The following is a 561,220-nucleotide window of genomic DNA, read 5'->3' on the forward strand; positions in this document are numbered from 1 at the left end:
GTAACCAAAAAGTGTGGTACGTACTCTGCCAGTGTAATACCTAGAGACAGATGCTCTTGGGAACCCAAACCAGACTGTAAGGACAGCTGAGAGACGTCTCAAGGTATACCCACAAAATGCTGACATAATCCCTGGCATACAATGGGTGCTAAATAAATGAATGTTGAGTACCAGGGGAAAATGGGATAAGACATTACTATATATGTGTGTGTGTGTGTGTGTGTATATATATATATATATATATATATATATATATATATATATATATATATAGTGATATTCGCTCAGTCGTGTCCGGACTCTTTGTGACCCCGTGGATTGTAGCCTACCAGGCTCTTCCATCCATGGGATTTTCCAGGCAAGAATACTGGAGTGGGTTGCCATTTCCTTCTCCAGGAGATCTTCCCGACCCAGGGATTGAACCCAGGTCTCCCGCATTGTAGGCAGACGCTTTACCATCTGAGCCACCAGGGAAGTCATATATGTATATATATATATATATATATATATATATATATATCACCACTAAACTTTCAATCTCCACACAGGCCACTATTAAGAGCTAGGAAGGGTACATCACTCATCAATCTCTAGACTAAATCACTGTCCCATTCCATAGACCAGAGGGCTGTACCCACCAAAAGGCAAGAAAAGAATTACAAAGGCAATCAAAACAGACATAGTCGACCTTCAAATGCAAGATAATCTATCAAGATTCACTTTATCAATCTGAAATAAATTAGATATAAATACTATCATTATTTCAAGTATTCTTCCATTCTGACCGCTTATATTTATGCTTCAATAGTGTAAATAGTTAAAAGAGAGGAGTAATTGTTGAAATATGAATAAAATTTATTCTTAATAACCTCAGTACTCTGTAACAGATATAGAATGCAAATTTTATTTAAAAAAATATTTGTAGTCCTCCTTTATTGATAACATAACTGAGATACTTATTTTATACATTTAAATTATCTTGAGATTTGATAGCAGGATTTAGCTACAGTGTAGCCCAAAAATGAAATATACAAAATAGTTTTAGGAACACATGTACACCTGTGGGTATACTTATAAATCATACAAAGATAAACATTTATTGTAAAATAAAGACTTTGAAAATGAAACCAGTTCATATAATTTCACCAAGATATGACAAGAAATCTTTATGCAAAAAAAATAAAAATTGAAACAGAAATAACACTTCAACTTAGTTTTCTAATGCCTTAAAAATCATATTAATTCTACAAATTGCTATTTTGGAGGACAGAACTATAACTGTTCCCCTCTCATTTTTTTGTCATGCTTACAATAAAACATAAAAAAGTACTCTGAACATAATAAATGGAATTCTTACATTTTAAACCATTTTACTATAAAGGATAGCAATTCAGATCATGTTTTACATCTCTACTTAAGTTTATATTGCACTAAAATTATTTTATGTGGAAGAACTAGTTGACATGTCATAACATAATACCTTGGAAACATTCTTTAACATTCACATCTATATTAATGGATATTTCACAGTCCACTTAAATAAATTTTCTAACATACACCAAATCATCTAACAAAAACAAATCTATAATGCTAATCTGTTTTGAGAGCAAAGATACTTAATATTTATTATTATTGACCTTGGGAAATACAGTGAAATTTTAAAACATACTTAAATCACTCAGAAACTGGTAATACCATTTGAGCAAGACCTGAAAATTTGTGACTTACCGATGAGTGTCTACATGGCTACTTTTTTAATACAATATTTATCAAAAATGAAGAGAAAAAGTGTTTGTCCTTTTATCCAGTGGAGCAGAATTATGAGAAGAGACATATTATGAATAATACTTCAATGCTGGCTTCTAACCTATGTTTCATATAACTTAAAATGTCAGTTCTCATCATTCTGCTGTAATATAACCAAGCCTATTTATTATAACAAAAACCAATGTTACAGTCTTTGAAAATCATGATTATAATTAAAAGCTTGGAATAGCATAATAAAACTAAAGACAACCTCTTGAATTCATTTCAAGTTAGTTCTGCTTTCAAATAACACTTTAAAATGGTTTCCAATAACCTTACTGATTAACCAGCATCAGCTTAGGAATTTTTTTTTTTTGCAATGTTCTAAAATATAACTACTGGCATCAAAAAGTATAGTAAGCACTTTTGATTTGTGATGAATAGAAAAATCAAGTACTAAATACCAGTGGTTCCTGTGACAGAGTAAATATCCCCCTTCAAGTAATGTTCTCCCCCAAATTAAATTAACATTTTATTTTTTCCCTCTGAGAGTTTATTAAGGAAAAGAAATCATTATTTTTTTTAATTGAGGTGAAAAAACTGCTTCATAAGTTCATATGTTGTGAAAGCCACTGCCTGAGAAGGAACGCAACGAATGTAATTAAGAGATAAACCACGATATAATCCTTTTCGAATTCCATGGTGTCCATAGACATACTTCATAGTCTCCCGCATGGTACTGAAAGAGAAAGATTAAATGATGACACCTTTACACCCAGCCACGAACAGACAACTTCAGGATCATAACAGCATTTTTTTAAAAGAAGCTAAAATTCCATCTTGAGTAGCTTTTGGAAAACAAGTATTAAAACAAGCTAAAAATTCACAATAAAACAGCAATTCATTCTGAACAAGTTCAAAGCATTACGCATAGAATTTGGGGGTTCATTAATACAATATATTTTGTTTGTATTATGTCTGTGACATTTACTGGCAACACAATTTCATAATAATATTTGAAATACTGATGCAGTCTTTTTAAAGGATATATGAACAGCTGCCCTTTAAGCTCTAATTTCTGCTCAAGTTGTATGCTATAATGAGCAGATGTTATACAACTAAAGCTTGAAGGACCGTCTTTCAGATTTCAGCAATAAAGACTTTCTTTTTTCAGTGTTCTTTCCTTTCAAACCAACATTTTGAGATTTGTCTTTCTCTTTCAATATGCAAGGTGGAATGAAATCTTCAAAAAAATCTTTTGGGTGAATAAAGGCAACTCAAGTTCCTGAATATTCTGCTCTTTCCCTGAAGGACAACACGTCACCAAACAGAATGATTCGAAAGTTATAAATTATAGAAAACTCTATAGTGTTATGCTATGCAATAGTGTTAGCCACTAGCCATATGTGGCTACTGAGTACATGAAACTCAGTGGCAAATCCAAAACTGAGATGTGCTGTGATTTCAAATATGTAGTATTTTTTAAGGGATTAAAAATATAAATAAATAAATAAAAATGATGTAAAATAAGATGACAAAGTGATAAATTTTAGATATATTGGTTTAAATAAAATATTTTAAAACAATTTCATGTTTCTTTTTATACTCTTTAAATGTGGTTACCAGAAAAATTTAAATTACATATGTGATTCACATAATATTTCTACTTAACAGAGCTGCTTTAAAATGACTTTTTTTTTTGGCTTCATGCCTTGCTGGATTTAAGTTCCCCAATCAGGGGTCGAACCTATGCCCCCACAGTGAAACTCCTAACCACTGGACTGCCAGGAAATTCCCTAAAATAAATTTTAATAGGAGGATTGAAAGTGAAAGTGTTAGTTGCTCAGTCATGTCCTACTCTTTGCGACCCCATGGACTGTAGCCTGCCAGGCTCCTCTGCCTGGAATTGCCATGGAATTCTCCAGGCAAGAATACTGGAGTGGGTAGCCATTTCCTTCTCCAGAGGATTTTCCCAACCCAGGGACTGAACCTGAGTCTCCTGCATTGCACGCAAATTCTTTACCATCTGAGCCACCAAGGAAACCCAATAGAAGGATTAGGACCTGATTAAATTCTTATAAAGTTAACCAAAGCACACTATGGGATATAAAATTAAATCTCTATACTGCTTGTGAGATCACAGTGCTATCTCCCTACTTATTGTACACATTACATTTCCTAATGAAATGGAACAATGACAAATGCAGAACTTACAGGCACTTTTCAAATTCTGGAAGAACCGTTCCTAACTGCATTCGCCGACGTGTTACATCAAATGGGTAGCTAAAAGAAGAAAAAGACAGAAGGACTTAAAAACGATTTTTAATTTTCTACTCAGCAATTACTGAATACAAAGTCCTATGTATGCTAGGAAATAATGTGTTCCTACTCTGATTGTTTTGTCTAACCTGGGAGTCAGGATATAGGCACGTGAATAAAACCAAATAACAAAAACAAGGTCTCTTTGCCCTTTGCAGAAGTGGTTCTCTTGGGATTGATGATTCTTCTCTTTCATCATCCAATGTCAAGTTCTATTTATTCCCCAGAGGAAAATGAAATGCCACTTCCTGAAGAAATAAACTGAGTACTTTCCGTTGCTGTAACCCTAAGACAGGGTTTCTCAACTTTGTCACTATTGCCATTTGGATTGGATAATTCTTAGTTGTGGGGGCTGTCTTGTGCAGTAGGATGTGTAAGTACATCTCTGGCTTCTGCCCAATAGCTGCCAGTAGCACATCCCCAACTGTAACAACCTAAAATGTCTCCAGACATTACTAAACATCCACTAGAGGCAAAAACCACCCCTAGTTAAGAATCACTACCATTCAGCAAGTGCCGTTGTATACAGGAGGCCAACAAAAATTCTCAAGGGCTAAAATTAACAATACAGATAATTGTATTTAGAGGACAGAGGTAATTTTATGTGGAAAGATTGCCTGGTTCTGTAACTCTGGATGGTGGGACAAATGTTAAATAGACTTACTGGCATGATCATTTCGCCATATATACAAGTATCAAATCATTATGTTATATACCAGAAAGTAATAGAATATGTCAATTATACCTTAACTTACAAATTGTTAGGTTGTCTAAAGTGAAATATACAAAAGTAATCTCTTTGGAGTAGAACTCAGGTGATTTTTTTAAATTATATTTTTAGGGCTAATATTGACTACTTAGGTCCTGTGCTAAGCAAGATAAAGTATATTATCTCATTCCATCTTTACATAATTGCGTGAGATAAGTACTCTTATCTCAATGTTAAGAAAATTGAGTCTTAGAGACATTTTCCCTGCCATAAAACTGCTTTCTACTTTCCTATTCAAAGCTCTCATTTATATATATATAAAAAAGTGAAAGTCACTCAATCATGTCCAACTGTTTGCGATCCCATGGACTATTCACTCCTTGGAGTTCTCTAAGCCAGAATACTGGAGTGGGTAGCCTTTCCCTTCTCCAGGGGATCTTCCCAACCCAGGGATTGAGCTCAGGTCTCCCGTATGGCAGGTGGACTCTTTATCAGCTAAGCCACACATGTTATAAATACATATATAATATACACATAGTGATATATGAGAAAAATATGTACTTCTATATACATTTAAATTTACTATGCAATAGTCATAATTAAAAAACCACCCATATACCAACCAAACAGCTTAAGAAATAACATTAGTAATAGATGAAGTGCGTTATACATCTCAATAGTATCTCCATGAACCACCAATCTTTTTTTTTTTTTTTGACCCTGCCTCAAGGCTTGCAGGATCTTGGTTTCCCAACCAGGGAACAAACCTGTGCCCCCTGCAGTAAAAGCACAGACTTCTAACCACTGGACCTCCAGGGAATTCCCCTCCATGAATCACCTTAAAAAAAAAATTATCATTTATTTATTTGGCTGTGCCAGATCTTAGTTGCAGCATGTGGGATCTTTGATCTTTGTTGCAGGATCTTTAGTTGGGACATGTGAACTCTCAGTTGCAGCACATGGGATCTAGTTTCCTGATCAGAGATCAAACCTGGGCACCTGCCAGAGCTGTCCCACGAATATCGTTTAATGGGAGGTGGAGAGATGAAAAAATTTTGTGGGGAATAAAGGGACCAATGGATGCGAGTCCGAGTGAACTCCGGGAGTTGGTGATGGACAGGGAGGCCTGGTGTGGGGTCACAAAGAGTTGGACACGACTGAGTGACTGAACTGAACTGAACTGAAGCAGAAAAAGATGTATCTGGGTAGAAGAAATTGACTAAATAGGGAGAAAGTAAGAAGACAAAGTACGAGGATCAGAACGAGGGAAGTAACAATGGGAAAGAAAGAAAACAACATTCAGGCAATGTTCTTACGTAAAAAATTGCAAAACTGTTTGGATGTGTACACTGTGAAGAATGGTTTCAAGTTATTATCAGGACTATTAAGATTAATGGTTATCAATAACAATAGGAAAGTTGGGGGCTAAGGACAGGCACAAAAAAGAAAACAAGAAAGTAGTATATGAATTATGGAGTTTGCACTGACGACAGAAGTCCAGGTAGAAACATTCAAGAGGTTACCAGGGGAACCGGTACGAAGATTTCAATAGAATCAGTTATCTGTACAGAGGCTGACCTTTGAATCCTTCAAGACAGATGAGCTACTCTAGATATTTACAGGAAGAGCAAAGGACTAAAGTCTGGCAAGGTCTTAACAGTATCAGCACAGATAGGTAGGAGGAGGAAAACAGGAATCAGCAAGATACCTGAAAAGGGAAAGGTGGGAGGATGATGGCCAAGAGAGGGCACTGTTTACAAAAACCAAGGAAACAAAACAATTAGAGGATAAAGGAAATGAGAAGAGCCACTGGATCTGTAGGAGTCAATGCGTGTAGAATACGAAGAGAAGTGGAAAAGAGAAGACAGACTTTAAGGCTCTAAATTGGAAGTAAATAATAAAGAAAAGGGCAGTAAAACCAAGAAGAGAATACAGAATAGCTAGAGGTGAGCATTCTCTGCAAATGAACAAGGTTCCACAGCTACATTTCTAAAAGTAAACTACACTTTTTTTCTTTACCTTCAACCTAGTCTGCTCCTACAAAGTATACTGAGTCTGCTTTTACAAAAGTAATCCTTAATTCAATGAACACCTTACCTTTCAGTACTTATCCTACTTTGACTTTTCTTTCTTCCATTGGATACTATTTTTTTTGAGCCTTTGTGACTCTAGTACTTCAGTTGTCTTCCTGTTTTGCAGGATACTCCTCAGTCACAGAAATCTTTCCTTCTTCCTGTTCCTGAAATGTTCCTGCCTCATAGTATTCCAGCCTCATTTTATCTCATCTATCCAATCTCTCTTGGTCTACAGAAATTCTTTGAAGCCACCTTTCCATAATACTTTCCACCTAATTTATCTATGTCCCTAACTTAGTCGCTAAGCCTTGTCCGACTCTTTTGTGACCCTATGGACTGTAACCCGTCAGGTTTCTCTGTCCCTGGAATTTCCCAGGGAAGAAGACTGGAGTAGGTTGCCATTTCTTTCTCCAGGGGACCTTCCTGAGGTCCAGGGATGGATCCTGTGTCTCCTGCTTGGCAGGTAGATTCCTTACCACTGAGCCCCCTGGGAAGTCCCATGTCCCTAATACAACTTATATTAATATAGAATTCCCTTGATTGCTACTGTCTCAATGAGAGTATTAGCTTCTTGAGGCAACAGTTTTGTTCTTCCATTAGTGAAAATCCCAATGCTTAGCATAGTTTCTGGCACAAAGCAGGTCTTTAAGATTTACTGCAAGAAAAGTTGTGCCTACACACACATATATACACATACTTGATAAATGGCTCAGATTTCAGAAAACTTGTATGGGCAAATTCATAAGAAAACATGGCTGAAGGCTATACTCAGTGTTTCTTTCTAGCTTTCCTTTTCCTTTCTTTTAAAATCCATAGAAATTGAGTAGGTTCAAACTAATGTGGTCAATTTGGCACAAAGTTATTTATAATATGCTTTAAGGGCAGGCACATTGGAAAAATGTATTAAATTAATATTTATATTTTTCAAAGGATCCTGTTTTTAATAATCTATTTAAACATAAATAACTAACCAATGCTAAAAATCAGGCTTGGGTAAACGTATTTGACTTAAGTTGGTTAGAAACTTACGATATTGTCTGTGCTATTGCTCCAGCAACACCACCACAAAGTAAGTTTATGTGAGTTTTCAAAACTAAGACATTAGGATTGTCTGATGAAGGTCTGCCAAGAAGGGTGGGAGCATAGGAAAGCCCAACACTCTTTAAGGTACCAAAAGTAAAAAATGAAACACCTGAAAGAGAAAATATAAATTCACCACGATGCTTAACAGAATGTAAACTGTGAGAAGACACCATTCTTACATAATAACCAATTAACTCAAGGAACTAACTATGCATTCCCTGATTTCAGATATTTGGCTTAATCTAAGATGAAAAGATTTAATTAATGTTTATAAATAACCTAAAGACAACAAAATTACCACCTATAAAAACTTATAGCATTGTTTTATCACATACTAGTATAATGTTCAGCTCACTGAATAAAGGTAGTGGTTGAGTATAATGCCACCTTATGCATGAATAGAATTAAACAGTTTTACAAGATTTCACATAAGTAAAAGTTAAATTAATGATTAGTAATTTTAAGTAAATATAACATATTCATAATAATGATGATAATGTAAGGAAGAGACAATAAATCTAGGAGTGACAAAGCATTATTTCATTTAGTGTCTAATTCTGTCTTCAAGGAATAGCTATGACAATGAGTGACTCAGAAGACACATGGAATCTAATTAATACTGAGTTAAGTTATTGATAATGTGCAATTGGTACTGGCTGAAATGTACATGATTTTATAATAGAAACATTAAAAGTCATATGTTAAAAAAATAAGCAAAATTCAAGCATTCCTATCAACTAAACATTACTCAGGATATCTTGATATCTACTAAATTTAAAAACATATTTAAAAAGATTCTTAACGCTTAAGAACAAATAAGCCCTAACAAAAATTCAGTCTAGAATAACTCAATATATGCATTTATTCTTTATATAAAATTCTTATGAACATATAGTATTTAATAATGATGATATACAACTTTAGAATACTCATACACTTTTTTTTTTTTTAGAATACTCATACATTTTTATATTTGGGAAATCTATTCACCAGACTTAAACACAGAAACCTTAACTACAAAAACAGGTCACAACAAGGAAATTCACAGCAAATTAAACACAAGTAGGAAAAAAACTGAAATACCTAAATTATGTAGAATGGTATTCAGTGAAATATGACGAAATTTTTTTTAATGTGAATAGTATTCAGAAATATGAAAAAGACTTGGGAAACTGAAAAAATTAAGAAACAAAATTATGAACATACAATAACAATGTAAAAAATGTTTCAAAAATAAAACTAAGAACAAAAAATTAGAAAGAGAAGAACATATAGTAAAAAAACTAAAGCGTTCTTATCCCAGCATAATGGCAGTGAAGGTATCCCAAGAGTCTTCATCATTACAGAACAACTATATCCATTGCTGGGCTTCCAGAAAGGAATCCCTAGTTTCTAGGAATCCCTAGCAGCACCACCTTCCAAAAATATAATCTGAGGTCCACTTCGGAGTTGTGGCCCATGACAGAAGTGAAGTGATTATATGTTTTGATACCAACAGTCAAGCCATTGAGATAGATCCTGCTATTGGGCCTTGAGAAGATGGAATCACTGGGTCAGAAACTCAAATTAAGATCAAGTAACAACAACAACAAAAAATCAAGTAACATGCTGGACTTCCCTGGTGCTCCAATGGTTAAGATTCCACACTTCCAGTGCAGAGGCCATGAGTTCAATCCCTGGTTAGGGAACTAAGATCCCACCTGCCATGTGATGTGGCCAAAAAAAAAAAGGTAATAGAAACTCATAGTTAAAGATCACCCGAGAGAAAAAAAAACCCACAGGAAATAACAAACTAAATAAACAAAGACCACCAGGCATAGGAGGAAGCAAATAAACTTCTATATTTATAAAAATTGGGGGAGTAAGGATTCAGGAAAACAAGCAAACAAGATAAGAAAGGAATAAAAAGAAACATAAAAAGAAAAACAAGTGGAAATCAATATCAAGGTAAAGAAACAAGTCCAAATATATCAATGATCACAACAACCATTAAGCAGACTAACTAGCAATTAAAGATTTTACTGACAGGATTAAACAAAATTCAGCTATGGGATGATTACAAAATAAATACCTAAAACAAAACATGCCAAAGTAGAAAATGAAAGGATGAAGAAAGACAACCCAGGCAAATATTAACTAGGATCTAGGTGAAAAAATTATGAATTCAGCGAATTTGAACAAAGACAATATACTAGATAACATTAAGAAAGTTTCATAATAGTAAGACAAATACCATATGATAGCAGTTCTATGTGGAATCTAAAATATGACATAAATGAACCTATCTAAGAAACAAAAGCAGAGACACAGAGATTGGTAGTTCCCAAGGGAGAAGGGGTTGGGGGAAGGAAGGCTGGGGTTAGCAGTTTCAAGCTTTTATATATAGAACAGATAAACAAGGTCCTACTGTATAGTACAGAGAACTATATTCAATTCCTATGATAACCCACAATGGAAAAGAATATATTTAAAAAAAAAGAATGTAAAAATAAAAGTTTCATCATGGTCTATGGCTATACTTATTAAAAAAAAAAAGCACAGAGCTGAACTCATTCTATGAGACCTATGTAACCATGATACCCAAACCACACAAGGATGTTACAAGAAGAGAAAATTGCAAACTAATCTCACATCTCACTCAAAAATATAGATGTAAAACTTCTAAAAACAATTAGTGAATGGAACCCAACAGGATATAAAAAGATCACTGTATCATAACCAATTTGGGCTGACATTAGAACATCTATTAAAGTCATTCAGCAAATTAATAGATTTAAATGAAAAAACTTATCATATCAGTAAATGCAGAAAAGGGTGTCTGATAAGATTCAACACCAGTTCAGATAAAAATTCTTAACATACTACCTCAACCTGATAAATAGTACATTAGGCTAAATAAATACTAGAAACATTTCCTTTAAAATTCAGTAATGAGCCAAAATGCCAACCATCACCACTTGTACTCACTGATGCACTGTACATCCTTAGCTAGTACAGCAAGATAAACATAAATAGACAAATAATGATTTAAACTGAAGTAAGAAAAATGATGTTATTTGCACAGCATGTGATGGTCCACACAGGAAATCCAAAGCACTTACATGGTAACTGGCTATAATACCAACAAGTAGAATGGCTAGCTATAAAATCATATAAAAATTAAATCAAGCAATAAACTAAAAATGTAATGTTTCTAAAAGACACAGCAAAGCTTATAAGGTATCTATAAATACATCTAACAAAAAAACGTCAAAGCTCTGTATGCAATTTCATTCAGAATTCCAACAAAGACTTTTGTACAACATCAAAAAATGATTCTAAAATGCATGTGGAATAGCAAGATATTTACAGTCCTTACATTACTCAAAAAAAAGAAACATACAGTCAAGGGACTTGTCCTACCAAATGTAAGGACTTATTATAAAACTGCATTCTATTATTATTTTAAGAAGTAACACTACAGATCACTGGGGAAAGAAGAAATTATTTAATCAATGGTTATCCTTAGAATGGAAAAAAAAAGCAATTATGGACAGATTAGGGGCTTAAATAATAAATGCTCAACTTTAAAATCATTCCTACAACAAATGAAAAACGCAAGATGTTGCCAAATTTAAAACATACCTGCATATGGAGCCATTCCTAATATAGTAGGCATCAAGCCTCTGTAAAATCCAAGGAAACCACCTTCCTTTTGCATGAAGAAAAATTAGAAGTAAAATTACATTGAGCTCATTATGACAAATGCAAAAGAACAAAAGCATACATTATAATGGAAATATTATCCTGGATGTACACTAGAACACAGATATGTTTTCATAATTATTATGTTAATAATTATAAGTAAAACAAAAACTACTTAGATAACATTAAAAATAATTGCCTAAGTATAAAAGGGCATGTTATAGACAAGAAAAGTAAAAATGAAATACCTTTGCATAAATCGTTTTGAATGCATGAATAATTCCTGTATAAGTGTGTTCCCCTTTCACCTGGAATGCTAGGCGTACTCTAACCATGTCAAGAGGGTAAGTACAGATAACTGCTGTCATACCTGAAAAGAAAGTAGAAACTTAAAATGTGTAAGAATCATTTTATATATATATATATATATATATATCTTTCCTATGATTAGTAATGTCTCAAATTATATAGTAATGATGAAAACCCAATGAAATCAAAGGTAATATTACTGACAGAATTATATGATGCTATCATCAGCTAAAAACCATCTTTTCAAATTCTTCCCACTGTGAAGTTAAAATGTTAGCACCAAAAGAGTACAGTGTTAGTGGATCGTGAGTATTTTAAAAATTCTATTACTTGTCAGATAAGATACCAGAAAAGAAAAACTGACTATCTCCATAGCAGTAGGCAGGACATCTGACGTTTTACTTTTTTTTTTCTAATCCTAAAATGGAGATATGCTTAACTTACCTAAATAATTCTTTTAAAAATAAAATAAGGGCACTTTTTAAAAAAAATTCAAAGCATAAATCAGTATCTTCTTTTTAAAATTTAAGTAAGGGGAATTCCCTGGTGGTCCAGTGGTTAGGACTCCATGCTCTCACTGCCAAGAGCCTGGATTCAATCCCTGATCAGTGAACTAAGATACCCTGTGGCATGACAGAAAAAAAAATCTGAAAAATATATAATATTTAGGTAAATTTGTTACTGACTAAACATAATAAGGGGCTTCCCTGATAGCTCAGCTGGTAAAGAATCCACCTGCAATGCGGGAGACCTGGGTTGAATCCCTGGGTTGGGAAGATCCCCTGGAGAAGGGAAAGGCTATTGCTGCTGCTGCCACTCCAGTATTCTGGCCTGGAGAATTCCATGGACTGTAATCAGAAATGACTGAGTGACTTTCACTTTAAACATAATAAAAATATAATGTCCAAAGTAATAGAAATAATTTGTTTTAGGGATAAAATCTCTTTATAAGCTAATTTAGTTATTAAGTCCTAGATTTTTATCAACATATGATTTATAAAAAATTCCATAAACTAACAAGCTGAGTTTTTATTTTTATCTCCTTTATTGCAGTATAGTTGATGTATGAGTTACTTTTTAAATTTAAAATAGTCTTCTATTTTTGTAAAGCACCAAAGACTTGACCAAATCCACAGAGTTTCTGTATGACAGAGTAGAATTTGAGACTAAATTTTCTGGTTCATATCACAACATATATTGCCTTCCCTATAATTACATTTTCTCAAACCTTTACTTAATACTTTCTAACGTTTAAATTTTTAGTTCAGAAATTCGAGCAGTCAGGGCTTCCCTAGTGGCTTAGTGGTAAAGAAGCCGCCAGAATGCAGGGGACACAGGTTTGATCCCTGATCCAGGAAGATTCTCACATGCTATGAAGCAACGAAGCCTGTGCACCACAACTACTTACCCAAGGCTCTAGAGCCCACGCTCCACAACGAGAAGCCACCGCAATGAGAAGCCCACCGCAACTAAAGAGTAGCCCCCATTCGCAACAACTAGAGAAAAACTCCTGCAGCAACAAAGGCCCAGCACAGCCAGAAATAAAACTATTTCTTAAAAAAGAAGAATGCCAGCAGTCCAGTTGTTGGAAATGTCAATCCTTCATTCACTTCAGTCCATTTGACTGTAAGCTCTCCATCTGAGCTATTTGTTTTCAAGCTATTCATTTCCTAACTATTTAACTTGGTTTTTTTTTAATCTATTGGTATTCAAACTAGTCATGTCTGGCAGTCCAGGCAGTGACTTTTCTAAATGGCCTCTTCTAAGTCTGAGTCTAAAACAATACAGTGCAAATGTGATGTTCCTAAGACAAGGTTTGGCTGTAATACCATGTTTAATTCAGAGCAAATATCTTATTATCCATATATTTTTAAAACTACATATTTTGCAGTGTGGCTTAATTTTTTTATAGCTTGTGCTAAATATTTTGCAAGGGAAATTTTTACAAAATAAAATGAAGAGAGATTTTCTATAAACAAGTTTCATGTTTATTGAAATGGTTCATATAAGGGAGTTTAACAACTATAGAAAAGAATAAAAAAAACTGACCATTTTTTAAGGCTTGATCATAATGACACAATTTGGTTAAACATCAGATTTTGCTAGGATTTATGTATCCAAATTATCACTACTCATTTCATTTTTTAAACTTCTGTAAACTTTTACAACTCCTGTATTTTTTTTTCTGCTTCCTATCTGGATCACTTTTGTCTTGTCTCTTGCATTTGCTCTCCCAGACTCCATTTATTTCTTCTTTCCTCTTACCTGTCCCAAGCCTTCTCATTGTCTTCTTACTGGCTTCCAGTGGCTTAACATGGAATAAATGGATTAACAAAGTGACCAAAACAGTAAACTCTGTAGAAAATGAGGTCATCCAGAAAGGTAGAGGAGGCATTAGCTTAAAAGCTGTAAGACTATAACTCAGGCTGAGGAACTGCCATAACATAACTATACCTCAGAGAATGGTAAAAACAATGCCTATGATTACTATAATACTCAACTGATGATCTAGTTTTACAATTTTTCAGCCAGTTGATTTCAGCATGTTTTTATATGGTGTGTTTCTTTTGAATTTCAGCAATTAATCAAATCTTCCTAAAGAAAAACAAAATCTTTTAACCAGGATGTTTAAAAATTACAAATTTTTTTTGGTGGGGGGGAATGTGCAGGGGTTGTTGTCTGATATTTCTAAAAGCAACTCAATGATTTTAATGTAATTTTAAACTTTAGAATTTAGCAAAAAGATTTTTAGTAATTTTGTACTCTGATAAATCTTGAGAATTCCTGAAGATTTTAAACACGTTTATTTATCCTTGGAATAAGTGGGAGGTGAGAACTATTCTGATAATCATATTTTACCCTTCACTCAAAGTATAAAATTACGAAGCCCTAAGTAGAGAAAAGATTATGACATCTTACATTGATCAAACAAACAACAATACTGCACTGTAAAGTAAGTCTGAGGTTATTCAACTAAGTTCTGATTCACTTCATGATGACTATGTCAATGCTTTTTCAAAATACCACATTGGACTTCAGTGGTGGTCCAGTGGTTAAGACTATTCACCTCCATTGCAGGGGGTGAGGGATCCATCCCTGGTCAGGGATCTAAGACTGCACCTGCCCTGGAACAACCAAAATAATAATAATAAATTAAAATTAAAACATAATTGAGGGGCTTCCCTGGTGGCTCAGGGGTAAAGAATCCATCTGCCAATGCAAGAGACACGGGTTCAATCCCTGGTCCAGGAAGGCTGCACATGCTGTGAAGCACCTAAGCCCATGCATGCACCACAACTACCAAGCCCTCTTGCCCTATAGCCCATGCTCCACAGCAAGAGAAGCCACACAATTAGAGGCCTGCAGGACACAACCAGAGAAGAGTGTGTGCAGCAACAAAGGCCTAGCACAGCCAAAAATAAATAAATAAAACTATTTTAAAATAATTTATAACTGAAGTTCCTTTGGTTTATTTTTACTTTCCCGTATATAATGAAATTATGATGTTAAGATGACTTTCATTTCAGAAAAATGAAGCTGAAAGCACCAAATGAACATGCTATTCAATCAATAATCAAGTGTCATGAAAAGAAAATAATACAAAGCAGGATTTAACTCATAATCCTACTGCATCTTTCCTACAACCCTGAAAGAAAGAGTTTGACCAGTCACTTTTACAATTTAAGAGACAAAAAAATTTTTAAGTGATGTAAGAAATGATAAATTATAAGATTTAAAAACTTTATTAACATTTTCCTTCTGTAAAATGAGAGATAATCATAGCATTTCTTCATAGTATTGTTCTTTGAACTACATGTCAAGTGCCCAAAGATTACAAGTCAAGTACAAGTACTCAGGTCTGTGACCAGTACAAAGAAAGTACACAATACACATTAGCACTGTCTTGCCAGTGTGAAATACCAGTTGACAGACAGCTGTTGCTCCAGCTCCCAAGATCTTCCCCCATCATGCCTGTGATAGTCCTCTCCCCCTTCCCACCACCACCACATACCATTTCCTGATCCAGTCATGAAAAAGTTAATTGGAGGCTTTCAAAACCTGACCTATTTTTCAGCATCTCTACAGTTGTTTTGCTGAACATTTTGAATACTATTCGTGGTTATTTTTTTCTACTTACTGATCTTGGGTCAGCCTATCAGAAGTGAAAAAGAACTAAGTAAACATTGGATAAGGCAAAACTATGGATAAGGTAGGTCAGGTTGCACACTATAAATCTAGGTCCAAAAAAATTCAAAATCCTATAAACCTTGTGATATCCACAAAAATTTAAGATTTTGATAATGGTCTTAATAATGGTACATTCTTACCTTAAAATACAATACAGTTATTTACAAAAATAAGAAAGATCTAGGTACCGATACAGGAAAGAGTCTTGAGATAATTGTAAAAGAAAAGTTCTAATCCTATAGAATAGTATTGGAAAAAAGTATAACATAAGAAACTGCTATTAATAATATGACTGCTTCCAGGGAGTGGAACTATTTTTCATTGTATAGGAATATGTATTACTATAGCCATTATAATTTAAAAAAAAATTTTTGAAAGAAAAAAATACACATTTCCAGAAGTAGATCTGTCAAAAGGAACATATGTTTCACATAGTTTTAAGTGTAGGCTACTCCTTACTATCTCCTAATGCAAAAGCCTTTGAGTTGGGATATAAATGATTTCTTGCATAATCCAGCATAGGAAGATAACAAATGTGTGCTATGTGATCAATGTCACACATACCACCTAAAGCAAATTAAGTTTTTAAATAGGAAATTAATTTGCAGAAACAAAATATACCCACTCCTTACCTGCCATGGATCCAGCCATTAATCTGTGCACATGACCAGAAACTCCCAGTTTTGTAGTAATTAGCTAGAAACCAAAAGCAACAAATTAAATGAAATTAAATTAAATGCTGCCAACTTCACTTTTTAATGATAAAGATTGTTTTCAAAAGGGTTATAGAACTAGCTTTTTTTTAAAAAAAAAAAAAGGAAATTAGTACTGAATGTGAGTGAAATGAGCACAATTATATAAAGCTGAGCAGTGTTATATCACATCAAAAGGAGGTCAGTTACTTCCTCTGTCGCAACCTCTGTCGCAAAAGAGTTGGACACGACTTAGCGACTAAACAACAACAATTTCCTCTGTAGCATCTGCTCTGATTATGCACTTTTACAGAAACAATATTGCCAAATATACTATACTACACACTGATGACCACAAATACTTAAAGTGTGAATGGGATTAGTAGGAATAAAATGTAAATGAAGCATTTATGGAGGTCTTGATATAATAGCATTGACTATCTCTGTCTGACTAGGTTAGAATGTTGTTCCCAATCTCTACTGCTTACTTTTCATTTTAAGATACCCTGTGATGTAATGCATTTAATCCCTTTCTACACTAAGATGTTTGAGAGGATAAACTTTCAGTCAGGCAGAGAAGAGAAACTTAGTAGATGGGGAAAGGTGTTAACTTATAATGTCACTTAAAAACAGACTTTCACAATATGGTTTCACTATTTTATTTATTAGGAAAATCCAAAGTCTCAATACTCCTCTCCTACAACTGAGAACCAAAAAGCACATCAAAAAGCAATTAATATTTTATGGATTTACTATTATCCACTTGGCTCTTCTTCATAAGTCTGAACACAAACAATCTAATCAAAAATAACTAATAATTCTGGAACAGATAACTCCAAACTCAAGTTATATTAAAAATTTAAATTATCAGAAGTTTTATTCCTTCAAAAAGGCATTACTTTACTCATTCATCCAAAGTAACGTTAAAGGCCAAAGCAAATGCCTTGACAACTAAGTATGCTATTCAAAGATATAAAAGAGGAAAAAAAAAAAAAGATAAAAGTTCAAGTACCGTTTTATATTGCTCAAATGCCATAAACTGGATTGCACCATAGGGAAAAATTCGAATCATCATTGCACCATTCCCTTTATACAATCCAAGGTATCCCTCCTTTTTGGGAACAGCACGCAATGTAGAAAATACTCCTATTTTTAGAAAGATTTTTAGAAGAAAAATACTATTACAACAGAGAAAACTACCTAAATCCAAATTTTCATGACAATCACAGATAAAAATTACTATGCCATCATTCATGATATAATTTTGCTTGATGAATTACATGAATAGTAATTTCTGTATAACACTTAAAGCTACTTAAAATACATCATATGTCCAAATAACACGAACATTCCTCATGTAAACATGTCAAACACGACTAAGCACAGCATGTAAACATGTAAAACATAGCAAAACAGCTACAAGTTATAGTAAATTATTAATTAAATCTATAATAACCAAAAAAATTAATAGAAATTATATTCAAAGTCCAGATATTGCAATGCAGATGACTAGGTATCTAGAAGGATGAAGGAAGGTTTCCTAGACTAACCCAGATATATATGTGGTTTGTTCAAGCAGGAAACTGCTAATAAAAGAAACTAAAAACCTACCAATTAAAAACTACACAAGCACACAGCACCACCTATGATATATTCTTACCATAAATAAAAAATGAACCTATATCCAATCAAAGTCTAGATTTAACTATCACTTTACAGAAAATACAGGTGATATAAGAAGACACTAAATAATATGGGACACTGGTGGTCCAGTGGTTAATTCGTTAATTAATTAATTTTTAAAAATAACATGGGACATAATCAACCAAATTCAGAACATGGAGGATTCTATAGGATAAATAACCCAGTTTTCTTTCCCCATAACTAAACAGGAAAAAAGTAAAGAAGTATACGAAAATGTTATAGGCCACAAGTAATATATCAACCAATTCTAACACTGTAACATATTGATATCATATGAATCCTGATTAAACACACCAACTGTAAAATCAAAAAGAAAGTTGACAAGACTTTCATGGAAATCTGAACATTTAATGAATATTATATAATATTAATAAATTATTATTATTATTATTTGGGGGGTAGTCTTTCTAGTCTAGAGATGTATGCTGAGGCAATTATGAATAGAATAATATCTGGAGCTTAACTTAAAATATGCCAGTGGGGAGAGGGAATGGTATAAGAAATGGAACTGACCATATGTTGCTAATTGTTGAAGCAGAGTAATGGGAACCTGGGTCTCATTGTATCATTCTCTCTACTTCTGTATGCTTGAAAGTTTCCATAATAAAAAGTAAAAAAAAAAAAAAAAGCTAAATTCAGGGCAAATTTTTATTAATAGTATACTTCAATTTGGAGTACAGATAAAAGACTAACTCTGGTCTGACATACTGATGTTTATTATTCCAATAATACCAATCATTAATCCTGTTTGTAGTACAGACTTCTACATTCCATTATTAAACTATTTAAATTATATCATTAAACTATTTATGTTCAAGTTTCTTTCCAAATTTTCCAAACAAAAATTTTATCAAATATGAAGGTAAATCACTGGGCTGATTTCAAAGTTTAGAATTCAAGAAACCTTTTGATCTCTTCCCAGAAATTAAAACTGGTAGGTACTTACTAACATCCAAGAAAAGATAAACCCAAAAGCATTTTTAATAAGCAGATATATAAGTGGACTAATTATTAAAAAGAATTCTATTTATATATATATATAGGGACTTCCCTGGTGGCTCAGATGGTAAAGTGTCTGTCTACAATGCGGGAGACCAGGGTTCAATCCCTGGTTTGGGAAGATCCCCTGGAGAAGGAAATGGCAATCCACTCCAGTACTATTGCCTGGAAAATCCCATGGACAGAGGAGCCTGGTAGGGTACAGTCCATGGGGTCGCAAAGAGTCGGACACAACTGAGCAACTTCACTTTCACTTATTTATATATATAAACATATATACATATAATACATAATGTTCTTCCAAAATATATGAATAATAAAACTAAATATATTCAGACACCACCCCTAAGTTCTATCAAAAACACTTTCCTGCTGGAAAAGAAGACTAACATTAAGCTCAGTTTAAGATACTCAAACATGTTTTTAACAAAGGGGTAATTAAGTTTAGAACAATGGCCACGGAGTAGGAACAGGAAGGCTGACAATGACGGAGAAGCATAGAGGAGGTTTCAATTGTACTGATACCAATTATTTCTGAAGTTCTGTGTGGCTCCAAATATGTTTATTAAATTATTCTCTAAGACTCTTTGTTACAAATATTTAAAGAGAAATAATTAGTAGCAATGACGGAGAAGCATAGAGGAGGTTTCAATTGTACCGATACCAATTATTTCTGAAGTTCTGTGTGGCTCCAAATATGTTTATTAAATTATTCTCTAAGACTCTTTGTTACAAATATTTAAAGAGAAATAATTAGTAGAAGTGAAATAGATTAAGTATTTTCAAAAAAAGAGGAAACCAGGAGACAAAGAGCAAGGGAGGGTGGCTGGAGAGGACACAAGAAAAGCACAATGAACAGAAAACATAAATCTATAATTGAAAAAGAAATCTAAATTATATAAATTCTTCTGTTAAAAGCCAAAGACTCTCAAATTCTGTTAAAAGGCCAAGTTTAGCCATATGCTTTTCACAAAAATCTTTACCTAGGGGAAAAAAAAAACCACTGGATGTTGAATGTTTTCAAATGGCATTTAAATATTCCTTGAGATAATTACACTGTTTCTTCTCCTTCAACCTACAGTCTGTACTATTACCACTTTGGGAAATTGAGATTTTTCTTTATGGTATAACATTGAACCAATTTTTGCATGTGTTATAAGCATATTTGGAAAGAATATATATTCTCTGTAGGGTGCAACGTCTTCTGTGTCTATGTTATATCAAGCTTGTGTGTTACTTAGATCCTTTTCTATATCCTTCTTATTTTTACCAAGCTAGAACTGCAAGGAACATTTGATAAAATATAAGCATATGCTTGTATATATACACATAACCTCTGAAGGGAAATGGAAGAAAATTGTAAAAATGCTTAATTTTAATGAAAGGCTAAAGAGGGAGAAAGATGTTTGCTTTTATACTTTATGAATTATGAACTTGTGAAAATATTATACATTCAAAAAATAAAAATAAAACATAAAGATAACAAAATTAAGAGGATTTTTAAATAAGCCTATTACGATTCAACTCCCTATTTTTATATCACATTGGTTATAAAAAGTTAAATGGAGGTCAAAGATCAGGAAAAAAATTCCTTACACTCATTGCAAATTGTGGAGAAGGCAATGGCACCCCACTCTAGTACTCTTGCCTGGAAAATCCTATGGACGGAGGAGCCTGGAAGGCTGCAGTCCATGGGGTCACTAAGAGTCGGATACGACTGAGCAACTTCACTTTCACTTTTCACTTTCATGCATTGGAGACGGAAATGGCAACCCACTCCAGTGTTCTTGCCTGGAGAATCCCAGGGATGGGGGAGCCTGGTGGGCTGCCATCTATGGGGTCGCACAGAGTCGGACATGACTGAAGTGACTTAGCAGCAGCATTGCAAATTGGGGAAGAAGAAATTCTAATTACAACCCTTATTTTTCATTTGGTCAGATTAATTTTGATTCAAAATAAAAAGAAGTTTTTGATGCCTTGGAAGTAATGCTATACACTTTTTAAAAGAAGCTAAAGTGGAAGTCTTATTCAATAGCGTATCTTTTTCATCTTTGTGAAAAATCATGTTTGCTTTTACATTTAAGCAAAGCTTAAAAACTACCTTATGCATGTAAAAAGGGAGGCATCTAGAATACAATGCCCAACATTTTTCAAATAAATTAAAAAGCCACTAATACTTTTTTTGGGGGGAGGGGGTGTATATTTCAAAGATACATGAAAGTATACCAATATGTTCGTTCCTGCATTCCAGGAATTCTATTTCAAATTTTGAATGCCTTGTAGGATACACTGCAACCCATGGCATGCAGCCCTGTAGAGCGTGAAATCTAATGTGAATATGTAACCTAATGACTACAAATCAGGAAACAAAACAACATACATCAGCATGGGGAGAAGTTTAAAGGAATAAAACAATACTGCTCAGACATTCATATGTTGGGTCATTGCTAAACACCACCAGATACTGAACAATATAACTCCTTTCATCCTCAATTTAGACAACAAAAGAAAACCATTTCCTTCCTTTCCAGTTTTATATATAGTCTCTCAATAATTTCAAAGATCGGATTCTTTCTATACCTGAGTGAGCAGTACACTGTAAAGATAATAAATTCATTCCTGGACACAGAGATATTAGCAATTTTTTTCTTTCAATTTAAAGAGCAGATTTACTTACTGACAATAAAATGAGCCACAATAAATAAAAATCAAATCACGTTTTAAAAACCCAACTGTTAAAATAACTGAATTATTCACTGTTAAATTTCCTTGTAAAATGATGGATAGATCATGCAAAGCATACATCATTGAAGCATAAAACTGCAAAAGCAATGGAGTATTATGAGTTAGTTGTCTTGACCTAACTTTTTTCTTGGTGTCTGTCCACATTAATTTTTTTGTTTTAAATCTTTTGTTCTCTAATTTAAAAGTTAATATATGTTCAATATGTATTACAAATAAGTTTAGAGAAAAAAAATTACCTATAATCTCACCATTGAAAATTAAGCACTTAATGTTCATATTTCTCCTTCTAGCATTTTCTCTAAATAGACATTTACTTAGATAAAATGCAATGTCATTAAATCATTTGCAGTGTTTTTTCATTTAACTATTACGAACATCCTTCCTAGTCAGTTAAAATTCTTTTAAAATTTTTATGATTGCAAAAGAGTCTATAATATGGACTTACTTATTTATTTAAATAATGCTTATTATTTAACTTAACCAATTCTCTATTATTAAACATTTTGGTTGGCTCTTATATTTTAAACCAACAAAAATAATACTTTGCTTCTTGTATATACCTCTTTGAGCATATTTCTGATTACTTTCTTAAAACAACTTCCTAGAACTAGAATTGCAAAGCCAAAGAGGACCTATCTTTTTAAGACTTTGATGTATATTATCAAAATGCCCTCCAAATAGAGCTATAAAAAATTCTTACTTCCACCAATGATATGTTATTAGAGTGTCCAAGTTAATTATAATAGCTGATTTTTATGTCTGTAAGGAAGAACTAAGGACTTGATATTTATTTAACAATGCAAGTTTATCAATATATACTAACTGCACTGGATTCTGTTTGTCCTAAGGTATCTACAACACACACTTAAGCGTTTAAAGGAACAACCTAATCTGTATCACTAACTGTATTTTTTTTTTAATCAAGCTAAGCTGTTACGTGTGTCTGTTAAGGACGTGATTTGTTAATCTCAATAAACAAATATGTAGTATTTACTTCAATGATTCAAAGATTTTAGTTCAGAGTACATTAGTACCCTAAAATGATAACTACATAACCACTATCGCAAATGAAAATATTAAAATGGTAACAGCTACATCTCCTGTAAATTTGCCTCCAAACTTAAACACCCTTTTGTTTCCTCTTTCCACTATAATTCACAACTAGAAACCAAGCCAGCAAATGCATAACATTTTCATTTTTATCTTCAGCATCTGTCAACTCACCCAAATGTCTGTAATGGTGGTTGTGAGCTTGTAACAAAACCTTTACTCGATCCAAGGGAGCAACTGTTGTTTTGGCACAGCATCCAGCAATACCTACAAAATTTGAAAAGATCAGGAAGCCATGGCATACCATTTCTTTCGAAATAGAAATTATGATTAAATTTATTTGGCTAATAAACAAATAATAAATACATAAATTTGGCTAATAAATAAATTCAGACACAACTGAACTGATGCGAAGAACTGACTCATTGAAGAGTCTGATGCTGGGAAAGATTGAAGGCTGGAGGAGAAGGGGAAGACAGAGGATGAGATGGTTGGACGGCATCACCGACTCAATGGACATGAGTTCGAGTGAACTCTGGGAGTTGGTGATTGACAGGGAAGCCTGGCGTGCTGCAGTCCACAGGGTCACAAAGAGTCAGACACGACTAAGCAAGTGAACTGAACTGATTCAGCTAGCAAACTCTCTAATCTCTCATTTGATCTCCACAAAGAGAACTGCCCAGAAGCAGAGACATGAAGACGACTGGCTCCCATTCTCTATAACTTAATAATTGAGCATGTCAGGCTTGAAAATAAGTTTAAAGAGTGTAAATCTGCCCCCTAATTGCTGATGAACACTGGAATCTTGCTAAATGTGGTGATGGGACAGATACTTGGAGGTATTTACATAGCTACAAGACTCTGTTTGAAACATCTTCTTCTGGATGACTTCTCATAGAAATAACTAAATTTTACCCATAAAATTCAGTTATTCACTTACAGCACAAGAAGTTTATTCTTACCAGTTACGCAGATTATAGTACTTTTGTTACAGAAGGCTGAACAGACTGAGACATTTTTGTGAAGTACCTTACATGTAATAACCACTCAACCAAATGAGTTATTACTATTATAAAAAGGTAGACAAAAAAGTCCTTGGTGTCTTTTCTATGATTATGTCCAGCTCTTCATCACTGCATATTTGCTAAGAAAGATGCAAGAGTACTGGAACTTTGTGGGTCCCTTCACTACTACATTCAGTCATCCAGCAATTATGTATTTTGTCCCTACCACATGCCACTGTGCAGACATGTTGATGAGAGTAAAGTACATACATGGGCTTTAACATAAATCAGAATCCAGTTCAGCCCTACTAGCGTGGCATGCTTCTAAGGTGATAATATATGAAGACTTTTTGCTGTATACAGTTTGTGTTCCTCGAAATTCCAAATCAGGAAAGGAGTACATCCAGGCTGTATATTGTCACCCTGCTTATTTCACTTCTATGCAGAGTACATCATGCAATATGCCAGGCTGGATGAAGCACAAGCTGGAATTAAGATTGCCAGGAGAAATATCAATAACCTCAGATACGCAGGTGGCACTACCCTTATGGCAGAAAGTGAAGAAGAACTAAAGAGCCTTTGATGAAAGTTAAAGAGGAGAGTGAAAAAGTTGGCTTAAAGCTCAACATTCAGAAAAATAAGATCATGGCATCCAGCCCCATCACTTCATGGCAAATAGATGGGGAAACAATGGAAACAGTGTGAGTCTTCGTTTGGGGGGACTCCCAAATCACTGCAGATGGTGACTGCAGCCATGAAATTAAAAGACACTTGCTCCTTGGAAGAAAAGTTATGACCAACCTAGACAGCATATTAAAAAGCAGAGACATTACTTTGGCAACAAAGTCCGTCTAGTCAAGGCTATGGTTTTCCAGTGGTCATGTATGGATGTGAGAGTTGGACTATAAAGCAAGCTGAGCGCCAAAGAATTGATGCTTTAGAACTGTGTTGTTGGAGAAGACTCTTGAGAGTCCCTGGGACTGCAAGGAAATCCAACCAGTCAATCCTAAAGGAAGCCAGTCCTGAACGTTCATTGGAAGGACTGATCCTGAAAGTTCAATACTTTGGCCACCTGATGCGAAGAGCTGACTCTTTGAAAAGATCCTGATGCTGGGAAAGACTGAGAGCAGAAGGAGAAGGGAACAACAGAGGATGAGATGGTTGGATGGCATCATCAACACAATGAACATGAGTTTGAGTAGGTTCTAGGAGTTGATGATGGACAGGGAAGGCCAGTGTGCTGCAGTCCATGGGGTCACAAAGAGTTAGACACGAATGAGCGACTAAATTGAATTGAACCAAAAATTTGTATGTTGAAAACTAATTCCTAGTGATGGTATTTAGAGGTGGGAGATGGTATTAGAGGAGGTAATTAGGACACTCATGAATGGAATTAATGCCCTTATAACAGAGGCCCCAGAGAGACTTTCCTGGTGGTCCAGTGGATAAGGCTCTGTGCTCCCTCTGAGAAAAGCAGAGGTTCCATCCCAGGTCAGGGAACTAGGATCCCACAAGCACCATCCCCCCAAAAAAGAGGCCTCAGCGATACCGCTGGCCCATTGCACCATGTAAAAACACAGTGAGAAGTTGACAGCTATGATGAAGCAGGGTCTCCCCAGATAGTTGCTGGCACCATGACCTTGGACTTCCTGGTTTCAAGAACTTGGAAAAAGAAGTTTTTTCTTATGAGTTTCCCAGATTATAGTATATTTGTTACAGAAGCCTGAACAGACTAAGACACTTTTGTGAAGTAGCTTATATGTAGCAAGCACTCAACCAAATGAGTTTTTACAAAAAAGCCTTTGGTGTCTTTTCTATGATTATGTTCATCATCACATATTTGTTAAGAAAGATAAAAGAGTACTGGAATTCCGTGGGTCGCTTCACTACCACATCCCCAGAGACTAGTTCAGGGGCTGGCATTCAACAGGTACTCAATACCCATTTACTCAATGAATGAATGAATGCAGTCTTACTTTACAAATTTTTTTTAAATGTAAGACAAAATCTTTTCAAATCCACACACATTTACTTAATAGCTCAGCATGTAACTGGTGATAAAACCCATATTCTGAGATATCCAAAAATAAGTTGCCTATTTGTACTCAAATATTAAATCCACATGTAAGCTTCTATATCAAGCTTCTCTTATCTGAACTAATGGAAATAACAGTCATGGTCACTCAAAATTGAGGATAAACTAAAAATAATTTGCATTGGGGTATATTTGGTTTCAGAATAGTTTGTTATCTTCCCAGTCATTATGAATTAACCATATAAAAATTATTTAGAATCTGCTGAATAAGTAGTTTCTTTTATAATATCTTGCTCATCATATTACTTTATGGCTCAATTAATCATTACAAAAGTCCACTGAGTTAGGTCAAGTAGCCTTTATCTTCATTTTAAGCAATTAAACTTGAGATATTTGCCAAAGACCATTGCTAATCATCAGTAAAAAAAACAAGTATGCTTTCCTTTGTACGAGTTACTAGGTTAAGAGATTCAACTGCAAGCACTGTGCCTAGGCTTTTTCAGGTACTTTTAAATTTAATCATTACAATTACATTCTGAGGTCAGTACTCCTTTTTTAATATTTATTTATTTGGCTGTCCCACACAAGGGATCTTCATTGCAGCATGCAAACTCTTAGTCTCAGGACATGGGATCTTAGTTCCGTGATCCACAGAAAGGTCACCCAAATCAAGCAAATGGAACATTACCAGTCTCCCAAAAGTCCCTCTCTTATACTCAAATCACTATTTGTTGCTTCTCAGAGACAACCAAATGTCCTCTGCGTTCCAACAATATGAATTTAGCTTTGGCTGTTTCTGAGCTTTATACAAATACAATCACACAGTATGTAGTGAGTGCATCTGGCTTCCTCCTGTTCATTATTACACTTGTGAGAGTCATACACATCGTTGATGTGGCAGGAATTTACTCATTTTCAGTGTTATTAGCATTTCACTCTATGATAATACCATATTTCAGTTATATATTCTAACACTGATGGACATGTGGGTTGCTTCTGCTTTAGGGATAGTATGAATATCAAAAATTAGAACATAAATACCTATGTTGGGTATATACCTCAGAGTGGAACTGTTGGATCATAGCTGGATCAACTGCAGGTATACAAATGCCCATAGATAACCACACAGCCAGTTCTCCAAAGTGACTGTACCAATTTGCATTACCATCAGTAGCATATGAGAGTCCTAGTTGCTAACCTGGCCTACATGTTACCAAGACTCTACTCCAGTGTCAACATCACAAAATATAACATGCCCAAACCGAATTCCTGATCTTTCCCCACCACTATCATGAAAGCTGTTCCAACTACAGGCTGCCTGTTTCAACTTCATCCTTTCAGGTGTTCAGACCAAAATAAGTCCCCTTTGACTTCTCTTCCTTACCCTATCTCTAACCTGTCAGAAAACCATGTATTCTTTTCATATTCAGATTATCATAATTTTTCACCACCTCCCCTGCTACTAACCTGATTCAAGTACCCAACATCTAACATCTGAATTATTGTAAAAACCACCAAACTGCCCCCCCCCATCTCCCGTATTTACATCCCTACAGTTATTCCCCACAGAGCAGCCAAAGAGATCCTTTGGAAATATGTCATATCAGGCCACTTCTCTATTACAGACCTGTAATGGCTCCTTACTTCACTCCAGTAAAAATCAGAATCTTTACAGTGGTTTGCAAGACCCTTCAATTCCTGTCCCCTTTAACTTTCTAAACTCCTTGCCCCATCAATATCACTTGGCTCCAGCTGCGCAGGTCTCACTGATGTTCTTTGAATGACAAGGCCCTCCTTGACTTTGAAGTATTTGCTTTAGCTTTTCTCTCCACCTGGAATGCTCCACCTTAGAAATCAACTTGCTAAATTCCCTCCCCTTCTCAAGTGTGCTTGTGTCATTCTCCCAGTGAGATGTACCACAAATTATCCTATTTAATACTGTAGCAGTTAGCTTCTCCATTTTTTGGCCCATTATCCTTTTTCCTTCTTCCCATTTCATTTGTCATCTCTAATATACCGTACAACCTATTTTTTTCATGTTGTTCATTGTCTTTCTCACCACAAGTCCCCAACCAATATAAACTCTAGGATCCTTGTTTTGTTCCTTGATGTACACTGAGACAGAGCAGGCACTCAAATATTTCCTTGTACAAATAATGACCTTTTAATCAGCTGCTGCTGCTGCTAAGTCACTTCAGTCCCGTGTCTGACTCTGTGTGACCCCATAGACGGCAGCCCACCAGGCTCCCTTGTCCCTGGGATTCTCCAGGCAAGAACACTCGAGTGGGTTGCTATTTCCTTCTCCAATGTATGAAAGTGAAAGTGAAGTCGCTTAGTGGTTCCAACTCTTCCTGACCCCATGGACTGCAGCCTACCAGGCTCCTCCGTCCATGGGATTTTCCAGGCAAGAGTACTGGAGTGGGTCGTCATTGCCTTCTCCGTTTTTATCAGCAGAACAAAATAATTATTAATACTACTGCAATGTACACATATCTTTCTACAAGTGCTTATAATACGAAATTTTAAAAAGTCCCAGCCTTAAAAATTAAGTGATGACAACCCAGCCAATTAAGAGAGGGTAGAGACTGAAATCTCTCTTTATGGGAAAGCAGAAGAAATTTCTGAGAGATAACATGAAACTTCCGGCCCCACACTCACACCAACAGTAGGGTTGCACCAGCTACATGTCAAGTAGCTATTGTACAATTTGCTAGAACCACGGGAACCAGTTTTGGTTGTGGACAGTTTTGCACAATTTCCCAGTCATTCTTAAACAGCTGTCTTCCAGTATTTGCTGCCCTTTTTTTTTTTTTTTGCTTTCTTTTAAGCAAAGCAAACAGCAAAATCCAATTCTACACTCGATCGTACGCAGTCTCTATAAAGAAAAGGAGTGCCCAGCATGTTTCACTGAAATCCTGGGGTCCTTTACGGGGCTCCCCTCCTTTCCCTGCTATTCAGCTTTGAAGAATGGGTGCCTGGTTATGCCCTTTCACATCCCCAGCCTATCCTCGGGGCCGTTTCTCCCCAGAATCCTGCTGTCACTAGTCCAGTGATTATTAGAGACTACAGCAGGTCGGGCAAACACCTGGCTGGGCACTGGAGCAGCCAGAGTCGAAGAATGTCATCTCTGCTGCTTACACCCGATCCGCCCGGGATCCCGCCCTGGCCACTCCGCGCGCGGCCAGGTCCCCCAGGGGGTCACCCACCTCCAGCCAGGAAGGAGCGCAGCCAGTAGAAGTCTCGGCGGGCGGCGGGCCCTCCGGCTCCTGCCGCCTGCGGCATCGCGGGAGGTGGCTCGGCGGCTGCCAGGGCCGCCGCCGCCGCCGCCGCCATCAGGACCAGGGCCGCGTCGGGAGCTTTGGTCGTCAATTTACAACCCAAGGGCCCTAGCCATGGACGGAGCAGACAGTGACAGGCCACCGACCGCCGCGCGGGCGGGGCGGAATACCACGGGCAGCACCGCGCGGCGCGGGCTGATGGCGTAACCAGGGGCGGGGCCTGGGTCAAGGCCAGCTGGGGGAGTCGCCCCGGCAGGATGCCAGGGCGACTCCCCTTCACCCAGCTTCACCCCACATCCCTACTTCTGGCTTCGCTTTTCAGGCCTCTTCTGTTACAGACAGAAGAAGGGAAGTATGGCCAGGGGAGAAGATCCTTTCCAAACTCGCCGCCTCGGAAAGCTCTCTCCCGTCCTGTAACCGTCCATCGGGCTCCTTCTGAACTCCCTAAAATGAACCTTTTCAGAACCAAATTTCGGTTCTTCACTCCTTCCAGGAACTTATGAAATTGTACTCACATTGCACACTCTTTCTCACCAAATCAGTTCTGCCTTCTCTGAACTTCTTAACGAGCCTCAGTTTCTGCCTCCATAACCCCCTACTAGGAGAAGGCAATGGCACCCCACTCCAGTACTGTTGTCTGGAAATCCCATGGACGGAGGAGCCTGGAAGGCTGCAGTCCATGGGGTCGCTGAGGGTCGGGCATGACTGAAGTGACTTAGCAGCAGCAGCATCAACCCCCTCAGTTCAGTTCAGTTCAGTTCAGTCGCTCAATTCCATTCCCATCAGCTCTGCCAAAGAATAATTGCTAAAGCAAGATCTTCTTTCTTTGGGGCCCTAGGAATTACACAAATACTTCTGCTTTGCCAGGACTTTCTGAATCTGTGCCTTTTGCTTTGCTCTGGATTTCTGCCCTATTCCCCACCAACTCCTAAACTCCCAGGAACTTCCAAGTTTCTTCTGCCTGGTCCCACTGCATTATAGACTGTCTTTTTAAACCACCCTTTACCTGGCACTGTTCTCTTCCTGAGCATCCCTCATCAACTCTAAGTTGACCAAAATTTATTCCTATTCACTGTGACTAAAGTTGTTCTGAACCTTTATCCTCTCAGAAAGTATTAAGATTTTTGTTAGTATTTACTCCAACCTTTCCTATTTTTGACACTGGTTCCCCATTTCGCTTTCTATGGATAAGCCTCAGCAAAGTCTTTCTAGGGAATATTTATCACTAATGAAGAGTTCAGATTTCAAACTTGTTTTTTCCCATTTTCCTAATACTCAATTTCCACCAGAAAATGCTATCATTATTTATAATTTGCCTAATGTGAAGAATTTAAAGGCCCTGAAAGTGTGGATGGTTGCAGAACATTGTGATTGTAATTAATGCTACTGAATTGTACACTTAAAAATGGTTAAAATGGTAAATTTTTTGTGAAGTATGTTTTATTACAATTAAAAAGAAAAACTTCCATAAGATTTTTTTATATATCAAAAAAGAGAAAGATCTATGCTTTCTTATTAAATAACTAGCAAAATTGTCTGGTTCCTAGTCCTAACATGTTGTGTTTTTTTTTCCCTGTCCTGTAAGCTGTACTGGTATCTCCTCTCATCTATTTCCACTACAAATGAAACATACCTTATAGATTTAAATTATCACATAATGGCCCTCAACTCCAAAACTGAGTCCAGGTCCAAGATGGAAAGTTTATACACATGATAACTGACAAGTCTAGTGACTTTAAATAGCCAATTATTTCTTCTCTACTCAGCTGGCTACTCTATTAAACTACTCAACCTACAAATGTTACTACACACAACTCTCAGAGATCTTACCCAACCTTAGAGTTTTAAATTATTCTTGCCTGGAAAATCCCATGAACAGAGGAGCCTGGTGAGCTACAGTCCATGGGATCTTAACCCACTACCATAAGAGTTTTAAATAGCATTTACAGGTTTATGGGGCTTCCCCTGTGGTTCAGCTGATAAAGAATCCACCTGCAATGTGGGATACCTGGGTTCGATCCCCAGGTTGGTTAGATCCCTGGAGAAGGAAATGACAACCCACTCCAGTACTCTTGCCTGGAGAAATCCATGGACAGAGGAGTGGGACAGGCTGCAGTCCATGGAATCGCAAAGAGTCGGACATGACTGTGTGACTAACTTTCACTTTTTATAGGTTGATGACTCCCAATCTCCAGCCCTTCCCACTCACTCTCCAACTGTATTGATTCATATTTCCCATTTCACCACTTGTTTATCTAATTGGCATCTGTTTGCCACTGGTGGTGTTTTAACACTAAGTCATGTCCAACTCTTGCGACCCTATGGACTGTAGCCTGCTAGGCTCCTCTGTCTATGGGATTTCCCAGGCCAGAATACTAAAGTGTGTTGCCCTTTCCTTCTCCAGGGCATCTTCCTGACCCAGGAATCCAACCCAGGTCTCCTGCATTGCAGGAGATCTCTTGCACTGCCCGCAGGTTCTTTACTGACTGAGCCACCATATTAAAAACTAAATTCCTCATCTTTCTTCTCAAACATGCTATACGTGCAACCTTTCCTCATTTCATTAAATCACAACTCCATTGTCAGTCCATAAAGCTTGACTAATTTCCTAAATAATCTCCCTACTTTCTATTGCTTCCTACTGTCTATTCCCAAGATGGCAATCAAAACAGTTTTTTAAAACCTAAAGCATACCTTGTCACATCTTATCCCAAAACCCTTTGGTGGCTTCCCATATCACTTGGGGAATTCCTACAATGGTTTACTGTTATGTCTCTGACCTCAATGCCTAGAACTTCCTTCAGTTACACTGGCTTCTTTGTTCCTCATAAATACCTGGCATGCCTCTCCCAGGGCTTTGCACAAGCTGTTATTTCTACCTGTACTTCTTTACCCCTAGATATTCCATGTAACTTCCTCCAATCTCCTGCTTCAGATTTTATACATATGTAAGCTTGTCAACCTCCAGGTCTTGTTTTTGCTGACTGTATACAGCTTCTCCATCTTTGGCTACCTCTGTTTCATCCACTACGCTGAAGCCTTTGACTGTGTGGGTCATAAAAAACTGTGGAAAGTTCTTAAAGAGACAGGAATACTAGACCGTCTTAACTGGAGAAAATTGTGTGCCAGTCAAGAAGCAACAGTTAGAACCCTGTATGGAACTGCTTGGTTGAGGATTGAGAAAGAAGTATGATAGGACTGTCTGTTGTCACCCTGTTTATTTAACCTATATGCTGAGCACATCATAGGAAATGCTCGGCTGAATGAGTTAAAAGGGGAATCAAGATAGGCATGAGAAACATCAGCAATCTCAGATATGCAGATAATACCACTCTAAAGGCAGAAAGTGAAGAGGAACTAAAGAACCTCTTGATGAGGGTGAAGGAGGAGAGTGAAAAATTTAGCTTAAAACTATTAGTAAAACTAAGATTATGACATCTGGCCCCATTACTTCATGGCAAATAGAAGGGGAAAGGTGGAAGCAGTGACAAGATTTTCTCTTCTTAGGCTCTAAAATCACTGCAGATGGTGACTGCAGCCATGAAATCAGAAGACGATTGCTTCTTGGCAGGAAAGCTATGACAAACCTATACAGTGTGTTGAAAAGCAGAGACATCACTCTCCCAACAAAAGTGCATAAAGTCAAGGCAATGGTCTTCCCAGTAGTCATGTACAGTCGTGAGAGTTGGACTGTAAAGAAGGCAGAGCACCAAAGAATTGATGCCTTTGAACTGTGGTGCTGGAGAAGCCTCCTGAGAACCCTTTCGACAGCAAGGAGATAAACCAGTCAATCTTAAAGGAAATCAACCCTGAATACTCATTGGAAGGACTGATGCTGAAGCTAAGTAAGTAAGTGAAGTTGCTCAGTTGTGTCCGACTCTTTGCGGCCCCATGGACTGTAGCCTACCAGACTCCTCCGTCCATGGGATTTTCCAGGCAAGAGTACTGGAGTGGGTTGCCATTTTCTTCTCCAGGGGATCTTCCCAACCCAGGGATCGAACCTGGGTCTCCCGCATTGTAGGCAGACGCTTTACCACCTGAGCCACCAGGGAAGTTGGAAGGACTGATGCTGAAGCTAAAGCTCTAGTATTTTGGTTGCCTGATGCAAACAGCCAGCTCATTGGAAAAGTCTCTAACGCTGGGAAAAATTGAGGGTAGAAGGAAAAGAGGGCATCAGAGCATGAGATGGCTGGATGACATCACTGGTGCAATGGACATGAACTTGGGCAAACTCTGGGAGATGGTGAGGGACAGAGAGGCCTGGCATGCTGCAGTCCATTGGGTCGCAAAGAGTTGGACACGACTGGGAGACTGAACAGCTAGCTTCTCAAGGAGGCTCTTCCTAATTGTAATATTTAAAATTACTACCCACTTCACCCTGTCCCCTGCCAAAACTCATTCTCTTCTTTTCCTTTCAATCTAATCACACTAGGACCACAGCCTTGTCTAACTCAATGAAACTAAGCCATGCCTGTGGGGCAACCCAAGACGGGTGGGTCATGGTGGAGAGGTCTGACAGATTGCGGTCCACTGGAGAAGGGAATGGGCAAACCACTTCAGTATTCTTGCCTTGAGAACCCCATGAACAGTATGAAAAGGCAAAATGATAGGATACTGAAAGAGGTACTCCCCAGGTCAGTAGGTGCCCAATATGCTACTGGAGGTCAGTGGAGAAATAACTCCAGAAAGAATGAAGGGTTGGAGCCAAAGCAAAAACAATATCCAGCGGTGGATGTGACTGGTGATAGAAGCAAGGTCTGATGCTGTAAAGAGCAATATTGCATAGGAACCTGGAATGTCAGGTCCATGAATCAAGGCAAATTGGAAGTGGTCAAATAGGAGATGGAAGAGTGAACGTCGACATTCTAGGAATCAGCAAACTAAAATGGACTGGAATGGGTGAATTTAACTCAGATGACCATTATATCTACTACTGCAGGCAAGAATCCCTAAGAAGAAATGGAGTAGCCATCATGGTCAACAGAAGAGTCCGAAATGCAGTACTTGGATGCAAACTCAAAAATGACACAATGATCTCTGTTCGTTTCCAAGGCAAACCATTAAATATCACAGTAGTCCAAGTCTATGCCCCAACCAGTAACACTGAAGAAGCTGAAATTGAACAGTTCTATGAAGACCTACAAGACCTTTTAGAACTAACAACCAAAAAAGATGTCCTTTTCATTATAGGGGACTGGAATGCAAAAGTAGGAAGTCAAGAAACACCTGGAGTAACAGGCAAATTTGGCCTGGGAATAGGGAATGAAGCCGGGCAAAGACTAATAGAGTTTTGCCAAGAAAATGCACTGGTCATAGCAAACACCCTCTTCCAACAACACAAGAGAAGACTCTACACATGGACATCACCAGATGGTCAACACCGAAATCAGATTGATTATATTCTCTGCAGCAAAAGATGGAGAAGCTCTATACAATCAACAAAAACAAGACCAGGAGCTGACTGTGGCTCAGATCATGAACTCCTTATTACCAAATTAAGACTCAAATTGAAGAAAACAGGGAAAACCAGTAGACCATCAGGTATGACTTCAATCAAATCCCTTATGATTATTCAGTGGAAGTGAGAAATAGATTTAAGGGCCTAGATCTGATAGATAGAGTGCCTGATGAACTATGGACGGAGATTTGTGACATTGTAGAGGAGACAAGGATCAAGACCATCCCCATGGAAAAGAAATGCAAAAAAGCAAAATGGCTGTCTGGGGAAGCCTTACAAATAGCTGTGAAAAGAAGAGAAGTGAAAAGCTAAGGAGAAAAGGAAAGATATAGGACAGGGAGGCCTGGTGTGCTGCGATTCATGGGGTTGCAAAGAGTCGGACACGACTGAGCGACTGAACTGAACTGAACTGAACTGAACCCACTTCACCCTCACCTCTACCAAAACTCATTCTCTTCCTTTCCTTTTTTAAAATGAAAAGGAAAGAGTGGCTTTATTACTTTTCCAAGTAAAGGGGGAACATAGTAGGCTAGTGCCTCAAGGACTGTGCCTCCATCCCTGGTGAGGATATGTGTCAGTTGCTCAGTCATGTCCAACTCTTAGTGACCCTATGCTGTAGCCCGCCAGGCTCCTGCGTCCGTGGGGATTCTCCAGGCAAGAATACTGGAGTGGGTTGCTATGCCCTTCTCCAGGGGTCCTTCCCAACGGAGGGATCGAACCAGGGTCTCCTACACTGCAGGAGGATCCTTTAATTTTGAGCCACCATGGAAGCCTAGGTAGAGATTATATAGTCAGGCAAGGGTATGTGATAAGGATCAAGGCAGTAACAGTCTTCATTCCTTCTTCTGCAAAGTTTCAAAGGGGTGAGGTTGCTGACAAGATTAGGATGTGTGCAGTGGTGGCTGGATCTCCTTAATCTTGATGAACCTCTCTGGTCCCTTTAATCTTACCTCAGGTGGTTTCCTGGCTGCTTCTCCTTTGATTCCCAACTGTTCTGCCCTTAGGAGCTCAGAGAAGGTCATAGAGGCTGGAGTCTTGCTCTGGGGTGATCAAAGAGAGTTCACTGGGTACAGGCAGACCACTGGAGCAGGGGTGATGGAAAACTGTAGGATGAGGAGCTCTTGAGGGTCCTTGAAAGCCTTCTTCAAAGCTGTGCTGCTTCCCTGAGGTGTGGGGGAGGGGAGCGTGCAGAGGTCACTGTAGTGGTGACCCAGTGACTCCTGGAAGGTTGGTGTCTGGCCTGGAAGCCCAGCTCTGTGGCTTATTTGATAAATACACCCTCCTCCCCTGAGCTTGGAGCCCCTTCATAATTTGAGGCAGTTCCCCCCGCCCATGCCAATCACTCCACGAGTAAGATATACTCTGTGGGCCTCAGCAAGGCAACACCAGGAACTGAGTCTTAGGTGCTCATCCTGAGGCCAGGAGCCAAGAGCCAAGTCTCCTGGGGCCTGAGAGGGAGACAGGAGGGGCAGGGAAGAGACAGGGAGAGAACCAGTGACTCTTGTGCCTGTTTTACAGGCGAGGACACTGGGTCCTGAGGGGCAGTGATCCAGCAGGGCTGCCCCAGGACCAAGGTGACTAGATATTTTCAAGCACTGAAGCCCACAGCCTTCTTGCTAAGTTGAATCACTAATGTGGCCTTCTTGCCTTAGAACTGATCCTCCCAGTTTGGTGTCCTTCAGCGTGGTCAGTGGCCTGCAGGTGGCACTGAACCCTGGGGATCTGATCTCATGGCTAGGGCCCCTGTGCAAAGAGAGGAGGAAAGGGAGAGAAAAGAGGGAGGGAGGAGGAAAACAGAAGGAAAGAAGGGAACAGGAGCTCATTGTCTCTTTTGTCTTCTTTTTTCTCTTCCTTAGTTTTTTTTCATGGTACTTATCAGTGCTAATTAAATATATATATTGGATTCCCCTCTTAACTCAGCTGGTAAAGAATCGCCTGCAATGCAGGAGACCCCAGTTCAATTCCTGGGTCAGGAAGATCCCCTGGAGGAGGGAATGGCAACCCATTCCAGTATTCTTGCCTGGAGAATCCCTTGGATAGAGGAGCCTGGCAGGCTACAGTCCATGGGGTTGCAAAGAGTCAGACATGACTGAGTGACTAACATTTTCACTTTCTTCCAGAGCACAACTGGTTTTTCCAGTAGTCATGTATGGATGTGAGAGCTGGGCCATAAAAAAGGCTGAACCCCCCAAAATTGATACTTTCACACTGTGGTGCTGGAGAAGACTCTTGAGAGTCCCTTGGATAGCAAGGAAATCAAACCAGTCAATCCTAAAGGAAATCATCCCTGAATATTCATTGGAAGGACTGATTCTGAAGCTGAAGCCCCAATACTTTGATGCAAAGAGGCCATTCACTGGAAAAGACCCTGATGCTGCGAAAGATTGAGGGCAAGAGGAGAAGGGAGCAACAGAGGATAAGACGGTTGGATGGTATCACTGACTCAGTGGACATGAGTTTGAGCTAACTCAGGGAGATAGTGAAATATAGGGAAGCCTGGCATGCTGTAGTTTATGGGGTCACAGAGAGCCAGACACAACTTGGCAACTGAACAACAATAAGAGCCGAGACACAGTAGTTGTGGTACATGGGCTTAGTTACTCTGCAACATGTAGGATCTTCCTGGACCAGAGATTAAACCCATGTCTGCTACATTGGCAAGTGAATTCATTACCTCTGAGCCACCAGAGAAGCCTGTAAAATGGTTTTATTATCAGTGTCCCCCTTCTAGCATGTGAGCTCCATGGAGGTAGGAATTATCTGTTTTGTTTGTTTGCTATGGAAACAAACAAAACAGATAATTCCCTGCTGGCTCAGAGGTTAAAGTGTCCGCCTGCAACGCGGGAGACCTGTGTTCGATCCCTGGGTTGGGAAGATCCCCTGGAGAAGGAAATGGCAACCCACTCCAGTATTCTTGCCTGGAGAATCCCATGGATGGAGGAACTTGGTGGGCTACAGTCCACGGGGTCACAAAGAGTTAGACACAACTGATAGTAAATATTGATGGCTCTACTTAAAGACCAACCTTTTCTACGACGTTCAGTTCTAGAATATCTAGAACTAGTGGCCAGAGGCTAAAGAAATGGAGAAAAACTAATCCTTTCCCTAGATTAATATACTATTTCATGGGATGAATGTGAACCTAATAGCAAAATAAATATACACAAATAAAAAGTAAGGATATAGAAGAAAAATCTATCATATTTGTCACAGGTCACCCAGGAAGGATATGCAGATGACACCACCCTTATGACAGAAAGCAAAGAAGAAGAGCCTCTTGATGAAAGTGTAAGAGAAGAGTGAAAAAGTTGGCTTTGAACTAACATTCAGAAAACTAAGATCATGGCATCTGGTCCCATCACTTCATGGCAAATAGATGGGGAAACAGTGGAAACAGTGATAGACTTTATTTTTCTGGGCTCCAAAATCACTGCAGATGGTGACTGCAGCCATGAAATAAAAAGATGCTTACTCCCTAGAAGAAAAGTTATAACCACCTAGACAGCATATTAGAAAGCAGAGACACTACTTTCCCAACATAGGTCTGTCTAGTCAAAGCTATGGTTTTTCCAGTAGTCATGTATGGATGTGAGAGCTGGACTATAAAGAAAGCTGAGTGCTGAAGAATTGATACTTTTGAACTGTGGTGTTGGAGAAGACTCTTGAGAGTCCCTTGGACTGCAAGGAGATCCAACTAGTCCATCCTAAAGGAAATAAGTCCTGAATATTCATTGGAAGGACTGATGCTGAAGCTGAAGCTGCAATACTTTGGCCACCTGACATGAAGAACTGACTCATTTGAAAAGACCCAATGCTGGGAAAGATTGAAGGCAAGAGAAGGGGATGACAGAGGATGAGATGGTTGGAAAGCATCACCGACTCAATGGGCATGAGTTTGAGTGGACTTTGAGAGTTGGTGATGGACAGGGAGGCCTGGCGTGCTGCAGTCCATGGTGCAGCAAAGAGTCAGACAGGTTTGAGTGACTGAACTGAACTGAACCTGGGAAGGAGATAATTGAACTGTCTTTTGACATACCTAAACATCGGCCAGGGCAAACACATATACCTATATATACACACAGGTTGCACAGACACACACATAAGGAAGCTCAACTTGTTCAAAAAACAAAGAATTATCCAGTTTGCCTGCGTTAAGATCCTTCACCCCTTCTCCATGACTCCCTAACATTTGTATGGCAGACCACTGACCAATAACATTAGAGAAATAAGGTTATATCATGAACAGTTTCAATCTTCGGCTAAAGAGTTTAGACTCAATTCAGTGGCTAATGAGAAACTAATAACAACTATGTTTTAGAAGAATCAACTGGAAAAGATGAACATTATAATTGGGAAGACAGACACTGACAGATATGACAGTAAAGAAGCGAGATAGGAAGCTTTGCAATCTTCCAGACAGAGAGTTGGTGACAGCATGAAAACATGATCAGAAAGAAAATAGATGGAAAACATAGAACCTTTTGTGCTTGCTAAGAAATTAGATATGGAAGGCAAGGCATAGGATAAGTCAAAACTGCTTCAGGTTTTGCTAGGGCGGTTAAGAGACTTGATGGAGAATTAACAGAAGAGGGAAAACAGAAAGAGGGACAGGTTTAAGGCACAGAAAGGGAATAGGAATTATGGCATAAACAGTAAAGATGAAAATATACAAAATACCAAAGGCCAAATGTTTGGCAAAGGTTTTTAAAAAATATGGATAGTATGTGAATATCGTATAGAGTGAATATAGCAATAACTACCTAAAAAGTCTTCTTTGAAAGCTTCACCCAACCCCACATATACCCCAACTTTTCATGAAACAGGGAGAAATCAGTGTTCCATTTTTTTCTTTATTTTTTAGAAGTGGAAATGTCTTGTATTCTATCGATCAGGCCCATTGGCCTAGCCTTGACCTGGAATCGGGAATAGCTGAGCAGGATCTCTCCTTCTTCCCCTCCCTCTTCCTCCAGCTTCTCTTTGTCCTTCTTCTGCTCCTCCTCCTGCGCCAGGGTTTGTTCTGGCTCCTTCCCCAGTTGGACACCACAGTAGGTGACAAATAGGATGGCTAGAATGGTCTTTGAGAACCCTGTGGGTAGCAGGCACTGGGCCAGCTCTGTGAACTCAAGGTTGTTCCGGCTTACAAGGTTGTACACGATGGTAGCTCAGAAGTTCATGGCCCCAAAGATAGCTCGGAGCCTGCAGAACATCTGCTCCAAAAGTGAGGCTTTAGTTCACATTAGAGGCCCCTACTCTGCCAGCTTCTGTACACAGAGCTCAAAGTTGAGGCCAAAGCAGTTAGGGCATGACCACAGGTAGACAATATCATCAGACAAAGCCGCAGAGTGGTGATGGCAAATGTGGCCACAGTGGCCGCCAGCTCTGGGATCACTGCAGAGTGCTCTGCAACAATGTGGTCATATACATACTTGCAGAGCCAATCGTTGATGCCAAGGTCAAAGTGTATCTCCTCAAAAATATAGAGCAATGTGATACACTGGGAAGGCTGGTGGGGGTCCAAGGGGTCGAGGTGCACCATGGTGTCGACAACGCTGAAGAGGATGGCCACCTTCACCCAGTCATACACCAAGTTTGAGAAGGTTAAGCCAGCTGCAGACAGGGGGTCATCCCTGCCCACTGCCCATCCCAACCCAAGCTTCCCAAAATCCAAGAGAGGGCCCTATTTTTTTTTTTTGGCTGCGCTGGGTCTTCCTTGTGGGGAACAGGCTCTTCCTTGCTACAGGGGGGCTTTCTCTAGTTGTGGCCAGCAGGGCTACTCTCTAGCTGCAGTGTAATAGCTTCTCATTGCAGTAGCTTCTCGTGTTGTAGAGCATGGGCTCTAAAACTTCCAGAGGAGGCCCCATTTTAACAAACATTGTCATGAACCTTAGTTGTCTTTTTAAGTCTTCCGTTAAGTAGCCTCTATTAGACCACAGATCATTAACTTTTATTTAGTTATTTTTACCAGGAACAAGCATCTTATATCAGACATGCCTTATAACTTAAATAACTTTGGAGTCATATATATTTTCCATGGATAAGATAGATGGATAGCATCACTGACTTAAAGGACATGAGTTTGAGCAAACTCTGGGAGATAGTGAAGGACAGGGAAGCCTGATGTGCTATAGTCCATGGAGTCACAAATGACTTAGTGACTGAACAATAATGACAACATAATTTATCCATATATAACATATAATCTGGACTTCCCCGGTGTCTTAGCAGTAAAGAATTCACCTGCAGTGCAGGAACTGGAGTTCTGGGTTCCATCCCTGGGTCGGAAAGATACCCTGGAGGAGGGCGTGGCAACCCACCCCAGTATTCTTGCCTGAAAAATCCCTTGCACAGAGTAGACTGCTGGGCTCCAGTCCAAAGGGTCACAAAGAGTTAGACATGACTGAAGCAACTTGACATTCATGCAACATGATCTTTGCGTGTTTAGTAGAATGCATCCTGAACTGATCCATAAACAAAATTTAAAATATTTTAGATACTATACAACTTCACATAAAATTAAACACATTTTCTTGTATATGTATATAAAGTATGCTGCTGCTACTGCTGCTAAGTCGCTTCAGTCGTGTCCAACTCTGTGTGACCCCATAGACGGCAGCCCACCAGGGTCCTCCATCCCTGGGATTCTCCAGGCAAGAACACTGGAGTGGGTTGCCATTTCCTTCTCCAATGCATGAAAGTGAAAAGTGAAAGTGAAGTCGCTCAGCGGTATTGGACTCTTCGTGACCCCATGGACTGCAGCCTACCAGGCTCTTCCGTCCATGGGATTTTCCAGGCAAAAGTACTGGAGTGGGTTGCCATTGCCTTCTCAGCATTTTAGTGTATTAGAAGAAATATCGTAATAATTTCTGAAAGGATACCTGAGAAACTGTCAGCAGAGATTACCTCTGTAGAGTGGAATGCATGAAGGAAGGGTGGGGGCGGGGGTTCTTACACCTTTCATTTCATTGTACAATATTTTATATGGTTTCATTTTTTGTTCTCTTTTGGCCTCTCCTCGTGACACGTGGGATCTTATTTCACCAACCAGGGACAGACCAGGGATTGAATCTATACCCCATGCAGTAGAAGCACAGAGTCTTAACCACTGGACCACCAGGGAAGTCCTAAAAGCAGGAATTTTAGGGAACAGTGTCTTTTTTAAAATTATGGCGTTAGTGATCAGGTATCCAAAAAATGAAAAGTAACATTTTCTAGTTGTCTTTTTCTACAGTCCACCAAAGCTGTACATTAAATTTCTAATACAGTATAGTGAAAACAAACAGAAGCATGACTGTCTGCTTCTCTGCTTAACAGGTAAGTGATCTTAAAGGCAATAAAGGCCTGATCTTCAGTTTTTAATCTGTAATAGATGAGTGATACTTCCCCTGAGATATGACATGTCATTTCAGCAAAGGACCTACCACAGTGCTCAGCACTTAGTATGTGCTATATTCCTTTCATTTCCTTAGTATGTGCACCCCTAGACCTGCAGAACTGATCATTATTCATCCAACCAATACATATTTACCGTCCACCTACTGTATACCAGCCATTATGTTAGATGGTCAAGCTATAAAAATAAGATAAAATTCCTACAAAGACTTTTGTAATAGAGCAAGCTGTTCCAAAAAAAAGTATATACAAAAAGTACAATTCGTCAGTATCTATCCAAAATTAGGGGCGTGCAAGAAGTACTATAAGATACAAAGAGGAGAGAGGCCAGGTCTTTTAGGATGGGGTGGTGGGAGGAATATTAGGAAAAGCTAGAGTCTTGAACTGAGCCTTGAAAAATGAGTAAGAATTTTCTGAGTATTTCAGAAGACAAACTACATTATCTCAATGTAGTTACAATTAGATATAGCAATGAACTAGAAATTAAAGAACTGACCTCATTTATTTTATTGTCAACAGGTATTTCTTATACAGGTGCTATGTATCAGAGATACAACAGTAACTAAAAACTTGATCCCTGCACTTCAGGGAGTTTATATTCTAGTGGGAAAGGGAGATCTTAATCAAATAACCTGAGAAATTTATGTAAAATTGAAACTGGGATAAGTACTTCTGAGAAAAGGCTTAGTGCATGATGATATAAGAGCATAAAAAGAGGAATGACCTAAACACGTTTACTGAAGCCTTCTTTAAGGAAGTAATTATTGAACCCAAAATTTCTGTCCCATAATTGAGGAGCTAAGATCATGCATGCCCCATGGCATGGCCAAAAAAATAGGCATTCCAGAAAAAAGAATCAGAGCTAATGGTAGAAGAGTTTGGGGTATTCAAGTGTCTAATCACAACTTCAAATGCATTACCATACTATGCCCCTGCAGGGTTCAGGCAGGTCACTTATATTGACAATTGTGCAAAATAATAGCTGCTGCTGCTGCTAAGTTGCTTCAGTTGTGTCCGACTCTGTGCGACCCCATAGACGGCAGCCCACCAGGCTCCCCCGTCCCTGGGATTCTCCAGGCAAGAACACTGGAGTGGGTTGCCATTTCCTTCTCCAATGCATGAAAGTGAAAAGTGAAAGTAAAGTCGTTCAGTTGTGTCTGACTCTCAGTGACCCCATGGACTGCAGCCTACCAGGCTCCTTCATCCACGGGATTTTCCAGGCAAGAGTACTGGGGTGGGTTGCCATTTCCTTCCCCGGTAAGATAATAGAGGGAGCTGCTAAACGGAAGAACTGTAAAGTGCTTGCTTTGCCTAAAATAAAACATATCTGCCAATGAAATTCACTGGTTTACAAGAACAGAATTATTGGCTTGCAATTGTAGAATAAAGCCATTGAGGCTGGAGTGGGGAAAACTAGGATATATGTGATGTAAGATGAGGTGGAGAAATAGATGAAGTTTTATAGCCACTGGCAGCCTTGTAGCCACTTTAGGAGTCTTGACATTATCCCTAAAGCAACATGAAGCCAGTGTTAAGCTGTGTGTAATATGGTGAGGTATATTTCAAAATGGTCATTCTGCCTGTGGCTTAGATAATGAAATAGGACAAAAGTGGGTATGAGTACACTGTTGCAAAATAGTGGCAGTTGGTCTGGAGTAAAGGCCATGGGAATGGACAGAAATGGATGGATTTGAGACATACTGAAGTGATGAAAGGGATAGAACTTGGTGACAGATTCAGTAAAAGGACTGAGGAAAGGGAGATGTCAAAGCTACTTCCTAGGTTCCTGGTTACATGCCTGGATGGATTCACTGAGGCAAGGATCACTGGAAGAGATCCTTTGCTCTAGGGCAAAGTGAAAGGACAGGGGACAGAATGAGTTGCTTGCTAGCAACATATTGAGTATGCAGAGGCCTCAGAGACCTCCAAGAGGAGATACTGAAGAGGTGAATATATGGAGCAGCCTGGGCTGAAAATAAAATATTAGTTAAGTCCCAGCTAAAGAGAGAGAGAACCTAGAACTCAGCCTTGTGCATGTCCATGTGTGCTAAGTCACTTTAGTCGTGTCTGACTCTTTGCAACCCTATGGACTGTAGCCCTCCAGTTCCTCTGTCCATGGGATTCTCCAAAGAATACTGGAGTGGTTTGCCACTCTCTCCTCCAGGGGATCTTCCCGACCCAGGGATCAAACCCGGATATCCTGCATTGCAGGCAGATTCTTTATTGTCTGAGCCACCAAGGAAGCCCCAGCCTTGAGTATCTGCAATACCTAATGGCCAGTTGGAGAATGATGAGCTGGTAAAGAAGATGGAGGAGTAGCTAGATATATGGTAGAGTCAGGGTAGGGCGGGGGTTGGAAGTGTGTATAGAAGTCAGTGGTAAGGAGTCTTTTAAGAGTAATGTAATATTAGAAATGTTGAGTTTAAAAAGTCTGTGAAGGACCTAAGTCAAAATAGTCTGGAGCTCAAAAATGGGGTTCAGGCTAGAGAGATAAACTTGGAAGTCTAGGGTATTTACATGGCAACTTAAAGCCATGTTTGCTTAGAAAGTCTAGTATAATGTGTAAAGATGGTATTCAATCAACAGTAGCAATCATATTATTCACACCCTGGAGCAATAATAACACTGATGGATTTACTTAGTGTTTTTCACTGAGAAGATAACATGGGATATATTATCCAACTGCTTCTGTCAGTCAATATTTGGTCTGTCAGGAATATTTATTGAGGGTATTATAGTATTAGTTTCTCTAAAGAGATAGGACACAAAAGAAATAGAGGATACGAGTCTTACTCTGAAGTTTTCACATAGTTGGGGGAACAAAATGTGGACATAGATAATAGTAACGAACAGTGTCAGAATCACATTATCAGTGAGCATAAATTAATGAAGTTCAACACCATTCTTCATGAATGCTGAGGAGGGGAGATGATTCAGAGGTTATGTATTTTTGGTAGGGTTATTTCTTGTTTAATTTTTTTAAAATTTTAATTTTTAATTATTTAATTTTTTGGCCAGGCCACTCACAGATTGTAGGATCTTAGTTCCCTGGTCGGGGTTCCAACCCAGGCCCCAGCAGTGAAAGCACAGAGTTCTAACCACTGGACCACCAGGGAATTCCCTAGTAGGATTGTTCAAGAACAGTTTTCTAGGGTTCTTGGTGGCCTCGTGGCTAAGACTCTGTGCTCTCAATACATGGGGCCTATGTTCAATCCCTGATCAGGGAACTAGATCCCACATGCCGCAACTAAGCGTTCACATGCCACAACACAAACAAACAAAGAAATCAAGCCACAAGGAAGATCAAAGATCCTGCATGCCACAGCTAAGATTCAGCTCATGCAAATAAATTAATTAATTAATTTTTAAAAAAGAACAATTTTCTAGAGGAACGAGTTGTCAGTGGATTTTAAATAATAGAAGTCTTTAGATGGTGAAGGCTTTAGCAAGCTTTAAGGCAATGATAGATATTTTTGAAATGCATCTTATATCTAAGAAGAGGGGATGGGAAAGTGACCTACAGTGTCCCTGCTTTGTGTGAGCCTGTGGCAAGAACTTTACATTTTCTGTCATGTGTAAGGTATTGTGACAATGTGAAGATTACCAAGAAATTAGCCTCATTTGTGCAAACGTATAGAATTATATGGGCTTCCCAGGTGGCACCAGTGGTAAAGAAACTGCTTGCCAATGCAGGAGACATAAAGACTCAGGTTCGATCCCTGGGTCAGGAAGATCCCGTGGAGGAGCGTATGGCAACCCACTCCCATGTTTTCACCTGGAGAATCCGTGGATAGAGGCTATAGTCCATAGGGTTGCAAAGAGTCTGACACAACTGAAATGACTTAGCACTCGCACATAGAATTACATAATTACAGTCACAGAGTTTAGATAGTTTAGATAGGACCTCTGAGAGTCATTTAGCAAATACTGGGTGTCTGCTTTGTTTTACGAATCACTGTGTTGTGGATCAGGAACTAGCACTGGAAATATAGAAAAGGAAGAGAAGTCCTTTGAGAGGTGTACAGTTTAGTAACTGGGATGGCATGAGAGAGAAGTACTATGACAGATACGGGACTATTGCAGAAGCTGTGTTGAGATCTACGAAGCTCCTAATTCTGCCTCTGTTATTATGTGAGGTTTCACAGACAAGGAGCTTTGTGAGCCGGTATTTGAGGGATGAAGAAAAGTGTGCCAGCCTGGCAACAATGAGAGTAATATAGAGGAAAGAGAGAACAGGAGGGAGAAGGACATTCCAGGCAGACCAGTATCTGTCCCAACTTTTCCATCTCCTCTATTCACAATGCTAGAGAAAGTACATTTGTTTAGAAGAGACTCGCCAAATTATCGACAGCTTTAAGTGAATTCTCAGAAGGGAGGAAGAAAACATTTGGAAATAATTCAGACAGGTGGCTTTAATGTGCCTGCTAGGTAGAAGTCACCATGTGTGATATTATGAGAAACAAGTATCAGAGCAAAGCAGGTCCCAGCATGTCTCAGGTGAAAATGCAAAGAAAGAGATGAGGAACACAGCACATGGCTTCAGGGGCTAGAGATAATGGACTGCAGACACAGAGCAAAACATTCAGGGCTGGAGAGTCAGCTTTGGAAGTTTTCTGGACAAGGAGATCCAAAGTGTTTGCAATGCCAAGAGGGCTCTGAAGAAGGAAGTATCCAGAGGAAGAAGATGGTGAAGGCATTTTGGTTGGACTTCTAGGAAAAGAACCAGGATGGCCTATAGGTGTCACAAAATTCCAGGGATGAGAAATTTCAAAATGTAGGGTAGGGGCTGCTGCTGCTGCTGCTGCTGCTAAATCGCTTCAGTCGTGTCCAACTCTGTGCGACCCCATAGATGGCAGCCCACTAGGCGCCGCCGTCCCTGGGATTCTCCAGGCAAGAACACTGGAGTGGGTTGCTGTTTCCTTCTCCAATGCACGAAAATGAAAAGTGAAAGTAAAGTCGCTTAGTCGTTCCAACTCTTAGCGACCCCATGGACTGCAGCCTACCAGGCTCCTCCGTCCCTGGGATTTTCCAGGCAAGAGTACTGGAGTGGGTTGCCATTGCCTTCTCCGAGAGGCAGGGCAGGGGGGATGAAAAAAGGGAATGAAGCTGTGCTGTGAATGTAGCTTCGGGAGAGTAGGTCAATGGACTCAGAAACAAATAGCTGTTATAGGAACAGGAAATAGCATGAAATAGAATTTGTCATGGAGAGAAATCGGGCTAAAGATAGACGGGAAAGCAAGACAAAGCAAAAGCATGTCCTAAGTATAATATACATGGAAGACTGCTAGACAGTAGACAAGAAGGTACCAGTGAAGAAGAGCCTGAAGAGACTAAAAAGAAGGGTTCATTAATGTAGTAACGCTCCAATAGAATAGCATGGAGACTAGGCTGAAGGGCACAAGAAAATGGACGGCCATGTAACAGGCAAAAAACTTCAGGTAAGGAAGGAAACAGTACTGTTCAGGAAGGGAGGGAGAGGTAATTAAGAAATCGATTGTAGAGCTTCCCTGGTGGGGCAATGGTGAAGAATCTGTCTGCCAATGCCGGGAAGATCCCACATGCTATGGAGCGACTAAGCCCCCATGCCACAACTATCAAGCCTGTGCTTTAGAGCCCAGGAGCCGCAACCACTGAGCTCCTGCACAGCAACTACTGCAGCCCGCATGCTCTGAGCCTGAGCTCCACAAGAGAAGCCGCGATAATCAGAAGCCCATGCACCACAACTAGAGAGCGGCTCCCACTCACCACAATTAGAGAAAAGCCCGTGCAGCAATGAAGACCCATCACAGCCAAATAAATAATTAAAAAGAAATATATGAGAAAGAAATCTATTGTGGTTATCATTTTGTAATAGGTAGAAATATTGAATCACTGTGTTGTGGAACAGAAACTAACAGACTGGTGTAGGTCAATTACACTTCAAAAATAAATCAGCAAACAAAGAAACTCATATAAAGAAAGATCAGATTTGTGGTTATCAGAGGTGGAGAGTAGGGGGAGATGGAATTAGATGAAGATAGTCAAAAGGTACAAAAACTTCCAATTATAAAATAAATAGACACTAGGGATATAATGTACAACACAATATAACACTGCTATATGTCGTATGTAAAATTTAAGAGAGTAAATTGTAAGAGTTTTCATCGCAAGGAAAGAAATTTTCTTTCATTTTGTATCTACATGAAAGTGAAAGTGAAGTCACTCAGTCGTGTCCGACTCTTTGTGACCCCGCGGACTGTAGCCCACCAGGATCCTCCGTCCATGGCATTTTCCAGGCATGAATACTGGAGTGGGTTGCCATTTCCTTCTCCAGGGGATCTTGCCGACCCAGGGATCAAACCCAGGTCTCCCACATTGTAGGCAGACGCTTTACTGTCTGAGCTACCAGGGAAGTACCTCTATATGAGATAAAGCTTATTCGCTAAATTTATTGTGGTAATCATTTCATGATGCATATAAATCAAATCGTTATGTTGCACACCTGGCTCAGAGATCCAACCAGTCCTTTCTGAAGAAGATCAACCCTGGTATTTCCTTGGAAGGAATGATGCTAAAGTTTAAGCTCCAGTACTTTGGCCACCTCATGAGAAGAGCTGACTCATTGGAAAAGACTCTGATGCTGGGAGGGATTGGGGGCAGGAGGAGAAGGGGACGACTGAGGATGAGATGGCTGGATGGCATCACAGACTCCATGGACGTGAGTCTGAGTGAACTCCGGGAGATGGTGATGGATAGGGAGGCCTGGCATGCTGCGATTCATGGGGTCGCAAAGAGTCGGACATGACTGAGTGACTGAACTGAACTGAACTGAACTGAAGGAGAAATACAGACCTAATGCAGATTTAAGTCTTAAGATGTCAAAGCTGGCTAAGGCTCTCACAGAATTCTGCTGTTTACAAACAGTAGAGAAAATGGATGATGTGGATGTAGAAGTCAAATCAGGATGCTTCCAGGATAGGTTAAATTCTGGAGAGGTTAAGAGGATGAATAAATTAGTGGGTTGGAAAGTTTACCATTGAAGTTGCTGGACAAGGCATAAATGGGGACTGGCTGAATTTTGTCATAGAAGTAGAGAAGGAGTTTTTACCAAAACAGACTGAGCTTGACCACACTCAGATAGTTCTTGATTTGGGATATGTTTATTCTTTAATTAAAAAAATATTTTTTTGGCCACAACTCGAGGTATGTAGGATCTTTGTTCCTCAACCAAGGATAGAGCCAGTACCCCCTGTAATAGGAGCTCAGAGTTTTAATTATTATACTGTCAGGAAAGTCCAAAGGATAGGGTTCTTTTGGAAGCTGACTATATTATAAAAGATCTTGTTTCATTATCATAACTAGAATATATCTTCATTCTCTATAGTTACTGTGAAGGTATGTTAATTTTTCCACTTCTTTCCAAAACCAATTCCAAAACCAATTTGGCAAGCCTAAATTTTTTTCTCCCTCAGAATATCAATTTGATTTCATCTACCACCTTCTCAACTGAGGTGTCTTTTGGTTTGTACCTACCACGTGTTATATGTACCCTGTTTTCTTGACAATCTTTGATTCAGTTTAGAAACTTGAGTGAAAAGATTTTAGGTCTGCATCTGCCAGTAAACTGACAAGTAAATGCCAATTCCTGCAGACCTGCTCCATGAAAATTCTCTGAGAATTCCCCTGGGTCTTTTCAACTCTAGGTTTTCGTTGCTTTCTTGGACTTTTAGCAGAATTGATAGCGTTACATCTTTTTCAATGCTGAGCTATTAGCACAGGTTTATCTTGCCCATCCTCCCCTGCTCTTCCAGGACCTCTCTGATTGTAGTTAGTGTCCCACATCACCAAGGGACTATTAACTCTTTCCTAGCCACTATTATATCATTATATCATCTATCAATCCATCCATCCACGCCTGTTCTCCTTATAGAGAATAGTAAGTCTGTCTTTCTCAGTTGTTTGCACAATTTTTACTTTTATGGATGTGTAAGAGTTTGCCGACTAAGGTCCGTCTAGTCAAGGCTATGATTTTTCCAGTGGTCATGTATGGATGTGAGAGTTGGACTGTGAAGAAGGCTGAGTGCCGAAGAATTGATGCTTTTGAACTGTGGGTGTTGGAGAAGATGCTTGAGAGTCCCTTGGACTGCAAGGAGATCCAACCAGTCCATTCTGAAGGAGATCAGCCCTGGGATTTCTTTGGAAGGAATGATGCTAAAGCTGAAGCTCCGGTACTCTGGACACCTCATGCGAAGAGTTGACTCATTGGAAAAGACTCTGATGCTGGGAGAGATTGGGGGTAGGAGGAGAAGGGGATGACGGAGGATGAGATGGCTGGATGGCATCACGGACTGATGGACGTGAGTCTGAGTGAACTCCGGGAGTTGGTGATGGACAGGGAGGCATGGTGTGCTGCAATTCATGGGGTTGCAAAGAGTCGGACACGACTGAGCAACTGAACTGAACTGAACTGAAGAGTTCTCCATCAGCAGTTAGTTCTGCCAAATTTAAAAAATAGAAAGCAAATTGGCATTTGCTCCTTCCTAAGCATAAAATCTCCCCCAGCTTCCTCCCTAATCTCTTTCAGATCTATTCCATGAGCTGATGGCTGAATTTAAAATTGCGGCTTTCCCCAGGATCCAGTGTCCCCTACCCTCTATTTTTTTGCCAATAGAAAAAACACTTTTTTTTTTTTTTGGCCGATAGAGGACATTGCTGAAGTTAATTAGTAAACAGGGCAATTAAGCTGAAATTAGAGATATGTATTTAGGAAGTTATACACCTCCAGGGAAGCCCTAAAGATCCAATACCTACTTTATTTTCACCTCTCTCTCCTAGAGAGGTTTTTGGAAATAAAACTGGAATTCTCGCTTTGTTATTAAGAATGGGTAAAGATAGTAGGAAATTGCTTAAACATTTATTCTTTGATACTGAGGTCTGGAAAGAACTGCACTTTCTTTTCTTCTCTTTGGGTAGATACCTCATGTTATTGTTTAGTTTGTCACAATTTATTCAACCTTTTAGTTTCTGTTATAATTATCAGACCACTTTTCTAACAGGTTCAAATGAACCAGATTTTGCTAGGGCTATGTTTTAAGTCTCAGATACCAAAGTGACTTTCATTGTCATCAACATGCTGATAACTTTCAAATTTGCTTTTCCAAGATAAACTTCTTTTCCAAACTCAAAATTGTCTCAGACTTGGTCATTGGGACCTATCTATCCTGTTTTTTCCTTTGTTTTTAATGGACTCTTACTCCGTTTCTGATTTTTAAATTGAATTTTCCTTTTTGGACATGGCATGTGAAATTTTAGTTCCCTGACTAGGGATCAAACATACATTCCCTGCAGTGGAGTCTTAACCACTGGACCACCAGGGAAGTTCCAGTTTCCAATTTTCTACCATTGTGAAATACAGTGGAATTGTTTTGTCACCACAGGTACAAACTCACCTTCAGGGCCTTGGCATTTGCTCCTTCCTAAGCATAAAATCTCCCCCAGCTTCCTCCCTAATCTCTTTCAGATCTATTCCATGAGTTGATCGCTGGATTTAAAATTGGGGCTTTCCCCAGGATCCAGTGTCCCCTACCCTCCTTCTCCCCCCTCCCACTCTCACCATTACCATCTGACATACTATGCGTATTCTGCTTTCTAGCCTTTATTCTCCTTGCCCCTACTCCATTATTGAATGTAAGCACCATTAGAGAAGAGATTTCAGTTTGCTTCCTGCTGTTTCCCCCAAAGTATGGAACTGTGCCTGGCACATAGTATGGCCTCAAATAATGTTTAAGAAATGAAGAGAATAAACATTGCCTTGGACATTTCTCTATATCTTTGTGTGATTTTTCCATCTCAATAGCTTTTTTTTTTCTTTTTCTTTTTAAAATAATTTATTTGGCTGCGACATGTGAGATATTTGATCTTTGTAGTAGCACAGGGAATCTAGTTCCCTGACCAGGGATCGAACCCTAGCCCCCTGCAATGGGAGCTCAGAGTCTTAGCCACTGGACCAGCAGGGAAGCCCCTCAATACCTTTTTAAGTAAATCATTTCAATTAATTGACAAAAGCCAGGATATTGCTAGTTCATGATAGCCTTTCTCCCTTTGTTCTTTAAGAAAATTAAGTTTTGAGTCAAACTCTCCCAACATTCTTTTCATTTTGGTCCTAGGAGATTGTTTCTGACAAGATACTGACAATTAGGCTTTCGGTAACATTGAGAAGAGTGGCATTTTTGTAGAAGTTTTATTTTAAAAACCATATTTCTTTCTCCAATCAAAGTATTTATCCGACTGTAGCCCTGAAAATATTGCAGTGGAGCCATTAGTTTGCTCTGCTTGCAAACCTGGAATGTGTGTTCCTCCTGGGTAGGAAGCAAATTGCATTAAACTCTGGATGCCCAGCTCCTAGCTCAAGAATAAATTTGAATGAATCAATCAGTGAGAAAGGTTGAAAGTTTAGGAATCTTTCTCAAAAGAACAATCTGGTTATGTTTATTAAAGCATGTATAACAGAATAAAAATTATGTGCAGGATAAGGATAGAATGGTGTGGAAGGCAATAGAAGTAGTCTTTTCCTTTCCATTGAAATTTGACCTGGGAAGAATGATTTCTATGTTCCTTACCACTGTGACTCCATTAAAGATTTAGATTCCCATGTCTGTTTAATAACTGTCTGCTGGAAGAAGCAATAGCCCATCAGACTCTTAAGGAGAAATTCGAACACCCCAGTCAGTCTTACTTTTGGTATACTGCCACTGGTTATTCCTCTTAATGATGAAAACTTATTTATTCCTGTGTCTTCTTCATCGGAAAGTGAATACCGCCAACGTACAAAGGCAAATAAGTAACAAAAATGTTATGATGACCCTTGCAGACATCAAGCTCTGAGTCAAGGGAACACAACCCTTCTCTGGCTTCTCTCTAAGATGCTGAGGGCAGTTTTCCATTGCTCGCGACCCAAATATTGCTCAATGGTGGCATCTCTGACCTGGCATCCCCATTAATGTATCTATAAACATTCAATTCAGAGACCCCCAAACTTTTCTCTCAGCCCGAGAGTACCTCGTAAAAAAAAAAAAAAAAGGTCATGACAAGAAGATCTTGATAACGTTTTCCCTCTCCAATATTCTCCTTTGACCTTAAAAAATAAAAAATAAAAAAGGTTGGGAAAGAAGAGGGCCAAGGGGAGGGGTAAGGGTCTAGAGATGAGTCCAGCTCCAGTTTGGGGAAATCCAGCTCGCGTTTTGCCTCTCGCTCAGCAGAGCAGGGTCCAGGGAAGGCAGAGCCCCAGCTTCACTCCCTGAGGTCTGTCCTGGGGAGACAGTGCTGCTCCGGGGGGCTGACCTGGCGGGGAGTGGCAGCGCAGCCCGCTCCCGCGCCGCTTTGTGCGCGCAGCCGCTGGGCCCTCTGCTCCCGGGTCTGCCCCCCCGGACGCCCCCCTGCCCCGCCCCAGTCATGCAACTCTACCTGCCTCTGCGCTGTGGACCTTTGGGAAGCAGTCGCCCACCCCGGGGGCTCGGGCCCTGACCCTGCCAGGCAGCCGGTAGGTGTCCTCCCGGGGCCCTCCCGCGCCCCTCGCGCCCGCCGGGGCCCCCGACTCCGAAGTTGTGGGGACGATCGCAAGTTGGAAAGTTTCCCCGAGGGCTGGTGCGGGCTTGGAGCCGGGGGGACGCGCGCAGTCCTCGGAGCCTGAGGGGGCCAGTGGTGAGCTGGGAGAGGGGCAGAGGGCAGGGGGTCTGGGGAGGCACACGCGGAGGCCGGAAGGGGCTGCGAAGGGCAGTGCACGGCTGGGGCTGGACGTGGGCCGGGGTTCCGCGTCCGCGGGGCCGCGGGCGTCGCAGGGATGGGCCCACTCCCCGCGGCGACCCCCCGCCCAAGGCCGCTGGGGGCGCTTTTGTTGCGGGTGGTAAACAATACCCCCGGCCAGAGGACGCGGCCGCCTGCCCTGAGGCCGGGCTGGGACGCCGGGTGGGGAGAGCCGAGCGCCTCGGGCCGGGACCCCGGGCTCCGGGGGAAACTGGAGGATTGGGGGAGGGCGAGCGTGGCTTCGGGAGGGGGCATTCCCCGACTGTGCCCGCGAGAGATGCCCCTCGGAGGAGAAGCGGAGGTCCGAGCGCCTCGGGCTGAGGAGCGCGAAGAGTTAGGGCGAGTTTCGGGTGTGGACTCAAGTGTACCCCCAAAGAAGTTTTCTTCCTCCCCCATGCTAACACAGGGGGCCAGCTCGTTGGGAGAGCATTTGGCGCTTGCCTTCCCTGCGCTTTTCGGGGAGGAGGCTTCAGGGACGAAACTTTTGGAGTGGAGGTAGCCGGAGAGGCTTGCCCGAGGTTGACCTGGAGTTCTGCGGGTCGGGGAGGAAGGGAGTAGGGAATGGAATAGTGTTCTGTCAAAATGGCCTTCTCGAAACCCTTACGGGCGCCACTCGGTCGCCGAAAGCGCCGGCTTGCCGTCGCATCACTAGCTCGGAATCCTGGAGCGGGGCCCTAGGGTGGGAGACGTGCGGAGCCGGGTGCAGGGACACTTCGGACGGCACGTGAGGGGCCAGGGCCGGGGGTGCCAGGGACCGCCGCCACCTCACGTGTCGGGAAGAGACTGGGCTAGGTCTCTCTCCCTCTCCTCCTCATCCGTCTCCTCTCTTCCTTCCCTCCTCTCACCCGCACTCCCAAAGCGATTCAGCTACTAAGGGCTGTGCGCAGTCTCTACAAAAAGCGGTCGGGAAGTTGCTGGCCCGTCACAGTACACACCTCCCACTGTAATGGGGAACACAAATTGGGCATTTCTGACCCAATAAAAATTAATGTATCAACAAGAGAATAAATATTATTTGACCTGGGAGTCTTTCCCCAGCTCCAACTCGCCCATTGCTTCTTCCCCTACTCCCCGGCTCCACTCTTGAGCACAAAATGAGCTGCATAATACAGTAATGATCAGTTTATAAATACATGTTTGAAAAGCTTTTCAAGACTGAGCGAGGAGTCGATTAGGTGCAGTCTAGTGCCGGCGGAGTGCGCTGAGCGCTGCACCCAGACGGGTTAAGGGCGGCGCTACAGGGCAGCAACCTCAGGTCCGCTCTGAACTGAAAAATGCCCATCCTTTCCACCTCCCCCTCTCCTCAATGTTATAAAGTAAAATAAAAAAATGTCGGCCTCCTTAGGCCTCACTCAGGATGCCAAAATGAGTTTGGAAAATGTGCTGGTGAACCGGTTAGGGCGAGAGCATTTTAAGACATATTAGGAATTTATGCGTACAATTAAACAAGGCGGGTATGCAGATAAGGAGAGGTTTGGGGATTAGTCAGCGTTGTTTCTGAGAACTAAAAGCCTCCGGTAACGTTGATTTTGAGTGAATTTCCTGATTTTACTGGTTTGCGTTGGTTACACAGGTTGAAACCCAAGTGTCTTCACTCCCCAGTTAAGAGACCGTAATTAGCTTGGTTGTCAATGTCTGACAGTGTTTAAAACCATGTTATGGTTTCAATTAAACTTCAGAATCAAGTATGAGAGTTATTAGCATCCACTGCCCCTATCTCTTTGCAAAGACTAGTAGCTCATATTGAGAACTCCTGGGTCACCGCTTACCATTTAGCCGAGGGTTAGCTATGGCTCCCAGCTCTGATCCGGAATTGATGGGCTGGAGTTTTGGATCACCTCTGTCCCTGCCCTTTGTTTCTCTTCCTCCTCCAGTCTTTATCTTGTTTGTCCCTCCCCTCCCCCACCTGCTTCTTTGCCTCCGTATTTTTCCCTCCCTCTGCTCTTCTAAGTTTCTCTTTCCCCACCCCTCCATCTTTCTAACTTTAGTCTTGTGTTTCGATCCAGTTGTCTTTTTATATTCTAGCTGTATTGCTACGTTTCTTCCCCCTTTCTCTACCTTTGCTTTTTTTTTTCTTAAGACATTTTCTTCCTTCTGCTTTTTCCTCTTCTTCTCAACATGCTTTATGCTTTTCTTTTTATTGGCGGGGTCATTCTCTTTCCATTTTAACTTATCCCTTCCCTTTCTGTGGCCCTTTTGGGCTTTTTTCCCTCCTTGCTCTCTGCAGGGCAGCAAGGGTGTTTTACATATGGAAGGAGCCTTTGACTAAATCTGCTGGCATTCTAGTGAGTTTCCCTCCACAGTCTTTCCATGTGCGGAGAGCTCTCACACTTCCTGTGGTAGAAAACTATCTAGGAACTACAAGCAGCCCGCCCACCTCCTCTTCCTTCAGAACTTAGTTACTGGAGGAAACTAAGCGAAGTGGTGCCCTTTAAAAAGAAATGCTTTTTTTTTAAGTCTTGTATTTCTCAGTCAAGTGCAGCAGGCTTTAAATTCTAAGAAGCTGAATGGAGTGACTATGAAATCAGAGTTTCTTTCGAAACTAGCTCTATGTATGCAAATACTCACCACTTTTTTGGCCACTACTGGTGGTGGGAAGGATTGCAGTATAATTTTAAATTGACATGTGGGCTGGATGGTTACATCAGTTCAGCCACTTCCTGCCCCAGGGGACTGGGAAATCCAGAAGGAGGAGGGATGTAGGTGGGATAAGATTTTTCTATCACAGTACTGTCAATATTGTCCTTTACAGACAACTGATACAGTTTAGGAAGACAGCTTTTCAGTTTCTAGGCAAGGTGATTGCATCAGAAATTGATTTTGCTTCCTCCCACCTCCCCTTTTTAAGGCTCTTTAGGGAAAGACTGCTTAGTAAACTCAAATAATACTGAGGCAGAAGTCTGATCCTGTTTATTGATCAATTTGGTTAGCTATGTTTAAATTATGTGTGAATAATTAGCAGATACATACGTAGGCCCTGGGACTTGATCTAGCCTCTTCTCCACTTTCTCTGTAACCTTCGATTTTCTATTTTGGGCTAGAATCTCTTTCCATGTTTTAAATTATAAGTTGGCCCTTATCTCCTTGGCAGTAATGTTTAGATCTCATGTCTTACTCCAACTCCAGTCCCTTATGTCACAAGGACACTTTAGGGGGGAAAATTATTATGGGTTGAGGATCTTGATGCCCTCTGGTGAAAATACTAGTTAACCCAAGTGATGCTTTGCATCCCACAGTTGTTGGAAGTTTCGCTAGTTTGTTTCATTTTGCTTTGTTTTCTCCTCCAGGAACATAGAGCTCACCAGATAGTATTAATTAATTGCATGTAGGCCCCCTCTGGGACCTACTATGTATGTTTGATAACAAGGACATTATTTTCTTATTTTTTGTTCCAATCATGTTATCCTGTAGCTACCTCCATGCACTCAGAATATACTTTAGAGTAGAATAAAACTGATTTCTGAGAAATACTGAAATGTCAGTTTTCATCAGAAATGAAAAATGGAAGTGGAATTAGTATTCAATTGTAAATGTATTTGTCTATGACTTAAATACTCTATGAAAAATAAAGCACCCAAAAAAGGAAATAAAGCATTTAATAATGTTTATAAATTAATAAGGAAAATAAGATGTGTAGAAAATTCCATATTTAAATATGAATCTATATAATAGAATGGGTTCCCTCTCTTCCCCCCACACCCCCAAATTTCAGAAAAAGCTTATTGCCTCTCCTCTCAGAGTTCAGTCCTGGGGATAATTTAGTTTATCACAAAAGGGGTTACATTTCATCAGTGGGGCCAAGTGATAAAATTAAGATCTTGTGGGAGTGCTTATTTTGTTTCTGATTGTTTGGCTGAGTGGTACCCAGTGGTTTCTTTCCTGCAGTTGGGTTTTTAGGGGTCATTGGCCTCTTTCAGGATCTCATAAAAAGGCTGTTACCATTTAAAGAGGCCACATCTTTCCAATCCATGTTGCTCATACCTTTTCCATTTCCTTGACAGGCTCTTTTTCAGGAGATAAGGTTTGAATGGTAAACATTATCTTAATTACAAGTCTGAATTTCTAAAGCACTTCCATTAAAAAATATAAAAGAATATATGAGACAGAGATCAAGTTATAAACTACTTTCAAAAGCAGATCCCATGACACCCTCTGGCATATACAGATTACTTGCCTCAGCATAAAAATTTTAATTTTCATGACTGATTGCAGCACTTAGATTATATGCCCCTAATAATTTTTAGCCATGTAATCCTGATATAAGACATAAAGTATGCTTATACTGATATTGTTGAATTTCTGAATTTCTAGTGAATGGGATGGATTGCTTTTTGTTATCTGAAAATACATCCTTATAAAGATTGCCGACTTTCTGGAGATTAGAATTGGAATGTCTTTGTTTTCTAAAAATGGTGGTGTGAAAACCAGTGGTCTTTGGAGAAAATATCCTACAGCTTTTCACAGCGAAAGAGCTAGTGTAGCCAAACTTTTTTTTTTTTTTTTAAGAAAAGAGGAAAGCAGTAAGCTTAAATGCCAAGAATTCAAGTGGATTTGTATTTAGCCTAGTATTTGTATTTAGCACAGATTTATCAAAATGCTGTTTTTCTTGTGGTTAATGTTATCACTAATGTCTATTTTAAAAATCTTTCTTAAAGGCTCAGTGCTTTGACTCTAAATGTTGTGCTCTGAGATCTTTTATTATAGTGTGTGGCCTACAATATGTTAGGTGAAGACAGAAAAAAAGAATTAGATCTTGTTTTGCAGGATATGGCAAACTGAGGATTAAATTGGTTCTATAAGAATAACTACTATTAAATTTATTTTCTCTATCTCTCTCTTTTTTTTTTAATGTTGGCCTGTAGGCAGACTTTTTTTTTAAGCTCTCATTTATAAAACATTTATTATATGCCAGCTCTGTGCTAAGCCTTTACATATATCATCTCATTTTATTCTCATAGTAACCCAGTAAAGTCAGTACTATTATGCTTTTGTTTCCTCCTATACCCCAAGGCATGTGGAATCTTATTTCCCTGACCAGGAATCAAACCCATGACCTCTGCATTGAAAGTGTGCAGTCTTAACCACTGGACCACTAGGAAAGTTCTTATTATGCTTCTTATTTTAATATATGTAAGTAAACTGAGGAATAGAGAGACCAAGGAATTTGTCAAAATCACATGGCTGATAATGTTTCTGATCTAGAAATTGAACCCACATCTTTTTTTTTTTCCACATCTATTTTTAAAGTCTTTGTTCTTACCTCAGATATCAAAAGGATGAAACCATTACCACTAGGTTTTCCCCAGAGAAGCCCATTGGTCCCCCCAAACAACCTCATTTCAAACACAGGAAACTTGACTCCTGTTAAATAGTTTGCTGAAGGACACAGCTGGTGATCACAGCTTGAAACTGAGGGTTTTCTAATGCAACACCATCTCTAGCCACAAAACCAAATAGTGTATCCCAGGATTACCTGGATCAAAAAAGTACAACCAAAACAAAACCAAAATCTGAGGATGGAAGAGGACTGTCAAATTTTTACTGTACCAGGTAATAATTTTAAAAGAAAAGAAAAAAACCTATCTCCAGCTTTTCACAAAAAAAGGACTTTTATTACTTTTTAAAACTTTTATTTTGGCCATGCAACTTGCAGAATCTTACCTCCCATACTAGGGGTGCAACCTCTTCCGTTTGCAATGGAAGTACATAGTCCTAACCACTGGACCACCAGGGAATTCTCTACTTTTTAAACAAATCCTATTTATTTAAGAACATGAATTTATTTCAGAATTTAAGAATGTGTCTTCATTGCTGTTTGGCTTTTTCTTTAGTTGTAGGAAGAGGGGCTACTCTCTAGGTGTGATGCTGGGAATTCTCCTTGGTGTGGCTTCTCTTGTCGGGGAGCCCAGGCTCTAAGGTGAGCAGGCTTCAGTAGCTGCTTATGGGCTCAGTGGTTGTGGCTCTTGGGTCCAAGATCACAGGCTCAATAGTTGTGGCACACAGGCTCAGCTGCTGCGAGGGATGTGGGATCCTATCAGACCAGGGATCAAACCCCTGTCTCCTGCATTGGCAAGCAGGCTCTCCAGCACTGAGATACCAGGGAAGCACTCTATATATTTAGAAAGGAAATTTTAATGAGAGAAAAAGGAAGACAGTAATTAAATTAATTCAGACTTATGAAAAGCTTTACATGCCTTTTTTTAACCTCTTTATTTTAAAAATGGAAGTATAGTTGATTTGTGTTTCCCTGGTGGCTTAGATAGGAAAGAATCTGCCTGCAATGCAGGAGACCCGGGTTCAGTCCTTGGGTGGAGGAAGATCCCCTGGAGAAGAAAATGGTAACTCACTCAAGTATTATTGCCTAGAGAATTCCATGGACAGAGGAGCCTGGCAGGCCACAGTCCATGGAGTCACAGAGTCGGGACATGACAAAGAGACCAACACTTTCCCTTTTTCACGGGTTGATTGACAATGTTGTGTTAGTTTCAGGTGTACTCAGCCTCTTTTTTTTCTCATTTTGCCACAGACTGATGATCATTTGGTTCAGTTCAGTTCAGTCACGTCCAACTTTTTGTGACCTCATGAACCGCAGCACGCCAGGCCTCCCTGTCCATCACCAACTCCTGGAGTCCACCCAAACCTCTGTCCATTGAGTCAGTGAGGCCATCCAACCATCTCATCCTCTGTCGTCCCCTTCTCCTCCAGCCCCCAATCCCTCCCAGCATCAGAGTCTTTTCCAATGAGTCAGCTCTTCGCATCAAGTACTGGAGTTTCAGCTTCAGCATCAGTCCTTCCAACGAACACTCAGGACTGATCTCCTTCAGAGTGGACTGGTTGGATCTCCTTGCAGTCCAAGGGACTCTCAAGAGTCTTCTCCAACACCACAGTTCAAAAGCATCAATTCTTCTGTGCTCAGCTTTCTTCACAGTCCAACTCTCACATCCATACATGACCACAGGAAAAACCAGAGCCTTGCCTAGGCGGACGTTTGTTGGCAAAGTAATGTGTCTGCTTTTCAATGTGCTGTCTAGGTTGATCATAACTTTCCTTCCAAGGAGTAAGTGTCTTTTAATTTCATGGCTGCAATCACCATCTGCAGTGATTTTGGAGCCCAGAAAAATAAAGTTGGCCACTGTTTCCACTGCTTCCCCATCTATTTGCCATGAAGTGATGGGACTGGATGCCATGATCTTCGTTTTCTGAATGTTGAGCTTTAAGCCAACTTTTTCCCTCTCCTCTTTCACTTTCATCATGAAGGTCTTTAGTTCCTCTTCATTTTCTACCATAAGGGTGGTGTCATCTGCATATCTGAGGTTGTTGATATTTCTCCTGGCAATTTTCATTCCAGCTTGTGCTTCCTCCAGCCCAGCGTTTCTCATGATGTACTCTGCATATAAGTTAAATAAGCTGGGTGACATCATACAGCCTTGACGTACTCCTTTCCTGATTTGGAACCAGTCTGTTGTTCCATGTCCAGTTCTAACTGTTGCTTCCTGATCTGCATATAAGTTTCTCAAGAGGCAGGTCAGGTGGTTTGGTATTCCCATCTCTTTGAAGTCAGAGTCAGGCCATTTGAGGAGACAAAAGTGCAATTTGATGATGATTGTTGGCCAGTCCCCTTTCATTTTTTCCTCTTTTCTGAACTTTCAAATAATAGTTGCTTGATATATTGTTCTTTATTGTTTGTATTATCTCATTTTCTCTTTATTTCCAATTTCCTTGCTTAAATATTCAGCATGAAAATTTTGGGACCCTTGGTAGAAGGGCTTTAGAACCAGCAGTCTTTGTTTCTTTGGATTTTTAATATTTATATACTTATTTGGCTGCACCGGGTCTTAGTTACAGCACGTGGGATCTTTAGTTGTAGCTTTTGAACCCTTAGTTGCAACATGTGGGATCTAATTCTCTGACTAGGGATCAAATGTTGGCCCCCTGCATTGACAGTGCAGAGTCTTAGCTACTGGACCACCAAGGAGAACCTAGAACCAGCAGTCTTTGGATTAAGTTGGTTGAAGGAGGAAAGAGGGACATCATTTCTGGGTGTGGACAGTCCCCATGACAATGCCTTCCTTATACTGAGGAGTTACTCAGATATTTGTGGACCCATGAGTTCTATTTGTAACCTAATCTGGTAATACTAACTCCCCAGATTTTATGCTGTTTTTGTGTGCATGTATAAAACTCAAAATTTGTAGATTCTTAATTAAATTTATTTATTTTGAAATGAATATTTTTAATGATAAAAAGTACAATTCACAAAGATAAACATCACAAACCACTAGATACCTAACAACAAAGAAACAAAGATAAATAAAGCTAAATCAGAAGAAAAACAAGGGAAAATAAATGTATGTATAATCATAGTGAAACATATTAACATTTCTCTGAGAATATTTTTATCAAGTGTAGAAAAAATGGGAAGAGTACCTTGAATGATGTCATTAATAATTTTAATATAATAGATTTCTATTTATATCCTACACAAATATATTTAAAATTTTGTATCTCATGTGTTGCTATTAGATGTCCATAGAATATTTAGAAAAACTGGCAAAAATGTAAACATTACTAAATTTCAAAAAGTAGAATTCTTTTTTCATGGTCCAGCTATATGTATACACGTATTATTTTTGAAGTTATTTTCCATTACAGATTATTATATGATATTGGCTATAGTTCCCTATGCTATACAGTAAATTTTTTTTTTATACAGTAAATTTTTATTGTTTGCTGCATGTCTATTTTAAATTAGAAATCTAGCATTTTGTTTCTGTTAAGTCAAACAACTGGACTCAAAATGTTATAAAGTTTTTAGTTAGGCAAAAATTCATAAGTTCTCTAAAAGATATATATTATATGTATGATTTATATATATATATATTTATGCACATAAGAGCTTTTCTACAATGCTTGATAAAGGCTTGAAAAAGAATATTAAAACAAAGAAGAGATGGAGAAATTGGAAAACATAATTGAAGTGAAATGGGAGCTGCTGCTGCTGCTGCTAAGTCACTTCAGTTGTGTCTGACTCTGCATGACCCCATAGACAGCAGCTCACCAGGCTCCCCTGTCCCTGAGATTCTCCAGGCAAGAACACTGGAGTGGGCTGCCATTGCCTTCTCCAATGCATGAAAGTGAAAAGTGTAAGTGAAGTCGCTCAGTCGTTTCCAACTCTTGGCGACCCCATGGACTGCAGCCTGCCAGGCTCCTCCGTCCACGGGATTTTCCAGGCAAGAGTACTGGAGTGGGGTGCCATTGGAGCACTGAATATGAAATAGAAAAAGTGAAACAAACTAGATACAAGACCCTCATATAGTCAATTTGTTTTTTAAACATGGCTGCTTATTAAAACATATCTGAAAAATTTAGGTTGTTAATTGAAATATGTTATTAATACTATTGGATCTCCAAGGAGTAGAGTTTCTTGGATAATGTAAGCTCTTCTTCCTCTGGCTTTGGCAGCTTTACTGTCCAACAGGTAATACCGTGCTTGGGTAGTGATGGGCTGAGAAAAGGGTGTAGGAGATAACTTTTGGGGAATTCCCTGGTGGTCCAGTAGTTAGGATTTTGTGCTTTCACTGCTGTGGCGGTGGTTCTTTCCCTCGCCAACTGGTTGGGGAACTAAGAGAGAAAGAGGTAACTTTTAAGTATTTACATTTGTAAAGATTAGGTTTGAGCTTTAAACTACTTGTAACTACAATAGTTGTGGCTTCTAATTTAAAGAAACGCCCATGCTTAGCTTATTCAAAGAATTTCATTAACTTAATCAATTGTCACAGAAATTAAAGGAGCTTTATTTGTGAATCCAAGGTTTAAAGGGTACTTCAGTATGTTTTGTGTCTATTATACTTTTGTTTTGTAGTAAATATTCTGTTTCTTAATTTTAATTAATAATTGCTAGTGAATATTCCATTTCTGTTTTAAACACTTTTTTGGTTGTGCTGGGTCTTTGTTGCTACTCACAAGCTCTCTCTAGTTTCAACAAGCAGGGGCTACTCTTCTTGAAGTGCACAGGCTTCTCGTTGTGGTGGCTTCTTTTATTTTGAGTCACAGGCTCTAGGCACACGGGCTCAATAGTTGCAGCATATGGATTCTAGAATTCAGGCTCAGTAGTTGTGGTTCATGGGGTTAGTTGCTCCAAAGCATGTGAAATCTTACCAGACTAGGGATCAAACCTGTGTCCCCTGCACTGGCAGCCAGATTCTTATCTACTGTACCACCAGGGAAGTTCCAATGTCCTATTTCAAATGAGAGACTGCATAGGAAAAAGACTCATTGCCAATTTTTTTTTTTTTTTTAAATTTCAGACCAAAACCTCGTGCAACTGAGCACAGCCATGGTGCATGCAGATTCTCCTCTGAAGTGAGACTTTCCAAAGGACCAATGACTCTGTCCCTCGTGCCCTTTCAGATTTTCCTACTTCGTAGCTATGTCTCGATCTCGCCATGCAAGACCTTCCAAATTAGTCAGGAGGGAAGATCTAAACAAGAAGAAAAACAACCAGCTGAAGAAGGGATCTAAGCCAGCCAACAAAAATGTGGCGACTGTCAAGACTGTGAGCCCTGGAAAATTGAAGCAATTCGTGCAAGAAAGAGATGTTAAGAAAAAAACAGAACCCAAACTGACTGTGCCAGTCAGAAGCCTTCTGACAAGAGCTGGAGCAGCACGAATGAATTTGGATAGGACCGAGGTTCTTTTTCAGAACCCAGAGTCCTTAACTTGCAATGGATTTACAATGGCTCTGCGAAGTACCTCTCTTAGCAGACGACTCTCCCAACCCCCAGTGGTCATAGCCAGACCCAAGAAAGTTCCACCACCTAAGAATCTAGGAAAGCAACATGAGTGTGATTATAAGGTACTTACAGACATGGGAGTAAAGCACTCAGAAAATGATTCAGTCCCAATGCAAGACCCCCCAGTCCCCCCTGATATAGAGAAGCTAATTGGCATAAAAAATGCATCTTTCATTAAAGACAAGAGCCAAGAGACAACCCAGTCTTGGTCCCAAGGTGTCGAGGATTCCAAAATAATTTGCTCTACTCCTAGTGACCCTGCAGCAGAGATTCTTTCTGGGTCACTGGAAGGGACATGTGGTGGAGAAGGACTATTCTCTAGAGAGACATTGAATAATATCAGTGATTCCCCTAGAATGTTTGCTCAGGACACTGTCTGTGTTCCTTTGCTCCAAAGAGCAGCCCTCAAGGTTACCTCTGAAGGAAACCCCAGCATTCAGTTAGAAGATTTGGGTTCACGAGTAGAATCTCTTAAGCTGTCTGATTCTTACCTGGATCCCATCAAAAGTGAACATGGTTGCTGCCCCACCTCCAGCTTTAATAAGGTTGTACCTGCATTGGACCTTAGAAACTGTTTGTCTATTGGTGGGTCAATATATCCTACCTCATTAATAAAACTCTTCTTGGCAGGTTCAGAACAAGAAACCCTTGGTGCTAAACCAGATCATCAAGAGGTACTCAAAGCTACCCCAGATCAACAGGAAGTTCCTGATACAACCCCTGTCCTAGGACAGGCCGTTAGTGCTGTCCCATATCAATGGGAAGTTCCTGGTGCTAACCCAGTTCATGGAGAGCCTTTGGGTGAGACTCTAGACCCACCAGAGATTCCTGGTGCTATTCCAGTCCAAGGAGAGGTCTTCGGTGCTATCTTAAGTCAACAAGTCCTTGGTATGGGTAGTGGTACTGCCTCAGATCCACCTATCTTTCTTCCTGCCCCTCATAACCCAGTCGCTACCTGTAATGCTCTCCCAGCATGGCCCGAGCCCCAGGGCACCGTTTCATCTGGGCTTGAGGTCCCAGACACTATGCAGATTTTGCCTTCGGGCTCAGGTCACACTCCTCAACCGTCATCAAACTCAGAGATAATTTTGGTACCTCCTGTAATACCTATGAACAATATAGAAAACGAGAAGAAGGTTCATATAAGCCTTCTGCCAGCTCACACTCAGGGGTTCACATTAGCCCCTGAGAGAGGACTCCAGCCGGCTCCACAGGGCATTGCCCAGCTCTCCCTGGTGAGTCCCAGCACATTGGAAGGAGGGAGCTCCCAGGTCAGCGCCACCAGCATGGTTGACATCAACACCACAGTGGTGTCTAGGCCAGTGCCACTTGCTAGTACCTCTTCTCCTTCCTACACAACTCTGCTACCTACTTTGGAAAAGAAGAAACGAAAGCGATGTGGGGTCTGTGAGCCCTGCCAGCAGAAGACCAATTGTGGTGAATGTACTTACTGTAAGAATAGAAAGAACAGCCATCAGATCTGTAAGAAGAGGAAATGTGAGGAACTGAAAAAGAAGCCATCCGTCATTGTGTCTTTGGAGGTAAGCAAACTCCCAAAGGGCTGGGGACACCTGTGAAACTTGGTACAGTGATCTGTGGAGACTATTTTTAAAAATAATTTTTAAAAATTTTATTCTGTTTTGGTGTGCTGGGTATTTGTTGCTATAGGCAGGCTTTTTCTAGTTGCAGTGAGCAGGGACTCTAGAGTATACCAGCCTCAGTAGTTGTAGCGCTTAGCCTTAATTGCTACATGGCATGTGGAATCTTCCCGGATCAGGGATCAAACCCTTGTCGCCTCCACTGGCAAGCGGATTCTCAACCACTGGACCACCAGGGAAAATCCACGTGGAGATAGTTTGCTTGAGTATTACATTCTTTTGCTTTGGGAAAATGTTGCTTTAAGTTATCTATAGGAATTTGAGGACCAACGTGAAGCATGTCTTGCACACTGAGTGATACATTAGCTTATTTTTAGAATTTGTCTCAGAAGGCTAGAACATACAGTTTTTCCATCATAGGTTTTCATGGAGAATAGGGAAATTGTATGAAATGTCGTTTTGGAAAGATTTCCACTATCCCTTATTTTAGTGTGTCTTATTTTGAAAGCTACATTTTTAAAAACTAGATGTGGAACAAAGTCGCTAAATGCCTTGCATCCTGAGGAACCAGAGGAAATAAACTTCTTTTCTTTTGAGAGAATAAAACTGTCTCTATCTTCTATCTTGAAACTTTGCCTTGGAGGTATAACAATAATAGGGTTTTTGCTTCAACTTTTGGCAGGTGATTTCCACTTGCCCTGCATATCTCACAGGATCGTTGGGATTCAATGGTAATCAAAAATTGAAAATGGTTTGTAAAATCCAAAGTGATATATACATAAAAACACTCATTATTACAGTTACAAAACTAAGGTAGTCAAAGTATTTGTTGACTTAGACTTTGTTTAAAGGAATTTTATGGAGCTTTGTTAATACTCAAACTTGCTTAAATTAAAATACCTGTCAACTATGGTGTTTTATGATTTTTAGATTACTCACTTGAAATTGTTTGAGTCTACTATGAACACGAGTATAGTAGAATAGATTAAAATATGAACTTAAATTCAGTCAACCTTTTCTATTCATTCTGGACTTAAATTATCTGTTCAAAAATGCTGACTTTCTTGTTTGACTAAGCCATTGTAAACAAGAGATCAGACATTTAAACTCTTGTGTATCAATGAAATTTAAGGTGTTTTGTTTTAAACATTTATTTATTCATTGTTTATTTGGCTGTGATGGGTCTTAGTTGTGGCACGCAGGATCTTTAGCTGCAGCAGGTGTCAGGTGGGATCCAGTTATCTGGCTAGGAATTGAACCCGAACCCCCTCTATTGGGAGTGAGGAATCTTAGCCATTGGACCACCAGGAAAGTCCCACATTTAAGGTGTTTTTTAAATACTTTGTTATTACAAACCTTACTGCAATGAATACTGTTTACTCCTCACTTCACACATGTGGGAGCAGATCAAACTGTGGCCAGCAACTTAGTATCTTACAAACTTACCTCTAAAACACTTAGTAGCAATATTTTTGTAACAGAAAGATCTCACTGGTAAGCGAGGGATTTGTAACATTACCAATGACATTGTTGCCAAAGGTACTCTAATAGGTGCTCTTTTCTAAACTTGCTCCTCTTCTGGCATTACACATTTGGTTCAATGGTTTACCATCTGCATGGTCACCCCAAATGGAAAATTCAGTCATCTTTAATGGCCTTTCTCTCATTCTTCTAGTTATCTCTTGTCTACAAGATATGAGCATTCCTATCTCTCCATTTTCTTTGCTCCAGCTGTTGAGGCATTTATCTCTTACTGGGAGAATTTCAACTTTCTCTTTATTATTGGCAAGTATTTATGGCACTTCTATTCTGGGATGAGCATACCAGCCAGCTGGGAAGTCAGGATGTTGAACAACAAGCTCTCCTTAGGTGCAACTCAAGTTTTCTTTCTATAATGCTGTTTCTTCTCAGTTCAGTTCAGTTTGGTTCAGTGGCTCAGTTGTGCCTGACTCTTCACGACCCCATGAATCGCAGCACGCCAGGCCTCCCTGTCCATCACCATCTCCCGGAGTTCACTCAGACTCATGTCCATCGTCCATCGAGTCAGTGATGCCATCCAGCCATCTCATCCTCCGTCATCCCCTTCTCCTCCTACCCCCAATCTCTCCCAGCATCAGAGTCTTTTCCAATGAGTCAACTCTTCTCATGAGGTGTCCAAAGTACTGGAGCTTCAGCTTTAGCATCATTCCTTCCAAAGAAATCCCAGGGTTGATCTCCTTCAGAATGGACTGGTTGGATCTCCTTGCAGTCCAAGGGACTCTCAAGAGTCTTCTCCAACACCACAGTTCAAACACATCAATTCTTCGGTGCTCAGCCTTCTTCACAGTCCAACTCTCACATCCATACATGACCACTGGAAAAACCATAGCCTTATAGACAGACCTTAGTCAGCAAAGTAATGTCTCTGCTTTTGAATATACTATCTAGGTTGGTCATAACTTTTCTTCCAAGGAGTAAGCGTTTTTTAATTTCATGGCTGCAGTCGCCATCTGCAGTGATTTTGGAGACCAAAAAAATAAAGTGTGACACTGTTCCTACTGTTTCCCCATCTATTTCCCATGGAGAGATGGGACCAGATGCCATGATCTTCGTTTTCTGAATGTTGAGCTTTAAGCCAACTTTTTCATTCTCCTCTTTCACTTTCATCAAGAAGCTTTTTAGCTCCTCTTCACTTTCTGCCATAAGGGTGGTGTCATCTGCATATATGAGGTTATTCATATTTCTCCCGGCAATCTTGATTCCAGCTTGTGTTTCTTCCAGTCCAGCGTTTCTCATGATGTACTCTGCATATAAGTTAAATAAGCTGGGTAACAATATACAGCCTTGACGTACTCCTTTTCCTATTTGGAACCAGTCTGTTGTTCCATGTCCAGTTCTAACTGTTGCTTCCTGACCTGCATACAGATTTCTCAAGAGGCAGATTAAGTGGTACGGTATTCCCATCTCTTTCAGAGTTTTCCACAGTTTATTGTGATCCACACAGTCAAAGGCTTTGGCATAGTCAATAAAGCAGAAATAAATGGTTTTCTGGAACTCTCTTGCTTTTTCCATGATCCAGTGGATGTTGGCAATTTAATCTCCGGTTCCTCTGCCTTTTCAGAAACCAGCTTGAACATCAGGGAGATCACAGTTCATGTATTGCTGAAGTCTGGATTGGAGAATTTTGAGCATTACTTTACTAGCGTGTGAGATGAGTGCAATTGTGCGGTAGTTTGAGCATTTTTGGCATTGCCTTTTTTGGGATTGGAATGGAAACTGACCTTTTCCAGTCCTGTAGCCACTGCTGAGTTTTCCAAACTTACTGGCATATTGAGTGCAGCACTTTCACAGCATCATGTTTCAGGATTTCAGGAGGCTAAGGCCTCCCCAGACAGCCATTTTGCTTTTTTGCATTTCTTTTCCATGGGGATGGTCTTGATCCCTGTCTTCTGTACAATGTCACAAACCTCATTCCATAGTTCATCAGGCACTCTATCTATCTGATCTAGACCCTCCAATTAGTGCTTTTCTGTGTATGGGATTCATCTCACCCAAAACAATGGAAAACAGTGCCTTCCAGTGATAGGTGAAGCCTAGATTCCTTAGCAAGGAATGTGAGATCTTTAGGGTCTTGACATGACTGACCTCTTTGTCTTATTTGATGTCACTTCTTACATTATATTCGAATTTCAGCTATATCCAGCTGCTTCTGCTTCCCCAGGCTCATTGTGCGTGGTCCTGCCTCCATGTTCATGGTCATGGTACATGTTCTTCCTTTTTCCTGCCTGACAAAACCCCACCCCTTCACTCACTTTCCTGTGCAACACCTGTATCTGTGCATGTTTCTCAGGTTTACTTCCAGAGAACTTTATTTTTCTTGTGCATTCTAGCCTTGTTACAGTGATAGGTGCAGAGTGAATACTTGCTAATTGAATGAAAAGAATATATTTGTAACTCAAATAATCAGGTTTAGAAATTTAGATGGTGTGTGGTTTATTTCTGTAAACTTGCTCTGGCAAGCAAGTGTGGCCACTGTGGTCAAGGTCTGTCAGGGTGGGAAATACTAGTACTGTTAAGGAATGAATGAATATGTTGGCTACTGCTCACACTCTCCTAAGCACCACATTCTTTATTTCTAAAACACATAAAATTTTTTTTTTCAGTTCAGTTCAGTCAGTTAGTCACATCTGACTCTTTGTGACCCCATAGATTGCAGCATGCCAGGCCTCCCTGTCCATCACAAACTCCCAGAGCTTGCTTAAACTCATGTCCATCAAGTCAGTGATGCCATCCAACCATCTCATCCTCTGTCATCCCCTTCTCCTCCTTCCTTCAATCTTTCCCAGGATTTTTTCCAATGAGTCAGTTCTTTGTATCAGGTGGTCCAATACTGGATTTTCAGCTTCGGCATCAGTCCTTCCAGTGAATATTCAGGACTGATTTCCTTTAGGATTGACTGGTTTGATTTCCTTGCAGTCCAAGGGATTCTCAAGAGTTTTCTCCAATACCACCGTTCAAAAGCATCAATTCTTTGACACTCAGCTTTCTTTCCAGTCCGACTCTTGCATCCATACATGACCACCTAAAAAACCACAGCTTTGACTATATGGGCCTTTGTCAGCAAAGTAATTTGATATGCTGTCTAGCTTTGTCATGGCTTTTCTTCCAAGGAGCAAATATCTTTTAATTTCATGGCTGCAGGCATCATCTGCAGTGATTTTGGAGCCCAAGAAAAGAAAGTCTGTCACTGTTTCCATTTCCATTGTTTTTCCATCTATTTGCCATGAAGTGATTCGCCCAGATGCCATGATCTTAGTGTTTTGAATGCTGAGTTTTAAGCCAACTATTTACCAATAAAATTGACTTTGGCAGTATTTTCTCACAAATCATTAACAATGCTATTTTGCTTCCACAGTCAAACCTCTATCTTTCCACTCAAATGCTCTTTCCAACTACTGGCCTTTAGCAGGTCAGTAACATGAATGGCCAGAGAAGGCAATGGCAACCCACTCCAGTACTCTTGCCTGGAGAATCCCATGGATGGAGGAGCCTGGTAGGCTGCAGTCCATGGGGTTGCGAAGTCAGACACAACTGAGCGACTTCACTTTCACTTTTCACTTTCATCCATTGGAGAAGGAAATGGCAACCCACTCCAGTGTTCTTGCCTGGAGAATCCCAAGGATGGCGGAGCCTGGTGGGCTGCCGTCTATGGGGTCGCACGGAGTTGGACACGACTGAAGCGACTTAGCAGCAGCAGCAACATGAATGGCAGGATGCTTTATGTGACCCACTCAGCAAGCAGTAAGACACCAATAAAGAAAAGATGAGGAACTATGAACCTGAAAATCTATGAAAAAGTTAGCTCTCACTAAAGCTACCAATCTTTGAAATCTCATTATTATCCGACCAGTAGTTTCAGCTAACTTCTCAAAACAGATTTTGTACCTTTGCTTCATAAAGAAGCCACCCATGAAAGCACAGCACTCTCACCTTGGAATTTAGGCTCCATGTCCGGCTTCGGAGTCATTTATAAGTGATTCACTGCTGCTTCCTCCTTCTCCCCCAACTACCTAGACACCACTAACTCTACATCCTGGTTGGGATTTGCTAGCACCTGCAGACTGCCCAGCACCACAACCCACGCAACCACTGGTCCAGCTGAGGGCTGCCTACCCATGATCTTCATTTTTTTGAATGTTGAGTTTTAAGCCAGCTTTTTCACTCTCTTTCACTTTCATTAGGAGGCTCTTTAGTTCTTCACTTTCTGCCATAAGGATGGTGTCATCTGCGTATCTGAGATTATTGATATTTCCCCTGGCAATCTTGATTCCAATTTGTGCTTCATCCAGCCCAGCATTTTAAATGATGTACTCTGCATATAAGCAGGGTGACAGTTTACAGCCTTGATGTACTCCTTTCCCAATTTGGAACCAATCCATTGTTCTATGTACGGTTCTGTTGTTTCTTGACCTGCATAAAAAGACTTTTACTTTGCATAATTCAGATTTATAGAAATATTGCAGTACTGAGCATTTAGTTTATCTTTCAGGCAAATGATAACATTTTCTGAAACTGGAGGATGATTGCTTTACAGTGTTGTGTGGTTTCTGCTGTGCATCAACCTGAGTCAGCTATAAATAAATATGTATTTCCTCCTTCTTGAGCCTCTCTACCACCCACCCGCTATTCCACCTCTCTAGGACATCACAGAGAGCACTGAGCTGAGCTCCCTGTGTTGTACAGCAGCTTCCCACTAGCTGTCTTACACATTTTACTGTTTTTGCATTTTATTGTATCACTTTAATTAAATAATTTTTATCAGAGTATATTTGATTTAAAATGGTTAGTTTCTGGTGTATAGTAAAGTGAATCAGGTATACATCTATCTACTTTTTTTTTTTTTTTAACTTCTTAAAAATTTAATTGATTTTTTTGGCTTGCCCCATGCAGCCTGTGAGTTCTCATTTCCCCAAACAGGGATCCAACCCGTGTGTTTTGCAGTGAAAGCACAGGGTCTTAACCACTGTACCATCAGAGAAGTCCTTCCATTCTTTTTTAGATTCTTTTCCCATTTAGGTCACTAGAGAGTACTGAGAAGAGTTCCCTGTGCTCTCTCTTTTTGTCTCCTCCATGGTGGTGCTTTAGTGGCTAAGTCACGTCTGACTCCTGTGACCCCCTGCCAGGCTCCTCTGTCCATGGGAGTCTCTAGGCAAGAATACTGGAGTGGGTTGCCATTTTGTTCTCCAGGGGATCTTCCTGACCCAGGATCAAATCCCGGTCTCCTGTGTTGCAGACAGGTGATTTACCAACTGAGGTATGAGGGAAGCCCTGTCTCTTCCAGATATGTCTTCTCTATATACATAAATAGTTTCTCTGAATTAATTGAGACTAAGTTTTTCATAGACATGATATTCCTTTATCCTGACATACTAGAGAATAGATTTCCTGAAAACAAGTACATTCTCACATATTATTATTAAAACTATGAAATTAACAATGAACCATTGTTATTAGCTAACCCACAGACTTTATTTGGCCTATAAGAAAATATCCTTTTGGCCTCTTAATTTGTAGTAATTCCTTAGACTTATAAAACAACTTTACTGAGGTATAATTGACATATAATACACTGCACATATTCAAAGTATACAATTTGATAAGTATGATGTACATACACTATGTGATCATTACCACAGTCAAAGTCCATCACTCCCCAAAATTCCTTCATAGTCTTTACGCTCCTACCTGTACCCCTTTTCCTCAGGCAAACATCTTTCCGTCATTGTACATTTGTTTGTATTTTCCAGGGTTTGATATAAATGGAATAGTATAATACAATGGTTTTGGGGGGAGTTAGAATATTTTTGCAGTATTTTATAATATTGTTAATTTTGCAAAGTGCAGATTGCTTATTTTGTCCCTCACTTTGGGTTTGTCTAGTGCTTCCTCATGACTTCATCTGGATTATGCGTTGTTGTTTGAATACCTTCTTATAAAAGGGGCATGATGTCCTTTGTCCCACTATTTATGATCTTAATTTTTATCACTTGGTTAAAGGTAGTGTCTCCATGGTATAATCAGTATTTTTCACTTTGTATTTAATAAATATCTTGCAGGGACATTGAGGCTTGTAAATATACAGCTATCCCTCAAATTTTCATGCTTCAGTTTTAGTATTCACTGCTGATTTTTGCCTGATAGTTGTCAAAACCTGATTCTGTTTCCATCATTTCTTCTAAATCTATTAATTAGCTTTAAACTCCAAGGAAGAGCTTTTTCTTCTTACTTTATTTATATATTTATTTCAGTGTGAACTTGTAGATTTTTGTTATATTCAGTAGATTATACTTCTTTATTATCATTACTTATTTTGATGCTCAAATTTCCTCAAATTTGGCCAGGGATCACCTTCAACCATTGTTTGAATAATTATTTTCTGTCACAAATGTTCCAAGGTTTTCTATTTCCCATCCTGCCCCAGATGAAATGACAATTATCCAAGAAAACTTGGTTCTTTTTGGTAGAGAATGGTAATTATAAACCAAGATCTTGGTGATAGAAATTATTGCTGTTACTGATATGTCAGTGGTGTGTTCAAAAGTTAGACTATGGATTTGTTGAATTAGTGTTTCTTTCTCTCACACACACTACCCTTACCCTTCAACGTGGTTATATTGTCCATTTGAAATACAGTTTTAATTAATTTATTTCTGTTCGTATCTTATTTCAAAGTTTCCCTATATTAGATGATATTCACATATCATCTCTTGCTTCACATATCAGACTCACATATCATCACTTGCTCTCTCTCGCCAAAATATCACTTTTTTCCAGACAAAGCTGATTCTGAAGATGTGTTGTGTTGTCCTTATGCTGAACTCTCACTCTGTGCTAGACCTACTCATCCAACAGTGCACAGAAGAAAATAGGGAACACTTCTCTGAGGGAAGTTCATCCTAACAGAGCAAGGAACAGTTGTACACTCTTGTTTATGGTCGCCTTTTGTTAATACTATGTTTATGAGACTCATCAATAGTCTTGCTTATAGCTATTCATCCTCATTGTAGTGTTGTTTTCCAGTGCATGTATATATCACAATACAAAAATTCTATTGTTAATATCATGTATTAACAATATCTATTTTGTCATATGTCATATTGCCTATCCATTCTATTGTTAATGCGCAGTGGAATGTTACAGTATAGAACTGGACAGGAGACCAAACACTGTAGTGCTACTATGGACATTTTTATGAAAGCCTTTGGTGAATATATGCATGCATTCTTTTGACTATATTCCTAGGAGTGGAATTGCTTTGTCATAAAATATGCATATGTTTAACTTTCATCGATACTACCAAACTGCTGTGGTTGATCCAATTAAGACTGTCTTTACAGTAGTGTATGAGAGTTCCACTTGCTCCCTATCCAACAGTTGGTATTTTCTGTCTTATTTTGTTTTAATAATTTCATTGGCTGTTTAGTGGCATCACTACATTGCATTTCCTTGATGACTAATGAAATCAAGCTCTCTCTTTTTTTTTTTCCTCACTGTGCGGTTTGCAGGACCTTAGTTCCCTGACCCTACCCCCTGCAGTAGAAACATGGAGTCTTAACTACTGAAACACCATGAAAGTCCTGCTTTTATTCACTTTTAAATTGGCTTTTACTACTAATTCGTTAGTTTATTATATTTTGTTGAAACAAATTCTTTGTTGATTAAATAATTGCAGATATCTTTATCTATTTTATGACAATGTTTCACTTAATTGTGGTTCTTATTTTTTGGTCACACTTCAAGACTTGCAGGATCTTAGTTCCCCAACCAGGGATACAACCCAGGCCTGGCAGTCAAAGCCCAGAGTCTTAACCATTGGACCACAAGGGAACTCCCTGTGCTTTTTTAATGAACAGAAATTCTTTTCTTTTTTTCTAAAAACTATTTATATATTTGGTTGCACCAGGTTTTAGTTGCAGCATGTGGGTTCTAGCTCCCTGTTGTTTAGTTGCTCAATCATGTCCAACTCTTTGCAACCCCATGGACTACAGCACGCCAGGCTTCCCTGTCTTTCACCATCTCCTGGAGCTTGCTCAAACTCATGTCCATTAAGTTAGTGATGCCATTCTCATCCTCTGTCTTCCCCTTCTCCTGCCTTCAAACTTTGCCATCATCAGGATCTTTTCTAATGAGTCAGTTCTTTGCATCAAGTGGCCAAAGTATTGGAGCTTCCGTTTCAGCATCAGGCCTTCCAATGAATATTTAGGACTGATATCTGTTAGGATTGACTAGTTTGATCTGCTTGCTAGTTCCCTGACCAGGGATCAAACCTGGGTCCCCTGCATTCAGAGCTCAGAGTCTTAGCCACTGGACCACCAGGGAAGTCCTGAATGAACAGAAATTCTTATCTTTAATGTAGTCCAGTTTACCATGCTTCTTCTCTATGGTAACTTTTTAATAAATTTTTATTTCCTGTTTAAGAAAATGTTGTCTATTTTTTGCAAATTCCAAGGTCATGAAGTTGTTCTCTTTTGTCTTCTTCTTTAAAAGCTACTTTTAAAAACCATTCACATTAAGCTTTATGAAGATATGGAACTGACTTTTGCATATTGTGTGAGAGATAGGAGTCAAGATTCATTCTTCTTCATCTGGGTATCTACTTGACCAGCACCATTACTGAAATGACTATACTTTTCCCCACTACAGCATCAACTTTGTCACAAATCAGGTGATTGATTAGTTCTGAATCTGTTTATAGGCTCTTTTCATTGGCCTTTTTTTCTATCTTTGTATCTAAACTCGCATCATTATTAGGTTTTACTGCTAGTCTTGCTGACTGGTAACATAAGTCCTTCAGTATTTTTTTTAATATTTATTTAGGCTATTTTGTTATTGTTCTTTTATGACTTTTTTTCTTTTTTGGGGACCGGGCATGCTTGGCTTGTCAGATCTTAGTTCCCAGACCAGAAATCCAACCTGCCCTCGGCAGTGAAAGTTCAGAGTTCTAATCACTGGACCACCAGGGGATACCCAAATTTTTGAATCTACTTGTAAATTTCCACCAAAAGCCATGCTGAAATTTTTATTGTATTTTTGTTGAATCTATATATCAATTTGGAGAGACTGACATTTTTTACAATATTGAATCTTCCAGTTCATGACCATAGTATATTTATGTCTTACTTTATTTCAATATTTTATAGTTTCTAATATAGAGCTATTTAATTGGTTTTATTTTTAACCATTTGATGCCAGACTTTTGATACTTTACATGGTTATCAATAATTGAAGCCCACTTACTTTGATAACCAAGAATATTTTTAAGCAAATATATTTCATATGTTTGTTTGTTCCTCACATCAGAATTATTTTACTTATTATTGAGGGTTGGAGTGAGAGAGAGAAAATACATTTATAGTTTTAAAATCTTAATATCATTATTAGTGCTTATATAAAATAAATATACATTTTAAAAACAGAATTCTTTTTTCTTCTAAAACATACTTAGCCCCCAAAGGTATATGCCAGTTCTCAAGACATTAACTAATAATGTCTGGGAGAAATAAAAGCAATTTTGATTACTTTTTTTTATCAGAAATTGCATTTTTGCCTCACAATGATTTATTTTAATTATACAGCAAGGTGACTAGATAGTCTTCCCAGTGATATCTTTGGCTGAGAGATAAAGTGTTATTCTTCTACCTAATTTTGTTCAGTTCTCCATATTAAGAAATACAAATAATTAAAACCACTAACTTTGTAACTCATAGTCATCTAGGAATTTGCCCTTGGCTAGGTATTCCTTATATGTTTTTATGATTTAGCATATTGACACATGCCAGGGTCCAGCCCCAGTGGATCCAGGGTGATTCGAAGGTGGGGACGGAGTCCGCGTCCTTGGAAAAAATACATATTTAATTACAGATATAGAGAGAGATTAGAAACGGATAGTGTAGTAGGAAGATTAGTGGAGAAAAAGAGGCTGAATAACTTGGATTATGTGGAATAGCATCCATGCTCCAGATGGGAATTCAGCCAGAAAAACGAGGAGCAAGAAAGAACGACATGGGGGAATCAGTCTTTCCAGAAACTGATCCGATTTCTTTATTTTGGGATTTGCTTATATACCTTTTGTTATACATAGGGATGAATACAGAGTCACGCGGGGGTCAGCAGTCCTGACCTTTATCAAAATCAGGTGCTTCACATAAATGTATAAAAAAAAGGTCTTAGGGATATTACATCATCTTCTGGCTATGAGTGAGACCTTCTGACATTTTATGATCCTTTCTTTCTGATAACCAAAAACTTATTTCTTCCAAGGGTGTTTTTTCTTAAACCAGGCACCACCCTCCAAATAAAGTTACATTCCTATAGGGTGAGGGTGTAGTGAGTTAAAATCAAGAAAGGAATTTATTTAACCCAAGGTTAACATGATTAATCTTAAAGGTTAATACTTATTTCTTCTATATACTTAAAGATTAATGCTTATTTCTCCTATATGCTAGTTATATTCATTATAAGGGCAGGGAACATGGAGATTTAGCAGCAAACATCAGCCCAACAAATGAAAATCCTTTCACCAATGTTCCCCTAAGATCTATTTAGTCTTGTTAGTGATAAAGTTACATTTTTACATAGCAAGGACACAGTGATTTATAACAAAGTACAGTGATCTATTACAAAAGAGAAAATCCATTAACTCAAAAAGTCTAGTATTGCTAACATCAAAAACTACTATATTTCCTTTTCTATATTCCAAATACACTGATGGATAATCCTGTCACACAAGCTAGTCTGTCAGCAGAGAGGTTTGACCTAAAACATCCTTGTCCCACCCAGGGCAGGGAATTAGCAGCAATTATTGACACAACAAATGAAAAACCCTTCACCAATATAATTCCTAACCAACCCACTATACTAATAATTTCCAACTCCCCAAAAGAATTTGCCTTTAGTAAGTCTAAAACATCTCGTGATCTCAGGTTAGGAGGCTGTAAACAATCACATGTGGCCGGACGAACCTATACAGGCGGGCTAGATAACCTTCAGAGGAGTCCATAAGCTGAAACACTCTTGTCACACCCAGGAATTTTTATTGCCTTGGAGCTGCACGTTTACTTCTTCTCTGAGAAAAACGGTTATGGGGGAGAGCATAAAACAGACTCTGGTTTTGGGGTAGATGCTCGGGAACAGGGGGTTTCCTGAGGCTTGATCATGCCTTTGCGTATGCCAAGCCTCCTTCCTCATGACCTTTGCCATGGGTAGAGTTCCTCACGCTGGCCCCCGGCAGATACATATACATTATTCTATTTATTGAAAGTGAAAGAAGTTTACAAGTAGCGAGGGTGCTTCTTAGTATCAGACCTTTATTGTTCAGTTGCCAAGCTGTGTCTGAAGCTTTGTGACCCCATGGACTGCAGCATGCCAGGCTTCTCTGTCCTTCACTGTCTTACGGAGTTCACTCAAATTCATGTCTGTTGAGTTGGTGATGTTATCTCAACCTTTGTTGCCCTCTTCTCCTCCTATCCTGTTCTTCCCAGTATCAGGGTCTTTTCCAATGAGTCTGCTCTTCCCATTAGGTTGCCAAAGTACTGGATCTTCAGCTTCAGCATCAGTCCTTCCAGTGAATATTCAGGATTGATGTCCTTTAGGATTGGCTGGTTTGATCTTGCTGTCCAGGGGACTCTCAAGAGTCTTTTCTAGCACCACAGTTTGAAAGCATTAATTCTTCTGCACTCAGCCTTCTTTATGGTCCAGCTCTCATACCCGTATGTGACTACTGGAAAAATCATAGCTTTGACTGTATGGACATTTGTCGGCAAAGTAATGTCTCTGCTTTTTAATATGCTGTCTGGGTTGGTCATAACTTTTCTTCCAAGGAGCAAGCAACTTTTAATTTCATGGCTGCAGTGACTTTGGAACCCAAGAAAAGAAAATCTGTCGCTATTTGCCAAATCCATCTATTTGCCATGAAGTGATGGGACTGTATGCTGTGATCTTCATTTTTTGAATGTTGAGTTTTAAGCCAGCTTTTTCACTCTCCTCTTTCACTTTCATCAAGAGGCTCTTTAGTTCTTCACTTTCTGCCATAAGGATGGTGTCATCGGCATATCTGAGGTTATTGATACTTCTCCTGGCAATCTTGATTTCACCTTGTGCTTTATTCAGCCAGCCTTTTGCATGATGTACTCTGCATAGAAGTTAAATAAGCAGGGTGACAATATACAGCCTTGATGTACTCCTTTCCCAACTTTGTACCAGTCCATTTTTCCATGTCTGGTTCTAACCATTGCTTCTTGACCTACATACAGGTTTCTCAGGAGATAGGTAAGGCGGTCTCGTATTACCATCTCTTTAAGAATTTTACATAGTTTGTTGTGATCCACAGTCAAAGGCTTTAGTGTAGTCATGAAGCAGAGATAGATGTTTTTCTGGAATTCATTTGCTTTCTCTTTGACCCAGTGGATGCCGGCAATTTAACCTCTGGTTCTCTGCCTTTTGTAAATCCAGCTTGAACATCTGGAAGTTCTCAGTTCATGTACTGCTGAAGCCTCGCTTGAAGGATTTTGAGCATTACCTTCCTAGCATGTGAAATGAGCACATTTGTATGGTAGTTTGAACATTCTTTGGCATTGCCTTTCTTTGGGATCGGAATGAAAACTGACCTTTTAATTACATGAATTGAATAATTGAATGACTAAGCACTTTGTGAATTGGTTGCCAAGGTGAAATAGTCTCAATATTTATTCCAGTTTTTTTGTGTGTGTGGTTTTGTGTGTGTGTTTGTGTGTGTGCATGGTGGTTGTTCTTTTTTGCCACACCAGGCAGCTTGTGGGATCTTAGTTCACAGATCAGGGATTGAACCCTGGCTACCATGGTGAAAGCTCTATGTTTTAACCACTGGACTGCCAGGAAATTCCCTACTCCAGTTAATATTGATTTCCACCCCCGCCCCCCAATATTAAAGGGTTGTTCTATGCTTGGTTAAATTAATAGCAACTAGATAACACGAGATATGTGCTATTTGTTACCATGCTACCTTCCTAGCTAGTAGAAAGTGCACCTGGAAAAATAGCAATACCTATATAGGTTGTACTTGAAAGGCTAAAAGTTAATAACATATATGATACAAATGGAACGAGTAAGTGTTCACCATCCAGTGGATAGCATGCTAACAGTCTGGTTCTGGAGCTGTCTCTTCGGAGTTGGTTGACATACTTGTTTGATTTTATTTTATCCGTGTTGGTGGGAGTGGAGTGGGACAAGCCTCTCCTGGCCACTGCTTTTCTTACTGTTTTCAAACAGCCGGATTTCATTTTGGCATGTGTTATATATGGCATATGGAACAAATTTTTGCTACCAAGTTTTGCAATTGAGGGCAGATGTTATATGTCCTTAAGTATGCCTTTAAGGAATCTCTTTGGATCACTGCTGAGTCTTCAGTAGCATACCTCACCACAGAGCTGACCATAGGAAAAAGAGCCTTTGGTGTGTAGGAACCTTGCATGTTTGGAACACATAAACTGAATCACTCTGCTGTACACCAGAAACTAACACTACATTGTATATCAAGTATACTTCAATGGAAAAAATAAAGCCTGTCAACAAAACTATGCTGATTTTGACTGATTCTGATCAGTGTATGCTAATTTCTGGAATCTTGTCAACATGGTTCAAATCTTACCTTGCCATTTTGTGTAGACCATCTTATCCAGAAAAAAATGTGAAACTGACTTAACACCTTCATCTAATATCCATATTATCCAAGTTATACTATCACTTACTAGGGAGCATTGTAGTTGGGTACGTTTATTTTGCTGTAGAGCTTGTCTCCCCAGCTCTTTCTGGGCAGCTTCTTGATTTTTTTTTTTTTTAATTATTCCAGATTAGTGTTTCAAGAGTTGATTTTTTCCAAAGCTCCAGAAGTCATCCTCTTTATAAAGTAGGCTGTCATTGTGATACTATAATGGATGTGGTACAAGTAAAACCAGGAGTCACATATTTTTGCATTGTGTGTGCGCTACATCGCTTCAGTCATGTCCAACTCTTCACGACCCCATGAATCGTAGCCTGCCAGGCTCCTTTGTCCATGGATTCTCCAGGCAAGAATACTAGAGTGGATTGCTCTGCACTCCTCCACGGAATCTTCCTGATGCAGGGATTGAACTATCATCTCTTCTATCTCCTGTATTGGCAGATGGGTTCTTTACCACGAAGTGACACCTGGGAATCAAATATTTTTGCATTAATTTCATATTAAAATTAAACACAACTAACAAATGAATCAAATTAATCTAAGCAATTCAAATCATTACCTTGATAATGAGACTAGGTGCTCAAGTCATGATTATCCAGAAAATCTATGCTAATTAGCATCAGCTCATGTCTGCAACAAGAGTAAGCAACAAGAGAAATCTTGTTCTTTTTCCGATTTATTTATGCCCCATTAAAACTGATTCTGAGAGTTGGACTGTGAAGAAAGCTGAGCACAGAAGAATTGATGCTTTTGAACTGTGGTGTTGGAGAAGACTCTTGAGAGTCCCTTGGACTGCAAGGAGATCCAACCAGTCCATCCTGAAGGAGATCAGTCCTAGGTGTTCATTGGAAGGACTGATGCTGAAGCTGAAACTCCAGTACTTTGGCCACCTCATGTGAAGGGTTGACTCATTGGAAATGACCCTGATGCTGGGAGGGATTGGGGGCAGGAGGAGAAGGGGATGACAGAGGATGAGATGGCTGGATGGCATCACCGACTTGATGGACATGAGTTTGAGTGAACTCTGGGAGCTGGTGATGGATGGACAGGGAAGCCTGGCCTGCTGCGATTCATGGGGTCGCAAAGAGTCGGACACGACTGAGTGACTGAACTGAACACTGGTTGAATCCAGATCTCCCACATTGCTGACAGTTTCATTACCATCTGAGCCATCAGGGAAGTCCAAGAATACTGGAGTGGGTAGCCTGTCCCTTCTCCAGGGGATCTTTCTGATCCAGGAATCGAACTGGGATCTCCTGCATTGCAGGAAGATTCTTTACCAGCTTAGCTACCAGGGAAGCTTTAAAAAGAAGAGGATCATGAGAAAGCAATGATTAGAGGTGAGATGTTTACTTCTAAAGCCAAAGCCCAGGCTAGGGAAGGTGCCAGCACATAATAGGTGCTCAACAAATGTTTGTTGAACAAATGACTCAATGAATGAATGAAATCTCATTAAAAAATGTAAGATTCAGCCTATGTCACATACTAGTGTATCCTAAAAAAAAAAAGTGCACTGTAAACCATCATATTCCATATATCCTTAAGATATCATCTTAGCAACTAGTACTCCAAGAATTTTGGGGTTTATCCTATATATGTCATTTTCAAGTACCAAAGATATTAGGATCATGACATATCTATAGTAGAAATTTAAGAAGAAGACCTGAGAAGAATGTTTTTAGGAAGGTAAACAGTGCTTTAAAAATATGTTTGAAAAAAGCAGTTGCTGGTTGTTTAAAATTACAGCTATGGCCATTTGCAGTTTGAGTTATACCAAGAAGCAAAGTTTAGACAACTCAAAATTGTAGAGGCAAAAAGACCATGAAAACTCAAAATTACATTTTTCTACTCATAAATGGAATTTTGGAAAACAGTTCTAGAAGGATACATACCTACCAAACCATACGCTGGAACCATTTACCTCTGAGGACTGGATTTTTTGGATGTAGGAGGGATGTATTAAAACATATGTGACTTTAAATTTTTGACTAAATTTTTCTAAAATGGTTTGAGTTTCTACATAAAGAACTTATGTTTCATTTAAAAAGTACTAAAACATACTAAATTAAAGTGATGTAATTTGCATTTAGAAAGTTTAGAAGAGGCAGTGCAGTGGTTAGAACTAATGCTTTCACTGCGAAGGGCACAGTTTCAATCCCTGGTTCCAGGAACTAAGATCCTGCAGGCCATTCAGCAAAAAAGAAAGAAAAAAGAAACAAATATGAAAAGATAAACTTTAATTCTGTTATCTAGAGGCAACCGCTATGAGTATATAGTATTTTTTCTACATTTGAAAAATACCATTGTTTTAAATTTTTTTCCTTTTTGTTTCACTGGAAAGGAAAGATGATGCTCAGTTTGAAATGTTAAAGGTATACAAATTGCTTTGTTACAATGAATCTAAATGTGTGCACCCACACACAAAATAAATAACATCATTAGAGTTGATTGGGGCAAATTTCTTCTCCTTTTTATTTTTACTTGGTATATCATCAGCATTTCCCTTGTAAGTAAAAATCTGTAAAGGTTTTAAAAATATGTGTATAATATTCCTTTGGGATAATGAACATAAATAACCCACTAAATCATTTTTCATTACTGGATGAATTATTTTATATTTAGTGAACTATTTTATCTGTATAAATCTTGGTTCCCATTTCAAATTGTGTTTTGACACTGGAATCTACTAGTCCTTTACATCAAGCTAGCAGTATTAGCGTAACTGAAATTTTGGTATTTTGCTAATAATTTATGATTTATTATTGCCTAAATAGGGAAGCCTATTGGGGCTTCCCTGGAGGCCCGGGTGGTAAAGAATCTGCTTGCAATGTGGGAGACCCAGGTTCAGTCTGCGAGTTGGGAAGATCCCGTGGAGAAGGAAATGGCAACCCACTCCAGTATTCTTGCCAGATGAATCCCAAGGACAGAGGAGCCTGGCAAGCTAAAGTACATGGGGTCGCAAGAGTCTGACATAGCTGAGTGGCTAACACACACACACAACAGTTTCTTAAACTTTTATCACCTTTTGAAACCTGAAATTTGTAGTACAGGTTTTTGTTTGTTTGTTTTTGGAAAATCAAGTGCATTTCCTTCTCAAAAAATGAGAAACTAAAGTTTCTGTTACATTCTTTTTGGCAAACACATCTTCATGCCCTCTCAAAGATGGAGCTTGAGCCAGCATTTCAGCATACCTCCTAACTAATGACTGGATACTAGCCAGATCAGATTAGGTACTTGGTGTATTTTTAGCTACTATGGAAAAAACAGAATTTTAAAATTTATTATTATATTAGTGCTTTAGTCCTGCTAAACTTTCCACATGTTTTTGGTTGCTAGACAAGAATTCCTAAGATTAATTTGATCCTATTTCAATGATCCCAACACTTGTCTTTCATATAATGTTTCAAAAATGATAAAGTTAGAACTACAGCAGAGGGTTTTAATCTGGATGGACTTCAGTGCTCTGAGATGCCATCCCCTCAAAATTATATGCTTTCTGTGCATTTTTCTGGAAAGATGATCTTTAATTTTCATTAGATTTTATAGAAATGTAGATCATGTTTCCTACCCTCCAAAATAAAAACAAGAGAATCACACTAATCTTTTAAGGCTTGGAAGGAATGAAACTGACAACTGTTACTATGATTAAATTATACTAAGAGTTCTGATGTTCCTCCATTGTGAGAATGGATCTATTTATAACATTGTGATAGTCAGACCCGTGAAGCAGGGATGTCCTGAGGAGCAGCGCTGAGGTCCACAAAGGGTCTGGAAGAGTCCCTGCTACATATGGATGCTTAAATGTGGTAGTTATTGTTTTATCCTTGTGAAGATTTGCCTATCCATTTTATTACTTTCACTCATTTCCCTCTTGCTATTTGACTCTGGTTTTTTAAAGGAAAGTAGCTAAAGTCTGCAGAAGTAGCCAGTACATGCCATTTCACAGTATTTGCAAATGCATTTTTCCTGCTAGAGAATTAAGATACATTATGAATGAATTGATTTCACCATTCCCATGTGATACAGAATTATAGCTGTGGTTTCCGGCAAGACAATGATGCCACAGTTATTTTCTTGTCCTTGTATAATGAAAGGGTTTTGGTGTTTCTGCTGTATTCTAGACATTCACACTACACAGCTTATTTTCATATCATATTTCATATGGAACACCATTTTGCGGTGAGTTTTCTGTTAAAGTGCAAAAGTAGGATCAAGGCAGAAGGAAGTAGGAGGTTAAGACAGTGGAAGACCGCAGTTGATTCAAGTCATGGACTGTTTTTTTTTTTCCCTTTGGAGTATAGTTGCTTTACAGTGTTATGTCAGTTGAATAGAGTTCCCTGTGACACACAGCAGGTTCTCATTACTTATCTGTTTTATACATAGTAATGCATATATATCAGTCTGAATCCCTCAATTCACCCCCCTCCCCGCCCTGACTCCTTTCACCCACCTGGTGTCTATATGTTTTTCTCTATGTCTGTGTCTTTATTTCTGTTCTGCAAATAAGACCTTCTATACCATTTTTCTAGTTTCCACATATATATGTGAATATGTATTTGTTTTTCTCTTTCTGACTTCCTACATTCTGTGTGACACTCTCTAGGTCCACCCACATGACACCATTTTGTCCCTTTTTGTAGCTGAGTAATATTCCCTTATTGGAGAAGGCAATGGCACTCCACTCCAGCACTCTTGCCTGGAAAATCCCATGGACAAAGGAGCTTGGTAGGCTGAATTCCATGGGGTTGCAAAGAGTTGGACATGACTTCACTTTCACTTTTCATTTTCATGCATTGGAGAAGGACATGGCAACCCACTCCAGTGTTCTTGCCTGGAGAATCCTGGGATGGCGGAGCCTGGTGGGCTGCTGTCTATGGGGTCACACAGAGTCGGACGCGACTGAAGTGACTTAACAGCAGCAGCAATATTCCCTTATTCATACGTACCACATCTTCCTTACCCCTTCCTCTGTTGATGGACAGTTAGGTTGCTTCATGCAAGCCATAGACTTCTGGAGAGAGCTCATCCAGTTTAGGTTTAGAAAGAAAAGTGTGTGTGTGTTTGTGTGTGTGTGTTAATTTCCTCTGTTCTTGGCAGAGTAAGTAACTTGTTTAGGAGTTGATACAGAATTGCAGGGAGATTTGTCTACTAGGCAACATAAAATTAAATTACATTCTTTATTCACCTAATTTCATTTTCTAGGGACATTTCTGGTATTATATATATTTAAATGCATATTATATTTATATAATATTTTGTATTTTTTATCTATTTTTGGCCACATGACTTTCAAGATCTTAGTGCCCTCTGCCATGGAACTTTGGTATCCTAACCACTGGACCACCAAGGAATTCCTGGTCTTTAGTATATTTACAAGGTTGTGCAACCATTACCACAATCTATTTCTTATGTGTTCATCACCCCAAAAAAGAAACCCAGTATAATTAAGCAATGACTCTTCATTTTTCCCTCTGTCAGCTCCTGGTAACCACTAATCTGCTTTTTGTCTTTATGAATTTGTCTATTCTGGGTATTTCATATAAATGGAATCATACAATATTTGGTCTTTTGTATCTGGCTTCTTTCACTTTAGCCTAATGTTTTCAAGTTTTGTCCTCGTCATTGCATTTATCAGCACTTTCGTGACTGAATAGTTTTTCATTGCATGAATAAGCCGCATTTTGTATAAGCATTCATCAGTTGATGGACTTCTGGGTTATTCCTATTTTTTAGCTATTATGAATAATGCATTTACAAACTAATGTGTACAGGTTTTTGTGTGAAAATATTTTTCACACAAAAATATGTGTGGAAAGGCTAGGGAAATCTCTGAGTTGAAGAGGGTAGGGATCTCTCTGGAGCTGTGTATATTCTGAGGAGTGTAACTGCTGGGTCCTATGACAACTCTTTTTTTTATATATAAATTTATTTATTTTAATTGGAGGCTAATTACTTTACAATATTGTATTGTTTTTGCCATACATCAACATGAATCTGCCACGGGTGTACATGTGTTCCCCATCCTGAACCCCCCTCCTACCTCCCTCCCTGTACCATCCTTCTGGGTCATCCCAGTGCAGCAGCCCCAAGCATCCTGTATCATGCATCGAACCAGGACTGGCGATTTGTTTCATATATGATATTATACATGTTTCAGTGCCATTCTCCAAATCATCCCACCCTCTCCCTCTCTCACAGAGTCCAAAAGACTGTTCTATACATCTGTGTCTCTTTTGCCTATGGCAACTTTTTGTTGCCAAACTGTTTTTCAAAACAACCATATCATTTTAGATTCAACTAACAATGTGTAAGGGGCTATTTTCTCCACATCCTCATCAAAGCTTATTATCTGACTTTTTTGTTATTGCCTTCCTAGTGGGTGTGAAGTGATACTCCAGGATGGTTTTGGTTTGCATTTCTCTCATTAATGATGTCAAGCATCCTTTCATGTGTTTATTGACCACTCGTGTGTCTTTGGAGAAGTGTCTATTTCAAGTCTGTCCATTTGGGCTGCTACAACAAAATACTGCTGCCTGGGTGGCTTATAAACAACAGAGATTCATTGCTCATAGTTCTGGTGAAGGCCTACTTCCTGGTTTATAACTGGTGGCTTCTCATTGTCCTCACATGGTGGAAGAGGCTAGGGATGTCTCTGGAGCTTCTTTTAGAATGCGCTGCTGCTTCTGCTGCTGCTAAGTCGCAGCAGTCGTGTCCGACACTATGTGACCCTGTAGACGGCAGCCCAACAGGCTCCTCTGTCCCTGGGATTCTCCAGGCAAGAACACTGGAGTGGATTGCCATTTCCTTCTCCAATGCATGAAAGTGGAAAGTGAAAGTGAAGTCGCTCAGTCGTGTCCGACTCCCAGCAACCCCATGGACTGCAGCCTACCAGGCTCCTCCATCCATGGGATTCTCCAGGCAAGAGTACTGGAGTGGGGTGCCATTGCCTTCTCCATTAGAATGTAATAATCTCATTCAATTCAACTGGTATAACTTAAGTATCTTCCAAGGGCCCAACTTTTGAATTCATTATATTAGACATTAGGATTAAAACAAATTAATTTGGGGGGGGCACAAAAATTGTGTGGTGCTTGTCATCTGATATGCATCAAGCAAATGTTGGTCGAATTGAATGATACTAGTCATGGCTGTGAAACTGGTGTGTAGTACACATTGACATCCAAAGGGGTTAATAACAACTATTATGTATTGAGTACATACAAAATGCCTGGAATTGTGTTAAGAACTGAAATGCTCATTGTCTCATTTCGTCTTTACAATAGTCCTATGACATGTACACTCATCCCCCAGTGTATAAAATAAGACAATAAGGCTTAGACAGGCCAAGTAACTTGTCTAAGACTACACAGTTGATCTTGGATTAGAGCCCTTGGCTCATACGTGAAGGGCTCATTTTAACCACCATGTCCTTGAGCAAGGGGAGCAATCAACATGTGAAGAAACTGGAGGGTTCAGAGAAGTGGGACCAAAACATGGACTGCTTGAAGATAGCCATGCTGTTTGTTGCTGCTATCTTAGGCCTGAGCAACTTCGAAAGAGATGTTGTATAAGAATCTTATAGGATCATTTTAACAAGGAGCACAGGGAATTATATTCAATATCATCTAATAGCCTATAATGGAAAAGAAAAAAAATATATAAAAAACTGAATCACTTTGATATGTACCAGAAACTAGCACAACATTGTAAGTTGACTATACTTCAATAAAAAGTTTAATAATTTTATAAGCTCATTTTACAAAAATATAATTTTTTGACAGGAATCAAACATTTAAACTCTCTGAGTTTGCCAATCTCACTGCTTCTGTATTTTAATTTCAAGGTTACAGTCTTTTTAACCATCTTTCTAGCTCTTTTTTTTTTTTTTTTTTTTCCATTTTTAGTTTCTCCTTAAGAAATTTTTACCCTCCCTGGACCTCATTCGTTTCTAAATTCTGGTCTGGTAATTAATCCTACTCTATCATGGTAATTTTTCACTCTTCTATGCCTCCGTGCAAATGTTTTTATATTTTGTGTATTTTTTCTTTGTCTTAAGCAGTTGTTTCAAATTACCAATTCTGTTACAACTGGAAGTGAGAGTTTCACATTCTCTTCCCCACCCCCCACCACCCCAGCACAGAATCTTAGTGTCCTGAGCAGGGATTGATCCCAGGCCACGGCAGTGAAAATGCACCAAATCCCAACCACTTGCCTGCTAGGGGACTCTCTCATTTTCTTTTAAACTAATAAGTGTAAAGATAGGTTATATTCTATGGTGAAATTAGCATGCCCTAACTCTATCAGAAATCTTGTTAGTATTAGACTTATCTGGGAGAGGTTCCAATGTCCTGAAATACCATTTGCTTGAATACCTCCATTTTTATATTAAATGAGTTTTTATTGCTCAATACCTTGTTTATTTGTATTTGTTTTCTTGGTAGCCTTTTATTTTTTTTTTTTTAAGATAAAATATTTTAGTTTTTTATTTTTTAAAATTTTAAAATCTTTAATTCTTACATGCATTCCCAAACATGAACCCCCCTCCCACCTCCCTCCCCATAACATCTTCCTGGGTCATCCCCATGCACCAGCCCCAAGCATGCTGCATCCTGCGTCAGACATAGACTGGCGATTCAATTCACATGATAGTATACATGTTAGAATGTCATTCTCCCAAATCATCCCACCCTCTCCCTCTCCCTCTGAGTCTTAATTAATGACAGACATTGTTCTCTGTTGCTGCAGTGGAACACCTGGAAGTCAGCTGCCATACCACAAGATTTTTCATAGCCATTATAGCATTTAACCCTAATGTCAGCTTTGGCCCTCATGGGGACAAAGTCTACGGGAGGCTAAGTTGCTCAAAGTCACACAGTTAATAAGCATCATTGGGATCTGGACCCCACCAGAGGATGAGATGGTTAGATGGCATCACCGACTCAATGGACATGCATTTGAGCAAACTCTGGGAGATGGTGAAGGGAGTCAGGTGTGCTGCAGTCCATGGGGTCACAAAGAGTTCGACACAACTGAGCAACCAAACAGCAACAACAGAAATATACTGATCTTGTATAATATCATATTTTAACAACATGTGTAAAATATATTATATTTTATAAATATTTTATTTATTATTATATTTTATAAAGTATATAAAATAGATTATATTTTATGTGTAACATAACATCTTAAGGTAAACAGGGGGCCTGGAGGAAAGAATACTTTTGTTTCAAAAAAATCTAAAGTAATTTCTTTCATCACATGCATAGCTACAATTAGGGAATTGTTAGGTGTACTGGTCATCCCCCGCACCAAGTCACTAAGGCTTCATTATGATTATTAGCAAAAGTAGCCCTATTAAAATATGGGTATATGTTTCATAAAGTTAGAAACAATCACAGCATCAGTGAATGCAGTTTGACTTACTCTCAAGTGATGTGCGTGAAAGAATTGTTGTTATGAGCAAGGAAAATATCAATTCATAGCTTATAAATATCTAGTAAAAACATCAAGGACCATTTATTTTAAACAACAAGAGCTACTGTGCCTTTTGAATCAGTATTTTGAAATTAGGTAAATCAAACAAATTTGGGGGGAAATTGCATTTTCTCAACCAGTTGTTAAGAGTATCTATGGAAATGCCATTACAATCAGTTAGGTGAAAGCATTCCTCATAACCACAGGCAAGTTTTTCATTTAAACTTGCACAGTTAACACAAGTAGCAGTTTGTGCTCCATACCTGTTATCTAAGGTGCACTGTAGTGAAAAATAACCTTTTTGTTTTCCTGTTACGACAAATATGTCTCCTTCTGATCCCACAAGGTATTCCTAAAGGGCTTTACATTGCAAAAGCTCAAAAGGATCCCTTCAGACAGTGAAATGGTATCCGCAAGTTAGAAGAAATGTCTCTATTGAGGATATCGAGAATCATTTATTTTAAACAAGAACTGATGTGCCCAGTATTTGGCTATCAAGAAAGTCAAACAAACTTCAGAAAAAGATTAATTTTGGGCATTCTATAATTATAGATATTATGGGCTGCATGGCAAGTTTTCTGTTTTCTCTCTACCTGAGTTAAGTTCAATGGAAAAGTTATTCATTGAGTCAGAGATTCCACAGGTGTTAAGCAGTGCCTCTGATATAGTTGGTGTTATCTGTTCTATTTCTGGAATGAACTAAAAAGGAAGGACTTCCCTTTCTCCAACCATCAGAAGCATCTGTCTAGTACAACCAGTTACCCAGATGAAAGAGTGACATTTTTAGGCAGACAAATCTTTCTTCTCCAAATATTGTGTGGGACTCTAGTCAATTAGCTAAAAAACTAAAGACATTAACCCTTCTGGAGTAACTGGCCTCATCTCAACGAAAACCTACATACACTTATTCTCAAAATATTGCTTTTCTTTGATTAGGAGACTTAGTTATATGTGGGAATTTTAAACAGGTAAAATACAAGGGTTTCAGATCTGGGATAAACCAGTCATTTCTCCTTGCACATGCTCAGTCACTCAGTTGTGTCCACCTCTTTGTAACCCCTTGAACTGTAGCCCATCAGGGTCCTCTGTCCACAGAATTTTCCCGGCAAATACAGGAGTGGGTTGCTGTTTCCTCCTGCAGGGATCTTCCCCACCTAGGGCTTGAACCCGTGTCTCTTGAATTGACAGGGGTATTCTTTATCACTGAGCCACATGGGAAGCTCTTAGTTCTCTTGAAAAGGTAGCTGATATTTGTGATGAACAACTTAACAGGAGTGTCATTGTTGAGTTTTAAAGGGACCAATAATGGAAAGTTGAAGGTTGAAATAGAAACATTTCGAACCTGAATGGTGTAGAATTAAAGGTTGATTACATCTCTTCCTATGCATGCTTAATAACCAGCCGAAGATGGAGAAGCTCTAGACAGTCAGCAAAATCAAGACTAGGGGGCTCAGACCAGGAACTCCTTATTGCAAAATTTAGACTTAAATTGAAGAATGTAGGGAAAACCACTAGGCCATTCAGATATGACCTAAATCAAATCCCTTATGGTAAGGGATAAACAAATGACAAATAGATTCAAAGGATTTAGATCTGATAAACAGAGTGCCTAAAGAATTGTGGACGGGGGTTTGTAACATTGTACAGGAGAGTCAGACACGATCGAGCGGCTGAAAAATAACAACAACGCCCAAGTAGTAGTGTATCTGTTTACATACATTTCTCCCCATAGTGTGACTGTCAATAGCCACAGTGCTCCCAGTGCCCTTGAACATGTTGTTACCTTCATCTGGGGCATGCACCTTTCTTCTCTCCTACGTTTAAACCAACTTCTTACCTATCCTTTGGTCTCAGTGGAAATAAATGTCACTTCCTCTGGGGAGACTTCTCTAGTCTTGTATAGCTTTCTGGGCTCATCTCCATTCTATACGACCTTATAATTATCTATTTATGTCTCTCCTGAGATGGTACATTCTGAGGGGCTGGAGGGCAAGCCCAGAACATGTCTACATATTGAGAGTGCCCAACAGTTGTTTTAAAAACAACCCTAGTCTTTTAAGGATTTTTGGTTATTAAATTGGGGAATTTCATTGTAAAAACATGAATTGACAAATGAGCTTGATTTTCCTAAATTTAGGAGACACCTAGGTCTGACTTTTTAAAAAACTATTTGTTTTTTTAAAAAACAAATTGTATGTGCATAAATGCTTTGAGCTTCTCAGTGAAACAAAATATTTTTAAGATTTTGTTGTTAGATCAAAAACTGAGGGTACAATGTTCTCTAGAGTCAACTGTCAGCTTTCTTGAATGATGTAGAAAAGGAGCCTAAAGGTACAGAACTTCCTTTAAAAACAAAGAAAAAAAGAAAGATTTCCAGAGTGTTGAGTTCAGTTCAGGGCAGCTTCCCTGTTCTGTTAATTAAACTTTGGGACATTGAAACACAGGCTAGGAGGGACAAGTGAATGGAAAGCATTACTCTATTCATATACTGCCTAGCCTACAGATACACTGCATAAAAACAAATAAATAAATAATATTAATTATAATACAGGACAGACTAGCAATAATAAGAAGGAAACTTCAACATATCATTCACACGGGGGAAATTTTTTTCTAAATCACAGCATCCTTTGTGATTTGATTTTGGCAAAAAAAGAACATAGGTGATGTTATTGGATTTCTCTGTTCAAATTATGGATCTAGACTGTGATAGAGGGAGTACGACTGTCAGTTTTAAGTTAGTATGAAGAGCTGTTGAGAAGAAATTGGGGCAAGGTGATATTTCAGCCCCATTTAGTCTTGGGCAACATGGTTCACCTTACTGTCAACTGCCCTTGCTTGGCAACTGCGGGAGATCATTTTTTGTTCACTTGTTCTTAGTTCTAGCTATTGAAGAGCAGTTATTTTTACCAGCACTAAGCAGGACTGCTAGAGAGAATGGGGTTGGATACTAGGCAGACCTGGCCCCTTAGAGAAAAAAAGGGCTACTGTAGATAAGCCTCAGAGAAGGAACTGGGGGAGGAAAGCACAGGGAAAGACTGTACCCATAATAGAGAAGATCTCAATAATCCAGGAAGGTCTCCAGTGTTAGCTCTTCAGGTTCTTGTATCGCACATGAAATAAAATCAAACTGATTTTAAGATCTCCGTTAGAATTGTTAAAGTATGAGCTGCTCTTTTTTTTATTCTTGTTGATTGAAAATTTACAAAAGATGGTGCTTGGAATATCTTACCAAGGTTTCGCTGCAAAAGCCATAAGTCTCCAACAGTACATAAGAAAAGAAATATAAAATGATTTCATGGGAGATGAGACAATAGCTTATATTAGAAGGATTTTATGCTGCAGAGGTGTCAATATTGAGGCATAGTGATTAATTCAGAAGACTCCTCCTTGTCAGTATTTGTATGTCTAGTTCCTTGTGGGTGCAGAATTGCTTATGTTTAGAAATAGAAGTAGGATTTTGAAATTATTTATAGATTTACCTCTGAGGGCAAAAAATACATTTTTAAAAAGTACATCTGATGTAATGTTAATTTAAAATACTAGTTAACATTTTAAAAAATTATGTATTTGTTTGGCTGCGCTGGGTCTTCATTGCTGCGTGGCCTTTGCTCTACTTGCCATGCACAGGCTTCTCATTGAAGTGGCTGCTCCTGTTGTGGAATAGGAGCTTTAAGGCACAGGGGCTGCAGTGCTTACAGCTCCTGGGCTCTGGAGCACAAGCTCAGTAGTTGTGGCACATGGGCTTAGTTGCTCCATGGCACGTGGGTCTTCCCGGACTAGGGATTGAACCTGTGTCTCCTGCATTGGGAGAAGGATTCTTTACCACTGAGCCCACCAGGGAAGCCCCTAAAATACTAACCTTCTTGAGCTGCTGTTCAATGCTAGAAATGATGCATGTGAGTGTTCTTTTTTTTTTTATATAATTGATTTTAAAAAATCATTTATTTACAGTATTAGTTTCAGGTGTACAACACAATGATTCAATATTCTTTTTTTTCAGTTCAGTATTCTTATACTGAAGGGTATGGTTTTAAAGACAGTTCCTTTAAGGTTATCTTGAGATATTTATAAATGTCTATTGTTGGGCACTGAAAATGAGAAGTTATAGAGAGAGCTGTGCAAGATGGTTAGATTCTGGCTCAAGTTCTAACTTGCTATGTAACCTGAGTTAAGTAATTTCACTTCTCTGGGTCTCACCTCTTAGATTTATCTATGACCTAAATTTTCTCTGATTTTCTTTATTTATTTATTTGGCTGTGTTGAGTCTTAGTTGCTGTGCATGTGGTCTTTCTTCATTGACGCGCATGTGGCCTCTTTATTTGTGGTGCTCAGGCTTAGTTCCCCCCTGGCATGTGGGAACCTGTGTCCCCTGCATTGCTAGGCAGATTCTCAACCACTGGACCACCATGAAAGTCCCTGATATTCTTTTTTAATCTTTGTAATCATGTGATTTGGGGGGCGTGGGGGAGAGGGGTTTAAATATTTATCATTTGGCTGTTCTGGGTCTTAGTTGCAGCATACAGGATCTAGTTCCTAGAGCAGAGATGGAATCCAGGCACCTGGCATTGAGAACACAGAGTTTTATCCACTGGACCACAAGGGAAGTCCCAATTATGTGATTTTTTAAGAGAAAAGAGATAGAACTATTTTGTAACATTTGAAAGAACCTAGTACACTTGAGTTAATTACAAAATTAAATATCAGCTCATGCAATGAGTTCCTTGTGACTAGGGTTAGGTTGGAATAAACAAATAAGTAACAAAAATCAGTTCTGAATAAGCAGGGCTACAACATCATGTTTCTTAGTTTCTTAATTTATCATTCAAAAAGATCTAGTTGTATGTGTTTTGCTCTGAATAATAAGAGTGGAAATGGCTTCCTTGACCTCCACTTTCTCTGCTAGTAATTTCTGATTATTTTCTCCATCAAAGCTCACTATCACCTAAGCCTTGAGCTGAGACGGATAAATTGCTAAGTGTAGGATTTAGAACAGATCGTCACAACCAATAGAGGCTACCAATGTATTCTGTATTCAAACAACTACAGATTTTCATGGTGTAGTATTGGTTGGATATTTGGAGTTAATGTTAGCTATGATCACTTCCATTAACTGTCATTAGCTGGGATGAACTTTGGCTTTATTTATTAATTCATTTTACAGAACACTGCACGTAGACCTTCGATGTTTGTTTTGCTTAGGTTACCAAGTGCAGTATTATGCAGTTTCATGAGTATCCCAGGCAGTGAAAATGCCTGCCCATGGGGCTTTAAAAAAAATGAACTTCTCACCAGTGCAGATATTTAGGAGACCTAACACCCTGATCCTGATTTTATTTTATTGAGGCATACATTATGGATCACATAGGTAATAAAATTATTTAAAATATATAATTATGGGAATTCTCTGGTAATACAGTGGTTAGGACTCTGTGTTTTCACTGCCCAGGTTCAATCCCTGGTCAGGGAACTAAGATCCCATAAGCCATATGATGAGGGGAAAAAAAAAAATATATATATATATATATAATATATATATCTTAATATATCATGATCACTTTATTAAACAGTGAGCAATCAACCTGAAAAAATGTTCATGCTTTTAAAAATTTTTATTCAGGTATTCAAGGGGAGAGACATAATCTTTAATTGAAATGGAAAACACTTTAAGAAATAAATGTAGGGCTATCCTTGCATGTATTGTTGATGGGAATTTAACATGGCAAAAAAAAAAAAAAGGTGGCTTGGCTGCAGAAAATAGTTTGGTGTTTCCTCACCCAAAAATTAATCAAAATTTTCATATGATCCACTATTTCTACTCCTAGGTATATATACTTGAAAGAATTGAGAGCAGGGACTCAAACAGATACTTGCATACCCAGTGTTACAACAGAACAAATATTGCTTGATACTACTTATATGAGGTACCTAGAGCAGGCAGATGTATAGAGACAAAGTAGAACAGAAAGTTAACAGAAGTTAGGGAGTAGGAAGTAACTTCATGTGCACAGAGTTTCTGCTTGGGATGATGAAAAAGTTCTGGAAATGGAAAGTGGTGATACTTGCATAATATTATGAATATACTATGAATATATTATGAATATGAATGCTACTAAATTATACACTTTAAAATGGTAAAAATGTAAAATTTTTTGTTTTCTATATTTTACCACACACACACACAAGCCTCCAAAAAGAAAGAAACATAGGGCTAAAAGGTTTTGCACCCATTTTCAAATCCTGTTGTATTTGGTCCTGTTTTTGACCCATTTCATGTTTGCTTCATTCCCCACAGAGAGCTTTTTAGTGTGGGCTCAGTGTGCTTGAAGTTGCCGTGGTGAACGTGGTTAGGTTACAATCCACTGGTTTTGCTTGCTTCTTAGATTTGTTAAAATTTTTGAGGGTGGATGGGTGGGGGAGAGGTAGTTTAAAGCGGGAAAACAATGCATATTGGATTTCCCATTCCAACTAGAAAAGCGTGCTTTTGTGGCAAACCAAAAGGCTAGGAATCCAGGGTGATGAAATACAGGCTTTCCGGCCCTCACTCTGTTCCTGATTTCTGGTTGTGGGAATCTGTTCTGAATCCAACTGCAAGTGGAAAACCCATCTTTGGCTGAGCAGCCAGAGAGGCCCTCCTGCCAATCCCCCAACTGTGCTGCTGAGACTTTGGCCCTGTGAGGATGGAGCTGAAGCTGTCTTCCCAAGATCTGTGCAGCTGTCAAGGTGGCTGTGATGGCACTGTGACTGGCCTCTGCACTGAATTTTGGCAGTGACCTTGAGACCTGCCAGCTCAAACAGCTGTCCTGGTTCTTTGTCTATTGCCATTATTACTTATCCAGGGGGCTGAAGGGAGGGGCTAGACTCCTCTGGCTCTGTCATTCCCAGAGTCTGGCAAGTTCCCGCTGTGGTGCCTTGCTCTCCCAGTGCCTGCCACCCGCTCGGCATGGGGCGGGGGGTAGTCCAGGTGTGCTGAGTGTGGGTGGCTGCTTGTTCCACCTCTGGCTCAGCTCCCAGTCCCTTGGAACCAAGTGGCCGTGTCTGATCATCAGCCCGTGCACAGACAGGCTCCACGTGGTGACCTGCTTGGCAGCTTTGTGGAGAGATCCTCGGTGACAGTTGAAGATCTTGGAAGGTAGAGGAGCCAAAGGCGCTTCTTATGTCCCAGAAGTATGAGTCCACTTTCTGGAAGTGACTAATTTCTTGGGGGAAATGAAGGTCATCAGAAACATCCAGAGCAAGAGAGAGAAAGCTTTTTTGAAATCGCCAGCCACTCAGAGTGGCAAGTGTATTCTGAAAACTCCTCCCCTTTTCCTTGTCCTCATCCTGTCCTTTTCCTTTTAAGCAGCTTTATTATTATTTTTAATCTGCCTTTGTCATTGGACATTTATTGACAGAAATCAAATTGCTGTGTTTCTGGGCAAAGCGCCGGCTGCAGAGAGGTGTGGTTCCCGAGGAATGAGACACGCAGCCCAACAGCTGAGCCTACAGTGTCCTCACATAACCTCCCTGCCTTAAATATCGCCAATATTTAGCCTTGCCTTATAAAGTAAAAATGCACAATACCTTCCAGAGTTTCAGCAAGCCCAAATGCCCCCCTCAGCTCAGTTATATCTCCTGTATGTTGGAGGCAGGGCCATGCACCCCCCGCACCCCAACCCCCCCGCGCAGACCTGCCCTCGGAGCCGCCAAGAGGTTACTAATCAGGGAAACTCCGCCATCGATCCGATGGTGGAGACCTGGGGATTTGTGTGCATTGTTTTTGCTGAAGCCTCCTGTGATTTCGGCGCGACCAGATCCTCTGCAGCGAACTCCATGTCGCAGCTTGTGGCTGCCTGTGTCCTGTGGTGAGAGCGGAGCCGCACAGGAGATCCTTTGTCTAGGAAGGCTAGGCAGAGAAGATCACTTTGGAGTTGCTAAGCTCTGCATTGCCATTGGCTGCACTCTTTGTGGGGCTGTTTTTGCAAAAGGCATGCCCAGCACGTCTACAGTGCTGGCAGGCCAGGGCTGCCTTTAAACACCATGATAATAATACCAAAAAGCAGTTTGCAGAACTGTTCCCCTGTAGAGGCTTCCTCTGCAGAAGCAAGCAAGATGGCTACCTCGTGGGCTTCGCTGTGAAGAATGCAGAGGCTAATTAAGACAGACTTTAAGGGGAAAAAAGGGTATTTCCCTACTTCATCTTTATGCAAGGCTTTTTTTTCAGTGACTTTTTAAGTATACATTTTACATAAGCTCTTTAGGTTCTGCCTAGCAAACATGTTGATGATTTTAGATGGGATAAGTAGTTTTATAGAGAAATAGCCAAAAAAAATTTGGGGGGGTGGTGTGGGAGCTAATTTTTTTTTCTCTTAAACGGAGGCTCATTTTGCAATTTGATTTTTTTTAGGTTGTAAAGGAAAACAAGAGGCCCCAGAGGGAAAAGAAGCCCAAAGTTTTAAAGGTAATCAGCTATTGATTAAATCATATTTAATTTTTTTCCATTTCATATAGTATTTTTCTGTCACTGAGGGGTAAATTTGGAGTACAGTGGATATGAGTTCTCCCAGGTTTTCAGTAGATAAATGAATTTTCACTCAACTAAAGTGTTTTATCTCTCTCTTTCTTTCTCTCTTTTTATATACTACATAATATGCATATTAGCATCCTTTATTTTCAACTCCACACAAGTCTGCAGAAGGAAAACTTTATATGCAAAGTGTTGTGAATAAAATTTGTGGCTTTTTTTGTGGCTCTCTTTGTAGCATCTGCATTTGTGGTGTTGCACCAGTGTGTAAACTTAAGCTCTTAAGGAGAAAGACACTGTTTAAAGTTGACAGCTATGATCCATTGTAGTTTTAATAGTCCTTCCATTAGACACTATTTTAAATGTGTGATTTTTCTAAAGGAAAAAGATGCTTGGAGGTTTTATTTCAATTTAAAATGTGTAAGCCATTGAGATTTTACAGCCAAATTACAATTGCTTAATCCCAAATTCTCATTATATCATCATTAATTTTGGCATTCATGAAGCTGTAGGAATGAGTATGTTTCCTTTATTTTCTGTAATTTGCCTAATGAGTATTTAGTAGTTACCTAATTCAGTTATAAGCTAGCAGTCTGTGTTATGAGCTTTGTCTGGTATTTAGCAGGGTTAATTTAAAATCATATACATGACTAAAAGTTCAAGGCTAGCTTTCGTCTAGTAAATAGGTGCTTATGTGTTAAAGGTTTCAGGTAGTATGTTGCTATTCTGAATATAAGTATCTTGAGCAGGCAACCTTTTTAATTCAAAAAGACATATTAAGCAATAAAATGACTGATCTTTAAAATTATATTGTGTATATATAATTAAAAATATCTTATCCTAATCTTAGTTTTTCTTTTGCAAATAAAGTGTTGGCACTCAAAGAGGAAGAACATGTTTGAACTATGGATGTAGCACCTTTTTTTTTTTTCTCATCTGTTTCCTCAGTTGTGTATCTTGAAAACGCTATTGACATGCAGAACGAAACCTTGCATTCTTTCTAATTTGTCTGACCACTTCAAGTTTCTGCTTCCTGTGTGTACACAGCATTGCCATGTACATTTTTCATCAACCAACAAGTATTTATTTAATATTTACCACACAGTCAGTTGTCTGCTAGACACTGTGAAATGAATGAAATTGCTTGGCACAAATTCTCACTGGGCTTAGACAAATAGAATACTGGTTATTTTCAAGGTAGATTAAACCCTTCTCTGTTTTTCTTCTGCATATTGATCCACCTGCCCCCTGTTAATTTTTTCTCCTCCCCAAATTATAGAAGAATATCATTAAAATCCCTGAATGTATATCTTATTTTCTTTTCATATTTACTGTATTGGGTATATCCATCTCAGGTATTTTGTCTTAAAATCTTCAAGTGAGAAATAGTTTTAGTCTTGCTCTTATAAATGACTCGCAGATTTGTGTGTATTGGGGGTGGGGGTGGGGGTGAGGTGGGGGGGCAGGTTGAGGGTGGGTGGGAAGAGGGCATAGAAGAAAAGGAAGGAAACCGCATGGACAAACTAATATGGTCTAACCCTGGTAGCTAAGTCATTACCTCCCTTTGCCATGAGGTAGGATTGGGCCTTGGGAATATTCTTGAATTCTGTTTATTTTGTTAGTCTGTGGGTGTCCTGTTACCTGAAATAAATTTCAGAAGTAAATATACTGTGTATTGCTTTTTTGAATCGTGGCAATGAACTCTGACTTTTAAAAAGAAATAAGTGCTGTGTGTGGCTGATATTCATGTGCCACAACAAGCAGAACCAAATTGTTGCTCACTTCCTCTGTAGTTATCAGTTGTACAAGATTAAGGAAATGCTCTAAAAAGAAAAAATTAATGATTTTCTGATGCTGACATTTTAGAATGTTTTCTTTAATTTTCTGGTGGGCATACTTTTTTGTTCTTTTCCAAATAAAGCTTTGTTCCTCTGCACCACAGAAGAAATGCTAAGATACTTTCAGATTTCAGCTTGGTATGTGTAAAATACAGTTGAGCAAGTGTAGAATTATTATTATTATTTTTTGTAATGGCAAATTATTTAATGTCTGTAAGTGTGCCTCACCCTCCCATTCCTGTTTTGATTTGATAGCCTCTCCAAACTGGATATACCAGAGAAAACATGGGCGCTTTTTCCTAGCAGAGTTTGAAAGCTGTTAAGGCCCTGGTCCGCTGGACTCAGAATGATTGCAGGTGCAGTCTTTCCACAGCAGGCCTTGGGCCTCTCTGCTCAAGGAAAAAAGCCTGCCCATTCAACAGGGCTCCCGAGGTCTTCTGTTCTTCTGCAGCCTGGCACTGGGGGCTGTGCTGCTAGCAATAGTGGTAGGCTTGGACCCTGCAGAAGTAGCCCCCGTGCACACTGAGGACCATAGTGGAGGTGAAGGTCTTGCAGCCTTCAGTGTCAGCTAGTTGCTTGGCAGTTGGCATGTTGTTCCCTGGATGCTGCCGCTCCCTCCTGTCCAACTGAGGCCTCCAGCCTGCCTCGACCTCCTAGCGCAGCTGGAAGCAGCCCCTGGACGGGACCAGTTCAAGCAGAGAATATTATGTAACCCTAAAGGAGATATTAAGGAAACGAAATCTGCATTTTGGGAGGGAGGGTGGAGGAAAAGCAAAACTTTCCATTTAGGATTTTATGGGTGAGGACTTACCATTGCAGTCAGCTGCTACTCAGGGATCAGTGATGGGAATCTTCAGGTTACAGTTTTGCTTTTGGCCTTATGCCTGAGTGCTGCTCTTCTTCCTTGGACTCTAGCCTCTAAAGTCTTCACATCTCTTCAGTCCCTTGCTCTTGGTCAGGGTAGCTGCTACCTGTAAGTATCCTGATTGATTTTCATCTTCATAATCTATTAGGAAATAGTTAAATAAATGAAGAGTCTGACTAAGGAAACTGGGAAGCTTGTCTCATCCTACTGTGAACCTGCTAACTAAATCCTGAATCCAGTTATGGGTTAAAATTGCCTGTTGAGTCTCCCACCTCTCATCTTTAAATAATCTATTTAAATTGGTAATCTGTATTCATGCTGTTATAATTCAATATTTAGAATTATAAATAGTGATCTCACATTCCTGACTAAAGAGAGCATTTTCCTCTAGCTGAAAGCACAGTATCTGTTCAAAGTACTCTTGTGGCCAGAATGGGTATCAATTGACTGGGGGGGTGAGGTTGGGGTACTCAGCACAAACTCCTTTCCCAGTGGTATTAGAGGGCCACATTTCTGCCTAAACTCATTGGAGTTATTTTTATAGATGACAGCTTATTAGCTGTGCTTTAATTGTTCGCTTGATTCCTGAGAAAGGTAAATGTATGAGATGATTTCAGGCCGTGTTTCATAAATGTGTACTTATGAGTGGCTTGGTTTGGAACTCTTCTTGGCAGAAACCTGTATGTAAATAGCCATTGCTTTATGTTTTGGGGTAGAAGGATATATACCCTTAGAGAAAGTCAATTCAAGGTAACATCACTTTGATTAGGTTGTCAGTCATTGTCTCTGGAGAAAATCAGATTGCACAGTTAGTTGGAAACATTGGGGAGAATTTAAGAAAGGGATTTTTTTTTAAAGGGTGAGGGTAGGATTTGGAAAAATCTAGGGATGACAAAGCATCCTAGGGCTAAGGACAGCAGACAAATTGCCACTCCTAGGCCGGAAGGGATAAGGGCTTGGGAGCAGAAAGTCAGGTAGAATAGCTGTCGCTAAATAGAACAGGACTATTCTATTGTGTGGCCTATGGTAATAGGATCTTTCTTCAGCAAGAAAGTCATGGGGAGGTGGGTATGGAAACATATACTCTGCCCTCTAGTTTCTTGCTGCTTTCATTGGTTTATCCCAACCAGAACCCAAAAAGAGAAAGGGAGCCTACTAATGAGATATATCTTGGTCAGCCTCCTGTGTCTTATAAGAGGATGTAGAAGATGGAGTGGGGACCTGAAAGGACAAATAAAATATATTCAGCATCACTAAATGACCACAGGGACAGTATGGTAGGATCAAAACAGAACCATGATTATATAAGAAAGTAACACTGACAGGGTTGGGTAAAGTTTATATAAGAACTCTATACTATTTTTGCAATTTATCTGAAAACCTAAAATCATGTCAGCATAAAAAGTGTGGGTATCCCTGAGGGTGAACTGCATTTAAACATTCTGTAATTTCTTGACTGGTAAGAAACATTTTCTAGCTATTTGGTTATAAAATATCATCAAAGTATTATATTTTGAACAAATACAAAGAAATATCAGGGGATATTAAACCAGGAACTTGTCTACAAATGATTTAGAAAATAAAGAAAACAGAAAACTAAGTGATCTTCCTGCTAGCTTCTGTGCTCGTAGCCCTGCTCTTCAATGCTTCCTTCCTTCCTTGATGATGCTGATAAAAGAAGAAGTGGTTGAGGGGGCAGGGAGGTATGGAATGAGGGGAAATAAGACATGTCTCACTAAGAGAAGGACAAGATAATGGCATGTAGCTATACTGATTAGTCTTTTTGAAACATGTTTTAAAAGGAGAATCAAATCATAAATGTATCACGTTTCATATGTGATCTTGATTTACATGATAGTGATATTCAAAATATTTTAGTACCATCATTTCCTGGCACACAGTTAATGCTCAATGAGTCTTCTTTCTTGAAAAACAGTATTATTAACATTCAGTCAATATTTTTTTAGCCCGTACTAAATGCTGGGCTACAATGGTGTATAAGTCCAAAGTGATCTCTGCCCTCAATGAGATTGAGGGCAAAAAAAAAAAAAAAAGACAAATTAATAAATTACAAATTGTGGTATATACTTTGAGGGAAAAAACCAAACCAAAAAAATTTCCGAGATAGAGCAAAACACCCCCTAGGGAAATTTACTTGGTACCTTTGAAAATTATTTACTTCATTTGTAAATTGTTACCTACACTAGTGAGGGTTCAAAAGTACCAAAGTAGATACAACTGAGTTACCTTGTTTATCTTAAAAACTCATTAAGCTACTAGAAATGAAAGATAACAAGGTTACTAAAGCTTTGTCTCTGCACACTTATCTACAACTTTGTTTCAGTTGGTTAAATCATTGGTAAAGTGATAAACTTTTCTTAAGTCTAGTTACAAAGTAACTTTCCATGACTTGTAGCAGCAACATGCTGCAAATTTTAGTGACATCATATAGTGATCTTGATGGTTATTGGTGGGAGGGGGAGGTATCAGTTTAGTTCAGTTCAGTCGCTCAGTCGTGTCCAACTCTTTGCGACTCCATGAATCGCAGCATGCCAGGCCTCTCTGTTCATCACCAACTCCCGGAGTTCACTCAGACTCGCATCCATCAAGTCAGTGATGCCATCCAGGCATCTCATCCTCTGTCGTCCCCTTCTCCTCCTGCCCCCAATCCCTCCCAGCATCAAAGTATTTTCCAATGAGTCAACTCTTCGCATGAGGTGGCCAAAGTACTGGAGTTTCAGCTTTAGCATCATTCCTTCCAAAGAAATCCCGGGGTTGAGGGGGAGGCATAGTGATAGTTCTTTTGTGTTTTGTTTTTGTTTTAAAATTTTTGGCCACACTACATGGCATGTGAAATCTTAGTTCTCTGACCAGGAAACTGAACCTTTACCCTGTGCAGCTGAAGCTCAGAATTCTAACTACTAGACCACTGGGAAGTCCTATGATAGTCTTACATAGGCCCAGGCAAGGAATCCCAGACATCTGAATGTAACAGACCGTCAGGAGGGAAAAATTCAGAGTGAGTGGTAAGAGTATCCGCAAAGGGATACCAGCTTTAAAAACAACAATCACAAAAGAAAACCCCACAAATGTATATGTTGGAAGAAGATAATCTTAGCGTATAAGGTGATCATATAAAACTTACGAATGTAGCTTTATAATTCAACAACACATGGTCCTTATTTTCCTCCTTATGTCATATTCTGGCAAAAACTATCAAAGATGTGTGCTCATTCATCAATGTTTATTCACACGCTCAAAGGCACACATGGGGCTTCTGGTTTGCATATCCAGAAATTGTAGCATAGCATTTTGCCCAGGGTTGATGAGACTGATTTCAGGCCTGAGTTCTCACTAAGCCAGCTCACACACAGTCAAGTCATTCATTTATCACTGGAACATGAACATTTCCAGTGATTCAAGACTCATGTCCATTTTGTAATTTCTAGGAATGATCCCAAACAGAATGAGAGTGAATAGAAGCCAAGTAGGGTAAATAGGCTTGAAGAAAATTTCATTCAGGCTACAAAAAGAGTCTGTTGAATTCTTCTGAGCTCAGAAAAGAACATATGCTTTGTGTCTTGAATCCTTATGCTCATCTGATAATGTGTTTGTGTTTTGATAGAGCTAGATTTATACTGTTTTCTGATGTCTGCCTTCTTTACTGTATAGCTCTCCATGTATTGGCTAGAATATCACCTCAATAGATGGGGGAAAAGAGCCAAAATAGGAACTGTTACTTAAATTTTTGTTAAAACCTTACTAGTGCCTGAAATCATCTTCAAGTTGTAGTTAATTTGATAATGGAATGCCTTTCAGTATTCAAATGTGTCATAAAAATATGTTTTTAAAGATGTGATGGCAAGATTTGCCCGCTGTAGTGGCTTATTCAAGAGAAAGAAGATTACAGTGTCATTCTTTAACCTGTTCTTGTGCTTCATAGTTTTAAATACTTTTATTCCTGTTTGAACTAAAAACAGGACTTTCTGCACTTGAAAAATTTTAAGGGAGGAGATGGTACAGTTTTATTATGTCTATAATTTAGTGATATATGAATCTGATTAAAGAATAGGTTCTTTTCATGGTTTTAGAGAACCAGATCTTAAATAATAAACTTATTTTAGGAAATTAGTTATTTTTAAGTAACAAAACTATTTATTTTAAACATTATATTGTGTGTTGTTTAATTTTAAATTTAGTACACCAAAATACACATAGGATCATAAGATAGTTATGCTGCTGCTGCTGCTGCTGCTAAGTCACTTCAGTCATGTCTGACTCTGTGCGACCCCATAGACGGCAGCCCACCAGGCTCCCCCGTCCCTGGGATTCTCCAGGCAAGAACACTGGAGTGGGTTGCTATTTCCTTCTCCAACATAAACAAATTATTTAATACATGTTACATTGCTTAGGATAGCTGGACACATAGAAATTTCTCAGTTAGTGGTATTATTATTAAATCTAAAAATATAATTTATCCTACTAAAAATATTAAGTGAGCCTTTAAGAAAATGTGTAATTTTTTTAACCAATATATTCACTTTCTTTATATCCCCCAAAGCCTTTCCTTTCTTTTTAAAAATGTCATTTCTGCTTTTTGTAAATGAGAAGTATCAGAAAGAAGACTTTAAACCTTGAAAATACTAAATTTCTCTTTCCCCCCTTTTTTATATGTATATATTTTATAGAATCAATAATTCTATAATAAAGACTAGAATATCATCAGTATGAAAAATAATCTCACAATTGATGATTAGTTTCTATTATAGAATTCAGCTGCACAATGGAGATAAACATAGAGAATAGACTTACAGACATGGTGTGGCGGGGAGGAGAAGGTGGGATGTATGGAGAGAGTGACATGGAAACATACATTATTGTATGTAATATAGCCAATGGGATTTGCCCTATGATTCCGGGAAAGTTCTGTAACAGCTTAGAAGGGTGGGATGGGGAGGGATGTGGTGAGAGGCTCAAAAGGGAGGGCACATATATATACTTATGACTGATTTATATTGATGTTTGGCAGAAGCCAACACAATGCTATAAAGCAATTATCCATCAATTAAAAATAAACAGATTAAAAAAACTTCAGCTGCAAAGAAAAATGTGGACTAGGATGAACACTTGAAATAGGATATAAGTTATAGTGTGGTTTGCAAGTTATATACCTTAAGCATGATTTCTTCTAGATAAGAATCACATGAGAATGTTCTCACTCAGTTGTCACAAAGTTTAAATATCTTAAATATCTGAATATTTTTTTCTTGGAAAAATATTTTTATTCATACTTATTATCTTGTGTGTTCATTCTACTTTAGAAAGGAGGAAAATCTAATAACTGTTTATTCCATTTCTTGAAATAAGTTTAACTAATGTTATTTTAGATGTAACTTCTCTGATAATAGAAAACACAGATCTGAAATTTTCTTGAATATGTATTTTTTGACTTTTTGCCACTTGGCTTCTGGGATCTTAGTTCCACTACTAAGATGTAGTTGTTCTACTACATAGTTCCACTACTAAGGATGGAACCTTTGCCCCTGCTTTGGAAGCATGGAGATGTAAGCACTAGACTTCCAGGGACGTCCCTGAGTATTTAAATTTTGATACGGTAAGGTAGTTAGTGCTTTTGATTACTTTTCATTTTAAAATTTAAACTGTTTTTTTTTTTGTGGTGTCAGCAGTACCCAAAGGAAGATGCTTGACTGAGGGAAAGTTAATTGAACTCTTTGGGAACTGTTTTCATTATCTTTAAAGGAGGAGCAATAACTAATCCATAGGGCTGTTTAGCAGATTACATAATTTTAATTTTTACTAAATTTACCCATACAGAGTGGATATTCATTAAATGATAGTTACCAACATCATGACTGTTTTTGTTATGACTGTTAATGTAGAATAAAATCCTTTGTAGAATATTGATGTGTTTAGATTTTTAGGTGCTTTTATTATTCTTTAAGCTAGATTGTAAACCTCTTAAGTTTAGAGCAGCATTCAACTTTGTGTTCTGCAGTCTTGGTGTAATATCTTCTACCTACGACTCAATAATTGTTGGTTTAATGAATGATTGAATTAATGCATTTTATTGCCTAACTTTAGTCAGTTAGGTCTGAACTCCTGAAATTATTATAGTGACATCGAAGGTATGGAAGGGAAACCACTTTCTGAAATCATCAGGCCAATCTTGGATGGTATTGACAATGAATTGCTCTGGAAATCAGGATATATATATATATATATATTTAAATTTGATTAATTCTTCAAATTTTATTAGAAAAAAATCAAACCTACAAAAAAGAAAAAAGAATCACACACTGTGCATCAGTACTCTTTCTTTTTTTTATTGCTGAGCCATGTGACATTTTACCTATAAATACCGCAGCATGCCTGTCCTTAACTACAATACAATGATCACACTGCAGACCTTTAATGCTTCAGAGGGTACTGTCCCTTTAAAAATCTTCTCAATTGTTCTTCCCCTCCTCCCAAATCCTTTTTAGGTGTTTCCTCCTGATCCAGCCTGTAATCTTAGATCATGTCTTGGATTTGGTGTGTCTTGCCTCTTTGCACTCCTTTATCTCCTCTTCCTTCCATTGTGTGTGTGTGTGTTTCTTCACTGGTGATTTTGAACACTACTTCTCTTTCTTTACATTTTTATAAAATGTTTTGATTGAGGATCAAGTTATCTGGGTAAATTACAATAAATTTCAGGCTTCAGATAGGTTATCCAATCTACATTAACTATTGGGGCCTTTGTTGAAGATTGTCCAATGCTTCCTGGACTGGATCCTAAATTCTTAATTAGAGGAGATTAGCAGATTGGAAAACTAAATGTGGTTGGCTAAACTCAGAGATTAAATTGACCTGCCACATCTATACCAATGGTAGCAGAGAGTGGAAGAGAAAGGGGTGCCTTAATTATTGGCTAACTGAAATAAAGAAATTAAAAAAAAAAAGAAGTAGCGGTATTTATAGAGCCATGGGGAAGCACTTGTAAAAGTACTGTTATTGGCTTGAAGTCAGGTTATTGATGAAACTTATTAAATTCTGAATGTTATTTGTAGATTAAAACAAAAGGGAGCTATTTCAAAACAATGATTTTTGTCACTCAACACACTTGAAATCTAGTTTATGTCTCACTTAATGGACAGTATAAAATAGCTGCACTGTAGGGTAGAACATTTCATCAGAAATTTAATCCAGCTATCCAGGGTTTATTTAAAGCCTCTGATATTTGATCACGTCATTAAAACAAGTTGGAACCATCAGAAAGCTGAGTTACCTGGGCCATGTTTTCTAGGATACTGTGCATCATGACGTACCATAGTTATATAAGGGACAGTCTAACTTCTCAGTATAACTTCTAGTGAAAAATTGTCTGTGAAGATTAACTTATGTGCTGCCCATGGCCAGAAGAAAAGACAATAAACAATGTATTTTCTATTTTGATTTTCAACTAAGAAAATTCAGTAGTATTTGTTGGTCAAACCATGTAATATGCTCAACTCCAAAATGAGAAAGCATCTCATCTTCCTACTTCATTCTTGTTAGCTTCATTAAAATTAAAAAAATACCTTGACATAATTTCAAACAACAGAAAAGCTGTAAGAATACTGCAAAGTATTCTCATATACCATTCACATAGTTTACTCATGTTAACATTTTATCTTATTTGCTTTATGTCTTCTCATGTAGATTTTCTCCCTTGAATTATTTGAGAGTAATTTCAGATGTGAGGTCTCTTTACCTCTAAATACTAAAGTGTGTATCTCCTATAAACAAGGACCTCTTCTTGCATAGCTATAGTACAATAATTAAAATTGGGAATTAACATTGATACAATACTATTACCATCTACTGATCAAAGTTCACCATCTGTCCTTAATGCAGTACATATCAAAAGATAATCTCAGATTATGAATTGCATTCAGTTGTTCTCTTTAGTCTCGTCAGCCTGACATTTTCAGAGTATACTTCAGTTAGAATGTCTCTTAATTTAGGTTTATTTGATACCAAGGGAACATTGCATGCAAATATGGGTACAATAAAGGACAGAAATGGTGTGGACCTAACAGAAACAGAAGATATTAAGAAGAGGTAGCAAGAATACACAGAAGAACTATCCAAAAAAGATCTTCATGACCCAGATAATCACAATGGTGTGATCACTCATCTAGAGCCAGACATCCTGGAATGAGAAGTCCAGTGGGCCTTAGGAAGCATCACTATGAACAAGCTAGTGGAGGTGATGGAATTCTGGTTGAGCTATTTCAAGTCCTAAAAGATGATGCTGTGAATGTGCTGCACTCAATATGCCAGCAAATTTGGAAAACTCAGCAGTGGCCACAGGACTGGAAAAGGTCGATTTTCATTCCAATCCCAAAGGAAGGCAATGCCAAAGAATGCTCAGACTACTGCACAATTGCACTCGTCTCACACGCTAGCAAAGTAATGCTCAAAATTGTCCAAGACAGGCTTCAACAGTAAGTGAACAGTGAACTTCCAGAAGTTCAATCTAGATTTGGAAAAGGCAGAGGAACCAGAGATCAAATGGCCAACATCTGCTGGATCATCAAAAAAGCAAGAGGCTTCCAGAAAAACTTCTGCTTTATTGATTATGCCAAAGGCTTTGACTGTGTGGATCACAGCAAACTGTGGAAAATTCTTAAAGACATAGGCATACCGAACCATCTGACCTGTCTCCTGAGAAATCTGTATGCAGGTCAAGAAACAACAGTTAGAATTGAACATGGAAGAACAGACTGGTTCCAAATTGGGAAAGGAGTATGTTATGGCTGTTTATTGTCACCCTGCTTATTTAACTTATATGCAGAGTATGTCATGTAAAATGCCAAGCTGAATGAAGCACAAGCTGGAATCAAGATTGCTATGAGAAATATCAATAATCTCAGATTTTTGGATGACACCACACTTATGGCAGAAAGCAAAGACGAACTAAGGAGCCTTTGATGAAAGTGAAAGAGGAGAGTGAAAAGGTTGGCTTAAAGCTCAACATTCAGAGAACTAAGATCATGGCATCTGGTCCCATCACTTCATAGCAAATAGATGGGGAAACAATGAAAACAGTGAGAGATTATATTTTGGGGGGCTCAAAAATCATTGCAGATGGTGACTGTAGCCATGAGATTAAAAGACGCTTACTCCTTGGAAGAAAAGCTATGAGAAAGCTAGACAGTATATCACAAAGCAAAGACATTACTTTCCCAACAAAAGTCCATCTAGTTAAAGTTTCAGTTTTTTCCAGTAGTTATGTATGGATGTGAGAGTTGGACTAGAAAGAAAGCTGAGCGCCAAAGAATTGATGCTTTTGAACTGTGGTATTGGAGAAGACTTTTGAGAGTCCCTTGGAAAGCAAGGAGAGTCAACCAGTGCATCCTAAAGTAAATCAGTCCTAAATATTCATTGGGAGGACTGATGCTGAAGCTGAAACTCCATTACTTTGGCCACCTGGTGTGAAAAACTAACTCATTGGAAAAGATCCTGATGCTGGGAAAGAGTGAAGGCAGGAGGAGAAGTGGATGACAGAGGATGAGATGGCTGGATGGCATCACTGACTGCATGGACATGAGTTTGAGCAAGCTCCAGGAGTTGGTGATGGATAGGGAAGGCTGGTGTGCTACAGTCCATGGGGTCGCAAAGAGTCAGACACGACTGAGCGACTGAACTGAACTGATGTTTGCTCATGACTGGGTTCAGATTGTGCATTTTTAACAAGAATGCCACAGGATTGAGTTAGTGGTGTTTTGGCTTTTATTGTTGTTGTTGTTTTGTTTTGTTTTCGCCTGTGCTCGGTCTTCGTTCTGGTACACATACGGGCTCAGGCTCAAACCTGCGTTCCCTGCATTGGAAGACAGATTCTTTCTTAAAAAATTTATTTATTTTTAACTAGAGGATAATTGCTTTACAATGTTGCGTTGATTTTTGCCATACATCAGCATGGAAGGCAGATTCTTAACCAGTGGAACACCAGCGGAGTTCTTTGGTTTTTTTGTTTTTGTTTTTTTCAGTGAATTATATCTGAAAGCACATGACGTCAGTTTGTTCCATTACTATGTTCTTAACATTGATCTCTTGGTTAAGGTGGCATCTGCCAAGTTTCTCCTAAATTACCGTGTTTCCTTTTGTGATAAATTTCTCCTGTAGAGATGTTTTAAGACCATAAGCATTCCGTTACTTCTTAGTTTTTAGTATCCATTCATGTTTCTTGTCTGATATGATTATGATGGACTTCATTTTAAGCTGAACATTTTATTTTATATTTTGTTACCTTTAAGTCATCTTAACTTTCCTTTGGACATAGAAATGTTACGTATTTTAAGTTTTGGAGGTTAAGTGAAGGAAGCTTTTCAATAATAATGAAAAATGCCTATAACTATTTAATGTCCTATTGCACAGTGTAACCAAATGGTTCATTTTGGTTGAGAAAGTTGGGTTCTGGTCACTATATGATCAAATATGGGTATAGTAAGTATCTGGGATGTTGAAAAATGGAAGCGAGAAGATGATGAGGCTAAGTAGGTTTAGGATTGGAAGAGAATGTGACTCAGACTTCATTCCTTCTTTATCTTGCCCTTTCCACTCTTATCTTCCACACAACCCTATCTTACAAAAAACTCAATACAAAAGAAAGAAGTCTAACTCAGAGGAACTCAGTGGAAACAAAGTAAAATAGAAGATAACCAGTCAATCAGTAACAGCTTATTCCCTCAATCTAGGACAAAGTAGCATTAAAAATTTTTTTTGGTGTTTATGAGCTAGATAGGAAATAAATTACGTTAATCATCTTTCAGGGTGTGTATAAATTATAAAACTTAACAAAATTAACTCCAGGTGACATTTATAGATTATCAGAATAGCAGCAAAAGTATACTAGCACCCAAGGTACAATTAATGATCTGAGACAAATATTAAAGTGTAGTCAAAATTTTGTTGAGCAAGAAAATACAAACATCAGTATGATTTAAAAGGAAATCCAATGAACTCATTTAAACTAGTTTTAAATTACAAAAAAAGAATAATCTTGAAGGAAATGTATGAAGAAGCAGAGGACAGGCCCCCCTCAATCTGCGGGGGATGCAAGCAGAGGACAGGACCCCTCAATCTGTGGGGAACTCAAGCAGAGGACAGGACCCCCTCAGTCTACAGGGGACTCTATCAGAGGTCAGGGCTCCCTCAATCTGCAGGTGACCCAAGCAGAGCACAGGCCTCTGGGTCCTGGGGCTGCATGCCAGGCCTGGTGCTCCATTCCACCCCTCTTGCTCAGCTACTGCCCCTACAGCTGAGTGACCACACCTTGCTTATGACGTGGTTGTGGGCATACAAGGCTTTTCAACCATCTACCTGGCTTCAGGACTCTGAGATACTAGAGAAGTCCAGCCACACTACAGCTGTCATCTCTGCGTCCAGCTGACTCCACTTGGAGGAGGTCTCTGGGCCTCTGGCCACCCCCTGGGACTTATAGCCTGCAGGCAACCCTCAGCCTCTGCAGGTTCAAAGCCTCAGCCCTCTGGGTCCCTAGGCCCAGCATGGGGCATACTCACCTCCCATGCCAGGAGTGGCTGGGATCCCTCGAAACATCCTGCCAGTTCTGAGTCAGGTGACTGGGAGAGAGAGGCTGCAGCCACTAGAGGGGTGACCTGGGGAAGAGAAGATATAACATAAGCTCTTAAGAAAAAAAAACCCCAGTATGTCTTTGCACAGGAATAAATTTGGAGGAACAGGGGAAAAAAAAAAAAGAAATGTATGAAGAAAATGAAAAATGTTCTTTATATTCATTGTCCCTCCCTTTAATCCTCCTTACTCTCACATCTGAAGGATAGATCCTCTTAGTAGTTTTGTGGGCATTAAATAACAGCCTTATTTATTTATTTGGCTGTGCCAGATTTTAGTTGCTGCATGTAGACTCTTTAAATGTGGCATGTGGGATCTAGTTCCCTGACCAGGGATCGAACCCAGGCCTCCTGCATTGGGATCATGAAGTCTTAATCACTGGAGCACCAACTTCCCTGGTGGCTCAGATGGTAGAGAATCTGCCTGCAATTCAGGAGACCCAGGTTTGATACTTCCTGTGTTGGGAAGATCCCCTGAGGAAGGAAATGGCGACCCTCTTCAATATTCTTCCCTGGAGAATTCCAGGGACTGAGAAGCCTGGCAGGCTACAGTCCATGGGATTGCATGAGTGAGGGAATAAAACTTTGACTTTCACTGGGAAAGTCCCTAGCCTTATTTTTTGAAATGTATTTTATATACAGTGAAATAGCCAGGTCTTAAAAATATTATTTAACCAGTTTTGATGAATGCACAGTAAGACATCCATCTTTTCTGTCATCCTAGCACCTCGTCCTGGTTAATCTGCTCCCCCTCCAAGCAACTACTGGGTTTATTTCTATCACCATAGGTTGATTTTGCCTTTTCTATAATTTTTTCACATAGGGAATTTTATTGAATATATTTTTCTGGGAGTATTTAATGTACTCACAGTTGTGCATGGATCACCACAATCAATTTTAGAACCTTTTCCTTATCCCCCCAAATAATCTATTTCACAGAAAAAGAATCATACTTTATATGTTGTTTCTTTCATTTAACATAATGCTTTCAAGATTCATCCACGTTGTAGCATGTACCTTCCTCCCTTCCCTGCATAATATTCCACTGTATGTATGCAGCATATTTTACTTATTCAGTCACCAGCTGAGGTCCATTTGAGTTATTTCCACTTTTTGGCTCTTCTGAACAATGCCGATATGTGCCTTCACTACAAGTTTTTGTGTAGACATGTTTTCATTTCTCATGGATACATACCTAGGAATGGAATTGCTCAGTTGTGTTAATTCTGTGTTTAACTCTTCAAGGAACTGCCAATGTATGAGAGATCCAACTTCTCTACATTCAGGCCAATGCATTCTTATGCAAGGGCTTTTTCTGGGTGTGAACACATATTTTCATTTATCTTGCATAAGTAGAATTTGAATTGCTTGTAGGGTAGATGTATGTTTAATATTGTAAAACTCTTCCACTGAAATTATGAGAATATTAATTGCTCTGCATCGTCTCCAACATTTGGCATGTCAGTTGTTTTATTTAGTCATTCTAGTTATAGCTATGTTCTTGTCAGTTGTTACCCAGTAAATGGCTCTATAATAGCTGCTTTAATTATAACAATGCATTCATTTTAAACATTTTATTATTTATTTATTTTTGGTGCACTGGGTCTTTGTTGCTGCATTTGGGCTCTTTTCTAGTTGTGGTTCATGGGCTTCTCCTTTGGTGGCTTCTTTTGTTGGGGAGAATGGGCTCTAGGTGCATGAGTTCAGTAGTTGCAGTGTGCAGGCTTAGTTGTCCCCTGAGGCATGTGGAATCTCCCTGGATCAGGGATTGATCCTGTGTCCTCTGCATTGGCAGGCAGATTCCCAGGCTCTGGACCACCAGGAAAGTCTTACCTGTAATTTATCTTTGAATAATAGTCTATACATTACCTAAAATAGTAGCATTATCAAATTACAATAGCATTGTCAGGAAAATATTATTATTCAGGAGAAATAATTGGCTTCTGCTTTTTCATCATTATAATTATTGCTGAAGTAAACATAGTTGATTGAACACAGATTTTTAAAGATGTTATATAATTATCTTTTTAAAGATGCTGTATAATGTCAGATAACATTAAGCTTATAATAACAATATAAAAAAATAAAGTTAAAGGTGACATAAGTTTTTTTTTTAAGAGGTTGTGTTTAGTTTTGTTAACTGTAGAGAGGAGAAAATTTATCCTGTAGCTTTGCTGTTTATTGGCCTTTAATCTTTAGATTAAAACAAAGATAGAACATAGAAAAGAGGAATTGAAGTTCAAGATGTTTCCTGATAGCATAAAAACCTCATGCTTGGTCTAAAAAGAGTTCAAATTTCTAATTAAAGTAGATTACATCAGATAATACTGACAGTAGTTGTAAATAAGAGCACTTACAAATAACATTAGTAAGATTTATGATGTTATGGGGAAAGAAAGAGGTGCCTGGAAATTTAAAATAAAGGAGAAAAAAACTTGGTAAGTTGTCAGCTTCACAAAAGAAGAAATATAAATGTCCAAGAAATAAGTTTTAAATGGTCAGACTCTATAATAAGTTGAAAAGCATACATTATTCTATCTTTTTTTCTTTCCATATGAATTTGGAAAGCTAAAAGAACATGATTAGAAAATATGGAAAATTTGACTTAAAATGGGACAGTCTAGGCAATCTGTGAGAAAATAAATTGGTACTATCTTCCTTCTTCCCTGAAGTGCTGAAATGGTAAAGAATCCGCCGGCCCATGTAGGAGACGTGGGTTTGATCTTTCGGTCAGCAAGATCCCCTAGAGTAGGAAATGGCAAGCCACTTCAGTCTCCTTGCTTGGAAAATTCCGTGGATAGAGGAGCCTGGAAGGCTATAGTCATGGGTTCTCAAAAGAGTCAGACACAGAGCCACTGAGCACTACCACTATCTTTCTGGAGAGCAATTTGGATAGTCTTGAAAGTGTGTGTATGGCTGTTTCAGTCTAAAGAAAGGACTCAAATCCCTTTGTTTTATTCTATGGAGTATCATCCATCACTGATATATAACTGAAGGGTTAAGGGAGACTTGCCATATCAGGTTACCAGGATAAAGCAGGACTGATGGATGAAGGGTGGGATGAAACAGCATACTGGACAGTTTCTTATTACAGTGAGCACTTAAGCAGAGGTTGGTGGATTGCTTGATAGAGGTATTGCAGATAGTTGGTGCTCACTAGATGGACTCCGTGCCCTTGAAATTCTCTTCTAACCTTGAGATCCTCTCAGCAGCTTAAGCAGAAAACACAGATGGCCACTTCATAACTTACTTAGCCACTAAGCTTGTGTAGTAGGGTTTTATATCAGAGCATGGTTAGCCTCTGGTGTATCTGTCCCATAATTAGTAAAACCCAGCTGGCACTGCAGGCAAAGGGTAAGATGTATAGAACTTCAATGTAAATAATCTAAAAATGCAGACATGAAAGATTCCACTGTTTTTATGTAGCTGGGTTCTCACTTCTTAGAACTGAATATAATGATGTGTAAGTTTAGCTCAAGGTGAATTTTTCTTGGGATGTGTAAAGGAGATTATTGCATTTGCTGGTATCATTGTGTTTCCTAGTAAGTACATTGTTTTATGATTTGTTGCCTACTGCCACTGAAAATCCTTTTTTATCACTTCTTCAGAATTTCAGCTTTGGATTTATTCCTGCCAGACATTTTCCTATTTTTCAGATGAATTCTATACTTGTCTTTATTTCCATGATAATTCCATGAGGCAATATATTAGGCTTAACAAACTTATTTTTCTCGTTTTATGTTTATTTATTTTACTATACAGAAACATCAAACTTTATTTTTTTAATTAATTTTTTCCACCCTGCATTGACATATAATTGACATATAACACTATACAAGGTTAAGGTGTGTAATGTGATAATTTGGTATATGTGTATGTTTTGAAATGATTATCACATTTTTATGTTATTTTGGAATCAGTGAAATTTTCTTCCCTTTTAGTAGTTTGTAGCATTAGTCTCATTTACTACTGGCTAAAATTTTGCTCTTTGCTGTGTTTTAAAATTAATTATTAGTTAAAAGGTCTTAGATATTATTTGAATCTTTACTAGACAAGTATTGCTTGTCCCTGGCAAAAGTCCTTTGTTAACCATATTTCATCCAGTCTTTAGTCCCTCTGATTGCTCATCCCCAAGCTGATTTGTCTGATTCACGTTTGCAGGTAGAATACCAAGAGACCTTGTTGGAAATGCTTCATTATCAATGTCCTAATGTATAACATCTGCTGAGGTTTCTTCCTGCCTGGAGCCTTGTGTTCTCAAAACTCCCATTAGTTTCCATGGATGTCATCTCATTTGTTAGCAAGCATCAAACTGGTTTAAGAACAGACCACTAAGGGCTAGCTGGCAACTTTCCAGAGAGGCAAATTTAGGCTCAAGTTGTGACTTTGTAATCCTTAAAAGAGAGGTGAGAAAAATTCAGCAGTAACAAAAATCCGTCAGTGTTCACAGACTAGGAAATCATTTTCTGGTGCTCTTTTCATTTACTTTTATTAAAAGCCTTATATTTGGTTGTCAGTCTTTACAACCATACTTAGTGGATGATATTAAAACTAAGGATTTCCCATTTCATTGTGTAACACCAGTCTTTTGGAAACTGTAAAATTCAGAATCTTTTTTCTGATTTATGATTTTATTCTTGTGTTCCTTTTCCTTTATTTGATTTATATTCTATGTTTAAGGTGTTTATGAGGCTTTAAAAAGTAATGGAGCTGTAGATCTGAATTTGCCTGCTTATAATTGTTAAAGAAATACTTAAAAGGAAAGGGGGAAATGCAGTGCCTTCCTCTATATGATTAAATGACTTCTAAATTATTATTATTATTTTTTGTAATGTCTACATTTCCTTGTAATGCCTTCGTTTTCATCTATGACATTTTGTTTGCCCTATGAAGTACTTGAAACAATGATGGCAATGCCAGTGCTAATGTTTTATTTCAAATAATATGTATCTAAGCAGACACTTAACTATCTTTTCCTTTAATTGTAAATTTATTTGTTGTGGACTATGAGCCTCCTCCAATTTACCCAGATGGACAGAATTAGCATTTGTCTCATACTCTTTCAAATCACTTTGTTACATATAAAAGCATACATACAGAGAGTGGTATCATACTCTAACATTTTGCCATATGCTTTTAAAATTTCAGTTCTGAAATAATACATGCAGAGTTCATGTAAGACATTTGTGTAGTTCAGAATTATTGCAAGAACAGTCAATCACCAGTCAAGTGATTAAGAAATAGAATATTGCCAATACTGCAGCCATCTGTGCATACCATTAGACCATCTCATCACCTTCCCAACCCCCAAGAGGAAATTTCTTTCCTGCCCTTAGTGTAATCATTTCTTTACTCTATATATAAAGTGTTGTCATTCCTGTATGCATCTTCAATACCATAGTTCTTAAGGGTAAATTTCTACAGGATAAGTACAGAGGAGGGAGATGAGCAGGTAGTTAAAAGAAAATTTTTTCTCTTGAATAAAATTATTTCTTTCTCATTACAAGAATGTTTCACCAGTCACTAATTCCATAGCAAATAATAAACATTTGGTTTATGTTCCTATAACTACACTAATATTAATTATGGTTTTATAAAAATTAGATTGTATTATATTACTTTTTTGAGGCTTCATTCATTCTTGTAATATTAAATTTATGTACTTCTTGTTGGGTCAGAGTAAGTAGATTTCTATCATAATATTAAAAATTGAGAAATATGGATTTAAGAATACTATTTAAAGACATAAAGGGAATCAGTCATAAAATCAAAATAGTTTGTCTTTTAAATTAGTAGAGTAAAACAAAAGAAAAATAACCCATTTAACAAACATAGACCCAACCTAAAAGAAATCCCACAGACTGAATAACTAAAACAAAATCTAAATGATCTATTATTCACAAGACACAATCCTAAAAGCAATGTGAGTTGAAATGCAAAGGATGGGCAAAAGATTTTCCAGAAAAGTGTAAACAAAAATAACGTACTTGAGGTGTAAATAGAATTTTTTGATAGTTATTTTCCTCTAAATTTAAACTTAAACCAAAAGCAACAAGTTTATCACCTCTAGATATTATCAATTCTTATTCTTTATTGTCTGACATTTTAAAGTGATTATGTTATTTTCATTTTTAAAATTATTACTGAGATTTATTTCAGCCTTATTGGGGGTATAATTGACAAAGGGAATTTTCTGGCAGTTCAGTGGTTAGGACTCTGAGCTTTCACTGCTGAGGGCATAGATTCAATCCCTGGTCAGGAAACTAGTTGGATCCCACAGATTACCCAGTGTAGCTTTCCCCCTCCACCACCACAAAAAAATTGACAAATAGATTTGCAAGCTACTCAAAGTGTACAGTGTGAAGAGTATTCCCTCCATTGAGTTAATCAGCATGGATTTATCTTTCCCTTTCTCATAGACTTACCTTTCTTTTTCATTTTTCTTACTGAAAACATGTAAATCCTACTCTCTTGTTGTTGTTCTTTTAATTACTAAATCGTTCTGATTCTTTTGAGACTCCATGGACCATAGCCCACCAGGTTCATCTGTCCATGGGATTTCCTAGGTAAGAATATTGGAGTGGGTTGCCATTTCTTTCTCAGGATCTTCCCAACCCAGGGATTGAACCCAAGTGTCCTGCATTGGCAGGCAAATTCTTTATCACTGAGCCACCTGGAAAGCCTTCTATTCTCTTGGCAAATTTCAGTTATACGGTACATTGTTATCAACTATAGTTACTAAATTATACCTTACGACCTCAGACCTTATTCATTGTATAACTGAAAGCCTGTACCTTTTTACCAACCTCTCTTTGTTGCTCTCATGCCCCAGCTCCTAGCAATCAATTTTTACTCTGTTTCTGTGAGTTTGATTTTTTTTTTAGATTCCATAAATATATATGATACCATGCAATATTTATCTCTCTCTGTGTAACATATTTCTCTTAGAAAAATGCCTGCTAGGGTCATCCATGTTGTTGCAAATGATAGGATTTCCTTCCTTTTAAAGACAATATGTGAGGCCATCCAAGACGGATGGGTCATGATGGACAGATCTGACAGAATGTGGTCCACTGGAAAAGGGAATGGCAAACCACTTCAGTATTCTTGCCTTGAGAACCCCATGAGCAGTATGACAAAGCAAAAAGATAGGACACTGAAAGATAAACTCCCTGGGTTGGTAGGTGCCCAATATGCTACTTGAGATCAGGGAGAAATAATTCCAGAAAGAATGAAGGGATGGAGCCAAAACAAAAACAACACTCAGTTGTAGATGGGACTGGTGATAGAAGCAAGGTTCCATGCTGTAAAGAGCAATATTGCATAGGAACCTGGAATGTTAGGTCCATGAATCAAGGCAAATTGCAAGTGGTCAAACAGGAGATGGCAAGAGTGAACATTGACATTCTAGGAATCAGCGAACTAAGATAGACTGGAATGGGTGAATTTAACTCAGATGACCATTATATCTACCAGTATGGGCAGGAATCCCTTAGAAGAAATAGAGTAGCTGTTATAGTCGCCAAAATAGTCCGAAATACAGTACTTGGATACAATCTCAAAAATGACAGAATGATCTCTGTTCGTTTCCAAGGCAAACTATTCAATATCATGGTAATCCAAGTCTATGCCCCTTCCAGTAATGCTGAAGAAGCTGAAGTTGAACAGTTGTATGTAGACCTACAGACCTTCTAGAGCTAACACTCAGAAAAGATGTCCTTTTCATTATAGGGGACTGAAATGCAAAAGTAGGAGGTCAAGAAACACCTGGGGTAGCAGGCAGATTTGGCCTTGGAGTACAGAATGAAGCAGGGCAAAGGCTAATAGAGTTCTGCCAAAAGAACTCACTGGTCATAGCAAACACCCTCTTCCAACAACACAAGAGAAGACTCTACACATGGATATCGCCAGATGGTCAACACCGAAATCAGATTGATTATTTTCTTTGCAGCCAAAGATGGAGAAGCTCTATACAGTCAGCAAAAACAAGACTGGGAGCTGACTGTGGCTCAGATCATGGAATCCTTACTGCCAAATTGAGACTTAAATTGAAGAAAGTGGGGAAAACCACTAGACCATTCAGGTATGATCTAAATCAAATCCTTTATGACTATACAGTGAAAGTGAGAAATAGATTTAAGGGACTAGATTGGACAGACAGAGTGCCTGATGAACTGTGGATGGAGGTTCATGACATTGTACAAGAGACAGGAATCAAGACCATCCCCAAGAAAAAGAAATGCAAAAAAGGAAAATGACTGTCTGAGGAGGCCTTAGAAATAGCTGTAATAAGTAGAGAAGTGAAAAGCAAAGGAGAAAAGGAAAGATATAAGCATCTGAATGCAGAGTTTCAAAGAATAGCAAGAAGAGATAAGAAAGCTTTCTTCAGTGATCAATGCAAAGAAATAGAGGAAAACAACAGAATGGGAAAGACTAGAGATCTCATCAAGAAAATCAGAGATACCAAGGGAACATTTCATGCAATGATGGGCTCAATAAAGGGCAGAAATGGTATGGACCTAACAGAAGCAGAAGAGATTAAGAAGAGGTGGCAAGAATACACAGAACTGTACAAAATAGATCTTCACAATCCAAATAATCACTATAGTGTGATCACTCACACTCAGCTAGAGCCAGACATCCTGGAATGTGAAGTCAAGTGGGCCTTAGGAAGCATCACTACAAACAAAGCTATTGGAAGTGATGGAATTCCAGTTGAGCTATTTCAAATCCTGAAAGATGATGCTGTGAAAGTGCTGCACTCAATATGCCAGCAAGTTTGGAAAACTCAGCAGTGGCCACAGGACTGGAAAAGGTCAGTTTTCATTCCAATCTCAAAGAAAGGCAATGCCAAAAAATGCTCAAAGTACCATACAATTGCACTCAGCAATACATGAACCGTGAAATTCCAGATGTTCAAGATGGTTTTAGAAAAGGCAGAGAAACCAGAGATCTAATTACCGACATCTGCTGGATCATTGAAAAGCAAGAGTTCCAGAAAAACATTTATTTCTGCTTTATTGACTATGCCAAAGCCTTTGACTGTGTGGATCACAATAAACTGTGGAAAACTGTGAAAGAGATGGGAATGTCACACCACCTGACCTGCTTCTTGAGAAACCTGTATGCAGGTCAGGAAGCAACAGTTAGAACTGGGCATAGAACAACAGACTAGTTCCAAATAGGAAAAGGAGTACATCAAGGCTGTATATTGTCACCCTGCTTATTTAACTTATATGTGGAGTACATCATGAGAAATGCTGGGCTGGAGGAAGCACAAGCTGGAATCACGATTGCTGGGAAAAATATCAATAACCTCAGATATGCAGATGACACCACCCTTATGGCAGAAAGTGAAGAAGAACTAAAAACCTCTTGATGAAAGTGAAAGAGGAGAGTGAAAAAGTTGGCTTAAAGCTCAATATTCAGAAAACAAAGATCATGGCATCCAGTCCCATCATTTCATGGCAAATAGATGGGGAAACGGTGGAAACAGTGGCTGACTTTATTTTTCTGGGTTCCAAAATCACTGCAGATGGTGATTGCAGCTGTGAAATTAAAAGATGCTTACTCCTTGGAAGGAAAGTTATCACCAAGTTAGACAGCATATTAAAAAGCAGAGACATTACATTGCCAACAAATGTCCATCTAGTCAAGGCTATGGTTTTTCCAGTGGTCATGTATGGATGTGAGAGTTGGACTATAAAGAAAGCTGAGCACAGAAGAATTGATGCTTTTGAACTGTGGTGTTGGAGAAGACTCTTGAGAGTCCCTTGGACTGCAAGGAGATCCAACCAGACCATCCTAAAGGAGGTCAGTCCTGGGTGTTCATTGGAAGGACTGGTATTGAAGCTGAAACTCCAACACTTTGGCCACCTGATGCAAAGAGCTGACTCATTGGAAAAGACCCTGATGCTGGGAAAGATTGAGGGCAGGAGAAGGGGATGACAGAGGATGAGATGGTTGGATGGCATCACCGACTCGATGGACATAGGTTTAGGTAAACTCTGGGAGCTGGTGATGGACAGGGAGGCCTGGCAAGCTGTGGTTCATGGGGTGGCAGAGTCAGACATGACTGAACGACTGAACTGAACTGAAAGACAATAAAATCCCATTGTGTACATATACCATATTTTTTGTACCCATTACTCATTAATCAATTGACAAACACTTAAGTTGTTTCCTTACCTTGACTGTTTTGAATAGTGCTACTACTTTATTTGAGGTACTATCTCATTGTGGTGTTGATTCGTGTTTTTTTAATAATGAATAATGATTAGCTTCTTTTCATGTACCTGCTGGCCACCTGTTTGTCTTTTTGGGAAAAATGTCCATTAAGTCTTTAATTTTTATTTACTTATTATTGGAATGAAACAGTTTTTCATAGAAAGTTGATTGATACTGAAATTTCCTGCATGTGGTTTTCTGAATTTTTATTTATATTTTTAATGTAATTAGAAATTTTACAACTTTTATTATTAAGGTAGCAGATGGTTGGAATCTACACATACATAGATACTTCTCCCTAATACTTTCCACGTACACACACAGAGGACTGTATCATATGTAATTTTTCAGCTGCCCTTTTTAATGCTATATTTTGAAATGTTGTCATTGCAATGCAGGCTACTTTAGTGAATACCTAGAATTCCATTGTACAGACATATCATACTGTACTTTATTTACCCAGTCCTGTATCCTTTTGAAACCTTTGTTTTTATGATGCAACTCAAACCAGCTTTACATAAATATTCTCAAAACTTTTTTTTTAATCTTTTTTTGGCCACACCGCAGTGTGATCTTAATTCCTCACCTAAATTCTAGGCCATGCACCAAGCAGTGGAAGTGCAGGATCTTAACTATTGGACCACTAGGAAAGTCTCACATAAATATTCTCATATTAGTAAAGAACTACTGTTCATACTGCGGCACAATTGTGCTCATTTCACATGCCAGCAAGGTAAGGCTCAAAATCCTCCAAGCTAGGCTTCAACAGTATGTGAACCAGAAATTCCAGATGTACAAGCTTGATTTAGAAAAGGCAGAGGAACCAGAGATCAAATTGCCGACATCTGTTGGATCATAGTAAAAGCGAGAGAATTCCAGAAAAACATCTACTTTTGCTTCCTTGACTGTGCTAAAGCCTCTGACTATTTGGATTACAGCTAACTGTGGAAAATTCTTAAAGAGGTGGGAATACCAGACCACCTTACCTGCCTCCTGAGAAACCTGTATGCAGGTCAAGAAGCAACAGTTAGGACCAGACCTGGAACAATGGACTGGTTCCAAATCAGGAAAGGAGTGCATCAAGGCTCTATATTGTCACCCTGCTTATTTAACTTATATGCAGAGCAAATCATGTGAAATGCTGGGCTGGATGAAGCTAAAGCTGGAATCAAGATTGCTGGGAGAAATATCAATAACCTCAGATAAACTGATGACATCACTCTTATGGCAGGAAGCAAGGAAGAAGTAAAGAGCCTCTTGATGAAAGTGAAAGAGGAGTGAAAAAGCTGGCTTAAAACTCAACATTCGAAAAACTAAGATCATGGCATACGATCCCATCACTTCATGGCAAATAAAAGGGGGAATAATGGGAACAGTGGCAGACTTTATTTTGGGGGGCTCCAAAATCACTGCAGATGGTGATACAGCCATGAAATTAAAAGATGGTTGCTACTTGGAAGAAATGCTATGACCAACCTAGACAACATATTAAAAAGCAGAGACATTACTTTGCTGACAAAGTTCTGTATGGTCAATGTTATGGTTTTTCCAGTAGTCATGTCTGGATGTGATAGTTGGACCATAAAGAAGGCTGAGGACCAAAGAGTCGATGCTTTCAAACTGTGATGTTGGAGAAGACTCTTGAGAGTCCCTTGGATCACAAGGAGATCAAATGAGCCAATGCTAAAGGAAATCAACCCTGAATATTCACTGGAAGGACTGTTGCTGAAGCTGAAGCTCCAATACTTTGACCACCTGATTCGAAGAGCAGAGTCATTGGAAAAGACCCTGATGCTGGAAAAGACTGAAGGCAAGAGAAGGGGACAACAGAGGATGAGATGGTTGGATGGCATCACTGACTCAGTGGACATGGTTGAGCAAACTCCAGGAGATAATGAAGGACAGGGAAGCCTGGCTTGCTACAGTCCACGGGGTCTCAAAGAGTGAGACATGATGGAGTGACTGAACAACAACAAAACAGGTTAAGTGCAATCAATTGTGTTAAATATGTGTGCAGAGAATTTAAAGAAGGGAGTGTTCAGTTTTATGTGAGTGCATTAGTCCCTCAGTCATGTCCGGCTCTTTGCAACCCCATGGACTGTACCCTGCCAGGGTCCTCTGTCCATGGGATTCTCCAGGCAAGAATACTAGCATGGATTGCCATTTCCTTCTCCAGGGGATCTTCCCAACCCAAGGTTTGAACCTGGGTCTCCTGCACTGTAGACAGATTCTTTACCATCTGAGCCACCAGGGAACCCCCTTTTATCTGAGTGAGGCAGCAGGATAAGAAATAGTTGATTAGGGAAAAAAAAGAGAAATATTTGATCTGGGATTTCCTTGGCAGTCCAGTGTTTAATCTGGGCTAGCACTGCAGGGGGAAAGTGTTTCATCCATGTCTGAGAGATCAGATCCCTTGTGACTTGTGATGTGGCCCAAAAAGTAAAATAAAAACACCACTACCAACAGCAAGAAGAAAACATATAAAAAGCTGGGGAATTAAGAAATACTTGATTTCACAATGTCACATTTCCTCTAGTTCTTTATTAGAGGCAAATTGGAAGCCCCAAAAGCTTTCTATGTTAAGTTTTACTTGATGATAGGGCTGCTTAAAATAGCCTAGAGGAAGCAAGGCTGGGGGTAGGGCTGGGTAGGGGAGTATGGTTGGTTTAAGAGACATTCTGTAAAATATGGCCCAAAGCCAGGAACTTGGAGGCCTTGCTTGCTGGACTGAAAAATGTGAATTTTGCTCTGGGGAATCTTGGTTCCCTCTTTCCTTTACCAAGCTGTTCTTTGAGTCTTTATGGGCTTTTTAGCTTCAGATCTAAGGAAACCAGGCAGGGGTTAGTTTAGAATGCTTGGTTTCTAGAACCCCCTTGGGTGATGTTGTTGTTTAGCCAGGTGCAGTGTGGAATATAGCCTAAAGCGATTAGATTTGCATTTCAAATGAATTCCATAAATAACTGCATTGTCTAATAATTTGTAATTTGGATAGGACAACTGAGAAACTAATTTTTATTTTATTTTAATTTTAAAATTTAAAATACGACTTTATTTTGGTACCATTGCATTTTCCTTCAATCACTGAATATTTAGCATTGAATTACGATTCATTAAGTATAAAATATACACTAAATTTCATAGGTTTTATGTAAAAAGGTAAACTTACTGATAATTTTTATAATAATTCCATGCTGAAATAATTTGGTTGCTATGGTGACTTAAATAGAAATATATTAAATTTTATTTTACCTGCTTCATTTTTACCTAAAGAAAATATCTCCTAAAAGCTTTGAAATGAATTTTGTAGCTCACATCGTATTTACATTGGACAGTGCTTCCTTTGAACAGCATGAAGGTTTGGGTGTGCTATATTCTGCAAACCAATCCGAATTCTGAGATTAATCCACTCAGGGTAGCTTAGGTCCAGACAATGTTTGCTATCTAATGCTCATGAAAATGTGAGTTCCATTAGAACTGGTCCCTTTCCTCTACTTTTGATGGATACATGCCTTGTTATTGGTCTGCATAAACATTTTGAATGCATGTATGGAGGCAAAGAAGTAGGAATGGGGAACACAGGGATAAACGGGAGTGTACTCAACTTAATGGCTTCTCAGAAGACTCATGGGTCATTAGTAGGATTTGGGGGTTAAAGCAAGCCCAAAGAATGAGGTAATTCATTAACTTTTAGACATGAAAGTTTTAACCACTCAGTCTTGTCCGATACTCTGAGATCCCATTGACTGTAGCCCACCAAGCTTCTATGTCCATGGAATTCTCCAGGCAATAATATTGGAGTTGCCTGCCATACCCTTCTCCAGGGGATCTTCCTGACCAAGGGTTAGAATTTGGGTCTCTTGTATTGCAGGCAAATTCCTTACCATCTGAGCCATCAGGGAAGCCCTTTTAGACATGGTTCAGTTGTAATTGCCAGGTGAAGATGTCCAGTTAGTGGATAAATGAATTTCACATTCAGGAGAAATGTCTTTTCTTGATGTGAGAATCAGCAGCAGGCAATCATAGACTGAAGGGCAAGTGTGCCAATAAACGGGGTGAATGGAGAGGAGACAAAGGGAAACACTCTCCTTTATATGTGAGCAAAGAAGCCAACCAGGGAGACTGAAATGATGGACTCAGAACTGAAAGAAAGATCATAAGTGACCAATTGGACTACTGTGGTGAATGTTGGATAGTTTCAGTGGGGTAGTGGGAGCAGAAGCCTGATTATAATGGGTTGAAGGTACATGATAGGTAATTGCAGTTTGGATGACATTGTTTGTGAACAGCGCAGAGAGGTAAGGTGGGAGCTAAATATTTCTGGAGGCTTTTGTTTTCTCAAGACAAAAGATTTCAGTTTGTCCTAGGCTGTGGGGAAGAAGGTAGCTAGGAGAAATTTACTGATCCTTTACTCCAGAATGCTCTCTGATTTTTCTGTTAGGAATGTATAAATACCTCTGTGCATACCATCACCAGCTAAGTGCTGAATACACAGTCAGTATTCTTGGAGATTATGTTATTATTCGTAGAAAGTCTAAACTGAAATAGACACATTTTCTTCAAAGGAAAATGTTGGAGGAAGGGAGCAGAGACCCAAGGCATGTGAGCCGTAAGCCTGGATGTGTGTCCATGGCTAGTTGTATCTGACTCTGGGACCCCAAAGAGTAGCCCATCAGGCTCCTCTGTCCATGGCATTTTCCAGGCAAGAATACTGGAGTGGTTTGCCATTTCCTTCTTCAGGGGATTTTCCTGACCCAGGGATTGAACCTGTGTCTCCTGCATTGGCAGAAGGGTTCTTTACCACTGTGCCACCACTGTGCACACATGCACAGGGGCAATGTAGAAAGCATCAAAAACTAAAACCTTTCTTGGTTCCTCATAGGATCATAAATTAGCTAGTTATCTGATGGCCTTCTGGAGGGAGTTAGGCGAGGCAAGGTCTTTGATTATTATCTTTGATCATGAGGGAACATTCCAGGTGGAGTGACTTGATAGGAGTTAAACCCTACTGGAAAACAGGATTACAAATCTCCAGAAATCTTGAGGAGAGTTTAAGTGCCATTAACAAACAAACCCAAAAAAGTCCATGTAAACTGCATTTGCAAAAACTCGTGTGGTTGGATAAATAATCTGCAATTTGTATGTTCTTTTGTTTTAAAATTTAATATGGCAATTCATATTATGGTATTAATAACAGGAAGTTTTCACCGTATCTTTTTCTCCTAATTATATGAAACTAACAAATTTGAAGAAAAAGAGTAAAACATACCAGCTCAGAGAAGGCGATGGCACCCCACTCCAGTACTCTTGCCTGGAAAATCCCATGGACGGAGGAGCCTGATAGGCTGCAGTCCATGGGGTCGCTAAGAGTCAGGCTTGACTGAGCGACTTCACTTTCACTTTTCACTTTCATGCACTGGAGAAGGAAATGGCAACTCACTCCATTGTTCTTGCCTGGAGAATCCCAGGGACGGGGGAGCCTGGTGGGCTGCCGTCTATGGGGTTGCACAGAGTTGGACACGACTGAAGCAACTTAGCAGCAGCAGCAGCAGCAGCAAAACATACCAGGGTTATTCTGAAGAGGATGTATAGGCCAAGGAATATTTGTGGGAGAAATAGACGGTGACCTTTGACTGCTTCCTTAAGACCTAGCCTCTAAATTGGGTTCCAGTTTCACTCCTTTCCATAATAATTTGTGAGAACCCTGTGTGAAAAGTGAAAGTGTTAGTCTCTCAGTTGTGTTTGACTCTGACTCCATGGACTGTAGCTCTCCAGGCTCCTCTGTCCATGGAATTCTCCAGGCAAGAATACTGGAGTGGATTGCTATTCCCTTCTCCACAGGATCTTCCTGGCCCAGGCACTGAACCTGGGTTTCCTGCAAAGCAGGAAGATTCTTCACTATCTGAGACACCAGGGAAACCCCGTGTGAAACCTGTGTGCATATACTGAATTTGGAGATTAAGCTATGATATTTTATTTAAAGAGCAATGCTGTTCTGCTATAACTCACAGACAGATGAATAGAAGTAGTATGTACTATGCTATAGAGTAGTTATTTATCTTTTTAAAGTTATTTTTTAAATCCTAAGAAATTATTGTTCTTTAAGTATAGTTGTTTTGAACTGTAAAGTTGGAGAATACTCTTGAGAGTCCTTTGGTCTCCTAGGAGATCAAACCAGTCAATCATAAAGGAAATCAATAGTGAATATTCATTGGGAGGACTGATGCTGAAACTGAAGCTTCAATACTTTGGCCACCTGATGCGAAGAGCTGACTCATTAGAAAAGACCCTGATTCTGGGAAAGAGTGAAGGCAGGAGGAGAAGGGGAAGACAGAGGGTGAGATGGTTGGATGGCATCATTGACTCAATGAACATGAGTTTAAACATGCTCCTGAATATGATGAAGGACAGGGAAGCCTGGTGTGCTGCAGTCCATGGGGTCGCAAAGAGCTGGACAGCAACAATACTAGTTGATTTACAATATCATGTTAATTTCAGGTGCAATTCTTTTTTAGATTCTTTTCCCTTATAGGTTGTTATAAATTACTGAGTATAGTTCCCTGTGCTATACAGTAGGTCTTTGTTGGTTTATCTATTTTATATATAGTATTGTCTGTAAGTTGAGTTATCGTAAGGAAATTGAGGTGCAAAGGGGATCTATAGAGCTTTATGCCACGTGGTTGGTAAGCAATAGAAAGGGGAGTTACCAGTTTCATTCTGGGAAAGCTCACATTATTAAAAATATATGAAACAGTTAAAGACTATAAAAAAAGTGTAAAGAATAATACACTGAACATCAGAGTTGGTTATTAATTTTAAGCTTGGATAGGGTTGTTCACGAAAAGTGTGAAGACTAAAAAGGCAGTGGATCTGGAATCTTCTAAGGAACAGGCTTGGGGGACACACCTATAGCCAAGGGACAGACATTCAAGAGTGAGGCTCCAGGGAAGACCTAGATTTTAGTTTCATTGGAGAATCCCCTTGGGGATCTACGAAAGAGCAGAGTAGGTGTGTAATATTTAAGGAATGTTTGGATTTGGCAGTTCAGAAGTCATTTATAACCTTGAGGGGTAACCCCTGAAGATATTCGAATGAGGAGGGAATTTAGTGGGTTGATAGCTTTGAGGCAGATTTGGAGTCTGGGTTTTGGGATTTTTTTTTTGTCTTTTGTTGTTTTTACATGAATTAACACATTTATTTTAGGCTAGCAATGTTACAAATGGTGGACCTTTAGTTTCTTCAGTCAGACTATAGCCTGATAGACGTGGTGCTGTAGGTTCGGGAATTACCTGCCAGCTTTTCAGGAACCACAGAACCAGATCCCCAAAGCTTGTCTCTTCATTTTGTCTTTGCCACCAGATAAGCAAGTGTACTTGTGGGCTGGCTGATTTCAATTTTTTTCATCATTTTCCTGAGGGAGGTACCATAATGGGCTCTTCTTGACAGATAGTCCTGGCCTTGGTGCTTTTAGCCTTGCCACCAGAGAGGGTTTTTTTTTTAATCTTTCTCTTTTTTTTTTTAATGTCTTACATACTTTTTTTTTTTTTTGCTATGCCTCGAGGCATGTGGGAACTTTGTTCCAGACTAGGGACTGAACTTGAGCTCTGTGGACCGCCAGGGAAGTTCTGGATTTTTATCTTTTTGACTAGGAATAAATTATACTGGCTCTTAGCTGCTGAGGAGGTGGTCTAAAACAAGGTCATCTCTGACTAGAGAGGTTTAGCTTTTAGGTCAGTTTTACACTTTTGGAATGCATTTGCAATTAACTTGGTTTTTGACTAAATAGAAGTTGTCCCTCCCTTTAGTTAAGTCTCCTCCTTTGCCCCACCCTCAAGTAAAGGATTTACTGTGGATTCTAAAACCCTGTGGCCAAATGAGGGTGGAGTTTTGGGGGGTAAGAATGAAAACTTTAGGAAAGCTTTTGCATCTGGCTTCTGGATCTGAAGGAGAAAATTGAGAAACTTCTGTAGTTTCTGCCATGGCTCCTATTCGGCACAAGCTTGGAAAAACCATAAGGCCCTGTGGCCCCAAGGTAGGACAGGTTGGGGTGTATAGTCATCCAGTCTCTATGCTCCTGCTCTTCTGGCTTACCCAGCCCTGCCTATCTGTGGCCTTTGAAACCCCTCACTGGGTAGCTGTAGGCAAACTGGAGAAACAGATACGAGGCAAACTAAAAAAGAATGTTAGGGTTACAAATCTTGGTAGGGCAGGTATTCCTTTTTTATGCCTAAAAAAGGAAAAGGGGGAAATTAATGGCTGGGATTCTGGAGTAGATAATTTCACTGCTCTAATAAAATAAAGTAGATCCCCTTCGAAGGATATTTTTGATGTATGTGTGTGTTAAATGCTTATTTTAGAATTTCCTTAGGTGGATCTTTGGTGAGTCACTGGTTCATCTTTACTTTTGACTTAAATCTGATTTTGTTAGCAAGGAGTTGTGGTGAGCATTGTTTGGTGGTAGGTTGGAGAGCAGGGCTGACCTCTGTGCGTCTTTTTCAGGCTGCTTTTTAAAGGGAATATGAGAGGGAAAATACAGTATCAGGAATGATTGTGTCTTCTGAAAGTCAAACTTCATGGAGGCCTCAGTGGTTTTCCCTCAGGATTTTCTTCACATGCTCAATTTTCAGGTTGAGGAAGCAGACCTGGGAGGTGTTTCTTCTGATTAGGAATAAATACACTGTGGGCTGCTCCTGCCGCTTTATTTGTTAGTTTTTAAAATTGATTTTTCCTCCAAGGAGGTGAAGAAAAAAAATTGGTTCTTGGTGGGGAAGGGGTTGAAAAAACTTAAGATATCACAATGAGGTCACCGTATGTAAACATAGACACACTATATCTGTGATATGATCTTCTGGGGAGGTATTAAGATCTTCTGGGGAGGAATATTAGGGGAAAAATGTTTTAAAAGACTTCTGCAAGAAGGGGTGGGGAAAAAATGAAAAGTAGGTTAAGAAACAAACTGATTATCTGTGTAGTAAAGGTTATAGTCTTGTTGGACCAAAGCTCTGAAAATGCTTTGGAAGTTTTTATTTTTTCTTGTAGTCTGGGTACCTGTTTCTGGTTGTAGGAAATGCAGCATGTATGGAATGTGAGCATGTGTTGGGAGGGCTGCAATCAGATCCTGTTCAAAGGGCAGAGTCAGAATTTTCAGAATAGAAGGCCTCTTTCCTACTTCTCTGGTGGCTCAGATGGTAAAGCGTCTGCCCCCAATGCGGGAGACCTGGGTTCGATCCCTGGGTCGGCAAGATCCCCTGGAGAAGGAAATGGCAACCTACTCCAGTATTCTTGCCTGGAAAATCACATGGACAGAGGAGCCTGGTGGGCTACAGTCCATGGGGTTGCAAAGAGTCAGACACGACTGAGCGGCTTCACTTCACTTCCTCAGTACCATTTGGCTCCTGCACGTGTAGGTATAAGAGTGTCCTGAGGATAGGAATGTGGAAAAATGAGAACATGGCAATAGCTTGGGAACTATTGGATCCAGATCTCATCTAAGGAGTTCAACATTCCTGTTAGTTCAGAGTGTGTGCAACCTGTAATCTTGGGATGGGTATTGAATGGAGGACAGACAACTAGGGGACTTTGAAATCATTTACTGTCTTTTAAACTGTACCCTTGGGTCTTTTTGGAGTAGTAGAGGACAAGAATGGAACTTGCGGGGGAGGGGCTGGGGTAGGAGGAGAAGAGATACAAACACAGGTAGGTAGTTATTTGGGTTTTGCTGTAACAGCTTCCAGAAAAACCCAAAGGAAATTATTGGCCAACCCAATAATTTGCACTTCAAGATGAATGTTCAGGAAATACACTATACCTAGGCAGATTAAATGACAATAAAATCATCATTTAAAAAACTGTAGCCATTGGGGCTTATTTCAAGTAGTTGGATTCACGCTCTCAGTGATGTCATGGAAACAACTCCTTGCAGCTTATTAGGTGTGTGCATTTCTTCCCAACTCTTGCTTAGTTGGTCACTTTGATAGTGGATTGACACCACAAAAATTGGCCAACCCTACAAAATAGGGCTTCCTCCCCACCACTTCCCGAGTTCTAAAAGACAAATGTTGACTGTTGTACGTAGCCTTCCTAAAATATCTTAAACAAGTATTATTAAAAAAATAATGTACTCTGCACTCTTCCTCATGCTCCGATTTGTTTGTATTTTGATACTACATAAACTATTCTGCATTTAGATTTCTTTCACTTACTATACCTAGAAGTCTTTGCATAGAGTGCTTTGTCAATTTTGATTTACTTTTAAGGGAAATATATTAAAAAGTCAAAATAGCTTTTAATCATATCTGGCCTAAATAAACCTTTGCTGTTTCCTCACTATAAAGTATTGCTCCTAAACTCTTTCTATTCACCATTAGTTTCTTCCAGAGTAACTTTATGCAGACATGAATGTGTATATTATTTCTTTTTATACAAAACATATTTCACATATAATCTTTTCCTGTTAGCTATGGAATTTTTTATCCTTTTTTATGGTTGCAAGACATTATATAGCTATATCACAATTGAATTAGCCTGCTACAGATGGACATTGAAATCTTTTCAGCTATTTGTTTAAATATACAAAGCTGTCAAAACATGTAGTTATATGCAGGTATAACTGGGATAAATTTCAAACTGCTGTATGAAAGTTGCACTTAATTTTGATAATTATTGCCAAATTGCCTTCCATAGGGATTGCACCATTTTGTACTTACAGCACCAATATGTGAGTTTATTTCCCCACAGCTTGCCCAAGGGTCTAGGTGGTCAAACTTTTGGACTGCTATTCTAATGAATGAAAAATGTCATTTTAATTTGCATTTCTTTTAATGTTAAGCATCTTTCCACAGTGCCTATGTCAGGGTTGTGTGAAGGTTAAATGAGCTATTGCAAGTAATGAGTGTATTAGAATACAGCTAATGGCTTTGAAATTACAACTGTTGTGATGAAATTGTATTCTCTCTTAGTGATAGCTCACTGTCACTGTGCTCTCGAGTCAGTTATTATCTGACATAGTTATCTCACTTAATTACCATCACAATCATATGATCTCTTAAAAAGAGAAAACTATAGTTATGGTTAAGCAGCACATCCTGGGTTGTACAATTCCTAAGGATTGCTCTTTCCTTCCCCATGTTAGTATTCAAGATTAAATAGTAATGGCAAATAAATTGGTTTCTTTTCAATACTTCTTTTTTTTTCAATACTTCTTTTTAAAAACAAACCTATATATACTTTATTTAGATTTTATCTATTTAAATAAGTTGATTTTATGTATTTTTTAAATTGAGGAATAGTTTATTTAAAATAATAGTTTCAGGTATACAGCATAGGATTCAACATTTTTATATAGATTATTTACTTCATTTAAAGTTACTATAAAATATTGGTTACAAAAGAAAAAAATACAAAAAATATTGGTTACATTGCCTCTGCTGTATACTAGGTCCTTTTAACTTATTTATTTTATACATAGTATTTGATACCTCTTAATTCCCCACGGCAACCCACTCCAGTACTCTTGCCTGGAGAATCCCATGGATGGAGGAGCCTGGTAGGCTGCCATCTATGGGGTTGCACAGAGTCGGACACGACTGAGTGACTTCACTTTCACTTTCATGCATTGGAGAAGGAAATGGCAACCCACTCCAGTATTCTTACCTGGAGAATCCCAGGGACAGAGGAGCCTGTTGGGCTGCCATCTATGGGGCTGCACAGAGTGGGACACAACTGAGGCAACTTAGCAGCAGCAGCAGCAACTTGACCCTCCCCCCATTCTTCTCCCCACTAGTAACCACTAGTTCTCTATATCTCCGATTCTGTTTCTGTTTTGTTAAATTCATTTATTTTATCTTTTAGATTCCAGATATAAGTGATATCATATAGTATTTGTCTGTCTGACTTATTTCACTAAGCATAATATTCTCCAAGTTCATCCATGTTGTTGCAAATGGCAAAATTTCATCCCTTTTTATGGCTGAGTACATTCCAGTTTATATAATAAACCAGCATCTTTATCTATTTATCTGTTGATGGACATGCAGGTGGTGTCCATATCTTGGCTATTTAAATAATTTCTGCTACACATTTGAACTGCAAGAATGGGCTGCTTCAGCAGGCTGCTGGCTTCATTTCCGAGGCGTCCTTGCCCCTCCAGGCCTGGCAGTGCTTGCCTCCGCCTTTAGCAACTTCGTTGGTCCTACACAGTCCCCCTGGGTCGGCGGGCAGGCTGGCTCAAGCTGCCACGGGGATACGTTTGGAGAGTTCCTCAGGGGGTCTGCTGGATCCAGTGCAAGCTGCTTGGTGCACGGCTGAACCACCACGCCCCAGTGATGGTGGGCAGCTCCGCGCCCCAGCCACTGGCCCGCCAGGCGGGTTCAGCGCTAACACTGCAGCGAAGAGCATTCCAGAAGACTAGGAGAACATCAACCCTGAGAAGGAGGCACCCGCCTAGCAGTCCCAGACCGGGTGGGCTGGTGGTACTGAAGGCCGGAAACTCGCGGGGTCCAGCACCCCAGAGGCCTAACACTTGACGGGTTGCACCTCTTAAGGATCTTGCTATAAATGATGAGCATATCACTGCTCCTCCTTGGAAATTAAACAGTAAACAGCCTGCGTTTACCATTCACGTGGATGAAGCAGAAGAATGCAAAAGAGGCCAGCTGAATCTAAAAAAGCAGAAAGTGAAGATGTCTTTGCTGTTACTTTACCAGGACCAAGAAAACCACTGGTACCTCTTGATTACCCAGTGGATGGTAGTTTGCAGTCACCACATACTATGGTCACATCAATTGTATTGGAAGATGAAAAGCCAGGGAGTGTTAATGAAGTACCAGACTACCATGAGGACGTTCACACATACCTTAGGGAAATGGAGGTTAAATGTAAGCCTAACATGGGTTACATGAAGAAACAGCCCAACGTTACTAACAGTATGAAGGCTATCCTCGCAGACTGGTTAGTTGATGTGGGAGAAGAATATAAACTACAAAATGAGACCCTGCATTTGACTGTGAACTACCTTGATAGGTTTCTTTCATCCATGTCTGTGTTGAGAGGAAAACTTCAACTTGTGGGGACTGCTGCTATGCTGTTAGCCTCAAAGTTTGAAGAAATAGACCCCCAGAAGTAGCAGAATTTGTTTACATTACAGATGACACTTGTATCAAGGAACAAGTTCTGAGAATGGAGCACCTAGTCTTGAAAGTCCTTGCTTTTGACTTAGCTGTACAAACAATAAATCAGTTTCTTACCCAGTACTTTCTGCATTGCTGCTAAGTTGCGTCAGTCAAGTCCGACTCTGTGCAACCCCATAGACAGAAGCCCACCAGGCTCCTCTGTCCCTGGGATTCTCCAGGCAAGAACAATGGAGTGGGTTGCCATTTCCTTCTCCAGTGCATGAAAGTGAAAAGTGAAAGTGAAGTTGCTCAGTCGTATCCGACTCTTAGCGACCCCATGGACTGTAGCCTACAAGGCTCCTCCGTCCATGAGATTTCCCAGGCAAGAGTACTGGAGTGGGGTGCCATTGCCTTCTCCGACTTTCTGCATTAGCCCCCTGCAAAAGGCACAGTTGAAAGTTCAGCAGTGCTTTTGTGAGAGTGAGGTTTGATAGACGCTGCTGCTGCTGCAAAGTCGCTTCAGTCTTGTCTGACTCTGTGCCACCCCATAGATAGCAGCCCACCAGGCTCCCCTGTCCCTGGGATTCTCCAGGCAAGAGTACTGGAGTGGGGTGCCATTGCCTTCTCCAGATAGACACTGACTCATATCTAAAATATTTGCCATCGGTTATCACCACTGTGGTCTTTCATTTAGCAGTCTACACAGTCATGAGACAAAGCTGGCTTGACTCATTAGTATAAAAGACTGGATATCTGCTGGAAATTCTAAGCCTTGTCTCATGGACCTTCACCAGACCTACCTCAGAGCACCACAGCATGCACAACAGTCAATAAAAGTACAAAAATTCGAAGTTTTATGGTGTTTATCTCCTCAACTCATCAGAGACACTAAATGTGTAGCGGTGAAAGACTACCTTTGTTTTCTAAGATGTAAAGCACTCAAAGTATATGGTATACAGATTTTATCTTAGATTTTAATTTTATAATCATTTCTGAATACAGAAGTTATGGTCGAGTACAAATTATGGTATCTATTACTTCTTAAATGGTTATAGTTCGTATATCTTTTGTGCATGTAATTATCTTATATATTTGGCTAATTTTAAGTGGTTTCTATTAAAGTATTAATGATGCCAGCTGTCAGGATAATAATGAATTGATTTGAAAAAAAATGATTCTACTATAAACATTGGGGGGGGTGTATGTATCTTTTTGAATTACTGTCTTCATTTTCTTTAGATCAATACCTGGGAGTGGAATTGCTGGGTCATGTGGTAATTCTATTTTTACTTTGTTGAGGAACCTCAATACTGTTCTCCATAGCGGATGCACTAATTTATATTCCTACCAACAGTGTATAAGAGTTCCCTTTTCTCCACATCTTCACCAACATTTGCTATTTGTGGTCTTCTTGATGATAGCCGTTCTGGTGTGAAGTGATATCTCGTTGTGGTTTTGATTTGCATTTCTCTGATTAGTTATGCTGAACATCTTTTGATGTGATATCTTTAGCCATCTTTTATTTCTTCTTTCTGTCTGATTGCCATGTCTCGGACTACCAATACTATGGTGAATAAAAGTAGTAAGAGCGAGTATCCTTGTTTTGTTCCTGATCTTACAGGATATGCTTTTAACTTTTCACTATTGAACATGATGTTAGCTCTGGGCTTATGGCTTATTATAATGGCCTCTATTATGTTGAGGTATGCTCCCTCTATATCCACTTTGTGATGAATACATTATTTGGATGTACTTTTTGTTTTACCATGCCAGCAAAGCTTATGAGATGTTAGTTCCCTGACCAGGGATTGAACCCAGGCCAAGGCAGTGAAAGTGCTGAGTCCTAAGCACTGGACTGCCAGGGAATTCCTACTGTTTGTATATTTTAAATTAAAAGATGTTTTAATTTACCACATGTTATCACATCACATGTTGTCACACGTTATTTTGGGTTAATGATATATTATGAATATCTTGCCATGCAATCACTAGATTGATACATACAGTAATGACTGCACATTAATTCTCAGTGTGAATATATGAGGGTTTATTTCATATTTTCTCTAAATGTTATATTGCATCATGATTTGCTTACATTTTATTTTTGTAATTTGGATTGCATTTATTTTCATTTTCTTCTAGTAAGAAGTTGGATAGATTTTGATCCTTTTGATTTCCACCTAAGTGAATTACTTATGCCTGTTCTTTCCTCAGTATTCTATTGAGTCATTTTCCTTTTTAATTTCTCAGACATTTTTTTTCCCTTAAGAACAGTAACTATATATCTTATATTTATCCAGTCTGTCACTTGATTTTTTAAAAATTTCAGTATAAAAAAAATAAAAATTTCAGTATAAAAATTTTTCAATAAAATTTTCACCTTAATTTTGACAATATTTCTCCTACCTTTGAAGTAGCTATGCATATTAGGAAGTAAATACAGTTTACATCATTATTCAGTACCTGGACACAAAACCATACATAAAAGGTTTTAATGGTAATACTTATCTTTACTGAATATAGTATACTTATTTTTCTTTAATATTCTATTAAAAAGAATTTGTTACAAAGCATGAAATTGGTATTGGGACTCAGGTTGTGATCAGCAATTTAAAAAGCATATTATGGTGTCTTTGCCTTTCAGAGTGTTAATATTATATGTAGTCAAAAGATTCTGTCTTTTTTATGGCTTGCCACTTTTGGCTCTTGCTTTGGAAGATTTTTCCTACTTTCTAAATTTTCTTCTATTTAAATTATTAATGTCTGGAATTTTTGTTGTATGTTATAAGGATCAAACTTCTTTCTTGTCATTATTAAGAAATTGATAATTTTCTCTGCTGCTTACAAATGCCAGCATTTTAACAATAATATTAAATATTATTGAACTTATTCTCTTAATTTGTTTGTTTACCTGGAATGCTAAACTTATTATTCCTTATATTACTTATATATGAATTATACTTATGAATATACTTATGAATTATACTTATATGAATTATACTTATATTCAAATTTTATATATTTCTTTTTAAAAAAATTGGCTATCTTATTTTTACAAAGTTGTTATGTGTATATAATATACATATAGGATAATGTATATATGATATTGCATTTTAAAAATGAATTTTGACATGTTAAACATAGCCTATGTAACCTGTACCCTGACAGGAAATTAAATATGGCCCTTCTGAACTCTGAATCTTTTTTTCTTTTTAGTCAATACTCTTGGTTTTTCTATTAGAGTCAATTATATCATCATTTATTCAGTATTTTTATATTAAGATTTTACTATTTTTTAGGCATTGACTAAAACATCTAGCACCATTTTAAAGATAAAGGTTATTTTCTATTTGCTCCTGACAGAAATGTCCCCTTGTGTCATCCTGTGGGATAACTTTGGATGAGCATTGTGCGGCAGTCAGGATCTTAGTTTTCTGACCAGGGATCAAACCTGTGCCCCCTTGGATTGAGAGTGCAGAGTCTTAACCACTGGATTGGCAGGGAAATCCTTGTTTCAAGGTTTACAAAAAATAGGGATTAGAGTGGGGAATACTGATTCCTTAATAAGTTCAGTGTTTCTCTCAGAAGCAATGACAGTGTTCAGGAATTAAAGGTAATTGTTGCACAATATTGTATATATAATCACAGAATTATACAACTTTAAATAGTAAAATGATGAATTTTATCTTATGGGAAGTTCATCTGAAAAATATTTTAAAAAGGGATGTCACTCACCAGAATGGTAAATGTGTTAAGACAGAAAATGTTAAGTTTTGATAAGAATGTGAACTAATTGTTAATAAAAATGGAAACATATTAATAATTCTTGTGGGAGTATATATTGATAACCACTGTAGAAAATTCTTTGGCCTGTCTCCTAAAGCTGAAGGTGCATGCACATATATTAATACACACACTGAATGATCCAGCACTTCCCTCCACCCCATGTATATATAAGTTCACCAAAAGATAACAGTAATATGTTATAGTGTACTTTGTTGTAGCCAAAAACTAAAAATGAATGTCCATCTACAGTAGAACAGAAAAATACATAGTATATTCAATCAATGAATTACTGTATAGCAGGAAGAATCAGTGGATTACAATTATACTTTACAACATGGAAGACTACCACAAATAAAATTTTGAGTAAAAGAAAGTCAGTTGTATAAAGTAAGGAAATAAGCAAAAGAAATCTAAGACGTCAAATCAGTGGTTATCCTTTGGTTTTGGAGTGATCATAAGTTTTTAAAAATCAATTTTTAAATTTTTAAATGGTTGATTTGCAGTGTAACTGCTGTACAGCAAAGTGTTTGTTATATGTATATAAATTCTTTTTTATATTCTTTTCCATTATGGTTTATCATAGGATTAAATATACTATGTGCAGTACTGTAGGACCTTGTTTATTAAATGTAAATTTCTTGGTGGGATTTAGGTACATAGCATTTTTGCAAAAACTCAGCAAGCTGTATAAGTATTTATGATTTATATATTTTTAAATTTATTTATTATTGAAGGATAATTGCTTTACAGTATTGTTTGTTTCTACCAAACATCAACATGAATCAGCCATAGATTTACCTATGATGATGTATGATTTTTTTGAATGTGTGTGTCTCATTACAGTTTGGATTGAAATAGTATGTATTGCTCATTGAATGACAGTAATTGTGAAAATATTTTACAATTTTTTTAATTGTAAAAAAAATTTATTTTGGAAAAAATTAATATACCCAAACATTAACAGGCATGGGATTATGATGGTTTTTACCTCTTTTTTCTTTTCCCCTTATTGATTTTTTATAACTTATTGGAAAATATGAAAAGTGAAAATAAAATGTTTTCAGAGACTTCACATTTAGTTGCTTTTAAATTGTAAAGTTCTTATGACCCTTCCTCAGATATTGGAGTAGATTATATGAGTAATTTCTGTGTTTATTTCATAGGCAGATTTTGACAACAAACTGGTAAATGGCCCCAAGTCAGAATCCATGGAATACAGTAGTTGTGCTCATGAGGAAGAACAGAGATTGGAATTGAATTCATGTCCCTTAGAAAATGTAACTAAAAATGAAGAAAGTATGACAGGTATTGAAGTGGAGAATTGGACAGAAAACAAGAAATCACACTTAACTGATCATGTCAAAGGAGAATTTAGTACAATTAAAACCGAAGTTGAAAATTTGAAAAACTCTGAAGATGACAGGAAAAAAATTCTACTTACTGACCTCCTTGAACCTCAAAAATTGTTTGCACAAACTGTAAGAAATGGCATTAAAAATGTACACTATTTACCAACTGAAACAAATTTGGCTTTTAAAAAAATCAACATTGAAGAACTTGGCAAGGCATTTGAAAGCAATCCTTATAAATTCCTGAAAGACACCGCAAACCATAACAATGTCATGAGCACCATTGCTACTAGTGGGAGCTGTGATCATCTCAAGGGGAAGAGTAATGTTTTGGTTATTCAGAAGCCTGGCTTTAATTGTAAGTCTTTCCCAGATCCTGTGAACTGCAACTCAAATAGTCATACGAGTATACACAATGAAAGTGATCAACCAAAATCCCTAGAAATTATAGCAAATAGAGATCTAAAAGAAGGATCAACACTTCAACCAAGTCTCCTCTCCCTAATGAAAGATAGGAGATTAACACTAGAACAAGTAGTGGCAATAGAAGCTCTCACACAACTGTCAGAAGCCCCATCAGAAAATTCCTCTCCATCCAAGTCAGAGAAGGATGAAGAAACAGAACAGAGAACAGCTAGCTTGCTTAACAGCTGTAAAGCTATTCTGTATTCTGTGAGAAAAGACCTCCAAGACCCAAACTTAAAAGGGGAGCCTCAGAGCCTTCATCACTGTCCATCTTTGGAAAAGCAAAGCTCATGCAACGCTGTAGTGTTCAATGGCCAAAATATCATTTCTAAGTCACACAACAGCTCACCTAGTGACCAAGCATCCACAAAGGCACAGGAAAGTTCAACAGTCACAAATTCAATATCACTTCTTATACCAAATTCAAATTCATCTAAAACTGATACCAATAAAAATATTGCTCAAGGTAGGATTACTCTCGACAGTTCTAGGAGTTTGCAGCCGTTGACCACAATAACTAGCAAATCAGAGTATTGTAACCAGTCACTAGACAACAGCATCAAGTTGGATTCAAAGGATGATTCATCATGTCAAGATTCAGTTCATAGTAAAATAGAAGAAGATGTTGCCGCACAGTTAACACAACTTGCATCAATGATTAAATTCAATTATGTGAAACCAGAGGACAAAAAAGTCGAAAGTACACCAATAAGCCTTGTTGCATATAATGTACAGCAAAAGTATAACCAGGAGATGGGCACACCACCACAGAAACCTCCTTCCAATGTACAAAATAATCAAGGCTCATCAGTAACAAAGCAAAAGAACACAATCCAGAAAAAGACAAAATCTACTCCATCAAGAGATAGACGGAAAAAAAAGCACACGGTCATAAGTTGTCAAGAAAATGATCAGAAAAAGCAGGAACAGTTGTCATATGAGTATAGTAAATTGCATGACATTTGGATAGCATCTAAATTTCAAAGATTTGGTCAATTTGGTCCACATGATTTTCCCATTCTATTGGGAAAAATTCCTCCCCTAACTAAAGTATGGAAACCACGGACTCAAACAAGTTCAGCATTAGAACACAAAAAGTTATTTCCTCCACTCGCTCAGATAAAATTTGAGAGATATTATCCTGAATTAGCACAGGAAAAGATGAAGGTTGAACCCTTGGATTCTATCCCCATAATCCAGTTAAAAACAGAATCCAATGGGCAGGCATTTACAGAAAATGCATATACTCAGGTACAGCCAACAGTGAATGTTAATCAGAAAGCTCATCCTTTACTCCAGCCAGCCTCTCCAACCAACCAGTGTGCTAATGTCCTGGATGGCAGTGACCAAAGACAGTTCCAAGAGGATGTTAAAGACCAACTCATGCATCAGAGACTGCCAACATCTCCTGGTATCTCTCATGAGACCCCTTTACCAGACCCGGCACAAATTCTCAGGAACCTAAATGTAGTATGTTCAGGTGGAATTACAGTGGTTTCTACCAAAAATGAAGAGGACGTCTGCTCATCTAGTGTTGGAACATCCGAATTTCCCCCAATAAACAGTGCACAGAAAACTTTTAATGATTATGCGATGAACTTCTTCACCAATTCTACAAAAACCCTTGTGTCCACAACAAAGGATTCTGAATTGCCTACTTGCAACTGTCTTGGTAAGTATGTGCATGAAGTGTTTCATTTTTTCTTGCCTTAATTGCCTCAAGTCCTTATCAAGTAAAGTTTGATTTGTGTTTTTATATGTGACATTTTGGCCCCATTCATATTCTAGCTGCTGCTGCTGCTGCTAAGTCGCTTCAGTCGTGTCCGACTCTGTGCGACCCCATAGACGGCAGCCCACCAGGCTCCTCTGTCTCTGGGATTCTCCAGGCAAGAACACTGGAGGGGGTTGCCATTTCCTTCTCCAATGCATGAAAGTGAAAAGCGAAAGTGAAGTCGCTCAGTCGTGCCCAACTCTTAGCAACCCCATGGACTGCAGCCTCCCAGGCTCCTCCGTCCATGGGATTTTCCAGGCAAGAGTACTGGAGTGGGGTGCCATTGCCTTCTCCCATATTCTATCTAGGATGGACTAAATAATTCTATACCCATTTTTCTGTGGGACCTTTCTTTGATGTGGCTCAGATACATGGGAAATGCAACTGGTAATCCAGAAACTTTCTTAAGTGGAAAATTGGATTTCGCTCAAGCTAGATGTCTCTCAGATTGTCTATTGTGCACATCTTAAGAATGAATCCCTTAATACTTTATCACAGTTTATTCTTCCTATATTCAGAAAAATTTCAACCCTTAGGCCCTTTTGTTTAAAATCAAGCATTTTTAAGTTGTACATTTTAAACATGTATGCAGAGAACATAAAATACATGTATAACTTAAATAACCATAAGAAAAGTATCTGTGTAATTGCTAACTCAACCAAGAAGAAAATGATTCATTGGTACTCCAGAACGGGTAGTTAAAGGATTGATTGGAAGGATGGAGTAAGTATATCCATCTGATATACTTTTTTAACCACAATCGAAAAAACAGTGAAGTATAGCAATTACTTTCAGTTCTTGATTATGCAAAGTGCGTTTAATATTCTGAAATGAATCCTTCCATTATTCTGCCCATCATTCAGCACTGTTTTGACAGCCTACCTCATGCCAGGCACCAAAGAGAGGCTCCTCTCAGAATGAAGAGCCTTTTAGAAGGGTTGGACGGTCTGGAGGGGTGACAGCGCTGTCTGAGTGGGGTTGGATTGGGAAAGAGAGATTCTCAGACCAAGGACAGAAGAGTGTAGTGATGACAATGGCTCCGATTCCAGATCTTTTCCTGCGAGTCTCATAACAGCTGCATCCTTGACTTGTTATATTAACAAAAACCCACCAAAGGGAAGTCTTGTTATCCCCATTTTACAAGTGAAGAGATTGAATCAGAGAAGTTCATAGCTAGTAAATGATTAAACTGGAATTCAAAGACAGGCAGTTCCAACTCCAGAGGCTGTACTTGTAACTTCCATCCTCTGTTGCATCAAAAATCTGAAAAAGAGACCTTTTTTTTTTTTTGAAATAAGTCATTAAACATGGAAAAGAAGTCTTTAAAATGCCATAAATTTGTAGAGACCTGAGCTAGTCTAATTTAACCCGATACACAGTTTTGATAAGATGATTAGCTAGTTTGAAAACTCTTTCCTTATACATCCTATCTTGTAACATTGTAGGAATTGAGACAGCCAGGCTTTCAAAGTTTATTCAGTATCTGCAGTGGACCTGGAACTATGTAATAATAAATACACTGTCAGCTACATGTTTTCCTATAATTGTTCCATTTGAGATTATTGAGTTCACTGTGTAGAGATGGGAATTTAAAAAGATAAACAAAAGAGCAGACTCAGAAATCATCCCAAGTGAGGGTAAAGTATCCCAGTCATATCCAAGGGTAAAGGATTTCTAAGAAAGTGTTATGTCCTTGGAAAACTAGAGTAGTTAGTGTTCCTCAAATTTATTGGCATTTTAGGTGGGGTAATTCTTTGCTATCTGTGTATTTGTTATCTGTTGCTTTATCTGTTCTAGGCTGTTTAGTGGCATCCCTGGCCTCTTCTCACTAGCTAGCAATAATACACACACATACATGCATACAGTTGTCACAACTCAAAATATTGCTAAATATCCCCTTTGGCAAAACCATCCCTGATTAAGAACCATTGCTCTAGATTGTTGTGTTGTTTAGTCACTAAGTCATGTCCAGCTCTTTTGCAACCCATGGACTGTAGCCTGTCAGGCTCCTCTGTCCATGGGATTTCCCAGGAATACTGGAGTGGATTGCTGCTTCCTTATCCAGAGAATCTTCCTGACCTAGGCATCAAAGCCATGTCTCCTGTATTGGCAGGCAGATTCCTTACTGCTGAAACACCTGGGAAGTCCTGCTCTAGATCTCCAATAAATTAAAAATTATTCACTGCTATCTTGCTTAAGTAGCCACAAAAATAATCCTATGTTGTATTGGATATCCAATTAAAATGGTAAGTAATAACCTTCTGGTGTGGGTAGACATGCATTCCCCATTGATTCTAGTCAGACATGATTCTCAGAGGCCAAGTTAAAAATAACATTTTCTAAGAAGTACTTAATTCATACTCACAAAAACTCAAATTGTACAGAAATGTGGTGCAAATATCTTTTTTTTAGAGGAAAATAGCTGTTACAGCTTTTCTATTGAATTAATATTAGTGATTTTTATTTTTACAAAATTTTTTTGTAAAAATTTTATGTTTTACAAAATTTAAGGCTTTTAAAACATAACTACTTTTGCAGCTTGCTTTTTAACTTGGATTTTTCAATGTCTGTAAATGCTATTGTTTTAATAGCTATATCATATTCCACTGTATAAATAACCCCAAATTTAAACTATTACTTAATTGAAAGATTCAGGTTTTCTCTCTTTTGATACTACATATTATTGTAACAATGAAGATTCTTGTGTACACGTGCATTATAAATAATTATGCCTGTGTGTAGTAAAATAAATTAGCAGTGCAATTGTTGGGCTCAGTTTTTTTGGGGGGGGTCAATTTTAATAGGATTCTGAGGCAAAGCTTTTAAGATGTATTGCTCTAGGATAACTTAATTTCTTACCTCAATTTTTATAGATCTTTTTTAAAGCAGAAGATCTGAGAATAAATGTTAACCACAACTTAAAATATGTTTTTCCTCCTCTGATTCTTAGAGAAAGAATGGATTAATTAGGAGCAGAAAAAAGGGATAAGTTACACTCCAGGGCCTATTGTCCTAGTTTTTAATTACTAAAGCTTACCAAAATCTTGTCAAGATTCATTGTTCTGAATTAAAAAAAAAAAAAAAAAAGTAAAACTAGCTCTTCTGCGCCCCTATGCAATTCTGTAAAGCTTTGGGTCTAATAATCTTATTCCTTCCACAGATCGAGTTATACAAAAAGACAAAGGCCCATATTATACACACCTTGGGGCAGGACCAAGTGTTGCTGCTGTCAGGGAAATCATGGAGAATAGGTGAGGAAATATGCTTCCCTGTTAAAATCATTCATTACTGGGGACCTAACTCAATGCAGAGTTATGATCTCTGGGAACAAACAGAAGGTGAACGGAAAACCTTCAGGAATATGAGTTGGATGTTTCTTAGGAAGCAGGAAAAGCCCAGTGTCCTGGTGTCCCTGCCAAGTCATTCACATGAGCCATTGGGAACTCAATAAAGACCCTCACGAAACAAGGCTGTCTTTGTTAAATGCAGACATACTTATTTTTATGTTATTGTATAATCATAGAAATAGTTAAAATTAACACTGTCAACACTATATTCACATTGGTTTTGCTTGTCTTGGAGCCAGGACATTTTTTAAAAAGAGTGATCCTTAAGGACAAGTAAATAGAACTGTACAACAAAAATATCTGCCACACACAAGTAAATTTAACAAAGTTATTATTATGAAGAGTGTTTGATTTTTGTGCTTCTGTAAATCTTTATCTAATGCCCATAAAGATGTTAAAAGTTTATTTCAATGATTTTCCCTTCACTGTGTTTCATACTTAGGTATGGTCAAAAAGGAAATGCAATAAGGATAGAAATAGTAGTGTACACGGGGAAAGAAGGAAAAAGCTCTAACGGGTGTCCAGTTGCTAAGTGGGTAAGTATTTTGTACTTATACATTTTGCAAAATGGATTTACTCTATATAAAAACTAAGTAAGTTAACATGAAAACATGGACTAGGAAAATACCCACCTCCCTTATTCCCAGGGAAATAAGGAAGCTATCTGTCTTAGCCACGGCCTTTTATGTTAATGAACAAAACGGTATGGCATTCCTAGTCTGTATGTAGTGATCTAGAGTCATCATTCTTACCAGGTTTTTGTTGTTGTTGTTATTGTTGTTACTTTTTAGAGAGTGTAGAGTGCGCTTATAATTAGACAGCATAAATAATTAGTAAATAAATATATATGTATGTGTTTTACTTGCACAGTCATGTCTGACTCATTGCAACCCCATGGACTATACCTTGCCAGGCTTCTCTGTCCATGGAAATCTCCAGGCAAGAATTCTGGAATGGGTTGCCATTCCCTTTTCCAGGGGATCTTCCCAACCCAGGGACTGAACCCAGGTCTCCTGCATTGCAGGTGGATTCTTTACTATCTGAGCCACCAGGGAAGCCCAAGAACACTGGAGTGGGTAGCCTATCCCTTCTCCAGGGGATGTTCCCAACCCAGGAATCGAACCAGGGTCTCCTGCATTACAGCTGAATTCTTTACCAGCTGAGCTACCAGGAAAGCCCATTTGTTTCATGGGGCCACCTTATTGAAGGTCATGCAATATTGAAGGCAAAATCAAAAATTTTACAGTATATTTCCAAAATTATTTCTATAACTACTTTGAGTTTTCTAAAACTGTGGTGCTATCAGAGGTAACAACTGGTTTTAGCTTCTTTTGGAAGTTCTCAACAGAGAAACAGTCATTACCTGCCTAGCCAAATGTATATTTTCAGGAGGATACTCACATTCACAACTATGTTGACCAGTTTCTTTGGAAATTTGCACTAAAGGATCATTTGAAATCCTGTCCTATTATTTGTTTGTAATGATGACTATAATGATGATAATAAATAATAACAGTAACCACTACCTTTCATTAAATATCAGGCATCATGTTAAGTACTTGACATACATTGCCTCATTAATCCCCACAGAGGAACTCTTAAGATTTTGGAAAAGGAAAAGTCATTATTTTTATGCCCATTTCAGAAGAACAAAAAACATTAAAAAAAAAAAAAAAGTTTGAACCTGGCTATTCCTGAAGCAGGACAATTGGTGCACCTTCATCTCTTCTATGTCTTTGTTTTGTTTTTGTTTTTGATCTGGCATGTGGGATCTTAGTTCCCTGACCAAGGATCAAACCTATGCTCCCTACAGTGAGAGCACAGGGGATCCTAACCACTGCACTGCCAGGGAAATCCCTATCTTGGTTATTTTTCAACTACCCTCTGGAAGGTGACCGCAGTGATGACCACAAAAACTGGGCGTGAACACTAAATGTGTTAGAATACTTTCAGTTTCCTCAGTCTATTTGGAGTGCACAGTCTTGCCAAAATATCAAGTGATTCTCCACACATATAACACTACCCCAGACAGCGATGTAAATCTTTGTAGCACCCCTGAAGGCTCCCTTTGCCTGCTCCCCATTGGTAACTCCATGTATAATAACCACGATTTTAACCTCCATGTCGATAAAGATCTTTTAGATAATTTCTGTATAATTAGAACCATACAGAATGTACTCTTTTATATCTGTCTCCTTTCCCTCATCATCTATAGAACATGGGTTCAATAGTTGGAGATACAGAAATCATGTGAAATTATGAATTGATTTGATAATGGAAGATAACGTGTTAGGATGGGGAGACGACAGAAGCCTGCATATCTGATACCAGTAGAACTGCTATACGATCTTGTTTCCTGATCAGGGATTGAACCTGGGCCCCCTGTTTTGGGAGCTCGAAATCAACCTCTTGGCCACCAGGGAAGTCCGATCCTCAGGCTTCTTAAACCTGGATTTCTCTAACATAACAGAATTTTTTTTTTCACTTCTTCAAAACCTATTAGGAAGTTTTCTGTTTTGTGCAGTAGAATCGAGTCCCAAATAAGATACCTGCCTTTAATTTGTTCAGTGTGGGTGAATTTGGAAGATAATAGAATTTTAGGATGAGAAAGGTGAAGGAACTTGTGTTTATTGAGAACTTTTCATTGGCAGGCTCCAGGCTAGATACTGGGGATACAAGTGTGATTTAATCAGTCATTTCATGGTATAGATGGGAAGAAACTGGCCCTGAGTCATATCAGCTATCACAAACACATTTTGGACCAAAGTTCGCTTACTCTATAGTAAAATGAATGATTCCTGGAGTCATCTTGCTTCTCAAGAACTAAAATTTTCTGAAATGCTCCCTAGAAGTGTAGACTTTTCCCTGAAGCTTGCTTCCTGTTATTGTTTGAGTGACACTTGCTGCAGGGTGGTGTCAGTGCTTGTGAAGTCCTGTTTCCCAAGGATCAACTTCTTGTCTTGCTGTGTGTACTCTTGTCAGCTCAGCTGTGAAAGCTACATGGTTTTCCGCGACATAAACCCAAACAAGTCAAACACCACATGTAAGAGTTTTGATGAAGATAAACCTAAACACTGTTTCAGGTCAGTTCAGTCGCTCAGTCGTGTCCAACTCTTTGCGACCTCATGAATCGCAGCACGCCAGGCCTCCCTGTCCATCACCAACTCCCGGAGTTCACTCAAACTCATGTCCATCGAGTCAGTGATTTCAGTTCAGTTCAGTTCAGTCGCTCTTTGCGACCCCATGAATCACAGCACGCCACGCCTCCCTGTCCATCACCATCTCCCGGAGTTCACTCAGACTCACATCCATCGAGTCCGTGATGCCATCCAGCCATCTCATCCTCTGTCGTCCCCTTCTCCTCCTGCCCCCAATCCCTCCCAGCATCAGAGTCTTTTCCAACGAGTCAGCTCTTCGCATCAGGTGGCCGAAGTACTGGAGTTTCAGCTTTAGCATCATTCCTTCCAAAGAAATCCCTGGGCTGATCTCCTTCAGAATGGACTGGTTGGATCTCCTTGCAGTCCAAGGGACTCTCAAGAGTGTTCTCCAACACCACAGTTCAAAAGCATCAATTCTTCGGCGCTCAGCTTTCTTCACAGTCCAACTCTCACATCCATACATGACCACAGGAAAAACCATAGCCTTGACTAGACGGACCTTAGTGATCTTTATTTTTATATTTTATTCACTCTTGAAAAAGTTGTTGTTTCAAAACATTTTAAAGTAAGAAATGATACACATTGTCCATTTTTTTCTGTTGGGTTATTTGGCTTCTATTGATTTTTATAGAAGGTTCTTTAGAAAATTAACCATTTGTGGTAAGTTGCAAATATGTTTTCTGTTTGCTTTTTTTATTGTTGTTTTTGAATTTGGGGGATCTTAGTTCCCTGACAAGTGATGAAACTCACGCCCCTTTCAGTGGAAGCATAGTCTTAACCACTGAACACCCAAGGGAGTCCTTCTTTGTCATATTTTTTTAACATTCTGATTGTTTTAAATGAGATGAAAATTTAAGTTAAATTTTTAATGAAAAACTTTGCTTTTATGGCTTTGCTGCTGCTTCATTGCTTCAGTCGTGTCTAACTCTGTGCAACCCCATAGACGGCAGCCCACCAGTCTCCTCAGTCCCTGGGATTCTCCAGGCAAGAACACTGGAGTGGGTTGCCATTTCCTTCTCCAATACATGAAAGTGTAAAGTGAAAGTGAAGTTGCTCAGTCATGTCGGACTCTTCGTGAACCCACGGACTGCAGCCCACCAGGCTCCTCCGTCCATGGGACTCTCCAGGCGAGAGTACTGGAGTGGGTTGCCTTTACTTATGGCTTTAGTGTATCTTAATTAGAAAAATTTTTACAACTTCTAGCTTATAAATATTTTTCAAATTTTCTTTTTATAATATTTGAATGGTTTCATTTTTCTTTTTTTATTTCATTTTCATACACTTAACCTATTTTATTCCTCTTATATGTAAAATGTTAGTCACAACTCATATTTTTTCAACTGACTACCCAGTTAAACAACACTACTTACCTAAATAATTGTTCATCTACTTCCGATTGATATATTTATTCATATTTAGATTTTGTATTCTACCACATCGTTATGTTTCTCCTGCATCATAATCAATTTATTCTGATTATTTGGGTTTAAAAATGTATTTCATATCTGATGGAGCTAACCCTTCAGCAATTTCCTGACTCTTCTTGCCTTGTTTATTTTTCCACACGAATTTATAATCACCCGTGTCTTTGTAATAAGTGTCTTTTGATATTCTGATTGAAATCATTGGCAAGAGAACTTGGAGAATTTACATTTTTGATGTTTAGTCTTCTTATCCTACATGCTATGCTTTTCTGTTAGTTGATGTCTTTCTTTGTCCTTCTGTAGTGTTTTTTTTACATGCTTCCTATTTTTCAATTAATTTCTCTTGTGTATCTCAGGTGTGCAATCATATAATACATAATGACAAATTTATATTCCCCTTTAAAATTTAAACTAGTAAATTCTTTTTTTCACTGAATACAGTTATCCTAATAAAGTAATTCCAAATTTAAATTTCTTTAAACATGGTCTACTTATCTTTTTCCTCTCTTTAGTAGAGACCTTCCAGAGTTTTTCTCCTTAAGGGTCATCAGGGAAGGCCTCTTTGGGAGAGAACTTTCAAGCTGAGAACTGAGTGACAAGAAGGAGCCTTGTATGCAAAGAATACCGCTAGGAGCACAAGGAAGAACATTCCTAGGCAGAGAAAAGAGCAAGTACAAAGGTCGAGGAAGAGAGCACATTCTTTAATAATCAGAAATCTAGTGAAGTAAAGGAAGTAGAGAATGGGAACAAGTGAACGTAAAATGTTGGCAGAAGCAATAGCCGAAGTGGTTTTATTAGGACGTCATGAGTTTTAGTCCATGAATATGAAATCTTTGAAGTAGTTTAACTTGGGATATGTTAAAATCCCTCTGACTTCCCTTGTGTTTCAGTGGTAAAGAATCTACCTGCAATGCAGGAGTTGCAGGAGACCCGGGTTTGATCCATGAGTCGGGAAGATCCCCCGGTGGAGAGCATGGCAACCCAATCCAGTATTCTTTTTTTTAAAAAAAAAAAAAACTGTTTATTTATTTATTTGGCCGTACCAAGTATTAGTTGGGGCATTTGGGATCTAGTTCTCTAACCAGATATTCAACTCGGGCCCCCTGATTTGGGAGCATGGAGTCTTAGCCACTGGTCCACCAGGGAAGTCTCCACTTCAGTATTATTGCCCTCAGAATCCCATGGCCAGAGGAGCATGGTGGGCTACAGTCCATGGGGTCTCAAAGAGTGGGACACAAATTAATGGACTGAGCATGTACGCATGCACGCGCACACACACAAACATACACAAACACACACACAAGTTATCTATCTGGTTTATGTTTTATAAAGAGCAATCTGAGGAGAAGGAAATGGCACCCTGCTCCAGTATTCTTGCCTAGAGAATCCCATGGACAGAGGAGCCTGGTACAGTCCACGAGGTCGCAAAGAGTCAGACACGACTTCACTTTCACTTTAAGGCTTATTTAATTATTATTCTTGATGAGCTCTATTGTTGGTGCTTTACAGATTACTCAGATTTAGTAGCTTTGAGCAACAAACATTTATTATCTCATCAATTTTGTGAGTCAGAAATCTGTCTGTAGGTAACTTAGGAGGGTGCTTCCAGAAGAGGTCTTTATCATTTCAGAACTTGACTGGAGAGGGAGTTGCTAGAGAGTCTACGTCCCATGTCATTTGCAGGAGGCTTTAGTTAGTTTTTTTATTTGGATATGTCGGGTCGTAGTTGTCGCACTTGGGATACTCGTTCATGTGGAATATTTCGTCGCAGTGCTTGGACTCTCTAGTTATGGCATGCGGGCTTAGTTGTCCCATAGCATGTGGGGTCTTGGTTCCCTGACCTTTGATGGAACCCAGGTCTCCTGTACTGCAAGGCAGATTCTTTTTTTCCCCCAGACTTTGAACCTGTTATTTCGATTGGCATATAGCTGAGCAACAATATTGTGCTAGTTTCAGATGAACAGCAAAGTGACTCGGTCCTACCTCTGTGTGTTTTCATTCTCCCCCAAACCCCTCTCCCTTCCAGGCTGCTGCATGACTTCAAGCAGAGTTCCATGTGTTATGTAGTAGATGGCTAGAAGGATTCTTAACCACTGGATTGCCAGGGAAGTCCCAAGACTCACTCCCTTATCATAGAACTACTTAAGTGTTTTCTCAGTCATAGCAGTTTATTTTTCCCCAGGGTGAGTCAATCAAAATATAACAAGAAAGCCACAATGTCATTTATGACATTAACCTCAGAAATTGCTACGGAGCTATCCTTTAGTGTAGGAGAGGACTATGCAGAGACAAAAATATTAGGTGGTGGCGATGATTGGGGGCATCTTGGAGACAGGCTATTCATAAAATTCAATATCTCTTCTTCACTAAAAATATCAATATGCTACGTGAAAGTGTTAGTCACTCACTTGTGTCTCACTGTTTGCAACCCCATGAACAGTAGCCTGCCAGGCTCCTCTATTCATGGAATTCTCCAGGCAAGAATACTGGAGTGGATAACCATTCCCTTCTCCCGGATATATTCCCAACCCAGGAATAGAACCCAAGTCTCCCTCATTGCAGGCAGATTCTTTAGCTGCTGAGCTATCAGTGAAACCCACATCAATATGTTAAAGATACTACATTGACATTGAAAAAGTAACTATCTTCTTTAGCCCTAGCTTCTCTCAAGGCAAAAAAATGTTAATCTGTAGATCTTAATTCACAAAATAATGCTGTTAAACATCAACATTCTTCATTATGGAATATTTCAAGAAAAAAGGTAATAAAGTTAGAGTTTACCTATAATTATAAATTGAATACTCATCAATCTACTACCTGGAGAAGGAAATGGCAACCCATTTTCCAGTGTTCTTGTCTGAAAAACCCCGTGGACAGAGGAGCCTGGTGGGCTACAGTTCACAGGGTCTCAAAGAGCCAGACGCAACTGAGCAACTGAGCACACAAGCTCCTACCTAGGTGAAAAATACAACATTGCTAGGTTCTCAGAGACCCTAAGAACCATCTGCCCACCTTATGTATTTCCTTATGGTATGGTTACTGTTCTTTTGTGGTTTGCCCCTACATAGTACCTTGCTCATTTGTAGAAATAAGTGGTAGGGATTGATTCCCAATGTTTGACACTGATAATTTACATAGGTTTGTTAATTTGTATCTGTTTGATATTTTTTTACTTATTTGCCTTTAAGTAACAAAGCATGAGGAGAAGAAAATGGAAACCCACTCCAACTCAGGTATTTTTGCCTGGGAAATCCCATGAACAGAGGAATCTGGTAGTCTATAGCCTATGGGATCTCAAGAGTCAGACAAGACATAGCAGCTAAACCACTACCACCAGCAAGACATGAATGTGTATACTCATGGCAGCTGGCTTCCCCTTGACTAAGTGATCCAAAAAAGCAAGGTGGCTGGGTTAAGTGGTAGGATTTTGGATGATTCTTTCTTTCTTTCATCCCTTCTATAGCATAACAGTATTTCGATTCAGTTCAGTCGCTCAGTCGTGTCTGACTCTTTGCGACCCCATGAACTGCAGCACGCCAGGCCTCCATGTCCATCACCAACTCCCTGAGTCCACCCAAACCCATGTCCATTGAGTTCGTAATGCCATCCAACCATCTTATCCTCTGTTGTCCGCTTCTCCTCCTGCTCTCAATCTTTCCCAGCATCAGGGTCTTTTCAAATGAGTCAGCTCTTTGCATCAGGTGGCCAAAGTATTGGAGTTTCAGCTTCAGCATCAGTCCTTCCAATGAAAACCCAGGACTGATCTCCTTTAAGATGGACTGGTTGGATCTTGCAGTCCGAGGGACTCTCAAGAGTTTCAACACCACTGATAGAATTTTTAGGTTGCATTGTAGAATTTATATATATATATATATATATATATATATATATATATATATTATATATATGTAGTATTGTTTTAAACTTACTTTTCATCTTGCATAGTTTACATTTGTCCTGTATTTGATATTAAACATTAACCTAAATTTAGCATTTTGTGATTTGATGTATGTTTTCTCGTGTGTGTGCAGACTTATGTGTGGTAATAGTGGTTGAATTCTTTTTCAGATATTTATTTGTTTATTTTTTATTTGGCTTCACGAGTCTCAGTTGCAGCATGTGGGATCTAGTTCCCTAACCAGGGATCCAATACAGGCCCCCTGCATTGTGAGCATGGAGTTTTAGACACTGAACCACCAGGGAAGTCCCTAGTGGTTGGATTTTATCTTACTTTTATCATGGTGCACTTGCCTTCTTTTCTTGAAGGGAGTTGTTAGGGTTAGGTCACACATAGGAAGCCTAAAAACATATTCTAACTGGGATCAGAACTTTCTAAGCCAGTCTCACTATGTTTTGCCTTTGTTCGTAAAACAGTTTTAATCTTTTCTTCAAAATCTTTCTTCTTTACCAGGTAGTCTTGAACACTTTCCCATACTTGTTAATTTTTGACAGACATTTCTAACTCTTCCTTCTGTCATTTTGTGTCTTGGCAGGGAGTAGTTATATCTTGTTATTCAGTAAATTTTGATGGAAAGGGCGATACAGTTTCTTTAATACACTAAGCTCTGTTAACTCCCTTCACTACAGATGACTCCAATGCTGAGGAATTCACACCAGGCCCAATTTCATGGGTTGCCCCACCTAGGATTGTTATTAGTCAGTAGAGCAGGTGTGACAATGTGTACAACTGAATGTTTTATTGCTTACTTGGGTATGAAGTGACAAGAGTTTTTAGGGTGTTTTGTAAATGAAGCTGATGTGTCTAAAGGTTTTTAAACCATCTTGCCTTGACTTATACACGTATCTTCAAAGACTTCCCTTTTTATGAATTCCTTTTTTCCAAGATTTTGACTCTTACCTGCCTTGATTATTTTCAAGCTGCACCATTGTGCTGCTTATGTCTGTGCCCAGATCAGGCACTCTATGTGTATTACTGTGTCAGAATAATAAACAGGCAGTCATGGGCTGGCTACTTGTCTGCAAAATCTTGCTAATGTGAAAAAGCCATTTAATACTTCAGTGATTAAAATTGGGCAAAAACCAGAGGGATTGGTACTGACTTGCCTTTTCATTGTTCTTTCTTTTTTTGTTATAAAACATTTTTCTTCATTACTGTTTACCAATGTACGATTAGAACTACTTTTATGTTTGCTTACTTGCTTATAGTAAGATCAAATTGCCAGCGTCCATTGGATCAAAGAAAAAAGCAAGAGAGTTCCAGAAAAACATCTACTTCTGCTTTATTTACTACACCAAAGCCTTTGACTCTGTGGATCACAAGATATTATGGGAAATTCTTAAAGAGATGGGAATACCAGACCACCTGACCTGCCTCCAGAGAAATCTTTATGCAGGTCAAGAAGCAACAGTTAGAACCAGACCTGAAACAACGGACTGGTTCAAAATCGGGAAAGGAGTACGTCAAGGCTGTATATTGTCACCCTACTTATTTAATTTATATGCAGAGTACATCATTTGATATGCCTGGCTGAGTGAAGCAGAGAGAAATATCAATAACCTCATATATGCAGATGACACCTTCCTTATGGTAGAAAGCAAAGAAGTAAAAAGCCTCTTGATGAAAGTGAAAGAGGACAGTGAGAAAGTTGGCTTAAAACTCAACATTCAGAAAACTAAGTTCATGTCATCTGGTCATGTCACTTCATGGAAAATAGATGTAGAAACAATGAAAACAGTGACTGAGTTTATTTTGGGGGCCTCCAAAATTACTGCAGATGGTGACTGCAGCCATGAAATTAAAAGCTGTTTGCTCCTCAGAAGAAAACCTATGACCAACCTAGACAGTATATTAAAAAACAGAGACATTACTTTGGCAACAGAGTCCATCTAGTCAAAGCTATGGTTTTTCTAGTAGTTATGTATGGATGTGAAAGTTGGACTGTAAAGAAAGCTGAGCGCCGAAGAATTGATGCTTTTGAACTGTGGTATTGGAGAAGACTCTTGAGAGTCCCTTGGACTGCAAGGAGATCCAACCAGTACATCCTAAAGGAAATCAGTCCTGAATATTCATTGGAAGAACTGATGCTGAATCTGAAACTCCAATACTTTTGCCACCTGATGTGAAGAATTGACTCATTTGAAAAGACCCTGATGCTGGGAAAGATTAAAGGCGGGAGGAGAAGGGGATGACAGAGGATGAGATGGTTGGCATCACCGACTTGATGGACATGAGTCTGAACAAGCTTTGGGAGTTGGTGACAGACAGTTGGCGTGCTACACTCCATGGGGTTGCACAGAGTGAGACACAACTGAGGGACTGAATTGAACTAATTGACTTGCTTACAGAATTCTTTTTTTTAAGGAAAGTTTTTATTGAACTATAAAATACACAAAACTACACAAATCATAAGTGTGCAGGCCACTGAAGTTTTACAAAATCAAATCATCCAGGTTAAGAAATAAATCAGCACACCAGCCCCAGAACACTGCTCATGCATCTAATCACCACCACCGCTCCAAAAATGGGGTTGAAGTTCATTAGCTATAATATATAGGACATATTGAAATTTTTTTTTTTTCACTTCTTATTTTTTACTGGGGCTTCCCTTGTAGCTCAGACTTGAAAGAATCTGCCTGCAATGCAAGAGACCTGGTTTCAATCCCTGGGTCCGGAAGATCCCTGGGAGAAGGGAATGGCAACCCACTCCAATATTCTTGTCTGGAGAATTCCATGGACAGAGGAACCTGGTGGGCTGCAGTCCGGGATCGCAAAGAGTTGAACACAACTGAGCAACTAAGCATAGCACATAGCCAGTTTACAATGTGGTAGTTTCAGGTGAACAGTGAAGGGAAGGAAGAGAAGAAAGATTTAAATGCTCTTAATCAGTGGATGATTTGGGGTTTGCAGAGGTAGGGATGGCCTCCATCATTTTGTATTGAAAATTTAACTGTAATTTTCTCTCATGGTTATGGATAAACTCAAAAAGTGATCTCTCTTGAGTAATGTAATCCACACTTGACATAAATGTTGCTTCTAGCTTTAACTATGGAGAAGGCAATGGCACCCCACTCCAGTACTCTTGCCTGGAAAATCCCATGGATGGAGGAGCCTGGTAGGCTGCAGTCCATGGGGTCACGAAGTGTCGGGTACGACTGAGCGACTTCACTTTGACTTTTCATTTTCATGCATTGGAGAAGGAAATGGCAACCCACTCCAGTATTCTTGCCTAGTGAATCCCAGGGATGGGGGAGCCTGGTGGGCTGCTGTCTATGGGGTCGCACAGAGTCAGACACGACTGAAGCAACTTAGCAGCAGCAGCTTTAACTATAGTCTGTTCTTCCGCAGAGCGCGGATTTTTGTTGGCGCTTATGCAGGAACCTAGTTACCTTCGCATCTTTACTACTAAGGTTAATATTACAAGGACTGTTTAATTTCCTTTTTTTTAATTGTGAAATAAAAATAGGAGGACATATATATTCTTATCACTGATTCACATTGTTGTATGCTGGAAGCCAACACAATATTGTAAGGCAATTATCCTTCAATTAAAATTTTTTTTTTAATTTAAAAAGAACAATAAAATAAAAGTAAAATTAAATCCAGTGTTAAATTCTACATGTAGAAAATGAAAACTCCTTATTAAATTAAATTTCAAAACAATTTAAAATTTTAAAACACATCTTAGTTTTCCCCTTTAGAGATAATGATTTTTAGCAATTTTGAGTATACCCAAGTGAAGAGTTAAGATGTTAAAAATTGGGTGCCTGCTGAAGGATGTTAAGCAGAAGAGTGAAGTCAATATACTAATAATTATCCAACTTCCTAAATTTCAAAAATGTTTAAGTGAACATAGGTTTTTTTTGTTTTTATTTTAGCAGAAACTACTCATGAGATTTTGCTTCTCTGCATACTGAAATCGAATATATAGCTCAATTCTTCAGGAGTGGTTTGAATTCACTATTAGAAATTACTTTTTTTTAAGGCATCAAAGAACTAGTTTAATGTAAGAAAAAAATTGCTGGAAATGGATAAATTTTTCCCAATTAAAAAAATTTTTAATTGGAAGATAATTGTTATACAAGGTTGTCTTGGTTTCACCATCACCAAATTCTTAATTGATGATAAAGAATAAATCTCTTTCTTATTGTTGAAAGATTTAAATAGAAAAAATATACTAATCTACTGGTGAAAATCTATTTTGTTATCGTTAACTAGCAATTAAAAATAACTATCTTAAAAAAAAACTATCTTGATTAAATTTGTATTTTAACTAGTAAAATTAGGTTTCTTCATGTATTTATTAGCCATTTTTATTTCTTCTATGAATTCACTGTTCTTAGGCTTTTTTTGTTGACGTTATTTTTTTTATTTTTGTAAATTATACTTTATCATATATTTGCCATTATCTCATACTAGATTTTCTTTTAGTAATCTGACTGTTATCTTAGTATGAAAGTGACAGTGTTAGCCGCTCAGTTTTGTCCTATTCTTTTGGACTGCAGCCTGCCTGGCTACTCTGTCCATAGAGTTCTCAGGCAAGAATGCCGGATGAATAGCCAGTCCCATCTCCAGGGGAATCTTCTCTACCCAGGGATCGAACCCAAGTCTCCTGTATTTCAGGCAGATTCTTTACTGTCTGAGCCACCTGGGAAGACCTATTTTATAGGAGCTTGAAATGCTTAGCAGGTCAAACGTACATCACTTAATACATGCCTTAAAGATTTTTCATCTTGCTGTGGAAACTGTTTCCTGGAAACAGTTTCCACAGCAATACTATAAAAATAGTGTCTCCCGTATTCTTATAATTTTATGTATTGATTTAGTATTTGGTTTTAAAAGCTTTTTTTTTTTTTTTTTTTAATTTGCTTGCACCTCACTGAATGCAGAATCTTAGTTCCCAGACCAGAGATTGATCTTGTGTCCTCTGCAGTGGAAAGTTGGAGTCCTAATCACTGGACCACCAGGAAATTTGCCCCAGTTTTCTGTTGTTGGTCATTGACTCATTAGGGAAGACCATTCCTAGGCTGGTACTATGTTTTTTGTTATAGATTTGCAGAACAGGTTTAAATTTAAAAGGACATTTATCTTTCATATGTAAAAGTCTTTTTCATGACTTAATGTTCATTTATTCTTTCATATGAACTTTTAGAAACTAAGTATATATAGAATGGGGAATAGATTGGTAACTAAAATAAAATCTTTTAATGTCTGACCTTCCATCTAGGAACAACTTAATTAAGATTTACTTACATGCATTTCCCTTAAGATAATCCTCACAGCTATATTTAACTTATTGTTTAATTTAAGCTGTAAACCAAATTTCTATTTGATTATTGCTGGTATATATTAAACCTTTTTTTTTTTAATTTTAAAATCTTTAATTCTTACATGCGTTCTGAAACATGAACCCCCCCCCACTTCCCTCCCCATAACTATATTAAACCTTTGAGCCTTCAAAATTTATAAGTAGCCACCTGTGTTATTCTCTTTAAAAATCCAATAAAGTTTTGCTTCTCTTGAGTTTCCTAGGAGGACTCAAATCTATACTTGTTTTTAAAATATGTTTTAAAAATCACCTTTAATTCTACTTTTTGGAAACAATAGTTTGATTAGCCTTTGTTCAGATATCTGCAGGTACCAATAAATGTAGTAATTCTGACCCAACAAACACAATGCTGTTTCCAAAAGAACAGTTATATAATTATTAGTCTATACTGTAAGGTAAATTAATGATTATATTGGAAGATAATTAAGTGCAAACATACTATTCATAAACATTATGATTATTTTGTTGTTTGTGCAAAGCAAGACTATGTATGTCTAGAATTCTCTGGATTTTGGAGTCAAGGGAATAAAACACTACTTAAGTAATTCCATTACCCATGTAAATGTACTATGGCTAGAAGTCAAGCTTGACTGCTATGTAGAAACTGCCCTCCATTTTTGAGATTCTTTCCATTTTTTTTTTCCATGTCTTAAGAATATTAAAAAATTGTTACCTACAGCTTCTTCTTCATAAATTACAAGAGTAACTTTGTTTCTCTGAGCAGTCTTTTCCCTCCAGAGTGGCCTTAAACCCTAGATGGTCAGAGGTTATTTAGACTATGACATCTGGTCCCATCACTTCGTGGGAAATAGATGTGGAAACTGTCAGACTTTATTTTGGGGGGCTCCAAAATCACTGCAGATGGTAATTGCAGCCATGAAATTAAAAGATGCTTACTCCTTGGAAGGAAAGTTATGACCAACCTAGATAGCATATTCAAAAGCAGAGACATTACTTTGTCAACAAAGGTCTGTCTAGTCAAGGCTATGGTTTTTCCAGTAGTCATGTATGGATGTGAGAGTTGGGCTATAAAGAAAGCTGAGTGCCAAAGAACTGATGCTTTTGAACTGTGGTGTTGGAGAAGACTCTTGAGAGTCCCTTGGACTGCAAGGAGGTCCAACCAGTCCATTCTAAAGGAGATCAGTCCTGGGTGTACTTTGGAAGGAATGATGCTAAAGCTGAAACTCCAGTACTTTGGCCACCTCATGCGAAGAGTTGACTTTGGAAAAGACTCTGATGCTGGGAGGGATTGGCGGCAGGAGGAGAACGGGACGACCAAGGATGAGATGGCTGGATGGCATCACGGACTCGATGGACGTGAGTTTGAGTAAACTCCAGGAGTTGGTGATGGACAGGGAGGCCTGGCATGCTGCAATTCATGGGGTCGCAGAGTTGGACATGACTGAGCAACTGAACTAAACTGAACTGAGATTATCATTCTTGATCATGGTCTGTCATGCCTGAAGAGCTCCCAGTTTAGAATTTAAATAGGTTATCTCATCCAGACCAAGTTAACAGAAATGGTTTAGAATGTACATTTCAGATCTGTACATAGATACGCTGTTGAAGCAGAACAATTGATAATCCAGAATAAGGGGACTCCATCATAGAAGTAGCTAGGAAATCTTTTCCTAATGATCATTAGACTGATCTTTTATCGCCACTTCTGGAGATACTCAGTACTATCCCAGTGATTACTACTGACACTGCCAAAGAAAGTCTCAGTTCAGTTCAGTTCAGTTCAGTCGCTCAGTCGTGTCCGACTCTTTGCGACCCCATGAATCGCAGCATACCAGGCCTCCCTGTCCATCATCAACTCCCAGAGTTCACTCAGACTCTTGTCCATCGAGTCCGTGATGCCATCCAGCCATCTCATCCTCGGTCATCCCCTTCTCCTCCTGCCCCCAATCCCTCCCAGCATCAGAGTCTTTTCCAATGAGTCAACTCTTCGCATGAGGTGTCCAAAGTACTGGAGCTTCAGTTTTAGCATCATTCCTTCCAAAGAAATCCCAGGACTGATCTCCTTCAGAATGGACTGGTTGGATCTCCCTGCAGTCCAAGGGACTCTCAAGAGTCTTCTCCAGCACCACAGTTCAAAAGCAGCAATTCTTCGGCACTCAGCCTTCTTCACAGTCCAACTCTCACATCCCTACGTGACCACTGGGAAAACCATAGCCTTGACTAGATCCTCAAAACCTTCCTGAAGCAGTTCAAACTATTGGTTCCATTCCCTCTTCTGGGAAGTTTCGCCTGGTTTCTAGGAGAGAAACAGGTTTCCCCCATCTCTTCACGATCTCAAGTCAGGCTGTCTATAATATACCCTCTTAGGTGATCTTGTTCATGACACATGATCTTGTTCGTGGCATCATCTATGTGCTAATTAATCCCCTATCACTCGCCTGCTTGATAGGGGAGCAGAGAGGGAGGAATCAAAGAGCAACTTTTTGTGGTACAGGAAGGACTTTAATGAGCTGTTGACTTTGCGCTAGCTACATCCTAAAAACTGAACAAGAAGTTATCTGAGAAATTTAACCAATTATGTATATTAATTTAATGAAGGGAGTTTTATAATCTCAGGGTCCATTTGATAAGACTGCAAGTGGCAGAATTCTTAAATAACACCTTTATTTTGTAGACTGGTTTTCCAAAAATCTTAGAATTGCCATTGTATTGGCTTGGCCAAAAGGTTCTTTCAGATTTTTCCATGTGATCTTACAGATAAACCTGAATGATTTTTTTTTTTGGCCAATCCAATACTAGCTTATTTCTGGTGGCAAACTATTTTTTCAGTTTTTTAGGAAGGGTAATATCCATGAGAGCTTTCCAAGTGGCGCAGTGGTAAAGAATCCGCCTGCCAATACAGGAGACTCAAGAGACACTGGTTTGATCCCTGGGTCAGGAAGATCCCCTGGAATAGGAAATGGCTACCACTGCAGTATTCAGTATGGGATATGTTTTTGATGTTTCAAGTATGATGTTTCATATGATATAACACTTGTATGTCATGTAATATAAGACTATTAAAAAGTGACAGGACAGTAGTCATGAACATTACATTACTCATATTTTGGACACATCGTTTACCATCTAAAGTGATTCTGGGGACTCCCTTGGAGGTCCAGTCATTAAGATTCCATGCTTTCAATGCAGGTGGCACAGGATTCCATCCCTAGACAGGGAACTAAGATCCCATATGGTGCTTGGCCACGATAAATAAATAAAATAAAAAGTAAAGTGAATATGTTGTGAGACCCTGGCTTCAACCACTTGCCAATTAATATTTTGTTCCAGGTACCGAAAAATGTGATTTTTGCTAAATGTTTTAAAATTTGGACTGTTTGTTGGGCTATTTCTGAAATGATAGATTCTGTCTTATTAAGAGCATAGCTTGTTTTGGAAATTTTTATAAAATCCACCCACATTGGGTTTTTGTGGTTTTTAACCATTCATTCAACAAATATTTAATGAGTGTCTTCCATGAGCTGACTTCTGTTCTCAGGATCCAAGTATGCATTAAAAAAGCAAAAAAATCTTAGTAGCTAATAGTTATTAGATCCTAGGTTTGTGCTACTATAGAAAAGTTAGGAAACTTGCTACAGTGTCATGAGCCAGTAAGTGACTAAGCAGTTTTGGGTTATTGTTTTGAATTTAGATTCAAGTACACTATTTTAGTATAACATACATGCAGAAGACTTCAGAAATTCTTCGATCACACGTTTTCTAAAGTGCACACACTTGCGTAACCAGCAGTGAATATTACGTGCCCCTCTGAATCACTCTCCTGCCCTCTACTGTTATTGATTAATCCTGTCTAATTTGAACGTTATGTAAATGCAGTCTTGCAGTATGTAGTCTTCTGCATACATCGACTATCTTAAAACGTCATAATTGTGAGACTAAGCATTGTTTTTTGTAAATGTAGATAATTCTCATCTCATTGAGCTGTTCTCTGGTGGTTGTTATCAGTTTGAGGTAGTCATAAATAGTGGTGCTGTCTTTGAAAGTTAAGTCGCTCAGTCGTGTCCAACTCTTTGCGACCCCATGGACTGTAGCCCACCAGGCTCCTCCATCCATGGGATTCTCCAGGCAAGAATACTGGAGTGGGGTGCCATTTCCTTCTCCAGAGGATCTTCCTGACCCAGGGATCTAACCCAGGTCTCCTGCATTAGAGGCAGATGCTTTAACGTCTGAGCCACCAGGGAAGCCCTCTCATTGGGAAATACAAAAATATATTTCTGTTTGTTTTATACCTAGAAGTGGAATTGCTAGGAGATGGTGGGGGGGCGTCGCATATGTGCAACTTGAATCAATACAGTTTTCCAAAATGGTTATCTGTTTTTGCATTCTCGTGAATAATGTACAAGTTGCTCTACGTCTTTCTCAACATGACATTTTCTTTTTCATTTCTTTCCTTCCTTTTTTTAAAAAAAAATTGTGGTAAAATAGCAATAATAAAAAATTTATCACCTTAAACATTTTTTAGTGTATAGTTGAGTTTGAAACAGATTTCCCGAACGTTTTCTTGCAAATAAGAAATTCTGTCTCCATTAAACAATTCTCTATTTTTCTATCACCCTTGCCCCTAACACCATTCTAGTTTATGTTTCTATGAATTTGACTACTTTAAATAACTCATAAAATGTTTGTTTTTTCATGACTGTTTTATTTCATTTTGAATTATGTCCTTAAGGTTAATTCATTTGCAGTGTGTGACAGGATTTCCTTCCTTTGTGTCTATTCCATTGTGTGCATATACAATATTTTGTTTATCCTTTCATCTATTGATGACCATTTGGGTCACTTTTACCTCAGGGCTCTTGTGAATAATGATGAAATGGACATGGGAATGCAAAGATTTGTTTCAGACTTTATTTTCATTTCTTTCTGGTATATATTCAGAAGTGGAATTGCTGGATCATATGATTGATGGTTCTATTTTTAAGTTTTTGAGGAACTTCATACTGTTTTGCATGGCAGTTAAACCATTTTAAAACCCCATTCACATATGTAGTGCTTTCGAATTTTTTTATTTTTGCCAGATGACTAATAATGTTGAACATATTTTCATATGCTCATCATCTGTTTGGATGTTGTCTTGTGTGTGTTTGTTTTTTTAACTTTCTTGGCCAGTTTTCTGTTTTGCTTTTATTACTCATTTGAGGAAGTTCTTTATATATTTTGGGTAAGAATAGTTTGTTGTTTATATATATTGCAGATATGTCTCCCATGGTATTGATTGCTTTTATGCTTTCCTAATCTTTTATTAGGTAATATTTATGATGAACAAGAATTCTTAATATATTCCAATTTCTTAACATTTTCCTTTATAATTATTAAATTTGGTGATCTGTTTTAAAATATTATATCCACTCCAAGGTCATGAAGGTATTTTCTTCTAAAAACTTAACGTTTTATCTTTTATAGTTAGATCTACAGTATAATTTGTTACTGGTGTGAATTAGGCATGAAGATTCATTTCCCCCCCCCCGCCACCCCATATGGATGTCTGTCCACTACAATTTATGGAGAAGATTCCTTTTTGCATTGGACTGCAGTGTCATTTGTCATAGTCAAGTGACCACATATATATGGCTCTCCTGCATTCTGTTTTATTCCATTGATCTCCTTATCTGTCATTGTACCAATACTAAACTGTCTTAATTATCATATCTCTGCAATCAGTCTTGATATCTGATTAATCATGTTTTCTGTCTTTGTTCCTTTTTTTCCACTTCTTGGTCCTTTGCATTTACATGTAAACTTTCCAAAACCTTTGTCCATTTCCATGCCCAAACAAAACTATTCTAGTAGGGCTTTGATTGCAATTGTATCAAATCTAGCAACAAACTCCGGGGAAATTAACATCATTATAATAATTACTATTCCATGAAAATAGTATATCCATTTATTTAGGTCTTTAATTTCTTTCAATAATATTTCTATAATTTTCAAACATTTCATACAAGTTTAATATTTGTCTTACTCTGATTAGACTACTAGAGGAAATACCAGAATGGATGGCTTATAAACAGCAAATTCATTTGTCACACTTCTGTGGTTTTTAAGTTGAGGATCAGGGTGCCAGCATGAATGGTGGGTCCTTTTTCTCCCTGTGTCTTCAAAAGGTAGAAGGAGCTAACGAGACAAAGGGGTCTCTTATAAGAACACTGATGCCATTAGTGGGAACTTCCTCCTCATGACCTAATCATCTCCATCTCCCAAAGGCTCTATTAATACCATTGTTTAGATTGAGCATTCATTATTTGAATTTTGAGTGAACATAAATATCCATAACATAGTGATACTTAAGCAGCTTATTGAAACTTTCAGAGACTCATGCTTAATTTTCTTTCATTCACTGAAAGAGCTATGGAAGATCTAGAAAAGGTACAAATACAATGAATAAATAGCATTTTAGCATTTCTTACACAAAGACTCTGACTATAACTTTGTTGGTTTGACAGCATGAAGATTATCTGGTGTGACTTTGTTTGATACAATATCATTTTGCATTTGAGCTTATTTGGAAGCAAATGTATTTTTTGGCTGTAAAAGGACATAAAAACATAGAAAAAAATTTTAATGTAAATAATTGTGTTTAGGGGGAAGGTCCTAAAGCCAACTCTACTCAAGGGATGCCTTGGTAGCAATGATTGTTAACCATCTGGAGTGACAGAAGAAAGTGATATTGGGTAACTAACATCTTAAGAAGTTTCATCTCAAGTTTTTGTAATATTATAGCAACAAAAATGGAATATTAATTATGCTATTGGGTACTCCATTGTCGTCACAGGGGTGGGCAGTTTCATCGTTTACTGATTACATACTGATTGATCTAATTAGTCTGTAATTTGTGATATATGGAAGGAGTTTTAAGCATAGTAATTAAATCTAATTAACAAAAGTAAACACTAGGACCACTAGACAGTATTTTAAATACTTAGGAATCTGTTTTTAGCTACCCATGTGTATGATGCAGTGTAAGAAAAATGGTTAAATATTCAAAATTACTTATAATTTGTATTCTCTGTCAGCTGGAACATCTTAATCTTAAGATGGGTATGATAACTATCTGTGGGTGCATGGGGAAAAATTGCAGGATTATTGCTTTATGTATATATGAATTGTTTTTTATATGGCAAAACCATTTGCCCAAGGCAAATATCCATAATTTTTCTCAGATGCTAAATATCAGTGCTCAGAGTTTATTTTTAATGTTGGGAGTACTAGGCTATTTCCATTTAGCTAGATTTGTGCACTTGTGGCAATTATGGAAGAGCAGATGAGTTAATTAGGCTCTTTTCCATGGGATTCTCTGTTGTCTGTTTTGCAATACTGTGTCAACAGTGAAATAAAACACAAACTGTTTCCACAGATTTCTGTTCAGCCTGTTGTTTGTTAGTCAAGTAACCTTGGATACCCTGTGATGAGTTGTATGGAGGCAGCTAGTCTAACAACTAAAGGCCTTACAGGCATCAATGCTTTAAGAAATAGTAAGTTTAGAAAACTAGAATGTAGTGATGAAGAACTTTAAAAGCAATATCCACTGCATTTGACATTAGGTTTCTTGTTTTCCATAAATGTATACATTCTGTTTTGGCAGGTTTTAAGAAGAAGCAGCGACGAAGAGAAAGTTCTTTGTCTGGTTCGACAGCGCACAGGCCACCACTGTCCAACAGCTGTGATGGTGGTGCTCATCATGGTATGGGACGGCATTCCTCTCCCGATGGCTGACAAACTGTATTCACAGCTTACTGAGAGTCTCAAGTCATACAATGGTCATCCCACAGACCGAAGATGCACGCTCAATGAAAAGTAATCAAATCTGTTTTATACTGTTTTAACATCAGTTTTATATCTTGTTAAATTGACTACCAAGTGATAGACATATATATATTATAGATGAGGACAGAATTTTAGGTATTATGCAACTGGAAAGAATGAACATGGCTTAAAAGGGAGACTTTTTTTCAGAGTGAGTTACGGCCATTTTAGGATATTCTCCTCAATTCTTTCTTTGTTTCCATTTTGACACCTGATCCTTCTCAGCCCTGGAGTCTGAAAGAGAGAGATTTTTCTATAAAGGATCAGCTCCTCCATAGGAATTGTACCATTTTCCATCTTCTCTAGCAATGTATGGGAATATCTGTTTTTCTATAGCTTTCATTGTAGTCAAACTTGAATTTTGCCCATTTAATAGGGGATGCTGCTGCTGCTGCTAAGTCGCGTCAGTCATGTCCGACTCTGTCCAACCCCATAGAGGGCAGACTACCAGGCTCCTCCTTCCCTGGGTTTCTCCAGGCAAGAGCACTGGAGTGGGTTGCCATTTCCTTCTCCAATGCATAAAAGTGAAAAGTGAAAGTGAAGTTGCTCAGTCGTGTCCAACTCTTCACGACCCCATGGTCCAACCCCATAGACGGCAGACCACCAGGCTCCTCCGTCCATGGGATTCCCCAGGCAAAAGTACTGGAGTGGGTTGCCATTGCCTTCTCTGATGAATGTCTTCAATTTCTTTTGATTTGCATTTTTCATATTATGACTGAATATTTTTTCATATGGTAAGAGTATCTGCTATTTGTTCTTTAGTTTTTTAATTTCACTGAAGTATGGTTGATTCACAATATGTGTTACTTTCAACTGTACAGCAAATTGACTTAGTTTTGTATGTTCCGTTCAGTACAGTCGCTCAGTTGTGTCTGACTCTTTGTAACACCATGGACTGCAGCACTCCAGGCCTCCCCTGTCTTTCACCAGCTCCCAGAGTTGACTCAAAACTCATGTCCATTGAGTTGGTGATGCCATCCAACCATCTCATTCTCTGCTGTTCCCTTCTCCTCCCACCTTCAATCTTTCCCAGCATCAGGGTCATTTCAAATGAGTCAGTTCTTTGCATCAGGTGGCCAAAATATTGGAGTTTCAGCTTCAGCATCAGTCCTTCCAATGAATATTCAGGACTGTTTTCCTTTAGGACTGACAGGTTGGATATCTCCTTGCAGTCCCAGGGACTTTTAAAAAATGTAACTTATTATATCTCTTTTCCCTTACTGTTTCTGAATTTTTAGTGATATTTAAGACCATTTTTCTTTCACATGAGCTCTAGAATAGTTCACCCATATTTTCTTTTATTTCCTGTTGAAATCAGAAATTTTTAAAACAGAAATCATTTAAGATTTATGCTAGACAGAAGTGAGAAGAAGGGATCCATTTCTATTCTTTTTTCCGTTTATCACAACTCTACTTGCTAAAGAGTTCCTCTTTCCCCTTTGACTTGAAATACTAAATTTGTACAAAAATCAAATCCTCTTTCTTATGAATTCTGTATATTATAGAGGCATTCTACATTTTAATATTTAGTAAGACTAGTTCACCATTCTTGTTTTTTCAAGGCTTTTAAAAAAATGTTTCTGCTTTCAAGTGAACTTCATAATCAATTTGTCTAGTTTTAAGATAAATCTAATGGTATTTTAATGGGATTATATTAAATTAGAATAAACAGACATCATTCTGATGTTGAATCTTACAATCCCATTAACAGATTTTTCTTTTCATTTGTTCAAGTGTTTGTGTTCTTCAACAGTGTTTTGTATGGTTTTCCTCAAAAAGTTCTCTTTTTTAACAAAAGAAACATCATTATACAAATTATAAAATATCCCCTCTCTAACCTCCTCACAGGATTGTTTGTATATCTTCCAGAGTACTTTTTTTATGCCTAAAATCATTTCATTATCCTTTTTATTATTTTTTAATACCAATAAATATGTATATATAATTTTAATATATCTATTTTATTATGTGGCTTCATAATAATAATACATCTAATATAAAGAAACTGTTATAAATTGTATACATATAAGCTTACTTTTCCCAATAATTCATAAGTAAGTTTTATGCTATTTTACTCAGTGTAGATCCAGTCTATTTTTAAAAAATTTATATTTACAGAAATGATGTAAGAATACTTCAATGAATTCTTATGTACCCCTTACCTTACCTATTTGTGGGATCATTATTTCTAATTCCACAAATAATCACACAATACACATAAGTTTACATGTCATTATCATTACTGCTTTTTTCTATACTTTCTTCTGGATAATTTGTGAAGTAGTTGCAAACTTTTACTTCTAAATAATACTTCAGAGAATGAGGTACAGTGCAATTATCAAAACCAGGTACCAAGTACCAGTACAATTATCAAAACCAGGCTATTTCACTTGGATAAAATGCTATTTTCTAATTTAAATTTCATCTACTTTCCTATAATGTACTGCATACTAATTTTCTTCCACCCAGGATTTGATGGAATAAGTTATTTTGTCTTTTGGGTTCCTTGATACTTATATCTATCTTTTTTCAGTGTTTTGTAGCACTGTATTTTTGAAAGGGACAAGGTAATTTTGCAAACTGTTGCTCAATTTTTGATTGTCTTCCTGATTCAATTCAATTCAGGAATTATTGGCAAAAATACTACATTCAGTTCATAATATTAAGAGCTATTTTAAAGTCTTTTTGTCTCATTATCTGTGATGTTGACTGTTTAGGAGCCAATTTTAGGTCTCATAGTTAATAGCTAAACTACATTCTCAATTCGGGAAGATCCCCTGGAGAAGATCCCCAGGGAAGCCAGTATTCTTCTTTTCCTGGTGGTTCAGATGTAAAGAATCCACCTGCAATGCAGGAGCCCTGGGTTTGATCCCTGGGGTGGGAAGATCCCCTGGAAGAAGGCATGGCAACCCACTCCAGTATTCTTGCCTGGAGAATCCCAATGGACAAGGGTGCCTGGTGGCCTGTAGTCCGTGGGGTCGCAAAGAGTTGGGCATGACGGAGCGACTAAACACAGTACATTTTTCTACTTTTTTGACTTCTTTGAAATTCTGCAGTTTAAAGTTTCTCTTCTTTGATACTCTTTGTATCTCATTTTTTTCTTTTCAAGTAATTGTAATCTTTTGCTCCCTTTAAAGTATATATTTTATCTTAGTGAAAATTAGAATAATTGAACTATTCCTCCTTCGTATTTAGCATTTTCCTGACTTTCATAATTAAATATAGTTTTGATTTCAAATTTCTATATTCTTTTATTTATCATTTTTCAAAAATGTAGTTTTTAATTGCTTGTATCTTTAAGTCCAATGAGGTGCTATAATTTTCAAATTCTGATAGGAAACTGATCTATGATTAAAATCCAGGCCCTTTATTTCCTGACCTTGGATATCTCCAAATCAAACAAGGTTATGTATATTTCAGATCTGTATGGTTCTTGCCTTTTATTGGATTTACAATCTTGAACAAACATTTTAATTGAAGCTTTAGTTACATTCAAGTATTATTAGCTTTGTGTTGTTAACACTACCTTAGATAAAATAAGTAGTGAAATAGGTATATTAAAATAACTTCATTATCCATCCTTGCTTCTATCTATATATGAACCTGAAATGTTCTGTTTGAGCTATTATCCTACTTTATCAGTTCATTCCCTTGCAATTATCATCTTACAGTCGTACCTGTACATGTCAAGGAATTGATCCAGAGACTTGTGGAGCTTCCTTCTCTTTTGGCTGTTCATGGAGTATGTATTTCAATGGCTGCAAATTTGGTAGAAGCCCAAGTCCTAGAAGATTTAGAATTGATCCAAGTTCTCCCTTACACGTAAGTGTCCTTTTTACTTATGAATTACAATTATTAATATATAAGTACATTTCTTTAAAAATTTTTTAAATTGTAAAAAATTAATATTAGAATGTAGTGACAAAATAGTAACTATATGTGTCTATATATATATAAGAAAATAGTTTAAAATTCTAAATAATGTAGGTAAAATCTTTAATTATCAACCCAAATTCCGATTGTCCCTGACTCCCTCCTTCCCTCACCCTAAAGAGAATCACTGTTAAAAAAAACCTAGAATTTTATACCCAGCCAAAGTAGGAACAATGAATAAAGCTATTTGCCAACATTTCAAAGACTCAGTAAGTTTACTACCCACAGCACTACTATGAAAGAATTACTAAAGGACGTAATCCAGAAAGAAGATATATGAAACCGGAACCAATCTGTCCGGAACACGAGGCCATGGTGAGCAAAGAAATTAGTCAACCTTATTGTTAAGTTTAAATTAAATCAGTTGAGTACTTACATTTTTTAATTGAAATAACAACCTATAAGTATAATTCAATACTCTTCTCAAATCAGGGGTGGGTAGGCAATGGGAGGGGGTGGGGCACCTATATAAATTAAGTGTGGCAATGTTTTATGATCTGTTTGGAGTGGGGAGATTTTAGATAGTGATTAACTCCAAGATCAGTGTTTTTCAAGCTTTGTGCTGTGACCAAGAGTATAAAAATATTTTATACTACAAGTAACTATTTGGAAAAATATATCTTCAAATGAATAGATAAAACTATCACAGAATAACATTTAGCCTTATTACATATAACAAAAATAATATTTAAGTATTAAAAGTTAATATCTGATAGTTATTGCTGAGGATCACTATGATGTGGCAAAAACATTTTTTTAAATAAAATTTCATTTCTTTAAATTCTAGTTTTGACCTACCAAACTGAATTCTTAGCCCGCTAAAGAGTCATGTCCCACAGCTTGGAAAATACTGCTCTAAATATTGTCAGAAAAACGTATTTGAGAAGTGTATATTTAAAAATTTTTAGATGACTACAAATATAATTTATAACCTTTGAACTAGTTGTGGAAAAAAACCCATTCATCAGTCAGCAAGGTTAGTTTAAAAAGTCTAACTGAGATAAGATAATATCTAATTGGGATATAAGATAAATAGGAAACACAAAATAAAGCAGCAGAAATTACTCTAATTGTATCTATAATACAAGGAATGTAACATCTTTCAGGAAAGCTCAGAATAAGTAAATAATCCCTTTCAAGAGTAATCAAAATTATTTGTTTTCTCTCGAGTTCCCATCTACTGTAATAAAAGAGGGAAATCACTCTAAAGAGCACTGTCTTTTGCAGATAAAATACCTTAGAAGAAATCTAACAAGTTTATGAGACCTTTAGGGAGAAAACTATACTAAAAGGACATATAAAATACCTGATAATGAGAAGGTAACATGTTCAAAGATCAGAACAGTAGATAATGAGATATGAATTCTTCCTTAAAATAAACGTTAAAAAGTTAATTTTTTCTAAATAACTATCTAATGAAGATGCTATATTCTATAACACTCATATATTAAATGGATGATTAGTTTTTGCTTATGGTTATTATTAACAATGAGTAATGTTTATGTAGTGTTTATAATACAGGAAGAAGCATTCCTCTTTTCAGGAACTGAGAAAAGACCACTGTAAAGCTCAGCAGGCTAGGGAAAATGAGGTGCATATAGTCGCCTTTAAGAATATGGGGGAGATCATTGAAGAATGTTAAAGCAGAGAGTAATATAATGATACCTTTTTTTTTTTTTTTAATGGGATGTCTGTGGCTGCTCTGTGGACTGGAGTTAGCCAAGAGTTGATTTAGCAAGATAGGCTAGCTATTAGAATAGTCCAAAGAAGGGATAGTAGTGACTTAGAATATGGTTGTGAGAGAAGAAACGAGAGAAGAAACGATAAGTAATATTTCTGGACTGGTTGTTAAAACTAGGCGCTATTCTTTGACTAAGGGTGTGGTGAAGCAAGACTAGGTTTATAGAGAAGACAGATTATCGATCCAGTTTGGATGCACTGGCTTGGAGATTCCTAAGAGAAATCCAAATGAGGCTGTCTGGTCATTGATAAGAACCTCAGGGTTAGTATGTGATCCAGGTGGTAGTTGTAGGCATTGATGTGGAGGTGGTGACCCGATAGATAAGGTATAGGCTGAGAAGGGCAGAGGGATGTAGGGCGTGAGCCCCATTATGTAAAGATCTAATAGGAGATCTCCAATACACCCACTTACTCTAATGAAACAGTTAGAAAGTAGGGATTTTTATGATAGGGATAAAGAACCTGCATTCAACAATAATCATCTATTTAAGTTTTAATTTTTTCTATTTACCTGCTTTATTTCATTTGTATACAAGAAATGTTAGTTCATAAGATAAAAAATTGCCCAATCTGACTAGTGACACTGAATGATTCATAACATTCTTCTAGCAATAAAACACAATTTATCTTACCCAATATCTCAAGTGCAATAAAATATAATAAAGTCTTTTTAAGTAGCCATTTAAATAGTAATTCTGAAGTTTTCCTCAAATTATGTGTCAGTATAGCCAGGAAGGATTTTTTTTTTTTTTTTGTCAGTAGTCTGACCTCCCTGACTATATTTATTAAGCTACATTAAGTAACAGATAGGTAAATAGACAGATGAATAGTAGAAAGCAATTTAGATACAGACCCTATGTATATGAATTTCCTTTTCAATGAACACACCAACTGAAATGAGTAGGAAACTAAAAGGATTATCACTGGTGCTTTGCAGTTGCCAAGACTGAGTCTTGTTATAAAGCACCCAAGAATTAACTTCCCATGTCTACATTGCTATGTAGCTTTGGTTTTTATAATAGTTTGCTGCACCAGAGGTGAACTGATCCACAGGAAGGTTTTCCTTCCTCATCTACCAGATCACAGATGAGACAGACCACCTTCAAACCTCTGAAGCCCTTCATTGCTGTCAGTTCTTCATCACTTGTCTTTTGTGACTGACCATTTATCAATCTCTGATTTGATTTAGGATACAATCATCTCTGAAGAACTATCACAATGTTTTTCCAGCTAATGTTACTAAAGTCTCCTTTCTCTCCTCCATACCTCATTCTGTCATCAGTGGCATTTTTACTACTCTTGTTATGACAGTTTTCCTTCGAAAAAAGTCTTACATGTTTCTGCTATCATTAGACCCCAGAATCTTGATAAAGTGTTAAGGCTTCTCCACAACTCTATCAAATCTTCCTCAGTTTGTAGACATTACTGTGTAGAAAAGAAAACACTGGATTTAGACAGCCTATTGCCTACTTATTATATTTGAAGCTCTTAGCACGGGGATCTGATACACAGTATGTGCCTTATATGTGTTGCTCTCCCATCTCTGTTATAAAACCTTGTTTCTCTGTAAGAATTCTTCCACATCTCCACTTGCCACCAGGAAAGTTGTCTTGATTTACTTCAAATGCCCTCTACTATTGAATAAATATAAAATGTGGTTCTTGTTTTGACGTGAGCAGCTTTGTAACTTACCTCTAACACCAGTTAGATTTCTCATTAGCTGATAACATAGACTTCTAGTTTCAAAAGACTAAATCTAAGCATAACAATGACTAATAATTTAGATTTTATGGTAGCAATCATGTCATTTTCTATGGTAGCTTATCAGGGTAAGTATGAACTGTGCACCAACAACGAACATATCAGCAATGAGGTATAATTCATTTTCATATGTTGTATAAATTGATCACTCATATGTAATTATGAAACAACTTTTATGGACTGTCTTTTCCTATAGGAAAAAAACCTTGAAGATAATTTACAGAGTTTGGCTACAGAATTAGCTCCAATTTATAAGCAGTATGCTCCAGCTGCTTATCAAAACCAGGTATGTTTTGGGACCTTATATAGAGCTTTTAAACATGGTTGAAATTTACATCTAAACAATGTCTTTGTTAACAGAAATTGTTTTTCAAATTTTACCTCAATGTAGATCTTTATTGACAGTTTTAAAAATTATCTAGTGTGTTTTAAAAACAGTATTATGGCAATTGAGGACTTCCCTGATGGCTCAGATGGTAAAGTGTCTACCTGCAGAAAAAGAGATCTGGGTTTGATCCATGGGTTGACAAGATCCCCTGGAGAAGGAAATGGCAACCCACTCCAGTACTCTTGCCTGGAAAATCCCATGGCCGGAGGAATCTGGTAGGGTTTGGTCCTTGGGATTGCAAAGAGTAGGAAAAGACTGACCAACTTCACTTTCACTTTCTTTTCATGGCAAATGAATTCAATATCCACAATGAGATTTAATTCATTTGGGAAGTGGGGGAGATCAGAAGATATTAGCCAAGGGGTACAAACTCCCAGCAATAAGAAGATCTGGTGCACAGCTTGTTGGCTATATTTAATAATATTATATTATACTTAAAAGTTTTAATTATGTCTTAAATGTTACCTCTACACACCAAAAAATTATAATTATGTTTAACTAACCTTATTGTGGTAATCATTTTGTAACATATGCATGTATCTAGTGATCACACTGTACACCTTAATCTTACATATGTTATGTATGTCAGTAATATCTCAGTAAAACTGAGGTGGGAAAACACAATTTTAAAAGAAAAGAAAAGGATAATCATATATTGGGAGAAAATAATGGTGAATCATATAGCAGACCAAGTAGAAATAAGTGTAAAATACTTTTTAAATGTAACCAGGGAATTCCTTGGTGGTCTGGTGGTTAGGATTCCTCACTTTCACTGCTGAGGGCAAAGGTTTTATCTCTGGTCAGGGAAATAAGATGCTGCAAACAGAGCAAGTAGGCCAAAAAGCAAACAAAAATAAAAAACATAACCAGGGGTGCATATTTTTTAAATATATGATAAAAATTCAAATATTTATTTGTATTATCATGAATAACAAGGTCTCTGCCCAATTCCATTTTATTCTTCATTTTATTTATTTATTTGCTTCTTTATTTAGCTATGCCGGGTCCTGATTGCAGCACATGGGATCTTTGGTCTTAGTTGCAGCATGTAGGATATAATTTGCTGACCAGGGATCAAACCTGGCTTCCCTGCACTGGGAGCCTGAAGTCTTAGCCACTGGACCACCAGGGTGCTTCTCCAACCTTTCATTTTAAACGGTTACAAATTGACTTTCTATACTGGTTTTATAGACCTTGAACACTGGATGCATGATCAAAGCACTATATTAGTCTTTTGTCCTGATGAAATATTTCAGGCTACTCTTCTTATTTATCCACCACCAAGTACTAGTGTCCTCCTACTGCCTTCAGTGATTGTCATTTTAATTCATGTACCCTCAAATTCTTTTTTTCTTTTCCTCAAATTCTTTACCCTTAATATTACTTAACTACACAATCACTATGATAATCCAAATCTCTGAAATAATAAGTGTAACTAAGTTATAAACTTGTCATAAAGTGATTTTTATCTTTATTAAAGGTGATTCTTTTTGTCTCTTAAATCTGTGGGTAATTCATTACTCTTCAGGTGGCGCTTGAACATATTGCCCGAGAATGTCGGCTTGGGAAGAAAGAAGGTCGTCCTTTCTCTGGGGTCACTGCTTGCCTAGACTTCTGTGCCCATCCCCACAGGGACATTCACAACATGAATAATGGGAGCACAGTGGTATGTACCTGGGTAGCTTTCAATTCTAAAGGCTCCATCAACATATTCTCAAGCTGAGGTCCTGATATCAACAGTGCTCCCCAAAAGTTATAGAACCAGCCTGAAATATTTTTTTGAATGTCTCAAATTATATATGGTGGGAGGTTTGTTGGGATGGAGGAATACATGGTTATTCAAAGCTATCATTCTCTGCTATCAAACTGGTTGGTAGGAAGTTAAGCGAGTTAATGTTTCTTTTTTTTTGCCATCTGTACTTCATGGGTTTTTGTTTGTTTTTCGCCCCACATCACGGGCTGCAGGATCTTAGTTCACTGACCAGGGATAGGACCCCATCTCCCTTGTACTGGAAGTGTGGAGTCTTAACCACTGGACCACCAAGAAATTCCCCTGTATTTCAGGGGTTTTGTGAGGGAACTGTGTGCCAAAATTTTAATGCTGGTTCTTAATACTAGTTTGTAGGAATATTTAGAAGAAATATTTGCAAATATATGTGCTTGTTATGTGTACAGCCATGGAAAACAATGACATGCTTATAGCATGAAATCAATCAAAATACATTCAAAGTAAGGAGAAGACCTCAGGAAAGATCATGCAGTAGTCCTTTTATACGGGAAATGAGTTTGCTTCAAGTAGATATCTTTTTACTCAGTAAAACAGAGTGATTGCCTCTATTTCTGAACTATACCAGTTTGGCCTCTTTGAAGACAGAGCTATGATTGTCCCACTTTGATTGATTGAAAGTGTACCATCTGATCCATCAAAATGCAGTCTTCCTTCCTTCTTTGGTCTGTGCAGTCTATCAGCAACAGATTAAGGAGCAAAAATAACTTTTTTTCCGTCTATCATGTGTTTTCATGATGTTGACTCTGGTCTCTGAGACTAATGCTATTTTCAAATGTTGAAATTTTACAAATCCATCCAGATGAATCTTAGCTGAAGAATAATTCAACATCTTGCTTGGCCAGTACATTTTCCATGAGTTCCTTCATTAGAGATAATTATTAGTGATCGGATTGGATTAGGTTGAGAATCAAACTAAGTTTTTGTTCCCCTTCTTTCTTATGTATTATTCAGTGCTTGTTCTTTGTACTCCTCTTATTGCTCATGCAATGAGGCGCATACCTAGAACTTGGCATGATGCTAGATTTCCCCATCTCTGAAAATGTGAACTGAAAGTTTTCTGCCAACTATTCTTCCTCCTTGTTTCCCTGGTCTTTGTAATTATGCTCCTGTCTTTGTCCCCTTCTTAGTCTCCCTGTGACCAAATAAACTGAAGTAAACATTTATAAATGAAATATTCTAATTCTAAAGATTATTATTTTTAAATTATTAACAAATTACACCGAAAAGAGTTCAGTGTTTCAGGCCTTGATGGTAAATGTGGCTGTAGATGTTTAGAAAGGCATGTGACTTTAAAAAACCTTTAACATACTTTATCATCTGTATCCATCAAGTTCTATCAACTTGGAGAAATCAAATCTTGCCGTTTCCAGTCTTAGAACACTTTGCTGTCTTAGAAAGAGATCTTAGTTGTGGAAGAAATGTTTTAATGAAAAATAATGAGATCATTGGATATATTTTTGATGGGTCTTTAATGACATTTGAAAGCTAATTACCATTAAAATATTAATTTATGATAAATATAATTTTATGTGCCAGAGTCAGGAATTTCCTACATTCCCCTGTACTTTCATTTCTCTACAATGAATAGAAATAATGTAGAAAAAATTATATTTTCAATTGGAGGATAACTGCTTTACATTACTGTGCTGGTTTCTGCCATACAGCAATACAAATCAGCCATAAGTAAGCATAGGTTCTTTTCGTGTTGAACCTCCCCCCCACCTCAAAAATAACTCATAAAAGTAGAGAGAAGGCTGAGATTGGCTATATTCAAGACATCATTTTTATTTTTTAAATTTATTGAGTTTTGCCTGTGCTGGTCTTCGTGGCTTTGCTAGTTATGGCTTTCTCTAGTTATGGCGATTGGCTGTTCTTGATTGCAGAGTGTGGCCTTCCCATCGCAGTGGCTTTTCCTGTTGTGGAGCATAGGCTCTAAGCACGTGGGCTTAGCGTCTGCTTGGTGTCTGGAATCTTCCTGATTCCAGGGATCGAAGATAGTGTCCTCTACATTGGCAGGTGGCTTCTTATCCGCTGCACCACTGGGGAAGTCCAAGACCATATTTTCTTAAAAAGTCGTATATTACATCCAAGAAAAAGACAGACTTACTGTCATTATACTCCTAACTAAAATCAAAATGGAGCAGAGGAATTATTTATCCAGATAAAATATTTCAGCTAATTTTTAAAAGTATTGGGGTATATAAGTCCTGCTAGAAAATGAAATCTCCTGGGCTTCTTTTGCTTCATTAATATCTGTCAATTTTTTAATGAAGAAGAGAAAAAAAAAAACTCACCTTGACAAACAGCGCAGGGTAAAATATGTGTCGATAAATTTCACTTACAAGCAGAAGTGAAAAAAATCGTAGAGGAAATCACAGCAAATTAGAAAATTCCTCATGATTTAGGCACCTCTAACCAAGGAATGTGACATTATTCAAATAGTAAGAAATACTGTGATTTGTAGCCTGAAGTAATATCTTTTATTTGTTGCTATTTAATATGATGATAGTGAACAATTCAGTAACTATTAACTGTGGAACAAGAAGAAATATAACAAGCCTTAATATTGAAAATATAAAATGCATAAACATGGATAATATGTACTTAGAAAATCAACTCAAAATTATACTGGTCTGCTTAAAAACAATTGATAAGTTGCTCATTGAATATCATTGAGTAACGATATATAAAATATTTTTCCAAAATGAATTAACCTATCACAGTAACCAATTGAAAATAGTTCGCTTTCACAATGGCAACAATAAATAGGTAGGAATAACTAAGAAGGTAGGAATAACTGTGATGAATGTGCAGGATCTCTGGTTCCCATTTCATGTTTTCTTCCTATCAGGTCTGCACTTTAACACGAGAAGATAACCGCTCATTTGGTGTTATTCCTCAAGATGAGCAGCTGCATGTGCTTCCTCTTTATAAACTTTCAGACACAGATGAGTTTGGATCAAGGGAAGGAATGGAAGCCAAGATCAAATCTGGGGCCATCATGGTCCTTGCACCCCGCCAGAAAAAAAGAATGCGGTTTACTCAACCCGTTCCTCGTTCTGGGAAGAAGAGAGCAGCAATGATGACAGAGGTTCTGGCACATAAGATAAGGGCTGTGGAAAAGAAATTTATTCCTCGAATCAAGCGGAAGAATAATTCAATGACAAACAATAGTAAGGCTTCATCACTGCCCCTTTTAGGTAAGATTTATGGACTCTGATAATTTTCTGTCCGCAACTTTCATTGGCAGTTGCATTTGCACTTGGCCTTTGCAGCTCCATCTTTGCTACTCTTTTGAGAATGAGGCATTATGAAAAGAAAACTTTAGATCAGATACCAGTCAATCCAATTAGCTAATTATTTTTATATAGTTCATTTAGAATTCAAAGAAGACACAGTATATTCCATATCCTTGCCAGAATTATAAGTCAACCAGAAAGTGACCTATCAGTATTTCTTGGTATTTTTTTTTCCCTCTATTTATACTTAAAAAAAAAAAAAAGTATAAAACCAAAGCATGTTCTTGTGAACCAATCCACTGACTCAACACAGATAAAATGACATCACTTCCTTGAAGTCTTACTTAGTCAGCTTCAGCATCGCTTTAAGTAGTTCATTCAATAAATATTACTGAGCACTACTTCAGACTGTTCTAGGTACTGTAGCAGTGAATAAGAGGGGAGATAGTGCTCTGAAAGAATTCCATTTGAACAGGGTTGTCATAAAAGGATTGACTGAGGAATTTGTGTAAAGTCCTAAAGAATATGAGAATTAGCAGTGTTTTTATTTGGAGAAATAGTATTCCAGGTAGCAGAAGTGGCAAATGCAAAGTTTAGGAGAGAGGAATTTACCTTGAATACTTGATATAAGCAAAGAAGCCAGTATGATTGGAGCACAGAGGGCTTCCCAGGTACCGCAGTGGTAAGAAATCCATCTGCCAATGCAGGAGACTCAACAGATGTGGTTCAGTCCCTGGGGCAGGAAGATCCCCTGGAATAGGAAGTGGCAACCTGCTCCAGTATTCTTTCTTGGAAAATTCCGTGGGCTGAGGAGCCTGGCAGGATACAGTCCATGAGGTTGCAAAGAGTCAGACACGACTGAGCACATGATGGTTGGAGCAGGGTTTGAAATGGGTAGAATAGCAGGATATGAGATCAGAGAGGTAAGAGCAGTTCACCTTGTAGATTGCTGTAAAACTTTGGCCTGTATTGTGAGGGAGAGGAAGGTTTCTGGATATTTCATCATAGAGAGGGGCTATGATCCGATTCAAAAATAACATTCCAGTTACTGGATTGTAGCTACAGTCAGACGGGGCAGCAAAGTATTAAGGTGTTGATAAACAAGCTATCCTAACAACTTATGAAAGAGACAGTGAAGCTTGGATCAGAGTGGCTAATGAGGAGGGCATAAGAAATGTCTGATTCTAGATGTTTTGAGGTATAGTCAATGGGATTTCTAATAGATTTAAAACTGGAGTGTGGACCAAAAAAGTGTAAAGGTTTACCCTGATGAAATCTGAAGCTCACTTTTGGACATGGTAAAAGTTCAAGATACCTGTCAGACATTCAAGTTGAGGTGTTAGGAAAGCAGTTCAATAAGAGTGTAATTCAGAGAAGATGATTCTTTTGTCATGACCCTGATTGTCTTTGATAACTTCCTTAATTTTCTGTGCTGACAAGATGTTCCAGGCTCCTCTTATATAATCCTGCCCCATATCTAAAATCAGCCATTCCTCTAGGGAGCCTAAAAAAATAATACTATGAATTTAAACTGATACTCAAAGTCGGAGCAAGAAGGTATTCTTTAACTTCTTTGATTTTTGTATTTTTAAGAAAAGTTGTTCGTTTTTTTAAGATGAGAGAACTAATAGTGCAGACTTTATATACACTGGGAAAGATTCAGCGGAGTTAGGGAAGAGGCTTTAAGATTCACATATCTGGTTCCATGCTGCTTGTTTATAACAATCATAACATTTTCATCTTTCTGTCATTTTCCAATTGCATCTTTACATGTTATTCTTTTAAAATATATACTCTATTAATAGCCAAATGCACAATACTTGCCCTATAACTTCTTGTTCTTTTGTAATATTGCCCATGAGAGCTTTTTCTTCTTCTTTTTTTAAACAACACCACTTTACTTTTGCTATTTTTTGATTCTTCAGATCTATTGCTTTTGCCTTTCAAACACTTTTTTTCCTTTTGTGACCCCATGAACTATAGCTTACCAGGCTCCTCTGTCCATGGGATTTCCCAGGCCAGAATACTGGAGTGGGTTTCCATTTCTTTCTCCAAGGGATCTTCCTGACCCACGGATAGGAACAGGCAGGTTCTTTACCACTGAGCCACCAGGGAAGCCCCACCTTTCAAGCATTTTGCTAGAACTTCTGAAAGGGAGAATGTCCTCAAGAAAAATGTTTCCATTTGATATGAGATTTGCATGGATATGTCAGAGTGGATGGCCCACATTTTGGCCAATATCATAATAATAATAATAAATTGCTACCTACTTTGTGAGAAAGAAATGCAGCTTAAGTACACTTGTTTTGAGGTTACAAATAGCTTATTTATGTTACTTCCTTTTGCCTAATAATAAACTTTGCCAGTTATGCTTTTGCTATCCAGAAATCTTTATCAATTGTTATTTAATTTAACTTTTTTGAAAATTTGATCATGCAATATCTAAAATGTATCTAAACAGTTATTCGGGTAGTGAAATGCTGCTGTCCCCATATTATCATCTGTACTGCATTCTGATGTATGGTTTTAATATTTACTTCATAGCCAATTAGGGTCATTTCTAGTATCATACCATTTTAGACAAAGGACATCCTGCTAAATTTGTGAACTTTTTAAACGATTATTTCCAAAGTAATCAATTCTAAGTAAAAATGTATTGAATGTAAAAGCATACCCAAACCACCTATAATTTTTAATGTGTGCATAAGTCAGACTTTAAATAGAACAAAACTGGCCATCATTGCCATCATCTGGTTTTATTCAGTCATCTTTGCACTTATCTTTAAAAGACAACAACTACCAAATTAGTTTATGTTTGTCTTTACATTTGGTGTCCTTTTCTCTGTTTAGGAAATAAAACAGAGACTGTGCAACCTGAAATAAAAAGTGAAACTGAACCCCATCTTATCTTCAAAGGTTCGGACAACACTAAAAGCTACTCACCAGCCCCGTTCATTCCTCACCCAGTGAAAGAGGAAAACTTAGCTCCAGCCTTCTCCTGGTCCTCTAAGACTGCTTTGGTCACAACAGCTCCTTTTAAGAATGATGCTTCACTTTCGTACGGGTTTTCAGAAAGAGGTAGCAATCCCCACTGCATAATGCCTTCTGCAAGACACAGTGGTGCTAATGTAGCTGCTGGGGAATGCAGTGAAATTGCACAGCCTGGTGAAATGGTTCCTCTTCCCACCTTGTCTACTCCTATGACAAATTCCCTGGGTTATTCTGAGCCTCCCATTGGCCCATCGGAGCAGCTAACTTCCAATCAGCCAAACCAGCAGCCTCCATTCATCACTTCTCCTCATGAGCTTGCTTCCTCTCTGGTGGAAGAAGATGAGCAGCCTTCTGAAGCAGATGAGCCTCCATCAGATGACCCCCTGTCAGATGACCCCTTGTCACCTGCTGAGGAGAAACTGCCCCACATTGTTGAGTATTGGTCAGACAGTGAGCACATCTTCCTGGATGCCAATGTCGGTGGCGTGGCTATAGCGCCTTCCCACGGCTCGGTTCTGATTGAGTGCGCCCGGCGAGAGCTTCACGCCACGACTCCTGTTGATCACCCCAACCGAAATCACCCTACGCGCCTCTCTCTTGTCTTCTACCAGCACAAAAACCTGAATAAGCCCCAACACGGTTTCGAACTAAACAAGATTAAGTTTGAGGCGAAAGAAGCTAAGAATAAGAAAACTAAAGCCTCCGAACAGAAAGACCAGGCAGCTAACGAGGGTATTGAACTCACAGAAGTTAATGAATTTAGCCAGATTCCTTCTCACAAAGCGTTAACATTAACCCATGACAATGTTGTCACTGTGTCCCCTTATGCTCTCACACATGTTGCGGGGCCCTATAATCATTGGGTCTGAAGGCTTTTCTCCCCTTCTCAATGCCTTTGCGAGTGCGGTGTATTTTTTCAAGGTGCTCTTAAAAGAAAGTCATGTTGTCGTTTACTATAGCTTCATCTCACCCATTTGAAGGCTGAGGTTAAAAAAAAAATTGGGGGTGGGTATTTCTTAACTGTGACTATATTTTGACAATTGGTAGAAGGTGCACATTTTAAGCAAAAATTAAAGTTTTATAGTTTTAAATACATAAAGAAATGTTTTGGTTAGGTGTTAACCTTGATAGAATCACTCAGTTTGGTGCTTTAAATTGTTTACTATGAAACGAGTCATTTTTAGAGGATTTTAACAGGTTCATGTGCTATGATGTAAAATTAAGACACACAGTGTTAACTCTACACAGCTCCTGGTGCTTAACCACATCGACACAAAAATAAGCTGATTTATTATTTCATGGTGCCATTGTTCCAACATCTTCCAATCATTGCTAGGAAATCGGCATATTCCTTTGAAATAAACCAATGAAGTGTTTTCTCTTAAAATATTTCTCCTGTATCAAATAATTCGTTATTGTTAGTAATGGTTGGAGGCTGTTCATAAATTGTAAATATATATTTTAAAAGCACTTTCTATTTTTAAAAGTAACTTGAAATAGTATAGTATAAGAATCCTATTGTCTATTGTTTGTGCATACTTGCATACAAGAGAAATCATTTATTCTTGCTGTGTAGAGTTCCATCCTTGTTAACTGCAATGTGTATCCTAATCATGTATATGGTTTGTGTTTTTTAAATGTGTCCTTTCTCATTCAAAGGTTAGCTACTTATATAAAATAGTTAGATCATGCAAAAATTGTTAATTCTCTGTAAAATTGGAATTAAGAAGCATATTACCAATATTGATTAACTTTTCTTTGGAACTAAATAAGAGTGGTCTCTTCTGATTGAGCAACACTGGCCCTGATTTACTTTTACCCCAGCTTTTGTAATATAATCCATAAAAGATGTTTTCAAAAGGAGATGAGACAGAAGATGATTCTGAAGAGTCAAATGCTTCTAAAGTTTCATGGTGATAAAATTAAAAAATTAAGTGGCAAGAACCTTATCTACCCCTTATTCATTCTGAAAGTCATTCTGGTTCAGAAGACAAATAAAATTCCTGTAGAAATTTTTTTGATAGTAAATTTCCTATCATCATCATCACACACCACCCCCCTCACACACACACACACACACACACACACACTCTAAATAAACAGTAGGGCTGGTATCCTAAACACAGTTTGTCCGTTAACAGCTAATCCAAAGTAGTTTATCTAAGTATATTGTTTTGGGGAAATGTTAACTCTTCTTTTTCTAGGTAACAGGAAAATAGGCATTCCAGTTATTTTAGCTCTCCCATTATTTTCCCCATTGCTTTATTGACTCAATTTATAGCAAAGCAGAAGTGATTTCCCAATGAAAATGTTTAGAACAAGAAGAAATTTCAATGAAATACTTGATTCTGTTAAAATGCAGAGGTGCTATAACATTCAAAGTGTCAGATTCCTTGGGAGTATGGAAAACCTTCTGGTGCTTCTCCCTTGGAAATGCCATAGGAAGCTCACAACTGCTAACACTCACATTTCTGGTGCAAAAGCAAACAGTTCCAACAAGCTATCTAAAGGAAAACTCATTGTAACTTATATTAAAATAATATATGGTGCAAAGTATCAGTTTCAAGCTTTTGACTAATTTTGACTAAAGGAATATGAAGGGATTGTAAATAACAAAATGTCCATTGATAGACCATCATCTTGTCAAGTAGATTTCTGCTTCTTGAATATGTAAAATAGAGTAAATCATTGACTTGTTTTAGTATTTTGTGTGCCTTAGATTTCTGTTTTAAAACATGTATATTTTTGTGAGCCTAAGGTTTCTTATACATATAAGTATATAAATAAGTGATTGTTTATTGTTTCCGCTGCTTCAATAAGATATTACTATTATTAGACTATCAGGAATACACCCTTGTGATATTTTGTTTTAGACTTTAGGCCTTAGCTCCCACCAGAAATTATTTCCTCAACAGATTTAATGGATAAAGTTGTAAGAACCTTTATCCATCCATCCATCCATTCTCTATTCAGTTATCATTGAATGTCTATCAAATTTAAGTATTAGCTTTTGTTTTTAAGTTACCACCCTGACATAGTAAACTTGAAGAATTAAAATCCCAAAAGGTACTGTTTTTTTCAAAAACAGCAAATTTCCTTCAAAGCAATCCATTGTAATACATCTGCAGCTATTCAAATCAGTTTGTCAACTAAGTTTGAATAAATTCCTTAACAATCTAAACTTGAAACACCATTGTTGACTTAGGGGAACATTCAGATCTGTGAAGTTAGTTGCAATTTACCAAAACGAATATATGAAAATACCCTATCTCAACTAATATATTTCCATTCTCTTATTGTAAGTAGCACCATGAATGGCTTGCCTCAACTGATAACCCCTTGGTGGGAACCACATATGATTCCTACCTTGTTGAACTCATTTCTCAAGTTTCACAGTGTACCATACCATTGTGTGCCCTGTGATTTTTTTTTTTTTCCGAAAGCTCATGCTTATTATATGTCCTGCAGCATTGTGATTGTATGCTGGCTATACTGTTTTTAGAATGCTCTTTATCATGAAGCAAGGAAATAAATTTATTTGAAATGACATTTTTCACTCAGAAAACTGGTCATCTAACATTATTTCTACACTTCTGTTATGTTTTACTGTAAAACCTTTTATTTTACCTCTTTTATAGCCTTATGTTTAATCTTCTGCCTTTGTTCATGGTATGATAATTGAATTCGTTTATGCTTGGCCCTTAAGTTAGGCCAACCTGTTCATCATAGTTACAAAGTTACCAGTTATAATGAGAGAATAACTCCTACTTGATGTAGAATCGTACAAAATGTCATGCTGCCCTTCAGTGTTTCTTTAATGGCTCTCAGGCCATTGATGGAAACAGTCTTCTCTTGTGCCTGTCAGCCTCATCTTCGTCTTTCCAATTCATCCACAAAGTACCAAATACATCATATCATAAACCTGATTGAAACATATTCTTATTGAAAATTGAGGCTAGCTGAAAATGTATAGCTATAGGTAAAGTTTGCAAAATGTTTGCATCTTAAATTCCCTTCCACATCCTTACTGTGCAATCTGCATGTGGATGAAATAATTCCATTTGTTAAACATAGAATTTCAACTAGATGAGATTCATAAGCAATTTACTTAAGACATAACCCCAATACATAGTTAATTGAATGCATACCGCTGTGTAAATGAGGTACCGAATTCATATGAAGTAACCTACTTTCTAATGTTACTACTTCAGTGGATTCCTACCGATTATCATTTATTTCACGACAGCATGTATGAAAATAACCCCAATCTATTTAAGTTTAGTATTCTTAAAACAAATTATATCTTTTATCTTGGACGAACTTATGACATTGCATGACAACTTCCACCAATAATGGGCACAGCATTTCCTTTGAATGTGCCCAGTAAATCAGTAGCTGTATGTGACCTTTAATATATAGCTACCTTCTATTTCACAACTTCCTGATGCATGGAAATCCTTTTTGTCTAGATTTAGTACAACTGGGAATTTTGATCTTCTGTAGAAATTTATGATGAGAATTGTGAAATAGGGTAACATAGTGGCCTCTCACAGCCCTGGAAGATACCTTAGAAGTCATACAGTCCAGTCACTGGGGCCCAGACAGATGTCAGGGTTGGTATTCAATTACTTTTGGAAATTTAAACAGTCAAATGAAGGCCACTTTTTGGTTAGGAGGACTGTAGGAAAACTTGATCTTCTCATCCACAGGGGACTTTATCACTGTAAAGTAATCTTATTTTTGCTACAAGTCAAAATAAAATGGCTTTGGGGTTCTGTTTCTGAGCAATTCGGGGTAAGAAGTGAAATTGAATCAAGATTTCCCTGCCTGTAGAGTTTTGTGGGCCTTTTGTGGGAAATCTAGCTGACTTTTACCTATGAAGCTGTCCTATTAATTCATCTCACAAAATGTGGCAATTGTCCTATTTGCTATTTCAATAAATGCAAATCAAGTACTGATAGAGTACAGGTTTTTATTTTCCCTGGAACAAGTGTTTGGCATATAAAAGGAGTTATAAAAGACTGAATGGTTGGAATAATTGGAGAAAGTATATTTCCATTGTATATATTCCCTAGCCATAGTTGTACAGTCTATTCACTTTCTTGCATAGTTGGCCTCACAACAGAGTCCTAGACTAGTTACTTTGATGGGACTGTCTATGTGTGTTAGAATACTGTTTTGTGCACAGCTCCTAAATGTACTGAACTTGTGTAACTTCGATGTCAGTGATATGGCACACTTAACCAAAATAGAATTCAGTGCCCTGATTTCTGAAGAAGTCTGGATTTATTTAAACCAAATTAGGCTCCATGTTGAGCTTTCTTCTAATGGTTTACAAAATGATGCCAGGAGCTGTCGCTTAGAACTATCTGAGAGACTACCTCCTGGGCTTGAATTCCCTTAGAAATTTCGCTGAATAAGACATAATTCTCAACTTGGCAAGAGGGGAAAAAAAAAAAAAAAAGATGCTGTCCATGGCTCTGAAATACAGTTTGGAAAGAATCAGTATGTTCTTTATCAGAAGTGGAATTTGTATATTTTCTTGGAATATATTGAGAATCATTGGAATCTTTGCTTTTCTCTAGTGTATAAAATAAGAGTGTGAGTTATGTTAATTTTGGAGACGGTGGAGCTGTTTTTAATGCAGCACATCACTCTTCTTGTCCACAATGAACTTGACAAACTAATTCTCTGCATTCTAGTATCTGGACAACTTCCCTTCAATGCCTGTTTCTTCTCAGTATCGAATTAAATACCATTGTTGACTTCAAAGGGCATGTGTTTTGTTCCTTCAGGTAATCCAGGTGTATTTGGCACTGCTTATTTTCCCTTCTGTGAGGGTCTCACCTTGTGTTTCTCTTTTGCTAGTATGCACTGTTTAATATCTCTAGCTGTAAAAGTCTAACATTAATCATTTCTCTGTTGGTGGTACTCCTTTCCCATCCCTACTGTGATGTTCATGATCTTCCTTGGGTCATAAATGTTCTTCTAGTTTGCTCAGCCATAGATGTCCCTTAAATTAAATCTTAGTCTAAGGTAAATGTTATATATAAGAGTATTTAACCCCTTTATGTTTGAGTGCAACTTTGGAAACCCTTTGTTAAGAGTATAAACCTAGTTTTCCTAAAAAAAAAAAAAAAAAAGTCTTAGTAGCTGTTATGAAAAGCATTCTCTCAATCACCACAAAACAAAACAAAACAAAACAAAAACACCAAAAAAGAAAACAAAAAAAACCTCAACTCTCAGAAACATTTTCATTTTTGGAGAAATAATATTGGAAAGTAATTTGGTTTTTTCTCCATCTGGCTAGGTATAAACTTAGATCTTTGAGCAGAAGCTCTGGGATTATTTTCTCATTTTACTGAAGCTACATTGTCACTAAGTGTACCTTCATTCCTTTTACAGTTTTTGATCCTTTCCTCTGATTTTCTTTAAGACTCTGTTGCTTCCACCCTCTCTGTTCTATCTTCACTCCCCCATGTATGTCCCTTACACAGATACACATGGTTCATTTTAGGAATAGCAGTGAACTTGATCAGTTGTCTTTTCCTGTCTTTTAAAATCACTTCATCACTCCTTTTGGGGATAATACCAAAAAGAATTAAAAGCTGTTAGTCAGCCCTTTTGGTTAGAGGCAAATTCAGTTTTTAGGAACCCCAGATTAGCATCAAGTGCTATTTACCTATCCCAGTGATGTTTGACCCTCAATTCATTTGTTAGTGTTTGAATGTTCTACAAAACGTTGTTTGAGAAGTTATATATTCTAGCACTCCAGCTTTGCCATTTCTGTGAAACACATCATACTAATTATCAATTTTCTGACCAGTGACTTTGAATTAGTGGGTGTGATCTATAGACTAGGTAGTATTTTCTCTCTTTTTTTGCCTGTTTTCTTCCTTATCTCCCGGCTCAATTTTGTGGTTTCTGTTTTCTAAGGTAGATTTATTCCTTTGGAATTTGGTTGTTGGCAATTATAGGACCTGGATGAGAAAAGTTTTTTTAAAAATGGACTGGAAGTAATCCGAAGAGTTAAGTCAATCATCAGAAGTGCTTTCTTCTGAGCACAAGTGGAGGAAGTTAAGGGGCAGAAAGGAAGAATTGTTTTCCTATAAGCAGCCTGTGGGTTCACCTACCAGCTCAAAACCACGTTATAATGTTTCTACTCCTCACTCCATACCAGTTTCTTTACAAAAAATAGCAACTCAAAATGAACCCTTTTGAAAGAAAATATGGAAATAAAAATTAATACTTGTACTTTATAATGTTTTAGGCTATCAAACTCTTTCCTATCTGCCACTTTTTTCTCCATAATGCTGCTGGTTGGACAGAGAACAATGTTCCCTTCTTATTGGTGATAAAGCTGCAGATTGGCAAGAAAAGCAAATGACTTTCTCCAAATCACAAAGCAGGTCAACTCATTTGAGACTAAGGTAATAATTGCAGACTCCTGAACAGATTTTTTTGCCATAAACTATGACTTAGAGAGTGTTACTGAGTGGATATTTTGTCAGATCTAATCTAAGAATAATACAAAGTCTACTTTTGTACAGAAAATATGCTTCCGAAGTTTTTTGTTTCCACTATTTATTTTAGCCAGCTATTTTCTTATGCATATATCAGAATGTCCGGTCAGATTCATAGGACTTCTGTATTAGGGCTTAGATTAATGAAGCTTTATTTTTACCCCTGTAAAAATTTTTTTGTTGTTGTTTTTGTTTAAAGAATGTCCCCATACTACTGAAACAAAGGGAAACAAGGTCAACAACTCATAATCAAAATTTAATGGTTTCGTAATTTGAAATGGTTAAAGGGAATGTGCTGGGTAAACTGATTATTTTAGTTCCCAGGCACTCATGGTAAACATGTAAAATTGTTGACATCTCTAAGAGATAGCTCTGTCTCCCACTTATTTGAATTTGTATTTTGTTCAACTTTTCCAGCCATGTAAAATCTGTCAAAGGTTAAATATACCTTTGTTCAGAGAGTTAAGAAAAATAATAAGATGTACTAGTTTTTAGTAAGCTCTTAATAAAGAGGAAAGTTGGGCTACTTCATCAGTATATTATGGGCTACTAACAAACAAACATAGTCCAGACTGTTCTAAAAATAGTCAAATAACATTTTTGGTGATTCAGTTCAATAACTGCCTACCCTAATGCTCTGTGATATTGCTAAACAGATCCCCGATGACGTAAGACTTTACAAAAAGAGCTCTTTTAAAAAAAACAGATATACGGTCTTTTTTTTTTTTTTTTAACTTTTATGAGCTAACATTGTGATAGGTGCTTTAAGAGAAATATTTTTCCAGAATGATTTTGTAGTAAAAATAAAGGGCAGCTTTTGTATTGTGATGTCTGGGTGGATAGTCATCTTTCGGTTACTAAGAAATCATGAAGTGTTCCCTAAAGAGAAGCTCAAAAATCTGCTCAGCAGAAAGAAAAGTATTGATTACTGGTTTCTTCATTTTCTCTTATGCTATGTGGTGACCTACCATATAGATTCACAGGCGTATCAATATCTGTTTGAAGGAGACCGATTATGCTTATCATTAGTGGGAACAAAATATTCAGATTCTTCACCATGGTGAAGTAGAGTAGTACTAAATTCCCAATAGAGAATTATCAATTTTACAAAATAATATTTATGTCTCCAGCTGACTTTTTCCTCTCTTTGGGGTGTATTTACTATTTATTTTGTATTTTTGATTTTTTCTTTGGAAGATTTTGCCTATTGCCGTCCTACTGTATTAAATATCCCATACAATGAAATAGGTTAGTAAAGATTTTAAAACCCCACAAATATCCATTTTTGGTTCTTAACACATGGGGGGAATAGTTTTTATAAAAGCACTTCAACATGTAGAAGGGAAAGATAATCTTAATTATGATGATTTCAATTCAGGATCAATAGGTAGTGGCTCTGCAAACAAGGGAACACTTACTAGCAGTACTTGAAGACTTGTGAGTTGGAATTGCATGTTACTTGAAAGACCTAATTAAGCTAAATTTTGGTGCACAGCAGTTGTACATGATTTCATGTTTATGTAGCAAAATGCTTTGAAATGTACTAGTTTTGAAAAATACATGTAAAGATAGTTGTGAAAATTGTCTATTTTCCTGTGTGTCTCATTTATTTAGAGTATAAATTTTCTTTTTTAGTTGTTCTAACTGAATAAGGCTAAATGAATACTGTAATTGAAATTATATTTTAAATCTTTGTCATGAGTTTTTAAAAAAAAACTATTGCAAATTGTATCATTCCTGATTACACAGAACTTTGTGGGTGGTTTTAAATAAATTTTATACTTCTATTTTGCACCTGGTAGTTCTAATTTTTCTTTCCTCTTCAAAATCATATTTTTTACATTTACTATCCAATAAGTCACATATTTTTAACTACACAGGACTATACGATTTATTTGGAGATGACCAAATATATGCATTGGGTTCAAAACCAAATCAGGATGGCTGTAGCAGAACCCTTGCGTTTTAAACTAGTTAATCCCCACAGTGATGCTATTAAGTAAGGGCTCCTACTAACCCCACTTTACAGATCAATTCAGGAACTTAAAGTGGTTAAGCTCACACCCCTAGTAATTAGCAAAGCTGTTAATCAACCTTGTTCTATATTGACTCATGCCCTCCCTTGGATTTATCATTATTTTAATAAAACTTAATCCTGAACACAGAATGCTAACATTATTTTAAATTTGACATCCTAAAAAGTTAGTAGCTCAGTCATGTCTGCCTCTCTGCAACCAATGGACTGTAGCCTGCCACTCCTCTATCCATGGAATTCTCCAAGCAAGAATACTGGAGTAGGTAGCCATTCTCTTCTCCAGGCGATCTTCCTCACCCAGAGAAGGAAGCCAGGTCTCCCTCATTGCAGGCAGATTCTCTACCTTACAAAATGAAAAAAAAAAAAAAAAACACAAATACGTTTTTAGTGATATTCCAGCAAATATTATAGAAAAGTAAGTTACTTTAAATTCATCTAGTTTGAAACCTATCTCTCTGTAGCATCTCAGTAGTCTTTCTTCTAGTGATTGAAACTACTGCACTGCCCCCCACCTCCCTTTCCCCACCTCCTCTCCAGCGAGCTAGAGAGTACATTTATTACCTCCTTCCTGACTGGTTAAAAGGGAGACATTAGAGACGCTGAACATACAAAGAGACCTGAACAACACTCTAGGGGATGGAAGAATAAATAGCTCAGCTAATATCCTAACTGGACAGGTACCCTACAAGACAACTATCAGGTTTTTTGAGTCTTCCCTAGGCCAAATAGACGCTTCCTTCACTATTTAGTGAAACAGTTTCTAGATGTTTCATCTTAGTTCCCTGACCAGTGACCAGGGATTGAAACCTGGGCAGTGAAAGCACTAATTCCTAACCACTGGACTGCCAGAGAATGCCCTCCTTTATCTTAATGCTCTGTTAGACAACAAACTGAATAATCCTTTAAAACAGTTATCTTTTAATAACAAATCTTGTGGGTAATTCCTTGACAGTCCAGTTTTAGGGTTCCATATGTCCATATCAGAGTTTATGGGTTTGATTCCCTGCTGGGGGAACAGATCCCATAAGCTGCACAGTGCAGCAAGAAAACAGACAACAAAACACAACTCTTGGGTCATGACATTCCCCAGCTTAAAACATCCCAATGACTTACCCATGTACTTAGTATGAAACCACACTCTTTACCTGGTCATTCACCAAGTGTGAAGAACAATGAAATAGTTGGTGAATAACTTTTATTTACTCAAGGAGATGCAAGGGAATTTCCTGGTGGTCCAGTGGTTAGGACTCTTATGCCTCCACCGCTGGTTGATCTCTGGTTGGGGGCTAAGCTCCATCAAGCTGCAGAGTACAGTTTAAAAAGGGGGAAAAAGTGTGAGAAATTGAACTGTGATATCTGCAATACATGCTGAAAGAAGACCTAAATAATTGGAAAGATATTTCATATTCATAGAATGGATACTTAATGTTAATCGTGGGAATGTAAACTCGTGTAGTCACTGTGAAAAGTTAAGCATAGAATTTACCAGATAACCCAGAATCGCACTACTAGCTATAATCTAAGAGAATTGAAAACAGGAATTTAAACAAAACAGTCGTATATGAATGTTCACAGCAGCATTATTCATAGTAGCCCCAAAGTGGAGGCAACTCCAAAGATCAACTGACAAATGGATAAACAAAATATGGTATTATTCATATAATCGTTTTAGCTATAAAATGAAGTACTAAGGCACGCTACAAGAGGAACCTTGGACATCATACAGTAATCACACAAAAAGCCTGTATAATTCTTTTTTTTTTTTTTTTTAGTTTATTTAATTGTAATGGGTCTTACTTCTGGCGTGTAAGCACTATTTCTCTCACCTGGGATCGAACCCCGGGACCCCAGCATGGGTAGCTTGGAATGTTAGCTACTGAATCACCAGGCAAGTCCCAGTATGATTCTATTAACAGGAAATGTCTAGGACATGCTAATCCATAGAAAGCAAGCTGATTAGTAGTTGCCTGGAGCTGGAGGGCGCCGGGATTAAGGAGGAACTGCGTAACGAGTAGGAGATCTTTTCAAGGTTTGGAGGCATGGTGGTTGCACAGCTTTATGTAAGTGCTAAAAGCCTCTGAATTGTACAATAAAATACTTAAACGATGGGATTATATGTTAAGTGAATTTCATGTCAATTTTTTCAAAAAGTTAGGAAGATGTCACTGGATATAGTCATTCTCCCACGTACCTGAGCTACAAAAAAAAAAAGGGGAACCCCCCCCACAAAATGGCGGCGATCTCATGGATCACATGACTCCCGATTCTTTACTTCCCACATTCTGCGAAGCCTCTTTCTTTGCCCAGAGATACAGACAGTTGGCTCATTGTTATACAAGTGGCAAGGTAACCCGTCTTAGGCAAGCTCCGATTCCAGCTGCGTAGGAAAGGGGTGAGGGCATTGACGGCTACCTCGGGAGCGCGCACGTAGAACGTAAGCCCGTATGCGCCGTTCCTCAGCGAGATTGGGGAGCGGGCAGAGGCGCGGAGGAAGAGGGGGAGGTTGACGCATGCGCTTAAGCCTGATGGGTTTGAAATGGCTTCGGTGTTAACTGGGACCGGATTCAGGTGAAGGTTTGGTCCTCGCGGTTGGAGCGGCGGGCGACCGTGCCGGGGTTCCTAGCGTCCTGTCGGATCCGCCGCAGCGCCGGGAGCGGCCGTTTTGGTAGCACGGCGTCCGTACGCCGGCGACGGTGGGGCTCTCGTGGGACTGGGACGGGAGGGACACAGTCCCTTTTGTGCGGGTCGGAGCAGGCCCGGCGCGGCCGGGGCCCCTCCCCCACCGCCTCGGTTTTTTTTTTTTTTTTTTTTTTTCCGGCGGCCCCTCCGGTGCCCCCGGCAACCCTCGGCCTCGGCCCCTGCCTGGCAGGCTCGAAGGGGCTCCGGGCCGCCGTCCCTCGCTCTCCAGCCGGTGAGGCTTTAGCCTCCTGGGTTCGGGTCTGGGACGTCGGAGCCTTGCCCGGCGGCACGGGTTTTGGGGGAATGGAGGCTTCTCCGCACCGCTGGGGGCTTATGGGTACCGGAGCTGTCGGTATCCCCTTCTGTGCATTTCGCCTAGTCTCCGGGACGGAGGATTCCCTCTCCCCTGGTCTGCGGCCCGCGAGGAGCTGGGGCTGGAGGAAGATGGATGGCACAGCTCTGGTCCCTCCGAGGTGTGGGGGGAAGGGAGTGCGCAGGCTGAGACCTTCGCTGCTTCTGGCTGGATTTGGGGGGGAGGGGTCTTCACGATGGTTCTCTAAGGGGCATCCGTTGTTTCAACTGTCTTTCTCCTCGAGGAAGGGGAGAGAAAAGGAGCCCCCAGGTTCTTCCCTAGTCTGGAAAGTAAGGAGATGTTCGTTATTTAAATGATGCTCTTGAATACCTTTCTTCGATGTCTCGTCCCAATTTCCGTTATTGGTTTTTCCACTTTTAGCCTCCAGCCCATGCCAAAAGAAACAAGCAGGCTATTTTTCTGTTGAATGTAAAGATGTGTATTTTTTATTGTTAAGAATCGGGTAGAAAACGGTCTTCTGTTTAAATGTGACAGTTTGTAGTCGATGAGGGAAGTGCGTTTCTTGTAAGTCGACCTCTAATGTCATGTATTGAAATTGGCTACTTTCGTGAAGTAATTTGATGTAAATGTTTTTGCTGCATATCGGACATTCACGTGCCCCTTGTTATTTATAGTTGGTCTACAAGATGGCCTTGACAAATTAAACATTTCTTTAAATAAGACTTTTGTGATGGTTGTAGTTTGGTTGAACTTTCAACTGTGGCTCCTTTCTTAATAGATCGCTGCTGTAGAAGACAAAACAAGCGAAGGTCCCCCCCTCCCCTTTTGTCATGGCTCAGTTTGGAGGACAGAAGAATCCGCCATGGGCTACTCAGTTTACAGCCACTGCGGTATCTCAGCCAGGTCAGGCTTCCTCTGAACACATGTGCTATAGATGCTGGATTTGGGATATGTTTTAACTGTGTGCATTAATCTCTGCATAATATCGTGAATATAACTTTGCAAATGATGTATCTTTTAAGATAATCTGTGAAGCTTCTTTTAAAAATTCATAGACGAGCTAGCGAAATACCTGCCTTACACAGCAGTTTGGACAGTTATATTGGTTTAGTTATGTTAGAGGTTAGCAGCCACTCATTCATCCTAGTTTACCTCATTTGGCATGTTAAGGTGTCAGTATTCATAAGTTACATTAAAATTAAGTGTATTCATACTTTATGAAAAATTATAAGACTGGTTTTCAGGTATTTGAATTTTAAGTGAAAAAACCAACTCTAAAGAATTTATGAAGCAAAGGAAAAGAATAAATAGATGTAAAGGAAAAGGGCAAATATTTACGTATTCAAAATAAAGCCTACGAAATGTCATTTTCAAAATAAGGTAACAAAACATGTCATTAAAAGTGTTTATTTCAGCTTTTCTTCCTATTGCTCTTGGGAAGACTTTTACGTTTTTTTTTTTTGCCATTTCTTGACTTATGGTTTGAATCTTCAGTTTACAAAATGAAATTTAGAGTTTCTCTGAGTACCCAGAAAAGTTGCAGCTTATTCTGTTAATTTGAATATATTTTATTTATGATATACTTGATACTAGTTTTTGCTGCATTTTACTTAAATTTTTGTTATTTGAGGTCAGTTGCAGAGACACTGTGATCTTCTAACTCTGATGTTCTAAATTGGGTTGACATGATTATCTTGCTATGTAGGTGACCTTTGTCTTTAAGGAAATGAATACATTAGGGTTTTTATTTTAGTTACTTTTGATTTGAAATATTAAAGGAGCAACAGTTGTTTTGATTTGAGGGATTAAATGAGCAACTGAATATAATATGAAATAATAGTTATAATTGGTATCCAAATGTTTCTTCTCTGTGTTAAATAGTGGGGAACCTGATAATGACTTAATTTTGATAAAACAGGAATTATTAGCAAATACTGTGTGTCCAGAAATAAGTGATGTGTACTGGTATTTTGGTAAAGAACATGTTTACCTGATTTTCTATGTACAATTTGCTTTAATTTCTTATCTGTGTTGTTTCTGTAGAATAGCTGTTACGGTGAATTTCTGTTGTCCTTAGTTCTTAACATCTATATTGTAATTACTTAAATACGCACTGTGCTTTTGTTTTTATTGTGAAACTGAGCAAAGGAGACACTATAAAGGTTTCAAAACTTGTCAAGAGTCAGTAGTAATTATACACCTCCTTTTCCATATTTGACAATAGAGATTCCAAATGTAAATAATGGGATTTGTGTAAACAGTTTGTGCTCTAAGAAATTATGAATTATTCTGGAACCTGTCATTAATCATAGTTTTTCAAAGTCTGATATTTTATTGATGCATCATGACTTCAGTAACTAGGCAAGTATTTTGTTAGCATCTATGTTTAGTTTTCCTACAAAAATCCTGGAGTAGGTTCTCTAGTGAGTGTTTTTATTAAACTATTGAAAATTTTATGTTCTATACTTGGTAAAGAATCTGTCTGCAATGCAGGAGACCCCAGTTCGATTCCTGGATCAGGAAGCTCCCCTGGAGAAGGGATAGGCTACCTACTCCAGCTTTCTTGGCCTTCCCTCGTGGCTCAGTTGTAAAGAATCCACCTGCAATGTGGGAGCCCTGGGTTCGATCTCTGGTTTGGGAAGATCCTCTGGAGAAGGGAAAAGCTACCCACTCCAGCATTCTGGCCTGGAGAATTCCATGGACAGTCCACGAGGTCGCAAAGAATCGGACACAGCTGAGTGACTTTCGTAGTTTGAGCTGTTTCCTGAAGGCCTGATATTTTCTAGCCTTCATTTTCAAGCCTTTGTGACTAATGATTATCTTATTAGAATTGATTCTCAGAGCCAAGCTAATTTCTGTCAAAGTTGAATATTTTTCAACTCTAAGGCAATTATGATTTGTTTTATTTATACCTCATTTCATGGAGAATTTCAGCCTAGTATATCTATAAGGCTTTACATTTTCTCCTGTAAGCTTCAAATGCAATTTGATTAAAAAAAATTTCAGCAGAGGGCATCAGAAGAACTTAATCAGGATAGTGGTATAAGTGCCTATTTTATTCTACTGCTAAGTTGCTTCAGTTGTGTCCGACTCTGTGCGACCCCATAGATGGCAGCCCACCAGGCTCCCCCGTCCCTGGGATTCTCCAGGCAAGAACACTGGAGTGGGTTGCCATTTCCTTCTCCAATGCATGAAAGTGAAAAGTGAAAGTGAAGTCACTGAGTCGTGTCCAACTCTTAGCGACCCCACGGACTGCAGCCTACCAGGCTCCTCAGTCCACGGGATTTTCCAGGCGAGAGTACTACTGGAGTGGAGTGCCATTGCCTTCTCCATATTTTATTCTAGTTTTAAAAAAACATGCATGCATTGAAATATGCCAGATATATTAGTATCAGAGGTCAATGTTAATCAAATGGTGGTCATACAACAGAAAAAGGTTAACTGAAAATTCAATTCAAATGAAAATATTTTGATCTTTGTGCCTGTGCATCTGACTTATTTTCTCCTGAAAGCAATATAAAAAATTACTGCTATTTCCTTTTAGTATATGACTTAAGCTTACGTTCAGTTAATGGCTTTGCTATTCCAATTTCTAGCAAGACTGTCTTGCATTTGTACTTAACTCTGGAATCAGCTAACAGTGATTTGAACATTTCAGTGCATTCACACAGATGACATATGTAAGATTAAAAACTTCAATAAAAGTATGTCCACTAGCACTTAATTGGTGAAATCTGTCATAAAGTTGAAGATCAGTATTTGAATTATTTCTGATTAATTTTAATGCTGTTTTTCAATTGTGTCTGTGCTGTTCGCTCAATTGTGTATGACTGTTTGCAACCCCATGTACTGTAGCCCACTCCTCTGTCCATAAGATTTCCTAGGCAAGAATACTGGTGTGGATTGCCATTTCCTTCTCCCATGCATGTTCCTAACTCTAGGATTGAACCCCGGTCTCCTGCATTGCAGGCAGATTCTTTACTATCTGAGCCACCTGGGAAGCTGTTCAGTTAAGGAGTTAATAATTTCGAGTTTGTCATCCTTAATTTTCTTTTCCTTTCCTTCCCATATTCAAACATATATCAAACTTTGACTTTCTTCTCCTTTGAAAATGCCTCAAATGTATTCCTCTCTTTTACTTTTAGGGCCTCTGTACTTCACATTTGGATGACTGCATCCGTAACAGCTTTCTCTTGCTTACATAGGCTATGCCAGAGTCTCTCACCTAAATTTCAGGCTCTTCCATACCCTTCCCAAAGCTTTATACCCTGATCTGTAATGTGGGCTTCCCAGGTGGCACTAGTGATGAGGAACCTGCCTGCCATTATAGCAGACATAAGAGATGCAGGTTCGATCCCTGGGTTGGGAAGATCCTCTGACGAAGGAAATGGCTATCCACTCCAGTATTCTTGCCTGGAGAATCTTATGGACAGAAGAGTCTGGAGGGCCCCTGTTCATAGGGTCTCAAAGAGTCAGAGACGACTAAGTGACTAAGCACATGATTTACCATAACATTCACTTAAGTTGGGATGCTCTTTTCCCCATCTGTCATTTGGTCATACTCTATGTTTATTATTTTTCATTAAGTTCTAACTGCTTTAATTTGCTTTCCTCTTTTACTAGATGTGATACTTACAATTTCCCCCCACCTCCAATGTATCTGTCAGATGTGATAATTTTTCCTAAAGCATGATTTCTATTTAAATTACAAAATTTTCCAAAGCTGAATGGACCCTGAACTAGATTCTGTCTCAGCATGTTTCTCTAACAGATAAAGAATTTGAGGCCCAGAAAAGTGAAGAAGTTTATCAAGAGGAAGTCACAGAAGAGTCTATTGTTAGGTTCATTGCTTCTTCCATTATTCTGTTCTTTTCAGTTCAGTTCAGTCGTTCAGTTGTGTCCGACTCTTTGTGACCCCGTGAAACACAGCACGCCAGGCCTCCCTGTCCATTACCAACTCCTGGAGTCCACCCAGACCCATGTCCATTGAGTCGGTGATGACATCCAACCATCTCATCCTGTGTTGTCCTCTTCTCCTCTTGCCCTCAATCTTTCCCAGCATCAGGGTCTTTTCAAGTGAGTCAGCTCTTCGCATCAGGTAGCCAAAGTATTGGAGTTTCAGTTTCAACCTCAGTCCTTCCAATGAACACCCAGGACTGATGTCCTTTAGGTTGGACTGGTTGGATCTCCTTGCAATCCAGGGGACTCTCAAGAGTCTTCTCCAACACCACAGTTCAAAAACATCAATTCTTCGGTGCTCAGCTTTCTTTATAGTCCAACTCTCACATCCATACATGACCACTGGAAAAACCATAGTGTTGACTAGACAGATTCATCCTCAGAACTGTCTTAAACTTTAGAATACAGCTCAAACTCTTGAGATGGTATTTAGGGTCTGTATTTCCAGCCTTCTTTCTAAATTCCCTATACTGAAATACTTGTTATTTAATATTTACTCTTATCTTTAAAATTTACCCTATTTTTCCATTTCCTATATATTCAATGACAGTTATAACTGGGACCAGAGCTTTTAGGTTTGAAAGTTAAACAATTTCTGTTGTGTAAAGGGACATTGAGAGGGATAGCTGGTAAGTCACTGATGGAATCTTTAAATATCCTTTAGATAAATTATAGTGATACAGGAGTATCTTGAGCTTCCCTGGTGGCTTATACGGTAAAGCATCTGCCTGCAGTGCAGGAGACCTGGGTTCAATCCCTGGATTGGGAAGATCCCCTGGAGAAGGAAATGGCAACCCACTCCAGTACTCTTGCCTGGAAAATTCCATGGATTGAGGAGCCTGGTAGGCTACAGTCTGTGGGGTCGCAAAGAGTCGGGCACGACTGAGCAACTTCACTTCACTTCAGGAGTATCTTCAGTATATTTGACTCAAAGTATTTGCATGGTATATGTATATAATTGCAACAGTATTAAGATGTTTGGGTGGATTTAGCCAATTCCAGGACATATTTTCTCACCCATTTCTTTGACCATTTGTAGGGTGATGACATTCTGGCTATAGACAAAGAAATGAACTAGTTCAGGAGTTAAAGTCATGGTGATTATGTGATGCTCTAACAAGTGAAGCTAATACAGTTGTTTTAAATGTGGCTGTATTCAAACACATTTTCTTATACAAACTATTTATGCTGTGCCACATAGCTTGTGGGATGTTTGTTCCCCAACCTGGAATTGAACCCATGCATTGGAATCATGAGTCTTGACCACTGGACCCCCAGGAAGTCCCCCCATACAAATTTTATTAAGATCACACTCCATTTGAAGTTACTTCAAAATACTGACTTTATTTCTTGTGCTGTAGTGTGTTATTTACACCCAGTAGTTGCATCTCCCACTCCCCGACCCTGTCTTGCCCCTCCCTCCCTCTCCTCAGAACTAGATACTAGTCGCTATATCTGTGACTCTGCCTTTTTGTTACATTCACTAGTTTGTTTTAGTTTTTAGATTCCACATATATGTGATATACAGCATTTTTTCTTCTGCCTTTTTTTCACTTGGCATTATACCTTTCCAGTCCGTCCATATTGCTGAAGTGGCAAGATTTTTTTTTTTTAATGGCCAAGTAATATTCTGTTATGTATATATATGTACCACACATCTTTATCCATTCATCTGTTAATAAACACTTAGGATGTTGTCATAAATATGACCTCATTTTTTCTTCCTTTTTAATCTGGCCCATTGGTTGTCTTAAAATCCCCATCTCTTGAGTCTGGAGCTCACATTGTTCAGTTGCAAGATTAATGGTCTTTTTCAAACAAATAATGGCTGATGTGCTATGTATACTTACATTAGTTATCTCTTGATAGAGTTGGATATATCCAACTAACTCATTTGGTAGAAATCGAAGATTGCAGGAATTCCCTGGCTGTCCAGTGGTTAGAACTCAGTGATTTCACTCCCCGGTTTGATCCCTGCTGGGGACCTAAGATTCTAGAAGCCTGCATGCCTTTTTGGGGCTCCAAAATCACTGCAGATGGTGACTGCAGCCATGAAATTCAAAGACGCTTACTTCTTGGAAGAAAAATTATGACCAGCCTAGCTAGCATATTCAAAAGCAGACATTACTTTGCCGACTAAGGTCCGTCTAGTCAAGGCTTTGGTTTTTCCTGGGTCATGTATGGATGTGAGAGTTGGACTGTGAAGAAGGCTGAGCACCGAAGAATGGATGCTTTTGAACTGTGGTGTTGAAGACTCTTGAGGGTCCCTTGGACTGCAAGGAGATCCAACCAGTCCATTCTGAAGGAGATCAGCCTTGGGATTTCTTTGGAAGGAATGATGTTAAAGCTAAAACTCCAGTACTTTGGCCACTTCATGCAAAGAGTTGACTCATTGGAAAAGCCTCTGATGCTGGGAGGGATTGAGGGCAGGAGGAGAAGGGGATGACGGAGGATGAGATGGCTGGATGGCATCACTGACGCAATGGACGTGAGTCTGAGTGAACTCTGGGAGTTGGTGATGGACAGGGAGGTCTGGTGTGCTGCGATTCATGGGGTTGCAAAGTGTCGGACGCGACTGAACTGAACTGAACCTTTGGTCATTTAGGGCTTATTTCATAGGTGTGTGCAAGTATTGATACATGTTTATAAGTATCTGTTTCAGATGTGTCACGAGACCTTCAACAGTCATATTGAATCAGGCACAGATAAATGAACAGACTGTTCCAATGTGGATAATTGGAAAAAAAATCTCCAACTGATAAGTGTTAGGCCACTTATGGAGAGAGAAAGATTAACTCAGAGATTCATGCCTTTGTTCTTTGCAAGCTATAGAATTATCATGCAGAATATTGATTTTATTCTGTTCAGAAGAGTAGAGAATGCTGTATACAAATATTCAAGGATAGCTTCTTAGATCTAGCTACCAAAAAGAGGAGCATTAATAAATTTTAATGAAATACTTATTGAGCTTAAAATCTCAAACGATTTTTAAAAGAGCTATATTATATAGACATATAAAAGCCACAACCTACGCACAATGATTTCACAAAGTTTGAATTAACTAGCTAGTAGTGTGCAGCAACTACTGGAATATAAATCTCCTTCCCATAAGTTTCTCCTCGCGTTTGAGCCTTGGTACCTGTCAGTCTGCATTGTAGTTTCTAATACCTCACATTGACTGTCAACAGTGGAAAAGAGATGCCGGATATCAGCTGTCATCTCACCTACTTAATGCTGGGCTACTTGATATGTTGTCAGAGTCTAGAACACCTAGAAAAGCTGTAGGAAAAAGCTGTTTGTGAGATACTGGCTGTGAGCCCTTTTACTGTGACAGCTATTGATACTTTCCAGTATTCTGGAAATTGGTACTAGCAGAATGAAACAGCAGATCAGAGGTCAGAGCTCACGTAGGGGAAGGAGACGCAGGCATGATTTGAATCTCAAGAGGTTACTTTGTCAAATGCAGAACATTGAATTTAATTTTTCCTATGTTCTTTACCTGTCTTGTGTTTACATGAGAACTTTGCTTTTGTTATCCTAGAGAAGTGGTTCTTAAGCTTGTTGGGGTTTCTTACGCTTTGGAAAAACTGATGAAAACTTTAAACTTTCTTATCTGTAATTTTATGTACAGTTCCAGAAGTTAACAGGATCTACTGGTTAGAACCTGTGCTGTAGTTTTGTACTTTATTTTTCCATTCTCAGTGCAGTTGACCTCATTTTGAATTTGCATTGGTGTTAAGACATTCCCCACTTCTGTTTAATTTTGTTAGTCTTGGTTTCTCCTTTTTACCCATCTATGGCATCTGACTTATCTTAAAAACAAAGAGAATAAAATATTAATGTTGTAAGGGTTTAGGATTGTGTATTCAGGACATCCAGTAGGTTTTTTTTCCCCACCTTAGAATCTTTTTTTTCCCCTTCATTCTTTTTGAATTTTTAAAAATCATGTTTTATCAGGGAGTAATGTGTAATTTATATGAATTCCAAACATGATTTCTGGGATTTGCTTGTTTTTGCCTCACTTTGTTGTTGGTTTGCTTTATTTTTAAGTAGAATTAATCTGGACTCTTAAACAAGATTGATGATGAACTTCACACTTCAAAAGATTCTCTGGTAGATTCTAGACTAGGTGCTTTGGTTAATTCATAAATGGTCTCTGTTCTGTTCCTGTTCCTATTGTTCTTTCTGTACGGTTATTAACTAATAGCTGATGAGCAGCATTTTTTTCAGGTTGCTCTAAGATGCAAGCAAGATGCTTTGGAAAAGGGAGTGTTACATGAGCAAATACTGTTTTATGGTGACCTCTTTTGATATTCACAGTGCTTAGTGGCATATTAAATGTTCTGAGGATTCTTACAGTAAAAATACATACCTAATTTGCTGTTGCGTCAACTTTTAAAACCTTGGACCCCTTTTTTACAAACTTAATGTCCTGGGGAGCTAGTCATCATTCTAGGAGATACAGTTTTGGGAAGGGCAGTGCCAGACTGCAGTTTAGCTTTGTATTTAAACCGTTCCTACCATCTGTTTGCTAGTTTTATAGTTTTTTAATACAGAGTTGAAGTACAAGAAATACATCCTTGATAGTAGGATGTTTTAATGGTGGATCACTTCCAGCAATACTGTCCTTAATGTTTGATTCTAATCTGCTTGAGGGTAAAACAATACATTCTAGATGAGTAAAATAAGATAATATATTTTTTGTTCTTTCTGAAAATATTTTTTGAGGGTACTTTGGCCTCTTGGTCTAGCTGAGGTTTGTTGGGTTCATTCTGTAGTTTAATTTTATAGATTAAGGTTTTCTTGTATTTATCATGACTTGAACAAATATTTAAAGCCATTGGAATCTGAGGTGGGGCATTACTGAAATTTTTCTTTTAGTTTTTTTTTTCCTTCACTAAGTAGTGGCAGACTGTAATGCATAACTAAGCACTCATTGAAAATTCCTGGAAAGGATTCAAATAATCTTGATTTTTTTTTTTCCTTCCCCCCCCTTTTTAATCTCATTTTAGCTGCATTGGGTGTTCAGCAGCCATCTCTCCTTGGAGCATCTCCTACCATTTATACACAGCAAACTGCCTTGGCAGCAGCAGGCCTTACTACACAAACCCCAGCAAACTATCAGTTAACTCAAACTGCAGCATTGCAGCAACAAGCTGCAGCTGCAGCAGCTGCGTTGCAACAGGTGAATGTTTAGGTTTTAAAATGTGACATAGAAAACTTTCAAATCTGGGTAGCCAAGGGTAGGTACATTTTAAGGGATGAGTAATTGTGGAGTTGCATTATGCTTATTTTTTTCTGATGATAAGAATTATTTATGCCCAGGACATAACAGAAGTGTAGCTGCAGAGTCAAAATTCTAAAGTCCTTATATCTTAGTTATTTGAATAAAATTTCATTCTTGACGAATCAAATTATAAATAATCACTATTTTATTTTAGATGAAGTGTAGCTGTTTAGAAAATTCCTTTTTAGTGTAATGCTTATTATGTATTTGAATGTATGTGTGTATATTGCTTTTTGAGAATGACTAAAACTAATATCCATTTTTTTCTTTAAAAAATCTTTTTTCCAGCAATATTCACAACCTCAGCAGGCCTTGTATAGTGTGCAGCAACAGGTTAGTTTATATTTTCCATGTTAAAAACTGATTTTTAGAAAGTCATTTTTCCAACTAATCTTATATAGATTTTGGTTCCCCTCAGTAACCTTAACGTGTGATTTGAATTTTTCTGGAGTGGAAGAAATGTGGTAGGTATAAAGAAATGTCTCCAAGGGAGAGGAAGATAGGAGAGAGGTCCTGAAAACTCAAATCCTAAACCAGCAGCCAGTCTTTTGATAATCTGGAAAGGATAACTCTAAATGAATCTTTGGCCCAATACTCCTGTTTGAAACCTTCAGGCCTTCTGTCCCGTACTAGACTACATGTCAAAATGAAAAGCTCCTTTTTCCATTTGAAGCCTAAACCCTAGACCATTGACTTTCAGCCTTTATTTATTTAAAGCAATGGAGCCCTACTTTTTTCCCCCCTAATCAAATTGTATATTGAAATCCAGTATGTAAAATATAAAAATAGTGTTGAAAATGGGAGGAAGCCTCCCTTTGTAGTTCCCCTACTCCCAGGGCACAGTTGAACAATTTGAAAGCTCCTTACTTGGACTAAAATAAGTTTCTTTGGCTCCTTTTCCCCAAGCTCATACTCTAATCATCATCTTCAAGGGTTATTATATCTGTGATGGTAAGAAAAACAGAACCCAAGGAGAAACATAGCAAGCAAAGTAGAAAGTCTACCTTTACACTTACTTTAGTACTGTTAGGAAATACAATCAAAGCCTATGTGTTGTTTTGAGCCACATCAAAATGGCAATACTCAAATGTTTTTGCCCTAAAAACTGCTGTTACTCATCCATTCTTAACTTTTAGAAAAAGAAATTTGATAGATTTAACATTTATACTGTTTTGAGTTAAAATGTCATATAGATTGTTTTATCCTAGCTTTTTAAGTCTAGTAAGGATTTATTACTAGACTAGTATTTATTACTAAGGTTCATTAGTCACAGTGAGTAAAAAGTCATGAACAGAAGAACTGAGATCTTCAGATTCTACCATTGAGCTTAAAACACTAGTTAGAAGCTAATAAACGTTAATGATGTCCCAAGAGAAATCTTACTTAAGCCCAAATCTTACCCTGCTCAGGATATCCGCAACTCAGAAATGATGCCCATATCTTCCTCAGACTGCTTACCTATCCAGTAGGAAAAAAGACCTTTTCCTCAAGTTATTAAGGATCATCAGGAGATGCCTGCTCTTCTAGCTATATACTCTTTAGTACTGCTGGGGCACTAGAGCATGATAAGACAACTCCAGGCTGGGCAGCTTATTAAGAATGTTGAAAGATGACAGGGAGAAGGACCACCAAGGATAAGTATTTCTTTGGAGACCTTCCTGATGGTGAATAAAAAACACAGTGCTGAGACTTCATAAAGTTACTTCTCTTCCACAGAAGAAACATGTAAAATTTCTCCCTTCCCACCAATTCCTTTTGCTTTCTGGTAATGTTATACTTTGTTATTGCCATGAAAACTCTATGTCAGAATATGTGGTCCTTTATCTTTGGCAAATCTGACTGAAGAAGTGCTTCTCATTTTATGGTGTTTTATATATATATTAACTAGACATCTAGCCAGTAATATTTTTGATATAGATAGCACACTGATGATATTGAATCATTTCTGTAGCATGGTAATCAATGTGGGGCAGAACAGGAGGTTTTCCCCACTAAGGAATTGTGGGGTTTTTTTCTGGGTGTTATTCCTATGAAATAGCAAAAATAATGTCTTGATCCTTATTGAATGAGTTAGTTATATTTAAGGTCTTCTGCAGCTACAAATACTTGTAGGAAACCTTACCCTGATGACTTCTGTTACTTTTTTATCTGTTTTTTAGTTACAAATAAAGCTATCATTTAATAGAAATTTTTCCTTTTGTAAAGCATCTGTGAAGCAGCAATTCCGATTGATCCTTATCTTTTTTTCTTTCCTGTTTTTGTTTGGTTTTTTGTTTTATTTTTAGTTACAGCAACCTCAGCAGACCCTTTTAACACAGGTTAGTTTGGCATTACTTTATTTCTTTTGAATATCTGAATGCAGAGTAGACTAAAGTTTTATTATGCTGTGTTTTCCTTCAGCGTTTAAAAATGAATATTTGTTGGATTCACATAATAGTTTAGCAATATAATGTTGAATAAAGCATTGTTTTGCTTTTTCTTTTATGCTGTTTGATCGCTGATCCTACTGTGATCTAGTTTGAATAAATATGAGGCCTTATTTTAAATTTAATACTGATTTTTTGGCTTTTACATTTTCTTTGTAGCTTAAATTTTTAGGTTTTTTTTTATATTATATCTTTTCATTTGACTTTATTATAGGAAAGTTATTGTAATGCATTATCAACTAAATTTTTCAGCAGCATTAAAACTTTTGTGAACTTTTGATACATAATGCTACTTTAGGCTTTGTGGACCACTTACAGTCTATGTTGCATATTTTTTTTCCTTTTATATTATTCTTTAAAAGTGCGAAAACCAGGAATTCCCTTTGTCCAGTGATTAGGACTCCATGCTTTCACTGTTGAGAGTTCAGGTTTTGATCTGTGTTTGAGAAACTACAATCCTACAAACTGCATGGCACAGTTTTGAAAGAAATAAAAAATTTAAAAACCATCTTTGGATAGTAAGTTGTATAAAAATCATAAGACTTCCCTGGTGGTCCAATGGTTAAGCTGAGCTTCTACTTCAGAGGTTACGAGTTTGATCCCTGGTCTGGGATCTAAGATCCCACATGCCCTGCAGTGTGGTCAAAAAAAGGAAAAACACAACTAAAATTGATTAACATGTATGTCCTATTTTTGGTTTTCAAGAGTAGGATTTCCAGACTAAATAGAAAAGGTATAAAAGCTAGCCTCTTAGAATGCTGTGCTTACTTGCTCAGTTGTGTCTGACTTTTTGTGACCCCAGGGACTGTGGCCCACCAGTCTCCTCTGTCCGTGTGGATTCTCTAGGCAAGAATACTGGAGTAGATTGCCATACCCTTCTCCGGGGAATCTTCCCAACCCAGGGATCGAACCCAAGTCTCCAGTATTGCAGGCGGATTTTTTTACCGTTTGAGCCACCAAGGAAGCCTTTTCTTAGAATAGCATTTCCCAAAGTGTACCCATATTTTTTTTTCCTTGTATGTAATTCTTTAAAAGTACAAAAACCAGGAATTCCCTTTGTCCAGTGGTTAGGACTCTCTACTTTCACGGTTGAAAGCTCAGGTTTTGATCCTTGTTTGAGGAACTATACAATCCCACAAACTGCATGGCACAGTTTTGAAAGAAAAAGAAGTCTTAGGATGTTAAAGAAACGTCATGAGAATTTTGTGGCTATAGTTTTAAGAGATGGTGAGTTCCTTTGCTAATTATAGAATGGGACTCACCTTTTATTTTTTCAACTGTAGAACGTCGAGACTTGCTTTTTTGGGAAAGGGTGAAACGAATTATGGAATTTGAGTCTAATCATGATTATTCCTTTTTAATGATTTTATTTCTGTTTATATACAAAAATTTTAATAGTATGTTGTTATTCATGCTTGATTATGCCAGAAAAGACCAATGAAACTGTTACCTTTTCCCTCAAGTTTTATTGAGTTCTAACTGACATACAACATTGTACTACTGTAAGGTGTACAGCATGATGTAATACCATATATATGTATAGTGAGATGATCTTCACAATCAGTTAACACGTATCACCTCACATAAGTGAATTTTTCTTTTTCTTGTGATGAGAACTTTCAAAATCTACTCTCTTAACAAGTTTCAAATGTATGATACAGTATTGTTAACCATAGTTAACGATTCTATACATCTCCAGAACTTACGTTTAACTGGAAGGTTGTACTTATTGATCGCTACCAGTCGTTTGCCCCAGCAGACTCGCCTCTGGCAGCTACCAATCTGTTTTCTGAGTTCTTTGGTTTTTCTAGATTCCGTGTATAAAAGTGAGATCGTACATAATTGCCTCATTTCACTTATCTAGGACTTTCCTGAGTCTTTGTTATGCTATTATGGATTTTGAATTTCTAAGAGAGGGCTAGAATATGCAGTGCTTTTTAAAACTCATTACACTATGGTGGCTTTTTTCCCCTGAAACGTCCCTGTAAAAGCATTCATCTCAGGGAACTTAATCATGAAATTGATTAAAAATTTTTTTTCAGACTTGAGTTGCGTCTTCAAGGTGTACCTATGTATTAAATTGTTTTTAGAATTTTGAGTTAGTTTTAAGTAGTCAGTTTTTATTTCTAGACTACTTGTAATCCTTACCTTAATTTGATGTTGATTTTGTTTTATAGCCAGCTGTTGGACTGCCTACAAGCCTTAGCTTGTCAACTCCTCAACCTGCAGCTCAGATAACTGTATCATATCCAACGCCAAGGTCCAGTCAGCAACAAACACAACCTCAGAAACAGCGTGTTTTTACAGGGGCGGTCACAAAACTACACGATACATTTGGATTTGTGGATGAAGATGTATTTTTTCAGCTTAGGTAAACTTAATTAGTTATTGGCAGATGGTTGCTTGTATTTAGCATTAAGTATTTTGATAAGACACCTACTTAACTGTGGCATGGAATTGTGGTTTAGCTGTAATTTTCTGCTTTAATAATTCAACCTGTACCTGTGATGTTTTTTGATGGAGAATGTGATGAAAGATATCTTTTGATTATTGAACACTAGTCATTGTGAATTCTTTATAAAAGTTTTATAGGGGTGAGTTTACATTTCTAGCTATTAATGAACAGACTTACAGTAAGGTTTAAGATTAAAATAGTCATATACTTTTTAAAATTTAATCTTCTGTTTGACATACCTAATGATAATATATATGTAAAATGTTTTAGCTTCCCTGGTGGCTCAGACGGTAAAGTGTCTGCCTGCAATGCAGGAGACCCAGGTTCATCCCTGGGTTGGGAAGATCCCCTAGAGAAGAAAATGGCAACCCACTCCAGTATTCTTGCCTGGAAAATCCCATTGGATGGAGGAGCCTTGTGGGCTACAGTCCATGGGGTCGCAGAGAGTCAGACATGACTGAGCAACTTCACTTTCACTTCACTTAGTTGAAAAAAATAATAGGATTAAATGATTGATAAACTAATGGATTTGAAATAGTATTTTGTTCATGTAGTGGTGGTTGCAGGAAATATGTATTTCCTTTGATATTTCAAATGTATTTCTAATTAACTTCCTTAGAAGTACTTTGAAATACTAAGTTTAATTACTATGTAAGATTTTTCTGTTTAAGTAGGTCTCCTGTTTGCTATATTTTGCTATATTTTATATTGCTCCTGTTTTGCTATATTTTAAGTCTTAGAGGTATATCTACTTTTTAAAAGAGATTTTCAGGCTTCCTATTTCTGGTGTACTTTACAGTGTTTAGTATTAACATATAAATCTTTTTTGGAAGAATTTCTTCTAATTTAGTGTTTGTATTTAACTTAATTTTTTTTTCAGTGCTGTCAAAGGGAAAACCCCCCAAGTGGGTGACAGAGTATTGGTTGAAGCTACATATAATCCCAATATGCCTTTTAAATGGAATGCACAAAGAATTCAAACACTACCAAATCAGGTATATAAAATAGTATTAGGTATTATAAAAACTCGGTGATTGAGTCTTCCAATTTACAAAGATTTTTCTCTGTTTTTTAAAATGTTATTTCTTTTTGTTAAGAATCAATCCCAAACTCAACCTTTACTGAAGACTCCTCCTGCTGTACTTCAGCCAATTGCACCACAGACAACATTTGGTGTTCAGGCTCAGCCCCAGCCCCAGTCACTGCTGCAGGCACAGATTTCAGCGGCTTCTATTACACCACTGTTGCAGACTCAGCCGCAGCCTTTATTACAGCAGCCACAGCAGAAAGGTATTACAGACTAAAACATAGCTGTTCAGTTATTAAAATAATGAGAGTATGCTATTATTTACCAAAAAAAGCAGGGACTAGCAGAATATCTAAAAAGAAAGTTAAATATCTTTTGTAGAGAATTTCTACTTGTATAGCGATAGTCTTAACTTTTGTAGAAGTCCACTTAATTGGTATTTTTTTTTTAATGTAATTGTGGCATTTTCTGTTTTATTGTAAATTGGCACAAACATAACATTTATAAAAGTGATTGCAGTTAAATATTATTAAATAAACACCCATGTAATCATTACTTGGGTAAAAAAGTACATTATTAGTTAACTCCTTTCCTTTTTTAACAGTTTTACTCTAAGTATATATGCTCATAATATACTTCAGCCTTGCCTGTTGAATTTTACAGGTGATTCTGTCTATATAATCTTTTTTATTAGAATTTTGTTGATGATATTTTAAGGTTTTCATACTTACTTGCTTCATGTGGCTCTAATTTCTTTGTTTTCATCATTGCTTAATGTTCCATTGTATGAATATTATACAGTTTATGTTTTTCTTTGGTAAATGTACTGTTTTTAGTTTTTGTTTTCTGAAAACACTGCAGTGAATGTTCATGATGTAGGCATGTTGACATTTCACCCATTAACGTAAGTGTGCCTTTCCTTAAAGAGAATCTTTTCCTATTATTACCATAATGTATTGTCACTTCTAAGAAAAAGCGTTTAAATACTTTATATTTAGACACCCCCAGTTGTCCCCAGATACCTTTTCAAAAGGTTGTTTTTTGTTTCCTGAATGAAAAGGCAGGTAAGATTCATGTGTTGTATCTGGTTATGTTACTTTGGGCTTCCCAGGTGGCTCAGTAATTAAAGAAACCTCCTGCAGTGCAGGAGACAGCGGGTTCGATCCCTGAAACGGGAAGATTCCCTACAGAAGGAAATGGCAACCCACTCCAGTATTCTTGCCTGGGAAATCCCATGGATAAAGGAGCCTGGCAGGCTATAGTCCATGGAGTTGCAAAAGAGTAACTAAACAGTAGCAACAACAGTGTTTCTTTAGTCTTTTTATTCCAAAATAGTTTTCCATTTTTTCTTTCTTCCTTTATAGCATTGACTTTTTAAAATATTGGTCTAGTTGACTTGTAAATTCTTTTATAATGTTATGTTCTGGATTGTGTGGATTCCTTGTGGTATTTTTACCTTGTTCCTCTTTCTACCATATAAACTATAAAGTAAAAGTTAAGTCTAAAGGCGTTTGGCACATTTTAGGTGATGTTTTCTCATTCGTACTGCATCATACTAGGAGGCACATGTTGTCAGATTCTTCCAGTATTATAGGTGGTAGAGTACTTGGTCTAAGTGATGGTCGTAGATCTCTTTTTATAAAGGTTTTTCTCTGTCGAAAATGTCTGGATGATACTCTGGTGCAGCTAGAATATCTTGTGTAGCCAACAACAAGGGTTTGTTGTTTTTTAATGTCTTTGGTTTAATATCTGTAGGTCAGAGATTAGCACATTGTAGCCCTAGGATTTGGTCTGTGGACTGGTTTTGTGTGGTTCCTGAGCTAAAAATGGTTTTTACACTTCTAAATGATAGTATTAAAATGTACAAATATGCAAATCATCCCTGGCCTTTACCATTTATGGGTCACAAAACCTAAAAGCCAAAGTTTTCTATATAAAATTTAACCGAGTGATGTTTTTAAACTTCATTTAAATAAGTTAAAATATATTTTTCTGTATCTTTTAAAGCTGGTTTATTGCAGCCTCCTGTCCGTATAGTTTCACAGCCACAACCAGCACGAAGGTTAGATCCACCATCCAGATTTTCAGGAAGAAATGACAGAGGGGATCAAGTGCCCAACAGAAAAGATGACCGAAGGTATGTTTTTAAAAAGTATACTTTTGATAGTGGTGATGGTTGTACAGTGTGAATGAATGCACTTAATGCCACTGAACTGTAAACCTCAAAATGATTAAAATAGATTATTATATTGTGTGTATTTTACCACAGTGTTCAAGAAGTTATTTAAAAATGTACACCGTGAAATGTTGTTTATATTTATATGTATGCTTATACGTATTAAATTTACTTCATTAAAGAACTCTTTGATAATGCTAGAAAAAGTAATTTTAGAAAAATTTGCTTTAAGTCGTGAAAGAGAAAGAGAAAGACGTAGATCCAGAGAAAGATCTCCTCAGAGAAAACGTTCCCGAGAGAGATCTCCTCGGAGAGAGAGAGAACGGTCACCTCGGAGAGTCCGACGTGTTGTCCCACGTTACACAGTTCAGTTTTCAAAGTTTTCTTTAGATTGGTAAGCTCTTTTTTCTCCATTGTTTTCTCAAATTACTAATTTTGTACTTTTTGTAATTTGGAGGAATGTGTTACACTTAGAGAATTTTTTTTTTTTTACAATTTTGATTTCATAACATTTAGTTCTTAGTTATATAAGAGCAGAAAGGCAATTTGAATTAGCATTTATGTTCTTTGCAAGATTGCATTATTTTCATACACTCATTACAGATACTAGCTATTGAAAAAGGCAGCCTCTCTGTAATGAAGTTGTTCATAAAGTAAAATTATTTAAGATTCTAGTTTATTGATGACTTTATTAAGGTCATGCATAGTTCATTGTGTATGATGAAGTAATGATACAGTAGTGACCAGATAGTTCAAGTTCTCTGTGGCTGTGCAGTATAATAGAAACATATGTATGTACTTAACAGACATATAACATATACACATATGTGTGTATACATATCATATTATATATTTTAGTTTTTGAAATCAGAAGTAACTGGAAAGTTAGCAAGAGTTTTTGACCTTCACTTGTGAAATGGAAATGATATTAACTATCAGAACTAATTGTGAGGTTGTGTTGATTTCATTTAAGTAAAGCACTTAATCCATTGTATGGCAGTTGTAGATAGTGATGGTTGGGATGTGGTGGCCAACTAGGTAATAGGTGCAAAATTGTAATTCATAAAGAGGCAAATTGATAAATGACTAATCTACTCTAAAGGAAAGGAAGAATCCTCTAAAAGCCTTGGAACTGGTAGTTGTGTATAAGATAAATTAATAGGTGGTAAAAGCAAATTTACAGTAAAATAAGAAAAATCAGTGAAAGTGTTTAAAACTGTTTGACACAGGAACAAATAACTATGTAGTTGAGTGTCTTGAGAGGATATTGCTCCATTCGACAAAGTATTCATAATACTGACCTACAAAAATTAAAATTTCTACTTATTCAGTTTTATATTTGAGTAAACCAGTGTAGTGTTTAAGCTACTCCATGCCCCCCCCCCCCAATCTTGCTTGATGACTTTGCTTAGTTGTTAGGTAGTTGTTGTTCATTTACTCTTCCATGTGGTAAAATCACTAATGATTCTTAATTTCTTGTTACTCCTGTTTGCTTGTATATTTAAAAAATATCTGTCTGCATATTTCAGAGGCATTCATTTGAAACAAAACCACATCTCCAGATATTAACTAGAGCAGCTCTGCTTTTAAACTCATCTGTTCCTAGTCTCAATTGCTATTCTGGGAGGAATTGATACTTAGGATGTAATTTGAGCAGCTGTCTTTATCCTTCCAAGTTAAATCTTCACAATATCACTTCATCACTTTGAAGTAAATTCCCAGATATCAGAGGAACACATTACAAATAAAAGTTATTTTAAGTTTCCATATTTCTTCTCATCGGTAGTTGTGGAAATCAAGATTTTCTTGTAGTAATGTGATTATAATAGGGGATATATGCCAAGAAGTGGTGATGTTTCATTCATTTATAGATTCTATTCCTGTGGGATAAAACATGACTTCAGAAATTCTAGTGATGGAAAACTAAAACTATTACATTTTTTGTTTGTAATACTTCTAACAACACTCAAATAACCACATTTTTGATATTTTGACAACAAAATTTTATCCAAATATGTCAACAACTATAATTCTATATTTTAGGTTTCAAATGAAAAAACATCCCTGTAGATACATAGAGCTCGTATTTTGTACTTTTTGTTTTTTAAAAGGACAGTGTAGTTAATCTTCTTAGCTTACACACTTTTGGTATTTTCCACTTTTCATTATGTTTTTAACATATCTCTCAGCCTTTTTACTAGATTGATTTACTTTTGAGTGTCTCTCCTTCAGATGTTCTGTTTCTTAGGAAAAAGGAAATCATCCTTTAAAAATAAATTCAGTATGTCACATTTAAAAGACAAGAAACTTATCCTCTCTTTACATAATAAATCAGGTATGGATCTTAATCATTAAATAGAGAGGTATGGAGATGTGAAGAAATAAAGGTTTTATTTTTTTTCTACACTGTATAAGCCTGATGGAGGAGCTGTCATACTCATTGATACTATTCTTATCCCTTCTTTATATTTATTCTGTATGAACCATAATTTTCTCAAAAATACAGCTTCAACTGAAGCAGAATTGATTTTGTTCAGATCTTCTCTGGAACTTGGTTTGAAGTTATTTCAAAGGGTCTTCTGCTAAGTGAATTTTAAGCTATACACAAATAATAAAGAAGGTAACACATAGGTGCTATTTATTCAAAACTATAAATAAACATATTTGAAAATGACATTTTCATATGCTTCTATGTAAATGTAAAGCTCGTTAATAGTTGACTATTCATTTTCAGCTGGCTTTTAACTGTGTCAAATTATATATAATAGCTTTAGAATTGAGTGAAGCTTTGCATAATCTTTGGTGTTAAGGTACTTTATTCACTACTTATGTCTGTTTTTCAGTCCTAGTTGTGACATGATGGAACTAAGGCGCCGTTATCAGAATTTATATATACCTAGTGACTTTTTTGATGCTCAGTTTACATGGGTGGATGCTTTCCCTTTGTCAAGACCGTTTCAGCTGGGAAATTACTGCAATTTCTATGTAATGCACAGAGAAGTAGAGTCCTTAGAAAAAAATATGGCCATTCTTGATCCACCAGATGCTGATCATTTATACAGTGCAAAGGTTTGTATTCTGTGATACATAGCTAAAATTTCTGAGCAGTTATTCGTATTAAGAGTGTATGTGAAGTTGATCTTCAGAAAGTTTTTATGATGTTTTAAGACCGAAAAGCCTGTGATTTCTTCTTGTCTGCGTGATTCTGTTTGGTTGTTAAAGTAATTTAACCTCTTTTTTGCCTTAATTCTTGAGCTGTAAAACTATGATATTGCGTCAACATTTTGAACCTTATAAAACGTGAAGATGAAGTTCATTTTATTGAGCTTTTTGAAATGTTCTAAGGCTTCTGATAGATCCAGATAAAATGTTCTGTTGGGTAAATGCACCGTATTTTAGTCTTTGGGATAACGTTGAGTATATTGCTTATGGTCAGTAATTTTCTGCTATTTGATAAACATAGATCAAAATGCCTTTTCTTCCAAAGTTAAAACTATATAATTATAAGGTATCCAATACCATTTCTCCTGTAGCATTTTCCATTTTTACAAAACAAAAACAAAAACTTCAGATATATGTTATGGAAGGATAATTAGTAGTGCTTCTCATTCTTTTACATTACTTTAGACTTTTGACAGGATTGAATTATTTGACTATAATAGGTAATGCTGATGGCTAGCCCTAGTATGGAAGATTTGTATCATAAGTCATGTGCTCTTGCTGAAGACCCACAAGAACTTCGAGATGGATTTCAGCATCCTGCTAGACTTGTTAAGGTAAACTGAAAGATTTATTTTAACTTGAGGTGTATATTTACTTTGCTTAGTTCTGTCCATATATAAAATTTAAAAATACTACCCTTTAAATTTTGTTGATTTGTTTTATAACCTATTTTAATATAGGTATAGCAGTCAATGATATAGGTGTTTTTCTCATTGCAGATTATGGCTGTATCTTATTTATATGTCGCTAGTTCAGCTGTTGTTTTGATGCTATATATTTGAAGCATAATAAAGTCTTAGTGGATTTAGTGTATCTGGATGCCCTTAAAGTGTGAATTATAGCTTGTTTTCTTTAAAAGAACTTTTTATCTGAGGAAATATTTTAGAAGGATGAGTTATGATGTGTAAATCCTATTCCATTGCTGAAATGCAGTGTGGAACACGATGAACTGAACTCTTCCTTGACTGACAGATACCAGAGGTAGTAAAAATGGTATTGGAAAGGTTTGTTCCTTTCCTTTTCAAGTATTTAATTTGTAATTTGACAAATTACATAATACATGTAAATGATTCTTTGTTTTAAATTAGTTTTTAGTGGGCATGAAAGGCAAGGATGAAGCCATGGCCATTGGAGGCCATTGGTCTCCTTCGTTGGATGGACCAGACCCAGAAAAAGACCCCTTTGTGTTGATTAAGACTGCTATTCGTTGTTGTAAGGCTCTGACAGGCATTGATCTAAGTGTATGCACACAATGGTAAGTACTAATTCATTTCTTGATTAGAAATGTTTTTCTAATAGTTTACGTAGATGTTCTTGTCCATCAGCCTTCTCCCACCCCCACCCCCCGTATTTTAGCAATCTTGATCATGCAGATAATCTCAAAGGAAAATGCTCATTTGTAGCAAAAGTTTTATTTGGTGCCAAAAATGTTTGGGGGAAAAGGATTAAGAACTAATAAAAATAAACTGAAAATAATGTTTTGTTATGCTCTACTTGGAAGTTGGATGTATGTTGAAAATATTTTTCATTTCATGCATAGCTGGAGAAGATCGTCAAGAGAGAACTTCATTTCATTATAATTCTTTTGTTATAAAATGATGTAGTTGCTGATTATTTTTGTTCAGCCATATTTTCTCTTGAGGCTTATTTGTCTTGTGTATTTTAGTGTATTTCTTGTGATTTAATTGAGAACATTCTTTTTTTAGCACATGAAATCTGAACAGCTATCCAGCTTCTTCAGGTATTCTCTAAAATATGGTTAGCTCTGTAATCAAACTTGACAATGCCTTGGGGAACATATTCTTCTTTTAACCATAAAATATTGTACAAATGTACCAAAAGAGGAACTATGGCTTCTATAATTTTTTTTTCTTTAGACCAACCTCAAGTTCTTGCAGCAAAATTTCTTTACTTGATGTGCTACAAGTGAACTAGGGTCTTTAAAATGTATTTTAGAATTTTTTTTCCAACATGCTTCTTCCCTTGCAACAGGTACCGTTTTGCAGAGATTCGCTACCATCGCCCTGAGGAGACCCACAAGGGGCGTACAGTTCCAGCTCATGTGGAGACAGTGGTTTTATTTTTCCCGGATGTTTGGCATTGCCTTCCCACCCGCTCAGAGTGGGAAACCCTCTCCCGAGGATACAAGCAGCAGCTGGTCGAGAAGCTTCAGGGTGAACGCAAGGAGGCTGATGGAGAACAGGCACTGAACGCTAATCCCTTTTTCTATTTCCGCTTCTCACAGGCACAGGAACACAGGCACAAATGCACACCACACACTACATAACAAACACACATGGAGGAACATAACTGGTAACAGCGACTGGTAATCCAGCTTTCAGCAGTATAGTTGTATGTTCTTTTCTGTTAAAAAAAATGTGTCTATTATGCTAACTTTAAGAGTGCTGAGACCTCAAAGGAAAATAAGTTGTGCTTAAATTGCACAGAATTTTGTTTTTATCATAGGTCTAGTTGCTGGAATCTGGGACCAGTTGTTGAGCAAGATTCAGTATTAAGCCATTTTAAACATTTTGCCATTTTCTAAAATTTAAAAAATTTTCTCTTTCACGGTCATCATTTCTAGTCATGGATATTTGAAATTGGACAACCACAAGTCTGAGAGATTTGAAATTTCAGGCTATGTGGCGGCATCTTTGGTACATTTGAAAGGTCTGACTAAATCAGTCTTAACTTTGGGTGGTTTGAAAATTGGGGCAAGATCACACACTGTGTGGTTAGTGGAGAACCGGCAGTGTTTGTGCATCCCTGATATCCTTTGTGTTGTAATTTATCACCCTTTTGTGTTTCACAGATCTGGCTTTGATTGGCTGATGAGTGTCTTTGTGATCAGTTAAAAGTGGTAGAATGTATGTACGTGGACTTGCCTAAATAATAACTTTAGGAGAAGACAATCTGAAACATTTGTGACCTTGCACAGATCAGCAACAGACTTTTAAAAATAAATTAACCTTTATTTTAAGGTTTCAGAATAGTAATTCTATTCTTAACTTTGTATATCAGGATGAAGAAGAGAAGGATGATGGTGAAGCTAAAGAAATTTCCACTCCTACCCATTGGTCTAAACTTGACCCAAAGACAATGAAGGTAACATTGAAAGTAATGATATTTAATTAGAAATCTATGAACAGGAATAGAGGATATTGTAGACAATAGCTTTTTAGATATAAGTCATTAAAAATGAAGTCCGCTGGTTATATATAAAATTCTGTGTTGTGTTTGTGTGTGCAAAAATTAAATAGTTCAGCCAATATCTGGTGAATGTAATATGCATATGTGTATGGTGTGAGCAATACTGTTTTCTGATTTGGAAACTGACCAAGAGTTGGAATTTCTGCACTTAGTTTACTTAAATTCCAGGAGAAGGAATGAAACATAGAAAAAGATTATCCAGTTTTTAAATGAATTTAAAAGTAAAACGTGGATTCATAATACATCTGAACTAGGAGGAAGGTAATATAAGACCCTGTTTTGAAAATCTTTGGTTAATACTTAACTAATTTTTCTTTGCTTCCCAAGGTCTTTGGACCTGTTATCTTTTGACAGTTTTGCATCTCTGGGTCTATACTGTGAATGTAGATCTAGAGAGTCGCATACATAAATTCTACGTAGAACAGAAACTTGGTTGCTTTGCAGCTTTCTGTTTATTAACATACAAAAGGTGACCTTTTGGTTAACTTCTGTCCTCAGCAAAATCAGAGTTTTTCTTATGAAACTATAGTTTTTAAGCCAACATTGATTATTAGTAAGTAGAGAATATATATCATAATTTTGACACTCTTGCACTACTCCTCAACATCAGTTTTCCTCAACATCAGGTTTATTATAGAATCCTGTAGATTCAGAAGATTAGATTAAGCCTAAGAAATTTTTATCTAGCTGATGGCTTCTCTTGTATTTCTTTGACTATAAATATTATGCATGCTTATTTTAAAAATTAGTGTATACATAAAATACTGAATAAAAAATGACTCGAGCCTGTCAGTCAAACACAGCAACCTTTCTTAAAAATTAGATGTATTATCCTCTGTTATTTTTTCTGGGTATAAAGTGTTTGCCTGGTTCTAATCATGTCGTATAAAAAAGTTGCCATCTCATCCTTTTCAATTAATAATAGTGTTTCCCATGTAATTTATTTTCAAATGTTTTATACTGTACCATTCAAATGATGTACTGTTTTTTCCCTTACATATTAATATTACTCTTTTATTGTATATTTTGTTTCTTCACATTTTTGGATGGAGGGACTGTGACAAAGAATATATAAAAAGTTTTTTTTCTTGTGTATAAATTATTTCTTTGAATTCCCAGAGACTAGAATTTCTAGGTCAAAGATCATTAACTTCTTTGAAAGCATCTTAAAACGTGTTGCAAATTACTTAGATAATTTTGTCAGTTTGCATTTTTACATGTTTTATAAGCTGTACAGAATTCCCTTTCACCAAAACTTTTAAAAAACTCATACAGAAGATAATTGTATGATTCCTTATTTCATGATCCTGTTTCCATTTTCTGTGTATTTATGCTGTGTGTGTTTAGGTAAATGATCTCCGAAAGGAATTAGAAAGTCGAGCTCTTAGTTCCAAGGGCTTAAAATCCCAGTTAATAGCCCGACTGACAAAACAGCTTAAAGTAGAAGAGCAAAAAGAAGAACAAAAGGAATTAGAGAAATCTGAGAAAGAAGAGGAAGAGGAGGATGATAGGAAATCTGAAGATGATAAAGAGGTATATACTAAATCATTTCAATACTTTTACACTTAATATTGGTTTATAGGATTCTTTGAATATGTATGTGTATATACTTCTATTAAGATATAATTTACATAATAGTAAAATCGATCCTTTTAGTGAACAGTTGTGCAGGTTTTGACACATACATATGGCCCTTTAACCACTACCACAGTCATCATATATATCAAAAAGGTCTGTCATCCCCTAAAAATAACTTATATTAATACCTCTTTGTAAGCAGTTTTCTTCTCCTACCTGGTCAGCCTCTGGAAGCCACTGATATGTTTTCCTATAGTTTTGCCTTTTCAAGTATATCATGTAAATGGAATTATATAACCTTTTGAGTCTGACCTCTTTAACATAATGCATTAGAGATTCACCCATTTTTATTGTATGTTTCTGTAGTTCTTATTAGTTGCTGAATAATATTCCACAGCATCAGTGTATCAGTGTTCATTCTTCCCTTGAGAGACATTTGAATGATTTCTATAAGTCAGGTGTTTTCAGTCCTTCCTCTTAAAAATGAATAATAATGTTTTAGATATTAAAAAATCAAAGAAAATTTGCTTGACAGAGCTATTAAGTTCAGAGATTGGGTTCTGGTGAAGTGCTTGTCTGAGAATTTTGCTGCTTTAAAACTGTTTCCTTGATTGCATCGCAGTTCTTAAGACTCAGAGGCCATTTATTCACTCTTGTTTGTGCCTCAGTCTTATATGCCCAGAAGAATAACTTCCGGGTGTTTTCTGAATTTGAAACATGGGGATGTCAGAAGTGTGTTACACCAACAGTAATTAGATAAACCAACATTATGTGTGTACTAATGGAATGTATTGTGAAAGTACACATCATTATTTATTAAGCCTTCCTACCAAAAATGTTTTACCTTAATCTAATTGTAAGAAAACAGATTTGGAATGTATGAAATTTTACAGAGCAGCTTGTCTGAACTTTTCATAAATGTTCATGTGATGAAAGTAGAAAAATGGTTTAAAGAAGGTTAATAATGACAACTGAATGCATTGAGTGAAACTTGACTGGACCCTGGATCAGGGTAGGAGGGGAAGCCATTAACAGTATTTTTTGAGATAATTGGAGAAATTTGATTATGGATGTAATAGTAGATTTGATAGTGGAATTATCTCAGAGTTGTCCAGCAGGAGGCATTTCAAGTTGACTTCTGTGTTCTTTGAAATAGCCCTGTGTCATCTTTTGAGGACTTCGCTTATTTTGCATTATGATATAAAGTGTTTTAGTCTCATTGATTACTATCCCTGCCCTGTTTCTGAAGTCACCCATTTCCCCAGGAAGCCTTGGTACCTTTTAGTGAAGAATGGTACATCGTATTTACTGTGATATGTACGTTGAAAGTGAAGAGCTTACATGAATAACTCCAGTTCTACTCCAACATCAGACTTCATTCTGGTTTTCTCTTTCCATGTATCTTAACTCCTTTCCCCAATAATGAGAAATACACCTTCTGTTATACTTAATGGATTTGCTTACTTCCTCAGTTATACATCACACTCCCTCTCCAATCTGTATATCCTCCTTATTCCACTTTAGTCTTATTTCCTGTCCTATACTTTCTCTGTATGGATGCCCTCCTTGCTTCATTTGGATATCAGTGCCTGATAACTAGGCAGCTCTTCTACTCTGGGCCATTGTAGCTCTAAACTTTTCTCATCAACCTCAGTCCTGTGTGGACACCTACTTTGCTTGGAGGAAATGCTTTAGAATTGAATTGTTCAGAACAGCAACAGAAGAAAGCAGATTTTCACTTTTTGATGTTAGTGGGCAGTGGTGCTCAAATCCTAAATCCATTGATTTATTGGGGTTAAAAATGGTGGTAATATAATTCTTATTTTCACATATTCCTCTCATCTGCTCTTTTGGTTACTCAGTGATACAGGTTTGCCTTTTGGTAAATTCATGTTTAAAATATAGAATGTTGGGATTTCTTTGGTGGTTCAAAGGTTAAGATCCTGTGCTTCCACTGCACAGAGCACGGGTTCAATCCCTAGTTGGGGAACTAAGATCCCATATATGGCACAGTGGCAAAAAAAAAGGTTTCAGGAATTTGCATCATTCCTCTGCCATACTAATGTAGTATATATGCTGCTCCATCAAGCACTATTTTTTTTGTTGTTGTTTATCCAGTTTTTACAATAGTGATTGATTCCCTGCATCTTCAAATGGTTACCTGTTTGTTTTTAAACATTATGAATACATGGATTTGAACATTTTTAATGTGTTTCAGTTCCTTGTGATTCTTCTTATTGAAGCTCAAATTATCAACTTTTTTTTGCCAGTGCTTATGAATATATATACAGATACATAATACAAATATAATATTAGTAGCCCCACCACCAGTATTAAAGTCTTGCTCACTTTAAGTATATTTTTGAATTTCCTATTCCTATACCTGCTTTCTCCCCATTTAAAAAATGTCCTATAAATACATTGTCCTAGCATGTAGCATACATACTGTACTCTCTTTTAATGCTCACTTAATTTTGTTTTTTCTACTGTATACCTAATGCTTACAACTAATCCTTTTGTCGTTGTACCTGAAGCTCATCTCTAGTAGATACCTCAGAGCTCATGGTAGCAGAAATACTTGTTTTTCTCTCTTGACTATTGTGAATAATTGTGGTATGAACAAACAAGTTGTGTCAAGTAATAATTTTTTATTTGTTCTGTTTACTTTTGCTTTCTTTAAGGAATTCTGATGTCTTGTGTTTACTTTTTTTGCTTCCTCAATATTGGTCACTTTTTCATTTCTCTTTGATTTTTAACATTTCCATGTTACCTCCATTTTTCTTTAAGGCATTATCTTTTTTGGTTTTTTATTAATTTATTTTAATTGGAGGCTAATTACTTTATAATATTGTGGTGGTTTTTGCCATACATTGACATGAATCAACCACAGGTGTACATGTGTCCCCCCATCTTGAACCCCTGACAGCTCCCTCCCCACCCCATCTCTCTGGGTTGTCCCAGAGTGCCGACTTGAGTGCCCTGCTTCATGCATCACACTTGCACTGGTCATCTATTTTACATGTGGTAATATATGGGTTTCAGTGCTATTCTCCCAAATTATCCCACCCTTGCTTTCTCTCACACAGTCTAAAAGTCTGTTGTTTATATCTGTGTCTCTTTTGCTGTCTTGCATATAGGGTCGTCATTACTGTCTTTCTAAATTCCATATGTATGTGTTAATATACTGTATCGGTATTTCTCTTTCTGACTTACTTCACTCTGTATAATAGGCTCCAGTTTCATCCCCCTCATTAGAACTGACTCAAATGAGTTCTTTTTTTATAGCTTTGTGTATGTATAGAACTTCTTATCCATTCATCTGCTGATGGACATCTAGGTTGCTTCCATGTCCTAGCTATTGTAAACAGTGCTGCAATGAACATTGAAGTACATGTATTTCTTTTAGTTCTGGTTTCCTTGGTGTGTATGCCCGGCAGTGGGATTGCTGGGTCATATGGTGGTTACCAAATCTCCATGCTGTTCTCCATAGTGGCTGTACTAGTTGGCATTCCCACCAACAGTGTAAGAGGGTTCCCTTTTCTGTACACCCTCTCTAGCATTTATTGTTTGTAGACTTTTTGATGGCAGCCATTCTGACTGGCATGAAATGGTACCTCATTGTGGTTTTGATTTGCATTTCTCTGATAATGAGTGATGTTGAGCATCTTTTCATGTGTTTGTTAGCTATTTGTATGTCTTCTTTGGAGAAATGTCTGTTTGGTTCTTCAGCCCACTTTTTGATTGGGTTTATTTTTCTGGTATTGAGCTGCATGAGCTGCTTGTATATTTTTGAGATTAATTCTTTGTCAATTGCTTTATTTGCTATTATTTTCTCCCATTCTGATGGGTATATTTTCACCTTGCTTATCATTTCCTTTGTTGTACAAAAGCTTTTAAGTTTACTTAGGTCCCATTTGTTTATTTTCTTTTTTATTTCCATTACTCTGAGAGGTGGATCATAGAGGATCTTCTGATTTATGTCAGAGAATGTTCTGCCTGTGTTTTCCTCTAAGCATTTTATAGTTTCTTGTCTTACATTTAGATCTTTAATACATTTTGAGTTTATTTTTGTGTATGGTGTTAGAAAGTGTTCTAGTTTCATTCTTTTACAGGTGGTTGACCAGTTTTCCCAGCACTCCTTCTTGAAGAGATTGTCTTTTCTCCATTGTATAGTCAAGCTTTTTTATTTTTTTTTCCATACAAATTGTGAAATTATTTGTTCTAGTTCTGTGTAAAATACCATTGGTAGCTTGATAGGGTTGCGTTGAATCTGTAGTTTGCGTTGTGTAGTATACTCATTTTCACTATGTTGATTCTTCCAATCCCAGAACATGGTATATTTCTCCATCTGTTTGTGTCATTTTGATTTCTTTCATCAGTGTTTTATAGTTTTCTACATATAGGTCTTTTGTTTCTTTAGGTAAGTTTATTCCTAAGTATTTTATTCTTTCCATTGAAATGGGATTGTTTCCTTAATTTCTTTTTGTTTTCTCATTGTTAGTGTATAGGAATGCAAGGGATTTCTGTGTATTGGTTTTATATCCTGCAACTTTACTATATTCATTGATTAGCTCTAGTAGTTTTCTGGTGGAATCTTTAGGGTTTTCTATGTAGAGGATCATGTCATTTTCTAACAGTGAGAGTTTTACTTCTTTTCCAATGTGGATTCCTTTTATTTCTTCTCTGATTGCTGTGGCTAGGACTTCCAAAACTATGTTGAATAGTAATGGTGAAAGCAGGCACCCTTGTCTTGTTCCTGATTTTAGAGGAAATAAGGCATTACCTGTTGAGTTCATTTGCTTTTTTATTCCTTTACTTTAGTCTTAAATTTCTGGAACTATCTTTTCTGATTGTTCCCTAAATTCTGTCACCTCATTTTCTACTTTTAAAATATTTACTCATGTTGTTCTTTCATATGTTGTGACATTTTCTTTATGTCTTTTAGCACACTTTAAAATAGTAGGTTAAGGTTTTTTTATCTGTCTTTTGGCCATGTCTTCTGGTCCACTTTCATTGTCTGCCAGAGACGTGATTCTGCTCCTTATTCTCTCTCCCCCTCTTTTTTTCTCCCAGTAATAAACTTTGCATGGAATTTGACCAAAGTACATTTCTGTTGTTCATTTTTATGTGAATGTGGTTTTTCTAAAGTTTCTTAGAAGGAGGTTGCTTCAGATAGCTTTTCTGACTTCATAGAGCTCTATGTTCTGTTATTTTCTTGTTCTGCCAAAAATATGGTGGCTTGCTGAGATTTCTATCTTTATTGCCGTCTGTCACTTTTTATCTGGACCTTTTCCTCCCACTTCTCTATTCTCTCTGTTATTCTTGCCCTGTTCACTATTGATTCTGCTCCTGGAAGTTTCTCCTCAGTTTGGCCTTTGCTGAAAGGGTGCCCTGATAAATCAGCTTTGCAAGTTCATAGGTAGGCCTAGAACGCCTTGGATCTTAACACTGACCCCTTGTATCACTCACCTTTTCCCAGTTTCAGCTACTATTTTTAAATTTACCTGCTATGCTTTCCATTGCCTGTTTTATGGCTTTCCTATTCTTAGATTCAGCAGGTAACCTCATTGCTTCCTTCTGCTTCCCCTCTACACAGATGTCAGTAACACACAGATGTTTTAGATCTTGTGACTTTTCCCCTCCTACTTGTATATTGGGGTTTGTGGAAATACGTTTGTCATTTAATTTTGTTGTGAATATACATGGATTTTGGTATCTAGATTATACTGTCTCTTTTTCAAACGTGGGGATTGCCACCATTTTCCGAGAATATCCTGATTTATATGATGGTAATAGAGGTTTGTGGGGTCTTGTCCCTCTTTAGAAGTCAGCACCTTACCCTGGAAAATTAAAAAGATAGAGAATTAGGAGCCATAAAAGTGGCTGTCTTCTTTAGTGAATTTGAACTTCACTCTCTTCTTAGCCCTTAAAGTTGGTATTATCATTGTTAGAAATTCACCCTTTTTCTTTTGGTATGATACATACGTGGAAGTTTAACCATTATTTAAAATTTCAAATGTGTAGGAAGAAGAAAGAAAACGTCAGGAGGAACTGGAACGCCAGCGTCGGGAAAGAAGATATATTTTGCCTGATGAGCCGGCTATTGTTGTACATCCAAACTGGGCTGCAAAAAGTGGCAAGTTTGATTGTAGCATCATGTCTTTGAGTGTACTTTTGGACTACAGATTAGAGGATAATAAAGAACATTCATTTGAGGTAATGTTTATCTTTTCAGCGTGAATCTGTTTCTTTGTATCATTACTCTAGAGCAGCTTTACAACATAATTTGTCATTTTTCAAAATAGTTGAAATGCACTTCTTTTTCTATGTTAGTGATTGGTTCATTCTTTAAACAAAACAGTGTAAAATATGACTTTTGTAAATAGCCTATATGAAATTATAATTGTGTACAATTATTATATCTTAACATATTTCACATTGTTTCATTTGATAAATTATACTGTAAAAATCAGTCATACCTACTTGACCCAGAAGGTCATTCATTGTCCACCAGATGGTAAGATAAAAGTGATGTTTGCAAACAAATACAGAGGGCTTCTGAGCTTATTAAACATGAAGTGCATTCTGATGCAAAGTATGTTACAAATATTAAAGTGTTTACAGTTTTTGAAACATTAAAAATTCCAATAAATCAGTGTCCTTAAACATCATATGCTATATGATTTTATTTTTATTACCAGTTGCAATAAATGTAACTCTTAATAGTGCCTCTCCTGCAGTAGTCATTTAAAAAATAAATTAATGAAAAAAATAGTCTTTGATATCTCTACTTACAATGTATATGCTGTATATCTAATAGATGCTGTAAGAGGATCTCAAATTAATGCCATACAGTGGAAAACAGTGATTTGAGAAACAGACATCTGCTAGCAAAATGTTGCTTTATTTTTTTCTTCTCCATCTAACATATCCCCTTAGTTAATTTCCTTTTAATCTATCATTAGAATGTAAGTCATTTTTGTATGTGAATTTAACATTTCTTTTCAAATGTCACTTGATCAGAAAGGCCATCTCTGGCTGTACTCTTCATACTCTCTATGCTCTTGTTTTTATTATAATTTGATTACTGATTTTATTATTTCATACTTTGTCTCCCTAGATTAGATATCTTAAGAGAGTTAGGATTTTTATCTGCTTTCTTCACTTCTCTATTCACATTGCTAAGAACAGTCCTGACACATAGTAGGTGTTTCATAAAAACTTGTAGAGTACATCTTGTTGATACACATGATAAAGTCATGTAGTTATTTTTTTATACTGTTTGGTCAAAAGTATACTGAACACAGTATTTATATCTTCGGAAGAGTTTTTGAGGATTTTGAGGCTTCTTGGCATCATTGACATTAATTATTATAATTTATTGTTAGTGCACATTAGTTTTTGGATGTGACAAGTCATCATATGATAAATTACTGGATTTGTTTGAATTTGCTGGATTTGTTCACTGTTTCTAACTAAGTTGGCTGGGTTACTGTTTTGTCTTTTTATAGGTTTCATTATTTGCAGAGCTTTTCAATGAGATGCTTCAAAGAGATTTTGGTGTCAGAATATACAAATCATTATTGTCTCTTCCTGAGAAAGAGGATAAAAAAGAAAAGGAAAAGAAAAGCAAAAAAGATGAGAGAAAAGATAAAAAAGAAGAAAGAGATGATGAAACTGATGAGCCAAAACCCAAACGGAGAAAATCAGGCGATGATAAAGATAAAAAAGAAGATAGGGATGAAAGGAAGGTCTGTAATTATTTCTGTGACCAGCAGCTTGAGTTAGTTTTCTAGTTAGTCTTCTGTAGTGTAACATAAAACAATAAATTTCATCAGAATAGTGAAATATAAAAGTCAAACTAAAAAGTTTTAGTGTGTTATTGGAAAGTTAAGTCTTTTAAGCCTATATAAGCATGTATAACTTAGTTTTGTTATTCTATTTTTGAGGTATATAGCATGATGGCTTATTTATATATGTTGTGAATGATAAAAGTACATTATTATAAGATATTTATAATGTGATAATATTTCAAGTAAATTTGGTGAATTTAATTTTTTTGAGATCTTGCTTAATTTTAAGACATTTTAAATTACAGAAAGAAGATAAAAGAAAAGATGATTCTAAAGATGATGATGAAACTGAAGAGGATAATAATCAAGATGAATATGATCCAATGGAAGCAGAAGAAGCTGAGGATGAAGAAGATGGTATGATTCATTTATTTCCCCTTAGGATGAAAACTACAATTTTTGTTTGGTGACTTCATATCACTGAAATGGATAATTATGGTAATTTTTAGAATAGGAAAGGTAATATATTCTCTGGTAAAAGTATGTTATATTAAGTACTGTTAATATATTAACTAATATTTTACTAATTTTTAGGTGAGAGGGTTGTTTTAAGAAATGTTTAGTTTTGACTGTCATATGTTCCACATATAATTAATGGCTTATTCAACTTGAGTAAAATTTTCCCTAAAAACTGCGTTAAAGTGTGTCCTGAAAAGGTTATAATCTTCCTTAGAAAACTGACTCCTTAGAAACGTCCTTAGAAGTTTCTTAGAAAAACTTCCTTAGAAAAAAACTAAGTATTTTTTTTCTATTATGAAGGCTATCATCTAAGCAAAAGAGTATATTTCACATTCAGATTGAGTTTAAAGACTAATAAAAAACACTTGCATACCTATTACCAAAGTTTTAAATAATAGACTTTTACCAGTAGTAATGAAACTCAGTCAGAATGCTTTATAGTAGATGTCTTGACTAATCATATATGCGAGCTCTATAGTACATATGGAGTACCACTGAATATTGGTTTCAATGTAGATTTGGGGCTTTTTAAAAAATTTTTTTTTCTCAGATGAGAAAATCATAAGTTTTCTTTGTAATACCTATCTATCTCTGAGAATTATTACTACTTAAGGTATTTTTGGTTTGCCTGTCTATTTTTTCCCTTTTACCCTAGCATTTTAATTTTCTTCTAATTGGTGAAAATATTTAAACATACAAGAAGCTGAAAGAATGGAACACAAAAGAAGTTGAACACCTTATACCCAACAGTTGCGTCATTAGTTAATATTTTATCTTATTTATGTTATCTTTGTGTTTGTATGTTTCTGATCCATTTGAAAGTAGAAATTCTTCAAGTTGCCTAAGAAAAGACATTCAGCTCAGTAGCAGTGATACGATATAGATATATCACTGTTTCTTTTATCTTCATTACCTGCTTTGCTCAATGAAGATTAACCCTTTTTATAGTCCCATTTTTTTCTCCCCTATTCTCCCAGTATTTTAATCACTGCTTTACTTAAATCACTGAATTCTGTTCTCATTTTCTTTTGTGTCAGAATGTCCTGGCTCTCTTTAGTTGTTTTCTTTATTCCTTTTCTACTGTGTAACTCCCTTAGGGGTGTTCTTTTCCATTCTTCTGACTTTAAATACTATCTACCTGTATTGACAGTTCTCAAATTTATATCTCAAATCAGGCTTCTCTTATTCTTCCATATGAACTGCCTATTTGTCATCTCCACTTACCTGATATTTCTAAATAAACATGTCTAATACTGAATTTCTGCTTTTCCTCTTCACCATAAAGAAAACATACAAATCCTCTGACCTCTGACTCTTGATGGCTGTCTCATCCTTATAGTTGCTTAAGCTAAAATCTAGGAGTCATCCTTTTTTTTTTTTTTTGGTCATATTCCATTTCCATTCTATCAGGAGGTCATATTGCCTCTCTCTTCAAAATATACCCAGAATCAGACCATTTGTCACCAACTTTATAGACTTCCCTGATGAATCAGATGGTAAAGCATCCCATCTGCAGTGCGGGAGGCCTGGGTTTGATCCCTGAATTGGGAAGATCCCCTGAAGAAAGGAATGGCTACCTTACCCACTTCAGTATTCTTGCCTGGAGAACTCCATGCACAGAGGAGCCTAGCGGGCTACAGTCACTGGGGTCACAAAGAGTCATACATGACTGAGTGACTAACGTTGTCAGTTTCACTTCTGTTTATTTCACTAGTGTAGCCCTAATGCCTGGATTATTTCAATAGCCCCCTACCTGGTTTCCCTCCCTATACCCTTCCTCTAAAGTCTCTTTTCACTACAGTTGCTAGAATAACTTTTGTGTAAAACAACAGGGAGTTATTTGCATTTTGACGTAGACATGCAGTTAAATTCTGTGCAGTCATTGAAAAAGTAGGTAGGGGATAGTGATGTGGAAAAGATTACCAAATAGTTTTTATACACAGCATGTTTCAAAATTAGGTTTCTGGAGACATGGTTTCGAAAGTGACACCTTTCAAGTTAAATACTCAAAATGGGTCATGTCTGTAAAATGTGAACAAATGAAAGAGAATACTTAACCATTTCATAATTGAGAAAACTGCAGATCTTAGCAGTAAATTAATTTATCCATGGTAATAAAACAAGCAGTTGAACCACCCTGTACTTTATATGAAATAATTAGGTTCAAAACACATAGACTTTCTCTTTTTTTTTTACTTTTTTTTTAATCTTTTTTTTAAAATTTTTTATTTTTTTTATTTTTTAAATTTTAATATCTTTAATTCTTACATGCGTTCCCAAACATGAACCCCCCTCCCACCTCCCTCCCCATAACATCTCTCTGGGTCATCCCCATGCACCAGCCCCAAGCATGCTGCATCCTGCGTCAGACATAGACTGGCGATTTTCTCTTTTTTAATACTGCTTATTGCTGTTCTAATATATATCACAAACTCACTCATTTTAAATGTATATAATTAGTTTAATAACTTAACAATATAATTTCTAGTAACTTTATAGAATTGTGAAACCATCACCACAATCCAGTGGTTTTAGAACATTTGTCTGTTTCCCTTTATTTTTTTTTAAGATTTATTTATTTCTAATTTATTTTTTGGCTGTGGTGTGTTTTTATTGCTACACATGGGCTTTGTCTGGTGGTGAGCAGTGGGCAGTCTGATTGCGGTGGCTTCTCTTGTTGTGGAGCACAGGGTCTTTGCACACAGGCTTTAGTAGTTGCAGTGTGTCAGGTTAGTCGTTGTGGCTCACAGGCCTAATTGCTTCATAGAACATGGGATCTTCCCTGAACCAGGGATTGAAGCAGTGTCCCTGTATTGCAAGGTGGATTCTTAACCACCAGACCACCAGAGAAGCCCACTGTTTTCTTTTTTTTTAATAACAACTTGAGATGTAATTTATATATCAATCATTTCACCCACTTACAAACATGCAACTCACTGGTTTTTGATATATACACAATTTTAGACAACGTTTTGTAAAAATAGAATCATGCAGTGTGTGGTGGGGTTTTTTTGGTGATGGGCTTCTTTTCACTTAGCATAATGTTATCAAGGTTCATGTGTGTTTTCACATGCATTTCTATTTAATATAAAGATTTCTCTACATTGATACTGTTTGCATACAACTTCTCACTTAAGACAGTCCTTCCCAGTGTATTCCAAAATAGTAAGTGGTATTAAGTTTAGTAAAATATTCTAGGGTCAAATAAATTTGGGAAACATGGGCTAAAAGCAAAGGTTTACACATTTTACTACAGAATTTTTTAGCTGCTTATTTATATTGTGAATGCTCAAGAAGGGAATATAGTGTGAATTATTTATGAATATATGCTCTGTAATATCTCAAGGACTAATCAACTTCTTGTGTTTACTGTATCTTGTATTTTACCAAAAAACCCTTTGTTACTCTGGGCTTTCTGATGGAGATCCATTTGAAAGATCCAGAAACCTCTAGAACTAAAATTTCTCTTTTAAAATTGTTAATCATTAAATATCTGCAAGAAAACCCTCTAATTTTGAAGGCTAAATCTAAGAGGAAAGAATTGGCTGGGTTGGTTTCTTATGAGGGCTGTGAGGAAAGGTTCTATTCCAGGCAGCTCTGATCAGCTTGTAGATGGCTGTCTTTTCCCCATATTCTCATACTGTCTTCTGTCTGCATGTGTCTGCATACAAGTTTCTCCTTTCTGTAAGGACACCAGTCATTGAGTTAGAGCCCTCTTTGATAATCTCATTTTGATTATCTCAGCATAGATGATTTTTCCAAATAAGGCAACATTCTGAAGTATTAGGGGCTTAAGACTTCAACTTAGGCATTTTAGGAGGTAAGGACTGAATCCATAAGCATATTATTCTTTAATGTTAGCTGAATATCAAGGTGGTAATGGTATTTACCTGAGGGTGGTGGCCAAGGTCTTCAAAAACTGGGTAGCCTATGCATAGGTAAGAGAAAGGAGTTTACTTTTTGTCAGTTTTCTGTTTATTTATTTATTAAGAATAATTTATCCAGTTTCCTGGGCTTCTGTGGTAGCTCAGATGGTAAAGAATCTGCCTGCAGTGTGGAGACCAGGTTTGATCCCTGGATGAGGAAGATCCCCTGAAGAAGGAAGGGAATTGCAACCCTCTCCAGTGTTTTTGCCTGGAGAATTCTATGGACAGAGGAGCCTGGCGGGCTACATCCATGGCATCGCAAAGAGTTGGACACAACTGAAGTTTAACTTTGAAGTTTAACTTTCATCTGATTTCCTGATATTAACATTGTTAGGTCTTCTTAATTATGAAAAAAAGTTTCTATTCTCACATACACTTATATTCTGCAATAATGCATCTGCAGTTAGAATTCCTATATTGGCTGTTTCTCCTTTAAGAAAATACACTTGCTCTTTTTAGAAAAAATTTTGTTTCAATCTTTTTTTATTAAATACATTCATTTTTGGAAACTAAATCCCCCCAATACTTACTGAATTAAATCCTTGTATTTAAATCAGTAAAGTCCACTTTCTTCTTCCCTCTGGTCTCCTTAAAAGTTTCTTCCTGTTCAGGGCTATTTTATAATTGTTTCTTATAAAATCCAAACTATTTTTATTCATATATTTCTTCACTGTTGTATTTTATGAAAACTGATCAGTAATAGAAAAGTATTTTCAATCTGTGTAATAGTTGGAAATTTATCTACTAAATGAGTCTTTTGCTCCTGTTTTATTTACTGTATAGATCGAGATGAGGAAGAAAACAAACGAGATGACAAAAGAGATATTAATAGGTACTGCAAGGAGAGGCCCTCTAAAGATAAGGTATGTATTAAATACTGAAGTATGTTTGACATACGTTATTAGTTTCTTATGTACAACACAACAATTTCCATTTCTTACGTAAAACATACTTAGTACTAAACGTAACAGGGATGAACTTTATTGATCCTTGTATATCTATATAGTACCACTCAGCAGAATTCAGTCAGTTGTATTTTGGTATTCAGTTTAGTTGCTCAGTTGCATCTGACTTTTTGCAACTCCATGAACCGTAGCACACCAGGTCTCCCTGTCCATCACCAACTCCTGGAGTTTACCCAAACTCATGTTTATTGAGTCAGTGATGGCATCCAGCCATCTCATCTTCTGTTGTCCAATTCTGCTTCTGCCCTCAATCTTTCCCAGCATCAGGGTCTTTTCAAATGAGAAAAGATATGTCAGATAATTACTGGGCTTCCTAGGTGGCTCAGTGGTAAAAAATCTGCCTGCCAGTGCAGAAGATATGGGTTTGATCCCTGGGTTGGGAAGATTCCCTGGAGAAGGAAATGGCAGCCCGTTCCAGTATTCTTGTCTGGAAAATCCCATGGACAGAGGAGACTGGTGGGTTATAGCCCTTGGGATCGCAAAAAAGTCACACACAACTTAGCGAGTAAACGGCAATGACACAACAGATAATCAGTATGTTTTATTTATTTATTCATACACGTAACTAGATCAACTCAATTTAGCTAAGATGAGACAATGGTCTTTTCATATTTTTGGTACATTGTGGACACAGTCTAATTTTGTCACTTTTCAGGGGTTAAAATTATGTACTACATTTTCTGCATTTTCTTTAGGAAAAAGAGAAGACTCAGATGATCACGATTAACAGAGATCTATTAATGGCATTTGTTTACTTTGATCAAAGCCATTGTGGTTACCTTCTTGAAAAGGATTTGGAAGAAATATTTTATACTCTTGGACTACATCTTTCTCGGGCTCAGGTAATCTATCTTAAAAATATTTAAAATGAAAAGCATTTTTAAATAACTCTTTTTAGTATATTTGAGTTTTTGAAATATAAAAGCAAATACAGGCTCATAGTAATACAGTTAAACAATATTGAAATAAATTGTAAGAAGTTAAAAGTCTCCTCTCCCTGTATCTAATTTTACTCCTTTGGCCTAGTATACAAACTTCTAGATCTTTTGTAAGCAACTCATATGTATTTATGTATGATAGTTCCAGTTTTATAAACAATACATGAAATCATTCTGGCGATATCTGAGACTTTTTTTCATTTAATAATGTATCATCAGCATTTTGCCATGAAAATAGAGACCCATTTTGTTCTTTTTATTACTGCATAGTATTCCATGGCATAGGTGTGCCTTTATTGCCTTAACTAGGCCCCAGTTGCTGAATGGCTCTCATTTTTTAGAACTACAAACTATGCTGTAATATGTGTGTTTGTACATAAACTTTGATGTATGTATTAGCGTTTCTTTCAGTGTTGCTTTTTTTTTTTAAGAAATTTTTTTTCAAGTGATAATTTGAAATTTAGGTTTCTAGAGAAGACAGTTAAAAACATAAGTGCTCTAATTGAATGGTAGTGGATACCTGAGAAATGCTGTTGATGTTCATCATATGTGAAAATTAGAACACAGATATTCAAAGAGAATCAAAAACTTATTTTCATCTTTTTAATTTGTTTACTTTCTTGCATAACAGGTAAAGAAGCTTCTTAATAAAGTAGTACTCCGTGAATCTTGCTTTTACCGGAAATTAACAGACACTTCAAAAGATGAAGAAAACCATGAAGAATCTGAAGCTTTGCAGGAAGATATGCTAGGTTTGAGTATATTATTTTAAGATCATGCCATTTTATAACTGTATTATTAATTTAAAAAGAAAATAACATAATAAACTATGGTTTTTTTTTTAAGTATGGTATCTTTTAGGGATTTCTTGGAGGTCCAGTGGTTGGCACTTCATGCTTCCACTGCAGGGGGTATGGTTTCAATCCCTTGTCAGAGAACTGTGACCCCACATGCTGTAAAATAAACGTATCTTTTATATTACAGGAAACAGATTGTTACTTCCAACACCAATAGTAAAACAGGAGTCAAAGGACGTAGAAGAAAATGTTGGCCTTATTGTGTACAATGGTGCAATGGTTGATGTAGGAAGCCTCTTGCAAAAATTGGAAAAGAGTGAAAAAGTACGAGCTGAAGTGGAACAGAAGCTGCAGTTACTAGAAGAAAAGACGGGTAAGGAAAATCATTGGTATGTTGGTATTTTAACACTCTACTGGGGTATATATGTGTGCATACATATACACACCTGTACACATGCGTATCCATACTTTATAGTGTAGATACATGATGTAACTTTACATTTGACTCTTTCTGTTAAAGGTTGTAAAATTGCTTAGCTTAATAATGAGAGTTAATCTTAGACCTTCATGTGTATTCTCAGGTTTGATGGTTCTGTTGTATGCTTTAATTCCTCCCGTAGTTCTGCTTCGTTTTCACCAGTTCCTGCTACTTTTTCTAGTCTGTGCAATTGTCTAAAAAATGGCACTTGGTTTTAGAAGTAATACTTAGGTAAAGCTTAATTTAACTGAGTATTGTGAGTCCTCATGCAAAGAGTTGACTCACTGGAAAAGACTGATGCTGGGAGGGATTGGGGGCAGGAGGAGAAGGGGACGACAGAGGATGAGATGGCTGGATGGCATCACTGACTCGATGGACATGAGTTTGAGTAGACTCTGGGAGTTAGTGATGGACAGGGAGGCCTGGCATGCTGCGATTCATGGGGTTGCAAAGAGTCGGACACGACTGAGCGACTGAACTGAACTGAACTGATTGTGAGTGAAAGTGAAAGTCAGTCAGTCATGTCTCACTCTTTGTGACCCCATGGATTATACAGTCCGTGGAATTCTCCAGGCAAGAATACTGGAGTGGATAGCCATTCCTTTCACCAGGGGATCTTCCCAACCCAGGGATCGAACCCAGGTCTCCTACATTGTAGCCGGATTCTTTACAAAGAAGCATTGCATTGTGCTATGCTATTGAAATTGACACTTGTGGCCAGTTTAAGGAATTATATACACTTATTAAGTCTAATAATAAGTCTATATACACTTAGTAAGTCTAATAATACACTTATTATTATTTAAGTCTTCTAACTTTAAATATTTTTAATCTCAAGGTTAAATTGGAAATATTAAGTGGTAAGATGGTGAATTTTGAACTTGATTTCTTTTTGTTGTTGTTTCTTTTGACAGATAAAGATGAAAAAACCATATTAAATTTGGAGATTTCTAACAAAAACCTCTCTGGTGAACTTAGAGAAGTTAAAAAGGACCTTAGTCAGTTACAAGAAAACTTAAAGATTTCAGAAAACATGAATCTGCAGTTTGAAAACCAACTGAATAAGACAATCAGAAACTTATCCACAGTAATGGACGAAATCCACACTGTTCTTAAGAAGGTTAGCTATTTTTTACCTTTTCAACATTTTCATAGTTTATTCTTTTTCAGAAAAGCCTATCTCTGGAAATTTTAATATTATTAAGCTCTTAGTGGCTTTTCTAACAGAAACTAGTGGTAGAATTCTGTCCTTTTCTCCAAAGATAGTATTTTCCTAGAGCTTACTTCAGATGTCAACATAATTTATGTTTGCAGACTTCTTTATAAACAAGATTTACTAATCTAGTAACTTAGTGCCATTGTAAACTAACTTCAGTAATTGAGAGACCTTCTTTAGCCTGGGTCTCACTCAGAAAACAAAGAAAAAAAAATCTCCACTTCAAGGACTGTATTATCGTTAGTAATGTATTCCTAAGAACCTCTGATTTCTTAGGAGTTATATGGCTTTCTCAAATACTAGAAGTCATTCTGCACAGAACTGAGAGATTTCTTTCAAATAGTTCCCCAAGGGTTCACTTTTCCATAGATGGTGAAATGGGCTATCAGAGTATCTGTTTATTGAAGGTATTATTTTAAAGTTGCATCTAAGATAATCTAATAAAATGTACTTTTTCTTTGTATATTTTATAGGATAATGGGAAGAATGAAGATAAAGATCAGAAATCTAAGGAGAATGGTGCAAGTGTATGATAAAATACGTGTAGTGACAAAGAATGGTGATAAATAATGTAATATATAAAATCATGATACAAGAATGAAAGTGATGCACGTTTGATCCTAGTAGTATAAATATCTGTTAGTTCAAATGATGTATAAAGTTTTATGAATGTGAGTCTTTGCTTTTGAAAATTGCTTGTAATTCCTGGCATCCAAATTATTAAACACTCCTTGAGTGAGATAATTTTGCATTGCAAAATGTTTTAGGATGAACTTTGTTATAGTTTTAACCCCAATAAAGTTCATCAGTTTAATTGACAATAGTATTTAATTACAGATGTCATTTATTAAAAACGTGGAAAGTTGTGATTTTATTTATAGCATTATCATTACTAGTTTTTAAGGAAGATACTAGCCTTTTAAAACTTCAATATAAATCAAAATAGCATGCTGCTTCAATTTTGCAAGTTTTTTGGAGCACACTTTTTTTTTTTTACTTCTTCTAAAATCCTAACTAGTCTCTAAAAACATTTATTAAAAATTTAATTCATCCAAAAGACAGTACATCAAAAACTAAGAAAATAGTAGATAATTATCAGTGTTATTATATATGTTAGGCTTTACAAAAAACATAGTTTTGATGTTAATGTTAACTGTTTTAGTTTCCCAGAGTAGCATGTATATTACTTTTAATTTTGAGGTTTTTTTTCTTTTAATGTGGTATATGTCACATGTACAGTTTAGTACCGAGCCAGTGGATGTCAGTGTGATACCTTAAGTCTTATTTAATTAAAAATACTATTTTTATTAGTCTGTGTACCTCCTTCAGAATTTTAGATACATAAGAGTTTATTAACTAATTCAGTGAAAAGGTAGGAAATGTGATACACTGTAAAGGAATGGTACCCAACAGGGGGTTAATTTGCCCCCAAAAGACATTTAGCTATGTCTGGAGATGTTTGTACCTGGCCCAGCTGGGTGAGTGCTACTGGCATCTACTTGTTAAGAACTTTGATGAATATCCTACTGTGCATATCCTGCCTGCCGCGGCTGCCCACCCCGCCTTGCCCCCACTCTTCCGCGCCCCCCATCTCTCTCCCCCAGCAAAGACTGTGCAGTCCAAAATGTCAGTAGTTGAGAAACTCTGGTCTAAAGGAATGTAGGGATAAATTCTGGTCTTTTGCTTGGGAGAGGGCATGCCGTACAGAGTGTGGGATCTTAAAGTTTCCTGAACAGGGATCAAACCCTTTGTCCCTGCATTGGGAGTGCAGAGTCTTAACCACTGGACCACCAGGGAAGTCCCCAAAATGACATGTCTTTGCAGTAACACTAAAAGCTGAATTGCAGCTTTAGCAAATAATCAGTTTATTTGTATATGAATAACCGTTCCTGGAATGTTTCACTGGCATAGAAATAAATACTAGAGTTTTTATGTTTTCTTTTTGCTAGAATAATGATTTGGTGTTCCTACAGTTTAATATATGAGAATGTAAGTCCTTGTTACACACATATTAAGCTAAGTGTAATCCACATAGCTCTCACTGAGAAATGGATTAAAATACCTGAAATTCTTTCAAACCAATTTTTTTTTAACCATAAATTACTCTTTCCTCTCTTAATGGTTGGTTGAACTTCTATGAAGTTGAACCACTGATCTGTAACTGTACAGTTATTCTATAAATGTTTCTGTTTCTGTACGGTAAGATAAATCATTATAGAATAGTTAGAAAATTTTTCGCAGGTGGAAATCTTGGAGATAATTTTTAACTAAAAGATAGTGAGGAATATAGTTCTTTCATACAGTATGATTTTGAAAGAAAAATCATAAAGACTAATCAGACTTATTTTTTCGGAGAAAGTTAAATGAGAATAATAATGGGAGAAAGGAGGAAAAATATAAATCTTTGCCTTATATTATTGCTTAAAGGTAAATTGGAAGTGGAAAGTGAGAAATTGTCTTTAGTGAAAATGAGATAAAGGGAATTTGTTTGTGTCTTTCTAAACTGTTTTGGGTTTTTATTCAGAAGGAAACATGCAATCTATTCTTAAATTCTACCAACCAACATTAACCAAACCAAAAAAATTAATCAGGTAACAAAATAAGTCTGTGAGAACATTTAATTTTGTTTTTCCATCTTTTTTATGTTCTGGATACCTGTTGTTGCATTAGTAATGCTTGGTTCAGTCATTTTAAAACACTAAGATTTTAATATTTTTTTCTGAATTTTCCCTAAGTCCTAGAAATTACTCCTCAAAATGTAACAGCACAGAAAATCCTTCAAAGGTAATTATAGCAATAGTTAGACTTTATACTTACTCCCAAAAGAAACATGTAAAGACCCTGAACTGGGTGTAGGCTGGAGTAGGTGGGACAGATTAGCTGATGCCCTTTACATGTGCCCATGCTGTGTACCCTAAGGGCTTCTCTGTAGCATTTCACTTGTTACCATAATCTGCACCTCACCCCTTGTACAAGTATATGACTTGCAGAGAACAGTTCATCAGTTGTATACCCCTGAGCAATTCATCCTCTCTTAAAACCACAAGAGTGGCCAGGATATGGAGTTGTACCTTTGCTAAGGGACCAAGCTTTGGGGACTTTGGTCAAAAGTAGACTCAGGAGGAAAGACATTTGAAGATGCTTTTACATTTCTGGTAAATCTTAGGATCTGTTTTCAGCACCAGTGAAGGCATGAACTGTTACATAGGAGCAAAGAACTTGGCAATCCGCAGAGTCTTAGCTCTGGGGTACCTCGCCTATGCTTCAGGTGAGAGGAAAATATTATGTGCCTTTGTTTTATGAGCCACAGGTTCTTAGCTGAGAAAAGGAGGAAAAACAGAGGTTTCTGCCGCAGTGATAATTGTGTTTTGCTGTAATACAGAGGCAGTCACTTTCTGGTCAGAAAAGCAGCATTTGTTTAGAGAACAAAATAAAAAGTTCGGAAACTTCTAATTTTCTGCTAAAGGAAGACATTTGAAATACATTAAAACATGGATGAGTTTGCTTATTAAAATATGGGTGAAATTTATCATAACTGTATTAGGGAATTTACCTGTGGATATCTCTTCTCATGGGCATTAAAGAATTTGGTGGAAACAGATAATGTTAATTGTACATAGCAAATAATAAAGACATTTTGTTTAGGTACCTAAATAGAATAGCTGACAAGTCCAACAGAAAAGCTATATCTTCAGTGGTTGGAAGAGACCAGGCTAACCTTAGTAAGTTCTCTCTCATCTAGGTGATAATTGACCCTTGAGAGGCTGCTAAGAGCCTGAATTGTCTTAGCTGCTTAGATCTGTAAGTGGAATTCATCAGAAATATTACTGTGGAAACTATAGGGTTTGACATAATACTGAAGGGCTTTCAGAATATTCCGCTAGTCATATTAATAGTGTAGAAGGGGCACTTGTTCTGCTTCCTCCTATATGGCCCTTCAAGCCCAGCATACTCTTAACCACATCAGACCTTTGCAAGTCCACACGTTAATGCTGGGATGGCACTGAATGAATCTTTTTGTGGGTCTGAGATAGCCTGAAGTTGTAATGGTTTCATTGGTAGAAGCCATGTTGGTTTGTTCCCAGTGATGTGAAGTCAGAGTAGGTACAAAAAGTTATAAGTCTTGATTTTAAGCAAAGGATTGAAGTGAGCATGGTAGCTAGAGGCACCAAAAAAGGCCCCTCCCTAGGACATGTAGTGGGCAGCAAACTTGGCAGTGTAATTGAACTGCAGTTGCTGTGTCTGTGGGTTCTAGGAAAGAAAGTTGTTCCACTATAGTTTTGTGTTTGGACTTTTGAAAGTTAATAAAAACTAATATCTAAGAATATCTTTACAAATTGTTTTTATCTAATGAAACTTACTGGAATGATGAGAACTTTTTAGGTATCATTATTAACACATTTTACTGCCTCTGTTTTATTAACATTCAATCACTAAGAACAGGTGATACTTAGACCCTGAACTGGGAACCTTTTGAGAGAAGAACAGAGTGCCAAGAATAATTATTAATGTATCAAGACAAAGTGTAAACCAGTCTAAGACAAACTGTTAACATTTATTATTCACCTTATGGGTAAAATTGGCTTGCTTTTAGTGTTCACTAGTTTGGGGTTTTTTTGTTTTGGCCACAGATTGTGGGATCTTACTTCTCCAACCAGACATTGAACCCGGGCTCCCCTGTGTGGAAGCACAGAGTCCTAACTACTAAGCTGCCAAGGAATTCCTTGGTGCTCACTAGTTTTACAGCAAGCCTCAGGCTTAAACGTAAATGAAGGTTAAGTCCCAAAATACTTTTGACCATAAATTAATACACTTGGTTTTTCCTATTATAGAGAGGATATATTATGTTGGTTACCCAGAATAGGGTACTACTTAAGTTATTGAGTCACCTCTTTGTTTAGTCCTATTAAGGATGGAATCTGAATGTGATCACTGGTCCTAAACTAAGGCTGCTGCTGCTACTGCTGCTGCTAAGTCACTTCAGTTGTGTCCTACTCTTAGTGACCCCATAGATGGCAGTCCACCAGTCTCCCCCGTCCCTGAACACTGGAGTGGGAAAGTAAAAAGTGAAAGTGAAGTTGCTCAGTCATGTCTGACTCTTAGCAACCCCGTGGACTGCAGCCTACCAGGCTCCTCTGTCCATGGGATTTTCCAGGCAAGAGTACTGGAGTGGGGTGCCATTGCCTTCTCCTTAAACTAAGGCAGTGGTTCTAAAACTGGTAAGTATCAGAATCACCTGGGATTCTTGTTAAAACAGATGACTGGGACCCATCCCTAGAATTTCTGATATAGACAGTCTGGTAGGCTCAAGAATTTGCATTTCTAACAAGTTCCCTGGGAGTGCTGCTGCTTTTCTAGGTTAACATGCTTGGAAAACCTCTTACCCAAAGTATACACAGCAGTTTTTTCTACCAATACATGATTTTTAAAACTCCAAGAAAAACAGCAGTTTTTGTGGCGATATCTCTGGGCATTTTGGTCTTTTTGTAGGGGTAAATTATTTCTGCACTGGATATAGTAGACACTGAAATATTTGTTGAATGAGTGGATGCAGGTCTGATAACCTGCAGCGTAGTCACTTTTGAGAAGCTACTTTGAAAAATAGTTTATGGGAATGGTCACAGTTGCTTATACAACTGAATCTTTATCATTTTACTTTTTAGTCTGTACATTAGTCTTCATCATTTTACTTTTTTTTTTTCCACTTCTCATCCTCAACCTGACCTGACTCTAATTCCTTTGTGAGCTATCAAATACTAAATGTAATCTAACTAATGTGGAATGACTGACTTAATTGTCCAAAGGTCAGTCTGGTGGGTAGAAAGAGTAAAGAGGGTGAAAAGATGATAATCTTTTAGGCTGTGTTAGTATTACTGAAAATCAGGCAGATTATAATCTTAGTTCCAGGGAAAAGTAATCAGTTAGAATTCGACCTCAACCAGTGTCAAGCTGATAAAGACAGAGCTTGTTCATCCAGCCCTGAAAGATTTTGCAGACTGTCAGGATCCCAACCAACCACAGAGGCAGGATTCAGAGCGGGGGCCCCATGTTCAGCAAACGAAGTAGAAGCCAGGAAACATCTACACAGGTTTTAATTGAAGACAAGTTTTGTGAGGGTGATGGCATTTGCATTCATACTGTATTTACGGACGGTTAAGGTAATAAATCCTACCTAGTGGTGTTATTAATCAAAAATACCTAAGCATTTTCATATATGTGATATATTTTGTTAGTGTGAACCATCTTAATTTCAAATTGAGTGGAATCAAATCCAAGGTGAGCCTTCTAAAGCTCAGCCTTCAGCTCCACAGTTAATTTTTCTGTTTCAGAATTTGATCATGTTTCGCTCTTTGTTGCCTGGGACCTCTAGCAGTCTGCAAATAAAGATCACCTTAGGAAACAAGCCTCTGGAGGTAAAAGCTGTGATCCACCAATTTCTTGCTATCCCAGGCTTTCAGTATTGCTCCAGCAGTACTCTTGCTTTAAAAGTAAACTCAAGATCAGAAGCAAAACCAGTGCTTTTAAAGAGATGCTGAGTTGTTGTGAAACGATGTATGAAGAGATTTTGTGCATGTAAAGTGTATAAATCAGGAGAACTTAAGTAGATATTTAAAAACATCTATGTTTTACTAAGTTATTTAAAGTTTAAAATATTTTGAAGTCTAGGTCTAGATATTTCAATCACATTTTAAATATTTGGATCTTGGCATTGTTTTACAGTGTCTCGAGAGTAGATGCCATTCCAGTTCACCAGTTTTAGAACCCATGTGCCCTAGACCTAACATCAAAGAATGCCATATCATCACTTTAATTTTTCTCCTTTATTGCAGTACTGGTTTCATTATTGTTAACATGTGGTTAAGTGGTACCTCTTTATATGAAGTTTGTTCTAGATTCTCAAATTTGGATTAATTTAACTTCAGAAATGAACTTTTTCAAACATTTCTTTTAAAATTAGCATTTATTTGTGTTCATAGCCTTTGCCCTAAAAATTCTCCGGGGCTACTAATCAGGTGCAAGTTTTACCTTTGGTCCAACAACAGTTGATACTTCACTGTTGCTGTAGCAGTTCAGGCAAATGAAGCATCATAAAGAGCAGGTAACAATTTTAAATACGATCTTTAGGAAGCCATTATATATATCATTTTATAGAGAGGTTATTATAACACTGATCAAAACTTTCTCACATCTAAAGAGACAAAATATGAGGAATTTCCATGCTGTGTGGTTCATGATCATTCTGAATTTTCAGATTCAAGATAAACCAAAACCAAACTTGGCTTGGGTTTAGTTTGCTAGGATAGATTCTCCTTTGCAAGGGTCATATAAGGGTTTGAAACGTTGATACAGCAGTTATTAGCCTGTGAAAGTGTTAGTCGTTCAGTCATGTACAACTCTTTGTGACCATATGGACTGTAGCCCGCCAGGTTCCTTTGTCCATGGAATTCTCCAGGCAAGAATACTGGAACGGGTAAGCCCATTCCCTTCTCCAGGGAATCTTCCTGACCCAGGGATCAAACTCCGGTTTCCTGCATTGCATGCAGTTTCTTCACCAGTCTGAGCCACCAGGGAAGTCCCAGTTAGTAGCCTATGCTTCAGCAAAGAAATTGATTGTGATTTTTCCCATTCTAAAAGTTAGAAAATTCAACCAAAAACAATGGAAAGTTATTCCTTTGTGGTCCCCAGATAAATAATGAAGGGTTTAATATTTCACATTATCTGGCCTCAGTAAAACCCTCATACTCACTCAAATTGAACCTAGCCTCTTAGTATTTTCAAATGCAGCTCACTGGTTATCTTTAGCCTTTTTATCTTCCTTCAGGCAGGGAAAGAACAGAATCTACTTCCAACATATAAATATTTAATGTTCATTCAGTTTCTTTCTTAGACCCTTTGAAAGCCAGTCCCGAACTACACAAAGACCACTTGCTGTTTCTGGCTATAACATAAATATTTAATTAAAACCTACTTTGAACCATTCTTCCTTAAGGTATAAATTAAGTACACTAGCCTTGGGCTGCACTTCTGCCGTTTCCCAAATCCATCTATTATTTAATCACAGGGTTTTTACCAGCTTTGCAAGTTCAGAAGGCATTCACCTGGCTGTTGGAAATGTTCTAGGAGGTGAGTTTTTAACCTTTCAGGTAGTGCTTTCAAAATAGAACCAGTCAGTCTGGCTATTATGAATAATGCTACCATGAACATTGATGTAACAAGTTTTTGATTTATCTTGGGTATATACCTGGGAGTAGAATTGCTGGGTCATCCATTGAGTTTTTTTTCCTGTTAATACATATATTTAAAATACTGCCCCCAGTTCTATTAACATGATGTACACCACTCTATTTAAGGTGTACAGCATAATGACTTACATGTATTGTGAAATGATTACCGAAATTATTTTTTTAATTTAAAATTTTTGACTCTACTGTGTGGCTTGCAGGATCTTAGTCCCCTAACTGAACCCATGTCCTCTGCAGTGGAAGCAGAGAGTCTGAGCTACTGGATCGCCAGGGAAGTCCCATCTCAATAATTTCAGTTAACAGTCTTCATCTCATATAGATAACAAAAAGAAAAAGATTTTTTCCTTGTGACGAGAACTCGTAGGATTTACTCTTTTGCACAACTTCCTTACTGTTATAACTAATATAGATAATGTGATTAACGTGGGGGTTGAAGATACCCCCAAGGTCTGATAGTTATTATTAAATGGGAAGAATACAGAAAAGTTTGTCTATGCCATCTTCTTGATACTAATATTTTTAATTTAAAATGTGATACAGTATGATTCTATTTTTCCAAACTTGTTTCTGTCTATATTTACCTAAAACAATGTTCGCCCTGTTAAAGATCGTTTCTGGATGGTAGAATTTCAAGTTAATGTTTTTCTTTTTGTACTTTAAATTATGAGGTATGTCATTTTTCAGAAATAATAGAGGCATTCTTTAAAAAATAAAAAGTGTGTGGTTTGGAGGAATATTGGGACATATTAATGTCCCCAAAGAAATGTCTGAAACCTCGTGTGTGTTTGTATGTTAGTCACTCAGTTGTGTCCGACTCTTTGCAACCCCATGGATTGTAGCCCACCAAGTTCCTCTGTCCATGGAATTCTCCAGGCATGAATACTGGGGTGGGTTGCCATTCCCTTCTCCAGGGAATCTTCCCAACCCAGGGATCAAACCCTTGAAAAACCTAGTAAATCTCCTTTCTGAGTGGTTATAATCCGCTTAAAAGAATTTTTCTCTTATCCTCAAGTGTGATTTACCTCTCTTCACCATTTGGCAGTTTGAATGTCCAAGAGGGATAGTTTATTGGTTTAAAAAACAATTCTTGGCTTCAAATTCATTTGAGGAACATGGACAGTATGGGTGTATGTGCCCTCTTAACAGTCAAAATATTAATATACTAGTATTACAAATATTATAAAACACTACATTGACATAAACTATGACATTGTAAATGTAGTGATTGCCACTGAATTGTTCATTTTAAAATAATCTTGATTTATTTAGAATAAACAATTGATATTACGTGAATAGCACATCACTTTTTGAAAATTAGGAATTCTTCCGAATAACTATGCAGTCTCCAGAAACGTTTTTTTCTTTAATGAAGTGATCCATCAAAAGGTTTTAAGAAGTAAGCTCTGCTCATCTTATTAAAATATTACAGTGTGCACATAAACATTTATTTACAGTAAAGTTTTAGGCAATCTAGTACAAAACAAGATTGCCTATAAAAGAATATTTTCACTTGTAAGAAATGCATTTTGAAAACTCACTGGCCCTTGGCGGTGGGTCAAGTGGAAAACCTAATGGAATTCCAAGGAAGCTGATCACTACACATGGCTCTAATAAAGTTTTGCCATAAACATCTGTGGGAAATCTGAGAGTAATCTTGTGGAGGGATATTAAATTTGCAGGGCCTGTTGGCTGTTTACCCCTGTAGTGTTAGGTCCCCTTGTGGTAAATGAGGTAAATTCTTGGATGCTTTTTCCTAAGGAGTCTAGAGAGCTGTAGGGCTTTGTAAGAAAGGCTGCCTTTCACTTTTTAAGCCCTGGTTTGACTCTAACCAGGTTGACCTTGTGACCTTGAATTGTTTGTGTGAAATGAGGTGGAGATCTCAGTTCTGCCTTAAGGAAATGCCTTTCACATAGAAATTGGCACTAATTGGTCTCCCTGTTGACAGGGTTAGCTGAGAGGCTCATGATTAAATGGGCAGTGAGAACAGAAACTAAATCCCCACCCCCTCAGCTCAGCAAGTCGGCCGGACGACAAGCAGGGGCAGCTACCAATTCTCCCCTCTTCCAGCAGCATCCAACATGCAGAGCAACTGGGTTGGACTGGGAGGCCTACCGTTTGTGCACTAAGAATACTTTCCATATGTCTGGCCCTGTTCTGTGAAGCAATCTTGACATGAATAGAGCTCTAAACCAGGATTCTGCAGTCTTCTGTAAAGGGCTGGAGAGGAAATATTTTAGGTCTTGCAGACCATACAGTCTGTTGCAACCACTTAACTCTGCTGACAAGAGCAGCCATAGAGAATGCATAAATGAAAGTGTGCTGGTGTTCCAGTAAAACATAATGGACAACCCAACATTGTAAGTCAACCATGCTCCAGTAAAATTTAATTTAAAAAAAGTAATGACTATAAATTTGAATTTCATTTAATTTCCCCATCAAATATTATTTTTCTTTTGCTATTTTTTTTCTTCAACTATTTAAAAATGTAAGTATCAGTCTTAGCTTCCAGGTCATACTAAAACAAGCAGTAGGCTAGATATGACCCACCATCCATAGTTTGCTCATCTCTGCTCTAGACTTGAGTATCAAAGAGCTCTCTCACTTTCTTGGCTCAGACACTTAACTAGCTATGGACCCTGTGCAACTTTTTAACTTCTGTGGCCCTCCCTCAGATTATGAAGTGTTTTGACAGGACAGATGAAACAAAATTCCTTTTAGCTATATTATTAGATTTGATTCCATTACAGAAGAGGAAGTCAACCCAAGCAATGTTATTTTATGTATGTGGAATGGAAATTAGTTTACTTAAGGGAAACAAATCTTAATGTATCCTCAGTTTGAATCTTTGTCCTAATATGAGGAACAATGTCACAGCTCTGATAGTAAGATCAAAATTTGTAGTCTCCTGAGAAGGAAATGGCAACCCACTCCAGTGTTCTTGCCTGGAGAATCCCAGGGACAGCGGAGCCTGGTGGGCTGCCGTCTGTGGGATCACACAGAGTCTGACATGACTGAAGCGACTTAGCAGCAGCAACTCTACACAAAGGCTCATTCATACCACTTATATTTTTCCAGTGCTATTCTTTCCTATTGTTGTTTTTTTGGTTTGTTTGGTTTGGGTGAGTGAAGAGAACACAATGCCAGAGATTACTAGAAAGCAGACATTTTTCTCCTTTAAAGATGTTACTTAAAAATATTAATTTTTTTTTTGGTCTTACTGGCAACTGTATTTTACAAGCACTCAGCTACTTAGATGTACTTTTTTGTTAGAGGTGATGACTGAGGGTTAGTAGTAATTTTTACTGAAGAGCAGAAAAGACAATCACCAATTTATTCAACGAGTAGACATACATATCTAAAGGTGAAGATATTTTAAGAGCATATTTGTTTCTTCATAAATCACACTTCACGTGTCCCTTCATTTGTCCTTTTGTTCTTAATATCAAATATCCAGACAGTGTTTGTATGTCATGTTACACATTCAGTTTGTTCAAGGTGTTCAGTAACCCAAATAAGGCCCACACTTTGTTGCTTTGGTTGGCATGTCTCTTAAGTCGTCTTTTTTTTAGCGGGGGAGGGCTTGCCATGTGGTATGTGGGATGGGATCGAACCCCTGCCCTCTGCACTGGGAGCGTGGAGTCTTAGCCACTGGACTGCCAGGGAAGTCCTTTTAACCTCTCCTCCCCTGCTTTGATTTTCTTGTCATGAAAAGGAAAACATCAGATTGTAAACTACTTGAAATAATGGAAATGCGTCCTTTACGGTTGTATCCTCCTCTTTATTACCCAGGGCAGTGCCTGGGATTCAGCAGGCTCAGTAAGTGTTTGTTCTTGTATTATAGATGCTTCTATAAAGCTTCATGTTTTATTCAGTTCCTCTGTAGAATGTTCAGTGAGTTACATCTATTTAGGCCTAAAGCAGGGTTGATTGGTACCAACTTGAACTAGTTCTCTGGTACCACACTTTTGTTCTTTATCATCTTGTTCCTTGCTTTTGAGCAGGGCTATGGGGGCATTCTAGAGGATACATAGATGAATAAAAGGTAATCCTGGATTCCTGCTTAAACAGCTGGTAACAGGTAGACAGACTGTCAGAATGGGGAAAGCAACACTTTGTTTCACAATCCATGACGATTTCAGTGTGAGGGAAGTTAGCATCCTTCCCCATAAGAAAGCAGAGAAGAGAGACTTGTACCTAAAAGGCAGGGGCCTCACTGGAAACAGTTCATTTGAAATCTGGGCAACTGGAGTGAGGACAAATTTTTTATCAGATCTGCATGTAAATAGTGGGATACCCAGGCGGCACAGTGGTAAAGAATCTGCCTGCGAAGCAGGAGACATGGGTTTGATCCCTGGGTTGGGAAGATTTCCCTGGAGAAGGAAATGGCAACCTGTTCCAGTATTCTTGCCTGGAAATTTTCATGGACAGAGGAGCCTGGCAGGCTACAATCCATGGGGCCACAAAGAGATACGACTGAGTGCACACACAGGCAGTCTCCTTTAAAATGCATGAAACTGAATTTGGCATCTTGCCTTAGACCACCATACTTTATTTTTTGGTGTCAGGGAAATAGTTAATCTGATTTTCCATATTTCAAGTAATAGGAATTTTGCTGACTGGCTTTGGCTGCAGGGCACTTAGTTGCTATGCCTTTTTGACAGATTGCTGTTCCAGCTTTCTTTCCAGAAGTAATATTTTCCAGGTCTGAGACCTGCCCTCTGACCCCAAGTTTAATGGGGAGGTGGAGTGATGGAGTCGGCTCATTTTGGTTAGAAAACGTATTGGTTTTAATGGACCCAGTGCAGAAGAGCCAGCTGCCTTTACTTCCTTTAACTCAAAAATTATTGGGGCTTCTTTTTAATTGCAGAATTTTTTGAGAGTATAGAGAAGCTCATAGAAAGAAAAATTGCTTGTAATCTGTCTACAAATAATTTTTGTTAACATAATGATAATTATTTCAGTTGTTCTCTCCCCAAACAAAAATGGGATTATGGGGTGTTTTAAATGCTTTATGGATATTAATTCCTTTAATGAAGTAGGGAAGGGCAAAGTGATGGAAAGTTTTGTACTGGCTCCTGACAAAGATGTTCCTTGACCAAAGTATACAGTCCTTTATGAGCCCTGTTTTTAAATTTTTATTTATTTATAGTATTTTTAAAATTTTTATTGAAGTATGCTGCTGCTGCTGCTAAGTCGCTTCAGTCGTGTCCGACTCTGTGCGACCCCATAGATGGCCCCCTACCAGGCTCTGCCATCCGTGGGATTCTCCAGGCAAAAATACTGGAGTGGGTCGCCATTTCCTTCTCCAATGCATGAAAGTGAAAAGTGAAAGTGAAGTCGCTCAGTCGTGTTGACTCTTCGTGACCCCATGGACTGCAGCCCACCAGGCTCCTGCGTCCATGGGATTTTCCAGGCAAGAGTACTGGAGTGGGGTTGCCTGATAATGTTGGGTTAGTTTCGGGTATACAGCATAGTGATTCAGTTGTACATCCGTATGTATATTTTTCTCCAGATTCTTTCCCATTATAGGCACTACAAGATACTGAATAAGTTCTCTGTGCTATACAGTAGGTTTTTGTTGTTTCCTTTCTCAGTCCTCTTTTTGACTAGGCCCCAAATTGGGCCTCATCTTAAACTTCTGCCTGCCTTGCCCAAGAATATTGTTAAATCAGGTTAGTATAAATCCTTCAACTGATCAAGTTCTGCATCCCCCACCTCGATGTATAAATCCTCAAGGTTTAGCAAGGCTTCCTCATCCTTGATGTCTCCTATCAGTAATTTTCTACCCACTGACTTCCTCACTCTGCTCCTTGGCAAAAATCCCCAGCTTCTTTGCTGTCTTTGCAAAGATGGACAGCTATCTTTGCTATCTAGACTTTGCGATAGCCTTGGGCAAAATTTTCCTTACCATTTTAACAAGGACCGGAAGAGTTTTTTGGTTTTTTAAAAATCATTTCTCACATCAGAATTATGGAGTTTGTGGTATTCTTAGCCTCTTAGTGTTCCAAGCTAAGGATCTTTTTTCTCCAATCTTTTTTTGACCTCTTGCCATTGAGAAGATAAAGAAGTGAAACGTTTAAAGGCAGGCTTCCCTGGTGGCTAAGTGATAAAGAATCCACCTGCCAATGCTGGAGACGTGGGTTTGATCCCTGATCCGGAAATATCCCATGCCTGAGCACCACGACACTTGAGCCTGTGCTGTAAAGTCTGGGAGCCACAACTGCTGAGCCTACATGCCCTAGAGCCCATGCTCCACAACAGGAGAAGCCACCACAATGAGAAGCTAAAGCACACCACAACTAGAGAGTAGATCCTGCTCTCTACGACTAGAGAAAAGCCTGTGCACGAACAAAGACCCAGAGCAGCCAAAAACACATAAATAAAAACAATTTTAAAAATAAATGTTTAAAGGCAAATCTGAATCAACTTAGGGATATCTGGCCCTCAGGCTCTTTTTCATCTCTTAGGACCTCATTAGGCTCAATGATCAGAGAAGGCAATGGCACCCCACTCCAGTACTCTTGCCTAGAGAATCCCATGGACAGAGGAGCCTGGTGGGCTGCAGTCCATGGGGTCGCTAAGAGTAGGACACGACTGAGCGACTTCACTTTCACTTTTCACTTAAATGCATTGGAGAAGGAAGTGGCAACCCACTCTAGTATTCTTGCCTGGAGAATCCCAGGGACAGAGGAGCCTGTTGGGCTGCCATCTGTGGGGTCGCACAGAGTCACGACTGATGCGACTTAGCAGCAGCAGCAGCAGCAGGCTCAATGATTACCGAAACTGCATTAGGGTTTCTACTGTTGGGAGTGAAGGTGGAGCTGTAGAATTGTGAAGCAGCAAGGTACTCCAAGAAATCTCTCAGGTCAGTCAACTGTTCTGGTAACTCAGTTTACAGACAAAGCTACTGTGGCCCAGAGTCTTGCCTAAATAAAACAGCTAGAATAAAGGTAATGTTTTTTCTTTGAAAAGAAATGGCATTAAGTGTCCTTCCCCTGCTCCCACTTCCTTTTTTCTGTCCTGAGTCATCACAGTTGCTTGGGAAAGCCTTACATTTTCCTTTGGGAAATGGAAACAAAAGTCTGTATGGCTTTTCTCCCCCCCTCTGATAAAGGAAACAAATGTGTTGTAGAAGCAGAAATGGTCATAATAAAGTGAATCCAGATATAAAATGCTCTCTAAATCAGCCTAAAGTGTCAAGGCTTGATTTTCTGAGTTAAGGGGAACGAACTTCAACTTGATGAATTTTAGTGTGCAAAAAATTTTGAGGTAGTTAATACTGAGTATAACGTGTGTCATAAAATGACTCCAGAGAAACAACTGAAGTGCAGGTGCGTGGGACCTGGGTGCATGTTCCTTGAGGCTTTGACCTCAGCATTGACTGTTGGACACCAAGGTCTTCCTGTGATTCAAACTCAAATCAGAATGCTTCTGTGTATGGTGGTGACACCAGGCTAGCAAGAAAAACAGGGTTATCCTGGATCAAGCACTAGTTAAATTAGATTTGATTCAGATGGAACAAATCTATGCCCCAGGTACTGGGCTATATGATGGGTCACAGAGATGAATCAAGCAGAAGCCTGGCCCTCTCAAGTTGCCTAAAGAGACAGGTAAGTAAATATTATAACTTTTAACACACAGGTATTATGAGAGGGTTAACAAAGCTCTAAGTACAGATTTAATTTTCCTGGATGTGTCACAGGTTTTATGAGCTGGCCTTTGTAGTATACCACCTGATGGAAAGGGGAGAGGCCTTCTAGGCAGAGGAAATAGTGTGAGCAAAGATGTGGAAGCATATTTGGGAAGGTGTGTAATTTTGAGTAGCTGCAATCCTTGGTGTGGATTGGAGGAAGAAGGCAAGGATGCAGATGGAGGACAGGCTGGAATCGGGGTGTGAAAAGCACTGAATCAGGATTATTGAACTGAATCATCTGTCCTAAGATAGGACAGACACCAGGCAGATGTGAGCATCCAGTGACCCGGTTCATCTTTTCTGGCAATTATAGTGTAAGCAAGAAGGAATCTGTCACCCTTCAGTTTTCTAAACCAAGTGAGCTCACAAGATCCATTTGCCAGAGTTGGCCTTGTCTTGACCATGTTTCGGGAGGTCTACTCCTTAGAACTGTCACAAACAAAAAAACTTAGGGGTTTACATGATACCCAGAAAACGAGGAACACAGAGCTTGATATTTTTCCTGGGGTGCTCATTCAGTTACCTCAGCACCTCCTGACACCGAGTACTGATGTCAGTGTCACTGGCCCCAGCAATGGGCTTGACTGCATTGCCTCCGAGAGCTTGTCACTGTGGTTCTCAAGGCTGATGCCTCAGAGTGTAGTCTCTACACGTAACCGCAAGTGTCCCTCGATATAGGGTGCTCCCATAGTGCCACTCCCTCAATTCAATCAAAGGCACTAGCTTCCTGTTCCCTTCTCTCTAGGATAAGCCATCTCAATCCTCCTAATGGTCTTGAAGCCCAAAAACTCTACTGATCCTATGGTCCTGTCCCATGAAATGCCACTGTGTTTTTGCAGACATTAGCAAATTAAGTGACCTAAATCTTTACAAAAAGTAAAAATGGGAGACACAGTGAATGTGCTTTGAGACTCTGGAGACATGGTCTTTCTAAGGTGGGATTGTACCGGCAGAATTTCAGGCCTGATGAGGTGGGCAAGAGAGAGATCATCAGGAAATAGGAGAATGGAAAAGTGAAATGCATTGTTGGCAGTCATTTGCTCTGGAGGGAAGATGGGACTCAATAATATGACCCCCTTTCAGATGGTTAATTCTGAAAATAAAACTACACATGTCAAATTCTCAATACAGTTCTAGGTAGAGTGAGTTGAGTGTAAATGGAAATTATCATATCATAGATACTAGAAATAAAGAGATATCATAGACACTGTCATAGATGCTAGATATAAAGATTAAAGTCATAGTTCCCCAGGTTGGGGAACACAGTAATGTCATCTCTCACAACAGAGAGGAGGAGCTTGGCTATGCAGACAGACATTTAGTTCATTTGGGCTCTGTGCTGTATTTATCCATCTATCCATCTCAGACAGAAAAGAAATGTGAGATGGTTGTCTCAGGTTTGCCTGCTTATTTAAACTGAAAATTGTGTCAGACTTAATTTGTCATAGGAAGCCCTGACTTGGAAGCTGTCTGACACCACTTCTTACTATTTGTATGACCAGGAAGTGCTTCTGAATCCAACCTAGCTTCAGTTACCTTATCTGTTAAAAACAGAGAGAGGGAGAGATACGAAGAGAAGTTAACATGGAGTTGTGAAATTAAGGCCTCCAGCATAGTGTCCAATACATGTTAGCTCTAGCTATTAACAACAAACCCCTATCATTTACTGTGGTAATGACTCACTAGGAGCAAGGTGAAGATTATCTCAGAGTATTGTAGTTGTTACTGATAACTGATAAGCTGAGGGAGTGGGAATCTGGACTGATTCCCAAGTCTCCTCAAGCCCCTCTGCTCCCTCTTAAAGTGCTGATTATAGACTGCCCTTCCATTCCTTTCTGTTCTTACCCCCAGGAGCTCTCACCCAGGGCAACAGGATTCCAGGATTCCTTCTTTCCCCTCAGCATCTGAACTGCCCCCCATGCTGCGAGGCACTGGCTGGAGTCTTTCCGTACACTCCTGGAGATTCTTGTCCGAATCCCCATCCCAACCGAGGCCTGAATCCCACGGATTTCACTATAGCCCCTCGCCAGCCAATCGAGATGGAGCCTCTGGATCATTCTTTGTCCCTTAACACTTCAAGTGAATGGGATAACCCAGGAGAGGGACCAGACACTAGAACCTCAGAAAGTCACGAAAAAGGTTCTTAGAATTGAGTCCCAACTCCTTATTTTACTAGAGAGTAAACGGAGGTCACAGAGGGAGAGTAACTTACGCAAACTGATTAGAAGCAGACGGAGACCTAACTCCTGACCCGAGGGAATTCACCCCTCGTGGCGTCTTCTTGGGGGCGATCTCCGGGCTCTGGGGAACCCTGACCTGCCCTGCGCGCCGCAGTTAGAGGGAGCTTGGTTCCTCGGGAGCTGCGGGCGCCCCCCGCCCACCGGTCGGGTAAAGCCCCTGTGACGGCCCATGGGGGAAGAGGAGCTCGGGTTGCCGGGAAGCAGGGAAGTGGAGAGTCCCCCGGAGTGGGAGTTGGGGGATTGGGTTGGGGTATGGAGAATGACCTGGGAATTCAGCACTTGGAAACCCCTATTGGCTGCCTCTCGGGTGAGAGCAGTGGCAGTTCCCAGGCTGCACGTTCCGCCCCACCCCCTGCCCGGCGCTCAAATCGACCCCGCCCCCTGGAGCCCCGTTCCCCCGGCAGCCGGCGCGGCGCACAGTAAGCCGATCCCTCCCGCAGACCGCGGCCACCAGCGCACCGAAGCTGCGGAACCCGGCGATGCGCTAAGCTGCGGGCCCTGGCCGCCGAGGCAGCATGGCCCGGCCCGTGCAACTGGCGCCGGGTTCCTTGGCGCTGGTGCTGTGCAGGCTGGAGGCGCAGGAGGAGGCGGAGGGTGCGGAGGAGCCTGGCGGGCGCGCTGTGTTCCGCGCCTTCCGAAGAGCCAACGCGCGCTGCTTCTGGAACTCGCGGCTGGCGCGCGCCGCCTCGCGGCTGGCCTTCCAGGGCTGGCTGCGGCGCGGGGTGCTGCTGGTGCACGCGCCTCCCGCCAGCCTGCAGGTGCTGCGCGACGCCTGGTGTCGCCGGGCCCTGCGCCCGCCGCGGGGCTTTCGCATCCTGGCGGTGGGTGAGTGCGGGGCCGGGAAGGGAGAGCGTCAGGCGCGAGCTGCGGGACCGAGCCCTGGCCTTTGGGGCGGAAACTGGCGATGGAGGGTGTGGGTTTGGGAGCGCAGACAGTGGCTGGAGAAGGACTGTCTTGAGATGTTCCTTCTTGCTGGGACCCAAGAGCTTCCACCTTCAACAAAACATGACTAGACGAGCCCTGGGCCAACTTTAGGGTGTCTCCATTCCTCAACTCTTTGAGGCAGTGAAGTGCACAGGTTCCTGATCGAAGGAACTTTCAGTCTGGAAAAGTGATGTTTTAGGGAGAGAGTTTTAGGGCCCCGGGAGCCGGAGCTGTGCGGTCAGGAGACAGGGGCCTCAGCCCCAGCTTCATGGGTGGAGGTGCTTAGGAAGTGTACACCAGGAGCTGGCCAGAATCTACCGATTGTGAGCTGGCTGATGTTTTGTTTGTTTTGTTTCAAATTACACGCTTGGAGCGGACAACAGGCTGCGGTTTTCACGCCCTGCTGTACCGGGTGTGTGGTGGTCTTGGCACAGAGCCTAGTGGAGGGTTTGGGGTCGTTAACTGCTAGGGAAAAAGAAATGACAGTTGGCGTTTTGGACACATCCCACCCCATTAGCTAAATAGGGAGAATTCCTCCTTTCCAGTCTTTTCAGAGTCCATTTGTTAGGAGACAGCAGCTTTTTGCTTGTGTAAAATAGCTTCTCATTAAGAACATAAGCCTGCCACATCACTGAGTGGTCTCTGGTACCCACTAAACTCATGTGAGTGTCAGCTCCCTATAAACAGCCTGGTTCTGTCTGCGTTTATGTGGGGCTGTACCATTTGATGGTGTGCTATTGACAAGTCACCAGTTGTTCCAGCCCTCAATTTTGACTCCTACCGAAGAACCCCTCTCCTTCTCAGCCCATAAATCATCCTCGGAAGAGGAGGAGGAGAACAAGGAACAGCAATAAAATACATTTGTTTTAGTTCCCAGGTGTAAGGGGGAAGACAGCATGAGGTCCTTGATGTTGTATATCATCTGCTCAGAGGCGATGTCTCTACACCCTAGGCCAGTGAGGCTTCTCACCTCCATGCATCCAGTTCTGTGTGGTACCTCCACCCACCTCCACTGTTCTTCCCTTCATTTGCAAAGCCACATACACACATTTCATCTCCTTTTACTAGCAGGAATGAGTAAAGAAAATAGGTTTCTGGCTTTGATAGCGGTGAACCAAGTAGCCAAGCCAAAATTCTCAAAGGGGAAGGGGTCAGGCTGGATGAAAAGCTCTTTTCAGTCCTGTGTCCTCCCTCGGTTTTTCTGGTTTGAATTAGCGGCTGCATTCTCTGGTTCCTCCACCGCACAGAGCATATTGCAGAGAAGGAGTGGATGGGGTTGGGGTCTGGACCTGAGGGTGAAATAGGGAGGGCTTGTGCTAAGCCAGAGGTAGCTGAGATGCTGCCACCTGGGGTGTAGCCAGCAGCGGTGAATGCTGGTTCGTGGATTGACCCTGTTTGCTGCCATCTGAAAGACGCTTTGGACAAAGTGAACATATCACCAGGTACTCTTAATTCTCCACCCGTCAGATAGTGCTGCCTCATCGCACAGTTCAGGATATGATGGACACTGTATTCTATGGAGTGTGCAGCAAAGTGGTCTTTACTCTGGGTCATCGCCCCTGATGAGGGGCTCTTGGAGGGAATAGTTTTGAGGTTATTTAACAGAATATTGATAAGAATTTGAACATAATTTGTACAAAACCACCTACTGGGACATTTTGAGGAACAAAACAGGGAAGATCTTATTTGATGCTGGTCAGTGGATACACATGGGGAGAGAGTTTGTTTTAAATGTATTCACTAATTACTAGTCCAATTTGGGAGTCCTTGGGTCAGATTGCAGAGAGGAGGCATCAAGGCAGCCCTTGGGCCACCTCAAGAGTCCCAGAAGGTGGTGAGAGGAGTGGATTTCTCTCAAAGATATTGAAAATTTCAGTGCACTTCCCTTCACAAGTCTGGCAGCTCTGGCTTCCAGAAGCTAAAATGAACTACCAGGAAGGCAAGGAAGAACAGCTGAGATCTAATGCAGGTTTTCACTCCACTCTCAGTACCTTGTGGGAAAGAGCAAAATGTTAGAAAAAGACACAAAGAATCAATTTGGTCAGATCAGTTTGGTGTCTTTGGCATAGATTTTTCATTGTTTTTTGTTTTTTGAGGTTCATGTCTTCCTATGTAAGGGGTTCCCTGGTGGCTTAGCGGTAAAGAATCTGCCTACCAATGCAGGCGACGTGGGTTTAATCCCTGGGTCCAAGGGAGAAGGAGTCCCATGGACACAGGAGGCTGGCGGGCTATAGTCCATGAGGTCACAAAGAGTTGAACATGAGTTAGCAACTAAACAACAACTGTTATATAAGAGCATCTGGGCTTAAGAAGTGTTGCTGACCAGCTCAGACAAAATGCAGGGAGGCAAGGAGGAATGGCCCTCAGTTTTATAAGCCCGCTGTGCTCCATGGGGCCTTCTCCTAGGCTTCCAAACCTGGGGCTCATGGTGGCCTTGTAAGATTTGAGGAGAGACTGCTGTGGCCAAGCAGACAGCAGACAGAACCCCAGGGACAGATTTGAATTTAAGGCCTGCAGCAGTTTGTTTCTCCCATGTTTTGTGTATCTTCTTTCTCTATTCACTTTCTCTACCCCAGCTTTACTCTGGTGAGAAAAATAGTTTCCAGGCTGACAGTATTTCCCTAAGGGGCCAAGGGTCTTTATCAGGATAACCAGGCGCTAACTCTTCTTTTGTGCTCTAGTCCTCAAGTGTTTTCTGTTTCTGTTCTTTTTTAAAAAAAAATTAGCAAATGACCTTAACAACTGATGGATTGAGCTCTGGAAGCTTCCCAGAACTGCAGGTGGTAGAGATCGGGGACACCTGTGTTTGTTTGGATGAATCAGTTCTTACTGGAGGACCACACCCACTGGGGAGTTGAAAGGTTAATGATGGCCTCCTGGGGGAAGAGAGGGGTGGCCACTTGGCCAAACCAGTTTGTTTTCCGAAATTGATAGTTGAGGTATCCCAACTCTTTCACACCCAGTGTGGCCTTTCATCTTTTTCACTGAATGAGAATGAAAATAAGAATGCCTGTGGGGACTTCCTTGGTGATCCACAGTGGTTAGGATTCTGGGCTTTCACTGCTGTTGCCAGGGTTCAATCCTAGAAACCAAGATCCTTCAAGCTGTGCAGCACTGCCATAAAAACAAAACAAAAAAATGCCTGTGGCTTTTTCAAAATACTCGCTTCATTAATGTATTCATATGCTAGGTACTGTTCTAGTTTTGTTTTTGTTTTTTTCCTGTTTTAGTGTACATTTTACTCAGAGTTGAATGTGTTCAAGGAGAGAATGGAGTCAGCCTGTGTACTTCATATTTACTTCAAGAGGGGAGAGCTGAGTGGGAGCCTGTGTTCTGGAAGCTGGCTGGCTCACACAGTCTACATCCCACAGGGACAGATGTGGGCACTGCAAGACCTGATTCTTGCGAGTCTGATTCAGCTGGACAAGAGAATCCTGGTGTGTGCTTTGAAGGGTCCTAAAGATCAGGCTGTCAGGTTGGTGAAGGGGAGGTGATGGGAGGACTTTCCCACCTCTCCTCATGTCTCTCTTACCTGCTCCTTGAAACATCTCTGAGCACAGAGGTATCAAGGTAAAATGACAAGTGCTCCTTCTGAGTAGAGTCCAGCCAGTAATTTATGCTAAGTGTAAATTTCAAACTCTGTTCTGGGGTCTTATTTGGGGGAATAGTTCAAGGATATGTAGGCCCTGATGGTACAAGAGTTGGGCAAACATCAGAAATGTTCTGACTTACTTTATCTGATTTTGGGAATGGTGGGGGGAGGGTTATGGAGAGATGGTGAGGAGAAGGAATGGTCCAACTCCTATTCTTTCTTGTTTCTGGAGTCCTGTCGTGAATTGGCAGTAGGGCCTTTTGTTGGGTTCAGTAGCTAATGGAATTTTTAGATGAAATTAACAGTGAATTCCAAAATTATAAATGTAGCATTTCATGCATTTTTCATATAATATACATGAGTGTAACCCAAATTTCCAAGAGTTTGAAAAATTACCATGACCCTAGAAAGTTCCCTCTGCCCTTTCCCAGTCAGCTCTACCCCCACGCTCAGAAGTAACCACTTTTCTGTGTAAACCATAAATTAAGTTTGCTTGTTCAAGCACTTCACATAAGTGAAATCATAGACTATATACTTTTGTGTGAGGATTCTTCATTCAGCCCAATGTTTCTGAGATTTATCTCTGTTGCATTATTAATTTGTTCCTTTTTATTGCTCAGTAGAAATCCATTTTACTAATGTCAATATATCACAGTTTATTCATTTATCCTTAGATATACTTCTGGGATGTTTCCAGTTTATGGCTAATATGAAAAACCTTTATGAGTATTTCTGTACACTTTTTTAATGCTTTTATTTCTTCTGGGTCCTTACTTAGGAGAGGAATTGCTGACTCCTTAAGTAGGTTATGTTTAGTTATCTGGCACCTTTTCCCAAAGTGTTTGTACCATTTTACACTAATTTTATATTCCCCAAAGATTTTCTCCAGTGTTTTCAACTATAAGTTTTATGGTTTTACATTCAGGTCTATGAGCCATTTTATTTATGTGAGTTCCCTAGTGTCTCAGTTGGTAAAGAATCCGCCTGCAATGCAGGAGACCTGGGTTTGATCCCTGGGTTGGGAAGATCCCTTGGAGGAGGCCATGGCAACCCTTTCCAGTAGCCTTGCCTGGAAAATCCCCATGGACAGAGGAACCTAGAGGGCTGCAGTCCATGGGGTCACAAAGAGTCAGACACGACTGAGCGACTAAGCACAGCACACAGCACGTGAATGGTATGAGGTGTAGTTTGAAGGTTTTTCTTTTCTTTTTGCATATGGGTGTCCAGTTCATGACAGTTTGTTGAAAAGACTAACCTTTCTCATTGAATTCCATTTGCAACTTTGTGGAAAATCAATTGAGTATATATGTCAGGGGCTATTTCCATTCATCTTGAGTCTGTCCTTTCACCAATACTATACTTATTGTACTTTATAGTAAGACTTGAAATCAGATGTTGTGAGTCCTCCAACTTTGTTCTTCCTCAGAATTGTTTTGACTACTCTAGGTTCTTTGTTCTTACACATAAATTTTAGAATCAGCTTGTCAATGTCTCTCAACAAAACACACCTGGAATTTTAATTGAGATTGCATTTAATCCTGGTTTTCCTCAAACTGTGCTGGTTTTAGAAATGATAAGTCTTGCATCTTGGGAACCCCCCCTATCCCGCGTAGACTGGGATGCTTGGTCACTCTTATTTGGGGAGAATTGACATCTTAACAATTTATGAACATGGTGTATCTCTGAGTGGTCTTAATTTGTCTTGGCAGTGATTTGTACTTCTAAATGTTTAAGTCCTAAATATCTTTTGTTAATTTATGTCCCTGAAAACAATTTTGGATTCTATTGTAAATAGAATTACTTTAAAATAAACTTTTTATTTTGGAAAAATTTTTGATTTACAGAAAAGTTGCAGAGTTTCATATTCATTACCCAGTTTCACGTAATGTTTTACCTTACTTTAAAAGAAGTTGAGATATAATTCCCATAACATAAAATTAACCATTTTAAAGTGTACAATTCAGTGGGTTTTAGTATATTTACAGTTGTACGATCATTCCCATTATCTAATTCTAGAACATTTTCATCACTTCCAGAGAAACTCTGTGCCCACTAGCAATATCTCCCCATTCTCCCCTTGCCCAAGCCTTTGCCAACCAGTAATCTACCCTCTACCTTTATGAATTTGCCTATTCTGGACATTTCATGTAAATGGAACCCACACAATATGTGGTCTTTTGTGTCTGGTACATTTTACTTAGCATAATGTTTTCAAGGTTCCTTCATGTTATATCTTATGTACTTAATTTTTATGGCTGAATAATATTCCACTGCATGGATGTATCACATTTTGCTTATCTACCCATCAGCGGATGGTTAGTTGAGTTGGTTCCACTTTTTGGCCACTGTGAAGAACACTATGAACATTTTCTATGCAAGTTTGTGTGTAGACATATATTGTTATTTTTGGGTAGATCCCATTTGGTTATTTTTTAAAAATAATGAATGGGAAATTGTTTTATTATTTGATTATTTATTTTTTGGTTGTGTTGTGAGACTTGTGGGATCTCAGATCCCCAGACCAGGGAGTGAACATACTTCCTTGGCAGTGAGAGAGCCAGGTCTCTAACCGCTGGACCACCAGGGAGTTACCCATTTGATTATTATTTTTTGAAATAATTTGTTTCTCTAATGAGATTTCTAACGTGTCCATTACAAGTATGTTTTCTTTTCTTTAAAAAATCTTTCAGAATAGCTATACCAGCTTCTTTAAAAATCCTTGTATCCCCATATGGGCCACCAAAAAAAAAAAAAATTCCTTATAATTATACCATCTCAGTCATCTCAGGATCAGTCTCATTGGTTGCCTTTTCTTTGGAATGGCTCACTTTGTTTGTATTGTCTAGACATAGATTGTATCTCTGACATTATGGATTGTCATTATGGATTATATCTCTGACATTATGAGTCATATGCTGTAGAGACTCTAGATTATTATTTGCCTCAGTAGAGTTTTTTTGTTTGGGCTCAATCTCTGAACTCTGTCTCCCCTGCAGTAAATGGCAGGTTGAAATCTCTTAAGGGAGGCTGCTCGTGCCCTCTGCATGCATAGTTCATAGTTCAGTCATGAGCTTATATTTAGAATTTGGGGTTCCACCTCCATGGCTCACTCCTTTTCAGCATCACTTTCTTGCTGTTGTAGCTGCTCCAAAGTGGCCTTAGATTCTTTAATCCAGTAAGATCGGCTTTTGGGTTTCTACCATAGTTTCAGTCTCCTGGCCTGGCTCCTAATGTAGCTTGCCTTTAGGTGAAGGGCCATAAAAAATGAGAAACTTATGTATTGCTGTTTCCTTCTGTGAGGACTGCCCTTCCAGTTTCTACTGATTTTGGTTGCATTTCAGTACTTTCAAGTTAAAGTTTTTATATTTTGTCCAAAGTTTATGGTGGGTTTTTGCAAGAAGGTTGGTTTAATAATATCTTGTCCACCATTGTTAGGAACGAAAGCTCATTAATGGGTGTTTTTAAGTCCTGCCTTTTTCTCTTTTAAAACATCATGACCACAGAGAAAGTAATGGTTATGACAAGATCATTTAGTGTTCGTTGCTCAGTTGTGTCCAACTTTTTCTATCCATGGAATTCACCAGATCAGAATACTGGAGTATTCCCTTCTTCAGGGGATCTTTCCTACCCAGGGATTGAAACAGGGTCTCTTGTGTTGTTGCAGACAGATTATTTAGCCAGTCATCAAAACAAAGGGCTCTGTTCCATCTCTTTTCTCTCCCAAACAGACCTTGGTATCCAGTCTTTTATAGCTTGATGATTATTTTTCTCCTGTTTAGTAGTAACCTGGAATAACTCTGCCCACTTGGCAGACAGGAAATGGAATGAATCAAGCCTGTGATGTGGCTGGTATTGTTTGGGTTTCTTACCTTCCTCTCTGTTCACCACCAGTTCCTCCAGGGTTCCTGTAAAGACTCTGGGAATTTTCACCAGCCAGTGCCCTGGCACTCACTCTCCCTGTGAGCCTGTCAGATTCCTACCAGGCCTTTGGTTCACTCCAAGGTTTGGGAAATGGCAGAAGCAGCTGCTCTGACCCTGCTTTTTCTCTCATTTCCCTTTCTACCCGGGATCTTTCTTTCTGTTTTTCTGGCTTTGTTCTGCCAGATGTTGCCTTTTTCCTTATTCTGCGCAGGGGCAGCTGAAGGGTTTAGTCTGAAAGAGCCAAAGGGCTCACAACAGGGTGTCTTGTACACACATTGCTGTTATCAAGCTGGATGATCTGAATGTTGCATCTGGGTACTTAATGAGTGTCCTTGGCTTCGTGTTTTGATTTGGCAACAGGTGGATGAGAGGCAGCACCTCTAGTGGCCACCGTGTATGTTGAGGTCCAGTGGGATTTAAAGTGCCAACTTGAAAATCAACTTGGATTCCTCTTCCTTCTGCCTCATCCCCAGCCAGTATGTCACCAAGTTCCATGAGGCTTACTCCTTGGTGTCTCTCAAACCCACCCCTTTCTCACCATTTCCACTGCTACAGCTTTATCCAACCAAGATCCACCATGTCCTACCTGAATTATGGCTCCAGCTTCCTCCCTTTTTATGGTCCTGTCTACTGGCTGGCCCTGGACACTCCAGTTCATTCCCCATCCTCCAGGTGGACAGATTGTCAGCATCTAAACTGCAGATAGATTCTGCTCTTTATCTGCTAGAGTCCCTTCTGCTTTTCTTCTTATCTTTTCAGGAAAAGTCCAGAGCCTTTAACATGTGCTGCAAGGCTCTCTAATCCAAGTCTAGCCTGAACTCTGCCCCCCCAGCCCATCTCCCCCATCTTCTGAGAGGTGCCTGCCTTTCTTTATCAGTCAGGGATCAGTCAGAGAAACAGAACCACTGTGAAATATATATTAAGAGATTTATTACAAGGAATTGGCTTTGCATGATTGTGAAGGCTGGCAAGGCAAGTCTAAAATCCATTGGTCTGGCCATCATGAAAGGCAGGCTGGAACTCTCAGGCACACGCCTAGGCTGCTCTGCATAAGTGGAATTTCTTCTTTTGAGGAGCCTCAGTTCTGCGCATAAGCCTTTTCAACTGATAGAAGCCTAAATTGTCAAGGATCACCTCTCTTATTTAAGTTTTATTGACTTTAATCACATCTATAGTTTTAAAGAGAAGCCTAGATTAGCATTTGATTGAACAGCAGTATCTATAGTCTAGCCAGCTGACATATAAGACTAACCATCATTTCCCTTCAGCCAGGCTTGGGCACTGTGTTCCGAACACACTGGGCTCTCACATGGGCTATCGTGCATGCCGTTCTCCCTGGGGTGCCTGAGATGGGTGTTCTTTGTTGTTGTCCAGTTGCTAAGTCGTGTCCGACTCTTTGCAACCATGTGGACAGCAACACGCCAGGCTTCTCTGTCCTTCATTATCTCCCAGAGTTTGCTCAAACTCATGTCCATTGAGTCAGTGATGCCATCCAACCATTTCATCCTCTATTGCCCCCTTCTCCTCTTGCCCTTAATCTTTCCCAGCATCAGGATCTTTTCCAATGAGTCGGCTCTTTGCACCAGGTGGCCAAAATATTGGAGCTTCAGCTTCAGAATCAGTCTTTCCAATGGATACTCAGGGTTGATTTCCTTTAGAAGTCACTGGTTTGATATCCTAGCTGTTCGAGGGACTCACAAGAGTCTTCTCTGGCACCACAATTTGAAAGCATCAGTTCTTTAGTGCTCACCCTTCTTTATGGTTCAACTCTCACATCCATACATGACTACTAGAAAAAGCTTTGATTATATGGGCCTTTGTTGGCAAAGTGATGTCTCTGCTCTTTTAATATGCTGTCAAAATTTGTCATAGCTTTTCTTCCAAGGAGCAGACGTCTTAAATTTCATGGCTGTAGTCACTGTCTACAGTGATTTTGGAGCCCAAGAAAATAAAGTCTCTCACTGTTTCCATTGTTTCCCCATCTATTTGACATGAAGTGATGGGAATGGATGCCATGATCTTAGTTTTTTGAATGTTAGGTTTAAGCCAGCTTTTTCACTCTCTTTCAGTCTCATCAAGAGACTTTAGTTCCTCTTCCCTTTGTGCCATTAGAGTGGTATAATCTGCATATAGGAGATTGTTGGTATTTCTCCTGGCAGTCTTGATTTCAGCTTGTGCTTTACCCAGCTCAGCATTTCTCTTGATGTACTCTGCAAAGAAGTTAAATAAGCAGGCTGACAATGTACAGCCTTGACGTACTCCTTTCCCAATTTTGAACCAGTCCATTGTTCCTTGTCTGGTTCTGTTTCTTCCTGACCCACATACAAGTTTCTAAGGAGGCAGGTAAGATGGTCTGGTATTCCTGTCACTTTAAGAATTTTCCATAGTTTGTTGTGATCCACACAGTCAAAGGCTTTAGCATAGTCAATGAAACAGAAGCAGATGTTTTTCTGGAAATCCCTTGCTTTCTGTGTGATCCAACGAATGTTGGCAATTTGATCTCTGGTTCTTCTGCCTTTTCTAATGCCAGAATGTACACGTGGAAGTTCTCAGTTCATGTACTACTGAAGCCTAGCTTGAAGAATTTTGAACATTACCTTGCTAGCATGTGAAATGAGCCCAATTGTATGATAGTTTGAACATTCTTTAGCATTGCTCTTCTTTGGGATTAGAGTGAAAACTGACCTTTTCCAGTCCTGTGGCCACTACTGTATTCCAAATTTGCTGGCATACTGAGTACAGCACTTTCACAGTATCACCTTTTAGGATTTTAAATAGCTCAGCTGGAATGCCATCACCTTCACTAGTTTTGTTCGTAGTAATGCTTCCTAAGGCTCACTTGACTTCAGACTCCAGGATATCTAGCTCTAGGTGAGTAACCATACCATTGTGGTTATCCAGATCATCAAGACATGTTTTCTATAGCTCTTCTGTGTATTCTTGCCACCTCTTCTTAATGTCTTCTGGTTCTATTAGGTCCTTGCCATTTCTCTCTTTTATTGTGCCCATCCTTGAATGAAATATTCCCTTGGTATCTCCAGTTTTCTTGAAGAGCTGTCTAGTCTTTCCCATTTTGTTGTTTTCTTCTATTTCTTTGCATTATTCACATAAGAAGGCTTTATCATCACTCCTTGCTATGCTCTGAAACTGCATTCAATTGGGTAGTTCTTTTCCTTTCTCCTTTGACTTTTGCTTCTCTTCTCTTCTTAGTTATTTGTACGTTCTCCTCAGACAACCACTTTGCCTTCTTGCATTTATTTTTCTTTGGAATGATTTTGGTCACCACTTCCAATACAATTTTACAAACCTCCTTCCATAGTTCTTCAGGCACTCTACCAGATCTAATCTCCCCTGAATCTATTTGCCACCTCCACTGTATAATCCTAAGGAATTAGATTTAGGTCATACCTACATGGTCTAGTGGTTTTCCCTACTTTCTTCAATTTAAGCCTGAATTTTGCAACGAGGAACTGATGATCTGAGCCACAGTCGGCTCCAGTTCTTGTTTTTGTTGACTGTATGTATAGCATCACCATCTTTGGCTGCAAAGAATATAATCAATCTGATTTCAGTTTTGACCATCTGGTGACGTTCATGTGTAGAGTTGTTTCCTGTGTTGTTGGAAGAGGGTGTTTGCTATGACCAGTGTGTTCTCTTGGCAAAACTCTGTTAGCCTTTTCCCTGCTTCATTTTGTACTCAAAGGCCAAACTTACCTGTTAATCAAGGTATCTCTTGACTTCCTACTTTTGCATTCCAATTCCCTGTGATGGAAAGAACATCTTTTGTGTGTGTTAGTTCTAGAAGGTCTTGTAGGTCTTCATAGAACCGTTCAACTTCAGCTTCTTCAGTATTAGTGGTTTGTCATAGACTTGGATTACTGTGATATTGAATGGTTTGCCTTGGGAATGAACTGAGATCATTTTGTTGCTTTGGGGATTGTATACAAATATTGCATTTCAGACTCTTTTGTTTGCTATGAGGGCTGCTCCATTTCTTCTAAGTGATTCTTGCCTACAGAATTAGACATAATGGTCATCTGAATTAAATTTGCCCATTCCTGTCCATTTTAGTTCACTGATTCCTAAAATGTCGATGTTCCTTCTTGCCATCTCCTGTTTGACCACTTCCAATTTACCTTGATTCATGGACCTAACTTTCCAGCTTCTTATGTAGTATTGTTCTTTATAGCATTGGACTTTACTTTCACCACCAGACACATCCACAACTGGGCGTCGTTTCCGCTTTGGCCCAGCTCTAATTCTGGAGCTATTTCTCCATGCTTCCCCAGTAAGCATACTGGACACCCACTCATCTGGGAGGTTCATCTTCCAGTGTCATATCTTTTTGCCTTTTTACACTGCTCATGGGCTTCTTGAGGCAAGAATACTAGAGTGGTTTGCCATTCCCTTCTCTAGTGGACCACGTTTTGTCATTGCTTCACCGAGTCATGCAAGCCCCGTCACTGTGACAAAGCTGTGATCCATGTGATCATTTTGGTTAGCTTTCTGTGATTGTGGTTTTCATTCTGAAGTCTGTGGGATTGTAGTTCTTACTTCTGTCTGCCCTATGATGGATGAGGATAAGAGGCTTATGCAAGCTTCCTGATGGGAGCGACTGGCTATGGGGAAAACTAGGTCTTGTTCTGGTAGGCAGAACTATGCTCAGTTCAGTTGCTAAGTCGTGTCTGACTCTGTGCAACCCCATGGACTGCAGCATGCCAGACTTCCCTGTCCATCACCAACTTCCAGACCCTGCTCAAATTCATGTCCATCAATTTGGGGATGCCATCTAACCATCTCATCCTTTGTGGTCCCCTTCTCCTCCTGCCTTCAATCTTCTCCAGCATCAGGGTCTTTTCCAATGAGTCAGCTCTTCAACACCTAGCATCAGGTGGCCAAAGTATTGGAGCTTCAGCATCAGTCCTTCCAATGAACATTCAGGACTGATTTCCTTTAGGATTGACTGTCTTGATCTCCTTGCTGTCCAACGTACTCTCAAGAGTCTTCTCCAACACCACAGTTCAAAAGCATCAGTTCTTCGGTGCTGAGCTTTCTTTATGGTCCAACTCTCACATCCATACATGACTACTGGAAAAACCATAGCTTAGACTAGACAGACCTTTGTCTGCAAAGTAATGTCTCTGCTTTTTAATCTGCTGTCTAAGTTGGTCACAGCTTTTCTTCCAAGAAGCAAGCATCTTTTAATTTCATGGCTGCAGGCACCATCTTCAGTGATTTTGGAGCCCAAGAAAATACAGTCTGTCACTCTTTCCATTGTTTCCCCATTTATTTGCCATGAAGTGATGGGGTCTGATGCCCTGATCTTTGTTTTTTGAATGTTGAGTTTTAAGCCAGCTTTTTCACTCTCCTCTTTCATGCTCAAGAGGCTCTTTAGTTTCTCTTTGGTTTCTGCCATATGGGTGGTCTCATCTGCATATGTGAGATTATTGATATTTCTCCCAGCAGTCTTGATTCTAGCTTGTGATTCACCCAGCCCAGCATTTCTCTTGATGTATTCTGCATAGAAGTTTAAAAAGCAGGGTGAAAGCATACAGCCTTGTCATACTCCTTTCCTGATTTGGAACCAATCTGTTGTTTCATGTTCAGTTATGTTGCTTTTTGACCTGCATACAGATTTCTCAGGGGTAAGGTCAGGTGGTCTGGTATTCCCATCTCTTTAAGCATTTTCCAGTTTGTTGTGATCCACATAGTCAAAGGCTTTGGTGTAATCAGTAAAACAGAAATAGATGTTTTACTGGAACTCTCTTGCTTTTTCGATGATCCAATGGATGTTGGCAATTTGATCTCTGGTTTCTCTGCCTTTTCTAAATCCAACTTGAACATCTGGAAGTTCTCAGTTCACTTACTGTTGAAGCCAGTGTGGGAGAATTTTGAGCATTACTTTGCTAGCGTGTGAGATGAGTGCAATGGTGTGGTAGTTTGAGCATTCTTTGGCATTACCTTTCTTAGGGATTGGAATGAAAAATGACCTTTTCCAGTCCTGTGGCCATTGCTGAGTTTTCCAAATTGGCTGGCATATTGAGTGCAGCACTTTCACAGCATCATCTTTTAGGGTTTGAAATAGCTCAACTGGAATTCCATTACCTCTACTAGCTTTGTTCATTGTGATGCTTCCTAAGGCCACTTGACTTCACATTCCAGGATGTCTGGCTCTAGGTAAGTGATTACACCATCGTGATTATCTGGGTCATTAAGATCTTTTTTGTATAGTTCTTCTGTGTATTCTTAAATCTATTTGTCACTTCCACTGTATAATCATTAGGGATTTGATTTAGGTCATATCTGAATGGTCTAGTGGTTTTCCCTACTTTCTTTGAATCTGAATTTGGCAATAAAGAGTTCATGATTTGGGCCACAGTCAACTCCCCAGTCTTATTTTTGCTGACTGTAAAGAGCTTCTCCATCTTTGGCTGCAAAGAATATAATCAATCTGATTTTGGTGTTGACCATCTGGTGATGTCCATGTAGAGTCTTCTCTGGTGTTGTTGGAAGAGGGTGTTTGCTATGACCAGTGCATTCTCTTGGCAGAACTCTATTAACCTTTGCCCTGCTTCATTCTGTACTCCAAGGCCAAACTTGCCTGTTACTCTAGATGTTTCTTGGCTTCCTACTTTTGCATTCCAGTCCCCTATAATGCAAAGGATATCTTTTTTGGATGTTAATTCTAGAAGGTGTTGTAGGTCTTCACAGAACTGTTCAACTTCAGCTTCTTCAGTGTTACTGGTTGGGGCGTAGGCTTGGATTACCGTGATATTGAATAGTTTGCCTTGGAAACAAACAGAGATCATCAGGTCATTTCTGAGACTACCTCCAAGTACTGCATTTCAGACTCTTTTGTTGACTATGACGGCTACTCCATTTCTTCTAAGGGATTCTTGGCCATAGTAGTAGACATAATGGTCATCTGACTTAAATTCACCCATTACAGTTCATTTTAGTTCACTGATTCCTAGATCTGATAGACGGAGTGCCTGATGAACTATGGATGGAGGTTCGTGACATTGTACAGGAGACAGGGAGCAAGATCATCCCCAAGAAAAAGAAATGCAAAAAAGCAAAATGGCTGTCTGAGGAGGCCTTACAAGTAGCTGTGAATAGAAGAGAAGTGAAAAGCAAAGGAGAAAAGGAAAGATATACCCATTTGAATGCAGAGTTCCAAAGAATAGCAAGGAGAGATAAGAAAGCCTTCCTCAGTGATCAGTGCAAAGAATAGAATGGGAAAGGCTAGAGATCTCTTCAAGAAAATTAGAGATACCAAGGGAACATTTCATGCAAAAATGGGCTCAATAAAGGACAGAAATGTTATGGACCTAACAGAAACAGAAGATATTAAGAAGAGGTGGCAAGAATACACAGAAGAACTATACAAAAAAGATCTTCATGACCCAGATAATCATGATGGCGTGACCACTCACCTAGAACCAGACATCCTGAAATAAGAAGTCAAGTGGGCCTTAGAAAGCATCACAATGAACAAAACTAGTGGGGGTGATGGAATTCCAGTTGAGCTATTTCAAACCCTAAAAGATGATGCTGTGAAAGTGCTGCACTCAATATGCCAGCCAATTTGGAAAACTCAGCAATGGCCACAGGACTGGAAAAGGTCATTTTTCATTCCAATCCCTAAGAAAGGCAATGCCAAAGAATGCTCAAACTACCACACAATTGCACTCATCTCACATGCTAGCAAAGTAATGCTCAAAATTCTCCAAGCCAGGTTTCTGCAATATGTGAACTGTGAACTTCTAGATGTTCAAGTTGGATTTAGAAAAGGCAGAGGAACCAGAGATCAAATTGCCAACATTCATTGGATCATCGAAAGAGCAAGAGAGTTCCAGTAAAACATCTATTTCTGCTTTATTGACTATCCCAAAGCCTCTGACTGTGTGGATCACAACAAACTGTGGAAAATACTTAAAGAGATGGGAATACCAGACAGAGAAATCTGTATGCAGGTCAGGAAGCAACAGTTAGAACTGGACATGGAACAACAGACTGGTCCCAAATAGGAAAAGGAGTACATCAAGGCTGTATATTATCACCCTGCTTATTTAACTTATATGCAGAGTACATCATGAGAAACGCTAGGCTGGATGAAGCACAAGCTGGAATCTAGACTGCTGGGGGAAATATCAATAACCTCAGATATGCAGATGACACCACCCTTATGGCAGAAAGTGAAGAGGAACTAAAGAGCCTCTTGATGAAAGTGAAAGAGGATAGTGAAAAAGTTGGCTTAAAGTTCAACACTCAGAAAACAAAGATCATTGTTTCCGGTCCCATCACTTCATGGCAAATAGATGGAGAAACAGTAGAAACAATGGCTGACTTTATTTTGGGGGGCTCCAAAATCACTGCAGATGGTGACTGCAGCCATGAAATAAAAAGACACTTACTCCTTGGAAGAAAAGTTATGACCAACCTAGACAGCATGTTAAAAATCAGAGACATTACTTTGGCAACAAAGGTCCATTTAGTCAAGGCTATGTTTTTTCCAATAGTCATGTATGGATGTTAGAGTTGGACTATAAAGAAAGCTGATCACCAAAGAATTGATGCTTTTGAACTGTGGTGTTGGAGAAGACTCTTGAGAGTCCCTTGGACTGCAAGGCTATCCAACCAGTCTCTCCTAAAGGAAATCAGTCCTGAATGTTCGTTAGATGGACTGTTGCTGAAGCTGAAACTCCAGTAATTTGGCCACCTGACGTGAAGAGCTGACTCATTTGAAAAGACCCTGATGCTGGGAAATATTGAAGACAGGAGGAGAAGAGGACGACAGAGGATGGAATAGTTGAGTGGCATTACCGACTCAATGGACATGAGTATGAGTAAATTCTGGGAGTTTGGTGACAGGGAGGTCTGGCATGCTGCAGTCTATGGGGTTACAAAGAATCGGACATGACTGAGCGACTGAGCTGAACTGAATTCTGTGTATTCTTGCCACCTTTTCTTAATATCTTCTGCCTCTTTTAGATCCATACTGTTTCTTTCCTTTATTCCCATCTTTGCATGAAATATTCCCTTGGTATCTCTAATTTTCTTAAAGAGATCTCTAGTGTTTCCCATTCTTTTGTTTTCCTCTATTTCTTTGCACCGATGAGTTGAGCCATGCCATATAGGGCCACCCAAGATGAACGGGTCATGGTGGAGAATTCTGACAATACGTGGTCCACTGGAGAAGCAAATGGCAAACCACTTCATTATTCTTGCTAATAGGTTTCGGTGAACAATACTGGATTTGTGACCTCTGAAGAAGTTTAGCTTCAGGACCTGGGACCAGGCTTGGTCACTCAAGAGCTTTTGTGTGGCAGGGTTTTATTAAAGTGAAAATGGATAGAGAAAACTTCTGACAGACATCAGAAGTGGGACAGACACCCTCACCAGTCTTATCATGGCCTTATATACTTTTACCAGACTCCCACAGATGGTTCTTGTTAAGAAAGAGAAACATGTCCTTGAGCGAGATACATTGTTGTTATATAATCATGAGTACAGAGCTTAACGGAATGCATACCCTTGAGCAAGATGAGTTGTTTTGTTGTGTAAGCATTGAGTTCAGTTCAGTCACTCAGTCATGTCTGACTCTTTGCGACCCCATGAATCGCAGCACGCCAGGCCTCCCTGTCCATCACCAACTCCCAGAGTTCACTCAGACTCACGTCCATCGAGTCCGTGATGCCATCCAGCCATCTCATCCTCGGTCGTCCCCTTCTCCTCCTGGCCCCAATTCCTCCCAGCATCAGAGTCTTTTCCAATGAGTCAACTCTTCGCACGAGGTGGCCAAAGTACTGGAGCTTCAGCTTCAGCATCATTCCTTCTAAAGAAATCCCAGGGCTGATCTCCTTCAGGATGGACTGGTTGGATCTCCTTGCAGTCCAAGGGACTCTCAAGAGTCTTCTCCAACACCACAGTTCAAAAGCATCAATTCTTCAGCGCTAAGCCTTCTTCACAGTCCAACTCTCACATCCATACATGACCACAGGAAAAATCATAGCCTTGACTAGACGGACCTTAGTCGGCAAAGTAATGTCTCTGCTTTTGAATATGCTATCTAGGTTAGTCATAACTTTTCTTCCAAGGAGTAAGCGTCCTTTAATTTCATGGCTTTAGTCACCATCTGCAGTGATTTTGGACCCCCCAAAATAAAGTCTGACACTGTTTCCACTGTTTCCCCATCTATTTAGATCTGGACTTAAAGAAAATAACATCTTATGTGACTAAGACAAAACAATGTAGAAAAAAAAGTTTGTCCTTTTCTCCTCCTTGAGAGCCCCAGGCCCCTTTCTCCTCCTCAAGGCCTGGACCCCTTCCTCCTTGGAGGGCCCCAGACTTGTTACCAACCTACCTAAGCATTAGCTCTCTCATTGCCTTGAGAACCCCATGAACAGCATGAAAAGGCAAAACACTGAAGGATGAACTCCCCAGGTAGGTGGATGGCCAATAAGCTACTGGAGAAGAGTGGAGAAATTTCTCCAGAAAGAATGAAGAGATAGAGCCAAAGCGAAAACAGTGCCCAGTTGTGAATGTGACTGGTGATGAAAGTAAAGTCCAATGCTGTAAAGAGCAATATTGCCTGGGAATCTGGAATGTTAGGTCCATGAATCAAGGTAAATCGGAAGTAGTCAAACAGGAGATGGCAAGAGTGAGCATTGACATTTTAGGAATCAACGAAGTAAAAGGGACAGGAATGGGCAAATTTAATTCAGATGACCATTATATCTACTATTGTGGGTAAGAATCCCTTAGAAGAAATGGAATAGCCCTCAAACTCAACAAAAGAACCATGCTCAGTAAATCTTTAATCTAATTGTCTGCTAATGGGTGGGGCTCTGCTCCCTCCCAGTTAGTTGTTTGTCCTGAGGCGACCTGGGTGAGCCTGAAATCTACAGGCTCAATGGTCGGGCTGTTGGCGACACCCAAGAGGACTTAGGTCAACATGCACCTCCCAAAACTGTTGCTGCCGGTGCCCATGGGTGTTCTCTGGTTTCCCCCGTATCTGCCATGGCTAGTCACCATCGCTGTCTGTACTCACATGCCTCTTGTTCTCCAAGGGAAAAACAAAGTCCTGAGTCATCCTTGAGTTTCGGATCCTTCATTCTTACCCCTGGTACTGGCTGAGGGATGAATGTCCCAGAAAATTTGGTGGTTATCTCCAGACTATTTGTTTTAAAACATGATCATTTTCCTTCCTTTATTGTACCACGTGTTAAGCCGCTTCAGTACCTCTGTGAATCTTGCACATGATACGATACTACTAAAGAACACCAGCATAAAATTATTTTCAGTTGCTGAATTATCTTCAGTCTCAGCAAAACTGAGAAGAGTCACTGAAAGCTGAAAGTTTCCTGACCACTTAGAACCACTTTGGTGAGTGGAGAAAAATCAGGTTCAAATTCCTGCCCTGCCACTTACTAGCTCTGTGACCTGGAACTAATTACTTAGCCCTCTCAGCTCTATTGTTTTCATAGGTACAAAGGAGGTTATAGCAACTTCTTTGCAGGTTGTTTTGAAGAGGTACCTGAGAGTACTCAGCCTATGGCTAGCTAGTCCAGAGTCAGAGTCAGGAAAACAACACAAAGACATGGAATCTTTAGCATGGAGGGCGAAGGAAATGTGTCTCTAGATTCTCATTTTCGCTAGCCTGTTTCCACTGGGGCCTGTGCTGAATATTGCTGGTCTGGCACATGACTGTGTTCAAGATCTCTGTCCTTTTGTCCTTGCTTCCTGTTTTCACCAGGCCCTTGGTGCCAGTCAGATCCACAACCCTTTGAACCTTATCTCAGATCCAAAGGGTGCCTGATGCTATAGAAAGAACCCTGAACTGGGATTTCCATACCTGAGTTTGAAACTAACCCTGCTGCTAAGTTGCAGGGAATCTTTAGGTCAGTCACCTCACTTCTCTGTGCTTCTGGGTGCTCAGCTGTGAATAGCCCAACTGCTCGCTTTGGCTTTGAGACTGGCTCAGGCTTCCCAGCTCCTGGCTTGGCACTAGCCTGTCTGAATCAGCCTGCCAGTCACCTATGTCAGGAGGCACAGGGAAGAACAGATGAAAGCTCACGTTAAAGTTGCTTAAGTTATTTTCCACAATCAGGGATGTTGTACCTTCCCCTTATTCCTTCCCACACATCTTGATTCTCTAATAGTATCCTTCTTCACCATGTATCTGAAGTCTCGAGGCTGTTGGAGCTCTCGATGCTGGGCCTCCCTTGCTCACACAATCATTTATTAGGTATGCACTGAGCCTTTATTATGTGGCTGGCCCTGTACACACCAGGGACAAAAGGCTCATACCCTGACTTTAGGGAGCTTGTTGACTAGGGTTGACAGAATCATATGGAGCAAATTAAAAAAAAAAAAGAATCATATCGAGCAATAGAAGGACAGATGACCAAGAGCCCCATAAGTATGTACACATGATTCCAGGAGAAAGTGATACCTGAAACAAGATAGGAAGAATAAGTAGATGTTAGCTTGATGAGAAGCACACTTTAAGCAGAGGTCGGGGCGGGGGGGCGGGATGTGTCCCTGGGCATGGCCCACATGGGAGACCACAAGCATCTGAGCACAGCCAGGGCATGGAGTAGGAGGTGGGCAGTGGCATGGACGGTCTGGCGAGGGGCTGGCCTATGACAGGCCTTGGCTGCTGTACTGGGGCATGTGGATTTGAGCCTGAGGCCACTGAAGAGGATCAAGGAGTCGAGTACATGTACGTGTGTGTGATTACTTTCATACTCTTATTCAACACAATACATCATAGATGTTTCCCAGCCTCATGTGTGTGTTATCGTCCATAGAGATTGTTGCCTGCACTCGTGGTGCCTTTGACCCCTGCGGATCTACAGCAGCTTATGCCTTTGGTGCTCGTTAAGTGGTTACTCTGTCATCTGAGTAAGGTCATAAAAAGAGCCCAAAGAACATGCAGGAGACCCAAGATCTAATTCTCTGTCACTAACCAGATGAGTGACCAGCTTTTCATCTGGTCCTCTTGGAGCCTTGGTTGCCTTGTCTGTTGGCAAATCTTCTACCTGCCCTTTATACTTCACAGCATTGCCATCAGGCTCAAGTGAGATACTATCTGTGAAAACATTTTGTAAAATCCAAAGCACAAGCACCAAGATATCTTTCCACTTATTATCTTTCATCAAGGTTTTCAGTCTCTCACATCCTTAGTTAAATTTATTCCTAAGGATTTTATTCTTTTGATGCTATTGCAAATGGAGTTATCGTCTTAGTTTCCTTCTTAAATAGTTCCTTGTTGGTAAATAGAAATGCAACTGATTTTTTAAAATTGATTTTTGTATGTCGATTTTTATATACTGCAACTTTACTCAATTTGTTGACTCATTTTAACAGCTTTTATGGGGGTATTTAGGGTTTTCTGCATATTTTATCATGTCATCTGTAAATATATAATTTTAGTTATTTCCAGTTTGGATGACTTTTATTTCTCTCTTGCTTAATTGCTCTGGCTGGGAGTTCCAGGACTATGTTGAATAGAAGTGGTGAGAGTGGGCATCCTTGTTTCCGATCTTATAGGAAAAGTTTTCAGTTTTTCCCCATTGATTATGATATGAGCTGTGGGCATTTCATGTATAGCCTTTATTATGGTAATTTAATTAAGGTTAATTTGCAACCCACTCCAGTATTCTTGCCTGGAGAATCCCATGGACACAGGAGGCTGGTGGGCTACAGTCCATAGGGTCGTTAAGAGTCTGACACGACTGAAGTAATTTAGCAGCAATGTTCATGGATTGGAGGGCTTAATATTTTGACCTTTTTATTTTGTATTGGGATATAGCAAATTAACAGTGTTATGATAGTTCAGGTGAACAGCAGAGGGATTCAGCCATATATATACACATGTATCTATCCTCTCCCAAACTTCCCTCCCATCCAGGCTGTCACATAACAGAGTTCCATGTGCTATACTTAGGTCCTTGTTGGTTATCCATTTTAAATATAGCAGTGTGTACATGTCCATCTTGTCCATGCTACCCGAAGTGATCTATGGGTTCAGTGAATTCCCTATCAAGATCTCAGTGGCAACTCTGAATAGCCAAAATAGTCTTGAGAAAGAAGAACAAAGCTGGAGGTATCACACACTCCAATTTCAAACTATATTACAAAGCTGTAATAATTCAAATGATATAGTACTGGTGCAAAAACAACGTAGATTAATGGAGCAGAATAGAAAGCCCAGAAATAAACCTATGCTTATATGGTCAATTATTCTATAGCAAAGGAGGCAAGAATATACAATGGGGAAAGACAGTCTCTTCAGTAAATGATATTGAGAAAATTGGACAGCTATATGCACAAGAATCAGACTACTTTGTCATACCATTTACATAATAAACAAAAGGGACTCTCCTGGAGGTCCAGTGGTTACGATTCCATGCTTCCACTGCAGGAGGCATGGGTTCAATCCCTGGTCGAGGAACTTTATGTCTGTATATGTATATAGATTTGTGTATATATGACAAAAAACAAACAAACCTGAAATGGATTAAAGACATAAATGTAAGACATGAAACCACAAAACTCCTAGAGGAAAACATAAGCAGTACACTCTGATATCAAAGAGCAATATTTTTTTGGATATGTCTCTTCAAGCAAGGGAAAAAAAAATTGAAAATAAACAAATGGGACTACATCAAACTACAGAGCTTTTGCACAGTGAAGGAAACTATCAACAAAATGAAAAGCAACCTACTCAATGGGATATCTGCCAATGATATATCTGATGTGAGCTAATATCCAAAATATTCAAAGAACTCATCCAACTTGGTTAAAAAATGGACAGAGAACCTGAATAGACATTTTTCCAAAGAAGACATAAAGATTCCCAATAGACTTGTGAAAAGATGCTCAATATTACTAATCATCAGGGAAATACAAACCAAAACCATAGTGAGACATGACTTACAGCTGTCAGAATGGCTATTATCCAAAAGTCAACAATGGAGTGTTACTCAGCCATTAAAAAGAATACATTTTAATCAGTTCTAATGAGGTGGATGAAACTAGAGCCGATTATACAGAGTGAAGTAAGCCAGAAAAAAAACACCAATACAGTATACTAACACATATATATGGAATTTAGAAAGATGGTAATGATAACCCTATATGAGAGACAGCAAAAGAGACACAGATGTATAGAACAGACTTTTGGACTCTGTGGGAGAGGGAAAGGGTGGGATGATTTGGGAGAATGGTATTGAAACATGTATAATATCATATAAGAAATGAATCGCCAGTCTAGGTTCAATGCAGGATACAGGATCCTTGGGGCTGGTGCACTGGGATGACCCAGAGAGATGGTATCGGGGGTGGGGAGGGGAGGAAGTGGGAGGGGGGTTCAGTATTAGGAACTCATGTACACCCGTGGCGGATTCATGTTGATGTATGGCAAAACCAATACAGTATTGTAAAGTAAAATAAGGTAAAAGAAAAAAGTCAACAATGAGAATTCCTTGGCAGTCCACTGGTTAGGACTCAGCACTTTCACTGCTCAGGCCTGGGTTCAGTCCCTGGTGGGGGAACTCAGATCATGAATGCCATGTGATATGGACAAATTTTAAAACAATAACAAGTGTTAGCGAGGATATCGAGAAAAGGGAACCTTTGTGCATTGTTGGTGAGAATGTAAGTTGACACAGCCACTATGAATAACAATAGGAGGTTCCCCACATAATTAGAAATAAAACTACTGTGCCCTCCAGAAACTCCACTTCCCGGTAGTCATCCAAAGAAAGGCACTAATCAAAACAATAACAACAAACCTAATGTTCATTGTAGCATTATTTGCAATAGCAAAGATATGGAAGCAAACTAAGTGTCCATCAATAAGTGAATAAATGAACAAATAAGATGTGGTGTGTATACATACACACAAACTTATACACAATGGAATGTCCAGTTCAGTTCAGTTCAGTTGCTCAGTCGTGTCTGACTGTTTGTGACCCCATGGACCACAGCATGCCAGGCCTCCCTGTCCATCACCAACTCCCGGAGTTTACCCAAACTCATGTCCATTGAGTCAGTGATGCCATCCAACCATCCCATCCTCTGTCTTCTCCTTATCCTCCTGCCCTCAATCTTTTCCAGCATCAGGCTCTTTTCAAATGAGTCAGCTCTTCCCATCAGGTGGCCAAAGTATTGGAGTTTCAGCTTCAACATCAGTCCTTCCAGTGAACACTCAGGACTGATTCCTTTAGGATGGACTGGTTGGATCTCCTTGCAGTCCAAGGGACTCTGAAGAGACTTCTCCAACACCACATTTCAGAAGCACCAATTCTTTGGCACTCATCTTTTTTTATAGTCCAACTTTCACATCCGTACATGACTACTGGAAAAACCATAGCCTTGGCTAGACAGACCTTTGTTGCCAAAGTAATGTCTCTGCTTTTTAATATGCTGTCTAGGTTGGTCATAACTTTCCTTCCAAGGAGTAAGCATCTTTTAATTTCATGGCTGCAGTCACCATCTGCAGTGATTTTGGAGCCCCAAAAAATAAAGTCAGCCACTGTTTCCACTGTTTCCCCATCTATTTCCCATGAAGTGATGGGACCAGATGCCATGATCTTCGTTTTCTGAATGTTGAGCTTTAAGCCAACTTTTTCACTCTCCTCTTCACTTTCATCAAGAGACTTTAGTTCTTCTTCACTTTCTGCCATAATGGTGGTGTCATCTGCATATCTGAGGTTATTGATATTTCTCCTGACAGTCTTGATTCCAGCTTATAGTTCATCCAGCCTGGCATTTCTCATGATGTACTCTGCATATAAGTTAAATAAGCAGGGTGACAATATACTTGACGTACTCCTTTCCTGATTTGGAACCAGTCTGTTGTTCCATGTCTGGTTCTAACTGTTGCTTCCTGACCTGCATACAGATTTCTCAAGAGGCAGGTCAGGTGGTCTGGTATTCCCACCTCTTTCAGAATTTTCCACAGTTTATTGTGATCCACACAGTTAAAGACTTTGGCATAGTCAATAAGGCAGAAATAGATGTTTTTCTGGAACTCTCTTGCTTTTTCCATGATCCAGTGGATGTTGGCAATTTGCTCTCTGGTTCCTCTCTGTCTTTTCTAAATCCAACTTGAACATCTGGAAGTTCACTGTTCATGTATTGCTAAAGCCTGTCTTGGAGAATTTTGAGCATTATTTTGCTAGCACATGAGATGAGTGCAATTGTGCAGTAGTTTGAGCATTCTTTGGCATTGCCTTTCTTAGGGTTCACTGTGCAGGGAACACAAGTTCCAATCCCTGGGAACATTCCATGTGTGCCACCAACTACTGAGGCCCAAGCACCCTAGAATCCAAGCTCCACAAGAGAAGCCACAGCGATGAGAAGCCTGCGCACCACAGTTGGAGTGTAGCCTCTGCTTGCCACAACTAGAGAAAGCCTGCGCACAACAATAAAGACCTAGCACAGCTAAAAATAAATTTAAAAAGAAAAACTGATCCTTTTTAGATAAACAGGTCTGAGTTTTAACAAATGGAAACAGTTTGTAACCACCACCACAATTAAGATACAGAATATTTACATCATCCCCAAAATTCCCTAGTACCCTTTGCAATCATTCTCATCCTTCTATCCCTGACCCCTGGCAACTACTGATCTGATTTCTGTTGCTATAGTTTTTTCCTTTTCTGGAATGTCCTAAGGGCATCATACAATGTATAGTTTTTTGTGTCTGGCTTCTTGCACTTTGGATAATGCTTTTGAGATTTGTCAGTGTGTATATCATTAATTCATCCCTTTTTGTTGCCAAGTAGTATTCCATCACATAGATGTTCCACAACATGTTCATCCGTTCACCTAGTTGATGGACATTTAGGTTTGCTTTCAGGTTTTGGTGATTATGAATAAAGCTGCAACAAACATTTGCTAACAGGTCTTGGTGTGGATGTATGTTTTCGTTTTTCTTAGGTAAATACTTTGGCATGTGATTAGAGAGCTATTTTGAAACCAAAGTGTACCATTTTTGTATTCTCAACAGCAATGTATGTGTATTCTATTTGTTTGATATGGTATTTCATTTGATTATTTTTGGCTATTCTAATAGGTAGATAGTGGTATTTCTTTGTGGCTTTACTTTGTATTTCGTTAATGCATCTTTTTAATAGCTTATTTGCCATTTATATCTTCCTTGAGGAAGTAACTGTTCAAATCTTTTGCCCATTTAAATTGTTTTACTTTTCCATTATAGGAGTTCCTGATACATTTTGATATGTCTATTATGAGATACGTGTTTTCTCCCAATCTGTAGCTTGTGTTTTTATTATTATGATTTTTTACCAGAATCTTGGGAAGAATAGAAGTGTTTAATTTCAATGAAATACAATATATCAGTTTTTTTAAATTGTATTTATTGTGACCTAAGAAACCTTCACTGAACTGAAATCACGAAGATTTTTATCCTTTTAGAAATTTTATACTTTTGTTTAGCTCTATGATGCATTTCATAAAATTTTTGTATATCATGTGAGTTATTGGTCAGAGCTCATTTTTTTTTCTTTTTTCATTGATATGTCCAATTTTTCAAGAATCATTTACTGAAAAGACTGTCCTTTCTCCACTGAATAATCTTGGCCCTTTGTCACACATTAGTTGGCCACATGTGTTGGTCTCTTTCTGGACCGTCTGCTGTCCTTTTCATCGAGATGCCTGTTTGGTCAGCAGTCCTATACTGTCTTCATTACTGTAGTTTTGTAGTAAACCTTGAAATCAAAGTTGTCGAGACTTCCAACTTTGTTTCTTCTTGTCTTTACTGTTTTAGATCCTTTGCTTTTCTATATAAACTTTAGAATCAACTTGTCAATTTTTACAAAAAAAATTCTACTTGAACTTTTTAGGATTGTATTAGCTCTATGGATCGATTTGAGGAGAATTCACATCTTAACAAACTGAATCTTCTGATGTATGGACGCATATGTCTCTCTGTTAAATTTTCTGTTTCTGACTGTGTGTTACAAATATAGAATTTGACCTTTGACTTCTGGAGTCTTTGAAGGCCTTCTGTGAAACCAAATGCCTTCCAGAGGCCAAAGAGTAAGCAATGCAGGTGCACGCTTGCGTGTGTGCTAAGTTGCTTCAGTTGCGTCTGACTCTTTGAAACCCTATGAACTGTAGCCTGCCAGGCTCCTCCATCCATGGGATTCTCCAGGCAAGAATACTGAGGTAGGTAGAAAATGGAAACCCCAGAAGACCCATTTAAATTCTCAAGAGGCACAAAGGCACTGAGGATCAAAGAGAGACAAATCCCTTGGAAAGAATTAGCAAATTCATACCAACTGAGAGGAAAAATATTTTGAAAGGTGACAAAAGATGACCCTTGTTTAAGGTTTAAGAGCATTAGCAGATACATATTGCTTGGGATGGCTTGGGTTGTTAGGGATTGCATTGTGTCAGGTCCGGGGTGGGTCTGAGCATTGGAGGGCAGACATATTCTCAAGTCTTCTTTTCTGCCTGCCTCCTCCCTGGAATCAACTGAGGCTTTTCCTTTAGTTGTTGATCAAGAGCCATGCTAGGCCAGCTTCAGTGTGGGTGCCAGGCAGGGCAGAGTGAGGGGCAGTGAGTCTCCTTGCCCTGTGCATAGGCTGAGCACCATTTCCTGCACTGGAAATCATGTCTGTCATTTTTATATCTTCTTTAGGGCAGAAGCAAGGAACCTGCCTCTAGTCCCTGCTAATTATCCATAATTGAAAGGTGCTAGTCCCAGCCAGCGGAGAAGGCAATGGCACCCCACTCCAGTACTCTTGCCTGGAAAATCGCATGGACGGAGGAGCCTGGTGGGCTGCAGTCCATGGGGTCGCAAAGAGTCGGACACGACTGAGCGACTTCACTTTCAATTTTCACTTTCATGCATTGGAGGAGGAAATGGCAACCCGCTCCAGTTTCTTGCCTGGAGAATCCCAGGGATGGTGGAGCCTGGTGGACTGCCGTCCATGGGGTCGCACAGAGTCGGACACAACTGAAACAACTTAGCAACAGCAGCAGCAGTTCCAGCCAGACTTCAGCCAGGTCAGGCAACACCCAGCTTCACTGCCGACTTTCGTCTAAGTCCAAGTGGAAGGATCAGACTGTAGAGAACCAGGGCATTCAAGGCATTTCCCTGCATTGTCTCTCGATGGGTGAGTCCTCTCCCATCTGAGTGGGGTATAAAATGGAAAGGGAAAGCTAGTCAGGGTGGAAGCTTAGCAGGATGAGGTATGTGCGTTTGTCCCTAGAATCTGTTTCATGATTGTTCTTTCATCCTTGTTCTCCAGATTTTGGTTCCTGTTGGAACAGAGCTTGAAAAATTACCTGCAAGGAGCAGCTTTGGTGTTTGCTTTATTTTGTGTGTTTGTTTTTGTTTTTGTTGTAGCCTGAATCTGTTTCTCTTAAACTTTCTATCAGCTGACTCTTCACAGTCCTAAGAGAAGAGAATAAAGAAATGGTGTGCCCTTTCAGTGGTAACTGTGGATCACATAAAATGGTCCATCTCTGGAGAGCAGTATAGCATTTGGTGACGTTGCCTTTCAGAAGTCTCAGGGGCCGAGTTTTGTCTTTAAACTGAACTTAATTGTCTAGCCCTGTAGTGGCCCATAGTTATATTTGCTGGTTGAGAGTCCTGGTAATAAAATAACATTTTTTGTAGTATAGTATTCTAACTGGATCAAAGTGCTATAGAGGTTGGTGGCTACTTGTGCGCTTCATCAAGAAAGCTGAAATCAGTCTTCTCAAGAGGAAGCCTGGTTCTCCAACTCAGGGCACTTCACAAGGGCAGGGCCTTCTGTTTTTGATCTTACTCTTTCATCCTGCACAGTGGATTATGGTATAATTTTAGGGCTTTATTTCCCAAAGTGTGGCATGTACAGCATTGGTAGTGGTAACACAACTTGATTTAGACATACATTTAAACATTCTCTTACTGAACTAAGGTATAACTTCTATTTAACAAATGGCACTGATTTTCTGCTTACAGTAGGGACACCAAGTTTTCTCAGTAATTATTTTAATAAACTGGATTTGGAGATAGGTGAGGTGAAGTCACTCAGTCGTGTCCGACTCTCCGCGACCCTGTGGACCGTAGCCTACCAGGCTCCTCCGACCATGGGATTCTCCAGGCAAGAATACTGGAGTGGGTTGCCATTTCCTTCTCCGGGGATCTTCCCGACCCAGGGATCGAACCCAGGTCTCCTGCATTGAAGGCAGACGCTTTAACGTCTGAGCCGCCAGGGAAGCCACATACATGGATAGGTCCCAAATCTCAAAGGTGGCCCAAATGATTGATGTTTAGGAAACAGTGGACTAGGGTTTCTAAGACATTAACTCTTCAACTTCACTAAACTGCCAGGAAACCCTTGGTAGCTTTTGTCTTGCAAAAGCTCCCTTGGAGTTCAATTCTGTGTTCGGTACAGTTCAGTTGCTCAGTCGTGTCCGACTCTTTGTGACCCCATGAGCTGCAGCACGCCAGGCCTCCCTGTCCAACACCAACTCCCGGAGCCCACCAAAACTCATGTCTATTGAGTCAGTGATGCCATCCAACCATTTCATCCTTTGTCTTCTCCTTCTCCTCCTGCCCTCAGTCTTTCCCAGCATCAGGGTCTTTTCAAATGCGTCATCTCTTCCCATCAGGTGGCCAGAGTATTGGAGTTTCAGCTTCAACATCAGACCTTCCAATGAACACCCAAGACTGATCTCCTTAGGATGGACTGGTTGGACCTCCTTGCAGTCCAAGGGACTCTCAAGAATCTTCTACAACACCACAGTTCAAAAACATCAATTCTCGGTGCTCAGCTGTCTTTATAGTCCAACTCTCACATCCATACATGACTACTGGAAAAACCATAGCCTTGACTAGATGGACCTTTGTTGGCAAAGTAATGTCTCTGCTTTTGAATATGCTGTCTAGGTTGGTCATAACTTTTCTTCCAAGGAATAAGCGTCTTTTAATTTCATGCCTGCAGTCACCATCTGCAGTGATTTTGGAGCCCCCTAATCCACTGTTTCCCCATCTATTTGCCATGAAGTGATGGGACCATATTCCATGATCTTAGTTTTCTGAATGTTGAGCTTTAAGCCAACTTTTTCACTCTTCTCTTTCACTTTCATCAAGAGGCTCTTTAGTTCCTCTTCACTTTCTGCCATAAGGGTGGTGTCATCTGCATATCTGTGGTTATTGATATTTCTCCTGGCAATCTTGATTCCAGCTTGTGCTTCATCCAGCCCAGCATTTCTCAGGATGTACTCTGTATATAAGTTAAATAAGCAGGGTGACAATATACAGCCTTGACATACGCCTTTTCCTATTTGGAACCAGTCTATTGTTCCACGTCCAATTCTAACTGTTGCTTCCTGATCTGCATACAAGTTTTTCAAGAGGCAGGTCATGTGGTCTGGTATTCCCATCTCTTTCAGAATTTTCCACAGTTTATTGTGATTCACACAGTCAAAGGCTTTGGCATAGTCAATAAAGCGGAAATAGATGTTTTTCTAGAACTCTCTTGCTCTTTAGATGATCAGTGGATGTTGGCAATTTGATCTCTGGTTCCTCTGCCTTTTCTAAAACCAACTTGAACATCTGGAAGTTCCCCGTTCACGTATTGCTGAAGCCTGGCTTGGAGAATTTTGAGCATTACTTTACTGGCGTGTGAGATAGGTGTAATTGTGCGGTAGTTTAAGCATTCTTTGGTATTGCCTTTCTTAAGGATTGGAAGGAAAACTGACCTTTTCCAGTCCTGTGGCCACTGCTGAGTTTTCCAAATTTGCTGGCATATTGAGTACAGCACTTTCACAGCATCATCTTTCAGGATTTGAAATAGCTCAACTGGAATTCCATCACCCCCACTAGCTTTGATTGTAGTGATGCTTCCTAAGGCCCACTTGATTTCACGTTCCAGGATATGTGGCTCTAGGTGAGTGATCACACCATCATGATTATCTGGGTCATGAAGATCTTTTTTGTACAATTCTTCTGTGTATTCTTGCCACCTCTTAATATCTTCTGCTTCTGTTAGGTCCTTACGATTTCTGTCCTTTATTGAGCCCATCTTTGCATGAAATGTTCCCTTGGTATCTCTAATTTTCTTGGAGATTTCTAGTCTTTCCCATCCTATTGTTTTCCTCTGTTTCTTTGCATTGATTGCTGAGAAAGGCTTTCTTATCTCTCCTTGCTATTCTTTGGAACTCTGCATTCTCCTTTGCTTTTCACTTCTCTTCTATTCACAGCTACTTGTAAGGCCTCCTCATACAGCCATTTTGCTTTCTTGCATTTCTTTTCCCCCAGATGGTCTTGATCCCTATCTTCTGTACAATGTCAGGAACCTCTGTCCATAGTTCATCAAGACAGTCTTTCTATGAGATCTAATCCCTTAAATCTATTTCTCACTTCCACTGTATAATCATAAGGGATTTGATTTAGGTCATACCTGAATGGTCTAGTGGTTTTCCCCACTTTCTTCAATTTCAGTCTGAATTTGGCAATAAGGAGTTCATGGTCTGAGCCACAGTCAGCTCCTTCCTAGTCTTGTTTTTGCTGACTGTATAGAGCTTCTCCATCTTTGGCTGCAAAGAATATAATCAATCTGATTTCAATGTTGGCCATCTTGTGATGTCCATGTGTAAAGGCTTCTCTTGTATTACTGGAAGAAGGTGTTTCTTCTTCGGTGTGTTCTCTTGGCAAAACTCTATTAACCTTTGCCCTGCTTCATTCTGTACTCCAAGGCCAAATTTGCCTGTTACTCCAGGTGTTTCTTGACTTCCTACTTTTGCATTCCAGTCCCCTATACTGAAAAGGACATCTTTTTTGGGTGTTAGTTCTAAAAGATCTTGTAGGTCTTCATAGAACCGTTCAACTTCAGCTTTTTCAGCGTTACTGGTTGGGGCACAGACTTGGATTACCGTGATATTGAATGGTTTGCCTTGGAAACAAACAGAGATCATTCTGTTGTTTTTGATATTGCATCCAAGTGCTGCATTTCAAACTCTCTTGTTGACCATGATGGCTACTCCATTTCTTCTAAGGGATTCCTGCCCACAATAGTAGATAAAATGGTCATCTGAGTTAAATTCACCCATTCCAGTCCATTTTAGTTCGCTGACTCCTAAAATGTCGACCTTCACTCTTGCCATCTCCTGTTTGGCCAGTTCCAATTTGCCTTGATTCATGGACCTGACATTCCAGGTTCCTATGCAATATTGCTCTTTACAGCATCAGACCTTGCTTCTATCGCCAGTCACGTCCACAACCAGGTGTTGTTTTTGCTTTGGTACCATCCCTTCATTCTTTCTTAAGTTATTTCTCCACTGATCTCCAGTATCATTTTGGGCACCTACCGACCTGGGGAGTTCATCTTTCAGTGTCCTAACTTTTTGCCTTTTCATACTGCTCATGGGGTTCTCAAGGCAAGAATACTGAAGTGGTTACACCCTCATTTTAAAGCTGACACTTTTGTCAGTAGCTGAGATTCCACCACATCTTGTTTGTTTATACTTAGACTTTAGTGTGATTCTGCCCGGCCTCTTGCCTTATAGGGGCCCTGAGGAAAGGCTGTAGGACCTACTGCCTGGGGCTGCCAGCTCCGGTTACACAGATTGGAGGCATAGAAAATGAGCGCTGAAAGCAGGAAGGGTAAGAAGTGTTTTTTCCTTCTGACACCTACTAATTCTCTGCCTCTCTGACAACTGGGTGTTGCACAGTTAGCTCTGGGTAATGAGTGTCAGATTCCACAGGCTTCAGGGTTCAGTCCCCCAAGACTGTCCTCCCTTCAGATGTCAGATGAAAGTATTAGGTCCCCAGGTTATCAGACTTCTACTTGTTTACAAAATCGAGAGTTCTCACAACCAACTTCCCCAGGTTTAAGAATTTTCCTGAACAACTTGAACTTAGAAAAGTCCTTTATTTACTGTTACCACTTTATTGGTGCTTCCCAGCTGGCTCGGTGGTAAAGAATCTGCTGACCATTGCAAGAGATGTAAGAGGCCTGGGTTTAGTCCCTGGGTGGGGAGGATCCCCTGGAGTAGGAAATGGCAACCCACTCTAGTATTCTTTCTGGGAAGATTCCATGGACAGAGGAGCCTGTCAGGCTGTAGTCCATGGGGTAAGAAAGACTTGGACACGACTGAGTGACTGAAGACCAGTTTATTATAAGGGACACAACTCAGGAAGAGCTAAACGAAAGAGTTGCAGAGGACAAGGTGTAGGAGAGAGGTTTAAGGTTTCATGGCCTCTCCAACACCTGATGTATTCACCAACCCAGAAGCTCTCCTAACTCTATTGTTTAGGAGTTTTTATGGAGGTTTCATTACATATACAGGATTTATTAAGTTATTGGCCACTGGTGATCAGTGCAGTTTTCAGCCCCTTGCCCATCCCCATAAGTTGGAGAGTAGGCTGAAAGTTCCAAGCTTCTAATCAAGGCGTGGTCTTCCTGGCATCCAGCCCCCATCCTGAGACTCTCTAGGGGCCTGCCAGTTACCTTTATTGCTCATGAAATTCCACAGGTTTTAGGAGCTCTGTGCCAGGAAATAGGGACAAAGACCAGTGTGATATGCTAAGAGGGAACAGGTTTCCACACCAAGTCAAGTGCAACTCCATCCTTGCAAAAAGATGGAAGAGGAAGTCTCAACATTTTAGGACCTTTGAACACACCGTGAGTAAACTTAATCATCTGGGTCTTAACTCACTTTCTAATATTGTTGTTCTCCAACTGTGGCAGTAAAAAGTCATTTAATTTTAAAATATTTTGATTAGAGCACTGTCGGTTTTTTATTTTTTGATATAGTTATTTGGCTCTACCAGGTCTTAGCTGTGACATGTGCGTCTAGTTCCCTGACCAGGAATTGAACCCAGGCCCCTGCATTGGGAACACGGACCTCTGGACCACCAGGGAAATCCTGCATAGTTGGTTTTTCTTTCTTTCTTTCTTTCTTTTTTTAAAGATGTTTATTTATTTGGCTGCAGTAGATCTGGTTTGTGGCATGTGGGGTCTCATTCCCTGACCAGGGATTGAACCCTGCATTGGGAGGGTGGAGTCTTAGACACTGGATCACCAGGGAAGTTCTTGTTGGCTTTTTAATATCCATCTTTATTAATTTTATCTAGAATTCACACATGACAGTATTCTGAGTAAAAGATTATTCTTTCATTGCTTTAAATATGTTATCACACTGCTTTCTAGGGTACATTGTTTCTAGTGAGGAGTCAACTGTTAGATCTATTTGGGGCTCCCTTATATGTGATGGATAATTTCTTAGTTCTTTCAAGATTTTATTTTCTCTTTGAATTTCAGTTTTCTTTCTGATGTGTCTGTGTGTATAGTTATCCTACCGGAAGGTTTTTGAGCTTCTTGGATGTACAGATTGTTTCTCAGCAAATTTGGCAAGATTTTACAACTGTCAAATTTTTTTTTCTGCCCCTCTCTCTTTCCTCCTTACACACAGACTGATGACTTTAAAGGAGTCTTACAATCCTCTGAGGTTCTGATTCATTTTTCTTAACTTGTTTTCTGTTTTTAGAAAGTCAGTGTAATCTCTATTGATCTGATTTCAGGTTCACTGATTATTCTACCAGTTCAAATGTATTAGCCCCTCTAAATAATTTTAAATTTTCATTATTGTACTTTTCAGCTCCAGGATTTTCATGTAGTTTTTTATAGTTTATCTTTGTCAATAATCTCTATTTGGCAAGACATTGTCTTCATACTTTATTTCTGTAAACAGAGTTTCCTTTAGTTCTTAGAACATAAAACGGCTACTTTGAAGACTAGGCTGTATTAGTGATGTCTCATTCCCCTGCAGCATGAAGCCTTTGATATCACTCCTTCAAGTTTGCAGCCTTGGTCATGCACACAGTCTCCCTGGGATGACAGTGGTTTTAGCAGAGCTCTCTTTTCCTGATCTCTTAGTTATGATGTCTGCCTCATTTGGTATTACACCGCTTTTTTTTTTTGTCATGCTGCATGGTACATGGGATCTTCAGTTCAGTTATGTCCAATTCTTTGTGACCCCATGGACTGCAACACACCAGGCTTCCTTGTCCCCATCACTAACTCCTGGAACTTGCTCAAACTGATGTCCATCAAGTCAGTGATGCCATACAACCATCTCATTCTCTATCATCCCTTTCTCCTCCTGCCTTCAGTCTTCCCCACATCAGGGTCTTTTCCAATGAGGCAGACCAGCTCTCTACAGACAAGGAACTAATAACCTTCTGGGGAGACAGATAATAGTAAAAAAATTACAGACAGATGGGGCTTGCCTGGTGGCTCAATTGATAAAGAAATCTGTTGCAATGCAGGAGACCTGGATTTGATCCCTGGGTCAGGAAGATCCCCTGGAGAAGGAAATGGCAACCCACTCCAGTATTCTTGCCTGGAGAATTCCATGGACAGAGGAGCCTGGCAGGTTACAGTCCATGGGGCTGTAACAGTCGGACATGACTTAGTGACTAAACCACAGATATCAGTATAAAGGAGAGAGAAGTTCCTGGGTCTGAAGTCAGATGGCCAGGATTGGAACCCCAAGTCTGTCACTAGTTTTGAGCAGTTACTTAGTCTCTGTGGTGCTCAGGTTCCTCATCTATAAGAAACTGTAGAAGTAGCAACATCTTGGAATGCTTTTGAGTTAAAACTCAATGCACACAAAACACTCAGCGCAAGGCTCATCATTTGTTGTTGATGAGTCACTCAGTCATGTCCAACTTTTTGCGACGACATGGACTGTAGCACGCCAGGCTTCCCTGTCCTTCCCTCTCTCCCTGAGTTTGCTCAAACTCATGTCCATTGAGTTGATGATGCCATCCAGCTGTCTCATCCTCTGTCACCCCCTTCTCTTGCCCTCAATCTCTCCTAGAATCAGGTCTTCTCCAAAGAGTTACTCTTCGCATCAGATGGCCCAAGAATTGGAACTTCAGCATCAGTCCTTCCAATGGATATTCAGGGTTGATTTCCTTTAGGATTGACTGGTTTGATCTCCTTGCCATCCAAGGGACTCTCAAGAGTCTTCTCCAGCACCACAGTTTGAAAGCACCAGTTCTTTGGTGCTCAGCCTTCTTTATGGTCCAACTCTCACATCCATATGTAAACTACTGGAAAAACCATAGCTTTGACTAGATGGACCTTTGTTGGCAAAGTAATGTCTCTGCTTTTTAATATGCTGTCTAGGTTGGTCATAGCTTTTCTTCCAAGGAGCAGGTATCTTTTAATTTCATGGCTGCAGTCACCATCTGCAGTGATTTTGGAGCCTAAGAAAATAAAGTCTCTCACTGTTTCCACTGTTTCCCCATCTATTTGCCATGAAGTGATGGGACTGGATGCCATGACCTTAGTTTTTTGAATGTTGAGTTTTAAGCCAACTTTTTCACCTCTCCTCTCTCACTTTCATCAAGAGGCTCTTTAGTTCTTTTTTGCTTTCTGTCATAAGGGTGATATCATCTGGGTATCGGAGGTTACTGATATTTCTCCTGGAAATCTTGATTCCAGGAGAATCAAGTGCTTTATCCAGCCCTGCATTTCGCATGATGTACTCTGCATATGGACTTCCCTGGTGGCTCAGACGATCAAGTGTCTGCGTACAATGCAGGAGACCCAGGATCGATACCTGGGTTGGGAATATCTGCAGAAGGAAATGGCACCCCACTCCAGTACTCTTGCCTGGAAAACCCCATGGATGAAGGAGCATAGTAGGCTACAGTCCATGGGGTCGCAAAGAGTCAAACATGACTGAGTGACTTCACTTTCACTTTTCTACTCTGCATGTGAGTTAAATAAGCAGGGTGACAATACACAGCCTTGACGTACTCCTTTCCCAATTTGAAACCAGTCTGTGGTTCCATGTCCCGTTCTAACTGTTGCTTCTTGACCTGTATCTAGATTTCTCAAGAGGCAGGTAAGGTCGTCTGGTATTCCCATCTCTTTAAGAATTTTTCACAGTTTGTCGTGATCCATACAAAGACTTTGGTGTAGTCAGTAAAGCAGAGGCAGATGTTTTTTCCTGGAACTCTTGCTTTTTTGATGATCCAGCAGATGTTCGCAATTTGATCTCTGGTTCCTCTCCCTTTTCTAAATACAGCTCGAACATCTGGAAGTTCACGGTTCATGTACTGTTGAAACCTGGCTTGGAGAATTTTGAGCATTACTTTGCTAGCGTGAGATGAGTACAAATGTGCAGAAGTTTGAGCATTCTTTGACTCTCCAATAAGGGGAACCTGCACCCCCTGCAGTTGGAAGTGTGGAGTCTGAACCACTGGACATCCCACCAGGGAATTCCCTTACACCATTCTTATTAGGTTCTAATTACCAGCTGATTTTTCTAGTAGTCATTTATGGATGTGAGAGTTGGACCGTAAAGAAGGCTGAGTGTGGAAGAATTGATACTTTCAAACTGTGGTGCTCACAGAGAAGACTCCTGAGAGTCCCCCTTGGGCAGCAAGGAAACCTGCCAATCCTAAAGGAAATCAACCCTGAATATTCACTGGAAGGACTGATGCTGAGGCTGAAGCTCCGCTGCTTGGGCCCCCTGATTCAAAGAGCTGACTCAATGGAAAAGACCCTGATGCTGGGAAAGATAGAGGGCCAAGAGAAGAAGGGGGCGATAGAGGATGAGATGGTTGGATGGCATCACTGACTCAATGGACATGAGTTTGAGCCAACTCAGGGAGATAGTGAAGGACAGGGAAGCCTGGTGTGCTGCACTTCATGGGGTTGCAAAGAGTCGGAGACCACTTAGGGACTGAGCAACAACAACCAGCTGATTGTTGTGTTGATTTCAACAATACTAAGAAGGAAACATGCTCACCAGTCTGGTCCAATTAAATTCTGGCGGGGATTGTTTTTTGAGGTCAATCTTTGAAGCTTTTTCTGACCCCAGGGGGACTCTTTTTAGCTGAGCTGTCTTCACGAGTGCCTTTAGGCTTGAACTTTCCTAAACACTTATCAAATAAAGCCCATTCCTTTGGGGAGTGCTTTGGAACTTTTTCTTATGGACCCCTCTGCACTCTGGGCACCTGAGCCACTGCTTTGGCTGCTGGACACAAGTTGAAGACCAGCTTGCCCTCCCAGGTCGGAACTGATGAGTGAGATGAAGTAAAGGTGGTTGGAATCTCAGTATTCTTGGACTGTGGCTCCTGGGATAGAGCCAGGAGTGGGTGGGTAGAGGCTGTGGAGAGGAAGGGAACCCCAAATCTCTCAGCCACACTCACCAAGAATTTAAATTTAGCCCCTTTGGCTTGGAGTTGGAGGGGATAGAAAATTCTGGCAGCTTGCCCCTCCCAGCGAGATATAGTAAACCTTGATTGGGAGCTGAGGAGAGGGAGCCCTGACTTCTTGGCCATATTTGCCTGAAGTGGGGCTTTCATCAAACTGAGCTGAAGTGGAGGGACACTTTGGGGAGGGAGAAGGCGGTGGTTTAATTCCCACAGAGTCTCATGGCTCTTAAGTTGTACAAGATTTTCTTGAATAAATGTTTCCTTGTTTGGTGTATAACATTTCCAGAGACTTGGAATAGTTGTTCTTATAGTTTCCACCAGCTTTGTTTTGCTAGGAAGTGGGTCACAGAGTTCTTCACAGACATCCTGAAGTGGAACCAGATTGATTATTCCTTACCAAACAACATCAGTCCTGGGATGACTCCATGAGAACTGATTAGAGAAACCTCCCACACCAGTGGCTGGACATTCCATTGGTGTAGGGGAGAAACACTGATTTTTCTCTGCGTTTACACAGGAGAAAGCCAATTGCCCTTCCTTCCTTTCCTTCATTTGCTTTTGTTCTTTGGAGACAGGATGAGAAGCACTCTGGTTCTCTAACTTTTTGCAGTGCAAACACATCTCTCTAGGGGTCAGATAAGCTCCAGCTTCTTGACCTAGAAATGTCTCCAAGGTCCTGGATCTCATTTTCCCTTGAAATATAAACACATACCTCCAGGGTTGGGTGAATCTGGAGTTCACTATCTATATAGTTACAAATTAATTTCCTAAGACTTGCTCTTAGCCCAGGATCCCAAGTTTTCAGCAGATTTTTCAAAACGAACAAAAGCCCCAGCTCTGCAGAAACAAAACTATTTTCTCTCTGTCCCTCATTTCCACCTGTTATGTTTTTCCATGGTTGGCACCTGGTAAATTTTCCCATTAGATGCCTCTCTATTGGTCATTTTGTTTTAGTCAGACCAGTGGGAGCTAGGACCAAATCCACTGGGTTTCTCTTAAACAGCACTTACCCAGCAGGACTCCCAAGGGCAGGATAAGGTGTCCCACGGTATTGGTCTTAGTCCCTGCCTCCAAGACTCCTCCTGGTTTTAGTCAGTTGAACCTCATTTACTATGAAGTCTATGGGGCTTCCCTGGTAGCTCAGATGGTAAAGAACCTGCCTGCCTCACAGGAGACTCGGGTTCAATATCTGGGCCAGGAAGATCCTCTGGAAAAGGGATCTCACTCAAGTATTCTTGCCTGGAGAATCCCTTGGACAGAGGAGCCTGGTGAGCTGCAGTCCATGAGATCGCAAAGAGTGGTACACAACTGAGCGACTAACACACACGCAAAGTCTACCAGGTGGTGCCAATGCAGGAGACGTAAGGGTCGCAGGTTCTATCCTTGGGTCGGGAAGATCCCCTGGAGGAGGGCATGACAACCCACTCCAGTATTCTTGCCTGGAGAATCCCATGGACAGAGGAGCCTGGTGGGCTACAGACCACAGGGTCGCAAAGAGTCAGGCGTAACTGAAGCGACTTAGCACGCATGCTACCTTAGACTGCCTGGTGGCTTCCTCAGGTTTCTGCACTAACCTTGCCTGCCTGGGACTGAGGTACACACCCAGATAAACCTGGATATATTAATACTTTGCACAGACTTTGCCATGACTTTTGAGAAGGAAATCTATGGCGAATTCTATCACGCATATAACTGGCCTCAGTGAATGGAAGCTGCCATGAATGCCTTTGAGGCTGAGGCAGAGTTATGAATCACATCAGTTAAAAGTCAGGATTAATTTCATACCATATTTCTATTTTTTTTATACCATTTTTCTAATGGAAGTGCTCCCATCGTAGGTAAGCTTCCCACAGAGTACCTGTCTATCTGGGTATTTCCTTAAACCCTTGAAAGTTTCTGATAACCACCTGCAGGTTTAAGTAAGTGTTTTTACCAGAGATAAATTAATGCCTGCCTTTCATACATCCAGCTGCAGAGGGCACACAGGGCACCCCTGAGAACAAGGAGTTTCCAATTATGAGGGCCCCCAAATTGAGCTGTACATCATTTAGGCAGCACAAGTGGGCAGGATCCCTACTGGGGCCTCTGACCTCCCACCAGTGGATACATCTGGGGACTCTGCACTTCATCCCAGATAATTCAGGCTGGTTCAGTTCTCAGTGTAGTTTCAAGCAGTCCTGCTTGCTCATGCCATCAGTTCATCTGTCCCTGCAGTGTGGAAGATATTTGGAGGTATTCTGCCTGGAAACGCCTGTCTGGTCAGTGTCAGGCAGCGGTCAGTTTGAATTTGGGAATGTTCACAATAGCACAGAGGGCAGGGAGGAAAGGGGTCGCAGGGCTGCTAGTCAGGAGAACCCAGAGGCGTGGCTTTGCCCTGGGAGGGGGGCTTCAGGAGCAGATTCTGAAAAACAGAGATCATTAATCTCTGCCCCCACCCCCCTATCTTCACAGGCCTCAAGTTTTCCCTTGCCTGGAGCCTTGCTTTTTGCTTTCCCTCCATTGTCATAAAACCAGTGTTTCTCATCTCTACAACTTCACAGGTTTCTCCCCCCATCCTCCTGTCTCACCCAGACCTTTCCTCCAGGAGGGTGGGTGCAAGAGAGGCAGAAAGCCTCGTCACAGAACATTTTCATACAGTTCAAACAGACTTAACTATTAAATCTAAATCTCCTAGGACCCTTTTCAGGCGCACCAATCTGGGATTGTTGTTAGGGGACAGAAAGGAAGCTACTTTATGTCCAGGACAATGGTCAATGCAGAATTTTGAATTAAAAATTGTTTTGAAATAGATCTGTATGGCCCTCACCCTTGTCATCCTAGAGTGATCCAGTGGAAATATTCAAAAGTCGATCTGAAACCGTTTGGCTGGGATTCGAACCCAGCCAAAACCCAGTTTGGGACTTAAACCCACATGGCTGGGACTCAGACCCAGCCAAAACCCACAGTACCTGATTTCAGGACCTAATGAAGCTCAGGTTCTTGATATCTCATCACAGAAAGAATTCAGTGAGAGACAAAGTGATAGGTAAGAAATGGATGTATTTAGATACAGAGAGAAGCACACGCCACAGACAGAGTGTGTGTGGACCATCGCAGAGGGTGAATGCAGCCATAAAATTTGGTGTGGTTAGTTTTTATAGGCTGGGTAATTTCATCTGCTATGGGAGGATTATTCCAACTATTTTTGGGAAGGGATGGAGATTTCCAGGATTTGGGCCACCACCCACTCCTTGGTCTTTTAAAAGTACCCTGGAACTGTCACGGCACCTCCGGGTGTGGCATGTCAGTTGTTGATTGAGGATTAAGGTCTGGTCTTGTCTGCCATCTTGGTCCCATTTGATTCTAATTGGTTTATGTTATGTCCTTGGGCTATGTCATTCTTTCCAAAGTTGTCCCCTGCCCCTTTCCCTCCTGTTATAGAGATGAAGACTGCATTGAATGATCAAGCTGCCTTAGGAGGTATAAGGTGAAAGGGGAGTCAGACCAGCAGCTGATTGGTAGTGACCTCAGCCTGAACCAGAAAAGGCACGCATTGTCCTGACAGCAAAAATCCGAAAGGCTGAAACCAAAAAGCCAACATCAGTAACACCTTCCCTAGTGGGCGGATGGGCCGTGCTTCTCATGATTGGACCTTCCTCAACTTGCAGCTTCCCTAGGAACCCTGCTGGGCAAGAGTCAGGCTTTCCCGATGGGCAGTGACCTCTTCAGAAAACAGGCCTCTCCACAGGCTTCTGTGCTAATGCCGACAAGTCCATCAGCATTCATGATCCACAGCTCACGGCCCCACAAAAGGGTGTCTTTCAACAGTTTCAGAGTCCAAGTTCTGCTCAGGGAGCTGGGAGACCACACTTGTTTTTAGTTTAGCAAAGCTTGAAGCCACAACAGGCATCGGATGAGCCTGACCCAGGCAACTGAGGGAAACCTTGTGAATCTGTGATTCCCTCTGACTAGCCAGCCAACAAATCAGCAGCTTTTTCTTGCTTGGGGCAGCAGAGGGGATAGCTGTCACTTTCTTGGGCAAAGCTGAAATGCCACCTGGCTAGCAGGACTTTTCTTGCAAGGAGTTTTTTCTAAAGCTCCTTTCACCTGTCTGTCATATGAGTTGACTCACAACTTCTTAATATACAAATGGGCGATCTGATTTATGCAGGAGCTCCTCAGCAAGCTTAAAAGCCGCTTTTCAAAAGGGCATGTGTCTAGTAACCATGTCAGAAACTTCTAAAGTGTACCTTAATCTGGAAACAGCCTTCCTTCTCTTGCCCTCTTGGCTTACTACTACACCTTTCTTGAGGCAAACCTCTAGCCAAAATCCAGTACAGGGACTTGTTCTGTCTCCTACACCTAGAGTTCATGAAGACTGCAGGCCTCCAATTTGATGGTAAGAAGCCAGTAGCTTTCTCCTCATGGCCAGAACCTCAGGGTTAAGGCATCCATTTCAGCTACAGGTGGCAAAAAGCAAGGGAATCCCATGAACACTTCTTTTTGCATCTTTCTCTAATCAAGCGACGATCCCTCTCAAGCACTTATGACAAGCATATAACATCCAAATCAATTTCTGCCATAAATTCAGATGCAGTAGCCTAGAAAACCATGCAGAGCCTTTTTTAAACTCCTCTTTTTTCACACTGCAAACTTTTGCACAAACTCCTAGCAGTTAAAGTCAGCATTTACAGGGATAAAAGTCACAGCTGCAAGGAGAAGCCGTTTTCCTCACTGCCAGTGGGGAACGCAGAAGCGAGCAAACTGCAGGCATTTAGAACAGCCCAGATTTCACCCTCTGGCCTGTGTGAGGAGACTCTGGCACTGTTCTGCTCACTCACTGAGGTTTTGCTCAGTCTTCCTTAGTATCTTCATTGACCCTCTGTCCTGTGTCTCCTTCTCCGCATGGCTACATGGTACTGGCGTCCAATAGAGCTCCCAGCATTCCAATCTTGGACGATCATTTCTGGGGTAGGAAAGGATCCGAGGGGAGCAGAGAAGTGTCTTCAAGGCTGTGATGCAGACTCCGTCCCTGCAGTTCTGGGCAGCGTAGCTCTGCGGTTCTCCTAGACTTGCTCTGGCCGTGGAGCTAATTAATTCCCCTTTCCACTTGAAGGCCACCTTTAAGAATTTCAGGGTCCAGCCGGAGGAGAGAGCTAAATCCAAAAGTGCCATTAGGCTGCCATTTTCCAAGCCAGACTCCTGACAGCTGGGCTATCAGGATCTTCTTCAACTCCTGCTAACCAGCCTCAGGGCTCTCATTTATCTCTCCCAGCATGCCATGAGACACACAGGATCCCATCATTCTTGCCACCAGAGCTGTCAAGCTTTTAATATTCATCTCTATTCATTTTATTTTTAATGCACATAGGTATTTTGATCAGAGACAGGTTAGTTATTATGCAGTAACTTAAAAGTAATATTATTATGTAAGTAATTATACCTGTATCAAGACCCTGTGCCTCAGTGCTTACTACTGGGGTAATACGATGAAAGCCAGATGGAAAAATCTCCAACAGGGGTGGTCAGACACTCCACAGGGGAGGGGTGGAGAAAAGTGAATTTTCTTTGCCTATGTACAAGAGAAAGAGACAAAGCTTCCTTCTCTCCCAGAAAGAGGGGGAAAGAACCTTTGTTGGATGGAGACAGGATGGAAGGATCCTGGGTTCTCCCTCTATAAACTTTTGGAATATAAATACATCTCTGAAGCAGCCCAGATCAACTCTGATGACTCAAGTTGTTATGACTTAGAGCTGACTCTGTCTTGGGCCTCATTTTCCCCTTGAAATCTAAACACTCATTCAGAGTTAGTAAAGCTCTCTAGCGTCCTCTTACTAGCGAGTTGTCAGTTAACCTTACTGAGGATTCCAAGTTTTCAGCGTCATTTATCCAGAAAGCCTCAGCTCTTGAGAGTCAGAGAGCAAGCTTCTCCTGCTAACAGTTTGCTCCATTGGGCCATGCTGGGAGCAGGATGGATGCACGACTCCCAAGCCCTAGCTGTTTGTGCTGCTGCCACAGGCAACTCCCCAAGAATTGGCTTGGCTCTCTTGCATCTCAGCCTTGGCACCGTGCTTTGGGCTGCTAGGCTAAGGTGGGAGGTGGCGAGAAAGGGAGGAGTTGGCTTTGGCAAGAGGGTTGGTGAGTGAGTAGGAGTTGAGAAAACCTTTTGCGTGTGGGTAGTAGGAGTACTCGTGTGTGGGTAGTGGGAATACTTGGTGTGCAGTGCTCGAGGGAGGAATATTTCATGAGTAAATGGAGAATGTTAGTCTTAGACTCCTAGAAAGGGAGAGGAGGGGCCTAGGGACGTAGCAAGCTAGGAAGCAAGTGTATTTAAGAGATGTGTTGGAACCCCTTTTCTGGCTGAAACCCAAGAGATGGAGAAAGAGAAAGCATGGGCATTTGTTCTCTGTGGGGTTGAGGGGTCCTGTCTGTGTGGAAGGCAAAGGAGGGGTCAGGTAACCTCTGCAGATGGACCCTAGAGGCTTCTGCCTGGACAGCCTCACCACACAATGTGCACAAACCCATGTTCTTTCTCCCAGAATGTAATCTGAGAAAAACCATCTGGCTGCCTTGGGTCAAAGGTGCAGTAATTGTTGGTTTAGTGTGAAGTAGGTGGTCAGCTCCTAGAAGCAGTGACCAGATGACCCTCCCATGTAAAGATCAGAGTCACTGGTAGTGAGCAAGACCTTCAGCCTCTTTTAAGATTTCTTAGGGTAGTGAACTTTACTTTTTCATTCCTAAGGCAATGACCTTGTAGAAATACACTGAAGTCCCGTGGAGGTGCAGTCACATTTGCCCAGATGCAAGATGAAGCCTTCTGTGCTGAAGAAAAGGAAACTCACAATCTTAAAATCAAAACATTTATGCCTTTCAAAGTTTCTAACAGCTGGGAAGTGCTTCTTAGTAAAAATACTTTTATGTGAATTGTATCCCTGGAGTGGCTTTTATCTTTTAAAAAGTTAGTATTTCAGGAGGCCAAAAGAGAGTCTGTAATCAACTTGAAAGCAGCTGGAGCATAGCAGACAGTCTCGGAGAAGTGAAAGAGGCTGTTGATGCAGAAACTCAGTGATGCTTTCCAGATTTGGTGGGAGAGCAGCCTGCTGGGTGCCCTGGGGAAACACCTGTGGACACTGATAAGCCTCCCTGGATTCTGGGCAGATCCTGTTCATTATTCTGAGTCACCCAACCCCCACCACTTTCAGTAGGAGAAGAGCAGGCAAGGCTGCAATGTTTGTGATGTTTTTTGGTAAAGTGTGTGTGTGGGGCAGGGGAGCCAGTGGTAAAAGGCAGCACTGTGTGTGTTACAGAGTAGAACCCTCTCCCAGCTCCCTTCACACCACAGAACCCAGCCCCCCTCTTGAGCAGGAGGCCTCTGCTGGGGTTAGTCCACCACCTTGCAGACCCAGGGCCTGTGTGGATATACACAGAGACAGATTTTTTCAACAAAGACAGAGATCACTCACCCCTCAAGTCTAAGTAAGGTTATTCATTATTTGTCTCTTTAAGTCCTGAGTTAATCTTACATTGATGTTAATGGTGATATTGACTTACTGGCTCTATTTCACAAGACTTCCTTTCAGGAGAGATTAAAAGGCACTCAGTTCTTGGGGCTCTAACTGTTGATACCCATATTTTGAGATCAAGGTGTATCAACTGTGACATTTCTTATCTTCCCCTCTGTGATTTCTCCATGTGATAAGGATAGCCTTTTTCATCTAGAACAGGAGAGCCCATTGTAACCTTTTTAAGTACAGTTAAAAATGAGGGAAACTCACTAAAGCTTCTGTGTCTCTTCTCTTGGCACGTTTGACTTGACATGATAGGGGGAAAGCAGCAGGAGCCCCGACACCTTTTCTGTAAATACCCACCAGTGTGGCCTTCTGGCTTCAGAGCAGTTAAGGTGTTGCGGTAAAAACATCCGACTGGTATAAAACCCAGAGGCTTACTCAAGCCCTCAACAAGACAAACATTTTGCCCACAGTAGAAAATATGAGGAGGTAAATCTCAGGTGCCCTTGACCAAGTGTTAGTTAGAGATGTGTTTTGTTGTAGATGATAGAAAACCTTCTAAGAATGGCATGAACAAATAGGGAGTAGATTTGTCTCATCACAAGAAGTTTGGAGGAAGGCAGCCCCCTGGGCCAGCACAGTGGCTCAGCAAGGCTGTCGGACACCAGGGCTCACTCTTTCTGCTTTGTCTTCCTTAGCGGGTGAGGGTTTTTGGCCCCATGCTTGTCACCACATGGGCACAAGGTGGCTGCAATCTCTTCAGGATGCAGGCTGGAAGAAAGAATCAAGAATGGAAAGGTAAAAGATGAAATAAAGACCTTTTCTCTATGAGAGCTCTTCTCCTGGCACTGGTAGCTGGCTGCCTTTATCTTGTTGACCACCATGATGTCACATGTCCACTAGTTTTAAGTAAGCCTGGAAAACTGGGTATGTAATATGCTTTTCCTGCCTCCATAGTAGAGAAAGGTAATTTGGAATGTGGGTTGAATGAGCCAGCCTACAATGTCTACAAGGGGTCACAAATAAAGTGTTAGTGAATAGAAGAAAGCAGGGCTAGCAGTGGACTTTACCTACATAAATTGTTTTCTCCTAGGTTGGGCTTCCCTGGTGGTTCAGACAGTAAAGCATCTGCCTGCAATGTGGGAGACTGAGGCTTGACTCCTGAGTCAGGAAGATCCCCCGGAGAAGGAAATAGCAACCCACTCTAGTATTCTTGCCTGGAAAATCCCATGGATGGAGGAGCCTGGTAGGCTACATACAGTCCGTGGGGTCCCAAAGAGTTGGACACGACTTGGTGACTTCACTTTCGCTTTTCATTTTCAGGTAGGGAGAAGGTCATGGTCAAGACTGGTATCTGATCAAATTGGCTCCGGAAATTAGAAAAGAAAAGTCAGGATTGGCTAAGTAATTTATCCATGTGTAGAACTGTGCCCTCCAAGAAGCCTTCAAAGTAATAATAATAATATGGAATAAGGGATGATCAATTTAATATCCCTAATTTGCAAAGAGAAGTTAAAGAGTGCTAATATTGGTAGAACTGATGTGTGTCAAATCTTATTCCAAGTACTTTTGGATGTTTTTCTACAATAACATCTGAACCAAATACTGTTGGTTGAACAGTAATGATTTCTTGAAGAGGGCACTCAGTAAGTGGAAGTGGAAGATCTGAGCCCAGGTCTGCCTGACCAATTCCAGGACTCCCTTTCTTACCCCAAGCCATCTTAGGTAACCCAAGGCGACATAGGGACAGGTCTGACTCATCTTCCTTACAATGGTCATTCCCAGGCTCCACAAACTTCTGAGAATGGCATCCAGGAGTAGAACCCAGGAATACTGAGTCCCAGTCCCCCTAATAGCCCTCATGTTGGGTTATGATTGTCTCCAACCACTGCTCTTCCACTAGAATGGGAGCCCTCTGAGGGTGAGGACTGTGTCGTGTTCACTGCCGTATCCCCATTAACTGGCATATGGTAGGTACCCAATAAATATTTGCTGGACAAGGAATGATCGAAGGACTGTGCTGTCATAACAACAGTGTGTTCGGCGTGCCGGATAGCATGCCAGGGCAGCTACTGGTTAGATATTTCTTAAGTGGTCCATGTAGGAAGGAGACTATCTCCAACTGATGGAACTAGAGAACAGTTCATGGGAGAGTTAGTCAGTGTTTGAGCCAGTCTTTGTGGCAGGATTTTGAAGCACTGAGGTGTGGGGAAAGAGTGCTTTAGATGGAGGAAATGGGGACAAAGTCATGGAGATGAGAAAATACAGACTATTCAGAGAGAGGTCAATTGGAATGGAGAGAAGTCACAGCTGAAGGGTAATAAGTACTGGAGTAAAAACTGTTGCCAAATATGATTGGAAAACATTGAGTTAAACAAGCTAGGTTTTGTGTTACTGTTCTCAGAATCCTTAACAATGTCCCCGGGACTCTGGGGTTTCTCAAACATTGGCCTTTAGGACCCTTTTCCTGCAGAGCATTTCATGGAATGAATTTTCCATAGAATGCATTTTGGAAAATGCTGATCTAGTTCAGCTCCACACTTATAGACAAAGAAACTGAGGCCCAGAGAAGAGAGGTGGCTTATTGAGAGCCACATAGCAAACCTGGGTTAGAACCCACATCGGATGGTTTGCCTCCAGAGTAGTGCTCATTTGTAACATGAAGACTATGTGCATATTAAAAAGCTGCTACTTTGTTACAGGTAACTTTAATTTATCTGTTATTCAAACAACAACCTTGGTGCTAAAATTTCCCCCAGTTTTCCACAGTGGTATTTTATACCCATCACCATGATGCTGAGCAAAGATGAGAATTGCTATCATTGCCTGTGCAGCTTCTAGACTCTTGGGAAGAAGGTTCATCTTAAATCAGCCCCAGGTTTGCCTGGAGGGCAAAGAAAGGATGTTTTTCTGCACACCCATTTTTAGGAAGATACAGGGACTGTGGAAGTTTACAACCTGTGCTCTACTCAGCTTGCTGTTGTCCCCAACCCTTATACCTGCTGTGGTGGGCAGAATGGGCCCCCCAAAGATGTCCACATCTGAATCCCTGGGACCTGTGAATATGTTGCCTAACATGGCATAAGCGACTTTGCAGATGTAATTAGGTTATGGGCTTTAGGGAGATTATCCTCGATTGTATGGGTAGGCCCAATCTAATCACATGAGCCCTTAAAAGCAGAGAAATTTCTCTGGCTGGAAGCAGAAGCAAAGCAACAGAAGGGCACATGAGAGATAATAGAAGAGTAGAGAAGACCCCATGTGGTCTTTGAAGCTGAAGGGGGCAACATAACAAGAAGTCCAAGCGGCTTTAAGTTGCTGAGAAGGGCTCCTGTCTGACAGCCACTGAGGGAATGGGACCTCAGTCCTACAACCACAAGGAACTGAATTCTGCCAAAAACCTGGATGAGCGTGGAAGCAGATTCTCCCTCAGAGCCTCCAATCAGAGCCCAGGCCATGGGCCCTAGAGCAGAGGAACCAGTGGAGCCCACTGGACTTCTGACCTATAGACTGTGAAATAATAAATTTGCAGTGTTTTAAGCTATTCATTTATTTAGAAAACTAACTCATCTGGGTAAAGTCATTAACATATCCCAAGTGGAACCTGGGAAGGGAATAGAGGTTAGGGAAGGGTACCACCATGCCTGAGGGCTTTGGGGCTGAGTGTGAATTAGTTTTAACATTTTTTTAAAAAAGGTCAGCTGATTTCAGTCATTCACATCCTTCCCTCACAGCCAGGCATGCCTGTATCTCTATAGAGGAAGGCTGCTGGAGGCTCCCTGATAGGGCCAACTATGTGTCTTTTCAAGCATATCCATGTGCTGTGACAACCAGATTCTGAGGTCTCTGTCATAAATGGCCCAAGACCTTTGCAACTCCACTACTGGTTAGTATCAGTGGACATGTCACTTGAAAAGAAAGTGCCTTCTCATTTACTAATCCTGACAGGTTGAAGTGCCATTAGTAAAGATAGCACTAAGGATTCCTGCTGGTGAACAGCCCAGCCTTCTTTTCAGGGAAGCCTGTAGCTTTTCAACAGAGGGCATTTCCCAGAAGGGGAGCCATTTGTCTGGGACTCCAAAATAAACATCACTGAGCTGGAGAAGGAATTTCAGCTTCCATGGTAGATAACTTGACTACTCTTAGCCAGTTTCTGAGTCATGGTCCTCTTTTGTTTCTAACTGTGGAGGAAAGTGTTTGCTTTCTTTCATTTTTGTAAAATAAAAGGGAGACATGGAGAGGGGCTTGGCTTTGCTGGCTTGAAACCTTTCCTCTTTTTGTTCCCATTTTGTTTGATTTTCTGAACCTATTTAAGTGTTTAACTCAGTAGATCTAATTACTGAAAGTCATGGAAATTTTTGCACAGCATCTAATCTCGGCTGAGGCACTTTGTTACAGATTACTTTCATTTTTTTAAAGTTCAGAATCAATTTTATTAAAGAAATTTGGAAATTCTGTACTGGATAAAAGCATAGTTTAAAATCAGCGAAGCTTCTTGGATTACTCAGGACAAAACATCCTTTTTTGTTAAACCTGAGTGTATTCTCTGCAGGCTGGTTTTTTTCGCGTTCTATTGTCATTTCTAATGCACGTAGAAGATATTTTTCCCACAGTGTCATTCAATACAAGCTCCCAAAAAGATGCTCTCCGATTTCATGTGTCCAGGTAATTAGCCGAGTTTGAGCAGCTCAGTTCAACCGTTTGAAGGTCAACAATGCATGAATTTCTGGCAGACTGCCTAGTATGGAGTCCATAAACACACTTGTATGGGGACTAAACATGTTTATAGTAGAGAAAACTTTGTGTTTTAAATATGAAATAATGTTAGGATTAGTTTTGCCTAGAATTTAATTTTGTGGCCAATTCATGTTTTAGTGTTACCCAGAAAAGTTCTAACGGGAAATGCTTTCCAAGTTTCCAAAGACATATTTCCTCTCTTTTGCATGTTTGGTAGCAACATCGCCTTATGCCCAATGTCAGAGTATAGATTCCATGAGGAGGCCCTCTTGGAATTTGTTTAGATGCCTTAATTAAAAGCACAAGATAAATGTAAATACTGTATAGTAATTTTCTTCCCCTAAAGGGAACATTTTTATGGAAAACTAATTTTTTCCCTGAAATCTAACTAGAGTATTCAGATATCAAAGTAAACACATTCAATTTTGATAAAGATGCTTTTACTTCCAGTGGACAAAGCAAATTCAAGTTTGGGATAGGCAGTTTGTAACTTGATTTTGGTTCTGCCTTTCTTACTTGGAGAGTACAAAGTTTAGGCTTGTTTTAATTTTACTAAAACTTCCAACTGATTGTCTATACTGGCAGATCTGGGAGTCCTGTGTTCCTGGGTTGACCATTTCTCCAGCACCACAGCTCTGTGGAGGTGGCAGGGTGGGGAGGTTAGCTTGGTGTACTCCAGCTGCCTTCTGTGGGTCTGGTGAAAGGCAATCTTGCTGTGGCCATATTCGTCATGAATGTGCCTCTTGCTATTTTTCACTGGAGCATGAATATTCACGCCTTATCAATTGTTCAGGAAGTAGTTCTCTCAGCCACTTTTCTTTACTGTTAGAAAACAGCCAGAAGAGGGTTTTCTTCTAGAGGACTTCCGACTGAGGCATAGGGAGGAGGCCTTTGTGTCCCAACATAAAGAAACCACCTCCGTTTTCCTCAGGATTTTGATGAGGTCTTTGATTGCAGCAGATTATTGTTGAGTGATTATCACCAACTCCAGGAACAAGCCACACTTCCAGGGTTCTGCTCTGTTGCCCAGGGGCTTCCTAGACCACTATCATTAGGCACCAGGGAGCAGGAATTGATTGTCTGAGTCTATATGAATTTATGTCCATCATGCAGGAAGCTGCTTCTAGTCACAGTTTTAGGACTGCAAGCCCCAGAGAGCCTGGCTCTGGACTTTACTGGATGTCTATCTGATTTTGATAGTTCAGGGCTTCAATTTTCATTTTATCTAAATGCTACATACATTTAATTTGCCTTCCATTGTTTCTTTGTTCCCTAAAAAAGTGGACTTTGAAAGAATCATCTTTTTAAAACTCATATAATTTGCCTCATTGTTATAACTTGGAATTTTTAAAAAAATTTATATACAAACTAAATCCTTTGAGAATACAGCAAAGTAAAAAGAAAAATGTCCTGTGCAGAAAAGGTGGCATTAAATGTAGCAGGCACTAATCTGTATGGTTCTACTTTTTGGGTATTTTTTGTGAAACCAGCCTTTTGGCATAAATACTTCTCCCATATCCGAGGCACCCAAGAGTGCAAGACTGTGTAAACAGAGAGAACATTGTTGTGAACTGTTTACTCTGGCCCACAAGCTCTGCTAGCCTTCTGATCCCTGCTCCAGCTCAAGGGTCAGAGGTCCATAGCAGGCCTGGACTAAAGGTGCTCTTCAATTACTCCAGGATTACTTTGAGGATAAAGACAAAGGGCTGGCCTTCTTTTACTGTGAAATCTAATTACATCTAAAAGAGGAATCCTCTGCACAGAATGTTAAGTTTTGGCACAAAACTCTAAGGGTCATTGCATTCCAGAAATCCAAGTGCAAAAGTAACTGAAACAAACTATGGCTGCAGCTGGAAAATGATTCCTACGTCTATCACAAATGGTCCCATGTCAGGGTTCACCCTGAAGACATATCTTAGCAACAGCTGTGAAAGGAATGTACTGAGAAACTTTCTCTAGGGTTTGTCTAGAGGGAACTCCAAAGCAGAGGATACACGCGATTCAACATGTTTTCTAAAAGACAGTTGACATATAACGGTAGTAATTTTTTTTAAAAAAAGGCATTTTTCTAGTGGGTAGTGGATTTGTTTACTCTTTTAAAATATACATCCCCACACTATGGTAGGAATTACTAATAAAATTTCCAAAAGTATCTTTGGATTTGGCAAGCAGTGTTGAGATTAAGAAAAAATTGCTTGGGATTTTTAAAATGTCTGAGAAACATTCTATTTCTCATGCACTTCTTGTTAATGAAAAGTAGTACTTTCTGAAAAATCTTTTTTTTAACTTTTGTTTGGAAGTAGTTATATACAGGAGATTGCAGAAAAATGTACAGGAACATCCCATGCATGTCTGCCCCCAGGCCCACAAAAAATCCATTTTGACTATTCATTTTCCTATGAAAAGAGGAAACAAACTTAAGGGTTGACCTAGAAAATGGGCTGCTTCGGGTCTAACCCCTTTCCTGGACCCTAATACAGCTTCCTGTTTCATCTGTACAGAAATGGGCAGTCCCTGGCAGGGGGCGCAGCAGGGGCATCAAACATAAACTGACTTTCTAGCCACTCATCTCTAGCCTTCCCTTCCCTCCCACTCCCCCCTGTCTTAAAGTTCAGAGTGACTGGATTTAGGCCAGGGGTGAGGTGAGGTGAGGTTTGAGTGTGTATTGTGTGGCTGAGCAAATCCTTTTTAGGTTTTGCCCTCTACTTCTCTAACACTCTAGCCCATATCTTTCTAGCAGAGAAGAACTTGTCCCTCCTTTTTGGATTAAGGACTTCTAAGTCCACATGAAGTGGGACAGGTAATCAATTTAAGACCACATACAAGAAAAAAAGTCACCAAGAGTGACTTGGAAGATGGGGAAGAGAGTTATATAAGTTTGTTTTAAATTAAACACATAAAGTTATGTTTAAGAAGCATAAAAATATGTGAAATTGTACTTTAATTCAATATTTTGTCCAGTTGAGGAGGGAGATGAAAGAAAAGAAAGTAAGTCTCACATGCGGAAAGTAAAAAACAAAGCAAAGAGGGAATGAAGATAGGGAGAAAGGCTTATTACTCTTAGCTCAGAGGTAGAGTTTCTAGGAGAATTTTGAGTTTTAGGTCAGTTAACCTTCCGCTTGGACAGTCAGTTTCATAGCATCATCTCTTATCACCATGCTTTGAAATGCTAACTGATCAGCCATTCATCTTAGCTTCTCAGAATGCTATAGGTATCTTAGCATCACTGAATGGAACACCTAGCAGGCCAAGAGGAGATCCTTCCCTCTGCTGCCAAAGCAGACAGCAATTCTGCCCTGTGTTGTGACCTTCCAAGGTCAAAGATGACCCAACCTGCCAAATAGAGAAGCTTAAGTAGACAAGGAAACAGATCAGTGTGATCTTTAACAGCAAACGGCTTTTCAGTTTCCTGATGGAAGAGGTCCTTTATCTTTCATGCAGATACAGTAAGTATTATGAGCCACTTACCAACTTTGGCTACAACCCTTTGTTCCTGGCCAGTCCTCATCGCTTTCTTTCCTCCTCAACAAACAGTGCAATATATTGGCTTCCTCACTGATACTAGAAGAGTCAAACGCAGGGTTATAGCCAGGTTTTCTAAATTCTTTGGCTTCTCTTTGGCTAGAGTGGACTCCCATGCTGCCCTGGGGCCATGTTTATTTGTTGACTGGTTCACTACTTTAACGCCCTAACCCTCTACCACTCTAAAGAGCGGTCCTCAGAACTGCAACATGAAACATCACCTGGGAGGTTGTTAGAAATGCAGAATCATAGGCTTAGTTTCAGATCTTCTGAATCACACAGAATCTGTACCCTAGCACGATCGCCTGGTGATTCTCACATGCACATTGAAGTTTTAGAAACTGGTCGCCTCCCTGACTCCCATCCTTTTTTATTTCAGATTGCTTCATCTGCCAGAAACCACACTTAGGAGACTCAGAGCTCCTTCATAATCTTTGTGTTCATTTTTAACTTTCCTAATGTACCCTGAGAATAACTCCCCAAACTCCCTCCTCCCTGCTCTTCACCTCCTCAGTCCCATTTTCTCTCCTCCCACCTCGGTTTTCTTTCTCCCTTTCTCACTTTACAGAGATCAGATGACTTTGCTGTACTAATATTTTTTTTTCCTTCCATGCCTCAGAGTATCTCTGATCATGGGCCATCTTATATTTTCTCAAGTTTCAGATGAAGTACCATCTTTCTCATTTCTAAGACAGTTCTTCTTTTACCTCTGCCTTTTAGGCACTTTCCTTTTCCCCTCCGTTGGGATCTTGATGTCTTCTCTTCTCTCTCATGGAATAATTTTCATCATTGCCAATAAGTCCTTCTTTTTGGCATCCAAATGTGCAAAGATCTTCTTTTAAGAAAATCACAACCTACACAGTCACATTCATTTGATCCTAATTTTTCTTGGTTTATGTTCTATTTCTACTCGTTCACAATCAGATTTTCCCAACAAATGGTCTAAAACAGTGGTTTATAACTGAGATACTTTTGACCCCCAACCCCTTCCTTTCAGGGCCATTTGGCAGTATCTGGAGACATTTTTACCCACTCCAGTGTTCTTGCCTGGAGAATCCCAGGGACGGGGAAGCCTGGTGGGCTGCTGTCTATGGGGTTGCACAGAGTCGGACACGACTGAGGCGACTTAGCAGCAGCAGCAGCAGCACCAGGAGACATTTTTGGATGCTGCAACTGTGGGAGATGCTCCTGGCACTGAGAGCCCAAGGATGCTAATAAACAACCTTCCATGATCAAGAGAGCTCTGCACAACAAATAATTCTCTGTCTATGGTGACCAACCATCTCAGTTTGCTTTCAACTTTCTGGTTATAGCACTGAAAATCTTGAGTCCCAGGAAATCCCTCAGTCCTTGGCACCCTGGTCATCTGGCCCCATGTGACATCTGTCATCATTTGTCAAAAGTACCAAAGATGAGAAACCCTGCTTCAGAAGGGAGACTCATTAATTTCACTTTTTCCTCACCAACTCTCTTCCTTCGATCTGACATTTTTTGTTTGTTTTGGCTGTGTATTACCTGGCTTGTACTTTCAGATTCTTAGTTTGCTGATCCATACCCTCGGCAGTGAATCCTAGTTACTGGACCACCAGGGAATAAATACCCCAGTCTGACTTTTTTTTTTTTTTTAATGTGGCAATGGCTCTATTTATTTGCTTGCACCACATGCCATGTGGGACCAGGGATTGAACCTGAGCCCCATTCAGTGGAAGGTTAAAGAAGTCTTAACCACTGGATACCACTAGAGAATTCCTCATACTAATTATTTCAATTAGGAAATGGTGGAATGACCAAAATATTAGATTGGGAGTCAGAAGACTGATTTCTGTCCCTTTACTTGTTTTTAGAAAAGGCAGAGGAATCAGAGATCAAATTGCCAACATTCGTTGGATCACAGAAAAAGCAAGGGAATTCCAGAAAAACATCTACTTCTGCTTCGTTAACTATGCTAAAACCTTTGACTGGGTGCATCACAACAAACTGTGAAAAATTCTTAAGAGATGGGAATACCAGACCATCTTACTTGCCTCCCAAGAAACCTATATGGAGGCCAAGAAGCAACAGTTAGAACCAGACAAACAACAGACTGGTTCAAAATTGGGAATTGAGTATGTCAAGGCTGTATATTGTTACCCTGCTTATTTAACCTTTATACAGAATACATCATGCAAAATGCTGGGCTGGGTGAATCACAAGCTGGAATCAAGATTGCTAGGAGAAATATCAACAACTTCAGATATGCAGATGATACCACCCTAATGGCAGAAAGTGAAGAGGAACTAAAGAGCCTCTTGATGAAGGTAAAAGAGGAGAGTGAAAAAGCTGGCTTAAAACTCAACATTCAAAAACTAAGATCATGGCATCGGTCATCACTTCATGGCAAATAGATGGCGAAACAATGGAAACGGTGAGAGACTGTTTTCTTGAGCTCCAAAATCACTGCAAATGGTGACTGCAGCCATGAAATTAAAAGATGCTTCCTCCTTGGAAGGAAAGGTATGACAAACCTAGACAGTGTATTAAACAGAGACATCACTTTGCTGACAAAGGTCCATCTAGTCAAAGCTATGGTTTTTCCAGAAGTCATTTACGGATATGAGAATTGGACCATAAAGAAAGCTGAGTGAGCACTGAAGAATTGATGCTTTCAAATTGTGGTACCAGAGAAGACTTTGAGTGTCCTTCGGACAGCAAGCAGATCAAACCAGTCAACCTTAAAGGAAATCAACCCTGAATATTCATTGGAAGGACTGATGCTGAAGTTGAAGCTCCAATACTTTGGCCACTTGATGCAAAGAGCTGCCTCACTGGAAAAACCCTGATTGCTGGAAAAGACTGTGTGCAGAAGGAGAAGGAGGCAACAGAAGATGAGATGGTTGGATGTCATGTCTATCTACTCAATGGACATGAGTTTGAGCAATCTCTGGTAGATAGTGAAGGACAGGGAAGCCTGGTGTGCTGCAGTTCATGGGGTCCCAAAGAGTCAGACACAACTTGGTGACTGAACAACAACAACTATTGGCACAATTACTGAGCTTTTTATGGCTATATATGTTATAAATAAATACTTCCATCTGTGCTTATCTCTGGTAGCTAATATGAAAAAATGCTTTGAAAGATGTGAATTGCCATGTAAGCCTTGTCTGACCTGAACTCCAGTAGCACTTTGAGCTTTCTTATGGAAACTTATTATCTCTTGCTTATAAAGTAGTGACAACTATCACAGACTTCTTAAAAATAGAAATCATAAAGTAAGCTTTTTTTTTTTTTCTGTGGTTTTTATCATTGTATGTATAATGTTAACAGACTGGGTAAAGACTGATGAAAGAATAGCAGTTCCACCTGATATTCAGTCTTTATTCTTGATGAACTAATTTCAAATATTTTCTATCCTGTATCAAATTTATCACTTTTTTTTTTCTTCAAATCTCCAATTTAGGTGATGTCTTTCCAGTGCAAATGAATCCAATAGCTCAATCTCAGTTTATACCTTTGGCTGAAGTTCTCTGCTGTGCTATATCTGATATGAATGCTGATCAGATTGTAGTAACACAAGAATCACTGTTGGAACATTTGATGAAACATTACCCAGGTAGAGTAACAAGTTTTTCTCTATCAGTTCATTGCCTGTGTTTGTTTTCTATTTATAAATCATCTTAAACACATAAAGTGGGCAATATACAATTTTTTTCTTTTATGGATTTTTTTTTAAATTAATTTTTGGCTGTGCTGAGTCTTTGTTGCTATGCTTGGGCTTTCTCTGGTTGCAGAAAGCAGAGGCTTCTACTCTTCGTTGTGGTGTGTGGGCTTCTAATTTTGATGGCTTCTCTTGTTTCAGAGCACAAGTTCCACGTGCTCCGGCTTCAGTGGTTGCAGCACGTGGGCTCAAGTAGTTGCCACTCATGGACTTAGTTGCTCCAAGGCATGTGGAATCTTCCTGGACCAGGGATTAAGCCTGTGTCCCCTTCATCGGAAGACGGATTCTTATCCACTGTACCAGCAGGGAATTCCCATTTTTTTTTTCTATTATAGAAACCTAAATTAGAGCCCTGTCAGAAAAAGGTCTGCATCAGCAAATTTATGAGTATTTCTTTTATCTTCCAGATGAACTTTTTCAAAAATAATGTTTACAGTAGTAATTTAATTAAGTCAGACTCTGTAGAAAGGAGGGCAAAGCAAAAAATGATTAATCTTCTCCCCATGCCTCCTATTTTTTTTTTTTTCTCTCAACTGTGCTCTGAAGTATGTGGGACCTTAGTTCTTCAACCAAGGATCGAACCTATGCCCCTTGCAGTGTAATTGTAGTCTTAAAGACTGTATCTACCACAGAGGTCCCTGCCTATTCTTAAATTGCAACTTCTATCATTTATAGTTTCTCGTGGACTCTTCATATATTGTATTTGAATATATGTAACCTTTTAAAGCAACAAATTGGATCATTCTATGCTTTCTTTCTGGGCTTCCCAGGTAGCACAGTGGTAAAGAATCCACGGGCCAACCCAGGAGAGGCAAGATGTGGGATTCAATCCCTGAGGTTGGGAAGACCCCCTGGAGTAGGAAATGGCAACCCACTCCAGTATTCTTGCCTGGAAAATCCCATGGACAGAGGAGCCTGGCGGGCTACAGTCCATGGGTTCACCAAGAATGGACACCACTGAGCAACTGAGCACGCACATATACACATTCTTTGTACAACTTTTCTTTTTAAAGTTAAAGACAGATTTTTGATGTCTTTCTGTTGAAGCGTATATCGATCTCATTCTTTTCATAGCTGCAGGATATCCCAAATGCACAGTTACACAAGACTATTTTTCATTTTCCCATTATAAAATATGCATATTGTAGAAAAGTCCAGAAAATATAGAAAGGTAATCACTTATAGTACCACTGCCCAAACAAAGGGCTTCCCAGGTGGTGCTAGTATAGTAGTAAAGAATTCTCCTGCCAATACAGGAGGCATAAGAGATGTGGAGAAAGAGGGCATGGGAGTCCATTCCAGTATTCTTGCCTGGATAATCCCACATGCAGGAGTCTGCCAGGCCATAGTCCGTAGGGTCATAGGAGTCGGATGCGACTGAAGGGACTGAGCGTGCACTTGAAGGAAACCAATATTAACAGGCTGATGTATTTTCTTCCAGTGTTACACTTTTAAAACATTGTTTTCACAACCTAAATATAATTTTGAACCCTGCTATTTGGAAAGGAAATGTCTTTAAAATTGTTACCTTCCTTTTTTGAAAAACTACCATAATCCAGATGTTAGGTGGTTACCTAACATCTTACCCAAGCACAGACTGATTTTCATTTTTTCTTTGGATTCTTACTAAGATTTAACTATGAGGCTGTGGTTTTCAAAAATTTCTGTTTGCTCTCAAGAAGTCTTTCCTTAATCAAAATTTAAATTTGTAATGAGATCATTTAACTTGGGGTTTCTGTTTGAGGGAACTCATTTTTTTCCCCTCTACTTAATTGGTAACCTACCCATATAGCTTTGTGTAGACCAAATTATATTCCTATTATTCAATTGAACTATCATTTTTAATGCTTTTTTGACATTTTAATTGCATATATTAATTGGTTCACTCATTAAAAATATTTCTTATTCAGAATCTATCAGGGTAAAATTCTTGTTTGTTTTAGGTATTGCAATTCCATCTCGAGATATTCTTTATGCCACTCTGGGAACTCTCATTAAAGAAAGGAAGATTTATCATACTGGAGAAGGATACTTCATCGTTACTCCTCAGACTTACTTCATCACAAATACAACCCCCCAAGAAAATAAGAGAGTTCTGTCAGATGAAAATTCCCAGATGCCAACTTCCATTACATATCTGGTGAACGTGGAGAGCTGTGCAGAGTTAGCCAAAGAAAATGCAGCCCTCATTTCGCATTGTCATTCTTGCCGGTGTTTCCGTGATGTGTGCACTCAGGATGTACAGGAACCACCAGCTGCTGTAGAAGTGACTAGCAAAGGGCAGAAAGGTCTTGTGGAATCCAAATCTTTGGTACACAATCAAGCAGTTTCAGTGTCTGAGGAGAATCACGTCTGTGAGAGTATCAAACCTTTACCACACACAAAAGACAGAGAAAAAGTCAAGAAGTTTGGCTTTAACCTCTTCTGGCGCAATATATCCAGAAAGGAGAAGTCCAGAATAAAGCACAGCAGTTTCTCTGCCCAGTTCCCACCAGAAGAATGGCCCGTCCGAGATGAAGACAACATGGACAATATCCCTCGAGACATTGAACATGAGATAATCAAACGAATTAATCCCATTCTGACTGTTGACAACTTAATCAAACATACTGTCCTAATGCAAAAGTATGAAGAAAAAAAAATATATAATAGCCAGGGTACATCCACTGATATGCTGACACTCAGATATAAGTATTCTTCAAAAGTGGGAGTTAAGAAAAGACAAGGCTGGTCTGTAAAGCCTCGAAGGCAGGGTCATTTGCACAGGGACAGACACAAAGCCAGGAGTCGGGGAAGTGGGCCTCAGCCAGGAAATGTTAGACTGGAGAAACACCCCAAGCTCCCTGCTACACAGCCTACCTCCACGAATGAAGCAGTGCTTCAGAAACCACTTGGTGAGAATCCATCAGTACTAGGTCCCCATTTGATTTACAAAAAGCAAATCAGTAATCCTTTCCAGGGTTTGGCTCCCCGAGGGAGCCCAGTAACCAAAGGGCACAAAATTCAGAAGACCAGTGATTTGGAACCCAATCAGACTGGACCAAAGGGAAAGCCTGTCGAAAGGTCAAGGTCTTTGGTTTCCTCAAGAATCTTTGAGAGTGAAGCCAAACAGCTATATGGTGAGCAATGTAATGATATACTGAGAGAAGAATCCACTTATGTGAATCACTCTACTGTCAAATCTATCAGCGATGATTTTAGAGACCACCTCTTAAATTACTCTCAATGTAATGGTTTGCAAAATGGTAGTAAATGCTGTTCCTTCAGGGAGAGCATGTTGAGATACGACGTGTATGGTGGAGAAAATGAGGTAATCCCTGAAGTCCCAAGGAAGAGTTATTCTCATTTTGACAAATTAGAAGAGATAGCAGAGACACAGCATGTCCTGCCATCTGGAGGGTCCTCTTCTTTAGACCAAGCATCCTCTGCTTGTAGATTAGTTGACAATACAATACACCAGTTCCAAAATCTTGGGCTTTTGGATTACCCAACTGGTGCGAAACATTTGAGACAAATTGAGAGACAAGACCGAGACTCTAAAGAAACTCTAATGGGAAAGGCACGTGTCCAGGAAGCACAGACTGTGTGTCTAGAAAATGAAGGGCTTTCTGATGATGACCAGGCCTTGTATCAGAATGAAGTGGAAGATGAAGATGGGGCCTGCAGTTCACTCTATCTGGACGAGGATGACTTTTCTGAGAATGACGACTTAATTCAAATGCTGCCTGACAACATTCAGTTTTCCTTTCCAGAGGGAAACAAGTGGAATCATTTAGGAAAACAGAACGTGACAGAAAGGCCTCTGACTGAGTACGACAGCAACATACAGAGGTTTGAGCCTCAGGTGCTTAAAGGAAATGAACATTACAAGCTCACTAACCCTGGTGAAAGCCAAAAACCCAACCTTTCTGCTGAAAACTGTATCCTCAATTTAGGAATCCAGTGTGGTTTTAACTATGAGGAGGAACCCAGTGTTGCTGAAGGTGTACAGACCTCAGCACCTGATGATGGAAGTGTATTTGATTACTGTACCACAGGGACAGCCGCTGCTGAGGCCGAAGCCCTACACGGCTCTGTTGGTGATTCAGGAAAGAAACCAGGTAGCCGGAGTCAGAGTGCTCAGAGTCAGGAAATGAGAAAACAGTTCACACACAAGTTGGAGCTCTTCAACACTTCGCATATGCCAGCGTTGGCTCAGGATGTCCAACCTGAACGCAGTCACTTGGAAGGAGCAGAAACCCAGAGCCTGACAGGGGATAGTGGAATAGATTCTCCATGGTAAGTGCACGCATAAGTGAGCAGCCACTAAGCCACGGGAATTATTAAAATCAAGGGCATATTGAGTTAACTAGCGGGAGGCTCCTGCATAAACCTTTTATAATAATGCAGTTCTGCCTGCCTTTACTGAGTCAGTTATATGAAGTTATATTGAAACTCTTACACAATAGGATAGAGTTCATTTTTCATGAACTTGGTTCACTCTTTCGTGAACCAGGATTTAACTGTTCCACTGTTCCACTACTAAAATCTTAAGTTATTTCTAAAGATAGGAAGGAACTACCATAAACCAAGCACTTCCTAAAGTGAAGATTGGATATTTTCACTTAATACTTGGTTCTGTACCGTATGAGATAGAGATGTAGCTATTTTCCATGAATCTTTTCCACACCAATTTGTTTAAATAACATTGCTCAGAGTAGAAACATAAAAGTAGTTTGGTCATAATAGAATAGTTGAGAAATACTGAAAAGTATTTTTTCTCTTTCTTTGTGGCCTTGTCATGGAGAATGTGGGATCTTAGCTCTCCGACCAGGAATTGAACCGGCATGGAACAGGAATAGACCTCCAGGGAAGTCCCTGAAATTATTTTTAAAAGACACCTATAATCACTCTAATATCTAAATATTTTAAAAATCCTTTTTACATTTGGTGTATTTATAACACTTCTGTCTGAATGTATTGATCTGTATATTTTGTCTGTTGAACTCATACTATAGTTACTATTTTGCATGTTGCTTTTTCAATAGAATATAATGAACATTTCTATGTGATTAGTTTTCTAAAAAGTCATCTTAAAATTTGGTGTATATATATATATACATTAGTTTTATTATTAAATAAAATCGTGTACCTCATTTTGAAACAGTAAAGTAATACAGAAAAGTAAAACTAGAAGTCTCCATTTCCCAGCCTTTTCCATTCCTATTCCAAGGAGGTGACCCAAATATTCTTAGCAGTTTGGCATATATCTTTCAGACTTTTTCCCATGCATTTACAACTATAATTATTTTCTAACAACAGATTATACAGAGCTGTGGCTTTCTTTTTTCACCTAACTTATCATGGATATTTTGCAATCAATACATATATATCTAGCTCATTTTTAAAAATGGCTACTTAGTATTATATTATGTGGACTCTTGTTATTTATATAACCATTATTTTCCTTCCTTTGACATTTCAATTATTCCCAATATTTTGCTTTAATAACTCAATCTGTAGTAAATTGTTGTTATATAAATGTTTGCAGACATTCTTGATTATAACTTTGGCTGAATTCCTGGGAGTCTGCATTTTTTAAACATATGTACTTTATTGGGGAACAATATCCAAGATCTTTCCGCTTGAATAGTTTATATTGTTGTTAAAGTCTCAAAACATGCTGTCTTTGAGGTAAACAATGGTGGTGTGAACCCACGGGGTACCCTTTTTTTCCTCTCTCTGGTAAAAGCAAAAACAAAACCAAAAACAAACCCAAAACAGAGAGGAGAAATTGACATGCAATTGAGAATTTTTTTACACAGGTTATTAGTTCCCCTACCCTGGGATCTAACCCATGCCCCCTGCTGCAGAAGCGTGAAATCTCAACTATTGGACCACCAAGGAAGGAAGTCTCTGAGAAACTGCATTTTAAAAAATTGCTTATAATGTGGTTTTCTGGAAAGACTTTTTATAACTATAATCATTAAAGACACTTATAGAAAAAGAGAGGGGAAATAACATTTGGATATCAATTATATGCTATAATTGTTATGAAGATTAGGGAGACAAAGATGAACAAGATGTTGTTGCTGCCTATAGGAAGCTTAAAACTTAGTCGAAAAGACCAACAAATGAACAAACACCAAAGTGCGAACTCTTCATAACTGTCAAAGAGATGTGGAATTAAGAGTGATGTGTGGGAAAGACACATTTGAGACATCTCAATGTAATAGACAAGAGAGGGAGAAGAGGCAAGGTGGGAGAAGGGACTGTCAAAAGCAAAATGCCAAACCAATAATGTGCGTTGGCTGAAGCAAGGCAGGTATGTTGAATAAGGGACTAACATTGCATACAGCCCTTAGGAAAGAATCATTGTCAATATGAAAAATATAGTTGGCTTTTCTCTACCATATGACTTTTCAAAAAAGAAACAAATTACACAAGAAGATATTGGCCACTGCAGTTGTATAGAAGAGTTTTTCAGGGAACTTACTATTTCTGACTAGAATATACTTGATGCTAGGTCTAAGAACAGATATTTAGAAAATGTGAACTTCTTAGAAAGCAGCTGTCAAATAATTGAATTGCTTTTGGAAACCCTTTAAAATGTAAAAGAGTACTTTAGAGTTTTAAAGGTTAACTTACTTTATAAGTTAGTTCCTGTTAGTAAATGTACTGCTTCAAAGAGTACCAAATGAAGATATAATGCCTTGGTTAGAAACCCTTTTAAGGGCAATAATTCTGTTATTTTTAATATCTTTAGGACACAGAGTCTGGCATCTAATAATTCAGTCATTTTGGATGGACTAAAAAGAAGACAAAATTTACTGCAGAACTTTGAAGGCACAAAGAGCAGTCAAACACTTACATCCAGCTCCTTACTACAACTCACTCCAGTGATAAATGTTTAATACTTTTTTTTTTTTTGGAAACTCTTGTAAAAATGTATAGCATTAATATAGAGTGTTTTCATTAACTGAGTTTATAAGAATTCTCTAAAGCCAAACATATATGTTATTAATCTCATTACATATTTTGTTGTAGTTAACTGGCTTTTTCCCTTTTTTGACACTGATTTTTTTGAAGCTTATTATAAATTTATTGGGGGTATATAGATTGTTTACAATAAAAAAAATGGGATAATTGCTCTCCTAATTAAATATAATTAAGTTGACTATCAGACAGACACTTATTAGTTTTTCAAATACATAAGATGCTAATTTACTACCCAGTAGTGAATTTCTGTACTCACATCAATGCCGAGTATTTACAGTAAGTGGATCTTACCAGATTTCAACACAGAACTCTAGAAAACAGTGTTTTAGGTGCATAGATAATTTGTTTGCAACTAAAGTCTTTTATCACCAGAAAGAATTTGTATCGATGTATTGAGTACTGATACTTCGCAACAAGTATTCCTTCTCTCCAGTCATTGCTGCCAGGGATATTCTCTGTGACCAGCTTTAACATGAGGAAATGGCTCTACACTGTAATTGAATGACAATACCCAAAATTCCTGTGGCAGTAGGCATATGGCTCAACTGTTTCTCTGGCTTCTCCCCATGTTTGAGGCTCTGCATAAAATGGCTGTGAGGAGTCAGGATGCTTTCAATGGTGGAGATAGAAGGGAGGCAGGATGGCTTGTGAGTAAAAGGGAGATTCTGAATTAAGAGATTTAGAGAAAAGGTGGAAGATGGCTGAGAGATAATTTTCGGCTGAGAGATAATTTTCTACATTTGATCCTTTTTGTTCATCATAATACCTACGTAGCCTCACCAGAATTTTTTCTACCAGGTCTTTTCAGACCAAGTAGTAAAATGGTCAGTTCTTTCGGGTTTAGGAAACACATGGGGCAGTCAAGACTGGTTTCAGCGTGTTGGGCAGATGATAATGCTGACTTTCAGTTGAGGGGATGTTTCTTCTAAGAGGTTTCTAAGGATTGTCAAGGATGTTTGAATAGAGAGTACTTTCCAGCTCTCACCATCCAGGTAACAGCAAAGGCCAGAATGATGAAGCTCAGCACTGTGGGGAGCTGCCTCCAGGCCCTGTGAGAGTGCAGAGGATCTGAGACCAGACGCGCCCCTGTTTCACTGTGGTTGGATCACTCACTCCTGACAGCTGGTTTTCGTGGCTCTGACCAATCTACCATGGCATTCCAAAATTAACTGTGGTCACTGGGATATTCAAAAATCCCTGGGTAAAGTACCAAGGGTTATCTGGATAGAAAAGCCCTGTGGGGGAGGCAAAGATTTAGGGGGTCTTACAGCTTGGAGTCAGCACCAGTGAATGGAAGTTAAGAGAAGAAAAAAAATTCAGCTCATTATGAAGAACTTATTAGATAAAACTATCTGAAGATGAAGTAGGCAACTCTGTAAACAAATGAACTTCCCACCATTTAGGACATTCAAGCAGAGGCTTGGTGATCCCTTGATGGGTATGCTGTAGAGGTATTTTCAGTACTTTTCTTAAAAGCATGACAGAACTAGACGATTTTGAAGATTCTTTCCACCAGTAGAGTGAAGGTTATATAAAAATATATCCAATTTTTTAAAAAACGGGAAAAAAAGATTCACTGAGGGTCTTGTGAAATACTGAACTCACTCAAAATGCCCAAGTACTGCTTCCAGGTCTCCATGTCTGCACTTTCCCTACCAATCCTTGGTAAAAGGAGTACCGACTACTCTTCTTTGATCCTGGGCCTGGACAATTGTCTTAATGCAGTGGGGAATCCAAAGTCTTTCGTGACTCTGGCCACATCTAGGGACCAATGAAATTTATCTAGTTTTTTCAGATACATTTGATACTCTCTAAATGTATTAAATGAAGCCTATTATGAAACCAGTAAACCTGCCTTCTGTAAAACACAACATATGACCACAGATATTAAAGTTGAGTGTACATGTTCTTAAATTCTTGTTTGGGAGATTATTCTCTACAATGGGTGACTTGAATTTATTTTCCCACTATTAATTTTTGTGTGTGGAAATTTTGCTTAATGATTTTCTTTTCCACTTTTATCTGTTTGCTGAGAGAAAACCGTTCTCTTGAAATAGCGTCGGTGACCTGAGTTTAGGAGTCAGATGAGTTTAAATCATAATTCCAATCCTTCATAGCTGTATGATGGAGAAAGTTACCAAGCTTCTCTAATTCATTTTTTCTCATCTGTAAAGGAAGATAGTAATGATACATACCTTATAAGAATTGTAAGATTTGAGAATAATCTATTTAAAGTGCCCAAAGCAGGAGGCACCTAACATTGTTACAAATATATGTGTGTATTTTTGTATATTTATTCACAAAACTCATCTATACTTGGCCCATTATAGAGGTCTCTTGTTTTTGCCAGGTTGTCTGGAAATCCTCCATTTAGAGATTCAGTCCTTCAAGATTATAGAAAAGTATCATTAACCAAAATCCAGACATTCCTGGGCAAGGTATTATGCTTTTGGCTAATAAGTTTTCAGTTAATTTCTTATGCTATAAATAGGAATAAAATATGCAAAGCATGGGCTTATTGTGACTTGTCATATAATGTGAGATCACGTTCTTCTTCTTCTTCCTCTTTCATCTGGGATCTCAGACCCCTCAAAATCCTCAGAGTAGCTGGCTTCTGTAAACAATTTTCAATATTTAAATAATCCTAATAGAAACTCTACATACCCTTTGCCTAACTCCTTGCTAACTGAAATATCAGTTTCTTTGCCAGTGGCTAAACTTACACCTACTCAGTAACGCAACCCTATCACATGCTGGTGTGACCTTGTTAAGCTTCATTTGTGTCTCATTCTTATATTAGAATAATCATGAATCAATTATTACTAAATGCAGTTTAGCAGACAGAATGTTTCACAGTGTCAGCTCCATGAGGAAGAGTAGAAAGAGCCATAGCAGAGAAAAAACTGGGATCAACTGCATTTTGAGTATCCATCCTACAGTTACCTGAAAAAGCTTTTAAGGAAGGGGAAGACAGACTAATGCCTAAAAGGAGTGTGGGAGAGACATGAGGGTCATGAGACAAGAATGGCCAAAGGGTATATTAAAAAGAAACTCATGACTATCTTGCTGGCCTCTACAGATCTTTGTCTCATTTGAAACCTTAGAAATTTGTTCCCTTTTCAGTAGTGAAAGTGAAAGTCACTTAGTTGTGCTTTGTGACCCCATGGCCTATCCATGGAATTCTCCAGGCCAGAATACTGGGGTGGGTAACCATTCCCTTTTCCAGGGGATCTTCCCAACCCAAGGATTGAACCCAGGTCTCCCCGCATTGCAGGCGGATTCTTTACTAGCTGAGCCACCAGGGAAGCCCAAGAATACTGGAGTGAGTAGCCTATCCCTTCTCCAGCGGATCTTCCCGACCCAGGAATTGAACCGTGGTCTCTGGCATTGCAGTGGGCTAGCAGTAGCTATTCCATTTCTTGGGGAATGGTGCCCTCTTCTGAAGAAACTGAGTGATTTACTCAGTTTGATTGAAACTTTGATTCAAAGCTTCTACAAAGTAATTGACTAAAGAAACAGACCTTCTTCCTAAGGTTAAACCTTTAAAAAGCTTTCCCAAACAATTTGAATTATGAGCTAGATATATATAGAAGTTATACATGTGCTAAATAAATATGTTCAAAGCTGTCTCCTTGCCAACACTGTCAAAACCTGAAGCTAAAAGAAATAGAAGTACCTCTGTACATCATCTCTGTTGTATTGTTATATCAGGGGATCCCCCCAGTTCCTTGAACTATCAGCAGGAGAGGCATTTTGCCCCTATTTTACTAACAAAAAGCCAGGTTTTACAGCTGGCCAAGGTCATGTGGCTAGCAAGGGTAGAAACCACCTTTTCTTGTTCCCTCTTTCATTTTCTCCTTAGTACTCTCCTCAACCTCTGCCTTCAACATCTCTTGACCCATTTGTAGCTGCCCCTTAAACTGTTTCCATGTCCTAACATTTTTAAATGGTGGTTCAATTCCTCACATAATCTTGACATGAAGATGGAAAAATGGTTCTTTTTTGCTTCTACTTTCTAACTATAAAATAAAAATTAAAATCTAGCCCACTAAGGTTTTAGAAAGACCAGAGAGGCAGGTTTATAATCATCTTGTTTTTATAGAGTTTAATGAGCCAAAACCAAGGCAAGGAAAATCTTATGGAATGTCACAACAGAGCAACAGATGAGGCATTTCAACTCTCAAATTTTGAGAAATTGTATCAGGAACTCTGGCAAAATATTTGGAAAACAAAGATGTTCTAGTAATACCACGTTTTGAGTTACTTGTACATTTTAATTATTCATTCTACCCCCTTTGTGTTCCCCCCAATAAATTTCATCATCTGTATAAATCTTTTGAGACTTACAGGGACCAAATATGAAAAAATGAATTATCCATTCCATCATCTCCATTCCTAGCATTTTTGTTTGATGCCCACTGAGAACACATGTAGTGGTACTCCATTTTTTTTCAGCTAAGCCACACTTTAGTCCAGTTATTTATGACTCAGTTTAATTTCCCCACCGTTGCCCTCTCCACCTGACACAGACAGCAGTCAGAGTTTTGATTCAATGTTTGGTGCTTAGAATGTAGGGTTTGTGGAGTGTCCCAAATCATAGAAGGTCATTCTAAAAAATACTAATATACTTATTAGTCTCTTGCCTAGGGAGTCTCAAACAGTCTAGTCCTTTTTCAGACCTGTTGTGTGACCTCCAACATAACAATAAATGCCCAAAATAGTTGAGGCACTAAAGCTTTATCTGTATTTGATTTTCAACTATAACATAATAACAGCTATTCCTATGATTATCCCAATTTTGTACATGTGACATTCTTAGACACATCCACTCCTTTGTTTCTATGCCCATCATACCTTGTTGTATGGCTACAAAGACTTCACAGTGGTAGAATTGGGAGTGGGTCTGAGTGGGACCTAAAGGTTTTAGAACAGCACCAGTCTAGAGATACATAGCTATTATGATTTAGGGAGAGACAAGCATTTTTTCACCATCAACTGAACACCCCATTTGTTCACAGTACTGAATCCATAAGGTCACTTTAGATAAACGTATAGCCCCTGATTTCAGGCCAACCCATAATTATACAGAAGACCTGTAGCAATCACAGATTTATCTTTGGTGTTTCAGTTATTCAAGACGAATAATCAAACTCTAGGACGTGTCAGTTCAGTTCAGACGCTCAGTTTTGTCCAACTCTTTGGGGAATTGTAGCAAACTGAAATGTTGCCAAGACTTAAATTTGATAACTCATGTTACAAAGCTGGTGTGCTAGACATTGTCAAGAGGTTTGCGAATACCCCTGCACCTACATCTCTGTTTTTTTTCCACTCAAGAGTAGCTAGGTTGATGAGATCATGAAGAGATAAAAAGAAAGGGGCTGTGAAAAGAAAGTCAAAAACAAGCTAGCACCAGTAAGTAAGAAAAGATATATGCCAAAGAGCCCTTTGTATTATCAAAAGGTTTCCAGTTTTGTTCAAGGTTGTAACTCACGGTCAGTTAATAACCATAAGTAAAATCCTTTTATCCATTACAAATACATAAGCTTTCGAAGACATTTTAGGCTTCTTTCCTAGATTTCTCCAGATTTTCCCTATTATTCATTCTATGTTTTATGGGAACATCTTTCCCAAAACGTTTGGTAAACTCAAAGCTTTCAGGTTGGTGTGGCAGAGAAAGCAATGATTTGGGATTCAGGAGATGAGCTCTCTAGTCCTCACTGTGCCACTGATAGTGTGACTTAAACCAAATTAATCCTCTTCAGGGGGTTGTGTGCTGAGTCGTTCGGTCGTGTCCCACTCTTTGCGACACATGGACTGCAGCCCGCCAGGCTCCTCTGTCCATCGGTATTCTCCAAGCAAGAATACTGGAGTGGGTTGCCATGCCCTCCTCCAGGGGACCTTCCCAACCCAGGGATCGAATCCGGGTCTCCCGCATTGCAGATGGATTCTTTACCGACTGAATCACCAGGGAAGTCCCTTACAGTGTTAGTCTCCTCTAATGTCAAGTGGGTAGGGTGGGAAGGACCTAAAATGAACAAAGAATTAACTTCACAGCTAAAACTTTGAGGGAAGGTTGCTCGGACCTGGCCTTCACCCCAAGCCCACCTACTCCGTTGCAGACCCCACGACGCCCCTTCCCATCAACGCTAGGTGGCTGGCTTCGCGCGTAGCCGTTAAACGTTAACGCCTCACTCCGCAATGGGCGGGCCCGAGGCCAGCAGCTTCCGGCGGCGAAAAGCAACGCGACGCGTGGCGTTCGCTTAGCCCTGTCCCGGGCATGTCCTCCTTCCAGCCAGTCGCGCCTGTGAGCCACGCTCCACCGCCTTTGGGGTTCTCCCCAATGCCTGCACTGCACGCTGGGAAGCTCCAAATTATCTCCTCTGCGCTGCGGCGAATTGTTCGGAGTGGGGGATGGGAAGAGAAAGCGGAAAAAAAAATGCTGAACATTTTATGCTAATCAGTTTGCGTATCCTTTATGGAGATTGGCCAGGGTTTTACTCTAGAAGCCAATTATTTCAGAATAAGGGTGGGTCAGTCGAGACTCTTCGCATTGATTGGCTGGGAGACGGCGTCGCAAGGAAGGCGTTTAAACCGGGAGTATCCGGGATTATTTTCCCCCGCCGTGCGATGCGTGTTCCGGAAGTGACGCACGGCCTTGGCCTGGAGGCCGTCCAGCCCCCGCTTCCTTTCACGCTGTCGCTGCCCGTAGGTGGTTGTGGCCACGGTGCCCAGAGGGAGGCGGCAGCAAGCGGTGGAGGCGAATGATGCCTGGGAAACTCCTCTGGGGGGACATTATGGAGCTGGAGGCACCCTTGGAGGAGACCGAGAGCCAGAGGAAGGAGAGGCAAAAGGTGCGCTGAGGATGGGCCGCGCCTCCTGGGCAGCGCCGGCTTGGGCGGGGAGGGAAGTCTCCCTGATGGTCTGTCACCAACCGGGCCGGAGCATCCGAGGGCCTCTCCTCGCGCCGGCCTCGTTCCTGGGAGGTCGCTCTGGAGCCATTCCAACCTCCACATCCCCAGCCGGAGAAGGGCAGCACTGGGCTTTGGCCCAGCCTCCCGTGGTCCCCCAGTCCTTCCCGTCGGCGCCTAAGAGATGGGCAGACTCAAGTTCTCATCGCGGAATCAATTCTTTCCTCTTCTTAAGCAGCGAGGCCTGTCGTTTGGTTCTCGTTGGCCGTCTTAGAAGATGATTTAAGAAAAACGATTGCCTTGAATATGTGTAACTTCTCCGTCATCCTGTCCTGTATGCGAGAATCTTGGGGAAAGCGATCTTAGCTTTACAAACCTCGATAACGGGTCAGTAGAGGATTGAGGAAAAGTGTTACAGCGAACATTGCCAGGATTTGGCTGATAGAGATCATGTGGGTTATTATTATTTTTGTTGCTGTCTTGCTATTATTATTAATAGTCCTTTCTCATAGTGTTCTCATTCAATTCACAAATATTTATTGAGCCTAATTTATGCCAGACTCTTTGCTGGGCACCAAGAAGGTCCCTGCCCTCAAGGAGTCCGTTAGAAGAGTTGCAGAGACTTCCCGCCCCACTTCTCAAGAGACTTAGAGAAAAGGAAACAGAGCTTTGGAGGGTAAGGAAGCAGTATTTGAAGCCTGACACTTGACCAAAGAATGAAAATATTCTGCATAGTTCCAGAGAGCCATACCTACCCTTCTGACCTTGTCGACAGGGTAGACCTGCCATTCCAGCCAAGCAGTTATTTATTTATTTATTTTATTGTGGTAAAATACACGTACCATAAAATTTACATTTACTTTTTAAAATTAATTAATTATTTTTTGGCTGCCCTGGCATGTGGGATCTAGTTTCCCAACTAGGAGTTGAACCAGGGTTCCTTGTGTTGAGAGCATTGAGTCTTAGCAACTGGACCACCAGGGAAATCCCTTTTTAAAGTATATAGTTTTGTAGCAGTAAGTACAGTCACATTTGTTTGCAGACATCATCTTCATTGATCTCCAAAACTTTTCATTCTCCCAAACTGAAGCTCTGTGCCCATTAAACATCAACCTCCTCAGTTGCCCTGTCTCCCCATCCTTTGACAGCTACCATTCTCCTCTCTGTCTCTATGCATTTGACTACTCTAGATAACTCCTGTAAGTGAAATCATCAAGCAGTTATTTTAGTTTTTGCTCCTCCAAAAATACTTGTCCCTTGTTTGGCATCCATATCCTGTCCATCTGTCAAATTTTAGTTTGTGTCTGTTACAGCCACTCCAGTGGACACATACAGTGATCTCATTCCCCCTTACAGTCTTGTTCCAGTGCTGACTTTATAATTTGATTAGCGTTTATTATGCACTTCCTTGTAAAGTTAGCTCATTCTTCCTGTGTGTATCCTTCCCCCAGATTTCCCAAAGATTGTTGAGGGAAATTACCATATCTTTGCTCATGCTTGTATTTCACTTTATCTTTGTAAATTGGTAGTTTTCACATTGTAGTTTCTCCAGATATGCTCGTTGATTTTACTTTAATTATGAAAGATAACGAAAGATTTGGAAACAGAGTACCAACTAATAGAGCATTCAAATAGTGGTCTGGCATTGAGATGAAGGTAACTGGGTTTGGATGTGTTGAGATATGGAACTGGGCCTTAGGTTCTCAGAATTGGAGTGCAGGTTAGGAAGGAAGCCTGGAAATGTATGTTGAAGCCATGAAAATGGTGTGAAAGTGTACATAAAGAACAGAGACTTAAGCATCCGCAAAAGGAGAAAGAGGAAACATCGAAGAAGATAGAGGTAAGAGAGTTAAGAGGGGACATTGTGTGTCTTGGAAGCCAAGAAAGTGGAGAATGTTGAGCACTGTGGATCTGATATGCAACAGTGTATTTCATCACCTTGGGATATTGCTGGGCCTGGACCTACAGGTCTCATTTTACCTTGCTTCATCTCCCTGAAGTGCAGGGCCCAGGAACAATTCAAACCCCAAGGCTGGGTCTATAAATAATCTTGTTTTTCTATAGAACCTATTGGTTTGATGAGATGTGAGCTAGTTCAGTTAACTAAAGATCAAATGATGTAACATATAACTGTATAGCTTGTATTAATGTAAAGCTCTAGTGTTTACAAAGCATTTTCATATATGTTATTCATTTTTCATTGCAACATTTATGGATGAGAAACTTATATGTGAAAGTATTCTGTATAAACTGTGTAAATCATGGTGAAATATTTTGGTGGTGGTAGTTTTAACAAGACTAGTCATTACTGTGTAATTTATTTTGAACGTTTGACCAAGTAATTTTGAAGTGCTAAATTTCCAAAACATTTCTTGCTGTCTGCCAATATTAAAACACTGGCCACTAGCTTGGCATTTCAAAACTAAAGTTGCAGAAAGCCACCTCCTTTCCCCCTTTTTAAGTGCTGTTAACCAATTTTTTTTTTCTTTCTGTTATTCAAATTTTAAAAACTTAAATTTCTGGGATTACTAATACAGTTGTCCTTCCATAGGAGTATTAACAATCATGGTTTTATATAAATTACATACTTTGGTTTCTGTTTATCAGAGTTCAGAGAGGAAGCATGATGTGAAGAGAGCATGCGCTTTCAAGTCAAATAGCACTTTCACTTGCAGGAAATCCCATATGTGGGTTTTGGCAAGTTACTTATATCTGAGAACTTGTTTGGCAAAGCTAATACAGGTTCCCTATCCCTTATCCAAAATCCTTGAGGCTAGTTTTGGAATTCAGAACTCTGGGGATTTTTAAAGGGTAGCATCTCGGTAGAGTTTGGGGCCCCCAACCTATAATCAAATGCTTTAATGTTAAATATGAATATTCATACTGAATGGAATAAATAAAGATTATAAATAGTTTTATGTTTTCTGAAGTCAAATTTTGGCACAAAATGATTTGAGGACAGGTAAGGTTTTGTCTCCAAATAAGTTACAAAAAAACTTTCGGTTTTCAGAGCATTATGGATATCGGAATTTCGGATAAGGGATTATGGACCTGTACTTCCCTTATAGGGTTGTTATGAAGATTTAAACAAGATAAGCTGAAAACATTTTACACAGTGCTGGGTAGGTACTCAATAAATCTTAATTTCTTTCTTGAAGATATTAGAAATTTTTGCTTTTTGATTTATAGTCGAGTTCTCATTCTTTTACTGAAAAGGAACTAATTCAGTTTCCCTTAAATGTTATAATGGGATTAGAGAGGGACTAGAGGCCAAGTCTTAAGAGTGCAAGAGTTGGGATGAGAAAGAAAACAATGGATAGCAACTAGTCTAGAATTCTACCAGCTAACTTTTTAAGATTGTGATAAATTGAGCTTTGCTGGTTGGGGGGAGTCCTACTCTAACTTGTCTAGAATCTTAAAAGCAGACCTCGTGACCCTCCTGTCACTGCTTCTTTGTCTTTCCACAGAGTGATAGAAGGAAGTCAAGGCACCATAATGACTCAGATGAGAAATCAGAAACAAGAGAAAATGGTGTTACAGATGACTTGGATGCTCCCAAACCCAAAAAAGCTAAAATGAAAGAGAAGCTAAATGGTGACACCGAGGAAGGATGTGATAGACTTTCAGATGAATTTTCTAAATCTCATAAGCCAAGAAGAAAAGATCTATCAAATGGAGATATTGATGAACATGAAAAAAGATCAAAGCGAGTGTCATCTTTAAATAGTTCTACTCATAAATCAAGTGATAATAAACTAGAAGAGGTATGGATTTTTTTTTGTTTTGCATTTGACATTATTCTTGAAATAGAATTTGATTTTTGTAGACTAATTAGAATTGATTCTATAATATTTCCTGCTTAATGTCCAATACTCTCAGTTGGACTGGGGGATCTATAGTGCTGAAACCTGAGCCTTTTTTTCTTTGTCCCTTGTTTTTTTCATTATATTGCCTTTTTCTTGGTGCAGAGGTTGGTGGAGAGGGAGTGGTGGTCAAATTTAAACCTTTCCTGTACATTGGGTTCCTAAACAGATTTTCCAAATTCCTAATTTATGGTCACCTACTTGTATTCTTGTGGTTACTTCAGTCCTTGCCAGTACTCATTAAGTAAATTCTGACTTTTCTGAAAACAGGGTACATAAAGTCTTCTTAATGTTGTATATTTTGCCTTATTATTATTGTACTTCTGTAACAACAGCAACTTTAAATGATTTTTAGGTCTTATTGTAATTCAGTCTTAAAGCTGTTTGCTTTTTTTAAGCAGAAATGACACATATACAAATGATCTGAAGATCTCTGTTCTCCTGGGTATTAATTTTTGGGGGAGGTATAGAAAACATGCTTAGTGTAGAATCTTCATTTCTAGGTCACTGCTTTTATCAGTATCTGTTAGTGTAGGTATTTTCTTGCACTGAATTTATTCAATTTGTTTTTGTGTCTTCCTCTAGCAGAGTTCATAGGTTTATTTAGGTGTTATAAATTGTCAGTAAATTACTCAGACCTTCAGAAAGAAACAACTTTGAGATTCTTAATAACTTGGTGTTTACTATTCTTTATATTTAAAAAATCTGATAGTTGCTCTTAATTTAGATACGTTTGAACTGAATGTGCTATCTTTGGGAAGCTTTGAGAGAAGATGTTGAATCCTTGCTTTACAGTGTGGTGCAGTTTGTGAGTTTGCTATCTGTCAGGAAGCACATCTGTTAGAAAGTTGATCTAAAGAAGGCCCTGCAAATCTGAGTTGCTCAGTAGTGGAATGTACATCTTGCTGTGTTGGGATTTTTGCCTGCTATTCTGGTCTGTATTGTAATAAGCTTTACTGTTTATTATTTTGTTTAGATTATGTTAGAGTTCAGGAATTCTACTTTTAGGAGTTTTCTTCCTAAAGACATAATCATGAGGTGTGCAGAGTTGTATGAATCAGTATCTTATCACAGTGATGCTGATAACAGCAAAAAATTTAAACATCTTAAATGTCTGATAGTAGACAAATTGGTTTAATAAAATGTTGCTATATTCATGCAATAGAATGCATTGATTCTAAAGAGCATAGGTATGTTAAAAAGATATTCAGTCTATCTTATTAAATGCAAAAAAAGCAGATTACAAAATAGTATATACAGTATGATTTTATTTAATTTAAAAATGTATATATGCATAGAGTGAGGATTGGACAAGTATGTGTTTCAAATGTGGTTTTAACTGACCGGATTGTAGATAACTTTAAAATGTTTTTCTATTAATATATGGTTTCTAAAATTTCTGCAATGAAACTGTATTACATTTGTAATAAAATTTTTTCTTTTAATCTTAAAAAAATAACAGCATTTAGGTTTGCTTAAATGGATTACATTTGCTTTTGATATTATGTCCTTTATCTGGTTCTTGGTTTGAAAATTGCTATTGTGTATGATTTTATAATTATTTTCTTTAAACAACCAATAATAAAGTTTATAGATATATTGTCTTTGTTCTATATATGCATTGACTAATATACAAAGTTTTCAATAGATGTTAAATTATAATATATGTATGTATAACCTGATATATATGTTAGAGAAATTTTCAAGCTTACAGGAACTTTTCCTTGTATGAGTGAACTAAAATATGCTTTTTAGATTCACAGAACAACTTACTTAACTTTTAGAAACAATTTACGTTCCTCATTGCTTAGTTTCTTTTGAGGCTGGTTTATAGTCTGGTGTTAATCTTGTAATTAATACTGTCTATATCTGTGAATATGGAGTTATTGAATAACTCTTCTGTAATATCTTAGTCAAGTGGAATTATATTTTGATTTATGTAGTAAATGTATGTCTAAAGGAAGTTTTATGTGTGAGTTAATCGTTTTTAAATGCTTTATGGGAAAATGTATTAAATAAGCTTGATGTTTAAAGGGATACTTTTGAGATTAAAAGAATTTCCCATTAATTTATCTTATAAGTTACACAGTTTTTGCAGGTACTAACGAAAAATTGATTTGCTAGCTCCTTTAGTAAAACTAAAAGCAGTAAATGCATAAAAGATTCTAAATACCTAGTTGGATATGAACTATATTAGAACTTTGATTTCGTTTTGACAGACCCTAACACGTGAACAGAAAGAAGGAGCCTTCTCCAATTTCCCTATTTCTGAAGAGACTATAAAGCTTCTGAAAGGTACAATGAATTTTAATGCATATGCAATTGAAAATCTAAAACCAGATTTCAGAAAACTCTTGTACCTTTTCTGACCCAGAGGAAAATGTACAAAACATAGAGAAATAGCTTTTATAATGGCAATTATTTCTACATCATTTTTTCGGTATTCTGATCAGTTTTTAACTTTAAAGAATTAAATGTATTTGTTAAAAGTTGAGACCAATTTTTAAATAATTCCTCTTTGGGGTAGGAATAGATATAGATGTTGCTAGGTGATATATCTTTAGGCACATGTTGATGAATCAGAAATGTTAATTTCAAATAAATGTGTTTTTTCCTAATGCCAGTCTTAAGTAAATATTTCCATGAAATCTCGTTTTACAGGTCGAGGGGTAACATATCTCTTTCCTATTCAAGTTAAGACTTTCGGTCCTGTATATGAAGGAAAAGATTTAATTGCTCAAGCGCGGACAGGAACAGGAAAGACATTCTCTTTTGCCATCCCCTTGATTGAAAGACTCCAAAGAAATCAAGAGACAATTAAAAAAAGCCGCTCACCAAAGGTAACCATTATAGGGAGTAAAAGGTTTAAACATTACTCTAACGGAAGGCAAAGGAAAGAAGATACCGGTCTTGGAAATTTCTTGGTGGCCCAGTGGTTAGGACTTGGCGCTTCTACTGCCATGACCCTTGCTCAGTCCCTGGTCCGGGAACTAAGATCCTGCAAACTGCATGGCATGGCCCCAAAAAAGAGAAAGAAAGGAAGAGTGTGCTGGTCTTAAGTTCAAGTGCCCCAAAGATAGAAAAGTTACTCCTGGGGCATAAAGTAAAAATTTGGGGCCTAAAGCAAAAGTTTTATTTTTAAGATAAATCTCAAGTGAAGCTAAAGTGAGTTATTGCGTATGAATGTAATGTCTATGGATCCATAGATATCTTTGATAACTATATGTTATAAAGCCTGCATATCTAATGTCTTCTTTTTTTCAGTCCTAACCTTTGCTCTTTTTCTTTTTTTTCTAACCTTTGCTTTTAAACAGTGATTTTGCTAGAGGTATTGATTTATTTGGTCATTCAGTAAATAATATTTATTTTATTGATTGACTTTAAGAGTATATAGATATGACACTGAAGATCTGTGTTAATAATATGAGCAGTAAGGAACAGAGAGGACCTAGTGAAATTTTGTCCTAAACTTTGACCTTTTTAGAACCTGTGTTCACTTTCAGGTTCATAAAAGTGCAGAAGGAAAAAACAGCATTGGGACTTCCCTGGCCATCAAGTGGCTGAGACTCCAGGCTTCCACTGCAGGGGGCACAGGTTCAGTCCCTGGTAGCTGGGCATCCCCAAATAGTGTGAAAGTAAATTCACATATATGACTATAGTTAAATAATAATGGTCTTGGAACAGGACAGATCTTTTTTAGAGAGTTCTGTTTCTTAGGTGAAATCAGGAAGATTGAAAGTAATAGCAATAGGATACAATCCCAACACTATCTTTAAAACTTTCATGCTAGAAGGATATTACTGGAGATTCCAGCTCTGTCACTTCTAGCTATTTGATCTTGGGCAAGACTCAACTTCTCTAAGACTCATCTTCCTCATTTGCAAAATTGGGAAGATAATACCACATCATAGGTTTTTTTTTGTGTGAGGATTAAATTAAATCGTGTAAAACACTATTGTTTGCATAATTATAATTGACCCTGTACATAGAAATGTTATGGCTACCTTTTGTTAAATCTGCAGTTTCAAAATATAAAAAAAAGGAAATGAAGTGTAAATCAATTTCTGTATAACCTGTTTGAAGCATGAGTTTTATTTGCTTAATGAAACAAGTAGGTCTCTTGGAATCCTGTGTAGAAGAAGCTCCTCTCATTAAACACCAAACAGTGAAGACCATTCTCCCATGTGTGTGTGCTAAGTCACTTCAGTTGTGTCTAACTCTTTGAGATCCTATGGACTATAGCCCACTAGGTTCATCTATCCAAGGATTCGCCAGGCAAGAATACTGGAGTGGGCTGCCCTGTCTTTCTCCAGGGGATCTTACCTACCCAGGGATCACACTCACATCTCTGTACAACTCCCGCATTGGCAGGCGGGCTCTTTACTGCTAGCGCCACCTGGGAAGCCCTGGGTTCTCTGGTTTCAGCTACAAATTCAATTTTATATGCTAATTGCAATTTAAATAAATTGAACTATTTCTTTTTAAAAAATGGCACATGTTGGACATTCATTCATTCATTCAACAAATATTTTTTGAGTATCTGTTTGGTGCCAGGCACTGTTTGAAATCCAGGAAATATAGTAGCTCATACTGACATAAATCCCTGCGTTCATGGGGCTTACATTTTATTTTATTTTTTTATTTTTTAAATTTTAAAATCTTTAATTCTTACATGTGTTCCCAAACATGAACCCCCCTCCCACCTCCCTCCCCATAACATCTCTCTGGGTCATCCCCATGCACCAGCCCCAAGCATGCTGTATCCTGCGTCAGACATAGACTGGGCAAGATAGACAGCAAATATGTAGAATATAAATATTTTATACAGTAAAAGTGTTAAGAAGAAACAGTTAATCAGGGTTGGGAGGATATGAAAAGAAGGTTAGGAATCCTTTTGAGAAAGTGACTTTTGAAAAGAGATCTGAAGGAAGTAATGGTGGTTTTCAGTCCCTAAGTCATGTCCAACTCTTGTGACCCCATAGTTTATAGCCTGCCAGGCTCCTCTATCCATGGAATTTTCCAGGCAAGAATACTAGAGTGGGTTGCCATTTCCTTCTCCAGAAGGAAATAAAGGGGGATATAATAAACATAAGCCGTCCTTGTTATTGTTTGTGCTCTGTCTTTAAATACTATGACGTTAATGATGAGATTTCTAGTTTTAAATGCATCTTTAAAAAATCTCAGTTTGAATTTAGAAGTCTATAGAAATTTATTTTTTTGTTTTTTAAACCTTTTGCAAGGTACTTGTTTTGGCTCCAACAAGGGAACTGGCAAACCAAGTAGCCAAAGACTTCAAAGATATAACTAGGAAACTCAGCGTGGCATGTTTTTATGGTGGAACATCATATCAAAGCCAAAGTGAGTAACTGTATTTGATGGTAGTACAAAGATCTATTTGCTACTGAAATCTAAAAGTATGATGTGAAAATCTATATTTGAATTTTATGTATTACTGATATTTCTCTCCTCTCACAGTTAATCATATTCGAAATGGTATTGACATCTTGGTTGGGACCCCTGGTCGTATCAAAGACCATTTGCAGAGCGGCCGGTTAGATCTTTCTAAACTGCGCCACGTTGTGCTTGATGAAGTGGATCAAATGTTAGATTTAGGATTTGCTGAACAAGTTGAAGACATTCTCCATGAGTCCTACAAAACTGGTATATACTAATTCAAAATAAGCACATTTAGCAATTATTCTCTTACCTAAAAGCTTATGAATTGTTTATTTTATAATTTTTAATATTAATGCATGTCCCCAGGGTTACAAGAATGTTTAGTAGTATACATTAACCATTTTCTTCACTCTCCATGTTTTCTTACGTGTATTATTTTATAGAAGTAGTTTTACTAGCTTATTTTACTGATTTCGTTGCTCATTGTTCTGTCTTAAATTTGTATCTTCCTCTTTGGTTCAGTTTTCTTCATATTTTCCCTCAGTTTTGAAAGTTGAAAGTTTTAATAACTGTTGTAGAGTTCAAAATTCACCCCAAGTTTTGAATTTTTCATAATTTCTTTGAAATTTGGGGGCATTTTTAAGAGCTGACTATTTTGTGGGATATTAAGAAATAAAGCATTTGAATTCTTTTTGTTTATTTAAGATTCTGAAGACAATCCTCAGACTTTACTTTTTTCTGCAACTTGCCCACAGTGGGTATACAAAGTTGCAAAAAAATACATGAAATCCAGATATGAACAGGTTGACCTTGTTGGGAAAATGACTCAAAAGGCTGCAACTACTGTGGAAGTAAGTAGCTTTCCGTTGTGATAGATTTTAGCTTTTAGTTGGTGTTTTGAAATTTGTTGAAGCTAAATGTATGTTTTGGGTACCAATTCAGGACAAATCTTTTGTTTTTGGTCCTTAGTCAGTAAGATGCCTAGGTATTTCTATAGTCTAAGACTGAGGAGCAGAGTAAAATAGGGGAAAAAATTTGTGAACAGGCAAGTCCTAACAGGAGAGAGATACAAATATCCATAGAGACAGATTTAAAGTATGTAGAATGTGAGAAGTGAGGTGATTGATCACAGTTTGCTGGTGTTGGGATAATATATTAAAGCTTGGGTGGAATAAAGATCCTCATTTCATACCCTGTACCAACAGTATTCACCAATATTTTAAAAAATTAAGCCATAAAATAATTTATAGCAGTTTGTAGATCATTATTTGATTTCAGGGAGGGAAGACTCTTCTAGACATAAAGATAGAAGACACCATAAAGAAAAGCTTTATAATGTTGACTCTATGAAAATGTAAACTTGTAGTATATTTTTTAAGAGAATTAAGGGAAGATTTGCATTACTTTTGACATGTGTCACGTATGTCACCTTCACGTTTGATAGATGTACGTATATGTGTGCGTAGATGAAGACAGTCTAGAGGAACAAGAGTGTGATCTATAAACACAACATAATGGCTAAAAAGAATTTGAGTAATAAAAACCAGATTACAAAATTCTAAGTACAGAATTGTACTATTTTAAAAGATACACAAGTAATCCTAAATAGATTCTTTAGATATTTATAGGTGGATAGGTGGGAAGGATAAGCATCAAACTAATACTAATGATTACTTCTGGGAAGGAAGAGCTCTTTAAAAACAAAAAAACTCAGAAAGTTACCGTCACAGTAGAAAAAACCAATTTTTTTTTTTTTGAAAAAACCAGTTTTTAAAAGTATCTTTAATAGCTAGTGTTCACATTATCCTGTTTGTCCTTTTTTTGGTAAGTAGTTCGTTTGACTATGTATTCACATAAGATCCTTATATTGCTACTGGTTTATACGTGTTTTAATTTTTTTTTTATTGTGTTGAATGTTTATTCACCATATCTTTTTCTTTTTTAAAATTAAAATATAGTTGATGTGTAATATTATGTTTCAGGTGTATTAAATAGTGATCTGATATTTGCATATGTTATGACATGGTCACCACAATAAATCTGATAACCATCTGTTCCCATACTAAGTTGTTGCAATATTTTTGACCATATTCCTTATGCTGTATATTGCATCCCTGTGGCGTATTTATTTTATAATTAGAAGTTTTTAGCTATCAATCCCTGTCACCTGTTTCAGGCCCCTCCCCCTCACTTTGGCACTTCAAAACAGTGCCACTGTTTAGTATTTTGTGTCTATGTTTCTGTTTTCATTTTTTTGTTTTTTAGGATTCCGCATATAAGTGAGATCATACAGTATTTGTCTTTTCTGTCTGACATTTTCTAGATTCATCCACGTAGTTGGAAAAGGCAAGGTTTCATTTTCTTATTTATCATTGAGTAATATTCCATCACAGATATCTTCTTTATGCATTCATCTATTAAATCTTTTAAATACAGATTCCTCTGTCCTTTCAAGATTCCTGTGTCCCATCTTTTCTTTGCAGTTTTTAATTGGATAAAAGATTGTCTTTCAAGTTTCCCATAGTTTCAGCTTTGTTGATTTGCAACTCTGGTGTTAGTTAACATGTTCCTCTGCTTTAATTTTCCTATGAGTTGATGGTTAGATTGTCAGGCTTGATCAGATTCAGGATCTTTTTATTTTTATTTGTTAGGTTGGTGCAGACGTAATTACGGTTTTGGACTGTGAATTTTAAATCAATACAACTAGGTTCAAACATATCTTTATTAATCAAAATAAGAACCATTACAGTCAACACATTTTTGCCAACAAGAAATAAGTTTGCTTATTCTTATAGCATAAAAATCCATGCTTTGGAATTCAACGAACTCTTGGAAAGCATTTTCTTCTTCCTGCTGATTGTGGAAGCGTTTTGCCTACAAAAAAGTTGTCAAGATGCTTGAAGAAGTGGTAGTCGATGGCAAGAGGTCAGGTGACTGTGGCAGATGAGGCAAAACTTCATAGTTCAACTTCTGAAGTGTTGCTAGTGCAGTGTGCAGTCAGGTGTTGTCATGGAGAAGAACTGGACCGTTCTTTTGCCCAGTGGTGGCAGGCATTGCAGTTTTCAGTGCTTCTCATCAATTTGTTGAGCATTACTTCTCTGATGTAATGATTTCGCCAGGATTCAGAAAGCTATAGTGGATAAACTGGGCAGCAGACCACCAAACAATGACCGTGATCTTTTGGTGCAAGTTCGGCTTTGGGAAGTGCCTTGGAGCTTCTTCTCAGTCCAACTACCAAGCTGATCATCACTGGTTATATAAAATCCACTTTTCATTGCATGTCATAATCCGATTGAGAAATGGTTCACTGTTTGTTCCATAGAATAAGGGAAGACAGAGCTTCAAAATGATGATTTTTAAAAAATTTTTGGTCAGCTCATGAGGCATCCCTTATTAAGCTTTTTCACCTTTCCAGTTTGTTTCAAATGCCGAACAGCTATAGAATGGTCAACTGTTGAGTTCTTCTGCAGCCTGTTGTGCAGTTTTGAGAGGATCAGGTTTGATAATCCTCTCAATTGGTTGTTGCCAACTTCCGATGGCCAGCCTCTATGCTCCTCATCTTCAGGGCTCTTGTCACCTTTTCAGAACTACTTGAACCACTACTACACTGTATGTTCATTAGCAGTTCCTGGGCCAAATGTGTTGTTGATGTTGTGAGTTGTCTCTGCTGTTCTATGACCCATTCTGAACTCAAATAAGAAAATTGCTCGAATTTGCTTTTTTGTGTAACATCATTTCCATAGTCTAAAATAAGTATAAAGTAAGTAATAAGTTATTAGCAAAAAAACCCCATAAAGCGAGAAATGCACAGTAAAATTATGTATAAGATAACCTCATTTAGAATGTAGTCCAATATCAAATGGCAAATTTCAACAGTGCGAAAACCATTATTACTTTTGCACCAACCTGATATTTAAAAAATTTATTCATAGCTGTGCTGGGTCATCGTTGCTGCATGGGTTTTTCTCTAGTTGCAGCAAGTAGGGGCTTCTCTCTAGCTGTGGTATGCGGCTCCTCATTGTGATGGCTTCTCTTGTTGCAGAACTCTGGCTCTGGGGCATGCAAGGTTCCAGTCGTGGTATGTGAGCTCTGTAGTTAGTGGCTCTGGGGCTCTGGAGCGCAAGCTCGATAGTTGTGGTGCACTCGATGTGGGATCTTCCTGGATCAGGGATTGAACCCCGGTGTCCTGCATTGGTAGGCATACTTTTTTTTTACTGCTGAGCCACCAGGGAAGCCCTGCTTTTTTGTTTTCATTTTTGAGAGGTGGAGAGGAAGAAGCAAGACTTTGATTTACCTGGTACAGATGATTCTTAATTTTCTTCTTTGTGCTTGTCTGTTTTCTATGTATTCAATAATTAATTGTTTTAAACAATTTTATTGAGATATAGTATGTTTAAATGTATAGATTTAAAATGTTACAGTAGATTTTTCCTCAACATTTTATCATGAAGATTTTCAAACACTGAAAGCTGAGAGAATTTTATAGTGAACACCCATGAACCCATCAGCTAGATTCTGCCAATAATATTTTGCTGTATTTGCTTATTGCCTGTCTACTCATCCCTTATATCTATCTGATTTTTTAATTTACTTCAAATTACAGAAATTGTATACTTCCCTGTAAGTTGTTTTTGTTTTTTGGCTATACTGTGCCACTTGTAATATCTTAGTTGAGGGATTGAACCCTTGCCCTCAGCAGTGAAAGCTTGGAGTTCTAACTGCTGGACTGACATTGAATTCCCTCCCCATAAGTATTTTAGTGTGCATATCTTTAGCTAGATTTCAATATTTACATGTAATTTTTTAAATTGAGGTAAAATTTGCATAGCTAAAATTAAACACTTTGAAGTGTGCAGTTCAGAGTCATTTAGTGCATTCATGGTATTATACAACCATTGCTTCTATTTACTTCCAAAACACTTCATTACCTGAAAAGGAAATCCTGTAGCTGTTAAGCAGTCACTGTCCATTCCCACCTTATCCTAGCCCCAGGCAGTCACCAATCTTCTTTCTGTCTCTATGGATTTGCCTCTTGTGGATATTTCATATAAATGTAATTACAACATGTGGTTTTTTTGTGTTGGACTTCTTTGACTTAGCATAATGTTTTTGAGGTTCATCCACCTAGTATTTATAGTTTTTAAGATAAGATTTACATACAACAAAATGCAAGATTTTAAGTGTACTTTTGCTTCATTTTGGTAGATTCATGCATGTGTGCAACCCAGACCCGTATCAAAACAATATTACACATCATCACAGAAAGTTCCCTCTGCCTCTGCCCATTCCCCTTTCAGAGGCAAACTACTGTTGTGTTATTTCCATCGTATATTAGTTTTGCCTGTTCTAAAACTTCATATAAATGGAATCGTGTTGTGTGTACTCTTTTTCTGTAAGACTTCATTCACCTAGGATATGTTTTGAGATTCGTTTATATTGTTGTATAGATCAGTAGTTGATTCCTTTTAACTGCTGGATAGTATTCCACTGTATAAGTGTACTACAATTTGCCTGTCGTTTCACTTGTTGATGGCTATTTTAAAGTGGCATCAGGGAGTATCATTGTCTTATTGTGTTCCAGGAAGACCAATTCTTGAACAAATAGAAATAAGTGTAGAAAAGAAATCTTTTCAATAATTTAAATGAAGCAGATATTTGACATTTTCTTTCCTCAAAGCATTTGGCCATCCAGTGCCACTGGTCTCAGAGGCCAGCAGTTATTGGAGATGTCCTTCAAGTCTACAGTGGGTCTGAAGGGAGGGCTATTATCTTCTGTGAGACCAAAAAGAATGTAACTGAAATGGCCATGAATCCACACATAAAACAGGTAAGTCTTTTTTCGTGCTTTCTTTAATGGAGATTATAGATTATGAATCACTGAGTAAAAAAGTCATGTCCTTTGTAGTCTAGGTTTGATTGTCATTCTTAGAGTTGGGTCTAATTCAGAAGGATGTTAGATCTGTCATGATCTGTTAAGTCAGGATAGAATTCTGTCCATTTTTTAAAAAAATACATGATTTCTAAGTCGTCTTGCAACTCTTTATTTATTTGGCTATGCTGGCTCTTAGTTGCGGCATGTGAGATCTTTAGTTGCAGCATATGGGATCTACTTCCCTGCCCAGAGATCGAACACACCCCTCTGCATTGCGCATGTGGAGTCTTAGCTGCTTGACCACCAGGAAAATCCTGAATTCTATCCATTTTCGTCAGAAGTTTTCTTAAGACTTTGCAAATGTGATCTTGAAAACACAAGAGTGAAACAAGATGAGTTTCTATGAATAAGAGTGGGTAATGTTGTAGAGTTGTGCATAAGTTGAAATGCAAATATTTACTGAGTGAATGGGTCAGAACACTAAATCCTTATGTCTTTTTAAAATTTTTATAACAGAAAATTTCAAACTTATATAAGACATATACAGAAGTTGACAGTGTAATGAGCCCCTGTGTATTCATTTTTCAGCTGCAACAATTATTTTATCCAAATGCCCCCTCACTTCTTGTGCCTGAATTATTCTGATGCAAATGCTAGATAACATGTTATTATACCCAGAAATATTTGGGTATGTATTTCTAAAATAAAAGGGTTATTTTTTTAAACTCAATACTGTTCAGTTCAGTTCAGTCGCTCAGTTGTGTCTGACTCTTTGCGACCCCATGAATTGCAGCACGCCAGGCCTCCCTGTCCATCACCAACTCCCGGAGTTCACTCAGACTCACGTCCATTGAGTCAGTGATGCCATCCAGCCATCTCATCTTTGGTCGTCCCCTTCTTCTCCTGCCCCCAATCCCTCCCAGCATCAGAGTCTTTTCCAGTGAGTCAACTCTTCGCATGAGGTGGCCAAAGTACTGGAGTTTCAGCTTTAACATCATTCCTTCCAAAGAAATCCCAGGGTTGATCTCCTTCAGGATGGACTGGTTGGATCTCCTTGCAGTCCAAGGGACTCTCAAGAGTCTTCTCCAACACCATATTTCAGAAGCATCAATTCTTCGGTGCTCAGCCTTCTTCACAGTCCAACTCTCACATCCATATATGACCACAGGAAAAACCATAGCCTTGACTAGACGGACCTTAGTCAGCAAAGTAATGTCTCTGCTTTTGAATATACTATCTAGGTTGGTCATAACCTTTCTTCCAAGGAGTAAGCGTCTTTGAATTTCATGGCTGCAATCACCATCTGCAGTGATTCTGGAGCCCCCAAAAATAAAGTCTGACACTTTCAACTGTTTCCCCATCTATTTCCCATGAAGTGATGGGACTGGATGCCATGATCTTCGTTTTCTGAATGTTGAGCTTTAAGCCAACTTTTTCGCTCTCCTGTTTCACTTTCATCAAGAGGCTTTTTAGTTCCTCTTCACTTTCGGCCATAAGGTTGGTGTCATCTGCATATCTGAGGTTATTGATATTTCTCCTGGCAATCTTGATTCCAGCTTGTGTTTCTTCCAATCTCAAAAACGACAGAATGATATCTGTTCGTTTCCAAGGCACAGTACTGTTAATGACATCTAAAAAATTAATAGTAATTAATATCTTCAAATATCAGTCTTCAAATTCTCAATCGCCTCATGCATACATGCTTTGTTTTTTCTTTTATGGCTTGTTTTTTTTTTTAATCTGAATCCAAATAAGTGATTTCATAAAATCTCTTCAATACATGGATTCCTCTATTTCTTCTTACAGCTTTTAAAATTATTTAAGAAACCAGGTTTTCATGAGTGATACCATTTGACAGAAAACAGTATGCTGCTGTTTTCTGTATTTCCTGTAAATTTAGATTGGTTTGTTTGTGCAAATTTATTTCATAGATGATATACTTCTATCAGGAGATATGTAATATCTGGTTCTTTTTCCTTTTTTATGATTTTAACATCTATTGATAGCAACACCATTGGCCTTTGTGTCAACGTCTCTTCAGCCATTTTTGCTGTCACTTAGTATCTAGAAGATTCCCAAGGAAGGGCTCATGATTCACTTTTCACTCTCATGCATTGGGGAAGGAAATGGCAACCCACTCCATTGTTCTTGCCTGGAGGATCCCAGGGACAGAGGAGCCTGGTGGGCTGCCGTCTCTTGACACACAGAGTCGGACACGACTGAAGCGACTTAGTAGTGGTAGTATTGATGATAGCTTGTTTGTAACTTTAAAATCATTTTGGATGGATTTAAAATTCTTGGTTTACCTTTTCCTTCAGTATCTTAAATATGTTTTCCATTGGAATAAAGCATACTATAAAAAGTGTGATGCCAGTCTGATTTTTTCCTGTTATAAGTGATTGATTTAGTTTTTTTGCCTGAATACAAGTTTTTTTTCCTTTTTCTTTAAAAATCAGTAGTTACGCTAGAATATATTTCGCTGTTGTTCACTTTTTATGAGTGCACAGTGCATACAATTTGTAGTTTCAAATATATGTATTTTTAAATGTCAACAAAATTTATTGAATTCTAATTTTTCTGGTATTTGGTTTGTCTGATTGCTTTGGTTTTTTTCTTCAAGGACTCCTGTTATACATATGTTGGCTCTTTTTTCGTCTCTCCTTTATCACTTGATAACAAATTTTTTTAATCTTTATTTAAATTTTCAAACTTTTCAAAATTAAGGCATCATTAGTTGTGTTCAGTCAGTCTTGTATTCCTTCTGGTGTAGTCTTCATTTGTGAAAAGTCTTTGCCTTTTATTTCTACTTCTTTGAGTCATTTCATCCCATATTTTACTTTTTCTCATTCTGATTTTTCTTGTTCTCTCATATATAAATATTTAAAAATTTTTGTTTAGCTCATTCAGAAATATAATATATACTCTTTATCTGTTTTTCAGGCATGCCTTTCTAGAGCTCTTTCATTGTTTTGGTGAATATTTTTATTTGTCCCCTTACAGTTACTTTCTATAGAATTTAACCATAACCTGTTTTGTTGCTCATTTTTAGATGGGATTAATCTTTTCAAACTTTTGATGGGGAGCTATGGGTCAGAATAGTTTTCTCACTTCACAGGTCTAGAGCTGCCTCTTTTATTTTTGATAGTATTTAAGAATACAGGCTACAAAAGTATATCTCCATAAAGCTGTTTTAAAAAAGTCTCCCACTTTCTGAGCTCTGGTTGATTTTCCCTTCACTTTGATCTGAGTCATTTTTTTCCTTTGCTTCTGGGATCCCTGTCATCCTCAGTTTGAATTTTAGGTCTAATAATTTCTTAGTGCAGGGCTTTGTCCCTGCAAAGAAGCATTGGTTTGTTAGTTTGAGAGTTCATTTGGGCCCAGACTGTTTCAGGCTTTTTCAGCAATATTTCTTGAATTCTAATTTTTTTGGTATTTGGTTTCACACTTTACCTCTGGCTCCTCACGATCACCCTTAAATGTGTAAGAATTCTACCAGTTTCAACTGACTTTCTCAAATTATGCTTTCCCCGTTATGCTTTCTAGGGAGTATCTATCTGTTCTTAGGGCTAGCAAACCCCTCCCCTGCCACAGTAGGTTTTTGTCTCTACCTGCTTATGTTTGGAAACCATGAAAATACCTTGTCACTAAATTTTGTCATAGATGTTTGTGGAAAAGTATATTTGCTTTTTCTTTTTTTTTTTTTGCTTTTGACTTAAAAAAAAAAAAGTATCTTTTCTTGAATCAGTTCTCCTAACTTGGGTTCCATGATATCACACAGGTTTTCTTCCTTCTTCCCTGGCTAATCTTTCCCAACTTCGTTGAAGTCTTTTTATATTTTTACTTGCACTTTAAATACTGGCTTTCCTCACAGTTCTACTTCTGTAATTGTTCTCATTTATTAACATGTTCTTTCTGTGTATAGTGATTAGTTGCACTTTGGAGTCAGAACATGATATAAATTTCAGTTGTGTTGTTTCCTGGCTCTGTAACCTGGGGCAAATCACTTCATATTTCACTGCCCGTGTTCCCATTTTAAAAATTGGTATTAATTTTTTTTTATACTTTTGAGATAAAATAAGGTGTTTATTACAATGCTTTTCTTATAACAAGCAGTCAATAGGTATAGAAATACAGACGTATAGGTGTGGAATTCCCTGGTGGTCTAGTGGTTAGGACTAAGTATTGTTATGTGTATAGATAAATATAACTAATCACTCCTGTAGTGAAGTAGTGAAAGTCACTCAGTCATGTCTGACTCTTGTGACCCTATGGACTGTAGCCCACAAGGTTCCTCTGTCTATGGGATTCCCCAGGCAAGAATACTGGAGTGGGTTGCCATTTCCTTCTCCAAAGGTGATCAGCTTAAGTCAGGTTTAAATCCCTTAAGAGTTTACCAATGGCATTTTGTTGATGCTGATCACCACAGTTCTTTCTGTGAACTACCATACTACAATGCCCTGTAATTTTTTTTTTTTTTAAAGGAGGCGGGTGTTTAAAAATGGACTCATTTGTTGGTTTTTGAAGACAATTCCACATAATGTTACTAGTGAGCTAATGATGGAATTCAGCTTGCCGCTTCCCTAGGCCACTCTTCAAAGCAAGCTGCTTTATATAACTTTCCCAATTGTGCTAGAATTTTGGAGTTAACTTGCAACAAGCCTGAAAATTTGGTTAGGTATATAAGTACAAAGCTGGTTCATCAAATCCCTGTTCTGGCCCTCAACCCAGTGCATTTCAACTAAGGCGTCATCTACCTCCTTCTTCACGTTTATCAGACACTTGAATAAGTAACGTCCAGCCACTCCTTGGAGATGGTTCCCTTTTTCAGACACTGGGCTGCTGAAGGGCTCAGGAGCCTTGTGGTCCTTGGCTCCATTACTAGAGCCTTTACAACCTTCCAGAACCTCCATGTCCCCCTTTTCCTCACTCCTTTCATCCTCCGTGGGTTCTAGGTTTTCCTCCTGGGAAAGCGAGTCCTGGCTGGGGCTGTGGCTCCTCACAGTGGGAGACTCGCCTTCCAGTGGAGCAGAGCCCCCCAGGGCACTCTCCTGGGGGCCCTGGGCAACATCCTGGCTACTGCCAGACTCTTTGGGGGAAGACTTTTTCTCTTCCAAGGCTTCGATCATGTTCTTGGGAGCTAGGGGCTCTTCTCTCAGTTGTCTCACTCGGTCTCTTTTCTTGCTCCTTAAGTGAATCCAGGAGTTTTCTATGGCCGTTAGGAAAAGGCTGATTTCCTCCTTTCCACAGGGAACTCGTTTATGCTGGACCTTTAGGTCAGTGAGGAGTTTTTCAGTCCATGCTGTCAAAACCACGATGCCTTCCACTGTCTCAGGGCCCAGAGATGACGCTTGGAGGGCTAGTTCTTCCATCACAGACCCCAGGACTTACAAACGTAATGGGCTTCCTTGGCTTCTCTAGTTTTCTTCACTTGCTGGGTGGTGATGGTACTGTTACGTCATCATAAAAACTCCAAGCCAAAGCCCATCTCATTGTCCGACCCTGGCAGAGTTCAGTGTAGGTGACTCTAGGAACCCCTTGTATGTGAAGTTCTTCCTTCAGAGAAGCCAGGCTGCGTTTCTTTCCCAGCATACAGCTATACCATCTTAATCTTTTTTCAAGCTGTAAACTGTCATGGATGATCCTTTTAACAAACTAATTCACCTCCTTCTGCCATGATCCCTGTGATTCCTCCTGTATTTACAGAACTGGGTGGGGGTCTTAGAGGATTTCGAGAATTTACTCCCTTGGCTTCCAGCTGATTGGCAAAAAAGGGAGGGTTGCACATGCAAAAGTCATAAATTATCTCAGATTCTTCTTTAAGAGCATCTATCAGGAGTGTCTTCTGTGGTACTTTAACCACTTTTATAAGATCAGATTGTCGTATGTGTATATGCTATTTGTTTACAAACTTCTTTGTTTTTTTACAAACTTCTTTTTATAATACAGTTTTGCAGTATTAAATATTAAAATGTTAAATGTTTAAAAATTAACATGTTTTAAAATGTTTAATATTAAAATATTAAAATGCTAAACGTTTATAATTTTTGACCTAGAAATTCAACTTCTAGATATGTAATCTACTGAAATATACATATACTGAGGGATCTGGAGATACAGTACAAGCTTATTCACTATAGCCTTGTTTCTAAAGGTGAAACTTTGGATCCTACCCAAATGTTCATTAGTAGGGTACTGCTAAAATGGACGACTCTGGGAATTTCCTGGCAGTCCAGTGGTTAGGACTCAGAGCTTTCACTGCTGAGGCTGGGCTGAGTCCCTGGTGGGGAAACTGAGACTGCACGTGTCACAGCCAGAAAGAAGCGGTACGGTAGCCCTATTAAGAAGTCCTATGCAGTTTTAAAAAATTGAGTAGATGCGTATCTGTGGCTGAGATACGACAAATTTAGAAGGTAGCTTGTAAAACCATACATATATAGTATAATCTCTTCTTCTAAAAAAAGTACTTATTTGGCTGCACTAGGTCTTTGTTGCAGCATGTGGGATCTTTAGTGTGGCTTGTGAACTCTTAGTTGTAGCATGTGGGATCTAGTTCCCTGAGGAATCAAACCTAGGCCGCATACACTGAGAGTGCAGAGTCTTAGCCGCTGGACCAGCAAGGAAGTCCCAGTATAATCCCATCTTTATAAATTCGTAAAATTATATGCTAGGATTTGTGAGGTATGTGTGTTTAAAAAATGGTGTGTGGAGGAATATTTACTGAACTGTTAGCAGTTACTTATTAGGAGACTGATATTAAGGAAAGCTTTTGCATTTTATGCTAAACGTTTTTGTGCATTGTTTGATTTTTAAAAACAATAAGCATGTATTTTTATAATTACCAGATTTAGAAACAACAACAAAAAGAGGAAGGACTTCCCTGGTGGTCCAGTGGTTAAGATTCCACACTTGCACTCCAGGGGTGCAGGTTCAGTCCCTGGTGGAGAACTAAGATCCCACATGCTGCACGGTGTGGCCAAATAAATAAAAACAGCAACAAAAGAGCACAGACTTTATAGTATTTGGATGCTGTCACTGCTAACTATGTGCTATACACTTTTCCTTTTTTTTTCAAATAGAATGCCCAGTGTTTACATGGGGACATCGCTCAGTCACAAAGAGAGATTACACTGAAAGGCTTCAGAGAGGGTAGTTTTAAAGTTTTGGTGGCAACCAATGTGGCTGCCCGTGGTTTGGACATTCCTGAGGTTGACCTGGTGATTCAGAGTTCTCCTCCACAGGTAGGAAATGAGTTTTTTTCCCCACCAATTTTATTGAAAAATAATTCACATACATCACTGTATAAGTTTAAGCCATAATAGCACTATGCTTTGCTTTGTATATGTTGTGAATTGATGCCCACAATAGGTTCAACTACCACCCATCTTCTCATATAGGTATAAAAGAAGAAAGGAATTATCTTTTAATTGAAAGTTTATATCTTTTGACCACCTCCCTTCATTTCTCCTCCCCCAACCCTCTGTTTCTATGAGTTTAGTTTTTTTATTAGTTGTTGTTGTTTTTTTTTAGATTCCATATGTACGTGAGATCATGCAGTATTTGTCTTTCTCTAACTTATTTCACTTAGCATATTGCCTTTAAGGTTCATCCATGTTGTCACAAATGGTAGGATTTCCTGTTTTTATGGCTGAATAATATTCCATATAAGCCTTTTTATTTGTTCGTCTCTTGATGGACACAGGGTGGTTCTGTGTCTTGACTATTGTAAATAATGCTGCTGTGAACATAGGGTGTGGATATCTTTTTGAATTAGTGTTTTCATATCCTTTGGATATACTCCTGGAAATGTAATACTGGATCATGTGGTCATTCTATTTTTAACTTTTGAGGATCCTCCATCCTGTTTTCCAGCAGTGCATAAAGTTATCTTTTCTCCACTTCTGCACCAGCATTAACAAATGTTAATCTGTTCTCTTTTGTCTTTTTGGTGATGGCCATTCTAATAGGTGTAAGTTGATATTTCGTTGCATTTTTACTTTACAAGGAAATGAGATTTGATTTGGAGAAAATGAGAGTAGCTATATAAATTGCCTTTTATTTAAAAGACTTTGCTTAGATTAAAAAAATATATATTATCTGTTCTTGCTCTTAGCCAGTTTTTGTTAGTGTAATGTTAAATCGATCAGAATCTGGTACCTTTGCAAATGATTAACTTCTTTATTTACATATGAAGTATGGAATCATGCAAGAGAAGTATAAAAAGTTGCCATATAAAGAACCTTCGGATAGGCTGGATAAAAAGGTTTTAAATCTCGACCCTTTTACTGCAGAATTCAAGCATAGACATTCTCTGGGATATTGAAAAGAGCAACAGGATTGAAATAAAAATGTTATTATTGATATTAGTAGTTTTGTTGCTTCTAGTATTACTATTTGGTTGCTGGAATGACTGTTTAATTTGCCACATTTTTTAAGAAGAGTTACCTCTTTTATTTTTAGGATGTTGAGTCCTATATTCATCGCTCTGGACGCACAGGTCGAGCTGGCCGGACAGGGATCTGCATATGTTTTTATCAGCCGAGAGAAAGAGGTCAATTACGATATGTGGAACAAAAAGCAGTAAGTAGAGTTAAATTATTTCAGGCTTATTATCTAAATGGTGCCTTAGAAAAGAGATCAGAGATCTTTTTATGTTTGTTCTCACAAATAGATTTTATGACTTCTCATTTAAGCTGCATTTGGAAGTGAAGCATGTGGAGAGCTAATTTATATTAGCTGCAAGACTTTGTTTTAATACAGCTTTTATTATGAAGACAGAAGAGCTGACTTTCTCCCTTTTCCCTTGAATTTCTCCCTTGAGTAAAATCAGAAGTGCATTGTGATTTCAGTACCTCTTAGTCTGATATTGTAAATAGATGATTGTGACATTTTCTTGGTGTAATAGTCAAGATTATATTGAGAAATGTTGCAATAGCCAGTTTCTACAAGAAATTACATATTTTTTGTGGTCTTGAGTTTTTGTAGTATTTTTCCCATTTTTATGATGTGTATTTTCATATGTTATTTCACATACTTTGTATGATGAAGATAATAAGAAAAAATTTATTGTAAACAGCATCTTTTTAAAAAAAATCAGCTGTTTTGTAATTGTAATTCCATGATTTGTAACTATGAGACAATTGAAAAAAAATTTTTTTTTTCCTTTTTCTAGAATTTGTTGTTGATGATTTATTAGGAAATCTTGATCTGCTAGGGCTTGGAAATCTTTTAAGTCCAAGAAATGGAAATTCAACAATCTAGATTAATTTAGGAATTAACTGTAAAGACTTCCATTTTTCTTTAATGTAATTCTTTCATTTTCAGGGAATTACTTTTAAACGTGTAGGTGTTCCTTCTACAATGGATTTAGTTAAATCTAAAAGCATGGATGCCATCAGGTATGCTTTCTGACCTTGCTGAATGATTTTTTCTTTTGTATTAGGCTATACATCTTTAAGCTCTCCTAGTTGACATATCAGAAAATTTAATCACCAGTTTTATCAACAGACATTTAATTATATTAAAATACGAAAACATTGCTCTCTTTTCCCATACCTTCTTTTATCTTTAATCTTTCCCATTTGTCTTGACCAAGAAAATTTACTGTTTTTAAACTGCAGGTCTTTGGCTTCTGTTTCTTATGCTGCTGTTGATTTTTTCCGACCATCAGCTCAGAGACTGATAGAAGAGAAAGGGGCAGTGGATGCACTGGCCGCAGCATTAGCCCACATTTCTGGCGCATCGAGTTTTGAACCACGATCTTTGATCACCTCCGATAAGGTAGAAATCTGTGAGAAAATTGTATGTGGTTGAGAAAGATTAAAATTGAACCATAGATATCTATCAGGAGAGAAATATAGGACATCTTTACTTTGCACAGTACTGTGCTAACTGAAACTTGTATACCAGAACCTGTTCCTCGTTTTTTTTTTTTTTTTTGTCATGGAGCCATGCAAATCAAGAAATAGACTCTGCAGCTAGCATCAGTTCCGTTCAGTTCAGTCGCTCAGTCGTGTCCGACTCTTTGTGACCGCATGAATCACAGCATGCCAGGCCTCCCTGTCCATCACCCACTCCCAGAGTTCACTCAAACTCATGTCCGTCGAGTCAGTGATGCCATCCAGCCATCTCATCTTCTGTCATCCTCTTCTCCTTCTGCCCCCAATCCCTCCCAGCATCAGGGTCTTTTCCAGTGAGTCAGCTCTTTGCATGAGGTGGCCAAAGTTTTGGAGTTTCAGCTTTAGCATCAGTCCTTCCAATGAACACCCAGGACTGATCTCCTCTAGGATGGACTGGTTGGATCTCCTTGCAGTCCAAGGGACTCTGAAGAGTCTTCTCCAACACCACAGTTAAGAAGCATCAATTCTTCGGCTTTCTTCACAGTCCAACTCTCACATCCATACATGACCACTGGAAAAACCATAGCCTTGACTAGACAGACCTTTGTTGCCAAAGTAATGTCTCTGCTTTTCAATATACTATCTAGGTTGGTCATAACTTTCCTTTCAAGGAGTAAGCGTCTTTTAATTTCATGGCTGCAGTTACCATCTGCAGTGATTTTGGAGCCCTCAAAGTCAGCCACTATTTCCACTGTTTCCCCATCTATTTGCCATGAAGTGATGGGACCAGATGCCATGATCTTCATTTTCTGAATGTTGAGCTTTAAGCCAACTTTTTCACTCTCGTCTTTCACTTTCATCAAGAGGCTTTTTAGTTCTTCATCACTTTCTGCCATAAGGGTGGTGTCATCTGCATATCTGAGGTTATTGATACTTCTCCCGGCAGTCTTGATTCCGGCTTGTGCTTCTTCCAGCCCAGCGTTTCTCCCATGCAAAGTAAGGATTGCCTGTATATGTGGAGAGTATGTGTATGTGTATAAAACACCATCTGACCTGTCCCCCTGCCAGGTCAGTATCAGATGTCAGACCATACCAGAGCCATGTATTCCCATTATAAAAAGTATACTTTACCCTGTAATTAGTAAGAAATCCATGGGGTGTTATTTTAGCACTGGGCAAACACTTTATCCCTAATAACCCACCAGATACTTCTCAAGAAAACTTAAACCACAATTCTTAAGGAAACATTAAGGTACACTTTTAAAGTCATCAAATTTATTGGCATAAAACTGTTCATAATATTTCATCATTACCATTGTAATATCTTCTTTTAATTTAAAAAATGTTTTTAATTGAAGGATAATTGCTTTATAGTATTTGTTTCATGTCTGCCATATATCAACATAAGGTAGACTTTTAAACCTAAGAAGTATCTAAGAGGTCATCTAATCCCAACCCTTATCTAATAAAAGAATCCCTCTTTGGCAGATGGGTCATCTAGCCTCTGCTTAAGTATCTTAGCAACAGGGTGTTAGTGGTTTTATATTTCTTTTATGGGTTAAAATCAAATCCAGAGTCTTTACAAGGAACGTGCTGCAGGGTGTTCCCTTGCTACCTCTTTGGCCTCATCTCCTATCACTCTCCCCTTGCTTGTTTCAACTATTATAACCTACTTGCTGATACTCAAACATAAAGTTAATCCTACACAAGGCCTTTGTGCTTATTTGTATTATTATGAATGTTCTTTTACTAATCTTGGCTCCCTCCTTCACTTCATTCAGCTTTCTGTCAGGTGTCACTGTATCAGAGGTCTTTCCCTATCACCCTGTCTAAGGTAGCTTATACCTGCCTTTTCTCTCTATTTTCATTTTCTTCCCCTGCTTTATTTTTTTTTCATGATTATTAGTATCTGACATTGTATGTATTTACTTATTTGTTTACTGTCACGCTTGGACAGAGGAGCCTGGTGGGCTACAGAGTAGCAAAATAGTTGGACACAATTTAGCAACTAAACAGCAACAATTCCATCATCATTCACTGCCCCCACCCTAACCCCTTGCTACATGTACACTACAAGGTAACTCTGTGAGACAAAGGACTATTTCCTGCTGAATCTCTAGCACCTAGGACAGTCTCTGGCACATATGTAGGGGGCACTTAACCATTTGTTACATCAGTGCCTCCCTATATCTTCTTCATGTTGACCGTTTTGTTGTCCAGTGAACTTTTACAGAGCAAGTCATTTTTGCTCAAGTGTAGTCCTTCAAAAGTTTAAAGAAGTTTATGTCCTCTTGTTTTTCCACTCAAAGCTAACCTTGAGTCCTTCAGCATTTCCTTAATTCTTCACTACTTTATCTTATCCCTGATGGTGTAGTTTGTTTAATTTCCTCTTGAAGCATTATGTTTAGAATTAAGTGTAGTCTTTACATCAATGTATAGAAGAATGGTACTTTCAATGATCTATTAGCATTAGTCTTATATTAATATAGTTTAAAATAAGCTATTTTTTAGTGGTCATGTTATACTGGTCCTGTTGGCTTATAAGAAGTGCACGCATGCATGCTCAGTTGCTTCAATTGTGTCCAACTCTGCAACCCATTGGACTGTAGCCCTCCAGGGTCCTCTGTCCATGGGATTCTCCAGGCAAGAATATTGGAGAGGGTTGCCCTTCCCTCTTCCAGAGGATCTTCCCGACCCAGGGATTGAACCCTTGTCTTTTGCATCTCCTGTGTTGGTAGGCGGGTTGTTTACCACTGGTGCCACCTGGGACGCCATAAATCAAAAAAGGCTGTTAAGTTAGAATGTTATTGTCCTATTGCTGCTGCTTTTCTCTCAAACATAATGTGACTTTTATTCCTTAAGGGGTTTGTGACCATGACTCTGGAAAGCCCAGAAGAAATACAGGATGTCAGCTGTGCTTGGAAAGAACTTAACAGAAAGCTGAGTAGTAATGCTGTGTCTCAAATTACCAGAATGTGCCTCCTGAAGGGAAATATGGTACGCTTTTCTAGACAACTGCCGTATATGTTTATAAAGACTAGTAGGTTTTGTTCATTGTTTTTTTGAAGTCTAATGGGATGAATAATACTATTTTATCCATGTGTTAGTGTGTTTCCAGTTGGAAACTTGGGGAGTTATGTAAGTAACCCATTCCTCTAGAAAGCTGTAAGTCATTCTCCTTAATTTGTAATATTCAAGTTATCTAAGTTTTTGCCTTTGAATGCATGTGTGGTTGTGTGTATTTTTTACAATTGAGCAACATAATTGCAACAGCTAAATAGTTCTTTTTTTTAAAGAGAATACACAATATTGGTTTCTAAGTGGCCTGCTATTGGTTGTTAATGAGGATAACTGAATTAGGTATTTTCATACAGTTATGAAATAGCGAAGTTAAAGCCATCTGTAATCTTAGTGACTGATTTCTTCTAATGGTTTTGTGAAAAGACATTATATTTATTCGTCTCACCTGACTATATAAATTCATGCTAATCTAGAGTTTATTAACTTGTTTATTGAAAAGTTGTCTTTCTCAAAGTTTAATATTACCTTCAAAAAAGATCTGTGACAAGTAAGACAACTGTGTACATTGAGAAAAAATGTGGAGGGGAAGGGAAAATATACCTAGATCCTTAGGCCAAACCATTTGCTATACTTGGATATTAATTAACTTTCAGTGTACTAGCAGCCAAGATCAAAGAGGAAACATCTTAGGTTATCTCTTGGCAGAGAGATAAATTTTTAAAGGAATTTATTAGATGGGTCATTGTAAAAAGGACATGGAACATAATAGTGTCTAGAAAAACTTTTCTAGGGAATACTCTAGATGCTCATTAGTAGTCAGTTCTTATTAGATACTGGTTTACTTTTAGATTTAGGAAGTACAATTAGCAGCCATTCTGTGTCATGCATTATTATGTATTAGCTGGTTTAATTCTGTAAGCAGTCATGGGACCCACTTAATCTTTTCTTTTTTTAGTTTATATAAAGTTATAAGAAGGTGTTTTAAAAAATCAACTCGTGCATCTAAATAAAAATATTTTCATTTTGCTTTTAGGGTGTTTGCTTTGATGTTCCCACAACTGAATCAGAAAGGTTACAGGTATATAAAAATTTTTATCTGTTAAATAGTTGAATATGTTTCTTTAAAGGATAGAGATTAAAAAAACATATTTATAATATCTTTATCATGTGTAAGTCAATTAAAAGTTCCTTAATAAACTAATAAATTATAAATATCCAGTTTGTCAAATGTGAAAAAATAGAATTGCATACGAAATCCTCATGTACTCATCACCCAGCTTCAGCAATTATCAGCTCGTGGTCAGTTGTGTTTCATGTCCGCTTCCATCCACTTACACTGTATTCTTTGTCTTTTTTTTTTTTTAATTTTATTTATGGCTGTGCTGGGTCTTCCTTGCTGTGTGGGCTTTTCTTTTCCTTAGTTGCAGAGAGTGGGGGCTGTTCTGTAGTTGCAATGCATGGGCTTCTCATTGCGGTGGCGTCTCCTGTTGCGAAGCATGGGCTATAGCGCTCACAGGCTTCCGTAGTTGAGGCACGTGGGCTCTGTAGTTGCAGCTCCCAGGCTCTAGAGCACAGGCTTAATATTTGTGGTACCCAGGCTTAGTTGCTCCATGGCATGTGGGATCTTCCTGGATCAGGGATCGAACTGCCCATGTTTCCTGCATTGGCAGGTGGATTCTTTACCACTGACCGACCAGGGAAGCTCTCTCCTGTATTCTTTTGAAACAAATTCTAGGAAGTCTATCATTTCAACCATAAATACTTTTATATAGCTAAAATATTAAAAACACTTTCAAAAAACATAATACCATTATTAAACCCCCCAAAATAGTAATTCATCAGTATTATCCAATTTCGTGTTCATATTTTCCCCTGTCTCCTGAATATTTTTAAATATAAGAAGATCTGCAAAGTTCATTCTGTATAATTTGATTTTTGTCTCTTTTACTCTGTAGGTTCTCCAATTTCTTTCTCTCTTTAAAACAATTTTCCTTGTGTTTTATCTGAAGAAGAAAGAGATTGTCCACTAAATTCCTACACTGTGAAATTTGTCTGTTTGTGTCCCTGATACATATATATTTGACACAAGAACGGGATTATTTGGTTTTCAAAGTCCTTTTCAAAATTCAGAATATGTTGTAAACACATTTCTTTATCAACTATATAGTGGTGACCAGCTTAACCAATGTCCAATTTTTCTGACATTTAGATTATTTCCAATACTAATACTCTATTATAACAGCTTTGCACTGGTGGCTCAGATGGTAAAGAATCTGTCTACAATGTTTGATCCCTGGGTTGGGAAGATCCCCTGGAGAAGGAAATGGCAACCCACTCCAGTATTCTTGCTTGGAGAATTCCATGAACAGAGGAGCCTGTCAGCCTACAGTCCATGGGGTCACAAAGAGTCGGACATGACTGAGCAACTCACATGTATTATAAACAGGTTGGCCTTAAATGTTGGCATAACTAATTCTTTATGCATTGCCAAGTTTATTTCTTTAAGATGAACTTTTCAAGATGTCTGCTTGGCCAAAAACTGTGTATTTTTAAGGCTTTGGTCATACATTGCCACCAGTTGTGTGTGTGGCTGTTTGTCTCTGCTCATCCTGACATGTAAGGAGGCATTTTAATATTAACTTGCCTTGGCAACTCATGATCACAGTGAAAGACAGTGTAGCAGGATATGACATATTGATGCTCTTAGGGGCTGCTGATTTTTATATTTTGTTTACCCCGACACCAAATTGTTTCTAATAGCGACATTTTTAGTCTCTGTTGACAGATTTTTAATCTGCATTATCAGCTCTCAGACCTTGTTTCTGTCAGTATACCTGCTGAAAGCAATGACCACTTATTAGTGGCCTATTCGTTTTGTGCTGAGAAACTGGTGGGCTCTTTTAGAATGTATAAACTGAGTAGGAATTTAGAGTCCCAAAATTGGCCTGAAAATTTCTCCTTGGACTAATACTTAGCTTTTAGAAACTTTTTTTGGGGCGAGGAGGATCCAAGCTTTGTACCGTTACATTAAATTTGAGATTTAAGTTTTAACAGGATTTTTTTCATTTTTAATGACATTTATTGTTTTTTTTGTAGTTTTACAAGCAGTACATGTTCATTGCAGACAACTAGAAACACATAAAAGTATAAGGTAATAATCACCTGGAGAAGGGAATGGCTGCCCACTTTAGTATTCTTGCTGGGAGAATCCCATGGACAGAGGAGCCTGGTGGGCTACACTCTATGGGGTCGCAAAGAGTCAGACATGGCTGAGCGATTAACAAGAAAAGAGTAACAATCATACATAAATTCCCATCCCCCAGAGATAACCACTATTAGCATTTTGAAGCATTTCCTCCCAGTGTCTACATTTTAAAAAAAATTTAAAAAGGTATAATCGACCTGCAAAACTGTGTTAGTTCCAGGTATACAATATAGTGATTTGATATTTATATTACAAAATGATCGCTACAATAAGTCTTGCTACTTTCATCATTCAAAAATATTACAGTATAATTAATTATATTCCCCAAGCTGTACATTTCATCCTTGTGATCAATTTATTTTGTAACTGGAAGTTTCTGTCTCTTGATCTCCTTTATCTGTTTCACTCATCCCCCCATCTCTCTCTTCTCTGGAAACCACCTATTTGTTCTCTGTATCTGAGTCTTTCTGTTTTGTTTGTTCATAAAATTTAGGAACTCAAGTTCCTATGTTTTAGCTTTGAATATGTTTTTGCTCTCTGGTTTTTCGTTTTATTCCAGATCCTCTGGACTGAATGGACTGATGGCATTTAGCTAATAGATATTCACAGAGTCTCCTGTACTCATGTGCTTGCTTATGGTTTCTATTTTGCATTTGTATTAATCCTGTGAATTACCCCAACAGGCAGAGTGGCGTGATTCAGACTGGATACTCTCAGTGCCAGCCAAGTTGCCTGAAATTGAAGAATATTATGATGGAAACACATCTTCTAATTCCAGACAGAGGAGTGGTTGGTCAGGTGGTCGGTCGGGCCGGTCGGGCCGGTCAGGCGGTCGATCCGGTGGCCGGTCAGGTAGACCGAGTCGGCAGGGGAGTCGGTCAGGAAGTCGACAAGATGGTAGAAGACGAAGTGGGAATAGAAATCGATCAAGAAATGGGGGCCACAAGCGGAGTTTTGACTGAGATAGTTAATCTACCAGTGTGAGCTTGCCTGTTTCTGCATAATCATGTACATTATCAACCAAAAATTAGGTCATCATAGCTGAGGTCTGTGTCTGCTATTTGGAAAGAAGTTGGTTGTATTTTTTTAAAAAGTATTTCACAAGAATGGTTGTAAACAAATCTACTTATCCAGTTATACCTTTGAATAAAAAAACCTCCTTTTATTGTCTCTTTTCACTGTGTGTTAAGAATTTTCTCAATGTACTCTTTTAAAATTTCTTCTAAAATGTGGCAGTTAAGTCAATCTTAACGTTACTTGCATAATACAAAATATGGGGTATCTGTATTCAGATCATTCCTTTCATATAATAACATGGTAGAAAATAAGAAATGCCTTTTGCATTAAAGGGCTGTAAAGACTGGTGACATGATTGGTTAGATGTAACATTTTAAATTTTAGATAAAGTTAATTAAAAGGTGTGCAAGCAGTGCATCCTCAATAATTTATTCAACAGTTAAAGTTACTTGTTGAATGTCTGCTGTGTGCCCATCACTATCCTAGCCCCTAGGGGTATAGTGGTGAATAAGGCATGGTCACCATCTTCAAGGAACTTACAGTTTAAAGCAGCAATTCTGGTTGAGATTAATGCCTGATGTTTAGGATGAAAGTAGCTATGGAATGTGAAGGATCTAATTGGGGTGTGCCTAATCAGTCTTAGGAGTCAGGCTTTTTTAGATGAAGTGATAGGAGAAGTAAAGCAGAAGCACAAGTTGATCTAGCCAGTTTAGAGGGAGAGGGTTTGTAGTCAGAACAGTACAGGCCTACCTTGTTTTGTTGCACTTCACAGATAACTGTATATTTTAGAAATGGAAGGTTTGTGGCAATCCTGTGTTGAACAAGTCTGTTGGTCCTGTTTTTTTCTGATAACTATTTTTGAACTAGGGTATGTACATTATTTTAGACATAAAGCTGTTATACACTTTAGCCTGTTGTATAGTGTAAACATAACTTTTATATGTATTGTGAAATCAAAAAATTTGTGTGACTCACTTTATTGCAGTATTTGCTTTATTGGCGTTGGTCTGGAACTGAACCCGCAATATTTCCTAGGGATGCTTGTATACGCGGCAACCCAGAGGCAGAGAATAGCACTGTAAATCTGAAGGCCTCCACATAGTTCAGTATGGCTTACATGTGATAGAGGACAGTAATAGATAAGGATTTAGGAACCAGATTTTAAAGGTCCTATGTGCATTTTTAAGGAGTTGAAATACTATATTTATCACAGAACTCTTTTCTTTTTCCTTTTTTGGCCACGTGGCATGCAGGATCCTAGTTTTCAGGCCAGGGATTCAACCTGCAACCCTGCAGTGGAAGCATGGAGTCTTAACAACTTGACCACCAGAGAGGCCCCAGGAAGACAAGGGAGAATCATTAAAGAGTTTACAGTAAGAAGTGACATGATGAGATTTGTGTTTCAGAAAGATTACTGACTATGCTGAGGAGACTGAATTGCAGAAGGGCCAGACTAGGCACTGTGAGCCCTCTTAAGATGCTGTTAGAGTAACCCCAGGTAGAGGTGATGGTGGTCTGCAGTAATAAATGATAAGTAACATATTTTGAGTGATGTGAACTGAGGCACTTGAGAGGTTATTGCTTATTTAGGATCACTCAGCTGGATAATATATAGTGGAGTGATGACTTAAACCAAGTCTAGCTTCTGAACCAGCATTCTTAACTACTATGCTAAATAGTGGCAGTGGACTTTGAGAAACATGGATAGATTTCAGAGGTTTTTAGGATATGGGATTGTTAGGACTTGGTGCTTTCAACTGGAAAATAAAAGAGGCAGAAGAATTAAACCTATGTTTGTCACTGAGATAGGTACTAGAACAAAGAGCAAGAAGAGTTATGTGGGGGAGAGAGGGAACATGATTAGTTCAGGATTAGATGTATTTTAATACTGAGTAGTCCATGTGTCAGGAGATAAAAAGTAGGCTGTTGGATTTATATGAAGGAGAGAGGCTGTTCGAAAGATTTGGCAATAATAAAAAATGGTAATTGTAGTTAAGTTAGTAGATGAGATGATCCAGGAAAAGTATAGGGTCTGAAAACAACCCAAAGGCACACCAGTGTAATTACTGCACAGCAGAGGAAAGGGTATCCCACTGAGAAGGGATGACAAGAAGAGGGCCCAAAGCCCAGAAATATGGGGCTTCCAGGGGCACCAGAAGAGAAAATTGAAATGGCCTTTGGATTTGGCAAGCAGACATTGATGTGGGGAGCAGCCATATTAACAGAGTATTGAGAGTAGAAGCTATTTAGCCGTGGCTTCAGCAGGATATCCCTGGAGAAGGAAATGGCAACCCACTCCAGTATTCTTGCCTAGAGAATCCCATGGACGGAGGAGCCTGGTGGGTTTTCTACAGTCCACGGGATCGCAAAGAGTCCGACACGACTGAGCAACTTCACTCACTCACTCACTCAGCAGGATATGGGAGGTGAAGTAGGGATAACAAACAATGAACACGTCTCCAGAAACTTGGCTAGGAATAGGGAAGAACAAGCTAAAACTGGACGTAGAAGAAAGGACATGAGATTGCAGTGAGAATTTTGTGTTGGCTGGGTGGGGAGATGAGGGAAATTTGAGCGTGCTGAAATACTAATATGGGAGGGGACAGGACAGGATGGGGGAGGAGAAAGAATGAATATATGATGGATCAAAATCTCTATGAAGATCCAAACAAATGAGCTCAAGCACATTCTGGAGGTTTTAGCCTTAGACAGCAGAAAAGTGAAAACTGAAAGTGTTAGTCACTCAGTTGTGTCTGACACTGTGACCCCATGGGCTGTAGTCTGCCAGGCTCCTATATCCATGGAATTCTCCAGGCAAGAATACTGGAGTGGGTTGCCATTTCCTTCTCCAGGGGATCTTCCTGACCCAGGGATCAACCCAGAGATCGAATCTGAGTCTCCTGCATTGCAGGCGGATTCTTTATCATCTGAGTCACCAGGGAAGCCCATCTCTAACGTCAAGAGGAAGGTATGATTATCATGGAGGTGAGTTTGCAGGTGTTAAGGTAAAAAGTTGAGAGATTATCTGCCTAACGTCTTCCTATTTTTTTCCTGTAGTAGTTTTGCGTGGTCAGCCACTGAAGGTGAAAAGGGAAGTAGTAGGCTAGGAAATTTGAGGAAAGTGGAGAAATGAGAGGTATTGAGTAGAGAACTCACCAAACAGGGTCACAGACATCCAGTCGTGATGAGAGACTGAATTTGTAGTCCATTAGAGTGGTCGAGTGATTTTCCATGACAACACTCAGCATTGTGCTGTAGGAGTGGAGGTGGGAGACAGCTGATGGGGGACTGCGGTTTTGCTCTAAGATTAAATGATGACAAGGTGAAGATGTTAAGGATTCAGCATAAGTGATTAACGGTCCAAGGACTCTAGACTGCTTAGGAATTGAAGTGGAGATGGGGTTGACAGTAGGGAGGACGTGGAAGGGGCACAGGATTGAGGACTGAGTCAGGATTCAGGAGAGGAGCTGTTGAGAAGACAATTGCAGAGCAGGCCTGTTGGGGGCAAAGGTTATTTCAGTTTAGGTGGTCAAAGAACTGAGAAGCCAGTTGTTATGTGGATGGTTTCTGTGGATAATGAAGACAAATGAGAACTGAGGAGGAAGTATAAGACTAATCCAGTTGCCAAAATACCATAAGTGGGGGAGGTTGGCAAATTACTCGAATTAGGAGTGGGAAAAGGTGAGATTATCACAGATTTCCAAAGGGACAAGGGCATTTACATGAAAGTCAGAGTAGCTCTGAGAAAAAGAGAAACACTGACACCAGTATACACTGGATGTGAAGGAATAAGCAACGTATGTGTGAGGAAGCAATAGGGGAGTATTTTCCAGTAAGAGCCAGATTACAGTTAGCCCAAGAGGGAAGAAGGACTGTTGGTGCTGGATTGAGAAGTTTTGATTATGGGCAGTGGGATTCCTTCCAAATAGCTAATGACTTGGGGAGGGAAATCTAGATGGCTCTGCCTGCATTTGTGTAAGTGTGAGCTCTGTATTGAGACCCAAAATGGAATAAGGGCTGCATTCCTACTGAGGTGTTTGGTACCTCAGAATAAGTTTTAATATAAACGTTAATAAGGAGCGCTCAGTCTCTGCCCTTGATACTCAGAATATGGGGAAATAGATGGACACATAAACCTAGGTCCGTGGCAATGGCGAAGTGTGATGATTGGCAAACTCTGTACCAGAACACCAAGTGCAGCCCAGGAACCTGGGGTGGGAGGTTCAGAGAGAGCGTTTTGGCCATGATGATTGTGAGTTACGTGAGGTAAAAGAAACAGGCACAGAGTAGCTAATACAACATGGTCTAAGCATGGCAAATGATAAGTAGTTCTTGTTGTCAGGATCTTGACTGTGAGGAAAGTGGTGGTGAGAACATGACAAGGGTCATATATTGGAAGGCTTCATAGACCTTGTTTTAGAAGAGCCATTGGGGGGTAAGGGAGGAGAGTGAAAAAGATGCATGCAGGTAGATGCCAAGGAAAATGGATTTAAGGGGTCCCCTTGCTAAAGGCTGGCGTCCTTATTAGCAAGGAAAGAGGCTGCTGCTGCTGCTAAGTCGCTTCAGTCGTATCCGACTGTGTGACCCCACAGACGGCAGCCCACCAGGCTCCTCTGTCCCTGGGATTCTACAGACAAAAATACTGGAGTGGGTTGCCATTTCCTTCTCCAATGCATGCATGCATGCTAAGTCGCTTCAGTCATGTCTGACTCTTTGTGACCCCATGGAGAGCAGCCCACCAGTTTCCTCTGTCCACGGAATTCTCTAGGCAAGAATACTGGAGTGGGTTGCCATTTCCTTCTCTGAAGGAAAGGGGCAAATCCTAAGAAAATAAAACAATAGCTTTCTCTGTCTTCTGGAAGGAGGAGGGGCAGGGTAAATTCCTTACCAAGTTCTCAGCTTTGGGCTGCATTCCACCTCTTTATCTTTGCTCCTTCTTCATAGAGCTCAGCGCCTTCATGGCTCCACCTTTTGGCTATTCAGAGCCTTCTGTATGATGCTCTGTACCCTAGTGTTGTGGTACCCTAATATCTACTTGAACTTGAATCTATTACCTTGATCTTCAGCTTTTGAATTTGTATAATGTAATAATGTTTTATTTTTCAGTATTAGAAATTTGATAATAAATTCACACTTTGGTGTGAATGTCTGAAAGCCTCTCATTTTTGTTTTGTATAATTTGGGAGTAGTGCTTAATAGTTATTTTTTAAAAACTATATTCCTTTAAAAAATTTTAGTAATGTATGTTCATTGTTGGAAATTTGAAAAAAAATAGATAAGCAAGTGGAAGAAGATTAAAACCGCCTATAATTCTCTCAGAGGTCATTACTGCTTACATTTTGTTGTATAGATTTTTAATTTACTGTGTATGTACATACTTTTTGAAATAGAAAATTCTCCCAATTTTATGAAAACATATTACATTTTCAGAGGAGACCGGCTTGGCAGAATTCAAGAAGTACTTCCAATTCCCTATCAAATGGATGTAAGACCTATTTCTTCCACTTGCTATTGAATTTTGTACAGACGATTAGATTAAACATAGTAATCTGGCTACCTTTGAGTCAAAAAGGGCCATTTGCATATTTCCCCTTGGAATTTTGGCCTGTGCCTGTGTGCAGGTATGTTAAAAAAGAATTTACTGTATGAGCCTTGACAAAAATTTCCCATTTAGTAGCATTCTGGGCTTATTCTGTTGTTGAACATCTGTTGGTATTAAAAATGTCCCTGTACTGTGTACAGCCATATCATATACAGCATCATCATGTAATTTTGTGGTTTATTGACTAGACTGCAACTTCCTAATTGCTTTCCTGCTTGGACATATAACTAAAATTTATTTCAAGGGGTTCCTTCCTTACCCCAGTACTAGTGGTAGGCTAAAGTCTGCCAGGAACTGTCCAAAATCTTAAGGATACAAAGATGGATAAATCAGTCAAAGCTCCTGGCTCAAGGATATCACAGGGTGTTAAGTGAAAGCATCATATATTTACATAAATTTATCTGTTAAAAAATTGACACTGTGAAACATAATGTGTAAAACATGAACAATTTCGTTTGAACTGTCAGATTAAAGAATGTGTAGTAAAAACTAATCTTATGAAATACAGAAATAAAACTCCCAGTATTTCCCTTGGTCACAAAGTGATTACATTTTGAGTTCTTTCTAAAAACCTTGACATACCTATGAGGCTTTTTCATGTTTTTATTTTTTAATTGAGGTACAGTTGATTTACAGTGAGTTTAGGTTAGTGATTCAGTTATATTGATACACATATATCTATTTTTTTCAGATTATTTTCTCATGGGTTATTACAAAATGTTGGGTATAGTTCCCCCTATCAGTTTAAATAGCTCTTATTTACTGTGTTCTGTGTGCCAGACAATGCTAACCCTTTTTCATCCATTATCTTAATTTTGTCAACCGATGAAGTATGTTTTGTTATCCCCATTATGCATAAGAAACTCAGATTCAGATTAAGAAATATGGCCCAAATCACAGAGCAAACAGTTCAGTTTTTCAAAGACAGGAAAGATTTCAACCCATTAAAAAAATGATTGTATGATGAAGCAGCTCCAAATTCTTTGCCTCACTAGTTCTTCACAGGAAGTTTAGCGATATTGGTCATGTCATTCAGTGGACCACTTTCCCTCAACAGCTTTAAGTAGTTTATGTCCAAATTTTGCAAGTCTAGGACCCCTGATATTTTCTAGTAGAAGTCTACATGGTTTGGGGACCCTTTCTACAGGTCCCAAGGCTGGTTTAAGTGCTTATTTATGCCTTCAAAACAACTGACACTTCGCCATCTCCCCCTAGTCTACAAAGCTTATTGAAGACAGACTTCTGTGCCGAATCCCAATCTTGATTCTCACACCTGACACGGTGAATGCTCAGCGGATATATGTTGAGCGCACGCATGAATGAATGACCAGACCCGCTCAACATCTAGTTCTTATCCAGGCTTGTGAGTCTGGGCGACTCCTTTCAAGGGTCGAAGTTTCCACAAGATGATTACACATCACGCGCGTCTGCGCGTGAAAGGACCTTACAAACGCGAGCAATCTGATACAAAGCACTGAAGAGGCGCCACTCAAAAGCAACTTCAAATCTTCATTTATCAGGCCGGGGCTAGCGAGAATCTGGGCAGTGTTCGAACGAGAATAAAATCAACCTTTGTGATTCCTGCTGCTGCTGCTGCTGCTAAGTCGCTTCAGTCGTGTCCGATTCTGTGCGACCCCATAGACGGCAGCCCACCAGGCTCCCTCGTCCCTGGGATTCTCCAGGCAAGAATACTGGAGTGGGTTGCCATTTCCTTCTCCAATGCATGAGAGTGAAAAGTGAAGTCTCTCAGTCGTGTCCGACTCCCAGCGACCCCATGGACTGCAGCCCACCAGGCTCCTCCGTCCATGGGATTCCTACCCTTCTACAGAAGCCGTCTAGTCTAGGCGCCATAAGCAGTTAAGTCACAGAGTCCTCCGGATGTGAGAAGCAGCTACTTGGATAATACCACCGACGCCCTCGCTTCCCGGTATATTCCGCTTCCGCTTTACTACAGGAAGTGACGAAAGCTGGGTGGGCTGTAGCGGCAGCGTTTTCTCTTCCTCTCCACGCGGTAGACGAGAGTGGTCGGCCTACACAGCTTGTGCTGAGTGATGCCGGGGAAACTTCTTAGTGACGCGGATTTGGAGTCAGACGCAGCCGTGGCAAAAGTGGAGATGCCGCGAAAACAAAATGAGAAGGTACCACTGAGGGCCGAGGGACTTGGGACCAGGCAAGACGAGGGCCCGGGAGCTAAGAATAGGAGCCCGGGCCGGGGAACAAGGCGCGCGGCGCGGACCCTGCCCGGCCGGAGACCCGCGTGGGTTTCGGGGATGGTCGGTGCTCTCCACGGGCGATGTGCGCGTTGCCGAGAAGTCCGGGCAGGTGGGAACTAGTGAGCCGGCCGGTGTCCCACGTGGTCCCAGAGTCTGGACGTCCGACACCTGGTCACCGTTAGGCCCCACATTTTGGCCGAGACTCAGACCTCCCGGCATGAGAGTGCGCGGAGGGAATTGTAAGTCAAAAGAGGGAACAGCGTTTCCTCCTGAAGTGGCGCAGCCAGAAACCCATCCATCTGCACACGTGGGTGGCGTCCGTCGTGACATTTTTTACCCTAGTGGTGGGAATATAGTTTTCCGGAAAGCGGCCCTTAGACGAAAAAGTAGTTCAGTTTGTCTTAATGTTTGTTGGCCAGATTTCCCGTGGAAATGTAGACGTGTTGTGCTGACTGCACACCGTGTTTTTTTTTTTTTTTTTATATAGGCCAGCAATGTGCGGTAGTCTTAAGTTACCTCGATAGCTGTCTGCTTCCTTCCTGTTACTTCCTTAGAAAGCGATTTAACTTGTGACTGATTCTCTGTTCTGAGGTAAGGTCAGAGAGAACAGATTGTCCCTAGGAACTTGTGTTGTTCATGACTTAGAATTTCCTGCTGTTTCTGGGTCTCTTTAATGGGAGAGTTTCGCCAGCAGCAATATTTTGGTGTTGTAGGAAGCGGAGGTAGCAGAGACTTGTCCCCAAGGGGAGGAAGTAGTCCTGGTTTCCTTGCCTTGCATCGGCCAGCCTATTCAGTTGTGGGATGCTGAAGTTAGAAAGGACACGACCAGCAAACTCCACTGCATTCCAAAGCAGTCCACAGGGACTGAAAATCCGCTCCCTTTGGTGGAACAAAGGGATGATAGAATTGAAGTCTTCAGATGGAGTGGACCAGATTGATTTTCAGATGTCTGAAGGATAGGTCATATGAGAGAGATTACTGAGAGTTTACTGTTCATCCACGATTTAAGAGCAGAGGCCAAGCCTGAAGTTTTTTGGAGGCAGATTTCAGCTCAATAAAATAGTACCCATATTTCTTGCCTTGGCCTGAGGCTCTGCCACAGAGGTTTTAACAGAAGGTAAAACACATTTTCACTAAGTTTTCAGAAATATGAAAAGTTGGAGGTGGTCAGACATTTCAACTCGGAACTGTAATCTAGTTTGGTTTTGAGGTTTCCCTTGTTCCATTTACTTGTGACTTGTGCTCTCTGTTTTTCCCTTTAAGTTAGGTATATCTTTTTCACGCATGAGGTGATAGATTGGGTTTTTACAACTTTTTGGTTCATAAAGTGTCTGTATGTAAATTTCTTTCCATTTGTGAGAAAAGCAAGGCAGAGATTATGAATCTCTTTTTTACCTGTAGCTGGCTTCAAGCAGAGAAAGAAATCTGCTTAATATCATCTATCTGTGGACGTACCTGCTCGTATTAACTTAATCAAGTTAAATTCAGTAAAATTGTTCTTGATCACTTCCTGTCGTTTGTGGTTTATTTATTTTTTTGGTAATATAATTTTATTGGGCTTTTAAAAAAAATTTTATTTTTACTTTATTTTACTTTACAATACTGTATTGCTTTTGTCGTTTGTGGTTTAGAACATGTTGGAGAATCCTGTGAGCCATTCCAAGTCCCTTGTAAAAATTGGACTGTACAGCTTGTACAATTGAATAGTTACCAAGTAGCATTCTCTTCCAAGCTAATGAAGTTATTGGTATATTATTCTCTCCATGTTAGCCAAGAAACAGTATTAAAAAATATACTGCTTGATTTTTGCCTTAGTGCAAGGTGGAAGTACACATGTTGAAAAATGCCTCAAAATTGTATTTTTCATAATTATGTGATCTTGAAATAATGCATAATTGATATATTATGCAGCTGTATCAGTGCTTTGCTCAGCATTTGCATTGTCTTTATTTTTTAGAAAGGTAAGAAAGAGAAGCCAAAATCTAGTAAGACTGAAGAGGCAACAGAAGAAAAAGAAGAAATGATTTCTTCCAAAGCTAAAAAGGTTAAAAAGAAAGTAGAGACTTCTGAGGTTGACGTGAATTCTCCTAAATCTAAAAATGCAAAAAAGAAAGAAGAGCCATCTCAAGATGACATTATTTCTCCTAAAACCAAAAGTTCGAAAAAATCAAAGGAGCCCTGTGAAAAGACAGTTTCTCCTAAAACCAAAAAAGCTATAAAAAATGAAGAGCCTTCTGAGGAAGAATTGGGTGCTCCTAAGCCCAAAAAGATGAAGAAAGAAAAAGAAATAAATGGAGAAATTCAAGAGAAAAGCCCCAACCTCAAGAATGGATTCCCTGACTCTGAACCTGACTCCAACTCCAAGGAAGCTGCCAGTGAAGAAAACAGTGAGTTAGAGCAGGTGAAGTTGCATTTTAATATGTAGAATGTATCTTTTGATGTTGATTCAGTAAATAAGTATATAATTGTTACACATAGTGCTTAATAATGGGAGGAAATTGGATGTGTCCGCACTTCATAGCGCCTCTCTTGAGGTGCAGGGTGAGTATTTTAAAAACTGCAGTGTCAGAATGCCTCTTTTGCAACTAAGCAAGGTTTAAGTTTAGAGAATGTCTTCTCTCCACACTTGATCTGCTTATTTTCAAGTCAGAAATCAACAGGAGGTATATAGTTATGCGTATGTACTCCAGCATCCCTCTGAGGGTTTCACCTAGTGAATCATGATTAAGTGGAACCACTGAAAAGGTGCTTGCTTGATTGCACAAGTCTTCTTGCTTAGGTCATTAACTAACTTGAGATGGAATACGATGCTTAAATGTCCTTTTGGAAGCTAATACTGTTATCTTTCAGAAGCTCAATCATCAAAGAAAATTGCTAAATCTAGTAAATTTCTCTTTGCCGTAGGGATGTAATCAAGATTAAAAAATTTTTCCTGATTATAAAAAACATATACAGCTATTTTTTTGTCATTATGATTTTATCAATATCGTATCTTGCCTTTTCCTAGGTTACCTATATTTTTATTTTTTAAACAATTTTATTTATGACTGTGCTGAGTCTTTGTTGCTCCATGAACTACTCTTGGATGGCGCACCTGGGCTTCTTATTGTGGTGGCTTCTCTTGTTGGGGAGCACGGGCTTTAAGACTTGTGGGTTTTAGTAGTTACGGCACTTGGGCTCAGTAGTTGCAGCTCCCAGGCTCCAGAGCACAGGCTCAGTAGTTGTGGTGCATGGGCTTAGTTGCTCCGTGGCTTGTGGGATCTTTCCTGACTGGGGATTGAATTTATGGCTCCTGCGTTGGCAAGTGGATTGTTTACCGCTAAGCCACCAGGGAAGCCCATTGCCTGTATTTTTATATAGGCATTTTCCTTACTTTTAAATATTAAATATTTTTAGTAGTTATATCCATCATATAGATGTTTAGAAATTCACTTAATTATTCAATTGTTGGACATTCAGATTTTTCACTATCACATAGTGCCAGTGTAATCATTTCTTATAAATGCTTATCCCTTATTTTCTGTGGATATATGAAAGATTTTGCTATGGGAAGTGGTTAATAACCTGTTCACCAGTGTACTGTTGATTTGGAATAACTGGAAAAGTTCTTAGTTGAGGCTGACTCTGCTTTCACTAGCCATATGTGGTATATCTGTACTGTATATATTTGCCGCAGAATTTTCTTCTGTTAGGGTTTTATAGATTACTGTCATCTTTATCCTTTTCAAATCTTGATTTACTTACCAGAGTATCTGTGCCTTTTTGGTTGATTTAGAAGAAATGTTTTAGAATAATTTCTTAGGAGGCTTCCTGTATTTAACCTTTAGGGATGAAGTTACTGATTCTTTCTGTGGCCCTTTATTTGATAGGAAGTGACTGTGGAGCAAAAAGAAGGAGCTTTCTCTAATTTTCCCATATCTGAAGAAACTATTAAACTTCTTAAAGGTAATATTCTTGGAAATATTGTATAACGTTATTTGGAAGCACTTTACTGGTTTTGTTGTGATAAACTGGGACATGTTCTTATTGGAGGACAATATACGCAGCCATATAATGAAGTAGGTCTGTATATTTGGTAAAAGACTAAACTAGTGATGGCCTTTACTGCCTCTTAAACGAATGATTAAAATTTATTCAATATATTCAAAAAATAAAAAATACATTATGTATATTCAGAGGTATAATGACTGATATGGTGTTGGTGCAATTAAATAGTTGATGCCATGTTGGTATTTTCTTTTTTACCCTCTTGCACTTCTTGAGGTATCTCTAGGTTAATGATACTAGCCTGACTCAGAACTCAGGTTAGTATTGTGCCTATGAACCAAGTAGAAAGTCACAGATGCTCAACTTAGGTGTTTTCTGAATCAGGTATGGTGCAGTCAAGATAGCAAAATGCCTGATTTTTGGGCTTATATTGGCCTGTGGATGAGATTTCATGACAAGGGGCTTCATCTTTTAAGATAATTATTTACTGTACTCTGGTGCTTTAAAGTTTATTGATATTTTTTGGTCAAGAAGATTCTTCATTGCCAGAATATATTTGAACTTAACTTTATAGATATGACCAGAATGTAGAATTCTAGAATTCTGCAGGATCAGAAGCCTGACTATGCTTTCATCTTCCAGTATGACTGAGGCTTTAAGAACTGCACAGTCAGGTAACATGGCTTATTTATTCACAGCCCGTGGGGTGACCTTCCTGTTTCCTATACAAGCAAAGACATTTCACCATGTCTATAGTGGAAAGGATTTGATTGCACAGGCGCGGACAGGAACTGGAAAGACATTTTCCTTTGCGATCCCTTTGGTTGAGAAACTTCTTGGAGGACTGCAAGACCGGAAGAGAGGGCGTGCCCCTCAGGTAAGTATCTTTAACACTTTAGAGTTTACAGGTTCCAAGTCCGCACAGAAAAGAGACATTGCTTGGACTTCACTTATATATCCCTTTGTTTTGTTTTGAGTGCTTAAGGCCTTTTTCTTAAGATCTTTTTTACTAGAGATCTTTATCTGAAGATGTAAATCAGGATAATTCTTTTAAGATTGTTGACTGCAAATCTTATGTATTTAAATATTGTAATGTGTTCCATGGTAATGATCACCTCTATTATTAATGCTTATATATTTCTTTAAGACTTTTAGATGTCCCTGGGGCTCAAGGGTTTTGTCAAGTGTCTGCATTTTTGCCTAAAATGGGGAAAGCATGTTTAATAGAGATGTCTGAATAGGAAGGAGTATTTGATGTGAGGAGGCCAAGCCCTCTGATCTAGATGGTGCTTACTGAGCTCATTTCTAAAGAACTTGGCATCCAGACCTTGACCTCCTTGAAATGCCTGTGTTGTCACCTTGGCTTTGGGTTGTTGTACCTGACTTATTGGCCTCACCTCATTCACGGGCTTTCCAGTATCCATGCCCCCTCCTCATTAATTCATTTGTTTACTGTTATTTGTCTGTAATTTCAGCAGCTGTAATAATAAATTATTCTAGCACCTGGAATAGTGCCAGGTATATAATGGATGTTCAGTAAATACCTGTTGAATGGATGTATTAGGTTGTTCTTAACTCATATTTGTTTTCATGCTGTTAACCCTATTTGAGGGTCTGTTGTGGTCTTGTGTTACCTGTCATGATTCAAAGCCCTTCACCATATTGGTCTGCTCTTACTCTTCTGACTTCTATTCTACTTCCATTTCACTGTAGTGTGGAGATTTCAGACTATAGATTTTGTATCCTGGCTACCTGAATTTAAATCTAGGCTCTACCTTTTGGTTTGGTAGAAATCTGTTGTGTGTTATTGTAGGTATTATTATAGATATTTTGAAAGTAATTGTTAGGATGACTCGAACCTCTTGGTGCCCTGGAAATTTGTGAAAATATACTTTGGATTCCATTATTAGTTTTTCTTTTCAGGTACTGGTTCTTGCACCCACAAGGGAGTTGGCAAGTCAAGTAAGCAGAGACTTCAGTGACATCACAAAAAAGCTGGCAGTGGCTTGTTTTTATGGTGGAACTCCCTATGGAGGACAAAGTAAGTTAATCCACAAGTGAGGAAAAGAAAATGCCATCTACTTTTAAGATGACCTGACTGAATTTCTTCTGACTGGCATCTGTCTTTTCCTACCTGATTTAGTCATTTATGGTGGTTTTCTTTTGTCTTTTTTTTCTTCCTTTATTTTTTGGTCATGTTATGTGGCTTGCAGGATGTCAGTTCCCCAACCAGGGATTGACCGTGGGCCATGGCGGTGAAAGTGCTTAATCCTAACTACTAGACCACCAGGGAGCTCTCTCTTTTGCCATTATTGTTTAAAGATGGTCAGGCACACGGTCCTGCCTGATGATGTGTCAAACCTGTATATGGATCTTAGGACTTTTGTTATTGTTTCCATCTGTATTTACCTAAAGACTGCAGTAATGCCTGACTGAGCCTAAGAGGACAGAGTCCAGGAACTAGAAAGTCAGAATTCAAGGTTATTCTTTTTAATCTGTCAAGGACCTTGGGTCTTTGCCTCTTTTTACTGAAGGCAGCCTTTCCTTTTTCTGGTGCCAAGAGCCATATGTATCCCCTCCTATAATATTCCATCATTTCCCAATTTAAGACCTAGAAACTTTGTTTTGTAGATCAGATGCATAATTCAAGAAGGGGCTTAAGCATTTTGAAAGTCTTCATATTGGACAGATGAATGAGTAAAGATATGGTCATACATACAATGGAATACTACTCAGCCATAAAAAGAATGAAATAATGTCAGTTGCAGCAAGATGGATGAATCTAGAGATTATCATACTAAATAACTCAGGCAGAGAAAGACAAATATATGGTATCACTTATATATGGAGTCTAAAAAAATGAAACAAGTGAACGTATTTACAAAATAGAAACAGACTCTCAGACTTAGAAAACAAACTCATATTTGTGAATTCCCTGGTGGTCCCATGGTTGGGACTCAGTACTTTCACTGCCAGGGCCCCAGTTTGGTCCCTGATCAGGAAACTAAGATCCTGCAAGCCACACAGCCCAATCCAGCCCCTAGCCTCCATTCCCTGGGACCCCAAAAAGGAAGAAAACAAACTTATGTTATCAAAAGGGGAAAGGTGGCAGGGTTGGAGGGTGGGAACTAAGTTAGGAGGTTGGGATTAACATCTGCACGCTTCTAGAAATGAAACGTAATCAACAAGGTGCTCCAGTATAGTACAGGAAACTCCATACTCTGTGATAACCTGTATATGGAAAGAATCTGAAAAAGAATAGATATATGTATATGTATAACTGAATCACATTGCTATCTATCTGATACTAAAACAACATTGTAAATCAGCTGTTGTTCAGTTACTAAGTTGTGTCTGACTCTCTCTGACCTTGTGGACTATAGCCTGCCAGTCTCCTCTGTCCATGGGGTTTTCTAGGCAAGAATACTGGAGCAGGTTGCCATTTCCTTCTCCAGGTGATCTTCCCAACACAGAGATGGAATCCATTGGCAGGTGGATCTCCTTCGTTGGCAGGTAGATCCTTTACTGCTGAGCCACCAGTTTAGTTCAGTTCAGTCGCTCAGTCGTGTCCGACTCTTTGCGACCCCATGAATCGCAGCACACCAGGCCTCCCTGTCCATCACCGTCTCCTGGAGTTCACTCAGACTCACGTCCATCGAGTCCGTGATGCCATCCAGCCATCACATCCTCGGTCATCCCCTTCTCCTCCTGCCCTCAATCCCTCCCAGCATCAGAGTCTTTTCCAGTGAGTCAACTCTTCGCATGGGGTGGCCAAAGTACTGGAGTTTCAGCTTTAACATCATTCCTTCCAAAGAAATCCCAGGGTTGATCTCCTTCAGAATGGACTGGCTGGATCTCCTTGCAGTCCAAGGGACTCTCAAGAAACTTGCAGTCCAAGGGACTCTCAAGAATCTTCTCCAACACCACAGTTCAAAAGCATCAATTCTTCGGTGCTCAGCCTTCTTCACAGTCCAGCTCTCACATCCATACATGACCACAGGAAAAACCATAGCCTTGACTAGACAGACCTTGGTCGGCCAAGTAATGTCTCTGCTTTTGAATATACTATCTAGGTTGGTCATAACTTTTCTTCCAAGGAGTAAGCGTCTTTGAATTTCATGGCTGCAGTCACCATCTGCAGTGATTTTGGAGCCCCCAAAAATAAAGTCTAACAGTGTTTCTACTGTTTCCCCATCTATTTCCCATGAAGTGATGGGACTGGATGCCCTGATCTTTGTTTTCTGAATGTTGAGCTTTAAGCCAACTTTTTCACTCTCTTTCAATTTCATCAAGAGGCTTTTTATTTCCTCTTCACTTTCTGCCATAAGGGTGGTGTCATCTGCATATCTGAGGTTATTGATATTTCTCCTGGCAATCTTGATTCCAGCTTGTGTTTCTTCCAGTCCAGCGTTTCTCATGATGTACTCTGCATATAAGCTAAACAAGCAGAGTGACAATATACAGCCTTGACATACTCCTTTTCCTATTTGGAACCAGTCTGTTGTTCCATGTCCGGTTCTAACTGTTGCTTCCTGACCTGCATACAGATTTCTCAAGAGGCAGGTCAGGTGGTCTGGTATGCCCATCTCTCTCAGAATTTTCCACAGTTTATTGTGATCCATACAGTCAAAGGCTTTGGCATAGTCAATAAAGCAGAAATCGATGTTTTTCTGGAACCCTCTTGCTTTTTCCATGATCCAGCAGATGTTGGCAATTTGATCTCTTTATATGTATATCAATAAGGAAAAGATTAAAGATGAAACAGAGAGCATTAATGTTTCACATAAGAAAGTGGATTGTAATATATGAAATAAAATTCAGTTTCATTCACAATTAGAGATGTAAATTGAAATTATAATGAGTATTTCACCTGTTAGACTATCAAAGGATAAAAGATAGTTTGACAATTCCTTGATGAGAAAACAGGCATATTCTTTGACTACTAGAGAATTAAACCACCTCTTTAAATTGGAATACATAAACCCTTTTACTCAATAATTCTACTGATAGGAATTTATCCTACTGATATGATAACCATGTAGCCAAAGAGCTACTTAAGGTCCCTGACAGCAACTTAAGGTCTCTGAGTTAAGTTGAGTTGACTGAAGAGTTCACGATTTTACAGTGGTACAAAAGTGATACATATTCAATAGCAACTATACTTTGAATTTCTTTTTTTTCCTGGGCTAGTGAAATGCAATATACTCTCTCAGGATGCTGGGCAGTGGCAGCATACTCCAATATAAAATAAAAATTTACAAATAATATAAAAAATGACAAAAGAAGTCTTAGTATTGGCACACAAGGCTTGTGATTATCTCTTTTCGGCTTTGGTGGAACTAACATAGGTTTTGGCATCAGAATGGCCTGGGTTTGCCTCTAACCTCTGCTCACAGAGTACCTGAGTGATTTTTCAGTTTAAGTCGCTGGATTTTTCTGCACTTTAGTTTATTTATGTAGGATTGCTAAACTCACCCTGCAGTGTTGTGAGGATGAAATTGGGTAAGTATGTCAAGAACCTAGCAGTAGATTCCTCAACTGCAGTAACAACTTGATAGAAAGTTGCATCCAGATAACTAATAAGAACCTACTGTATATAGCACAGGGAACACTGCTGTACACCTGAAACTAACACAACATTGTAAATCAACTATACAGCAATAAAAATTAATTTTCAAAAACAGGATAGAAACAAAGTTGTATCATTACCATCTCACCCCAGTTACATTGAACCCCACTTTTCTGAACATCTCTGCACTTTCTTACAATACTTGCCCATCTATCCTGTCATTCTTCCTATATCTGCTTGCCTATGTTGTTGTTCAGTTGCTCAGTCATATCTGACTCTTTGTGACCCATGGACTGCAGCATGCCAGGCTTCTCTATCCTTCACCATCTCCCGGAGCTTGCTCAGACTCAAGTCCATCAAGTTGGTGATGCCCTCCAGCCATCTTATCCTCTGTCGTCCCCTTCTCTTGCCTTCAGTCTTTCCCAGCATCAGGGATTTTTTGAGTGAGTTGGCTCTTTGTGACAGGTGGCCAAAGTATTGGAGCTTCAGGATCAGTCCTTCCAATGAATATTCAGGATTGACTTCATATAGGATTGACTCATTTGATCTCCTTGCAGTCTAAGGGCCTCTCAAAGGTCTTCTCCAACACCACAGTTCAAAAGCATCAATTCTTTGGTGCTCAGCCTTCTTTATGGTCCAGCTCTCACATCGATACATGACTACTGGAAAAGCCATAGCTTTGAGTAGTGAGACCTTTGTGGGTCTCACTTGACTTTGTCAGCCAAGTAATATCTATGTTTTTTAATATACTGTCTAGGTTTGTCATAGCTTTTCTTTCAAGGAGCAAGCTTCTTTTAATTTCATGGCTGCAGTCACCATCTGCAGTGATTTTAGAGCCCAAGAAAAAGTGTTAACTGTTTCCATGGTTTCCTCATCTATTTGCCATGAAATGATGGGACCGGATGCTGTGATGTTAGTTTTTTGATTGTTGAGTTTTAAGCCAGCTTCTTCACTTTCCTCTTTCACCTTCATCAAGAGGCTCTTTAGTTCCTTTTCACTTTCGCCGTAAGTGTGGTGTCATCTGCATATCTGAGGTTATTGATACCCTGGCATTCTTTCCTATAGGAAGTTATTATTTTTAAGATACTTGTTTTCACTTTTTGAAATATTGACACCTGCCACTAATAAAGGAAATAATCTCTTTCCGGGTGCTACCATCCCTCATTGGAGCATTTTTTTTGTTACGTCAGGTAGTACACTGGACTGCCACTCTATTTTTTTCCATCCCACTAACACTGTGTGGTATGTGGGATCTTAAGTTCCCCCACTGAGATTGAACCCGTGCCCCCTGCATTGAGAGGGGAGTTTTAACCACTGGACTGCAAGGGAAGTCTTGGACTGTCATTTCTTACATATTTCCCCAGTAGGTCAAGGAGTGCTTCGAGTGTCTCTATCTAAAGTACTTGGCATAGTACCTTGTATTAATACCTGTAGTTAATAAATACTTTAAAATAAAAAATATATCAAATTGGTGTTTCAGATTAATAAAAGGACTTAAAAATCCAGCATATCTCATCATTGGTGTTCTTTACAGTTGAACGCATGAAGAATGGGATCGATATCCTGGTTGGGACACCAGGTCGTATCAAAGACCACCTGCAGAATGGCAAGCTAGATCTCACCAAACTTAAGCATGTTGTCCTGGATGAAGTTGACCAGATGTTGGATATGGGCTTTGCTGATCAAGTGGAAGAGATTTTATGTGTAGCATACAAGAAAGGTAAATTCCACATTCAAGAACTGGCATAAGGGATTGGAAGAAGGATAGTGATTAAGTAGTCTTCTGAAAGTTAAATGAAGCCTTAGGAAGTTGGCAGGAAATTTCCATGATTTGCACATAATAACAATAGGGAAAATTTGGGAAAACAAGAGAAGCCAGCTTGGTGTACTTTGTTTTTGGTTTATTCCTCATTTGTGCTATTGTGTGTGTATGTTAACGGCAGTCATACTGTACATGTAAAACTCCATGAACTATTTGTGCCATGATAATCTGTCTATATATTTTAATTTTTACATAATATAAATCTGCTGATAGGCATTTTTACGTAGACAGCTTACTTCAAATGACAATATTCAAAATTAGTTCTTAAGGATAGATTTCCACAAAGGAGGTCTGATTTGAAAGGTATAAATAGTTCATGTTCCTCAATATACAGTGTCAGGTTGCTCTCAGAAGGGTTCTGTCAGTTATGCTACCATTTGAACTATAGGAAAATGCAGTGGTATTCTAAGAGCAAACATTGAGTGGTATTCTAAGAGCAAAAAAATTGAGGTTGGGGAGTTACTTTTAGTGTCTAACCTCAAAAAATGAATAAACTAGAGTTCTAACCTCCAAATGTTGAGGAAATGCTTGGGAGAATAGATGAGTACAGAATCTATTGTGTTGACTACAGGTTATTTAGTGACTTAAATTCATTGGTTATTGGACCTGTTTAATTGGTGTTATTTAGTAGGTCTCATTAAAAAGGACAGATTTCCCTCATGGTTCATAAGGGACAATGGTTAGAAAGCAAAATAACTTTAAAGTTCTCTGGGTATTTCAAGAATCCTTTACTTAAATTATTAAGGCAATATTTCTTTGCCCACTGGGAACCTTGATGTCTTTAATTTTTATGTTCTCAGTGCCTGGCTTGGTGTCAGAAGTGTTTCTTGTAGAATGTTGGATGGACCCTGGAAAAATTGGAAGGCTATGTAGGCTATTTTGAATTCATACTTTTTTTTTCCCCCTCAAAGATTCAGAAGACAATCCCCAAACATTGCTTTTTTCTGCAACTTGCCCCTATTGGGTGTTTAATGTTGCTAAGAAATACATGAAATCTACATATGAACAAGTGGACCTGATTGGTAAAAAGACACAGAAAACAGCGATAACTGTAGAGGTAAATGATTCATTCATTTGTTGGCGTTAGTTACAAATAATTATGTTTTTCCCTATCTGATTGTATTTAGACTGCAAATACAAACTCCTTTTCCCGATAAGTACTAAATCTATGTGAAAAGCCAAGTAAAGTTATGTTCCTAATCGAGTGGTAAATGGTATCTGTGTTTTTTCTAAATTTCATCATCTGGTAGCCTGATTGAAGAGTCTTTTGGAACTTTATATAAATTAGTAAGTGGAATGACATTACACGTTGAGTTTATACATTAGAGGGCAACAGAACCCTAGTGTTGGTGTTGAAGCTGTTTTTTCCTTAGGGTCCGGTACCTAGTGGAATTTATTGCATCCAAGCAACAGACCTGTACGGAAGCTGACTACCGATTGCATGTTTAAGTGGATGAAAGAACAGAACACACAGAGGCTTTCCTGCTGTCTGATATTTGGTTTCTTGTGGGAATTTAGGAACAGCATTTCTTTCTTATATTTTCTGGGTTAGGTCAAAAAATGGATAAAGAAGCCGGATACTCTTTGGTGAAAGGGAAAAGGCTCTCTACTTTAGTTGTTTAGTTTTTTCCCCCTCTAAACAGTGGTGGTGGAAGTTTTCTGTAGTCAGGCTTAAACAATTGCTTTTAGTATCATTAGACTTGGGCAGATGATTTTAGATTCTAGTGGGGCTTTACTGAATAATCTTTTTTCTCCTCTTTCCTAAGCATCTGGCTATCAAGTGCCACTGGACTCAGAGGGCAGCAGTTATTGGAGACGTGATCCGAGTTTACAGTGGTTTTCAAGGGCGTACTATCATATTTTGTGAAACAAAGAAAGAAGCCCAGGAGTTGTCACAGAATGTGGCTATAAGACAGGTTGGTCTTTACCCTCTCTTCGCATAAGGAGACAGCATCTTTCAATTAATAGAGTATACATCTTAGAGTTCATGTGATTTGCCCATCTTATCTCATAGATGAAGAAAGCGTGGCTCAAACCCAGGGTTACTGTGATGAATATTTGATCGCTCATATTTGGTGTGGTTGAATAGTAAAGGACAGGGAAGCCTGGCATGCTACAGTTCATGGGTTTGCAAAGAGTCAGACATGACTTAGTGACTGAATGACAACAAATAGTTGAATACAGTTGATTTAATGACCACCATTGAAAATTTGAGACTTGTCCGTGGAAGGCATATTTTCCACTTTGTATTATTTTCAGCAGAGGTGTCACCAAAATGTGAATGTCTTTATAGGCCAAATTGGTGATTTTAAAAGTACTTGCATTGTATGATCTGGTATTCTTAAGTGAGCTTGTTTCTTTGGCAGGATGCCCAGTCATTACACGGAGACATTCCACAGAAGCAAAGGGAAATCACCCTGAAAGGTTTTAGAAATGGTGATTTTGGAGTTTTGGTTGCAACCAATGTTGCTGCACGTGGGCTAGACATCCCCGAGGTTGATCTGGTTGTTCAAAGTTCTCCACCAAAGGTAAGGGATTTACAGTTAGATGTTTTTCCCCTCAGTTAGTAATTCATCTTGGATAAACTTCGCTGGCTACGATACTTCTACTGTGCAGAGCTACACTTAGCTTTTATTTTGTTGTTTCTTTTGGGTGTTAAAACAAATTGAAAGTTGTATTGCTTCTCTTCAGATGATTAATGATAGCTTTCTTTGGGGTGTTAGGTTGCTAAGGGTGATTTTAAAATGAACCTGTCGTATGTCCCCATCTCTCTCAGAACTGACAGTGTGGTGAGTGGGCAGAGGTTGAAAAGATAGTTTCTGGTCAGAGCATTGTCCTGAAAGGTTACTGGATGGGGGTAGTGCAGTTTTGAACTGGACTTTGAAGTTGGTAAGGCTTAGATGGTGTGGTGGTAGGGTAGATAAACTTGAGGGCTAGAGAATAGAGAAGCGAGAAAGGCCTGTAGTTAACAACTTCTGGTTAAAACTCCTTGGGTGATGGGAACTTCCCAAAGAGGTCCTTGATGAACAGTTTATATAATGTGGACACTTACATAAAAGTTAGTCTGAAGGAGCTTGTTCCCATCACTTCAGGCATGAAGACCCCATTACCTCCAAATTTGACAAATCCCTCAGGATTAATATTCACAGTGATGGAAAAATACATTACTACAAAGTCACCATTTCTTACACAGGATGTCCCATAAGTGTGCAGCATAGACCTTATTTAAATAAGCCGGTATACCTGCACTATCTGGTATGAGCACCACAGGCACGTGGAGCTGTTCAGTACTTGAAATGCAACTAGTCTTAATTGACTTGTATGTGCTGCAAGTATGAAATACACATTGGATTTTTTAAATATTTAAACTTTCTATTATGCACAGTAGTTTTGAAAGACTTGTGGGAAAAGAATGTATAATATCTCATTGATAACATGTTTTATAGAAATAGTATACTGAAATGGTAAACTTTTGGATATAGTGGGTTAAATAAAATAATGCTTTTTTAAGAAAGCAGTACTTTTTGCAGATTTACCCGCAGCGTAGGGACGGACCACTGTTCTAGAGGTTTCAGAGTTTTTCAGTTCCTAAAGTTGGAATGCAGAGGCGCCTCCTCCCTCACACCATCCCCTCTCGGCCCAGGTCTGCCGCCACACGTGGCTCTGCATAGGCTCTCAGGAATCTTTCTTCATCGGTCGCTGTCATTGACGTATTTTACTTCCATAGGATGTTGAATCCTACATTCATCGTTCTGGGCGAACAGGTAGAGCTGGGAGAACTGGGGTTTGCATCTGCTTTTACCAGCACAAAGAAGAATACCAGTTAGTTCAAGTGGAGCAAAAAGCGGTAAAACTTTTTTCTTAGCCTTCATTCAGCTAATGTTGAATTCCAAAGTCAGTCTTTGTCTCTTTATTTGGTTTTTATTAGCTTTATTTAAGTTTTATTTCTAAGCACGTGGCCATGACTGAAAGCTTGTTGTTACATATGTGTTTTATATATTGTCCTATCATTTAAAGCCTGTTTTGAATAACTTTGCATTTGAAAGCAGTAGCTTTGCCTTAATATTTATGATGAGAAGGGGTCTTTTTTTATTGAGATGTTTGAAAGACAGTTTTCTGACAGTGATGCACAATGAACACATCAGAAATATTTTAAGTGTAGGTTTAGGGGGTTACATGAAGTTTGGAGAATTGCTTGAAAACCATAAAAGACAAGACTGTCAAAAGGAGAAAATTTTTAATGGGGAAGAAGGCACTTTTCCTTGCAGAAGAATTTTATACTTTCTCCTATGATAGGTGGAGCTTTAATCACCTTCAGTGGATTTCACTTAGTTACCAGCTTGTAAAGAGCAGAGTGTGATTGGGGGTGAGGACTTTCTCCCCTGGGGAGGAGCACCACCTGGCCAGGTGATCGTGGTCAACATCAGTGATGGGCATGTGCCCTTGATATGATGTACTGAGATAGGCATTTATCTCTGGTCATCTTCCTCTAAACTCATAACACTAGTCTAACCCCCGTGTGAAAAACTGATATTCTCAAATTGAGGGCATTCTACAAAATACTGACTAGCTAGCACACCTTGAAACTGTCAAGGTCATGAAAGACAAATTGTCGCAGATCAGAGAAGACCAAGAAGACACTGTTAACTGAATGTAGTGTGGTGTCCTTGGTCATATATCAACAGAAGAAAGGATATTAGAAAAACTAGTGAAATTTGAATGAAATCTGGGGTTCAGGTAATAGTGATGGAGCTATGTTGGTTTCTTAGTTCCGATAAATGTACCAAAGTAACAGATGCAGGTGGACAGGAACTCTGTGTACTATCTTTGCAACTTTTCTGTAAATCTAAAAACCTTTCTAAGATGAAAGTTTTGTTTTAAATAATTACCAAATATGTTTGGTAAGTATTAGAAAATTGGGGGCCTGCTGGTCTCAATAGGAATAATTGATGGCCATGTTGTACATTGAATTATGGTTCATTTCTTTGTAGGGAATTAAATTTAAACGAATAGGTGTTCCTTCTCCAACAGAGATAATCAAAGCTTCTAGCAAAGATGCCATCAGGTATGTTCTATACCACTGCTGTGGTTTTTTTATGCTTACTCTATTTATTACATGTTATTGTGCATTAATGAAATTTAGATTAAAATATATTCTATTTAGTGTTTTAAACAATTTATAACCTGCTTGTTAAAAAAAACAGACTGTGCTGAAGTAAAATTGTATAAAATAAAAATTCTCATTTCTGCTCATCATGCCCAATCCTGTTCACCAGAGGAAACCATTATTAATAGTTTGGTTGTGTTGGGCATTTTAAATAACTGTGTCTTAGATATGGTGTAGGTAAAAGTTATGGAAAATATCTAGATGGTAAGGATTAGATTAACAGTATCATTGGAGGTGCTACTTGCATAAGGGCAAGAACATTCTTCATTATGTGCAGTTGTCCTACAAGTTGAAGAATACTTAATTTTTGTTGTTGTTGAACTATAGTTGATTTACTGTATTGTATTAGTTTTAGACTCCTATTAGTTTTAGACTCCTAATTTATCCCTTTTATCCCTCCCCTCTATTCCCCTTTAGTAACCATAAGTTTGTGCGTCTGTTTCCTTTTTGTAGATAGTTTTATTTGCATTATTTTTTTAGAGTCCACATATGAGTCATATCATATATTTGTCTTTCTCTGATTTCATTTATTATGATAATCTCTAGGTCATCCATGTTGTTGGAAATAGCAATACTTAATTCTTTTTTATGGCCGAATAGTATTCCCTCGTATGTATGTACCTCATCTTTATCCATTCATTGGTTGATGGACATTTAGGTTGCCTCCATATCTTAGCAATTGTGACTAGTGCTGCTATGAAATTTTTTCAAATTGGTGATCCCATTTTCTTTGGGTATATACTCAGGAGTGCAGTTGTAAGATCACATGGTAATTTAGTTCTAGTCTGTTGAGGAACCTCCGTACTGTTGCCTATAGTGGCTGCACCAATTTACATTCCCATTAACAGTGTGCAAGAGCTCCCTTTTTTCCACATCCTCTCCAACATTTATTTGTGATCCTGTTGATAATAACCATTCTGACAGCTGTGGGGTGATGGTCCTTGTAGTTTTTCTTTTCCATTTTTCTGATGATAATGATACTGAGTGTTTTATCATGTGCTGGTTGGCCATGCATATGTCTTTGGAGAAGTGTCTGTTTGGGTCTTCTGCCCATTTTTTTGATTGGCAAGGATACTTAGCTGTTTAGCATCCCTGGCTGTGCAGTATATTCCTGAGGTTGAGTGTAGTGGCACCAAAAAGGTCCCAGTCATTTTTCAAATGTTTCCAAGTGGTGAGCTACATCCCCTGCTTAAGAACCAGAGTCTGAGCAACATTTTTACAGTGTTTTTCATAGTTACTATTATAAATGTGTGAGAAACTTAATTTAAAAAAGTTCATGATCAGAAGAAATGTTAACTATTAGCATACTAGTAGCTCAGGAAAGTTTTGCAAATGAAAAGAATTTCACTCAGTATTTTTCAAATTTAGCATGCTTTTCTTTATCCTACAGACAGGGTTTCCTGTGATGCCAGTTAAGAAAATTTGGGGTTAGATGGCCAGAAAGTTGAAAAGAGACCAAGATGCTAGTGGTACATGAGAAGGCCTCTAGAGCGGCAGCCTTGCCAAAAGAAGCTGCTTCATGCAGCCTTGTTCCTCCTTGTCTTGGGTGATCTCTTTCAATTTTGAGATGTGACATTTATTTATCACCAAGATAATAGTCATTTCCTAACAAATGTATAGTCTCATAAAGGTCTGATAAAACCTATTTGAGAGTTCTTTTATTTCAGAATGAGAATAGCTGTAGTATTTTCTAATTCTAAAAGTAACACATACTTAATTGTAAAAGTTTGTTATTTATTGATACATTTTTAATGGCAGTATGGCATGTCATTGTATCTCTTTTATGGCTTACTTAACCAGTCCATATTGCTGCACATTTTAAAATTATTTATATTCTTTCTGTAATAGTGTATTGATCATCTTTAAACTTGTCTTATTTATTGTTTTCTTGGATAAATTTTTCTTAGTTGGTAAATTAGAATTAGACACAATCAAAGGAGTGGATTTATTGCTACAGAAATGTGATAATTTTATTCACTACATCAAAATGATGTTACACATGTGCAAGATTTGGTTTGAAAGATTGATTTATCTCAAGATTGTGCTGTCTTGAAAATGAAATCTGTCCACTTTGACTATCCTTTTTTCCTAACAAATCTACTTGCCATCAAACCACAGGCTCTTGGACTCTGTGCCTCCCACTGCGATCGGTCACTTCAAGCAGTCAGCTGAGAAGCTGATCGAGGAGAAGGGAGCTGTGGAAGCCCTGGCAGCAGCCCTGGCCCACATTTCCGGCGCGACGTCCGTAGACCAGCGCTCCTTGATCAACTCAGAGGCGGTAGGGGTCCCTGTCAAATTTCTGACAGTGTCCCATTGAAACTTCTCAGTTGTTTTAACTTTTGCATGAAGGTTGATGCATATTAACAAATCCATAGAGACAGAAAGTTAGTTGTTGCAGTGTCTTACTGGAGGAGGGCTATGGCAGTGATTGCCGAGGGGAATGTGGGTTTTGGTGGGGAAAGGGATACTGACGTATTCTGGAATTTTAAATACTGGTGATGATTGTAGATCTTGTGACTAAACCCCCTTGAATTGTATACTTTAAAATGCCAGATTTTATGGTATGTGCATTGTATGTCAATTTTTCTTAATCTTAAAAAAAAAACCCAGTCATATAAACAATGTAAGTGCATATGATTCCTTTAGCCAGCATACCTAGAAACTTAAAAAGGTAGTGCTTTTCTTTTTTTTTTAAATTGATATTTTTGAGATAATTGTAGGTTCTAGTGAAATTGTAAGAGTTAATACAGAGAGATTCCTTGTACACTTGGCCAGTTTCCCACAGTGGTAACATTTTACAAAAGTGTAATATGATCTGGATACCAGTGCTAGCGCAATGCACCAGTCTTATTCAGAGCTTCTCAGTTTTACTTGTACTAAAATGGCAGGGTGGGAGGGGGTATGTTTTTAGAAAGAACTTTCTCATAAATATTTTAGGAACATGAGGATGAGTGTTTATATCATGTACATTTGTTTTTGAGACTTGAACTTTGTTCCCTTTCCACAGGGCTTTGTGACCATGATCTTGCGGTGCTCAATTGAAATGCCAAACATTAGTTATGCTTGGAAAGAACTTAAAGAGCAGCTGGGTGAGGATATTGATTCCAAAGTGAAGGGAATGGTCTTTCTCAAAGGAAAGCAGGTAAGGCTGAGGCCTCTGTTGCAGCCTCCCCTTGGTTCAGTGGCTTCATGCTGGCAGTGAAACACTGTGTGGTAGCTTTTCCCTGTTCCGCGGGATGCTGCATATTTTCATTCTGTAGATAGTCTTCTCTGGGCAGTGTCTTCCGTGAGCCTCAGTTGCCACTTAGTCATTGACAACTGCCCCAGGTGTATCTAGCCTGAACTATCTGCATAAAGTGCCAGACTTGAAGACCCATCTACTTCCCTGACATCCCCACCTGGATGGGGTTTATTAAGCAACTTAATGCAGAAAATTATTCAAAATTGGATTAAAAATCTAAAATCTTGCCTTTTGAACCTAGTGTTCATTCTTCTGACCCCTGCCCTCAGTTAATGGCATAGACTGTTACAGCAATTCTCAAGTATTTTGCTCTAATGACCTTTTTACATTCTTAATAAATTGTTAGGGACACCAAAATGCTTTTGTTTATGTGGGTTATACCTATTGATATTTATGTATTAGAAATTAAGACTGAAATTCTAATAAAGCGTTAAGAATATGTTCTGTTAGTCATCAGACAACGATATCAACTATAATGTAGTGTCTTGAAAACCTTCTACCCTTAAGAGGATGAAGAGGACAGAAAACTTTGTAGTATTATAAAAATGTTTACTAGGTAGAATGCCTCAAAGATCTCAGGGTTCTAGTGGTTCATGGGCTATACTTGGAGAACTACTGACCTGGTAAACCAAATCAGGTTTATCTTCAACTCATTGCTTATCTGACCATGTTGTTTATCCTCTTAAGCAACTCCACATTTTCTGTGGGATAGAGTCCCAACTTTCACATGGGGATTCTTCATTAGCTGGCCCCTGTCCTCATTAGCAGCTTCCTTTCTGTCTCCTCACCACCAGAGCCCTCCAGTCCAACAATGCCAAGTACATGTTGCTTTCTTTCATCCTAGTGTATGCACAGTCCACTGTTTACAGAGTGTTTCTTATCTCCATGGTATTTTTTACGACTCGGCTTAGCCTTAAGTCTTTTTGAAACTTCCCCTGGCCAGATGGCAGAGTTGGGGGTACCTTTGTGTATACTTTAGCATTCTTTGAGTTTATTCATGTAACTTTTGCCTTGCTGTGCATGCGTACTGATTGAGAGTCTCAAGAACACTATGGCCGACTCAAGGGCCAAAATTGTTTTCTAGATGTCTCTATACTGCAGTGAGTGCCTGGTATTGAATGATTAGTTAATATGTGAATGAAGATTCCCACAGGTGGCAAAATCCAACAGTACCTGATGCTATCTGTGGTTATAATTGGGTAAATTGTTAGTGAAATGGATGTTCCTCAAAATTTTGCAGTTAACAACAGCCTGGGGAGAGGAGTGTCTGTGTCACTTACGAGGGGAATTTGATTATTTTGTAGACACTGAGAAACAGGAGGACTTTTTTCTTCTGGTTTTTTTTTTTTCTTTCTTTTTTTTTTGACTGCATCCAGTGGCTTATGGGATCTTAGTTCCTTGGCCAGGGATTGAGGACTTCTTAATTGGAAATGATGGCACTGCTTGTTAACGAAGATACTGTCCTGTATAGTATTCTTTTTTAAATACTTCCCATTGGAGCTTGAATTATAGAAACTAGAAAATGAACAATATAATTTATTTTTCTGCTTTTAGTTAGGTCATCCTGATTACAGGAAGGCAGTGTATTTTAATGGTTTTAAACCATAGGTTTTAGTTTAGAGCTATGCTTACCAGGTATTTAAAATTGCTCTTACCTGCTGTGGGACCTTAGACAAGTGAGTTAGCCTCATCAAGCCTTTGTTTTCTCAGCTATAAAATGTAGCTGATTGCTCTGTGAGGATTAGCACAGTGTAATAACCAAGAATGATCTCTAGTCAATTCTAAGTAGTCTTGAGTCCTTTCATAAATACCTCTGGCTTTTTGCTGTTGTTCTTTGGGGATGTATTGTGTTGGGCTTGGTCTAAGGTTTATCTAAAATGGTTTTTTTAAAAAAATCTTTTTGTTTGTCTTTTACATATTACCTAGTCTTTTGGAGTGTCTATTAATGTGCATTTTATAATTCTTGTCAAAATCTGGATTAACTTGCATTTGTTTTGATTTCTAGGGTGTTTGCTTTGATATCCCTACTGCATCAGTAACAGAAGTACAGGTATTCTTTTCTCTTAGATTTTGAAGTTAATGTATATCTAAACTGTAAAATGTTTGTTATTTGAAGCACAGAATAATAGGGAAACAACAGCTCTAGGCTCTAAAAGACCATTAAGAAGTAAATTTTACTACTTTTTCTGCTATTCTTTTTATATTGATTTCTTTACTCAGCCTTCCTGTTTTCCTGCTTTTGTTTACAACATTGTGAACAATATCCAGCTTTTATCTCCATGGATTTTACAGGGGGTTTATATCGACATTTTAAATTGCTATATCGTTATTCAGTACTGTCAGAAATATGTTTATACATGGTATATTTATATGTTTTACTACCTGACAGCTGAGGGTACTCATAGTGATACTTTATTTTTGACCAGTGATCTTTTAAGCACTTAGGTTATCAATCTAGTTTTTCATTAGAAAAAGGGTAAAAATATTGTCTTTCTCATGCCTTTTAAAACCAAATTCAGTAGAAATCACAGCAGGTAAAAACAGTACCTTCTCTCAACAGGGAAAATGGCATGATTCACGGCGCTGGCAGCTTTCTGTGGCCACAGAGCAGCCAGAGCTAGAAGGTCCACGGGAAGGATATCGCAACTTCCGAGGACAGCGGGAAGGCAATCGAGGCTTCAGGGGACAGCGCGAGGGCAACCGAGGTGGCAGAGGACAGCGGGAAAGAAGTAGAAGCTTCAGAGGACAGCGATCAGGAGGTGGCAACAAAAGTAACAGATTCCAAAACAAAGGCCAGAAGCGGAGTTTTAATAAAGCATTTGGACAGTAACCTGAAGTAGAGGATTTATTTGGCAAAAACAGAACTATGTTCAGCAATGTGGAACTGAACATTATCTTTCATACAAAGTTAAAAGTATATTGTATTTCCTTCTTGACCACTTGCCCAGTCCACATCTCTTTGAAAGAGAAAAGCTTCATCTAAATTATTTCATCTGATTGATGACTATCATTTATAACTTTATTGCTACTTCCGTCTTGGGTATTCCTTTTGAGAAGGTGTATGGATTCATTACATATGCTAATGTATTGTTTATAGATTATAAGATAAAGTGAAGCATGTATCTGCTGATACTTTTTAAGTTGACCTGTCTTTATACTTAGCAATGTCTCTTAATAGTAGGCTTCAGATGGTGAAGACTGTCCTGCAATGCAGGATCCCGGGGTTGGGAAGATCCCCTGGAGAAGGAAATGGCAACCCACTCCAGTAATCTTGCCTGGAGAATTCCATGAACAGAGGAGCCTGGCAGACTATACAGTCCATGGGGTTGCAGAGTCAGGCATGACTGAGCAACTATCACTCACACTCATTCTTAATAGTGCCCTTCCTAAATACCATGGGGAATACAACAATTTCTAGAGAAGCACTTTGAGCACTCAAAGCTTTGTTTTCTAACTGGTATTCCTCAGCCACTTGCCTACCAATTACTTCTATGGTTCTAGCATATATCTTTTGAGAAATAATAGCAATGTTTGGAAGCACGGTTTCACACTTAACCGTGATTAATACAGTTTATGCCTGCATATGCTCTAGATTTGGAGGATGGTGATACATTTGATAGGAGATAGTATTTAGATTAGCCATTGTTATGTGCATTTTGATACATTTTTAGCTTCTCAATAAAAGGTGATTTCATGCCTCAGTGAATTCTTCACAGATTTTAAAAATAATGTATATGTATAAATACAAGTATTTTACTAGAAAGCAAGTATCTTTAAGGAATTCCAGGTGTATAACATGGCCCCATAACTTTCTTCCTAAGTAAGGAGGCTAGATAAATGGTGCTTGATGATAATGTACTCCACCTCCTATTGGAAAATTAACATTATTTACCAAGAAGGAACTAGGGGAATAGGGGGCAGAGACTTGCATTGCTGAAGAGTCAAAAAAACCATTGAAAATATTTTCTACAGCAAGAAGGAAACATGTATATTGAGAGCAAAGAGAAGAACAAGTGAAGGTGCATGATAAAGCTTTTTTTAAAATGATGTTAGTCCTTCTAGTAACAGGCAAGCTGGGGATTTTAGGTGCAACGATCCAGTTTCATTTCTTAAAGCCTAGCTGATATAGCCACAGTATAGGATCTCTTCCTATTAGACTGCTACCTCATTGAAAGGTTGCAGCTACCTAGAGTTCTTTTTAAGAACAAACTATGGTTATTTTTAAGTTGCTTTGAGGGAACCAAAGAACCTAAAATAGCCCCTGGCCAGTATTGCTCTGAGGTCTCAAGTGTTATTTCTCTGAGAAACTTTGTACATGGTATAGGAGTTTAAGAGTAGCATTGTCTTCTTGCTTTAATTTCTGTACTGGAAATTTCAGCAAATAAACTGTGACATGAGGAATTCAAACACATGGCCTATCTTACTTTCATTTAATTTGAACAATTGAAATCTTGTTAGACACTGGTTTCTCTGACTGGGTCTTTATAGCCAACTGCTGCTTACTCTGTCACATTTTCAGTAAGGGGCTCTCAGATTACCAACTCAAACTCCTTGGTTCTTGAGATAGCATTCTTTTTCTATTAAGATTTTAGCTCTGTTTTTGAGTCCTGACTGGATGTCTCTGCTCTCACATTCTCTTGGCTTTTCTTCTTTGATCCACTTGTCAGTTTTATCGCTTGACCTCCTCATGGTTTCCCATTCAAACCAGCGGAAGTTAGGTAGTTGATGACCAACTACTCCTGCCTTGTGGATCACGTTTTATTAAACTCTGCTTTTGCTGAGATACTGGACATACTTAAATAACAACCCAAACATTTAAGTTTGGATAGGAATGGGTTGGTTTATCAAGTAGGACAGTGTACTTGTCCTTTAGGAGGAAATACTCAGGAGTGTAAGGGAGAAGATGAATGGGAATTTCATTTTACACGGCTTAGGACAACACGACTCAATAAATGAAGCTAAACTTTCTCCTGGATCCCAGAATTCAAACCATATTTATAAATATATAATTCAACTACTATACGGTTTAAATGGGCTTGTTGGGCTAGCCTGGGAAATAATACCATTTTTACCATTTTCTACAGAGAAAGTATTTTCCAACTTATGTATCAGACAACTCAATGACCTTTTAAAAAGCAACCAGTTTTTATGTTGGAACTATCTGTGCAGCAGTTTCTTTACAGTTGTACATAAAGTGTTTTTACTGTAAAACTGAGTTAATGTATACAAATAGACCTTTATGTCATAATAAAATAACTAGTACTTACTATTTATGTTTTTGGTGACTTTTTTCCCTAAAATTGAAGCTTGGAATTTTTACTTTAAAAATAATAACTGATGAGTATAAATATCCAAACAGAAAAGCAAGTTAAGTCACCATATATCCAACATATTTGTGAAGATCTCTTCCAGGAATTCATTTACAAAATTGGAATCATTCCTTCAGTTTTGTGGATTGCTTTTCCCTCCATGGCATGTGCATCTTTTTCTGTGTCTTTTGGTTTTTTAGTTCTCCAACAGGGACAGAACCCACAGCCCCTGCAGTGGAAGTGTGGAGTCTTAACCACTGGACCACCAGGTAAGTCCCTGTGCCATTTTTGATAACTGCCGTCTTAACAGTATAAATATGCCACTATAAGATGGTCATGTTGGTTACTCTGTAAACAGTCCTAAAATAAATGTTCTTGTTTAAATCTTTGTGTACTTACCTGATTTCTCACCACTGTAGGATAAATCCTATAAAAGAATTGCAGTGTCAAAGTGAATGAATTTTAAAATTTGGTGCAAGTTGCTCTCCAAAGCAGTTCCAGTTTATTATCCTACCCTCCACTGTTTCCCCACAGCAGTAACACTAGGTCTTGGCTTCTTTTTGTCACTTTGCTAGGTGCATTACATTGATTTATTTACATCTTTTAATTGAGTGAGGATTAACATCTTAAGTTTATTGGTCACTTGCATTTCTTGAAAAGACTTTATTTTGAACTAATTTTGTACTTAGATAAATGTTGCAAAAATAGAACAGTTTGTGTATACTCTCCACTGGACATGAGTGGAGTTTAATAAATGTTTTCCATTATCATAGCACAATGAATGAAACCAATCTATTAACCATCCCATAGATGCTTCCTGAACCTAGCTTTTCTTCTCAGTATACCCTGGAAATCATATTAGTTCACAGAAATGATTTCTTCTTACAACTGCATCATACTCCATTGTGTGGGTACACCATAGTTTATTCAACCCTTTTCTTATTATGGGCACATAGGTTGTTTCTGGTATTTTTCAATTACAAACAGTGCTGCAGTGAGAAACCTCATAATATGTGTATTTATGTACTTTCAGAGGGGTATCTTCAGAGTAGATTCCTAGGAGTGAGATAGCTGAATCAGAAGGTAAGTGCGTATGTAGTTTTTGTTCTTTATTATCATGTATTGGCAAGGAATTCTAGAAGGGCAGTTTTTTTCTTGGAATTTATTTTTTGAAGAAGCCAGGCCATTTGTTATGTAGATTTTACCACGTTCTGAATTCTGCTGAGGCATTTTCCATCTGTCACTTAAGCTCCTTTTCCTCCTGTATCAATCTAATACATTGATAATTAGATTGCGAAGTGTACCCAGTGTCCAGCTGATGTTAAGAGCAAGAAGTGATCGTTCCCCGAATCTCAGGTCACCATGTCCTGGTGATCTGTACTCTATGGCACGCACTGGACAACTTCTACAGGGACTGCTCCCTGGCAGCCAGAACCATCCCATCTCGTTTCCTAGCCCCATGTCTGTGTGTTTCTCAGGTATGTCTATCTAAGGATTTATCAAAATCCTTTTGTTTCCATCTGTGCATGCTTCTTGCAAGGTCCTTAGAGGTTCGCACCAAGTGTCATGGTGGTTTGTTGAGCTCCTATTGCAAGACAGTATTGCATAATGATCAAAAGTATGGGTTCTTGAGCAAAACTGCCTTACTGTATGTGACCTTTGGTAAATTATTAATCTCTCTAGACTTCAATTTCTAATCTGCAGAATGGGAATAATAATATCTCACAGAGTTGTTCTGAGGATTAGGTGATTTTAATATATAGAGTGTTATCTGGCTCATAGTAATGAGATACCAAATTAACCATGTGCGAATCACTTTCCTAGTCACAGATGTATACTGGGAACCTACTATGGTCATTACAGTAATTTCCTTACAAGTCTTCCCGCTTTTTCCCTTCAGTTTGTTTTCTGAATAATCCTGTTAAATCATATCTTGTCACTCCTTCAAAACCATCCCATCTCACACAGACTATCCAAACTCACCATCAGTCAGTTCAGTTCAGTCGCTCAGTCGTGTCCGACTCTTTGCAACACCATGAATCGCAGTACACCAGGCCTCCCTGTCCATCACCAACTCCCAGAGTCTACTCAAACTCATGTCCATCGAGTCAGTGATGCCATCCAGCCATCTTATCCTCTGTCATCCTCTTCTCCTCCTGCCCTCAATCCCTTCCTGCATCAGGGTCTTTTCCAATGAGTCAACTCTTCGCATGAGGTGGCCACAGTATTGGAGTTTCAGCCTCAGCATCAGTCCTTCCAGTGAACACCCAGGACTGATCTCCTTTAGGATGGACTGGTTGGATCTTCTTGCAGTCCAAGGGACTCTCAAGAGTCTTCTCCAACACGACAATTCAAAAGCATCAGTTCTTCGGCACTCAGCTTTCTTTATAGTCCAACTCACATCCATACATGACCACTAGAAAAACCATATCCTTGACTAGACGGACCTTTGTTGGCAAAGTAATGTCTCTGCTCTTGAATATACTATCTAGGTTGGTCATAACTTTTCTTCCAAGGAGTAAGCGTCTTTTAATTTCATGGCTTTAGTCAGCATCTGCAGTGATTTTGGAGCCCAGAAAATAAAGTCTGACACTGTTTCCACTGTTTCCCCATCTATTTGCTATCAAGTGATGGGACCAGATGCCATGATCTTTGTTTTCTGAATATGGAGCTTTAAGCCAACTTTTTCACTCCTCTTTCACTTTCATCAAGAGGCTCTTTAGTTCCTCTTCACTTTCTGCCATAAGGGTGGTGTGATCTGCATATCTGAGGTTATTGATATTTCTCCTGGCAATCTTGATGCCAGCTTGTGCTTCATCCAGCCCAGCATTTCTCATGATGTACTCTGCATATAAATTAATTAAGCAGGGTGACAATACACAGCTTGACGTACTCCTTTCCCTATTTGGAGCCAGTCTGTTGTTCCATCTCTGACTGTTGCTTCCTGACCTGCATACAGATTTCTTCATGACCCAGATAATCATGATAGTGTGATCACTCACCTAGAGCCAGACATCCTGGAATGTGAAGTCAAGTGGGCCTTGGGAAGCATCAATACGAACAAAGCTAGTGGAGGTGATGTAATTCCAGTTGAGCTATTTCAAATCCTGAAAGATGATGCTGTGAAAGTGCCGCACTTAATATGCTAGCAAATTTGGAAAATTCAGCAGTGGCCACAGGACTGGAAAATGTCAGTTTTCATTCCAATCCCAAAGAAAGGCAATGCCAAAGAATGTTCAACGACCGCACAATTGCACTCATCTCACGCTAGTAAAGTAATTCTCAAAATTCTCCAAGCCAGGCTTCAACAATATGTGAACTGTGAACTACCAGATGTTCAAGCTGGTTTTGAAAAGGCAGAGGAAGCAGAGATCAAATTGACAACGTCCACTGGATCATTGAAAAAGCAAGAGAGTTCCAGAAAAACATTTATTTCTGCTTTATTGCCTATGCCAAAGCCTTTGACTGTGTGGGTCACAATAAACTGTAGAAATTCTTCAAGAGATGTGAATACCCAACCACCTGACCTGCCTCCTGAGAAACTTTTATAAGACCTGGGTATATTCAGTGCTTTGAGATACACAAAGGAGCACTGATTCTGGAAGCTCATAGACACAAAGTTTGAATCTCAGATGTGCTCCAAATTGATAAGCTTCAAATTTTTTAAGCTTCACCTTTCTCAAGCAAAACCTAAGTGATAATATTTTCTCTGTACAGATTCTATCCTTTATAAATGCTGGTGCTTCTCAGGAGTCTTTCCTAAACTCTGTCTTGGGGAGATCTTACAAACTTCCAAAATTTCTGTTGCATGGGCTGCTCACTTCCAAAACTTGGTCTCTAGGCCAGATGGCTCTCTGGAGATACAGGCTGTAATATTCATCTCCCAACTGGAGCAACCACTCCTGGATGTTCAGCTGACTCCTGTATATCATTATGTTCAAATTGGAACCCAAGTTTCCTCTTCACATTCCCCTTCCCACCCACACCAAAATGTTCTGTTTTGCATCTCAGTGAGTGACACCACTATACGCCAAGCTGATTTCCTGCATTCACTCTCCTTTCTTCTCTCATCCTTAAATGTAAAACTAAGCACTAGCCACCTCCAGTCCACCTTCTATAAAGCTCTTACATTGGTCTACTTTTCATCTCTTGTAGTTCAGACCATCATCTTTTGAATTATTTTAACAGGTACTCTTGCTGCCACTTTAGCTTCCTACCAGTGCATTTTCCACACTTCAAATGACTAATTTGTTCATTTGATAAATATTTTAAATGTCTGTTAATTTGCCAGGCACTGTTCTAGGATCTGGGAATTCAGCAATTAAAAAACTTTCTGCCCTAATACAAGGCAAGACATTAAACTATCCAGGTGGCCCAGCAGTAAAGAATCCACCTGACAATGCAGAGACTCAACAGACACAATTCAATCCATGGGGTGGGAAGATCCCCTGGAGTAGGAAATGGCGACCCACTCCAGTACTTTTGCCTAGAAAATTCCATGAACAGAGGAGCCTGGTGGGCTACAGTCCAGGGGGTTGCAAAGAGTTGGACACAACTGAGCACATGCACGCATGGTAATATAAGTTGTTATGGAAACAAAGGTGATAAGGACTGTTAGCCAGTGAGGCAAGGTTGCTATTTTTAAACATGGAGGTCAGAAAAGACCTTCCTGAAAAGTCATCATTTGAGTAAATATCTGAAGGTGAGGGATTGAGCCATGAAGACATTAGGGGAAGGATAGACGAATAGCAAATACACAAGGCTTTGACACAGGAGACTGTCTGATGTGTTCAAGGAAAAGGAAACTTCTTGGCTGGAGTAGAGAGAATGTAGAGAGCCATAGAAGATGAAGTCAGAGAACTAGTGTGGACCTAACTATGCAGCGTTTATAAGGCTTTGACTATGCCAAAGCCTTTAACTGCATGGGTCACAGTAAACTGTGGAAAATTCTGAAAGAGATGGGCATACCAGACCACCTGACCTGCCTCTTGAGAAACCTATATGCAGGTCAGGAAGCAACAGTTAGAACCGGACATGGAACAACAGACTGGTTCCAAATAGGAAAAGGAGTACGTCAAGGCTGTATATTGTCACCTTTCTTATTTAACTTATATGCAGGGTACATCATGAGGAATGCTGGGCTGGAAGAAGCGCAAGCACACTGGACGTGAGTTTGGGTAAACTTCGGGAGTTGGTGATGGACAGGGAGGCCTGGCATGTTGCGGTCCATGGGGTTGCAAAGAGTTGGACACGACTCAGCAGCTGAACTGAACTGATAAAACTTTCTGGAGCCAGGCCCCCGCCCCTCCTATTTAGCTTGGTAATTTTGAAGGTTATGTAATCGGAAAAGCGTTGATTGTCTTGTGACAGCTCTGGGACTTAACTCCTGTATTTGAGAAGTTCAAATGAAAATATTTGGCAATCACTCAGTGCTTTTTACATTCATAGAGGCTACACATTAATAACAATACACGGATCATTGTTACATTTTTATCCACTGATGGGCTGGGTTATAGACTAATGTCAAAACGTTTCTGCCTTTCAGCTTATAGCAGTTAACGAGAGTAGTTACCTAGCTATGTTTGTAAACAACATTTCCTTGTGATCTGTTAGTCAATCGACGTCACCAGGTAAGAGAGACTCCCCGCCGCAGAGGGCGGGACTGGGCGGGAAATGGTAATGCCTTCGGACAGCTTCCTTTCCATGACAACGGTTGCTGTGGTGACGACTACGCCTTCCCATTGGTCACTGCAAAGCATACTGCGGTTCCTTGGGAGTACGTCATTGGATAGCGTTCCGCAATGCGCAGGCGCAGGACTCTAGAGGCCGTAAGTGAAGCGTCGCAAAAGAGAAGGAAGGCGGGAGTCCCAATTGAAACCGAGGCTGACCAGGCCGCTATGGCGGATGCTCCGTGGGCCGAGATTCGTGAGAAATTCCAGACTGCGCTGGCCTTATCACGGGTGGAACTGCATAAAAACCCGGAGAAGGAACCGTACAAGTCGAAATACAGTGCCCGGGCGCTGCTGGAAGAGGTTAAGGCGCTATTGGGACCCGCTCCTGAAGACGAGGATGAACGACCGCAGGCCGATGATAGCTTGGGCGCAGGGGAACACGCCTTGGGGCTGCCGGCTGAATTGGTGGAGGCCGAGGGGCCCGTCGCCCAGGGGGCAGTGAGGCGAGCGGTTATTGAGTTCCATCTCGGGGTGAACCACATTGACACCGAGGAGTTGTCGGCGGGGGAGGAGCATCTGGTAAAATGCCTGCGGCTACTGCGCAAGTACCGACTGTCGCACGACTGCGTCTCCCTCTACATCCAGGCGCAGGTAAGAAAAATCCGGGCCCGCTGCTGTTGGCCAGAGGCCAGTGGGTGGAGAGGGGCCTCAGCTCTTGCCGAGACCAAAGGCAAACGTAATAAGGCACAATTTGTCCCCACGTTTTCAAACCTCTGTGGTAAGCGGCTTCCAAACTCCCTCTCCATCCTCTTCGCTTACTCCTTCATCACATTGCTTCACTTAGTCGTAGTCAACACATCGGTTACCCAAGACCCTCCTACATTGTAAATGCTCTTTTCAACTCTCCACCTTTCCAAATCCAGTTCATTCTATTAAGAAAAACCCAAAGTAATTTGTTTATTAATTTCAGGTCTCAAGGAAATTGTAAAGAATAATCAGAGTGCATTCTTAATTTGAAATAAGATGTCTGTCTTGCCGTAGTCATTCGTTTGCTTCCCAAGGAATTTCCTGCCCATTCTTCAAAACCGATTTCAAGAATCACTTCATACGTTTAGTAACTTTCTTTGGATCATTGTATTCTGAACTGACTTCCTCCTAGTACGTTTGATTTCTTGTAATACTTACTGTTTCCTATTTCTGTGGTGCTTGGTTTACTAAGAAATAAATCTGACATTCTGGGAACGTAACAGTTCAGAATACAAATATGTATAAACTTTTGTGTCACATACTTTGCTTAAGTTAGCTCACAAACCCTTACATTCAGTAGTTCCAGTTCCTAGTATACGTGATCCAGGGAACATTTACCTCAGTTGATCTTAGGGTAAGTAGGTCTCAAAGTTAAAAAGGACATTGTATAGGACATATTCTGTTATCATGGCCCAATTAAATTAAAAGCTACAAAATAACAGGAACTATATCTCTTTTTTGCTCATTATTTATAATCTCAGTCCCTGGCACATAAAAGACCATTCTAAATCATTTGTTTGTTGAGTAGATGAATGATCTAATGAAATCCATAAGATGTTGAATTCAAACAAAATCTCAGTTATTTGAAATTTTCTTCAACCATTTGGCTTCCTAAGATCTTGCTGCTAAGTCGCTTCAGTCGTGTCCAACTCTGTGCAACCCCATGGACTTCAGCCTACCAGGCTCCCCTGTCCCTGGGATTCTCCAGGCAAGAACACTGGAGTGGGTTGCCATTTCCTTCTCTAATGCATGAAAGTGAAAAGTGAAGTGAAGGTGCTCAGTTGTGTCTGACTTCTAGCGACCCCATGGACTGCAGCCTACCAGGCTCCTCTGTCCATGGGATTTTCCAGGCAAGAGTACTGGAGTGGGGTGCCATTGCCTTCTCCTCCTAAGATCTTAATGAACATTTAAAAAATTCCTTCAATATCTCAAAAATAGAAACCTTCCTTAATGTAATATAGGTCTCCAGTATTTACTGTACTTTTGTGACTTTTAATGTGCGTATTCTTAAATATATTAATATCTCTGAAATCAGGATCGTTCTTACAGCTGATTGATTTTATGTAAAATTTAGTTGGCAGTGTTTTCTTGTTGATACATAAAATAATTGTGTCTTAAAAATTGTAACATCTTACATTCAATGATTTACAGTATTTTGAACAGCCAGCTTTTTCTGAAGGGTGAATTATTAGAGATATTTTTACTAAAACCAGGAACAAAATCTTGATTAGAAGTACTGGCCATTGCAATAATATAGAAAGCAAAAAACAGTATCAATCTTTTAAAATAAAAATCATTTTTAATGTGATTTATGTATACCTAAAGTCATCAACTGTAAAAGTCTTAGAACTGTTTGATGAAACAGGAGGTTAACAAAACAAAACCAGGAGGTTATATGGTAAATATATAATATCAATAGTATTCTATCTATAAGCAATAATTTGTTAAAGTGTTACTTTTAGAAATTGCATTTACAAAGGGCTGGATAATAGAACTGATAATCTTAAAAGGAATGATATACCATGTTCCTCGGTGGCAAGATTATTTAGATTCGGGTTATGCTAGTCTGTTTCTGAAGTCTACTGCTCAGCTGATCTGTTTATTATAGGGGCCTTTTATTACATTTAATATATGCTTTGATGAGAGATTTGACCTTACTACTATTAAAGCAAACTGAAAGGATGGTATAGAATAATTGTGTCACATTGGCAGAGATTATTAAAGATATTGATTGCATTCATTTTTGGAGAAACTGTGAGGAGATGGATACTGTCCATTAGCATAATTATTGGTGGAAATATAAATCCATAGAACTTTCTGGAGATCAGTAGGTATCTGAGTCAAGACTTTGACTTAAAAATTTCCTGTCAGTATTGTAAAATAATATTGAAACAGGTATGCAGAGGTCTGTTAACATGGATGTTTGTCATATCATTGTTAATATAAAAAAGAAAAGAATAAAATAAACATTAGTGAGTATCTCTATAGTTAAATAAGTACTAGTACATCCATATAGAAGAGCAGTATGTAGCCTTTAGAAATGATTTATGTTTGTTCACCAAAATATCAATACTAAGAGGAGAGAGAAGGCTCTGAGGCATGCTTGGAATTATGTAGAGTGATTCCATTTTGGTAGAAGACTACCTGTGTGTTTGTGTTTATATAGAAAAAGTTTGAAAGTTCATGGGAATTTATGAGATTCTGACTGCTTTATTCCAATCTGGTGTCTGCTTCCTGGGAAATTATTGATATATAGGACCTGGACCCACATTAGATTATCAAGAGAGGCTGTCCCCCTTCTGTCTTTTCCAGAAGAATGTGTTTTTCTCCAGTTAGCTGTCAGAAATACATATTTGCATTATCATGCTGAGCAAAATTTAACTTGACAAATTAGTAGGTTGTTCTTCCCACTGCCAGGACATATGTGTATAAGGAGGACCTCAGCTTTACTGAGGTACAGCTGACACATAGTAAACAGCACGAATCTAAGTATGCAGTTTGATGGAGTTCGACATCTCTGTATTCCCATGAGACAGTCGCCGCGATCATGGTGATGATCACGTCCATCACCACTAGAAGCTTCTTTGTGCACGTGCATTTGCAATCCCTCGCTGACTCCTGTATTCTCCTTCCCTTCTTGCCCTCCTCCCCCGCACTGTCTAGAATTTCATAATGGACTTATATGGTGTATGCTCTTCTTTTGTCTGACTTCCTTCACTCATCATCATCATTTCATTGCTGCATCGGAGATAATCTTTTTTATTTTTTTTATTTTGTCTGTTAATATGGTGAATTACATTGATTGATTTTTCTAATGTTAAGCCAACCTTTCTTTCCTGTGATAAACTCCACTTGGAGTTTTTGCCAAGCCAAAGTTGGCTCAGATATTACCCTTTTTATGTAATGTTGGACAGAATTTGCTAAAATTTTGTTAGTATTTTTTGTATCTTTGTTCATGAAGGATATCAGGCTGTAGTTTCTTGTTATGTCTTTGGTACGGAGGAACTATTCTTTCCTGTTTGTTTTTCTGGATGAATTTGTGTAGACTTGGTGTTATTTTTTCCTTACGTGTTTGGTAGAATTCACTAGTAGTACTTTTTTAGCTGTTTTTGATTCAGTTTTTTCCCTTACCTATTCTCTTATCCCAAGGGCAGGAACATGGTGATGCTCTGTGAATGATAGAGTACTTTCTGATGTATTATGGGATTTCTATTGTAAAAATAATTAGCACATCAAAAAAAAAAAAAAGATTACCTCTGTGGAGGAAACATTGAAACAAAACATTAATAGTATTTTGAAAAGTCAGGTCAGTTTCAGATCCCTTGCATGGTCCTTAACTTCAGGACCTCAGTAAGTTATGGTTCAGAAGAAAAACCTGTGTGTTTCTAGACACACTCTAGGTCTCTACTTGGTTTCAGATTTATACACCAGAGTTGGTGCTTCCTGAGGCAGAGCTCACCCTGGATCTAGCAGCCTAAATGCATCACCATCCCATCTAAATAGAGTAAAAGTGGCTAACCAGTTCCTGGTAGTAGGTACTTCTCTAGTTAGGTACAGTCTGCTGGGTTTGGGCTTACTGGTGTCATGGCCAAAGTCTCAGACGAAAAATAAATTGACCTAGGGAGTGAGAAAAGGTGACTTGTGGATTCATTTCTAAATTCAAGAAATGAGTTTTAAGAAAGCTTATATTCTCTTGAGGCTGGATGGGCAGAATAATCATTAAGTTGGTACTGAGTCTTTAAGCTTCCCGAGGGTACTACAAAGAAATATAGAGGAGAGAATTGCCCAATCTCAGTAATTTATCACCATAACCTACCTGCAGCTCTAGGCACTGAGAACTGATCAAGTCACCTAAAAAAACCCCCCAAAACTGTAGAATAGGTATACTATGTAAAGCCATAGGACCAGAGGTCTGTGCTCCAGGGCAGCGATCATATTACCTTTAAACTGTAGGATTTTGAAACAGTTTTTGTGTCTGCCACGTGCCCCTTTTGCAGTCTACTGAAGCCTGTATTTCATGAAACAGAATAATGATTTTAAATGTATAAAATAAAATGTAGAGGGTTGCAAAAGAAACCAGTAATATTGAAGTTATCAAAATATTTTTTAAAACAAATGTATGATATAGTGATATATAAGGTTCCTTATGAGTCCATTAAATAACATCTATTTTTAAATATAACTTTAAAGTATTATTGAATATTCATGATGGTTTAAGATATCTATGAGCTATAATACAAATATTTTTTTTACTTCCATAGACCACAGAATCCCAGGTACTGTAATACTGTTACATTTTGTTTCCTGCCTTCATAACTGAAAAAAAAAAATGCTCAATTTTAAGAGGATATAGTGAAAATGACTGTAATGTTTCCTCATCCACATTCATAGACTCTGAATTCTCTTCCTGGGTGATTTGTGGGTTCTTGGGCCAAGGTTAAGAACTTGCTTTAAAAACATTATTTCCTTATCATGTTCCCTTCTCTGGGGGAGTAAGCAAAAGAGGGTAGAAGCTCAGCCTCAGAAGAATCCCTGTGCCTGAAAGACTGTCCTGAGGGTTGGGAGGCTGACTAATCCCATTGTCTAAGCAGGAGCTAGTCTTCTGCACAGGCCTGATTTGCCCTATGATAAAAGAGTTGTGTAGCAGGGGGAAAACTGACTTAGTTTTTTAAAATGTAACATTGTACCCCCAAATTCAGCAGGTTGAAACTTAATTACTGAAATAACAGGAATCCAGGCTGGTTTGCCTCTCGCTCAAGGTCTGTCATCAGATTATTGGCCTGCTGGGGCTGCACTGGGGAAAAGGCGATGGCACCCCACTCCAGTACTCTTGCCTGGAAAATCCCATGGACGGAGAACCTGGTAGGCTGTAGTCCATGGCGTCACGAAGAGTGGGACACTTACTGAGCGACTTCACTTTCACTTTTCACTTTCATGTATTTGAGAAGGAAATGGCAACCCACTCCAGGCTCCAGTGTTCTTGCCTGGAGAATCCCGGGGATGGCAGAGCCTGGTGGGCTGCCATCTGTGGGCTCACACAGAGTTGGACATGACTGAAGCGACTTAGCAGCAGCAGCAGGGGCTGCACTGGAAGGTTCAACTAGAGAATCCAAGCTCACTTGTGTGGTTCTTGGCAGGATTCATACAGGCTGTTGGTCTGAGGCCCTGACTGTTGACTTCCCTTAGTTCCATGACACCATAATGTGGCTCAAAATACGGCATTTGACTTCCCTCAGGGAGAACAGCAAGAGGGAGCACCCAAAATGGGACTATAGTGTTTTGTAACTTGATGTTGGAGGGGACCATCCATCACTGTTGCCATGTTCTGTTTGTTAGAAGCAAGTCCTTAAATCTAGACCAGACTTAAAGGGAAGAGATTGTACAAGGGCATGAACACCAGAAGGCAGGAATCATTGGGGAACCCAATTTAGTGACTGCCTCCTGTTCTTCCCTGGTGGCTCAGATGGTAAAGCATCTGTCTGCAGTGCAGGAGACCTGGGTTCAATCCCTGGGTCAGGAAGATCCCCTGGAGAAGGAAATGGCAACCCACTCCAGTACTCTTGCCTGGGAAATCCCATGGACGTAGAAGCCTGATAGGCTACGGTCCATGGGGTCGCAAAGAGACGGACATGACTGAGCGACTTCTCTTCCTCTTCTTCTTCTTTCCTCCTGTGACATAAGGACAACAGTGTTATGAATAATTAATTCATTGGTAATCAGACACTAGTACTATTTAGGTAAGCATTGACTTTGAAACTATGAAAACTACTTTATTGGATGATTTATATTGTCATTTTTTTCTCTTTTTATTCTCCAGAATAACCTGGGTATCTTGTGGTCTGAAAGAGAAGAAATTGAAACTGCACAAGCTTATCTAGAATCATCAGAAGCTCTATATAATCAGTATATGAAAGAGGTATGTTGCATGTCAGATAAATTTGAATCTTTGATAGAAACTAGTAAAGAATTGATGGTAAGAATTCCTCATTCATAATATTACAATATGGCTTTTCAGTGTGCTTTGGGATGTCTTTATACAACTGTCTATGTGGTCACCTAATAGCTAAAATTATTTAATATTTTTTATTAAAGACTTTAGCGTTCTTAAAAACAATCCTTGCATAAAGTCTCAATCCAAGTATAACTGTATAAGAAATATTTTTCGAATATCCTGAAATACTGATACTTGCAAAATTTCTATTTTGATTTCTACTGAGGATAGCAGTGCTTAACTTAAAGGAAAGCAAATAGCTATCAGTACTTAAGCAAAATATCTGAAATTTTGGAGGCGCTGGTTCTCAAGTTTCAGCATGTATCAGAATCACCTGGAGAACTTATTAAAATACAGTGCTCAACCCCAGACTCTGAGTGAGTAGGTCTGGGTTGGGACCTTTTTAACCAGGTGCTACTGCTGCTACTGGTTTGGTTTTTGCACTTTGAGAAGCACGGCTTCAGGGCAGTGATTTTCAGTAACTTTATTTTTTGAATTGTAAAACCCTCCTGAAATACAATATGTAAAGCTTGATGGAGCTACTGTGGTGCAGCAGGTCAGAAGAACGCTGAGCCCACTCCACTGCAGATACCTTCTTCCCTCCCTGCCGTGGCAGCACAAGAGGTGCTGTAGAACTAGTTCTAGGGCTCTAGAGAGCCACGTGGAAAACTTTGGCTTTAGAGGCTCACCGTCCTACAGAGGTAAACTTTGTAATGCTTCTGGGTTGCCATTCATTTCCTTAATAAATTAATGCGCCCCTTGGCATTCTGGAGGAGGCTGTACATGTTGGGGGCAGGGAGGTCAGTAGGAAATCTCTCTACCTTCTACTCAGCTTCACTGTGAACCTAACATTGCTCTAAAAAGTGAAGTCTGTAACCAGAAAATATTGGCAGTCTTCTGAAATTAAAATGGATTTAGTTAATTTTGTTCTGAGGCTATGTGTAGCAGTTTTTGAAATAACCAGGTATTTTGAGGTTTTTCAAACTCAAGGTTAAGAATCAATGTTTTACAGTTTCCCTAGTGATTCATATATTGCTAAACTCAGTAGTAAGTTCTTAGTCTTCATCTTATTTGAGCATTTGGCATAGTTATTCAGTCTGGCCTCTGGCTCAACTGGGTAGTCTCTCTTCCTTGACATACTTCTTTTTTTCTTTTATACCACATTGTATTTTTATTTCTTTACTTTTGGCTGCGCTGGGGCTGGGTCTTCGTTGCCGCACGAGGGCTTTCTCTGGCTGCAGTGCATAAGCTTCTCACTGCGGTGGCTTCTGTTGCAGAGCGTGGGCTCAGTAGTTGTGGCTCACAGGCTCCGTTGCTGTGGAGCATCTTCCCAGACCAGGGACTGAACCTGTGTCTTCTGCATTGACAGGTAGATTCTTAACCACTGGACCACCAGGGAAGTCCGACTGCTTCTTTTATTTAGCTTCCACATGTTTGTTTTTCCTTCTTCCCAGTTCTTGTTGCTTCGTCTTTGTATCGTCAACCTCTAAACAGTGGGGTACCCAGAGTTCAGTGTGTTTCGGTGTCTCCATCTACATTCACTTCTTTGTTCTAAATACTATCTCTGTACTGATGACTCCCAAATTATATCCCCAGTCTCTACCTCTCTAATTCCAAACTTGTCTGTCCAACTGCTGATCTGACACTTGCACTTTTTATGAGGTAGGTAGGTATCTGTAAAACTCTTGTCTAACATTGAGCTTCTAATACCTTCCCCTTCCTACCTTGCTTGTTGTGAACACCAGTTTCTTTCATGAATTGTTGAGGCCTGAAACCTTGGAGACTTCTACTCACAGTCTCAGCAGAGTCTCTTGGCTTTACTTTTATTTTTTAATATTTGTTTGTTTATTTGGCTGTGTTGGGTCTTAGTTGTGGCACTTGGGATCTTAGATCTTCGCTGTGGCATGTGGAATCTTTTGTTGTGGCATGCGAATCTAGTTCTCCAACCAGGGGCCTAATCCAAGCCTCCTACGTTGGGAGTGTGGAGTCTTAGCCACTGGATCACTGAGGAAGTCCCTTTGGCTTTACTTTTAAATGAGGTCTAGAATCAGTCAGTTGAGTTGCTCAGTCGTGTCCAACTCTTTGTGACTGTGTGGACTGGAGCACGCCAGGCTTCTCTGTCCATCACCAACTCCGGGAGCTTGCTCAGACTCATGTCTATCGAGTCAGTGATGCCATCAAATCATCTCATCCTCTGTCGTTTCCTTGTCCTCCTGCCTTCAACTGTTCCCAGCATCAGGGTCTTTTCCAATGAGTCAGTTCTTCGCATGAGGTGGCCATCAAAGTACTGGAGCTTCAGCTTCAGCATCAGTCCTTCCAATGAATATTCAGGAGTGATTTCCTTTAGAATTGACTGGTTGGATCTCCTTGCAGTCCACGGGCCTCTGAAGAGTCTTCTCCAACACCACAGTTCAAAAGCCTCAATTCTTCGGTGCTCAACTTTCTTTACGGTCCAACTCTCACATCCATACATGACTACTGGAAAAACCATAGCTTTGACTAGATGGATCTTTGTTGGCAAAGTAATGTCTAGAATCAGACCACTGCTATCACCATCATCTCTTGCTGTAACCTTCTTGTTGGTCTTCCTGCTCTTATACCCCCTTCAGTCTGTTCTCAGCCCTGTTCAAAGGTAAATCAGATTACATCACTCCTTTCCTCAGATTTTTCAATGGTTTTCCCATCCTACTCAGTAGACTCTGAAGACCCATGAAAACCTACAAGTTCCTTATCTGATCTGGCTACAGTTACCTCTGATTTCATCTACTATTCTCCCCTGTCTCATTCTATTCTAGCTACACCGGCCTTGCTGTTCCTAAAACACACCAGATAAGCTCCCAACTCAGGACCCCTGCACTTGTCTGTTTCCTCTGCTAATACTGCTCTTCCCCTGGATATCTGTCTGGGTCGCTCCCTCATTTTCTTTGGATCTTGACTCACGTGTCTCCCATCCAAGGAGGACTCACTGGCTGCTCACCTCACACTGCAAACCAACCCTCCCTAACACTTCGTACCCTGCCCCTGCTTTCCTGCCTTTTTTGCTTTGCACTTGTCACTAACATTCATTTTAATATTTTATTTATCACCCATCTTCAGTACTAGAATGTGTGCTCCAGGATGACAAGGATGTTTTTGCTATTGCATTCGCTGCAGCATCTAGAACAGTATCTGTTTCTTGATAACCAGTGAGTGATATTTTACCTTGTTCATCCAGATCAACCGAAAAAGGAATAGTGTTACTACTGTGTGAATGCTTGAATGAATTTAACGGAGAGTTTCAGTTTAAAAATGTATAAGCTAGTGGTTAGTTGGAGAAGTTTGATTGCTTATATGGTTTTCTATTTGTTTGGTATAAATCAGTAATGAATAATTTTGAAGAAAATATTTCATAAATTATTGACCTAATAGTGCCAGGTTAGAATGCCATTTTTGAAAATCTATGCATACAAAATATAGTTCTAGATAATGGAGAGATCTAAACAAAGTGAGGAATCATTGCATTTGAAGATAGGAAACAGGAAAGCAGATAATAAAGTAGTTAATGCAGAGTCACTGAAAAAATGCAGTATACACCCAGTGATGGCAGAATGGTTACATAAATATGATACTCTCTTAGCAAGGCAGTATAATGTAACCATTAAAATGAAAGAAGTATTTGGATCATCAGTAAATGGAAAATGTGTTTAACATATACACTGTGATTACAACTATATTAACATTTTTTCTTGTAAGGCCCTGTAAAGATGAACTAGATGATACAACTAATAAAACTAATGTTTTGGTTTTAGAAGATGCAACTAATAAAGACTAATATTTATTGAGTGCTTAAGCAGGCTAGCTTTTATTCTAATAACAACACTATGAAAGAAATACTGTTATTCCTATTTATAAGTAAGGACTTTGTGATTCAGTGAGATTAGCATATACTGTGTGACACAATCAGAATTTAAGTGTGATTTGTCTGATCCCAAACTCTTGTTCTTTGTCACGCTGCTTTCCAAGGTGATATATTAGTTATTGTATTAAAATAAAAGGATTCTTTTTCTCTATAAAATTGCTCAAATACAGAATAATAAAAAAGAAAATGCATGCTGTAGTTGTGAAGAGTTATTTATTAGCAGGTTTTTGGTGGTGGTGGTTGAAGAGACACAATCTTGTAAGCCAGAAAGTTTTTATTTTATTTTATTATTACTGATTTTGGACATTACCATACACTTCAGGTTTTTAATGTGGCTGCACTGGATCTTGGCTGCATTGTGTGGGGGCTTCTCTGGGTGTGGATAGTATGGGCTCAGTGGTCCCACGTTATGTGGGATCTTAGTTCCCCAACCAGGGATGGAACCTGCATCCCCTGCATTGAAAGGCAGGTTCTTAACCACTGGACCACTAGGGGAGGTCCTGCAGAGGAGTTTTAAACATTCATTCATTGGTTTACTTCCAGATTTGAGATACACTTGGTGTATACTTTGTGTAAGTTTAAGATGCACAGTGTGAAGATTTGATTCACAGATATATTGAAAATGATTACCAGAACAGGATTGGTTGACATCTCCATCACCTCATAAAGTTACCTTTCTTCTTATTTGTTTTTGTGCTGCGAATAGTTAAGGTTTACCATCTTAGCAACTTTTGAGTATACAATACAGTATTATTAACTGTAGTCAACATTGCTGTACATTAGATCCCCAGAACTTTCTTATAACTTGAAGTTTGTACCCTTTGCCAAACATTTCCCCGCTTCTCCCATCACCTCAGCCCCTGGTAGTTCAGTTCAGTTCAGTTCAGTCGCTCAGTCGTGTCCGACTCTGCAACCCCATGAATCGCAGCACGCCAGGCCTCCTTGTCCATCACCAACTCCCGGAGTTCACTCAGACTCAACGTCCATCGAGTCTGTGTTGCCATCCATCCATCTCATCCTCTGTTGTCCCCTTCTCCTCCTGCCCCCAATCCCTCCCAGCATCAGTCTTTTCCAATGAGTCAACTCTTCGTATGAGGTGGCCAAAGTACTGGAGTTTCGGCTTTAGCATCATTCCCTCCAGAGAACACCCAGGACTGATCTCTTTTAGGATGGACTGGCTGGATCTCCTTGCAGTCCAAGGGACTCTCAAGAGTCTTCTTCAACACCACAGTTCAAAAGCATCAATTCTTTGGCGCTCAGCCTTCTTCACAGTCCAACTGGCAACCACCATTCTATTCTGTTTCTAGGAGTTCACTCTAGAAGATTCCACATATCAGTGATGCTCTACAGTATTTGGAAGGTGACCATTATATAACATGTCAGTCATTATAAAATTGCTACAAAAAGTCTCCCGATGTATTCTTACACCACTGGTATATGAGAGTTCTGATCTCCTTCACATATTTTCCTTCTGTAGATTTAAAAAAATTCTTTGCTAATATAGGCAAAGTGTCTCATTTTACCTTGAATTTCCTTGATTAAAATGATAATTTAAAAATATTTTCATTTTTGTATTTTCTCTTGAAATTGTGCATACTTTTTATTACACTTATTTACTCAGTTTTTGTGTTTTCTTGCTAATTTGTTTGCTCTTTCATGTTAAAGCTTTTTGAGTTATCATTGACATATAACGTCAGTTGAAGGTGTACAGCATAATGATTCAGTATATGTATGTATTATGAAACGGTCATAGTAAGCCTGATTAGTATTCATCACCACCCATTTTTAGAATCTTTTTCTTGTGATGAGAATTTTTAAGATCTACTCGCTTAGCAACTTGCAGATATATAACACAGAATTTAAAAATTTTATTGGAGTATAGTATAGTTATATGTTGTGTTGGTTTCAGGTATACAGCAAAGTAAATCAGTTATGCATATATCCACATGTTTTTAGGTTCTCTCCCATTTAGGCTATTACAGAGTATTTAGAGAGTTCCCTGTGCTGTACAGGCGGTTTTCAGTTTGCTGTTTTGGGAAATGGTCACAGAGTGGCTGAATTTCTTCACACCCAACTCTGCTTATTGCAGTAACTAGAGCCTTAGGGGAATTCCTTTTCCCGGGTTATAAATTAGAGTGAAATGTGCCAGAATAAACATCCAAAAGTTTGTGTCTCAAAACTCCTTTTTTTTAAAAAAAAATTTAATATGTATTTCTTAGTGATGTAAACTTGATTTACAACGTGTTGTTTATTCTAGGTTTACAGAGTCTTCTTCAGGTATATGCACACTTATGTATTCATCTTCAGTTTCGTTTCACATACAGATGATTAAAGATTGCTTAGTACACCCCTCTTGCTATATAGTAAACCTTTGTTGACTATCTCTTTCATATAGATTAGTGTGTATAGGTTAATCCAAACCTTGTAATATATCCTATCCACCACCTTTCTTCTTGGTGACTGTTAAGTTTGTTTTTGAAGTTTGAATGTCTATTTCACTTTTGCAAATTAGTGCATTGGTGTCAAATTTTTTTTTAACCTATTCCACCTACAAGTAATATCATATTATATCTGTCTCTGAATTACTTCACTTACTAAAATTATGTACAAGTGCATAGGTTACTGCAAATAGCATCATTTCGTATGTTTTTTCATGGCTGAGTTATATTTGATCCTGTGCACATGTCAGTTCTTTGTCCATTCATCTGTCTGTGGGCATTTCAGTGGCCTCCATGACTTGGCTGTTGTAAATGTTGCTGTAGTATATGTTTGGGTGCATGAGTCTCTTCAGAGTCTGGGTTGCTGCACACATTCTCTTAAGAGTGTGATCGCCAGGTCATAGGGTGGCTATGTTTTTACCTTTGAAAGGCGCTATTGTAGTGTACTCTCTAGTGGGTGTTAGCATCAGAGGGTCCCCTTTTCTTAACTCTGTTGTAGCCGTTATTGTCTGTGGACTTCTTGATTATGACCATTTTGATTGATGTGAGGGGAGGGGATACCTGTACTTCTGATTTGCATGTCTTTAATAATTCATCATATTGCGCCTCTTTCTGGGTGCTTTTTTTTTTTTAAACACTGAGTTGGACTTCTCTGTTAAAATTGTCTTCTTGAAAGTGTGCCCTGTGTTTAATTCTTTTTGCTTGTGTGTGTGTGTGTGTGTGTGTGTGTGTGTGTGTGTGTTAGTTGCTTAGTTGTGTCTGACTCTTTGCAACCCCATAGACTGTAGCCCACCAGGCCCCTCCGTCTATGGCATCCTTCAGGCAAGAACACTGGAGTGGATTGCCATTTCCTTCTCCATAGGAACTATAGAAAGAAAGAAAGTGAAATTGCTCAGTTGTGTCCAATTCATTGCGACACCATGGACTTGGACTTGACCCCATGAGTTGTACTTCTTTGTTGAAATTGTCTTGTTGAAAGTATGCCCTGTATTTAATTATTTTCACTTAATCACCTCTGGAAATATTGGAGGGCGGGTATTGCATACAGCCCACCAGTGCTTGTGAATATTAAGTTCCCATAGCAATAGCTTTCAGGTTGTTGTTTTGGGAAATGGTCTCAAAGTGGAAATATTTCTTCATCTCACCTCTGGTTATGCCAGCTTGCTAGCAGAGGCTTAGAGTAAGTCCTGCTGTGGGGTTTTAAGTTAGAGTGCAGTGTGCAAGAAGAAGCACCCCAAAGCTTGTGTCTCATTGCCTCTCTTTGGGTTAAATTTTTTTCTTTTGAATTTTGTATCTTGTACTGGGATATAGCCGATTAACAATGTTACAACAGTTTCAGGTGAACAGTGAAGGGACTCAGCCATACATGTACGTGTATCCATTCTCCCCAAACTTCCCTGCCATCCAGCCTGCCACATAACATTGAACAGAGTACCTTGTGCTATACAATAGGTCCTTATTGGTTACCAGTTTTAAATATAGCAGTGTGAACATGTCCATTCCAATCTCCCTAACTATGCCTTTCCCCTCTCCCTGCCGGCAACTGTAAGTTAGTTTCGTAAGTCGGTGAGTCCCTTTGTTTGTAAGGAAGTTCATTTGGATCATTTCTTTGTAGATCCCACGTATATAAGAGATGTCATGCATTTCTCCTTCTCTGCCTGACTGACTCCACTCAGTGTGGCACCCTCTAGGTCCATCCGTGTCGCTGCAGATGGCATTACTCCATGCTTCTTAGTGGCTGAAAAATGTCCTCCGGTACTCATGTACCACTTCTTCTTCATCCAGCCCAGTGTCAGTGGAGATTGAGGGTTGTGGGGTTTTTTTGAGTAACATGAAATACACGCTGTGTGTGTTGTGGGTGTACAGGATCGTTTCCTGTTACCCATATGCCTATATAGTGTGTGTGTTTGGATTCTTTTCCCACACAGCTTGATACAGAGTGTTGGTTAGACCTCTCTTGGTAGATATTGCTCCTTGTTAATTATCTGCTTTGTCGGGAACTGTTTTTGTTCATCCCATCCTCCTAATTTATCTCTTCCAGGCTGCCTACCCCTGTGGTAACCATAAATTTGGTTTTCAGGGATCTGAGTCTGTTTATGTCTTCCAGTTAGTTCATGAGTGTGCCTGCTAAACTGCGCCTATAAGGGCTATCATGATTTTTGCCTTTCTGACTCTGACTGACTTCACTTAGTAGGATTATCTGTGGTTTCAGCTACGTTCTGGCAGTGGGCATGGCTACATTCTTTTTCACGCCTGAGTCAGATGACATTGTGAACATTTTCCACTTCTTTATCCATTAATCTGTCCACGGACCTTTTGGTGGCTTCCGTGTCGTGGCTCTTGTAAAAGGTGCTGCAGTGCATGTTTGGGCACCTGTGTCCTTTGGATGTCTGGTTTGCTGTGCACTTACTCTTAAGAGTGGGGCTGCCAGATCACATGGTGGCTGTGGTGTTACCATTTTTTTTTTTAAAAGCTAAGTGGCTTTATTGAGAAAACCAAAGTTACAGAGGGCTTAAGAGTTGGTATTAGGTCCTTCTTTCCAAAGGAGGGCGCAGCATTAATAAACGCTGGTTGTACGGGTATGCTTCTTGACTGGCCCATTGTTCTCTTCTTTTCTTATTTGACCACCTTCAGGGTCTGACCTCTTACTTTCCCAGCACAGGTCAGGGAGCCATGAGCTTTACCTCCAAGTATGCGGCCGGCTACTTCCTGCGTGCTCAGAGCCTCCACCCCACAGTGGCTCAGAATAGCCTCATCCTGTAGGGTGGTGCCTGCCGGGAGGCAGGACTTGATCTTGCAGAGCGATGCGCTCCAATGAGGCTACATGAGCCTCGATTTGGGTGACCATCCCCTGGCCAGTCACCTTGAGAGTGTGTAGCTCCTGGTTGCGCACAAAGAGCTGCGTGTTGGCAACTGGATCGCGGACGGCGCTGCGACTGCCCCGAAGATAGAGGCGAGAAAGCGGAAGGAGACCTGCTGCATGCCGCATCACTGCTTGGTTTTACCTTTTAAAGACACTTTCACAATGGTCTGTCTAGTGGCTGTGACCTTTGTGTGACATTTCGCCGACAGCATAGGAGGGTCCCCTTTTCTTAATCCCACTGTGGCATGTATTCTCTGTAGACCTCTGGCTCATGACGTTTTGACTGGTGCAAGGGAATAATACCTCCTTGTAGTTCTGATTTGCATGTCTAATAATTCACATGTTGCAAATGTTTCCAGATGCTTTTTTGTTTAAACACTGTGAGTTGTAATTCCCTGTTGAAGTTGTCTTCTTGAAAGTGTGCCCTGTGTTTAATTCTTTTGCTTCTAGGAGTTACTTACTCCCTAGAAATTTTGGAAGGTGGGTATGATTTAAGACCGACTAGTGCTTGTGACGGAGAAGGTAATGGGACCCCACTCCAGTACTCACGCCTGAAAATCCCACGGATGGAGGAGTCTGGTGGGCTGCAGTCCATGGGGTCGCTAAGAGTCGGATACGACTGAGCGACTTCACTTTCACTTTTCACTTTCATGCATTGGAGAAGGAAATGGCAACCCACTCCAGTGTTCTTGCCTGGAGAATCCCAGGGACGGGGGAGCCTGGTGGGCTGCCGTCTATGGTGTCGCACAGAGTCGGACACGACTGAAGCGACTTAGCAGCATCAGTGCTTGTGAATATTAAGTTCCAGTAGCAATAGTTTTTAGGTTGTTGTTGTGGGAAGCAGCCTTAAAGAGGCAGCATTTCCTCATGCCCAAGTCTGGTTACCTCAGCCGGCCAACAGAGCCTTAGAGCAAGTCTAGTTTTGTGGTTGTAAATTAGAGTGCAGGGTGCCAGAGGAAGCACCCCAAAGTTTGTGCATTGTTAGAGCTTTTTAGTATTAAGTTAATTTTTATTTTTTGAAGTACCATTGAAGTACACTGTGTGTTGTAAGTATACACAGTCTTTTCCTGTTACACATATACACGCATCTACACACATTCTTTTCCCATATGGGATATTAGGAGAGTGTTGAGTAGACCTCCCTAGATAGATACCGCTCCTTGACGATTATCCGTTTTCTAGGTAATAGTTTGCATTTGTACATCTCAACCTCCTATTTATTCCTTCCTCACTTAACTATAAGTTTGGTTTCAAGTCTCTGCTCTGTTTATACTTTCTGGTTAATTCATGGGTGTGCATGTGTAAATTGCACCTATAAATGCTATCTTATGATTTTTGCATTTTTGATTCTGATTTATGTCATTTAGTAGGATTATTTCTAGGTTCAGCTATATTCCGACATTTGGAATGATTACATTCTTTTTCAAGGCTGAGTCAGATTGCATTGTGCGCATTTTCCATGTCTGTATGCATTCAGGGGTCGATGGGTGTCTTGGTGGCTTCCGTGTCTTGGTTGTTGTAAAAGGTGCTGCAGTGCACGTTTGGGTGCCTGTGTCTTTTTGCTGTATGCATGCTCTTAAGATGGGAATGCTTGATCGTATGGCAGGTATGCTTTTACCTTTTAAGGCAGTTTATACAGGTCTGTCTGCTGACTGTTACCATCAACATTTCAGCAGCACCATGGCGGCGGGGGGGGGGTTCCCCTTTTCTTAACCCCATTGTAGCAGCTTTTGCCCGTAGATGTCTTGATTGTGACCCATTTGACCAGTGCAGGGGACACCTGTGGTTTAAGTTGTCGTTTGCATGCCTTTAATAATGCATCGTATCATGCTTGGTTGCAGGTGCTTTTTTTTCTTTTAATACTCTGAGTTGTATTTCCCTGTTGAAATTTTCTTTCTGAAAGTTTAGTTCTTTTCGCTTACTTACCCCTGGAAATTTTGGGAGCAGGTATCATTTACAGTCCAACAGTGCTTGCGAATATTAAGTTCCAATAGCTGTTGTTTTCAGGTCGTTGTTGCGGTAAGTGGCCACGAACAGGAGCATTTCTTCATGCACAGCTCTGGTTACCCAGTTTTGCCAACACAGCCTTAGTGCAAGTCCTGCTTTGGGGTTGTAATTTAGAGTGGAATGTGCCAGAGGAAGCACTCAAAAACTTGTGTCTTGTTACCTCTTTGTGTTAATTTTAACTTCTTTGGTATGCTGATGCTGATGCTGCTAAGTCGCTTCAGTCGTGTCCGACTCTGCGACCCCATAGACGGCAGCCCACCAAGCTCGCCCGTCCCTGGGATCCTCCAGGCAAGAACACTGGAGTGGGTTGCCATTTCCTTCTCCAATGCATGAAAGTGAAAAATGAAAGTGAAGTCGCTCAGTCGTGTCTAACTCTTAGCGACCCCATGGACTGCAGCCTACCAGGCTCCTGTGTCCATGGGATTCTCCAGGCAAGAGTACTGGAGTGGGGTGCCAGTGCCTTCTCCGTTATTTGGTATAACATTGCAATAATGTTGTATGTGTTCACGATATACAGAAACTTTTTACTATTACACGTATGCGTATAGCTATGCATGTTTGGATTCTTTTCCCATATAGATTGATACAGAGTGTTGGGTATACCTCCCTTGGTAGATATTGCCTTTTTTTTTTTGGATTATGTGCTTTGTAAGTAATAGCTTGTATTTGTTCGGCCTTTCCTCCTAATTTATCCCTTGTCCACCTCTTTCCCCTGTGGTAACCATAAATTTGGTTTTCCAAGTTTCTGAGTCTGCTTTGGTTTTCCAGTTAGATCATGGGTGTGCATGTGTAAATTACACCTACGACTGAATGTCATGTGAGTTTTGCCTTTCTGATTCTTGCTTGCTTCACTTGATAGGATTATCTGTGGGTTCAGCTCTGTTCTGGGAATTGGCAGGACTGCATTTTTTTTCATGCCTGAGTCAGATTGCATTGTGAATATGTTTTACTTCTTCTTTATCGAGTCAAGATTGCCGGGAGAAATATCAATAACCTCAGATATGCAGATGACACCGCCCTTATGGCAGAAAGTGAGGAAGAACTAAAGAGCCTCTAGAGGAAAGTGAAAGAGGAGAGTGAAAAAGTTGGCTTCAAGCTCAACATTCAGAAAACTAAGATCATGGCATCTGGTCCCATCACTTCATGGGAAATAGATGGGGAAACAGTGGCTGACTTTATTTTTGGGGGCCCCAAAATCACTGCGGATGGTGATCGCAGCCATGAAATTAAAAGACGCTTGCTCCTCGGAAGGAAAGTTATGACCACCCTAGACAGCATATTAAAAAGCAGAGACATTACTTTGTCAACAAAGGTCCATCTGGTCAAGGCTATTGTTTTTCCAGTGGTCATGTATGGACGTGAGACATACAGAAAGCTTGTCTATAAAGAAAGCTGAGTGCCGAAGAATTGATGCTTTTGAACTGTGGTGTTGGAGAAGACTCTTGAGAGTCCCTTGGACTGCAAGGAGATCCAACCAGTCCATCCTAAAGGAGATCAGTCCTGGGTGTTCATTGGAGGGACTGATGTTGAAGCTGAAACTCCAATACTTTGGCCACCTGATGTGGAGAGTTGACTCATTGGAAAAGACTCTGATGCTGGGAGGGATTGGGGGCAGGAGGAGAAGGGGACAACAGAGGATGAGCTGGCTGGATGGCATCACCAACTCGATGGACAGGAGTTTGGGTGGACTCTGGGAGTTGGTGATGGACAGGGAGGCCTGGCGTGCTGCAGTCCGTGGGGTCGCAGAGTCGGACACGACTCTTTGTCCGCCCATCTGTCAGTGGAGCATCCTGGTGCTCGCTTGTCCTGACTGTTGTAAAGGAGCTGTAGTGCGCGGTGGGGTGCCTGTGTCTTTCAGAAGCCTGGTTTGTGGTGCACATTCTCTGAAGAGTGGTAGTGCCAGATCACGGGCAGCCATGGCTTTACCTTTTAAAGGCACCTTTACACTGTTCTCCATAGTGGATGTTACCATTTACATTTCACCAACACCATAGAGGTTCTCTGTTTGTAGCCACCTTGTAGCTTTCACTGTCTGGAGACTTCTTGTTCATGGTTATTTGATCTGGTTCCAAGGGATACCTCCTTGTTCTGATTTCCATGTCTAATAGTTCACCAGCTCTGATAATCCTGGGAGGCAGACACAGCCTTAGAGCAAGTCCTGCTCTGGGGTTGCAAACTGAAGAGGAGCCTGGAGGCTACAGTCCATAGGGCTGCAAAGAGTAGGACATGACTGAAGCGACTGGGCAGGCAGGCAGGTGCCAGAAGTACCCAACAGCTTGTGTCGTTACCTCTTTTTTGTATTAAATAAAAATTTTTAACTGCTGTAAGATTGAAATACATGTTTGGTGTTTTGTAGGTGTACCGAATTTTTCATGTTACACAGATGGGTTGATTATATTCATTTACATGTTTGAATCAGATTGTATTGTGAATATATTGCAGTTCTTTTTTATCCATTCATTTGTTGATGGAAATTTTTTTGGCTCCCATGTCTTGGTTATTGTAAAAGGTTCTACACAGTATGTTTGGGTGCCTGAGTCTTTTCAAAGTCTGGTATGATGTGCACAGACTCTTAAGAGTGGGACTGACAGATCATTTGACAGCTGTAGTTTCACTGCTCAAGGCAATTTTATATTGTTCTTTCTCGGGGCTGTTACCGTTGAGATTGCAGCCTCACCATAGGAGGGTCCCTTTTTCTCAACTCCATTGTAGCTGTTATTGTCTTAGACTTCTTGATCGTGGCCATTTAGATCAGTGCGAGGGGAGGTCTCCTGGCTGTTCAGAGTTGCATGTCTCTAAATCACCATATTTCTCTTGTTTATGCGTGCTTTACTCTTTTTTAAACATTGTGACTTGTATGTCACTGTGAAATTGTCTTCTTGAAAGTGTGCTTCGTGTTCACTGTTTCTCTTGCTTACTCCTGGAAATTTTGTAGGGCAGGTGCAACATACAGCCCACCAGTGCTTGAGTTTGCTGTTTTGGGAAATTCACCACAAGGCAGCAGCAGTTCTTCATTGCCAGGTCTGGTTACTGTAGCAGACAGAAAGCCTTAGAGCAAGTCCTGCGTTTGCGTTGCAAACACCATGCAGTGTGCCAGAAGAAGCACCCAACAGCTTGTGTCCTCACCTCTTTTTTGTATCACATTAATTTTTATTTTTTTATTAGTGTTGGATTGAAATACATGTGTGTGTTGTAAGTGTACCAGATTTTCTGTGTGACACAGATACAAGTATCTACATACGTTCAGATTCTTTTTTCCAATTTTGTTATTACTGAGTGTTGATTAGACCTCCCTTGGTAGAATCTCTCCTGATTATCTGTTTTGTAGAAATAGATTGTATTTGTTCATCCCAAGCTCCTAATTTACCCCCTCCCCACTTCTTTCTGCTGTGGTAACCGTAAGTTTGATTTTCAAGTCTGCGAGTCCATTTTTGTTTTCCCCGTCCGCTCATGGCTGTGTATGTGTAAATTGCAGCTCTAAGTGATATCATATGATATTTGTCTTTCTGAGTCTTGCTTACTTCACTCAGTAGGATTGTCTCTAGTTTTTGGTAGGTTCTGGAGGTTGATATGATTATTTTTCATGCCTGAATCAGAATGCTTTGTGAATATGTTGCAGTTCTTCTTTATCCATTCATTTGTCCATGAAAAATTTGTCTTCCGTGTTTTCTTCATTACTGTAAAAGGTGTAAAAGGTGTTAAGAGTGCAAATTTGATTGCCGGTGTCTTTTCAAAGTCTTTTTTTGTGCAAATACTCTTCAGAGTGGAACTAACAGATTGTTTGGCAGCTGCGGTTTTACTGCTCAAGACACTCATACTCCTCTCTCGGGTGGCTGTTGCCATTGACAGTTCAGTCACACCATAGGAGAGTCCCCTTTTCTTAACCCCATTGTAGCTGTTATGTCTGTAAACTTCTTGGCCATGGCCATTTGGCCCTTATGAGGAGATACCTCTTGCAGTGCCGAGTTGCATGTCTCTAAATCACCCTAGTTCTCATGTTTGTGAGTGCTTTATTCTTTTTTAAACCCTATGAGTTGCACTTCCTTGTTGAAATTGTCTTCTTGAAAGTGTGCGCCATATTTTATTGTTGAAATTGTCTTCTTGAAAGTGTGCCCCATATTTAATAGTTTTCACTCACAACTGCTTGACTTTTTGCACAGCTGGTACCATGCAGCTCACCAGTGCTAGTGAATATGCTGATCGTCCCGCAGGTCGTTTTCAGGCTGCTTTTGCTAGGTTGGCCACAAGGCGGCAGCATTTCTCCATTCCCAGTTCCGGTTACCAGGGCTCGGATACAGAGCCTTACAGCAAGTCCTTCTTTGGGGTTGCAAATTACAGCGCAGTGTGCCAGAAGAAGCACCCAACACCTTATGTCATTACCTCTTTTGTGTTTTAATTAATTTTTATTTTTTATTGAAGTAAGATAGAAAAACATGTTGTGTGTTTTGTAGGTGTACAGAATTTTTTGTTTACACACATACATATATGTTCAGATTCTTTTCCCAGTTAATTACAGAGCGTTAATTAGACCTCCCTTGGTAGATATTGCTCCTTATTGACTGTTCTGTAGAAATAGATTGTATTGTTCATCCCAAACTCCCAATTTATCCCTTTCCTGCCTTTTCCCCTTGTTACGACCGGAAGGTGATAGTCAAGTCTCTCACTCTGTTTTCCGAGTTAGTCCGTGGATGTGCACATGTAAGCCGCAGCTGTAAGTGATATCCACCGATTTCTGTCCTTCTGATTCTTGCTTACTTCCCTCACTAGGATTGTATCTAGTGTCAGGTAGGTTCTGGAAATTGGCATGATTATTCTGTTTTATGCATTCCTTTGTTGATGGACATTTTACTTGGCTTCCATGTGTTGTTTATTGCAGTAGGTGCTACTGTGCATGTTTGTCTTTTTTGAATTCTAGTTTGCTGTGCACATATGACTAAGCATGGGACTACGGGGTCATTTGGCAGCTGTGGTTTTACTTATCGTGGCTGTTACTATTGACAATCGGCCACACTGTAGGAAGGTCCCCTCTTCTTAGCTCCATTGTAGCAGTTACTGTCTGTAGACTCTTGATCATGGCCATTTTGACCGTTTTGAGGAGATCAGTTCAGTTCAGTTTAGTTGCTCAGTCGTGTCCAACTCTTCGTGACCCCATGGACTGCAGCACACCAGACTTCCCTATCACCAGCTCCTGGAGTTTACTCAAATTCATGTCTGTGGAGTCAGTGATGCCATCCAACCATCTCATCCTCTGTTGTCCCCTTCTCCTCCTGCCCCCAATCCCTCCCAGCATCAGGGTCTTTTCAGATGAGTCAGTTCTTCACATCAGGTGGCCAAAGTATAGGAGTTTCAGCTTCAGCATCAGTCCTTCCATTGAATATTCAGGACTGATTTCCTTGAAGATGGACTGGTTGGGTCTCCTTGCTGTCCAAAGGACTCTCAAGAATCTTGTCCAGCACCACAGTTGAAAAGCACCTTGTTGCAGTTCTGAGTTGCGTGTCTCTAAATCACCATATTTCACGTTTGTGGGTGCTTTATTCTTTTTTAAACACGGTGAGTTGCACTTCTCTGTTGAAATTGTCTTTGTGATAGTGTGCCCATGTTTCATTGTCAGGTGCCGTGTTCAGCATACCTGTGTTTGTTCCCCTAGGCAATAGTTTTCAGGTTGCTGTTGTGGGAAGTGGCCACAAGGCGGCAGCATTTCTTCATTCCCAGCTCTGCTGCTGCTGCTGCTGCTAAGTTGCTTCAGTTGGGTCCAATTCTGTGTGACCCCATAGATGGCAGCCCACCAAGTTCCCCCTTCCCTGGGAGTCTCCAGGCAAGAACACTGGAGTGGGTTGCCATTTCCTTCTCCAGTGCATGAAAGTGAAAAGTGAAAGTGAAGTCGCTCAGTTGTATCTGACTCTTAGCAACCCCATGGACTGCAGCCCACCAGGCTCCTCCGTCTATGGGATTTTTTCAGGCAAGAGTACTGGAGTGGGGTGCCATTGCCTTCTCCGTTCCCAACTCTGGTTACGCACAAAAGAGCCTTAGAGCAGTTCTTCTTTGGCTTTGCAAATTACAGTACAGTGTGCCAGAAGAAGCACTCAGCAGCTTGTGTTTCACCTTTGTTTGTTTTGAATTGTTTTTTTCATTACATTATTCAGTCTTACGATTCAATACATGTTGTGTGTATATAGGTGTACAAAATTTTTTGTGTTACACGTAAGCATGTATCTATGTATGTTCAGATTCTTTTCCAGTTAGGTTGTTACAGAGTTTTGATTAGACCTCCCTTGGTAGATATGGCTTCTTAATTGATTATCTGTTTTGGAGATAGTAGATTGGGTTTGTCCATCCCAAGCTCTTAGTTTATCCCTTCCCTACTCTTGCCTTTTGACAACCGTAAATTTGATATCCAGGTCTCTTTTTCCATTTGTTTTCCCAGTTCATGGGTGTGCATGTAAATTGCACGTGTAAGTAATATCATTTAATTTTTACCTTTCTGTTTCTTTTTACTTAAGATTATCTCTAATTTCAGGTAGGTTCCGGAAATTGGCGTGATGATGTCTGTTTCATGCGTTAATCAGATTGCATTGTGAACATGTTGCAGTTCTTGTTTATCTGTTAGATGGGCGATGGAAAATTTGTTTGGCTTCCATGCCTTGGTTCTTGTAAAAGGTGCTATAGTGGACTTTTGTGTGCCTTTGTGTTTTGAATTCTGGCTTGCTGTGCACATACTCTAAAGAGTGGGAGTACGGGATCATTTGGCAGCTGTGGTTTGACTGTTTATGACACTTGTATACTGTTCTCTCTAGGGGCTGTTACCATTGACATTTCAGCAGAACCGTAAGAGAGTCCCGTTTTCTAAACCCCACTGTAGCAGTTACTGTCTGTAGACTTGTGGATCATGGCCACTTTGACCAGTGGGAGTAGTTACATCTTTGTAGTTCTCAGTTGCATGTCTCTAAATAACCATATTCACATGTTTGTGAGTGCTTTATTCCCTTTTAAACTGTGTGAGTTGTACTTTCTTTTAAAATTGTCTTCTTCAAAGGGTGTCCTGTGTTTTGTTGTTTTTACTCACTGACTCTGGGAAATCATGGAGGGCAGTACTCTATGCAGCCCGCCAGTGCTTGTGAATATTCTGTTCTCCTGCCAAGTCGCTTCAGTCGTGTCCGACTCTGCGACTCTGTGGACTATAGCCAGCCAGGCTTCTCTGTCCATGGAATTCTCCAGGCAAGAATACTGGGGTGGGTTGCCATGCCCTTCTCCAGGGGACCTTTCTGGCCCAGGGATTGAACCTGTGTCTTTTACGTCTCCTGCGCTGGTAGGCAGCTTCTTTACCACTAGCACCACCTGGGCAGGCTCCTCCGTCCATGGGATTCTCCAGGCACGAATACTGGAGTGGGTTGTCATTTCCTTTGCCAGGGGACCTTCCCAACCCAGGGATCAAACCCATGTCTCCTGCGTTGGCAGGCAGGTTCTTTACCACTGAGCCACCAGGGAAACCCCTTCTCTTCCCCTGGGTAGTATTTTTCAGGTTGCTGTTGTGAAAAGTGGCCTTAGGGTGACAGTATTTGTTCATTCCCAGCTGTGGTTGCCCTGGCAAGCTGCCAGAGCCTTAGAGCATGTCCTGCTCTGGGGCTGGAAATTATAGTGTAGTGTGCCAGAAGCAGCAGCCCGCGGCTCGTGTTGTTACCTCTTTGGTGTGTTAAAGTAACGAGTATTTTTTATTGGAGTATGATTGTGTGTGTTTAGGTGTACAGAATTGCATGTGTTCAGCTGTACAAAATTTTAATGTTACCCATATACATATATATATCTACATATGTTCAGTTTCTTTTCCCGATTAGGTTATTACAGAGTGTTAATTAAACCTCCATTCATAAATACTGCTCCTGGTTGTTATCTGTTTTGTGGAAGTAGATTGTATTTATTCTGCTGAAGCTCCTAACTTATCCCTTCCCCACTACTTTCTCCTGTGGTAACGGAAAGTTTGATTTTCATGTCTGCGAGTCTGTTTCCCAGTTGGTTCAAGGCTGTACATGTGTAAATAGCACAGTAAGGGATCGCTTAGGATTTTTGCCTTTCTGATTCTTCATTACATCAGTTAGTAGCGTTATCCCTAGTTCCAGGTAGGTTCTAGAAATTGGCATGATTACATTCTTTTTCATCCTGAATCAGGTTGCATTGTGAACATGTTGCAGTTCTTCTTTATCCATTCGTTTGTTGATGGATAATTTTTTTCCTTTCCTTGTCTTGGTTATTATAAAAGGTGGTGTAGGGCATGTTGGGTGCCCATGTCCTTTGAATTCTGGTTTGCTGTGCACATGTTGTTAAGAGTGGGAGTACTGGATCGTTTGGCAGCTAAAGGCACTGTTATACTGAGCTCTCTAGTGGCTGTTACCGTTGACATTTCATCCACACCGGAGGAGGGTCCCCTTTTCATAACCCTGTTGTAGCACTTACTGTAGCACTTTGATGTTTAGACTTCTTGCTCATGGCCATTTTGACTGGTGCGAGTGGATACCTCCTTGCAGTTCTGAGTTGCTTGTCTCTAAATCACCCTGTTTCACACGTTTTTGGGTGCTTTATTCTTTTTTCAACATTATGAGTTGTACTTCCCTGTTGAAATTGTCTCCTTGAAAGTGTGTGCTCTGTTTAATTGTTTTTGCTTAACTTGCTGCTGGATATTTTGGAGGGCAGTTACCATAGAATCACACCAGTGCACGCGAATATTCTGTTACCCCGGGGAAGAGTCTTAGATTGTTGTTGCGAGAAGTGGCCACACGGCGGCAGCATTTCTTCATTCCCAGCTGTAGTTACCTGAAAAAGGATGGAGCCTTACAGCGAGTCCTGCTTTGGGGTTTCAAATTACAGTGCAGTGTGCCAGAAGCAGCACCCAGCAGCTTGCTGGGATGTATTAAATTCATTTAATTTTTTTTGGAGTAAGATTGAAATACATGTATATGTGTAGGTGTATAGAATTTTTTGTGTTATAGATATGCATGTGTCTACATAGGTTTAGACTCTTTGCTGTTAGTCTGAGTGTTGACTCGACCTCCCTTTGTGGATGTCGTTCCTTATTAATCATGTGTTTTGTGGGTAATAGATTGTATCTGTTTATCTCAAGCTCCGAATTTATCCCTTCCCCCCTTCTTTCTCCTGTGGTAACCATAACTTTGATTTTCAAGTCTCTGACTCTGTTTTATGTTTTACCCACAGTTCATGGGTGTGCATGTGTAAAGGGCACCTACGAATGGTATCCTATGATTTTTGCCTTTCTTATTCTTGCTTACTTCACTTAATACGATTATCTCTAGTTTCAGGTATGTTCTGGAAACTGACATGATTGCATTCTTTTTCATCTGTGCATCAGATTGCATTTTAAAGATGTTGCATTTCTTTATCTGTTCGTCAATAGGAAATGTTTTGGTCCAAGTCTTGATTATTGTGAATGGTGCTGCCGTGCACATTGGGTGCTGTTTCTTTTCGAAGTCTGGTTTGCTGTGCACTTACTCTTAAGAGTGGGGCTACCGGATCATTTGCCAGCTGTGGTTTTACGGTTGAAGGCACCTTTATACTGCTCTCTGTAGTGGCTGTTACCACTGACATTCTGCTGCACCACGGGAGGCTGCCCTTTTTTTAACCCCGTTGTAGCAGTTATTGTCTGTTGAATTCTTGGATACGGCCGTTTTGACCGTTGCGTGGGGATACCCTGTGGCAGTTCTGAGTTGCGTGTCTCTAAATCACCGTATTTTGCTTGTTTGCGGGTGCTCTGTTCTGTTTTTAACACTGAGTTTTCTTCCCTCTGATATTGTCGTCTTGATAGTGTACTCCATGTTTGTTTTCACTCACTCCCGGGAATTTTGGAGGTCAAGTGCCTTTTACAGTCCAACAGTGGCTGTTCTCCGAGGCAATAGTTTTTAGGTTGCTGTTGTGGGGAATGGCCACAAGGTGGCAGCATTCCTTCATTCCCCGCTCTGGTTACCCCGCAAGCCAACAGAGCGTTAGAACCATCCTGCTTTGGTGTTATGGATCACAGCGCACTATGCCAGAAAAAGCACACAGCAGCTTACTTTGTTCCCTTTTTTTGGTTTTAAATTATTGTTTCATCGAGTAAGATTGAAATACATGTGTATGTTGTAGGTGTACAGAATTTTTCACGTTACGCATATACATATGTCTACACATGTTCAGATTCTTTTCCCAATTAGGTTGCTACAGAGTTTTGATTAAACCTCCCTCGGTAGATATCGTTTCTTATCTCTTTCACAGGTAATAGATTGTATTTGTTCATCCCAAGCTCCTAATTCATACCTTCCCTGCTTCTTTCCCCGGTGATAACCATAAGTTTGATATTCAAGTCTGTTACTCTGCCTGTGTTTAATCAGATAGTTCATGGTTGTGCGTGTGTAAATTGCACCTGTACGTGATACCGTATAATTTTTGCCTCTCTGATTCTTGCTTAGTTCACTCAGTAGTACTAACTCTAGTTTCAGATAGGTTCCAGAAGTCGGCATGGTGGCATTCTTTCACATGCGTAAATCAGATTGCGTTGTGAACATGTTGCTGTTCTTCTATATCCATTCGTTAGTCGATGGAAAAGTTTTTCAATTCTCGTCTTGGTTATTATAAAAGGTGTTATAGTGCACTTTTGCTTGCCAAAGTTTGTCAAATTCTGGCTTGCTGTGCCATTCTCTTAAGGATGGGACTACTGGATTATTTGGCAGATGTGGTTTTTACTGGTTAAGGAAGTGTTTTTACTGTTCTCTATGGTGGCTGTTACTATTGACATTTCAGCCGCAACATGGGAGGGCTCTCTTTTCTAAAACCCTCTGGTAGGAGTTACTGTTTGTAGACTTCTTGATCATGGCCGTTTTGATTAGTGAGAGTGGCTACTTCATCATTCTCAGTTGCCAGTCTATAAATAACCATTTCTCACATGTTTCCTGGTACTTTATTCTTTTTCTTAAAACCGTGAGTTGTACTTCCCTGTTGAAATTGTCTTCTTCAAAGTGTGCCCTGTGTTTCATTATTTTCACTTACTTTCTCCTGGAAATTTTGGAGGGCAGGTACCATGTATAGCCCACCAGTGCTTCTGAATACGCTTCCCCTCAGCAATGTTTTTGAGGTGGTTGTTGTGGGAAGTGGCCACAAGGAGGCAGCATTTGTTAATTCCCAGCTCTGGTGGCAGGGCAAGGTGACGGAGCCTTAGAGCAAGCGCTGCTTTGGGGCTGGAAATTAGAGTGCAGTGTGCCAGAAGAAGCAACCAGCAGCTTGTATTGTTACCTCTTTTGTGTATTAAAGTAACTTATCTTTTATCAGAGTACGTTTGGAATACAAGTTGTGTGTGTTTAGGTGTATGAACTTTTTTGTGTTACACCTATACATATATCTTCATATGTTCAGATTCTTTTCCCAGTTAGGTTATTAAAGAGTGTTGATTAGACCTCCTTTGGTAGATGTCCCTTTAGTGATTCATATCTGTTTTGTAGAAACAGATTGTCTTTTTTCATTCCAAGCTCCTTATTTGTCCCTTCCCTGCTTCTCTCTCCTGTGGTAACCAAAAGTTTGATTTTCAAGTCTCTGACTCCATTTGTGTTTTCCCAGCTAGTTCAAGGTTGTGCATGTGTAAATCGCACTTACATGTGATATCGTATGACTTTGACTTAGTAGGATTATCTCTAAGTAGGTTCCGGAAATTGTCATGACGACATTCTTTGTCATGCCTGGGTTAGATTGCGTTGTGGACATGTTGTGTTCTTCTAGGTCCATCTGTTTGTCGGTGGAAAGTTGTGTCACTCCTGCGTCTTGGTTATTGTAAAAGGTGCTGCTCTGCACGTCCAGGTGCCCTGTCTGTCTGAATTCCGGTTTTCTGTTCATATATGCTCAAGCATGGACTACCAGATCACCTGGCAGCTGTGGTTTTACCGCTGAAGCTAATATATACTGTTCTCTGTGGTTGCTGTTACTGTTGACATTCAACCGCACCGTAGGAGGATCTCCTTTTCTTAACCCCATTGAGCAGTTATTGTCCATAGACTTCCTGAGCGTGGCCATTTTTACTGTTTTGAGGGGATACCTTGTTGTACTTCTGAGTTGCGTGTCTCTAAATCACCATATTTCACTTGTTTGTGGGTGCTTTATTCTTTTTAAACACTGTGAGTTGTAGTTCCCTTTTGAAATTGTCTTGACAGTATGCCCCATGGTTAATTCACTTAGCCCTGGAAATTTTGGAGGGCAGATAGCATTTCCAGGCCCCAGTGCGTGTGAATAGGATGTTTCCCTTGGCAGTGTTTCAGCTTACTGTTGTGGGAAGAGGCCACAAGGTGGCAGCATTTCTTCATGCCCAGCTCTGGTTACCCCCAAAAGCAGACACAGCCTTAGAGCAATCCAGCTTTGGTGTTGCAAATTACAGTGCAGTGTGCTAGAAGAAGCACCAAACAGCTTGTGTTATTTCCGTTTGTATTAAATTCATTTTTATTTTTTACTGGAGTAAGATTGAAATACACATAGTGTGTTTTATATGTGTAGAGATTTTCATGTCAAACATCCATATGTTTACATGTGTTCAGATTCTTTTCCCAGTTAGGTTGTTACAGAGTTTTGATTAGACCTCCCTTGGTGTAGGTATCATTTCTTATTTATTATCTGGTCTGTAGATAATAGATTCTATTTGTTCATTCCAGCTCCTAATTTATTCCTTCCCTGCTTTTTTCCCTTGTGGTAACCATATGTTTGATTATCAAGCCTCTGACTCCATTTATGTTTTCCAGATAGTTCATGGGTGTGCATGTATAAGCTGCACCTGGAAGTGATATGTGATTTTTGCCTTTCTGTTTCTTTCTCCTTTATTTAGTACGATTATCTCTTATTTTCAGGCGAGTTCCACAAATGGGCATGGTTACATTCTTTTTTATCCTGAATCAGATTGCATTGTGAACATTTTTCAGTTCTTCTTTATCCGTTCGTTTCTCAGTGGAGTATTTCTGGCTTCCAGATCTTGGTTTTTGCAAACAGTTCTATAGTGTACTTTTGGGTGCCCATGTCTTTCGTATTCTGGCTTGCTGTGCACATACTCTTAAGAGTGGCATTACCGTATCGTTTGGCAGCTGTGGTTTGAGTGTTTAAGGGAATTTTATACTGTTCTCTCTAGTGGCTGTTACTACTGGCATTTCAGATGCACCATAGGAGGGTACCTTTCCTTAAATCCCAACTGTGACAGTTATTCTTCGTAGACTTCTTGATCATGTGCATTTTGAAAAGTGTGAGTGGATAACCTTTTAGTTCTTGGTTGCATGTCTATAAATCACCATATTGCACATGTTTGTGGTGCTTTATTCTTTTTTAAAAACTGAGTTTCACTTCCCTGTTGAAACTTTCTTCTTCAACGTGTGCCCCCTGTTTCATTGTTTTCACTTGCTTCTGGAAATTTTGGAGGGCAGGTACCATATACAGCCCACCAGTGCTTCTGAATACTCTTCTCCTCAGCAGTATTTTTCAGGTTGCTGTTGTGGGAAGTGGCCACAAGGAGGCAGCATTTGTTAATTCCCAGCTCTGACGGCAGGGCAAGGTGACGGAGCCTTAGAGCAAGTGCTGCTTTGGGGCTGGAAATTAGAGTGCAGTGTGCCAGAAGAAGCAACCAGCATGTACTGTTACCTCTTTTGGGTATTAAAGTAACTCTTTATTTTTTACTGTAGTACATTGGAATACAAGTTTTTTGTGTTTCAGTTCAGTTCAGTCGCTCAGTCGTGTCCGACTCTTTGCGACCCTATTAATTGCAGCACGCCAGGCCTCCCTGTCTATCACCAACTCCTGGAGTTCACTCAGACTCACGTCCATCGAGTCAGTGATGCCATCCAGCCATCTCATCCTCTGTCGTCCCCTTCTTCTCCTGCCCCCAATCCCTCCCAGCATCAGTCTTTTCCAATGAGTCAACTCTTTGCATGAGGTGGCCAAAGTACTGGAGTTTCAGCTTTAGCATCATTCCTTCCAAAGAAATCCCAGGGCTGATCTCCTTGCAGTCCAGGGGACTCTCAAGAGTCTTCTCCAAAACCACAGTTCAAAAGCATCAATTCTTTGGCGCTCAGCCTTCTTCACAGTCCAACTCTCACATCCATACATGACCACAGGAGAAACCATAGCCTTGACTAGACGGACCTTAGTCGGCAAAGTAATGTCTCTGCTTTTGAATATGCTGTCTAGGTTGGTCATAACTTTTCTTCCAAGGAGTAAGCGTCTTTTAATTTCATGCCTGCAGTCACCATCTGCAGTGATTTTGGAGCCCCCCAATCCACTGTTTCCCCATCTATTTCCCATGAAGTGATGGAACCAGATGCTGTGATCTTCGTTTTCTGAATGTTGAGCTTTAAGCCAACTTTTTCACTCTCCTCTTTCACTTTCATCAAGAGGCTCTTTAGCTCCTCTTCACTTTCTGCCATAAGGGTGGTGTCATCTGCATATCTGAGGTTATTGATATTTCTCCTGGCAATCTTGATTCCAGCTTGTGTTTCTTCCAGTCCAGCGTTTCTCATGATGTACTCTGCTTATAAGTTAAATAAACAGGGTGACAATATACAGCCTTGACATACTCCTTTTCCTGTTTGGAACCAGTCTATTGTTCCATGTCCAGTTCTAACTGTTGCTTCCTGACCTGCATACAGATTTCTCAAGAGGCAGGTCAGGTGGTCTGGTGGTCCCATCTCTTTTAGAATTTTCCACAGTTTATTGTGATCCACACAGTCAAAGGCTTTGGCATAGTCAATAAAGCAGAAATCGATGTTTTTCTGGAACTCTCTTGCTTTTTGCATGATCCAGTGGATGTTGGCAATTTGATCTCTGGTTCCTCTGCCTTTTCTAAAACCAGCTTGAACACCAGGCATAACTCATTGCAGTTCTGAGTTGCATGTGTCTAAATCACCATATTTTGCCTGTTTGTGTGTGGTTTATTCTTTTTTAAATAGTGAGTTGTACTTCCCTGTTAAAATTGAATTAAAATTCCTGAAAGTGTGCCCGTGTTTAATTGTTTTCATTTACTTACTCCTGGAAATTTTGGAGGGAAGGTACCATATACAGCCCACCAGTGCTGGTTAATAGTCTGTTCCCCCAAGCAGTAGTTTTCAGGTTGCTGTTGCGGATGTGACCACAAGGCGGCAGCATTTCTTAATTCCCAGCCTTGGTTCCTCCTACAAATGGATGGAGTCTTAACAGCAGGACCTGCTTTGGGGTTGCCAATTACAGTACAGTGTGCTGGGATAAGCACTCAACAGCTTGTATCGTTACCTCTTTTTTGTATTAATTTTTATTTTTTATTGGAGTAAGATTTAAATGTTTTGTGTGTTGTATGTGAACAGAATTTTTCGTGTTATACATATTCATATATCTTCGTATGTTCAGGTTCTTTTCCCAATTAGGTTATTACATTGTTGATTAGACCTTCTATGGTAGATATTACTCCTTATTATCTGTTTTTTAGAAATAGATTTTGTCCACCCCAAGTTCCTAATTTACCCCTTCCCCGCTGATTTTCCAGTCTCTGACTCCTTTGTGTTTTCCCAGTTAGTGCATAGGTGTGTATGTGTGAATTGCACGTGTAATTGATGTCTTACGATTTTTCCCTTTCTGAAATCTTGCTGAACTTCCCTTAGTAGGATTATTTCTAGTTTCAGGTAGGTTCCAGGAATTGACATCATCACATTCTTTTTCATGCCTGAATCAGACTGCGTTGTGAACATTTGCATTTCTTCTTTATCCATTTGTTTGTCACTGGAAGATTTTTTTGGCTTCTGTGTGTGGGTGTTTGTAAAAGGTGCTAAAGAGCACTCTCGAGTTCCCGTGGTTTTTGAATTTTGGTTTGCTCTGCACTGACTTCTGTGAGTGGGACTACCAGATCACTGTCAGCTGTGGTTTTACTGGCCAAGCACTCCTATGCTGTTCTATTCTCTCTAGTGGCTTCTACCACTGACATTTCAGCAGCAACATAGGAAGGTCTCCTTCTTTTAACCCCATTGTAGCAGTTACTGTGTGTGAAGAAAGCTGAGTGCTGAAGAATTGATGCTTTTGAACTGTGGTGCTGGAGAAGACTCTTGAGAGTCCCTTGGACTGCAAGGAGATCAAACCAATCAATCCTAAAGGAAATCAGTCCTGAGTATTCATTGGAGGGACTGATGGTGAAGCTGAAGCTCCAATACTTTGGCCACCTGATACAAAGAACTGACTCATCCTGATGCTGAGAAAGACTGAAGGCAGGAGGGGAACGGGAAGACAGAGGATGAGATGGTTGGATGGCATCTCTGACTCAATGGACATGACTTTGAGCATGCTCCAGGAGTTGGTGATGGACAGGGAAGCCTGGCGTGCTGCAGTCCTTGAGGTCACAGAGAGTCGGCCATGAATGAGCAACTGAACTGATGTATATATGCAACGGGAAAAGATGCTTCTTGATTATGGCCAGTTTGAACAGTGCAAAGATATACCTGGTTTTAGTTTTGAGTCTCATGTCTTTAATAATGTATCACAGTCTGTATGTTTGTGAGTGCTTTTTTTTTTAAAACACTTTGAGTTGTGTTTCCCTGTTGAAATTGACTTCTTGAAAGTGTTCCCTGGGTTTAATTGGTTTCACTTGCTTAACTCCTGGAAATTACGGGGCATGTACCATATACATAAAACCTGCCAGTACTTGTGAATAGTCTTTCTGTTCCTTCAGGCAATAGTTTTCAGGTTGCTGTTGTGGGAATTGGCCACAAGGCAGAAGCATTTCTTCTTTCTCAGCTCTAGTTACCCTGGCAAACTGCCAGAGCCTTAGAGCAAGTCCTGGTTTGGGTTTTTAAATTACAATGCAGTGTGCCAGAAGTATCACCCAGAAACTTATGCCTTGTTACCTCTTTTTTGTATTATTATTATTTTTTTTGAGTAACATCAAAACACATGTTTTGTGTACTTTAGGTGTATAGCATCTTTTCCCGTTGCATATATACATCAGTTCAGTTGCTCATTCGTGGCCGACTCTCTGTGACCTCAAGGACTGTAGCACGCCAGGTTTCCCTGTCCATCACCAACTCCTGGAGCATGCTCAAAGTCATGTCCATTGAGTCAGAGATGCCATCCAACCATCTCATCCTCTGTCTTCCCGTTCCCCTCCTGCCTTCAGTCTTTCTCAGCATCAGGATGAGTCAGTTCTTTGTATCAGGTGGCCAAAGTATTGGAGCTTCAGCTTCACCATCAGTCCCTCCAATGAATACTCAGGACTGATTTCCTTTCCTTCAGGATTGATTGGTTTGATCTCCTTGCAGTCCAAGGGACTCTCAAGAGTCTTCTCCAGCACCACAGTTCAAAAGCATCAATTCTTCAGCACTCAGCTTTCTTCACAGTCCAACTCTCGCATCTATACATGACTACTGGAAAAACCATAGCTTTAACTATACTGACCTTTGTCAGCAAGGTAATGTCTCTGCTTTTTAATATGCTGTCTAGGTTGGTCATAGCTTTTGTTCCAAGGACCAAGTGTCTTTTCATTTCATGGCTGCAGTCACCATCTGCAGTGATTTTGGAACCCAAGGAAATAAAGTCTGTCACTGTTTCCATTGTTTCCCCATCTATTTGTCACGAAGTGATGGTACCAGATGCCATGATCCTTGTTTTTTGAATGTTGAGTTTTAAGCCAGCGTTTTTACTCTCCTCTTTCACTTTCATCAAGAGGCTCTTTAGTTCTTCTTCACTTTCTGCCATAAGGTTGGTGTCATCTGCATATCGGAGGTTATTGCTATTTCTCCCAGTAATCTTGATTCCAGCTTGTACTTCATCCAGCCTGGCATTTCACATGATGTACTCTGCATATAAGTTAAATAAGCAGGGTGACAATATACAGCCTTGATGTACTCCTTTCCCATTTGGAACCAGTCTGTTGTTCCATGTCTGGTTCTAACTGTTGCTTCTTGACCTGCATCCAGATTTCTCAGGAGGCAGGTAAGGTGGTCTGGTATTCTCATCTCTTGAAGAATATTTCCATATATATGTATACTTGTTTGGATTCTTTTCCCAGATAGGTTAATACAGAGTAAGTATTGAGTAGACCTCCCTTGGTTGATAGTTTTTTTTTAATCCTGTGCTTTGTAGGCAGTGATTTGTATTTGTTCATCCCATCCTCCTGATTTATCCCTAGAAGCATCACTATGAACAAAGCTAGAAGTGATGGAATTCCAATTGAGCTATTTCAAATCCTAAAAGATGATGCTGTGAAAGTGCTATACTCAACATGCCAGCAAATTTGGAAAACTCAGCAGTGGCCACAGGACTGGAAAAGGTCAGTTTTAATTCCAATCCCAAAAAAAGGCAATGCCAAAGAATGCTCAAACTACCACACAATTGCACTCATCTCACACACTAGTCAAGTAATGCTCAAAATTCTCCAAGTCAGGCTTCAGCAATACGTGAACTGTGAACTTCCAGATGTTCAAGCTGGTTTTAGAAAAGGAACCAGAGGAACCAGAGATCAGATTGCCAACATCCGTTGGATCATTGAAAAAGCAGAGAGTTCCAGAAAAACATCTACTTCTGCTTTATTGACTGTGCCAAAGCCTTTGACTGTGAGGATCACAACAAACTCTGGAAAATTCTTAAAGAGATGGGACCACCAGATCATCTGACCTGACTTCTGAGAAATCTGTATGCAGGTCAGGAAGCAACAGTTAGAACTGGACATGGAACAACAGACTGGTTCCAAATAGGCAAAGGAGTACTTCAAGGCTGTATATTGTCACCCTGCTTATTTAACTTTTATGCAGAGTACATCATGTGAAATGCCAGGCTGGATGAAGCACAAGCTGGAATCAGGATTGCTGGGAGCAATAACCTCAGAGATGCAGATGACACCAACCTTACGGCAGAAAGTGAAGGAGAACTAAAGAGCCTCTTGAAGAAAGTGAAAGAGGAGAGTGAAAAAGTTGGCTTAAAACTCAGCATTCAGAAAACTAAGATCATGGCATCTGGTCCCATCACTTCATGGCAAATAGACGAGGAAACAGTCAAAACACTGACAGACTTTATTTTTTTGGGCTCCGAAATCATTGCAGCCATGAAATTAAAAGACGCTTACTCCTTGGAAGCAAGGTTATGACCAACCTAGACAGCATATAAAAAAGCAGAGACATTATTTTGCCAACAAAGGTCTATCTAGTCAAGATTATGGTTTTTCCAGTTGTCACGTATGGATGTGAGAGTTGGACTATAAAGAAAGCTGAGCGCCGAAGAATTGATGCTTTTGAACTGTGGTGTTGGAGAAGACTCTTGAGAGTCCCTTGGACTGCAAGGAGATCCAACCAGTCCCTCCTAAAGGAACTCAGTCCTGAATATCCATTGGAAGGACTGGTGTTGAAGCTGAAACTCCAATACTTTGGCCACCTGATGCGAAAAACTGACGCATTGAAAACACCCTGATGCTGGGAAAGATTGAAGGCAGGAGAGGAAGGGGAAGACAGGTTTAATGCCATCACTGACTCAATGGACATGACTTTGAGCAAGCTCCAGGAGTTGGTGATGGACAGGGAAGCCTGGTGTGCTGCAGTCCATGAGGTTGCAAAGAGTCGGACACAACTGAAGTGGATGGAACTGAGGCTAGTTTTCAAGTTGCTGTTGCCTGAAGCGGCCACAGGTGGGCAGCATTTCTTCATCCTCAGCCCTGTTTTCCCCGGGAAGCAGACATTGAACCTTAGAGCAAGTCCTGCTTTGGGGTTGTAGAGTGGAATGCTCCAGAAGAAGCACCCAAAAACTTGCCTTTGACTAGCTCTGTTTTGTATTAAATTTTTTTTTTATTGGAGTAACATGTAAATACATGTTGTGGGTGATGAACATGTACAGAATCTTCCTGTTATGCATATACATAGATCTTTGTATGCTCAGATTCTTTTCCCATATCAGTTACTGAAGAGTGTTAATTAGGTCTTCCTTTGTAGAATATCACTTGTTGTTAATTATGTTTTATGGGTAATAGATTGTATTTGTTCATTCCAAGTTCCTAATTTATCCCTTCCCCGCTTCCTATTGTTAGCATAAATTTGGTTCTGAAGTGTCTGAGTCTGTTTTCCCAATTAGTTCATGGGGTGTGCAGATTACACCTGCGAGTGATATAAAATTTAACCTTTCTGATTCTGACTTCATTTAGTAGAGTTCTCTCTGTTTCACGTAGGTTCTGACAGTTGGCATGATTACATTCTTTGCTGCCTGATCAAATTGCATTGTGCACAGGTTCCACTTCCTGCCTGTTCATCAGCTCACGAACATTTGCTGCTTCCGCGTCTTTGCTGTTGTAAAAGGTGCTGCAGCGCACATTGGGTGTCTGTGTCTTTTCAAAGTCTGCTTCTCTGCCATAGACTCTTTTAAGAGTGGGACTGCTGGGTCGTATAGTAGGTGTGTGTTTTTCTTAACATTTTAAAGGCACTTCTGTACTCCTTTTCATAGTAGGTGTACCAATTTACTTTGCTACTAACAGTGTGGAAGTGTGCCTTTAGCTTTTATTGTTTGTAGAAATTTTGATGATGGGTTTTCTGAGTGGTTTGAGATGATGTCTCATTTTTAATTCTGAGTTGAATTTTTCTAATTAGAAAACAGTTTTGAGCATGTTTTCATGTGCCTCTTAGTTGTGTGTTTTCTTTTCTAGAAAATTTTCTTTTAGGTTGTCTGACCATTTTTGATTAGTTTAACGTACATTTTGAACGTGCATTTTTAGGCCATTAACACTTTTTCTGAGGAATATATCACCAAATTGAATTTTAAAAGCTGTGGATATTCTACCTTAGGTTTAAAAATTTCCTCAGAAAGTGCTAAGGGCAGAGCCTCACAAAGCCAGATTGATGTGTTTGTTGCCTTTATGAGTTTAGGATCATCTTACACATGACATTGTTTAAAATGTGAAGATTGTATTTCATTAAGCACTAGTATTAATTAGCATTTAATGTCATTATTTCATTTAATAATATTATTAATTACCTATATTTCATTAAATACTAGTATTAATATAAAAACATAAAACACATAGCAGAATTCTTTGTTCTTAATTGTACCTCTTTATTTAAGAGACTGGTTTGACTGTGTTACAGTATGATGTGTGATATAGTATGTACATAAAAAATACATTGCTTCCTCTCATCAGGACAGGGCTAAGCATTCAAAACAGCCCTCAGAGTTGTGAAGGAGGTTTCTGAAGAATATTTTGTTTGCCTTAGGCCTTGCTTCCTGTCTTAGCCATTTTTACTTTTTGTGAATTCTAGGAACAGAAGTGATCCTTTTAATGTTTGCATCTAGAATATAAGATCACATTTTTTTTTTTAAAACGGAAACCATGGTTGCTATTTGAAGTTTAGTCAATTCAGTTTAAAGCAGAGGAGCCTGTCCTCCCGGAAGTAGAATGAGGCAGTGGTTAAGTAGTTCTCGTTTTTTTTGGAAGACCTCAGATACGTTTTTTATATGTATTAACTCAGTGAATCCTCATAACTACTTGTTGAGGTAGATGTTTATTATCCTTAGTTTATAGATGAGGAAACATAACAAGAGTTGGAGTAACTTGCCCAGGGTAATAAATGATGGAATAACTGACTTTATAATTTCCCTGTGTTGATTCCCTGGGGGTAATCTGTGTATGCTTTCCTTGTTTCCCTGACAATATTAGAATAAATATTGGAAACTTTGATTTTTACTGGTGGTCCGCTTAGAACACTGTTGCTCTGAGGACCTATATACATTTTGTTACATGTCATGCTTATGTAAGTTTTCAGAAGAGCTTGTGTTGTGAGAAGATTAAAACTTAAGATACCTGTAGAATTATACCTCTCTAAAAATGAAATTTTTTTAAGTGTATTTGAAATTACTCCTGAGCAGCAATTAAAGTATTGTTAAGTGTGAGCCTGTATGTATTCTGTTTTTATTTGTTTGACTCTAAGATTATTGTTAAGAAGTTACTTCTTGGATAGTATGTGAAAATGAACTAGTTAAAAGTGAAGTAAAAATTAAAAAAAATGAAATTTGATTTCTCAAGTTCCTCCAGAGGAGGGTGCTTGGTGTTTACAGTAAAAATTTAGTTTCTTTTTCTTTGATTGCAGATTGGGAGTCCTCCTCTTGACCCTACTGAGCATTTTCTTCCTGAAGAAGAGAAACTTCCTGAACAGGAGAGATCAAAAAGGTGAGCAGGTCTGGAAATCAGCCCTTACAGGTATTTCCCCATAGTGTGTTTGAGATGATTGCTCAGTATTTTCCCTTTCAAGGCAAAGGTTACAGAATGTGGATTCTGACGTGGATTAAAACCTTCATTTGCTACTTCTTAGATGCATTACCCCGTTTATATCTGGGGCTCAGTTTCCTTATCTGTCAGATACAGTAGTCATACGAACTGGAGGGTCAAGATAAAAAGTTCCTTATAAATTTGATAGATTTGAAAGTTTGTTATAAATTATACAGTTACAGAAATATTTTTTCCTTTATAGATTTGAGAAGGTTTACACTCATAATCTGTATTACCTGGCTCAAGTCTACCAGCATATGGAAATGTTTGAGAAGGCTGCCCATTATTGCCACAGTACCCTAAAACGCCAGCTTGAGCACAACGCCTACCATCCTATGGAGTGGGCTATTAATGCTGCTACTTTGTCACAATTTTACATCAATAAGGTAAGCTTCTCAGAGTAGTTACCTACCAGTGTTACCAATAGTGTGTATAAAAATAGAGCCGAAAGAAAGTATGTCGAAAATGTCATCTTTTAAAAACAGATAGCTTGCAGTTTATGATGTAAACTAAATAGAAAAATGCAGTCCAGTTTGCCAGTGTACTAAAGTTTGTAGCTTTTTGTTGCAGTAATCCTTTTGAATCTTAAAATAATTTTATCACGTCCTACATGTTTCTTAAGAGTAATTCTTTTTTGATACCGGCAGGCTATCTCTGTTTTAGTGAAATGTTACCTTAAATTGCAGATTTTATCTTGTAGATTTAACTTTATCTTTATGCATTGGTAATCTGGCAAATGTGAGAATTTGTCTGAGGAAGTTGACTGTTAAATGTGGGCTTTGATAGAAGCATGTAATGCTCTCAGTTATTCTTTAGAATTAACTCCTTTGTGAAACTTATTCTGTGTTGGGAATGTCTTGCCTAGTTCCAGAGTTCTAGGTGGTTATATTTTTTCCTAGAGTATTACACAAGGACAAATTTGAGCTTCTTCATTGCTTTCAGAATTATCCTGGATTATGAAAATATCTTTTTATTTTTTTATGTAGATATATTCTTAATTGACCTTTTAAGTTTTTTAGCCCTTAAAAGAATTTTTAATGCTAAAACACTTTAAAGCCTCCTTTTTCAGCCAGATTTTATATTAATTCTCAATATCTCAGTAATAGAAATAACTTTTCTTTGTATTTTGAATTCACATGCCTCTGAAACTTTGGTAATTCTTTGCTTGTCAGAGTTCTTAGATCTCTCTTTATCTGCTGCTGTGTCCTTACTGGGCCTATATCCTTTCTAAGTGTCTTGTTAGTGCTGGTTCTATAAATGCGCCCTGTGTTTAAAGTATTGTCCCACAGAATTTCATTCAGAAAAGCTATTAGCAGGAGAGAAAGGGCTGTGGTGACTACAGCATCGCTTCTAGGACTTTGGTCTAAGATCAAGCGTGTAAGTAACGCTACTGCATATATCAGAGCATTCAGTTAAATCTAAATCTCATTAATTCATTTCATTGTGATCATCAAAACTTACCTGATGCTTCTGCTTGTGGCACCTTTCTTAATAGTTCCCAGAAGCACCTTATTTTGTTTAGCAACTTTAAAATTATTCGCTGTAATTGTACTAAGATATCCAGATGTTAAAGTGTAATTACAAGTTTAAAGTTGTTAAGCATTGCTTATGTAGAGCATGCTGTAAATTTCACGAGGACCTCCCCCACCCTGTGCTTTTATATTTGTTCTTTTTTTATCAAAGTGTTTTGTAAGTTTTGTTCCAACTAAGTTATAATGTGAAGAGAGATTTGAGCCATTTAAAAAAAAATACAATCGTCATTTATATCACTGTCATTTCGTCTGGTTCCATGAGGTTTCACTGCGTAGTGAGTCCCTACCTTGCAGGTGCTAAAGTCCCACATTTACCAGCCACGTAGAGGACAGCATGCACACTCACTGTTAGTCCCAGCAGTGGTTGCTTTCAGATAACCAGTCTGGACAGTGCTGAAGTGATAATGAAGAAGTTATAGAGCAACAATTAAAACTTCTTTATGTAAACTGTAACTTTCTTTTGGTTTTTGAGGTTTAACACCAATATTTTGATCTGTAGATACTGCTGGGCTAGTACTACACGTGGTACCCAGCTCTGCTCAAGATGGCTTCTGAACTTACCATAATTCAGATACATTGAGTGCTGAGATTTTAAAGTCATAGTCAACTGTTAAAAGCCACCTTAGCAAAATCAGTGTTACTAATATGAAATAGACATTTAACAAGGGTGGCTTGGTTCCATCTAAAATTTGACTTTTAACTTGGTACTTCTGCTGAGTATTCCTGTGACTTAATGGCACATGTGAAGTAAGTAACAAGGAGATCTTCTCCAAGGGTTTGAGAAGCTTACCATGCCCAGGTTTGAACTGTGAAGTCTTCAACTGTGTTGGTAAAGCAGTTCCATAGAGTTCGTCTGTGGAAATCTGTTGACTTGGAAAGATTTCAGAAGACAGGAATCTCTTATCAGTATTTATCCTACTTGCCTTTGAATGATTGGATTTAAAGGGGATCTCTAAACCTGAGAAAGATGAAATCTTCCAGTCAGAATGTAAATGGTCTACACATTGATCATACAGGGAATTCGGCTGTTCAAACTGAAGCTTAGAGGATGTGGAGGTGGGGTAGGACGCTAGGATGATACCCGTTCTTTTCTGCTGATTGATTCCTGGAGGGGCTAGTTTCCAATCAGCAAGCATTTCTCCAGGCAGTTTGGATTATTAAGAGTTTGAGGGTATTGTTATTTTAATCTTTAAGATAGTTTTTTAACCAAATAATATTCAGACATGTCTTACATACTTTATTGTTTAGTTACCATACAGGGTCTCCTTAGTAGTGTTTTTTACCTGCATTTGTAGCTGTTCCCATATTAAGAGACTATGCAAGTATCTATTGCAAATAAGGTTTTGTGATAATTGAGTTTATTCTTATTTCTGCAACAGCAATGCTTTATGGAGGCCAGACACTGTTTATCAGCTGCTAATGTCATTTTTGGTCAAATTGGAAAGATCCGAACCACAGAAGACAGTAAGTTTATGTGTACATGTTTGATTATATAAATAAAAAAAAAATCTTTTTATTTTGAAATCCTGTTAATTTAGAAAATTCAAGAACAGAACAAAGAATTACCATAGGCCCATCTAAATTCACCAAGTTTTTGCCTCATTTGCAGATATGTTTAGGCTCCAATTACTCCCTAATACTTCAGTGAGTTTTTCCTAAAAATATTTTCTTACATAATCATAGAACAGGAAATGTAAGATTGATACAGTTCTTTTACTTATAATTTATATTTAGCAGCTGTCTCCATAATGTCCTTTGTAGCAGTTTCTCTATAGTACTAGTTTCTCTCAGTTCAGTTCAGTCGCTCAGTCGTGTCCAACTCTTTGCGACCCCATGAATCGCGGCACGCCAGGCCTCCCTGTCCATCACCAACTCCCGGAGTTCACTCAAACTCACGTCCATCGAGTCGGTGATGCCACCCAGCCATCTCATCCTCTGTCGTCCCCTTCTCCTCCTGCCCCCAATCCCTCCCAGAATCAGAGTCTTTTCCAATGAGTCAACTCTTTGCATGAAGTGGCCAAAGTACAAAGTTCCAACTAGTTTCTCTAGTACTTTAAAAAAGTTTTATTGACGTAGAGTTGATTTATAGTGTTGTTAGTTTCTGCTGTACATCAGAGTGAATCAGCTTTGCATATACACATATCCAGTCTTTAGATTCTTTTCCCAGGGGCTACCCTGGGGGCTCAGATGGTAAAGATTCTTTTCTCATATAGGTCATTACAGAATATTGAGAAGAGTTCCTGTAGTATACAGTAGGTCCTTATTAGCTGTTTTATATATAGTAACGTGTGTATGTCAGTCCCAGCTCCCAGTTTCTCCCTCCCCTCCCTGCTTTCCTCCCAGGTATTCATAAGATTGTTTTCTACATTTGGGACTTCATTTCTATTGTATAAATAGGTTCATTTGTACCGTTTTTAAGATTTCATATATAAGTGATATCATATGATACTTGTCTTTCTCTGACTTAACTTCACTCATATCTCTAAGTCCATCCATGTTGCTGCAAATGGCATTATTTCTTTCCTTTTTTTTAACGTCTGAGCAGTAATCCATTGTATATATGTACCAGGTCTTTATCCATTCTTCTGTTTATGGACATTCAGGTTGCTTCCATTTCCTGGGTATTGTAAATAGTGCTGCAGTGAATATTGGGGTGTGAATATCATTTTGAATTATGGTTCTCTTTGGATATATGTCCAGGAGTGGGATTGCAGGATCATAGGGTAGGTCCATTTTCAGTTTTTTAGGGAACCTGCATACTGTTGTCGCATCTCTCTAGTTGTCTTTAATCTGGACCAGTTCCTCAGCTTTTCTTTCATCAGGCATTTTTGAAAAAATATAGACCTCTTATTTCATAGATTTTCTACCATTTGGTGTTTGTTTCCTTACAGTAAGATTCAGATTATACATTTTTGGTTGGAATACTATATATGTGATATGTCCAAATATCTAGTTTAATTATAGTGTTTCACTTAATTTTATAAATCACAGCACAGTCAGCATGTGTATTTTAGCCAGTCAGAAGCAAAACAAGCTATCACTTCACATCTGTTAATTGGCCATTATCAAGAAGACAAGAAATAACAAGTGTTGGTGAAGGTGTAGAAAAGGGACCCATGTGCACTATGGTGGTATTGTAAATTGGTGTAACCACTATGACAAACTGTATGGAAGCTCAAGAAATTAAAAATAGAGCTATATACGATCCAGCAATTCTTGGGTACAGTTGCCCCTTGGTGTCCACCGGAGATTGGTTTCAGGACCACCCTCCCACCCCCACCCCCAGATAACAAACACCTATGGATGCTCCAGTCATAATGTGTATAACCCGCACACATCCTCTCGTATACATTAAATCATCTTTAGAGTATTTACAATACTGAGTACAGTGTGAATGCTGCATAAGTAATGGACAACATGTGGCAAATTCAAATTTTGCTTTTGGAATTTTCTAGAATTATTTTAAAAATTTTATTCTATATTGGAGTACAGTTGATTACCAGTGTTATGTTTCAGGAAAACAGCAGAGCTCCCTGTGCTCCACAGTAGGTCCTTGTAGGCAACCTGTTTTAAGTGCAGCAGCGTCTCTTTAGTGGCCGAGTGACATCCCACTGTGTGTGTGTGTGTCACACCTTCCCGAGCTAACCTCTCAGTGGACATTTGGGTCGTTTCTGTGACTTGACCGCTGTCAACAGTGCTGCAGTGAACACTGAGGTGCGTGTATCCTCCTGAGCCGTGGTTTTCTCCATGTACGTGCCCAAGAGCGGGATTGCTAGATTGTATGGTAGTTTATGTTTTTAGTTTCTTAAGGACCTTCCATACTGCTCTCCATCCTGGCTGTACCAGATTACATTCCTGCCAACAGTGTGGGAGGGCTCCTTTTTCTCTATACCCTGTCCAGCAGTTATTATTAGTAGACTTTTTGATGATGGCCATTCTGACTAGTGTGGGGTAATACCTCATTTCTCTAATGAGTAGCAATGTTGGGCATTTTTTCATGTGCCTCTTGGCTACCTAAATGTCTTTGGAAAAATGTCTATTCAGGTCTTCTGCCCATTTTTGATTAGGTGGTTTTGCCGTTGAACCATGTGAGCTATTTTTAAATTTGGGGGATTAATCCGTTGTCCATCACATCATTTACAAATATTTTCTCCCATTCTTTGGGTTGTCTTTTCAATGGAATATTACTCAGCCATTAAATAGAACGAAATAATGCTATTTGTAGCAACATGGATGGACCTGGAGATTATCATACTAAGTGAAGTAAGACAGAAGAAAAGCAAATATCATATGATATCACTTATAAGTGGAATCTAAAAAAGATGATACAAATGAACTTCTTTACAGATGAGAAACAGACTCCCCACTTTGGAGAATAAATTTATGGTTACCAGGCTTGAAAATTGGGAGATGGGTTAGATTGGGAATTTGGGATTGACATGTACACACTGCTGTATTTAAAATAGGTTACCTGAAAGGACCTGCTGTATAGTATGCTCAATATGCTGTAATAAGCTAAATGGGGAAAGAATTTGAAAAATGATACGTGTATATGTATAACTGAATTACTCTGCTGTACACTAACACATTGTTAATGAACTATGCTGCTGCTGCTGCTAAGTCGCTTCAGTCGTGTCCGACTCTGTGCGACCCCATAGACAGTAGCCTACCAAGCTCCCCTGTCCCTGGGATTCTCCAGGCAAGAACACTGGAGTGGGTTGCCATTTTCTTCTCTAGTGCATGAAAGTGAAAGGGAAGTTGCTCAGTCGTGTCTGACTCTTCGCAACCCCATGGACTGCAGCCTACCAGGCTCCTCCCGCCATGGGATTTTCCAGGCAAGAGTACTGGAGTAGGGTGCCATTGTCTTCTCCATAATTAACTATAATATTGAAAAAAAAAACCCAAACAGTAATATGCCCACATAGGACCTTTGAGCACATTTTAGTAAGGTATCAGTTCAGTAACTTTTGCTTCTAGACCTTAAGGAAGTCAGTTACTCAGATCCATAAACTATGTCTAAAAAGGAAAGATCAGGGGCTTCATATCTTTGAATTTGCCTACTTGCTACAATCTACTTATAACCCCAAGATTATTACTCGAGGCACTTCTATGGTCATTTGCAGAGAGCCAGAGGGTTTGAGACACCTGAGGTGCACATTACCAGCTGAGGTTGAACAAGGTAACGCTCTGCCTTCTCATGTCAAGCCCTCATACTATAAGCAAGAATACTTTTTGTGGTCTATTTAGTTCCACATTTTTCAGATTTTTCTGCATTTTGTTGTTTAAAATGGCCCCCAGCTGTAGTGCTGAGGTGGTATCTAGTGTTCGTAAGCACATGAAGGCTGTGATGCACCTTCTGGAGAAAATACAGTGTTATGTTCACATAACCACCATGAATGATGAGAATCAGCTGTATATTGTTGCCTTAGAATCCAGGTAGAAAAGTTTTACTGTTGGGATTAAAAATCACCTTTTCTACAGAACCAAACGTTCACATGAAGGAGATGATCCAGCTGAATAGTGACTTACATCACTTCTGGGAGATGAGCAACTTGCTTCTCCCCAGGTAGAGTCACTGTCCCAGTCTCTGCTCTCTGAAATTGGTTGGGGGACTCTGCAACCTTGCAAAGGCTCAGGACAGATAAAAATCAAACCTACTTGTTCTGTACAACAGGCTGAACATCATGATAATAGGTGTTGGTTTCTAACAAGACACTTAAAATATCTAAAGTGTGTGTTCTTACTAGGGATGAAAATGGTTTTTTGGAAAGTGAAAAGTAAATCAGCTATTACAGTGGTATGTGGAAAGATAGAGAAAAAGAAGAAAAGAAATCTTGCCATTTTTGACAACATGAATGGACCTTCAGGGCATCATACTAAGTGAAATCAGAAAATGGCACACACTGTATGGTTTCACTTATATGTGGAACCCAAGGAAACAAAACCCCAAACACAGCTCCTAGGTACAGAGAACACATTAGTGGTTGCCAGAGGTGGGTGTGGGTGAATGTGTGAAGGGCGTCATAAAATTTATAAGTCATGGGGATGTAAGGTACAGCATAGTGTGTGTTATAATGTATTGATTACATATTTGAAATTTGCTAACAGAGTAGATCTCATCCCAGGAAAGAATTTTAACTATGTATAGTGACAGATTCTAGCTAGACTTACTGTTGTGATCATTTTACAGTATTTAAAAATATCAAGTCATTATGTTGTACACCTGGAACTAATATGTCAGTTATCTCAGTTTAAAAACTGTGTTGGTCACCTAACAAGTTTTATGATAAAGTAACTATCATTAAGGATCAGAAGAATACAGGCTGAGTTAGAGGAATGTACATTATAAAATTAATTTTTTTCCTCTTATTACATTCAATTAATCATAGATTGGTTGAAGTCTAAAAGGTATTTGTCCAAAAAAAGAAATAGTTGATGAGGACTAAACCTCCAGTGAGATGTTTTGTTTTTACTCTTCAAAGTAGAAAGTTAAAACATTGGCTGTGTTCAGTATTTTTAAAATGACTTTATTGAGCAGCCTTATATGTTGTTAGAGTATTTGTTGAAAATAATTTGGCAGTGTGTATCAAGCACGTTTTAAATGGTGTAAACTCTGACCCAGTAAATTTCACATCTAGGAATCTATCTTAAGGAAATAATTGAAAATCCAGACAAACTTATGCACAGAGATCTTTCTGTTTAGAGTTGTTTGTAAAGAGGAATTGGAAACAATGGCCAGTATTAGAAGAATGACCGAAGTATAGAATTATATTTCTATACATTGTACATGATGCTATACTTAAAAATGACGTTAAAGAGTTGATAGTGATAAGCATGTTGTGTTAGTCACTCAGTCATGTCTGACTCTTTATGACCCCATAAACTGTAACCCACCAGGCTCTTCTGTTCATGGAATTCTCCAGGCAAGATTCCTGGTTTGGGTTGCCATTCCCTGTTCCAGGGTATCTTCCTGATCCAGGGATCGAACCTGGGTCTCCCGCATTGGGAGCAGATTCTTTACCATCTGAGCCATCAGGGAAGCCCTCATTTTATTACATTTCACTGAATTAAAAATGTTTTGTGGCAACTCTGGAGCAGTTGATCAATACGGTTTTTCTAAGAGCATTTTCTCAGTTCGTGTCTCTGTCACACTTGGGTAATTCCTATTATTTCACACTTTTTCATCATTATTTGTTATGATGGTCTGTGATCAATGATCTTTCACTGTTGAAATTGTTTTGGGGTGCCACTAACTGTGTCCATATAAGATGGTAAAGTTAATTGGTAAATGTGTTCTGACTGCTCCACTGACTGGCTGTGGTCTTGTGTCTCCCTCCCTCTCCTTGGGCCTCTCTATTTCCTGAAGACACAGCATTATTAAAATTAGATCAGTTAATAACCCTACAGTGACCTTGAAGTGAAAGGAAAAGTTGCACATCTCACACTTTAAGCTAAAAGCTAGAAATGATTAAACTTAGTGAGGAACCCATGTAAAAAGGGGCCAGAAGATACTCCCTCTTGTGGAAGTTAGCCTATGAATGCAAAGAAAAAGTTGCTGAAGGAAGTTAAAAGTGCTACTCCAGTGAACACACAAATGATAAGAAAGCAAAACAGCCTTACTGCTGATAATGGAGAAGGTTTTAGTGGTCTGGATAGAAGATCAAACCAGCCACAACATTAAGCCAAAGGCTAATCCAGAGCAAGCCTCTAATTTTCTTCAATTCTGTGGAGGCTGAGAGAGGTGAGGAAACTGCAGAAGAAAAGTTTGAAGTTGAGATTTAAAGAAGGAAGCCGTCTCCATAACGTGAAAGGGCAAGGTGAAGTAGCGAGTTATCCGGAAGATCTAGCTAAGGTCATTAATGAAGGTGGCTGCACTGCACAGACTTTCAGTGTGGCTGAAACAGCCTTCTGTTGGAAGAGGGGCCATCTAGGACTTTTCATAGCTGGAGAGAAGTCAGTGCCTGGCTTCAAAGGACAAGCTGCTGACTCTCTAGTTAGGGCTTAGTGCAGCTGGTGATTTTACCATGCTGAAAATCCCAGGGTCCTTAATAATTATGCTGATTATGCTTTATGCTAGTCATGCTGCCTGTGCTCTGTAAATGGAGCAACAAAACCTGGATGACAACACATGGCTTCCTGAAAATTTTAAGCTCATCGCTGAGACCTGTTCAAAAAAAAAATTCCTTTCAAAGTATTATTGCTCATTGACAGTGTACCTGGGTCATCCAAGAGCTCTTATGGAGATGTACTTACGATTAATGTTGTTTGCTAACACAACATTCATTCTGCAACCCATAGATCAAGGAGTCATTTCGACTTTCAAGTCTTATTATTTGGAGAAAAAGATCACGAGGCTATCACTGCCATAGATGTGGCTCCTCTGATATATCTGGGCAAAGTAAATTGAAAATCCGCTGGAAAGGATTCACCATTCTAGATGTCATTAAGAAGATTTGTAATTCATGGGAAGAGGTCAAAATATCAACATTAACAGCAGTTTGGAAGAGGTTGACCAGAGCCTCAGGGATGATTTTGAGGGTTGCAAGACCAGTGGAGGCAGTAACTGCAGATAGAGTAGAATTTTCATGAGAACGAAAATTACAAGTTGAACCTACACTACACAGACTTGAGCCTACACTACACAGTGGTCCAGTGGCTAATACTCCATGCTCTCAAAGCAGGGGACCGACATTTGATCCCTTTTCAGGCAGTTAGATTCTATATGCCACAACTAAAGCTCTCATGTGTCACAACTAAGACCCAGTGCAGCTGAATACATAGCTAAATAAATACTTTTAAAATGTTGAACCTGAAGGTTTGTCTGAGTTGCTATAATCTCATGCTAAATTTTGACAGCTGAGGACTTGATTCTTAGGGATGAGCAAAGAAAGTGGTTTCTTGAGATGGTGTCTACTTCAGGTGAAGATACTGTGAAAATTGTTGAAATGACAACAAAGGAGTTAGAATATTACATAAACTTGATAAAGTAGTGGCAGGGTTTGAGAGGATTGACTGATTTTGAGAGAAGTTCTACTGTGGGTAAAATGCTATCAAACAGCATTGCATTCTACAGGAGACAGTGTTCCTGGAAGAAAGAGTCCATCAGTGCAGCAAACTTCTCTGTTGTCTCTTTTTAAGGAAGTGCTACGTCCTCCCTACCCCAGCCTTCAGTAACCAGTACCCTGATCAGTCAGCCATCATCAATGAGGCAAGACCCTCTAACTAGCAAAAAAGATTATGACTCTCTGAAGCCTTAAATGATGTTTAGCATTTTTTTTAGCAATAAAGTATTTTTTAATTAAAATGTGTACATTTTTAAGACAATGCTATTGCATACTTAATAGACTACACCATAGTGCAAACCTTAACTTTTATAAGCCACAGAAAACCAAAAATTCATGAGACTCATTTTATTGCAGTGATCTGGAACCAATCTTGCAATATCTGAGGTGCTTGTACTCAAAATTTAATGTATGTGGTAACCTTAGTTTCTACCTGTAGGTGATACAAAAGAAAAAAACTAGAAAGAACCTCTGGGTGGTAGGAATTTTGGGTGAGTTTCTTGCCGCTGCTTCAGGTAGGACTTGGTATTTTTATAATCAAGAGCGATATAAAGAAGAATGGTGTACACAGTGAAAATTACAGTTGTGACCATTGGCTCACACAAGTCACGTTGTACCTTTTAGCTACGGAAGCTGAAGGAGATGTGCCAGAGCTTTATCACCAGAGGAAAGGGGAAATAGCAAGATGCTGGATCAAGTACTGTTTGACTCTCATGCAGAATGCCCAACTTTCCATGCAGGTAATACGGTCAAAATTGATGTTTTCTGTCTTAAAACAGTAGGATGTAAGTAAAAGCTTGAAATGGGAAGTGTGCTCATTGGGCTCGCTGCATGTGTGTTATTCGTGGCGTGCGGAAAGCTTATTTCTTGCTTTCCCTGTCTCATCCTGTTCAAATCTTACTCTTCCATTAAGGCTGTCTCAAACAGCACCTCTTCCTTCAAGACTTGCCATTGGATAGAGCATAAGCCCCACCAGAGGGGAGTCTTCATCATATTCATACTATTTACCAATTTCTAGACATAACAGGTGCTCAAAAACTATTGAATGTATATACAGTTCTTAAACCCTACGGATCTCTTCTCCCTCAAGAGCCCTCCCTAAGTCACTTGACTTTTTATTATTGTTACTCATATTCTTATCTTATTCCTTTACCTCTTCTTAGACTGTAAGCAACCTGATGGCAGGAAATCTTACTAATCTTTATATACTTTAGACAGTAAATATATATGCTGATAAAAGGATAAGTATGACTGTATCTGGAAACAGCCCTGCTAGTTGGTGGCTGTGTCTGTGTGGCAGTTAACTTCTTGTCTCAGTTTCCTCACAAGTAAGACGGAGATAATAATAGTACTTAATAGTGTTCCTGTGAGTTAAATATGTATAAAGGGCTCAGAAAGTGTCCAAGAGGTAACTAAGTCCTCAATCACTGTTAACTATCATTGTTGATACCATTATTATTAATCCATACTTAATAGATTCTAGTTCCTAATCAGAGCTCTGGTGGCTCAGATGGTAAAGAATCTGCTTGCAATGCAGGAGACCCAGATTCTATCCCTGGGTCAGGAAGATTCCCCTGGAGAAGGGACTGGCAACCTGTTCCAGTATTCTTGTCTAGAGAATTCCATGGGCAGAGAAGCCTGGAGGGCCACAGTCCCTGGGGTCACAAAGAGTCAGACACAGCTGAGAGACTAACGCTACAGAGAAAAACAAATCATTTGGATGCATATTCTCCAGGAGACTTTCCTGGAGGGGTTTCATGCCTCTTTTCTGTTTACATGCATTAAAGTTTAACCATTTTTTACTAGTAAATATAGAACCTTGTGAAACTACTATACAAAATAAAAGCAAACAAACCACAAAACCCCAGAAGCAGGAGTGTTTCAAAGGTGAGAGCACTTTGGAAGTCAAGGGTAAAGATGAGGCATATTTGGAAAAGGAAGGGTGTGGGGAGAAGAACTCGGGAGTCTTATGTCTAGAGAAATTGCAGCCTGGAAGATCTGTCAGCATTCTTCTGCTCAGAAAGCAGTCTAAAAAGTGTGTAAATAAAGACGCCACCAGGAAGCACGGTAAGTAAACAAGATTAGAGGCGTAGGCCTGCATTTGAAGTGATTGTGTCAAGCAGAGTGCCCTGTGGCTTACTCTTGCCATTCCTTTAGTCTGTGCTTTCCAGACTGGGCCCTGGAATTTACCACTTGGTTGTATGGCAGTCCACTCCAGTACTGTTGCCTGGAAAATCCCATGGACAGAGGAGCTTGGTAGCTACAGTCCATGGCGTTGCAAAGAGTAGGACATGACTGAGCAACTTCACTTTACTTGTTTTAAACTCACATAGTGACCACACTGCTAAATTACTCAGATTTCCTTTAATCTGGCTGTTACCTTAGCTTCATCCTTTGATCATCTGCTTACCTGAAAAGCCTTCTTTAATTCAAGTTTAATAACATACACAAATTTAAGTATTTATTTCTGACAGGTTTATAGTAGTCATTGTACTATGATGAACAAAAATAGACCTAGTTTTTTATATCATATGGAAGTGCAACTTTAGTAAGTTCCGCAAAGGAGAGACACAAGATATAAAAAGTCACAATGGGAGGAAGTAACATCTGAAGGAAGCTCTGGGAATGCGTAGGAATTTCTAGACTGGAGAAAAAGCACAGCATTCCGAGGAGCTGAAGCAGCATGTTGAAAAGTTCTGAGGTGTAGGGAGCATGGTGGTGGAAATGATGGAGCAAGGCCTGTGAGGCTGGAGCAGAGAGAGCATGTGTGATAGAAGACCGAGTTAGAGAAGGGCTGGAACATGCCGGGCCTTCCGTAACTGGAAGCCTTGGCGAGGGGTGGGAGGGTTTGGACTGATCACTTGGGTGGCAGAATGGAGGATTGAGGGAAGGCAAGCGTGGACGAGGAAGATTACTCAGGTCACTGGAACAGTGGGGGTGAGATGTGAAGGGAGCTTGGGCTAGGATGGTGGCAGAAGAGATGGTGGAAAAGAGTGGGTGCAAGAGGTTATTTAGGGGGCAAGACAGAAAGGATTTGATGATAGACACGAAGTGTGGGCTAAGAGAGGAGAGAGACATCAAGGATGATTCTCCCGCATCGTCTGGCTGTCCAGATCGAGGGAGTGACCTTCACTAAAATAAGAGTTGAATAGGAACCTGTTTGTGGAAGAGGGAGAGTTCCATTGTGGACATATTGAGGATGAGGGGTCCTAGTCTCCCCAGAGGAGCAGGAGGTGTGTGAGGCGGTTTAGTTCTGGGTCTGGAGCCTAATAAGAGCCTGGTGTACCTGAAGATTTGTGGGTCCTCCTCCTGTGGATGACAGTTGCAACCATGGGCACAGATGGAGACAGCTGTGTAGAGCTGTGCTGAGCAATAGAAGTAGGAAACGAGCTACTTAGGTCACTTTAAGCTTTCTAGTGGCTACACTGTGCTCAGTGCTAAATCGCTTTAGTTGTGTCCAGCTCTTTGTGACCCCATGAACTGTAGCCTGCCAGGCTCCTCTGTCCTTCAGATTCTCCAGGCAAGAATACTGGAGTAGGTTGCCATGCCCTCCTCCAGGGGATCTTCCCGACCCAGCGATCGAACCCGTGTCTCTTATGTCTCCTGCATTGGCAAGTGGGATCTTTACCACAAGCACCACCTGGGAAGTGGCTACATTAGACAAAGAAAAAAGCAGGTAAAATTAATTTTAACTTGTATTTCTTCCACCTAGAATATATAAAGAAATACTCATTTCTATTTGTCATTAATACTAAAAAGTTGTTGGACTATTTTATAATTTGTACTAAGTCTTGGAAATTGGGTGTATATTATTTTACACTGATCGCATCTTAGTTTGGACATTTCAGATGCTCAGTAGTCATCCACGCGCAGCACATGACTCTGTTCTGAGCAATGCAGATCTAGAGGGAAGACTTTTCAAATGAAGAGAAGAGCTGGCCTTGGGGCTGACCGCTGGTGATCTGATGCTTAACTTTATTGTCCAGGAAGAACAGAATGAGCTGACTATTTTTCTGCCATCCTAGTTCCTTCCTCTTTTTTTTTGCCCCAGGAGGTAGGGGAGATAACTTTAACTATGATGGTAGATTTACCACTGTCTTTATTTTAATATCTCTGAGAGATCTAGAGCATTCCTCTGTAGTATATTTTATTAAATAACTTAGCATAAACATCATGCTGTTAATGGAATTTCTTTGCAATATTTTTAAGACAGATTTCAGCCTTACTCTAATGTTAAAATATCAATACTAATAATGTATTACATGTATGTAATATTTCTTAGCTCTTACCATTTTCATATGCATTTATGTTATCTGAAGGAGTAACTATAAATGAATTAGTTCCCCAAAGAGGAAAGTAATAAACAGTTTAGTTGTGTTATTTACTTTTTTCCTAGTTTCTTTCATTTTTAATTACTTGGAATATAGCTAGAAAGAAGTCAGGATTTCCTGGTGGTCCAGTGGCTGAGACTCCACGCTCCCAATTCAGGAGGCCTGGGTTCTATCCCTGGGTCAGGGAACTAGATCCTGAATGCCTGCAAGTAAGAATTTGCTTGCCACAAACTAAAAAATCCCACATGCCACAGTTAAGAGCTGGATCGGTCAAATAAAATAGATAAATACTTTAAAAAACTAGGAGTTTTAAAAAAAGGTGGGCTTCCCTGGTGGCTCAGGTGATAAAGAATCTGCCTGCAATGTGGGAGATCTAGGTTTGATCCCTGAGTTGAGATCTCCTGGAAAAGGGAATGGCAACCCACTCTAGTAATCTTGCCTGGGAAATCCCATGGACAGAGGAGCCTAGCAGGCTACAGTCCATACGGTCACAAAGAGCTGGACACAACTGAGTGACTAAAAGATGTGATTATAATACCTCCCTTCACCAGGTTGGGAGGTAAGAGGGTTTTCTTGTCTTTACTCTTGTGTGTTAGTTGCTCAGTCATGTCCGACTCTTTGCAACCCCATGGACTGTAGCCTGCCAGGCTCCTCTGCCCGTGGACTTCTCCAGGCAAGAACACTGGAGTGGGCAACCATTCCTTTCTCCAGGGAATCTTAAATTTGCTTTAGTACTGGTAGCAGGAGACAAGTCAGTGTCTGTCTTCCTTAACCATAATTTATTTTTTTCTTTCAGGACAACATAGGAGAGCTTGATCTTGATAAACAGTCTGAACTTAGAGCTTTAAGGAAAAAAGAACTAGATGAGGAAGAAAGTGTTAGGAAAAAAGCTGTGCAGTTTGGAACCGGTGAACTGTGTGACGCCATCTCTGCAGTGGAAGAGAAAGTGAGCTATCTGAGGCCTTTAGATTTTGAAGAAGCCAGAGAGCTTTTCTTAACGGGTCAGCACTATGTCTTTGAGGCAAAAGAGTTCTTTCAGATTGATGGTTATGTCACTGACCATATTGAAGTTGTCCAAGACCACAGCGCTCTGTTTAAGGTGCTTGCATTCTTTGAAACCGACATGGAGAGACGGTGCAAGATGCATAAACGCAGAATAGCTATGCTAGAGCCCCTGATCGTGGACCTCAACCCACAGTATTACCTGTTGGTCAACAGACAGATTCAGTTTGAAATTGCACATGCTTACTATGATATGATGGATCTGAAGGTTGCCATAGCTGACAAGCTGAGGGATCCTGATTCACACATTGTGAAAAAAATCAATAATCTGAATAAGTCAGCACTGAAGTACTATCAACTCTTCTTAGACTCTCTGAGAGACCCAAATAAAGTCTTTCCTGAGCATATAGGGGAAGATGTTCTTCGCCCTGCCATGTTAGCTAAGTTTCGAGTTGCCCGCCTCTATGGCAAAATCATCACTGCAGATCCCAAGAAAGAGCTAGAAAATTTGGCAACATCATTGGAACATTACAAATTTATTGTTGATTACTGTGAGAAGCACCCTGAAGCTGCCCAGGAAATAGAAGTTGAGCTAGAGCTTAGTAAAGAGATGGTAAGTCTTCTTCCAACAAAAATGGAGAGATTCAGAACCAAGATGGCCCTGACTTAATGATCCTTGTTTCTAATGATAGAAGATGTGCAATATTGAGGAGATTCTTCCCCCTTAGTTAAACAGACCCAGTTCCATTGTGACGTTTAACTTAATAGCCAGGCGAGTGCTGTTTGAACTGGAGATACAGTCAGACCACTTGAGTCTTTGCTAGGACCTTAATCAGCGTAATTAATAATTTATACCTAATTATGTAAATACATCGCCTTGTTAAAGTGACATGTGATTGGTATTTTAGATTGCTTGTTTCCTATTTAAATATAAGCCTTTTCTGCCTCATTTTCAAAAAGTAGGTTTTTTGTTGGCAAATATTTACTTGATGGATTTGTTAAGGGAAAAAATGCTGGCTAATATACCTGGGGGGCAAGCTCTTACTGTATTAAAATTGAAAAAGTAGCTTCTTGTAGTTATTCTTCCCAAAATGTTTACTTTCCTAAAAAAAAAAAAAGTTTCCTTTCTGAGATATTAAAAAACTAAGTTATGTTGTAAAATATTGTAGTATGTTTCATTATAGAGAAAAAAGGGCCTTGTTGGAAATATAATAAATTGACTTGTTTCACTAACAAAAGCTTCCATTTATTCTCTTGTCTTCTTGTAAGAATTGGTTTATTTTTGATACTTCAAAAATATTACCTTATTTGAAGCCAGAGAAGACTATTTCTTTGGTAATGTTGTACAGAGAGAACACATAAAATCATACTGAGTAGCCTTACTGAAATACTACCATGCACCAGAAAAGTTCTACTGGCTCCAGTTTCTCAGAGGATCCTAGTATATTGGTGAACCTTAAAGCCTTGTTGAAAAAAGATCTGTACATAATAACATTGTTAATATATGTTATATTAGATGCAGGATTGAAATGGAGCTCCTGGTCAGATAGTGATTGAAATGGAGCTCCTGGTCAGATAGTGCAAAATTCAAGATCAGTTGTAAAATTTGATACAGAGAATAGCGCTGTATGTTAACCTAGTCTTAAGCTTTCTGAAGCCAAGCCTAAGATTCTGTAATGTTGATGTATGTGTGGTAAATACCTTACTTTTCCTTTGAGTTCAGTTTGCTGGAGGGGGTCGGGGGTGTGAATCTTTGAATGTAACAGCATTGTGTGATTCACTGAATATTTAATACATTAAATATCTACTGTGGGTCAGGCACTGTTCTTGCTTTTCTGAGCTTAGAGGATACAATACTGAAGAAGATCAACAAGGTCCTGTTCTCAGGGAGCAAGTAAATAGAGAAGCAAGAAGATTTCAGGTCATGAATGCTTTTAAGAAAGAAACCAGAGGGACTTCCTAGTGGCTCAGTGGCTAAGACGCCCCACTTCCACTTCAGAGGGCCCAGGTTTGATCCCTGGTCAGGGAACTAGGTCCCACATTCTGCAACTAGAGATCCTTTGTGCTGCAACTGAAAGAGCCTGCATGCCACAGCTAAGACCAGTGCAGCCACATAAAATAAATATTTTTTTAAAAAGGAACCAGAATGTCAACCAGGTTGACATTTAATGGGAAGTGGAGCTCGTTTAGTGAAAGTGACCTGAAAGGCTGCTGAAAAGGTGGGAAGTGACACTGAGATAAGAATTTAATGGGCTAAAAGGGCAGAATCACTGCCCTTTCGCTGCAGATAGTGGCTGCAGCCATGACATGCAGAGACGCGTGCTCCTTGGAAGAAAAGCCGTGACAAACCAGGAAGCATATGAAAAAGCAGAGACATTACTTTGCCGACAAAGGTCCATCTAGTCAAAGCTGTAGTTTTTTTAGTAGTCACATACGGATGTGAAAGTTGGACCATAAAGAAAGCTGAACGCCAAAGAATTGATGCTTTTGAAATGTGGTGTAAGAGAAGACTTCTTGAGAGTCCCTTGGACTGCCAGAAGATCAAACCAGTCAATCCTAAAGGAAATCAGTCCTGAATATTCATTGGAGGGACTGATGCTGAAGCTCCAATACTTTGCCATGTGATGTGAAGAACAGACTCACTGGACAAGACCCTGATGCTGGGAAAGATTGAAGGCAGGAGGAGAAGGGGACGACAGAGGATGAGATGGCTGGATGGCATCACTGACTCAATGGACATGAATTTGAGCAAGCTTAGTTGGTGATGGACTGGGAAGCCTGGTGTGCTGCAGTCCATGGGGTCGCAAAGAGTTGGACACGACTGAGCGACTGGACTGAACTGACTGAAAAGAGCAGCAAAACCAGTATTCTTTGGGAGAGGATTCCAGAGAATATGAGGCCCTCAGGCTGGACTGAGCTTAGGAAGGAGTTTTGAATTGGAGAAGCTAGGAAAGGCCTGTGTGACTGCAGCAGAGGAGGTGGGAGCCAGATGGGGTGGGGCACGTGTGGGAGAAGACTTTGTGGATGAGGGTAAGGAGTTAGGATTTTATTATAGGCTTAGTGGGAACATTTGTGGATTTTTTTTTTTTAAAGGGAGAACATGATCTGATTGGCATATTAACGAAAAACTGATCTGGGTCCTGGGGGGAGAATAGATTGTAGGGAGACGGGGGAAGTACCGAAAGAGAAGCAGGGAGACAAGCCACATTCCATTAGGATTAATCCAAGGGCAGTCGAGTAGGGGTGGAGAGAAGTGGATGGCTTCAGAATGTGCTTTGGAAGTAGAACCACAGGACGTGCTAGAGGATTATGTGGAAGGCCTGAGAGGGAAAGGAGTTAAGAACCATATTAGGTTGAAGTGTGCAGGAGAAGCTCATGTCTCTGAGGGAGATGTGGGGTTAGAATAGAGTTCTGCTTAGGATATTAAGATACTTTAGACGGAATGATTGCTAACGGCCTCTTTTAATCAGACTTGAAAGTGAAGGGATCAAGAGGAGGCAAAGGGGAGGGAGGTTGACTGGGGATGTGAGACGGCTCTGCATCTCAGGTCCACTCATTTCTTCAACCCTCTTGAGAACTGACTAGAACAAGTCCCCCTGTTATAAGCCTTTCCTGATATGGCTGTTTTCTTCTCAACATTATTCAGTCTCATAACTTCCTTTTATAGCCATTCAGGTGTTTCCTTAACTGACTGAGCTCTTTTTGTGTGCTGCTGCTGCTGCTAAGTCGCATCAGTCGTGTCCGACTCTGTGCGACCCCATAGACGGCAGCCCACCAGGCTCCCCCATCCCTGGGACTCTCCAGGCAAGAACACTGGCGTGGGGTGCCATTGCCTTCCCTGTGTGCTAGTTGTGCTAAACTCTAGAACATGATCTGTAAGGCACAGCCTCTTAAACCCTGATAACTTTTCCTTCTCTCAACTGTTACTCAACTTGCATTTAAAAGGTAAAGTTCAACTGTAATAGGCACTGGTCTTAAAACCAGTCTTCATCCTCGTAACCATCAACATACTTTGCTATTTTCTATTTGCTATCTAGTGACTTTTCATGTTTTAAGACTTTGTCTTTAGTTATCAGCAGAGAATCAGCAGGCTGCTTCATGCTTCATGGCCTGCACTGTTCACAGAACCTGTTTCACAGACTGCTTTCCTGAGCGCAGGGTTCCAGGGACAGCTGTTCTCTGAGACTTTATTGTTTCCCTGGATTAGTAGTTCTCGAACTTGTTGGTCTCAAGGTCCCTTTGCACTGAAAATGGAAGATGCCAGAGAACTTTTGTTTTCTGTAGGTTATAAGGTTATATCTTTCTGTGTTTACCCTATTTGAAATCTAATTTTGGGAAACTTTAATAATTTAATGTTAATAAATCCATTGGGCTTTTTTCTTTTTTTTTGGCTGCACCCTGTGGCATATGGGATCTTAGTTCACTGACCCGGGATCGAACTCACAGCTTGTGCAGTGGAATTGCAGAGTATTAACCACTGGACCACCAGGGAAGTCCCTGGATATGAACAGTTTTATGAAAAAAGTGGAAAACTTTACATTTACTTTAGAAAAAGTGGCATACTTTACATTTTTGAAACAGTCTGACTGAATAAGAAACAGGTTGATTTTCATAATTGGTGTGATGTAACATGTCATGTAGCCTTTGGAAACCCCACTGTACATTTGTGACAGTGTGAGTGAACAAAATAATGTCATACTATGAAAATAGTTTCATGAGACATCATGCTCCAGTCTGAGGTTCCCTGGGCCCTACCTTAAGAACTGCTGCCCTACTTTATCTCCAAAATAAATTACTCATAAAACTCAACAACAAGAAAAGACAACCCAATCAAAAAATGGTCTGAAGACCTAAAGACATTTCTCAAAGAAGGACAGTCAGCCACAGGCACATGAAAAGATGCTCAGCATCACTAATTATTAGAGAAATGCAAGTCAAAAGTACAATAAGGTACCACTTCACAGCAGTCAGAAGGGCCGTCTTTGGTCATTTGTTACAAATAACAAATGCTGTAGGAGGGTGTGGGAAAAGGGACCCCTCCCACACTGTCGGTGAGAATGAACATAAGTTGTCACTATCAGAAACAGTATGAAGGCACTCAGAAAAGTAAAAATAGAATTACCATACAATCCAAGAACCCTACTCCTAGGCATATATCTCTATAAACTATAGTTCAAAATGATACTTGCATCCCTGTGTTCATAGTAGCACTGTTGATAACAGTCAGAACATGTCAACAACCTGTCCATCAACAGATGAGTGCGTAAAGAAGATGTGGTCAGTTCAGTTCAGTCGCTCAGTTGTGTCTGACTCTTTGTAACCCCATGAATCACAGCACGCCAGGCCTCCCTGTCCATCACCGACTCCTGGAGTTCACTCAGACTCACGTCCATAGAGTTGGTGATGCCATCCAGCCATCTCCTCTGTCTTCCCCTTCGCCTCCTGCCCCCAATCCCTCCCAGCATCAGTCTTTTCCAATGAGTCAACTCTTTGCATGAGGTGGCCAAAGTACTAGAGTTTCAGCTTTAGCATCATTCCTTCCAAAGAACACCCAGGACTGATCTTTAGAATGGATTGGTTGGATCTCCTTGCAGTCCAAGGGACTCTCAAGAGTCTCCAACACCACAGTTCAAAAGCATCAGTTCTTTGGTGCTTGTCTTTCTTCACAGTCCAACTCTCACATCTATACATGACCACTGGAAAAACCATAGCCTTGACTAGATGGACCTTTATTGGCAAAGTAATGTCTCTGCTTTTGAATATGCTATCTAGGTTGGTCGTAACTTTTCTTCCAAGGAGTAAGTGTCTTTTAATTTCATGGCGGCAGTCACCATCTGCAGTGATTTTGGAGCCCCCCAAAATAAAGTCTGACATTGTTTCCCCATCTATTTGCCATGAAGTGATGGGACCAGATGCCATGATCTTCGTTTTCTGAATGTTGAGCTTTAAGCCAACTTAGACACACATAATGGAATACTGCTCAGCTATAAAAAAGAACGAAACAATGCCATTTGCAACACCATGAATGCAACTAGATCCTGTCATACTAAGTGAAATAAGTCAGAAAAAAGACATACCAGATATCACTTATATGGAGAATCTGAAATATGGCACACATGAACCTATCTGTAAAACAGAAATAGACTCACAAATAGGACAGACTTGTGGTTGCCATCGAGGGGGAGAGAGGGAGGGACTGGTAGTTGGTGAGTTGGTATGAACTATCACCTTGAGACGATACACAACAAGGTCCTACTTTATAGCACTGGGAAGTATATCCAACCTCCCGGGATAAACCATAATGGAAAAAAGTATGTATATTTGTGTATAATTGAGTCACTTTACAGCAGAAATTAACATTACATTGTAAATCAACTATACCTCAATTAAAAAAGAACAGCTTCCCTAGCCTGTTCTGTGTTGGACAAGGTGCAGAATGGATGTTGAGACTTAGTTTAATGTGGCTGCAGTTGCATGTCTAATCCTCCCATGAAAAGAAAAAAATAATCTCCTCTGTTATTTATTCCATGCTGGCTTTGATTGAGTGTAGAGTCATGGCGATGTCATGCCTTTATTATCTTATCATGAATGTATTGGGTGTCTTGGCAGTGCTGGGTTCTTTCATCCTATTTTGTCTGCTTCAACTCAGTCAAAGCTGTTTCATTGTTATTTTCATCCCTAATAGTGTGGAGTTGCTGAAGGGTAATTAGTGGTTCCCCCTTACGAAGCTGGTTCATGGTTCTGGGATTGTGTTGCAAAATCTTCCTTGAAATACATATGCCCAGAACCCTTAGATGTGTTGGCAGCATGACAGAACTTGGGCCAGAGGCAGTGACCTATCAGAGCCACAGAGCCTTGTGTTCTTTCTCTTACCCCTACAACTAATTACTACAACTAATGACTGTACACCGAGGTAATAAAAAGTGGGCTTTTTTTCAGGGAGCAAGCAAGGGAAACTGTTGGTTGTCCTTACTCCCCTCTGCTTCAGCAAAGGCCCCAATAAAGCCTTTCCTGAACTTCTAGTCTATTTTCTGATCAATTTCTACTGATGAAAGAGACCAACAACCCTGGTTGGTAACAATTTGTGGCGCCCAAAGTGGGGATCGACTCCTACTGAGGAAAGGGTCTGGGCACCTCTGGGACACCTAACACAGCCTCCACGTGGGTGACAAGAGTCTGAACCACTTGCTTCAGAGTCACCTTAGTTTGTTAACTCTTCCTCCCTGGCCCCTGGGGCCTCAGTCCCCTCACTCAGGCAACGCTTTCCCCTTGCCTTTGTGCCTTTTTGTTCACCACCATTTCCCTTTTCCCTCTCCTGAAATCTCTCCACTTTTCTCTCTGTCCTCTCCTTTTGAGAGAGTGGACTAAGCAGTTGTAGCATCACTCCCCTCAGCTTGTGAGACCTGCTCCCTCTGGCCGGCAACAGTTCACCTCAGTGGGTGACGAGCAGAGGGGAGAGGCTTAGCTCATACCCTGCAGACCTTGGTCCAGGGGCTCCCCACTGACTGGAGATTTATGAGAGGGATACAGGTTCAAACCTCACATCCTGTAGTGACCGGAAGTCTGATCCTCCTAATACCCTCACCTTTATTTTCCTGCCACCAAGAGAAGTCCCACAGGGCATGGGCTGAAGCAGCAGATTTCTATACGCTGGTGTACGTGTGAGGCCCACTTGTGGGTTGCAGCCCCACACAGGATGGACAATTGGCTGGTCCAGGCTCTTTCACCCCAGTGGGCAGGAGACAGTGCCCCCTCCTTCACCAGCCCTTTCTGGAAGCCTGTGGCTAGGTGTCTGAATAGACACCCGCAGGGGATGGGTTGAAATGGTAATCTCTGTGTCTCTGTTTCTCAGTGTTTTCTGTCCCTCCTCCCTTTACCTCTCCCTCAGTCCTCAGCCCACACTTCTATCCCCCTTATCCTGAAAACTTCTGTTACTAAGTATTATCATTGGTATCTTTGTGAAGTAGTTTTGTCTGTCCAGCAGCTCCTGCAAGTCTTTGCTGACATTGTGGTCACGGTGGAGCACTGAAGCCTTGAAATACAAACAAGTCTGCGTTGCCTTGGACTCGGCCTTGTTGGGGTGCTTAGCAGGATTTTAAAAAACAAAAGATAAGGTGTTTTCCCCTCCTCTGCTCTAGCCATGGGCTTGTAACTTCTGCCTGGGCTCTCAGGAAATACCTGATTCATCTGTAGTCCCCCAGACAGCGGGGGTGGGGGTGGGGGGGGTGTGTGTAAAGAGAAACATTTTAAATACAAGTGGGAAAACTGAGATCTCTGGTTCTAGAGAAATTAACTTGTCTAGCTTACACCTATGACTTTAATTCATAGGCTTTTTAAGCGTTATCAATATTAAGGATAACACTTTCACTGTACCCAGAGTTACGTGAAGTCAGTAAGTGCATATTGTTTCTGTTATAAATCCTGTTAACAGGGAAAAATAACCTGATACGATTAAATTTTTAAGTAAATGCAACTTGGATAAGAAAGTTTTGGGAACACTAAAGGAGTAATTATGTTTTGGAAATGTCCATCTAAAAGAGCCTCTCCACATTTTGATAAATTTGAAAATAAATGAGAGTAATTGGACATTCACACCATTTCAAATAAGATAAAATATTGGAACATTAATTGTTAAACAGGTCTACTATCATCTTTTTGTGAGACAAACTAAAGATGTTTGGTGCCACCTTACATGTTCTTTAGCAATGAATGGAAAGCTAATGGAAAGGACAGTTCATGGCTGCTTAAGTGGGATGTGTGTTTTCAGAAAAGAAGCTATGAGGACTGGAAATATATTTTTTGAAAGGAAAATGGGTGATTTTTCCCTCGAGCTGGCAAGTTTTGAGTGGGGAATTAGGAACAGACTTTGGCTACAGAAAGTTTTAGAAGATTGGCAGGAGAGAAACACCAAGAAAAGAATTTTTATGTGGTCAGGATTTCTAAGGTTGCATGCTGCAGTCCATGGGGTCACAAAGAGTCAGATACAGCTTAGCAGCTGAATGACAACAGGCAGTCTAGAGTGCGACAGGGTCACAAATGGTCGGACACAACTGAACACGCACCTCCATGCACACAGGGTATGCATCTAAATTTCATTAGGTAATTGGATTTTTTTTTTTTTTTAAAGTAGGACTGGATTTGGTTCTCTCTCATAAGAGAGTAAAATTGTCCTGGATGCTGCTTTTGAGAACAGAGCATGTGAGTTCCTGTGCCTTTAACTGATGTACATTTACTTTTTTTTTTTCTCCCAACTTAGCCCAAGGAATTAGTATTGTTTCACAGAAACCTATGATCCCATATGACTGAGTATTATAAAACTTCTACAAATTTTAGACAGACTTCCCAAATATCAAATTCTAATTGAAGTTCCCTGGACTAATTCCCAGTTAACTTTGGGGTGCTTCAAGGGTCCCCTGTGTGCATGGAGGTGCGTGTTCAGTTGTGTCCGACCATTTGTGACCCTGTTGCACTATAGACTGCCTGTTGTCATTCAGCTGCTAAGTTGTGTCTGACTCTTTGCGACCCCATGGACTGCAGCATGCAAGGCTTCCCTTTCCTTCACTATCTCCAGGAGTTTTCTCAAATGCTTGGAAGGTCCCAAAGAGAAATCCTAAACTAATTGGGTTAATCTGTAAGGAGAGGTTTGGCAGGTTCTCAGAGAACTCTGACAAGTTCAGGGATGAATTTGTCAGTCTGGGGTTGGCAGTCTCTCTCACCTGGCAGGACATCACGGTATTTCATGCCCACTGTTGCACCTGGGATGAAACAGAGCATATACCGATAAAGGCCGGGGAACATGCAGGTGGCTTCCTGCCACCCGTCCACAACAAATTTACCAGGTGGAGGAGATGCAGTCCCAGAACATGACCCACACCTGGACTGAAGATTGTGTAAGCCAGGCTAGGATGAGACATTTTACTACTTGTCTGTCAGAAGGGATAAAAAAGTGTATGGTGAAGCCTGTAAATTATGATAAAGTCTGAGACATTACACAGGGGAAAAGAAAACTCAGCAGTCTTTCTGGGCCAGGTGATAGCGGCATTCAGAGAGGACACCAGTACAGACCCTGGTTCCACAGAAGGGAGGACACTGCTGGCCATGAACTTTATCACCTAGGCTACTCCTGACATACAGAGAAAACTACAAAGGCTTGAGGCTGGGCTTGAAACACCATTGTCAACTTGATAGATGAGGCCTTCAAGGTCTATAACAACCAAGACTTAACAGAGGAGACCAGTAAGGATAAGAGGCTAATGAAGAAAAAGCAGCTTTGGCTGCTCAAATTTACCTGTCATGTTTGGGGAACCCAGAGGGGTGAGAAGACCCAACAAACAGCCAAGAAGCCACGTGGGCTGAAACCAGTGTGCCTTTTGTCTAAGGAAGGACCCTGGAAGGGACAGTGTCCTGAGCACCCTCCAGTGGGACATTCGAGAGGTACCCCTGACCAGCTTCAGTTTCTTGATAATTTCTCAAATTAGATTCCTGTACACTGTCTGGCAGGCCCAAGTGCCTGCCTGGCTCCAGATCCTACTTGACCATCCTCAGGACTCCAGTAGAGCCTCAGTTCACCTTAGATGTGGCAGGTAGGAGAACTGGATTTCTTACAGACACCTGAGCCACTACTGTGTTCTGACTTGACCAGCCGGCCCCCTCTCCAGCCATGACTGTACTGTGATGGGAGATGATGAACAGCCAAAGGGAAGGTGGTTATGTCTCCCCTGGCCTGCGGACTCAGGCCCATTATCACTACCCACTCCTTTCTGTATATGCCAGAATGCCCTGTCCCCCTCCGTGGGAGAGGTTTGCTAAATAAATTAGGAGCCATGTAGTCTTAGGTGAAATCCAGGGAGGAAAGAATTCAAACAGAACATGCATCTATTGGTAGTGATAGCCCCAGATGGCCCACCTGCTGGTCATCATAATATTTCCCAGGACATCCTCTAAGAAATTAGGGAATAGGTGGATCTTGTAGTTTGGAGTAACTTGGTTCCAGGAAGGGCGAAATGCCTTCCTTTATAAGATTAAGGCCTAGAGCACAGCAATCCTACTACTGGGCATGTACTGCTGAGAAAATCATAATTCAGAAAGACACATGTACCCCAGTGTCCACAGCAGCACTGTTTACAATATCCAGGACATGGAAGCAACCTAAATGACCACTTACAGATGAAGGGATAAAGAAAATGTGGTACAGGTATACAATGGAATATTACTCAGCCATTAAAAAGAATGAAATTGGGTTATTTTAGTGATGTGGATGGACCTAGGGTCTGTCATACAGAGTGAAGTAGCTCAGAGAGAGAGAAACAAATATCAGATATTAACAAATACATGAAGAGTAATGAGCAGCAGCATACCAGCACCAACATACCAGAACACTGCTTAACCTGTTTCATTTCCTTCCTTCCCACTTCTACCTGCAGAGGTCCTAAATTTGGTATTTATGCATACTATATAATTTATCAGAAGTTACATATTCAGGGCATTCCAGTGGTTAGGACTCCGCTCTGCCATTGCATGGGCCGCAAATTTGATCCCTGGTGTTGGGAAACTAAGATCTCATGTTATTCAGCATGGCCAAAAGATAAATAAAGAATAAAGACTAAGGCCTGGAGCATATACCAGGACAAAACTATAATTCAAAAAGATACATGTGGACTTCCCTGATAGTCTGGTGGTTAGGAATCCACCTGCCAATGCAGGGGGACGTGGGTTCAATCCCTGATCCAGGAAGATTCCACATGCCATGAGGAAACAGCCCATGTGCCACAATTACTGAGCCTGAACTCCGCAACAAGACAAGCCACTGCAATGAGAAGGCCAAGCACTGCGATGAAGAGTAGCCCCCAGTCGCAGCCACTAGAGAAAGTATGTGTGCAGCAAGGAAGACCAAGCACATCCAAAAATAAAAATATATACTTGCACCCTCAGTTCATAGCAGCACTATTCAGAATGGTCAAAACACGGAGATAACCTAAATGTCCATCCACAGATGAGTGGGTAAAGAAGATGTGGTACACTTACACAGTGGTACACTACTCAGCTATGAGAAAAGAACAGTATAAGGCCATCTGCAGCAGCACGGATGCAGTGGGGCCGGGAGCCAGTGTGAGGGATCCCGCCCATGGCAGAGGTCATGAGGAAAGGGGCCTGACATATGCAAAGGCGGGATCAGGCCTCAGGGGTCCCCCTGGACTTTCTCGAGCATCTGCCCCCCAAACCAGAGTCTGCCTGCCTTACTGTATTATGCCTCTCACCAACTCTTCTGACATTAACAGGGGCTATCCCCCACTACCTCTCTCTGAAAAAGGTTAACTTAAAGCTCCAGTTAATAAGTCTCCTGGGCGTAACAAGAGTGTTTCAGTCTGAAAATTTCCCTGATGACTCTTTGACCTGCCTGACAGGTTTGTCCGGCCACATGTGATTGTTCACAGCCTCCCAACCGTGAGAGGCACGAGATGCTTTAAACTTTCTAAATACAGATTCCTTTGAGAAGTTAGGAAATGATCAGTATAGTATTAGTGGGTTATTAGAATAGTACCGGTGGAGGGTTTCATTGTTGAGCCAATATTTTGCTGCTAAGTCTCCATACCCTTGTCCCTTTATACACATTAATTGGTATAACTAACATATAGGAGAAATAAGTATTAACCTTTGATATTAATTACGTTTAACCTTAGGCTAGTGAATTCTTTTCTTAATTATAACCACTGCACCTTTGCCCTGTAGGAATGCAACTTCATCTGGTGCCTTTGGAGGGTGGCGCCTGGTTTAAGAAAAGTCACTCCTGGAAAAAATAAGTTTTCTGGTTGACTGACCATTATCAGAAAGAAAGGGTCATAAAATGTTAGCAGGCCCCCTGGCCAGAAGATGATGTAAATTCACCTAAGACCTTTGTATGCATGCATGTGAAGCACCTGGTTTTAATAAGGGTCAGGACTGCTGACCCTGCATGACTTTGTACATTTATCTCTATGTATAACTTAAAGTATAAAAGCAGCCCTGGAAAATAAAGAGACGGACCAGCTACTGGAAAGACTGGTTTCCCTGTGTCGTCTTTTCTTTCTCTTCTTTTCAGGCTGAATTTCCATCTGGAGCCCAAAGGCTCACCACGTCTGCTAATTTTGCCTGGGCTTCTAAGACCTGAAAGGGGAGGCACTTTGCGTCTCCGCTCCTTCGGGAGACCGGGAAGGTGCCTGTGGCCTAACATAGACGATGCAAGTCTCTTGTTTTGAGATTTTATTGGCTTTTTGTGTAAACCAAGGAATACAGCCTCTTTTCTTCCACTATACTATTCTTCTCTAATCTCTTTTATCTTCAATTAAATCTTTAATTAAATAATTGTTTCCCGATCGCTGATGCCGTCCCCACTTCGAATTACCCTGGATCCACCAGGGCTGGACCCCAACACCATGGGAGATAATCATCCGAAGGGAAATAGAGAAAGATAATAATAATACCACATGGTATCACTTGTATGTGAAATTTAAAATATGACCACAAATGAATATATCTACAAAACAGAAACAGGCTTACAGACTAGAGACCAGACTAGTGGTTCACAAGGTGGAGGTGGAGAGGAGAGGGACAGACTGGGAATTTGGGGTGGGCAGCTGGATTTAGAAAAGGCAGGGGAACCAGAAATCAAATTGCCAACATCAGTTGCCTCACAGAAAAAGCAAGGGAGTTCCATAAAAACATCTGTTTCTGCTTTATTGACTATGCTAAACCCTTTGACTGTGTGGATCACAGCAAACTGTAGAAAATTCTTAAAGAGATGGAACTACCAGACCTCCTTACCTGCTTCCTGCAAAGTCAAGAAGCAAGTTAGACATGAAACAATGAATTAGTTCCAAATTGGGAAAGGAGTACATCAAGGCTATATATTGTCACCCTGCTTATTTAATCTATATGCAGAGTACATCATGCAAAATGCCAGGCTGGATGAAGCATAAGCTGGAATCAAGATTGCTAGGAGAAATATCAATAACCTCAGATATGCAGATGACACCACCCTAATGGCAGAAAGCTAAGAGAAACTAAAGAGCCTGTTGATGAAATGAAAGAGGAGAGTGAAAAAGCTGGCTTAAAACTCAAAATTCAAAAAACTAAGATCATGGCATCTGGTCCCATCACTTCATGGCAAATAGATGGGGAAACAATGGAAATAGTGAGCGACTTTATTTTCTTGGGCTCGAAAATCACTGCAGATGGTGACTGCAGCCATGAAATTAAGACACTTGCTCCTTGGAAGAAAAGCTGTGACTGACCTAGATAGTGCATTAAAAACCAGAGACATTTCCTTGCTGACAAAGATCAGTATAGTCAAAGCTATGGTTTTTCCAGGAGTCATATATAGATGTGAGAGTTCAACTTTAAAGAGGGCTGAGTACGGAAGAATTGATGGTTTTGAACTGTGGTGCTGGAGAAGACTCTTGAGAATCCCCTGGACTGCAAGGAGATCAAAGCAGTCCATCCTAAAGGAAATTAGTCCTAAATACTCATTGGAAGGACTAATGCTGAAGCTGAAGCTCCAACATTTTGGCCATCTGATGTGAAGAACTGACTCATTAGAAAAGATCCTGATGCTGGGAAAGGTTGAAGACAGGAGGAGAAGGGGACGGCAGAGGATGAGATGGATGGCATCACCATCTCAATGTACATGAGTCTGAGGAAGCTCCAGGAGACAGTGAAGGACAGGGAAGCCTGACATGCTGCAGTCCTTGGGGTCGAAAAGAGTCAGACACAACTGAGTGACTGAACAACAACAGCAAGATGCAAACTATTATATTTAGAAGCATAAACAACAAGGCCCTACCATACAGCACAAGGAATTATTTCCAATCTCCCAGGATATAAGGGAAAAGAATATTTTAAAGAGTGTATTTTATGGAAAAACTCAGTCACTTTGCTGTATAGTAGAGATTAACACATACTATAAAAGAACTATATTTCAATTAAAAAAAAACAAAAAAAGTCAATACATGAAACAAGAGCAGAAACATCAAACACTGCCAATTTTTTTCTGATAGGGTTAAAAAAAAAAAAAGGTTAAGACCTTGGGACAGATACTACTGAAAGAGACAATATCTTTTAGAGCCTGAAGCCCTGAAGGGGATCCAACCACTGGTTAGAAAATTCCTAAAACACGGACTCTTTAGGCCCTACCAGTCCCCTTGCCAGAGAAGGCAAGGGCACCCCACTCCAGTACTCTTGCCTGGGAGATCCCATGGTTAGAGGAGCCTGGTGGGCTGCAGTCCATGGGGTCGCGAAGAGTCGGACACAACTGAGCGACTTCACTTTCACTTTTCACTTTCATGCATTGGAGAAGGCAATGGCAACCCACTCCAGTGTTCTTGCCTGGAGAATCCCAGGGACGGGGGAGCCTGGTGGGCTGCCGTCTACGGGGTCGCACAGAGTCGGACACGACTGAAGCGACTTAGCAGCAGCAGCAGTCCCCTTGCAACACCCCCATCCTTCCCATTCAGAAATCTAGTGGGGAGTAACTGTGCAAGACTTCGCAGCAGTGAGTGAGGCAGTCATCCCTGTTCACTCACTGGTGCCTCAAAGATTCTTTTTCTGTATCCATCTACATTCAGACTCTTAATATCAATTTGCCTTTGAATGGAGGAACCTTGACACCTTGACAGACACTCAGTACACATGACAGGATTTTTGCAGCGTTTTTGAGACAGCTGCCATCCTTTGGGGCTTCCCTAAATGAATTAGCGAGGCAACTGAGGGAACTGGGCCTTGAAAGGGGAACTCTTCTACCACACGTTGGTGATCATTAATTAAGTAGTGTGATCAAACAAGATTCACATCAGAATACCGTTAGGGTTCTACATTTTCTGGCAAAGGGGCTATAAAGCCTCTCTAACAAAGGCACAGATCTCACAGCAATGGATTCAATATTTAGGATTTCTTTTGACCCCAGCAGCACAAGCCCCGATCATAGATTGAAAACAAACAATTAGTGCATTACCATCTCCAACCAAAAAGAGGCAACTCGAGGCTTCTCAGAATGGCTGGCTTCTGTTACATCTGGATTCTAAATTATGGCCTTACAGCAAAACCCCTACTTGAGGCTCTACGGGGAGGAGAAAGGGAACCCCTTCAATTGAATAAGAATCACTAGCAGGTCTTTGAGACTCTAAAGACTGAGTCAAGTAGAGCACCAGCAATGGGGCTTCCAAATTTGGTCAAGCCATTTACCCTGTATGTTCACAAGAGGTCAGAGATAGCGCTAGGAGTCCTGACCCCAAAACTTGGGCTGACTCAGAGAGTACTGGCTTACTTTTCAAAACAGCTGGACTCAGTGGCCCTGGGATATCTAAGTTGCCAGCAAGCAGTAGCAGCCACAGCCCTGTTGGTTAATGAGGCTTCCAAGCTCACCCTAGGACTACACTTACTTGTGTTCATCTCTCATCAGGTACAATATGTGCTGGAGGTCAAAGGACATCATTTTTGACTGAAGGAAGTTTAGCAAGTTATCAGGCCCCTTCTTAAGGACACCCCTGACATTACCTTGAAGGTGTGCCAAACCCTGAACCCGGCAACTCTGCTTCCAGTGGTTAAGAGTGGAGACTTAATGCAGAATATATAGAGACCCTAGAATAAACTTACACCAGCAGGTCTGATCTTCCAGATGAGCCTCTTGACAGCCCTGAGGTCGGATGACTTAATGATGGGAGTAGTTTTGAAGAAGTGAGAACCCAGTGGGCTGGCTATGCCTTGGTTAGTCTAGATGAAATCACAGAAGCCAAAGGCCTGCCATCCCTGACTTTAGCCCAGAAGGCTGAACTAATCGCATTAGTGAGAGCATTGCAATTAGCAAAGGATAAGATATTACATATTTTTACTGACTCTAAATATGGGTTCCATGTGCTCAATGTACATAGTGTCATTTGGAAAGAAAGAGGATGTTAACCGCTGTAAATTCCCACATAAAACAAAGATTTCATCCTGCCTCTTTCAGAAGCAGTGAAGCTCCTGACCTGGGTAGCAGTAATGCACTGTAGAGGCCATCAGAGAGATAGATCTTCTGTGAGCCAAGAAAACAGCAAAGCTGATCAAATTGCAAAACAGGAGCTCAACTGCAAGAGGCTGAACAAGTTATGGCTCTAGTGATTGTCCCTCTGAACTCTCTAGCCTTTCCCAGTATTCTCCACAGGAAGAAGAAAATGCTGAGAAATGGAGCTATGGGGAAAAAAAGCACAGGCTGGCATGAAAAGGAAGAAGGCCCAACAATGGAAATTCATGACGAGCTTACTGATGCCGCCTGCCATGGGAGGGGTGCATATGGGCAGAAGGCTTTGCAGAAGGCGGTGACGAGGACAGCAAAGCAAGAGATGCTTGCCTGTGATTTATGTGCCCATGATAACCCACACCATCCAATCCCTGTCTGCTGTTCAGATCGATTAGATGCTGAGGGACATATCCAGGGGAAGACTGGCAGTTAGATTTCACCCAAATGTCCTCATGAGCAGGACATATCTTCTGAAGTTTGTTGATATTTTCACAGGATGGGTTGAAGCCTTCCCCACCTGATCTGAAAAAACTGTAGAAGTCTGTAAGTCCCTTTCAAAAGAAATAATTCCTTAGTTTGGACTTCCAAAATCCCTTCTGAGTGATAACAGGCCCTCTCTATAACCAGAATCACACAGGGGCTCACAACAGTCCTACGAACAGACAGCAAGCTCATACCCTTGGCACCCCCAGTCTTTGGGTAAGCTAGAGAAGTGAACCATACTTTAAGGAAAACCTTAGCAAAGCTCTGGCAAGAAACTCAGGAACCCTGGACCAACTTACTTCCTATTGCAGTCCTCAAGGTCTGTGTATCGCCCAGGAGTGATCTGAGACTTAGCCCATTTGAAATGACCTAAAGGAGACCTTTTCTTACTACTGACATTCTAGTGAGTGAGGACATGAACCAGGCCTTGAGATACATCACTTATCTAGGACAAGTTCAGAAGCAATCCAGGACAGTCCCCACAAGGCACTGCCACCTCCCCCTAAAAATACACAGGAAGGAGCAGTTCCTTCACAAAGAAACCCCGGGGACCAAGTTCTTCTTAAAATCCAGAAAGGGGTTCCCCCAACCAACCATTGTCAAAAGGGAAGGCTCCTATAGTAATTTAAACCATCCTCACTGCTGTCAAACTGAAAGAGAACGGGTATACTTGTCCAGACTAAAGAGTTTACTTCCAGAAACCCCAGCACAAGAGAAGAGTACATCTGTGAGCCAGTGGAAGATCTGAGATACCTAGTCAAAAGACAAGCACCATCAACAGGTAAGTAAAAGGATGTAGTGGGATGGATCCTATTTGAAGCCTTTGTGGACTTGGGACCACTACTGTTTCCTTGGCTGGTGTGGTTCTTGCCAATTGTCTGGCCCTTGAGTACCTTCTGGCAGAACAAGGTAGAATTTGTGGGATAACGAATATTTCCTGCTGCACTCGGAACAATGTGATGGGACACAGAAAAGTTAATATTAAGGAAATATAAGTCCAGGCAGACTTGGTGTCATAACTTTGGTAGGGGATTTAGCGCCTCCCTTAACTGGTCAACAGCTCAGGAAGACCAAAGTTAACCTGGTTCCTTCCCTTTCTAGGCCCTTCAACAGCTATTGTTATCATTCTCCTTTTTAGCCCTTGTTTATTTAACTTTTTGGTTAAGTTTGTGTGCTTAGGCTCCAAAAGTTTGAAATAAGACTCATGATGGTGCAAGGAATGCAGTCCATTTCAGTGGAGGGTGGCCCAGGTTCCTACAGGTCCTTGAAACAGTCAGCGAGCTAAGGTCTGAGGTCTGTCCAGGAAGCAGTTTCAGAACAAGAGACCGTCAGCCCCTTACCCTACAGGCCCCTGAAACAGTCAGTGAGCTAAGGTCAGCAGTCTTTCCAGGAAGCAGTTTCAGAACAAGAGACCGTCAGCCCCTTACCCCTTTAGAATAAAGATGCAGAGTCTTTTGGGGGCAATGAGACAGGCTGGGACCTGGGATCCTTTGCTGAAGTGCTGCAATGCTTGTACCTGAACACATGTCTCTTCAAGCAACGAAATACCAAGAAACTGCATGGGACTGAAAATAACTGCCTGCATGCACCTTGAGGGTGAATTTTGGAGAAAAGATGCAAAGAGGCCCCAAACCCTGCCTCTTTTGAAGCTCTGAATCAAAAGATTGTCCAGAGCAGAAGCAGGGTACTGCACTTGCCACCTGCACACACCACCATCCAAGGGGTGGGAAAAACTCCTCAGTCACCCTCTGGCCTGAGCCCTGGACACACTCTCCCCTCACAACCTGTGAGAAACAAACTGGGCCCTGCCCTCTCAGAGAGTGAGCAAGCAAGGGAAGTCGTTGTTTGCTCTTGCTCCCCCTTCTGCAGCAGGGGCCCTAATGAATCCTTGCTGAAAAAGAAAAGTGAGAATTTTTTATGCAAAAGTCCTTTGCCATTTTCTATTCAATCTTGCTAGATTTACATATATATGTATAATGGAACATTGTTTTCCATTATATTCCCTCCTCTAGGAGATCTTCCCTGACAGACCCAGGGACTAAATCTGTATCTCTTGTGTCTCCTGCACTTGCACGAGGATTCTTTACCAGTGGAATATTACTCAGCCATTAAATGAATGAAATAATGCCATTTGCAACAAGATGGATGGACCTAGAGATTGTTATACTAAGTGATATGAAGTTAAAGACAAACATTATATGATATCACTTATATGGAGAATCTAAAAAGATGATACAAATGAACTTATTTGTCAAACAGAAACAGACTCAAGACTTGGAAATACAATCTGTAGTCATGTATGGATGTGAGAGTTGGACCATAAATGAACCTGAGCACCGAAGAATTGATGCTTTTGAACTGTGGTGTTGGAGAAGACTCTTGAGAGTCCTTTGGACTTCGAGGAGACTAAAGCAGTCCATCCTAAAGGAAATCAGTCCTGAATATTCATTGGAAGGACTGATGTTGAAGCTGAAACTCCAATACTTTGACCACATAATGCGAAGAACTGACTCATTTGAAAAGACCCTGATGCTGGGAAAGATTGAAGGCAGGAAGAGAAGGGGACGACAGAGGATGAGATGGCTGGATGGCATCACCGACTCGATGGACATGAGTTTGAACAAGCTCTGTGAATTGGTGATGGACAGAGAAGCCTGGCGTGCTGCACTCCATGGTTTTGCAAAGAGTTGGACATGACTGAGTGACTGAACTGAAAGGAGAAGAATGTAGGGGAGGGAAAAATTAGGAGTTTGGGAATAACATATACACACACCTATATACAAAATATATAATCAGAGAGATCTCTGGTGGTCCAGTAGTTAGGCCTTTGTACTCTCACTGTCAGGGATGGGGCTCAGTCCCTGGTTGGGGAACTCAGATCCCGCAAGCCATGCAGCGTGGCCATCAGTAAACAAATAAGGACTTCCCTAGTGGTCCAGTTGTTAAGAATCTGCCTGCCAATGCAGGGGGAACGGGTTCGATCCCTGGTCTGGGAAGATTCCACATGTTGTGGGGCAAGTAAGCCTGTGCACCAAAACTACTAGCTCATACTCTAGAACCCAGTGAGCTGCAACTATTGAGCCCAAGTTCCACAGCTACTGAAGCCAGCGTGCCCAGGAGCCCGTGCTCTGCAAGGCGAGAAGTCACTGCAATGAGAAACGTGAACACTGCAACTAAAGAGTAACCCCCACTCGCCACAACTGGAGAATCCGCGCAGCAACAAAGACCCAGCACAGCCAAAAATAAATTTAAAAATTTAAATTAAAAATTAAAAAATATGCTTAAGAATAAAATAGATAATCAACAAGGACCTACTGAATAATCCAAGGAACTCTATTCAAAATTCTGCAATTACCTTTATGGAAAAAGAATCTGAGAAAGAATGGAGTTTATCCAAACACATGTCCATCGAGTTGGTGATGCCATCCAACCAACTTATCCTCTGTCATCCCACTCCTCTCCTGACTTCCATCTTTCTCAGCATCAGTTCAGTTCAGTTCACTCACTCAGTCGTGTACGACTCTTTGTGAACCCATGAACTGTAGCATGCCAGGTCTCCCTGTCCCTCACCAACTCCCATAGTCTACCCAAACCCATGTCCATTGAGTCAGTGATGCCATCCAACCATCTCATCCTCTGTCGTCCCCTTCACCTCCTGCCCTCAATCTTCCCCAGCATCAGGGTCTTTTCCAATGAGTCAGCTCTTCACATCAGGTGGCCAAAGTATTGGAGTTTCAGCTTCAGCATCAGTCCTTCCAATGAACACCCAGGACTGATCTCCTTTAGGATGGACTGGTTTGAACTCCTTGCAGTCCAACGGAGTCTCAAGAGTCTTCTCCAACACCATAGTTCAAAAGCATCAATTCTGCAACACTCACCTTTCTTTATAGTCCAACTCTCACATCCATATGTGATTACTGGAAAAACCCTAGCCTTGACTAGATGGACCTTTGTTGGCAAAGTAATGTCTCTGCTTTTTAATATGCTGTCTAGGTAGGTCATAACTTTTCTTCCAAGGAGTAAGTGTCTTTTAATTTCATGGCTGCAGTCTCCATCTGCAGTGATTTTGGAGCCCCCCAAAATAAAGTCAGCCACTGTTTCTCCATCTGTTTGCCATGAAGTGATGGGACTAGATGCCATGATCTTAGTTTTCTGAATGTTGAGCTTTAAGCCAACTTTTTCGCTCTCCTCTTTCACTTTCATCAAGAGGCTCTTTAGTTGTTCGCTTTCTGCCATATGGGTGGTATCATCTGCATATCTGAGGTATTGATATTTCTCCCAGCAATCTTGATTCCAGCTTGTGCTTCCTCCAGCCCAGCATTTCTCATGATGTGCTCTGCATATAAGTGTAAGAGTCTTTTAATTTCATGGCTGCAGTCATGATCTGCAGTGATTTTTGGAGCCCTCCAAAATAAAGACTCTCACTGTTTCCACAGTTTCCCTATCTATTTGCCATGAAGTGATGGGACCGGATGCCATAATGTTAGTGTTTTGAATGTTGAGTTTTAAGTCAGCTTTTTCACTCTCCTCTTTCATGTTTATCAAGAAGCTCTTTAGTTCCTTCACTTTCTGCCATTAGGGTGGTATCATCTGCATATCTGAGGTTATTGATATTTCTCCTGGCAATCTTGATTCCAGCTTGTGCTTCTTCCAGCCCAGCTTTTCTCATGATGTACTCTGCATATAAGTTAAACAAGCAGGGTGACAATATACAGCCTTGACATACTCCTTTTCCTATTTGGAATCAGTCTGTTGTTCTATGTCCAGTTCTAACTGTTGCTTCCTGACCTGCAAATAGGTTTTTCAAGGGGCAGGTCAGGTGGTCTGGTATTCCTATCTCTTTCAGAATTTTCCACAGTTTATTGTGATCCACACAATCAAAGGCTTTGGGATAGTCAATGAAACTGGTTTACTTTTAAAAATTTCTTTATACCTTGTATGTAAAATGTGCTTATAAAAACTAATGTTATTGAGCACTATTCTAGGTACTCTGCTAAGCACTTTATAGGCAGTATTTGATAGAATTGTCTCAAACTTTGACATGGATACTGTCATCCTCCTTTACAGAATGTGTCACTGAGGCTTAGAGAGCGTCAGTGACTTGCTTAAGTTCACAGAGGTTCACAGAGCTATTATTTAAACCAAGGTCAATATGAGTATCTTTCAGAAAGTTAGCAAGCTGCTGGTTCTATTCATTTTAGTTTAAATGGACTATAAGAAAAGACCAACATCCACTGACAGATAAGTGAATAAGGAAGATGTGGTACATACACACAATAGAATATTCCTCAGCCATAAGAACAGGATGAAATCTTGCTCCTTGCAACAGCATGGATGGATGCAGAGGTTGTTATGCTAAGTGAAGTCAGAGAAAGGTAATACCCCATGATTTCACTTACATGTGGCATCTAAAAAACTAAATAAATGAATAAACAAAATAGAAACTGACTCACAGATACAGAGAAAAAACTGGAGTTTTCAGATGAGAGAAGAGGGTGAGAGGTTAGGCAAAACAGGTGAAGGAGATCAGGGTTATAAGTCAAGTCACAGGGATATAACATACACAATAGTCAACAATGGATGTGATGTATAGTCAATAGTATTACTTATAATATTATCATACAGGAATTTTGTATGGTGGCGGATGGTTACTAGACTTATTGGGGTGATAATTTTGCTGTGTACATAAATGTCAAATCTTGTACACTTGAAACTAACATTGTATATCACCTGTGCTGTGCTTAGTCAATCAGTTGTGTCTGACTCTTTGTGACACCATGGGACCGTAGCCTGCTAGTCTCCTCTGTCCATGGGGATTCTCCAGGCAAGAGTACTGGAGTAGGTTGCCATGGGAATCTTCCCAAGCCAGGTCTCTTGAATTGCAGGTGGATTCTTTACCATCTGAGTCACCAGGGAAGCCCGTTTATCATCTAGACATCAATAAATTTTTTTTCAAGTGACAACTACATGTCAAGTAAAATTGCTGACCAGCCACTGAACCAAGCTGAAGTTATAATAAGTAAAGATTAACCTAAAATCATACTGTCCAAATTTTAATTAGAACTATATCTACATACAGATACATAGATGTTTAAAATAGTCCTTTTTGTAGCTAAGTAGCTAAGTTGTTGCAGTACTCCTAAACTTTCCATAGCTACCTGCATTGCAGGTCTGTTTTTGATTATCACAATCAGTTACCAGTTGTGAGATATGAAGAAAAACTCAAAATACCTTAGGGGAATGATTTTTTTTTTAATGGCTCTGTGTAGAATACTTGCATTAATAGGGTGTCAGTCAGCTTCCCTGGTGGCTCAGTGGGAAAGAATCTGCCAGACAATGGCAGGAGATACAAGGTCAATCCCTGATCTGGAAAAATTCCACATGCAGTGGAACAACTAAGCCCATGCACCTCAACTATTGAGCCTCTACTCTAGAGCCTGGGAGCCCCAACTGCTGAGCCTATGTGCCCTAACTACCAAAGCCCGCTCACCCTAGAGGTTGTGCCCCACAACAGGAGAAGCCACTGCAGTGAGAAGCCCACTCGACAACTAGAGAAAAGCCTGCACTGCAGTGAAGATCCCGCAGAGCCAAGATAAATAAATAAAAGTATTTGACAAAATACGATGCCAGTACCAACTGGGCCTTTTACTCATTTTGGACTTCAGAGAGAAGTGATCTTTTTGGAGAAAACATCAATTGGTGGTCATAATGTCCTTTCAAGTTGACCTTATCAATACTTATTATTTGGGGACTTTAGAAAAACCTAAAATAGGAAACAATTTCAAGAAAGCAAGGAACCATTTGTCAAGGAGAAATCCCACAGAAAGCACAGCTCTCATAAAAACACACCCATCCCACCCAATTAGACACTTGAAGTCAGAAACTTCTCAGTGATGGAGTTGGGATGGAGAGAAGTAGATAAATTCAGAATGTGCTTTGGAAGTAGAATCACAGGACATGCTAGAGGATTACGTGGAAGGCGTGAGGGGGAAAGGGGTCAAGAAGCGTATTAAGTTAAAGTGTGCAGGAGAAGCACATGTCTCTGAGGGAGATGTGGGGTTAGAATGAAGACTTCTGTTTAGAGCAAGTGAGTTTAGGATATGAAGATGCTTGAGATGGAAGGATTGCTAACAGCCCCCTTTAGTCAGACTTTAAAGGAAAGTGAAGGGGATCAAGAGGAGGCAAAGAGGGGGGAGAGGTTTACTGGGGATATGAGATGGCTCTGCATTTCAGCTCCTTTCTTCAAGCCTCTTGAGAACTGACTCTAGGACAAGTCTTCCTGTTATAAGTCTTTCTTGAGATGGCCAATTGGTTCTCAACCTTATGCAGTCTCATAACTTCCTTTTATAATCATTCATGCATTTGCTTAACATATACTTACTGAGCTCTTTCTCTGTGCTAGTCTTCGTGCTAAACTCTAGAAGTTGATCTGTAAGTCATAAGTCATAGCCTCTTAAATCCTGATAGTTTTTCCTCCTCTCATCTGTGTTATTCAACTTGAGTTCCAAAGTTAAAATTGAAGTTGAGGCACTGGTCTTAGAACCAGTCATTATCCTAAAAACCATCCACATACTTTGCTATTGACCATTTGCTGCCTATGGTGACTTTTCATATTTTAAGAGTTTATGTATCAGCAGAAAATCTCAGTGGCCCTCACTCTGTTCACACAGCCTATTCCACAGACTGCTTTACCTGGGCACAGGGCCCCAGAGACAGGTGTTCTCCCAGACTTTCTTGTTTTTCTAGATCAGCAATTCTCAAACTTCGGTATCAAGGCCCCTTCGCACCAAAAATGGTGGATGCCAGAGAGCTTCTGTTTATGTAGGTTATATCTTCAATGTTTACCCTATTTAACAGTCAATTTAGGGAAATTTTAATAATTTATGTTAATAATAACACACTGGATTTTTTTCACACCTTCCCTGTGAGTGACAAGTGGCCACCTGATCCTCTTGTTTCAGCCTCACCTGTTAAGTCTGCTTCCAGGCCCCTGGGGTCTCAGTCCTCTCACTCAGGCAATGTTTCCCTTTCCCCTTTCCCTCTCCTAAAATCTATTTCTGTCTGTCCTCTCTTACTTCTATCCTATCGTCGCATGAGTGTGGACAATGGGCAGCTACAGCATCACTCCTCTCAGCTTGTGAGACCTGCCTCCTCTGGCCGGCAAAGTCTCACCTTGATGGGTGATGAGCAGAGGTGGGAGAGGCTCACCTCATATGGTTCAAACCTAGTTCCAGTACGATCTGCCCGATGGGAGATTAATGACAATGATACAGGTTCAAACCTCATATTGTGCAGTGGCTGGCAGTCCAATTGTCCCAATATTCTCCCCTTTATTTAACTGTTTCCAAGAGAGGTCTAGTTGGGAACAGGCTGAAGATTTCTATGTACTGATGTACTGTGTGGCTGCAGGCCCACACAGGATGGACAACTGTCTGGTTTCTGGGCTTGATCACCCTGATGAGCAGCGGACAGGGTGCGCCCTCCTCCACAGCCCTTTCTGGAAGAGTGCAGGTTGGTGCCAGACAGACACCCTCAGGGGCTGGGTGGCAATGGCAGCTCCTCTCGTGTTCAGCGCTTTCTGCCCCTCCACCCTTTATCCCTCCTTTGGTCCTCAACCCTGTGCGCCAGTCCTCTTTGTCCTGAAAACTTCTTGTTGTGTCTTTAAGCTTTGTCATTGGTGTCTTTGTGATGTAGTTTTGTCTGTCCAACTGCTCCTGCAAGTCTCTGTTGACATGTGGGCACGGCACAGCACTGAAGCCTTGAAATACAGACAGCCCATATTTCCTGAGGCTCCTTCTTTAGATTACTTAGTGGGACTTTAAAAAACAGAGGAAAAGACAGAGCTTGCATTTTCCCCTCTTCTGTACTTGCAATCTAACTATTCTGCCTGGGCTCTCAGGAAATATTAATACCTCATTTATTGGATCTCCTAGATTGAGGGGGGTGGGAAAAGTACCACTATAAATTTAAGGAGGAAAACTATGAACTCACTGGTTCTGTAGAAATTAACTTGTCTAGCTTAAACCTGTGGCTTTAATACAGACCTTTCAGAGTTATTAATATTAAGGATAATTCTTTCACCGTACCTAGAGTTATAGGAAATCAATAAGTACATATGGTTTCTGTTACATAACCTCTCAACAGGGAAAAATAACCTGATGATTGTAAGTAAATGTAACTTAGATAAGAAGTTTTTGATAATCTATAGGAATAATTATGTTTTGGAAACATCTGTCTAAAATAGTTTCTCCAAATTTTGATAAATTTGAAACTAAATTTTGTCTCAGTGAACTCAAACAGAGCCTCTGTATCAACCTAGAAGAGTAGCGAAAGGTTGTTGTTGAATTATGAACCCGGGATTCTTGGCCCCCGGAGGAGAAGAATTCAATCCAGGGCCAAAGACGAGGCTTGATAAAGTTTTATTAAAGTATAAAGGAGATAGAGAAAGCTTCTGACATAGGCATGAGAAGGGGGCAGAAAGGGTACCCCCCTGCTAGTCTTCAGCTGGATGTTATATAGTCACAAGCAGCCGGTTAGTGAAAGAAAGGAATGTCTCAGAACTCAGAAAGACACCAGGCCCCTCACCCATAAGATGCATTTTGGGATAATCTTGGCTCCAAATGGTTTATCTTGGGCCATAAAATGATTAACTTGAATCTTGAAGAAGGGCAGAGCACCATACAAATAGTTTCATTTACACAGATTAGAGGAACAATATCGGAGTATAACATACTGGTTTATCAAGGAGGTTCTGAGCCCAAAAGGCGGACCGGACTTGAAGACAGATTTTGGGGTAAATGCATAGGACATTAGCATAGCTTAAGATAAACATTTCCATAAGAAAAAGGCATTGGTTAACTTCAGGTGAAAGCAGGTGTCATTATGGCAACACAGAATTTTAAGAGAAACCTCTTTTAAATTTGTATAGGGAAGGAAAATACATGACAGTTTGTTTCCTCCTGCTGCTTAAGAGAGAGAAAAATGTCTGACACTTGCAGGCTATTTCCTCCGTTTGGAGACCCCTGGCCTTCCTGCCTATTACCCTCTCATTCCCCCCTTTTCTTTGAGGAGAATTAGGTTGCCTAGGGAAAAGGGGCCTCGTTTTCTTTCCATACTGTTTTCGAGCTGCGAAGGGGCATTGTCCCTAAATTGGCGAGGCAACATATCCTCCTAATCCTCATACTGAGGATATCTGATCCAGGGGCCCCAAATACTAGTTGGAGGCAGCTGCAGCAGTAGCAGGAGTTTGAGCAACCATTTGGAACTTGAAAGCTTTCATGCGGCTAGAAACAAATCCAGTTATACAGTTACAGATGCAGGGAGCAAACAGCAAAAACAATCAGAATTATTGTAATTAAGATAGTTGTCCACCATGGGGAGCTAGTTAACTTCTCCCAAAGTGAGGCAATTGAGGCTTCAGGAGTATCCATGGCCTCCATCATCCTGTTCATGTGTTTAGTAAATGAGTAACATGTGTGCTCGTATCAGGTATATATGGACAGCACTGGGCATGAATAGTGGCACACGTTCCTCCTCGCACAGCTGTCAGAATATCTAAGGCCAATCTGTTTTGTAAAACCACCTTTTAAGTTTGTGTTTGTTGTGCATTAAGAGCTGAAATAGCCTTTTGAGAATCTTGTAATGTCTGTTGAGTAAAATTAGTCAAAGCATCCACTTGTAGCATAACATCTGTAGTTCCCAAAGAGGGAACAAAGACTGCAGCCAAATAATCATACCAGTGAAATATAGACCTTGCCCACCAGGTCTTAAGGCGGGGTAAAGTAGCAGGCTTTTCTGGGAGCTCTGAAAATATAAAGCCGTGTGTAAAGGCTAGACCCAGGGTGCATCTCCCTGTCCACTCAGGGGGAAGCCATGCCCATAGTTAAGAGCCACATTTCCAATAAGTCCCGTTTGGAGCAAGCCAGTGTGACTGAGATATCCAGTCCCAAGTAGTGCCTGGCCACACAAAGGGAGGACCTGAACTGGGGTTGAAAAACACGGGAATGATTACATTGCATCTTTCCTGAGGCAAAAATCCCAATTGTTTCTAATCATTATAATTAAGTTGTTGGCTAGGTTTTGGGGATGGCTGTGTTTGTTTCCAGCATATAGGGGCAGTAGATATTAAACGTCCTTTTTCAGGAGTTAGCCATATAACCTCATCCCATATTTGATAAACGTCAGGTAAAAAACCATTAGATCTAGACCTATTTGTCTTATGTGTAGCAAAATAGTCATTGAACCGAGGTCACATTATGTCCAGAGTTAAAGTACAAAGCGTCGCACCAGTCCATTTTAGGGTTGGTAGATGTCATCAGATGAAGCAGAGGCATCGCATGTAATTGTTGTCAAAGGTATTAACACACTTGGAGAAAGTCATTTCCTTGAAGTGGAGATGTCCACCATGGGAAGCCTTCCACTGATGAAGAGGGGAGTGCTCCACAGACCCAGCAGTTAGACCGATTGTGGAATGCAGCGTAGGAGTGAGCCCAGGACAGGAAGGCATGGTCTTGAGGATCAAAGGGCAGACTCAGGATATTTGGAGTCAGCAGAAGTAAGCTCACATAGGTTATCAGGCCTATCTGAACAGTACAAAGTCAGAGCATAGAAAGTAAAGGCATAAAAAGATGTCCCTTAGTTTTGGTCAGGGTGCCACCTCTTAACTCGAGTGTGATTTACCCACGGATCAGTTCCTGGCACTTTGACAGCTGTGGGAGGAGAAAGAAGAACCTGGTGAGGGCCTTCCCAGAGGGGCTCGAGGGATGGGCCCCCAGATCCCCAAGTTTTTATGAGGACCTCAGTTCCTGGCTCAAATAGAGTCTTGCTTGACTCAGAGGTGCGGTCAGGAGTCGTCTCCCAGTTTTGTTAATGTCTGTTGAAAAGCTGAGAGCTGAGTTACATAACATTAACTCCAAGGCTTCAGGGTCTATAACAATGTCTGTGCATAAGAAAGGCCTTCTATAAATACATTTAAAGGGGGACAGTCCCACCTTTCTGGGGGCAGTTCAAGCCCTCATTAAAGCTATGGGTAGGACTTTAATCCAATTGTCATGTGTCTTGAGTTAATTTGTGCAGATATCTTTTGATAATGTCATTAGCTTTTTTAACCTTTTCTGAGGATTGGGGTCTCCAGGAACAGTGTAAGTGATATTCTATTCCTAGAGCTCTAGATACCCCTGAGTTACAGCAGCTTTAAAGGCGGAGCCATTGTCACTCTGAAGGCTCCCTGGCAGCCCAAACCTGGGGATAATTTCATGGATTAAAATCTTTATAACCTCCTTAGCCTGTTCACTCTGACAGGAAAAAGGCTCAATCCATCTCGTAAAAGTATCTACCCGAACTTGTAAGCAAGAATATCCATTAGCTTTTGGCATATGAGTAAAATCAATTTCCCAGTCCTCTCCAGGATACTTCCCACTTCGGTATAATCCAGATTTTGTTAGCTTTTCAGTCTTCGGGTTTTTTTTTTTTTTTTTTTTTTTTTTACCAACCTCACACCTTTTGATAATATTTTTTAAAGTTTTCATTACATTTTTACCTTCAAACAAACGAGAAGCCATTTGGTAAGTACTCTCTGCACCCAAATGAAAACTCTGATGTAAACCCTTAAGAATTTTTCATTGAACATTTTCAGGAATTATTAATCGTCCATCCTCGGACTGTAACCATCCTTTATTAGTAATCTGTGCTCCTCTTTTTTCATATCTTTCTAGTTCTTCCTCAGTATATTGTGGTTTTTCCTGTTCCACAGGACCTGTCCAGATCAAAGGCCTCTGTAGTGAAGGGGTTTCGTAAAGTGCTGCTTTTTTGGCTCGACAGTCAGTCAGCTGATTACCTTTGGCTACTTTACTCTCATCCCTGCTGTGCCCTTTGCAATGCATGACAGCTACTTCTTTAGGACAATATATAGCCCTTAAAAGTCTCTCAATCTCTCTGAAATGTTTAATAGGCTCTTCTGTTGCTGTTTTAAACTGTCTTTTTTTTTTTTATATTGCAGCATGAGCATGTAAAGTCAAATAAGCATACTTAGAATCAGTGCAGATATTTACCCGCTGCCCTTTGCTTAACTCTAGAGCTCGGGTCAGAGCCACAAGCTCCACTAACTGAGCACTGGTTCCCTGGGGGAGAGATTTTGCTTCCAAAACCTGTTCAGCAGTCACCATGGCATAACCTGCTTTACGCTTTTCATCCCAAACAAAAGAACTGCCATCTGTAAATATTTCCATATCAGGATTGTCTAATGGGGTATCCAGTAGATCTTCCTGAGCTGTATAGTTTAAAGTTAGGAATTGAGAACAATTGTGATCAGGTGTTTCATTTTCCTTCTCAGGAAGGAAAGTGACAGGATTTAAATTTCCACAAACTTTAAGCTTAGTTACTGGTCCTTCTAACAACAATGACTGGTATTTAAGAAGCCTACTGTCTGTCATCCAAATACCTTAAAATGTAAGATTCCACTCACATCATGAGAAGTCAGTACAGTAAGGTTTCGTCCATTAATTATTTTTAAAGCTTCAGGTGATAATAAAACCGCTGCCCCAATTACTCTTAGGCAGTGGGGCCACCCACGTGAAAGTACATCTAATTTTCTGCTTAGATAAGCAATAGGTTGCTGGTGAGGCCCTCGGGGTTGTGTCAAAATTCCCAAGGCCATACCTTTCCTTCAGGGACAAAAAAATTAAATTCTGACCCTGTGGGCAAGCTCAGAGCTGGAGCTTGCAGGAGAGCAGTGTGAAGAACCTTAAAAGCCTTTTGAGTTTCTGGTGACCAAACCAGTTTGTCAGTTTGGACCTGCTGAGTTTCAGCTATAAGTTTATATAAAGGCTGGGCAAGTTCCCCATAACCTGGAATCCAAATGTGACAGTAACCTGTGATTCCCCCAAATCCTCTCAATTTTCTTAAAGTCATAGGTAGGGGATATAATTTAGTACAGGATTATTCTCTCAGATCCTATGGCCCTAGTCCCTTCTGATATGATTAGGCCCAGATATCTAACTGATTGTTGACAAAGCTGAGCCTTTTCTCTTGATGCCTTGTAACCACAGCCTGCCAGAAATTTTAAGAAATCTTCTGAGGCTCGCGAACAAGCTTCCTCTGTCTCAGCACAGAGCAAAATATCATCTACATATTGTAACACCACCGCTTCAGAGCTATTAAAGTTTTGTAGATCCCGTGACAAACTTTGTCCAAATAAGTGAGGACTGTCACGAAATCCCTGGGGCAAAACTGTCCAGGTTAACAGAGAAGCTGGCTGCTAGGGTCTTCAAAGGCAAATAGAAATTGACTTTCCTTCGCCAAAGGCACTGAATAGAAGGCATCTTTTAAATCAATTACTGAGAAAGACAATAGTATAAGGATTAGGCACCACAGGGTGTAAAGGACTACAGCCTCATTTATTATCCGTAAATCTTGAACTAGTCTCCATTTACCATTTGATTTCTTTATACCCAAAATAGGAGTGTTGCAAGGACTGTTACAGGGAATTAATAGTCTGTTTCTTTAAATTTTCGATGAGGGGTTTTAACCCTTTCTTAACCTCAGGTTTTAGTGGATACTGCTTCTTATGTGGAAATAAGTGTGGGTCTTTGAGCTTGACAACTACAGGAATAGCATTTTGTGCTCGACCCACAGATTTTCCATCAGCCCAGGCTCTAGGATTTACATTTTGTTCAACTAGAGGGAGAGAAAGCAAGGGCTCCATATTCATAAAAAAAGAGGCATGGACCTTGGGCAGTATATCCCTCCCCAAAAGGGGTGAGGGAGATTCTGGCACAATCAGAAACTCGTGTGAAAATAGTACAGAATCCCAGTTGCAAGATAAAGAATAACTGAAATAATACCTTTTGGCTCATCCAGACAGTCCCATTATGGAAGCAGATGGGAAGAAAGTGGGCCAGGGGCTTCAGTAAGCACAGAGTAAGTTGCCCCAGTATCTAAAAGGAAATCAATGGATTGCCCCCCCCACCAACAATGATTAATACTTGGGGTTCCTCAGGTGTAATTAGGACGGGAGCTTGTGTGGGGACCTCCGGGCACCTTCAATTGTGATTGTCTTGAGAGTCTGACCCCGGAGACCTTCGCCTCTGAGGGCAGTCTCTCTTCCAGTGTGGTCCTTTGCAGACCAGACACGGAGCCAGGGGAGGCTTAGATGGCTGAGGGCAATCCAGCTTGAGGTGCCCCTCCTTTCCACAGTAATAGCAAGCTCAGACCTTTTCACCTGGGTCCTCTGGGCATTTTTCTCTGGCTGTTTAAGAGCGTTTTTCATAGCCATTGTGAAGGCTTCCGCCTTTTCCTTTGTCTTTTTCTGCCTTTCTTTCTTTTCCTCATATTCCCTACAGTAATAGACTGTCTGAGCCAGTTGTAACAGAGTATCTAAAGACTGATTTGGTCCATACGCCCGTTTTTGTAGCTTACGGCAGATATCTGGAGCCGACTGAATGAGAAATCTATCTTTTAAGATCACTTTTTCCTTGTTCTTTACAGAACCGGTCTAATGGTAAAACAGTATTATACTTAAGAGACCCCCCAACCGGCCACCATTCGCTGTCCTCCAATGGATACCGTGGCCATGCAGTATGGCATAGGAAGACCAGGTGTGTCTTCTTTAAGCCCTGGGGATGAAATCTATCCCAGTTTTTCAGGATACAGTTCAAAGGAGTGAGGCTGGAATTGTTAGCTCCCATCTGTAAGAGAAAAAAAGTGACCAGCGCCATTTTTCTACCAGAGGCGTCCCTCCCTGCTCTAGATGGGGGGTGTAGACAGACTTTACACCAAAAGCTTTTCCTTCCTGGTCAGACTTAGTCTGTCCCTTACCGACGCAGCGCTGTCCTCGACCCTCTTGGTTCTACCACCGAGATAGGGTTGGGGATGTACCAGGGGTATACCTGATAGTATCTCTTCCTGATGTCCAGCTCTTCACCTTTAACCTTGCTTGCCTCTGATGCCACCTGGAGAGTAACCTTCCGGAATGCCTCCCAAGCTAAGACCGCTGGGGGAAACATTCGTCACCTGAGCACCTGTGCACGACCCTGAGTATATTCCAGACCACAATAAGACTGATATGAACATAAAGCTGAGATGTTCTTTTCAAGGATCACCACACCAGTATGAGAGCCTCCTCTTGTCCACTAAGAGCCAGTGTTACCAAAGGAGAAAAAAACCCATTGCAGGCCCAATCTGAGTAACCTTTAACCTCAGAGATGTTCTTGGAGCTAGAGCTCCATCTAGCTTCTGAACTTCCGATTCCTAGCGAGGCTAGACGCTTTCTTGACTACCAATCCAAGTTTGGGACCTAAGCCACAGTACACCGTAACAGTATAGATCACAAGTCCCTTGAAAGTCTAAGATCTGATAGATTAGGTTAATACTTCTAATTCCCAAGGAGTTATGAAATGGTCAAAGAGACTGAAAAGTCTGACCGAGAAAGAGTTCGGTCCACACGCTTCGCCCATTTCTGGTCGGTTCCCAAAGGAGTCACTGGGTGCCTCTTGGCATTGGCAGGTCGGTATAAACCCCTGACAGGTTTCTGCCATAAGCTGTATGAGATCACTGTGGAACCGCAGAGCAAGGCACCTCATTTGCTTTGCGCAGGGCATGTCATTCATTCACATGAGCACACCATAGAGTTAGTAAAGCACAGCAGAAAACGTGTTCGCTAAGAGAACAAAGAACTAGAGCTCCAAGCATCCTTACCTTGTCCTGAAGGATCCCGGACGAGCCCCCAAGATGAAAGGTTGTTGTTGAATTACGACGCCGGGATTCTTGGCCCCCGGAGGAGAAGAATTCAATCCGGGGCCAAAGACGAGGCTTGATCGCTCAGAGCTTTTGTGTAATAAAGTTTTATTGAAGTATAAAGGAGACAGAGAAAGCTTCTGAACTAGGCATCAGAAGGGGGCAGAAAGGGTACCCCCCTGCTAGTCTTCAGCTGGATGTTATATAGTCACAAGCAGCCGGTTAATGAAAGAAAGGAATGTCTCAAAACTCAGAATGACACCAGGCCCCTCACCCATAAGATGTATTTTGGGATAATCTTGGCTCCAAATGGTTAATCTTGGGCCATAAAATGATTAACTTGAATGAATCTTGAAGGGCAGATCACCATACAGTTTCATTTACACAGATTAGAGGAACAATATCGCAGTATAACATACTGGTTTATCAAGTAGGTTCTGAGCCAAAAGGCGGAACTGTCTTGAAGACAGAGTTTGGGGCAAATGCATAGTACATTAGCATAGCTTAAGATAAACATTTCCATAAGAAAAAGGCATTGGTTAACTTCAGGTGAAACCAGGTGTCATCATGGCAACACAGAATTTTAAGAGAAATCTCCTTTTAAATTTGTATAGAGAAGGAAAAAATATCACTAGTTTGTTTCCTCCTGCTGCTTAAGAGAGATAAAATGTCTGACACTTGCAGGCTAGTTCCTCCGTTTGGAGACCCCTGGCCTTCCTGCCTGTTACCCTCTCACTGCCCACAGTAGTAGATATAATGGTCATCTGAGTTAAATTCACCCATTCCAGTCCATTTGAGTTCGCTGATTCCTAGAATGTGGACGTTCACTCTTGCCATCTCCTGTTTGATCACTTCCAATTTGCCTTGATTCATGGACTTAACATTCCATGTTCCTATGCATTATTCCTCTTTACAGCATTGGATCTTACTTCTATCACCAGTCACATCCACAGCTGGGTATTGTTTTTGCTTTGGCTCCATCCCTTCATTCTTTCTGGAGTTATTTCTCCACTGATTTCCAGTAGCATATTGGGCACCTACCAACCTGGGGAGTTCCTCTTTCAGTATCCTATCATTTTGCCTTTTCATACTGTTCATAGGGTTCTCAAGGCAAGAATACTGAAGTGGTTTGCCATTCCCTTCTCCAGTGGACCACATTCTGTCAGACCTCTCCACCATGACCCGCCCGTCTTGGGTGGCCCCACACAGCATGGCTTAGTTCCATTGAGTTCGACAAGGCTGTGGTCTGTGTGATTAGATTGACTAGTTTTCTGTGATTATGGTTTGTGTGTCTGCCCTCTGATGCCTCTCACAACACCTGCCATCTTACGTGGGTTTCTCTTACCTTGGACGTAGGGTCCAAGACTCTTTGAGGTGAGGTAAGGTGAAGTTGCTCAGTCGTGTCCAACTCTTTGTGACCCCATAGATTGTAGCCTACCAGGCTCCTCCGTCCATGGGATTTTCCAGGCAAGAGTACTGGAGTGGGTTGCCATTTCCTTCTTCAGAGGATCTTCCCAACCCAGGGATCGAATCCAGGTCTCCCACATTGTAGGCAGATGCTTTACCATCTGAGCCACCAGGGAAGCCTCCAAGACTCTTTAGGTGCTGCTAATCCCCTTGCAGTAGCCCTGTTCTCCTGGTCCAGAAGTCTAGTGGGGAGTGTTGGTTTGTGCAGACTTAGGAGCACTTTGGCCACCTGATGCGAAGAACTCATTCACTGGAAAAGACCCTGATGCTGGGAAAGATTGAAGGCAGGAGGAGAAGGGGACAACAAAGGATGAGATAGTTGGATGGCATCACCAACACAATGGACATGAGTTTGAGTAGCCTCCAGGAGTTGGTGATGGACAGGGAGGCCTGGTGTGCTGCTGTCCATGGGGTCGCAAAGAGTCGGACACGGCTGAGCGACTAAACTGAACTGAAGAGAGTAAATCCTAAGAGTTTTCATCACAAGGAAAAAGTGTTTTTTAATTTTCTACCTGCACGAAATGATGGATGTTCACCAAACTTATTGTAGTCATCATTTCATGATGTAAGTATAGAAACTCATTATGCTCTACACCTTAAATTTATACAGTGCTGTATGGCAATTATATCTCAATAAAGCTGGAGGAAAAAAGATCTCAAAAACAAATTTTGCTACACAGCTAATAGGGTAAAGGTGTCATTAGTTTCTTCATTCACTTATTCAACAAGTGAATGCCTTCTATCAGAAGACTGCATTTACCTGTCAATTCTGAGAAGTTATCTGGGAAAAAAGGTGAAAATTGTCTATGAATTTTAGTGTCTTTCAGATGGGTCAATATATCATAATGGGGAAAACCTGATTTTAAGGATAGGTTTGTTTACATGCTATTCTCATCTCTTTGCTGTTATTCTCCGGGGCCTACACTGGGTGTAGGAGAGACTTTCCTTCTCCCCTTGCAATTGCCTTGGGGAAAGTTCCTGCAGTTGCTTGTAGTTCAGTGGAGTTTTCTGGGTTACCTACATCTTGCTTATCTTTGTTCCTCAGATCAGTTTGAGTCAGTGCTGTGGGTTTCTCCCCAAATCATGTGAAAGGGTGCGTTTGATAGATTTTGTGTTTTTCTTTTTTGTTATTTTGACTAGAAAATAGCCACATCCACATTTCAAAACGTACTTATGTTTCAGCCAATTTAAGTTTCTTTTCCGTGTACCTGGGGTTTGGCAAATTCTGTGTAAAAAGCAGTATGGGAAAAATTGTACACTATTCAGGCCATGCAGTCTATTGCAGCTATTCAATTCTTCTGTGAAAGAAACCGAACAATACATAAATGAAGGAATGTGGCTGTGGGACAATAAAATTTGCTTGTGACAATAGGTGGCAGGCCAGATTTGACTTGGGGGCATGGTTTACCAACTCCTGCTTTTACTGATTTACTTCTAGAATTTCTTTATACCTTATGTATGTAACATACTTATAAAAACCAATGTTATTGAGTGCTACCTAGTCTATTCCAGATACTCTGCTAAGCATTTTATATGCATTATTTTATATAATTGTCTCAAACTTGGACATGGATACTGTCATCCTGTCTTTTATAGAATGTGCATCTGAGGCTTAGAGAGCTTCAATGATTTGCTCAAGGTCACACAGGTAGGAAGTGGCAGAACTATATTTGAACCAAGGTCAGTATGAGTATCTTTTATCAAGTTAGCAAGCTGCTGTTTCTATTAATTTTAGTTTAAATGAACTGTAGGAAAAGACAACCATCTTCTGATAGATGAGTGGAAAAAGAAGATTTAATTTATGTGGACAATATTTCTCAGCCATAAGAAAAGGATGAAATCTTGCCACTTGCAATAGCATGGACGGACCCAGAGGGTATTATGCTAAGTGAAGTCAGACAGAGAAAGACAATACCCCGTGATTTCACTTACATGCAGAATCTAAAAATCTAAATAAATGAATAAATAAAATAGAAACTGACTCACAGATACAGAGAAAAAATGGGTTTTCAGATAACAGAAGGGGGTGAGAGGTTGGACAAAATAGGTGAAGGAGATCAAGAGGTACACACAATTATAAGTCAAGTCACAGGGATGTAATGTACACGATCGACAATGATGAATAGAATGTGTAGTCAATAATGTTACTTATACACATGATATTACCATACAGGAATTTTGTATGGTGGCTGGTGGTTACTAGATTTATTAGGATGACCATTTCATTATCTACGTAAATGTTAACTCACGTTGTACCCTTGAAACTAACAATGTATATCAACTTGACATCAATATGAAATTTCTTTAAAATGACAACTAAACCTGAGGTAAAATTGCTGACAAGCCATTGAACCAAGCTGAAGTTATAATAAGTGAAGATTAACCTAAAATCATTTTGTCCAAATTATAATTAGAGCTATATCTATATGCAGATATATAGGTGTTAAAAATGATCCATTGTGTAGCCAAGTTGCTAATCAGTGACAGTATATCTAAGCTTTTCATAGCTACCTGCATTGCAGGTCCGTTTTTGATTATCACAATCAGTTACCAACCATGACATATGAAGAGAAACTCCAATACATTAGGGGAGTGATGTTGCTTTTAGTAGCCCTGTATACGTAGAATAGATGCATTAAAAGGGCCTCACCAGAGGGTTTCCCTGGTGGCTCAGGGGGAAAGAATCCACCAGCCAATGTATGAATTCAATCCCTGATCTAGGAGACTGCCACATGTAGTGGAGCAAGTAAGCCAATGCACCACAGCTAGTGAGCCTGTGTTCCAGAGCCCGGGATCTCGACTGCCTAGACCACCTGCTGCAACTATTGAAGCCCACTCACCTTGAGCCCATGCTCTGCAACAAGAGAAGCCACCACAGTGAGAAGGTTGCACCACAACTAGAGAAAAGCCCTCACAGTCATGAAGACCCAGCAGGGTTAATATAAATGATAAATAAAATTATTTTAAAAATAGGATATCAGTACAAACTAGGGCTTTTACTCATTTTGCACTTTTACAGAGATGTGATCATTTGGGGAAAAAACTGGGGTCATAATATCCATTCAAGTTGTTCTTCTCATTACTGATTATTTTTGGACTTGGAAGAAACCTAAAATAAGAAAAAAAACTTTCAAGAATTAAGGAACAAGTTGTCAAGGAGAAATCCCAGACAAAGCACAGCTCTCATAGGAAATCTCACACATACAGCCCAATCAGACACTTTAAGCCAACAAATTCTCAGAGATCAAGTCAGGATGGAGAGTAGTAGATAAATTCAGAATGTGCTTTGGAAGTAAAATCACAGGACCTGCTAGAGGATTACCTGGAAGGCATGAGGGGGAAATGAGTTAAGAACCATATTAGGCTGAAGTGTACAGGAGAAGCATGTTTCTTTGAGGGAGATGTGGGGTTAGACTGAAAATTTCTGTTTAGGTCATAGGGAGTCTAGGATATTAAGATGCTTGAGATGGAATGATTGCTAACAGCTCCCTTTAATCAGACTTTAAAGAAAAGTGAAGGGGATCAGGAGGAGGCAAAGAGGGGAGAGAGGTTGACTGGGGATGTGAGATGGCTCTGCATCTCAGCTCCTCTCATTTCTTCAGCCCTCTAGAGAAATGACTGTAGAACAAGTCCCTCTGTTATAAGGTATGGCGATTTAGTGCTCAACCTCATTCAATCTCATAACTTCATTTTATAATCATTCATGTGTTTGCTTAACATATATTTTCTGAGCTCTTTCTGTGTGCTAGTCTGTGCTAAACTCTAGAACATGATCGGTAAGGCCCAACCCCTTAAACCCTGATAGTTTTTCCTCCTCTCATCTGTTACTCAACTTGTGTTTAAAAGGTAAGCTTCATGTTAAAAGGCACTGGTCTTAAAGTCAGTCATTATCCTTGTAACCATCAACATACTTCGCTATTTATCATTTGCTGTCTATAGTGACTTACCATATCTTAAGAGTTTGTCTTTAGTTATCTGCAGAAAATCTCTCTGGCTGCTTTGCGGCCTGCACTCTGTTCACACAGCCTATTCCACAGACCATTTTCCCTGAGCAAAGGGGCCTGGGGACCAGTGTTCTCCCAGACTTTCTTGTTTCTCTGGGTTAGCAATTCTCAAACTTTTTGGTCTCAAGGCCCCTTTGTACTGAAAATGGAGGATGTCAGAGAGCTTTTGTTTTGTGTGGTTTTATCTATGTTTGTCCTATCTGATATTCAATTTTGGGAAACTTTAATAATTTGATGTTAATAAATCCATTGGATTTTTTTTTTTTTTTTTTGTTTGCTGTTTGCTGTACCTTGCGGCATATGGTATCTTAGTTCATGGACCAGGGATCCAACCATAACCTGTGCAGTGGAAGCACAGTCTTAACCACTGGACCACCAGAGAAGTCCCTGGATTTAAACAATTTTATGAAAAATTTATCTTCCAGAAAAAGTAGTATACTTTACTTTTTTGGAACATCTTTAATCTCTGACTTAATAGGAAATGGTTGATTCTCATAATTGGTGTGATGTAACATGTCATGTAGCCTTTGGAAAACTCCACTGTACATTTGTGATGGTGTGAGTGAATAAAGTAATGTCATATTATTATGAAAATAGTTTCATGGGACATCATGCTCCAGTCTGAGGTTCCCTGGGCCCTACCTTAAGAACTGCTGCCCTACTTTATCTCCAAAATATTCAAACAGCTCTTACAACTCAACAATAAGAAAAAACAATGCAATCAAAAAATAGTCTGAAGACCTAAAGATATTTCTCAAAGAAGATGTACAGTTGGCCATAGGCACATGAAAAGATGCTCAGCATCAATAATTATTAGAGAAATGCTAATCAAAACTACAAGGAGGTCTCATCTTATACCAGTCAGAATGGCCATCATTGAAAATTCTGTAAATAACAAATGATGGATATGGTATAGAGAAAAGGGAGCCCTCCTACACTTTTGGTGGGAATTAATAGAATTCCCATAGTCACTATAGGAAACATTATGAAGGTTTCAGAAAACTAAAAGTTGAATTACTTATGATCTAACAATCCCCACTCCTAGGCATATATCTGTACCAAACTATAATTCAAAAAGATACATGCACCCCTATGTTCATAGTAGCACAGTTCACAGTAGCCAGAACATGTCAACAACCTTAAGGTCCATCAATACATGAGTGGATAAAGAAGGTGTGGTACATACATACAATGGAATACTACTCAGCCATAAAAAGAATTAAACCATGCCATTTGCAACACCATGGAAGCAACCAGATCCTAACATTCTAAGTGAAGTAAGTCCGAAAAAGGACATACCAGATGATATCACTTATATGTAGAATCTAAAACATGGCACACACGAACCTATCCATAAAACAGAAATAGACTCACAAATATAGAGAACAAACTTGTGGCTGGCATTAGGGGAGGGGCAGGGAGGGACTGGGAGTTTGGGGTGGATAGGTGCAAACTATTACATCGAGAATGGATGAACAACAAGGTCCTGCTGGACAGCATATTCAATATAGCATATCCAGGGAAGCATATCCAATCTCCTGGGATAAACCACAGTGGAAAAGAATATGAGAAAGAATGTATATATGTGTGTGATTGAGTCACTTTGTTGTACAGCAGAAATTAATACAATATTGTAGATTAACTATACTTCAGTTAAAAAAGAACATCTTCCCTAGCCTGTTCTGTGTTGGACAAGGTGCAGAATGGATGTTGAAACTTAGTTTAAGTCTCGCTGCAGTGGCAGGTCTAATTCTCCCATGCAAAGAAAAAATAGACTCCTCTATTATTTATTCCACATTGGCTTTTGTTGAGTGTATAGTCATGGCAATGTCATGTCTTTATTATTTTATCATGAATGTATTGTGTGTCTTGGCAATGCTGGATTCTTTCATCCTGTTTTGTCTGCTTCAACTATGTCAAAGTTGTTCCATTGTTATTTTCATCCCTATTAGTGTGGAGTTGCTGAGGGGTACTATTGGTTCCCCCTTACGAAGACAGTTGGTTCATGGTTCTGGGATTGTTTTGCAAAATCTTCCATGAAATACATATGCCCAGAGCCCTTAGATGTGTTGGCAGCATGATAGAACTTGGGCCAGAGCCATACCTTATCAGAGCCACAGAGCCTTTTGTTCTTTCCCTCCCTCCTGTAGCTAATTACTGGGGCAAAGACTGTATACTGATTGTAATAAAAACTGGGGGTTTTTCAGAGAGCAAGCAAGAGAAACTGCTGTTTGTCCTAGCTCCCCCCTGCTACAGCAAGGGCCCCAATAAAGCCTTTCCTGAATTTCTAATCTGGCCTGTGATCAATTTCTATTGATGAAGGCAGACAACCACCCTTGTTGGGAACATTTTATGGCACCCAATATGGGGCTTGTCCCCTGCTGAGGAAAGGATCTGGGCACCCATGGAACACCTAACACAGCCTCCCCATCGGTGACAAGCAGCAACCTGAACCACCTGTTTCAGAGTCACCCGTTTGTTAACTCTGCTTCCCTGATCCCCGAGGCCTAATTCCCCTCACTTAGATAGTGCCTCCCTTTGTACTTTTCCCTCACCATTTTCCCTCTCCCTCTCCTGAAATCTCTCTGCTTCTGTGTCCTTTCCTCTCTCTCTGTCCTCTCTTCCTTCTGTCATTCTGAGAGTATGGTTATCAGGCAGCTACATAATCACTCCTCCCAGCTGGTAAGAGCTGCTCCCTCTGACCTGGAAAGGCTCACCTTGATGGGTGACAAGCAGAGAAGGGAGAGACTTAACTCATACCCTGCAGACCTTGGTCCAGGGCCTCCCCACTGTCGGAAGCTTTATGAGAGGGATACAGGTTCAAACCTCATATTGTGTAGTGGCTGGAAATTGATCCTCCCAATATTCTCACCTTTATTTTCCTGCTGCCAAGAGAAGTCTAGTTGGGAACAGGCTGAGGATTCCTATATACTGGGGTACAAGTGGGTGAGAGTCTCTCCTCTGGCTTGCAGTCCCACACAGGATGTATAACTGTCTGGTTTCCAGGCTTGATCACCCTGGAGGGCAGTGGACAGGGTGCTCCCCTCTTCACAGCCCTTTCTGGAAGCCTGCAGGCTGGTGCCTGAATAGACACCTGCAAGGGGTGGGTGGGAATGGCAATGTTTCTCTGTATCTCTTTCTCTTTTTCTGTCTTTTCTGTCCCTCCTCCCTTTACATCTCCCTTGGTCTTCACCCCTATACTCCAGTCCCCTTTATCCTGAAAACTTCTTGTTTGTCTCTAAGTTTTGACATTGGTATCACTGTTTCTGGTGTAGTTTTGTCTGTCCAATTGCTCCTGCAAGTCTCTGCCAACATTGTGAGCACAGTGGAGCACTTCCTCTGTTCATGGAATTCTCCATGCAAGAATTCTGGAGTGGGCTACAATGCCCTTCTCCAGGTTGAAATACAGACACAGCCCATATTTCCTGGAACTCCATTCACTGGTTACTTAGTGGGATTTTAAAGAACAAAAAGAAAAGACAGGAGCTTGTGTTCTCCTTCCTCTGCTCTTGCAATGTAATTATTCTGCCTGGGCTTTCAGAAACTACTTGATTCAACTGTAGTCTCCCAGACCGAGGGGGGAAAGGGCCATTTTAAATTAAGGTGGGAAAACTATGAGATCTCTGGTTTTGTAGAAATATACTTGTCTAATTTAAACCTGTGGCTTTAATACAGACTTTTCACAGTTATCAATATAAAGAATAATACTTTCACTGTACCTAAAGTTACATGAAGTCAATAAGTACATTTTGTTTCTGTTGTAAAACTTGCCAACAGGGAAATAACCTGATATGATTAAATTTTTAAGTAAATGTAACTTGTATAAGTTTTTGGTAAACTATAGGAATAATTATGTTCTGAAAACATCCATCTAAAGTAGTCTCTCTAAATTTTGATAAATTTGAAACTAAATTAAGTTAAATGAGAGGAATTAATTGGATATTCAGGCCATTTCAAATAAGGTAAACTATTATAACATTAATTGCTAAACAGGTCTAAGTTCTCATACTTTTGTTTTCTTGTGAGATAGAAGCTAGAGATGTTTGGTGCCACCTTGACATGTTCTCTGTCAGTGAACGGAAAGATAATGTAAAGGACAGTTCATAGTTTCTTAAGTAGGATGTGTGTTTTCAGAAAAGAAGGTATGAGGAGTGGAAATATATTTTGACAAAAGGAAAACAGGTGACTAGAAAACAGGTCCTAGACCTGGCCATTTCTGAGTAGGGAGAGAATAAGGGGCATAATTTGGCTACAGAAAGTTATAGAAGGTTTGCAGAAGAGGAACACTGAGAAAAGAATTTTGCATATGGTCAGAATTTCTAAGGTTGGGTTAAATTTCATTAGGTAAGTGGATTTTATAACAAACAGGCTGATGCATGGCTGGATTTGGTTCCTCTCTCTCATAAGAGAACACTGTTGTCCTGGATGCTGCTTTTGAGAACATTTCATGTGAGTTCCTGTGCCTTTAACTGATGTATATTTACTTTTGATTTTTCCCCCCAACTTAATGCCAGGAACATGTATTGTTTCACAGAAACCTATGATCCCATCCAACTGGGTATTTTAAAACTTTTACCAATTTTTGACAGACTCCTCAGATATCAAGTTGCAATTGAAGTTCTCTTAATTTCCAGTTAACTTTGGGGTGCTAAAAGCGTTCCCTCTTTGCATATGTGTGTGTGTGCATGCGCACACACACTCAGTCAGGTCTGACACTTTGCGACCCCATGAACTGCAACATGCCAGGTTTCCCTGTTCTCCACTGTCTCCTTGAGTCTGCTCAAATGCCTGGAAGATCCAAAAGAGAGGTCCTAACTAATTGGGTTAATCTGTAAGGGAAAATCTGGCAGGTTCTCAGAGAACTCCGACAAATTTAGGGATGAGTTTGTCAGGCTGGAGTTGGAGGTCTCTCTCAACTGGTAGGACAGCCTGGCTATTCTGGACCACTGTTGCACCAGGGATGAAAAGGAGTATATGCTGAGAAAGTTGGGGAGCACACAGATGACCTATTGGCCACCTATCCACACCAAATTTACCAGGTGGGTGGAGATGTAATCCCAGAACATGACCCACAGCCAGACTATGAAGATCGTGTAGGTCAGGCTAGGATGAGATATTACATTACTTGTCTATCAGAAGGAATGAAAAGCTATGTGGCAATGCCTGTAAATTATGATAAAGTCTGAGAGATTACACAGGAAAATGATAAAAACAGGCAGTCTTCCTGAGCCAGGGGACTGAGGCATTCAGAAAGGACACCGGTACAAACCCTGAATCCACAGAAGGGAGGACATACTGGTCATGTATGTTATCACCCAGGCTACTCCTGATATCCAGAGAAAATTACAAAACCTTGAGTCTGGGCCCGAAACCTCACTGTCAACCTTGATAGAGGAGGCCTTCAAGGTCAAAAACGACCTAGACACATAACAAGGGAGGCCAATAAGGATAAGAGGCTAATGAAAAAAAAAAGCAGCTTTTGGCTGCTCTGATTCACCTGCTGTGTTGAGGGGACCCTAGAGGGGTGAGAAGATCCAACAGATAGCTAGAAAGTCACCTGGGCTGAAACCAGTGTGCCTTTGTCTGTAGGAGGGACACTGGAAGGGGAAATGTCCTGAGCACCCTCTGGTGGGATGACCAAGGGGTACCCCTGACCAGCTTCAGTTTCTTGATAATTTCTCAAAGGAGATTCCTATACACTGTCTGGTAGGCCCAAGTGCCTGCCTGACTCCAGATCCTACTTGACCATCCTCATGACTCCAGCAGAGTCTAAGGTCACCCTAGACATGGCAGGTAGGAAAACGGAATCTCTTTGGACACCTGATCTACCTGCTGTGTTCTGACTTGACCAGCCAACCCCCTCTCCAGCCATGACTGTACTGTGATGGGAGATGATGGACAGCCAAAAGGAAGGTGTTTTATGTTTCTCCTTATGTGCAGACTCGGGTCCATTATCACTACTCACTCCTTTCTGTATATGCCAGAATGCCCTGTCCCCCTCCTTGGGAGAGGTTGGCTAAAAATAAATTAAATAAATAAATAAATAAAATTAGGAGTTATATAGTTTCAGGATAAGTGAAATCCAAGTAGGTAAAGAATTCAAACAGAAAATACATCTATTGGTAGTGATGATCCACCTGCTGGTCATCAAAATATTTTCCAGAATATCTCTAAGAAATTAGAAATCAGTAGCCAGGAGATGGCAGAAGGACAGGATGGGGAGACCACTTTCTTCTCTACAAATTCATTGAAAGAACATTTGAACGCTGAGCAAATTCCACAAAACAACTTCTGAATGCTGGCAGAGGACATCAGGCACTCAGAAAGGCATCCCATTGTCTTCAAGAGGAGGTGGTACAAAATATAAAAGACAAAAAGAGAGACAAAAGAGGTAGGGATGGAGATCCGTCCCAGGAAGGGAGTCTTAAAAAAGAGAGAAGTTTCCACACACCAGGAAACACTTCGGCGGGTCTGTGGTGAGGCTTGGAATCTCAGAGGGCAAAATAACCAGGAGGAAAAATAAATAAATAATTAAAACCCACAGATTATGTACCTAACAGCAGCTCCCAGCGGAGTAGTAGCCCAGATGCCTGGATCCCCCACTAGCAAGAAGGGACTGGACAGGGAGGCTCAGGCTACATTGCTTAGGGTAAGGACCAGGCCTGAATGCCCCGAGGGCAGTCTGAGGGAACTAGCTTGAGATAGCAACCCAGATTGTGGGATAGCTATCCCGAAAAGCCCTAACCTAAGACACCGCCAGCCCCGCTCAGAACAAAGGACTGAGCAGAGCTAGCCGGCTGCAGACCCGCCCATCCCCTGCCAGAGACAGCCAGAGCCGGAAGGGGGCAATCGCGGCCCCAGAGAGGCATTCTATACCAACTGCAAGCAGACTTCATTGCTAACCAAGACTTCTTGGAATTCTGGACATTCGACATCCACCAGGAGGGTCGCAGCCCGAGATCAGCTCCCCAGAAGAGACGCAGGGCACACCTGAGAAGGCACACCCATTGTATACCCAGAAAACTGAACAGCTGGGACAGGGGAGGTGATAAGTCACAGCCTTCAACTGGGGGCGACTGTGTTCGCCAAGCACCTGGTCACCTGAGCTGCTTAGACCTGGGATGGGCACAAAATGCAGGCCCAACCAAGTCTGCACCTTTGTGGAGTACCCGAGAACCTGAATGTGAGCGGCTTACACCTAGGGAGTGCATGCAACCCAGGGCCCGCGTCAGAGAGTTCCCAGCAGAGCAACCTAGAGCCTGAGCAGTGTAGACTGGGAAAGCACACAAGCCGTGAGCAGGGGCAAACCCAGTGTGGCTGAATCATTGTGAGCACACGCCACAGTGTATTTGTTTGCAGTGTTCCTCCCTCCCCACAGCACAACTGAACAAGTGAACCTAAAAAAAGTGACCACCACTGCCCCCCTTTTGTCAGGGCGGAAATTAGATACTGAAGAGACCAGCAAACAGAAGAAGCTAAAATAAACAGAGGGAACCACTTTGGAAGTGACAGGTGCAATAGATTAAAACCTTGTAGCTAGCACTGACTACATAGGAAGGGGCCTGTAGACCTTGAGAAGTACAAGCTAGACTAAGGAACTATCTGAAAATGAACTGACCCCACACTGTCTGCAACAGCTCCAGAGAAAATCCTAGATATATTTTTACTATTATCATCTTTTAAATTAAAATTTTTAAAAAATTTTAGGTCCCCCATTACTCCTTTAATTTTCATTTTTATAACCTACTATTACCTTGCAAAAAAGACCCTATTTTTAAAGCAAATTTCATATATATATATATTTTTAATAATTTTTGTGACTTTTTTTTAATATTGTAGTTTTGAGAATCTAACCTCTACTCTAGATTTTTAATCTTTGCTTTTTGGTATTTGTTATCAACTTTGTACCTTTAAGAACCCAATCTTCAGTACCCAGTTTTACTTGGGAGCGAGATCACTGGCCTGATTACTCTCTCCCCCATTTGACTCTCCTTTTTCTCCACCAGGTCACCTCTATCTCCCCTCTCCCCCTTTTCTTCTCTACCCAATTCTGTGAATCTCTTTGTGTGCTTGGGGCTGTGGAGAACACTTAGGGAACTGATTACTGGCTGGATCTGTCTCTTTCCTTTTGATTACCCCTTTTTTCTTCCTGGCCACCTCTGTCTCCTTCCTCCCTCTTCTCTTCTCTGTGTAACTCCGTGAACATCTCTGAGGGATCCAGACTGTGGAGAGCACATAGGGAAGTGATTGCTGGCTAGCTTGCTTTCTCCCCTTTTGATTTCCCCTCTTCTCCTCCTGGCCACCTCTATCTCCCTCTTCCCTCTTCTCTCCTCCATGTAGCTCAGTGTACCTCTCTGGGTGTCCCTCACTGTGGAGAAACTTTTCATCTTTAACCTAGATGTTTTATCATTGGTGCTGTATAGATGGAAAAGTCTTGAGGCTACTGTAAGAATAAGACTGAAAACCAGAGGCAGGAGGCTTAAGTCCAAATCCTGAGAACACCAGAGAATGCCTGAATCCAGGGAACATTAATTGATAGGAGCTCATCAAATGCCTCCATACCTACACTGAAACCAAGCACCACCTAAGGCCCAACAATTTTCAGAGCAATACATACCATGCAAATTCTCCAGCAACACAGGGACATAGCCCTGAGCTTCAATATACAGGCTGCCCAAAGTCACACCAAACCCACTGACATCTCAAAACTCATTACTGGACACTTCATTGCACTCCAGAGAGAAGAAACCCAGCTCCACCCACCAGAACACCAACACAAGCTTCCCTAACCAGGAAACCTTGACAAGCCACCCGTCCAACCCCACCCACAGCGAGGAACCTCCACAATAAAGAGGAAACACAAACTGCCAGAATACAGGAAGGCCACCCCAAGCACAGCAATATAAACAAGATGAAAAGGTAGAGAAATACCTAGCAGGTAAAGGAACGGGATAAATGCCCACCAAACCAAACAAAAGAGGAAGAGACAGGGAATCTACCTGATAGGGAATTCTGAATAATGATAGTGAAAATGATCCAAAATCTTGACAACAAATTGGAGTTACAGATAAATAGCCTGGAGACAAGGATCGAGAAGATGCAAGAAATGTTTAACAAGGACCTAGAAGAAATAAAACAGAGTCAATATATAATGAATAATGCAATAAATGAGATAAAATCACTCTGGAAGGAACAAACAGAATAACAGAGGCAGAAGATAGGATAAGTGAATTAGAAGATAGAATGGTAGAAATAAATGAATCAGAGAGGAAAAAAGAAAAACAAATTAAAAGAAATGAGGACCACCTCAGAGACCTCTGGGAAAATGTTAAACGCCCCAACATTTGAATCATAGGAGTCCCAGAAGAAGACAAAAAGAAAGACCATGAGAAAATACTTGAGGAGATAATAGTTGAAAGCTTCTCTAAAATGGGGAAGGAAATAATCACCCAAGTCCAAGAAACCCAGAGAGTCCCAAACAGGATAAACCCAAGGTGAAACACCCCAAGACACATATTAATCAAATTAACAAAGATCAAACACAAAGAACGAATATTAAAAGCAGCAAGGGAAAACAACAAATAATACACAAGGGGATTCCCATAAGGATAACAGCTGATCTTTCAATAGAAATTCTTCAGGCCAGAAGGGAATGGCAGGACATACTTAAAGTGATGAAAGAGAATAACTTACAGCCCAGATTACTGTACCCAGCAAGGATCTCATTCAAATATGAAGGAGAAATCAAAAGCTTTACAGACAAGCAAAAGCTGAGAGAATTCAGCACCACCAAACCAGCTCTCCAACAAATGCTAAAGGATCTTCCCTAGACAGGAAACACAGAAAGGGTGTATAAACTCAAACACAAAACAATAAAGTAAATGGCAACAGGATCATACTTATCAATAATTACCTTAAATGTAAATGAGTTGAATGCCCCAACCAAAAGACAAAGACTGGCTGAATGGATACAAAAACAAGACCCCTATATATGTTGTCTACAAGAGACCCAACTCAAAACAAGGGACACATAGAGACTGAAAGTGAAGGGCTGGAAAAAGATATTCCATGCAAATAGAGACCAAAAGAAAGTAGGAGTAGCAATACTCATATCCGATAAAATAGACTTAACAAGTGGTGCTGGGAAAACTGGCCAACCACCTGTAAAAGGATGAAACTAGAACAATCTCTAACACCATACACAAAAATAAACTCAAAATGGGTTAAAGATCTAAACGTAAGACCAGAAACTATAAAACTCCTAGATGAAAACATAAGCAAAACACTCTCTGACATAAACCACAGCAGGATCCTCTATGACCCCCCTCCCAGAATATTGGAAATAAAAGCAAAAATAAACAAATGGGACCTAATTAAAATTAAAAGCTTCTACACAACAAAGGAAACTACAAGCAAGGTGAAAAGACAGCCTTCAGAATGGGAGAAAATAACAGCAAACAAAGCAACTGACAAAGAATTAATCTCAAAAATATACAAGCAACACTTGTAGCTCTATTGCAGAAAAATAAACAACCCAATCAAAAAGTGAGCCAAAGAACTAAACAGACATTTCTCCAAAGAAGACATACAGATGGCTAACAAACACATGAAAAGATGTTCAACATCACTCATTATCAGAGAAATGCAAATCAAAACCACAATGAGGTACCATCTCACGCCAGTCAGAATGGCTGCTATCCAAAAGTCTACAAGCAATAAATGCTGGAGGGGGTGTAGAGAAAAGGGAACCCTCTTACACTGTTGGTGGGAATGCAAACTAGTACAGCCACCATGAAGAACAGCGTGGAGATTCCTTAAAAAACTGGAAATAGAACTGCCATACAACCCAGCAATCCCACTGCTGGGCATACACACTGAGGAAATCAGAATTGAAAGACGCATGTGTACCTCAATGTTCATTGCAGCACTGTTTATAATAGCCAGGACATGGAAGCAACCTAGATGTCCATCAGCAGATGAATGGATAAGAAAGCTGTGGTACATATACACAATGGAGTATTACTCAGCCATTAAAAAGAATACATTTGAATCAGTTCTAATGAGGTGAATGAAACTGGAGCCTAGAAGACATACGGATGGCTAGCAAACACATGAAAAGATGCTCAACATCACTCATTATTAGAGAAATGCAAATCAAAACCACAATGAGGTACCACTTCACACCAGTCAGAATGGCTGCGATCCAAAAATCTGCAAGCAATAAATGCTGGAGAGGGTGTGGAGAAAAGGGAACCCTCCTACACTGTTGGTGGGAATGCAAACTAGTACAGCCACTATGGAGAACAGTGTGGAGATTCCTTAAAAAATTGCAAATAGAACTACCTTATGACCCAGCAATCCCACTTCTGGGCATACACACCGAGGAAACCAGAATTGAAAGAGACACATGTACCCCAATGTTCATCGCAGCACTGTTTATAATAGCCAGGACATGGAAACAACCTAGATGTCCATCAGCAGATGAATGGATAAGAAAGCTGTGGTACATATACACGATGGAGTATTACTCAGCTGTTAAAAAGAATTCATTTGAATCAGTTCTGATGAGATGGATGAAACTGGAGCCGATTATACAGAGTGAAGTAAGCCAGAAAGAAAAACACCAATACAGTATACTAACACATATATATGGAATTTAGGAAGATGGCAATGACGACCCTGTATGCAAGACAGGAAAAAAGACACAGATGTGTATAACGGACTTTTGGACTCAGAGGGAGAGGGATAGGGTGGGATGATTTGGGAGAATGGGAATTCTAACATGTAAACTATCATGTAAGAATTGAATCGCCAGTCCAAGTCTGACATAGGGTGCAGCATGCTTGGGGCTGGTGCATGGGGATGACCCAGAGAGTTGTTGTGGGGAGGGAGGTGGGAGGGGGGGGTCATGTTTGGGAACGCATGTAAGAATTAAAGATTTTAAAATTAAAAAAAAATAATAATAATAAAAGAAAAATAAAAAATAAAAAAATAAAATAAAATAACAAAAAAAAAAAAAAAGAAACTGGAGCCTATTATACAGAGTGAAGTAAGCCAGAAAGAAAAACACCAATACAGTATACTAATGCATATATATGGAATTTAGAAAGATGGTAACGATAACCCTGTATGCGAGACAGCAAAAGAGACACAGATGTATAGAACAGTCTTTTGGACTCTGTGGGAGAGGGTGAGGGCAGGATGATATGGGAGAATGGCATTGAAACATGTAAATTATCACATGTGAAACGAATCACTAGTCCAGGTTCGACGCATGATACAGGGTCCCTGGGGCTGGTGCACTGGGATGACCCAGAGAGATAGGATGGGGAGGGAGGTGGGAGGGGGGTTCAGGATGGGGAACACATGTACACCCATGGCAGATTCATGTCAATGTATGGCAAAACCAATACAATATTGTAAAGTAAAGAAAATAAATAAATAAAACAGGAAAAAAAAGATACATTGTTATATTGACTAAGACAAAGCAATGTAGAAAAGAATATTTGTCGTTTTCTCCTTGAGAGCCCCAGACCCCTTTCTCCTCCTCGGGAACCCTGGACTTCTTATCAGCCTACCTAGGAATTGACACTCTCAGGAACTTCCTGATTCATCTGTAGTCCCGCCTGACTGAGGGGCAAAAAGAAGGCCATTTTAAACACAAGTGGGAAAACTATGAGATCTCTGGTTCTGTAGAAATTAACTTGTCTAGCTTAAACCAGTGGCTTTAATTAATACAGAACTTTTAGAGTTATCAAGATTAAGAGTTACCAAGAGTTATAAGAAGTCAGTAAGTGCATATTGTTTTTCTTATAAACTTGTTAACAGGGAGAATAACCTGATATGATAAAACTTTAAGTACATGTAATTGGAATACGAAGTTTTGGTAAGCTATAGGAATAATTACATGTTTTGGAAACATGCATCTAAAATAGTCTGTCCAAATTTTGATAAATTTGAAACCAAATTAAGTTCAATGATAGGAATTAATTGGATATATAGGGCATTTGCCTGCAGTGCAGGAGACCTGGGTTTGATCTCTGGGTCAGGAAGATTCCTCTGGAGAAGGGCAATGGCAACCCACTTGAGTTTTCTTGCCTGGAGAATTCCATGGACAGAGGAGACTGGTGGGCTACAGTCCATGAGGTCACAAAGAGTCAGACATGACTGAGCAACTGACATACACAGAGCATTTCAAATAAGATAAAATACTGGAACATTAATTGCTAAACAAATCTAAATTCACTTATTTTTCTCTTCTTGTGAGAGAGAAGCTAGATATTTGTTGCCACCTTAACATGTTCTCTACTAATTTATGGAATTCTGATGTAAAGATGGGCTTCTCAGGTGGCTCAGTGGAAAGTATCTGCCTGCCAAAGCAGGAGATGCAGGTTTGATCCCTGGATTGGGAAGATCCCCTAGAGAAGGAAATGGCAACCCACTCCAGTATCCTTGCGTGGTGAATTCCATGGACAGAGGAGCCTGGCAGGCTACAGTCCAAGGGGTCTCAGAGAGTCAGACAGCCTTCGTGACTGCGTGTGTGTGTGTGTGTGTGCACGCGTGTACATACACAATAAATTAATGGTTGCTTAAGAAAAGTAGGATGATATTCAGGAAAGAAAGTATGAGGGATGGAAATATATCTTATTGAAAGGTAAAAGGATGATGTTGTCTTAGAGCTGGCTATTTCTAAATGGAGGAAAGAATAAGGGACAATGTATGGCTGCAGAAAGTTGTAGAAGGCTTAAGGAAGGTGAACATTGAGAAAAGAATTTTGTATGTGGTCAGGATCCTCTAAAGTGGAGTAAATTAGATGAGGGAGTCGATTTTACTAAGAATAGGCTGATGCAGGATTGGGTTTGTTTCTCTCTCATAAGAGAACAAAGTTGTCCTGGATGCTGCTTTTGAAAACAGGTTGTGTGATTTCCGGTGCCTTTAACTGATCTATATTTACTTTTGACTTTTCTTCCCCCACCATAGAACAAAGAATAAACTTTTTTTTTCACAAAAACCTATGATCTTATCTGACTGGATGTTTTAAAACTTTAAAAAAAAATTTTGATAGACTTCCCAAATATCAAATTAATAGAAATTCTTCTGACTTCCAGTTAACTTTGGGGTGCTTCAAGGGGCCCCTGGAACATACTAAAGAGAGATCCTAAGCTAATTGGGTTAATCTGTAAGGAGAGGTTTGGCATGTTCTCAGAGTACCCTGACAAGTTTAGGGATAAATTTGTCAGGCTGGGGTTGGCAGTCTCTCTCACCTGGCAGGACAGCATGGTTATTCTGGCCCACTGTTGCCCCCGGGATGAAATAGAGCATATACTAAGAAAGTCCAGGGAACACATAGTAGGCCTACTGGCCAACAATCCACACCACTACATTTACCAGGTGGGTGGGGATGCAATTATAGATCATGACCCACATTGGGACTATGAAGATTGAGTAGGCCAGGCAAGGATGAATATGATATTACCTGTCTATCAGAAGGAATGAAAAGGTGTATGGTGAAGCCTATAAATTATAAGGTCTGAGAGGTTACACAGGAAAAAGAAGAAAACCAGGCAGTATTCCTGAGCTAGGTAACAAAGGCTTTCAGGAAGGACACCAATACAGACCCAGAGTCCACAGAAGGGAGGACATACTGGCCATGCATTTTACCAACCAGGCTATTCCTGATGTCAAGAGAAAATTACAAAACCTTGAGGCTGGGCCTCCACTGTAAACCTTGGTAGAGGAGGCCTTCAAGGTTATAGCAATCAAGAGATAACAGAGGAGGCCAATAAGAATAAGAGGCAACTGGAAAAAACACAGCTTTTGGTTGTTCTCACTCACCCACCACCTGAGGGGTCCCTAGAGGGCCAGGAAGACTGGACAGACCACCAAGGAGCCACCTGAGCTGGAACCAGTGTGCCTTTTGTCAGAAAGAGGGACTCCAGAAGGGGGAATGTCCTGAGCTCCCACTGGTGTGATGACTGAGGGGCAACTGTGGTCAGCCCCAATTCTTGTGAATTTCTCAGAAGAGAGATTCTGCACACCAGCTGATGGGGCCCAAGCACCTGTGTGGCTCCAGATCCCACTTGATCCATCCCCAATACTTGTGCAGAGCTCCGGGTCACCCTTGATGCAGCAGGTAGGCAAACCGAATTTCTTGTAGACACTATTCTGACTTGGCCAGCCAACCGCCTCTCCAACCATGACTGTAGTGACAGGAGTTGATGGATGAAGGTCAGCAATTTATGTCTCTCCTTGACAATAATAATCAGATCTGTTATTATTACACACTCCTTTTTGTATATGCCAGAATGCCCTGTCCACCTCCCAGGAGAGATTTGTTAAATAAGTTAGGAGCTAGTATATTCTTAGGAAGGGGTTAAGACCAAGGAGGTAAAGAATCAGAACAGAGAATGCATTTGCTAGTTGTCACAGATGACCCACCTGTTGGGCATCAAAATATTCCCCAAGACCTCCCCGAAGAAATTTAAGAACAAGTAGGTCCTGCAGTTGGGATCCCTTGGTCCCAGGAAGTGCAAAACGTTTTCCCCCAGTAAAAATAAGGCCTGGGGAAAATACCCCTGGAAGAGACAATATCCTTTAAAGTCTGAGGCCCTGAGGGTAATCTAACCACTGTTCAGCTAATTTCTAAAACACAAACTCTTTAAGCTCTGCGGATCCCCTTGCAACACCCTGGCCTCCCTGCTCAGAAGTCTAGCAGGGAGAATCAGTTTGTGCAAGACTAAGGAGCCCAGAATGAGGCAGTCCTCCCTGTTCACCCCTGGTGCCAAAACCGTACTCCCTTCCCACACAACTGCCAGGGAAAGCTGAGTATTACTCTGTTTTGGAGCTCCAAGATACATTTTTATATATTCCCCTCCATCCAGACTGTCAATACCTTTTTGCCTTTGAATGGAGAGGCCCTGACACCCTGGAGGCTACCCAATATACATGGACAGTGCTTACACAGGGTTTTCAGCATAGCCCCCACTTTTTTGAGAATGCATTAGCAAGGGAATAGAGGAAACTGAGTCTTGAGAACTCTGCTACAATTATGTTGGTAATTATTGATGAATAGTGAGACCAAAGAAGACTCAAATCAAAATACTGTTAGGGTCTAAACTTTCAGGCAAAAAGGGGATATAAAGCCTCTTTAACCAAGGCACAGATCTCAGCAATAGATTCGATATTTTGAATCTGTTTTGACTCCAGGGGCATGAGCCCTAGCCATAGATCAAAAACCAGCAATTAGTGCATTACCATCTCCAATCAGAAAGAGGTAACTCCAAGCTTTCTTGGGATGGCTGGGTTCTATCTGGATTTCAAATTATGGCCTCATAGCAAAACCCCATATGAGGCTCTAAAGGGAGGGGGAGGGTATCCCTTCAATGAAATAAGACCACCAGCAGGGCTTGGAGACTATAAAGATTAAGCTGAACAGAGCACCAGCTCTGGGGCTTCCAAATCTGGACAAGTCCTCTACTCTACATGGTCACAGAAGGTCAAGCATAGCACTAGCAGTCCTGACTCCAAGCCTGGGACTAGATCAGAGACAAGTGGCTTTCTTTTCAGAACAACTTGACTCAGTGGCCCTGGGAATGCCAAGCTGCTGTGGGCAGTCACAGTCACAGCCATGTTGGTTAGTGAGGCTTCCAAGCTCACCCTGGGAAAACGCTTATATGTGTTAACCCCTCATTAGGTACTATCTGTGCTGGAAGTCAGAGGACATCATTGGTTGACAGGAGGAAAGTTAATAAGATACCAGGCCCTTCTAATGGACATCCTTGACATTACCTTAAAGGTGTGCCAAACCCTGAACCTAGTAACTCGGCTTTCACTGATTGAGAGTGGAGACTTATTGCCTCAGCGTATAGAGAGCCAAGAACAAACTTACTCCCATGGGTCTGATCTAGATGAGACTCTTGACAGCCCTGAGGTTGAATGGGAGTTTTGTAGAAATGGGAACCTGACAGGCAGTATATGCCAAGGCTAGTCTAGATGAAGTCATAAAAGCCATGGCCCTGCCACTCCAGATGTTAGCCCAAATGACTGAACCAATTGCATTAATGAGAGCTTTGCAATTAGGGAAGAATGCAAAATTAAATATTTTCACTGACTCTAAATGTGGATTCTACCTGCCATATGCTCATGCTACCATTTGTAAAGAAAGGGAAAGGTTAACTGCTAGAAATTCTCCCATAAAACATAAGATTTGATTCTGGCTCTTTTAGAAGCAGTGTAGTTCCCAATCTGAGTAGCAGTAATCCTCTGTAGAGGCCATCTGAGGGAAGAATCTAAAGTGAACAGCAAAGATGATCAACTCGCAAAACAGGCAGCTAGAATGTAGGAATCTGGACTTCCCAGGTGGCTCAGTCGTAAAGAATCCTCCTGCCAAAGCAGGAGACGTGGGTTCGATACCTAGGTCAGGAAGATACCTTGGAGGAAGAAATGGCATCCCTCTCTAGTATTCTTGCCTGGGAAATTCCATGGACAGTGGTGCCTGGTGGGCTGTAGTTCATGGGGTCCCAAAGAGTTGGACACGACTGAGAGATTGAGCACATATGAACAAACTATGGCTCTAGTGATTCAGTTCAGTTCAGTCCCTCAGCAGTGTCTGACTCTTTGCGATGCTGTGGACTGCAGCATGCCAGGCTTCCCTGTCCATCACCAACTCCCAGAGCTTGCTCAAACTCGTGTCCATCGAGTCAGTGATGCCATCCAATCATCTCATCCTCTAGTGATTGCCACTCCCCTGAACTTCCTAGCCTTCCCCAGTATTCCCCAGAGGAACACAAATACTGAAAAACAGGGCTATGAGAAGGGAAGCACAGGCCAGTATAAAAAGGAATATAAGGTTTTAATCCCTGGAGCCCAACAACGGAAACTCACTGAGTTTACATGATTCCATCCACTATTGGAGGGAAGAGGCTCACAAGAACAGTAAAACAAGTCATGCTGGCCTATGATTTATGTGCCCACAATAACCCACACACCCATCCAACCCCCCTTTCATTACTCAGGTTGATTCAGCCCCGAGGGACATATCCCACGGGAAGACTGACAGTTAGATTTCACCCAAATGCATTCATGATCAGGACATAAACATCCCTACCTGATCTGAAAAGGCTATGGAAGTCTGTAAGCCCCTTTTAAAGGAAATAATTCCTCAGTTTGGACTTCCGAAGTCCCTCTAGAGTGATAACAGGCTCTGTCTTATAGCCCAAATCACACAGGGGCTCCTCTCCCAGGGATAGACCACAAGTGACACACCCCTTGGCAACCTAGTCTTCAAGTAAGGTAGAGAAAAGGAACCATGCTTTATAGAAAACCTTAGCAAAGCTCGCCAAGAAACTCAGAAACCCTGGACAACTTGCTTCCTACTGCAGACCTCCAGGTCCGTGTAGCCCACAGGAGTGGTCTGAGACATAGGACATTGAAATGACCTGTGGGAGGCCTTTTCTTACACTGCCAGCTTCCACTGAAAACTACAGGAATGGAGCAGTTCCTTCACAAAGAAACCAAATCTTTCTTAAAACCTGGAAAGAGGGGTCCCCCCAGGACCAAGAATTGCCAAAATGGAAGGACAGCTATTAAGTAATTTCCATCCCCACTGCTGTCAAACTGCAAGGTATATGTAGTTGGGTACATTTGTCCAGACTAAAGCTTTTACTTCCAGAAACACCACAGGTCACTGGAGAGGAACAGTGAAGCTGTAAGCCAGTGGAAGATCTGAGATACCTAATAAAAAAACAGACACCAGTGTTCCCTGGTGGTAGAGTGGTTAAGAATCTACCTTGCAATGGAAGGGACACTGGTTGAATCCCTGGTCCAGAAAGATCCCACACGTTAAGGGCCAGCTAAGCCCATGTGCCACAACTACTGGACCTAGAGCCTGCGCCTCGCAAAAAGAGAAGCCACCACAAATAGAAGCCTACACACTGAAGCTAGAGAATAGCCCCTGCTTGCCAAAACTAGGGAAACATCCCTACACAGCAACAAACACCCAGCACAGATGAAAATAATAAACATTTTTTTAAATGCTTAAAAAAAAAGGCACCGTCAACAGAAAAGTAAAATGATGTACTGGGTTGGCTTTTATCTGAATCCTTAACAGGACTTGGGACCTCTCGTTTTCTTGGCTGATGTGGTTCTTGCCAGTCATCTGACACTTGAATATCTTCTGGCGGAACAAGGTAGAGTTTGTGTGATAACTAATACTTTCTGCTGCACTTGGATCAATGGGATAGGACATGTGAAAAGTTAATATTAAGGAAATCTAAGCCCAGGAAGAGTGGCTTCATAATTTTGGTAGGGGCAACCTACCAAATTATGTTGTCTGGTCAACAGCTAAGAAAGCCCAAAGTTAACCTGGTTCCTTCCCTTTCTAGGCCTCTTAAAGGCAATTGTTGTTGTTTTCCTTTTCAGTCCTTGTTTGTTGAAACTGTTGGTTAAGTGTGTGCTTTTTAGGTTCCAACAGTTTGAAATAAGGCTCATGATGGCTCAAGGAATTCAGCCCATTCCAGTAGAGTAGCCCTGGTCCCTATAGGTGCTTGGAACAGTCAACAAGGGACTTCTACACCTCTTGGGCAGGCTAGGGTCTGCAGCCTCTGTCCAGGAGGAAGAAGTTTGAGAAGAAGAGAACTTTGGCCCCTTACCCTTTTAGTATAGGGTGTTGAGTATTTTGTGGGGAATGAGACAGGCTGGGACTGGGACCCTTTGCTGAAGTGCACAATGCTTGCACCTGAATACATCTCTCCTGGAGCAACAAAATACAAAGAAACTGTATGGGACTAAAAATAACTGCCTGCATAGGCAGTGGGGGCAATTTCTGGACCTAAGAGATACAAAGACAGCAAAAACCCCCAACCTCCACTTTTGAGGAGCCTGGAGCATAAGCAGATGGCTGGGAGCAAAAGCAGGGTACTGTGCATGGCCCTGCACACGGTACCTAACAGGTGGGCAAATTCCTAAGCCACCCCTCCGGTTGGACCCTAGTCACAGCCCTACCCTCACCCCATATAAGGAACAGACTTTCTTCTCCATCAGGGAGAGAGCAAGCAAGGGAAACTTCTTTGGTCTTACTCCCCTATGCTGTAGCAGGAGCCCTAGTAAAACTTTGCCTGAAAAAAGAAAGTGAGATTTTTTTTTTGGTACAAAAGTCTTTGCTTGCCATTTTATTTTCAATGTCACTAGCTTTACATATCGGAGAAGGCAATGGCACCCCACTCCAGTACTCTTGCCTGGAAAGTCCCATGGACGGAGGAGCCTGGTAGGCTACAGTCCATGGGGTCGCTAAGAGTCGGACACGGCTGAGCGACTTCATTTTCACACATTGGAGAAGGAAATGGCAACCCACTCCAGTATTCTTGCCTGGAGAATCCCAGGGACGGGGGAGCCTGGTGGGCTGCCGTCTATGGGGTCTCACAGAGTCGGACACGACTGAAGCGACTTAGCAGCAGCAGCAGCTTTACATATATATATATAATGGGATATTATTCAGCCATAAAGAATGAAATAATGCCATCTGCAACAACATGGATGGACCTAGAGATTGTCATGCTAAGTGAAGTAACTCAGACAAAGACAAATATATGGTTGTCACTCACATGTGGAATCTAAAAAGATGATACAAACGAACTTATTTACAAAACAAAAACAGACTCACAGACTTGGAAAACAAATTTAGAGTTACCAAAGGGAAAGATGTTGGGGGGAGGGATAAATTTGGAGCTCGAGATTGACATATACACTCCAGTACTTTGGCCACCTCATGCGAAGAGTTGACTCATTGGAAAAGACTCTGATGCTGGGATGGATTGGGGGCAGGAGGAGAAGGGGACGGCAGAGGATGAGATGGCTGGATGGCATCGCTGACTCGATGGACATGAGTCTGAGTGAACTCCGGGAGTTGGTGATGGACAGGGAGGCCTGGCGTGCTGGGGTCCCTGGGGTCGCAAAGAGTCAGACATGACTGAGTGACTGAATTGAACTGATATACAAAATATATAACCAGGGAATTCCCTGGTGTTCCAGTGGTTAGGATTTTGTGCTCTCACTACCTAGTGCTGAGTTTGGTCCCTGGTCGGGGAGCTTAAATCCTACGAGCTGGGTGGCATGTTCATAAATAAATAAATAAATAAATAAGGACTTCCCTGGTGGTCCAGTTGTTAAGAGTTTGCCTGCCAATCAGGGGGAAGGGGTTCAATCCCTGGTCCAGGAAGATATTACATGCCTTGGGGGCAACTAAGCCCATGAGCCACAACTACTGAAGCCGGCACTCTAGAGCCTGCATGATGCAAATACTGAGCCCAAGTGCCGCAACTACTGAAGTCACTGTGCCCAAGAGCCCACGCTCTGGAAGAAGAGAAGCTACCACAATGAGAAGCACGTGTAACACAACCAGAGAAGATCTGAGTACAACAACAAAGACCCAATGCAGCCGAAGATAAATTTAAAAAAAATTTTTAAGCTTAAAAATAAAAAGCACTTACTGTATAGCACAGGGAACTCACTCAATATTGTAATAACCTATATGGGGAAAGAATCTGAAAAAGAATGGATATATGTATAACTGAACCGCTTTGCTGTATAACTGAAACTAACACATCATTGTAAAACAACCAAATCCAAATATAAAAATTAAAATTAAAAAAAAAAGAACAATCTAGGTAGAGACCTGGCAAAAGTCTGTAAAAATTAAAGTACACAATTTAAATAATAGTTCAGGGAAAAGAGTAAGAAATATCTCGGGGTATTGAATGTTTTAACTGCTAGACAAATGACAACACACATTTGGACCTGAATAGGCATTAGAAAACAACGTAGGGACCTCCCTGGCAGTCCAGTGGTTAAAGCTCAGCATTCCCATTGCAGGGGCATGGGTTCAATTCCTGGTCCTGGAATTAAGATCCTGCATGCCACATGGCAGGACAAAAAAAGAAAAGCAATGGAATTAACAACACTGCTTTATGCAAGAGCAAATTCTAAGAGTTCTATCACAAGGAAAAAATATTTATTAAAAAATTTTCTACCTGCATGACATGATGGATTGTTACTAAACTTATTGTGATCATTTCATGATGTATGTAAATAAAATCATTATGCTGTACACCTTAAATTTATACAGTGCTATATGTCAGTTATATAGCAATAAAACTGGAAGAAAAAAGATCTCAAAAATATGGCTAGATTTAGACAACAAATAGGCTGAAAGCATCATTCCTTTATTCATTCACTTATTCAACAAGAGAATGACTACTATCAGAAGACTGCATTTACTTGTCAATTCTGAGCAGTTATCTGAGAAAAACACTGAAAACTGCCTGTGAATTTTAGGGTCTTTCAGATGGTGTAGGCTATCTTTGGGGGAAAAGCCTGATTATTAAGGACAAATTTGCTTAAATGCCTTTCTCATTTTTTTGCTTTGTGTCTCAGGGGCCCACACTGGGTGTAGGAGAGACTTCTTCCCTTACAATTGCTGTGGGGAAAATTTTTGCAATTGCCTGTAGTTCAGTGGGGTTTTCTTGGTTATCTGCATCTTGCTCATCTGGGTTATCTATATCTTGTTCGTCTGGGTTATCTATTTTGCTCCTCAGATCAGTTTGAGCCAGTGCTGTTAGTTCTTCCCCAAATCATGTGAGAGGGGGAGAGCTTGATAGATTTTGTGGGTTTTTTTCATTTTTAAAAAATTTTATTTTTAATTGGAGGATAATTACAATATTGTGATGGTTTTGGCCATACATCAACATGAATCAGCCATAGTTAATAAAAATTTGGAATGTTTCGAGAATTTGTGTGTTGTCCTTTTGCAGGGGCCATGATAATCTCTGTATTATCCCAATTTTAGTATATGTGCTGCCAAAGCAAGCACTTATTTTTGTTTTTGACTAGAAAATAGCCGCATGCATATTTCAAATGCTATTACAATTACTTTTCTTCTCCACGTGCTTGGGGGCTGGCAAACTCTGTCAAGGGCCAGATGGTAAATATTTTAGACTTTTCAGGCCAAGTGGTCTACTGTAGCTATTCAGTGCTGCTGTGAGAGCACCTGAAGACAGTACATAAATGAAGGAATGTGGCTGTGTTACAAAAAAATTTACTTGTGAAAATAGGTGGCAGGCTGGCTTTGGCCTGGAGGCATCGTTTACCAACTCTTGCTTTTACTGGTTTACTTTTAGATTTTCTTTATACATCATGTAAAAAACGTACTTATAAAAGCTAACATTACTGAGCAATACCTAGTCTATTCCAGATAGACTACTAAGCACTTTATATGCATTATTTCATACAATTGTCTCAAGCTTTGACATGGATACTATCATCCTCCTTTTACAGAATGTTCAGCTGAGGCTTAGAGAGCTTCAGTGACATGCTCAAGGTCATACAGGTAGGCACTGGCAGAACTATTATTTGAACCAAGGCCAATATGAGTATCTTTTACCAAGTTAATAAGTTGCTAGTTCTTATTTCCATTAATTTCAGTTTAAATGGACTATAAGAAAAGACAACCATCCATTGATGGATGAATGGATAAAGAAAATGTGGTACATATACACAATAGAATATTACTTGGCCGTAAGAAAAGCATGAAATCTTGCCACTTGCAACAACATGAATGGATGCAAAAGATATTCTGCTCTGTGAAGTAAATCAGACAGAGAAAGACAATACCCCATGATTTTACTTACATGTGGAATCTGAAGAACAATAAATGAATTAACAAAACAGAAAACAAACTCATGGATACAGAGAACAAATGGGGCTGCCAGATGAGGAGAGGAAGTGAGAGGTTGGGCAAAACAGATGAAAGAGATCAGGAGGTATACACTCACAATTATAAGTCATGGGGATGTAATGTATAGCATAATCTGTAATGAATGTAATGTATAGTCAATAATATTCTTTTACAGACATAATATTGCCATGCAATAATCGTGCATGGTGACAGATGGCTACTAGACTTACCAGGCTGACCATTTTGTAATGCATAAAAATGTCATGTTGTACATGATGCAAATAGTGTATATGAGCTATACATCATATGAGAAAAATTTAAAGCAACAGCTGCACATGAAGTAATTTGCTGACAAACCATTGAACCAGGTCAAAGCTATAATAAGGGAAGATTAACCTAAAAACATATATTTTCCAAATCATAGTTACAGCTATACCTATATATATATATATAGATGGCTTCTCTGGTGGCTCAGTGTTAAAGAATCCATCCGCCAATGCAGGAGACTCGGTTTCGATCCCTTGGTTGGGAAGATCCTTTGGAGAAGGAAATGCAACCTGCAACAATATTCTTGCAGGGGAAATCCCATGGACAGAAGAACCTGGCAGGCTACAGTCCATGGAGATGCAGAGAGTCAGAGGTGACTTAGGGACTACACAACAACAATATATATAGATACGTAGATGTTAAGATGAAAATTATCCATTTTGTAGATACATGTATATGTATAGCTGAGTTCCTTGCTGTTCACCTGAAACTACCACAACATTGTTAATTGGCTGTACCCCAATACAAAATAAAATGTTTAAAGTTACAAATTAAAATTATCCATTTTGTAGCTAAGTTGTCATTGCAGTATTTCTAAATACTTTTCATAGTTATCTCCGTTGCAGGTCTGTTTTTGATTATTACAATCAGTTGCCAATCATAAGACATGAAGAGAGAACAAATATGTTAGGGCAACAATATTTTTTAAAATGGCCCAGTGTACATGTAATAGATTCATTAATAAGGTAAGTGTCAGTACACAATGAAGCCTTTTAGTCATTTTGCACATCAGAGAGATGTGATCTTTGGGGGAAAAAGTCAATTGGGGGTTATAAGATAATTTCAAGTTGTTTTTTTAATCATTACCTATTATTTTGTGACTTTGACAAAACTTAAAAATAGGAAAGACAATTCAAGAAAGCAACCAAGAACCCTATGTCAAGGAGAAATCCCAGGGAAAGTACTGCTCTCATAAAAAAAATTTGCTCATACCACTCAATCACGCACTTTAAGGCAGTAACTTCTCAGTGATCGAGTAGGGATAGAAAGAAATGGATAAATTCAAAGTGTACTTTGGAAGTAGAATCACAGGATATGCTAGAGGATTATGTAGAAGGCATGAGGGGGAAAGGAGTCAAGAACCATATTAAGTTGAAGTGTGCAGGAGACCCTCATTTCGAGGGAGATGTGGAGTTAGAATGAAGACTTCTGTTTAGGTCATAGTGAGTTTAGGACGCTAAGATGCTTGAGAAGGAATGATTGCTAACAGCGCCCTTTAATCAGATTTTCCAAGGAAAGTGAAGGGGATCAAGAGGAGGCAAAGAGGGGAGGGAGTTGTACTGGGGATGTGAGATGTCTCTGCATCTCAGCTCCTCTCATTTCTCCATCCCTCTTGAGAACTGACTCTAGAACAAGTCCTCTGTTATAAGCCATTCTTGGTATGGCCAATTTGTTCTCAACCTTATTCAACCTCATACTTTCACTTTATAACCATTCATTCATTTGCTTTACAAATACTAAATGAGCTCTTTCTGTGGGCTACTCTCTGGGCCACACTCTAGAACATAACCTGTAAGGCACAGCTTCTTAAATCCTGATAGCTTTTCCTCTTCTCAACTGAATTCATCCTGATCTAAAGATAAAATTCAAGTGTAACAAGAACTGGTCTTAAAACTAGACTTTAGGGGCTTCCGTGGTGGTCCAATGGTAAATGATCCACCTGCCAATGCAGGAGACACAGGTTTCATCCCTGGTCTGGGAAGATCCCACATGTGGGGGACAACTAAACTTGTGTGCCATAACAACTGAGCCAGCACTCTAGAGCCCAAGAACCTCAACTACTGAAACCTGTGCGTGGAGCACCCATGCCTGCAACAAGAGAAACTACTGCAATGAAAAGCCTACACACCGGAACTAGGGAGCAATCCCCACTCACTGTGGCTAGAGAAAGCATGTGCAGCAACGCAGGCCCAGCGCAGCTAAAAATAAAAAATATTAAATCATAAAAAACAGCATTTAGTCTCATAGCTATCCACATACTTTCCCCTTTGCCATTCCTCTCTATAGTGACTTTTCCTGTTTTAAGACTTTGCCTTTAGTTATTGGCAGAAAGTTTCACTGGCTGCTTGGTGGTCTCCACCTTTTTACTCATATAGCCTGTGCAACAAACTGCTTTCTGAGCTTCCCAGAGACAGCTGCTCTCCCAGACCTTGTTGCTTGTCTGGATGATTAATTAATTCTTAAACTTTTTGGTTTCAAGTTCTCTTTGCACTGAAAATGGAGGATGCCAGACAGCCATCATTCATGTGTGTCTGTGCTTAGTCGCTCAGGCATATCTGACTCTTTGCGACCTCATGGATGGCAACCAGCCAGCCTCCTCTGTCCATGAGGATTCTCCAGGCAAAAATACTGGAGTGAGTTACCATGCCCTCCTCCAGGGGATCTTTCCAACTCAGGGATCGAACTGGGGTCTCCTGCATTGCAAGAGGACTCTACCAGTTGAGCCACCAGGGAAGCTCACGATTTATGTAGGTTGCATATTTTATGTTTATTTGAAATTCAATTTAAGGAAATTTCAGTAATTTGTGTTAATAATAAACCCACTGAAATTTTTTTTGGCTACACTCTAAGGTTCATGGGATCTTAGTCCATTGACCAGATGTTGAACCCAGGCCTCCTGCAGTAGAACTACAGAGGCTTAACAACCTGACTACCAGGGATGGCCCTAGATTTAAACAATTTTATGAAAGATTGTTTCCCAGAAAAAGTGGCATATTTTACAGTTTTGCAAACATCTTTAATGTCTGACAATAGGAAACAAATTGATTCTCATAACTGGTGTGATGTAACGTCATGTAGCCTTTGGAAAATTCCACTATACATCTGTGAGAGCATGAGGGAACAAAGTAATGTCTTATTATTATGATAGCAGTTTCATGGGATCTCTTGCCCCAGCCTGAGGTTCCCTGGCCACCAGTTTTAGAACTGCTGCAATCTGTGATCTACAAAATATAGAAACGGCTCATACAACTTAACAACAACCAACCAAATGGAAAAAAAATGGGCAGAAGACAAACAGACATTTCTCAAAGAAGACATACAGTTGGCCACAGGCATATGGAATGCTCAACATCACTAATTATTAGAGATTCAAGAGTCATTAGAGAAATGCAAATCAAAACTATAATGAAGTACCAACACACACCAGTCAGAATAGCCCTCATTAAAAAGTCTACAAATAACAAATGCTGGAGAAGACGTGGAGGAAAGGGAACCCTCCCACACTGTTGGTGGGAATGTAAGCTGCCACTATGGAAAACAGTATGAAGGTCCCTCAGAAACTAGAATTACCATATGATCCAACAATTGCACTCCTGGGCATACATCAGACAAAATGATAATTCAATAAGATACATGTACCCCTATGTTCATAGCAGTACTGTTCACAATAGCCAAGACATGGAGGCAACCTAAATGTCCATCAGCAGGTTAGTGGATAAAGAACATGTGGTATACATACAGTGGAATACTATTTAGCCATAAAAGAATGAAATAATGTCATTTGCAGCCACATGGATGCAACTAGAGATTTTCATACTAAGTGAAATAAATCAGAGAAAGACAAATACCACATGATATCATATCACTTTTATGTGGACTATAAGGCACAAGTGAGTGAGTGAAGTGAAGTCACTCAGTCGTGTCCGACTCTGTGATCTCATGGACCGTATCCTACCAGGCTCCTCTGTCCATGGGATTTTCCAGGCAAGAGTACTGGGGTGGGTTGCCATTTCCTTCTCCAGGGGGTTGAACCCAGGTCTCTGGCATTGCGGGCAGACACTTTACCATCTTTGCCACGAGTGAACCTACCTGTAAAACAGAAACAGGTTCACAGAGGATAGACTTGCGCTTCCCAAGCAGGTTGTGGGGGAGAGGGAGGGATGGACTAGAAGTTTGGGGTGCACAGATGCAAACTATTACATGTAGAATGGAAAAAGAAAAGCTCTTACTGTATAGCACAGGGGACTATATCCAATCTGTTGAGATAAATCATAATGGAAAAGAATATGAAAAATAATCAGTTCAGCTCAGTTCAATCACTCAGTCCTGTCTGACTCTTTGTGACCCATGGGCTGCTGCACACCAGGCCTCCCTGTCAGTCACCAACACCTGGAGCTTACTCAAACTCAAGTCCATTGAGTCGGTGATGCCATCCAACCACCTCATCCTTTGTCATCCCCTTCTTCTCCCGCCCTCAATCTTTCCCAGCAACAAGGTCTTTTGAAATCAGTCAGTTCTTTGCATCAGGTGGCCAAAGTATTGAAGTTTCAGCTTCAGCATCAGTCCTTCCATGAACACTCAGGACTGATCTCCTTTAGGATGGATTGGTTAGATTTCCTTACAGTCCAAGGAACTCTCAAGAGTCTTCTCCAACACCACAGTTCAAAAGCATCAAGTCTTCGGTGCTCAGCTTTCTTTATAGTCCAACTCTCACATCCATACATGACCGCTGGAAAAATCATAGCCTTGACTAGTCGGACCTTTGTTTTCAAAGTAATATCTCTGCTTTTTAATATGCTGTCTAGGTTGGTCATAATTTTCCTTCCAAGGAGTAAGCATTTTTTAATTTCATGGCTGCAGTCACCATCTGCAGTGATTTTGCAGCCCCCCAAAATAAATCTGTCACCATTTCCACTGTTTCCCCTTCTATTTTCCATGAAGTGATGGGACCAGACGCCATGATCTTAGTTTTCTGAATGTTGAGTTTTAAGCCAACTTTTTTACTCTCCTCTTTCACTTTCATCAAGAGGTTCTTTGGTTCTTCATTTTCTCCCATAAGAGTGGTATCATGTGCATATCTGAGGTTATTGATATTTCTCCTGGCAAACTTGATTTCAGCTTGTGCTTCCTCCAGCCCAGCGTTTCTCATGATGTACTCTGCATATAAGTTAAATAAGCAGGGTGACAATACACCGCCTTGACATATTCCTTTTCCTATTTGGAACCAGTCTACTGTTCCACGTCCAGTTCTAACTGTTGTTTTCTGACCTGCATACAGATTTTCAAGAGGCAGGTCAGGTGGTCTGGTATTCCCATCTCTTTCAGAATTTCCACAGTTTGTTGGGATCCACACAGTCAAAGGCTTCGGCAGAGTTGATAAAGCGAAATGCATATGTATATAACTGAGTCACTTTGCTATACAGCATGAGTTAATACAACATTGTAAACCAACTATGCTTCAATTAAAAAAAAAAACTGCTGCCCTAGCCTGTGTTGGGCAAGGTGCAGAGTGGATGTTGAGAGGTAGAGTTTAGGAAAGTAATGTGGCTGCTCTAGATCTCCCATATTTGAAGAAAATATAGCCTCCTCTCTTATTTAGTCCACATTTTTATCACAGCATGTATTGGGGCTCATGGCAATGCTGGGTTCTTTCAACTCTGACAGAGCTGTTCCACTGTTGTTTCCATTCCTATTACTGTAGAGTCACTGAAAGGTACTAGGGGTTCCCCCTTACCTAGGTAATTGGTCAGAATCCTGTGATAGTTTTGCAAAATCTTCCATGGGATACGTACTAAATTTTAGAGGAATCTATATTTTCTTTAAATGGAAGACCTAGACCAGTCTAATGTCACTGCAGCCACATTAGTTTTCTGAACTAACTCTCAACATGCCCAGAACCTTAGAAGTGTTGGCAACATGATAGAATTTAGACTAGAGTCAGTTTCCTATTGAGTCATCGAGTTACTTCAGTGTTACTTTTCCTCACTCTTAAAACTAATTGTTGGGAGAAAGACTACATTCTGTCTGAGCTACTAAAAGGTGGGAGTTTTTGAGTGAGCAAGCAAAGGAACCTGTTGTTTTTTCTCCCTTCCCCCTGCTACAAGCAGGGACCCCAGTAAGGCCTTGCCTAAAAATATAGTGAGATTTTTTTGGTTACGACAGTTGTTATTTTCTTTTTAATCTTTCTAGATTTACATATAAATAGTGGAATATTATTCATCCATAAAGAAGAATGAAATAATGCCATTTGCAGCAATATGGATAGATCTAGAGATTACCATACTATTAGTAAGTCAGACAGAAAAGAAACATATCATATGTATCAGTTTTATGTGGAATCTAAAAAGATGATATAAATGAACTTATTACAAAACAGAAACAGACTCACAGACTTTGAAGATAAACTTATGGTTACCAGAGGTAAAAGGTAATGGGGAGGGATAAGTTAGGAGTTAGGGACAAACATATACACACTACTATATATAATATTGATAATCAGGGAATTTGTTGGTGGTAGAGTGGTTAGGATGTTGCAGTCTCCCTGCCAAGGGCCTGGGACAATCCCTGGTTGGGGAACAAAGATCCTGCAAGCCAAGCAGTGTGATCATAAATAAAAAAAAATAAACTAAAATAGATAACCAGATAACCACTAGGACCTAGTGTATAGCACATGGAACTCTACTCAATATTCTGTAATAATTTATATGGGAACAGAATCTGAAAAAGCATAGATATATGTAAAACTGAATCACATCACTGTACATCTGAAACTAACACAGTATTATAAATCAACTATATCCCAATATAAAGATTAAATTAAAAAAGAACAATTTAGGTAGAGACCAGGCAGAAGTCTGAAAATCAAATAAAAGTATATGATTTAAATAACAGTTCAGGGAAAGGAATAAGCAATACCCCAGGGTATTGAACGCTTTAACTGTTAGACAAATGACAACATACCCATAACTTCTGGCTAGTTAGAACCTAAATAGGCATTAGAAAACAGTGGAATTAATAACACCGATGTTTGTGATATATGAAAGCTGTTGAGAGTAAATCCTGTATTCTTATCACAAGGACAAAGTATTTCTTTCTTTTGTTTTATATCTGCATGAGATAGTCAGTTCAGTTGCTCAATCGTGTCCAACTCTTTGCGACCCCATGGACTGCAGTACTCCAGGCTTCCCTGTCCATCACCAACTCCCAGAGTTTACTCAAACTCATGTCCATTGAGTGGGTGATTTGCCATCCAACCATCTCATCCTTTGTCATCCCCTTCTTCTCCTGCCTTCAGTCTTTCCAAGCATCAGGGTCTTTTGAAATGAGTCAGTTCTTCACATCAAGTGGCCAAAGTATTGCAGCTTCAGCATCAGTCCTTCCAATGAATATTCAGGACTGATTTCCTTTAAGATGGACTGGTTGGATCTCCTTGCAGTCCAAGGGACTCTCCAGAATCTTCTCCAGTACCACAGTTCAAAAGCATCAATTCTTCAGTGCTCAGCTTTCTTTACAGTTCAACTCTCACATCCATACAAGACTACTGGAAAAACCATAGCTTTGACCAGACGGACCTTTGTTGGCAAAGTAATGTGTCTGCTTTTTAATACACTTTCTAGGTTGGTCATAGTTTTTCTTCCAAATTTCATGGGTGTAGTCACCATCTGCAGTGATTTTGGAGCCCCCCAAAATAAAATCTGTCACTGTTTCCCCATCTATTCTCCATGAAGTGATGGGACCAGGTGCCATTATCTTAGTTTTCTGAATGTTGAGCTTTAAGTCAACTTTTTCACTCTCCTCTTTCACTTTCATCAAGAGGCTCTTTAGTTCTTCTTTGCTTTTTGCCATAAGGGTGATGTCATCTGCATGAGGTTATTGATATTTCTCCTGGCAGTCTGGATTCCAGCTTGTGGTTCATTCAGCCTGGCATTTCTCATGATGTACTCTGCATGTAAGTTAAATAAGCAGGGTGACAACATACAGCCTTGATGTACTCCTTTCCTAATTTGCAACCAGTCTATTGTACCATGTTGAATTCTAACTGTTGCTTCTTGACCTGCATACAGATTTCTCAGGGGGCAGGTCAGGTGGTCTGGTATTCCCATCTCTTTCAGAATGTTCCAGTTATGATTCACACAGTCAAAGGCTTTGGCATAGTCAATAAAAAAGAAGTAGATGTTTTTCTGGAACTCTCTTGCTTTTTCGACGATCCATGCATGTTGGCAATTTGATTTCTGGTTCCTCTTGCCTTTTCTAAATCCAGCTTGAACATCTGGAAGTTCATGGTTCATGTATTGTTGAAGCCTGGCTTGAAGAATTTTGAGTATTACTTTGCTAGTGTGTGAGATGAGTGCAATTTTGCGGTAGTTTGAGCATTCTTTGGCATTACTTTTCTTTGGGATTGGAATGAAAACTGTCCTGAGGCCACTGCTGAGTTTTCCAAATTTGCTGGCATATTGAGTGCAGCACATTAACAGCATCATCTTTTAGGATTTGAAATAGCTCAACTGAAATTCCATCACCTCCACTAGCTTTGCTCGTAGTGATGCTTCCTAAGGCCCACTTGACTTCGCATTCCAGAATGTCTAGCTCTAGGTGAGTGATCACACCATCGTGGTTATCTGGGCCGTGAAGATCTTTTTTTGTATAATTCTGTGTATTCTTGCCACCTCCTCTTAATATCTCCTGCTTCTGTTAGATCCATACCATTTCTGTCCTTTATTGTGCCCATCTTTGCATGAAAAGTTCCCTTGGTATCTCTAATTTTCTTGAAGAGATCTCTAGTCTTTCTCATTTTATTGTTTCTTCTATTTCTTTGCACTGATCACTGTGGACGGCTTTCTTATCTCTCCTTGCTATTCTTTGGAACGCTGCATTCAAATGAGTATATCTTTCCTTTTCTTCTTGCCTTTCACTTTTCTTCTTTTCATAGCTATTTGTAAGGCTCCCTCAGACAACCATTTTGCCTTTTTGCATGATATGATCAATGTTCACTAAACTTATTGTTGTCATCATTTCATGATGTATGTAAATAAAATCATTATGCTATACACCTTAAATTTATACAGTGTTGTATGTCAACTATATCTCTATAAAACTGGAAGAAAAAAATCTCAAGATTTGTTTTGCTAGATTTAGACAACTAATAGGCTAACGGCATCATCCGTTCATTCATTCACTTATTCAACAAATGAATGCCTCCAATCAGAAGACTGCATTTACCTGTCAATTGTGAAGAGTTATCTGAGAAAAACATTGAAATTTGTTGTGAATTTTAGTTTCTTTCAGATGCTGTAGGCTATCTTTGGGGGTGAGAACTGGTTATTAAGGACAGGTTTGTTTACATACTATTCTCATATCTTTGGTGTTATTTTAGGGGGCCTACACTGGTTGAAGGAGAGGCTTTTCTTCACCCCTTGCAATTGCCTTGGAGAAAGTTCCTGCATTTGCTTATAGTTCAGGGAGTTTTCTGTGTTATCTACATCTTGCTGATCTCTGCTTCTCAGGTCAGTTTGAGTCAGCACTGTTAGTTTCTCCCTAAATCATGTGAGAAGACGGGTTTGATGGCTTTTGTAATTTCCTTTTCATTTTTGATTGGAAAATAGCCACCTCCACATTTCAAAGGTTATTTTTTAAAAGCAATTATTTTTCAGTTGGCCACTACTTTGATTTTACTGATTTTTAAAGTTTTGGCTGCACTGTGTCTTTGTTGCTGTGTGGGGAGGCTACTTTCTCGTTGTGGTATGTAGGCTGTAGGGCTTGCAGGCTTAGTAGTTGTGGGGTACCAGCTTAGTTGCCCTGTGGCATGTGGAATCTTCCCAGAGGAGGGATCAAACTTGTGTCCCCTGCATTGGCAAATGGATTCTTAACCAGTGGACCACCAAGGAAGTCTACAAATGTTATTTTTATTTGGGCCAATAAAATTTCTTCTTGTACTCAAGGGTTGGCAGACTCCATGTAAAAGGCCAGATGGTAAATATTTTACTTTTCAGGCCATGCAGTCTATTGCAGCTATTCAATGCTGCTGTGAACTTGCTTGAAGACAATGTATAAATGAAGGAATGTGGCTGTGTTACAATAAAAATTACTCGTGATGATAGGTGGCAGGTAAGATTTGGCCTGGTGGCATGGTTTATCAACTCTTGCTTTTACTGTTTTACTTTTGGAATTTCTTTATACTTTATATATAAAGTGTAATTATAAGAGCTAATATTACTGAAAGTCTATTCCAGGTACTCTGCGAAGCACTTTATTTGCATTATTTCATAACTGTCTCAAACTCTGACATGGATACTATCATCTTCCTTTTATGGAATGTGCATTTGGGGCTCAGAGAGCTTCAATGACTTGCTCAAGTTCACAGAGCTAGGAAGTGGCAGAGCTATTATTAGTTTTGGTTGTTGTTTTGGCTGTGCCACACAGCTTGTGGAGTCATTGTTTCCCAACCAGGGAATGAACTTGGGCCACAGCACTGAGTCCTAATTACTGGACCACCAGGGAATTCCCCAGAGCTATTATTTGAGCTATCGTCAATATGAGTTATTTTTTACCAAGTTAACAAGCTGCTGGTTTTATTAATTTTAATTTAAATGAACTATAAGAAAAAACAATTATGCATTGATGAATGGATAAAGATGTGGTATAAATACATAATAGAATGTTCAGTTCAGTCACTCAGTCGTGTCTGACTCTTTGCAACCCCATGGACTGCAGCACGCCAGGCCTCCCTGTTCATCACCAACTTCTGGAGCTTACTCAAACTCATGTACATTGAATTGATGATGCCACCCAACCATCTTATCTGTTGTTCCCTTCTCCTCTCGCCTTAAATCTTTCCCAGCATCAGGGTCTTTTCCAATGAGTCAGTTCTTCACATCAAGTGGCCAAAGTATTGGAGTTTCAGCTTCAGCATCAGTCCTTCCAATGAATATTCAGGACTGATTTCATTTAGGATGGACTGGTTGGATCTCCTTGCAGTCCAAGGGACTCTCAAGAGTCTTCTCCAATACCACAGTTCAAAAACATCAATTATTCGGTGCTCAGCATTCTTTATGGTCCAACTCTCACATATATACATGACTGCTGGAAAAACCATAGCCTTGGCTAGACAGACCTTTGTTGGCAAAATAATGTCTCTGCTTTTTAATATGCTGTCTAGGTTGTTTTCATAGCTTTTCTTCCAAGGAGCAAGTGTCTTTTAATTTCATGGCTGCAGTTACCATCTACAGTGATTGTGGAGCCCCCCAAAATAAAGTCTCTCACTGTTTCCATTATTTCCCCATCTATTTGCCATGAAATGATGAGACCAGATTCCATGATCTTAGTTTTCTGAATGTTGACCTTTAAGCCAACGTTTTCATTCTCTTTCATTTTCATCAAGAGGCTCTTTAGTTCCTCTTCACTTTCTGCCATAAGGGTGGTGTCATCTGCCTATCTGAGGTTATTGGTATTTCTCCTGGCAAACTTGATTTCAGCTTGTGCTTCATTCATCCCTGCATTTCACATGATGTACTCTGCATACAAGTTAAATTAGCAGGGTGACAATATACAGCCTTGACGTACTCTTTCCCTATTTAGAAACAGTCTGTTGTTCCATGTCCAGTTCTAACTGCAGTTCTAACTTCTTGACCTGCATACAGATTTCTCAAGAGGCAGGTCAGGTGGTCTGGTATTCCCATCTCTTGAAGAATTTTCCATAGGTTATTGTGATCCACACAGTCAAAGGCTTTGGCGTAGTCAATAATGCAGAAGTGGATGTTTTTCTGGTATTTTCTTGCTTTTTCAATGATCCAGTGGATGTTGGCAATAAGAATACTACTCAGCTATAAGAAAAGGATGAAATCACGCCACCTGCAACTACATGGCTAGATCCAGAGAGTATTTTGCTAAGTGAAGTCAGTCAGACAAAGAAAGAGAAATACCATGTAATTTCACTACACGTGTAATCTAAAATATAAAATAAATGAACAGAAACAGAGTCATGGATACAGGGAAAAAATTGATGGTTGCCAGATGAGAGAAGTGGTTGAGCAAAATATGGGAAAGAGATTGAGATACACAGTTACAAATCACAAGAATGTCATATCCAGCATAGGGAATATAGTCAATATTATTACTTATAGACAAATGTTACCATATAGTAACTTTGTATGGTGGTAGATGGTTACTAGATTTAGGGTGATCATGTCATAATGTATATAAATGTCAAACCATGTTATATACTTGAAACTAGCATTGTATATCAGCAATACATCAATAAAATGTTTTTTAAAGGAACAGCTACACCTGAAGTAAAATTGATGACAGGCCATTGAACCAGGCTGAAGCTATATTAAGGAAAGATTAACCTAAAATCTGATTATCCAAATCATAATTATAGATATACGTGTATACACACACACACACGTAGATGTTTAAAAAATTCTCTACTTTGTAGCCTAGTAGCTGTTGCAGTATTTCTAAATTTTTCATAGGTACCTGCATTGCAGATCTGTTTTTGATTATCACAATCACTTACCGATCATGAGAGAGAAAACTCAAATACGTTGGGGCAACGATATATTTTTTTTAAGTGGCTCAGTGTATGTAGATGCATTTATCTGGTAAGTATCAGTATACAACAGGGCCTTTTAGTCTTTTAGTGGACTCTTGACCAGTGGACCATTTCAGAGAGATGTGATTGTTTTTTGGGGGAATCAATTGGAGGTCATAATATTCATTCAAGTTGTTATCATTGCTAATTATTTTGAGATTTTGAAAAAAATCTAAAATAGAGGAAAAAATTCAACAAAGCAACCAGGAATTATGTGTCAAAGAGAAATCCCAGAGAAAGTATAGCTCTCACGGGGTGGGGGCGGGGGGGCGGGGGGGGGATGTCACCCATACAACCCAATGAGATTCTTTAAGTCAGTAACTTCTCAGGGAGGTCATGACCCAAAATTAATTTTTCATCTACAGGAAGTGACAAGAAAGCCTTATACATACTTCGCATAAAAACTAGGTTCAAAAATATAGTTAAGAAAAACCAACCAGAGAACCTGCTGGATGATAATGAGTTTCTGAACCTGACATGACCTGCAGCAGCCACTCACCCTCTATCAGTACGGAACCCTTTACCCCCATTTCCTTCTGCATTATCTCACTCACTCTTCCTCCACTGGTTATCTTAATCACTTTGGCTTTCCTGTTATCACCCTAAGTCAGGTTTTGTTATTAGGAGACTCATTATTCTCCAAAGTCATCTGTGATCTTCTTTGGATGACTCTTATGCTTTTAATTTTCACCCCACAGCTATTACTTGAACACTAAGAAAATGGTACAATCACATCAGAAATTATAAAAACGAAAACAGAATAATTGCCAGTCTACTGTACTGGGCTGATTACGCAAAACTATAGAATGACTTTGTTAACAACTTATTGTCCTTTTATACAGGAGTTTTGAACTTTGCTTCTGAATATTTAAGCTTCTGTTTGTTTTTCTCTGTCTGAAGCCCACAAAATCTAATTACATTCCACTTAAAAATAAGGGGAAATGATTCCAAAGCTCTTCTAGAAGAATACCTTAAGTTTCACTTGTTGAGGATGTGCCAGAGTGTTCCAGGTTGTAATTTAATTCAATTCCACAGGGCTGCTCTCACTTTTAAAAGAATTTATTTTTTAAATTCGAATATAACTGGTTCAAGATTGAGGAAGGAGTATATCAAGGCTGTATACTGTCACCCTGCTTATTTAACTTATATGCAGAGTACATCATGAGAAATGCCAGGCCAGATGAAGCTCAAGCTGGAATCAAGATAGCTGGGAGAAATATCAATAACCTCAGATATGCAGGTGACACCACCCTTATGGCAGAAAGTGAAGAGGAACTAAAGAGCCTCTTGATGAAAATGAAGGAGGAGAGTGAAAAAGTTGGCTTAAAGCTCAACATTCAAAACACTAAGATCATGGCATCTGGTCCCATCACTTCATGACAAATAGATGGGGAAACAGTGGAAACAGTGACAGACTATTTTCTTGGGCTCAAAGTGACTGTGAACAGTGACTATAGCTATGAAATTGAAAGATGCTTGCTCTTCAGAAAAAAAAAAAAAACCTAACACAAGTCTAGACAGCATATTAAAAAGTCACAGACATCACTTTGTTGACAAAGGTCCATACAGTCAAAACTATGGTTTTTCCAGTAGTCATGTACGGATGTGAGAGCTAGACTATAAAGAAGGTTGAGCACAGAAGAATTGATACTTTTGAACTGTGGTGTTGGAGAAGACTCTTGAGAGTCCCATGGACATCAAGGAGATCAAACCAGTTAATTCTAAAGGAAATGAACCCTGAATATTCATTGGAAGGACTGATGCTGAAGCTCCATTACTTTGGCTACCTGATGCAAAGAGCTGACTCATTGAAAAAGATCCTGATGCTGGAAAGATTGAAGGCAGGAGGAGCAAGGGGAGACAGGCTGAGATGGTTGAATGGCATCACTGACTCAGTGGACACGAGTTTTAGCAAACTCCAAGAGGTAGCGAAGGACAAGGAAAGCTGGTATGCTGCAGTCCATGGGGCTGAAAAGAGTCGGACATGACTGAGCAATTGAACGATAACATAATTGCTTTACAATATTATTGCTTTTACCTTCTTAATTTGAATATATATCTTATCACACAAACTTAGTAAAGCATATATATCAAATACAGTGGGTATGTTTGCAATGATCAGACTTGATATATGATTATACATTAGAAATGAAAGTCACTTTGAGATTACTTGGGGTGCTTACAGAAATTGGCAGACACCCTCCAGAGGAGATGATATTAGAGGCTTGGATGACCACTGTCAGCAGAGATGACACTAAGCTGCCAGAGATAGAACACAAATACCTTTCAAATATAATCTTCAAATTCAAGTCCTGACCGCTAATTAAGCTGCTTCTCATGTGGGCGACTCTGTTGTTCCAGGGTCAGCAGCAGGAATTTGTTTATATATTTAAAGATAGTTAATGACTACTGAATAATTTGGATAATTAAGATATTTTTAATAGGTTGAATAGGGCATTGTTTGCTCGAGTCAAGTCCCAGGATCCATTTGCATCAGAACCATTTCAAGGCACTTAAAATGTAGATTCCCAGGCTCCAGCCCCAAAATAATCAGCAACTTAGGGGTGGGAACCAGGTATCTACATTTTAGTAGAACCCCATTTGATTCTTACAAACATTAAGTGCAAGAAGTTCTGTTGTTCAAATTCAGAGAAGGAAGCTAGAGTGTATTAGAGTAGCTTCTATATGGAGACTCGTCCTGGACCACAAAGCTACTCTGTGCCTTTGGTTCCCAAGGAGTACCAAGACTGGGGACAGAATGTTCCCAGCAGCTGCAGGCAGCTGAGGAGCTGCAACCCTCTCCCAGGTCTCATAAGGCCCTCCTCCTGTATGAGGGGGAGCATTCTTTTGGGTGCATGCAAATGGAGGGCTGAGACTGGTAACCACTACACTAGGTCTTTCAGGGCTCAAGAGGAGGCCTCCTATGTGAAAGCTAAGGATCCCCTGGTGAACTCTGAAGAATCTTTTAGAATGCCTCAAGGGAGGCAAGGAAAAAGAAAGAGGTTGTTTGGCAAGAACACAGACTAGGCAAGCAGCAATTCTTGGAGGATCAATGGAAATGCTCAGTGGTTGTCCCAGGGGTGTGGTATTATATACTATGCATGTAAAGCCAGGACCATCTCTCAGGAGCTGGAAAAGCTTGAGGTGGAGCAAGTACTTAAGATTCTCCCACTTTCACATTCCAAGAAAGGGTGTATTCTGGTGACATTCTGCTCAAAAAGAATGAGTGCCTGCTTGTGGGGATGCCATCATTTTTCTGTTTGTAGAGCATCTCTTCCCTAGGAAAATGCCTTAACTGTAGACTAGAGACATGTTTGTAACTTGGGCCTGTCATTAACAATCTTCCTTTGGAGGGGATGTGAGTCACATGCTGCCTGGAACTCAGCATGCACTGAAAAATGTGCTCCTCCCCTCATGTTTCTGTAGTAAGGCAGTCCAAGACACCAACATAGCAAATACAGCGCTTATGATCCAATATACCAAAGGGTGAGCACACGAAATATAGAGGACTTAGTCACTGGCCAGAAGTCCAGAGACCTCCATGCTGATCAGCCCAATGGGAATTTTTCAGTTCTCAGTCATTCGTTCGTGACCCTCCCCCATTTAAAGCCTTTTAACAATATTAATATTTCTTAGAAGTTAGCATGCACATAACAGGAAATCAAAAAACACAGGAAGCAAAAACCAAAGTCATCCATAATCACAAGCAGCTTACCTTTTGATATGTCCTTCTAGGTCCATTTATGTATTCATACAACTAAGCATCCATTTTTACATAATTAAGATCATACATTTATGTACCATGCTTTTTTTTTTTTTTAATTTTTTTTTTTTTTCTTTTACCATGCTTTTTTTAACACAGTATGAAGATTTACCATTTCAGAGTCCCAAAGCTGTATTTTGATAACTAAGAATACACACCAACTCAATTTGGAAGGAATAAAAAAATGTAATCCTGCTTTTCTTGGCAAACAAAAATTTTGGAAAAGACAAATATGGCAACAGACCTCTAGATAAAGATATTGGCAGTTATGATTAAAATACTACATTCTCTTAATGTTCAATTTAAAATGAATATAGTAAAGAGTACACAAAGTATAATGCTTCTAAGAGGATTTTTTATCTGATATAAGCTATTAAAGTATTAGCAAGGAGGTATATTTCCACTGAATTAATTAACAATGCATCCTATCGTTCAGCCGAGAAATGCGTACACATTGATGGGTATCATTAAAATATAGACATAAACACATCCACACACATCCCTCCTGTTATACTTCCTCCTGCCACTCTGCTGCCAACCTAAGGAGCAAGTCCTGATGTACATTTCTCAGCAACCATTGAACAATTCCATGCCCAAAATATTTTTTCAAATCAATTATACTAAATATATTTACAAATTGATTAATTCATCCATGTTTTATCATACCTTGTAACCTCAGGACATCTAAAAAGCATCGTGCTGTGTCATGCTCAGATATGTCCAACTCCGCGATTAAACGCAACGCACATCTCCTGTGTCTCCTGCATTGGCAGGCAGATTCTTTACAACTAGCACCACCTGGGAAGCCCTGTAACAAGCATGAGAAGCAAAAGTGTTAGTCATTCAACCATGTCTGACTCTTTGTGACCCCATGAACTGTAGCCCCCCAGGTTCCTCTCCTTGCTGTGGGATTTCTGAGGCAAGAATACTAGAGTGGGTAGCCATTCCCTTCTCCTTTGGATCTTTCCAACCCAGGGATTGAACCCAGGTCTCCTGTACTGCAGGCAGATTCTTTATTGTCTGAGCCACCAGGGAAGCCCCTAAAAAGCATAGATGTTGCAAAATAAAAGAATGAACCTTGGCCACAATAAACACAGGTACTTTACAAAAATGCACACACAGACCTATGGTTATAACCTATAACTGTCTTCTAAATATGGAGCCCTGCCCTTCACCCTTCCTCTTGCCCGCCCACAGAATTTCAGTGACTAGAATATAGAACTGTATTTAAATCCAATAGATGGATTAACATACACTCCCAGAGCACATAGCCCTTCCTAAAAACAAACAAAAGCACATATATTCAGTTCAGTTCAGTCGCTCAGTCGTGTCCGACTCTTTGAGACTCTATGAATTGCAGCACACCAGGCCTCCCTGTCCATCACCAACTCCCAGAGTTCACTCAGACTCATGTCCATCGAGTCCGTGATGCCATCCAGCCATCTCATCCTGGGTCATCCCCTTCTCCTCCTGCCCCCAATCCCTCCCAGCATCAGAGTCTTTTCCAATGAGTCAACTCTTTGCATGAGGTGGCCAAAGTACTGGAGCTTCAGCTTTAGCATCATTCCTTCCAAAGAAATCCCAGGGCTGATCTCCTTGCAGTCCAAGGGACTCTCAAGAGTCTTCTCCAACACCACAGTTCAAAAGCATCAATTCTTCGGCACTCAGCCTTCTTCACAGTCCAACTCTCACATCCATACATGACCATAGGAAAAACCATAGCCTTGACTAGATGGACCTTAGTCAGCAAAGTAATATCTCTGCTTTTGAATATACTATCTAGGTTGGTTATAACTTCTCTTCCAAGGAGTAAGCGTCTTTTAATTTCATGGCTGCAGTCACCATCTGCAGTGATTTTGGAGCCCCCCAAAATAAAGTCTGACTCTGTTTCTACTGTTTCCCCATCTATTTCCCATGAAGTGATTAAGGGACTATTTTATACTTCTACATTTAATATACTCTGGGCATTAGGATTTGCTTCTTTTTTTTTTTAACACACAGCAATATTAACTAGAATGCACAGATGGAACAATGGTTAGACCATCGCTTTGAACTTGTCCAAAGCCTGATGGGCACAGAGAGAACCTTTCTGTCTGCACTTCCTTCCCTGTCTCCTCCCCCATCCCCCACCACCCAGGGAACAGTCAGCTTGCTCTCCAAGACTCAAGTTTAACAGTTCCACTCCCCAAATACAACCAATCCTATGAATTAACAGAATACTTAGAAGGTGCTACTTTAACTGTCTACCTTCAACACTTGCGTACTTTTACACATCGAGAAAGATTCAGTCAGTTCAGTCGCTCAGTCGTGTTGGACTGTTTGTGACCCCATGAATCGCAGCACGCCAGGCCTCCCTGTCCATCACCAACTCCCAGAGTTCACTCAGACTCTCGTCCATCAAGTCCGTGATGCCATCCAGCCATCTCATCCTCTGTCATCCCCTTCTCCTCCTGCCCCTAATCCCTTCCAGCATCACAGTCTTTTCCAATGAGTCAACTCTTCGCATGAGGTAGCCAAAGTGCTGGAGTTTCAGCTTTAGCATCATTCCTTTCAAAGAAATCCCAGGGCTGATCTCCTTTAGAATGGACTGGTTGGATCTCCTTGCAGTCCAAGGGACTCTCAAGAGTCTTCTCCAACACCACAGTTCAAAGCATCAGGCTTCTCTGTCCATGGGATTCTCCAGGCAAGAATACTGGAGTGGGTTGTCATTTCCTTCTCCAGGGAATCTTCCCAACCCAGGAATCAAACCTGGGTTTCCTGCATTGCAGGCAGATTCTTTACCAACTGAGCTACAAGGGAAGGTGTATAACAGCAAGATACCTTTTTCAACCAGCAGGTAAACAAAACACTGTAAAAAGCAATTTCTAATGTTAGAGGGAAAATGGTACATTTGTGCATTACTTGTGGGAATATGAATTGCTACAATCCTTGAGGGGAAGAGTGTTGCATCATCTTCAAAGGAAAAATATGCATGTCATCAGCAGTCAGGAAAGAGGGCACAATTATGCTTGTAAAAATGAGCATATCGATATATAAAAATCTCTCTTCCAAACTGGGGGAGGGAATCTAAGTTAGCAGCATGGTGGGTGCCCTTCTACACCTTCATCTGTCCTCAAATACACATACTCAAACATATGAACATGTACATGGGTTCCTTCTCTTCTTTCACAAAAACAGAGTCATATTATACCTCTTACTCTGCAAACCTGCTCCCCCCACCCTGATTTAATGATTTATCATACACCTTTCTGCAGCTCAATACAGATTAATATAACTTTTTGAATAATCCGCTTCCGGTTCCACAGTGGGTATGTACATTGTTTATTCATCTATTTCCTATGACAAGTCAGATTATTTTCAGGTTTTATGTCACTGCAAACCGACATGCTTGTGAGTGAACCCTTACATTTGATACATGTTGGTGCTTTTATTTTTGTAGGATAGATTTCTAAAACTGGCATTACTGGATCAAAGGACAAGCATATAACACTTTATCAGAATATAACATGCCAGAAAGTATGCCATAAATGTACAGTTGTTCATAATTGAGTTCTCACCAATACAACACAGTGTGAGCAGAACCCAGGTCAAGAAATAGAATACTACCAGCACCTGAGGAGCCCACCCTCTATATGCTTTTGGTCAATACTCCCAAGGGTGTATTACTCACACCCAAGGGTGCCCTCTTTCCTGACTGCTGATGACATACATATTTTTCCTTTGAAGATGCTGCAACACTCTTCTCCTCAAGGATTGTGGCAATTCATATTCCCACAAGTAATGCACAAATGTACCATTTTCCCTTTAACATTAGAAATTGCTTTTTACAGCGTTTTGTTTACCTGCTGGGTGAAAAAGGTATCTTGCTGTTATAATTTGCATTTTTCTGACCAACCAGTGAGGATGAGCACAATGGCACACATTCCTTATATACAGATGAGGAAACCAAGGCTCAGAGCAGAGCACTGATGTTGCCCAAGTCAATTTAACACTTGCTCCATTTCTGTGTTTAGCACAGTGCCTCGGGGCTCCACAAGGAATCAGAGATCCCTCCTGCATCAGTAAAGTTCCCTAAGCACACCTCATTCACACTGTAAAGGAAAGCAGAGTTAAGGTTGCATGCACATCCCACTTTACTCTGCTGGGCTAGGAGACAAACCTTGTTCTGCTCCTACAAATCTCCTGTGATTTTGTAGATTGGGCTCAAAGACTGGTTCTGATAGGGACAGAGTAATCCCACTAGGGGACTGTGAGAAAAAAGTATGGGAGACCCCTGTAAGTGAATGACTGCTCATTCACTTACAGTCTGCTGCTGCTGCTAAGTCACTTCAGTCATGTTCCACACTCTCCACGACCCCACAGATGACAGCCCACCAGTCTCGTCTATCCATGGGATTTTCCAGACAAGAATACTGGAGTGGGGTGCCATTGCCTTCTCCCCACTTACAGTCTACTTAACCACAAAACCAAGCAGACTTGCTTAGCCACAAACCCATGCAACAGAAGTATGAGATAGGCCTCCTCCCAAATAAAGCAACAGTGGAATGAGACCCACATCCTGCCCAGCGAGCTCAGTAAGATAATGATTCCCAGGACATGCTCCTCTGCACGCTGAAAACAAAAATATAAGGAAAAGATGTTATATTGAAACCTGAGGTGATTTACCACATTCAGTATATGTTACCACCTTTTTGCTCATTTCCACTGCACTTCAATATTCCTAATTTGACCATGCAGGGACAAGAAAACTTCCTTACCCGGTGTGGAGGAGGAGCTGATGATGAAAGCAGATCTTCTCCCGCTCCCTGCTTTTCCTTTGATTATAAAACAGTGGCCCACTAAGCTCTCAGAGTTCAGAGCTCCCTTTGCCCACCACCCTCCTATCAGCCTCACAAGCATCCTATTCTAATAAATCACTTCTTACCTATCACTTTGCCTCTTGCTGAATTAATTCTGCATTAAAACATAAAGAGCCAGGCTCGAAGCCCCAGCATCGCAACCCCACACACATTTCTGCTGGCTGGCCTGTGGAGGTAGGCGACTCATCCAGCTGGGCTGAGAAATCAAAGCATCATATGCAACACATGTCTACCGAGGGCCTGAAGGCCGCAAACACAAGTGGAAAGACTGGTGGAGTGAAACTCAGGAGGCTTGAGGGGGGCATCACTTGCCCTCTCAGAGCCTATTTTCTCCTCCTAAGAAGCACTTGGAGGCACCAGATGCCTAGCCTGGGAAGGAGGCAGCCCTCTAGGACTGAGAACGCAGCACCGGTGGGACAAACCATTGTCCTCAGCTCTGAAACAGTCATAGCTTTAGGCAGGAGTGTCCGCGTCCAAATGAGGGTTTGCGTAGGGCAGCAGAGGATGAAGGTCACCTAGAGGAGGTGGGATGAGAGCTGAGCCCTGAAGGGAGGGACAGGTAGGTTGCAGTGGCAGAAGGGAGAGTGGGAAAGGAGGGGTGGGTCAGTCTTAACACCAAGTGCCCAGGGAGAAAAATGGGAAACTGGCTGATGAAGATATTGAGAGAAACACCAGTAGAGACATGAAGCTGGAAAGATAGGCTGGGGCTGCTGGGTGGCCCATGAAGGACCTCAGTTTCCAGTGAGAAGTGTAGACTTGGCCTGCCGCTGAGGCAACAGATAACTACAGGCTAGGCAACAGATAAAATACAAGGTGTTTTAGTTTTCTAAGTCAAACTGTAACAAATTAGCACATACTTGATGACTGCTATAACAAATTACCAAAAACTTGCTGGCCTAAAATGACACAAACATATCATTTTACAGTTCTATAGGTTGAAAGTCTGACACGGGCCTCACTGGGCTTAAAACTAAGGTGTTGGCAGGGCTGCGTTCCTTTCTGGAGACTCTAGCAGAGACTCTGCTTCCTCACCTTTTCTAGCTTCTGCATTCCCTGGCTTGTGGCCCCTAATCCCAGCTTCACAGCTAGCAAAGATGAACTGAGTCCGTCTCAGACCACATCACTCTGACCTTTTTGGCTGGCTTCCATTTTTAAAGGATGCTTGTGATTACACTGGTCCCACCTGGATAACCCAGGCCATGCCCAATTGTAAGATCATCTGATTATGTATTAATTCCATCTGCAACCTTAATTTCCCTTTGCTGAGTAAGGTAACAGGTTCCAAGGATTAGAATGATTAGGATGCTGTTAGGGAAATTAAAGGGGATTCCCAAGTGGCTCAGTGGTAAAGAATCCGACCGCCAATTCAAGAGAGGCAGCAGACGGGGGTTTGATTCCTGGGTTGGGAAGATTCCCTGAAGAAGGGCATGACAACCCACTCCAGTATTCTTGCTTAGAGAATCCCATGAACAGAGGAGCTTGGCGGGCTCCAGGCCATGGGGGCACAAAGAGTTGAATGCGAGCTAGCACACAAGAACCCACTCATGGAAATTAAAATAGAGGAAGGCTCCAGAAGCAGGAGAGCAGGCCTCTGATCCTGCTTCTGACCTGCATGGACACTGCCCAGGTTCTGTGCCTGCCCGAAAGCACAACTAGTCAGGTGGCATTTTAAATAAGAAAGGGAGTGGGTCTTGGAATTCTTGAGCCCCAGGAGGTCATAGTAATCACCCTCTTCCAACAACACAAAACATGACTCTACATATGGATGTCACCAAATAGTCAATACCAAAATCAGATTGGTTATATTCTTTGCAGCCAAAGATGGAGAAGCTCTATACAGGAGCTTACTGTGACTCAGACCATGAGCTCCTTATTGCAAAATTCAGAATAAAACTGAAGAAAGTAGGGAAACCCCTGGGCTTCTCAGGTGGCTCAGTGGTAAAAAATATGACTGCTAATTCAGGAGACGTGAGTTTGATCCCTGGGTTGAGAAAATCCCCTGGAGAGTAAATGGCAGCCCACTGCAGTATTCTTGCCTAGAAAATTCCATGGACAGAGGAACCTGAGGGGCTATAGTCTATGGGGTCCCAAAGGAGTCAGACACAACTTAATGACTAAACAACAAAGGCAAAACCACTAGGCCATTCATGTGTGACCTAAATCAAATCCCTTATGATCATTCAGTGGAAGTGACAAATGGATTCAGTGGATTAGATCTGATAGACAAAGTGCCTGAAGAACTATGGGTGGAAGTTTGTAACACTGTACAGGAGGCAGTGACTAAAACCATCCCCAAGAAAAAGAAATGCAAGAAGGCAAAGTGGTTGTCTGAGGAGGCTTTACAAATAACTGAGGGAAAAGAGAAGTGAAAGGCAAAGGAGAAAGGGAAAGATATACCCAACTAAATGCAGAATTCCAGAGAATAGCAAGGAGAGATAAGAAGAGCTTCTTAAATGAACAATGCAAAGAAATAGGAGAAAACAATAGAATGGGAAAGACTAGACATCTCTTCAAGATAATTGGAGATATTAAGTGAATATCTCATGCAAAGATGGGTACAATAAAGAGTAGAAATGGCAAAGATCAAACTGAAGAAGAGGAGATTAAGAAGAGGTAGCAGGAATACACTGAAGAACTATACAAAAGAAGGTCTTAATGACCCAGATAACCACGATGGTGTGGTCACTCACCTAGAGCCAGACATCCTGGAGTGTGAAGTCAAGTGGGCCTTAGAAAGCATTACCATGAACTAAGCTAGTGGAGGTGGTGAAATCCCAGCTGAGCTATTTCAAATCCTAAAAGATGATGCTGTTAAAGTGCTGCACTCAGTATGCTAGCAAATTTGGAAAACTCAGCAGTGGCCACAGGACTTGGAATGGTCAGTTTTCATTTCAATCCCAAACAAAGGCAATGCCACAGAATGTTCAAACTTCTGCACAACTGTGCTCATTTCTCATGCTAGGAAGGTAATGCTCAAAATCCTTCAAGCTAGGCTTTAACAGTACATGAACTGAGAACTTCCAGATGTACAAGCTGGGTTTAGAAAAGGCAGAGGAACCAGAGCTCATAGAGAAAGCAAGGGAATTACTGAAAAACATTTACTTCTGCTTCACTGACTATGCTAAAACCTTTGACTGTGTGGCCAGACCACCTTACAGTACATCAAGGCTATATATTGTCACCTTGCTTATTTAACTCATACGCAGAGCACATGATGTGAAACGCCGGGCTGGATAAAGCACAATCTGGAATCAAGATTGCTAGGAGAAATATCAATAACCTTAGCTATGCAGATGATCGGAGAAGGCAATGGCACCCCACTCCAGTACTCTTGCCTGGAAAATCCCATGGACAGAGGAGCCTGGTGGGCTGCAGTCCATGGGGTCGCAAAGAATCAGACATGACTGAGCAACTTCACTTTCACTTTTCACTTTCATGCATTGGAGAAGGAAATGGCAACCCATTCCAGTGTTCTTGCCCGGAGAATCCCAGGGACAGAGGAGCCTGGTGGGCTGCCGTTTATGGGGTCGCACAGAGTCGGACATGACTGAGGTGACTTAGCAGCAGCGAGCAGATGATACCACCCTTAAGGCAGAAAGTGAAGAACTAAAGATCCTCTTGATGAAAGTGAAAGAGGAGAATAAAAGAGCTGACTTAAATCTCAACATTCAAAAAACTAAGATCATGACATCTGGTCCCATGACTTCATGTCAAATAGATGGGGAAACAATAGAAACAGTGACAGACTTTATTTTCTTGGGCTCCAAAATCATGGTGGATGGTGACTGCAGTCATGAAATTAAAGATGTTTCCTCCTTGGATGGAAAGCTATGACAAACCTGAGCCTGCACACTTAGTCGTGTTCGACTCTTTGTGACTCCATGGATTGGAGCCCACCAGGATCCTCTGTCCATGAAGTTTTCCAAGCAAGAATACTGGAGTGGATTGCCATTTCCTCCTCGAAGGGATCTTCCCAACCCACGGATCGAGTCTGCGTCTCTTGCCTCTCCTGAATCGACAGGCCAATTGTTTACCAGCTGAGCCACCAGGAAAGCCAAACCTAGACAGCATATTAAAAAGCAGAGACTTTGCTGACAAAGGTCTGGATAGACAAAGCTATGGTTTTTCTAGTAGTCATGCATGGATGTGAGACCATAAAGAAGGCTGAGCGCCAGAGAATTGATGCTTTTGAATTGTGGTGTTGGAGAAGACTCTTGAGAGTCCCTTGGACTGCAAGCAGATCCAACCAGTCCATTCTAAAGAAAATCAGTCCTGAATATTCACTGGAAGGACTGATGCTGAAGCTCCAATACTTTGGTCATCTGATGCGAAGAGCGAACTCACTGGAAAAGACCCTGATGCTAGGAAAGACTGAAGGCAGGAGGAGAAGGGGAAGACAGAGGATGAGATGGTTGGATGGCATTATTGACTCAATGGACGTGAGTTTGAGCAAACTCAGGGGGACAGTGAAGGACAGGGGAGCTTGGCGTGCTGCAGTCCATGGGGTCACAATGAGTCAGATACAACTGAGTGCCTGAGCAACAACAAAAGTGAGCCTGGAACTTATTTAGCACTCAGTCGATGTCACCCATTTCTGTTGTTACTGAAGCTTGGGGCCAGGGTGACCGGGCAAGTAGTGGTGTAATTGGCAGGAATAGGGATGTAAAGGGTGTAGGCGGGGAAGGAGAGTGAGACCAGTTTGGTAGGGTCCTAGTGAGTTGAGCCACACAGACTGACCAGCTGGGCTGGAGCTCCTGGGTCAGGTCCCAGCTGGAGGTCAAGGTTAGTGAGCCACTGATTCACACAGGGAAATGGAAGGTGTAAAGGCCAAGAATGCCACCTCTGCAAGGGCAGAAACAGAGTTGTGGGGCCCCAGCTCTGAGAACAGTACTGGACACCAAGCAGCGCTCAGTCAGTGTTTGGTGGGGTGGCTGATGCTCTCTGGAAGGAAATTTTCTGCTCTGGACTGGAAGTGGAAATGGACCAGGGAAAGGGAAGGACAATCCGTGCTGGGGCTACAGAGAGGAAGGGATGGCTCTGACACTAGGAGATGAACAGGAATGCTGATCTCTTCCGAAAACATTTGCTCTTAATCAACAAAGGGATCCTCTGAAGCTTTGGTTGAAACAACCATCTGTTAAATTGGGACCACTGAATGAGACTCCAGATCTGGACAAGCAAGGTTCAACAAGCGGTCTTGGCTGTGCTCTGGCCCTCTAGGTGTCCCTTTACATTTAGTTGTTCATTTACATACATAGGTTACCTTGCCCCTGAGCTGTCTTACTTCCTGTTGTGGGAAGGAGAGGTGTGTTTTCATGTGATTTTTTTTTTTTTTTTGATGTGGACCATTTTTAAAGTCGTTTTGAATTTGTTACAATATTTCTTGTGCTTTATGTTTTGGGTTTTTTGGCCATGAGGCATGTGGGATCTTAGTTTCCAGATCAGGGGCTGAACCCACAACCTCTGCATTTGAAGGCAAAGTCTTAACTACCAGACTGCCAGAGAAGTTCCCTCATGCGGTTCTTCTTTTTTTTTTTTTTAATGTTGATTTATTTGCCTACATCAGGTCTTAGTTGCACGGTATGGAATCTTCACTGTGGCATTCGGGATGTTTCGTTGCAGCGTGTAGGCCTAGTTGCTCCACAGTATGTGGGATCTTAGTTCCTCAATCAGGGATCGAACTCATGTCCCCTGCTTTGGAAGGTGGATTTTTAATCTAGTGAAGTCCCGTCATGTGATTCTTGAACTTGGGATTTATAGTAGAAGATAACTGACACACTAGTCTTTCCGTGATTCCTCTTCACGGAAGAATAAAGAGAAGGTACAGGACAGACTCTCACATCTCTACCGTCGGCATCTGTTCCTGTCACAGACGTGCATAGGGTGTGGGAATGGGAGCCTTCTGTATTCACCCTCACCTTGGCCCAATGCTCTCCTTTTCCAGAATATGCATATAGTCCATTGTCTTGGAGGCAGCAGATGTGTATTCCCATAAATTTTCCATCAAAGCTGGGATGGATATTTTTTAGATCAGTATGATTTTTAAAAGGTCATTCTTTCTTAATTTCAAATTTTATTTCATGCCTCTTAGGGCAATATCAGTGGCTGAAAATGACTGGATAATGGAAATGTGGGAACCTGTCTAGATTTGAGATTTTAATTCTGAGGGAAATATTTCCCTTTAATGTGTGTTTGCTATAAGCTGTGTGTTTTCAGGCTCAACTTTGTCATACAAGATGAACTTTCTGCTGCGGGTCTCCCGGGGATCCTTTCTTAGATGAATGTATCTGATGGCCTGATCCTTCCTCTAGGGTGAAGAGACACAGAGACAGGTCACTGGAGCTGACCCTTCAGCTAGTGCACTGGCATCACTGCCCTCAGGAAGAAGCTTGAAAGTGACCCTGAATGGACTAAATACCTTCCCCCAAACATCTAGACTGGCCTTTGACTAAACAACTGGGTACCATACCTTAGCCAAGCCCAGCCAGATCCAGTTCAGGGTCAGGTCATCTAGAGAGAGGCAGCTGGCACCTGTGCTTCTGTGGTCCTCAGGAATGAGAACAGGTCTCTGCTCCAAGCTGCTCTCTGACCTGGCAGAATGCATGTACTTGGTTGGAAAGGTGGATCAGCTGCCCCTGCCACTCATATCAGCAGTCTGAATCCACCCCCTAACCTCTGCCATACACCACTCCCAGGGATCCCACCCAAACGTGACCACACTTACCGTGAGCCAGACACTGTGCTAAATGCTCAGGTGTGTGCCTCATCTGACCCTCCCAACACTTCTATGACATAGACGTCATCACCGAGGCCTAAGTCACAGCTGTAAGTGCCTGAGATGGCTCATTTTATGTGTGAGCTTGGTAAGGCTACCGTGTCCAGCTGTTTGGTCAAACACCAACCTAGATGTCATTGGAAAAATATTTTTTACCTGATGTCTTAGTCTTTTCAGCATGCTGTAACAGAGTACCACCCAGAGACTGGGTGGGTTGGAAGCAGCAGAATTTACATCTCACACTTCTGGAGGCTGGGATTCTGAGACTGGGTGGGTCAGCACGGTTGGTTCTGGTGAGAATCCTCTTCCAGGCTGCGGATGGCCATCTTCTCCCTGTGTCCTTGCAGGGTGGAAGGACAGTGAGCTAACTCTCTGGTCTCTTCTAATCCCATTCAAGAAGCCTCTACCCTCAGGATCTAATGACCTCCCAGAGGCCTACCTCCTAGTACCATCACCCTGGGATTAGCATTTCAACATATGAATCTGGTGGAGGGCACAAACAGTCCATTTCAGAAGAGATTAACATTTACATCAATAGACTGAGTAAAGTGGAGGGCCTCCCATATGAGTAAGGGCTTCATCCAATCAGTCGAAGGTCTTAAAAAAAAGACTTTGATCCCTTGTGTGTGTTAGTCACTCAGTTGTGCCCGACTCTTTGCGACCCCATGGACTGCAATCCACCAGGTTCCTCTGTCCATGAGATTTTCCAGGTAAGGATACTGGAGTGGGTTGCCATTTCCTTCTCCAGGGGATCTTCCCAACCCAGGGATCGAACCTGGGTCTCCTGCACTGCAGGCAAATTCTTTACCGAATGAGCTACAAGGGAAGCCCTTTGATCCCTTAGGAAAAAGGAATTCTGTTTCTAGACACCCTTGAATTCAAAACTGCAACATCAACTCCTGTGGGAATCTCTAGCTCACCTGCCTTTCCTGCAGACTTGGGACTTACCCAACGATCTCAATCTCTGTCTAATTATGTATATGTATATATACTTGTGAGAACCCTCACACAGTGCTTAAGATGGGATTTGAACCTGGTTTAGACTCCAAAGTCCTAGAGTTGAGTAACTGCCCCATTCTGCCTTTCACTATCTGTCAACTGTGCTTACTGACTATCAATGGGAAGAAAAGTCCAAGGCCTGACTGAAGTTCAGTTCAGTTGCTCAGTCGTGTCCGACTCTGCAACCCCACGGACTGCAGCACACCATGCTTCCCTGTGCATTACAAACTCCTGGAGCTTGCTCTGGAGCAGCAAGACAGAGGACAGGATCCTCTGTCGTCCTGTTCTCGTCCTGCCCTCAGTCTTTCTAAGCATCAGTGTCTTTTCCAGTGAGTCAGTATTTCACACCAGGTGGCCAAAGTATCGGAATTTCAGTTTCAGCATCAGTCGTTCCAATGGATATTCAGGATTGATTTCCTTTAGGATGGACTGGTTTGATTTCCCTTCTGTCCAAGGGACTCTCAAGAGTCTTATCTAGCACCACAGTTCAAAAGCATCAGTTCTTTGGTGCTCAGCTTTCTTTATGGTCCAACTCTCACATCCATACATGACTAATGGAAAAACAATAGCTTTGACAAGATGGACCTTTGTCAGCAAAGTGATGTCTCTGCTTTTTAATATGCTGTCTAGGTTGGTCATAGCTTTTCTTCCAAGGAGCAAACATCTTTTACTTTCATGGTAGCAGTCATCATCTGCAGTGATTTTGAAGCCCCAAAAGAGAAATTCTGTCATGATTTCCATTGTTTTCCCATCTATTTTCCATGAAATGATGGGACTGGATGCCATGATCTTAGTTTTCTGAATGTTGAGTTTTAAGCCTAATTTTTCACTCTCCTCTTTCACTTTCATCAAGAGACTCTCTAGTTCTTCTTCACTTTCTGCCATAAGGGTGGTGTCATCTGCATATCTGAGGTTATTGATATTTCTCCTGGCAACCTTGATTCCAGCTTGTGATTCATCCAACCTGGCATTTTGCATGATGTACTCAGCATATATGTTAAATAAGGACAGTAACAATATACAGCCTTAATGTACTCCTTTCCCTATTTGGAACCAGTCTGTTGTTCCATGTCCAGTTCTAACTGTAGCTTCTTGACCTGCATATAGATTTCTCAGGAGGCAGGTCAGGTGGTCTGGTATTCCCATCTCTTTCAGAATTTTCCACAGTTTATTGTAATCCACACAGTCAAAGGCTTTGGTGTAGTCAATAAAGCAGAAATAGATGTTTTTCTGGAACTCTCTTGCTTTTTCCATAATCCAATGTATGTTGGCAATTTGATCTCTGGGTTCCTCTGCCTTTTCTAAATCCAGCTTGAACATCTGGAAGTTCACGGTTCATGTACTGCTGAAGCCTAGCTGGGAGAATTTTGAGCATTACTTTGCTAGTGTGAGATGAATGAAATTTTATGGTATTTTGAACATCGTTTGGCATTGCCTTTTCTGGGACTGGAATGAAAACTGACCTTTTTCAGTCCTGTGGCCACTGCTGAGTTTTCCAAATTTGCTGGCATGTTGAGTGTAATACTTTCACAGTATCATCTTTTAGGATTTGAAATAACTCTACTGGAATTTCATCACCTCCACTAGCTTTGTTTGTAGCGATGCTTCCTAAGGCCCACTTGACTTCACATTCCAGGATGTCTGGCTCTAGGTGAGTGATCACACCATTGTGGTTATCTGGGTCATGAAGATCTTTTTTGTATAGTTCTTCTGTGTATTCTTGCCACCTCTTCTTAATATCTTTTGCTGTTGTTAGAACCATACCATTTCTGTCCTTTATTGTGCCCATCTTTGCATATAATGTTCCTTTGGTATCTCTAATCTTCTTGAAGAGATTTCTAGTGTTTCTCATTTATTATTTTCCTCTTTTTCTTTGGATTGATCACCGAGGAAGGCTTTCTTACCTCTTCTTGCTATTCTCTGGAACTCTGCCTTCAGGTGGATATATCTTTCCTTTTCTCCTTTGCCTTTAGCTTCTCTTCTTTTCTCAGCTATTTGTAAGGCCTCCTCAGACAACCATTTTGCCTTTTTGCATTTATTTTCTTGGGGACGGTCTTGATCACTGCCTCCGGTTCAATGTCATGAACCTCTGTCCATAGTTCTTTAGGCACTCTATCAGATCTAATCCCTTGAATCTATTTGTCGCTTCCACTGTATAATCATAAGGGATTTGACTTAGGTTATACCTGAATGGTCTAGTGGCTTTCCCTACTTTCTTCAATTTAAGTCTGAATTTGGCAATAAGGAGTTCATGATCTGAGCCACAGTCAGCTCCCAGTCTTGTTTTTGCTGACTGTGTAGAGCTTCTCCATCTTTGGGTGCAAAGAATATAATCAGTCTAATTTTGGTATTAACTGTCTGGTGATGTCCATGTGTAGAGTTTTCTCTTTTGTTTGTGGAAGGGGTGTTTGCTATGACCAGTGCATTCTCTTGGCAAAACTCTGTTAGCCTTTGCCCTACTTCATTTTGTACACCAAGGCCAATTTGCCTGTTACTCCAGGTAGCTCTTGACTTCCTACTTTTGCATTCCAGTCCCCCATGATGAAAAGGACTTCTTTTTTGGGTGTTAGTTCTAGAAGGTCTTGTAGGTCTTCATAGAATCATTCAATTCAGCTTCTTCAGCTTTACTGTTTGGGGCATAGACTTGGATGACTGTGATATTGAATGGTTTGCCTTGGAAATGAACAGAGATCATTCTGTCATTTTTGAGGTTGCATCCAAGTACTGCATTTTGGACTCTTTTGTTGACTATGATGGCTACTCCATTTCTTCTAAGGGATTCTTGCCCGCAGTAGTAAATATAATGGTCATCTAATTAAATTCACCCATTCCAGTCCATTTTAGTTCACTGATTCCTAAAATATCGATATTTACTCTTGCTGTCTCCTGTTTGACCGCTTCCAATTTGCCTTGTTCATGGACCTAACATTCCAGGTTCCTACACAATATTTTTTTTTTTTACAGCACTGGACTTTACTTCCATCACCAGTCATATCCACGATTGGGTATTGTTTTTGCTTTGGCTCCATCGCTTCATTCTTTCTGGAGTTATTTCTCCACTCTTCTCCAGTAGCATATTGGGCTTGGGAATTCATCTTTCAGTGTCATATTTCCTTCCTTTTCATACTGTTCATGGGGTTCTCAAGGCATGAACTAGGAACTAGAAACTAGGAAAATAAAGTCCAGAGATTATCATGGCCTTGCCTGGGGAGGGGCACCTGGGGGCTCTGCCCCATGTCTTAATGATTCCACATCAGCATTGGCTTTCCTTGACAGTAGAAATCAATGTCCCAGATATCTAGTGTGAAGTACCTCCTTAGGACCCTTGATGTTTCTGCTTTACTTTGGATGAGGACCTGTTTTGTTGTTGTTTTTGGCTGTGCCACACAGCATTGTGGGATCTTAGTCCCCTGACGAGGGTTCAAAACTGTGCCTTCTGCAGCAGAAGCTCAGAGTCCTAATCACTGGACTGACAGGGAAATCCCCCAGACTTTTTTTTTTTAGTTGTTACATTTAGTTTATATAAAGCAGGCAGTTTACTATGTATTTTTTTCTTTCCATTGAAATTTGAAAAATTGTGCGCCACGATGTGAGCAGTCAGTTCAGTCGCTCAGTCATGTCCAACTCTTTGTGATCCCATGGACTGCAGTGCACCAGGCCTCCCTGTTCATCACCAACTCCTGGACCTTACTCAAACTCATGTCCATCAAGTTGGTGATGCCATCCAACCATCTCATCCTCTGTAGTCCCCTTCTCCTCCTGCCTTCAATCTTTCCCAGCATCAGGGTCTTTTCAAATGAGTTAGTTCTTCGCATCTGGTGTCCAAAGTATTGGAGTTTCAGCTTCAGCATCAGTCCTTCCAATGAATATTCAGGACTGATTTCATTTAGGATGGACTGGTTGGATCTCCTTGCAGTCCAAGGGACTCTCAAGAGTCTTCTCCAACACCACAGTTCAAAAGCATCAATTCTTTGGCAGTCAGCTTTCTTTATAATCCAACTCTCACAACCACACATGACTACTGGAAAAACCATAGCTTTGACCAGATGGACCTTTGTTGGCAAAGTAATGTCTCTGCTTTTTAATATGCTGTCGAGGGTGGTCATAGCTTTTCTTCCGAGGAGCAAGCATCTTTTAATTTCATGGCTGCAGTCACCATCTGTAGGGATTTTGGAGCCCCAAAAATAAAGTCTCTCACTGTTTCCACTGTTTCCCCATCTATTTCCCATGAAGTGATGTGACCAGATGCCATCATCTTAGTTTTCTCAATGTTGAGTTTTAAGCCAGCTTTTTCACTTGCCTCTTTCACTTTCATGGGGGCTCTTTAGTTCCTCTTCACTTTCTACCATAAGGGTGGTGTCATCTGCATATCTGAGGTTATTGATATTTCTCCTGGCAACCTTGATTCCAGCTTGTGTTTCATCCAACTTGGCATTTTGTATGATGTACTCAGTATATATGTTACATAAGGAGGGTGACAATACACAGCCTTGACGTACTCCTTTCCTGATTTGGAACCAATCTGTTGTTCAGTGTTCAGTTCTAACTGTTGCTTCTTGACCTGCATACAGATTTCTCAGGAGGCAGGTCAGGTGGTCTGGTATTCCCATCTCTTTTCGAATTTTCCACAGTTTATTGTGATCCACACAGTCACAGGTTTTGACGTAGTCAATAAAGCAGATGTTTTTCTGGAACTCTTTTGTTTTTTAGATGTGAGCAGTATAAACTGGAAAAGTCAGGTGCCTCTATAGGAAACTGTGGGGTCTGACTGCATCTCTATCTGTATGTCTGTGTAATGTGCATAATCAGAATACTTTTGTATGGTTTTGGGTATAGCTTCCATCTGTACAGTGTCAACAGTGATTGTGAAGCATCTGCGAACCCATTCATTTATTTATTAATTCAATGCACCCTGAAGCCTGGGTTTGAGGGGAAATGAGGAGCAGTCGAGTTGGGACCAAGCTATATGTCATTACATCCAAGGTACAATGAAGCTAGTAATAGTCTTCATTTGTGTCAAAGATATTGGAATTTTTTATACAAATAGCCTACATAAGTCAATATCAAAAAACCAAACAACCCAATCAAAAATGGACAGAAGATCCAAACAGATATCTCTTTAAAGAAGACATACAGATGGCCAACAGGCAAGTGAAAAGATGCTCAACATCACTAATTATTAGAGAAATACAAATCAAAACCACAGCAAGGTATCACTTCATGCCAGTCAGAATGTCCCTCATCAAAAAGTCTACAACAAATAAATTCTGGGGAAAATGGAACCCTCCTACACTCCTGGTGGGAGTGTAAATTGGTGCAGCCACTACAGAAAACAGTATGCTGCTGCTGCTGCTGCTGCTAAGTCACTTCATTTGTGTCCGACTCTGTGGGACCGCATAGACGGCAGCCCACCAGGCTCCACCGTCCCTGGGATTCTCCAGGCAAGAACACTGGAGTGGGTTGCCATTTCCTTCTCCAATGCATAAAAGTGAAAAGTAAGATTCCTTAAAAGAGTGAAAATTGAGATATCATATGATCCAGTGTTTCCACTTCTGGGCATAAATCCAGAAAAGATTAAAATCTAATTTGAAAAGATACAAGCACCACAATGTTCACAGCAGCACTATTTACAACATCTAAGACATGGAAACAACCCAGGTGTCCTTTGACAGATAATTGGTTTAAGAAGATGTGGTACATTTATACAATGGAATATTACTCAGCCATGAAAGAATGAAATATTGCCATTTGCAGCAACATTGGTGGACCTAGAGATAATCACACTAAGTGAAGTAAGTCAGAAAGAGAAATACACATACTTTTGTGGAATCTAGCAAGTAATACAAATGAATCTATACATGAAACAGAAACAGACTCACACATGGAAAACCAATTTATGGTTACCAAAGGGGAGAGGAATAGAAGGGGAAGGGTAATTAACAAAAGGAGAGGGGTAATCACCAAAGGGATTTGGGATTAACAGATACAAAGTATTATACATAAAATAGATAAGTGACAGGGATTTTCTGTATAATTTAGGGAGTTATATCTAATATCTTGTACTAGCCTATAATGGAAAACAATTTGAATATATATATATATATATAAAAGTGAATCACTTTACTGTATACCTGAAGATAACATGATCCTGTAAATCAACTATATTTCAGTTAAAAAAAAAAAGATACTAGCATTATTTTGAGCAGGCTGGCTAAAAGTCATGTCCTTAACCATTAATTCCACAGACTCTCTATGAAGACTCACTATGGCACCTTCACTTTATGCCCTTGACATGTGATTTTTGTAGATGTGATGCCTATGAGTCCATGTGTTGCCATCACCTGGATCTGGGCTTGGGTCCCAGCCATACCATTTGCCCGCTGTGCAATCTTTGCTTCATGACTCAACCTCTCTCAGCTTCTCTTTCCTCGTCTATAATACTAATCTGAGAAAGATAACAGTTTTGTAACTACTTAGTGAGCCTATTGGGGATTTAGTGAGATGATATATACTAAACATAGTATATATGATATATAGTCTATGCTATATCTGCTAAGTCGCTTCAGTCGTGTCTGACTCTGTGTGACCCCATAGATGGCAGCCCACCAGGCTTCCCCGTCCCTGGGATTCTCCAGGCAAGAACATTGAAGTGGGTTGCCATTTCCTTCTCCAATGCAGGAAAGCGAAAAGTGAAAGTGAACACGCTCAGTCGTGTCCGACTCTTCGTGACCCCATGGACTGCAGCCTACCAGGCTCATCCATCCATGGGATTTTCCAGGCAAGAGTACTGGAGTGGGGTGCCATTGCCTTCTCCAGTGCTATATACTATAGTACATGGCTTAAATAATAAACATGCTCATTGTGCTCAGTCATGTCTGACTCTTTGCGACTCCTTGGACTGTAGCCTGCAGGCTCCTCTGTCCATGGAATTTTCCAGGCAAGAATATTGGAATGGGTTGCCATTTACAACTCTAGGGGATCTTCCCGACCCAGGGATTGAACCCTCATCTTCTGTGTCTTCTGCACTGGCAGGCCTATTCTTTGCTATTAGTGCCACCTGGGAAGCCCAGAATACTAAATATATATTTAATTAATATTTTGTTTCATATTTATTTAATAAATAAGTTTCCATAATATTATTTCCATCATTGTTATCTATCTCCCCTTCATTGTTATGTTTTCCCCTTCTCTGTTTACCCTCCACGTTATTCGAAATAGTACTTAAGGCAAATTTCAGCAGGTGAGAAAAAAAGAGGAAAAAATGAAGATGTGAAAATAAAATGAAGCCTGTCAGGAAACTAATACAGAAATGGACATTCTCACTTTGGTGGGTCACAAGATTGACCCTGAGTTTCTTAACAACCAATGAGAAAAGGGAAACTAAACCAGTTACATAGTTCAACACTGTGTCCGTGAAATAAAATAAGCTAATGACTCTGGAAAAACACACTCTGGGCAGGATTTTTTTCCTTCTCAACATGCTTCCTCCTTGACTTGCTTAAGGGAAGCCCTTTTATGGAAAAGTGTTTCTGAATATGACATACGTTCTAACCCTGAGTAGAGGCCCACCCATGACTGTCTTCAGATGATCCAATAGAGGAGACCTAGTACTCAGCCCAGAGAACTAATCTTGCAATAGGCCTTTTTTTCTGAAACCAAAGGTGTCACACGCAGATAATAAACAAGATATGTGCACACTGTGGTTAGGTTGTTTTGTAACCACTCTTGTTTCCTCTCTTTTGCAACGGCTGGTTCAGTGAAACAGCCTAAATATGAGTCATGGAGACCCAGGTCTCAGATTGATATAATTTATATCTGGGTCCTAAGTTAATTTGACTTTCTACTTCCATACCTTGGAAGGCTTAATCTCATTCAACTATCGGCAAAGCTTTACTGAGTACTTCTTTAGTGTAAGGTCCCTGCAACTGGACCATGCCTGGCAATCCAGACTTCCAGTAAAGAGGTCAAGGAGGAAGTGCAGATAATCAAGGCTTTGGGAACTCAGAAGAGGGAGTCTACAAACTCAGGGAACTGGAGAGGACTGGAAAATTCTTGGAGAAAGTGGGACTAGAAGGATGAGAAGGGGCAGAAAGGTAAAGAGGGCACAAGTGATAATGAGGACTCAGGCTAGGCTGGTCCAGAGGTGTTTGAACACCAGGAGGAGGTTTGCCTACATGGAATGGAGGTCCATGATGGGCGAAAGGGGATGAGAGTGTGGATATCAGGCTGTGCCATGAGGCTAAGCCTGCCCAAGCTGCTTCCTGACCCCCATCATCCACCCAGCATAGGGCAGAGGGAGATGGTACCCCCTCATGGTACCCCCTCTCCCAGGGGATCTTTCAGAGTAATCTTAATATGGGACTTTCTGAAGCAATTTGTTACTGGGAGGTTTATGGACTTTTTGAAATACATGGTCTCATAGCCACATGTAAATCAATGAAGTCAGAACCCACCATCTTCACCATACACAAAAATAAACTCAAAGTGGCTTAAAGATTTAAACATAAGACATGACATGATGAAACTCCTAGCAGAGGGACTTCCCTGGTGGTCTAGTGGCTGGGACTCCACGCTCCCGAAGAAAGGGCCCCAGGTTCAGTCCCTAGTCTGGGAACTAGATCCCACATGTCGCAACAAAAGAATCTCTCATCCGGCAATGAAAATCGAAGATCCTGTACAACCAAATAAATATATACTAAAAATGTATATTATATGTTATATACATTTAGTAGATATATATATATTTATTTAAGTATATATGCTTTAAAAACCATTAACTCCTAGAAGAGAGCATAGGCACAACATTCTCTGACATAAATTGTACCAGTGTTTCCTAAGATCAGACTCCCAAGGCAATAGAAATAAAAATAAACAAATGGGACCTAATTAAACTTACATGCTTTCACACAGCAAAGGAAACCATTAACAAAATGAAAAGACAACCTACAAATTGGGAGAAAATATTTGTAAATGATGTGACCAACAAGGGCTTAATTTTCAAAGGATACAAACATCTCACACAGCTCAACAAAAACAAAAATCAAACAACCCAGTCAAGAAATGGGCAGGAGATCTAAATAGACATTTCTATAAAGAAGACATACAGATGGCCAGCTCAACATCACTAATTATTAGACAAGTGAAAATCAAAACTACAGTGAGGTATACCACCTCACACCAGTCAGAATTGTCACGATTAAAAAGCCTACAAATAACAAATGCTGGGAAGAATGTGGAGAAAAGGGAATCCTCCTACACTGCTGGTGGGACTGTAAATTGGTGGAGGCACTATGGAGAACATTATGGAAGTTCCTCAGAAAACTAAAAATTGAATTACCATATGACCCAGCAACCCCACTTGTGGGTATATATCCAGACAAAACTATAATTCAAAAATATACGTGCAAAAAGACGCTTGCTCCTTGGAAGAAAAGTTATGACCAACCTAGACAGTATGTTCAAAAGCAGAGACATTACTTTGCCGACTAAGATCCGTCTAGTCAAGGCTATGGTTTTTCCTGTGGTCATGTATGGATGTGAGAGTTGGACTGTGAAGAAGGCTGAGTGCCGAAGAACTGATGCTTTTGAACTGTGGTGTTGGAGAAGACTCTTGAGAGTCCCTTGGACTGCAAGGGGATCCAACCAGTCCATTCTGAAGGAGATCAACCCTGGGATTTCTTTGGAAGGAATGATGCTAAAGCTGAAGCTCCAGTACTTTGGCCACCTCATGCAAAGAGTTGACTCATTGGAAAAGACTCTGATGATGGGAGGGATTGGGGGCAGGAGGAGAAGGGAACGACCAAGGATGAGATGGCTGGATGGCATCACGGACTCAATGGACATGAGTCTGAGTGAACTCCGGGAGCTGGTGATGGACAGGGAGGCCTGGCGTGCTGCGATTCATGGAGTCGCAAAGAGTCGGACACGACTGAGTGACTGAACTGAACTGAACTGACCCATATGTTCATAACTATTCACAATGGGCAAGGCATGGAAACAATCTAAATGTCCATCAATGGGTGAACGGATAAAGAAGATGTGGTACACAAATATAATGGAATACTACTCAGCCACAGACAAGAACAAAATAATGCCATTT

The 561,220-nt window shown here is 39.6% G+C and overlaps 7 protein-coding genes, 1 long non-coding RNA gene, 4 other non-coding genes and 4 pseudogenes across 26 annotated transcripts; 9 read left to right on the forward strand and 7 right to left on the reverse strand.

Moving 5' to 3' along the window:
• Positions 1-834: 834 nt before the first annotated feature.
• Positions 835-29,829, reverse strand: SLC25A16 (solute carrier family 25 member 16). 3 transcript variants are annotated; one of them, XM_069571881.1, is made up of 9 exons: positions 29,549-29,823; positions 23,478-23,570; positions 17,818-17,951; positions 16,746-16,809; positions 11,865-11,986; positions 11,557-11,623; positions 7,879-8,041; positions 3,961-4,029; positions 835-2,485 (listed from the first exon to the last, which is right to left on the reverse strand). In XM_069571881.1, the coding sequence occupies exons 1-9, from the start codon at positions 29,673-29,675 to the stop codon at positions 2,329-2,331; spliced, it is 996 nt and encodes a 331-aa protein (XP_069427982.1). In that variant the 5' UTR covers positions 29,676-29,823; the 3' UTR covers positions 835-2,328. The 3 variants fall into 3 exon arrangements, with proteins under 3 accessions (XP_069427982.1, XP_069427983.1, XP_069427984.1); XM_069571883.1 differs by having other exon boundaries at positions 889-2,513; positions 29,549-29,794; XM_069571882.1 differs by lacking the exon at positions 17,818-17,951 and having other exon boundaries at positions 29,549-29,829.
• Positions 29,830-33,600: 3,771 nt separating this feature from the next.
• On the reverse strand, positions 33,601-33,672 carry TRNAC-ACA (transfer RNA cysteine (anticodon ACA)). Its single transcript has one exon. It is a non-coding gene; the product is annotated as a tRNA-Cys (tRNA).
• A 6,256-nt stretch (positions 33,673-39,928) lies between these two features.
• Positions 39,929-53,899, reverse strand: LOC138429940 (protein-cysteine N-palmitoyltransferase HHAT-like protein pseudogene; annotated as a pseudogene).
• On the forward strand, positions 53,696-189,340 carry TET1 (tet methylcytosine dioxygenase 1). 3 transcript variants are annotated; one of them, XM_069571884.1, is made up of 13 exons: positions 53,696-53,985; positions 64,556-66,582; positions 99,738-99,791; positions 142,473-144,795; positions 148,055-148,145; positions 148,684-148,777; positions 169,714-169,925; positions 173,606-173,756; positions 174,096-174,182; positions 177,565-177,654; positions 179,285-179,422; positions 182,397-182,745; positions 185,635-189,340. In XM_069571884.1, exons 2-13 carry the CDS (start codon positions 64,678-64,680, stop codon positions 186,642-186,644), a joined length of 6,504 nt encoding a protein of 2,167 aa, XP_069427985.1. In that variant the 5' UTR covers positions 53,696-53,985; positions 64,556-64,677; the 3' UTR covers positions 186,645-189,340. The 3 variants fall into 3 exon arrangements, with proteins under 3 accessions (XP_069427985.1, XP_069427986.1, XP_069427987.1); XM_069571885.1 differs by lacking the exon at positions 174,096-174,182; XM_069571886.1 differs by lacking the exons at positions 53,696-53,985; positions 64,556-66,582 and adding an exon at positions 99,016-99,513.
• On the forward strand, positions 93,723-93,856 carry LOC138430649 (small nucleolar RNA SNORA36 family). Its single transcript, XR_011253330.1, has one exon. It is a non-coding gene; the product is annotated as a small nucleolar RNA SNORA36 family (small nucleolar RNA).
• LOC138430449 (cytochrome c oxidase assembly protein COX14-like) lies at positions 102,034-102,282 on the reverse strand (annotated as a pseudogene).
• On the forward strand, positions 136,732-138,423 carry LOC138430440 (cyclin-A2-like; annotated as a pseudogene).
• Positions 189,341-194,821: 5,481 nt separating the features above from the next.
• Positions 194,822-197,799, reverse strand: LOC138430085 (uncharacterized). Its single transcript, XR_011252991.1, has 3 exons — positions 197,525-197,799; positions 196,479-196,634; positions 194,822-195,676 (listed from the first exon to the last, which is right to left on the reverse strand). It is a non-coding gene; the product is annotated as an uncharacterized lncRNA (long non-coding RNA).
• CCAR1 (cell division cycle and apoptosis regulator 1) lies at positions 197,761-242,118 on the forward strand. Of its 6 annotated transcripts, none has more exons than XM_069571888.1 (25): positions 197,761-197,901; positions 199,104-199,228; positions 208,297-208,469; positions 208,860-208,904; positions 210,857-210,889; positions 213,175-213,368; positions 214,333-214,447; positions 214,550-214,742; positions 216,487-216,616; positions 216,888-217,049; positions 219,499-219,724; positions 220,318-220,431; positions 220,966-221,132; positions 221,870-222,080; positions 222,899-222,982; positions 224,435-224,620; positions 230,690-230,881; positions 232,177-232,416; positions 232,764-232,875; positions 237,687-237,766; positions 238,564-238,710; positions 239,438-239,558; positions 239,791-239,976; positions 240,996-241,201; positions 241,771-242,118. In XM_069571888.1, the coding sequence occupies exons 2-25, from the start codon at positions 199,156-199,158 to the stop codon at positions 241,828-241,830; spliced, it is 3,450 nt and encodes a 1,149-aa protein (XP_069427989.1). In that variant the 5' UTR covers positions 197,761-197,901; positions 199,104-199,155; the 3' UTR covers positions 241,831-242,118. The 6 variants fall into 6 exon arrangements, with proteins under 6 accessions (XP_069427989.1, XP_069427988.1, XP_069427992.1 ...); XM_069571887.1 differs by having other exon boundaries at positions 197,776-198,026; XM_069571889.1 differs by having other exon boundaries at positions 197,867-198,485.
• On the forward strand, positions 220,770-220,834 carry LOC138430655 (small nucleolar RNA SNORD98). Its single transcript, XR_011253336.1, has one exon. It is a non-coding gene; the product is annotated as a small nucleolar RNA SNORD98 (small nucleolar RNA).
• A 17,746-nt stretch (positions 242,119-259,864) lies between the features above and the next one.
• STOX1 (storkhead box 1) lies at positions 259,865-326,456 on the forward strand. 2 transcript variants are annotated; one of them, XM_069571894.1, is made up of 4 exons: positions 259,865-260,298; positions 317,307-317,459; positions 319,508-321,842; positions 324,310-326,456. In XM_069571894.1, exons 1-4 carry the CDS (start codon positions 259,989-259,991, stop codon positions 324,455-324,457), a joined length of 2,946 nt encoding a protein of 981 aa, XP_069427995.1. In that variant the 5' UTR covers positions 259,865-259,988; the 3' UTR covers positions 324,458-326,456. The 2 variants fall into 2 exon arrangements, with proteins under 2 accessions (XP_069427995.1, XP_069427996.1); XM_069571895.1 differs by lacking the exon at positions 259,865-260,298 and adding an exon at positions 306,705-306,934.
• A 4,296-nt stretch (positions 326,457-330,752) lies between these two features.
• Positions 330,753-363,822, forward strand: DDX50 (DExD-box helicase 50). Of its 5 annotated transcripts, none has more exons than XM_069571898.1 (16): positions 330,947-331,393; positions 334,461-334,572; positions 334,918-335,214; positions 337,533-337,608; positions 337,975-338,153; positions 340,554-340,671; positions 340,789-340,974; positions 341,416-341,561; positions 346,388-346,537; positions 353,659-353,820; positions 355,040-355,159; positions 355,904-355,977; positions 356,200-356,359; positions 359,281-359,415; positions 360,473-360,517; positions 363,328-363,822. In XM_069571898.1, exons 3-16 carry the CDS (start codon positions 335,026-335,028, stop codon positions 363,604-363,606), a joined length of 2,019 nt encoding a protein of 672 aa, XP_069427999.1. In that variant the 5' UTR covers positions 330,947-331,393; positions 334,461-334,572; positions 334,918-335,025; the 3' UTR covers positions 363,607-363,822. The 5 variants fall into 5 exon arrangements, with proteins under 5 accessions (XP_069428001.1, XP_069427998.1, XP_069427999.1 ...); XM_069571899.1 differs by lacking the exon at positions 330,947-331,393 and adding an exon at positions 331,466-333,290; XM_069571900.1 differs by lacking the exon at positions 334,461-334,572 and having other exon boundaries at positions 330,753-331,837.
• Positions 351,226-352,764, reverse strand: LOC138430450 (RNA N(6)-adenosine-methyltransferase METTL16 pseudogene; annotated as a pseudogene).
• A 6,884-nt stretch (positions 363,823-370,706) lies between the features above and the next one.
• DDX21 (DExD-box helicase 21) lies at positions 370,707-396,529 on the forward strand. Its single transcript, XM_069571896.1, has 15 exons — positions 370,707-371,401; positions 373,434-373,877; positions 375,346-375,421; positions 376,162-376,340; positions 377,387-377,504; positions 382,567-382,752; positions 383,766-383,911; positions 384,621-384,770; positions 385,221-385,382; positions 386,582-386,701; positions 387,846-387,919; positions 390,140-390,299; positions 391,029-391,163; positions 393,268-393,312; positions 393,823-396,529. Exons 1-15 carry the CDS (start codon positions 371,315-371,317, stop codon positions 394,090-394,092), a joined length of 2,352 nt encoding a protein of 783 aa, XP_069427997.1. The 5' UTR covers positions 370,707-371,314; the 3' UTR covers positions 394,093-396,529.
• A 5,846-nt stretch (positions 396,530-402,375) lies between these two features.
• Positions 402,376-459,884, forward strand: KIFBP (kinesin family binding protein). The gene is made up of 7 exons (XM_069571902.1): positions 402,376-402,894; positions 409,088-409,186; positions 442,541-442,620; positions 442,922-443,105; positions 445,631-445,715; positions 453,938-454,053; positions 458,441-459,884. The coding sequence occupies exons 1-7, from the start codon at positions 402,469-402,471 to the stop codon at positions 459,314-459,316; spliced, it is 1,866 nt and encodes a 621-aa protein (XP_069428003.1). The 5' UTR covers positions 402,376-402,468; the 3' UTR covers positions 459,317-459,884.
• Positions 459,885-521,120: 61,236 nt separating this feature from the next.
• LOC138430638 (U6 spliceosomal RNA) lies at positions 521,121-521,224 on the reverse strand. Its single transcript, XR_011253321.1, has one exon. It is a non-coding gene; the product is annotated as a U6 spliceosomal RNA (small nuclear RNA).
• Between the last annotated feature and the right edge of the window lie 39,996 nt (positions 521,225-561,220).

This window comes from Ovis canadensis, chromosome 25 (assembly GCF_042477335.2).
Source record: "Ovis canadensis isolate MfBH-ARS-UI-01 breed Bighorn chromosome 25, ARS-UI_OviCan_v2, whole genome shotgun sequence".
Classification (NCBI taxonomy): Eukaryota; Metazoa; Chordata; class Mammalia; order Artiodactyla; family Bovidae; genus Ovis; species Ovis canadensis.

Excerpts from the sequence above, each read along its gene's own strand:
- SLC25A16 (XM_069571881.1), bottom strand. The coding sequence starts at position 29,675 with ATGGCGGCGGCGGCGGCGGCGGCCCTGGCAGCCGCCGAGCCACCTCCC. Across the intron at positions 23,571-29,548 it reads GCGCTCCTTCCTGGCTGGAG|GTATTGCTGGATGCTGTGCC; the intron begins GTGGGTGACCCC and ends CAAATTTTGTAG. Across the intron at positions 16,810-17,817 it reads CATTTGAGCAATATAAAACG|CTAATTACTACAAAACTGGG; the intron begins GTACTTGAACTT and ends TTTGGTTTCTAG.
- TET1 (XM_069571884.1), top strand. The coding sequence starts at position 64,678 with ATGTCTCGATCTCGCCATGCAAGACCTTCCAAATTAGTCAGGAGGGAA. Across the intron at positions 144,796-148,054 it reads GCCTACTTGCAACTGTCTTG|ATCGAGTTATACAAAAAGAC; the intron begins GTAAGTATGTGC and ends TTCCTTCCACAG. Across the intron at positions 173,757-174,095 it reads ATCCAAGTTCTCCCTTACAC|CACTACTATGAAAGAATTAC; the intron begins GTAAGTGTCCTT and ends TACTACCCACAG.
- KIFBP (XM_069571902.1), top strand. The coding sequence starts at position 402,469 with ATGGCGGATGCTCCGTGGGCCGAGATTCGTGAGAAATTCCAGACTGCG. Across the intron at positions 402,895-409,087 it reads CCCTCTACATCCAGGCGCAG|AATAACCTGGGTATCTTGTG; the intron begins GTAAGAAAAATC and ends TTTATTCTCCAG. Across the intron at positions 409,187-442,540 it reads ATAATCAGTATATGAAAGAG|ATTGGGAGTCCTCCTCTTGA; the intron begins GTATGTTGCATG and ends CTTTGATTGCAG.
- DDX21 (XM_069571896.1), top strand. The coding sequence starts at position 371,315 with ATGCCGGGGAAACTTCTTAGTGACGCGGATTTGGAGTCAGACGCAGCC. Across the intron at positions 383,912-384,620 it reads AAACAGCGATAACTGTAGAG|CATCTGGCTATCAAGTGCCA; the intron begins GTAAATGATTCA and ends CTCTTTCCTAAG. Across the intron at positions 390,300-391,028 it reads CCTTGATCAACTCAGAGGCG|GGCTTTGTGACCATGATCTT; the intron begins GTAGGGGTCCCT and ends CCCTTTCCACAG.
- DDX50 (XM_069571897.1), top strand. The coding sequence starts at position 331,304 with ATGATGCCTGGGAAACTCCTCTGGGGGGACATTATGGAGCTGGAGGCA. Across the intron at positions 355,160-355,903 it reads GATATGTGGAACAAAAAGCA|GGAATTACTTTTAAACGTGT; the intron begins GTAAGTAGAGTT and ends TTTCATTTTCAG. Across the intron at positions 356,360-359,280 it reads CTTTGATCACCTCCGATAAG|GGGTTTGTGACCATGACTCT; the intron begins GTAGAAATCTGT and ends TTATTCCTTAAG.
- CCAR1 (XM_069571888.1), top strand. The coding sequence starts at position 199,156 with ATGGCTCAGTTTGGAGGACAGAAGAATCCGCCATGGGCTACTCAGTTT. Across the intron at positions 213,369-214,332 it reads GATGTATTTTTTCAGCTTAG|TGCTGTCAAAGGGAAAACCC; the intron begins GTAAACTTAATT and ends TTTTTTTTTCAG. Across the intron at positions 238,711-239,437 it reads TACATCTTTCTCGGGCTCAG|GTAAAGAAGCTTCTTAATAA; the intron begins GTAATCTATCTT and ends CTTGCATAACAG.
- STOX1 (XM_069571894.1), top strand. The coding sequence starts at position 259,989 with ATGGCCCGGCCCGTGCAACTGGCGCCGGGTTCCTTGGCGCTGGTGCTG. Across the intron at positions 317,460-319,507 it reads TTTGATGAAACATTACCCAG|GTATTGCAATTCCATCTCGA; the intron begins GTAGAGTAACAA and ends TGTTTGTTTTAG. Across the intron at positions 321,843-324,309 it reads AGTGGAATAGATTCTCCATG|GACACAGAGTCTGGCATCTA; the intron begins GTAAGTGCACGC and ends TAATATCTTTAG.